This window comes from Canis lupus, chromosome 5 (genome assembly GCF_003254725.2).
Source record: "Canis lupus dingo isolate Sandy chromosome 5, ASM325472v2, whole genome shotgun sequence".
NCBI lineage: Eukaryota > Metazoa > Chordata > Mammalia > Carnivora > Canidae > Canis > Canis lupus.
In genome coordinates this window covers 29,326,042-29,902,757 of record NC_064247.1, presented here as the reverse complement: position 1 = coordinate 29,902,757, position 576,716 = coordinate 29,326,042, and the positions used below count along the sequence as shown (strand labels likewise).

The window sequence follows — 576,716 nt, the reverse complement described above, 5'->3', positions numbered from 1 at the left end:
GAGTCTGGCCACTAGGAGTTGGGGGGTATGGTGGGTGTAATTCCCAGGTGTTCCAGGATGAGGGAGTAACCTGATCATTTCAGGCAGCAAGAAGGTCCAGGGACCCTGGGAGTTTGGTTTGATTGGGGCACAGATTTGAAGCAGGAAGAGGAGAATGAAGGGGCTGGATTTCCCAGGGAAATCTAAATTCCCTTTCAGAAGTATCTTCCTGAAGATTCTCATTTCTTTGAAGATTGTCTAAACTCAAAATTTCTCTTGCTACCTCATGCCCTTCTACATGAAATCTGATTCTGTTTACTTTCTTTTCCTAAAAGGTTAGTAGTCTACGGGCACCTGGGTGACCCTGTTGGTGAAGTGTCTGCCCTCAGCTCAGGTCATGATCTTGGGGTCCTGGGGTGAAGCCCCACGTTGGGCTCCCTGCTCAGAGGGAAGTCTGCTTCTCCCTCTCTCTGTGCCCCGCCCCCCTGGCTTGTGTGCGCTCTCTCTCTCTCTCTCTCTCTCTCTCTTGCTTTTTTTCCCCTCTCTCTCCCTCCATCTCTATTTTATTTCAAAATCTTTAAAAAAAATTAAAAGCTTAGTAGTCTTTCAGAAACTAGGAAAATAATTTTCTACAAAATATTGACATGTGTTCTCAAGATTTTCCTGGCCTGAAAGCAAAGCCATGTATTTACTGTATATGTCAAGAAGACTTGTAAGATGATCAGATCTGGGGCCCTAACCTAAGACAAACCCCCCACTGGCTGCTGTGTCCCCCACATTGCTTAACAGGGTTTTTGCCTACAGAGTGGATGGGGGATTACAGACCCCAAGCAGCCGCTGTGATTCGGGGGAGGGGATCCACACTCTGGAAACCTGAGGTGGACTCACTCTCTGAGAGAAACATAACAAAGGAGCACATTCTCACAGTTAATAGGTCCTCATCTGGGAATCCCTGGGTAGCTTTAACTTCTGCTGTGCTTTTCTCATGGACTGTAAAGATTTTGAAGCATAGAAGTTAAAAACTACCATAGCCTCTTCCCACCAAACATGCACCACGTCATGATTGAGCTGGACATTCCCCCCTGTGACCATGTGAGGAGTGACAGGAAGCATCCTGACACACATTCATGTCTGTGCTGATTCACAAGCCAAGGGACCAGCAGTGCGTAAGTGCCTCTCTAGAACATTCCTCTTGAGGGAGTTCATTAAAACCATAGAATGGTCTTGTTATTCTTTGGCAAAATAAAATCCAAATCCTTACTGTGGCTCAAAACCTTGCATGTTGCCTCCTCTTCTGACTTCATTTTCCTCCTTCAACATCATGTTGTATATCTTCCCTTTGGTTTGCAGCCTTTTCTACCCAACACAGCTATGCAGGTCTTTCATAGTCTTCCATCTCTGATGCAGAGCATTGGATTTATTGCAAGGAAACAGGAATGCAGGTGGCTCAGGGAATTAATTCACCTGTCAGAGTCATTATGGGCCTAGTGCTCTCCAAACTGAACCACAGCGTTTGAGTGACCCAACTACTCACTCTTTCCTAGGATCTATTCTTAGCAAATAGCAAATCTGATAGTGACAGAGCATTTCATATTGTACTATGGCAACATTGATATACATTTTCTTTGACTTGGTCCAGTAACCAGAAAGATTTCAATTAATTTTTTTTTTTTTACATAAAAGAACTACTTAGTATCATTTTTCCTCTGCAAGAGATGGTGTAACCAGAGGGATTTGGGCACTTCATGGTCCACTCAGCTCTAACAGTTCAGCAATAAGGCCACTGGTTTAGGGCAGAGTGTACCTGAGTTCTTGTCCTGGCTTTGTCACTATCAGGTGCACATACTTGGCACATTGAAGACCACAAAAATGTATATGAATAAGTGAATGGGTTATGTGTTTGACTAGGTCTCTTTCATCTTTTCTGGGCCTTCTTTCTCTCCACTAAAAAATGAAAATGATATTTTACTTCTAAGACTGGTAACTGTAAAGTGATGTGATCTAAGGTAAGAATGTTTCCCAGAGCTCATTCCTACCCTTCACAGAAAGTCCTTTGAGCAAGATGAAATTGATAATTAAACCAACTACCAAATGAAAATATTTTTTAAAAACCATATTTTGCATTACATGGATACTATAGGAATGGTCTAACCTACCTTTGATAATGGCTTCAAGTTTCCATTTTGCTAATGTAGAAATCTCTCAGAAACCTTTTATTTAATTTTTATATTGTAGTTTTCTAGCTTATAATTTTCTTATCTAAAAAATTTTTTCTTATCTATTCTCTTCACCACTATATCTTAGCATGATAATCTATGCTCTGACTCAAGATGGAACAGATTGAAAGGTGGCTGGCTCTGGCCGGCAGGGGTGTCTGGTGAGGTCTCTCCTACCTGTGACAGACCAAAGGTGACGGAAGAGCTTTTGTCCTCCGACATCACCAGCAGAGACCTCCAGGGCAGCTCTGAGCTGAGGCTCTCCTCTCATCCTGCCTTTCTGCATCATCCACAGCTGCTTTGGGGTCATCCCAGGCAGGGTGTGAACCCATTCACAGCTGTGCATTGCCCTCCTGCTTGTGGCCCCTCACTTCCATGCTTCCTGGTCTGACCCAGAATCCTGTGCAGCCAGAGGACTGCAGGCTCCAGGACAGTCAAGGGCTTGTCATGAGCCATCTCAGTGCCACTCATGATCTTATCTAGGTGATTATCACTGTCAGCCTTTGCTCCAGCTCCTACTCCTTAGAGCTATTTTTCACACTTGGCAGCTTTCCTACCAGTGAGGAAATGAGGTACCAAGATGTCCCCACCATCAATCTTCACCATCGAGCACTCTGATAAACAACGGGACACATGCACACACATTTTTTTAATATAAATTTATTTTTTATTGGTGTTCAATTTGCCAACATACAGAATAACACCCAGTGCTCATCCCGTCAAGTGCCCCCCTCAGTGCCCACCACCCAGTCAGCCCCACCCCCCACCCACCTCCCCTTCCACCACCCCTACCTAGTTTGTTTCCCAGAGTTAGGAGTCTCTCATGTTCTGTCTCCCTTTCTGATATTTCCCACTCATTTTTTCCCCTTTCCCCTTTATTCCCCTTCACTATTTTTTATAACATGCACACACATTTAAAGAATGACATTATTATGTGAATATCTCAAATTAGACATGGGGCAAATCAGTACTTGACCAATTATATTAGATCAAGCTGTGTCATCCGAAAATATGGATTTAAAATAGAAATTCAGTGCCATATTTCACTGCATCAAAATTCACTCTCTTAGGGTTTGTGTCAGAAATTCACATATTTACAGACTTTTCAGGAAGGGAGTTTAACTTTCATAAATTGCTGGGCTCAGGATGTGCTTTGTTTTATGAGATTTACAGGTGATATTTACACAAACCTTGTATATCAGCTCTCTTAAATTTGGTTTGTTTTCTACGAGTCTTCCTGGCTCTGTGTCCTCTGTTTTCTCAGTGTGGGTTTTGAACACTTGACACAGATGGACTCTGTTTAGAATCCAGCGGCACTGAAGAAGTCCAGCAGTCAGATAACCCAGACAGTCTCAACTTCATTCTGTTTTAAGCCCTTAAACATATTTAAGTCTACTGCTTCTCTCCATGAAGCAGCAAAAATAAGCAAGGGTGACCTTTACCATCCTGCTGAAGCAGAGCCTATTGCTTTGAGCATCCCTTGGAGGATTTGTTGGACATTCTCTCACTAATCCCAGGATCCTTATTGCCTAAATTTGCCTGCTTCCATTGCCTTGACTTTCCTTCTTATATACATAGAATTAATCCTTAAGGGAAGATTTCAGATTAATTTTTGTTTCTCTGAAATGATGTGACATATGCCAAAAACAAGTCATTGCTGTAGTGACAGCCACATAAATGTGAGAAAAAGTCAAGAGCTTGTTCTCTAAATGTTGGTGAGAGGACAAATAGTTCCTGCTCTGTATGGTTGTAGACAATGTAAGTCATGACAAAATGGCTCTATAGGAAGGAAATAAAGAGGGCAGGACTCAGAATCTTCAACTCTGTTTTGTTTCCGACCATGCCGCTATAAAAAACATTCACCTTTTTTGTTTCTGTTCCCACACCCTAAAATAAAGTCATAATATAGGAACCCCCAGTTACTGAGCAGTTGTGATATATCAGGAACTACATATAGGAGGCATTTTTACTCTGATATTTTAAGAAGCATGCCAGTCAGACAGTTAAGCAGGAGACCTGAAGTTCCCATCAGAGCTGTATGAGTCCACAACCCATGATCCGGGTTCCCTGGCCTTTCCAGATTTCTTTCTCCCAGTGCCAGTGAGTGGCCAGGCAGGTATATGTGATGATAGATATGAAGGGATGGAGATCTTCCTAGCAGCAGTGGGAAGTGACACAATGGGACATTTCATTAGATTAAGGGGGTGTCGAGGGAGGAGGAGGGCAGAGAGATTAGTCCCGCAGAGTTTACACTTCTACCTCCGCAGCTACTCACTGGGGCTTGGTTTTAGAGATTGCCCTTTGTTTGTTTGTTTGTTTGCTTATTTTTTTATTTATGAGAGGGAGAGAGTGAGCACGAGCAGGGAGAGGGGCAGAGGCAGAGGGAGAAGCAGACTCCCTTCAGACCAAGGAGCCCAATGTAGGACTCCATCCCAGGACCCAAGCTGAGGGCAGATGCTTAGGTGGCTCAGGCGCCTGAAAGGAAAGAATTGCTGAAGACTTGCAGTGAAGGTAGGATCAGCTGAAGAGCTGAAGGACACTTCACCAGCTACCATGAAGTTAAAATTCAGTGAGATTTGCACTTTAGCACAAGGGAAGCCCCAATGAGAACAAGTGGGATTATAGCATATCCAGGGCTCAGTGCATCAGAGCCGAGCTCACAGTAGGTACTTAATAATTGCTATTCTCTTCCAGCTATGAGATTTTCTTCAGGCTTCACAATACTCTGAATGTAATTATGGGTAGCTCCCTTTAAAAATGCAGGAGCTGAGGTTCAGAGAAGCTAATTTCATGTGTCTGAGGCAGAGTCCTGAACGCAGGGCCCAAGACACCGGCAGGCACACACTCTGGGGTTTGCCAGCAGCGCTGATGTGGGTCCCATGGTGGGAGAAACAGAAGAGACAGAAGCAGTATCTGTAGGCCTCTGGCCAATCCTGGTGGCTTACTGCACTGACAGTCAGCTGGCACCATGCCCTTGGCCCCATCACGTGCCAGGCACTGTGCTGGGTTCCGGGCCCTGGATTGGCTGGGCGGTTCTGCCCCAGAGGAGCCTTGCACCTGGCAGCAGGCAGGGCGGGTGGGGAGGCAGGGCAGATGCTCCAGAGAGCCTGAGCCTCACCACCAGCACCCAGGGCAGAACAGGCAGACCTCCTGCTTCACAGCCACTGGACTACCACATGCAGGCCAAGAAGACTCACAGAGGAACAGACTCGAACTGGATGGTACTATCAATGAACAAAGCAGCCCTATTAAAAAAAAAAACTCTATAAATAACCTTTTAATTTAAAATGATGGCACGCCTGGTTGGCTCAGTGGTGGAGCATCTGCCTTTGGCTCAGGTCATAATCCCGGGGTCCTGGGATCAAGTCCCACATGGGGCTCCGTCGGGAGTCTGTTTCTCCCTTCACCTGTGTCTCTGCCTCTCTCTGTGTGTCTCTCATGAATAAATAAATAAAATCTTTAAAATGATAATTAATCCTGTCCTACCTTTGCTGAGTAAAGTCAAGTATATTCTAATTATTGCTAAATCATGAAAATCTTCGACAGAGTCTTCTTTGCATTCATATATTATTCCCATGAAAAGTATGGGTTTTTGAAACTAAGACTGCTCAAAAATAATATAGACTTTTCTAAAAACTAGCACTTTTATTTTCTTACTACCAGGACAGAAGAGAAGGTAGATTGTTAAGAACATTTAAATTCATTTAAATTTTAATATTTGGGGTGCCTGGGTAGATCAGTGGTTGAGAGTCTGCCTTCTGCTCGGGTCCTGACCCCAGGGTCCTGGGATCAGGTCCCATGTGGGGCTCCCTGCTCAGTAGGGAGTCTGCTTCTCCCTCCCTCTGCCCCTTCCCTTGCTCATGCTCTCTCTCTCAAATAAATATATTTTTTAATCTTTAATTCTTTATTTGGCTTTAAGCATAATCAGTGCTTGCATGACCCTGGCTGAGACACTACTTATCCTGCCACTGCTCCACTTTCAATAATCCACTATGACTTTCAATAATCCACTATGACTCCCTACTGCCTGTCCCTCCAATCTAGTTTCCTTACACACAATCACTAGCCAGTGGCCCAGCCCTACACTGCTAGGACTCTCACGAAGCCTTCTGTCCTCTTAACAGGGACACCCCTGTCTCCAGCTCTCACACCACACACCCCAGTCCCCATGTCCCACCCCACACACACACAACCACAGCGAAGGCTCATGTCAAGGCTGGCATGCTGGCTCTCGAATCTTTTCCTCATTGTTGCTCTTCTGAGCCTACACTGCTGGGGGAGTGGGTGTCTTTCCAGCTGCACTTCCCAAACTCCAAGTAGGCTGATTTCCAGCAGGATGCAGCTGACAGATTCAGCATTCCCTGGAGATTGGGGGACAGGAGGAAGGGAGAAACCAGAGTATTTCTCTTCCTTTCTCTTAGCAAGGGCTCCTTGTCCAGCAGTGAGGCAGCTCCTCTGTGGCTCCAGCTCCTGCTCCAAGTCCCCCATAGGTCCATCTTTCACACGGTGACTAATGTTAGCACAGACTCTTCCACCTTGCCTCCAGCCTAAGGACCATGGGACCTCTTCCTGCTGCCAACCTCCAGGCTACTCCCTCTCTACCCTCCCCCTACCAGGGCCTTACAGGTCCCCCCCCCCCCCCCCAGGTAACTAACTGTGAGCTCCACATTTCCCATTGGAAAACCTCAAAGTGGTTTCTTTACTCAGCTGGACCCTTCCTGACACGGTGCCCAGAGAATGGGAGCTTTTCACTCTGTCAGGCACCACACTTTGTCTATTCATCTTATTATTCCGCCTTCACAATAATCCAAATAGGTTTTACATTTTTGTGCTATAGGAAAGAAAAGTGCCTCATTCCTATAAGCCTCCAGGTCACATAGTTAGGGATGGAGCCCAAACTGGAACTAAGGTCTAACGACTTTTCACTCATGTATTTATGCATCTATTCAATGAGCTCATAAACTCCTTAGAGTCTGGGTCTGTGAATCCCCTCCTTATGTCTCCTCTATGATGGCACATTGGGGGTAGTGGTGGGGGTAGAGGCTTAATACTATCGATGAACTGGGTGATTGTGTAGGTGATTGTATTCAGGCACAGGAGACCTGTCCTCTCAGGGCGTGTTTAACCACATCAGCGGGGTGCTCCCATCCGTATTCTCTCATGCGGTCCACACAGGAGACTCAGGAGAGAGGGGAGAGCCAGCAGGAGTGAGGACGACCTCCGGGGGTAGAAATGCTGGGTCTTAGGAAAGGGTGGCCACCAGGATTCACACCCAGTGGCAAAGCATCAAGGTTTGAGAAACTAAGCAAAAGAATTATTTCAAGAGGGAACCCTGGGTGGCGCAGTGGTTTGGCGCCTGCCTTTGGCCCAGGGAGCAATCCTGGAGACCTGGGATCGAATCCCACGTCGGGCTCCCGGAGCATGGAGCCTGCTTCTCCCTCTGCCTATGTCTCTGCCTCTCTCTCTCTCTCTCTCTCTCTGTGTGACTATCATAAATAAAAAAAAAATTATTTCAAGAGGGCAGAGCAGAGGCAGGCATGGCAACTAGACATTTGAGACATGCCCTGGATAATCTCTTTCTGAGATGAGCCATGGAATACTAAAAACAGGGCTGAGAACAAAGAAACAGAGCTGGGCAGGAATGGGAAAGGAATGCAAGTAAGCCCCAGCCAGCTGGCTCGGCTACCTTGAAAGATGCCTGGCCGAGTCCAAAGACCTCACCAGGAGAGAGAAACTCTGGAACCCGGCACTCTGGGCCAGGTGACCTCCATGAGTAACCAATTGTCACTGGTGCCAAAGCTCACGCCAAATAATTTAATGCCTTCCAATATTTTAGCCCTCTGGTTTGAAACTATCTGCGATTTTTATCAATGCCTGAGGAGGGTGACACCACGGCCTGCTGAGCTCTGAAGCATGATGAGGACACTGGCATAGTTTGTAGCTCAGCTGGCAGGTGGGGCCGACGACATCCACTCTACTAGATACTATAGCCTCTATTAGATTTCCTATCCTTTTCAAGAAAAATGTGGCACTTTCCCTGAGATGCTCACACTCCTCTCATCCATTTGGTCTGAACAAGACGGGTTTGCCCTGGGGTGTTACTGGGGATGTTTTGACCTGCCTTCCTACTCCTTTCTTTCCAAGAAAGATTCTGCATTATTTCCTCTGTTTGGCCTTGCCGTCCTCTTCTTGTATCTTCCCATCAAGATAATAGATGTATCCTTTCTTTAAGAAGAAAGAAAAACTTAGAGGAACTGGTCTCACAGAGACAAGGAAGTAAAGAATGGAAGGATGGTAGAGGTAAATAAAATAAAATTCAGCAGTAAAGTTATAATTTTTCTGCAGCCTTACTGAGATATAACTGGCATATAACACTGTAAGTTTAAGTTGTGCACAGTGATGATACACAAGTGTGTTGCAAAATGTTTGCCACAGTAGGGTTTGTTAGCTCATCCTTTCCATGTAATTATCATTTTGTTGTTGCTTGTTGTTAGGTTGGGAACATCTCTCATAGCAACTTCCGAGAATACGATACACTACCATTAATTGTAGTCACCAGGCTTGGAACTGCAACCCAGAGATGTATTCTTCTAACAACCAGAAGTTTGTGCCATTTGACCAACATCATCCCATTTCTCCCACCTCTCCCTCCCTGGCAACCACAATTCTATTCTCTGTTTCCATGTAAATCTCATATAAAACTGAGATCCTACATTATTTATCTTTCTCTATCTGACTTATTTCAGTCAAGGTCCATGCAAGTTGTCACAAATGGCAAGATTTCCTTTTTTCTCTTTCTCTTTCCTTCCTTTCTCTGCATGTATGTGTATGTGTGTGTGCCATATCTTCTTCATTTATTTATTCTTCAGTGGACACGGGTTGTTTCAGGTCTTAACTATTACAAAGAAAGATGCAATGAACATGAGGAGGCAGATAACTCTGAAATAGTGATTTTGTTTCCTTCAGATATATTCACAGAAATTTCCTCTGTTTGGCCTTGCTGTCAGAATTGCTGAGTCATATGATGGTTCTATTTTTAGTTTTTTGAAGAAACTCCATACCATTTTCCATAATGGCTGTAACAATTTACATTCCCACCAACATTGCACAAGGGTTTTCTCTTGTCTATATACTCACCAATTCTTCTTAGCTCTTGTCTTTTTAATATCCATTCTGACAGGTGTGAGGTGGTATCTCATTGTGGTTTTGATTTTCATTTCTCTGATGATGAATGATGATGAGCTTTTTTTCAAGTGTCTGCTGGCATCTGTATGTCTTACTGGGGAAAAAATTCTATTCAAGTCTTTTATCCATTTTTCATCAAAATGCCTTTTTTTGCTATTGAGTTATGGACTTTCTAATATATTTCGGATATTAACCCCTTGTTGGACATATGGTTTGCAGATATTTTCATGTGTTTCACATATTTCCTTTCACTTAATTGTTTCTTTTGCTGTGCAGAAGCTTCTTAGTTTTCTTGCATGCATTTTTGGTATCATATCCAAAAGGTCACTGCTAAGACCTATGTCAATGAACTTCTCTATGTTTTTTTCTAGGAGTTCCACAGTTTCAGGTCTTACATTTAAATCTTTAATCCATGTTGAGTTAATTTTCCTGAGTGTTTTTTTTTTAAGATTTTATTCATTTATTCATGAGAATACACAGAGAGGAGAGAGAGAGAGGCAGAGACACAGGCAGAGGGAGATGCAGGCTCCATGCAGGGAGCCTGACGCCAGACTCAATCCCAGGTCTCCAGGATCACGCCCTGGGCTGCAGGCGGCGCCAAACCGCTGAGCCACCAGGGCTGCCCTTTCCTGAGTGTTTTAAGATAAGGGTCCAGTTTTATTCTTTTGCAGGTGGATATCCAGTTTTCCCACCCCACTTACTAAGGAAACTGTCCTTTCCCCCAATGAATACTCTTAGCTCCCTTGCCAAACACTATCTGGCGGCACATACATGGGCTGATTTCTGAGCTCTTTATATAATTCTTTTGATTTAAGTGTCTATATTTATGTCAGTAGCATATTGTTTTGTAATATAGCTATGGATCAGAAAATGTGGTGCATCCAGCTTTATTCTTGTTTCTCAGGATTGCTTTGGGTATCTAAGTTTTTTTTTTTTGTGGTTCCATATGCATTTTAGGATTGTTTTTTCTATTTCTGTGAAAACTGTCATTGAAATTTTGATAGGGATACATTGACCTGTATGTTGATTGCTTTGGGTAGTGTGGGTATTGTCTTTTGTATATTTTTTTATTGGAGTTCAATTTGCAACATATAACATAACACCCTAATAATATTAATTCTTGCCCACAAGCAGAGAATAGCTTTCCATTTATTTGTGTTTTCACTTTTTTAATAAAAGTTTTATACTTCTCATTATGCAGATTTTCACCTCTTTGGTTAAATTTATTCCTAAATATTTAATTACTTTTATATAGTGGTAAATTTGGCGGATAACATATTAGTTTCAAGTGTACAACATAAGAATTCTATATTTTTATATACAACATTCAAGTCTTCAATACATTAGGAATTAATTTTCATGTATGGTATAAGGCAGTGGTCTATTTTTATTCTTTTGCATGTGGCTGTTGTATTTTCCCAACATCATTTATCAAAGTGACTGTGATTATCTAGATAGTCTGATTTATTCTTCAAAGACCCTGGTTCACTCTGGAAAACTGTGTGAAGGTTCCTCAAAGAGTTAAAAATAGACCTGCCCTACCACATAGGAATTGCACTGCTGGGGATTTACCCCAAAGATACAGATGCAATGAAACGCCGGGACACCTGCACCCCGATGTTTCTAGCAGCAATGTCCACAATAGCCAAACTGTGGAAGGAGCCTCGGTGTCCATCGAAAGATGAATGGATAAAGAAGATGTGGTTTATGTATACAATGGAATATTACTCAGCCATTAGAAACGACAAATACCCACCATTTGCTTCAATGTGGATGGAACTGGAGGGTATTATGCTGAGTGAAGTAAGTCAGTCGGAGAAGGACAAACATTTTATGGTCTCATTCATTTGGGGAATATAAATAATAATGAAAGGGAATAGAGGGGAAGGGAGAAGAAATGGGTGGGAAATATTAGAAAGGGAGACAGAACATGAAAGACTCCTAATTCTGGGAAACAAACTAGGGGTAGTGGAAGGGGAGGAGGGCGGGGGGTGGGGGTGACTGTGTGGTGGGCACTGAGAGGGGCACTTGACGGGATGAGCACTGGGTGTTATTCTGTATGTTGGCAAACTGAACACCAATAAAAAATAAATTTATTATTAAAACAAACAAACAAACAAACAAAAAACAAAGGCCCTGGTTGCTGAGGGTGTACCAAGGTCTGCCAGTGTTCCAAAGACAGTGACCTCTGTCAGCACAGTTTCAGGCTGATTGAAAGTCAGATCCTTGGGCAGCAATGCTTAAGATATGCAGATATACACAGTCCAACAGAACCACAGTGATAAACCCTACTGACTTCCAAACCAGATCTGGAGGTATCTCCTTGGGAGAGTGTTGGAAAAACTGTGACTTCAGACAGTATGTAAGCTCTTTTCTGGGAGATATCAGTTTGTTAGTATTTTTGAGAATTTTTCAATCCATATTCATCAGAGATATTGGCCTGACTTTTTTTTTTTTCTTGTAGTGTCCTTATCTAGTTTTGGTATAAGGATAATCTGGCTTCATAAGTGAGTCTAGGAATACTTCCCTTCTTCAATTTTTTGGAATAATTTGAGAATAATTAGAATTCATTCATCTTTAAATGTTTGGTAGAATTCACCAGTGAAATCATCTAATCCTGAGCTTTTCTTTTGTGGGAGGTTTTGATTATTGATTTAATCTCCTTACTCATTATTGACCTGTTCAGATTTTCTATTTATTCATGATTCAGATTTGGTACATTGTAAGTTTCCAGGAATTTATTCATCTCTTCTAGGTTGTACAATTATTGGCATAGGATTGTTCATAATAGTCTCTTGTGATCCTTTGTATTTTGGGGTGTTAATTATAACCTCTCATTTATTTATAATTTATTTACATGAGTCCTCTGTATTTTTTTCTTTTTTTCCTTCTTTTAAGATTTTATTTTTAAGTAATCTCTATACCTAATGTGGGGCTCAGACTCACAACCCTAATATCAAGAGTCCAATGCTCCACTAAATTAGCCAGCCAGGCACCTCCATCTGTCTTTTTTTTCTTTTTCCTTTGTCTAGGTAACATTTTGTCAATATCAATCATCTTTAAAAAAAAACAAACAACTGTTAGTTTCATTTATTTTTTCTAGACGTTTACTATTCTCGATTTCATTGATTTCTGCTCTAGTATTTATTTTCTTCCTTCTGCTGTGGCCTTCGGTTTTCCTTCCTTTTTCTCTTCCTAGTCTGCCTGGAACTTTTATATATATAAAACAATTGGGCGCAGGTGTCATGCCATTTCACTGCATCTGTATCTTTGGAGTAAATCCCCAAAAGTGCAATTACTGGGTCGTAGGGTAGCTCTATTTTTAACTCTTTGAGGAACCTCCACACAGTTTTCCTGAGTGGCTGTATCAGTTCACATTCCCACCAACAGTGCAAGAGGGTTCCCCTTTCTCCACATCCTCTCCAACATTTGTTGTTTCCTGTCTTGTTAATTTTCACCATTCTCACTGGTGTGACGTGCTATCTCAATCTGGTTTTGATTTCTGTTTTTCCCTGATGGCAGGTCATGCAGAGCATTTTCTCAAATGCTTGCTGGCCATGTGTATGTCTTCTTTGGTGAAATTTCTGTTCATGTCTTTTGCCCATTTCATTATTGGATTGTTTGTTTCTTGGGCATTGAGTTTCATAAGTTCTTTATAGATCTTTGATACTAGCCCTTTATCTGATGTGTCATTTACAACTATCTTCTCTCATTCTGTAGGTTGTCTTTTAGTTTTGTTGACTGTTTCTTTTGCTGTGCAGAAGCTTTTTACCCTGATGAAATCCCAATAGTTCAATTTTGCTTTTGTTTCCCTTGACGTCTTAGATATACCTTGAAAGAAATTACTGTGACCAAGTTCATAAACGGTGTTGCCTGTGTTCTCCTCTAGGATTTTGATGGATTCTAGTCTCATACTTAGATCTTTCATCCATTTTGAGTTTATGTTTGTGTATGGTGCAAGAGAGTGGTGTAGTTTCATTCTTCTGCATGTGGATGTCCAATTTTCCCAGCCCCATTTATTAAAGAGACTGTCCTTTTTCCAGTGGATAGTCTTTCCTCCTTTATCAAGTATTAGTTGACCATAGAGTTGAGGGCCCATTTCTGGGTTCTCTATTCTGTTCCATTGATCTATGTGTCTTTGTGCCAGTACCACACTGTCTTGATGACCACAGCTTTGTAGTACAACTTGAAATCCAACATTGTGATGCCCCCAGCTTTGGTTCTCTTTTTTAATATTCCCCTGGCTATTCGGGGTCTTTTCTGATTCTACACAAATCTTAAGATGATTTGTTCCAACTCTCTGAAAAAGCCCATGGTATTTTGATAGGAATTGCATTGAACATGTAAATTGCCCTGGATAGCATAGACATTTATACAATATTAATTCTGCCAATCCATGAGCATTGAATATTTTTCCATCCCTTTGTGTCTTCCTCAATTTCTTTGAGAAGTGTTCTAGAGTTTTGAGGGTATAGATCCTTTACCTCTTTGGTTAGGTTTATTCCTAGGTATCTTATGCTTCTGGGTTCAACTGTAAATGGGATTGACTCCTTAATTTCTCTTTCTTCAGTCTCATTGTTAGTGTAGAGAAATACCACTGATTTCTGGGTATTGATTTTATATCCTGCCACAGTCCTGAATTGGTGTATGAGTTCTAACAATCTTGGGGTAGAGTCTTTTGGGTTTTCTACATACACTATCATGTCACTTGGGAAGAGGAGAGTTTGACTTCTTCTTTGCCAATTTGAATGCCATTTATTTCTTTTTGTTGCCTGATTGCTGAGGCTAGGACTTCTAGTACTATGTTGAATAACAATGGTGAGAGTGGACATTACTATCCTATTCCTCACCTTAGGGGAAAGGCTCTCAGTTTTTCCCCATTGAGAATGAATTTGCTCTGGGCTGTTAATAGATTGCTTAGAAGACGCTGAGGTATGTTCCCTCTATCCCTACACTCTGAAGAGTTTTGATCAGGAATGGATGCTGTATTTTGTCAAATGCTTTCTCTGCATCTATTGAGAGGATCATATGGTTCTTGTTTTTTCTTTTGTTGATGGGATCTATCACATTGATTGCTTTACGGGTGTTGAACCAGCCTTGCATCCCGGGGATAAATCCCACTTGGTCATGGTGAATAATCTTCTTAATTATTAATTATTACTGTTGGATCCTATTGGCTAGTATTTTGCTGAGCATTATTGCATCCCTCTTCATCAGGGATATTGGTCTAAAATTATCCTTTTGGTGGGGACTTTGTCTGGCTTTGGAATTGAGGTGATGCTGGCCTCATAAAATGAATTAGGAAGTACTCCATCCCTTTCTATCCTTTGAACCAGCTTTGGTAGAATAGGTATTTTTTTGTTTGTTTGTTTAAATGTTTGATAGAATTCCCCAGGGAAGCCATCTGGCCCTGGACTTTTGTGTCTTGGGAGGTTTTTGATGACTGCTTCAATTTCCTCACTGGTTATTGGCCTGTTCAGGTTTTCTATTTCATCCTGTTCCAAGTTTGGTAATTTGTGGCTTTCCAGAAATGCATCCATTTCTTCTAGATTGCCTAATTTTGGTATATCATAATACGATTTTATAATCATTTATATATATCTTTGGTATTGGTTGTGATCTCTCCTCTTTCCTTCATGATTTTATTATTTGAGTCTTTTATCTTTTCTTTTTAATAAGGCTGGCTAATGGTTTATCTATCTTATTAATTCTTTCAATGAAACAGCTACTGGTTTTGTTGATCTGCTCTACAGTTCTTCTGGTCTCTATTTCATTGAGTTCTGCTAGAATCTTTATTATCTCTCTTTCCCTGCTTGGTTTAGGCTTCACTTGCTGTACTTTCTCCAATTCCTTTAGGGGCAAGGTTAGCTTGTGTATATCAGTTTTTTCCCAATTTTTTGAGGGAGGCTTGTATTGCAATGTATTTCCCTCTTAGAACGCTTTTGTTGTATCCCAAAGATTTTGAATCGCTGTATTTTCATGTTCATTAATTTCCACGAATCTTTTAAATTCTACTCTAATTTCCTGGGAGACCCATTCATCTTTGAGTAGGATGTTCTTTAACCTCCATGTGTGTGAGTTTCTTCCAAATTTCTTCTTTGATTGAGTTCTAGTTTCAAAGCATTGTGGTCTGAAAATATGCAGGGGACAATCCCAATCTTTTGGTATCACTGAGACCTGATTTGTGACCCAATATGTGATGTATTTTGGAGAAAGTTCCATGTGCACTTGAGAAGAATGTGTATTCAGTTGCATTTGGATATAATGTTCTACATATATCTGAAATCCAATTGGTCCAGTATGTCATTCAAGGCCCTTGCTTCTTTGGTGATGTTCTGTTTAGAAGATCTGTCATTTGCAGAAAGTGTTGTGTTTAAGTCTCCTTAATACTAATACTTAGTGTATTATTATCTAAGTGTCTCTTTACTTTGGTTACTAATTGATTGATATACTTGGCAACTCCCACATAAATATTCATGACTGTTAGATCTTCGTGTTGGATAGATCCTTTAAGTATTATATAGTGTCCCTCTTCATCTCTTACTACAGTCTTTGGGATAAACTTTAATTTATCTGATATGAGGAATGCTACCCCAGCTTTCTTTTGAGGACCATTTGAATGGTAAATGGTTCTCCAACCTTTCATTTTCAGGCTGGAGATATCCTTAGGTCTAAAATGAGTCTCTTGTAGACAGCAAATAGATGGGTCTTGCTTTTTTATCCAGTATGAAACCCTGCGTTTTGTGATGAGATCATTTAGCCCATTCACGTTCAGAGTAACTATTGAAAGATATGAATTTAGTGTCATCATAATACCTATCAGTCACTGTTTTTCTGGATTGTTTCTTTGGGCTTCCTGTTCCTTTTACAGGGCCCCCTTAATCTTTCTTGCAGAGCTGGTTTGGTGGTCACATACTCTTTCATTTTCTGCCTATCTTGGAAACTCTTTTATCTCTCCTTCTATTCTGAATGACAGCCTTGCTGGATAAAGTGTTCTTGGCTGCTTGTTCTTCTCATTTAGTACCCTGAATATATTATGCCAACCCTTTCTGGCCTGCCAGGTCTCTGTGGAGAGATCCACTGTTATTCTGATATTTCTCCCCATATAACTTAAGAATCTCTTGTCTCAAGTTGCTTTAAGGATTTTTTTCTTTATCTTTGTAATTTGTAATTTTCACTATTAAATGTTGAGGTGTTGAACAGTTTTTATTAATTTTGGAGAGGGTCGTCTCTATCCTTTGGATTTGAATGCCCGTTTCTTTCCCCAGATTAGGGAAGTTCTCAGCTATGATTTGTTCAAATATACTTTGTGTTCCTCTCTCCCTCTCAGCCTCTTCTGGAATCCCAATTAGACGTATATTCTTCCTTCTCAAGCTATCATTTATTTCCTTAAGCCTTTTCCTGTGGGCTCCTACTTCTTTTTCTCAGCTTCCTTTCTTATCATCAACTTGTCTTCTATGTCACTCACTCTCTTCCACCTCATTAATCCTAGCAGTTACAGCATCCAGTTTGCATTGCATTTCAGTTAAAGTATTTTTAGTTTCAGCTTGATTAAATCTCAAACCTGCAGTAACAGAGCCTCTAGAGCCCTTTATGCTTTTTTCCACAGCCATCAGTAACTTTATAATTGTACTTCTGAATTGAATTTCTGACTTTGTATTTAAATCCACGTTCAGTAACTCTGTGGCAGAGAATATTGCTTCTGGTTCTTTCTTTTGTGGTGAATTCTTCCTTCTAGTCATTTTGTCCAGTTCAAAGTGGCTGTATGAGTAAGTTGAGTCAAAAATATCAACCACGACCTAAGTAAAGTACACCCTAGATGATTCTGAAGAGGTCAGTGACCAGAAAATAAAAGAAAAAGAAGAACAGTATAAAATAAAACAAAGGACTACTAAAGTGAAAAACAAATTTTCAAACAAAATATTGAAATAAAAAGCCAAAAACCTGAAAACAAAGAAGAAAAAAGGGGGGGGATGGTGATGGTGAGGAAGTGGCAGTGGAGAGAGAATGTAGTCTCCCTGAGGGGTCATAGAGGGTGATCCTCTTGGTTCTGAGTGTATTTTGTTCTGTTTTAGAAGATGCTCAATCCTAAATTTATATAAAGCAGCAATACTCATAGAAATCCCCACCTCTATCACAAAAACATAAACAAGTTAAAAGAGGGGGACAGAATGGGAAGGAAGAGATAATATAGTCCACAGAATGAACCAACTTAGTGTTCCACTTGGTTCTGGGTGTATTTTGTTAATGTGTTAGAATGTACTAACTTCCACGATTGTAAAACAAAACAAGACAGAAAAAACAAAAACCCATACCTTGTATATCTACCAAAATTAAACTGAAAACATTGATGGGAATCCAGAAGTGAAAAATATATCTAAGACATGTAATTGTAGAAATATGAAAGTAAAAAAAAAAAAAAACTTAAAATCGAAGAGTTGGTAAAATATCGTAGTTAATGCAGGAAAAGAGAGAAAATATTGGAATTTTTAACCTAATATAAAAACAAGTTGTAATGAGACGAAGAAGAAGAAGAAGAAGAAGAAGAAGAAGAAGAAGAAGAAGAAGAAGAAAAAGAAGAAGAAGAAACAACCCTCTAGTTCTATGTACCATTTTCCCTCAGCCCTTGAGCTTTCCAGTGCTGCTTGGTCAGTAAACTTGCTCTTCCCCTGTTCTTCCAGCAGTTCTTCTGGGGGAGGGGTCTGCTGTGTTGATTCTCAGGTGTGTGTGCCTGGGTGGAGATGCCCCACCCACTGTCCCCTGTCAAGCTCTGTGTGAGCTGTTTATCCTGTGAGGCCTTTGTTCCCAAAGGTCCCACCTCTCCCAGGTGAAAGGGGAAAAGAGGAGAAAAAAATTGTGGCAGCCAGATTTCCCCCTCTGGAACCAGGAGCTCCCCACGAGTGCTGAACTGCAGTCTCTCAGTCTGCACTGGCCTAGTTGCTCCTGGGGGCAGGCGCAGGGGCCCTGATCTATACAGTTTGCTGGGCATCTAGCTGCAGGAGAGTTCTGCCTTTCCTGTGCCCTCCCTGCTTCTGCCTGTCCCAGGGGGAACAGGGAATAGCTGGATTTATCCGCTTCAGTGCCCTCATATGCAGGACCTTCATTGCTGCACCTGCATTCCTGGGGACCAACTCTCCCGAAGGGAATGGAGGACAGCCACCTCCATCCATTGCCAGGATCTAAGGTAAAGGGAGCTCTGGCTTGTGTAACTGGCTGGCTTCTCCCAAATGCCCCAGAGGTATGCGGCACTCCAGCCCTTTACTGAGATCAGATTGTGGTTTGTGCCAGCTTTCTCCCAGGTGCCCCAGTCTTATAGCGTTTCCTGGAATCTTGAGGCTTCACTGCTCCTCCTGCAATTCTGCCCAATTTCCCTGCTAAGCACTTTTCTATCAGGAAAACTCAGGTGTGGATTTTTAAACTTCCCACTTATCCAGGGCTTGGCTTCCATGCCCCAGAGCAGAGGCTGGTCATGGTTCCACTCCCCAACTTTATTGTTTTGTTTTGTTCTGTTTTTGCTTTCCTACCTTGTTAGAAGTGAAAACTTTTCTCTCTGTAGCATTCTAGCTGTTGTCTCTTTACATCTCAGGTCGAATTTGTAGGTGTTCAGGATATTTTGAAAGTTATCTTGGTAAGGTTGTGGGACCAAATGAGTTGAGGGCCCCTGCTCTACTGCCATTTGCCTGACTCCGAATAAATCTTTTTTTTTTTTTTTTATGAAGGGAGATTATTTTAATGACATCTTCCTGATGAGGCATTACAGACCTGCCCTAACCTTTTAGTTATTTTCTTGGAGATCTTCTGGCTTATGAGTCACTGTTCATGTTATCAGATTAATTAGGTCATTAATGTACAGTTATTCCCATTTTATAGATAATGAAAAATGGGGTACATAATATTTAATAGCCAAAGCTGGTTTCTGGTTCCCCTTGAGTAGAGTGAAGCAGGGGCTCCTTCCAGTACCTTACATAACCTCCAGCCTGTGCTGCTCCAGGCATGCATGTGAGTTTCCCTCATACTATCTTAGCAATAGACTTATTACTGTTCTAGACGGAAATGATGGGTACTCATCAGTACCCACAGCTTCAATTTTTTAAAAAAAGATTTTATTTATTTATTCATGAGAGATGCACAGAAAGAAGCAGATACATAGGCAGAGGTAAAAGCAGGCTCCATGCAAGGAGCCAGATGTGGGACTTGAACCTGGATCCCAGGATCATGCACTGAGCAAAGGCAGGCACTCAACCACTGAGCCACCCAGGCATTCCCCCCATAGCTCCAATTAATTCAGAGGGATGTAGCTTCAGGATGAATTCTGGAGAAAATTTCAAAATGCCCATTTGAGAATATTGAACATTCTATTGTATGATACTATAACTTGTGACATGATGTCTCATCTCTTCTGGCAAACTACTTTGTATGGTATCTTTCTGTAACAAGTTACTCTACCAATTACTAGCTGTGTTACCTTGAGAAGGTGATTTAAACCCAAGGTTTCTTTTCCTCATCTGTAAATATTGGGTACGACAGATCATTATATTAAAAGTTTTGTGAAGCTTAAATGAGAGCATGTATAGAAAGCTCTGGCATGGCTATAGAAGTACAAGCACTCGATATAAAAATAGTGGCAGCAGTTATGGTAGTCAGGTGGAAGACCCTGAAATATTATTATTATAAATACTTTCACATAAATCAACTCATTGTATCTAACAGTTGAATTATCTCCATCTTACGGATGAGGAAACAGAAACTTGTAGAACTTCAATCACCTGTTCAAGACCAATCTGGTAAGTGCCAGAGAGGAGACTTACATGTCTTCACACTCTAAATTCTCTCTGAAGCTCAACCAGTCACGATCATTAATTGGAAATGTGTTCTGCATTAGACATGGTGTGTTTGATGAGGTCAGCAGAAGTTGTACAGGGGGAGGGACATGGGTTTCAGAAATTGGAGTTAGCTTGGCTGTTGACCAGAATGTTAACCTCCAGATAATTATATATAATAGTACATGTATGTTTAATACTATGTTCCTAGGACTGTGCTAGGTGCTTCATATATTACCTTTAATTCACAACCAGCCCCAAGGGAAGTATTTATCATCATTTATACATTAAGCAACTGGGAATTGGAGAGGGTAAATAGCTTGCCCCAGGTAAATATCTTGGCCAGTGGTTAAGGCCAATGCTTAATGCAAAGCTTCTGCTCCTTTCAATGGGTCTCACCACTTCTAATTGATGTGGTTAGACCCCAGTTTCCTTCCCTATAAATACTAAAGAATACCTACATTGCGTACTGTGTGAGGATGGGACAGATAACAAAAACAAGTATTTAGAATAAGGCCTGGAACGTAGCAGACAATAGAATTCTGGTTCTCTTCCTCTTTGTTTATCTGAGGAAAGAGTGACTCAGAAAGAAAAGAAGAAAACAGGTGTAGAGCCACTGGACTTATCTCTGAGTGACAACTGCAGGCAGCTCAGTGACATTAGAACTGGATTGTTCTTGGGTCAAAAGGGCCACCACTCTATGATTTGTGTGTAGGTCAGCTGTTATGGAGGGAGGCAGTGATATATCATAAGCTTCTAGATTTAATGCTACAATTACAAACTTCTTAAAAATCTTCTGCTAGATTGTTACTCCTATCCTGGTACTTTGGTCTTGAAATGCTATATAACTCTTGAATTGGTAAAAGCTTAATTTTTGAAAGTCAACTATTTATCTCCATTTTGAAACAGCCAAATGTTCCATCAATAGCAAAAATAATGTACTATGTCCATTGAGGAAAGATTTGAGCAATACGAAGACAGAAGGAATGGGAGAGTAAAGCGAGGTCCGTCAGATCTCACAGTTAATTTCTGTAAAATTATGGTTGTAAAACTTATCACAAAAGAGTAGTAACTGTGTCATGTCAATTCAGTGCTAACATGTTAGTATTGAGATACTTTCTCTTACTCAAGGAATGGAATGTAATACATCAACATCTAAAAAAATCATAAATAAAAGGTAAGTACAGCATCAAGACTCTTGAATGTTTGTGTAGTTTACTAATTAAAATATAGTAGTCTGGTCTCATTAAATCTTTACATGATGAATATTCATAGGTATCCAGAATTTTATTTTCAACTTTAGGAAAAAATGGGAAGAGGTATATCATAAGTCTCAAATGAATAGCAAAATAAAATTACTCTATCTTTCAAGTATTCATTAAGAAATCACTCTTTAGGGCAGCGTGGGTGGCTCAATGGTTTAGTGCCACCTTCAGCCCAGGGCGTGATCCTGGAGACCAGGGATCCAGTCGCACATCAGGCTCCCTGCATGGAGCCTGCTTCTCTCTCTGCCTGTGTCTCTGACTCTCTCTGTCTCTCATGAATAAATAAATAAAATCTTTAAAAAAATTTTTTTAAAAGAAAGCACTCTGTATAAGCCACCACACAAGGTTGCATGCCTATCAACATTAAACAAAAACACACTAGCCTTCAAGAGCCTCAGGATTTAGTTATGTGAGAGACCAGAAAATAAACTAATAATCACTTTACAGGACGTGAGGGGTCATGCAGAAAGCCATGAAAGGAAGCATATGGGAGACACATAAATAAAAAAGCTTAGAAGTGAGGAGTTGATATTGAGCCCACTTTGAAGTATGGGACCATTTTGCTAGGCAAAAAAGGTAGATAAGTAAATACTGCACAGAGGGAGTGGCATCCACAATGACATGAAGGGGTAGTGGTTTGGATGGGATCAATGTATGTGTGAAATGGTAAGTTTGGGATCAGAGTTGGATAGGAGGAATCTTGGGGGAGGATGGAGGATTTAAGTTACTGGAAGTCTTAATAAGGTCCAAGAGCACATATTGTGTGAATCGGGGTCATAATAAGGTTTTTGAGCTATTGGTGGAGTGAGTGGATGGAATAGAAGGCCAAAGGTCAGTGGATAGAGGGGGGTCAAGGGACTTTGATGATGGTGTATTCTACAGGCCATCATGTGGACACTGATATTCCTCCAGATGCTGGAAGTTCACAGAAGTGCAGAGAAAGATTGTGATCATGCTATCAGTGTCCAGGGACACTGCTGTACAGAACTAGTGAAAATCCACAGCTGGTTCCTCAGAGCCACTCAAGAAACCTGTTGTGATTTCTAGGTAGAGCCCACTCTCATATCCTTCACGACTATTCCCAACCTTCAAAATCCATCTCCAGGCCTTTCCTGTCTGAATTTTGGACATGCTCAAGATAGAAAACTCCTAAATCAGTAGAAATTAGGCCATTCCCTGAACTTTCTTTAAGATTTTATTTATTTATCCATGAGAGACACAGAGAAAGGCAGAGACATAGGCAGAGGGAGAAGCAGGCTCCTTATAGGGAGCCCAATGTGGGACTCTATCCCAGGACTCCAGGATCACAACCTGAGCCAAAGGCAGATGCTCAACAACTGAGCCACCCCAGTGCCCTGAACTATTCTTTCTTAATAGGATAAAAAGCCAGTGACAGTCCCCAATTAACAATATTTAAAATTTTCCAGGTTTTATTTGCTCTCTATCTTTAGCAGAAGGAGACAAAGTATAACAGAGCAAACTCATTTACTGTGATTTCTGTTTATCTATTTTATTTTTACTAGGTCATGAAAGTATTGATTATAAAATGATTCCTGACTCCTCTACAGTTACAGGATTTGGGTATAGTTAGGTGAAACTTCAGTGTGCTCTGTTTGTGTAGATGCCTTCATCAGGAAATGAAGGGCCATTTCAGGTTTCCCAGTTGGCATGGACTATGGTAAGATGAACCTATTTAGAGAATCTCAAATCTCTGATTAGCATGCAGAAGATTTGTGACTGCAGCACAGTGAACATTTCATTGAAAATGCTCTGTGTTTACCTCATCACAGTCTGTGTCTATGTAAGCACAGCAGAATCTGATGTGGTGACATAGGTTTATAACCATAGCCTACAAACAGCAGAATCTACATTCCCAGACCCTACTCTGCTCATGGACCTACAAACGGATCCACCACATCTGTTTCTCTTCTTTATTATTTGTTAATTAATCTATTCACTCATTCATGTCTTCACACATACTCTAAATAACTAAGCAGTACCATTTTTACAGACATGGAGACGGTCCTGCTGAATCCTAACTCTGGAATCATCAGTGATGTCTACATGGCAGCAAAACCATTCCATTATTCCTTCTCTATGTCTCACCTTTCTATCCCAAATGCCATTACTCTGATCCAGGTCCTTGTTGCCTATTGCCCAGATGACTCTTATCATGTTCCGACTAAATGTCACAGCTTGGGTTCCCTGGAAAAGAGACTGAATGGAGTTTAGGATGCAAGGTATTTATTAAGAAGTGCCCTTGGGATCAATACCTGTGAAAAGGAAGAGAAGGAAGAAGGAATGGAAAGAGAGAAGTCAGGCCTCAGTCAGGTTGAAGGACAGCCTAAGGTCCCCCACCCCACTGCATGGGAGGCTCGAAAGCTAGAACGAATGACCCTTATTGTTGTCCCAGCTGGGATAAGATTTCTAGGCCTTTGCCATCCTGTAGAGAGCAGGCTTTGTGTGAGTTCTTCCACAAGGGGCCAGACCTTGGCTGAGGCAGCTCTGTAGGTGAGCCATGGCAAGTATGATAAATGTAGGCTGCTATGAACAACACTCCTTACCCAAGGAGCACATCCCACTGCTCACCACAACGAGCTTCCTGCCTTTACCACCTCCCCCTGGAATCCACCACACACACATGCCCATGTTAATCTTCCAACAGCTTAGGCTTTGTCACACCATATTACTGCTTAAAAACCTTCCCAGGCTTTCATCAGGCTAGCAAATTCAATTTGGCTAATTCTCCATTATTTCCCCCAAACCACATTTTTAGGTTTTATCCACTTATGAACCTTCTGTTTAGCCAAACCACAATCCCTAAGCTCATTCAGGCTGCTGCTGTGTCAGATGAACACGGTAGAGAACAGGGTGGAAGTCTGGAAAGGCATTTTCACAAAGGATCTTTGTTCATGTTCCATCCTCTATTCTGACCTTTCCTTCCTGAATGCGTCTTTGCCCCATTTCTTTCTTTTTTTAAAAAAAATATATTTTATTTATTTATTCATGAGAGACACAGAGAGAGAGGCAGAGACATAGGCAGAGGGAGGAGCAGGCTCCATGCAGGGAGCCTGATGTGGGACTCGACCCCAGAACTCCAGGATCACACCCTGAGCTGAAGGCAGATGCTTAACAGCTGAGCCACCCAGGCGTCCCATCCTTTGCCCCATTTCTAACTGTAAAATCTTATTGTTCTTCAAGACCCAGCTGATGATACTATTTCTTCCACATAATTTCTCATGTAGAGAATGTGCAGTGACTTTTTGATCCAGGACATTTAATATTAAGTTTTACCTGATTCAGGATGCTGCAGTGTATCCCATCCTCCCCTCAAAACTGCAGATGGCCTTCCATGGGTGATGTTTCTGAGATGTCAGAGGTGGGGACTGGTTCTGTGTCTGTTGACCATCTCAGAGACAGAAGACAGAATGGCTGCAGGAGGGAAAATTTGAATAAGACCAAGGGTCTTCAGTGAAGGTTATTGAAGTAATCCTTCATCACAAGTCAGTTCATCTTGAAGAAAATTAATCCAGGTATATCCTTTCAGGGGATAGATTTAATCAGAGAAATAAAACATTTCCAGTGAATAAGCTTTAAAGATACCTTGGCATATGGTCTTCTCATTTTCCCATTCTCTTGGCAGCTGTCAACTGAAAGGGCCGAACATTACAGCATAGAATTATATACTCAAATGTGGTAAAATCCCAGAGTCTGGGTGAGCTTTTACTACTTTTTGGGGAACTGAAGTGTCAAATTAAGTGACATAACAAATTTAAAGCAACGTGTAGTAAGCATTTGATAAATGCCAGCTATTGTTTACTCTTTCAGTAATTCTTATTTCTGGAAGTTGGCCTTAAATAACATAGTTAAAACTCAGCTATTTATAAAAATTCAAACAACACAACAGATAAAAGTGGAGCTGCTGGTCCAGAGGGGGTTGCAAGGGATGTCAGAGTCTTCCCTGCTCCCTTCTGTCAGTTCCACAGCTTAAGGCCCTACCTGGTTCCAGTGAATACAGCTGAAAATCAGTATTATCAGTATTAGGTGATAGTGAAAATTATCAGTATTAGGTGATAGTGAAAACCCCTTCTGGTCTGGATTCCATGGTTCTGTGATTGAATCTCTGATGAATCTGGAACCCCAAGTAGCAGGCCATGTAAATCCCAGTGTAATAAAATGCTAGGCATAGGCTGAGTTCCAGATGGCTGCAAGGCTGCTACAGAACTTTAGACACACATCCTGTAGAAATGCAACAGAGACAAATTATTTTAAAGGTAGCAGGATAATCATGTTCTCTGAAATTGTCACAGTATTCAAGGCATTGTTGTGTTTTTTGTTTTGTTTTGTTTTGTTTTGTTTTGTTTTACATTACATGGGTATACCAGTCAGGGTCTTGGGAGACACCACACCCAAAGAGGAAAGCAAAGGGAATTTTACAAAGAGATGGGCAGGTTCCAGGAACCCACATGGAGTGGTGAAGAATCACAGAACTAGACATGGGAGGAAATATATACTCTCATTTGGCTTGAAAGGGTAGGAGGAGATGGGTTTTAGCGAAACTCAGTAAAATTTATAGTTGTGGGGGTAATGGTGGCTTTAGTGAAATGCAGATACTGCAATCCCCTCAAAATAATTACTCCTGTCTCTCTCTCTTCCCTTTCACTTACCAAATCTGCCGAATAGGAGTCACCTGCAAAATCCAATCAGAAGCTAGAGAGTGAATGAGTGTGAGTGAAACAGTTAAAGAAGTCAGTAGTCTTGCAGAAGCAAATGGCAATATCCCAAACATCAGGTGATCTTATATGTACTACTATCAGGGCAGTATGTATACATGAAGGACAGAATGCTAGATGAATCCATGAGAAGTCTGAGCAGAAAATGCAATGGGAAGTCATTACCTTGCGTTGTAGAGAATGGTTGAGGGAATTATAAAAAATGATAGAGAAAAAAGTTGAGGCAACAATACTTTGAAAGCTTGAAAGAAGATAAGGAATAAAATGAAGAAGGGGTTTAATGTCATGGGTCATAATACATGCTTAGTTGGGTAGTCAAAAGCCTCCTCAATCTGCAGATGCCATCAGTGAAAGTAGAATCAAATGATAACTTGGGATAAGTGTTGTCATGTTTATTATGCCATCTTCACTCTCAATGAGAAGCGTGCCAAGTCTTAAATCATGTTCCAACCTTGAGAATTGAAAAGTAGGGGCTAAATATGAAATATACAGTGAGCAAAAGAATGACAGAATTTGAAAACTATAAATAGAAGAATATGAAACACACAAAATACGGTTTATAAATATGTTCCATTTTTGCTGGTATCCAAGATAAGCATTTTTGTAACTTATTTAGGATGTTAAGCTGTTTATCTCATGGAACCAGAAGGGAAGGTCATCTTGTTGTTATTATAGGTTTGTAACTGCTGTTCACAGTATGATATAGTTTGCTTGTAATAGGCAGATATTAGAGCACTTTCTGTTATTTGTAAAGTAGAAATTATGGCTTTCTTTCTTCAGGTAAAAAGAGTTTAAACTTTTGGCTCAAAATTCTGAATAGAAATTGATGTCGTTTTGTTAGCATATATAATGACTGTTTTAAAATATACATTACTATTTTAAATGTTTGAAATCAACTGGGGTAAGTGTGATTCTAAAGGAAAAATGTATTTCAGCCTTTGTTAAACATTTTTTTTGTGTGTGTATTAAATAATTTTATTATTCTTTCACTCAACACATATTTTTCTATTTTATTTAGTCTAATTGTTAATGAATTATACATGCAAAAAATGTATAAATCTTTTTTTTTGCTTTTGTTTCCCTTGCCTTCATAGATGTATCTTATGTATACAATGGAATATTACTCAGCCATTAGAAACGACAAATACCCACCATTTGCTTCGAAGTGGATGGAACTGGAAGATATTATGCTGAGTGAAATAAGTCAATCAGAGGACAAACATTATATGATCTCATTCATTTGGGGAATATAAAAAATAGTGAAAGGGGAAAGGAGAGAAAGTCAGTGGGAAATATCAGTGAGGGAAACAGAACATGAGAGACTCTTAACTCTAGGAAATGAACAAGGGGTGGTGGAAAGGGAGGTGGGCGGGGGAATGGGGTGACTGGTGATGGGCACTGAGGGGGGCACTGAGGGGAACACTTGACGGGATGAGCACTGAGTGATATGCTATATGTTGGCAAATTGAACTCCAATAAAAGAATTTTAAAAATGTATAAATCTTAATGACATAGCTCAGTGAATTTTTCTTACATGTACATTCACATAACCACCACCTCAATTTGAAAAATTATATAGAACATTTTCATCACTCTCTATGCACCTTCCTAATCAAAAATCCTAACATATCAATTTGCTTGTTCTTGACCTTCATCTAAAAGGACTCACATTTTATGTATTCTTTTGACTTCTTTCATTAGTCATGATGTTTTGAGGCAAAAGAGGACAAGAAGTCCGGAGGCCCTATGAAGTAATAAGAGCAGCCACCTCTGGAGGACTGTGTGTTTGGCATGTGCCACAGAGCCTGCAGGGTGGGTGGGTGATCACACTGGTTCCAGCTCTGAAGACATGTGGGGTAAAGGATGCCTGCCTGCTGTTACCTTTGCCTTTTCCAAGTGATATACACTAGAGTTGGTATCTTGGTCAGAACACAGATGATAAGAGTCCATGCATAAGCCTGATCTTGTCTTGTGTCCAACATGAGTAGGAGTAGCTCTAGATCAGTGTGTCAGCTTGATTCTACTCATCTAATCTCAAGGTTAGTGGGAAAGATCCACCTGGCAGCCTGGAATCAGAGGTGGCCCACTGGAATAAGGGCTCTGACAGGTATGAAGTGGCATAAGGGCTCTGAGATAGCTCCTTAGGTGCAAGTTTCAGAGCTTATGGGGTCAATAGATGGAACCTACATGTGTTGGGTGATTAAAGAGTGAAGAGCACCCCAAAGGAGAGAAATGGGGATTGGGGACTGTATACATCTCAATTTGGGCTTGGGGTGCCCTTGTCAGCATGGCACTACTTGCTCAGGTTGTCCCAGGCAGTTTGGGGAGATTTAGAAAATTTCCCAGGCAAATATTTTAGTGGGGTTTCCTGAGACAAAAACTTAGGGAAAGGGGTTGCCTCATTTGCTGAGGGCTAAAGGTGGCACTGGAGATAAAACTAACATCACTTACAGATTGGATATGAGAGTTAAGAAAAGCTCCTAGTTATTTGGCTTGACTGGATGAATAATGTCAATCAATATACTGAGATGGGAAGCCTCCAGGAGAAACAGATTTCAGGGAATGAGTAACTAAGAGTTACATGAGAGTGGGAGAAATAGGGAGAGATTGGTTAAAGGATACACAATATCTAGCCATAGTTGAAAAATGTTTGAAGATCTAATGTAAAACATGATGACTATAGATGATAACACTATCAACTATATAATTGAAACTTGCTAAAAGAGTAGAACTTAAATTTTCTCACAAAAAAAGTAGTCAGGTGATGGATCTGTTAATGAACTAGATTAGTGGAATCCTTTTAGTATATATATATTTAATATCTGTATATAATATATAGCAATATATATTAAATTATACATATACATTATAATGTATATTTAAAAATAATATGATTTTATATATCAATTATATATAATATATTGATATAAATATTTTCTAAATATATAAATATATATCAATTATACCTCAGAGCTGAATTTTTAAAGAAAGAGTTTTATGTTGATCACGTAAATTTGAGATGCCTATTAGATATAGAAATAGGGATGTTGAGTAGGCTATTAGACACACAATCTAAGTTTAATAGAGTTCTCCTATGTGGGGATTTAATTTGGAAATCATTAGAATATCATGATACTTAAAATAATGAAATTTAATAAGATTGATTCTGGAAAGGATGTAAGTAAAGAAGGGAAGAAGGCTCATAACAGCTCTGAAGCATTACAATATTAAATGTTAAAGTCAAAGAGCAGAAAATAAGTAAGGAAACAGTGTCTTTGAACACCACATTAGACCAGATGGACATAACATATATATAGAGAGAGAACATCTCATCCAAAAACAATAGCATATACATTCTTTTCAAGTGCACATGGAATATTCTCCAGAGTAGATCACGTTAGGCCACAAAACAAGTATCAATAAATTCAAGAAGATTGAAATCATATGATGCATCTTTTCTGACCATAAAAGTATAAAACTAGGAGTAAATCACAAGAAAAAAACTAGAAAAAGTACACACACAGAGGGTAAACAACATAATACTAAACAACCAATGGGTTAGTGAAGAAATAGAAAAATACATGGAGACAAATGAAAATGAAAACATAACAGTCCAAAATGTCTGGGACACAGCAAAAGCAGTTCTAAGAAGGACATATATATATATATATAAAAAAAAAAAGAAGGACATATATAGCAATACAGGCCTACCTCAAGAAACAAGAAAACACTCAAATAAACAATTTATGTTTATACCTAAAGGAGCTAGAAAAAGAATGAAGAAAGCCCAAGATAAGTGGTAGGAAGAAAATAATAAAAATCAGAGCAGAAATGAATGACTTAGAGACTTTTAAAAAATAGAAAATAATTAATGAAGCCAAAATCTGGCTCTTTGAAAAGACAAACAAAATTGATAAGCCAGACTCATCAAGAAAAAGAGAAAGGACCCAAATAAATAAAAACAGGAATGAAAGAGAAGCAACAACCAACACCATGAAATACAAAGGATTATAAGAGAATACTACAAAAAAGTTATATGCCAACCAACTGGGCATCCAGATGAAACAGATACATTTCTAGAAACATATGGTCTTCCAAAACTGAATCAGGAAGAAATAGAAAATCTGAACAGACAAATTAACAGAACTTACTCAGTCATCAAAAAACTCTAAACAAAAGTCCAGGAAGAGATGGCATCACAGGTCAATTCTATCAGACATTTAAAAAATTAATACATATTCTCCTCAAACTATTCCAAACAAGAAATGGAAGGAAAACTTTCAAATACATTCTACAAGGTCATCATTATCTTTATACTGAAATCAGATAGACTCCACACAAAGGAAAATATAGTCTAATATCCCTAATAAACATAGATGCAAAAATCCTCAACAAAATCTTAGTAAATGGCATTCAACAAAACATTAAAAGGATCATTTATCACAATCAGTCGGGCTTATTCCAGGGTTGTAAGGATGGTTCAATATTCACAAATCAATCACCATATCAGTAACACAAAGGATAAAATTTGTATGATCATTTCAGTAGATGCAGATGCATTTGGCAAAATTCAACAATTGTTTATGACAAAAACTCTCAACCAAGTGAGTTTAGAGGGAATATACCTCAACATAATAAAGACTATATATGAAAAACCTACAGGTAACATCATACTCAGTGGTGAAAAACTGAGTATTCCTTCTAAGATCAGGAACAACACAAAGATATCCATTCCCAACATTTTTATACTACATAGTACTAGAAGTCTTAGCCACTAAAATCAGACAAGAAAAAGAAAGAAGAAGCATCCATACTGGAAAGAAAGATGTTAAATTATCACTATTTGCAGAAAACATATTACACATAGAAAACTCTGAAGACTCCACCGAAAAACTATTAGAAGTAATAAATGAATTCAGTAAAATTGTAGTACTCAAAATTAATACCCAGAAATTGGTAGTGTTCCTATACACTTTTAACAAAGTAGCTGAAAAATATTAAAGAAAAAATTCCATTTACAATTGCATCAAAAAGAATAAAATACCTAGGAAGAAACTTAACCAAGGAGATGGAAGACCTGTACTCTAAAAACTGTAAAACACTGGTGAAAGAAATTGAAGATGATTCAAACAAATGGAAAGATATACCAGGCTCATGGATTGGAAGAATTAATATTATTAAAATGTCCACACTACCCAAAGCAAGCTACAGATTCAATGCAATCTCTATTAAAACACCAATATCATTTTCCACAAGACTAGAACAAATAATACTAAAATTTGTATGAAACCACAAAAGACCCCAAATAGCCAAGGAAATTTTAAGAAAGAAGAACAAATCTGGAAGTTTCACAATCCTGAGATTTCAAGATATACTAAAAAAGCTATAGAAATCAAAGCAGTTTGGTACTGACAAAAAAAGAGACAGATCAGTGTAACAGAATAGAGAACTCAGAAATAAATCCACACTTATATGGTGAATTTATCTATAACAAAGGAGGTAAGAATATACAATGGGGGAAGGACAGTCCTTTTAACAAATGGTGTTAGGAAAACTGGAAAGTTACATGCAAAATAATGAAACTGGACCATTTTCTTACACCATACACAAAAATAAACTCAAAATGGATTAAAGACCTAAATGTGAGACCCGAAAGCATAAAAATCCTAGAAGAGAGCACAGGTAGTAACTTCTTTGACATCAGACTTTAGCATTTTTATAGACGTGTCTCCTAAGGCAAGGGAAACGAAAGCAAAAATAAACTATTAGGACTACACCAAAATAAAAAGCTTTTGCACAGTGAAGGAAACCATTGACAAAAGAAAAAGGCAATCTACTGAATGGGAGAAAATATTTGCAAATGATATATCCAATAAAAGGTCTTAATATTGACAATATAAAGAACTTAAACAACTCAACACCAAAAAAAAAAAAAAAACCCAAACCCAAACAATATGATTAAAAAATGGACAGAAGACCTCAATAGAAATTTTTCCAAAGAAGACACCCAGATGGCAAACAGACACATCACTCATCACCAGGAAATGCAAATCAAAACCATACTGAGTTACCACCTCACACCAGTCAGAATGGTTAAAATAAAAAAGACTAGAAATGACAAGTATTGGTGAGAATGTGGAGAAAAAGGAATACCCCTGTACTGTGGTGGGAATGGAAATTGGTGCAGCCACTGTGAAAAATGCTTTGAAGTTTCCTCAAAAAACTAAAGGTAGAAATATCGGATGATCCAATAATGCCACTACTGGGTATTTACCCTAATAAAACCAAAATGCTCATTCAAAAAGATACATGCACCCTTTGTTTATTGTAGTGTTATTTACGATAGCCAAGCTATGGAATCAGCCTAAGTGTCCATCAATAGATGAATGGATAAGGAAGATATGGTGTATATATACAGTGGAGTATTACTCAGCCATCAGAAAGAATGAAATCCTACCATTTGCAAAAATGTGGATGGACCTGAAGGGTATGATACTAAGTGAAATAAGTCAGTCAGAGAAACCATATGAGTTCACTCAAATATAGTGTTAAAAACAAAACAAATGAAAAAACAAACAAAAAGCCAAATCAGATCCATAAATACAGAGAACCCATTGGTGATTGCCAGAAGGAAGGGAGTGGGCGATGAGCAAGCTGGGTAAAGGAGGGTGAGGTACAGGCTCCAGTTATGGCATGGATAAGTCACGGGCTAAAAGGTGCGACTGCAATAACGTTGTGTGGTGACAGGTGGTAGCTACATCTGTAGTGAGCACAGCATAATGCAGAGATGTCGGATCACTGTGTTGTGTACTGAAACTAACATGACATTGTGTAAACTATATTCAAACCAAAAAATTAAAAAAATAAATGTGAAAACCAGAGAAGGGGCCAGAAAATAATTCTGAAACAGATTTATTCCTGAAGCTGTGGGAAGCCGAGGCTCCTCTTTGTGTCATTCTCACCGGCTGTCCTCCCTGACAGCATGACCAACACCCTGACGCATAGTCCTGCCCACACACCTTCCCTGTTCATCTTCCCAGGCTTAAGTGTCTACCACCAACTTAGGAAGGGACAGAATTTGTGATGAGTGTTTCGGACCTGTTCCTAAGTGTTTCTGCCTTTCCTACGTCCTTTTTTATTTGCTCCGATTTTTATGAACTTACTGTGAGCACCCAGCACGTCTCATCTCTGTGTAATCTTACTGCAGATATTGAAATAAAATTCACAGGAGATGAGTATTTATCTTAGTGGTTTTATCTGGGCCCTAAGTAGTGACATTGATATAGTATCTGTTAAGCTCATACTAATTTAGAAGGTTGATTTCTCTAGGAAAAAATTATAATTAGTATTTTATTTACTAATATTTAATATCAGGATAAGGTATGTGTGCTATGTATGTATTCAAAATATCTTACTCTAAGCTATTTATATTCTGAAAAGTATTTTACAGCTTTTGTTTATAAACATATAGTCATGGCAATTTTTAAAAATAATTTCTGTTACATTCCAAAACCTTTGAAGATCTATTTTGGTATAATTATTTAGATTGTACAAGTTTCTGGCTCAAATTTGATTGTGCCCATGATATCAATGTGTTTCTAGATTTAGAATAACATTTGAACTGTAATGACTTGATAGTAGTACATTTTATAGGACTTAATATCAGAGGTAGCAGTGAATCATCACCGATCTCTTTGCAACATAAAGTGTGCTCATCATTCACCTCGCTGCCCAGTATGGGGGGCCAACTGCCACCGAGAGCTTCAGGCCCATAACTGAGTTGAATGATGAAGAGAGTGGGCAGTCTCTAAATGGCCTCCAACAATCCCTGCCTCCCAGTATTCATGTCCTGTGTGATCCCCTTCCCTTGAGTTCTGTTGGGACTAAGTGACTAGGAATAGAATATAAAAGACATGATGCTGGATCAGTCCCAGATCCAGTCATAAAAAGCCTGTGACGTTTGTCTTATGAATTCTTTTTGAACACTCTTGTTCTCTCTCGGATCGCTCACCCTGAGGGAAGCCAGCTGCCATTTATGGGGCCACTCGTGTGGCCTCGTGCTGGATTGCATCCAGGGGGACACTCAGGCCTGCCAACAACCACAGTCGTGATTTGGAGGTGAACCTTTTCACTCCATTCAAGTCTTGAAATGACTACAATCCTGAGCAGCAGTTCAACTATAACCTGAGGAAAGAACTCAGGACAGAGATGCACAGGCAGGTCTCACTGGTATTCCTGACCACAGAGCCTGTGAGCTAATAAGCATTCACTGTGTGAAGCTTTTATTTGGAGGATATTTAGAGATATTTTGTTGAACATCTACAGATAACTAATCCATCGGATGTGGCCTGTGGTCCCATCGATTCTGCATCAGAACTTCTGAGCAAGGGAAGGTACAGGTGATGCCAATCATCAACAGACAGCTTATTGGTTTTCTTTAAGATTTTATTCATTTATTCATGAGACACACACAGAGAGAGAGGCAGAGACACAGGCAGAGGGAGAAGCAGGCTCCCTGCAGAGAGCCCAATGTGGGACTCAATCCCAGGATGCATGCCCCAAGCTAAAGGCAGATGTTCAACCACTGAGCCACCCAGGCGTCCTGGAAAGATTACTGTTTTAAAGATCTAATGACGTCAACAGACCAAAACTCATGTAAATGCTCACACTCATCAACTGTCTGCACTCACAGTTGGCCAACCTCATGCACAAGGGGCAATGGCCATCAGGTGGGGCGGTTTCTTTTTCTTGTGACAATGTTTATATCTTGCTATCTTACAGAACTGAGGCACAGGGTCATTAGAAGGTTTTAGTTATACTGCCCTGCAGGCCTGAACCCGCTGTATTTTCATAGGTCTGACTTTGAATTATTAGTTAACTTGTGAATGTCCCTGAAAGAGCTGTTTTAAGGCTCAGACCTGGGCTTAAGAAGCACTAGCTCTTGTGCAAGTGGTCCAGCACCAGAGTCCTCGTGCTGGGATGTCACTGATATTGCTCCTCTGTGCATGTCACTATTTTCCTTTTTAATGTGCACATTTGAAAGAATCTTGCTACTCTCAGCCCAAGGCCATGTCCTGTTCTGAGGGCTTTCCCACTCTTCACCTGCCCTGCTATTTATTAGTCTCCCTGGATTTGGATCTTGGTCCTACCCTCTCAGCTGGGATGTGTTGACACCCCATCCCAGTGGCCAGGATTCACATGCATTCTGCTCTTAGATACGCTGATAACAGCTATCCAGAGATCCTAAGAGCAGCCTAGATTTCAGCTGCTTATGTGTTACCATGGAAACCATGCTATTCTGGCCTGGCTGGACTTCCTCTAATCACCTTACTACTCTGTTCTCAAGGAACAGCCAAGTCCATTGGATTGTCTGTTACCATAGACACAGGTCTGACTACTGAGTCAACTTCCTTCTTCCACCTGTTGACTGTGTCTTACCAGATCTCTATTCCAGAAACTATCCTCTCAAGACAGCTCAGACTTTTGGGAATTATCTGTGCTTAAATCCAAACTCTATTCAGGCTAGATTCCCCTTATCCCAACTCCTACCTTCCTATTCCTTTCTCTTTCCTTCCTTCCTTGCTCTAAGGATTCCCCTTTCATATATTCTGTACCCCTGTGGGCTGCCCCTACCCCCAAGACTCAATGTGGAACTAGTCCCTCACTTCCTTGTTCTCTCTTCAAACAAGGTCTCATTTGTATTAATAATCTATTGTATCTCAATGTAGAAAAATGAAGGAAGGGATATCACATGCACAAATACATCACACTGGTATGCCACATAGATTCCAGAACTTTCACAAAGTGTTTATAACAGTTATCCCTCATCTCTGCCAGAGGATAGGGAGAGTTGTTCTAACTTTATCTTAGCTTCTATTCCTAGATTCCTTAGGTCATGAAACAATTGGCATATTTGAGGAACAAAGGAGCCAGTGTGGATAGAGTATGGAGAGTGACAAGCACATGGAATGAGGGGAGGTTGAAAAGGTTGACAAGGGCCAGATTAAGCAGGCAAAGCAGGCACGAAAGATCAATTTTAGAAGTTTAGATTATATTTATAATACAAGAGAAGACATTAGAGGCTTTATACTGAGGAATAATAGGATCACACTAGATGCTATATTAAAATTACACTTAGAGAGCAAGTGGGAAATCAGGTAGAAGCTGTGGTAGAGCGGGCAGGAGATGGAGACGGTACTTCTTATGCCAAGTGGCATCAGTGAAGATGAGCAGAAACACATAAGGTGAGAGATACTGTAGAGGCAGAAAGTGTAGTACCTTCTGATAAACTGGATGGGGAGAGTGAGAAGAAGGAGGAATCAAGCAGGATATCAACAATTGGGTAGGTTATAGTGACAGCTGTTGTGAAGGAAGAGACTAGAGGAGAAATAGATGGGGTGTGTGTAGGAGTTGTATTTATGGTTTAGGAGCTCAGTTTTGAACACAGGTGTGAAATGCTTAACGTGTACACCAACAAGCAGCTGTTTATACAAGTCTGGAGTGCAGAGGAGAACTTGGCCAAGAGCTGTAAATGCAAGTGGACATTAAACCGATGGAAACACTGATGTTACCTAAGGAAGGGACTGGGGAGGTGGGTGGGTGGGGATGGAGATCCGAGACCCGTGCCAAGGGGTGAAGGGAGGATGTCTCTAAGGAGAGAAAGAACAAGTACCAGCAAGTATGAGAAAGCTCCTGGAGCTCAGAATCAGAGAAGCCAGGAGGGAGAGGACAGGGCTGAAGGCTGCCAAGTACTTTGTTTACATCTATTGATGAAATCATTCTTCTTTATTCTATTTGTTGTGGTTGATCACATTGATGGAGTTTTTATTGTTAAGCCAATAAGCTAGTTTATTTCCTAGGAAATAACCAGAGTTAGCCACAATTTTTTTTTATACCAATGGGCTGCTTTGCTAATGTCTTGTGAAGGATTTTTGCATTGTATTCATTGCTCATGATAGCTTTTATCCTATAATTTTGTTGTAATGTGTCTTACAGGATTTTTTTAAACAGGGCTATACTGGCCTCATAAAATCTGTTGAGCAGTGTAGCCCCCATCCTATTGTCTGAAATCTTTTGTATAGAATTAATATCATTTCTTCCTTACATGTTTGACACAATTGAAACAAATAGGCCTATTGCTTTTCTCTTTGTTTGGAATTTTGGTTTAAAAACATTCAGGGTCAGATAAATGTAAGGTTATTCACATTTTCAAATTCATGTTGTATTTATTTTAAAAAGTATTTTTCAAGGAATTTTTCTAATTCAATAGGTTTTCCCAATCATTGTCAAATTTATAGTTATTTATGCTAGTTTCTTCTTAACCTTGTTAGGTCTGTAATATTGGCAGTTAAATTGCTAATACCAGGAATTTAAAAGGAGATATGTGGTTTTTTTCTTTTTTAATTTACCTGACTAAATTTTTAAAAATATATTTAATTAATCTCTTTAAAAATGCACTTCTGGTCTTATTAATTCTATGTATTGTGTGTGTGTTTCCTATTGATTCGGCTTTAATTTACACCTTTTTGAAGGTTTTTTTTTAACTAAAAAGCCGGTTTAAAATTAAAAATACAATATAAGCATTGAGCCATAAACTTTACTCAGCACAAGTTTAGCTGCATCCAACAGCTTTTATATATTATTTTCATTATCTTTAAATTGTAAATATTTTCAAATTCTCCTAATTTTTTTTTGTCCCATAGGGTATTTAAAAATGTGCTGCCTAATCTCTCCTCACTTGGGCTTTTCTAGATATTTAATTTTTATTTTATTTGATTTTTGTCAGAGAATACCCTCTGTAGATTCTATTTTTTTTAACTAACTGAGAATTTTTTTATGGCCCAACATATAATTGATAGCAATGTACATTTTATGTGTGCTTGAGAAGGATGTGTATTCTTCCATCCTATAACTGTTCTTTGGTCCATAAATGTCAATTGATCAAAATGATTATGTTGTTAAACACATTGTACATTCTTACTGTTTTATTATCCTGTTCTCTCAGTAATTAAAGAGAGAGGGATGGTAAGATGCCACACTATGATCTTGGATTTGTCTGCATCTCTTTTTGGTTCTGTCCATTTCACCTCATGTATTTTGAAGCTCTGTTTGTACATGTGTAGATACATGATTATGCTTCCCTGGTGGATTTTCCCTCTCATCTTTATGAAATGCACTGTGTTAATATTTCTTGTCGTGACGTCTATTTTGTTGGCATTTAGATGGCCACACCAACTTTTACATACTTACTTTTTGAGTGCTATATTTTTTCCATCCTTTTACTTTCTACATACCCATGTCTTTATAGTGATAGTGTGTTTCTTGTATGCTACAATTTAGATATTACTTTCCTTTATAAAAAAGCAATCTGATTATCTCTACCTTTTAACTGGAGTGCTGAATTCATTTACATACAATTATTTACATGGCTATGCTTAAGTCTGTTATCCCACAATCTGATTTCTGTTCGTCTCTGATCCCCCCCATTGTCTTTATTTAGCATTAATTTAGCAACTGTATTATTGCATTTTAATTCCTTCTATTTGCGTAAACCTCTCCTTTTTGAACTGCAGCTCTAGGGATTACACCATGCACCTTTAACTTTAATTCTACACAGAATTAAAATTCTACTACTTTTTATAAAATATAAGAATCTTGAACATTGGGGCAGCCTGGGTGGCTCAGCAGTTTAGAGCTATCTTAGGCCCAGGGCATGATCCTAGAGACCCCGGATCAAGTCCCATGTCAGCCTCCCTGCATGGAGCCTGCCTCTCCCTCTGCCCGTGTCTCTGCCTCTCTCTCTCTCTCTCATGAATAAATAAAATCTTTTTTTAAAAAAAGAATCTTGAACATTGTATTTCCACTTAGTGCCTCTTTTCTGTTACTGTTTCCATACGTTTTGTATCTGCATATGTTATAAATTTTGTTTATTTTGTTTTACTTGATTGTATGTATTTTACAAAAATCAGGAGAAAATAGGCTTCTATATTTACCTAAAGTTTCTGCGGTCTTTGCTCCCAGGTGCATGCATGTATAGAGGCTTTCCTTTGCCTAAAATTCCCTTCAGCATCCCTTATAGTGCAGGAACTGCTGCAGAAGTATTTTCTGTTTTTACTTACCTCAGAAAATTCTTTTTTAAAAAAGATTTTATTTATTCGAGAGACTGAGAGCATGAGCAGGAGTAGAGGCAGAGAGATGCAGATTCCCCGCAGAGCAGTGAGCCCCATGCTGGGCTCCATCCCAGGACCCTGAGATCATGACCTGAGCTGAAGGCAGACACTTCACCGACAGAAGCCCCCAGGTACCCCTCTGATAAAATTTTATTTGTTTTTGCTTATCTTTATATATTTTGGGGGGATGTTTTATTGAAGGAATTCTGAACTGGCGGTTCCCCTCTGTGAGGATTTTAGCACCACTGCTCTCTGCTGGCTCTGGTGGGAGGTATTGCTGCTCCCTCTACATCATTTTTCCTCATCTGCTTTCCAGATCCTCCACCACCGGTTTTCAGCAGTTTGACTATGCTGTGCCTGAGGAGGATACTCTTTTTATTTATCTTCTTTAGAGTCCCTCAAACTTTCAAATCTATAGATTTATGTTTTCCCACTTTGGGGAGTTTGCAGCCATTATTTCTTAAAACTATTTTTCTTCCAGTTTTCCCTTCCCCTCTGCTTCTGAGACTATGATTGACGTCCTTGCAGTATTTCCATAACATTTCTCGGTCCTGAAGGTGCTCTGCACTGATTTTTTCATCTTCTGTTCTTTCAGTTCTTCAGAGAAATACACGGTCATCATCCAGTTTTAAGTTCAGACTCGCCCTTCTGTCATGCAATCAGTAGGTTTAATGTTAACTCCATGCCATGAATTTCATTTTAGATATTTTATATATTATTTATATATTTTATACTTCACTTTATTTTTTAGCTTAGAATCTCTACTGAGATTTCGTATTCATTTTGAACATATTTTATAACAGCTGTGTGTTCATTTAAAATACATTTTGTAGTTCAGGGTCCAGTCAGGAGATAGAAAACACATGAATAATTTGAATATGAAAATTGTAATAGAAAGAATTCCTAACTAGTTCCAAGGGATTAACTGCTATGAGATAAAGAGAACTCTAAAGACTATATAAATAGTGGATATTGAGAGCAGCCACAGTCTCTAGGGCAGAGGCATGAATAGCATGGAATAAGCCACTTCTGCCCCCATGGCTGAGACTTAGGCATCATTGGAGGGAGTATGGCCTTAGCACACTGGATGGCAGGTAAGGTCAGGATGTATTTCAGGCTATGGATGGCAAGCCGGAAGTCACCTGCTGAGATGCTGTTGAAGATCCTTGAAAAGACATCTTCTGGGTGTCACACTTTCTGCTGATTGCCTCATGCTGCAAGAACCAGAATTTTTTTTTAAATAAAAGTACAATAGAATGAGGAAGAGAAGCTCTTTCTTCCTATACTACCCCCATCCAGTTCCTTGTCTTAACAAAGCTTAATACTGTGCCGCCTGGGAAAAGAGAAGTGTTTATAGACTCTTGCTCCAATATCACAGAGCAGTCAAAGAAAGGTAAAGTCAGAGCTGAGAATCGGTAAGCTGATAACATCTAGCCTGAGCATAGTTACACCAGCAGCTTAAAATTCTTCTCAGTTAGTTTTAACAGCTATGTCATCTTAGGGTTGGTTCTTTTGACTGAGTTTTCTCTTGACTGTAAGTCACATTTTCCTGTTTCTTTGTATACCTGCTGATTTTTAATGTGTATTAGACCCTGTGGATGATGTAATGCAGAGACTCTGGATTCTGTTATCATTCTTGAGATGTGTTGGTCTTTGTTCTAACAGTCAGTTAAATTCTTAGCTGATCACATTGAACTCATAGGGGCTTGGTTTTATACTTTTTGGAGTAGGTCTCATGGTTTATGCTGACCTAGGGCCTTTAGACCTGGAAAACAATCTTACTCCCATGGCAGGAACCTTGTGGGCTTTCTGTGAATAGCTTTACAAAGCCCTCCAACATGACTAGACTCAAATTCTAAACTCTGTCTCCCTTATGAAGAGCACCAATGGAAATTTCTCTCAACCTCTCAGCTGTTGCTTTCTGTTGGCCCCGTTTGAGTTTTCCCCATACAGATGCACATCAAGGGTTGGCCAAGCATTTGAGGGTAATTTATACACAGATTTAGAGACTCCTCTTTCTATAGTTTCCTTCTTGCCAGAATTTCTCAACTCAATTTCCAATTGAGTTTCCAATTTCCAATTTCTCAATTTGCTACTAGAAACATCGGGGTGCAGGTGTCCTGGCATTTCACTACATCTGTATCTTTGGGGTAAATCTCCAGCAGTGCAATTGCTGGGTCGTAGGGCAGGTCTATTTTTAACTCTTTGAGGAACCTCCACACAGTTTTCCAGAGTGGCTGCACCAGTTCACATTCCCACCGACAGTGTAAGAGGGTTCCCGTTTCTCCGCATCCTCTCCAACATTTGTGGTTTCCTGCCTTGTTAATTTTCCCCATTCTCACTGGTGTGAGGTGGTATCTCATTGTGGTTTTGATTTGTATTTCCCTGATGGCAAGTGATGCAGAGCATTTTCTCATGTGCATGTTTGCCATGTCAATGTCTTCCTCTGTGAGATTTCTGTTCGTGTCTTTTGCCCATTTCATGATAATATTGTTTGTTTCTTTGGTGTTGAGTTTAATAAGTTCTTTATAGATCTTGGAAAATAGCCCCTTATCTGATAGGTCATTTGCAACTATCTTCTCCCATTCTGTAGGTTGTCTTTTTTTGTTTTGTTGACTGTATCCTTTGCTGTGCAAAAGCTTCTTATCTTGATGAAGTCCCAATAGTTCATTTTTGCTTTTGTTTCTTTTGCCTTCGTGAATGTATCTTGCAAGAAATTACTGTCGCCGAGTTAAAAAAGGGTGTTGCCTGTGTTCTCCTCTAGGATTTTGATGGAATCTTGTCTCACATTTAGATCTTTCATCCATTTTGAGTTTATCTTTGTGTATGGTGCAAGAGAGTGGTCTAGTTTCATTCTTTTGCATGTGGATGTCCAATTTTCCCAGCACCATTTATTGAAGACACTGTCTTTATTCCAGTGGATAGTCTTTCCTCCTTTGACAAATATTAGTTCACCATAAAGTTGAGGGTCCACTTCTGGATTCTCCATTCTGTTCCATTGATCTATGTGTCTGTTTTTGTGCCAGTACCACACTGTCTTGATGACTACAGCTTTGTAGTACAACCTGAAATCTGGCATTGTGATGCCCCCAGATATGGTTCTCTTTTTTAATATTCCCCTGGCTATTCGGGGTCTTTTCTGATTCCACACAAATCTTAAAATAATTTGTTCCAACTCTCTGAAGAAAGTCCATGGTATTTTCATAGGGATTGCATTAAATGTGTAAATTCCCCTGGGTAGCATTGACATTTTCACAATATTAATTATTCCAATGCATGAGCATGGAATATTTTCCATCTCTTTGTGTCTTCCTCAATTTCTTTCAGAAGTGTTCTTTAGTTTTTAGGGTATAGATCCTTTACCTCTTTGGTTAGGCTTATTCCTAGGTATCTTATGCTTCTGGGTGCAATTGTAAATGGGATTGACTCCTTAATTTCTCTTTCTCAGTCTCATTGTTAGTGTAGAGAAATGCCACTGACTTCTGGGCATTGATTTTGTATCCTGCCATACTGCCAAATTGCTGTATGAGTTCTAGTAATCTTGGGGTGGAGTCTTTTGCTTTTTCTATGTAGAGTATCATGTCATTGGCAAAGAGGGAGAGTTTGACTTCTTCTTTGCCAATTTGAATGCCTTTTATTTCTTTTTGTTGTCTGATTGCTGAGGCTAGGACTTCTAGTACTATGTTGAATAGCAGTGGTGAGAGTGGACATCCCTGTCTTGTTCCTGATCTTAGGGGAAAGGCTCCAAGTGCTTCCCATTGAGAATGATATTTGCTGTGGGCTTTTTGTAGATGGCTTTTAAGATATTGAGGAATGTTCTCTCTATCCTTACACTCTGAAGAGTTTTGATCAGGAATGGATGCTGTATTTTGTCAAATGCTTTCTCTGCATCTAATGAGAGGATCATATGGTTCTTGTTTTTTCTCTTGCTGATATGATTGATCACATTGATTGTTTTATGAGTGTTGAACCAGCCTTGCATCCCGGGGATAAATCTTACTTGGTCATGATGAATAATCTTCTTAATGTATTGTTGGATCCTATTGGCTAGTGTCTTGTTGAGAATTTTTGCATCTGTGTTCATCAGGGATATTGGTCTATAATTCTCCTTTTTGGTGGGGTCTTTGTCTGGTTTTGGAATTAAGGTGATGCTGGCCTCATAGAATGAGTTTGGCAGTACTCCATCTCTTTCTATCTTTTTGAACAGCTTTAGTAGAATAGGTATGGTTTCTTCTTTAAACGTTGGATAGAATTCCCCAGGGAAGCCATCTGGCCCTGGACTTCTGTGTCGTGGGAGGTTTTGATGACTGCTTCAATTTCCTCCCTGGTTATTGGCCTGTTCAGGTTTTCTATTTCTTCCTGTTCCAGTTTTGGTAGTTTGTGGCTTTCCAGCAATGCGCCCATTTCTTCTAGATTGCCTAATTTATTGGCATATAGCTGTTCATAATATGGTTTTAAAATCGTTTGTATTTCCTTGGTGTTGGTAGTGATCTCTCCTTTGTCATTCATGATTTTATTAATTTGAGTCTTCTCTCTCTTCTTTTTAATAAGGCTGGCTAATGGTTTATCTATCTTATTAATTCTTTCAAAGAACCAACTCCTGGTTTTGTTGATCTGTTCCACAGTTCTTCTGGTCTCGATTTCGTTGAGTTCTGCTCAAAACTTTATTAACTCTCTTCTTCTGCTGGGTGTAGGATCTATCTGCTTTTTTTTCTCTAGCTCCTTTAGGTGTAAGGTTAGCTTTTGTATTTGAGTTCTTTCCAGTTTTTGGATGGATGCTTGTATTGCGATGTATTTCCCCTCAGGACTGCTTTTGCTCTATCCCAAAGATTTTGAACGGTTGTATCCTCATTCTCATTAATTTCCATGAAGCTTTTTAATTCTTCCTTAATTTCCTGGTTGACCCTTTCCTCTTTTGGCAGGATGGTCCTTAACCTCCACGTGTTTGAAGTCCTTCCAAACTTCTTGTTGTGATTTAGTTCTAATTTCAAAGCATTATGGTCTGAGAATATGCAGGGGATGATCCCAATCTTTTGGTATCGGTCAGACCCGATTTGTGACCCAGTATGTGGTCTATTCTGGAGAAAGTTCCATGTGCACTTGAGAAGAATGTGTATTCAGTTGAGTTTGGATGTAAAGTTCTGTAGATATCTGTGAAATCCATCTGGTCCAGTGTATCATCTAAAGCTCTCATTTCTTTGGAGATGTTGTGCTTAGAAGACCTATCTAGTGTAGAAAGTGCTAGACTGCAGTCACCAAGTATAAGTGTATTATTATCTAAGTATGTCTTAACTTTGGTTATTATGATTGATATATTTGGCAGCTCCCACATTCGGGGCATATATATTGATGATTGTTAAGTCCTCTTGTTGGATAGATCCTTTAAGTATGATATAGTGTCCCTCTTCATCTGTCACTACAGTCTTCTGGGTAAATTTTAGTTTATCTGATATAAGGATGGCTGCCCCTGCTTTCTTTTGAGGACCATTCGAATGGTAAATGGTTCTCCAACCTTTTATTTTCAGGCTGTAGGTGTCCTTCTGTCTAAAATGAGTCTCTTGTAGACAGCAAATAGATGGGTCCTGCTTTTTTATCCAGTGCGCCTTTTGATGGGGTCATTAAGCCCGTTCACGTTCAGAGTTACTATTGAAAGATATGAGTTTAGTGTCATCATGATACCTATTCAGTCCCTGTTTTTGTGGATTGTTCCACTGAACTTCTTCTTAAAGGGGAATTTTAAGAGTCCCCCTTAAAATTTCTTGGAGAGCTGGTTTGGTGGTCACATATTCTTTCAGTTCCTGCCTGTCTTGGAAGCTCTTTATCTCTCCTTCCATTCTGAATGAGAGCCTTGCTGGATAAAGTATTCTTGGTTGCAGGTTCTTCTCATTTAGGACCCTGAATATATCCTGCCAGCCCTTTCTGCCCTGCCAGGTGTCTGTGGAGAGGTCTGCTGTTAATCTGATATTTCTCCCCATATAAGTTAGGGATCTCTTGTCCCTTGCTGCTTTAAGGATCTTTTCTTTATCTTTGGAATTTGCAAGCTTCACTATTAAGTGTGGAGGTGTTGAACGGTTTTTATTGATTTTAGGGGGGGATCTCTCTATTTCCTGGATATGAATGCCTGATTCCCTTCCCAGATTAGGAAAGTTTTCAGCTATGATTTGCTCAAATACATATTCTGGACCTCTGTCCCTTTCGGCGCCCTCAGGAACCCCAATTAAACGTATATTTTTCTTCCTCAGGCTGTCACTTATTTCCCTTAATCTATCCTCTTGATCTTTTAATTGTTTGTCTTTTGTTTCCTCAGTTTCCCTCTTTGCCATCAACTTGTCTTCTATGTCACTCACTCATTAACCTCGTTCCACCTCGTTAACCCTCGTCGTTAGGACCTCTAATTTTGATTGCATCTCATTCAATTGATTTTTAATTTCTGCCTGATTAGATCTAAATTCTGCAGTCATGAAGTCTCTTGAGTTCTTTATGCTTTTTTCTAGAGCCACCAGTAGCTACAGTTCTCGGGCTCTCTCTGAGTTGCATGCAACTGAGCTCTATGTAACCCTCAGCAATATGGAGGTTGTATCCAAAGAAGGCACCATTCTGTGGGAGAGCCAGGAAGGCTATGGGACTGAACTCTTTTTCTACTTTTCTTTCTTTATGTTGGTAATAGCTGTAACTATTAACAGGCATTTTAGACCATGAAGTGACCTTGGGACTAGAGGCTGTGACTGGAAGACATGGTAGAAATTACATAGAACGAAGAGCGAGAGTATAGTCTCCAGTTGAACAGGTAGAGCTGCCATACCAGTCTTGACATGCCTTCCTCTGAATTTACTTTCTTTGTTTACATGTTTACCAAATGTCTGTTTTGCTTTAGTCGCCATTAAGCTGGTTTTTCCATTATTCGCAGCTTTCCCTAATCTGTGGATACAGACGAGTTAAGGGTGGAACTATAATCTCGGCCTCCTAGTGCTCATGGACTTAGATTGTCTTTCCTTGGCTCTGGGCCAAAGTTGTCACTTTCTTCTGTCCAGCAGAGAATGGAAAGGTGATGCACTTCTGTGTTTATGCTCCACTTGGAAGGCTTTGTCCTGCCAGCAAAGTCACCCAGGACACGGTCGCCCTACCTACCATTGAAGAAGTGGCCATGTTGGAAGTTCCACCTGGGAAGGAACTGAGGGTGTTGTCTAGGATCTGAGAGTGGTCTACATCCAACAGCTAGCAGCAAGCCTCCATCCTACAACCAGAGAAATGAATCCTTCTGCCAACCTGAGTAAGCTCAGAAGTGAATTCTTCCCCAGTGAACCTGCAGACATTAGGACCACTTAGCCAACATGGTGCTTATGGCTATTCGAGATCCTACACAGAGAACCTAGGTAGGCTGTGCCCAGACTCCAGACCTCTAGAGACTGTGAGAGTATGAACATGTGTGTGTGCAGGTGCAGCAGTATGTTGCTAATGCAAGGAATCTAGAGTTTCTATGGAGGTAGTTTGTCTTAGCCTACAAACTTACAATCTCATTATTTACAGAATGTATGTATATGGGGTTCACAGTTACTTGACATTACCTATATTATGACAAATATTAAATAAGCATCAAAAAGTGAAGTCATGATCTTTGTCCCCACGAAGTCTGTGCAATGCTGTTGCGCATTTACTAAGGCCTTCACCAAATGCCAGTGGGAAAGTCATAAGGGCCTGAGCAGTTTCAAGAGCAATGGAATGAGACTCTCTTCTCCTTTGCATTATGTGCCACAAAAATATAATAAAAAGGAAAAAGCGGGAAAAAATAATCATAGACTCACATCTCCCTGAAGATATGATAAAAACAAATAAACATTGAGATTTTCAGACAAAAGGGTGCCATGGAAATGCAGAACATTATTGTTATTTAACATAGTTGTAAAGTTTCGTGTTCCAAGGAGAGAAAAATCTTGGAAGCAATTATGAAAGTCACTGTATAACACTTAGATTAAATAAACACTTCTCTTAAGGAAAACAAAACATTAAATATTCCTTTGATTTTCCAAATATGAGTAACCCACTTCGCTAGTTCTCACATAACACTTAGTGGTATTGAAAAAAATGCAAATGATTAAGTAAACATGGACAGCTCCTAACAATGTCACCCCAATCAAATGCATTACATTAAATCAAGCGTAATCATTCCCTGTGTCATTAACAGAAGAAGACAAATGTCAGAGGCACAGAAGATGCATTCACTTCCTTTTGAGTTCAAAAGTGAATAAATTCTAAATAAAGCAACTTGTGAGCCAGTGTTTTCCCACAAGTTATGTTTGCGGGGTAAGGCATGTATGAGAATTATGAGTGTTTGTATTTTATTATTTTTTAAGTTTTAAGAACTAAAAGTTCTAAGGATATTAATTACCCATCCCCCAGGTCCCAATCAGAGACAAAATATGTGAAGAACTAGTTATCAGTCCAATATTTATATCTGAAATAAACCTTTGGGCATGCAGTTTAATTATCTAGGTATAAATCTAGGTTTTTGCAACTAGGAATTTTACAACTACAAGCTTGTCTCAAATATGGCATACACCAATCTTTGCTTCTTCCTCCATCCACCAGTCCACCAAAAGAAACAACTAACTGGAAAGATTGGTAGGCAGATCCTTTTTTTTAATAATAAATTTATTTTTATTGGTGTTCAATTTGCCAACATACAGAATAACACCCAGTGCTCATCCCATCAAGTGCCTCCCTCAGTGCCCGTCACCCATTCAACCCCACCCCCCGCCCTCCTCCCCTTCCACGACCCCCAGTTCATTTCCCAGAGTTAGGAGTCTTCATGTTCTATCTCCCTTTCTGATATTTCCTACCCATTTCTTCTCCGTTCCCTTGGTAGGTAGATCCTTAAATATTCCATATGATTCTTTGCAAATAAAATATTTGAATGGAAAAACACTTTAACCAGCAACTGTAAATCTAAATTCTGTTCTAGAAGCCTTGTGGTGAGGGGGAAATTCCTCCATAGTCTGGCAATTCTAGGCTACTACCATTCTTGGTTATCAGTGGTGCTAAGAACTGTTCACATTTTGTGTCTTTAAAGGAAATTATACAGTGGGAAGTGGAGAGGAAGCATCGTGGCTGACTGGAGCTGGTGCTGTTTGCCTCGTATCAACATGCCAGCAGGATATAAGACCAATATTACAAAAATTAAATTTCCACATGCTTCTGAGTTTCTGACGCATGATAACATACAACGTATTTTGTGCCAGATTACTCCTCTTTCCTGAGCTTGGAAATCTGATCAATTTTTGACACGATGCTTTATGTTAAATAATGATCTATATTCATAATAATAGTTAATTGTCTTAATTTATAAGGAGTTTTTAGAAAGATCATGCTGACTCTTCCAGGAGAAGTAGAATGGCTCAAGAATCCTAAAGTTGAAAAACAAAAATGAAAACACCTAAAAAAAAAAAAGAATTCAGGAATGTAAGTCAAGGACAGTGTCTTTATGAGAAAGAAAGGGAATGTAGCTTAGCGGCAGCTGAGGATGGTCAGCTTGCACACCTATTCCACACATTATCCTGAAAGTTATACATTTTAGATGAAGACTTTTTCTGAAAATACAGATAACCTTGATCTGTATATTATTTGGTCACTTATAGAGGAATTTCTTATCCATTATCTTAAGTTTGAAACTCATGATCCTGTGTAGTTGACATTAATCATTTCCATTAAAGGCATTTGTGGTTGTCTACTCCTAAGTGGCTCCTCCAAGTGTTTTGTTTTTAATGGGTGCGTTTCATTTATATAAATGATATTCCAATAGAGTTGACTTTAAAATGCAAGGTCATGAAGGATTTTTTATGTCTTCTTATTTATGGTTTTGAGAGTAACCTCTAATATTGTATCATTTATTTACATATTTATGCTTCTGGTGGATCTTTCCCACAGATTTATTCTGTGGATACCCTGAGGGAAGACATTGTGTTAGTCATCATTGCATCTAATACAATGGACAGCACACTGTAGAAAACCTGTACTATTGCTTTTAGCAGCAGGCCTAAGGGCCCAATTCCAGAAAAGCACCCCTGCATTGCTCCCAAGCTCCTTACTATGTCCATGCTCTCAACCATTCTATTTAATATAATCAGAAATGCAGTAAGGGGAGACCTCAGAGCTTCACAGTTTGGGACATAATGTCTCATAGGCTAATTAGGTAAGTAATAAATGATTAACATATCCCAATATGAGTGTTCTTGAACAGTGTTTCTCAAAGCTTCACGGAAGATTTGTTCAAGTACTGCTCCTAAGTTAGTAGGTGTGGGATGGATCCTGAGAGTCTGCATTTCCTAGCAAGCTCCCAGATGGTGCTGATTTCTGGTTTCCTGCAGATCACGCCTTTAGATGAGACACAGCACTCTTCCCGCTCTTTTCCATAGCTGCTGTCTTTTGTACCAATATTTTATCACTTAAAGTTGTCATATCTTGTGTCATTTTTTTCTATTTTCTCACATATAAATATATCACTCTTCAATAAAGCATCTGATAAAGTTCTGTTGAATAAATGAGCAGTGTTGTAAGAATCTGAATGGCATAGATTGTGTCATGTGAGACTTTGATTTCTTAAATGCTGACAATCTAGGATATACAAAACCTGAAAATTAAAATAAACAAATTTTAAATGAAAAATGGCAATAACATTTGAGCTGATGGCTTTGGCTATCCAGAGAACACAACTCGTGTCTATCCTACACAGTAGTGAAGTAGGATGGTGTTTAGGGAAATAGGCAGGGAACCTGGATGAGGAAGAGGTAGGGTTTGAGGCAGAGTCAGAGAACAGAGGGCACCTCAAAGTCAAACTCCAGACCCACATGGTACCTGAAGCTAGAACTCTACTGTCATTACCCACCTGCTATGTTTGTCACCTTTTCTATCCTGAGAGCTGCAGAAAAGCAATGACAATGTGATGTCAAGGCTTCCCTCAGGACACATGATACAAAGAAGCTGCCTGCCCAAGTCGGGTGCCAGAGCCTGACACTCAGTTTCCTCACCTCTGGGCTTTTTACCAGGGTTCCTGATACTGCCTCAAGGTTCCACAAAATTCCGGGCCTATCTGGGACAAAGATTGTGTTCAGACACAAGGACACACTTCTCCCGGCTCTTTACTCAACAGAGATATAAAGTAAGATTTTATCTTTGTTATAACCTACAAGTCATGTTTAGGATATCCTTTATTAGTCTGGGTGGTGTGGGTTGCATTGAAGACGGTTATCTTGAAAGCATGTTGGAATACTCACCCAAGAACAAGACAAGGATGAAGGGGGGTACTGTGATGTCATGGTCATTGCCCAGGAAGGGGCTTCCTATCTTAGTGAAATCAGGGAGCAAGGCCTTGTCACCCCACAGGTATAGACACCTGGGGTGAATGCCCACAGATCCCATCTCTTGGTGCACTGAGCAAACACTAATCAGAAGTTTGATTTTTAAAAAGTATTCTAATAAGAATAATTTTAAAATTAATGACCTAGTTTTTCTACTTAGTGTGGAAATCTTACTGGTTTAAAATGAACATACCCTTCGACTCACAAGATAAATTAGCCCTAGAAAGATGCATTGCTTAAAATGGACAAATGCTGGAATGTTTACATTTTATGCTTGTGTGATCTATTAGGTGTGCTGTGCAGAGCAGCAGTTTCCTTTCTCGTAGGACATAAAAACAAAACATCTCAAAAACAAAGCAGTGATGAATAGCTATTTGACAAGACAACAGTGAAAAAATAAATAACCGAGTCAGTGATTTTAGATGTTTTTTGGACAAACCCAACGGTTCACTTCAGCAATTCCAAGTTACTACTGGAAATATTTATATATTTATCAACTTGGATTTAGAGTTGAATCTAAGTTGATAAATTTAGTTTTAAGCCTCTATTTTCATACAGATATATAAAAAATGTAAATGTTCAAAGTAGTATTACTGCCCTAAATGGACTTTCCCTGTACATTCAAGATATCAGCAACATGATTAGATATAACCAATCAGATTCCCTCATTTTAAGAGGAAGGACCATTCAAGTCACAAATAACTATTCCACAGGCTGTAACCTATTTTGAAGAGAATATACCATTTTGGAGGAAAAGACAATTTTGCTTAAGTTTCTTGGTTTGACAGCAATGCTGACCAAACCAAAACATATTTCACCAAGATATACTGATGGAAATTCAAGAAAATGGAAAATGAACTTAAGTAGACTTAAATTATCACTATTTTTATTAAAGAGTAACAGGGAAAATCAGGTAAGAAGAGCACCTTTTCTACTTTTTGGAATAGTAATATTAGTTAAAGAGGTTTCAATGAATACAATGTTTTATGAATAAGATCAGATAATTAAAGACAACTCTTGTGAACAGCTTTTTTGAAATCAACTCATATAAGAAAAAGAACAAAATATGAGGTGTTTATTTGATTTTTTTTCTTAAAGGAAGTTACCCTTTTGATAAAATTTACAATCCATTTTAATTTAAATGGGTACTTCTAAGTTACTTTATGTGATCCTTGGCTAGATATTATCAGGCACTCATTTAAAAGGCATTTGATGTATCACTGATATATCTAGAAGGGAAATAAGACTAACACAAGAAGCTACAAGCAAAATGCTGAAATCCATAACGTAGATTCAATAATTAATAGAGAAAACAAGAAAGAGTTGCTAGCAGGGGCTGGTTTGATAAAAAATAGCTTTCTTATGGATTAGTACCCAAATCACTAAGTTATTCTGATTCTGATCTGTTCTTTTTATAGGTATGAATAATATACTAAGCCTACTTTAGGTTAAGTTTGTCTTTCCGAGCTAATGCCATTCTGCTAAGATCAAAGGCTGTCCCAGCACAGAATGAGTCTGTCTATGGACATCATAGTCAGTCACCTGCCTGGTCCGTGCGGCTCCGGAGAGCACAGACTCACCCAACCACAGAGGCCTCTCCAGCTGTTACTTGTCTCATTTGTAATTCAAGCTTCAGTAGGACAAAGGAAATTCTGTACTTAATCATCCATTTTAATTTCCTAGATTCTCTTACTTTTGACTTGCTGTTGGGAAGAACGATAAAGGGAAAATCTTTCATAAAAGAAACTCAGAGCTCCTCTGGGAGCCCCCCTGGCCATTAGCATCCATCTGTCTCCCTGCTCGGTTCTCACCTGTAGCCTCACTGTTACTCCTACATTCGGTTACCATTCTTCCTTCTTTCTGTCCTCCCTTCCCTATCTTACCCTCCTTAATTCTTTCTTTTCTCCCAAATCAAATACATGGCTGAGCTCTTTCAGAAACATGGTTTTTGGAATGGAAAGGCAACAAAAATATTTAGAAAAGCCCTGGGTTTGAAAATCACAAATAGTTACTATGAGATTCTATTATATATTAGCTGTACGACTCTAGCCTGGTCCTCTCTTTCCTCATCTGTAAAATAAAAATAATAAAAGTTTTTTATAAGCTTGATGTAAATACTAAGTGATAAAATATTCTGAAAACACTCTTGAGTCAGCTCAGGTCATGATCTCAGGGTCCTGAGATGGAGCCCCAGGTTGGGCTCATAAGGGAGTCTGCTTCTGTCTCTGTTCTCCCCTTGCTCATGCTTGCTCTCTCTCCAATAAATAAATAAAATCCTTTAAAAAAATGAAAACACTCTTGAAACTTCAAAATCTTATACAAATTAAGGAACTGTTTTAAGTTGTATATGCCCTCAAAGTAGATATCACCTGCCCCTGGATGACTATGTTTTTCAGGGTGCCACATTTGCCTAACAAAATGCCTGCAGTTTTCACTCTTAAAGTCTACTTTTATTTTTTATTATTATTTTTTAACCTTTAGGTGTTTTTACTTCATACCAATCCTACATTTAGTGTAGAAAAAAAACAAAAAAACTTTGAATGGAGTGTTAACTAAAATGCTAACCAAATCATCTTACCGGTAAATCTAGTACATGCATTTCAAGGTTCCCCTGCTAGGAACATTGTTGACATCAGTTTAATCGTCAATAACACTGTAGAACAGAGCACAGGAGCACATGCCCTCAGTGTGACCCCTGCCCCTTACCCTCAGATTGATGTTAAAACAAAGCTGACAATTCTGCCAGGCTCCAAACCCCCAAGGACCCCACCAACCCTTGGAAGCACAGAAGATACCCCATCACACAAACTTTGTATAAGTTGTAATTAAACAGAGCCTAAGTTTTCTTACCTTTCTACAGGAAGTGGTCAATTGAAAAAATACTAGAATACTTCTAGGAATTCCTTTTATGAGTTTGTTTACACACTTGGCAAGAATGGAAGTTTCTTTGGAATTTGGTTTATGAATTCACTGAATAGATTGGAAATTTAAAACTTGCAGGAAAAGGAGGAAGTTGGGAATCCCTAATCCTAACATGTTGTAATTATTAAAAGGATATGCACACAAACTAAAGAGTTTTGCTCACAGTAGGCACAACTATATACTTTTTGAATCATAACAAAGAACTAGCTGATACCTTTCTTTGTTTCCTGAGCACCATAGCTAAGATGAAGTTAGACCCAAATTCATGGGCTACTCCAGTAAGCAAAATAATAGAAGATAAAAAATTTAATTGGTCTTACTACCTACTCTCCAGCCCTTAATTGAAATGTAATTGTGAAAGATTAAAATTGCCTTTAAAAGGGATTGTAATAGCAGCTATCAAAGCAATATTCAAGCATGATATCAAGGATGCTTTCAGGTCTAGAGTTAGCCTTCTTTGTCCAAAATCTTCACAACTTCATCAGCAGACTTAGAGGCATCTATTTTCTTGATGCCTCACATTTCTTCACATATGTCAATAACTGGATGTGTTGACTAAAGATAGGTCTGAATTCTCTTTTCCAAGCTCTCTCTGTTGTCATCATTGGACTAACTACTGTTTCCCCTCTCAAGACATCGTTCAACACAAATCTCATTTTTAGAGTCGAAAAAGAGAACCAAAGACACACCTGCCTTCCCATCCATGGCTTTGTTCCAACCTTAAATGTTGTCTTAATTTCGTGGAAACCCATCAATCAAGAACTTATTCTTCTGAGCAATGGTGGCCATTGTCTGATCCATTTCCCTCATTAACAAATTCATGGTTTGTCAGCTGGCACAACTCAATGAGTTCACCATACTATGAATCTGGGTTCTTCCTTTCATCATGAAGTTCTCCTGCAGAAAGGTGTGTGTAGTCATAGTCACTGGTTTACTGCAAAGAGGATATAACTCAGGAACAGCCAGTTAGATGTATAATGCCAGGGCACAGAACTTCCATACCCTCCCCAGGCGAGGGTCTCCCCCAAATCTCCATGTGTTCACCAACACAGCTAAACTTTACTTTTAAATGAAAGGTGGAGGGGAAAACACCCTTTAAGACTTATAACTGGGCAGCCCCAGTGGCGCAGCGGTTTAGCGCCGCCTCCAGCCCTGGGTGTGGTCCTGGAGACCCGGAATCGAGTCCCACATCGGGCTTCCTGCATGGAGCCTGCTTCTCCATCTGCCTGTGTCTTTGCCTCTCTCTTTGTTCTCTCTGAATGAATAAATAAATAAATAAAACTTTTTAAAAAAAGACTTATAACTAAACTTAAAATTTATAATAATGTTGTCTAGGAAAGACAATCTGCTTACTAACATATTGGGAATGTTTTTAATCAACTCAGAATAAAGAACGACTCTGAAAAAATAAAATGGGATGAATTGAGTGCTGATGGAAGAGCAGAAAGGGTGGAAGGTGGGAGAGATTAAACCAAGAGCAGCATCCATGTCCAGGATTTCTGGAAGTCTCTCATCTATCACAGTCAGGGTTGGATGACTTCCCCAGGCCAGAGATCTTCCGGCATTATGTTGTGCATACCTGGTAGGAGGCGAACTTGGTATGTTTGGCTCTTTGCACAGGATTTGTTAAGTGACTTAGCAGCCCTTCATAGTGAGATTTATTTCCAGGGACTTTGATTGATGGGAAATGCCTGCAGCTTTAACAGATGCCAACAGTGTGTCTTTCCCAAGGACAGCAATGAATGACTCTGGCTTGGACTTGGGTTAACTGATATGCCTGGGAAAATGCTAGAACAAATCATGGTAATATCAATTTTTAAATGCTTGTAAAAGAATATGACTCTGAGAAGAACAAAGATAGAAAATTAATCTCATATGCCAGAGTTCAGAGTGATGTGAGTTCAGTAGATTAAGAAGATGTGTTCTTCTAGTTCAAGTCTATAAGGTTTGGATCTTTCCTGTGTGATACCACCAACCCACTGGAAAAATACTAGAGGTGAGCCAGGAAACCAGAGGTGTGTCCTCCAGCGCAGGGACCCAGGGAAACCGTGCTGCAGACTGAGCTGGCACCACATGTGGGGTATCTGGCAGCAGCAACAAAGCATTCTAGTCCACCCTGCTCTCTGGGGCCACACAGGCAGCATCAGACCATCCTAAGCAACTGGAGTAAGTTTAAAAACTCTCCCATGACCCTCACCCCTTTCCTCCTCTGGCTCCAATTCTCTGACCTCATTCATATAAAATTCCTTGAAAGAGTTTTCCATAATCATCATCTGCAAGTCTTCTTCTTCTGTTGCAGGACTATCTACATAATTTGCTGGAGACAGAGCAAAATAAAATGTGAGATTTCTTGTTCAAAATTATTAATAATTTAAAGCTACTGTGAGTAGGGCATTGATCCAAGCATGTGGCTCTTGTAAAGGTGGGACATTGTGTGATTGCATGGGTCATCCATCCTTGAAGCTGGCCTGCTCCAATCAGGCTATCGTCTGCTACCGGTTCCACTAACAGAGTCTTGGCAACGTCAGCAATGGTTTCCATTTGCTTAAACCTGATAGCTCTCATCCTCACCTTCGTGGACCAATGAGTGGAATTTAGCAGAGTGATTTCTCCCTTCTTCTTAAAGCACTGTGTTTACTCGTTCTTTATTTTGGACCTCTGACTTCCATAACTATGAGAGAATAAATTGATGTTGTTTTAAGTCACTAAATTTGTGGTAATGTGTTGCATCAGTAAGATGCAACATTCTCTGCATCAATCCAGTCTCCATATACTGGCCCGCCCCAGGCTCAGCCCTAGGAACTCTAGCCTCCTCTATCTATATCCATCCCTCTGTGACTTTAAAATAGCCAATCTCAAGGCTTTAAAATACCAGCTATCAAAATGTAAATGCAAATCGATGGTGAGATATCACCTCATGTGTGTCAGAATGGCTAGAATCAAAAAGACAAGAGATAATAGGTATTGGCAAGAATAAAGGCAAAAGAAACCCTCTTACTTATACTGTTGGTGGGAATACAAACTGGTGCAGCCACTCTGGAAAACAGTATGGAGGTTCCTCAAAAATTAGGAATAGAATTAATATGATCCAGCAACACCACTTCTGGGAATATATCCAAAGGAAATGAAATCACTTTCTCAAAAAGAATTCTGGACTCCCATGTTCATTGCAGCATTACTTTCAACAGCCAAGACATAGAAACAATCTATATGTCCACTGATGGATGAGTGGATACAGAAGATGTGGTGTATATGTAATGTGTATATGCACGCACACATATGCAATGGAATGTTATTCATCCATAAAAAAAGGAGGAAATCCTGCCACTTGTGACAAGGATGGACCTTGAATGTGCTATGTTGAGTGAAATAAGACAGATACTATGTGATCTCACTTATATGTAGAATCTAAAAAAACTGAACTCATAGAAACAGAGGACAGATTTGGTGGGGGTTAGGGTTGAGGGAAACGGGCAGAAAGTACAAAATTCCGGGTATAGTATAAATCAGTGCTTGGGGTGTAATGTACAGCATGGAGACTACTATGTTATGTATATATGTACATACTATATTGTATGGATATTTTAAAGTTGCTAAGGGATGCCTGGTGGGCTCCGTCAATTAAGTGTCTAGCTCTTGATTGTGACTCAGGTCATGACCTCAGGGTCCTGGAATCAGACCCATGTTGGGCTCCACGCTCAGCACAGAGTCTGCTTGAGATTCTTTCTCTCCCTCATCCCACTCTTGTTGTGCACATGCTCTCTCTCTTTAAAATAAATAAATCTTTTTTCAAAAGTTTGAAAACCATTATTTCATATATTTCAATTTTTAAGGCAAGAGAGAAGCCAATTCCAGTTACCCATCATGACTAGAAGCAGAAATCTGTTATCTACATCAATTTTATAAGAGAATCGAATGAGCAACTGGCTTTATCATATATCTAGCTTTCTTATAAAAATCAGCAATTTAGAGAATGTAGTATTAGCAAAAAGCTAGGTAAATAATAATAGCAACACTTAGAATAGTACCTGATGTTTTATATATAATTTACTTGTGTATTGTATGTATGCTTTACATATATTCATTAATTTAGTCCTCTCAGCCATGTCATAGAGTATGTGCTATGATTACTATCTCTCTTATATTTATGATAAGGAAACTGAGTCACGGAGAAGCTGAGCTATTTGCTCTAATTCACACAAGTCCTAAAGGCCGAGCCACGATGGAAATACAGGCAGCCTGGCTCCAGGGACCATGCTCTTAACCATTAAGCTACACTTTCTCTTCCTACTTGATGTCAACAGATTTATGAAACTTCATAGACAGCCCAGAAATAAACTTAAGCGTTACAGAACATTATACAAAATAAAAGTAACTTTTGAATTACTTGGTCATGAGTTTGTTGTCTTTTCTCCAATCAAAAGATAAGCTCTTCTCTTCCTCAAAACATTAAAACTAGAACTACCATATGATCCAGTAGTTCCACTTCTGGGTATTCATTCAGAAGGACTGAAATCAGAATCATGAAGAGGTATCTATGCCCTCATGTTCACTCACAATGGCAAAGATATGGAACCAGTGTAAACACTCCATGAGCGGTGATGCCTACACTAAGTGTGGCATACTACAGTGGAATGCTATTCAGCCTTTAAAAAGAAGTAAGTCCTGCCATATGCAGCAATAAAGATGAACTTGAGGACACTATGCTAAGTGAAATGAGTAGTCACAGAAGGATAACGTTGTATGATTCCACCTGGAGGACCTGCAATGGCGAGACAGAAGCCCATCCAGAATGGTGGCCACCAGTGGCTGGGGAACGGGCGAGGGGAGCTGCTGTCCAAGATGCCTGACATCTTCCCTACAATACTGTCTCCATAATTAACAAGAGCATACTGCAAACCTAAAAATTTGTCGGGTGGGTAGATCTCGTTTTTAGCATAATTTTTTTTTGAGAAAGAGCATGTCTCCTATACATCTCTGGTAGTATCACCAGTGTGATTGCTCGTCTGGTGTGGGACATTCCTTCATGCCTCCTGAAAGCCAGAGCCTGAATGACTCCCAGATCATTATTTCTCATATCTGAATAGTTATGCAGTCTTTGCAACTCCGATGGTCTGTATCATCATCAGGTGACAAACATGCGGTAAGAGACGCATCCTCCTCTAGGCCTGGAGCCTGGACCCCAGAAAGCAAGGACCAGACATACTGGAGATGCCCACAACTGTGTGTAGAATGACTGGATCAGTGGCTTTATTCATTTTTTGAAACTATGCTCTTTACTTTCATGTGGACAATTCAAAGGAAGTTATCAGGAGCTTCCGTTTAATGTAAAAAAAAAAGAAGAAGAAGAAGAAGAAAAGAAAAAGAACATTTTTGGTTTTAAAGGAAAGTGTCATGAGAAACCTGGTAAAGAATGCAAATTTTCAGAAAGGAAATGCAGCTCAGATTTCTCTAGAGAGCAGTCTTTAAAGAAGTTTGAGGAACTAGTTTTGGGGCTTGCTACAGTGACTTGGGGTGACATGGGGGCAGTGTCACTGTACTGGGTCCAGGGCTCTGGGACAGCAGTCATGGTGTAGGACCTCGGCAGGTGACAGGGAGTGAGACCAACATCGGTAATGAAGGCCCCAAGCAGCAGTTTGGATGGAGCACTGACCCACTACACCACGCAGGGCAGGAAGTGTGGTTAAGTCCTTGCAGCCTCAAACTCTCCTGGAGGGAAGCCAGCTTTGGTTCTGTTTCCCAGGGGCTTGTGAACTGGATCTCCTGGGAGCCACACTGGGAGCCCCACAGGGCACCAGGGGCTGAGAAAGCAGGTGCCCGGGCCTCCCCGACCTTAGCCTGGGTCTGCCTTCAGTGCCCAAGCTGTTCCTGGTGGGATGGAGCTGGCCCTCACCACTGCCCACAGGGACAGCATGTGCCCTGGCTGATCCAAGATCACATAGAAATAGCAGAATTGACCTGGCAGCACTACTCCCGTGGTTTACTGCATTTTAGCTGCTCAATCTCCCCATCAAGACAATAGCCACATGGGAACTGGGTGGAGTTATAGGCCTGTCCTGGGGGACCTGGCGGGCACGGTGGCAGGTATCACCGTGCACAACTCTTCACGTGAGAGTGTGGGATTGATAGCTGGGATTGAATTAATAGATCATCATTAAGAGGACCTGAGATAGGAAACCAAGCAGAAGATCCAGCCGAGGTGCTGATCTGAAAAGGGCCCAGCAGAGAGAAGCAGCAGAGCAAAAGCTGGAGAAATGAGACTAGAGTGGAGGCTCCAAGCTCAGCCTCGATCGGAGAACACACTGTGCAGTGGGCAGCAGGACCAGCTAACCCTCAGATAAGCTGCTCACCCTCTCTGCTGGGGCTACCCTGCTCAGCTCACTTCTAAGTGAGATGTTCCTCCTCACAATTTTGAGACTCACACTCATAGAAGCAGAGAAACTGGAAGGTCAGATTTTTTTTCCCTTTGTTTGGCTGCCCTTGAATGCAAAGGTAAAGAGTCCAGCCCAACAAAGGAGGGAAAGAAATTCTCTCAAGGTAGGTTTACTAGCAAACTTTAAGTGAACACTGACACAAGGAATACAGGTCTTAATCTTGGCTAGATTTCCTGCCCTGAATCTACCCTGATAACTTATCACATATGACAATCTTCTACCTAATGAATTTGAATCATCCAGAATGACTTCAGATCTTTTGGAGAAACATCAGACTCTTTGCAGTGCTGCACTGGAATGAGACTTTATTGCATGGCTACCACTCTATTGCAATTTGGGTATTATTGGAGGGGCAAGATGGCGGAAGAGTAGGGTCCCCAAGTCACCTGTCGCCACCAAATTACCTACATAACCTTCAAATCATCCTGAAAATCTAGGAATTCCACCTGAGATTTAAAGAGAGACCAGCTGGAAGGCTACAGTGAGAAGAGTTCGTGCTTCTATCAAGGTAGGAAGACGGGGAAAAAGAATTAAAGGAACAAAAGGCCTCCAAGGGGGAGGGGCCCCGGGAGGAGCCGGGCTGAGGCCGGGGCGAGTGTCCCCAGGACAGGAGAGCCCCGTCCCGGAGGAGCAGGAGCTGCACCGACCTTCCCGGGCGGAAAGGGGCTCGCAGGGAGTTGGAGCAGGACCCAGGAGGGCGGGGATGCCCTCGGGCTCCCTGGGACACTAACAGACACCTGCGCCCCGGGAGAGTGCGCCGAGCTCCCTAAGGGCTGCAGCGCGCACGGCGGGACCCGGCGGGACCCGGAGCAGCTCGGGGGGGCTCGGGGGCGGCTCCGCGGAGGGGGCTGCGGGGCGGGAGAGCGAATCCAACAGCGCAAGCTCCGGAGCACAGGGCGCGGGACACAGCCCAGGATCCGGCCTCCCCCGGGACAGGCAGAGGCCGGGAGGGCCCAGGACAGCCAGGACGCTCCTGCCCCGAGCTGAGCAGATCAGCGGCCCCGCCCCGGAGCCTCCAGGCCCTGCAGACCGAGAGCTCCGGAGTTCCTGCGGGGGCTGAATCCAGGGCTCCAGAGCTGGCCCCGCCACTGGGGCTGTTCCTCCTGCGGCCTCACGGGGTAAACAACCCCCACTGAGCCCTGCACCAGGCAGGGGCAGAGCAGCTCCCCCAAGTGCTAACACTTGAAAATCAGCACAACAGGCCCCTCCCCCAGAACCAGCGAGACGGACAAGTTCCAGGGGAGTCAAGGGACTTAAAGTACACAGAATCAGAAGATACTCCCCGTGGTTTTTTTTTTGTTGTTGTTGTTTGTTTTGGTTTTTATTTTTTTATTTTTTTGCTTTTTGATTTCTGTTTGCTTCCCCCACCCCTTTTTTCCTTTCTTTCTTTTTCTTTCTCTTTTTCTACTCTTTTTTTCTTTTTTCTTCCTTTTTTCTTTTTTCATTTTCTCTTTTCTTTCCTTCTTGCTCTCCTCCCTTTTTCTCCTTTTCCCAATACAACTTGTTTCTGGCCACTCTGCACTGAACAAAATGACTAGAAGGAAAACCTCACCTCAAAAGAAAGAATCAGAAACAGTCCTCTCTCCCACAGAGTTACAAAATCTGGATTACAATTCAATGTCAGAAAGCCAATTCAGAAGCAGTATTATAAAGCTACTGGTGGCTCTAGAAAAAAGCATAAAGGACTCAAGAGACTTCATGACTGCAGAATTTAGAGCTAATCAGACAGAAATTAAAAATCAATTGAATGAGATGCAATCCAAACCAGAAGTCCTAACGACGAGGGTTAACGAGGTGGAAGAACGAGTGAGTGACAAAGAAGACAAGTTGATGGCAAAAGAGAAACTGAGGAAAAAAGAGACAAACAATTACAGACCATGAGGATAGATTACGGGAAATAAACGACAGCCTGAGGAAGAAAAACCTACGTTTAATTGGGGTTCCCGAGGGCGCCGAAAGGGCCAGAGGGCCAGAATATGTATTTGAACAAATCATAGCTGAAAACTTTCCTAATCTGGGAAGGGAAACAGGCATTCAGATCCAGGACATAGAGAGATTCACCCCCCCCCAAAATCAATAAAAACTGTTCAACACCTCGACATCTAATAGTTAAGCTTGCAAATTCCAAAAATAAAGAGAAGATCCTTAAAGCAGCAAGAGACAAGAAATCCCTGACTTTTATGGGGAGGAATATTAGGGTAACAGCAGACCTCTCCACAGAGACCTGGCAGGCCAGAAAGGGCTGGCAGGATATATTCAGGGTCCTATGAGAAAAACATGCAACCAAGAATACTTTATCCAGCAAGGCTCTCATTCAGAATGGAAAGAGAGATAAAGGGCTTCCAAGACAGGCAGGAACTGAAAGAATATGTGACCTCCAAACCAGCTCTGCAAGAAATTTTAAGGGGGACTCTTAAAATTCCCCTTTAAGAAGAAGTCCAGTGGAACAATCCACAAAAACAAGGACTGAATAGATATCATGATGACACTAAACTCATATCTGTCAATAGTAACTCTGAACGTGAACGGGCTTAATGACTCCATCAAAAGGCACAGGGTTTCAGACTGGATAAAAAAGCAGGACCCATCTATTTGCTGTCTACAAGAGACTCATTTTAGACAGAAGGACACCTACAGCCTCAAATGGCCCTCAAAAGAAAGCAGGGGTAGCCATCCTTATATCAGATAAACTAAAATTTACCCAGAAGACTGTAGTGAGAGATGAAGAGGGACACTATATCATACTTAAAGGATCTATCCAACAAGAGGACTTAACAATCATCAATATATATGCCCCGAATGTGGGAGCTGCCAAATATATCAATCAATTAATAACCAAAGTTAAGATAGATAATAATACACTTATAGTGACTTCAATCTAGCGCTTTCTACACTCGATAGGTCCTCTAAACACAACATCTCCAAAGAAATGACAGCTTTAAATGATACACTGGACCATATGGATTTCACAGATATCTACAGAACTTTACATCCAAACTCAACTGAATACACATTCTTCTCAAGTGCACATGGAACTTTCTCCAGAATAGACCACATACTGGGTCACAAATCGGGTCTGACCGATACCAAAAGATTGGGATCATCCCCTGCATATTCTCAGACCATAATGCCTTGAAATTAGAACTAAATCACAACAAGAAGTTTGGAAGGACTTCAAACGTGGAGGTTAAGGACCATCCTGCTAAAAGATGAAAGGGTCAACCAGGAAATTAAGGAATTAAAAGCTTCATGGAAACTAATGAGAATGAAGATACAACCGTTCAGAATCTTTGGGATATAGCAAAAGCAGTGCTAAGGGGGAAATACATCATAATACAAGCATCCATCCAAAAACTGGAAAGAACTCAAATACAAAAGCTAACCTTACACCTAAAGGAGCTAGAGAAAAAACAGCAAATAGATCCCACACCCAGCAGAAGAAGAGAGTTAATAAAGATTCGAGCAGAACTCAACGAAATCGAGACCAGAAGAACTGTGGAACAGATCAACAAAACCAGGAGTTGGTTCTTTGAAAGAATTAATAAGATAGATAAACCATTAGCCAACCTTATTAAAAAGAAGAGAGAGAAGACTCAAATTAATAAAATCATGAATGAGAAAGGAAGGATCACTACCAACACCAAGGAAATACAAACGATTTTAAAAACATATTATGAACAGCTATACGCCAATAAATTAGGCAATCTAGAAGAAATGGACACATTCCTGGAAAGCCACAAACTACCAAAACTGGCACAGGAAGAAATAGAAAACCTGAACAGGCCAATAACCAGGGAGGAAATTGAAGCAGTCATCAAAAACCTCCCACAACACAGAAGACCAGGGCCAGATGGCTTCCCTGGGGAATTCTATCCAACGTTTAAAGAAGAAACCATACCTATTCTACTAAAGCTGTTTGGAAGATAGAAAGAGATGGAGTACATCCAAATTCGTTCTATGAGGCCAGCATCACCTTAATTCCAAAGCAGACAAAGACCCCACCAAAAAGGAGAATTATAGACCAATATCCCTGATGAACACAGATGCAAAAATTCTCAACAAGATACTAGCCAATAGGATCCAACAATACATTAAGAAGATTATTCATCATGACCAAGTAGGATTTATCCCCGGGATGCAAGGCTGGTTCAACACCCGTAAAACAATCAATGTGATTCATCATATCAGCAAGAGAAAAATCAAGAACCATATGATCCTCTCATTAGATGCAGAGAAAGCATTTGACAAAATACAGCATCCATTCCTGATCAAAACTCTTCAGAGTGTAGGGATAGAGGGAACATTCCTCGACATCTTAAAAGCCATCTATGAAAAGCCCACAGCAAATATCATTCTCAATGGGGAAGCACTGGGAGCCTTTCCCCTAAGATCAGGAACAAGACAGGGATGTCCACTCTCACCACTGCTGTTCAACATAGTACTGGAAGTCCTAGCCTCAGCAATCAGACAACAAAAAGACATTAAAGGTATTCAAATTGGCAAAGAAGAAGTCAAACTCTCCCTCTTCGCCGATGACATGATACTCTACATAGAAAATGCAAAAGTCTCCATCCCAAGATTTCTAGAACTCATATAGCAATTTGGTAGCATGGCAGGATACAAAATCAATGCCCAGAAATCAATGGCATTTCTACACACTAGCAATGAGACTGAACAAAGAGAAATTAAGGAGTCAATCCTATTTACAATTGCACCCAAAAGCATAAGATACCTAGGAATAAACCTAACCAAAGAGGTAAAGGATCTATACCCTAAAAACTACAGAACACTTCTGAAAGAAATTGAGGAAGACACAAAGAGATGGGAAAATATTCCATGCTTATGGATTGGAAGAATTAATATTGTGAAAATGTCAATGTTACCCAGGGAAATTTACACGTTTAATGCAATCCCTATCAAAATACCATGGACTTTCTTCAGAGAGTTGGAACAAATTATTTTAAGATTTGTGTGGAATCAGAAAAGACCCCGAATAGCCAGGGGAATATTAAAAAAGAGAACCATCACAATGGTTCTCACAATAGGGGCATCACAATGCCAGATTTCAGGTTGTACTATAAAGCTGTGGTCATCAAGACAGTGTGGTTCTGGCACAAAAACAGACACATAGATCAATGGAACAGAATAGAGAATCCAGAAGTGGACCCTCAACTTTATGGTCAACTAATATTTGTCAAAGGAGGAAAGACTATCCACTGAAAGAAAGACAGTCTCTTCAATAAATGGTGCTGGGAAATTTGGACATCCACATGCAGAGGAATGAAACTAGACCACTCTCTTGCACCATACACAAAGATAAACTCAAAATGGATGAAAGATCTAAATGTGAGACAAGATTCCATCAAAATCCTAGAGGAGAACACAGGCAACACCCTTTTTTAACTCAGCCACAGTAACTTCTTGCAAGATACATCCACGAAGGCAAAAGAAACAAAGCAAAAATGAACTATTGGGACTTCATCAAGATAAGAAGCTTTTGCACAGCAAAGGATACAGTCAACAAAACTAAAAGACAACCTACAGAATGGGAGAAGGTATTTGCAAATGACATATCAGATAAAGGGTTAGTTTCCAAGATCTATAAAGAACTTATTAAACTCAACACCAAAGAAACAAACAATCCAATCATGAAATGGGCAAAAGACATGAAGAGAAATCTCACAGAGGGAGACATAGACGTGGCCAACAAGCACATAAGAAAATGCTCCACATCACTTGCCATCAGGGAAATACAAATCAAAACCACAGTGGGATACCACATCACATCCGTGAGAATGGGGAAAATTAACAAGGCAGGAAACCACAAATGTTGGAGAGGATGCGGAGAAAAGGGAACCCTCTTACACTGGTGGTGGGAATGTGAACTGGTGCAGCCACTCTGGAAAACTGTGTGGAGGTTTCTCAAAGAGTTAAAAAGAGACCTGCCCTACGACCCAGCAATTGCACTGCTGGGGATTTACCCCAAAGATTCAGATGCAATGAAACGCCGGGACACCTGCACCCCGATGTTTCTAGCAGCAATGTCCACAATAGCCAAACTGTGGATGGAGCATCGGTGTCCATCGAAAGATGAATGGATAAAGAAGATGTGGTCTATGTATACAATGGAATATTCCTCAGCCATTAGAAACGACAAATACCCACCATTTGCTTCGAGGTGAATGGAACTGGAGGGTATTATGTTGAGTGAAGTAAGTCAGTCGGAGAAGGACAAACAGTATATGTTCTCATTCATTTGGGGAATATAAATAATAGTGAAAGGGAATATAAGGGAAGGGAGAAGAAATGTGTGGGAAATATCAGAAAGGGAGACAGAACATAAAGACTCCTAACTCTGGGAAACGAACTAGGGGTGGTGGAAGGGGAGGAGGATGGGAGGTGGGGGTGAATGGGTGACGGGCACTGAGGGGGGCACTTGACGGGATCAGCACTGGGTGTTATTCTGTACGTTGGTACATTGAACACCAATAAAAAATAAATTTATTACAAAAAGAAAATTTGGGTATTATTGGCCTGAGACCAGCTTTAATTCAGAGCATGTTTAAAACTAGGTCAGATGAGACGCCGCAGTATTGGAGCTGCTATCTACTTGTCTAAGTCAGGTTCTGAGACACGCTAGTGCATGTTTCATGTCTGGTGTATCTGACTGTCACCCTTCTGCATAATTTACAGCCCCCTCAGTCAGAACAACAGGGTGCGGTTGTGTGCTAGGCAGATTATGTAACCATTAATGTTTTATTTTATAAATAAAGGTTTTGCTAACATTCCAACCCAGTAAACACTTCCATGCCCAGTTGGAAAGAAATGAAGTGGATGCTCTGTAGTGGGATTGGAAGAGTGTTGATATTTTGTTTCTCAAGTAAAACCTTTGCCGGCAAAGCACTGAGTGAAATGTACCGAGTTTGAAGTGATTTTGCCAGGGATGGGGAGCTGGCAGGTTTAAGAGGTAGAAGCTTAAAACCAAACTGAGAACTTACTAAGGCAAGAAGTCAATAAAGGTGTTTTGTTTTACAGTTTTTGTTGCCATTCTACTTTAATAATGTCAATAGCCCTAAACTATAGTTATATCCACTTTAAAGATGGAAACAAAAAACAAGCAAAAGAATCCCAAGCCTCATAAACATTAAGTAATGTGATCAGGTCACCGGGAAGGACCAAGGTTTATTCAGGGCTTGAATCTAGATCTGCCAGACTCCACAGCGCTGGCTTCACATGTGGGACAAAGTGGTGCAGTGACACAGCGGGCACCCTGCTTGCCTCCCCAGCACCCATCCTCTCCTCTTCCTTCTTGATAAAGCCCAGGGTCCCCTACATCAGCAGGCAGCACAGAGGCAGTCATCATCTGCTACCCGAGGGCACCTGACTGAACAGTCACCACCAGTCCCCTGTGGTGATCTGCATGCTGAGGGAACGCGGCTCAGTTCTGCTGGTGACATGTAGAGGCAATGGGCTGGTGAAACGGCAGGGGCGGGAGATGCTTTGGGGAAAAAAAGTTTCCTCTTTCTTTAGAGAGAGAAAACAAGAAACCATGGTCTTCATCTTCAGGATACAGTTGTGTCTGGAAGTGGTGCCTGGAGCTGCTGTCAATGCTGGACACCAGCCCGCGGGCCCAGCCTCCACAGAAGAGAGCAGATCAGAGGAGCAGGAGGCTTGGACCTGACGTGTTAACTAAACCCAGGTGTGCTGTCCCCCTGGACTCTCCTCTGTGAGCCGACACATGTCTCCCTTGATTGGAGCCTGAAGCATCCTGATGCAATCACTGGATGCCAGGACTGCACACAGGGACACAGGGCTTAGTCTGCATGGATTTAGGGCAAATGGAACAGAAGGTCCCAGACTGAAGTAAATTCATCCAAACCGGGCAGATGAAGGGATCAAGGTGACTAGGACTCATCACTAGGACTTCTAAGGCAGAAGGGTCAGGAAATTTGACCAGCTGGTACAGAGGCAGGGACATTTGCAGAAATGAAATGTGTGATATGTAACACAGTGACCTGGCTGGTTCAGGACACTGAAGCCTGCCTCCTAACAGACCCCCAGGGCAGGTGTCCAGTCCTATCCAGCTGGGTCATTTGCAGGGAAAGTAGAAAGGGATTGCCTAGCACATGCCAAGCTAATTAAGTTTATCTCTTCAGGATCTTCTGGGCAGCTATGTTTTTTATCTAAAAGAAAATTTTTAAAAACGAATTACTCCCACAACCACTGTCAATTCATTGGCTTAGGGATTTTAATGAATGTATTAAAACAATGCATTAATAGCAGTTTTATTATGTCCAATATATCTGTGAAAATTCTAAGCTATTTAAGTTCTTATCACAATTTTCTGGTGTATTAGAGAGACATGGGAAGAAACAGAGAGTGAGAGAGGGGGAGAGAAAACCTGAGAAATCCTGTTCCTCAGTTCATTCTTGTCATTAGCCACATCCCTTGTTCTCTTCCAGCACGCATGGTGAAGAGACACACAAGCATCTTCTGACCTGCTGGGTCGTGTTTGTTAGAAAGTCCATGTATAAAAGCATTGGAAGCACTTCACTGGGGAGGTAGGGGATGCACGGTTTACATGTAGGATCATACAGACTCATTAACACCACATGTGGGAGCCTTAAAACTGAGATTTTGAACCTTACTTCAGGATGAAGGAGACAGGCTCAGGAGGATGTTGTTCCCATAAAATCTCATTCCTCTGACTTTCTGTAACATAAACAAGAACCTCCATCAAGTCACCAGAACATACCAGGTTCTAGAGAGGCCAAACACGCAGGCCCAACGGTGCTAGAAACCCCTGCACACAGACTCACTCCCCTGGACACCTGGGCTCACTGCCACTCTGCAAGCAGGTTTGAGGTCAATGCATTAAAGGACTTTGCAAAGCTGGGATTTTGTGACACTGAACGGGCTGCCTTTAAAGGGAGTGAGCAGCTTGTCCCTGGAGAAATTAGCGCTAGAAAGTCCTTTCGCAGGGGTTCGTGAAGGCGCCGCGCGGCGGGTGACCTCAGGTGTCCCTGGACGGGGCTCCAGGTGCGCATATGGCCACCAACGCATCAGCTTGGTGTGTCTGTGACAGCGCTTCCGCCGGAGGAGGCCGGAGGCCGGTGGCGCCAGCACAGCACAGGGACCTGCCGCCGGCGCAGACCGGGTCTCCCTACCTGTTCACGGAGAGCAAGAAGGCTCGAGCTGAGATGCCTGGCCGCTCTGCCCTCGGACGTCCACATTCCCGCCTCTCAGGCCTGGGACTCAGACTAGGACGCACACAGTAAAGCTTCATTACTCACATATATGAGCTTTTTAAAAAGATTTTATTTATTTGAGAGGGCTCATGAGCACAGCAGAGGGAGAGAAAGAAGCAGCTCCCCACCCCCGCGCGGCTGAGCGGGGAGCCCTACATAGGGCTCCATCCCAGGATCTGGGGTCATGACCTGAGCGGAAGGCTGACACTTCACCATGGGAGCCCCCCAGGCGCCCCACACAAATTAGCTTTTTTAAGGAATAGTTTGAGAGATAATGTTAATTTTCAAAATTACTGTAAATGGATACAAAGGAATCATAAAAAAAAATTAGATGTCTGAAATCTTTTATAAGTACTTCATAGAAAAAATTATTTTTTCTTTTTTATTTTTTTAAAAGATTTTATTTTTTATTTCTTCATGATAGACATAGAGATAGAGAGAGAGAGAGAGAGAGGCACACAGGCAGAGGGAGAAGCAGGCTCCATGCAGTGAGCCCCACACGGGACTCAATCCCGGGACTCCAGGATCATGCCCTGGGCCAAAGGCAGGCGTTAAACCGCTGAGCCACCCAGGGATCCCCGAAAAAATTCTTTTTTAAATGCATTTACGTTAGAAGAACAGATGGCATCCCAGCAGCATTGAGCAATGTGAAAGCACAGGGAAGTCTTGAAATGCAGCACCAAGCATTTTGGAGATTTGTTGTATTGTTCGCTTATCACATCGAGTCACCAAGAACACCAATGGCAGGCTCCACATGTAAATGAGTATGACCAGTGCTGTGAACAGAATTAACAGTGGTGTCCTGACTGGAAGGACAGTTTGAATGTTTTAAACATGGAAGTCAGGTGGCTCTTTAAAAGGAATCACATAGAAGTTTGTGTTTACCATTTGACCGTGTTGTTATTTCCATTCAAACCACCAGAAAGTAGATATTAAAAATTGAAATACTACATGATACATATCTTTCATAGGTATTTGAAAAGTTAACAAGATTCTTACTTGGATGCAGGAAACCAAATCAACCGCAACAAAGTAATGAGACTCATTTGGGGATTTAACCACAGACAATTTATTTATTACTTTAGTCACTGAGATTTTTCAGTTTTCCTCTTTGCAGTGCTTAGATGAGAATAAGCCCAAGGAAGTCAGTAATACTGTTCGAATAACTGAGTGAGCCAACAACAACAAAGAATTAGCCTGAGGAAACTTATTTGGAAATAGATTGCTCCCATTTGAATGCTGTTTTAAAGAAGATCATCGTTTAGTTCCTGTGACTAATGGCAGGGACTATGTCCCCTGCAGGTCCCCAGCTGGGACTCGTAGGTAGATGGCTCACTCACACTCAGTGGCCCAAGGAACATGCAATGAATGCATGACTTTCTAAGACGTTGTTAGGGGTGTGCCGCGTCCATACTGACACTGGAAAAAGAAGGCTCCAGGGAGCTAGCTCCACTTAGCGGTTGTGAAATAATAGGAAATATTATTTGTCAGTCTCTGCCCCTGGTGCCTGACACAGAGTTCTCATGCCCTTGAGATTTCCTGAGTGACAGGACTGATTTCCTTCTGATAAGGTGACTCTCATCAGGTACTTGATAACCTCAGGATGAAGGCTGAGTACCAGAAGAACCATGCTGTGACTAGAAGCTTGGCACTTTTGATCCTGAGCCCATCCTCTGGGAAGGAGAGAGGGGCTGGAAATTCAGTTCATGATGGATCATGCCTCTCTGATAAATCCTCCATAAAATTGCATAAGGATGGAGTTGGGAGCGCCTCCAGCTGGGAGGGTATTGCACCCCAGCTCCCTGGGGACAGAAGCTTGGGTATCTGGTTGCTCCTCTGTAGGCTGTATCATATCTTTTATTATAGAATAAAGTGGTGAATGTAAGTCAGTGTTTCCCTAGTTCTGTGAGCTGTTCTGGCTGGTGACTGAACCCGAGGAGGAGTTCAGGGCAACGTCCGGTGTATAGCACAATCATGCAGAAGCTGGGGTCACCTGGGGACCTGCACCTGGCATCTGAGCCCTCACCTGTGGACCACTACCTATAGATGGTGTCAAAATTCAGCTAAACTGGAGAACACCCAGCAAGGATCAGACAATCCCTTATTATTAGGAGTAAAACAGAAGAAAAGACCACACATGCGGTGCCCGAAACGTTCCAAGTGTGCTGGTGGTGTGAGAGTAAAGAGAAACACAAGAAGGGTATCTTTCCCACTTGCTCATCTGACTGCCACCACCAGGGACAACGGAAATCAGAGGTCCGCGCCATCATCGTCCCTGTCAGAGAGGTCTGCCTGTGCCCCTTAAGTCAATGAGGAGGATCCCAGTTCAGAGTCTGCTTCCTGGAACCATCTACTGGGAAACGCAGGGCACTCTCAGGTCTACTGACCCAAGAGAGTTCAGAAGGACTGTCCTCAGAGGCCGAGAGGCTGGCAGGAAAGATAGGAGTTCTGGAGGACCCCTAGCCCGACCCAGCCTGAGGCAGGGTCAGTGAGCCTCACACCACCAACACGCTGCCTCCTGGCTCCACTCTGAAATCTGTGCTAGTTTCTACCCAGAACTTAACCGACCCAGGAGCCCCTGGGTGATGATCAATTTTCAGTCAATTTTTGTATATGGCATCAGGTAAGAATTGTAAGCTAGCTTTTTTTCTTTTTAAACACAAGATATCCAATTTTTTGAGTAACATTTGCTGAAAAGACTATCCTCTTTCCATTGAATTTCCTTGGCCAGCTTTGCTGAAAATCAGCTAACGATAAATGTAAATGCTATTTCTAGACTTTCTATTCCATACCGTTAACCCAAATGTCTATTCTAATGTCAATACCAGAAGTCTTGATGACTATAGTTGTACAGTGGGAAGTCCTCCAATTTTTTATATTTCTATACTGTATTGGCTAATCTTGGTTCTTTGAATTTCTGTGTAACTTTTAGAATCACATCCTGCATTTCTATTTTAAAAATCCTATTTGTTTGAAAGTGCCCTAATTTCTTTCAGCCTTGTTTTGTAGTTTTTAGTATATAGGTCTTCCACTTCTTTTGTTAATTTATCCTAAATAATATATTCTTTTTGATGATACTGTGCATGAAATTGTTCTCTTAATTTCCCTTCTGAATTGTTTGTTGCTGGTATATAGAAATGCAATTTATTTTTGTATTTACCCCAAAGTTGTATTTTTAAGGTTTTGTTTAAGTTTCAGTTAGTTACCATTACAGTATATCTGTTTCAAGTGTACAATAGTGATTCAACTCTTCCATAACAACATATGGGGTTCATCATGCCCATCCTCCACCTTCCTTCCCTCTGGTGACCATCAGTATGTTCTCTGTACTTGAGAATATGTTTCTTGGTTTGCCTCTCTCTCTCTTTTTCTCCCCTTTGTTAATTTGTTTTGTTTCTTAAATTCCATACACAAGTGAGATCATATGGTATTTGTCTTTCTCTGACTGACTTATTTCACTCAGCATAATACTCTGTAGCTCCATCCCTGTTATTGCAAATGGCAAGATTTCATTCCTTTTGTGGCTAATATTCCATTGTATATAGACCACATATTCTTTATCCATTCATCAGTCAATGGACACTTGGGCTTTTCCCATAGTTTGGCTATTGTGGACATTAGGGTGCATGTATCCCTCTGAACTTGTGTTTTTGTATTCTCTGGGTAAATACCTAGAATGCATTTGCTGGGTCATCGGGTAGCTCTATTCTTAACGTTTTTGAGGACCCTTCATATTGTTTTCCAGAGTGGCTGCACCAGTTTGTATTTCCACTAACAGCTTAAGAGGGTTCTCCTATCTCCACATCCTCGCCAAAACCTTTTGTTTCCTGTGTTTTTTATTTTAGCCATTCTGACTGGTGTGAGGTAGATCTCATTGTGGTTTTGATTTGCATTTCCCTGATGATGATTTATGCTGAGCATCTTTTCATGTGTCTGTTGGCCATCTGTATATTTCCTCTTTGGAGAAATGTTTATTCATATCTTCTTTCCATTTGTTAATTGGATTATTTTTTCTTTATAGATCTTGAATACTGACCCTTTATCAGATATCATTTGCAAATATCTTCTTCCATTATGTAGGCTGCCTTTCAGTTTTGTTGATAGTTTCCTTGGCTGTGCAGAAGCTTTTTATTTTGATATTAGTCCCAATAGTTTATTTTTGCTTTTATTTCCCTTACCTCAGGACACATATCGGGAAAGAAGTTGCTACAGCCGATGTCAAAGATGTTATTCTCTGTGTTCTCTTCTAGGATTTTATGGTTTCTTGTCTCTCATTTAGGTCTTTAATACCTTTTGGATTTATTTTTGTGTATGGTGTAAGAGAAAGGTCCAGTTTCATTCTTCTGCATGTGGCTGTCCAGTGTTCTCCACTTCATTTGTTGAAGAGATTTTTTTCCCATTGGATATTCTTTCCTGCTTTGTAAAAGGTTAGTTGACCATAGAGTTGAGGGTCCTTTTCTGGGTTTTCTATTCTGTTCCATTCATCTATGTGTCCATTTTTGTGCCAGTACTATACTACTTTGAACACTACAGCTTTGTAATATGGCTTGAAGTCAGGAACTGTGATACCTCCAGCTTTTTCTTTTTCAAGTTGCTTTGGCTATTCTGGGTCTTTTGTGGTTCTATACACATTTTAGGATTGTTCCAGATCTATGAAAATGCTGTTTGTAATTTGATAGAGATTGCATTAAATGTGTAGATTGCTTTGGGTAGTATAGACATTTTAACTTCTAATGTTCTTCTAATCCATGGATGTGGGATATCTTCCATTTCTTTGTGTCATCTTCAATTCCTTTCATCAGTATTTTATAGTTTTCAGAGTACAGGTCTTTCACCTCTTTGGTTAGGTTTATTCCTAGGTATCTTAGTGTTTTTGGTGCAATTATAAATGGGATTGATTCCTTCATTTCTCTATCTGCTGTTTCATTATTGGTGTATAGACACAAAGTTGGTTTTATTTATTTTTTTTTTTCAAAGTTGGATTTAATACATTGCTTCAGTCTACTTAAATTAGTTAAATTCAAGTGTATGTCATTAGTTTCCTATTCATTTTGCTACCATGTTTTTGCTTCATATCTTTGTTTTACATCTACCATTCATTTTATTAGAATTGATCAAATGAACTTCAAGCAACTGTACAATTGTACAATATATTAATATATTGTACTTTTAATTAAGTGTGTGATTCTTTTTTTTTTTTGTGATTCTTAATAGCTTTTTTGCCTGGATGTTATCCAAGAAATTCATTCATATTAGTTTCAATATATATGTATTAAAATTTGTGGGAAAAGGCATCGAATTTTATTTTATTTTATTTTATTTTTTTAAATTTTTTTTTTTTATTTATTATTTATGATAGTCACAGAGAGAGAGAGAGAGAGGCAGAGACATAGGCAGAGGGAGAAGCAGGCTCCATGCACCGGGAGCCCGACGTGGGATTCGATCCTGGGTCTCCAGGATCGCACCCTGGGCCAAAGGCAGGCGCCAAACCGCTGCGCCACCCAGGGATCCCAAGGCATCGAATTTTATACTGTGCTTTGATATCACTACAAATATATATATTTTAAGATATTTATTTATTTGAGAGAGAGAAAGCAAGAGAGAGCATGAGCAGGGGGAGAGGCAGAAGAAGAGGGAGAAGCCAATTTCCCACTCAGCAGGGAGCCCGATGTAGGACTCAATCCCAGGACCCCAAGGTCATGACCTGAGCTGAAGGCAGGCACTTCACCAACTGAGCCATCCAGGGGCTCCAATATCATTACAAATATAAATACAAATAAAATACATGAGATTCTCTTTTAATAAAGTATGCATTTGTTTTGAAAATCTAATTATTTGTGCTTCCTCTAGCATTTAAAATAAGCTGATGTAAAACTTGATATATTAGTTTAACTTAGAAATTATATTCAGACATGCTGTGGTCACTTGACACATGTATACATTTGTTATCATGTATTGAATGATATCCTAATTCAGCATTTCCCAAACAGTCTGATAGGATGTCTTTTGTTATGAATTAAGAACACCTTAAGCAAGTAAGTTTGGGAAAGTACAGGATACAGAAGTTAAACAGCTTTTGTCTCAGAAAGATTTCTCAAAGCACTTGTTAGTATACACCACGACTCTCAAGGGGAAAATATATCCTATTCTTGACACAGACAATTTCAAAATTTAGCAAAAGGTTTTAGGCAAAAAGCAGCTATGTCTTAATGGCCCCTCAGTCTTCAACTTTGTACAAACTGGAGTATTTGTTGATTTCTCTCTGCACATCCATCAGTCCTCTTCCTGGGGAGGCCAGGCTCAGCACAAACCCTGAGGATCACACATCTCTAGAGAGAATGTCAGCGCAGTTCACTGGCTGTCCCCTCACCTGAATTTTTTCCTTCTACACTCCTTGTTGATTCAGAAGGCATTTAAGTTTGAAAATTGCATTTTCAAAATTCAATTCATCTTTCCCAATTTTTTTTTATTACAAAGAGTGGAATGTCACAAACTGTGGCATGCAATGCAAAATCACAAGTCTACCCTGGAGTTTTCAACCAAAGCAAGTAAGTGAAGAAAGTAAAATAGCACCTACCAATATTGAGAAGTAGGAGAAAACACTTAATTTCTGATTTGTGAAAACACAAATTAGAAAACACTTAATTTCTAATTTTTATTATTTTTTTATTTGAAAAAAAGTCAATAGATTTCACTGAAAAACAATTAGTAATAATAAGAGTGCTCAGTATGCTGTCCAGTTAGAGAAGATGTAGGCAAACTCTAAGTTTCTTACTATTGTCCGTAGCCACTCAGAAACCAGAAAGGAACCAAATCCACTAGTAACACCAAAACAAGGGAAAAAATTCATGCATCTGTGCATATGTATGCAATGATCAGAAATAAATATCAGCAAGACATATAGATTCTTCATGAGAAAAATTAAAATGCTGTGCTAAAAGATATGTAAAGCAGGAAATGATTTAGAAAAGCTAATAAACTTTTGAATAGAAGGAATAATAAGGGGCAAATGGTCTAGGGGTTAAAAATGCATTTGAATAGAATGTGATTTAAACAGATAAAAAGTTTCTAGCCCACATTTAATATTTAGTAAGATTATTTATTTAACTAAGATGGAAACATATCTAAGTATATATGTGAGCTAAATATGTGAAAAAGATGATAAAATTAGTAGAGTAAAAATAGATTCACCATAAATGTTGTGGGGCCACTCTATTTTGAACTTTATATCTCAGAATCTAAATAGGTTGAGATGTGAACAGATGTTTCACACAAGAGAAAAAAGAAATGTATTAAAAAGTATAGTGTGAAATATTTTCAGTCGTTATCAAACTTATAATTCAATTAGTTGTAAGATACCACTTATCATGTATTACCTATCAATTTAACAAAACTACAAACATATAATACTGTACATGCTTGAGCATGTGTGTGTGGAAAATGATAAGAATACGGAGAAATTAAGCATTATTATACACTCAGTGACTGCAAATTTTATAAACTATTTGTAAAGCAATTATATGTCAAGAGCTATTTTATAAATTAGCTCCCTTACAAATTATCTTGGGCAAAGGCTAATTATCATGAATAATGCAATCAGTGTTTTTTCTTCATATTTATCACATATTAGAAAACAATGTCTAAAAATTTTTTTACAATTTCCGACAGTAACAAAATACTGGTTCAGTGCTACATCCTCAGTAACTAGAGCCCAGTACATTATAAGGACTTCATAAATATTTTTGAATGAATGGAGTCCATGGTTCATATCTTTTCAATAAACTATTATACAGATATTTAGTAAAATAACTGAAAAACCTAAAAGCAATATGAATAAATATTATAAGAAGTAAACAGGATATAAACTTTTATGTAGCTTCTATGTATATTGTGGTTAAACTAAGTAAATTATATATATATATGTGTGTGTATTTATTTGTTTGCCTGGTTCTTCATCTCATTCCTTGTTGCAAAAAGAATTTAAGGTTTCTTCTATCAAGTACCTGTCATACAGCCAGAAGACATAAATTAGAAAGAAGAACAGAGGGAAAAGGCAGACAAGAGACAGAAACAGATGGAGAAGTGAGGCTACTGCACATATATATTTTTGTGTATATATATATATGTATACACATATATATACATATATATATACACAAAAAAAGTGGAAAGAAACAGCATTAAGTTCATCTGTGAAGGGATGAAGCCAAGTTATTCATCATGAAATAATGGGAAGTCATCACTGAAATGAGCCTCAGTTTCCTTATCTATTACATGTGTATGAGTTTATAGTTACATAGTCACATAGAGAGAGATGAGTCAGATAAATCATGTAAAAAGCATTTTACAAATGACAACGATCTTCACAAATGTTAAAACAGTAGTTATCATGATTAATCGTGAGTTATGATCTCCACTGATTTGTATGTTTGAATGAGTGTTTCACATTTGGCTTCATGACTTCCCTCAGAAAAACATGAATTTCAAATTTGGATCAAAGTTGGGAGATATATTTATGATATATCTCCCTCAAATATATAGGAAATAAAGCAAACTATTTTAAGGAAAAGCCAATGACTACTCAAGTGAAACAATCCAGTATCTCATAATCTTCATGTCCAATTTCCAATATTATTTTTTCATTTCCAATATTATTTTTGAAACCATAGTTTACAATAACATATCTTGAGTATGGGTTTGGTGCAGATATTATTAGAGAAATTAGATCCTATTAGATACACACTTTGGCTATTAAGCAATGTTTTCAGACATTGGTTGAGTTTTTCCCATTTATTCTGAGCACTAGATATTGAACATGATTCTAATAGTTTAGTATATTTTACATTCGTTTTTATAGTTATTATTCTGAATGGTGATAGTTCATAGAATTGATGTTAATTGGATAGTTACTGCATACTAAACACTTCTGTAAACAGTAAGGATATGGTGCGAGCCAAAGCAAAAAACTGTTTCTACTAATTGCAAATTATATCTGAATAGATTTAATATTATAGAATCTACCTATTCAAAACAAGAAATGACAAAATGAAGGAAATCATTGGAGCTTCTGTTTATATTTATAAATACAGACAGAAATAAGCTGTTCAATAGTTGGCTCTCTCCCCCAAATTATTATAGTTTTCACTTGGCATTTACTAGAATCCATTATTTATTACAATACAGATCCCTCTCTCTGTTCCACAGGCCAAGGCGGGCCGCGACCCCTGCTGCCATCTCCCGAAGTGTCTGCAGCAGAACCCAGCACAATGGTATGTGCTCAACAGCATCATTTTGCAGAATAGGTTTGTTGTCATTTATTTAACCCTACTATCTTTTCAAATGATGATGATTGAAATTCAACAACACACATGCTTGAGGGACTGATCTCTGCATACAAGCTGAGCACTAATGGTTTCTAACATCATAGTTCTCTCTTCTGGTAACATTTACACCATGTCATTTTTTTTTCTCTGAATCTAAACAATATAATCTATTTAAGAATCTGAATTATAACTGGAATCCATTGGGAAATAATCTACCAAATGAGGCATACTTTCAGGTCAGATGAAACGTTGCTTACAATACAGATTCTTCTCTAGTCAAAATGTCCAGTATGTAGCAGATGTATCAAGTTGCCTGATAAAGACATGACCATATGTGTATAATTAACTATATGAATGCTTTCTTCTTAGAGCATATGTAGATACTCTTTTAGCAGTCAGTTTTACAAAGCTGAGATTTCTTTGAGCATATGTAGATACTCTTTTAGCAGTCAATTTTACAAAGCTGAGATTTCTTTTCTAGTTCTTACAATGTAACTGCACACTAGCCTACAACCCTGAGAAGGATAAGTTTTGGGACCTCTAGAAGTAACCGAAGAGGCACATTCACTTTACTTTGTATTCAGGTACTATTCACATTAGCAGGACTGTAAATACTGTTACCATCGTATTTTCTCACTATAATGCTTCTGCTGCCAGTGAAGGAGCAGCAGGGGGATTTAGATGATGAATTGCAGAGTCATCAGGACCATTCTAATTATAACATTTGATATTTTTGCAACCACCAGAGTTTAAACTTTTAGTTTACAAAGACATCACTCAGTGACCTTATCTAATAAATTTCCTTTATAGACGTTATACTGTCTTCAGGAATGCTCAGTTCAGATTAGTAAAAATAGTGTCTATTCTTAATTCGTTTCTTTTTCATCACAGTAAGTGTACTCTTTTATCTCCATACCCCCCCACCTCCCCTCTGATGATCATCAGTGTGTTCTCTGTAATTAAGAATCTGTTTCTTGGTTTATCTCTCTTTTTTTCCCCCATTTGCTCATTTGTTTCTTAAATTCCACATATGAGTGAGATCATATGGTATTTGTCTTTCTCTAATTTCGCTTACCATAATACTGTCTAGTTCCATCTATGTTGTTGCAAATGGAAAGATTTCATTTTTTATGGCTGAATAATATTCTCTTGTATATATAGACCACACCTTCTTTATTCATTCATCTGTCAGTGGACACTTGGGTTGTATCCATAATTTGGCTGCTATCAATGTCGGGTTGCATGTAACCCTTTGAGTTAGTGTTTTTGTATTTTGGGAGTAAATATCCAGTATTTACATTCCTGAATTGTAGGGTATTTCTATTTTAAAATTTTTTATGTATATTTTTTATTGAAGTTCAATTTGCCAACATATAGTATAACACCCAGTGCTCATCCCATAAAATGACCCCTCAGTCGCTGTCACCCAGTCACCTCATCCCCCTGCCCACCTCCCCTTCTACCACAGCTTGTTCATTTCCCAGAGTTAGCAATCTCTCATGTTCTGTCACCCTCTCTGCTATTTCCTACTCATTTTCTTTCCTTTTCCCTATAATCCCTTTCACTATTTTTTATATACCCCATATGAGTGAAACCATATAATGATTATCCTTCTCTGATTGACTTAGTTCACTCAGCCTAGTACCATCAGTTCCATCCACGTCGAAGTAAATGGTGAATATATGTTTTTTTAATGGCCAAGTAATATTCCATTGTATATATACCACATCTTCTTTATCTATTCATCTTTCAAAGGACACCAAGTCTCTATCCACAGTTTGACTATTGTGGATATTGGTGCTATAAACATTGGGGTGCAGGTGTCTTGGCTTTTCACTGCATCTGTATCTTTGGGGTAGATCCCTGGTAGTGCAATTGCGGGGTCATAGGATAGCTCCATTTTTAACTCTTTGAAGAACTTCCACACAGTTTCCAGAGTGGCTGTATCCGTTCACATTCCCACCAACAGTGCAAGAGGGTTCCCCTTTCTCCACATCCTCTCCAACATTTGTTGTTGCCTGCCTTGCTAATTTTCCCCATTCTCACTGGTGTGAGGTGATATCTCATTGTGGTTTTGATTTGTATTTCCCTGATGGCCAGTGATGCGGAGCATTTTCTCATGTGCTTGCTGGCCATGCGTATGTCTTCTTTGGTGAAATTTCTGTTCGTGTCTTTGCCCATTTCATGATTGGATTGTTTGTTTCTTTGCTGTTAAGTTTCATAAGTTCTTGATAGATCTTGGACACTAGCCCTTTATCTGGTATGTCATTTGCAACTATCTTCTCTCATTCTATAGGTTGTCTTTTAGTTTTCTTGACTGTTTCTTTTGCTGTGCAGAAGCTTTTTATCCTGATGAAGTACCAAAGTTCACTTTTGCTTTTGTTTCCCCTGCCTTCATAGATGAATCTTGCAAGAAGTTGCTGTGGCCAAGTTCAAAAATGTGTTACCTGTGTTCTCCTCTAGGATTTTGATCAATTTTGAGCTTATCTTTGTGTATGGTGTAAGAGAATGGTCTAGTTTCATTCCTCTGCATGTGGCTGTCCAATTTTCCCAGCACCATTTATTGAAGAGACTGTCTTTTTTCCAGTGGATAGTCTTTCCTGCTTTGTCAAATATTAGTTGACCATAGAGTTGAGGGCCCATTTCAGGGTTCTCTATTCTGTTCCAATGATCATGGTGTCTGCTTTTTGCCAGTACCACAGTGTCTTGATGATCACAGCTTTGTAGTAGAACTTGAAATCTGGCGTTGTGATGCCCCGACTCTGATTTTCCTTTTCAATATTCCCCTGGCTATTCAGGGTCTTTTCTGACTCCACACAAATCTTGAGGTCATTTGTTCCAACTCTCTGAAGAAAGTCCATGGTATTTTGATAGGGATTGCATTGAACGTGTAAATTGCTCTGGATAATATTGACATTTTCACAATATTAATTCTTCCAATCCATGAGCATGGAATATTTTTCCATCTCTTTGTGTCTTCCTCAATTTCTTTCAGAAGTTTTCTGTAGTTTTTAGGGTATAGATCCTTTACGTCTCAGTTAGGTTTATTCGTGGTATCTTAAGCCTTTGGTGTAATTGTAAATGGGATTGATTCCCTAATTTCTCTTTCTTCAGTCTCATTGTTAGTGTATAGATGCCACTGATTTATGGGCATTGATTTTGTATCCTGCCACATTGCCGAATCCCTGTATGAGTTCTAGCAATCTTGGGTGGAGTCTTTTGGGTTTTCTATGTGCAGTATCATGTCATCTGTGAGAGGGAGAGTTTGACTTCTTCTTTGCCAATTTGAATGCCTTTTATTTCTTTTTGTTGTCTGATTGCTGAGTCTAGGACTTCTAGTGATATTTTGAATAACAATGGTGAGAGTGGACATCCCTGTTGTATACCTGATCTTAGGGGAAAGCCTCTTGGTTTTTCCCCATTGAGAATGATATTTGCTCTGGGCTGTTCATAGACAGCTTTTAAGATGCTGAAGAATGTTCCCTCTATCTCTACACTCTGAAGAGTTTTGATCAGAAATGGATGCTGTATTTTGTCAAATGCTTTCTCTGCATCTATTGAGAAGATCATGTGGTTCTTGTTGTTCTCTTGTTGATGTGATCTATCACATTAATTGTCTTATAAGTGTTGAACCAACCTTGATCCTGGGGATAAATCCACTTGGTCAAGATGAATAATCTTATTATTTCTTCTTTAAACGGTTGATAGAATTCCCCTGGGAAGCCAACTGGCCCTCGACTTTTGTGTCGTAGGAGGTGTTTGATGACTCCTTCAATTTCCTCCCTGGTTATTGGCCTGTTCAGGTTTTCTAATTCTTCCTGTTCCAGGTTTGGTAATTTGTGGCTTTCCAGAAATGCATCCATTTCTTCTAGATTGCCTAATTTATCGGCGTATAGCTGCTCCTAATATGTTTTTAAAATTTATTTCCTTGGTATTGGCTGTGACCTCTCCTCTTTCATTCATGATTTTCTTTTTTTTTTTTCATTCATGATTTTCTTGAGTTTTTTTCTTTTAATAAGGCTGGCTAATGGTTTATCTATCTTACTAATTCTTTCAACGAAACAGCTACTGGTTTTGTTGATCTGCTCCACAATTCTTCTGGTCTCTATTTCATTGAGTTCTGCTAGAATCTTATCTCTCTTTCCCTGCTTGGTTTAGGCTTTACTTGCTGTACTTTCTCCAATTCCTTTAGGGGGCAAGGTTAGCTTGTGTATTCCGTTTTTCCCAATTTTTTAGGGAGGCTTGTATTGCAATGTATTTCCATATTATGACTGCTTTTGCTGTATCTCAAAGATCTTGAATCATTGTATTTTCATGTTCATTAATTTCCACGAATCTTTTAAATTCTACTCTAATTTCCTGGGAGACCCATTCATCTTTGAGTAGGATGCTCTTTAACCTCCATGTGTGTGAGTTTATTCCAAATTTCTTCTTGTGATTGAGTTCTAGTTTCAAAGCATTGTGGTATGAAAATATGCAGGGGACAATCCCAATCTTTTGGTATCAGTTGAGACCTGATTTGTGACCCAGTATGTGATGTATTTTGGAGAAAGTTCCATGTGCACTTGAGAAGAATGTGTATTCAGTTGCATTTAGATGCAATGTTCTACATATATCTGAAATCCAATTGGTCCAGTATGTCATTCAAGGCCCTTGTTTCTTTGGTGATGTTCTGTTTAGAAGATCTGTCATTTGCAGAAAGTGTTGTGTTTAAGTCTCCTTAATACTAATACTTAGTGTATTATTATCTAAGTGTCTCTTTACTTTGGTTACTAATTGATTGATATACTTGGCAGCTCTCACATTAGGGGCATAAATATTCATGAATGTTAGGTCTTCGTGTTGGATAGATCCTTTAAGTATTATATAGTGTCCCTCTTCATCTCTTACTACAGTCTTTGGGATAAACTTTAATTTATCTGATATGAGGATTGCTACCCCAGCTTTCTTTTGAGGACCATTTGAATGGTAAATGGTTCTCCAACCTTTCATTTTCAGGCTGGAGATATCCTTAGGTCTAACATGAGTCTCTTGTAGACAGAAAAGAGATGGGTCTTGCATTTATATCCAGTGTGAAACCCTGCGTCTCATGATGAGATCATTTAGCCCATTCATGTTCAGAGTTACTACTGAAAGATATGAATTTAGTGTCATCATAATAACTATTCAGTCCCTGTTTTTACGGATTGTTTCTTTGGGCTTCCTCTTTCTTTTACAGGTCCCCCTTAATATATCTTGCAGAGCTGGTTTGGTGGTCACATACTCTTTCAGTTTCTGCTTATCTTGGAAGCTCTTTATCTCTCCTTCTATTCTGAATGAGAGCATTGCTGGATAAAGTATTCTTGGCTGTATGTTCTTTTCATTTAGTACCTTGAATATATATGCCAGCCTTTTCTGGCCTGCCAAGTTTCTGTGGAGAGGTCTGCTGTTAATATAATATTTCTCCCCATGTAAGTTAAGAATCTCTTTTCTCTCACCACTTTAAGGATTTTCTCTTTCTCTTTGGAATATGCAAGCTTCACTATTAAATGTCTTGGTATTGAACAGTTTATATTGATTTTGGAGGGGACCTCCCTATCTCCTGTATCTGAATGCCTGTTTCCCCCCCAAATTAGGGAAGTTCTCAGCTATGATTTGTTCAAATATACTTTCTGGCCCTCTGGCCCTCTCAGCATTTTCTGGAACCCCAGTTAAACGTAGATTTTTCCTTCTGAGGCTGTCATTTATTTCCCTTAACCTTTCCTCATGGTCTCTTAATTGTTTTTCTCTTTTTTCCTCAGCTTCCTTCCTTGCCATCAACTTGTCTTCTATGTTGCTCACTCTTTCTTCCACCTCGTTAGCCCTTGTCTTTAGGACCTCCAGTTTGGATTACATATCATTTAATTGATTTTTAATTTCAGCCTGATTAGATCTAAATTCCACAGTCATGAAGTCTCTAGAATCCTTTATGCTTTTCTCCAGAGCCACCAGTAGCTTTAATATTGTGCTTCTTGAATTAGCTTTCTGACATCGAATTGTAATCCATATTCTGTAACTCTTTGGCAGAGAGTACTGTTTCTTATTCTTTATTTTGTGGTGAGTTCTTCCTTCTAGTCATTTTATTCAGTGCAGAGTGTCTGTATGATTGAGGCTGAGTCAAGAATATCAACCTTGACCTAAGTAAATTTCACCCTAGAGGATTCTGAAGAGGTCAGAGACTGGAAAATGAAAACAAAGATCAGAGAAAAATAAAACAAAAAACAAAACTAAAGTGAAAAACAAGTTTTAAAACAAAGTAGTAAAAATAAAAGGCCAAAAATTCCAAAGAAGAAGAAGAATAAGAAAGAAGAGAATAAAGCAAAAGTAAAGAGGAAAAAAAGAAAAAAGAAGAAGGGAAAAAAAAGGTTGGGGACTGGAGGATGGTGGTCATGAAGTTGTAATGGAGGGAGAATGTAGTCTACTTGAGGGGTCCTAGAGGGTGATCCCCTTGGTTCTGAGTGTACTAAGTTCTGTATGTTAGAAGATGCTCTGTCCCACATTTATGTAAACTAGCAATATTTGTAGAAAGCCCCAACATTGTTGGGTTTTTAAAAAATATTTTATCTATTCATTCATGAAAGACACAGAACGAGAGAGAGGCAGAGACATAGGTGGAGGGAGAAGCAGGCTCCATGCAGGAAGCCCGATGCAGAACTCGATCCTGGGATTCCAGGATCATGCCCTGGGCCAAAGGCAGGTGCCAAATCACTTAGCCACCCAGGGATCCCTGACTACTCTAACACTGATCACCAAAACATAAATGAGATAAAAGAGGGGGCAGAATTGGAATGAAGAGAGAATATAATCTCACTGAATGAACCAGGACAGTATACCACTTGGGTTTGGGTGTATGGTGGTCATGTTATAAAAGGTATTAACTTCCACCATTGTAGCACACAATGAAGCAGAGAAAACAAAAACAAAAAACAAAAAAACATATCTCATATATCTTCCAAAATTAAGTTGAGTATGTTGAAGGGAATTTAGAAGTGGAAAATATATCTAAGACATGTAATTGTAGAAATAGGAAAGTGAAAAAAGAAGAAACTTAAAAATGAAGAGGTGGTAAAATATTGTAGTTAAGGTGGGAAGAGAAAAAATATTGGAAATCTGTAGTCTGATATAAAAACAAATTGTAATGGGGGATACGGGGGAGGGGGAGTACCCTCTAGTTCCATATACTATAAATCCCTCAACTTCCCCTGGAGCTTTCCAGCGCTACTTGGTCAAGAACTTGCTTTTCCCCTGTTCTTCCAGCTGGTCTTCTGGGGGAGGGGCCTGCTGTGCTGATTCTCAGGTGTGTGCACCTGGGGGAGCTGCCTTGCCCCCTGCTGGGTGCTGGGCTTAGTGGGAGTTGTTTATCCTGTGAGGCCTTTGTTCCTTGGCAGCCCCGCCTCTCCCAGGCACAAGGTGAAACAAGGAGGAAAAACAACACTGGCAGCGGCCAGGTCTCCAGCCCTGGAGTCAGGTCCTTGCAGTAACTACCGCTGTCTCCCAGTCGGCAGGGGCCTGGATACTCCTGGGGCTGGCGTGGGTGCTCTGATCTGCACAACTCAGGGATGCCCAGTGGCAAGAAAGTCCTCCCTGTTTTGTGCCCTCCCCACTTCTGCCTGTCCCAGGGGATTTGCAGGATTGTGGGCTTTGTCCGCTAGGGGCCCTGGGATCTGGGGCCCTGTGTCCGGGATGCGTGGCTCCCAAAGGCAGCAGGGTGCATCCCCCTCCATCTAGAGCCCCCACCTGACTCGCTGGCTTCTCCCTGAGGCCCCGCCGGGTGCGCGCTCTAGCCCTTTACTGAGATTGGCCCACAGTCTGTGGCCTGCTTTCCCCTGGGGCACACTTCCTCTATTAGTGACTCCCGGAAACTGGAGGTTTCACTGCCCCTCCTGCGATTCTGCCCAATTTCCCTGCTGAGCACTTTTCCATAGGGGAAAAATCCAGTGCAGATTTTTAAAGTTTCCATTTCTGTGCAGCTGGGATTGCCTGTCCTGGAGGCTTTTCGCTGTCCGGCTTTAGCCCAGCTCCTCACAGTGCCCCTCCCCAACTTGATTCTTTTTTTTTTTTTCCCCACCTTCATACCTTGCTAGAAGTGAAAACCCTTCTTTCTAGTGTTCCCAGTGTTCTCTCTTTAAATCTCAGGTCAAATTCGTAGATGTTCAGGATGATTTGAAAATTATTTAGGTAAGTTGGTGGGATCAGGTGAGTTGAGGACCCCTACTCCTCCACCATCTTGCCCCACCCCCTGTTTTTAATTATTGAGGAACCTCCACCAACTATCAGAAGGTTCTCCTTCTCCACATCCTCGCCAACATCTGTTGTTTCCTGTGCTGTTGATTTTAGCCATTCTGACAGGTGTAAGGTGATACCTCATTGTGGTTTTGATTTGTGTTTCCCTGATGATGCCTGGTGTTGAGCATCTTTTCATGTGTTGGTTGGCCATCTGGATGTCTTCTTTGGAGAAATATCTGTGCATGTCTTCCTCCCATTTTTTAATTGGATTATTTGTTTGTGGGTGTTGACTTGTATAAGATTTTTAAATATATTGGAAATGAACCCTTTATCAGATGTATCATTTTGCAAATATCTTCTCCCATTCTGCAGATTGCCTTTTAGTGTTGTTGATAGTTTCCTTGGACATGCAGAAGCTTTTTATTTTGATATTAATCTCAATACTTTCTTTTTGCTTTTATTTCCCTTGCCTCAGAAGATAGAACTAGAAATAAGTTCTTACAGCTGATCTCAGAGAGTTTACTGGCTGTGTTCTCTTCAAGGACTTTTGTGGTTTCATGTCTCACATTTAGGTCTTTCATCCAATTTGGATTTATTTTTATGTTTGGTGTAAGAAAGTGGTCCAGTTTCCTTTTACTGCATGTGGCTGTCCAGTTTTCCCAACATCATTTGTTAAAAAGACTGTGTTTGTTCCATTGCATAGTCTCTTCTGGCTTGTGAAAGATTGATCATATAATTGTAGGTTTATTTCTGGGTTTTCTGTTCTATTCCACTGATCTATGTGTCTTTTTGCTACAGTACCAGACTGTCTCGATTACTACACTTTGTAATATAACTTGAAATCTGGAATTGTGATGCCTCCAGCTTTGTTTATTTTCAAGGTTATTTTGGCTATTTGGGGTCTTTTGTGCTTCCATACACACTTTAGGCTTGTTGTTCCAGCTCTGTGAAAAATGCTGTTGGTATTTTGATAGATATTGTCTTAAATGTGTAGATTGCTTTGGGTAATATAGATATTCTAACAATGTTTCTCCTTATAATCCATAGGCATGGAATTTCTTTCCATTTCTTTGCATCATCTTCCATTTCTTTCATCAGTGTTTTACAGTTTTCAGGGTACAGGTCTTTCACCTCTTTGGTTAGGTTTCTTCCTAGGTATCTTACTGGTTTGGGTGCAATAGCAAATGGGATCAATTTCTTGATTTCTCCTTCTGCTGCTTCATTATTGGTATATAGAAATGCAACAGATTTCCTAATGAGAGTTTGCTCTTTAACAAGATAGACAGCTTCTGGGACATAACTCAGAATAGAAAACAAGGTAAATATTTTCATATTGATTTTGAATTCTTAGTCCTGGTTCCCCCAAGAAAATAAGGTAATCACCTTATTAAGTCATTTGGCATTATCTTGTAATGTTGATAAATCATCTACACCTCATCCTAGTAGTCCTAATAATAGGTATATGCCTGAAGGAAATGCTACCACATGTGCAAGAAGTTTGATAGTATCATTTTTCTTACTAGCAAAGAGATCAAAAGCCAAGTCCCAAAAGTCTGTCTACAGGAGAAGAAATAAAAAGGTTGTGGTTTATTTTTGCAATAGAATACTATAGTAGTAAAAATGAATGAACTACATACAATCGCATGTAGCAACCTAGATGAATCTTAGAAGCATGGTATTGAGTGAAAAAAAAGCACATTTCTACAGGCATCATATAATATATCATATTTTATAAAGCTCAAAGACAAATAATAATAAACAGTACATTATATAAGCATGTATGTGGATGTAACAGAAATATAAAGGATCAAAGTGATAGGATGATAAACCAAAATTTCAGAAGTTATTAACCATAGTGGTAGAGACAGGAGGCTGGATGAGGGGAGGAACATATTATTGACAATGATCCAGGACTGATTTGGATTGTGGGTTGTGATTATTAGTTATATCATGCTTCATTTTATGTATTTATTCTTTAATATGTATCAAATACTATAAAAAAGAAAGAAAAAATAAATATAAATAATTTAAGTATGATAAAAATTTCACTAAATATTATGGGTTATCCAGTAATTATTACTCTCCTCTAGTCATTTCTAAGTAAAGATATGTCTTCTCATTTACTTATTTATTTATTCTCCACTTCTGTGGATATGCAATGAGTCAGGCACCATGCTCGGTACTATGGATTTGAAGACCGTCCATGTCCTTATTATCTGGTGAAAGAAGTTTAACAACACAATTACAAATCTCCATGAATAGGGAGAATAAATAAAATGTTGCATAAAAATGCTTAAACATAGTAGGTGCTTGAAACTATTAACTGTAAGTCCTATTATTACCACGAGAGTCGCTATTTGAGACAGGAGACGATAGCCCTGAGGGCACAGGCACTGAGCACTTTCTATCCTACCAACTCTGAGTGTATACAGTAACGGGTGTTTCTGCTTGTATGGCAATCTGAGGAAGAAGGACCTAGAATATAAGAGAACACAGCAAACCAAACACTACTTAATCTAAGCTCTGCACCATACTGCCTGTTCTTTTAATATTTACTCTCTTTATAAATGTTTGCTCTTCATGTTGGTCTGATAATTCTAAGAATGCAGTTTCCTCACAGAGTTCTACTTCTCTTTAGAAGAGCAAAACTAGGGCAGCCCAGATGGCTGAGCGGTTTACTGCCACCTTCAGCCCAGGGAGTGATCCTGGAGACCTAGGTTCGAGTCCCATGTCAGGCACCCTTCTCCCTCTGCCTGTGTCTCTGCCTCTCTCTCTCTGTGTGTCTCTCATTGAATAAATAAATAAAATCTTTAACAAAAAAGAAAAGCAAAACTAGAAATAGTTTATGGACCAAATAGGAGAACAAAAAAACAACACATCACGTGAGAGACTTTCAAGTCTGCCTCCTGAATTACTTGCTCGGCTTTGAAATCCAGCAGCCGCCTCTCACAGTCCTAGGGGTGAAGGGCGACCACTTGTCAGATGAAGGGGCCCATACACACACCAACTGATGCTGTTTTGGTCTGGGATTAAAATCAGAAATATGAATATGGTCTGCTAAGTAAAGAGTAGTGAACTGAAAAATAAACTTTTTAGAGAAAGTTACACATTTTTGTACATTCTTAAGTAGAATGGTCACCATCATTGTATAAACAAACTTGAAAGTAACTAATGGCCAAAATTATTCTATTTGGTTCTCAGCAGATGACAAAGCCCGGAACCATATATAACCGTTTAGAGGTGAGATGCCCACATGTGTCACATGGGTTTCAAATCAAATCTTCAACCTAGTAATGTTTATCACTGAAAGTTCCAAAATCTCTCTACCAAATGAGTAGTTTAAAAAGAGAAGCAGGGACGCCTGGGTGACTCAGTGGTTGAACATCTGCCTTGGGCTCAGGGCATGATCCCAGGGTCCTGGGATCAAGTCCCACATCGGGCTCCCTGCATGGAGCCTGCTTCTCCCTCTGCCTGTGTCTCTGTCTCTGTGTCTCTCATGAATGAATAAATAAAATCTTTTAAAAAAGAAAGAGAAAAGCAAACATAAGTTTCCCCCATAAACAGGTCTGTGGGCACATGCCACCCCTGCCATCTGCCGCTTCCCCTCAGTGGGTTGATGGATGTGCCAACGAGCAGTCGATCGCACTATGGAGAGCAACTCCTTATACAAAGCTCCCTCGAGCAGTGAAGCTCTGCTCCAATCCAACAGACTTGTGCTCTGCACTGTTTTCCCGGAGTCTGGGGAAAGGAGGGCTCCTATTTCTTCCTTCTTATCTTTTCTTATCTGTTTACAAATAGCCAAAAACAAAAGAAATAATCCCTCTAGTGGTAAAATATACCAACAGCAAAGCCCAGGCTGAGGTGGCAAAGCTCAAGTTGCCTGGGTTTGATAGCAAAGGACAGAAAACACTCAGAGCTGGGAGGCAGACAGGTGGGACATTCCTGCCAGTGATTGTGTCAGCAGATAAAAATACAGATGTCCAGCCAAATTTGTAATAATGAATATTTTTTAGTATAAGTATGGCCCATGCTGTATTTTGGGATATACTCATATGAAATTATTTGTTGTTGCTTATCTGAAATTCAAATTTAACTGGACATCTTATATTTTATCTGCTAAATCTGGCAAAACTACTAATAATGGATTTCAATAATTACAGCAGGGTGTTTGAGCTCCAAACGGAAACCCTGAGATCACCACATACTCACCAAATGACAACATACTCACCAAAAATGTTAGAATACATAGTTCAAGGTGTATATGGTCCTGTCTGACATGATCCAAATTCACAGAATATTAGAATTAATTCAGTTAGAAAATATGCCGCAACTTTGAAATTTATAGCATAAATGCACATTTTAAAATATCTTATCATTTCTATTGTTAATATATTCAGATCACTTTATTGTTGCTTAAAATTTTTATTTTGCAAAATTCATAGACAACATAATTATAAAAGCTAGGGAAGACAAACAAGCTAGAAAAGAAAACCACAGAGAATACCCATATTCCCACCAACCTAGAGAAATATTGATAATATCAGATGCCTTCTCAACATATAGGTATAAGTACATAACATTATTTTTTAAGATTTTATTTATTTATTCATGAAAGACACAGAGAGGGAGAGAAGCAGAGACATAGGCAGAGGGAGAAGCAGGCTCCATGCAGGGAACCCGATGTGGGACTCCATCCCAGGACTCCAGGATCACACCCTGGGCTGAAGGCAGGCACTAAACCACTGAGCAACCCAGGCATCCCAAGTGCATAACATTATTAAATGCTTTTTCATTGATGTATTCATTCTTAAATAAGACTTTACCCATGGGAGCTTACCTTCCAGTGGAAGGAGACAGAAAACAAATTTACAAATAAAAATATGATACATCAGAGAATAAGTGAAACAGAAATAAAGCCACACAAGAGAGAAACAGTGTGTGGGGAGCTGAGGTGAGAAATAGTGTTTATGTTGGATGATAAAGTGACACCAGATGAGGTCAGGGAATGGGAGTTGGAAGAAGTCCTTTAAATTACAGAGATTTAGGCCAATGCAAAGCAGAAGCTTGGGAAAGTTCTTAAGTCTCATGGGTCCTGCCAGTCTTCAGAGATGACGGCAACCAGGACGGGGCAGAGCTGGTGGCAGCGAGGGTCAGAGAAGTGCTTGGTATGAGTGCAGGTGGAGCCAACAGGTAGGAGAACAGTAGGCACAATCCTAGCCCTCAAGGGTCTTCCTCCGTTGGTCACTGGACCTGACTTGGGACTTGTGTGCCAAATGTGATGCATCTGCTAAGCAAGAGTCTTCACGTGCCTCATATCACCAGTCCTCTCAACAGCCCAGTGAGGGAAGTGAGCTCCTTGTGGCAGGTCCAGGGGTAGTGGAGGTCCAGCAGAGAGAGAGTGGGCTGCAGGTGCTGGACTCATGCAACGTGGGAAACATGTCACCCTATGGAACAAATTCTCATCCTCTGCATCAGATGAGTGAAAGTCACAGATGTGGCCTGATTTATGTGTTTTGTGGGTCCAGAGGAGCAGGAGGAGACCATGATCTAAGGTGCTGGGCGGGCAGAGATGGAGTGGAAGGTGCTCGGAGAAGGGTCACCAGGGTGCAGAGGGCAGTGTTTGGGCGAATGTGCAGGGAGAGGAGGACACAAAGCAGCAGCAACAATCTAGATCTCAGAGTTCCTGAGAAACAGGTGGGACATTCCTGGGACCAAGCTGACCAACTTGGCTGAAACTAGGGTACCCACCCCACTGAAACCTGTTCCATATACACCACTTTTGTCTGATGGTCTTTTCTCAGCAGGAACACGGTCTTGGACAGCAGGACAGACAACTCTCCAGTCGAGGCCGTGAGGTTTCCTCAGGTGAAGAAAGGGAAGCAGCGCATCCTCACCTGCAGTGGAGACTCCAGGTGGCCGCAGCTGACGTGGGGAGCTGGTGCTGCGTCCACACTCACCCACGAGAGCTCAGACGCATCTCCACTCCTCTACAAACACGCAGACATCCTGCCAAGCCCTATGCTAGCATATGGCTGGGGATAGCATGGGGGCAGACCATGAAGCCAATCAGAGGTGAATCACTCTTCTTTAGTCCAAAATGGTCTGTTGTTACATAGATGTCCTTTTGAGGGAAGTATGTAGCTAGTATGTAGCAAGTTCCACAGATCCATCAGGACTGTCATCCCTTCTCAGAAGGACTGTCCTCCTCCTTCACAACACCGTTTCTGGCACGAAGGAAACCACTGTGCACAGGGAGGCAGAGTGCCCGCCCAGCAGCTCTGGTGACCCCGGGAGAGGAGGGGGACATGCACCTCCGGCTGAATCTCGCTGGGCCACCCACTCTGGGTCCCAGCTGATGTGACTTGCAGCCTGTGTTTTCTTCCCATCACTTGGTTCTTGCGGGTTACCACCAGACCTCCCCACCCCGGCTCCCACTGGTGCTTCACACGTGTCCGGGTCTCCTCTACATTCTCCACCTGGCCTCTGCCTCAGACGCCATACAGAGGCGTCTGCTGTGTGGCCCACACGGCTCTAACCAGAGCAACATCTTGCGCCCTCACTCAGCTACCCCCTGAGCCTCCACCAGGGTATAAGGGGAATTCTGAAGCTCCAACTGTGCCACCAGCCACAGCGGCTTGTATGACAGAGAGGCAACCTCTGGCACACTGCCCAAGCATGCCTGGCCATCATTCCTCCTGTGCTGTGTTCACTGCATGTTGGTTTATGGCTCCCCACCAAATGGTCTAGGGACACCCAGCAAAGTGACCCAGGGGCTTCCTGCCAAGTGGCCCAGGGATTCCCCGGCAAGTGGCTGAGGGGCTCTCCACAAAGTGGCCCAGGAGCTCCCCCACAAAGTGGCCCAGGGGCTCCTCAACAAGTGGCCTAGGGGCTCCCCACAACAAAACCAGTTGTGTTAACTTGTACATCTTTGTACCAAACCTGGTCATAATACATTGCTAAGAATTACCTTTGAATGCAGCACACAGGAATAGAGAGGCTTAGAAGTTTTATCCATTATTTCTTTTATTATCAAAGTATATGAAGGACTAAACTAAATTATGCTGTCTGAGCCTAGATTGTGTAAAGCAATGGTTTACACAATACCTTTACCTTTTAAAAAAACTTTTTTTTAAATGGTTTACACAATACCTATACCTTTAAAAAAACTTTTTTTAAAATTTATTCATGAGAGACACAGAAAGAGAGGCAGAGATATGGGCAGAGGGAGAAGCAGGCTCCCTGTGGGGAGCCCAATGTGGGACTCGATCCCAGGACCCTAGGATCGAGCCAAAGCCAGATGCCCTGAGCCAAAGCCAGATGCCCAACCACTGAGCCACCCAGGGGTCCCTCTACCTATCCCTTTTGATAGAGGAATATTTATGACAACTCAGTGTGTGGCTTTTCTCTATTTCATTTATTTTGTCCTTATTTTAGTGCTTGTTAATCCTACATTTCACCATTTAATAATTCTAGCAAATACTTTGATAGCACTTTACTGCATGATAAGTATCTTTCTAAACACATACACTTCATTTAGTCACTTAGGCCCCACTTCAAAGGCCTAGAGACTCCATGATAAATAGCCCAGGGGCTACCCACCAAGTGTCCCAGGGGCTCCTTGACAAGTGGCCTAGGGACTCCTTGACCAGTGGCCCAGGGGCTCCCTGCAAGGTGGCCTAGAGGCTCCTTGATAAGTAGCCCAGGGGCTCCCTACCAAGTGCTCCCCTTCCTGAAGGAACTGAAGGTACAAGCACTCTCCGCTTTCACATCTGACCCTAATCTGAGTTCTCCTATTCTTCAGTAACTACCTCCAGAGCTTCTTTTTTACACAGCTTTACTGTGGTATGATTCACATGCCATAAATTACCCATTTTAATGTAGATCAGTACATTTTAGTGAATGTGTACAGTTGCATGACTGCCAGCAGGATGTGGTGTTAGAACACTTGCACCCTAAAATATTCCCTCACACCCGCTTGAGGCCAGTCCTCATTCTACCTCCTGCTGTGACCATGGGGACACCTGCCCACAGGAGAACACAGCTGTGAGCAGAACGGAGGCTTGAGTGGCTTCTTAGAAGGAGAGCAACAGAGGCAAAGCCCATGGCCACCTGTCAGGAAGCCTGAGGGCACTGCCACCCATTCTCTACGTTGGGATCCTCAGAGGAAGAGCTAATGTTCCGGATTTGCTGCTCAGGTATTACAAAGAAGCTGAATGCTTCAACTTGGGTAAGCGGACATGCAAGATGCCCACCATGGGAGGAACAGGGCCATGTGAGCAGGAGATACAAAAGACACTGAGTCATAGATGTAAAGCACTTCGTTTATTGAGATTATCGTACATTCTGTGAAATCATGTATGTTTAATGTATTTAATCTTGAGAATAAGTGAAAGAAATTGGACACCAGAAAGTGAGGGAACCAAGTGTAAAAGGAATTACCTAGCACCTCCTGAGCAGGAAAACACAGGAACTGAAATTTAAATCCCTGCTATGCCTTTTACCAAGAGTATTTGTCAGCCTGGCACAAATTCACACCCTTCCCTTCTCCCCGCTATTCTGCCCTAACCTCTCCCCAGCACCACTGAAGTCTAGGATCTGAAAACAAAAGGGGCAGGGGTATCAGTGCCTCATCAGTGAATGTGTCTGCACATGGCTTTGAATTCGGTGGTTTGCTGGGACCCTTCCTGGAAGTTGACCAGTAGCCAAACTCTTTATTGGAAGGAAATAAAATCGTCTGTCTCAAAACTGGGCAGGGGCTCTGCATTCATTAGCTTGTTTCCTGGTGCACATCTCAAAAACACATAATGAGTTTAAACATAAAAGAAAATCATTCTAACAACACCGTGTTCTCATGGAATACAAGTACAAAATCGTTGCATGACCTCGGAATAAAACTTGAAAAATGGATTCAAATATCATTCCTTCCCTTCCTGCCCATCCCTCCCTCCCATACTTATTTCCCGTAGCTTCTCAGCTTCTCTGTCAGCTGCAGAGAGAAAATGACCTCCTCCTGCATCACCCCATGCTCTATGGCCAGGGCAGGGTTTGTACAATGCCCAGGGGAGTAGGAGATGGGAAAAGTAGTATGAGCTACCCACCACTGAGACAGCCTCATAAGTGGTAAACTCCTAGAAGGTCCTTCTATCCTTTCTGGAGGTCTGACACACTGTGTGAATAAAACCATAATCAGTCCTGCAGGTACACGTGGAACTGGTTCTGGCAAACAAGTGGATTTCCATCCACCTTGCCACTTCAGACAACTAAAACAGCAGAGTAAATACTGTTTAATCTTAAAAGCATGTTTTGACCCATGTGGATACAGGGTTGTTTGCTTTAATAGTAACTTGGTATGGATTTTTCTGTCTGTGTATGTGTTATGGTTCACAATAAGAAGGGGTTTAAGATATCAAAGTGAGGAGATCCCTGGGTGGCTCAGTGGTTTAGCACCTGCCTTCAAGCCCAGGGCATGATCCTGAAGTCTCGGGATCGAGTCCCATATCAGGCTCCCTTGCATGGAGCCTGCTTCTCCCTCTTCCTGTGTCTCTGCCTCTCTCTCTCTCTCTCTCTCTCTCTCATGAATAAATAAATAAAATCTTTTTAAAAATATCAAAGTGAATCAAAAGCATAATATATAAAGTTTCATAGATACCTTTTAAAAATATAAAAATGAGCAAGGAATTATGACAGGAACATCACAAAAAAGAAACAAATAGTCAATGACCAGATGAAAACATGCTTACTTTTACTAATAATCAAAATATGAAGTTTTTAAGGAGGTTTTTTTTTCCCCCATCATTCAACTGTTAAAAATTAAGGAGACATAATAACCAGGTAGATAGAGATGTCAGGAATCTATACTTTTAAATATGGTTCATGGAGTATAAATCAATATAGACATATTAGTGAATAATGGGCAATATTAGTTAAAAGTAATTAATTATTAAAATAGCAAAAGAATTTTTGATCCAACAATTCAAATTCATGTATCCATTCCATAGCTTCACATTTTTTAAATCAAGAACAAAAATGCATGCCTAAGCATTTTCACTACAGCGTTCTTTATGATTTAAAAAAAAAAAAAAAAACTCTATTCACCCACTAACAGGGGAATAGTTAAATAAACACTGTGATACCATACTGCCATTCTACTCTGCATCACTCCAAAGAAATGAAATATATTTACATACATCATCATAAAAGGGTCACCAAATTACACTGTTAGCTGTAAAACATAAATTGTCAAACAATATCTTTCTAATTTTATAGAAAACTCAGATAAGATAAGCAGAGGGGCACCTGGGTGGCTCAGTGGGTTAAGTATCTGACTCTTGGTTTTGGCTCAGGTCGTGATCTCAGGGTCATGAGTTCAAGCCTACATCAGGCTCAGCACAAAGTCTGTTTCAGATTCTCTCTCTTCTTCCTCCATTCCCCCTGCCATACTTGCGCACATTCTCTCTCTCTCTCCCTCTCTCTCTCTCAAATAAATGAATAAATTTAAAAATTAAAAAAAGAGAGAACAAGCAGAAGGAAGGGACCCCTGAAATGAGAGTTGGGGTCTTGTGACTGTCAAGAGGTTGGTGGGGTCCTGGGGCAGGTGAGAGGGTTCCAAAGAGCTCAGTGAGCCAGGGATAAGTCTGGAAGCAATGAGAACAAGACCATACTCAGAAAGTCAGTAATTTACCATCATTAGGAATATATTGGAGGTCTAGGAACCTAGGCAACACAATTATGTACCTGGAATTCAGAAGACCCAGTATATCTGAAAGTGCATCAGAGGCAGGAAGTCAGAAAAGGTACGTCCTGCACAGAAATTTGCAGAAGTAATTCTTTTTTTTTTTTTTTTTTTTTTTTTGCAGAAGTAATTCTAACTACAGGAATTATGATTGGGTTTTTGCTCTGCTCCTAGTGAAGATGGGAAAGGGGGAGGATAGCTCATGGGCTGCTCATACACAAGAGGAAAAAAAGAGGAACATTTATTCCAAGTATATTCGTGGCAAAACAATGCAACTCATCCATGGTATAATAATGTGCAATGTCGTGCTATCTCTGAGATCTCTCACTCGAGACTAAACTCAGATTTTGGCTTCCTCCCTGCTGACTACAGTTGTGCATGAGAACAAAAAGTTCCACTAAACCAATGCCTTACATGCTAAACTTTGAGAAATGCAAGTACTCTCAAAACATACTAAGTTCAGAGGATACATCCTCAACAACCAGAGGAAAAGATGAAACAATAACTGAGATGTCAACAAACATAGACAACAATTCTACCTGAGTCAGAGGAGAAATGGATTTGCACACCCAGAGGAAACTTCCATTGCATTGCCTTGGTGTTATCACAAGCAGCTGGGTCAGCTGTTCATTCTCACTCATCAAATCCTATAACTTTGTCAATCTGCATAATTGATCTTTTAGATATAAAAATGTTAGATACATCAAAATACAAAATATGGAGATCCCTGTGTAAACCAGTCATTGTATTTTATCTTCATGCATTTCAGTGCAGATGTACATCAAAATACAATGCTCTCTGCATTTTTTTTTAATTAAGCCCACCACAGGGCTTGAACTCACAACCATATCAAGACCTGCGCCAAGACAAGAATTGGACACTTAACTGACTGACCACTCAGGTGCTCCTTTCTATCAGTGGGTAGGTAATGCACTGAACCATCACAGAGCTCAGTGGTACTTTTAAGTGGGCCACCAAATCCACATCAGAGTTATTTTTCTTCTATTTTCTTTCTCACCGACATCTCCTTCCTCTGAAACAGGAGAAACTATAGAACAAAGGGAAAGTTCCTTTTTTGTCTTTTCTTGTCTATTCCTGCAGCCCCTTCCTCCTCCTCCCCTTACTCGTTAACTAAAATTAAAATCTTCCTGAGGCAATTGAGAAGCATTCTTTATAAAATTCTTAAATTAGTAGATTATTACAAAAACATGTAAATATAGAATATATGTGTTAAGTGTAGCATAATAAACATTATGCTATAGAAAAATATAGATAAAATAAGCTTATCCAAATATCAGTACCTGAAAGTATTACTCTTTATATTTTGTAATGTTTCCCTCATCTTTTGTATAAATTCACACATATAAAATGGAAGTACACTGCATATATTTTTTAAATTTTCTATTCTTTAGAAATACACCTTGGACATTTTATTTTTTTTATTTTTTTAATAATACATTTATTTTTTATTGGTGTTCAATTTGTCAACATACAGAATAATACCCAGTGCTCATCCCGTCAAGTGCTCCCCTCAGTGCCCGCCACCCAGTCACCCCCACCCCCTGCCCTCCTCCCCTTCCACCACCCCTAGTTTGTTTCCCAGAGTTAGGAGTCTTCCATGTTCTGTCTCCCTTTCTGATATTTCCCACTTATTTTTCTCCTTTCCCCTTTATTCCCTTTCACTATTATTTATATTCCCCAAATGAATGAGACCATATAATGTTTGTCCTTCTCCAGTTAACTTATTTCACTCAGCATAATATCCTCCAGTTCCATCCACATTGAAGCAAATGGTGGGTATCTGTCGTTTCTAATGGCTGAGGAATATTCCATTGTATACATAGACCACACCTTCTTTATCCATTCATCTTTCAATGGACACTGAGGCTCCTTCCACAGTTTGGCTATTGTGGACATTGCTGCTATAAACATCGGGGGGCAGGTGTCCCGGCGTTTCATTGCATCTGAATCTTTGGGGTAAATCCCCAGCAGTGCAATTGCTGGGTCATAGGGCAGGTCTATTTTTAACTCTTTGAGGAACCTTCACACAGTTTTCCAGAGTGGCTGCACCAGTTCACATTCCCACCAACAGTGTAAGAGGGTTCCCTTTTCTCCGCATCCTCTCCAACATTTGTGGTTTCCTGCCTTGTTAATTTTCCCCATTCTCACTGGTGTGAGGTGGTATCTCATTGTGGTTTTGATTTGTATTTCCCTGATGGCAAGTGATGCAGAGCATTTTCTCGTGTGCTTGTTGGCCATGTCTATGTCTTCCTCTGTGAGATTTCTGTTCATGTCTTTTGCCCATTTCAGGATTGGATTTTTTGTTTCTTTGCTTTTGAGCTTAATAAGTTCTTTATAGATCTTGGAAACTAGCCCATACAGCAATTTGGCAGTGTGGCAGGATACAAAATCAATGCCCAGAAGTCAGTGGCATTTCTATACACTAACAATGAGACTGAAGAAAGAGAAATTAAGGCCTTGGACATTTTAAACTATTAAGTTAAATACATGGCATAATATTCCATCATATAGATATAACTAATTCGATCATTCCCTCTTGTTGGAGACCATGTTACTTATGATATATTATAAATAATGCTGAAATAAATGCTATCTTAACTAAACCTTGTACATATACCAATTATTTCTTAAACATTGCTTCCTAAAATGGAAAAAAATGAAATTACTGGGTCAAAAGTATGAATAGTTGTAAGACTTCTGAAGCTGTCACATATTGCACTAATACATGCTGACTGAGGCAGTTCACAGAGTACAAAACTTATATCATCTTCACAGCACTGGGCATCAAAATTTTATAAGCTTTATACTAAATTCAAAAACAAAAATTTGGTAACATTATTTTAAATATAATTGTTTTAATTATTAACGAATTGGAATTATATCTTTGGTTCTTGTTTTTTCTCTTGTTGATGTGAACTTTCAGGTTGATGGTTTTACAAGTATTGAACCAACCTTGCATCCCAAGAATAAATCCCACTTGGTCATGGTGAATAATCTTCTTAATGTACTATTTGAACCTATTGGATAGTATCTTGGTGAGAATTTTTGCATCCATGATTATCAGGGATATTGATCTATAATTCTATAATTCTCCTTTTTGGTAGGGTCTTTGTCTGGTTTTGGAATCAAGGTGACGCTGGCCTCATAAGATGAGTTTGGAAGTATTTCCTCTTTTTCTATCCTTCATAATAGCTTTAGTAGAATAGATATTGTTTCTTCTTTAAAATGATTGATAGAATTCCCCTGCGAAGCTATCTGGCCCTGGACTTTTGCATCTTGGGAGGTTTTTTGATGACTGCTTCAATTTCCTTGTGGGTTATGGGCCTGTTCAGGTTTCCTATTTCTTCCTGTTCCAGTTTTGGTAATTTGTGGTTTTCCAGAAAATGCATCCATTTCCTCTAGTTTGCATACTTTGTTGGCATATACCTGCTCATAATACATTTTTAAAATTGTTTGTATTTCCTTGGTATTGGTTGTGATCTCTCCTCTTTCATTCATGATTTTATTCATTTGAGTCTTTTCTATTTTCTTTCTAATAAGGCTGGCTAATGGTGTAACTATCTTATTAATTCTTATGAAGAATCAGCTCCTGGTTTCGTTGATCTGTTCTACAGTTCTTCTGGTCACTATTTTATTGAGTTCTGCTTGAATCTTTATTATCTTCCTTCTGCCTGGTGTAGGTTTTACTTGTTCTTTCTCCAATTGCTTTAGGGGCAAGGTTAGCATGCGTATTTGAGTTTTTTCCAATTTTTTGAGGGAGGCTTGTATTGAGATGTATTTCCCTCTTAGGACTGTTGTTGCTGTATCCCAAAGATTTTGAACGGCTTTGTCTTCATTTTCATTACTTTCCATGTATCTTTTAAATTCTTCTCTAATTTCCTGGTTGACCCTTTCATCTTTTAGCAGGATGGTCCTTAACCTCCACGTGTTTGAAATCCTTCCATACTTCTTCTTGTGATTGAGTTCTAGTTTCAAAGCATTGTGGTCTGAAAATATGCAGGGAACACTCCCAATCTTTTGGTATCGATGGAGACTTGATTTGTAACCCAGTATGTGGTCTATTCCGGAGAAAGTTCCATGTGCTCTTGAGAAGAATCTGTATTCAGTTGCATTCAGATGCAAAGTTCTGTATATATCTGTGAAATCCATCTGATCCAGTGTATCATTTAAGACCCTTGTTTCTTTTTTTTTTCTCATTAAACTTTTGTTTTAAACGACCCTTGTTTCTTTGGTGATGTTGTGCTTAAAAAAACCTGTCATTTGCAGAAAGTTTTGTTTTGAAGTCTCCTACTATTAATGTATTATTATCTAAGTATCTCTTTACTTTGGTTTTTAATTGATATTCTTGGCTGCTCCCATATTCATAATAATTAGGTCTCCTTGTTGGGTAGACCCTTTAAGTATGATACAGTGTCCCTCTTCATCTCTTACTACAGTCTTTGGGATAAACCTTAGTTTTTCTGTTATGAGGATTGCTACCCCAGCTTTCTTTTGAGGACCATTTGAACGGTAAATGGTTCTCTAACCTTTCATTTTCAGGCTGGAGATATCCTTAGGTCTAAAATAAGTTTCTTGTAGACAGCAAATAGATGGGTCTTGCTTTTTTATCCAGTCTGAAACCCTGAGTCTTGTGAGGGGATCATTTAGCCCATTCACGTAATAGTTAAGAATTACTATTGAAAGATATGAATTTAGTGTCATTGTAATACCTATTCAGTCACTGTTTTGTGGAGTGTTTCTTTGGGTATCCTCTTTCTTTTACAGGGTCCCCCTTAATATTTCCTGCAGAGCGGTTTGGTGGTCACGTATTCTCAGTTTCTGCCTATCTTGAAAGTTCTTTATCTCTCCTTCTATTCTGAATGAGAGCCTTGCTGGATAAAGTATTCTTGGCTGTATGTTCTTCTCATTTAGTACCCTGAATATATCCTGCCATCCCTTTCTGGCCGCCAGGTCTCTGTGGAGAGGCCTGCTATTAATCTAATATTTCTCCCGATATAAGTTAAGACTCTCTTGTCTCTCACTGCTTTAAGGATTTTCTCTTTATCTTTGGATTTTTCAAGTTTCACTATTAAATGTTGAGGTGTTGAACAGTTTTTATTGATTTTGGGGAGGGGGATCTCTCTATCTCCTGGATCTAAATGCCTGTTTCACTCCCTATATTAAGGAAGTTCTCAGCTATGATTTTTTTCAAATATTACTTTGTGGCCCTCTCTCCCTCTTGGCATCTCAATACATGCAGATAAAGCATTTAACAAAATACAGCATCCATTCCTGATCAAAAGTCCTCAGAGTGTAGGATAGAGGTAACATTCCTCAGCATCTTAAAAGCCATCTATGAAAAGCCCACAGCAAATATCATTCTCAATGGGGAAAAACCGAGAGCCTTTCCCCTAAGATCAGGAATACAACAGGGATGTCCATTATCACCACTGTTATTCAACATAGTACTAGAAGTCCTAGCCTCAGCAACCGGACAACAAAAAGAAATAAAAGGCATTCAAAATCACAAAGAAGAAGTCAAACTCTCCATCTTTGCAGATAACATGATAATATAGAAAATCCAAAGAATCAACCCCAAGATTGCTAGAACTCATATAGCAATTCAGCAATGTAGTAGGATACAAAATCAATACCCAGAAATCAGTGGCATTTCTATACATTAATAATGAGACTGCAGAAAGAGAAATTAAGGAATAAACCCCGTTAAAATTGTACCCAAAAGCATAAGATACCTAGGAATAAACCTAACCAAAGAGGTAAAGAATCTATACCCCAAATACTACAGAACACTTCTGAAAGAAATTGAGGAGGACACAAAGAGATGGGAAAATATTCGATGCTCATGCATTGGAAGAATTAATATTGTGTAAATGTCTATGCTACCTAGGGCTATTTACACATTCAATGCAATCCCTAGCAAAATACCATGGACTTTCTTCAGACTTGGAACAAATGACCTTAAGATTTGTGTGGAATCAGAAAAGACCCTGAATAGCCAGGAGAATATTGAAAAAGAAAAACAGAGCCAGGGGCATCACAATGCTGGATTTCAAGTTGTACTACAAAGCTGTGGTCATCAAGACAGTGTGGTACTGACACAAAAACAGACACATAGCTCAGTGAAACATAATAGAGAACCCAGAAATCGGCCCTCAACTCTATGATCAAGTAATATTTGACAAAGCAAGAAAGACTATCCACTGGAAAAAGGACAGTCTCTTCAATAAATGGTGCTGGGAAAATTGGACATCCACATGCAGAAGAAGGAAACTAGAGCATTATCTTACACCATACACAAAGATAAGCTCAAAATGGATGAAAGATCTAAATATCAGACTAGAATTCATCAAAATCCTAGAGAACACAGGCAACACCTTTTTTGAACTTGGCCACAGCAACTTCTTGCAAGATACATCTATGAAGGCAAAGGAAACAGAAGCAAAAATGAACTCTTGGGACTTGATCAGGATGAAAAGTTTCTATACAGCAAAAGAAACACCTGCACCCCAGTGTTTATAGCAGCAAAGTCTACAATAGCCAAACTGTGGAAGAATCCTCGATGTCCTTCAACAAATGAATGATGTGGTCTATATATACAATGGAATATTAGTCATTAGAAAGCATGAATACCTACCATTTGCTTTGAGGTGGATGTAACTGGAGGGTATTATGCTGAGTAAGGTAAGTCAATCAGAGAAGGACAATCTTCATATGGTTTCACTCAGATGGGGAATATAAGAAATAGTGAAACAGATTATAGGGGAAAGGAGGGAAAATTGGAGAGGGTGACAAAACATGAGAGACTCCTATCTCTGGGAAATGAACAAAATGTAGCAGAAGGGGAGGTGGGCAAGGGGGTGGGGTATATGGGTGATGGGCACCGAGGAGGACACTTGATGGTATGAGCACTGGGTGTTATACTGTATGTGGGTAAATCGAACTTCAATAAAAATTTTTTAAAAAGAATTATATTTTTGAATATTCTTACAGTGAAGTCCTAAAAGATATTTTTCTTTACCTGGAAGGAAACACTACATATTTGCCTGAGTTTTAGTTATAATTTGTCCTTTTCCATATTAGTTCATATTTTGAACGTAGTGCTTTTTATAGACAGAAATGTTTAATTTTATGTAGCTTACACAATCGTTTTAAAAAAATATTTTCCTTCCACGTCGAAGCAAATGGTGGGTATTTGTTGTTTCTAATGGCTGAATAATATTCCATTGTATACTGGAGGGTATTATGCTGAGTGAAATAAGTCAATCAGAGAAGGACAAACATTATATGGTCTCGTTCATTTGGATAATAAAAAAAATAGTGAAACAGAATAAAGGGGAAAGGAGAAAAAATAAGTGGTAAATATCAGAAAGGGAGACATAACATGAAGACTCCTAACTCTGGGAAATGAACAAGGGGTGGTGGAAGGGGAGGTGGGCAGGGGGTAGGGGTAACTGGGTGACGGGTGCTGAGGTGGGCACTTGACGGGATGTGCACTGGGTGTTATTCTATAGGTTGGCAAATTGAACACCAATAAAAAAATTACAAAAAATAATAAATAAATAAATAAAATGAATAAATAAATAAATAAATAAATAAATAAATAAATAAATAAATAAAAAATGAAAAAATATTTTCAAAAGACCCCGAAAAGCCAGGGGAATTTTAAAAAAGGAAACCATATCTGGGGGCATCACAATGCCAGATTTCAGGTTGTACTACAAAGCTGTGGTCATCAAGACAGTGTGGTACTGGCACAAAAACAGACACATAGATCAATGGAACAGAATAGAGAACCCAGAAATGGGCCCTCAGTTCTATGGTCAAGTAATATTTGACAAAGCAAGAAAGACTGTCCACTGGAAGAAAGACAGTCTCTTCAATAAATGGTGCTGGGAAAATTGGACATCCACATGCAGAAGAATGAAACTAGACCACTCCCTTTCACCATACACAAAGATAAACTCAAAATGGATGAAAGATCTAAATGTGAGCCAAGATTCCATCAAAATCCTAGAGGAGAACACAGGCAACACCCTTTGTGAACTCGGCCATAGTAACTTCTTGCAAGATACATCCACGAAGGCAAAAGAAACAAAGCAAAAATGAACTATTGGGACTTCATCAAGATAAGAAGCTTTTGCACAGCAAAGGATACAGTCAACAAAACTAAAAGACAACCTACAGAATGGGAGAAGATTTGTGCAAATGACGTATCAGATAAAGGGCTAGTTTATAGATAAAGATCTATAAAGAACTTCTGAAACTCAACACCAAAGAAACAAACAACCCAATCATGAACTGGGCAAAAGACATGAAGAGAAATCTCACAGAGGAAGACATAGACATGGCCAACATGCACATGAGAAAATGCTCTGCATCACTTGCCATCAGGGAAATACAAATCAAAACCACAATGAGATACCACCTCACACCAGCGAGAATGGGGAAAATTAACAAGGCAGGAAACCACAAATGTTGGAGGGGATGCAGAGAAAAGGGAACCCTCTTACACTGTTGGTGGGAATGTGAACTGGTGCAGCCACTCTGGAAAACTGTGTGGAGGTTCCTCAAAGAGTTAAAAATAGACTTGCCCTACGACCCAGCAATTGCACTGCTGGGGATTTACCCCAAAGATTCAGATGCAATGAAACACCTGCCCCCCGATGTTTATAGCAGCAATGTCCACAATAGCCAAACTGTGGAAGGAGCCTCGGTGTCCATCGAAAGATGAATGGATAAAGAAGATGTGGTCTATGTATACAACGGAATATTCCTCAGCCATTAGAAACGACAAATACCCACCATTTGCTGCAACGTGGTTGGAACTGGAAGGTATTATGCTGAGTGAAGCAAGTCAATCGGAAAAGGACAAACCTTGTATGTTCTCATTCATTTGGGGAATATAAATAATAGTGAAAGGGAATATAAGGGAAGGGAGAAGAAATGTGTGGGAAACATCAGAAAGGGAGACAGAACATAAAGACTGCTAACTCTGGGAAACGAACTAGGGGTGGTGGAAGGGGAGGAGGATGGGGGGTGGGGGTGAATGGGTGACGGGCACTGAGGGGGGCACTTGACGGGATGAGCACTGGGTGTTATTCTGTATGTTGGTAAATTGAACACCAATAAAAAATAAATTTATTATTAAAAATAATAATAATAAATAAATAATGAATGAATAAATAAATAAATAAATAAAATGAAAAATATTTTCCTATAGTCTCAAGAGTTCTTCACCATCCCATATCAAATAATATACCTGATTATATTCCTTGGATTATTTCAAGCGTATATTAATACTCAGCTTATTCATCACAAACCCACGAGGAATGTGTCTAGGTCAAAGCACTCTGTTCCAAAAGCTATTACTTAGACAAACTCTAAATGCTTTAAATATCTCATTTTACTTTTTAAAAAATTTCTCACTTAGTTTAAATTACATATTACCTAAAATCTGAAAACAGCACAATTCAGAAGGCAAAATCATACCCTATCTCAGAAATGACTCTAAACTTGAGAGATTTTGAAAATGTTGGTTCTCTCGTATTTAGTAGCATTGAATTTTGTTTGTTTTAATCCTAACAACTGCAGCTGCCACTTGGTGAGAAGAAACCATCACATTCAAATTAGTATGAGGAGCATTTTGTTGTCTGGCAGCACCTGGATATGGGCATCATCAGGTCAGGTGTCAGTAGGGAACTATGCTACACTGACACTCATGAAGGAACCCTGGGGAGGAAGATGCTAGAAGATACTGAGAAAAAAGCTGAGTAAATGCAGAAACAGTTATTGTTGTTTCGAGGAACCAGCGAACTATACACATATTCTCATCAGACATCTGCTCCATGCTCATATCTCCTCTTCTGAAGAAGTCAGGCCAGCCTTCTGGTAGGATGGACAAGATGCCTGGCAGACCCTCTGCCGCACCAGGTTCCCCTCCTGAGTGGATCCCAACAATCACGCTTTTGGGTAGATCACTAAGATCAGGAGAAAGTGAGTGAAATCTCCAAGGAAAAGAGAACAAAACAAGAACAGTCAGGTGAAACCTGCAGAACCTTAAAGGCAAATCATCCTGGATGAATGACAACTCTGAACATCCCAGGACCTGAACCTGAGACCCTCAGATATGGCCAGGACACTTAACCTGGTGCAAAGGTGTTCTTGGTCAGTGGTAACCCCTGGCTACTGACCCAGAAATGGCTGGAACACACGGTTGGCTCTGTTGCCTGTGCCTTGCCACTCACTGCCTATTTTAATGAAGATGGGTAAAGATTTATGCTGAGCCAGAAGGTTCTATTTGAATCTTTTATTTTTTTATTTGTATCTTTTAAATTCAGTCTCCATTGTAATGTCTGCTTTATTACTTACTACCAAGTTCGCTGGAACCTCTTTCACTGAAACAACACTGCCTCTTTTGGGGTATGGTTTGGAACCAGTTGAGCTCCTTGGCTAATTTTTTTTCTTCCTCCAACTTTTTTTTTTTTTTTTGCTTTCTTTGTACACAATCGATCATATGATAGCTGAGAGTGTTGTCCAATCTACACGTGGGAGCATACCACTTGGAACTTTTTTGTTTTTCCGTGTAAGCTAGCTGTTTTATGAATAAACCCCAAGGTTACACAGCCATTGAAGATCAGAAAGCTGTGATACTATTTCATTGAGTTCACTTTTAAAAACTGAACAAGTATTTATTTAGCACTGAAAATGAAATGGCGTATTCAAAAAAATTGGAACATTCAAATGAAAACTGAAATATTCAGTCATTAAAATTATGTCTTTACAAACTAAAACATCTGGATAGCTGTTGTTGATGAATAATTTTATTCTGAATGTCATTCTTGCATAGAAGTAGCCACATTTCATAGTTATATGCACTTCATATTTTCTGCAAGAGAAAGCCATGGCATACTCTATAATTCAGTTCATACAAGCTCTTTTAATGAACCTCTACTTAACAGGTTCACTGGACTAATCACAAGCTTGCTTTCTTGCTTTACAACTCACTGTCAGGGCACCTGGGCTGCTCAGTTGGTTAAGCCACCAAATCTTGATTTCAGCTCAGGTCACGATCTCAGGGTTGTGAGATAGAGCAGCATAGTGCTGTGCTCAGTGGGGAGTCTGCTGGAGATTCTCTCTCCTTCTCCCTCTGACCACCTCACCAGCACACGCATGTGCACGTGCTCTTGCTCTAAATGTAGGTAAATACATCTTAAAAAGACACACAACCTCACTGATGCTATGGGTGGTGGTAGGACATTCCTGCTTGTCAGGCCCGCACAAGTCAAATCCCAACCAAGAACGAGTTGTGTTTCTTCCCAAAAACATTTATGCCAGTTGTATAATTAATGTAAAATTTGATTAAATCTGATGTTTCAATGAACTATCAGTGTAAAAAGAAAATTGTTTCTCTGAACAACTCAGTGACTCTTAAAAAATTCTTTAAATGTGAGCATAAAACTGCTGTTGATTTGATCATGGAGAAGACTACTTAAAGCATTGGGGATGAGATCATAAAAATCCAGGGAAATTTTGCCTTCCAATGGACTGCAAGGTTGAATTCCTACTTCCCTGACAGGAAAGCAGGAAGAGGAGATGCAAATGCTGCGTTGTGGGGAGGATCCTGCCTGAGTGGAGAGCTCCAGCCCCTACCTTCTGCCCTGTTCCCAGGACCTGGAAGAAACCAGGCCTGTCATCACCCCACCATCCATCAGGACGAGTAAACAGGAAGTCATTTGCCATCCTGGGGCATGTTGCCATAGAAGCCAAAACTGGGCCTTCCCCAAATGCCTCCTCTCATTCTCTGTTTGCAGAATCTTGTCACACATCATCAGGGGAGAAGGAATGAGAGGCCAGAACTAGTGAACCAGTTGGACACTGCTCAAGTGTTTGCGTCTCTAATCCCACATCATCCTCACACAGTGCCAGAATGAGCATCATCCCTGTCTTACCAGGGTGCAGAGAAGGTGCATATAGTTGTGGACCTCTGGCTGCCACCTGCAGGGTCTGGATCCCAGGGTCTGGTTCTCTGCAATTCCCCATCCCTTCAGCAAACAAATACTAACCCTCTCATAAAATACCAGCTGTTCTCAAACTTAACCCTTGAGTGTGGTATAATGAATTTTAGGTGAGTCCTTAAGTCAATAAAAGATAGGAAGAAGGTGTTTACAAATCAGTTGAAAGAAGTATTTCTAACAACACGTAGCTTCAAAACATCTATCCCAGAAATCTTCAAAATTCACAAGGGTAATCTCATTAAGCCACATATTTACTTTTAAAGTTTTAAAGTAAAAATGCTTTGAATAATATAGAAAAAATGACATTTGTAGCTGTCTGCTGAATGTACCCAGAAGGCAGAGAGCAAACAACCCCAGGTTTTCTAAGAACTCAACCAGGGAGAAGGTGCAGAACAGGGCCAAGTGCAGTTAAGAGCCAAAGAGAGAGATGCAATAGACAAGGCATGGCTTCTTATTAGAATTGAAACCTACACATCTGTAAAAAGAATGAAAGAAGATTTAGAGATGTTGACAATATAAATACTGAAAATACTGAGTGAATAAAAACAGGCTGAAAAATACAAGTTCAGTCTGATTCAAGCCATGTGTATTTATTCTAATGACCTATGAAAACACAGAAAGCCACAATATTGGGCAGCCCCGGTGGCACAGCGGTTTAGCGCCGCCTGCAGCCCAGGGCGTGATCCTGGAGACCCTGGATGGAGTCCCACGTCAGGCTCTCTGTATGATGCCTGCTTCTCCCTCTGCCTGTGTCTCTGCCTCTCTCTCTCTCTCTCTCTCTGTCTCTATGAATAAATAAATAAAATATTTAAAAAAATAAGAAAGCCACAATATTAACTTTATGTACACGAACCTTATTTAAAATAATACCAGTGGTGCCTGGGTGTCTCAGTCTGTTCAGTGACTGGCACTTGATTTCAGCTCAGGTAATGATCTCAGGGTCGTGGGATTGAGCTCAGCACCACATCTACTTGGGCTTCTCTCCCTCTTCCCCTCCTCTTGCTAACGTGTGAACATTCCCACTCTGTCTCTCTGTGTCAAATAAATGAAAAAAATCTTTTTAAAAAATAAAACGAAATGAAATAATACCCAAAAGTAAAAACATGGAAGGTAAAATACATACTAACCCCAGGGTTGCCTCTGGGATGGGAAAGAGTAAACACTGTAGGAATAAGAAGGCTCCTACTTCTGTTCCATTTTATTAAATTAAAAAAGAGATATGATACTTTCTAAAATGTAGGTGGTGGTACATGGGTTTCCTGTTACACATTCTCTTCACTGGTTTGTATGCTTGAAGTACTTCATAATTAACTAAACAGTTAAAAGTCAGCATGAGAAGCAGAGAGGGAGAGAGTGGCCCTGTCCCTTGGAAAGTCAGGCAGGTGTTTTCCCTGGGATGAAGCAGGACTCAGTCGGGATGCACAAACCAGATGGCAGACAGGGTCTGTGCCACAAGCCTGGCCTCTGTACCCTCCTCATCCCAGTGCCGTCTCCTTCAGGGTTGGGAGAATTGCAACCACATTCTGTTCCTGAGTTTTCCCTAAGCCTAGGTTTTAAGTGGTGCTGCCACTTCTTCTCCGTTCCTGTGACTTGGTTCTGAGAACGAATCCAATAGGGGTGCTTGGCTGGTGCAGGTGGGACTTTTGAGCTCAGGATTGAGCCCCACACTGGGTGTGTAGAGATGACTTAAAAATAAAAGTTTTAAAAAAGAGGAAGAAGAAGTCTTAGATAGCCTGCATTGGCTGCTAGTAATGATGGTTGGCATTGTTTTAAACTGGAACTCCCATGAACAAATCAGTGTAAGTGAATCGATTTGCGTGAAGGTTCTTAAGGCATTGTCATCTATCTGCTTCTGTTCTCTATCTTCATAGCCTGTAAATTCTTCTGGGGCACAAAACAATTTTATTTATATTTTTATCTTTGTGTCTCAGCATCTGGCGCAGTGCCTGACATCCATCAGAGCAAACATCTGTGTTCAAGATGGAGTGAAAATTCAGAAACATAGAGCACTGCACAGTAAGAGGAACATGATCAAAAGAAGGAGACTGTAGGAGAAGAATTTTGAGAAAGGCTGTGTGTTATAATGAAACACATTTACTACAAATTAGGACAATGTTTGCAATACATTTATTTCTGGTGAATTGGTCATGAGGTATGAATGCTATTCTATCTATAATGCATGCAGGTATGGGCTTTAGCTATTGCGTCTTCCCTGCTTCTGTTTTAGTTTTTTAATTATCCTGAAGTCAAACTAGTGGAAAACTATATAAAATAATACAAGCTCTTGTACAACCTTTACTTAGATAAAGACCCTTTTTAGCTATTTTCCCTACAAACTCAATGGATGGTGCACTGCATCTGCTTGTCCCACCACCTTAGTCATCTTCAATCTGGTTGGAAAACCCCTTCCTAAAACACACTTTTTAAACTCTTCATGACGTTGGCATTCCGAGGAGTTCAGGTGATTGTGTCCATCTGGATTTATGTGATGGCTTCCTCATTTTAGATGCAAGTCAAATATTTTTGGCAAAAATACTACTTAGTTGATTTTGTGTGTCTCAAAAGATATATGCATCACTACAGGGAGAATATAATGTTAGTTTTGTTCCATTATATTTTTTGAGATTTTTTAAAAATTTATTTGAGAGACAGAGCAAGAGGAGGAAGAGGGGCAGAAGGAGAGGGAGAAGCAGACTCCCCACTGAGCAGGGAGCCCAACATGGGGCTCAATCCCAGGACCCTGAGACCATGATCCGAGCTGAAGGCAGACACGTCACTGACAAAGCTCCCCAGGTGCTCCATTTTGTTCTGATATTAATGATGCTAAATATGATCACTTGTTAGGTAGTATTACCACATCACTCCTGTAAAGATACTGTTTTCTCTTTGTAAAAAGTCATCTGTGGGGTGATGTTTAAGGCCGAATATTCTTTCATTGCAGTGAACCTAGTGTACATTGGTGGTTCTTGCTTGAGCTAATTATTACATAGGTTTGCCAAAATACTGATTTTCCATTAGTCATTGTACATTTATTAGCTGGGGGAGTTTTCCCTCCATACCTACCTTTATCATTGTACTCACAGATTCTGTTTGTGTCTTCAGTGGATTATAATCCATGACCATGACCATATTATAATTTTGCTGCTCAAAGTGTCCTACATCTAACCAGTAGGAATTCCTTGGCTCTGAATCATGCTAATGCACTGCTGTAATTTCTTGAGCAGTTCTAGTTACTAGGTTAGTTACTTTCTAACCTAACAAGGCTGTCCTTTTACTTTCCCTTCTCTAAACCTGGAAGCAGCCTTTGCTCCAAGGTCCCGGTGACAGTAGGATGGTACTCATATCTCAAGGCCTGCGCCATAGACGTGCTTGTTGCTACAAAGTTGTAGGCCATGCAGGGCTCTGACCTGCCTCCACGGGCTCTGACCTTCCTCCACTGCAGTAACTTCAGCTGGTCTTCTGACAGGAGTGTGGCTTCCCTTCAACTAGTTCATCACCCTGGAGCCAGTCACCTTTCCAAAATTCACATCTGTTCTTGTCATACCTATGGCAAAAGCATGGGTGGGAATGAAAATTCATGTGCTTCGTGATGCACTTGAAACCATTTGGTTGTTGGATAAACACAAAATCATTAGCATCATCAGAGACCCCACATGGGCTGTCCTTCCCTACATCCCACTCACATTTGGTCTGCTTTATCCCAGCCCTGAATCAATAAGACAAGCATCTTTATAAGATCAGGAAATTTAGACAGACATGTGCAGAGGGTAGCAATGTGGAAAATAAGAGAAAATGTCCATGTTCAAGCCAAGGAGAGTGACCTGGGACAGATCCCACCACCGAAGGAGCCCTGCCAACACCTCAATCTCAGACTTCCAGCCTCCAGAGTGGTGAGGAAATGCATTTCTATTGCTCAAGCTCCCATGGCCATGGCACTTGGTTATAGCCGCCTTAGCCAGCTAGCACACTGTCTTTCTGCTGTTTCAGATCACAGCACTTAGCACAGAATTTCACACCACAAACACTTAATAAATGTTTTTTCATGTGACTTGAGTTAATCACCACATTATAGTGCATGCCTTCCCATTGAGAGTGTAAATAACTGTGGCCTTGGGGTCAGAAGTGACTTCAAATTCTATCACCTTACTAGCTGAGTGACAGTGGGAAAGAAAGCACAGCTCAGGTTAAGGGGATGATAATAATCTAACACATGGGAATAGTTTGGTAATTAAATGAGATTCTGTGAAGTATTTAGCATAGTGCCTGAAAAATAAAATGCACTCAATAAATATTATCTATCACTGCTGTTAGCTTCACTGTATCACAAGATGAGACAGGGTGGAGAGATATACGAGAGTACATTTTGGCGATCTTGTGCAGGGTAGATAAAATACATTATACATTTTCTTCAGCATCTTAATTATAAGTGAACTAAAGACCAGACTAAGTTCCTCAAAAAAGAATGTCTCTCTTCACTGTGTCTGCAGTATTTCATGGGAATATTCCTGCTTTTTGGCTGTCACAACCACGATTCTTTACCAGAAGACATAAGGCAATGCCTAGAGTGACAGACCATTACACCTCGCCTTTGGAAGGAGGTCCATGCAGGGGCATGGCTCTGGAAGACTAAAGCCATCCCAGAGAACATCCAGAATGGAATAGGGCTGAACTGGGGGGAATCGATCTAAGCTCCTCAACCATGTGGTTATTCCCTAGAAAGTGGTGTTCTCATGCCAGGGTCACTTTACTGTTTGGATGTAAGACTTTACATACAATGGAAGCAGTGAAGTGTGTCTCTGAGGATAAGAACTTCCAAACTAGAAGAAGACATGGAGGACTATTGTGTTTATTATCCACATGTGTGGTCCACTGGGGCCCCTCATCTCCTGGATGATGTCAGGGGACATGGAGGCCGTTTCAGGTAACAGGTGAAACCAGACAACTTCACTAAAGCCCAGAAGCAAGGGGGAGGGAGTCAGGGACTGGAGGGGCCAGCTGGGAATTGATATAAGGAAGACTGTGCCTCACTGGCCTCAGCCAGTTGAGTCTGGAAAGTCAAGTTCAAGAAGCACAATCTGTGTCTTAGCAGATTTTTAGCATACAGTATTGTTAACTATGATCATCATGGCACTCATGAGATCTTCAGAACTCGTGTGTCTTGCATAACTGAACTTTTGTACCATTTGATAGTCTCCTTATTCCCTGAGTTGCACCCCCAGCAACCACCATTCTATCTCTGCTTCTTGGGATATTACTATTTTAGATTCCACACATAAGTGAGAGCATCCCAACAAAGTTATTTTTAAAAAGAAGAAGAAGCTGGATCTGATCCTGCCACTTCAGTTTGAGAAAAGAGGCTTCAGTAACTGCTGATCTCACTCGTTTGCTTTTTTCTTAATCCTTTAATGATGGTCTAGAATGCTTCTGTGTCCCTATGGGTCCACTTGACCCTAACAGGCCAAATTTTCTTCTTATTTTTTTGGTATATTTTTTATTGGAGTTCAATTTGCCAACATATAGCATAACACCCAGTGCTCATCCTATCAAGTGCCCCCACTGAGTGCCTGTCACCCAGTCACCACATCCCCTGTCCACTTTATCTTCCATTACCCCTTGTTTGTTTCCCAGAGATAGGAGTCTCTCATGTTCTGTCACTCTGATATTTCCCACTCATTTTCTCTCCTTTCCCCTTTCACTATTTTTTATATTCCACAAATGAATGAGATCATATAATGTTTGTCTTTCTCTGATTGACTTACTTAACTCAGCATAATACCTTCCAGTTCCAACCACGTTGAAGCAAATGGTAGGTATTTGTCATTTCTAATGGCCGAGTAATATTTCATTTTATATATATGTATATATATAATATTTCATTTTTTTATTTCATTGTTGAAATGAAAATTTATCATTATTATTAATTATTAATTATGAATATTTCATTATTCATATATTTTACTATATAAAATATTATATATAAATATAATATTTCATAATATATTAATATTTTATATATATATACCATATCTTCTTTATCCATTCACCTATCGATAGACACTGAGGCTCCTTCCACAGTTTGGCTATTGTGGACATTGCTGCTATAAACATCGGGGTGCAGATGTCCTGGCGTTTCACTGCATCTGTATCTTTGGGGTAAATCGCCAGCAGTGCAATTGCTGGATTGAAGGGTAGCTCAACTTTTAACTCTTTGAAGAACCTCCACACAGTTTTCCAGAGTGGCTGCACCAGATCACATTCCCACTAACAGTGCAAGAGGGTTCCCCTTTCTCTACATCCTCTCCAACATTTGTTGTTTCCTGTCTTGTTAATTTTCGCCATTCTCACTGGTGTGAGGTGGGATCTCATTGTGGTTTTGATTTGTATTTCCCTGATGGCAACTGATGTGGAACATTTTCTCATGTGCTTGCTGGCCATGTGTATGACTTCTTTGGTGAAATTTCTGTTCATGTCTTTTGCCCATTTCATAATTGGATTGTTTGTTTCTTTGCTGTTGAGTTTCATAAGTTCTTTATAGATCTTTGGATACTAGCGCTTTAACTGATAGGTCATTTGCAACTATCTTCTCCATTCTGTAGATTGTCTTTTAGTTGTGTTGACTGTTTCTTTTGCTGTGCAGAAGCTTTTCATCCTGATTAAGTCCCAAGTTCATTTTTGCTTCAGTTTCCCTTGCCTTCAGGATGTATCTTGCAAGAAGTTACTGAGGCCAAGTTCACAAAGGGTGTTGCCTGTGTTCTCCTCTAGCATTTTAATGTATTCCTGTCTCACATTTAGATCTTTCATCCATTTTGAGCTTATCTTTGTCTATGGTATAAGAGAATGCTTTAGTTTCCTTCTTCAGCATGTGGATGTCCAAATTTCCCAGTACCGTTTATTGAAGAGACTGTCCTTTTTCCAGCAGATAGTCTTTCCTGCTTGTCGAATAACAGTTGACCATAGAGTTGAGGGCCCATTTCTGGGTTCTCTATTCTGTTCCATTGATCCATGTTTGTTTTTGTGCCAATACCAATCAGGCAACAAAAAGAAATAAAAGGCATTCAAATTGGCAAAGAAGAAGTCAAACTCTCCCTCCTTGAAGATGACGTGATACTGTATGTAGAAAACCCAAAAGACTCCACCCCATCGATAGCTAAAACTCATACAGCAATTTGGCAGTGTGGCAGGATACAAAATCAATGACCAGAAGTCAGTGGCATTTCTCTACACTAACAATGAGACTGAAGAAAGAGAAATTAAGGAGTCAATCCCATTTACAATTGCACCCAAAAGCATAGGATACCTAGGAATAAACCTAACCAAAGAGGTAAAGGATCTACCCTAAAAACTATAGAACACTTCTGAAAGAAATTGAGGAAGACTCAAAGAGATGGAAAAATATTCCATGCTCATGGATTGGCAGAATTAATATTGTGAAAATGTCAATGCTACCCAGGGCAATGTATACATTCAATGCAAGCCCTATCAAAATACCATGGACTTTCTTCATAGAGTTGGAATGAATAATCTCAAGATTTGTGTGAAATCAGAAAAAAACGCGAATAGCCAGGGGAATATTGAAAAAGAAAACCAGAGCCGGGGGCATCACAATGCTGGATTTCAAGTTATACTACAAATCTGTGATCCTCAAGACAGTATTGCTGAGGCGAGCACTTCTAGTACTATGTTGAATAACAGTGGTGAGAGTGGACCTCCCTGTTGTATTCCTGATCATAAGGGAAAGGCTCCCAGTGTTTCCCCATTGAGAATTATATTTGCTGTGGGCTTTTCGTAAATGGCTTTTAAGATGCTGAGATATGCTCCCTCTATTCCCTACATTCTGAAGAGTTTTGATCAGGAATGGATGCTGTATTTTGTCAAATGCTTTCTCTGCATCTATTGAGAGGATCATATGGTTCTTATTTTTCTCTTGTTTATTTGATCTATATCATTGATTGCTTTACGAGTGTTGAACCAGCCTTGCATCCTGGGGATAAATCCCACTTGGTCATCGTGAATAATCTTCTTAATGTACTGTTGGATCCTATTGGCTAGTATCTTGTTGAGAATTTTTGCATCTGTGTTCATCAGGGAAATTGGTCTATAATTCTCCTTTTTGGTGGGGTCTTTGTCTGGTTTTGGAATTAAGGTGATGCTGGCCTCATAAAATGAGTTTGGAAGTATTCCATCCCTTTCTATCTTTCAGAACAGCTTTAGTAGAATAGGTATTGTTTCTTCTTTAAATGTTTGATAGAATCTGCCTGCAAACCCATCTGGCCCTGGACTTTTGTGTCTTGGGAGGTTTTTGATGACTGCTTCAATTTCCTCCTTGGTTATAGGCCTGTTCAGGTTTTCTATTTCTTCCTGTTCCAGGTTTGGTAATTTGTGGTTTTCCAGAAATGCATTCATTTCTTCTAGATTGCCTAATTTATTGGTGTGTAGCTGCTTATAATATGTTTTTTAAATAATTTGTATTTCCTTGGTATTGGTTGTGATCTCTCCTTCTTCATTCATGATTTTATTAATTTGAGTCTTTTCTTTTTCATTTTTAATAAGGCTGGCTAATGGTTTATCTATCTTATTAATTCTTTCAAAGAACCAACTCCTGGTTTTGTTGATCTGTTCTACAGTTCTTCGGGCCTCTATTTCATTGAGTTCTGCTCGACTATTTATAAACTCTCTTCTGCTTGGCATAGGTGTTATCTGCTGTTCTTTCTCCAGTTCCTTAGGTGTGAGGTTAGCTTGTGTATTTGAGTTTTCCCAATTTTGAGGGATGCTGTAATGCGATGTATTTCCCTCTTAGGACTGTTGTTGCTGTATCCCAAATATTTTGAATAGTTGTTTCTTCATTTTCATTACTTTCTGTGAATCTTTTAATTCTTCTCTAATTTCTTGGTTGACCCTTTCATCTTTTAGAAGGATGCTCCTAACCTTCCCATGTTTGAGTTTCTTCCAAATTTCTTCTTGTGATTAAGTTCAAGTTTCAAAGCATTGTGGTCTGAAAATATGCAGGGGACAATCCCAATCTTTTAGTATTGGTTAAGACGTGATTTGTGACCCAGTATGTGGTCTATTCTGAAGAAAGTTCCATGTACACTTGAGAAGAATGTGTATTCAGTTGCGTTTGGATGTAAAGTTCTGTAGATATCTGTGAAATCCATCTGGTCCAGTGTATCATTTAAAGTTCTTGTTTCTTTGGAGATGTTGTGTTTTGAAGATTAATTAGAGAAAGTGCCATGTTCAAGTCTCCAAGTATAAGTGTATTGTTATTAAGTATGGCTTAACTTTTTTTAACTGATTAATATACTTGGCAGCTCCTGCATTCGGGGCATATATATTGAGGATTGTTAGGTCCTCTTGTTGGATAGACCCTTTAAGTACGATATAGTGTTCCTCTTCATCTCTTACTACAGTCTTTGGGATAAACTTTAATTTATCTGATATAAGGATTGCTACCCCAGCATTTTTTTGAGGACCATTTGAATGGTAAATGGTTCTCCAACCTTTTATTTTCAGGCTTTAGGTGCCCTTCTGTCTAAAATGAGTCTCTTGTATACAGCAAATAGATGGGTCTTGCTTTTTTATCCAGTATGAAACCCTGTGTCTTGTGATGGGATCATTTAGCTCATTCACGTTCAGAGTTACTACTGAAAGATATGAATTTTGTGTCATTATAATACCTATTCAGTCTGTGTTTTTGTGGATTATTTCTTTGGACTTCTTTCTTTTACAGAATCCCCCTTAATCTTTCTTGCAGAGCTGGTTTGGTGGTCACATATTCTTTCAGTTTCTGCCTATCTTGGAAGCTCTTTATCTCCCCTTCTATTCTGAATGAGAGCCCTGCTAGATAAAGTATTCTTGGGTGCCTGTTCTTTTCATTTAGTACCCTGAATATATCATTCCAGTCCTTTCTGGCCTGCCAGGTCTCTGTGGAAAGGTCCGCTGTTAATCTAATATCCCTCCCCATGTAAGTTAGGGATCGCTTGTCTCTTGCCACTTTAAGGGTTTTTTCTTTATCTTTGGAATATGCAAGTTTCACTGTTACATGTCAAGGTGTTGAACAGTTTTTAATGATTTTAGGGGGGGACCTCTCTATTTCCTGGATCTGAATGCCTGTTTCCCTCCCCTAATTAGGGAAGTTCTCAGCTATGATTTGTTCAAATACACTTTCTGGTCCCCTGTCCTCTTTCGGCGCCCTCTGGAACCCCAATGATATGTAGATTTTTTTCCTTCTGAGGCTGTCATTTATTTCCCTTAACCTTACTTCATAGTCTCTTGTTTTTCTCTTTTTCCCTCAGTTTCCTTCCTTGCCATCAACTTGTTTTCTATGTCACTCACTCCTTCTACCTCATTAACCTTCATCGTTAGGACCTCCAGTTTGGATTGCATCTCATTTAATTGATCTTTAATTTTGGCCTGATTAGATCTAAATTCTGCAGTCATGAAGTCTCTTGATTCTTTTATGCTTTTTTCCATAGCCACCAGTAGCTTTATAATTGTGCTTCAGAATTGGTTTTCTGACGTTGAATTGTAATCCAAATTCTGCAACTCTGTGGCAGAGAGTACTATTTCTGATTCTTTCTTTTGTGGTGAGTTCTTTCTAGTCACTTTGCTCAGTGCAGAATGGCTGTATGAGTGGGCTGCATCAAGAATATCAACCATGACCTAAGTAAATTTCACCCTAGATGATTCTGCCAGGGTCAGAGACCAGAAATTGAAAACAAAGATCAGAATGAAATAAAACAAAAGGACCACTAAAGTGAAACCTAATTATAAAACAAAGTAGTAAAAAATAAAAGGCCAGGAATCCTAAAGAATAGAAAAAAAAAAAGAAAAGAAAAAGAAAAAAGAAAAAAAGGAGAAGAATTCAAGGGGGGGGTACTGGGAGATGGTGGTGGTGACGAAGTTGTAGTAGTGGGAGAATGTAGTCTACCTGGGGGGTTCTAGAGGGTGATCCTCTTGTTTCTGAGTATATTAAGTTCTGTATATTAGAAGACACTCAGTTCCAAATTTATATAAAACAGAAATACTTGTAGAAGGCCCCAACATTGACCACCAAAACATAAATGAGATAAAACAGGGGGGCAGAATGGGAATGAGGAATCTCACAGAATGAACCAGCACAGTATACCACTTGGTTCTGGGTGCATACTGGTCATGTTTTTGAAGGTATTAACTTCTGCCATTGTATTTCCCACACAGTTCTTCTCCCTTCCCTTATATTCCCTTTCACTATTATTTATATTCCCCAAATGAGTGAGAACATACAATGTTTGTCCTTCTCCGATTGACTTACTTCACTCAGCATAATACCTTCCATTTCCATCCACGTTGAAGCAAATGGTCGGTATTTGTCATTTCTAATGTCAGAAAGGGAGACAGAACATAAAGACTCCTAACTCTGGGAAACGAACCAGGGGTGATGGAAGGGGAGAAGGGCGGGGGATGGGGGTGAATGGGTGATGGGCACTGAGGGGGGCACTTGACAGGATGAGCACTGGGTGTTATTCTGTATGTTGGCAAATTGAACACCAATAAAAAATAAATTTATTATTATTAACAAAAAACTTCTGCCATTGTAGAACAACATGAGGCAGAGAAAACACAAAACACAAAACAAAACAAAAAATATATCTTGTATATCTCCCAAAATTATGGTGAGCACGTTGAAGGGAATCTAGAAGTGGAAAATATATCTAGGACCTGTAATTGTAGAAATATTGAAGTCAAAAAGGAAGAATCTTAAAAATGAATAGGTGGTAAAATATTGTAGTTAAGGTGGGAAAAAAGAAAAAAAATGGAAATTTACAGTCTGATATAGAAACAAGTTGTACTGGAAAAAGGAAGAAAAAAAGAGGAAAAAAGGAGGGGTAACCTCTGGTTCTATGTACTGTAAATCCCTCAACTTCCCCTGGACCTTCCTAGTGCTGCTTAGTCAGGAACTTGCTCTTCCCCTGTCCATCCAGCTGGTCTTCTGGGGGAGGGGCCTGTTGTGCTGGTTCTCAGGTGTGTGTACCTGGGAGCTACCGTGCCCCCTGCTAGGTGCCGGGCTCAGTGGGAGCTGTTTACCTCGTGAGACCCCTGTTCCCTGACACCCTGCCTCTCCCAGGCACAGGGTGAAACAAAGAAGAACAACACCACTGGTGGCGGCCAGGTCCCTAGCCCTGTAGTCTGCTCCCTGCGGTGACTACCGCAGTCTCCCAGTCTGCACTGGCCTGGATGCTCCCAGGGCGGGGGTCACTGACCTGCACAACTTGGGGGCACCCAGCAGCAGGAAAGCCCTCACTGTCCTGTGCTCTCCCTGCCTCTGCCTATCCCCAGAGGAGTGCAGGATGCTGGGCTGTGTCCCCTTAGCACCCTGGGATCCAGGGCCTGCACTGCTGGAATTGTGCTCCCAGGCCATGGCTCCTGAAAGCAGCAGGATGCAGCCCCCTCCCAGGCCAAATTTTCTTGTAATTAATCAAGAAAATGTTCTAAATACCATTGGGATAACAGCAATTGACATGCAGCTCTCACGACTTTTCTGGAGGGATCTGCTCCACTGGAAATACTGAAAATCAAAATTATTCTTACTCTTGAAAAAAAGGCATCTCCTCAACTCTGAGCTAGCCTCCTAGTCTTTAAACTAGGGGCTCCCAAGAGTAACAGACACCAGCACACCTGATGGTCTTTTCTACCCAACAGGATAAAATACCCACTCTGTGAGCATGCTATATTCCAAATTACTTCACATTCTCAAGATTGCCAGATCTTATTCTACCCCCAGTTACCACCCTGACTTTTGTCCCCAACTATTATGACTGCAAACCCACCCTTGGGAGTCATGAGATCATTACCCCAGAGGAGTACCAGCATCTCTTCCTTCATTATTTCCAGTCATTTGGGAGATTAGAGAGACAAGAAAGGATGAGTGAAATCTTCAGAGACCTTTCTACAGGAAAATTAACTACTTTCTACTTGTTATATTCAGGGAAAAGTAGTCTGTGATTAAAAATTAGTGAAAAAAAGCTAATGTTCAAAAATAGACATAGCTTTCCATCTGCACCGATATGGTCTTTGATAAAGATGTGTTTTCATTCTCTTTTAATAATCCCAGGTCCTGTGACTGATTTCTGAGAAAATGCTGTATTACAAACTCCAGGTGGGTCATGGCCCACTAATGATACCAGAGTATAAACCGAAGTCATAACCCTTCCATTAAATTTTGAGCAATCACAATACACACCAGTGATGATGCTGAAAAACAAGCATTTTTCTAGAGAAGCACAGACCATTTATGGGAATATTGAACTGCTGTTCAGTAAACACAGATGCTTGAGAAGAGTCAGCTGTAAACCAAAGAGCTTGAGTCTGGGGGAGTGGGTGGAAGGGAAAGCCAACAGCAGAAGGTTTCCATGACCTAAGGGTAGACAGTTTGTACATATCATGTCTATCACCATAAATATTTCTACAGCACATTGAGACAGTGATCTATCTTCTGAAAATGAATGCTGGCTTTTAGATATCTAACAACTCAGTTTGTAACTGTTACATTTGTGCATTTAATTTATGATATTTTCTTTGATTATCATTTAAAAGTTGTTCACTAAATTAAAGATCATATCTATCAGATGTAGCAAATGCTTCTGCTGCCTTGCATCTCATCAACACACCGCAGCTGATTCCCGCTGCAGTTGGGACCACCTGTCTGTAAAAGCGCCAACATGCCATCTAAAGCACTCCACCTCCACAGTTCCACACCAAAGCCTGTTCAGAGCCAAAGAGCTTGCTCAGCCCCACAAAAGCAAAGTCCAGGAGTATGGGCAGCTCTCAGGCAGGGAGGCATGGGAAGTGGCAGAGAAGTGCCCCAACCTCCTGTACTTCAGATGGAGAGTCCCATTCTGTATGTTCCTCAGAGATTCTTGAAAAACTGTGCCAGCCTCAACTTCAAGGACTTACCATAGTGTGGGCTTCTTCTCCCTCCCCAGCCCATTATCTATGCACCTTCTCTAGTGCTTCCTGGGCTCCCCTCCCAATCAAAGCATCTGCTCCCAGCTTCACATATAAAGTTCTACTTTCAGAAGAAGCCAAATATCTGAAGATCTAGAGTCATCTAGATGAAAGAAATTTTATCTAGGAATTTAGATACTGAAACAAAGGCAATGAGGCAACTTGGAAAGAGTACCATCTAATCCTCCAACACTTATCTATGTAGCATTTACCAAGTGCCGAGCACTGTTGCCAGCACTGGGGACACTGTTCCAGGAAGTGGCTATAAGAATAGCTGCTTACAGAGTTATTATTTGTAAAGCACTTAGCACTGTGCCTACCACACAGTAAGTAGTATGTGTCTATTATTAAACTAATAGAAAATAGAAGAGTGGACTAAGTCCCAAGTACCTATTGATTATATCTCCCCATTTAAACGACCTTTCAGCTTTTCAACAAACTCCAATAATTTTTTCAATTAATTTTTTTATTTCAAGATAATTAGACATTCAGTGAAGTTGTAAGAAATAAATTACAGAATGACTGAATGTGCCCTTATCTGAGTAGCGTAATTTTAATTACAGTGCTAATCAAAATAATTCATTTCTCTATTTTCTCTTTCTGTTTTGCCTGGAACACAGGGTCCAGTGATTTCTTATTGAGGTGAAATTTTCATAACGTAAAATAAACCATTTTAAAGTGAATGGCATTTAATATATCATAACATTGTGCGACTATCCATATCAAATTCCAAAACAGTTTGTGAGCCAAAAAGGAAACCTTGTGATAGTAGGCAGGCACTCTGTGTTCTCCCTCATCCCAGCCCCTGACACCCTGCCAATCTGATTTTGTAACCGTTAATTTACCAATTCTGTGTATTTCATATAAATGGAGCCATAACCAGCATCACCTTGATTCCAAAACCAAAGACCCCACCAAAAAAGGAGAATTATAGACCAATATCCCTGATGAACACAGATGCAAAAATTCTCAACAAGATACTAGCCAATAGGATCCAACAGTACATTAAGAAGATTATTCATCATGACCAAGTAGGATTTATCCCCGGGATGCAAGGCTGGTTCAACACTTGTAAAGCAATCAATGTGATTGATCATATCAGCAAGAGAAAAAACAATAACCATATGATCCTCTCAATAGATGCAGAGAAAGCATTTGACAAAATACAGCATCCGTTCCTGATCAAAACTCTTCAGAGTGTAGAGATAGAGGGAACATTCCTCAGCATCTTAAAAGCCATCTACGAAAAGCCCACAGCAAATATCATTCTCAATGGAGAAACACTGGGAGCCTTTCCCCTAAGATCAGGGACATGACAGGGATGCCCACTCTCATCACTGCTCTTCAAAAAAGTACTAGAAGTCCTAGCCTCAGCAATCAGACAACAAAAAGAAATAAAAAGCATTCAAATTGGCAAAGAAGAAGTCAAACTCTCCCTCTTTGCAGATGACATGAATCTGTACATAGAAAACCCAAAGACTCCACCCCAGGATTGCTAGAACTCATACAGCAATTTGGCAGTGCGGCAGGATACAAAATAAATTCCCAAAAGTCAGTGACATTTCTCTACACTAACAATGAGACTGAAGAAAAAGAAATTAAGGAGTCAATCCCACTTACAATTACACCCAAAAGCATAAGATACCTAGGAATAAACCTAACCAAAGAGGTAAAGGATTTATACCCTAAGAACTACAGAATACTTCTGAAAGAAATTGAGGAAGACAGAAAGAGATGTGAAAATATTCCATGCTCATGGATTGGAAGAATTAATATTGTGAAAATGTCAATGCTACCCAAGGCAATTTACACATTTAATGCAATCCCTATCAGAATACCATGGACTTTCTTCAGAGAGTTGGAACAAATCATCTGGAGATTTGTGTGGAATCAGAAAAGACCCCGAATAGCCAGGGGAATATTAAAAAGGAAAACCATATCTGGGGGCATCACAATGCCAGATTACAGGATGTACTACAAAGATGTGGTCATTCAAGACAGTGTGGTACTGGCACAAAAACAGACACATAGATCAATGGAACAGAATAGAGAATCCAGAAGTGGACCCTCAACTTTATGGTTAACTAATATTCGATAAAGCAGGAAAGACCATCTACTGGAAAAAAGACAGTCTCTTCAATAAATGGCGCTGGGAAAATTGGACATTCACATGCAGAAGAATGAAACTGGCCATTGTCCTATACCATACGCAAAGATAAACTCAAAATGGATGAGAGATCTAAATGTGAGACAGGATTCCATCAAAATCCTAGAAAACACAGGCAATACCCTTTTTGAACTTGGCCACAGCAACTTCTTGCAAGATAAATCCATGAAGGCAAGGGAAACAAAAGCAAAAATGAATTCTTGGGACTTCATCAAGATAAAAAGCTTCTGCACAGCAAAAGAAACAGTCAACACAGCTAAAAGACAACCTACAGAATGGGAGAAGATAGTTGCAAATGACCTATCAGGTAAAGGGCTAGTATCCAAGATCTATAAAGAATTTACGAAACTCAACAGCAAAGAAACAAACAATACAATCATGAAATGGGCAAAAGACATGAAGAGAAATCTCACAGAGCAAGACATAGACATGGCCAACAAGCACATGAGAAAATTCTCTGCATCACTTGCCATCAGGGAAATACAAATCAAAACCACAATGAGATACACCAGTGAGAATGGGGAAAATTAACAAGGCAGGAAACCACAAATGTTGGAGAGGATGCGGAGAAAGGGGAACCCTCTTGCACTGTTGGTGGGAATGTGAACTGGTGCAGCCACTCTGGAAAACTGTGTGGAGGTTCCTCAAAGAGTTAAAAATAGACCTGCCCTATGACCCAGCAATTGCACTGCTGGGGATTTACCCCAAAGATACAGATGCAGTGAAATGCCAGGACATCTGCACCCCGATGTTTATAGCAGCAATGTCCATAACAGCCAAACTGTGGAAGGAGCCTCAGTGTCTATCGATAGATGAATGGATAAAGAAGATGTGGTTTATGTATACAATAGAATATTACTCAGCCATTAGAAATGACAAATACCCACCATTTGCTTTGATGTGGATGGAACTGGGTGGTATTATGCTGAGTGAAATAAGTGAATCGGAGAAGGACAAACATTATATGGTCTCATTTATTTGGGGAATATAAAAAATAGTGAAAGGGAATAAAGGGGAAAGGAAAAAAATAAGTGGGAAATACCAGGAAGGGAGACAGAACATGAAAGACTCCTAACTCTGGGAAATGAACTAGGTGTGGTGGAAGGGGAGGGGGATGGGGGTGGGGCTGGCTGGGTGGCGGGCACTGAGGTGGGCGCTTGATGGGATGAGCACTGGGTGTTATTCTATATGTTGACAAATTGCACACCTATAAAAAATAAATTTATTTTTTAAATAAAGGAGAGAAAATGAGTGAAAGTATCAGTGAGGGTGACAAAACATGACACCTAACTCTGGAAAACGAACAAGGGGTAGTGGAAGGGGAGGTTGGCAGGGGTTGGGGTAACTGAGTGATGGGCACTGAGGGGGGCACTTGGCGGGATGAGCACTGGGGGTTATGCTCTATGTTGGCAAATTGAACTCCAATAAAAATTTTTTTTAAATGGAGCCATACACTGTAAGACCTTTTGTGTCCAGCTTTTTGCACTTAGCATAATGTTTCTGAGATGTTTACAGTATAACATATACAGATACTTCATTCTTTTTATTGCCAAATAATAACCAATCCTATGTACCTACCACATTGGTGGTCCTTTCATCCATTAATGCATTTTGTTTTATCCACATTTTGTCTATTGTGAAAAGTACTGCTGTGAAGATCCCAGTACAGGTATTTGTTTGATACCTCTTTTCTTTCCTTAAATTTTTAAATTTTGATTTTTTTAGAGACACAGAGCACATGCAAGTGTGAGCAGGGGTGGGGAGGGAGAGGGACAGAGAGGGAGAGAGAGCATGGAGCCACTGCAAGGCTCAATATCATGACCCTGAGATCATGACCTGAACTAATAAAATCAAGAGTCAGACACTTAACTGACTGAGCCATCCAGGCCCTCTTGAGTATCTCTTTTCTATTTCAGGGGTGGTGAGTATGCCTACAAGTAAAATTGCTGGGTTATTTGATAGTTCTATGTTTAACTTTTTGAGGAACCACTAAATGACTTTCCATAGTGGCTGCACCATTTTACATTCTCACTAACAGTATGCAAGGGCTCCAAATTCTCCACATCCTTGACAACACTTTTTCTATTATAGACATCCCAGTGGGTGTAAAGTGATCTCTATCATGGTTTTAATTTGCATTTACCTCATGCCTAATAATGTTAAACATACTTTATATACTTGTTAGCCATTTGTATACTTTCCTCAAATATATGTCTACTCAGCTCCTTTGTCCATTTTTAATCAGGTTGTGTGCCTTTTTGTTGTTGAGTTGAGCTCTTTATATATTCTGAATGAATATATTCTGTTCAAATATCTGTTTTGCAAATATTTTCTTACATTCTGTAGGTTGTCTTTTCACTTTCTCTACAATGTCCTACAATGCACAAACGTTTTAAATTTTGGTGGTGTTTAGTTCATTTGCTTTTTCTTTCATTATTTATGCTTTTGAATTATCTAATAATCCATTGCCAAATCCTCAGTCATGAAGATTCACCTCTTCTTCTAAGGGTTTTATAACATTAGCTCCTACATTTAGGTTGCTTATCTAAATGTAGATAATGAGTTAATTTTGTATATAGTATGAGGTAGGGGTGCAACTGTATTCTTTAACATGTCCATTTGCCCCAGTATCATCTGCTGAGGAAACTATTCATTCCCTGTATGATGATCTTGGCACTCTTGTTGAAAATCAGTTAACCATATGTGTGAAGAATTATCTCTGGGCTTTCTATTCTATTCTACAGATTTTTATGTCTTTCTTTAGGTCAGCACCACATTGTTTTAACTAAAGTAGCTTTTTATTAAACTTTGAAATCAGGAAGTGAGAGTCCTCCAACTGTGCTCCTTCTCAAAATTGTTTTTACTTCTTCCAATACCATATAAATTTGAGGATTGGCTATTTCTGGGGGGACAAAGGCTATTGGAATTTTGATACAGATCACACTGAAATCTGTAGATCACATGAATATTAAGTCTTCTAATCCATTAACACAGGTTGTCTCCATTTATTTAGGTCTTTCACCTTTGTTACATTTATTTATAGGTATTTCACTATTATGGATGTTATTGTAAGTCTTCTTGATTTTATTCGTGGACAATTCATTGCTAGTGTATAAAAATAAGACTGACTTTTGTGTATTGATCTTATATCCTGCAGTTTTTCACAATTTATTAGCCCTAATTGTATTTTGTGGATTCTGTCGGACTTTCTACATATAAGATCATCTGTGGATATAAATAGTTTTACTTATTCCTCTCCAATTTGGATGTCTTTGTTTCTTTTGCTTGCCTAATCGCTCTGGCTAGAACATCGGTATAAAGCTAAACAGAAGTGGCAAAACTGGGCATGCTATCTCTTGTATTTACCTATCTAGTGAACTTTCCCAGTGTTCCTCATTTCTTTGTATGTCTTCAAGTCATCATCTGGTGTTCTTTCATTTCCACCTGAAGGATTCCCTTTAGTATTTCCATAGAGCAGGTCTACTAGCGATGAACTACCTCAGCTTCTCTTTATTGGGAAATGCCCTAGAGTTTCCTTCAATTTGAAGGATAGTTTTGCCAGATATACAATTTTTGGTTGGCAGATTTTTTTCTTTCAACACTTTAATATGTCATTCCATGCCTTCTAATTCCATGGATTGTGCTGGGAAATTACCTGTTAATTTCATGTAGAATCACTCATATATAATGCATTGCTTATCTCACTGCTTTCAAGATTCTCCATTTTTGATTTTTAACAGTTAAATTATAGTATGTCTCAGAATGGTTATCCTCATGTTTATACTCCTTAAAGTTTGTTGAGCCTCTCAGATGTGTAGATTCATGTTCAACTTGGAGGAATTTGGGGCCATTATTATTTCAAATATTCTTTCTGTCCCTTTCTCTCTGTCCTCTTTCTTGGAACTCACCTGATGAGTATGTTTGTATGTTTGATGATGTCTTTTTCTCCATTCCCTCTTCTTTCTTCTCCCCACACTGGGTAATTTTAATTGATCTGTCTTCAAGTTTGCTTGTTCTTTCTTCTACCTGCTCAAATATTCTACTGAAACCTACTATTGAATTCTTCGTTTCTGGTATTGTACTTTTCAGGTCCAGCATTTCTGTTGAGATCATTTTTATAATTTCTATTGATATTCTCTATTTGTTGAGACTTCATTTTACTGATATCTACCTCTTTGTCTATGGTTTCCTTTAACTCTGCTAGTCCAGTAGGTCAGTTGGTTTAAAATCTTTGTCTCATATGTCCAATATCTGTGCTTCCTAAATGACAATTTCTGTTAATTTCCTCTGTGGATAGGTTCTACTTTCTTTTTTTCTTTGAATATTGTAATTTTTTGTGGAAAACTGATATTTGAATATTATAATATGATAACTGGAAATCAGATTCTTCCCCCTCCTTGGGTAATTTATTTTATTTTTGCTTGCTGTAGGCTGTACTGGTTTGTTTCTTTTGTTACTTTTCTAAACTATTTCTGTAAAGTCTGTATTATTTGTTGGATGTAGTTTCTGAAGTTTCTGCCCTTTGGCTTATAGTCAGCTAGTGTTGACAGAGATTGCCTTGAATGCCTGGGTGAAGGAAGAAAGAAAATAAGAAGGAAAGAAAGAAAGAAAGAAAGAAAGAAAGAAAGAAAGAAAGAAAGAAAGAAAGAAAGAAAGAAAGAAGAGGGGAGGAGAGGAAAGGAAAGGAAAGGAGAGGAGAGGAAGGAAGGAGAGGGAAGGGAAGGGAAGGGAAGGGAAGGGAAGGGAAGGGAAGGAGAGGGAAGAGAGGAGAAAAAGAGCCTCTCCCAATGTTTGCAGATTGGTTCTTTCAGTGCTTAGCCAGGCTGTTTACAAGTCTGCATTAGCCCCCACTTTATGCTTTCTGTGAGCCCAAAGAATGGCCATAGATGAAAGCTCTGGGTGTTGCCTGGTCTCTCTGAGAAAGCATTCTGTCCTGGCTATGCACACAGCTTTCTAGATTCTCTGGTTTATACAGGCACTTCTCAATGGCTTAATCTCCCAAAGAAACTCTCTCCCCAGTTTCTCTTGGAGTAACTGGACTCTTGGACTGTTGGAGTGTCATTTTTTGGCTTAAATGCAGTCTTTTGCCCCAGGCTATAGCACATTGTTCTATTGCCTCACAATGTTTTCAAGGAATGCCCTCTGCATAGCCACTCTTTGATCCCAAGAGAGTTCCAAGTTGGGTGGAACAAAATCAAGCACCTTACATCCATCCTTTAGGTCATCTCCAGATAGATCAAAACAGACAAAACATAGTTCTTTAAGAATATGATCTTTTCTGCTCCCTCCAGGACCAGAGACCAGAGTCCACACTGGGAACTCAGGCTACTATCTTCAAGACCACCACCAGACCAGGAAGGCAAGTGAGGCAAGAGCAAGCAAAATTTGACAAAGCTTTCCTATTATGTTAAAACTGTCACCACCATTATCTCTCCTTTCTTATCCAGCATTTTCTTGCTTTCTGTAAACTTTTGGCTATTTTCCAGAGTTCTTACAAAGTTGCTTCTGACAGTTTTTGCTTCATATTTTAGTATTTCTCTGAGGGATGGGCCTTTGGAATTATCCAGTCCATTTTGTTTGCTGACATCACTTTTTCTGATAGTTTTTAAAAATTTCATCTTTGACTTACAGGAATTTTCAAAGGGGAAAAAACTGATAGAAGGATTATCACCAGCCACCAGATAATAACATTCATGATGATTTCTTGACCATATTTATTTATATAAAATATATTTAAATATGTGTTTAGAAATGTTTGTAATAGATGTGAGCAACGTTTATGAAAATAGCACACACCTGAAGAGCAAAAGAAATTTTAATAGAATGGGCTTCTACCTGTTTTACACTATTCTCTTAATAGCTTACGTAAATTCCACACTCAAAATCCCACCACCTACTTGGAACAAAAACCTTCAATCAAGGCTTAGGAAAATGGTGGTAAAACACTTTGTCCACTTTAATTTGACGGGACATCTACCAGCTGCCCATTGTGGGCAGCCATGAGTGAGAGAGGAGTGCTGAGTCAGCAGTGTCTGTTTTCACCCTACTTCTCCTTCCACCAACTAAATCCTTCTACTCATCCCTCTGGAAGCTAGAGCCAAGTCAAGATCAGCCTCCTTAATGAAGTTTGAGAAACACTCCCATGTACACTGATCTCCTTTCCTCAATTTCTAGAGAACTTATTCCTAACATTTATTTTTTTAATAAAATAACATAAATACCTCAAACTCTTAAATGATAGTAGGATGGTACTATTTAAATATTAAAAGCTATTGAAGGAAAAAAAAGCCTTATTTGAACATTTTATTTTTGTACCTATGTCAATGCTAGACAAGTAGGATGCATTCTGGAACACCCTGATATTATCTTCCTTGTCAGATAGGCCCACAGACCACTACCTTAGTCATAAGTCAACATATTCTTAATATTTTTCCAACTCCCACTATTTTCTAAAAATAAAATTAATAATAAAATGATGAGTATGTAATCAAAACAAAAAAAGTCATCAATTTCATTAAAAGGCAAGTTCATACTATATATCGATGTTTTTCCTTCATTCCAGCTAATTAAAAATTCCAGGCATCTTAGACTCACATACCTGGATCTGAGAAAACAAGATGTTTTCTAATTTTCCTTCAAAAGGCTGAAATATTTTCAAAATATGTAACAAAACAAATAATTAGAAAAATATATGTACCAAGAAAATGTTATTTAGGGAAAATTATCAAACAACACAAACGTCTTTTGGTTTTTGTTTTTCTCTAAGTCATTCACAACTAATAACCTTACCAATTGTTCTTTTTCCATCAAGCGTCCCTCCTTGGTTTTTTTTTTTAAAGAAGTAAAGGACAAGAAGCAATTAGTACATCTTCAAAACATGAGTCAAGGAGGCAATGAAATGCTGTATTTGAGGTTCTTAGTTGTTACAGATTTTTCCGTCCAAAGAGATGAGGATATGTTAACCAAATTAATAAAGTTTTCCATACTTTGAAGAGTGAAATCAAAAGTACCATCAGTCTACGTTTTGTAACAAAACTCATGTGTATTAGTGTCCTTTAAAATTACATGTTAGTTTTTTCTAACCCGACAGTTTGAATTGCTATGAAAACCACTATTTCTGTTTCTATGTGACTTACATGGTGAACAGATCTCCAGAGTACTCCTTCAGAACCTCTGTATCTGGAAAATGTGTTCTCTCCATGAGAACATGTACAGAAATTCAAAATAATATCCAGAAAAACTGAGTCAATGATACGCATGACATACATAAGTACTATCATGTATTATTTGGAATGTGTTTCTGGCTTTTGCTGGCAAAAATTTTGCAATTTATTCACCTTCTCTATAGTCTTTTTTATGGGTTCTTCAGCAGGTCAGTCTGTTTGGATGTTCATGAATTTTGTGACTGAGCACAAGAGCATGTGCTGAAGACATAGTTTAATGAAGATAGCCTGAGATTTCAAGGGACTCTAAATTGAGCCTTAACATGAAACTTTGCTACCTAAGATCACCAAGACTTCCTAGTTATCCAACAAAAGCATTTTTCATAGCAGCCTATGGCAGTATTGACCAGATGACACTTTTTTTCTTAACTTCTGACATTTTCTACCAGTTCTTTAAAGTGATCCAGCTTCCATATCCTTCATATTGACCTTAGAGAGTCCTCTTCTTCCATCTGCCCACATTCCAAATTGAGTTAAATATTAAGATAAAAGACCTCTAATGTAGGGGCAAAATGCTATAATGATCTATCCAAATCTACTTTAAAATGTGTTTGAGGTAGTAGGTATAAAGATAACATTTTCTTTTCTTTTGATTGCAAAAACATAATTTTTATTTATTTTTATTTTTTATTTTTATTTTCTTCAAATTTTTATTTAAATTCTATTTAGTTAACATACAGTGCAATATTGGTTTCAGGAGTAGAACTCAGTGATCATCACTAATATGTAACACCCAGTGCTCATCATCACAAGCACCCTCCTTAATGCCCATACCCCTTCTAGCTCATCCCCCACCCAGGTCCCCTCAAGCAATCCTCCTATTTGTTTCCTATTTATTTCCTATTGCTAAGAGCCTCTTATGCTTTGTTTCTCTCTCTCCTTTTTTTCCTACTCCTTTCCCATATGCTTATATGTTTTCTTTCTTAAATTCCAGATGTGAGTGAAATCATATGGTATTTGTCTTTCTCTGACTTATTTCGCTTAGCATAATACCATCTAGTTCCATCCACATCACTGCAAATAATAGGATCACATTCTTTTTTTATGACAGAAGTGATATTCCATTGTATTTATACCACAGCTTCTTTATCCATTCATCTGTTGATGGAAATCTGGGCTCTCTCCATAGTTTGGCTATCATGGACATTGCTATTATAAACATTTGAATCAGTATTTTTCTTTCCTTTGGGTAAATACCTAGTAGTACATTTGCTGGGTCATAAGGTAGTTCTATTTTTAATTTTTTGAGGAACCTCCACACAGTTTTCCAGAGTGGGTGCACCAGTTTGCATTCCCACCAACAGTGAAAGATGGTTCCCCTTTCTCCTCATCCTTGTGAACATCTGTTGTTTCCTGTGTTGTTAATTTTAACATTTCTGACAGGTGTGAGGTGGGATCTCACTGTAGTTTTGATTTGCATTTCCCTGATGGTGAGTGATGTGGAGCATCTTTTCATGTGCCTGTTGGCCATGTGTATGTCCTCTTTGGAAAAGTGTCATTTCAAGTCTTCCACCCATTTTTTAATTGGATTATTCAATTTTTGGCTGCTGAGTTATATAAGATCTTTATATATTTTGGATACCAACCCTTTATCAGATATTTCATTTGCAAATATCTTCTCCCATTCTGTAGGTTGCCTTTTAGTTTTGCTGATTGTTTCCTTCACTGTATAGATTTTTATTTTGATGTAGTCTCAATAGATTAATTTTGCTTTTATTTACCCTGCCTCAGGAGACATATCTAGAAAGATGAATTTCTTTCATCAGTGTTTTATAGTTTTCAGAGTATAGGTTTTTCACCTCTTTCGTTAAGTTTATTCCTAGAAGATGTATTATTTCGGTGCAATTGTAAATGGGATTGTTTTCTTAATTTCTCTTTCTGTTGCTTCATTATAAATGCATAGAAATGCAACAGATTTCTGTACATTGATTATGTATCCTGCAACCTTACTGAATTCATCAGATCTAGTATGGGTTTTTTGGTGTAATCTTTAATATTTTCTATCTATAGTATCATGTCTTCTGCAAACAGTGAAAGTTTACTTCTTCATTACCAATTTGGATGACTTTTATTTCCTTTGTTGTCTGACTGCTGAGGCTAGGACTTCCAGTACTGTGTTGAACAACAGTGGTACGAGTGGACATCCTTGTTTTGTTCTTGATCTTTAGGGGAAAGCTTTACATTTTTCACCATTGAGTCTGATGTTACCTGTGGGTTTTTCATATAAAGTCTTTATTATATTGAGGCTTGGTCCCTCTAAATCGACTTTGTTGAAGGTTTTTATCATGAATGCATGTCATACTTTGCCAAATGCTTTTTCTGCATCTATTGAGATGATCATAAGGTTTTATCATTTCTTTTATTCATGTAATGTATCATGTTGATTAATTTGCAGGTATTGAACCACCCTTGCATCCTGAGAATAAATCCTACTTGATTGGGGTGAATCATTTTTTAAAATTTTTTATTGGTGTTCAATTTGCCAACATATAGAATAACACCCAGTGCTCATCCCTTCAAGTGCCCATCTCAGTGCCCATCACCCAGTCACCCCCACCCCCACCCACCTCCCTTTATACCACCACCCCTTGTTCGTTTCCCAGAGTTAGGAGTCTCTCATGTTCTCTCTCCCTTTCTGATATTTCCCACTCATTTTTTCTTCTTTCCCCTTTATTCCCTTTCACTATTTTTTATATTCCCCAAATGAATGAGACCATATAATGTTTGTCCTTCTCTGATTGACTTATTCCACTCAGCAATGTTGATGGAACCCTCCAGTTCCATCTACATTGAAACAAATGGTATTTGTCATTTCTAATGGCTGAGTAATATTCCATTGTATACATAGACCACATCTTCTTTATCCATTCATCTTTCGATGGACACCAAATCTTCCTTTTAAACAATTTCTGACAAGGCATTCTACAGTCCCTGAAATACAAAACCGCTCTACTGAGGCTTTGCTTTGTCTTGAATATGTGCCTAGCGAGTGAAGGAGTAAGGGTGAGAGGCTTTGCCCTGGCCTAGCTGAGCAGACCTGGCTTTTGAGAAATCTCTGATGGAGCCACGGGGTGGAATTCTGTTGTAAAAACAGCAAACACTCAGCTCTCACTGTCAGCTTTGGTGAATCATTTTTTTAATGTTGAATTCAGCTTGCCAACATTTTATTGAGAATTTTTACATCTGCATTCATCAGGGATATTGGCCTTTGGTTCTTTCTCTTAGTGGAGTCTGTATCTGGCTTTGGTATCAAGGTAATGCTGGCCTTATAGAATGAATTTGGAGGTTTTCCTTATTCTATTTTTTGGAATAATTTGAGAAGAATAACTATTAACTCTTCTTCTAGTGTTTGGTAGAATTTGCCTGTGAAAACATCTGGCCATGGACTTCTGTTTGTTGGGAGTTTTTCAATTACTGACTCAATTTCATTGCTGGTAATCAGTCTGTTCAAATTTTCTATTTCTTCCTGATTCATTTTTGGGAGGTTATAGGCTTTTAGGAATTTATCCATTTCTTCCAGGCTGTGCAATTTATTGGCATATAGCTTTTTTATAATATTCCCCTAAAGTTGTTTGTATTTCTGTGGTATTGGCTGTTACTTCTCTTCTTTCATTTGTGATTTTGTTTATTTTGGGTCTTCTCTCTTTTTTTATTATGAGTCTGGCTAGAGATTTATCGATTTGTTGATCTTTTCGAAGAACGAGCTCCTGGTTTCATTGAACTACTGGGTTTTTGTTTTTATTTTTGTGGAGTTTTTTAGGATTCTATATCATTTATTTCTGCTCTAATCTTTATTACTGCCTTCCTTCTGATGGCTTTCAGTTTTGTTTGTTGCTCTTTTTCTAGCTCCTTTAGGTGTAAAGTTAGGTTGTTTATTTGAGATTTTTCTTGCTTCTTGAAGTAGGCCTGTATGGCTATAAACTTCGCTGCTGGAATCATTTTTCTTGCATCCCAAAGATTTGGGAACATTTTGTTTTGATTTTCATGTGTTCCCATGTAATTTTTTATTTCTTCTTTGATTCCTGGTTGATCCACTTATTGTTTAGCAGCCTGTTATTTAACCCATGTACTTGTGCTCTTTCCAGATTTTTATTGCATTGTGATCAGAAAATATGCATGGTATGACTTTGATCTTTTTGACTATGTTGAGGTTTATTTTGTGACCTAATATATGACATTTTCTGGAGAATGCTCCATGTGCACTTGAAAAGAATGTATTCTGCTGTATTATGATGGAATGTTCTGACTATGTCTGTTAAATCCATCTGGTCCAGGGTGTCATTCAAAGCCATTGTTTCTTTATTGATTTTCTGTTTGGATTATCAATCTGTTGTTATAAGTAAGGTGTTAAAGTTCCCTACTATTATTGTATTACCATCAATTATTTCCTTTATGTTTGTTATTAACTGTTTTGTGTATTTGGGTGCTCCCATGTTTGAAGCATAAATAATTACAACTGTTAGACCTTCTTGTTGGATTGCCCCCTTTATTATTCTTTAGTGTTCTTCTTTGTCTCTTGTTACAGTTTTTGTTTTAAAGCCTAGTTTACCCAATATAAGTATTGTTATCCTGGCTTTCTCACAACCTGAGTTTAATTTCTCTACTTTGACATTCTCATTCTCAATAAAATTGATGAGGAAAAGAGGAAGGGGAAAGGATAGAGCAAAGGTAGGAGTACAAAAGACAAGCAGGTTATGCAGAATTATTACATCTTTTACTTGACTATTTGGTGACCATATCTACCTAGATTAGTCAACGTGGAATTTTAAAATCCATGTTCATCGTTTTGAGTAACCCTAACATGTGTCTGGCTTTTTGGCAAGCTGAAACTTAGAATTCCTGGCACTGTGGTTTGTATTTGGGTGTCACCTCCCATGAGTTTTTTTACACATGGAAGATTTTTATCACTACAATTTTCTGAATATAACTCGTGATGACTTCTGGAAACCCAGGGATTTAGAAAGGGAGCACGGTGGCAGTGAATGACAGCATTAGCTCCTGGTAATAACACAGTGAGTAAAAACACTTAGCAATAAAAGATTTGGAGCTGAACCTATAACAGAAGCATTATCTTTACAAAGTTTCCCAATAACTAATTATTATTTTTATTGGAAAAAGTAAGGAGAACAATTGCAGACCTGACTATCCTGGGAAGGTCATCTCTGATCCAGACCACACTGACTGACCCTGGTATTGAGGTGCAAGCAAGAAAGGGGGGAAGAAAGTCATGCCAGGAAGAAAGTAGAGAGTCTCACAAGGCATGTGGCCTTTGCCATGACCCCAGAGGGCCTGGCAACATCTGAGTCAGCTGACCCACAAGCACAGCCCAGAGCTAACATTTCAGCTCAAGCTTTTGCCAGAAGCTCGAGAACCAGTTGCTTTTAACTCCTCACACTTGCTTCTATAAATAAAACATGATGAAACATGAAAAAAATGATGGAAGTACCAAGGAAAAAACAGAAATGAATCAACATCCTGGAGTATAAAGATAACTGGGGGATCCTAGGAAGTTAATAATTCTTGCCACAGGCCTGACTTGATGATAATGCTACATCCTTGGCTTTGGAGCCAATTCCTAAATATCTACTTGCATATATTGTAGAAATAGGAGAAGCAGAGTATGATGAAGAATTGTCAATTGCAGATTTCTTGAATTAAGCCAAAAGAAGAAAGTGGGCAAATAAGTAAGAGTTCCCAGAGTCAAAAGGACAAAGTCTTTGAAAAACAACAAGAAGGGGGTGGAAAATAAGGTGTATGACCATCATAGCCAGTTGGCATTTGTAGATGGAAAAATGAGAGGCAAGTATTCACATCACAGACATGATATGCCTGCTCTAGGGATGCCTGGGTGGATGGAAAAATGAGAGGCAAGTATTCACATCACAGACATGATATGCCTGCTCTAGGGATGCCTGGGTGGCTCAGTGGTTGAGCTTCTGTCTTCAGCTTAGGACGTGATCCCAGGATCCGAGATCGAGTCCCACCTCAGGCTTTTGCAGGGAGCCTGCTTCTCCTTCTGCCTGTGTCTCTGCCTCTCTGTGTGTCTCTCATAAATAAATAAAATCTTAAAAAATAAGCCTGCTCTACTATGAATAACTTTTAGACTTTAAGATAAGGATGTCTAGTACACAATAATTATAAGATCATGGAGACAGGAATCATTGTCTAATCTTTCTGTAGCCCTTACCACAGGTAGTCCTGTGAGTTTATATTAACTGAACTTAAAACATCAAATTTCTTAGTTCCTTTTTCTCAGATTTTTGTTACCTTTATCTATCCCAAAGTAGTTATATTATCAGTCTGCTTTTAAATAATTGGCAAACACCTAAAATAGCACACATCACTTGCTTTATAGTTTATCACATCTGACACTAGCAACAGGAAATATATTTTACATGGCACAAGTCAGGCAATAAGAAACCCATTATTTTTAAAGTCCTGCTCATCCATTTTGCAGAAAATTATCATTATTATCTATTCAGGAGGTTTGGATACATCTGAGTATGTGAGACTATAACAGCAAAAACTTTTATTAAATATAAAATAAAATATGTTGCCACTCATCCTTTATTCTGAGTTTGTGGTTTTTACTTTTTACTTTTTTAATATTTTTTAAGATTTTCTTTATTTATGAGAGACACAGAGAGAGGGCAGAGACATAGGCAGAGAGAGAAGCAGGCTCCTCATTAGGGAGCACAATGTGGGACTCTGTCCCAGGACCCTGAGATCACAACCTGAGCCGAAGGCAGATACTCAACCACTGAGCCACCCAGGCATCCCCCAAGTTTGTGGTTTTTCATCACAAAAACTTTTACAAGATCTCACAGGTGTTCAGTGATACTGGTTCCACCTCTTTTCCTGGATTATCAACCTCTTCCTTCTTGTTGGTTATTTTCTCTCAACTTAGAGCACTCAATGCCATGTCTTACAACATGTACACGCATGTGTACACATGAACACGCATCTGTTTTTACCCTGTTTCCAAATCTATCTACCATAAAGGCTTTGCTTGGTTTCACAACAAAGTGCTTGGTGCACTTGTCTGAACCCATGGACTTCTTTGACTCACCTTCTATTCATTTCTCTGTCTACTCTGACTTTTGCCCCATTTTACTAGTTACATCCTAGTTTCCATATGCTAAAAACACATTTTGATACTTGTTTTCCTTGAATTCTTGTCTTAGCGATCCTTTAACGAATCCCCAGAATCATAACCCCAGGCTCAGTTTCTAGGAGCCCATGCTCTCGGGAGGAGTCTATAAGGGAGTGAGGTTTCCAGATGAAGAAGAGGAAGAAGAGACAAGGATGCAGCTTCAGGTGATACTGAGCCTCCACCTGTTCCCCCAGGGAACTCTGGAGCACGAACTACAGCATTTGTTCCACCTGCAGCAAAGGATCAGAGCCCTTGCCCCGAGGTCAGACACTGGGGTGATTGCTGGACCTTCCACAGCACCCAGAACCAGGGGAATCTGCTGAGGTCACCACAGCACCTGTGGAACTTTCTCCCATTGACACTCTAACTGCCTTTTCATTCCTGAAACATTGTCTCGGCTTCTATGTAGGTTTATGTCCCACATTCCCAGTGACTCAGCAGTCCTGCCGCTCACTGTCCTGTAGCCACTGTTGCTGTCACTCTGCACTCTTAAGGGATCTCACTCATGCACACAGCTCCAAACACCAACTGTATGCTGATGACTGGTGGCCTGGGTCAGATATCCAGAAAACAGCCCAAGAACAGGATCCTTGTTAAAGTGATTTATTGAAGGAGTGTTCTCAAGAGTAGGGAGGTAAGGGAAGAAAGATAAGGTGGAGAAATAAGCTTGCCAGAATGTCTGGCCAGGTCCCATCTGAAGGCCATCCTCGATCCCGTGAGAGGCTCTGGATGCAGACGCACCACTCATGGAAGGAGGCCGGGCCCTCTTCTGTCTTACAATGGTCAGTCTTTGGTTGGTCGGCCTGGGGGGTGGGGTGGGCAGACTGGGCTGTCCCTATGACTGTACCATTCCCATGGCTGCAGTCATGGCACAGGTGTGGCAGTGGCCAAGGACAGAGGCTTGCAATTAACCCCTGCTTATTCCATGTGCCTGGTAAATTAATGCCCCTTCCTGACCTGGACTTTCTCCAGTTTTCTTCCTGTACAGCCCCAGCCAGCCAGGGAGACTTTTCACCATGCCCTATGGACACACACACACCCTTGTCTTGCACAATTTCCCCTCCACACACAGCTCTGCCCACAAGGAGGATTTCACCTTGCCTGGTTTTCAAGGCCATCCTCAAGGGGGTGTAGAGAGTTGGGTGTCCACTTTTAGCCACCGTCCTTGTGATCAAGTTAACCGTTTCCTTCCTTCATCAGCTGGTCACGGGGCACCCTCCATCACCTGTCATATATAAATTGAGGCTGAAAATAAGCATCCACAATAGTGGTAGGTGATGAGTGTCTGGGCCACTTATCATGTTAGCCTACTGGTGACTTCTACACCAACCCTGAGATGTGCCCCCATCATAGGGTAGCTTCTCATTCACCTGATCTTATGACTTGGTATATCTAGCAGCAGCCAAACTCTGATGGGCAGTTCTGGAATTGTGGTCACATAGGCCCCATGGTGAGACACTGGGTTTCTCTTAGAGCCCAGTAGCATCCAGAGCTGTTGGAATCGTCTATAGTTTGGGGAATATAAAAAATAGTGAAAGAGAATAAAGGGGAAAGGAGAAAAAATTAGTGGGAAATATCAGAAAGGGAGACAGAGCATGAAAGACTCCTAACTGGGAAACGAACTAGGGGTGGTGGAAGGGGAGTGGGTGGGGGGTGGGGGTGACTGGGTGATGACGGGCACTGAGGTGGGCACTTGACAGGATGAGCACTGGGTGTTATTCTATATGTTGGCAAATTGAACACCAATAAAAAATAAATTTATAAAAAATAAATAAATCTCAGTTTCATCTTAAAAATAAAAGGAATCGTCTATAGTTATATAGGCTTGTCCTTACTCTGGAACTCTATGGGGCTGTACTGTGTTTCTCTCTTTGGTCTTCCAGAAACTCCAAACAGCATCTCTCTTTACCACAGGTAACATCAGAATTATGGGATCTGCTGGGTTGTATAGCCCAAGTGGCAGAACCGCTCGTTTTGCAAACTAGACCAGCTACAGTGACCTTTCCTGATCTTGATCTGAATCTCTCAGGGTGAAAAGGCTTTCATATCAATAAATAAATTGAGCATTAAAGTAACCCCATGTGGAGACTGTGTTGACTACAAACCCCAAAAAAGCCCTACCAAGCTTTGTGCTTCTTCTTTAGGGGCAAGGAGCAATAACCACCCCACTTTCTGGAAAGTATGTAAAGGTACACCCCAGACCATTAGATTCATAAACACTTTACATGTCACTAAATTCTCCTAGAAAACTATGTCAGGTTTTTTCTGCCTTTTGGAGCGGGAAATATTTTACCAAAGCATTCAGAATATGTGCCAGCTCTTACTCATCACATCCCATTGACATGACATCATTAATATAGGGGAACAATGGTCTTCTGCAGTATTTTAAGATAATCCAGGTCCCTTTGAACTAAATTATGACAAATAGTAGGATTAATGTAGCCTTGGGTAAGATTTTGTAGACTATTAACCCTTTCTTGTGACTATAAGAGATTAGCTTCCAATCTTCTTTCTTGATGAGTAAGCGCAAGAATGCATTTACTATATCGATGACTCACATCCCATGCAGGCAAAAGAGTGTTAACCTGCTCTAGCAAAGACACCATATCCAGCATAGCAACTGTTTTTGGCATCCTACTTGGTTAGATTTATGGTGGCCCATTAACATGAAGTCACAAATGAGACTTGAACTAATCCAACAGATTGTTCTGAGGCTGAAAGGCCTTTTCAGAACTGTCCTAAAATTAGGCCAAAAGCCTTTAAATCTCCCTTTAACAGCCAATCACTGACAGAATATTGTTTCTTGAACAAAGTAGTATAACATTGAATGATACACTCCCTGAGGTATATGGTAGGGAATGAACAAACGTATTACTTAGATGTAAATGACTGGGAATAACAAAATCACCATGAATGCACATTTATATATGATTATTAGGATGTAGGCATGGCACTCTACTAAATGCTTTACATGCATTATTTTATTCGATTCTCCTAATGGACCAATCTATAAGGTAAGCACCAAAAATGATGTTGAAACACAAGCAGGCTTGGATGCCTGGGTGGCTCAGTGGTTGAGCATCTGCCTTTGGCTCAGGGTGTAATCTTGGAGTCCTGGGATCGAGTCCCACATTGGGCTCCCTGCAGGGAGCCTTCTTCTCCCTCTGCTTGTGTCTCTGCCTCTCTCTCTCTCTCTCTCTGTCTCTCATGAATGAATAAATAAAATCTAAAAAAAAAAAAAAAACCACAACCAGGCGGACCTCAAGGTCCATGCTCTTCATCTGAAGCTATAACCAATAAATCCATAAAATGTAAGCAAGCCATTCTGAATTACAAAATTTTAAAAGAAAACTCCTATGTTTTGTAAGCAAGTAATCTCAATTTTCTTATTTCACCCAATACATCAACTTCTTAGAGTGATACTTAAGAGTCTATAGAATGCATTTCCATCCTACAAATATTTTCATGCTCTGTTTGATCTTTTGGCATCTTTCCAAGGTACCATAATAAATACTAGATGCTGATGTCCATCTAAAAGTACAGGGGAGGTCACTGCAGGTCAAAATTATATGGCAGGAGGCCGTGGGAAGAGAATGTTACTAATGAGTCACCCAACTTTTTAGAGACTATTTTAGACTTCTTATTAAAGCATGAGTATCTTCATATATAGTTTTTCCAGCAATGCTTAATTCTAGCCTCTCTTCCCTTTAAGAAGAGTTAGCTGCAGTGTAAGCTAGAAAGTGCTACACAATGTAAGAGAGAACTGCACACAGATGAAGGAAATTACTCAGTGTCAATTGACAAGGGAATCAAGCCATGACTTTCCTTTTGGAAAATAAAAGTTTATTTTTAAAGCTCAGTGATCATCATTCTTCTCCTGAATGTTAGGATGCTTCATATTGGATGTTGGGGAAACCGCTGGTTTTACTCCACAGGTGCTTCTGTCAGAGTGAGTCATTCATGGATCCTGGGGTGTGGAGGCCACCACTAGTGCAGGACTCATTGATGCCAGCGCTTGTGACAGTACCTTCCAAGAGCTACTCTGAAGGGTTGGAAGGGATTTTCATCCTTACCATCACCTGAATCCCTGTGGCTAACTAGCAGCTGTCACAAGTAGGCATTGAATAAGTTCAATAAAGGAATAGGTCTTACCAACTGCTATCACTCCAGTTGACAGCAATCACTAGTGAAAATTGTCTTCAGCATCTACTTACCTTAACCACTCTAAGTTTTAAGTATTTCTTGCCTCTGGACAGCTCTTAGATTTCCAGCAGCTGGATAACTCAAAGGTAATTTCTGAGTGCCACTTCTGTTGAGCGATTAAAAAAGGAGTCCATGCTGATTCCTCTAAGTAAAATCCTACACAGTGCTTTCCAACAACAACTCTCTTATGGGATGGATCCAAAGCTCTGTGGAATCATGATCTGAGCACAAATCCAATAACGCTATTCCTGTGTGCCAGCTTAGAGCCTTCCATCCTTGACTCTCTAAGGGAAGCTTTTTGGATAATTGAAGTTAACAGTAATTCAGCTCAGCAAATTCGGTTCTGAGTTCCTACTATGAGGTTGATGTTCTTCCATATACTTAATGTTTGGCTTATATATTTCTCCTGAGGACTGTAAACTAAGTTAAATGTGAGAGTGAAAGCTCCACATTCCCGTTTGCATATGGTGTGGTTTCTTAACAGTTCTATAGCACCTTGGAGTTCTATGTGTTTCCTAACTTAGACCTTCTCATCAGTTCTATGAGGCAGACATATTTTCATTTTACAGGTGAAAAAACTTAGAAGGAACATGTTGCCTGAAGTCACACCAACTCATAGGCTCCTTAGTACCCAGAAAACAGCAGAGCTGCATTTTCCAGGAACATTTTCCACTGGATCTCTGTTCTCTTTTAGGGACTATAGATGTTTTTTGCTGTTGCTATTCAAAGTGGGAAGTTTTTAATTTACTTATATATTCTATTTATAAATACTGGAAATACAATATATAAAACATCATTTCTCAAGGCTGTTTTACATTCTAATAGGAAAAATAAAACACATTTAGGTATCTATGAACTAAAACAGGAAGTGAAACGTCATAAAAGAGATCCAAAAATAAAAATATATAAGAGATATCATTTCCAGCTGGGAAAGAGCAAGTAAGATTTTCTGCACACAAAACATTAGAAATACACGATTAAAAACAAACAAAAAAATCTACCTAATGATCTTTGCAAAACAACTTACTCTTTTAGTAAGTTACAAGCTAAGGGGGAAAAAAAGAAGAAAACTATGACCCACATAAAGTTCATGACATTCTTCTTGTATCAAAAAAATGAATATGAAATACATATGCATAAATTTCTATATTGGCAATTTATGGATAGAAGAAAACAGAGGGTCTCCATCCACCCACCTTCAACTCACTTCTCATTGAAGAAAAGAGTCTAAATTGATACAAATTTACTAGCTTCTCAGTTTTGCAGATTGAAAACATATCAGAGATAAGTCTAGTCAATGCTGGCAGAATCATGCTCCTCCTGGCGACACCACATGTGTTAAGTGGATTCCATATTCTTCCTGTTCATTCTCCTGATCATGTATAACACAAACAGTGGTAGTCACGTACACCCCAAATCTGGACCAACCATGCACACATCCTCAGTGCCAGTGCAATCACAGTCTCATAGACACAGGTGGGGACTCATCAGTCAACATTGTGCTCTCATAGCTCATGCACTCATCAAAAACATACTTGCATCACCAACTAGCTTTTCTTGTTTTTCATGCCGAATTTTCTTCCAATTTTAAAGTATTATACTAAAAACAAGAAGAGACATAGTGTTTTTGCTTAAAGATGCAACACTTGGAGCTATTAGCTGTATTTTTTTGTTTTATTGTGGTTACACATGTCTCTAAGGACAGTTACTATTTGTTTTGATTTTTCTTTCAATGTTCCATTAGATAGGAGGCAAAATCATTTGTTTGAAAAATGTTGAATTCTTGAGATTAAAGACTTCAAACCATTAGAATAAAGTTGAGGTGATCATAGACTTGAAAATGGGAGTGCAGATAGAGTGACAACAGGAAGCTACGGCAGCACAGTTAAATGAGTCATAAAGCATATAAACTCATTTTGTGACAATAGCCAAAATTTAGATCATTGAGACACTAAATAAGGTTGTAAATAGAGTAGTCTGGCTACATTTCACACCTGAAGAGTGCTTCCTAAATTTGCACTTTATAACTCTTTGCCATTTGTAGTTTCGGATGTTGTTATATGCACATCATATTCAAAGCAGATATTTTCATTTCTCAGATTTAGAAACTGAAGTTCAGAGGGGAAGATTTTGAGCAAAGTCATATGATGATTGTGGGGGGAGCCAGGACATGGATCTCAGGCTTCCAATGCCTCTCACCACCGACACAGACCTTGACTGGTTTTAAAACTTCCAAAAATGAGAGTAGACCTGGCTTCCTCATGAAAGTAAGTAGTAGAAGGAGGGACAGCCTTCACTTGGCAGAAAGAGCCCTTCGACTACTGGTAGAAAATGTGTTCACGTTACTTAAATCCTTTTTTAAAGGTTAATTATAGCTACTCAAAGAAAAAAATAAGATTTAAATAAAGTGGGAAGGCTTGGGGTCATTGAATAGAAAGTTAAAGCTGGTTTAGGGTTATTTTATGGCAAAATTGAATAATAAAATAAGGTTTTTTATTAGTAGACAATGATTGTTGAGAACTCATTCCTCCCCAGGCACTGTACTAGGTGTTTTGAGCACACTACAGCACTGAATCCTAATGATGTTATGAAGGTCTTCATCTTACAGAAGAGGAGATAAAGAAACAGAGAGGCTACAGAATTTTCCCAATGTCACAAAGCTGAAAAGTGACACAGACAGGATGTGAATGCAGGAAGTCTGAGTCCAGAGTCTGAATCTTAACCATTCTACCTTTACTGACAACTAGTTACTGAATCCCAACTGCATCAAGATACTGTGCCAGGCATGTTTCATGCAATCTTTAGTATACCTAAGAATCCTGAAATAGATGTAACCCTCATATTATATGCTTCATGAATAGGAAAAACAAATTTTAGAGAATAGATGGGAAATAGGAGTGCCTGTCAGTGAAGCATCTGCCTTCAACTCAGGTCATGATCTCAGGGTCCTGGGATCGAGGCCCATGTGGGGCTCCCTGAGTCTGCTTCCCCCTCTCCCTCCACCCCCTCCCCTGCTCATGCTCTCTCTCTCTTTCTCAAATAAATAATAAATAAATAGAAATTAAAAAAAAATAAAATCCTTAGAGACTAGGTAGAAAATAACAGCAGCTGAGAAAGGACTTCCATAAAGTCAGAAGGGGCACAAGAGAAAGTGTTCTCCCAGAAGCCAAGGAAAGGAGCCTCTGATGGGAGAAGAAGGACCTCTGGCCTTACAGGAACCACACGCCAAGGAAAAGAAGATATTGCAGTGTCGGTCATCATTTCACCAATCACTTGGCAGGAGTCCGTTTAGGTAAGCCACTTTGGGCAGGGGATTAGAAGCAGATGGGTCAGTGCACCACCGTGAGGGGGACGAGTTAGGGAGAATGGTAGGGCAGCAGCTGGGAGGCACGTAGCAAGAGGTCCCTGTGGGCATATTGACATCTGAGCATGCCCAAGGCAGGCGGCAAGAGTCCCTGTGCAGGGAGACACTTGAGATGAAAGAAGGGGACCAGGCAAATCTCTGCAAAGAAAGATGGACTTCCCTGAACCCGGGGTGGGGGGTTGCCCCCAGGTAGGCTTAGCCAGTTCAGAACGTCTGCTGTGTCAATGGGGTCTGAAGAACTGGAATACAGGGCAAATTGCTAACATCTGAGTTCATGGGGATAGATGTTGAGGACCTGAGATGGCTGCTGGAGAGCCATCCGAGCTTCCAGGGTCATGGGAAGACTCTGAGTTCAAAGAATGAGGAAATTGCTATCAACCAAACCCAGATCAAAGCCTACTGAGAACACAGGGCCTGTGGGACAGGATTAGTAACAGCCTGTCATTGGGGAAACACAGCATGTAAACATGACACAAAATCCCACAGGACACCCATGTGTTTCGGGAATTAAATTTGTTAATCTTCACCATGTTATTTTAAGACACACAAAATTGTTGTGAGTCACTGGTTATGCAAAACTGCTCCAACCATGAATGTTGATAATCATTTCCAAATTAACTCCTGCTCAAACATGCGGCCTGCCAGCCCAGTTCCACCCCCAGGCGGTTTTACTATTATTTTCCGAGGAAACGTGGTTGATCCCACACATATTTTAGTTACCTCTGAGGCTCTAGATACCACAACTATCCCAGTACACACAGAGATGAGGAAGAGGTCTTCTCTGCTATTAAATTACACTCTTCCAAAATCATCCTGACCTAAGGAAGGCTCCTGAGTCAGAGCACTGTCGCAGCTAGATGGCTGTCCAGTGAAGCCTGCATCAGAATGACCTGGAGGACTTGTCTGAACAAAGCCATGAGCTCTATGCCCAGAATTTCTGATTCAGTAGAAGGATGGGGTCTGAGAATTCACATTCCCAGCAGGTGCGCAGGTACGCAGGTGCCACTACTGCTGCTGATCCAAGGAGCACACTTGGAGAATTACAGGAGGTTCAAGAAATAGGCTGTTGTATTTATGACATCACTGTCTAAAATTGATAATTTGTATGTGATGAGAAGTTAGCAGTTAAATGGAAAAGAGAAATAGCTCCTATTGTGTCCTGGTAATGGTAAGAAAAATTTGTATTAGAAACGACAAATACCCACCATTTGCTTCAACATGGATGGAACTGGAGGGTATTATGCTGAGTGAAGTAAGTCAATTGGAGAAGGACAAACATTGTATGGTCTCATTCATTTGGGGAATATAAATTATAGTGAAAGGGAATAAAGGGGAAAGGAGAAAAAATGAGTGGGAAATATCAGAAAGGGAGACAGAACATGAAAGACTCCTAACTCTGGGAAACAAACTAGGGGTGGTGGAAGGGGAGGAGGGCGGGGGGTGGGGGTGACTGGGTGACGGGCACTGAGGGGGACACTTGACGGGATGAGCCCTGGGTGTTATTCTGTATGTTGACAAATTGAACACCAATACAAAATAATTTATTTAAAAAGAAGAAAAATTTGTATTAGGTGATTTAAAAATCAGTTCTTTCAAAATACAAGAGACTGTCAGGATTCTTATCAATGGTAGCTGCTGGCATGGTGGTAAAATGCATGGTGCTAGCCCAGCATGGCAGGTCAACTTGCAGCGTCAAGAGCTTCACAGTGGAAGGACCATGAGCAGTTAAGCAGCCAGTGTCACTGGTGCATCCACAAAGGAAAGAAGGTCAGAAAGGAGCAAGTAGGGAGCACAGAGGAGGAGTTTGTGAGAGCCGGAGGCTTGAAAAGGCGAAGCACAATCTGCGCAAGGGTCTGACGCCCCCACAGTCTCCCTGTCTGTTCCGGGCAGCCTGTTGCAGACTGTGCAAGTGGCTCCTGGCTTCCCACTGCCAATAGCCTCTCCAGCCCTGGGGCCATGACCGTGGTCTCTTACCTTTCTTTGCACCTCCCAACAGTGGAAACTTCCTGTTGGAGTTCTTAACTAAACACCATTGCCCTCAGAGCCACCTAAAAGTGATATGTTTCACATGGTTTTATTTAAAGAGAATTCGTGTTATAAAACATTACTGGTGGGCAATTTGACGGTTTAAGTCAAAAGCTTTCTAAAAGTATATGACCTAGCAAATCCAGTTCTTGGAATTTATTCTGAGGGAAATCAACATGACTGTATCTTCAAACATTTAACAACATGGATATTTGTGAGAGCAGTCTTCAGGTTTTTCTTTTTTTTCAGTCTTTACTTTTAAAACACTAAAGTTCTATTTAATGATACAGTCTTTTAAAATCACTGGTAGAGGGATCCCTGGGTGGCGCAGCGGTTTGGCGCCTGCCTTTGGCCCAGGGCGCGATCCTGGAGACCCGGGATCGAATCCCACGTCGGGCTACCGGTGCATGGAGCCTGCTTCTCCCTCTGCCTGTGTCTCTGCCTCTCTCTCTCTCTGTGACTATCATAAAGAAATAAAAATTTAAAAAAAATATAAAATCACTGGTAAATATAAGCCACTTGAATATTGCAAAAGAATTTTTAATTAGCATAGAAAGATATTTAAGATATAGTAGACTACACTTCAAAACACAAGTTTAAACACTGTGCTCTAAGTTATTAATTTTGGAACATATGAAAGGCCAGAGGTAAACCCAAAATATTAACATCTAATATTCACATTTTTTACACTTACCTTGCATAATTTTTACAGTAAGAAAAACAAAATTTAAATCATTTAAATGTTTTGTTTTTTTAAGATTTATTTATTTATTTTAGGGAGAGAGCGGGAGAGGGGCAGAGAGAGAGAAATCCCAAGCCAACCCCCTGCTGAGCTCAGAGCCTGACCTGGGGGTCTATCCCCGGACCCTAAGACCATGATCTGTGCTGAAATCATGAGTTTGCTGTTTAACCAACTGAGCCACCCAGGTGCCTCTTATATATTTTAATAGTTATGAACATAAATTTTTGACTCCATAAAAGATAATGAGGAATTTTAAAAAGTCCTTTTTAAAAGACTTTTTAAAAGTCAATTTTATTGTCATATGTAAATAAATTTTTTGGGTTTTTTTGTTTTTGTTTTTGTTTGTTTGTTTTTGTTGTTTTAATAATAAATTTATTTTTTATTGGTGTTCAATTTGCCAACATACAGAATAACACCCAGTGCTCATCCCGTCAAGTGCCCCCCTAAGTGCCCGCCACACAGTCACCCACCCCCCGCCCTCCTCCCCTTCCACCACCCCTAGTTTGTTTCCCAGAGTTAGGAGTCTTCATGTTCTGTCTCCCTTTCTGATATTTCCTACCCATTTCTTCTCCCTTCCCCTCTATTCCCTTTCACTATTATTTATATTCCCCAAATGAATGAGAACATATAATGTTTGTCCTTCTCCGACTGACTTACTTCACTCAGCATAATACCCTCCAGTTCCATCCACGTCGAAGCAAATGGTGGGTATTTGTCATCAGGATGGTAAGGTCTCACTGTTCACAAACAGGGAAAAGTGATCTAAGTAGATCGATCAGTGGAAACACTCAACAAAACAATTTACCTCCATTTCACAAACAAAAACATTTTTTTCCTATGAAAATACCAGAGGGTGAGTAAGAACTGACTAATTTTTAAAGAGAGTCAATCACTTCATTGAAGGAAACTCTCTGGCTCTTAGAATTCTGCCAGATATAATACTTTCTAACTGAAAATAAATGAACAGAATAAGTGTGGGATTTTGTTTTTATTTGGTGTCCAGTAAATGATTCTGCTCATATGAAGGCAAATATTCCAATACCTACTCATTAAACCTAATTTCCTGTCATTACTGTGTGCTCAGATGTCCTACATGCAGGGGGTCTAGCGCACATGTTTGCAGCAGAGAAATACAACCTGCAGGGCACACATTCCCCTCCACAAGGAAGCCTCGCAGGCTGGCCTCCTCCTGGTCCTGGGGATGGAAGAGCCTCAGAGCTGGATCCTATATCCAGTTCCAGCTACAAAGTTTCCACCGATTGCTCTCTGCTTGTTGCTCCTCACACAATCCTGGATTTGAGGGCACCTCAGCTATCATTGTTTCAAAAAGGTGATTGGAAAAGAGGTAGAGGTTTGAAAGGGATGATCTCTAAGGCATAAGAGGTGTTCTGGCTCTGCCACTTTTTATTTCAGGCTCATTAAATATTCTGCACTTTGCAAACACATCAAAGACATGAAATAATTACACAAATAATTCACATTATTCCAGTGGATGCTTTTTAAAAATATAAACTGGAAATAATAATTATAAATCTATTTATAAAGACTCACTGTTGGAAATGGAGTTTTTGTTCTGAGCTAAGCAATGAAAGACAACCTCTTATTAAGAAATCAAACACGAAGGAAATACCTACAAACATAAATGACCATTTTCCATCTATTTGGAAATTAAAGTTCATTAATGACTTGTTTTAAATATTTCATTGTAGGCTATATTGAATTTTTATGTTTGTTTATCTGAATTTAATCTTCATTTCTGAGCACTCAAATGAATTCATATCCTTGATTTATACTTTTTCAAAAAAGAGGATCAGTTCTCAAAGCTTCTGGGTCCTGTTTGTTCAGCTCTTACCTTGAGTGGCTGGTATCATCACCAAACAAGTATTTGTGAAGCTCTTTTACATTTTCATAATCCATTCACATAATTTATTGCTGTGACCATTATTAAATCAGATAATGTTGCATAAGCAAAGCATAATTATTTTTGTTTTTTTAAGTGGAGGAATGGAAAAAGAAATTGATATTATAGTTTAGCATTTATAATAGACAATGAGCTGTTTGTGTGTTTGTTTTTAAATTAAAGTTATCATGTAAACCTCACAGTGAGTGGAGTATATAAACATTCTCTAGATGAGGAAACAGAAACTCAAGAATCTTTAGAAGTTGTTCAAAACTGAAGAATCAATAATATGGGTCTGGGAAACAATTGATTAAATACATAAATACATCTATATCTTATAATTTCATTTATCTGGGTATTTCTAAATTTCAGTTTAAAAGCTATTATAACTCCTTTTTGATATTTGGAAGTTTTCCGCTTAATATTCTGAAAATAAACATCCTTATCCTCCCAGTAATTCAAGCGTATCTTTGTACCTTACAAATTAAGGAGCCCTAAATCATTTATTGAAATAGTCAACATGAAAAATTTCAATATCCAAAGCACCATGTATTTGCAAACATATTAATATAATAAGGTTCATCAAAAGTTAATTTTGCTAAACAGATAATTCTCTCTCACCCTTCATATCTCTTATTCATTTGTGCACCCGTTCATCCAGGCTTTGGTCTGTCTCTACCCTGAGCAGAGATACTCCCTGCCCCCAGAGAGCTCACACTGCCCTGCAGACTCAAGGAAGTGACACAATTTGAATAAAAAAAAAATATTATAGAATGTGACAAAGAACTTAGGGCCAACAGAAAGATGAGAATACCCTTATTTACATGTTTAGCATACCTTTCCTAGTCCTTTGTCATTTTTGATTTTGGCATTCCAAGAAATGTTCTCTAAAACTCCTGACAAAAGCATTCCACTGTGAATTTTAGTTAGACAAAGTAGTGGTTTTCAGTGTTTTCCATAAGTGGACTTCATATAATGTAAAACTGTACAATATGAAGCCAGAAAAAGAAATAGAAATGATATTTTAAAATAAGATATGCAAAATTCACCCAAATAGGAAATCCATAGTGATTTTATTTTTTACAACCAATGATAGGACCAGGACACAAGAACCTGTTTGCCTCAAAAAGCCAAAATCCACACCATTAGGGAGGCGGGTGAAGATGGCGGAAGAGTAGGCTCCCCAAGTCACCTGTCCCCACCAACTTACCTAGATAACTTTCAAATTATCCTGAAAACCTATGAATTAGGCCTGAGATTTAAAAGAGAACAGCTGGAATGCTACAGAGAGAAGAGTTCGCGCTTTTATCAAGGTAGGAAGATGGAAAAAAATAAATAAAAAAGCATCCAAGGGGGAGGGGCCCCCGCAAGGAGAGGGCTAAGGCGAGTGCCCCCAGGACAGGAAAGTCCAGGCCTGGAGAAGCAGGAGCTTCACCAATCTTCCCGGAGGAAAAGGCACTCGCAGGGAGCTCCAGCAGGATACTAGGAGGGGCAGTGGAGCCCCCAGATTCCTGGAGTTTCTAAAAGAGGAAGTGCACCCGGGGGAGAGCGTGCCCCAGCCACGGCCGAGCTCCCTAAAAGGGCTGCAGCGCATGGCCAGCGGGGCCTGGGAGCAGCTCGGAGGCGGCTAGGGCAGAGGGGGCTGCTTGGCCCTGAGAGCAGTGATTCCAGCGGCGCAGGCCCCGGAGCCCAAGGTGCTGGGGGACACAGCCCAGGATCTGGTGCTCCCCCTGGGACAGGTGGAGGTGGGGAGGACACAGGACAGCAAGGACACTCCTGCCCCAGTGCCCCAAGCTGTGCAGGTCAGCGCCCCCACCCCTGGAGCATCCATGCCCCTGTGGACCGGGAGCTGTGTTAGTTACTGCTGGAGCTGACTCCAGGACAGGAGAGCTGGCCACCGCCACTGTTCTTGTTCTTCCTGGTGTCACCTTGTGCCTGGGACTGAACAGGGCCACCAGGGAGCAGGAGCCTCATAGGATAAACAGCTCTCACTGAACTGTGCACCTGGCAGGGGCAGGGCAGCTCCCCCAGATGCACACACCTGAGAATCAGCACAGCAGGCCCCTCCCCCAGAAGACCAGCTGGAAGGACAGGGGGAGAGCAAGTTCTTGACCAAGCAGCGCTGCAAAATTACAGGGGAAGTCTAGGGACTTACACTATATAGAATCAGAGGATACCCACCTTGTTTTTTGTTTTTTGTTTGTCCCCCCCACCTTTTTTTCTCTCTTTTTCCTTCCTTTTTCCAGTAAAACTCATTTTTAGCCACTCTGCACTGACCAAATGACTAGAAGGAAAAACTCACCAAAAAAGAATCAGAAACAGTACTCTCTCCCACAGAGTTACAAAATTTGGATTACAATTCAATGTCAGAAAGCCAATTCAGAAGCACAAGTATAAATACTGGTGGCTCTAGAAAAAAGCATAAAGGACTCAAGAGACTTCATGACTGCAGAATTTAGATCTAATCAGGCAAAATTAAAAATCAATTAAATGAGATGCAATCCAAACTGGAGGTCCTAACAATGAGGGTAAATGAGGTAGAAGAAGGAGTGAGTGACATAGAAGACAAGTTGATGGCAAGGAAGGAAACTGAGGAAAAAAAGAGAAAAACAATTAAAAGACCATGAGGAAAGGTTAAGGGAAATAAATGACAGTCTCAGAAAGAAAAATCTAGGTTTAATTGGGATTCCAGGGGGCACCGAAAGGGAGAGAGGTCCACAATATGTATTTGAACAAATCATAGCTGAGAACTTTCCTAACTTGGGAAGGGAAACAAGCATTCAGACCCAGGAAATAGAGAGATCCCCCCCCTAAAATCAATAAAAACTGCTCAACACCTCGACATTTGATAGTGAAGCTTGCAAATTTCAAAGATAAAGAGAAGATCCTTAAAGCAGCAAGAGAGATCCCTAACTTTTATGGGGAGAAGTATTAGGTAACAGCAGACCTCTTCACAGAGACCTGGCAGGCCAGAAAGGGCTGGCAGGATATATTCAGGGTCCTAAATGAGAAGAACCTGCAGACAAGAATACTTAATCCAGCAAGGCTCTCATTCAGAAAAGAAGGAGAGATAAAGAGCTTCCAAGATAGGCAGAAACACTGAAAGAATATGTGACCACCAAACCAGCTCTGCAAGAAATATTAAGAGGGACTCTGTAAAAGAAAGAGGAAGTCCAAGGAAACATCCACAAAAACAAGGACTGAGTAGGGATTATGATGACACTAAATTCATATCTTTCAATAGTAACTCTGAACATGAATGGGCTTAATGATCCCATCAAAAGGTGCAGGGTTTCAGACTGGATAAAAAAGCAAGACTCATCTATTTGCTGTCTACAAGAGACTCATTTTAGACGTAAGGACAACTCCAGCCTGAAAATGAAAGGTTGAAGAACCATTAACCATTCAAATGGTCCACAAAAGAAAGCAGGGGTAGCAATCCCTATATCAGATAAATTAAAGTTTATCCCAAGACTGTAGTAAGAGATGAAGAGGGACACTATATCATACTTAAAGGATCTATCCAACAAGAGGACTTAGCAATCATGAATGTTTATGCCCCGAATGTGGGAGCTGCCAAGTATATCAATCAATTAATAACCAAAGTTAAGGCATACTTAGATAATAATACACTTATACTTGGAGACTTGAACACGGCACTTTCTCTAATTGATATCTTCTAAGCACAACATCTCCAAAGAAACAAGAACTTTAAATGATACATTGGACCAGATGGATTTCACAGATATTTACAGAACTTTACATCCAAACACAACTGAATACACATTCTTCTCAAGTGCACATAGACTTTCTCCAGAATAGACCACATACTGGGTCACAAATCAGGTCTTAACTGATACCAAAGGATTGGGGTTGTCCCCTGCATATTTTCAGACCATATTGCTTTGAAACTAGAACTAAACCACAAGAAGAAGTATGGAAGGACCTCAAACACATGGAGGTTAAAGACCATCCTGCTAAAAGATGAAAGGGTCAACCAGGAAATTAGAGAAGAATTTAAAAGATTCATGGAAACTAATGAGAATGAAGATACAACTGTTCAAAATCTTTGGGATACAGCAAAAGCAATCCTGAGGGGGGAAATACATCTCAGTACAAGCATCCATCCAAAAACTGGAAAGAACTCAAATACAAAAGCAAACCTTGCACCTAAAGGAGCTGGAGAAAAAACATAAAATAGATACTACACCCAGAAGAAGAAGAGTTAATAAAGATTCGAGCAGAACCCAATGAAATAGAGACCAGAAGAACTGTGGAACAGATTAATAAAACCAGGAGCTGGTTCTTTGAAAGAATTAATAAGATAGATAAACCATTAGCCAGCCTTATTAAAAAGAAAAAGAAAAGACTCAAATTAATAAAATAATGAATGAGAAAGAGAGCTCACCACCAATACCTAGGAAATAAAAACGATTTTAAAAACATATTATGAGCAGCTATATGCCAATAAATTAGGCAATCTAGAAGAAATGGACGTGTTTCTGGAAAACCACAAACTACCAAAACTGGAACAGGAAGAAATAGAAAACCTGAACAGGCCAATAACCAGGGAGGAAATTGAAGCAGTCATCAAAAACCTCCCAAGACACAAAAGTCCAGGGCCGGATGGGTTTGCAGGCAGATTCTATCAAACATTTAAAGAAGAAACCATACCTATTCTACTAAAGCTGTTCCAAAAGACAGGAAGAGATGGAGTACTTCCAAACTCATTCTATGAGGCCAGCACCACCTTAATTCCAAAACCAGACAAAACCCCACCAAAAAGGAGAATTATAGACCAATTTCCCTGATGAACACAGATGCAAAAATTCTCAACAAGATACCAGCCAATAGGATCTAACAGTACATTAAGAAGATTATTCACCATGACCTAGTGGGATTTATCCCCGGGATGCAAGGCTGGTTCAACACTCATAAAACAATCAGTGTGATTCATCATATCAGCAAGAGAAAAACCAAGAACCATATGATCCTCTCATTAGACGCAGATAAAGCATTTGACAAAATACAGCATCCATTCCTGATCAAAACTCTTCAGAGTGTAGGGATAGAGGGAACATTCCTCAGCATCTTAAAAGCCATCTGTGAAAAGCCCACAGCAAATATCATTCTCAAAGGGGAAGCACTGGGAGCCTTTCCCCTAAGATCAGGAACAAGACAGGGATGTCCACTCTCACCACTGCTATTCAACATAGTACTAGAAGTCCTAGCCTCAGCAATCAGACAACAAAAAGAAATAAAAGGCATTCAAATTGGCAAAGAAGAAGTCAAACTCTCCCTCTTCGCCGATGACATGATACTGTACGTGGAAAATCAAAAAGACTCCACCCCAAGATTGCTAGAACTCATACAGCAGTTTGGCAGTGTGGCAGGATACAAAATCAATGCCCAGAAGTCAGAGGCATTTCTCTACACTAACAATGAGACTGAAGAAAGAGAAATTAAGGAGTCAATCCCATTTACAATTACACCCCAAAGCATAGGATACCTAGGAATAAACCTAACCAAAGAGGTAAAGGATCTATACCCTAAAAACTACAGAACACTTCTGAAAGAAATTGAGGAAGATACAAAGAGATGGAAAAATATTCCATGCTCATGGATTGGCAGAATTAATATTGTGAAAATGTCAATGTTACCCAGGGCAATTTGCACGTTTAATGCAATCCCTATCAAAATACCATGGACTTTCTTCAGAGAGTTGGAACAAATTATTTTAAGATTTGTGTGGAATCAGAAAAGACCCCGAATAGCCAGGGGAATTTTAAAAAAGAAAACCATAGCTGGGGGCATCACAATGCCAGATTACAGGTTGTACTACAAAGCTGTGGTCATCAACACAGTGTGGTACTGGCACAAAAACAGACACATAGATCAATGGAACAGAGAATCCAGAAGTGGACCCTCAACTTTATGGTCAACTAATATTCGACAAAGGAGGAAAGACTATCCACTGGAAGAAAGACAGTCTCTTCAATAAATGGTGCTGGGAAAATTGGACAGCCACATGCAGAAGAATAAACTGGTGGCTCTTAACCCTAGATTCACACTAGAATTGCACTGGGAACTTTAGAGGTTTCTGATCCCAGATATATTCTCAGATTCTTATTAAATTTGTATGGATGTGGCCTGGACACAGGTGATGCCAGTGGTCAGCAGAGTTTGTGAATCACAGCTTAAAGCCATTTCCAGGTGTTCATGATTCTTTGTAAGTACATCAGAGTAATATGGGATTCTTGATAATTTTTTCCTTGATAGTTTGTTTTCTATGGGCATACATATATCCAAAAATTGGATTCTTCCAATATTCTTCTACAATGGGATTTTTTCACTTAAAATTGTATTTTGTTAACTTACACGATGTAATATGTCATTTTTATCTCAGTAGGCCTAGAAAAAAATGTAGCTTGGAGAATGTAAATATAGTAAAATGGCAAGATTTGGAAAAGTTGGTGAAAGGTATATGGAAATTCTTTGAACTAATTTTTATGCTTATCTCTTGAGTTTGAAACTATTTCAAAATAAAGAAAAAATCACATATATAGGACCTGTACATGCTTTCTCTCTAAAATAAATAAACCTTTAAATAAATAAATAAACTTATTTTGAACCTTAGAAATCAATAATACTTGCATATAGACCCTGACTTATCATAAATTCAGAAATAGCATATATAATTTTATTTTACAATGAAAGGTGAATTATAATGATACTGCATATTTTAAACTCATAAAATTAATGACTTTTACAGTCAGAGAAAGACAAATACAATATGATTTCATTCATATTGGAATTTAAGAAATAAAACAAACAAGCAAAGGGGGATAAAGAGAGAGAGAGACAAATCCAGACACAGACTCTGAACTACAGAGAACGCACTATTGGTTACCAGGGGGAGGTAGGGAAGGGGATTAGGGAACAGGTGATGGGATTGAAGGAGCGCACCTGTCATGACGAGCACTGAATAATTGTTCAATAATAACAGAATTGTTGAATCAATATACTGTACACCTGAAATTAATATAAACTACATGTTAACTAGAATTTTGAAACTTAATTTAAAAAATTAATGACTTTTTGTGGTTTTTAAAACGACATTTAAAAAACACAAAAATCTTGATGCTGGAAAAACATACATCTTTATTTTCATTAATTAGTTAAACTTATTTATCTTATTAAATTATTTAATCTCCTATTACCAGTAGTATTTAAGATTCTATTGCCATCTGCTGGTGGATATTTTAAGATTATTATATAATGATGTAATGCTTATTTTGTTTTAAATTAAGCTTAACATTTTTGCTATTGTTTTCAGTGAATATATACTTCATATTAAAACTAAAATTTACGGGACCATTATATAAATCTGGAGTATAGTTAATGCATTACAACACATGCTCTGGGAAAACACACATATGGTGGATTTGGGAGAGTATTTATTTATTTATTTATTTAATAATAAATTTATGGAGTATTAATTTATTAATAAATTGATTTTTTATTGGTGTTCAATTTACCAACATATCGAATAACACCCAGTGCTCATCCCGTCAAGTGCCCCCCTCAGTGCCCGTCACCCAGTCACCCCCACCCCCTGCCCTCCTCCCCTTCCATCACCCCTAGTTCGTTTCCCAGGGTTAGGAGTCTTCCATGTTCTGTCTCCCTTTCTGATATTTCCCACACATTTCTTCTCCCTTCCCTTATATTCCCTTTCACTATTATTTATATTCCCCAAATGAATGAGAACATACACTGTTTGTCCTTCTCCGATTGACTTACTTCACTCAGCATAATACCCTCCAGTTCCATCCACGTTGAAGCAAATGGTGGGTAATTGTCGTTTCTAATGGCTGAGGAATATTCCATTGTATACATAGACCACATCTTCTTTATCCATTCATCTTTCGATGGACACCGAGGCTCCTTCCACAGTTTGGCTATTGTGGACATTGCTGCTAGAAACATCGGGGGGCAGGTGTCCCGGTGTTTCATTGCATCTGAATCTTTGGGGTAAATCACTAGCAGTGCAATTGCTGGGTCAGGGCAGGTCTATTTTTAACTCTTTGAGGAACTTCCACACAGTTTTCCAGAGTGGCTGCACCAGTTCACATTCCCACCACCAGTGTAAGAGGGTTCCCTTTTCTCTGCATCCTCTCCAACATTTGTGGTTTCCTGCCTTGTTAATTTTCCCCATTCTCACTGGTGTGAGGTGGTATCTCATTGTGGTTTTGATTTGTATTTCCCTGATGGCAAGTGATGCGGAGCATTTTCTCATGTGCATGTTGGCCATGTCAATGTCTTCCTCTGTGAGATTTCTGTTCAGGTCTTTTGCCCATTTCATGATTGGATTGTTTGTTTCTATGGTGTTGAGTTTAAGAAGTTCTTTATAGATCTTGGAAACTAGCCCTTTATCTGACACGTCATTTGCAAATATCTTCTCCCATTCTGTAGGTTGTCTTTGAGTTTTGTTGACTGTATCCTTTGCTGTGCAAAAGCTTATCTTGATGAAGTCCCAATAGTTCATTTTTGCTTTTGTTTCTTTTGCCTTAGTGGATGTATCTTGCAAGAAGTTACTGTGGCCAAGTTCAAAAAGGGTGTTGCCTGTGTTCTCCTCTAGGATTTTGATGGAATCTTGCCTCACATTTAGATCTTTCATCCATTTTGAGTTTCTCTTTGTGTCTGGTGCAAGAGAGTGGTCTAGTTTCATTCTTCTGCATGTGGATGTCCAATTTTCCCAGCACCATTTATTGAAGAGACTGTCTTTCTTCCAGTGGATAGTCTTTCCTCCTTTATCGAATATTAGTTGACCATAAAGTTCAGGGTCCACTTCTGGGTTCTCTATTCTGTTCCACTGATCTATGTGTCTGTTTTTGTGCCAGTACCACACTGTGTTGATGACCACAGCTTTGTAGTACAATCTGAAATCTGGCATTGTGATGCCCCCAGCTATGGTTTTTTTTTTTTTTTTTTTTTTTTTTTTGTTACAGAGAGAGAGAGAGAGGCAGAGGGAGAAGCAGGCTCCACGCACCAGGAGCCCGATGTGGGATTCGATCCCGGGTCCCCGGGATCACGCCCTGGGCCAAAGGCAGGCGCCAAACCGCTGCGCCACCCAGGGATCCCTATGGTTTTCTTTTTTAAAATTCCCCTGGCTATTCGGGGTCTTTTCTGATTCCACACAAATCTTAAAATAATTTGTTCCAACTCTCTGAAGAAAGTCCATGGTATTTTGATAGGGATTGCATTAAACGTGCAAATTGCCCTGGGTAACATTGACATTTTCACAATATTAATTCTGCCAATCCATGAGCATGGAATATTTTTCCATCTCTTTGTATCTTCCTCAATTTCTTTCAGAAGTGTTCTATAGTTTTTAGGGTATAGATCCTTTACCTCTTTGGTTAGGTTTTTCCTAGGTATCCTATGCTTTTGGGTGTAATTGTAAATGGGATTGACTCCTTAATCTCTCTTTCTTCAGTCTCATTGTTAGTGTAGAGAAATGCCTCTGACTTCTGGGCATTGATTTTGTATCCTGCCACGCTGCCAAACTGTTGTATGAGTTCTAGCTATCTTGGGGTGGAGTCTTTTTGATTTTCCATGTACAGTATCATGTCATCGGCGAAGAGGGAGAGTTTGACTTCTTCTTTTCCAATTTGAATGCCTTTAATGTCTTTTTGTTGTCAGATTGCTGAGGCTAGGACTTCCAGTACTATGTTGAATAGCAGTGGTGAGAGTGGACATCCCTGTCTTGTTCCTGATCTTAGGGGAAAGGCTCCCAGTGCTTCCCCATTGAGAATGATATTTGCTGTGGGCTTTTCGTAGATGGCTTTTAAGATGCTGAGGAATGTTCCCTCTATCCCTGCACTCTGAAGAGTTTTGATCAGGAATGGATGCTGTATTTTGTCAAATGCTTTCTCTGCATCTAATGAGGGGATCATATGGTTCTTGGTTTTTCTCTTGCTGATATGATGAATCACACTGATTGTTTTACGAGTGTTGAACCAGCCTTGTGTCCCAGGGATAAATCCTACTTGGTCATGGTGAATAATTTAGTTCTAATTTCAAGGCATTATGGTCTGAGAATATGCAGGGGATGATCCCAATCTTTTGGTATCGGTTTAGACCCAATTTGTGACCCAGTATGTGGTCTATTCTGGAGAAAGTTCCATGTGCACTTGAGAAGAATGTGTATTCAGTTGAGTTTGGATGTAAAGTTCTGTAGATATCTGTGAAATCCATCTGGTCCAGTGTATCATTTAAAGCTCTCATTTCTTTGGAGATGTTGTGCTTAGAAGACCTATCGAGGGTAGAAAAAGCTAGATTGAAGTCACCAAGTATAAGTGTATTCTTATCTAAGTATTTCTTCAGTTTGGTTATTAATTGGCTTAAATATTTGGCAGCTCCCACATTCGGGGCATATATATTGAGGATTATTAAGTCCTCTTGTTGGATAGATCCTTTAAGTATGATATAGTGTCCCTCTTCATCTCTCACTACAGTCTTCGGGGTAAATTTTAGTTTATCTGATCTAAGGATGGCTACCCCTGCTATCTTTTGAGGACCATTTGAATGGTAAATGGTTCTCCAACCTTTTATTTTCAGGTTGTAGGTGTCCTTCTGTCTAAAATGAGTCTCTTGTAGACAGCAAATAGATGGGTCCTGCTTTTTTATCCAGTCTGAAACCCTGCACCTTTTGATGGGGTCATTAAGCCTCTTCACGTTCAGAGTTACTACTGACAGATAGGAGTTTAGGGTCATCATGATATCTATTCAGTCCTTGTTTTTGTGGATTGTTCCACTTAACTTCTTCTTAAAGGGGAATTTTAAGAGTCCCCCTTAAAATTTCCTGCAGACTGGTTTGGAGGTCACATATTCTTTCAGTTCCTGCCTGTCTTGGAAGCTCTTTATCTCTCCTTCCATTCTGAATGAGAGCCTTGCTGGATAAAGTATTCTTGGTTGCAGGTTCTTCTCATTTAGGACCCAGAATATATCCTGCCAGCCCTTTCTGGCCTGCCAGGTCTCTGTGGAGAGGTCTGCTGTTACCCTAATATTCCTCCCCATAAAAGTCAGGGATTTCTTGTCTCTTGCTGCTTTAAGGATCTTCTCTTTATCTTTGGAATTTGCAAGCTTCACTATTAAATGTCGAGGTGTTGAACGGTTTTTATTGATTTTAGGGGGGATCTCTCTATTTCCTGGATCTGAATGCCTGTTTCCCTTCCCAGATTAGGAAAGTTTTCAGCTATGATTTGTTCCAATACATATTCTGGCCCTCTGTCCCTTTCGGAGCCTTCGGGAACCCCAATTAAATGTAGGTTTTTCTTCCTCAGTCTGTCGTTTATTTCCCTTAATCTGTCTTCATGGTCTTTTAATTGTCTGTCTCTTTTTTCCTCAGTTTCCCTCTTTGCCTTCAACTTGTCTTCTATGTCACTCACTCGTTCTTCCACCTCATTAACCCTCGTCATTAGTACTTCTACTTTGGATTGCATCTCATTCAATTGATTTTTAATTTCTGCCTGATTGGATCTAAATTCTGTAGTCATGAAGTCTCCTGAGTCCTTTATGCTTTTTTCTAGAGCCACCAGTAGCTGTATAATAGTGCTTCTGAATTGGCTTTCTGACATTGAATTGTAAGTCCAAATTTTGTAACTCTGTGGGAAAGAGGACTGTTTCTGATTCTTTCTTTTGAGGTGAGGTTTTCCTTCTAGTCATTTTGCTCAGTGCAGAGTGGCCAAAAGCAAGTTGTATTGGGAAAAGGAGAAAAAGAGAGGAGAGAAAGAAGGAAAGAAAAAAGAAAAAAGGAATAAAAAAGAAAAAAGAGAAAGAAAGGAAAAAGAAAAGGGTGGGGGAAGCAAACAAATCAAAAAGCAAAAAGAAAAAAAAAAAAGCCACGGGGAGTATCTTCTGATTCTGTATACTTAAGTCCCTTGACTTCCCCTGGAACTTGTCCGTCTGCTGGTGTTCTGGGGGAGGGGCCTGTCGTGCTGATTTTCAGGTGTTAGCACTTGGGGGAGCTGCTCTGCCCCTGCCTGGTGCAGGGCTTGGTGGGGGTTGTTTACCCCGTGAGGCCCCAGGAGGAACAGCCCCAGTGGCGGGGCCAGCTCTGGAGCCCTGGAGTCAGCCCCCGCAGGAACTCCGGAGCTCTCGGTCTGCAGGGCCTGGTGGCTCCGGGGCGGGGCCGCTGATCTGCTCAGCTGGGGCAGGAGCATCCTTGCTGTCCTGCAGGGCCTGGTGGCTCCGGGGCGGGGCCGCTGATCTGCTCAGCTGGGGCAGGAGCATCCTTGCTGTCCTGGGCCCTCCCGGCCTCTGCCTGTCCTGGGGGGAGGCGGATCCTGGGCTGTGTCCCGGCGCCCTGTGCTCCGGAGCCTGCGCTGTTGGATTCGCGTTCCCGCCCGCAGCCCCCTCCGCGGAGCCGCCCGGAGCCCCCCCGAGCTGCTCTGTGTCCACCGTGCGCGCTGCAGCCCTTAGGGAGCTCGGCGCACTCTCCCGGGGCGCAGGTGTCTGTTAGTGTCCCGGGGAGCCCGAGGGCATCCCCGCCCTCCTGGGTTCTGCTCCAACTCCCTGCGAGCCCCTTTCCACCCAGGAAGGTTGGTGCAGCTCCTGCTTCTCCGGGATGGGGCTCTGCTGTCCTGGGGACACTTGCCCCGGCCTTAGCCCGGCTCCTCACGGGGCCCCTCCCCCTTGGATGCCTTTTGTTTCTTTATTTCTTTTTCCCCCGTCTTCCTACCTTGATAGAAGCGCGAACTCTTCTCACTGTAGCGTTTCAGCTGTTCTCTCTTTAAATCTCAGGCCGAATTCGTAGATTTTCAGGATGATTTGAAGGTTATCTAGGTAATTTGGTGGGACAGGTGATTTGGGGACCCTACTCTTCAGCCGTCTTGCCCCTCCTCCTAGAGTATTAATTTATATGCAGGATTTGACTCACTGTCATCCTCAATTCTAGGCTGCAGGATGCTTAGCCCTGTCACTAAAGCCAAGGTTGTCAGCAGCCAGGGCTAGAGATTAGTGTTCTGTGGCAACGGCACAGATGTGGGGAAAGCAGACAAGTCCAGGATTCTTGGGAATCATGGAAGTGCAATGCTCACATAAAAACAACTGATGGCAAGAGAGAAAGAAAAGCAGAAAGAAGCAGACAATATATATAAAATAGGGAAACTTATAGGATCCCTCCGACCTGTCAGCATTGCCAGTGATACAGAAAGGCTTATCAGCAACATCACACACTGAACGCCACCAGTGGGACTCTAGGAACTATTTCTTCTTAGAGATGGAGCTTGGGCATTTGCTAGCGTTGGGGTCAGTTTTCAGGTATCTGTTCAATGATACTTCACAAATGTAGACCGACACAAATAGGGGTAGCTAACATTCACAGATATCGACAGAAGTTAGATGAAGACAAAGTTTAAATACACTGTGAGCTCAGAATTCTGTTTTTTTCATAGATTATGGATTTTCTTTGGTGTTTACATTCATAGTATCATTAATCCCATGTGTGATCTGAGTAACACTATACAGAAAGAAAGAAACCCCACTGCAGAAAGTGAACATGTTTACATTCCAAGTGTTCCCTCGTTGGAATCCACAGATGATGGCATCAGGAGAGAGTTGAGAGTGCCAGCCTTTCTGGGACCTTGCAGTGCAGTCAGATGCAAATCACTTCATCTCTGTTCTCTCATATGTAGAATTAAGGAGTTGGCCAGGCTAAGAAAGGCAGGTGGGTTTCATAGTGTAAAAGTTAATTTTATGTGTCAATGTGGCTAGGCCAGGGTGGTCAGATATCTGTTCAAATGTTATTCTAGATATTTGTATGAAAGTATTTTTTTAGACAAGATTAGTATTTAAATCATTTAAACATTTTGAGTAAAGAAGATTATCCTCTATAATGTGGTGGGCCTAATCCAATCAGTTGAAAGCTTTAAAGGAAAAATAGAATGGAAGATCTATCAGCTCTGTTTTCTCTGGGGACTCCTGAGTAATATGCACAGTGGCTGATTAATGTTAACTAAAGTTATAAAGAAGTTCATTTATAGGTTAAGTTAGGCATATTATTCTCTAACGCTTTCCCTCCTCAAGATAGCTGATAAAGCCAAACTAGTCATCAGATTTGGAGATTGATGTTGTTGAATAACAAAATCTTCTAAACACTTGATTATCATGATAAGGTTATTCTGCTATGTACACATCGCCCTCTTTTTTTTTTTTTTAAGATAATCAACACCTAGAAGGTTGCAGTCAACACACCTTAAGAATCACTTTAAAGTTCAAAAAGGGTGTTGCCTGTGTTCTCCTCTAGGATTTTGATGGAATCCTGTCTCACATTAGATCTTTCATCCATTTCGAGCTTGTTTTTGTATATGGTGTAAGAGAATGCTCTAGTTTCTTTCTTCTGCACGTGAATGTCCAATGTTCCCAGCACCATTTATTGAAGAGACTGTCCTTTTTCCAGTGAGAGTCTTTCCTGCTTTGTCGAATATTAGTTGACCATACAGAGTTGAGGGCCCATTTCTGGGTTCTCTATTCTGTTCTATTGATCTGTGTGCCAGTACCACACTGTTTTGATTATCACAGCTTTGTAGTACAACTTGAAATCCAGCATTGTGATGTCTCCGGCCCTGGTTTTCTTTTTCAATATTCCCCTGGGGAATATTCGGGGTCTTTTGTGATTCCACACAAATCTTAAGATGATTTGTTCCAACTCTCTGAGGAAAGTCCATGGTATTTTGATAGGGATTGCATTGAATGTGTAAATTGCAGGGCAGTCCTTTGGATGGATATGTTGAAGTAGGCTTCGATGTGGATGGAACTGGAGGGTATTATGCTGAGTGAAATAAGTCAATCAGAGAAGGACAAACATTATATGGTTTCATTCATTTGGGGAATACAAAAAATAGTGAAAGGCAATAAAGGGAAAAGGAGAGAAAATGAGTGGGAAATATCAGAGAGGGTGACAGAACATGAGAGACTCCTAACTCTGGGAAACGAACAAGAGATGATGGAAATGGAGGTGGGCAGGGGGTGGGGGTGACTGGGTGATGGGCACTGAGGGGTGCACTTGATGGGATGAGCACTGGGTGTTATGCTATGTGTTGGCAAATTGAACCCCAATAAAAAAATAATAAAGTTTATAGACCTTTCTCTGCACCCCCCCAAAAAAAGACAGAAGCCAGAACCCAGCGGAGGCCATCTTTGAGGTCAAATTTCTATTGTCAGTTGAGAAGCAAGATAGCAACTCCTAGCTGCTCCTGTTTTTATAGCTGTATTAATCTGATAATGATATCACTAAAGCAGCCTAAGTTTGGTGCTTGCTCAGTCGGCAGCTTCATATTTTCGGATCCACTTCCACGAGGGTTGGCCAGGTCCTGCCAGCTCCAGCCTGTGGCATCCTGCGATGGTTTCCCTTAATCTCAGCCCAGTTCACCTACCGCAACCGTGTGGTTGAGGCAGAGGCATCTGACCCATCACTGCGGGGAGGACAGATCCCTCAGGGTCAGCCCCAGGTCACGTGGCTCAGCAAGCTCACTTCAGGCTGGGGAAGCTCACACTTAGGGACTGAGAAGCACGGGGCTTGTCTGCAGCCTAATACTGGAGAACTCCTGTGCACAATATTCACTCTGGAATCGCTGGGCTTGCATTGCAATTTGACGTCTCCTTCTGTCCCATTCTGCTTCCTCCTGCTCCCTTAATAAGTGTTAATTCTTAAAAAAATACCTTGCACCCCAAACTCAGTCTCGGACTTAGCTTCTGGAAAACCCAGTGTGCAACAGTTAGTATCAGATGTGGTAAGGACCCCGAACAGGTGATGAGATGGGGTTTTGTAGCTGGAACTCCCCTGTAACAAGGATGTCAATGTGGCTGGTGGGAGAAGCAGGCACAAACTCACTGTGGCTTATTGCAGTGGTCTGCCTTGGGAAAGGTGCAAGCACCAAGTGTTTGAGACACAGAGGAAGTAGAAGCAATAAGCATTCAAATGAATGAATTGTGTTGCTATTGCTAAGCACCTTAATGACTTAGAAAGATAATAAACAGGTAAATGAAATTAGGTATGAAAGCCATAAGGCCTATTGTATATAAAGAAACATTTGCCCGATGTTTACAGCAGCATTATCAACAATAGCCAAACTATGGAGAGAACCCAAGTGTCCATGGACACATGAATGGATAAAGATGTCATCTACATGCAATGAAATATTACTCAGCCATCTGAAAGAATGAAATCTTGCCATTTGCAAAGACTTGAATGGAATGAGAGAGTATTATGCCAAATGAAATAAGTCAAAGAAAGACAAATATCATGTGATTTGACTCATATGTGGAATTTAAGAAGCAAAACAGATGAACGTAGGGGGGGCCAAAAAGAAACAGAGAGACAAAACAAGAAATAAACTCTGAGCTACAGAGAACACAGGGATGGTCACCAGAGGGGAGATGGGGGGAGGGGAAACCAGGTTATGGGGATGAAGGAGCACACCTGTTGTAACGAGAACCCAGTGATGTAGGGAAGTGCTGATTCACTGTATTGTACACCTGAAACTAATATTACAGTGTATGTTAATCAACTGGAATTTAAATAAAAACTTGAAACTACAAAAAAAAGGACCTTTATTTCCTGCTATAAGGAAGGCAGAGAAGGATGATTTTTTTTTCTTTTTTTCTGAGTGTTGTGTAGTACACAGGCCCCTCACAGGACCCAGTAATAATGCCCATCGATGGGGACACATACGGCAGAGGGTTAACATCCCTCTGCATCCAATTGTTGGAGTTGTCAGAATACAAAAAATGGTTAAAACGCCCAGTTAACACAGACCTGTTATGTCATGTTTAGGGCTGTCATTGGGAGAATCTGGGCCCCTAATACCTGAGATGGGGATATCTGGATAAATGACCTTAAATGTTGGCTCCCTGAATTCCCCAAATCTGCAGGAATAGCTCATGCCTTCCTGTTAAGAGCTAGTGGTTTCTCATGAATGCATAAACATTTCTCCTGAAGATCAATACATGCCCCCCTTGGAGTCTGCTCCCCATTTCTTGTCCTGGCAGTAGATCTGTCACGGTGAAGTTACAGAAGAATCCAGTTTGAGAGGTACTGGCTTTGATATGGGAGGAACAGGAACACAGCCCCAAGGAGTACCCAGAAGGAGCAGAGGAGGAGATGGCAGACGGGATTGTGAGCACTCAACCAAGAGCTGAGGCCATAACTGAACATGAAAGAGTTTCTTACTCAGTAGTCTTCTGAGAGGAAGGATTGAAGACTAGCCAGGATAGCAAGAAATGAGGCAAATTTACTTTTAGGATAGGTGTAGAACCATAAAAAACACCATGGCTCAAACTGAGTGAGGTTGAATAATTCTTACGCTGGACATTAGCAGTGGATTGAGAGGCTCGGGAAGTAGGCCCAGCATAAATGATATTCTCTTTATAGCTGGGATACTCCCTGATGACCATGTTTGGGGGCACTTGTGGGCAAGTCACGGAAGCCTGGTCCATTTGGTATACACCTGGAAGGAAAAGGTTGGGAAAATCAGACAAGGACTTCCAGGGCAGTCCTTTCTGGGTTTTTTGTTTTGTTTTGTTTTGTTTTGTTTTGAGTTCGATTTGGGGAGGGTGCAGAGAAAGGTCTATAAACTTTATTATTTTTTTATTGGGATTCAATTTGCCAACACATAGCATAACACCCAGTGCTCATCCCATCAAGCGCACCCCTCAGTGCCCATCACCCAGTCACCCCCACCCCCTGCCCACCTCCCTTTCCATCACCCCTTGTTCGTTTCCCAGAGTTAGGAGTCTTTCATGTTCTGTCTCCTTTTCTGATATTTCCCACTTATTTTTTCTCCTTTCCCCTTTATTCCCTTTCACTATTTTTTGTATTCCCCAAATGAATGAGACCATATAATGTTTGTCCTTCTCCGATTGACTTACTTCACTCAGCATAATACCTTCCAGTTCCATCCATGTCGAAGCAAATGGTGGGTATTTGTCGTTTCTAATGGCTGAGGAATATTCCATTGTATACATAAACCACATCTTCTTTATCCATCCATCTTTCGATGGACACCGAGGCTCCTTCCACAGTTTGGCTACAGTGGACATTGCTGCTATAAACATCGGGGTGCAGGTGTCCCGGCGTTTCACTGCATCTGTATCTTTGGGATAAATCCCCAGCAGTGCAATTGCTGGGTCATAGGGCAGGTCTATTTTTAACTCTTTGAGGAACCTCCACACAGTTTTCCAGAGTGGCTGCACCAGTTCACATTCCCACCAACAGTGCAGAGGGTTCCCCTTTCTCCACATCCTCTCCAACATTTCTTGTTTCCTGCCTTGTTAATTTTCCCCATTCTCACTGGTGTGAGGTGGTATCTCATTGTGGTTTTGATTTGTATTTCCCTGATGGCCAGTGATGCGGAGCATTTTCTCATGTTCTTGTTGGCCATGTCTATGTCTTCCTCTGTGAGATTTCTCTTCATGTCTTATGCCCATTTCATGATCGGATTGTTTGTTTCTTGGGTTGAGTTTCATAAGTTCTTTATATATCTTAGATCCCAATCTTTTGGTATCGGTTAAGACCTGATTTGTGACCCAGTATGTGGTCTATTCTGGAGAAAGTTCCATGTGCACTTGAGAAGAATGTGTATTCAGTTGAGTTTGGATGTAAAGTTCTGTAGATATCTGTGAAATCCATCTGGTCCAGTGTATCATTTAAAGCTCTCGTTTCTTTGGAGATGTTGTGCTTAGAAGACCTGTTGATTGTAGAAAGTGCTATATTCAAGTCACCAAGTATAAGTGTATTATTAGCTAAGTATGTCTTAACTTTGGTTATTAATTGATTGATATACTTGGCAGATCCCATATTTGGGGCATAAATATTGATGATTGTTAGGTCCTCTTGTTGGATAGATCCTTTAAGTATGATATAGTGTCCCTCTTCATCTCTCACTACAGTCTTCGGGGTAAATTTTAGTTTACCTGATCTAAGGATGGCTACCCCTGCTTTCTTTTGAGGACCATTCGAATGGTAAATGGTTCTCCAACCTTTTATTTTCAGGCTGTAGGTGTCCTTCTGTCTAAAATGAGTCTCTTGTAGACAGCAAATAGATGGGTCCTGCTTTTTTATCCAGTCTGAAACCCTGCACCTTTTGATGGGGTCATTAAGCCCATTCACATTCAGAGTTACTATTGAGAGATATGAGTTTAATGTCATCATGATAACTACTCAGTCCCTGTCTTGTGGATTGTTCCCTTGTACTTCCTCTTTCTATTACAGAATCCCCCTTAATATTTCTTGCAGAGACGGCTTGGTGGTCACATATTCTTTCAGTTTCTGCCTATCTTGGAAGCTCTTTATCTCTCCTTCTATTCTGAATGAGAGCCTTGCTAGATAAAGTATTCTTGGCTGCAGGTTCTTCTCATTTAGGACCCTACATATGTCCTGCCAGCCCTTTCTGGCCTGCCAGGTCTCTGCTGTTAATCTAATATTCTTCCCCATAAAAGTTAGAGATTTCTTGTCTCTTGCTGCTTTAAAGATCTCTTTATCTTTGGAATTTGCATGTTCCACTATTAAATGTCGAGGTGTTGAATGGTTTTTATTGATTTTAGGGGGGGATCTCTCTGTTTCCTGGATCTGAATGCCTGTTTCCCTTCCGAGATTAGAAAAGTTCTCAGCTATGATGTGTTCAAAAACATATTCTGGCCCTCTGGCCCTTTCGGTGCCCTCAGGAACCCCAATTAAACGTAGATTTGTCCTTCTGAGGCTGTCATTTATTTCCCTTAACCTATCCTCATGATCTTGTCATTGTTTTTCTCTTTTTCTCTCAGTTTCCCTCCTTGCCATCAACTCGTCTTCTATGTCACTCACTCATTCTTCTACCTTGTTAACCCTTGTTGTTAGGACCTCTAGTTTGGATTTCATCTCATTTATTTGATTTTTAATTTCTGCCTGATTAGATCTAAATTCTGCAGTCATGAAGTCTCTTGAATCCTTTATGCTTTTTTCTAGAGCCACCAGTGTTCTAGAAATTGCAATTCAGTGCTTCTGAATTGACTTTCTGACACTGAATTGTAATCCAAATTTTGTAACTCTGTGGGAGAGAGGACTATTTCTGATTCTTTCTTTTGAGGTGAGTTTTTCCTTCAAGTCATTTTGCTCAGTGCAGAGTGGCCAAAAACAAGTTGTACTGGGAAAAGGAGAAAAAGAGAAAAGAGAAAAAAAGAAGAAGAAGAAAAAAAAAAAGAAAAGGGGAGGAAGCAAACAGGAAACAAAAAACAAGGGAGAGTATCCTCTGACTCTATATACTGTAAATTCCTCGACTTCCCCTGTAATTTTGCAGCGCTGCTTGGTCAAGAACTTGCTTTCCCCCTGTCCTTCTAGCTGGTCTTCTGGGGGAGGGGCCTGCTGTGCTGATTCTCAGGTGTGTGCACCTGGGGGAGCTGCTCAGCCCCCTGCCTGGTGCACGGCTCAGTGGGAGTTGTTTATCCTGTTAATCTGTGAGGCCACTGTGAGGCCCCAGGAGGAACAACACCCTGGCAGCAGCCAGCTCTCCAGCCCTGGAGTCAGCTCCCGCAGTAACTACCGCAGCTCTGGTCCACAGGGGCCTGGATGCTCCGGGGGTGGGTGTTGCCAATCTGCCCAGCTCAGGGCCGCCCGGCGGCAGGAGTGTCCTTGCTGCCCTGTGTCCTCCCGGCCTCCGCCTGTCCGGGGGGAGCGCTGGATCTTGGGCTGTGTCCCCTGGCGCCCTGGGCTCCGGGTCCTGCGCTGCTGGAATTGCGCTCCCGGGCCACGCAGCCCCCTACCTGCGGAGCCACTGCCTGAGCCGCCGCCGGAGCTGCTCCGGGCCCTTCAGGGAGCTCGGCCGCGGTGTGTGGCGCCCTCTCCCCAGGGCGCAGTTCCTCTGTTAGTGCCCCTGGGAACCTGAGGGCATCCCCACCCCTCCTGGGATCCTGCCCGAGTTCCCTGTGAGCGCCTTTCCATCTGGGAAGATTGGTGAAGCTCCTGCTTCTCCCAGACGGGGCTTTCCTCTCCTGGGGTCACTCGGGGCACGGCCTTAGCCCGGCTCCTCGTGGGCCCCTCCCCCTTGGATGTTTATTTATTTATTTATTATTTATTTTTCTGTCTTCTTACCTTGATAGAAGCACAAACTCTTCTCACTGTAGCCTCCCAGCTGTTCTCTCTTTAAATCTCAGACCAAATTCATAGGTTTTCAGGATGATTTGAAAGTTATCTAGGTAATTTGGTGGGGACCGGTGACTTGGGGACCCTACTCTTCTGCCATCTTGCCCCCTCCTGGCTTCTGTCTTGTAAACAAAGAATTTCTGTCAACTGAGGACATCACAGGATAGAAGTCCTGGGGGATTTATAATACATGAATTGGATTATCACTCCCTACCCTCAAGTAGGGGTGCAGAAGGCACACTCTGCACGGAGGCATTGCATCACAGAGGCACAGGCCAACCTCTGGGAAGCCCTGGAGGGTAGACCCGTGGCAGGAGGGTTCAGAGAGTCAGATGTCCTCCCTCATTTCAGAGGCAAGAAGCCTCCAAGGCAGCAAAGTCGAGAAAGCTCTCTACCGGATGGCCCCACAGGCCCCACAGCTCAAACCTTTTGGATCAAAAAATTCTGCTCCATTCTATAGAAATGATGCTAGTTTGGGTTCTGCCGACTGTTATTTGAACATGGGATCACTTAGATCAAAACGCATGGGCAGCCCAAGAATGCTCCACTTTATTTGTGTAACAGATTCTGTGTCTTGAATTAGATGAGGATGTGAGTTAAGCCTCCAGAGAGTCATGGGCCTTCACCTAATTCCTAGGACAGAACTAGGAATAATCCATGGAATCACAGGAGGACCAGCAGAGCCAGCACTCATAACAGTCAGACTGCATGTTGCAGCCTTAGAGGACACACCAGTCACTACCAGGAAGGGGTAGCAGTGTGAGACAAGAAGGTATGTTGGGGACCAGGAGCTGTTTTCCGACCTGTCCACGGTCAACCCTGGAAGCATCACAGGTAGGGGTGGAAGTCACCCTCTTAGCTCTCTCCAGGGGAAAGTGCTGAAAGAGTCAGGGCTGATCGTGCCCTGGAGAAATACCCAAACCTCTCAGGGATCATTGGATTTGTAGTCCCGGTGGTTAATTCCTGTAAAAATAAAATGTTCCTCCTAGCTTCTCATCATCATGGAGACCTGAAGGGATCACATAAATGGATATTTGACTCAAGACTGCTCTGTCATAAGCCCACTGGAACCCAAAGACACCACATGGTTATTTCCTTGGTTCCTCATAGTTATATTGATTAGATATCTTTGGCCAATGTCAGAATCTGCACGATAACATGTAGAAAAATCCAGGAGTGCCTGGGGAGCCCAGTTGGTTAAGCATCCAACTCTTGGTTTCAGCTCAGGTCATGATCTCAGGGTCGGGGATCAAGTCCCAAGTCAGCTCCATGCTCAGCAGGGATCTGCTTGGGATTTTCTCCTTCCCTCTCCCTCTGTTCCTACCTCCCATCAAATAAATAATAACATCTTTTTTAATAAGAGAAAAGTCCAAGCAGAAGCCCCTTTAGCTCTCCAGTTCCATCACAAATCAATCAAAAGCAATGCCTCAATCATATAAACATCTCTAAAGTCTTGGAGAAATTCAGGGTAAGGATTCATACTTGGTTTCCTGGTTTGGCCACTGATGAATGTAGACACATTTTAGAAAGTAAGAGAAAAGTAGTTTAAGTTTCACCAAGTGGAAATTCTGTTTACCCCTCATGTGCATGAAAACCTGGCAGTATCTCACTGCAAGCATCTGTGACCTCACCCCACTGGCGAACAGCTGTGTCACAGCGAGTGAACCTATCAAGTCTAGATGAGAATTAGAAACAACCCTATGAGCAAGAGAACTTCTCACTAACCTCACACTCTTTCAGTGCTCTAAACTCAGGCTGCAAACTGGTTCCTAAGGAGAGCATCGGAACAAGAAGGCACAAGACAAGCTGGATCCTGCAGAAGGAAAACAAGTGCATCCAGCCTGTGGTGCAAGCCCAAGCCAGAGCACCCACAGCAGGGACCAGGAAACCACTCTGGGGACACAGGCTGTCCAGTCTACATCCATCCCACCAGAGGGAGCAAGAGTCAAGTCCTGGCAGAAGCCCAAGAAAGAATTTGTGCAAATGTGTCTGGAAGTTCTGATAGCAGGCAGAGGAGGAGGGAGTCCAGGAACAAAGGGTTTGCCCTCTGGGGCTGCTTCTTTGGCGAGCCAGCCTGCAGCCTGAAACCAGCAGGGGAATTCCAGCCGAAGTCCACTGACACTTCCAGTCCGTGGTGGCCCTCTGAGGAAAAAAAGCCATAAAAAATTTGGAGCCAGAGTTTTCAGGATTTAGGGAGAGTTAGAGCAACTCATCCTTCACTTCTGGGCAATGAGAATCAAGCCTTAGATACAGTGCACAGCAATTCCCAAAAGAGAATGCAAGGCCACTACAAACCGGCTGACCCTCCCACCAGGCAAGACTCTGCTCTGACTGTGGCTGACACTTCAGTTCTTCCCATACTGCTGTTCTTCCTGTTGGGGACTCAGTGTGACTCTTCAGTATATGCCACACACCCTGACATCTCACATTTCTAATATTAATGTCTCCCAACCATACATTCTGAAGATGTGGTCAGTAGGATGGATGTCCCCATTAGGTAGTTCGAGCAAGTTTTACAAAGCCTCCTTTCCATAGGTTCCTGGTTTACTACAGCTATGATTAGTCATCAGCATCCCTGTTGACAATCCCCAGCATCAGATGAGTTTTTGCCTCTGCCCATGGATGTCTATCAGCCTGGTTTACCAGGGGACTTAACCCACAGTTTCTCCTTGACTTAAAGAAGAGGATTTTATACCCCTCACCACCAACACTCCACTCCAGCTTATCCCCAAATGATGAAAATTCCTAAACTTGTAGACATTGGATACTCAAAGGGGAATCATCCATCAATGCACCATCCAAATGAGGGATGTGTGGAAGTCTAGAGAAAGCCCTTTCTCTAGCAAGAAATAAAACGATTCTTTCCATTTCAAACAGAAACATTTGCTACTTACAAAAAAATAACCATTTTTAAAGTCAGGCAGGTAAAATTCTTGTTTGAAAAAACCTAACTCCAAGCCGTCCTTGGATAGGGGTCTACACTGTTACTAGCCCCTGTAGGCCCAAACCATGAACCATAGCCACCAGAAGACCCTTCCCCAATTCCCACCATACCACTCCCTGTCAGGAAGACATAAACGGAGCTCTGCCTTTCCTGGTAGTATAAACCAGACAGGGAAGGGGTCAGACCACAAACACCCAGTTTCTGTAAATTCCACCCAACAGATCTCTATCCCCTCAACTGCTGCACATCACTTTACCAGAGCCAGGAACTCTCTTGCTTATGCAGAGAGAGTTCAGGTCTAGCACAGCATCTGGCAAACAGGATGGATAAGTCTCTCTGAAAAAGATTCTCCAAATCCCATATTGGAGTAGTAGGAAATGCATAGGCCTCTATCCCTACCAATAGCTGGAGAAGCTGCCTGTCTACAAAGCTTCAGTCCTGGAGAGGATTAGAGCAACAGGGCATCTGGCAACTCGGAAAAGCCATAATTGACTGCTGACCCACCACCCAGGATAAGCCATTTTCTTAGCTCAAGAGGCAGATATGACAAAAGGTCATGAAAGAAGCTTTCTCCTGGCCTGAAGGGAGTTGATGTCAAGGTATATTTAGCATGCAGAAAAGGAGTGCTCCTACAGACCCAAAGAAACAGAATCCCAGAAAGAGTAATAAAGACAGAAAGGAAGAGGAACCCAAGGAAGCCTGGGAAGAACTAGGAATCAGAACTATTTCCCCTGCATCCTACTAGAATGGGGAATATTACTTGAATACAATGAGGCCTGGGTTCCAGAGCTCACAATTGTGTAGTGCCTTGTTATTTTTCTTTTTTTAAGATTTTATTTATTTATTCATGAAAGACAGAGAGAGAGAGAGAGAGAGAGAGGCAGAGACACAGGCAGAGGGAGAAGCAGGCTCCATGCAGGGAGCCTGATGTGGGACTCGATTCTGGGGCTCCAGGATCACGCCCTGGGCCAAAGGCAGTCGCTAAACCACAGAGCCACCCAAGGATTCCCTAATGCCTTGTTCTTTAAAAAGATTAGATTAAGGGACACTTGGATGGCTCAGAGGTTTAGTGTCTGCCTTTGGCTCAGGTCATGATCCTGGGGTCCTGGGATCGAGTCCTGCATCAGGCTCCCCACAGGGATCCTTCTTCTCCCTCCACCTGTGTCTCCCATGAATAAAGAAATAAAATCTTAAAAAAAAAAAAAGATTAGATTGAGAAAATGAGACATGTGCCATCTATGATGGAAGATCAGGGATTTTGTCTTCAAGTCCCAGGCTTACAAGTCCCAGGAATGTTTAAAATCAAGAATCAATGACTAAGAATGGCTATTATCAAAAAGATGAAGGTAGCAGATGCTGGTGAGGATGCAGAGAAAAGAGAACCCTAGTGCACCATGGATAGGAATGCAATTTGGTGCAGCCATCATGGAGAACAGTGTGGAGGTTCCTCAAAAAAATTAAACATAGAAATACCATGTGATCCAGCAATTCCACTTCTGAGTATATATCTGGAGGAAATGAAATCACTGTCTCAAAGAAATATTTGTGCATGCTTATTACAGAAACTTAAGTGTCTATCAATACATGAGTGGCTAAGGAAACTACAGTATAGGGCAGCCCTGGTGGCGCAGCGGTTTGGAGCCGCCTGCAGCCTGGGGTGTGATCCTGGAGATCCGGGATCAAGTCCCACGTCAGGCTCCCTGCATGGAGCCTGCTTCTCCCTCTCCCTGTGACTCTGCCTCTCTCTCTCTGTGTCTATGAATAAATAAATAAAATCTTAAAAATAAAGCATTACACCAGCATTAAAAAAAAAAAAGAAACTACAGTATATGTATACAATGGAATGTTATCCAGCCACTTAAAAAGGAGAAAATTCTGCCATTTGCAGCAACATGAATAAGTCTTGAGGCCATTATGCTAACTGAAATAAGTAAAGAAAAACAAATACTATATGATCTCACTTATATATGGAATCCTAAAAAAAAAAAAAAAAAAAGCCATATTCATACAAACAGATTGCAGACTAGTCTAGTTTGCCAGGTGGGGGAAATGAGTAAATGTAGGTCAAAGGGTACAATGAAGTTCTAGTTTAAAAATAAAAGATTTTATTTTATTTTTTCATAAGAGACACACACACACAGAGGCAGAGACAAGGCAAAGAGAGAAACAGGTTCCATGCAAGGAGCCTGATGTGGGACTCGATCTTGGGATTCAAGGATCACACCCTGGGCTAAAGACAGACACTCAACTGCTGAGCCATCCAGGCATCCCTGAAGCTCTAGTTATAAGAGGAATAAATTCTGGAATCTAATACAAAGTATGATGACAACAGCTGACAGTATCGTATTACATACATGAAAGTTGCTGAAAGAGTAGATCTTAAATGTTCTCACCACCACCATAACAAAAAAATTGGTAATTATGTGAGGCAAAAAGATGTGTTAGCCTATGGTGGTGATCACTTCACAATATATATGTATCAAATCAGCACACTGTACACCTTAAATTTACACCATGTTATATGTCATTTTTTTCTCAAAGCTGGGGGGGGGAGATTCAATCACTAGAATGATATTAGAAAAATGATTGAGTAGTAAGCCAAAAAGATAGATAAAATTGAATTATTAAAAAAACCTCAGGGACACCTGGGTGGGTCAGTGGTTGAGCATCTGCCTTTGGCTCAGGTCATGATCCCGGGGTCCTGGGATCCACTTTGGGGAGCCTGCTTCTCCCTCTGCCTGTGTTTCTGCCTCTCTCTGTGTGTCTAATGCATAAATAAATAAAATCTTTAAGAAAAAAAAAAGCTCACTTAGTCCAAAAATAGGGAGGTAGAAAAATAAAGAACATAAGAGGCAGAAAAAAAGAGTAAGGTAGTTGCCATCAACTAAATGATATCAATAATTACATTAAAAGTATGTAGTTGAAAGTCCCCAGTTTAAAAGGCAGAGATTTTTTAAGATTAGCTAAGAAAACAAAACTAAACTATATGCTGCCTACAATTAAATGCACTTTAAATATGAAGACACAAATATATGCCTTTGAGCATGGTATCTTTTTCCTTTCCAACACTCACTCAACAAATAAAAGCTGGAATGGTTACCTTAATGTCCAATAAAATACCCTACAAAGAAAAGAGTATTTTCCAAAGTAAAGAAGGTCATTTCCTTAAATAAAGTAGTTAATTTATTGAAAGAACATAACAATCTTAAATCTTTGTGCACCTAATAACCTACTTCATAAATTATCTCAGCAAAATAAGAAGGGAAACTTTTCAATTTTATAAAGGGCACTAAGATTGAAAGTTTCTATGATAAGAACAAGATGAGGGTATCTGCCTTCCTCACTTCTATTCAACATCATAGTGGAGGTTCTTATCAGTGTAATAAGATGAAAAGAAATGAAAGACTCCAATCTGTGAAAATAAAACTGTCTTTAATCATAGTGTGATCATCTATGTAGGATATCTAATCAAATCCATTTTTAAAAGTATTAAAATACATGAGTTTATCAAAATTACAGGATACAAGATCAACATACAATCAATTTTAGAATGGTAAAAGAAATGGTAGTATATCTAACTATAAAGTACTAATCAGCAAGAAACAGTAAGAAGCTATTGATACAGATAACGATTTGGATGAAATTCAAGATTATGCTAGGTGAAAAAAAGCGAACCTCAAAAGAACACATTATATGATTTCATTTATGTAACATTCATTAAATGACATAATTGTGGATATGGAAAGCAGACCTGTGGCTGTGAAGAAAGAGCGAGAGAGAGAGCACGCCAGCTCCAAGTACAGTCAGTAAATCAACTATTTCTATTACCATTGCCTCCAGGATCGCCCAGTGTTTGATTCGGAGCCACACTTTCTCCAGTCAGTGTCTGATCACTGCAGGGCAGGTGGAGAGAGACAAGAAGGCCTGGCCATTTCTGCTCAACATTGGACTCCTCCAGTGGAGAAATTTGCCATGGAGCTCCCTGGTGAGCTAGCCAAGTCTCTCTCAGACTTGGACCACAAGGTGAGGCTCTTCGTATCTAATCTACCTTCTTTTCCTTTCATGGGGATCAGACCTGTCTCATATTCCTATTGCATTTCTTTTTAAAATTATTTTTAATTGAAATTCAATTAATTAACATATATTGTATTAGTTTCAGAGGTAGAGTTCAGTGATTCATCAGTCTTATACAATACCGAGTGCTCATTTCTATTCGCAGGTGACAAGTACAAACTACTACCCCTTAAAAAAAAAAAAAAAAGAAGAAGAAGAGAAACATACTAAGGAAAAAAATTATTGGCCCATGTTGGACGTTTAGCAAAGATGTTATTTCAAGAGGAAGAAAAAAAGTGACAAGTAGCCTGAACAGATAGATGGTACAGCCCTGGAGAAGTGAATAATGACTCAAAAAAATAGGTAGATAGAACGCTAAGGATCACACTGACACAAGATGGCCAGTAAACATGCTCCTTGAGATATAAGCAGAAATAGTTTAAGGAAAATGGCCTGGAATCTTGGCAGTGGAAGTACATGGAATGAATGTAAAGATGTGTGGATCCCCAGCCTCTGGGACATCATGGAGACATAACTTGCATAGATCCACCATGCAAAACCAAAAACTAGATGTAGCCAATTTTGCAGTTAGTCAGAATAGAAAGCCTAGTAAACTTGATTAGTGGGGCACCTGGGTGGCTCAATTGGTTGTCTACTCATGGTTTTGGCTCAGGTCATGATCTCAGGGTCATGGGATCAAGCCTCACCTCAGGCTCCTCACTCAGCATGGAATCTTCTTGAGATGCTCTCTTTCTGCCTCTGCCCCTCCCCCAGTGCTCGCTCGCTCTCTCTCTCTCTCTCTCTCAAAATAAATAAAATCATTTAAAATACACACTTTATTAGCATTTAACATTTAGGAAAAGTTGACCCTTATTTAAAGATAAAGCCCACTGAGGTCTCATGTCAGCATAACCTTTAGTATGAAGCATAGTATATGTGTATGCCCACAAGAGTTGCAATTCAGAATTAAATGAGACTTGGCCCTTGATTTATTCTCCAATCCATGACAATATTTGGTATATGCCCACAGGCCACTTCTAGTAAGAAAGTAATAGTGCAATTATGACTAGTTAATTTTGTAACGAGTTTACCTTAACTCATAATGTAACTACTATCTAGTGTAGTTAGTAAAATTAAATTAATTTTTAATACAGTTTATGATACTACCAATATCAATAATAAAATGCACCAGGAGATTTAGTTAAAAATATCTACAAGATGTTATTTCATTTGAACCTGATTCCTATAAATAATCTGCAAAATTATTCCTCTCTATAATCCTCCAAAAATCTTTAAAAGTAATGAGCATGCTGTGGGAAAATGGTTAGAATCAACTGTTGTAGAACTTTATGATTAACCAAAAGCTTGCAACAATCTAGGGATAATTTATTCAAGAATCTTGGTAAGAACAGTGAGTTTTGTGGCTTTATAATTTGATTTATTCACATTTCTTCTCAGATCAGCCATAGTTTTGAAAACCAATAAATTATAGTAATCACAGTAAAATCAACAGTCTGGAATACACTAGAGAGGGAAGATGGAGTCAGGCCTCCTTCAGAGCACATTCACAGAGAATGGTCATGATTTTATCACCTGGTAGTTCCCTCCAAGAATCCATTCATAATACTGTAGTTTACCTTACTTGGAACCTTCCAATTGCTAAGAAGTCTTCCCCCGGGGCCTTTGTGGAAAACAATTAGAGACAATTATGTAATATTGTGGCTGCCTAAAGCAAATGATAAGAAGTAGTGGAAACAATAGACTAACCAAAAAACTTAAAAGGAAAAGCTCACAGATAAGATGTCCATAGGGGCTCTAAAAAACTTTTAGTATGAAGCTTGGGGCTCTTCCTGGGATTCTTCTAGATTCCTGGGAATCTGGGAGGCTGTTTGTCTGTGGCTGTCTGTCCTTACAGGGCTCTGCTCAGGAAAGACATAAGAAGGCCCTAAACTCTCACCTCTTACTCACTTTGAGTTTCTGTACAAGCAGAAAATGGAGTCACCCTGGGGGTTATTCTGTATGTTAGTAAATTGAACACCAATAAAAAATAAATTAAAAAAAAAAAAGAAAAAAAAAAGAAAACGGAGTCACCAATTTCTTGGCTGAGTCTTGAAGGCATGTGCCCAAAACACACACAGAGCCATTTGGCAGACTGGGAGATTTAGAAGCTTATTGGTACCAGGCATTTAAGGAAATCTCTTTCAAATCATTAACTGACCACTAAGCTAACTAAGAAGAAACTTCAGTGGGCCCACAAGAAGAATAAAGGCCTTTGCAAAATTGATTCTGAAAATTCACTGAGCAAACAAATAACAACAAAAGCAGCAAAAACAACAAGCCCTGAGGAGTGAAAATGAATCTGAATTCCAGAGTTGCCACATTACGTTATTTTAAGTGTTCGATTTGCAACAAAAAATTCTAAAACATGAAAAGAAACAAAAAAATATGGCCAACACACTGGACAAAACACAAAGCAAGCAAACAAACATAAAACAGTCAATAAAAACTGTCTCTAAGGAAGCTCAGATATTGGACTTAGTAGAAAAAGCCTAAATCTGTTGTTTAGGGCTCAGTCAGTGAAGCATCTGTCTTCAGCTCAGGTCATGATCTCAGGGTCCTGGGATTGAGTTCCTCATGGGTTCCCTGCTCAGCAGGGAATCTGCTTCTCCCTTTCCCTCTGCTCTTGCTCTTTCTCTTTGTCTCAAATAAAATCTTTTTTAAACATCTGTTGTTTAGGGGTATCCCTGGGTGGCTCAGTGGTTTGGCGCCTGCCGTCGGCTCAGGGTGTGATCCTGGAGTCCGGGAATCGAGTCCCACATCAGGCTGTGTGGAGCCTGCTTCTCCCTCTGCCTGTGTCTCTGTCTCTGTCTCTCTCTGTGTCTGTCTCTATTATGCTCATGAATAAATAAACAAAATATTTTTAAAAATCTGTTGTTTAAATATATTCAAAGAAGTAAAATAAACCACATAAAAAGACTTACAGGAAAGTATAAGAATGATATATTATCAAATAGAGAATATCAACAAAAAGAAATTATTTTTAAAAAAGAACTAAATATAAATTCTGGGGTTGAGAAGTACGATAACTGAAGAGGAGCCCAATTTGAGTAGACAGAAAAAAGAACCAACAAATTCGCATATAGGCCAATTGAGATTACTTAATTTAAGGACAGAAATAAAAAAATAAAGGAAGGTGAATAGAGCCTCAGAGTCTTGTGGGGCATCATCAACTGTGTCAACATTTGTAAAATGGCCAGTCAAGGAAAGGAGAGAGAGAAGCATTAAAAATATTTGAATAGGAGCATCTGGGTGGCTTAGTGGTTGAGCATCTGCCTTCGGCTCAGGGCATGATCCTAGAGTCCTGGGATCAAGTCCCACATAGGGCTCCCTATAGGAAGCCTGCTTCTCCTCTGCCTATGTCTCTGCCTCTCTCTGTGTGTCTTTCATGGATAAATAAATAAAATCTTTTTAAAAATCTGAATATATATTGACCAACAACTTCCCCAAATTTGATGAAAATCCTTAATCTATATATCCAGGAAGCTCAAGCAACTCCAAATAGAATGAACTCACAGATGAGGTAAAAATATTCTAAAATTGATCGGTGGTGATGGTTGAACAACTCTGGATATACTGAAGGCCATTGAATTGTCCTCCTTAACTGGAGTATGTTGTGTGTGTAAATCATGTAGCATGTGAATTATAGCCTAAAAAAGAAGAGAATGTGGTACTGGCAGGCTCTACAACATGGATGAAGCTTGAAAACATAATGCTCAGTGGAAGAAGCCAGTCACAGAAAGTCACGTGTGACCTGAGTGCATTCATATGAAATGTTCCTAATAGTTCCATAGACACGGAAAGTAAATGTCTGGTTACAGGGACTGCGGGGTAGGGGAGGCAAATGGGGAGTGACTGCTGATGGGTATGGGACTCCTTTCTGTGTGATAAAAATGTTCTTCAGTCACATAGTGGTAATGTTTACAAAATCTTGTGAATGTACTAAAAATCACCAAACTCTATACTTGTAAAGGGTGGCTTTTATGGTTTATAAATTATATCTCAATTCTGATTTTTAAAAATATTTTTTTTATTTATTTGAGAGGCAAAGAGAACACAAGCAGGGGACAGAGGCAGAGGGAGAAGCAAACTCCCTGCTGAGCAGGGAGCCCGACAAGGGGCTCCATCCCAGGACCCTGGGATCAATGACCTGAGCCGAAGGCAGATGCTCCACGGATTGAGCCACCCAGCGGCCGCATATATCTTAATTCTTAACAAAGCAATCCCCTTTCCCCAAAATATATTCAGTGGTGGAATGTGTCTAAAACAATATTCATTGGGAGGCATTTATTACTTTGGAAAATGTTTTTCCCCCCTGTTCTATAAATAGGCAAAGTTTAAGGGAAAAGAATTCTCAATATATAATTTAAAAGGCATGGGTAGTGTCAGAGGGTAGATCGTGTAGGATAGTTACAGGACAACTCCACACTTATCTCCAGGGATGCCTGGGATTCTGGTGCTGACACTTAGATCCAAAATAAGGCATTGAGCTGATGATTTATGATGTGCTGTTTAAAGTTCAGAGTCCGCTGGTGTCAGGCAGGACCCGTTTGTTGATTGATGGCTTATACCTTGGGTAACCAGTTGGACAGCCTGGCTTGGCTACGTGACTGAAAGAGCATACAAGACCCTGATGGAAACTTTTAAGTGCCTCTCCCAGAACAGAGACCTATCATCACACAGCTCTGAGCAATTCAATGTGGAGACAAAGTACATCCTTGTACAAATAACGAGGACACTGGGGAGCTACGTCAGTGAGTTTCTCGCATTCCTAAGGCTCGTCTGCACTCTTTCTCCTTCTGTGCCATACCCTTTGTCTTTACTGATGGAGCTCTGGAAGGCCTGCTAAGTCTTCCAATTATGAAACCAAACTCACTCCTTGTACTGGTGACACACCTCTACCGCCAGCTGTTCTTCTACAAGATAAAGAGGGGGCAGCCTCAGAAATTCTGTTCAGTGAGGTCCCAAAGTCCTCTTAACCAATGTAAGCAGAGGGTAGTCCCATCCCTGGGCAGTGCCAACGTACCCAGCATTGTTCATGAAAAGAAATTGCCTGGGGGCACCTGGATGGCTCAGTCAGAGCATCTGACTCTTGGTTTCAGCTCAGGTCATGATCTCAGGGTCGTGAGATTGGGCCTGTGTCAGGCTTCGCACTCACTGGGGGAGTCTGGTTGGGATTCTCTCTCCCTCACCCTGCTCCCCCCCACCCTCATAAATAAATAAATTTTTTAAAGAAAAAATAAAAGAAATTGCCCCTCCCAACCTGGGAACTCAACCCTGTCCCCAGTTCAAACCACCACAACTGATGTGTTCTACAGACAAGTGTGCAGAAGCTGTATTTGTGAAAGAAAAGAACTTTCTTGGTGGGTTGGGAAGTAAGGATCAGGCCACCAAGCTCTGAATCTAGGAGTCTGCCTCTAATTACCAGGGCACATCATCTACCTTATAGATTACAGATCTGAGTCAGAGACCCTCATAACCTTCCAAGACACTGCAACAAATTTATCACAACATCTTCCAATCATGTCCGAGTAGTTTCAGAAAGCTTTGGGGTTGAAATTTTCCGAAACAATTTACCAGAACATCCAGTTGAGGAAGCAAGATTCCCCTAAAACTCCTAACTCCACAATTCACAATGAGGTCCTCTAGACCAACAGAGCTTTCCTCATACATAATCCTCTGTGTCAGGCTCAGTGCTCAAATTCCTCCAAATTTGCCCAGTGATAGTGGATCTGGGCACATGCATCTGTTGTGCCCAAGATTGCAAATCTGAGAAACCACCAAGGAGCCGACACTGATGCAAGTACATGAGGGTTTATTAGCAAGCTTAAGCTTGGGTCCAAGTATACCTGACACAGCGGAGCAGAGACTTGGACCCCGAGATGGGTTACAGCTGGGTTTTTATGGGTTGGTCTAGGGGTAAGGTGGGGTTTTTCAGTAAAGGTGGGGGTGTGAGAATCTCCAGTAAAGAGGTCTCATGAGCTCTTGCTTCTTTATTCCGATAAGGGCATACTTTGTGGTTTATTCTGTAGCCAGGGGTAAGGTAGAGTTCAGTACCTGGTCACAGTGGCCTGGCCACAGTGGCCTGCAGATGGCTACTGAAGCTACAATGGCTGTACTTGTGCCAATGTTAAACTTCAATGGCCCTAATTCTTTCAGCCTCCACAGCATCTGCATCCTCACTGCTTTGCAGTAAGCTTCAGATGGTTCCCTCTGCTCTTCCTGAGCTCACCCTAGGAGAAGGTGTCCGGGGAAAGGCACTTCTCCTGGAGTCTAATACCAGACCTTCCCCTCTGGTTGCTACTTCATCATGCATTTGGTCATGACGACCTGACTGTCATCCTTCCCACCCAAACGTAACCAGTGGGCAGCGGGCTTGCCCCCACCCAGCAGAGTTCCTGCTTGCCCCTGTCACTTCTTCCCATGGCCACATCCTGTACCACCTTCTGGCACCATATGACTCAGACTCGGGGATTCACACAGCAGCCAGGCCTCCCCCCGTCCCTGGTGCTAGGATCTGACTCCCCAGGACACAGCCTCCTTCTAGGAGATCCTCACAACCAGTGAGGAAACTTCATCTGAGCTTTGCTTCTTTAAAATACCTTTGGCTCTTTCCCTGAAAGCTGACAGCACAGGAAACAGAGTCTACTAACTCTTGTTTTTGTTCATTATCTTGGGTGGGAGGGGGTCCAGGAGGCTTTTCCTTCAGGACCACCTGTGTCCCAGGAAGAAGCGGGGAGCTGACTCCCTGAGGGAGCTGAGGCTCTGGGGCCAGTCCTGGTCCCCACAGGGTGGTCACACCCAGTCAGGCAGGTGGAAAAGCTGAGAAGGACTGGAACACACACAATACAGAGCTGACTTGACTCGTCCTCATACATAAGTCATTTTTCTGCCCAAATGTCTTCCATGGGATGGTCAGTGTTGGCTCCGTGAGGCCACTTGGCTTCCAGCCAAAGTCTCACAAGGATGCCGGGCAGCCTGTGGTGTCCTGTGGCCACCGGTACAGACTCTGTGCCTTGGGCCCATGGGCGCCTCGCAGAGGGTGCGGAACAGACACACTGGCACTGAGACGAGATGGGGACACAACATTCTGCTATATGCAAAACTCATCGAAAATGGAGAGTTTAATGCAGGTCCTGTGTCCAGAGGGTGGACACTGTATAAAGTCCTCGATTTTCACATTATCAGTTGCTTTCATACTTCTGATTTATGATACTGAGTCTGTTCACTTCTTGAGTGTCTGGCAAGTCTTGAGAGTCTTATTTTGAGATATTCATGGAATTTTACTCCCTAAAAATGTATTTTTTAACAAAAGTTCTATTCAAGTATGAAATTACAGTATTGTTTAAGATGTAAGTTAAACACATTTTCAGATGTGTTTCTCAACAATTTGTGTGAATTACAAAAAAAAAAAATCAAAGTTCTCATTATACCATTTGTTTCTGTTGCAGAAGCCTTGCTTTGTGGAAATATGAAGAGCTTCCCCAGTCCTGGGAAACGCAGTGCCTCAGGTCTCACTCCCAACTGTTTGTGCATCAAAGTCTCAAGCGCCACACGGCAAGCGTTTGACTTCTTAACTTGTGCTTTTACAGAAAACAAACAGAATGAATATATTAAATGCAGCCGTGATGTGTTATGATTATGTTTAAACAGATTACTTGTTTCTAGCCTGCTTCTAAGTACTTATAGTTCTCAGAGTCACCACAACTACGAAGCTTTTCTATTTGTAATTAATAAAAGTTGCTGTAGAGGGAAGCCCTGACTCTGCACCTTTTTCCTTTGATTTTTAACCAGACGCTGTTTCAGTGTTTACTAATAAATAAGGTGTAAGTTGATGAAAGAGTAGTGTTTTTATTTTCATTTCTTTACCTTGTTTGAGGATGTGTGTTTTTATAGGGGACAATCTATCTGGGGCAGTCCTCAGACCTGGAAGGATGAATTTGTGATGATGCTGTTCAGTCACAGCATGTGATGCAACCTTTCTGCCTGCTGCTGAGACATGTGTGCTGCTGGGATAGTAGATGGCAAGAAAGGGACAATTGTCCTGATCACTCAGTTGCTCACAGGGGTCAGGTTGCCTTCTTTCTGGGAGCCTTAAGCTCGAGATTATTCACCAAAATATACTTTCTCCTTTGCAATGGGATCTGAGGTCTTAGGAGGCTTCCTGGGGGCCATTGTCACTTAGCCAACCAAAGTCAATTGTATCTTCCTACTCCCAGATCCAGAGAAATTAAAATTTCTTGGGGCACCTGGGGGGCTCCATTGGTTAAGCATCCAACTCAGATGTTTAATTTCAGCTCAGATCATGATCTCAGGGTCGTGAGATCAACATCTGGCTCCCTGCTTCAGCAGGAGCTCAGATCCCTCTCACTCACTTACTTTCTCTCTCACTCTCAAATAAATAAAATCATTAAAAAAAAAAAATCCTTGGTGTTCTCTGAGTCTCTCCCTTACTGTCTCCACATTTATTTCCATTCTGCTTTTACTTGCAATGTTCCCACAATCTGCATGGCCTTTGCAGTGGGAAAGCATGTGAAACCCCTGGGCTTGGCCAGGTGGTACAGGACACTGCCCTGCAGAGCCTCCATGAGAATGTTAACGTCCAGAATCCACATGAAAGACACAGCTTGCTACAGAGCAAAATGATTCCCCGAATTTGTAGGTAAGTTGGTTTTCAATGCTCCCATCACTGCGGGAATAAAAGCCAGTAGGCCCCTGTTCTATGCTCCCTCAACATGGTAGAAGTCTTCCTCCAAGACACAGAACCTCAGTGGTGCCTCATGCAAGCATGGGAGGCCACAGGAACCATGCCCGCCTGCGACCTTACCCTGTGCAGACTCTACATGATTCATTCACAGCTTTGAGAGGCATCCACATGAAAGCAATCTTGTCTGGTGACCATGCCATTTTTGCCCATCCCTGAACTCAGATCAGATCCTCTGCTCTGCTCAAGCTCAGCCCCAGGCAGGTGCTTCCCCTTGAGATCCATGTCTGCAACTGTATTTTAAACTCAGCCTTCTTTCCACCTCAGCCTATCACCCTAACTCTGGACTAAGTACTTTCCTGTTCAATACTAATCCTTGTTCCCCTTGTCTCTTTTATCAATACCTGACCCTTGGCCAGGATGTTCCCTGCTGTGTTTTCCCATAGGACACTCACCACTCCAGCTCTTCCCAACTTCATGGAAATAGTGGAGGGGACATGCTTCTTCCGAGAGCTACATCTAGACCAGAGTCATGGCTCTTCCTCTGTTGTCCTTCACTTAGAGAAGACTCTACCATTCCCACTGGCTTAGCAAAGTTAAGAATGTGTTTTAGAATGCAAGTGATCAGGATAGGAAAGCACAGTCACTTCATTACAAACAAGAATTAAATTATTAACCACAACAAAATGTGATAAAAAAGGACTTCATTTGTGCAGCCAACTCTTATTACCTGTAAAATATTGTGGAATCACCTGGAGATAGTAAAGTATTTAAACCATGTGTATATTAATCTGTGCAGTTATTTCTTATCATGGTCTTCAATAGAAATTATCTGTGGATTATAGAGTTAACCATTTTGAATGAATATGGAAGTAAGCATAATGATCTCTTCAATTTTCCTAACAATCTACTATAGTACATGTGCTTTCCAGAGAAGGGACAATGCTTTCAAAGGACAACATACTCCAGGAAAACAAGGTACAATTCATTTAAAACAAATTTTATTACATATTGCTAATGTAGTTAGTAAAAAGCATACACTGAGCTATGTTTTAGAAAACTCTACAAAATTAAAGATCTCTGATTAAACCCTTAACATCTAGATGTCATCTATAGTTAGATTTTGGCTAATATGTTTGAAACCCAGTAAAAAGAGAAACTATGTAAAATATTTTCTATAGTATCAAAAATAACTGGAACACACACTAAAATTTTAAAAAAGATTACTTAAAATATGGGTTGTAGGTTCTTCTAATCTTCATGGAAACAGATTTAATCCTGACAGGTGCACTGTTTTTCGTCCATGTGCCCCATTGAACCCCAGTTGCGAGCAGTTTCCTGGGAAAGTGATGGACGCCGTTCAGATTCGCTAGACCACACTGGTTGAACCACCAGCCGGTGTTGTTATTCAGGCTACTGCAGCTCTTCACTGACTGACCCCCTACAAGACACGCTGGGCGACACCCATCATTGTCAACATCTGAGGTGCTGAAAGGCATTGCATTTTGGTTTTCTTCTTTTCCAGATCCCCGGAACGCATCACCTGGTGAAAATAGGGATTTTTAAAGACTAAATTTAAAGGCGCTTTTTGTCACCTTAATTGACCTTTCCGGACTGTTGTTACAAAGCTTCACATCTAGAGCTAAGGTTTAAATTATTTTCTACTAGATATCATATTAAAGTCTCTCCTCCAGGGCAGCCTGGGTGGCTCAGCGGTTTAGCACCGGCTTCAGCCCCGGGCCTGGTCCTGGAGACCCAGGAACGAGTCCCACGTTGGGCTCCCTGCATGGAGTCTGCTTCTCTCTCTGCCTATGTCTCTGCCTCTCTCTCTCTCTGCCTCTCTCTCTGTGTATGTGTGTCTCTCATGAATTTATGAACAAAATCTTTTTAAAAAATTAAAATAAAATAAAATCTCTCCTCCAGATTGCAATATGCCAAGATCTGGAAATGAAATCCTCAGCATGATGGGCATCTCTGAGTGGACATTTGATATAAAATCACAATCCAAACAGGCATTTGGCTCTTTATGCAGAATCAGATAATTTAAGCCAAATATGATGCTGTACAGATCTGTCATACTTTGGGGAAGGGTGTACAGTACTTGGTAATTAAGAGAAAAGAATGATTTCTACAAAATAATAATAAAGAGTACAGACTAAGTTTCCATGCCCCCACCATCCTCCATCACTCAAATACAGAGGCATGGGTAAAAAGGGAGCTGCCACCATGAGCTGCTTACATTTCTAGGTACACATGTAGGGGCCACCAAATTTATATAAATACCCAGTTGCCTCAAGCATGTAATCAGCTTCATTACTGAGATGTGGCTCTCCACCAGCACATGGAGAGTACTCACAGGAACACTGTGTTTACAAGGCCTACACAGGATAGCACGGGACGGCATCCCTGACAGTCACAAAAACCCGCAAGAGCAAATCCCAGCCAAGGCAGCCCATGTAAGTAAGTAGCTAGGCATGACTCTGGTTTTACTAAAACCATTTAAACAGAAGATTCTGATTAATGCCATTATACCTAGATCTCACTCATGAGTCAACTTTGCTAATTTGGGGGCGACTGAATGAGGTGGTTCTTTGAGCATCTGACCCTCAGTTTGGGCTCAGGTCATGATCTCAGGGTCATGGGATCGAGCCCGGCCTCGGCCTATGGGCTCCGGGCTCAGGGGGGCCGCTGCTGGAGATTCTCCCTGTGTCCCTCCCCACGGACTCTTGTGCATACACACACACTCTCTCTCAAAATAAAAACAAAAACAAAAACAAAAACACCTTTGCTAATCAGTTTGAAAGATTGACTTAAAGTGAAGCTATGTGAACTATCTGAAGAATCCAAAGCCCACATTTGTTTCATTGTGCTCTGAATGTTTGGCATCTCTTGAGACAGGTACTCGAGGAGCCTGGAGGACTTCATTAAGTGCCAGTGGCCCATGCTATGCTCAAGCTCTGCTGACTATTACAGCTTCTTACTCTGCACATCACAGAAAATGAAATGCCAACATTACAGGTGTTTGAGGGAGAATATAATTTTCAACACCCACATAGTGCTATACCTCTCAGAAGTTCAGACGAGAGACATGACACCTAAGGAGCATTGCCTAAATTATATGATCCCTCTACAGATACTTTCCCTGGATAAAGACCAACCATCAGAAGGATCATATGTTATATGTGCTTCTCACTGGGTTACATTTAATAAACGATTTTTAGAATATAATGCATACGAGATGTCTGGCTGGCTCAGTCGGTAGAGCATGTGACTACTGGTCTCAGGTTGTAGCTTCAAGTCCCAGATTGGGTGCAGAGATTACTTACAAATAAAATCCTTAAAAATAATAATATAACATAGTATAATATAATGCATAGGTTTTTAATAACTAGCCCATTAAAACTCACTGCCATGCTTCCTATGAGTGTACTTAGAGAACATGACACTTGGTTTTCTCTGAGAAACCAAACAAAGATTTCTCAAGTTTTAGAATCAGGAGTATTTGTCCCCCTGGAACAACTGTGTTGCTCAAATGTTTGAATTTCATATTTCTATTTTGCTCTGAGGTCAAAATCAGATTTGCAGCTCACCTCTACCATGTACCTGATCATTCTTAACCTCCTAGTTTTATCAAGTTCTATCTCTATGTTCTATTGACACTTTTCTTTATATTGATTGTGTTATGTGGCCATCTGTTGAAAATTACTTAACCTTATTGGGAAAATGCAGAATATTTTCTGAGGGCAAAGTCTGAGGGCTCCGTGATGAAAACATTTGTGCCATTGTAAATCCTATCCTCTAACTAGATCTTAGTCTAATAGAGAAACTCACACAAACTTTCCATATTTAGGTAGTTCTTTACACTTTACAGATGCAGCATTAAAAATTTCATCATGATTTGAATTTCAGACTTTCCCCTAAAATCCCAAGGCTAACCCCCTCAGATGTCAGGGACTCCACCCAAACTGGGCAACATTTGTGCTCATTTTCCTCCCGCTGTGCCGGGACTCAAGCCGCTGTCTTTGCCAACATTAATCTGCCAAAAGCCTATCCCTTCCTCCAAGTACAGATGAGTGGTTCTCAACTATAAGGATGCCAACATATCCATCTTTGAATACAAATACCTGGGCCCAGACGTACTAAATCGGGTTCTGCAGGAGCATATACTTTCAAAAAACTTTCCCACGTTGAATCTAACATTAACTCCTTGTTAGAAACTACCCTTCCAGGAAGATTTCCTGGATGCAATCAACTGGGATCATTCTCCCCCTCTCAAACCCCCAAAGCTCTATCAGTATTCAGTATTCCACATTTTCGGTTTTCTTTATCCCCCTCTATATTATAATTAGTTAAAGAACTGGGAACACATCTCCCTCATTTTTTGATTTCTAACACTAAATATACACAATAAAGCACCAAGATGAGCAACAGTAGGAGAGCTGAATTTGGTATCATCTCAAACTTAAAATTTCAGCATCAAATTATAAAGTTAACATGAAGTGTTCTGAAGTTCTTTTTTTTTTTTTGTTTGTTTTTTTTTTTGTTTTTTTTTTTTATTGGTGTTCAATTTACTAACATACAGAATAACACCCAGTGCCCGTCACCCATTCACTCCCACCCCCCGCCCTCCTCCCCTTCTACCACCCCTAGTTCGTTTCCCAGAGTTAGCAGTCTTTACGTTCTGTCTCCCAAAAATTAAATTTATTTGGAAATGAGTGCACTAAGTAAGGCATAGTGGGAAAAAACAACCCCAAACTAGTTGTTCTATCAACCTGGCTTCTTGCCCTGGGTCAAGTGTGATGACCTGGGACTCACGGGCAAGTCACTTAATTTTTTAGGCTCCTTTACCTGGAAAGTGAGAAGAGTGGAGATCAGCTCAAAAAACTCTGATTTCTAAATGCAACCTCTCAGAACATGAAAATGTCAGCAATTCCTTCCCAGCCTTCTCCACAGACTCTACTCTGAAGAGTTAATTGTAATTAACCCATAACATAGTTTTAAAGAATATAAGCTCTTCAAAATCATAAAGTGGTTCAATGATCATAGCAGCTTCAAAGCTCAGTTTTCTCTCTTCTAATCTATTTGTTATCAGTTATGTATCCTAGACCAAGAGAAATGCATTACTTTATCTTCTCCTAATACTGAGTCAGCTATATTTAAATATCCTGAATAATTTGAGGAATAAAAAACTTACCAGCATTTCCTGAATACCGTCCTAAGTGTATCTTAAAAAATCTTGTTTCATCTTCTAGCCAAAAGTTATCATATGATGCATAAGCAAATGTGTCATCTTCAGATTCCAATGCAATATACAGCATAAAACTGGTATTTTTCTGATTTACTATGTAAAAAATCTTTTTTAGTCCTAGCCAAAATTCGCCTGTTAAAAAAAAAGTTTTTTAATATATTTTAATACAACTAATATATATATTTTAATACAACCCTTTATTATTGAATGTTTGGAGTTGTTTAGTTTTTAACATTGAAATGTCCCACATAAATTATTTGAGAGACTATATAGCCCTAGCTTGAATTATCAGTGTTTGCCTAATTTACAAAAATTACATATATATGATATATGTAATTACATATCATATATATGATTACATATCATATATATGTAATCTTCCCACTTCTACTTCTCTAGACTGGGGATAACTAGACTGTGAGATATTTTTATCTCACCAAAATAAATTCAAAAATTCATTTAATGACTAAGTAAAATTTCAAGATTTACCTTAAGATATGTCAACAAAAAAGCTGTTGAAATATTATGGCAGGTAACAAAATGATGTGTACTTATAAATGTTAAGAATTTTAACCTCCAGATCACCAGCTCCTAAAAAAAGATTTTTCTGAAAAGGCTCAGCTGAAATTACTTTTTCTTTCAGAATGATGCTCTGTGAATAAACATTTCTTCATTATAATGCAGTGTGTCAGTTACCTATGAATGGAAGTGTGATGGAATGAAACGGATGAAAATGAATTCCAGGATGAATTGGGGAACTCAGTGTTCTGGCTGCTGACCCTTTGCATGTTCCAGCTGATGGCTTTGTACCTTCCCCTGCCCACCCTGGCACAGCCTCTGCCCTAAAACACATTCCTCCAGCTGTATCATAAGATTACAGAAGGAAGTACAGGGTATTGTGGAAACAAACCTCAAAGAGTTTGGGGGACAGTGTGCCAACACTCACATCGGTCAACCTCTAGCTAAGATCCCATGTCCCCCCCAGGGATGAATGGTCACCCCAACTGCACACCCCCTTAGAAGTGAAAAGAACGGGGTACAAGAGCTAAGGTGGGTCCAGCCCACGACCCTCCATTTTAAGTATCTTTGCCATCTTGCCCCTCTACCCAAGCCCTAATAAAGTAACAATATATTTTCCTTAATTCCAAGTTTATTTTAAAAAATATATCAAGTACAGTCTGTACTTGAACATGAAGTATGCCTGCCTGAGGACCTTTGTCTCAAAACTCAGATAATTAAAAAAAAAAAAAAGAAAAACTCAGATAATTTCCCCATTGAAAAAAGCATAAAGTAAGGAAGATGGCAATTCAGTCTGTAGATCTGTGACCACCAAAATCAGGAGGTAGCACATGGCAGAAAATTAGAGATAATGCTGAGAACACACAATACATGAGTTCATGCACTCCATGACCCGGTAGTAATCTAGCCGTGTTCATCAGACCTCATTACATTTCACATCCTTTCTAAATTCATTAGCATGCAGCAGGGATTATAGCAACAGAACTAACACCACCATTTACTAAATCCTGAGATGATGTTATTATGGGATGTTAAGGCTTTTGAATTAAAACAACAGTAACCTAAAATAACAGCACAAAAATGATGAAAATGTAAAACTTCCAACAAAGTTACAATTCTGCAGTGTTCAGAAATACCAGCATTTCTATTTGCCAGCAAAAGTAATACTGTCATAGATTTTAGAATTCTTTTGGGGTTTACAGTTTTCAAATTTTGAGCATAGTGATTTTTATTGATATTTTAATAAAATACTACTCCCAGGTCATGTAACTTGAGTTTGTCCTGCCACACACCTCAGTTCTGCATGCTCGTAGACACAGCGCACACGCCAAGTATTTCAAGGTTTGTGACAACCCTGCCCCCCACACAACGTTTCATTCCACAAATAGTTCTAGAGCATCTTCCAGAATTCTGCTGGGTACACAGTAAATACTTAATAAAGACCCTCAGAACTTTCACTCAACCCCATTTCAACAGGTATCTGGGTTTCCAGATCCCAACGAAAGACCCATTCATTCTAAAGTAATATGACGTGAAGAGAGAGTAATTTGAGAGAGGAAGGATTGCTGTTTTTGCTAATGATGTGACTAACAGAGAAACGGTCTATAGGGGTCATCCCAAAAAGAAGAAAAAGAGGAGAAATAAGATTTGACCTAAAAGGTCGCCAAATCCGTCCAGATAATCACACCACGGCCTTTGGAAATCAATGATCCCGTCAACTCTTTTCTGTATCATGGTCCATCCACCTCCTCGGTAATCCATGTCACACATTACCTAAAACAGATCCAGAAAACACAAAAATTATATACTATCATTTTTATTCATTGACATAAAGCTCATGCTTCACCCTTAAGCCTAAAGAAAGAGAAAACCATTCCACCAAAAGTTTCAATGCAATTGTATGCTATTAATATATTCAAATGTAAATCCCTAGACATAGTGCTGTTTGTTATAAGACAAACTTGTCATTAACCTAATTACTGTCCCTGGTGTCAGCCATGTGTTTGCATATGTAAGTTGGTTGCATTTCAAGCATCGTGAGGTCATCCCCTTATTCCTCAACTCAACTGATATTTTTCAGTTGAGTGGTAATGCTACCAATGTGATGTAGCAAAATGAGGTATTCGCAAATTAACTTTTCCTTTGAATTAAAACACTGATTTTTAAGTGTTAATTAAATATGCCCGTGTGCCTGCCTTTGATTACTTTCCTCCAGACACCTGAAAGGCCTGTGTTCAGACTGGGGTCAGCAGACAGAAAGGTCTGCTCTATGCCCACCTCAGCAGGTATTCCTGGAAGCCCCTGTTGGCACTTGCTCAATACCCCTGCGAGGACTACTGAGGGACCCAACCCAGAGGACAAAATGCAAGCAATCATCCCCATCAGAAACTGCCTGCCCACAGAGAATGGCAGTGTGGAGGAAGGTAGGGAATCAACACCTTCCCACGACCTCAAAAGGTAATTTCACAACACATTCTTGAAAAATTAGAAGACTTCCCTCTCCACATATGTTCAGGGTTTTTTTTGAATCTGTAAGTGAAGCAAGTTAGGTAATTTTAAAATTATTTCCCACCTAAATCCCAATTTTTTGACACCTTGTTAATAGATGTCAAAAATAATGTTAGTAAAAAAGCCATATAATTTAGTGATTTCAAGATGAGAAACTGGCATATCTACTCAGTAGAAAAATTATTTTATTGTGTAATGAAGATTACCAATAAGGTGTGATAGTGACATCATGAACTTTCTTATACACAAAGAGTAAACAAACAATATTATATATAAGTAATGTATATGTTATTGTATATGTAATATTACTAGGCTAAATAATCTTGTCAATAACAGAGAATTTCTGATAGAAATTTCTTCCAGAAATCATAGATAGACATGAGGATAGTTTATTTTATTCAATTTAAAAATTATTTTAATTTAAAAAAGATTTTCTCAATCTGCCTCATACTTTAGTGAAAGGTTTTTATTATTAATTTATTATATAATCACATAAAATCATTTGTCACCTTCAGAGGAAGAGAAATTGGAGACTTTTTAGCAAGCACCAAGGCAGAGCACCCTACTACTTTCTAATATCCACATGCTAATGAAAGCAGGCATTTGTATGCATATTTCTGCTTACTGTAAAGATAATATAAGATCTTACACCATATGGATTTACTTCAGAATTTAAACATGAAATCTCAAATGGAAAAGTGAAAGAGTCTCAAGTTCTTACAGGTTTGTGGTTTGGGCAGAGAATTTCAGAAAACCAAAATTTTGAAACTGGAACTTCTACCAGTTTATCTTAAAATTTTCAAAAAAAATTAAAACAATTAAAATTTAATATTAATTAAATAGACTGCTTATCCTGTTTCATATAATAAGGAAAAACTTTACCTCAAATGGGTAACTGGATCCTTCCGGGTAGATTATATATAAGCCACTTGGTGTTTTGGTGACAGAGCCAAGGGAATCTTTAATATCAGTGCAATCTAAACCTAGAAAAGTAAAATTTGTTATTTAGGATATTTTCAAGTGTACGTTAAGGCTTAATCATTTTACTGTAGAGATCTGATAGCACTATTTGAAATTATGAGCATAATTTCCATTAACAATATGATAACTTTAACTTCTTAGAAATGAAGAATGATTTCAATTTTAGAAAACAGAGAAAATACACAAAAGAAATGGGATTAAGGAATTCATGTTGCAATCAACCTTCATCAATAATAACACTGTTCTAACAGTGAGAGAGAGATTAGTACTCCATACTGCTTAAATGTTCCATTTGGATTCATTTATTTAATTTATTTCATAGTGATGCATTCTCTAGTCCAATAAATAATGCTCTTTCAGGAATCTAGGCTTGCTTGGGGGTGCATAATGTGTAAAGTAAATATGTATGAATGGGAAGGATAAACCAGATGAATAAGTAGATTAGCTGTAAGTGACACATCCTTGACTATTGGAAACTTCAGAGACTCTAGTTGGGAACCACTATGACAAGAGCCAAAGGGAGAGTACGGGAAATCCCTTTCTTCAGCATGAAGAAATTATGCTTGAGGCCAGAGTCTGCTCTGAGCCAATAGTTAGAACTGTAGCGCCTGCAATCACCCTCTCCAAAGCATCCCACTTCCCAGGGGATTATAAACATGGTGTGGATATGGATATTACATTGGATTCTAAGATACTTTACCTTGTATTATCTTTATAAATGTAATAGAATGCAACCTTTACGTGGTTTATTACCCAATTTTAGTATATGTGCTGCCGAAGCGAGCACACGTGATTTATTACCCAGAGAAACAAACACATGAAAGCCTGAGACTCCAGAGCCAGAAGCCTGGGTTAGAGTCCCAGCCCTCTAAGGAGCAGCTGAGAATCCTTGGCTAGGTTTTCCGCTTCTATCCTTATAGTAATACTGCCTAATTTGTAGTGTCATTGTGGCAACTTTACATGGTAAGACATTTTGTAAAGCACTTAGCACAGTGCCTGGCACACAGTACGTATCTAGAAAATGTTGTCTACAAAAAATTAGCTGTAAAAGATTGTTTGCTTTCCCCTTTATTTCCAGAAGATATAGATTTATTGCCTTTGTTCTGAAAGGCTAAGAGACATTCTTTTATAACTTTATGCTCAGAGATATGATAGAAGTCCACAAGAGAGGACTGATCTGGGTTAGAATACACTCTCCGCCATCACCATCCAAATAAATGTGAACACATTATTTAACTTTTCCTGGGCTGCCTATTCCTCCTCTGATGATGATCATTTTCACAGCAAACCCTCCTATCATCTGTGCATCAGGCAATATTTGAGGAGATTTTCACGTGCTTAGTCATGTAATCCTTGCAACAACTGCATCAGGTAAGTACTACCAGTTTTCAATGAGGAAACTGCATGAGTTATGGGGAGGCAAGTGGTCTGGCCTTAGAGATACATGAGGTACAATAAAATAATTCAAAATAAAATAACATATGGAAGTGCCCATCTTACACCTGACACTTAGGAGATTCTCAGTAATTGTTTCTTTCCTTCCCTTTGTAAGGAAGAAAGATCACACCCTAGGCTCTCAATAATATTTTTTTACTTGGAACTCTGGCATTAATTCATATTTGAAAGATCAATACAATATTTTTCTTAGAAATGTAGGCCTCTTGGAATTACTACACTGTATATTATTACAAAAAGCTCTAGATTCCACTTTATTTCTGTCTTAAGTTTCTTTTTCTTTTCAAATTTTATGTCCCAATTTGAAATATTTGGAACATATCAAAAATACTTTTTACAGGTGAAAAGAACTCTGAAATTTTCTTTTCTTCTAACTGAAGATTAATTGTGAATAAAATGTAAAGGACAGTCCAGAAACAACTTCCATAAAACTGCCATTTACAACAGATTCAGGATGTGTGTGCAGCTGTGGCTTTTAGACACTGGAAAACTTTCCTAGCTTTGGAAAGAACATCTGTCTGGGTTGAAGTCTGCCTACCAGCAAGTTGTGCCCCTCTAGGCTGTTAGATAATAGCGAGCTGTATTTTATAAACAAAACCTCTAAATGCACCAACCCATCCAGGAAAATTTGTTTGTTTGTTTGTTTGTTTGTTTGTTTGTTTTTCCATCCAGGAAAATTTGAAGACAAGTATGAAAAGTCTGAAATAGCAAATTTCTCACCATGAGACTGAACTGGCCTGTGAGGCAAAGGCTCCAGCTGCTTTCTGAAAACTTCTGTGGTCAGAAGGAGGACCCGGTTCATGAGCTCATTAACCTGAACACACAGACACCACCTTTAAAGCATTTCATATCTGAACAAAACTCCCTCCACTGAATTCTACAGCTGGCATCCACAAGCCTCCTACAAACTCCGCTCTGCAATATATGGCAATACCTACTGCCCCACACTACATCCTGGGCCCCTGCTGCAAGGCCACCCAGGCACTGCCACAGGTAGGGTCGCTGCAGGTGGCTCACACCTGCCAACCTGGTCCAGCTCTCACGCTGCAGGGCTCCAGGGTGGGGCGCCACTGAGGGCCTACTTCTTTAAGTCAGCTGTCCCTGTAGGGGCACCTGAGTGGCTCAGTGGTTGAGCATGTACCTTCGACTCAGGGTGTCATCTCAGGATCCTGGAATCAAGTCCCTGCGGGGAGCCTGCTTCTCCCTCTGCCTGTGTCTCTGCCTCTCTCTGTGTGTCTTTCATGAATAAATAAATAAAATCTTTAAAATGAAGAGTCACTTGTCCCTGTAAATCTGCCACCACACTGCACCCTCTCCAAGTGACTTTGTATTTGCCTAAGGATTGCTATGATGCCTCTAATAGAGTAAGCAACACATGTCTGGATGTGAACCCATTAAAAAATCATATAGTTGTGCCTCTAATACTATCGATATATATGTACAAAACAACGCAATAGAAAAGATCCGTACCTGATTGGATAAATAATCCAAGGAAGTTTGTTGCTCATCCATCATATTTCTTAGCAGCTTTTTGGTATTTCGTGTGTAGGAAACAATAGAACTTTGCAAATTTCCTTAAATTATAATAAAAAAGTGTTTGCTAAATATTACATTGTTAGAGAAAATAATTAGAGTGAAAAATAATTGTACATGATTTTGGATTAATATGTAGACACAATAATATCTCAATCTATCTAAATATTCCAGTTAGTATAATTTTTAACACGGGACTAACAAAGGGAACAACTGTTTCAATGATCTTAATGAAACTGTGCTTTCTAATAGTTTAGATTATCCCCAAATAATTTAATCTGATGTAACAGAGAGACAACATTCTGAATATTAATTCTCACTTTGTAAGATAAGAGATACAAAAGCAGGAGGTCCAAGGGTCCTCAATTTTTACCATATAAGAAAGGAAAAGGCAATAATCCATATCATGCAAGGTAATTTTCAAAATAAATCTCTTTTAATTTGTTCTATTAGTGCTATGTATTTTTTCTTTTTTTAATGCTATGTATTTTTATATAAACAAATGCCAAACACACATATACACAAACAATAAGTCACAGTTTTTTTTTTTTTATTTAGTCACAATTTTGGTTGGTTGGTTTCTGATTGAACTTTTCTATATATTTTCCTTTTTAAAATGTTTTTCTTATTTTAAAAGCAATCTTATTCATAGAAGAGTTGCCAGAAGAGTACAAATAACTTCTCCTAAATCATTTCAGAGCATGCTGCCATGATGTCCCTGGATGGTTCAGTCTGTATTTCTTATACCAAAGACATTCTATATAGCACAACCCTCAAAATCAGGAGATAATCGTGGACTATCATATATTTCCCAGACTAAATATAGTGATGATCCTTTATTACAAAAGCATCTTCACAGTATCACATGCATTATTCTTTAAAAGATTATTTCTATATTCCTAATTTTCACTCTCACAGCAGAATCACATTCATAATCTTTGAGATCTATCCCCACTCCCAGCTTCATTCCACTTTTACTCTGGGACTCTCAATGTCTGTTAGATTCCTCCTGGAGTTAGGTATCTGTCTAAGGGACCTATGGGGCACTTGCCAACCTGAGGGCCCAGAGATGCTTATGTTGCACATCCTGGCCTACTGTTTCCATCCGTAGGAGCTGAATCAGGTCATCACCCCCTTCCTTTCCATTCCCCTTCTTCATCCCACCCCCACCCCCCGTGTGCATGTCATAGACCATAAAAATCCCTGCACCGTTACTAAAGAGCTGTAAACAAAAACCAAGACTTTGAAAGTTTGTTTTTATGCTTTGCTACATAAATTGGCTGACTTGGTAATATACCTATTGTACAGCTATTCAGTATTAATGAATTCCCTACTCAAAACTAAGGAGCCATTTTCTAGTGGCTCAGATGGAAGCCCGAAAGTAGCCTTTGATGGGTTGATAAAACACAATTGTCAGTGCCCTCTGGCTTGCCCCTGCCCTCGGTGGTCAGCTGATGCCACAGGGTGACATACAAGGATTCATTCGTTTATTCATCAAATACTTACTAAGCACCTACTACGTGCTAAAAACAGGCAGCCTCTGGCCTAGGATGATCAAGGTACATATAAAATGACCCAAACAAAGGTAAGGTATATTTCCTTGTATGCATAACCTAGAAATAATAAATCATATACCCTTATAGTTGCAGTCATTTTTAATACTTACTACACATGAAATGTTTTTCTTCTCGTGTAATTTTAATTTTAACATCACATGACTCCTCACAGTCTTCCTTACAAACAGTATCATTACTTTTATTCTCATCTTTTGCATTAGATACGTCTTCTACAATATTAACTACTGGAGAATCCTTTACATTGAAAAATAGAAATAAGAAAGGAATACATGAAGTATGTTATATGACCTAATACATAATAAATAAGAAGATACACAGAAAAGGTGAAATTTCAGGACACACACAAGGGTGATCGTTAGAAAAAAACAATGAGCCATTCAGTTAAACTTCTACAAATAAACCTTACAGGTAAATTTTAGGTATGAACAAAAAGCATATGTTTATTCAGTATTTTTGCTCTGCCTTTTTGTTTTCCAATTCCAAAAGGATCTAGTTAGGCTCTACTTTCTGTAACATGGCTCCATGGCCTTGACCTTTAACTGTGGCATGTTTCCATGTTGAACACATGCTATCCCTCATCCAGGCATCCGGCAGTCTGAAGTTCCATGAACATGGCTAAGAAGGTTCCCTGAGATGCCTACACCTCTGTGCCAAATGGACTTTCTGCCACCAGCTATTAGGAATTGGGGGAGGGAAGGGGATTGTGGAAGGCTTGTCGCTTTGGCATAAGTAAAGGTATTTACAGATTTGAAGGGTAAAGTACTCATTGGTGATAACAGTAAAAAAGCATGGAATTTTGCTTTGCAAAATCAATAACAGATGTCATCATGAAGAGCCAACTACAGCTACCATTCCAAAGCTATTTATTTCTGTTGGTAACTATTGGCTTTCCAATATTAAAACAGTGTTTGGTAGAAGTTACCTACTTTAAATGACTGTTAATTAAAAGAAAATAGAAACAAGTTTTACCTTCCTTTGACCTAGGTATTGAGAGAAAGGTAAAGAGCTAATCATATGATAAAAGGTATTTGCCCAATAAGATGCTGGCATTTTGTTACATAGACCTATTTGTAACTCCTTGCTCTTTCCTCTCAACTCCTGTAATAATTGGCATAGTAAATGTTTTCAAAAACCTATGTGACAACTATGTTTTTTTCAGATCTAAATAAGATTTTTAAAGTTTCAGTATTTTAGAGAATTATATTATTAATATTTCTGTAGCTTTCCTAAAATTTATTCTTCCTTTAACCTTGGAACTTTGGAATCTGGTATAGATACCATGGTAAATACGTTGTATAACATTTAAAATGATAAACCAATATTTAAATATGTACAGATCCAATCCCCATCTACTCAGAGTATTGCATACACTTTATTAGGTGTCACTCTGACATTGTAATAAATAAAATTTTCTAATTTCCTAGATAACCACTCACAAGACTGTATTTTAAATATAAACTTATAGAATATTTATTTTTTAAATAGCAAAGCAAATATTTTATTACCTATCAGATATTTCATTATCAAAGTTAACTGGAAAGTTGCCGGCTACTTTTTAACCTAGGCCTGTAATTTCTTTAAAATTTTTTTCAGAAGAAATGTGTTAAGGGTGAATCCTCAGTTTACGGTTTCCTAAGTTTAAAAATAATATAAATTAAAAAAATAATAATATAAATTAAGCAGAGTCTCAGCATTTCTAAATAAACACTCTAATTTTCCATAATTGTATTGGATAACACAATTAATCTTTTCAAACTTTTAATATATATCTTCCTGGAGATATATAATCATACTTCTAGCTAAAATAATATTGCTAAAATTCTTACCGTAGAATGATGTACACAATTACCTTGTATAACTTCTCCACAAATTAAAATAAGTGTATTTAAGAATAAAAGTGAAGCTTGAGAAAGATACATCATATTCTTCCTGGAGAAATGAAACACTTCTTCAAATACCAGTAAGCTCTGTGTGGAAAGAAGTGCGGGCAGAGTCTTCAGTTAAAAGCTCCTGGAAGGTGTACAACAAAAACAGAAGCCAATACTGACTGGTTTCTGTGCTCCTTTGAAACAACACCCTTCATATGAAAAACAAGGTAGCTTGTAGAGATCCTGTCATTTTTAAGTTACACAAACTTTTTAAAATCACTACATGCCTGCTTTTAGAATATAGGCAGTAACTAGATACATAAGTAAATAAAGCATGAATTTATAAGCCCACCTAATGATTATGAGTTGGATTTTGGGAGGCCTTGGGAAAAACACCTTTGATAAAATATCCCTCAGTAATTGGAAACTAGTTTGTATAAAAATAGTAAAGAAGGAGACATGAATGATGAAACAGAAAGAATGTTATATTGAAACTGTTTTTACAAAATGCTAAGCAGAAATGTAGTCAATGTGGACATCAGGGCAGCTAATTCGGATGTAAAGTAAGCTTCCTCCGAATTTAGCTATCGGTGGTGGTTGTATTAATCACATAAATGCCAAATTCCTAGCACTCTGTATGTTTTACATATATATTACTAAAACTTCAAACATTCTGACTGTAAGGGAACCATCACTATTGAAAAATACCACCACTGAGAGCTGACTGAGCAGTCTGTAATAGTCTCCAAATACTCCCAAACACGATTCCTTCTCTTCATTATATAAACATGCCTAAATAGTCACCATGCTACAATTAAATAAAATGAAAGGATCCAAGACTTTCCTGAGTCTTTCTTCCCATTCAAGAGTTAGGCGGCAGGGACCACACCACAGTGTTTCTGGGGCCCGTGATGCTGACTGGGGCACTCCAATACTAATGAAATAATGTCTTAAAACAATTATGTACCCTCTGACTGTGCTTCCTCATACCCACTGTCTAAACCCAGGCACTCTTCTCTCTGCCTCTCAGAGCCTCTTTGGGGGCAGCAGGAGATGGTGGGGGTGCTGGCTCTGCAATCCAACCACCTGGTTTGAATCTTGGTTCCCCAACACCTTTGCTCTGGGTCCTCTGGCAAAGTTATATAATCTTACCATAGCTTAACTACTTCCTTTGTGGAGGAGGATTATGCTGAGGATTCAGTGATTTTACATACATAAGCACTTAGCACAGCGTCTAGGATAAATTAGGCACTCCAGTGTAAGGTGTTAGTATTTTCTATGATTTGGCTTGATCTATAATGCAGCTCTAACATTGCTGACAATATCGGTGAGCTTTATCATCTGTATTAGGAGCAGATGAGCACTTATCTTTAATCTTAAATTTCTAGTTGAAGTCTTATGAAATTGTAATGATTATGACAGAATTTCAGTCATTTTAAATCAGCCAGATGTTAAAATTCTTTGTTCACAGCTTTCCCAGAGACAAATCCAGGAAATTCTTACTGGAGCAAGAAAATACTTTTGCAGAAGATGGAAAAAAAAAAAAATAGCCTCCACCAAGATGAAAGTGAAAGCTCAGGAAATTGTCCACCACAGGCTGCTTTGCATAACTCACAAGGTTATTATACTATTCAGATTAAATAAATAATGTGAACATGCTTTGTAACCATAAAGGGGCTATTATTAGCTTCTTACATAAACATTGTTAGCAATTTATGATGTGTGTTCATGAAGTTGGGTGTCTCCTAGGCATCTCCTATCTAGGTCATGTCTGAAACCCAAATCTTACTCTTTGTGCCTTCAGCCTGTCCCTCCCCATTTTAGGAAACAGCAACGCCCTTCATCTGCTTGGTCCAGCCCCAAATCACAGAGTTACATTTGACTTTTTTTTCCCCTTACTTGGAACACAACCATTTCACCCACTTGCCCACAACCATTCATCAACACCTTTCACTGGTTCAAGGTTTAAAATTCTGAACACTTCTAGGGCGTTTCTAGGGTGCCTGACTGACTCAGTCACTTGAATGTCTGGCTTCAGCTCATGTTGTGATCTCAGGGTCCTGATATCAAGTCCGGAAATGGGGCTCCTTGCTCAGTGAGGAGTCTGCTTTCCCCTCTCCCTCTACTACTCCCCTCATTTGTGCTTTCTGTCTCTTACTCTCTCAAATTAAAAAAAAAAAAAAAAATCTTCTGAATAGCCCCAGGGAAACAGAACTGTGATGATAGCAATGGGAATAGAATCAAGGTCAATGTCGTGGCTAGGCCAGTTTAAAACTTGCCAAGATAGCCAATGGTCTATGGATACACCTTTGGCCTTTCCCTGCTAAAAGTTATATATTCTATTATCTTGGCTTTGTCCTGAAGGAAGCTCACGTGTTTTGTGTGTTAAATCAAAACTGGAGGGATCCCTGGGTGGCGCAGCGGTATGGCGCCTGCCTTTGGCCCAGGGTGCGATCCTGGAGACCCGGGATCGAATCCCACGTTGGGCTCCCGGTGCTCTGCCTGTGTCTCTGCCCCTCTCTCTCTCTGTGACTATCATAAATAAATTAATAAAAGCTGGATTTGTTGTGGCATTTTAAAATCTCAGTCACCAGATTACATTTCAATTTGAGTAACTGCATACAACTTTGCAAAAACCGTTTTAAGTAGTTTCAACTGGAAAAGTTTATTTGAAGTTTAAAAATGAACATACCTGATTCACAAAGGCAGAGCCATTTCAATGGTGGGTGGATGATTTTTATTTGGTTTGTACATTTTGCTTCCAATCTGAGAGTTCTTCCATTAAAAAACAAATAACAAACAAACCCTGGCTAACACAGTCGGAATTTATATGTTCTTTTATACTGAGTTCCAACAAACAGTTTCAGCCTCTTTTCTTGTTTTTTTTTTTTCTTTTTCTTAAATAATAAATTTATTTTTTATTGGTGTTCAATTTGCCAACATACAGAATAACACCCAGTGCTCATCCCGTCAAGTGCCCCCCTCAGTGCCCATCACCCAGTCACTCCCACCCCCTACCCACCTCCCCTTCCACCACCCCTAGTTCGTTTCCCAGAGTTAGGAGTCTTTATGTTCTGTCTCCCTTTCTGATATTTCCCACCCATTTCTTCTCCCTTCCCCTCTATTCCTTTCACTATTATTTATATTCCCCAAATGAATGAGACCATAAAATGTTTGTCCTTCTCCGATTGACTTATTTCACTCAGCGTAATACCCTCTAGTTCCATCCACGTCGAAGCAAATGGTGGGTATTTGTCGTTTCTAATGGCTGAGGAAAATTCCATTGTATACATAGACCACATCTTCTTTATCCATTCATCTTTTGATGGACACCGAGGCTCCTTCCACAGTTTGGCTATTGTGGACATTGCTGCTAGAAACATCGGCGTGCAGGTGTCCCGGCGTTTCATTGCATTTCAGCCTCTTTTCTATATTTTCAGTTTGCAAAACCAAAATCTCTGCGGCCCAGAGATCCACTCCGCCCAGCACACCTTCCGGGAGGTCTCCACCTTAGATGTGGACTTCGTCCAGAAGGGACGCGAAAGGGACGCGAAAGGGACGCGAGACGGTATGCGTGCAGACCCGGCAGCCACAGGGCAGGGAGGACCCTGCAGAGCATCCCGCGCGGGGAAGATGCAGGGGACCCAGACCCGCCCCAGGAAGCTAGATGGACTTCCAGCTCCAGACCCACGAGCTCCAGTGCTCCATCGACCATCCAGACGACCCCCGCGGCCGTGCCCCCACTCCATCCCACCCATCCCCCCACCGCTCCGCACCCCCACCACTACAGCCTCAGCGTAAAGAAGACTCAGCCCCGAGCTGACAGAGGGACAAGCCCGCGCCTGCGCAGACTCGGTCGCGGGAGCCCGGGTCCCGCCCACGCTAGCCATTGGCTGTCCGGCGCGTAGCCCCGCCCCACCCGGCGCCCTGGTTTCTGTCGCCAAGGACGCGGCGTCCGTTGGTTGCCAAGATGGCGGCGGTGTCTGCGGGACCGCGGCTGCCCTCTCCGCCACTGCAGGGCAAGGTCGACGCCGCAGCCGTCACAGCCAGCGTCGCTGCCGCTCGGGAACCGGGGCTGCCGCGGCCAAGCCTTCCGCGCCCGTGACACGAAGCCCGAGAGACGGAGTGGACGGAGGCCCGAGGACGAGGCCGAGGCTGCCATGACGGAGGCGCCAGCGGCGGGCCGAGAGGCGGCGCGGAGCTGAAAGATGCTGGCTTGGAGGCCGGGCGCCCGGAGCTCGGCCGTGGAACGGGGACGGGGCCCCGAGACGTCGGACGCCGGCGACGGAGCGCTCCTCATCCCCCGCTTGGGCCGCGGGCGCCGCCGGCCTGCCGCCGACCTGTATCCTTCCGGGGATGCGGGCCGGGTAGGCGGTGTGGGCGACGGGCCCCTGGCCCCTGGCCCCTGGGCGCCGGCGGACGGCGGGCTGGCCGGGCGGTGGGCTCCCCCGCCTGTGCCCACACCACCCCCGCGCGCCGGGTGGGTGTCCGTGAGCGCCCGACTCTCCCCCGGGGCACCCCTCCCCGCCTTTCGCCCCCACCCCCCGACACCGTTCGGGTCCTTGTGCGCCCGTTTCCCCCGTCGGTGCCCCCCCCGGCCTCCCCCGGGGTCCTCCCCCGGGCTCCCCACCCTTTTCCCTGCTTCCCCCGCCCCGGGCCTCGCTGTTCCAGATGCTCTGGAACGTGGAACTACCGACCTCGTGCGGTGCGGGGGCTGCTCTGTTGCTCAGACAGCGTGGCCATGTTCTGTGCACTGCCTGGTTAATGGTGCTGCGCAGAGGGAAGAGCCCCACAAGTGACACCTCTTTGCGACCTTCGAGAATCGGGTTAGCAGGTTAAGCTAGCACACCCCCGGTTCATTCTCTGGTCTGCGGGTCACCCGGGGTGTGTCCGGTGGTCAGGGGGACAGCCTTCCTCAGAATTCAGGGCGGAGTTCTGTTTTCGGAATGGAAGGCGCTCGTACCCTTTCTGAGGACGATGGGGCGGTGACGGGTGGCGTCGGTGCTGGCGGACGACGGGACTGGTGGTGACGGGCTTGGACTCCGAGCTCACGGACCCTCAGAGTGCTGCCGCACATCCCCACCAGCGCGCTTGGACACCTGTCCTGAGATGCTGCGGTGGATCAGCAAGTAGGCAAAGGCTGTGACGTGCGCGCGCGCCCTGCTCGGGGTTCTGGGGTGCAGACCTGGCGACAGGGAGGAAGGCAGCTGTGCTCCGAGCCTCCTGCAGCTAGCCTGGTCTAGCTTTGCCCGTGCTGGTCCCCAAAACTCATGCTCTCAGAGATGTGTTCTGAAATAAACAGCACCGGTGTGTACGGATTTGATTTTGTTCCCTTGACGTTGTATTTTCATGCACACTGAAGTCCTATAGGACTATAGCACTGACCCTGATTTCGTCTGAATCAGAAAGTAATGAAGCAAGGTCAATGGCTCATGGACAGAGTGTATCTTTCTATCCTTTTCATTCATGAAATAGTCCTAGACTTAATTTTGTAAATTGATGTAGTTGGAACACTGAGTAAACATCAGAGAAAATATTTGTAAATAGAATTAATAGTACCTCAAAGGAACAAAACCAAACATACTTTTTTCTTTTGTAAAGATTTTATTTATTCATGAAAGACACAGAGAGGCAGAGACATAGGCAGAGGGAGAAGTAGGCTCACTGCGGGGAGCCCCATATGGGACTGGATCCCGGGATCACAACCTGAGCCAAAGGCAGATGCTCAACTGCTGAGCCACCCAGGCATCCCTAAATTTTTCTTTTTTAAAAAAAGGTGAAATGTCTCTCATGTTCCCTTCACACTGTGCCTCCTTTTTTCTCATATATATCTCTTTTCCCCTTTGATTTTATTTTAGCACTTATCTTGCCCTCTCTTCCCTGCCTGGTTTATATCCTATTCTCAATTACCTGCTCATGTTCTCTCACCAGCATCCTTGGTCCTTTGCACCCCTATTCCTCTGCTTCATCCAATAGCTACTAGAGTTCTACTTCTCTTGTCCTTCACTTAAGTAAGAAAAATGCTGTCAGAGAAAAATCACAAGACAATACAGACTGGCACCACACAGATTGAACAGTTTCCAGCTTCGCCTGAACAAGAACAGGGATGTCTGTTCCTCTTCATGTCTGTGTGAGGTCTTTACCAATTCCACCTGCTCTCAGTAGACTGTCTTACTACTTCATGAGACAGTAGACACCACGAAGGCTCTCAGCCCCTCTTCACAAGCAACACCCCCTGCCCCCAACACCATCCTTTTTTCCAGGTTCATTGATGGGATATCACTTTTATGGTAGAACATCCATCTATTCACCTGTGCCTTACTAACATAGCTTGTTTTCTCCTGTGTGCCTCTGGATTATAAATTACCCCATCTTAAAATCTACTTTCAACTTGTAATGGCATTCTTTTCCTCCAGCCTATAAACATACTCCGGTCTTGGCTCTCCTTAAAATAAACTAGACTAACAGTCAAACCCTATCAAAGGATGATTGTTAGTCAATGATCAACATGAGAACCCTCAACTTGATTCTAGTATCTCCTGTGTCCATATTCAGACCTCTAAAAAGAGTCTAAATTTACCATCTCTACCTTGAGTCACACTTGGTACTACATTCCAAAATTAAGCTAATAAAATATAAATGTGAAATTGTAAAAGAATAACAACATAAAATAGAATTTCATATTTTTCATGTATTTGAAGGTATAGCAAATTTACCTTTTGGAAGGAAAGACATTTTAAAGGAAAAGTATTTCAAAGATGACTCATTAAAACTTTAAGGAGAAATTGTTTATATCTTTTGTCCTGTATATGTACTGAGAATTTTCTCCAAGGAAATTGTTCAGCTAGATTTTATTAAGCAGCATGCCAGTCATTGGCGTTACAGAAAGGTGGAGAAGACATGTACTCATAGGATGTACTCATGAAGGTGTCAGGTCATCCAATGAGGGTTTTCTCTAGAAAACAGGGGAACTGCTTGAAGTGGGCCTGAACCACAGGGGAAGTTACCAAGCATGTGCTTAGAGATGATGCTCTGATATGTCATGGCTTGTTCTGTTATCAGTATGTAAGTATCTTCGTGCATCTGGGCATAGGATTTGTGCAGGGCAGGGTTGAGAATTGAAGTTGAAAAAACAGACCAATTTATAGTGCTTTATATACTAGGTCAGGAGATTTAGAATTTACCATGGATGTGACAGGGAACTTTAAGAGAAAAAGGAAAGAGAAATGCAATCAGATTTGCATTTAGCAGATTTGTAGAGGTTCATAGTGTTGAAAAAATATGCAGTCTCCTTATCTGAGCTCATGATGCTGAAAGTACAATTTTTATCCCAGGGAAAGTGAGATATGTGTTCAGTTCTAATACCAAGTCAGAATTTTTTTTGAAGATTTTATTTATTCATGAGACAACAGAACAAGAGAGGCAGAGACACAGGCAGAGGGAGAAGCAGGCTCCATGCACGGAGCCCGATGTGGACTCGATCCCTGGACTCCGGGATCACACACTGAGCCAAAGGCAGATGCTCAATCGCTGAGTCACCAGGCATCCCAAGTCAGAATACTACTACTAACTAACACTAATGTGTACACATATTGTTTCCTAAAAATGACTGTATTCTTAGTATGAGGCTGTAATTATATTTATCAGCACTGACACTCATCCCCTGGAGCTATAAACCATGTCCTTAACTTTGTGCTATCATTAGAGATACGAAAATACATCTGGAGAAAAATTTAGAAGAAGAGCGTCAAATTTTACTGCAGCAACAAAAAATATGTCGAAATCGAGCACGTAAATATTTTGTGGAATCAAACCGGAGAAAAAAGTAAGTAATCGTATTTTCTTCAGAAGTGTAGAAATTCAAAGTCATTATAAATTAATTATAGTTTCTCTACTTTCGCATTTTATGAACCTAAGTCATGGCATTTGCTTTATCTGTAAAACACTGGTCAACATTTGTATGCCTTCATAAATTTTCTTATTGTTTTTCTGCCTAAAGCACAAAGGTGGTCGTGTACTCATTCCTGAGCGGGACCTTAGCAGTCCTTTCTTATCATAGGACTTCTTATCGTAGTGTCATAGGATGGCTGCAAAATGTGCTCCATTCTTTGTTGTCTATATCCTTTCACACTAAATCAAAAGATTACAAATTAGTACTTAGTCTCTAATGGAATGTAATTTCATTTTAATTTACTGTTCACTTCTATATAATTTTTCTATATATCATTTATCCAATCAAAAATGGGGGGAAATTTAAATAATGGTAGAAATATGATGCAAAGAATATTATAAATGACTTCCATTAAAAAAAAAACAGCTATCTAAACTGGAAGCCTAATAAAGTAAAAATATAAACCATCCAGTTACTGCATACCATTTTTCAAGGTTTCTTTGAATGATTAGATTTTGTTTTTTAGACGGATTGTTAATGTGTTGGCTACCTTGTCTGTATTTTGTCAATAGCAGCAAATCCCTAGAGTGTATGAACTACATCATTGGACGCGTGTTGCAAATCCCATTTGGAAAATACAAAATTGTTTACCTGTAACTTTTTTCTGACATCATATTTCTCCTTAGATTAACTCTTTCATTGTCTGGTGTAATGAAGTTACTTAATGAAGCTTGTTTCTTGTTTTGTATTGGTGTCTTACTGTTTTTCTCCTACCTGGGGGCCTATAAAAGCACACAGCAGGTGTTCAATAAAGATGCATAATCGTATGTTGAAACAGTCATGGGTTCTGGAGTCAGAGACCTAGGTTTAAATCCCCATTCCATGAGTTAGAGCAACTTATTTAATCTCTCTGCTCCTCAGTTTCTCAGTTATGACTGGCATTAATAAAATCTATTTCAAGGGATAGCTATGTAGAGCAAAAATATGATATTAAGAATGGTTGAAAATATGTGAAAAATATTTATCATACTGTCTGGCCAATAGTGCTTCTTCCTTATTTAATTTATTTTGTTGTTTAATAATTAAAATCTGTCAATTGCGTTTTTTCTAATAATTGAGTTCCTTGGTAAAATAGCACAAAGTGTCTTCCTTTCTTCTCTCATCAAACACTTTTCTTATCAAGAAAAACAGAATTCTGATGTAGAAAGAAGAGAAATTCAGGCTTACGATTCCAAGAATCAGAACATTTTCCAATATAATTTATGTTTTATTTTTCTGTTACCCTAGGGTGCTGTGTAAAAACATAAAAAATTTTAAAATTTTAATCATTTTAATTTTTAGAAAGGAGTCCAAATTATTGTATACTTAGGAATTTCAAAATATGTTTATCATTAGGTTTATCAAGGCCTTTTTGGCCTTGCCGTTATCTATCCATTTATGTTTTACATCATCTAAGTTTATGCTGTCCGCTCACATTATGGTCATGTGGTTTTTCTTTAAAAACTACTTTTTTTTTTTACAAGCAAAGACATTCTCCTTCTACTCTTAGTGAGTACATTTTGACATTAAAATGTGCTGTGTTCCCTGTAGTTTTCAGAGGAGAATATTCACAGCATCAAGTTCTCTATATTTATTGCCATTAATTGTTTAAAGTCACACACATTTTAATTTTCTTATTATTTACTACTGCCTGCCTTTTGTATTTGCTAGTATTTTTCTCATGTTTTTATTACATTCTCTCATTCAGTGTCTATATAATGGAGTCCCCATTGTTTTACTCCAAGATGTCTACCTTCCTCCCTACCTTCAGTAGATCCTGCCGGAGTATGTATGATTATCTTTAGGCCTAATGCATAATTGCCATTCTAGGACTTCCCTTTTTTGCTCTTGCCTCTATTGCATCCCTTTTGTTTTGTTTTATAATATTAGTTCTCTGGAGCACATCCTCACATAGTTTCTAATATGCTGCTGTGTAGACCACATGATCTTAAGATACACACACATAAAGGAATTACTATTTCCTACATTTTTTAAATTTTCAATTGTGGCACTATCTTTGATCAATAACTGAACAGACATTTATTTACTGAACAAGCATAGCTGGTTGAGTACGAATGATTAAACATTGTATCAGGAAAAAAAATTTTGTTTATTATTAACTTTAGAAATGGCAGTCTGATTTAATGTGACTTCATAAGGAAAAGAAATTGAAGAAGTGTACGAAAGGAGCCTCAGATTTTTTTTTAGTTTGTCTTAATTTTGTTTCTTCAATTTGTATTTTTAGATTTCTGATATGAGTGCAACCATGTGGCATTTGTTTTTGTCCTTCTGATTCATTTCACTTAGCATAATACTCTCAAGTTTCTTCCATGCTGTCACCAGTGGCAAGATTTCATTATATTTTATGGCTGCGTAGTATTCCAATGTATGAATATATCTTCATTATTCATTCCTTTATCAATCGGCACTCAATATCTTTTTTTAAATAATAAATTTATTTTTTATTGGTGTTCAGTTTACCAACATACAGAATAACACCCAGTGCTCATCCCGTCAAGTGCCCCCCTCAGAGGCACTCAATATCTTGACTAATTGTAAATAATGCTGCAATGAACATAAGAATGTATATATTTTTTAAATTACTCTTTTTGGGACGCCTGGGTGGCTCAGCGGTTGAACATCTGCCTTTGGCTCAGGATGTGATCCTGGAGTCCCAGGATTGAGTCCCACGTCGGGCTCCCTGCATGGAGCCTGTTTCTCCCTCTGCCTCTGTCTCTGCCTCTGTCTCTCTCTGCCTCTCCTGAATGAATGAATGAATGAATGAATGAATGAATGAATAAATAAATAAATAAATAAATAAATAACTCTTTTTATGTTATTTAGATAAATACCCAGAAATGGAATAGCTGGATCCTATGGTAGTTCTATTCTTCATTTATTAAACAATCTCCATATGGATTTCCATAGTGTTTGTACCAATTTACAGTCACATCAGTGGGTAAGGGTTCCTGTTTCTCCATATCCTCTCCAATGCTTGTGACTTCTTGTCTTTTTGATAATAGCCATTCTGTGAGGTGATTTCTTATAGGGGTTTTGATTTGAATTTCTCTAATAATTAATGGCATTGATTAACATACGCCTGTTGGCCATCTGTATGTCTTCTTTGGGAAAATGTCTCTTCAATGGGCAGACCCTCTGCCCATTTATTTTTTAAAGATTTTATTTATTTATTCATGAGAGACACACAGAGAGAGGCAGAGACATAGACAGAAAGAGAAGCAGGCTCCCTGTGGGGAGCCCAATGCAGGACTTGATCCAAGGACCCTGGGATCACCACCTGAGCCAAAGGCAGACGCTCAACCACTGAGCCACCCAGGCGTCCCCGCCTCTGCCCATTTTTAACAAGGTTGTTTATTGTTCTTGAGTTGCATGAATTCTTTATCTATTTTAGATGTTAACCCCTTAGTGGGTATATGGTTTGAGATTCAGATATATGGTGTACAATTCAGCAGGTTGCCTTTTCATTTTGTTGATAGTTTCCTTTGCTGTGCAGAACTATTTTGGTTTGATAGAGTCCCGTTTGTTTACTTTTGCTTTTTTTTTTTTTTTTTTTTTTTTGTCCCTTTGGTTTTGGTGTCAAATCATAAAAACAATAGCTGTGGTAATATCAAGGAGCTTCCTACCTATGTTTTCTTCTAGAAGTTTTATGGCTTCAGGTCTTACCTTCAAGTCTTTAATCCATATTAAGTTAGTTTCTGTGTGTAGTAGAAGACAGTGATCTAGTTTCATTCTTTTGCATGAGTTCAGTTTCCTCAGCACCATTAATTGAAGAGACTGTCCTTTCTTCAATGTTCTTGGCTTTTTTTGTCATAGATTAATTGTAAACAATGTGTGTTTATTTCTGGGTTTTCAATCCAGTTCCATTAATCTGTATGTCTGTTTTTATACCAGTAACATACTGTTTTGATTACTATAGGTTTGTAGTATTTTTTGATATCAGGGAGTGTGATAGTTCAGCTCTGTTCTTTTTCAAGACTATTTGTGACTACTTGAGATCTTTTGTGGTTCCATACAAATTTTAGAATTATTCTGTTTCTATAAAATATGCCATTGGTATTTTGATATGGATTACATAGAATCTGTATTATTATGTATTATGTAGTATTACATGGTATTCTCGCAATATCAATTCTTCTAATCTGTGAACATAGAATATCTTTGCATTTATTTGCATCTTCTTTGGTTTCTTTCACCAGTGTCTTATAGTTTTCAGTGGGCTTTCATCCCCTTGGGTTACACTTATTACCAGATATTTTATTCTTTTTCATGCAATTGTAAATGAGATTGTTTTCTTATCTTTCTGATGCATCATTATTAGTGTATAGAAATGCAATGGATTTCTGTGTATTGATTTTGTATCCTGCAACTTTATTGAATTTATTTATTCTAACAGTTTTTTGATGGATTCTTTAGGATCCATCATTTAGGATCCATCCATTTCTATGTATAATATCACGTCACCTGCTCATGGTGACAGTTTTGTTTATCTTTCTGATTTGAATGCTCTTTTTTTCTTTGCCTAATTGTCATGACTGGGACTTCTAGTACTCTGTTGCATAATAGGACCAAGAGTGAGCATCCGTAGCTTGTTCCTGTTCTTAGAGGATCACCATTGACTTTGGCTGTGGGATTGTCATATATGTCTTTCATTATGTTTAGGTGCATTCCCTCTATACCCACTTTGCTGAGAGTTTTTATCATAAATGTTGAATTTTGTCAAATGCTTTTTCTGCATCTATTGAGATGAACATACACTTTCATTTTGTTAATGTAGTGATTGATTTGCAGATGTTGAACCATTCTTGCATCCTTGGAATATATCCCATTTGATTCTAGTGCGTGATCCTTTTAATGTGTTGTTGGATTTGGTTTCCTAATATTTGTTGATGATTTTTGCATCTATGTTCATCTAGGATATTGGCCTGTAGTTTCTCTTTTTTGATGTCCTTGTCTGGTTTTGGTATCAGGGCAGTGCTGGTCTTGTAGAATCGTTTGAACTTTCCTTCCTCTTCAATATTTTTGGAAGAGTTTGAGAAGTATAGGTAATAAATCTTCTTTTAATATTTGGTGGAATATACCAGTAAAGCTGTCTGGTCCTGAACTTCTGTTTTTTGGGGAGATTTATTTTATTACTGATTCATTCTCCTTACTAATAGCTGGTCTGTTCTAATTTTCTGTTTCTTTATGATTCAGTCTTAGAAGATTGCATGTTCCTAGGAATTTATCCATTTCTTCTAGATTTTCCAATTTGTTGAAGTATAATTGCTCCTAGTAATCTGTGAGATCCTTTATATATCTGAAATGTCAGTTCTTTTATTTCTAATTGTATTTGAATTGAGTCTCTCTCTTCTGTTCTTGGTAATCTAGCTAAGGGTTTGCTGATTTTGTTTATCTTTTAAAAAGAACCAGCTCTTAGTTTCATTGATCTTTTCTGTTGTCCTTTTAGACTCTATGCATTTCTTTCTGCTCTGATTTTTATTATTTTCCTCCTACTACTAGTTTGGGACTTTGTTCTTCTTTTTCTAGTTCCTTGAGGTATAAAGTTAGATTGTTTGAGTTAGACTTGTATTTTCTTGTTTTTTGAGTTAGACTTGTATTGCTATGAACTTCCATCTTAGAATCACTTTTGGTGTATATAGATTTTGGTATGTCATATTTCTGTTTTCATTTGTTTCTCAGTATTTTTTTTAATTTCTTGTTTGATTTCTTCTGTTACCCAATATTGCTCAGTAACATGTTGTTTAATATCCACATATTTGTAGCTTTCCCATTTTTCTTCTTGTAATTTACTTCTGATTTTATATAATACGGTTCGAAAAGATGCTTGATAATGATTTTAATCTTCTTGAATTTATTGAGACTGATTTTGTGGTCCAATGTGTGATCTATCCTAGAGAATATTTTATGTGCACTTGAGAGAAATATGTATTCTTCTGTTTTTGGTGGAATATTCTATATATATTTTATTAAGTCCATCTCATGTGTTTTTGAGGCTGATGTTACCTTGTTGATTTTTTGGTCTGAAAGATCTATCCACTAATGAAACTTGGGTTTTAAAGTTTCCTACTATAAGTGTATTGTTCTCAATTTCTGTCTTTGGGTCTGTTAATGTTTGCTTTATATATTTTTGTACTTCTATATTGGGTACATATGTATTTATGAATGTTATACTTTCTTGTTGGATTGACCTCTTTTATCATTATGCAGTACCCTCTTTGCCTCAAGTGACAGTCTTTGTTTTCAAGTCTATTTTGTCTGATAAGAGTATAGCTACTCCAGCTTTCTTTTCATTTTCAGTTGCGTGGAATATCTTTTTCCATCCTTTACCTTCTGAATGTTTTTATTTCTGAAGTTAGTCTCTCCTAGGCAGCATATAGATAGGTCTTGATTTTTCATCTATTCAGTTACTCTGTCTTTTCATTGGTGAATTTAGGCCATTTAGGGATCCCTGGGTGGCGCAGCGGTTTGGCGCCTGCCTTTGGCCCAGGGCACGATCCTGGAGACCCGGGATCGAATCCCACGTCGGGCTCCCGGTGCATGGAGCCTGCTTCTCCCTCTGCCTGTGTCTCTGCCTCTCTCTCTCTCTCTCTGTGACTATCATAAATAAATAAAAATTAAAAAAAAAAAAAGAAAATCTGCTGAGAGTTTATGGAGTTTCCCTTGTATGTAACAAATTGTTTTTCCCTTGCTGCTTTTAGGATTCTCTTTATCCTTAACTTTTACCGTTTTAATTATAATATGTCTGGTATGGATTTCTTTGTGTTCATCTTATATGGAACTCTCTGGGCTTCGTGGACTTGGGTGTCTGATTCCTTCCCCAGTAAAGGAATTTTTCAGCTATGATATCTCAGATAATTTTTCTGGCTCTTTCTGTATGTCATGTTCTTCTGGGTTCTCTATAACACAAATGTCATTCTGCGTGCTCTTGTCCCAAAGGTCCTTTAAGGTGTCTTCACTGGTTTTGTTTTTGTTTTTAAGGATTTTATTTATTTATTGGAGAGAGAAAGGGAGAGCAGAGAGGGAAGAGGAGAGGCAGACTCCATGGTGATCAGAGAGCCTGACAGTAGGTCTCAATCCCAGGACCCCAAGGTCACAACTGAGCCTCCCAGGCACCCCTGTCTGCACTGTTCTTAATCCACTTTTACTTTGCCACTGAGTCTGTGTGTGTCCCAGCTCTGTCTTCCTGCTCACTGGTTTGTTCTCCCTCACTCAGGCTGCTGTTGAGCCCTCTGGTGTGGTTTTCAGTTCAGTGCAGTTACAACTTCTCTTTGCTACTTTATGTTTCTCTTTGTTGAAGTTCTCACTGTTCATGGGTTCTTCTCCCAAGTTTGGTGAACGTCTTCATAACCATGACTTTGAATTCTTTATCAGGTAGATTGCTTATCACCCTTTCATTGAGTTTTTTCTGAGGTACTATCTCATTCTTTCTTGTGGAATATCCTTGTGTTGCTTCTCATTTTTCCTAATGCTTTGTGTCTGTTTCTATATACTTAGTAAGGCAGCAGCCTCTTCCAGGCTGGAAGGGGTGACCTTGTGGAAGAGATATCCTGTGAGGCCTAGAGGTATGGTCTCCCCTGGTCACCAGAACAAAGACTCAAGGACTGTTCCCTGTTTGGACTGAGCACTCCAGTGTGCTGAGGCCATAGCTGCATGCCAGTGGGCAGGCCCGGGGCTCAGTCTGGCTGCAGGAAGCAGCTCTGATGGCCACCATGTGTCAGCTGGCAGGGATGGCTCCCAACCCAGCTTGGAAGCACACTCCTGATCATGCACACACGGACCCACTGCACCAGCAGCAGATTAGTGGGGGATTTCCAAAGGCTGCTCCCCAGGGCTAGAATTAGGAAGGTCACTGAGACTGCAGAAATGGTTCTGTCACTGTCTCAGTCCCAGGGGTGAGCACCTGCTGTCTGTGCACAGTGCAGACTGGTGTTGGGAGTCTGAAAAACCCCATTAAGAGAATCCTGAACATAATCGCTGTTGATTTTTAAAGCCCAGTTTTGGGGGCTTATCTCTCCTGGGTAGGATCTAAGGTTTGGAGCACCTGATGTAAAGCTGGAACCTCACTCCTCAGGAAAACATCCCAAATCTTTGTATCCCTTCTGATGATGACTGACAGCAACTAGGTGCGGTTTTCCTCTGGTGGATTCCTGTTTCTGCTCTTTCCCATAGTGATGCTGTCCCTTTATCCATTGCTGTGGAAACCCTATTCATTCCACTTCCAACTCCCTCTCAGGGATGATTCCTCATGTAGTTGTAGATTTGTGTCCACGGAGGATGTAGTGCAAGATCTGCTAAGCTACTGTCTTGAACCCAACTCAATTTTCAGGGAGTTTAAAGATACTAATGTAAGCACTTGGACTTAAAAGTTGAGATGATCAGATAAAATTCCTGTGTAACCAAAGAGATGGAAAAATATTCCATGCTCATGGATTGGAAGAATTAATATTGTGAAAATGTCAATGTTACCCAGGGCAATTTACACGTTTAATGCAATCCCTATCAAAATACCATGGACTTTCTTCAGAGAGTTGGAACAAATTATTTAAGATTTGTGTGGAATCAAAAAAGACCCCAAATAGCCAGGGGAATTTTAAAAAAGAAAACCATAGCTGGGGGCATCACAATGCCAGATTTCAGGTTGTACTACAAAGCTGTGGTCATCAAGACAGTGTGGTAGTGGCCCAAAAACAGACACATAGACCAATGGAACAGAATAGAGAATCCAGAAGTGGACCCTCAACTTTATGGTGAACTAATATTCGACAAAGGAGGAAAGACTATCCACTGGAAGAAAGACAGTCTCTTCAATAAATGGTGCTGGGAAAATTGGACATCCACATGCAGAAGAATGAAACTAGACCACTCTCTTGCACCATACACAGAGATAAACTCAAAATGGATGAAAGATCTAAATGTAAGACAAGATTCCATCAAAATCCTACACAGGCAACATGCTTTGTGAACTCAGCCACAGTAACTTCTTGCAAGATACATCCACAAAGGCAAAAGAAGCAAAAGCAAAAATGAACTATTGGGACAGCAAAGGATACAGTCAACAAAACTAAGAGACAACCTACAGAATGGGAGAAGATAGTTGCAAATGACATATTAGATAAAGTTTGATAAAACTTGAATCTACAAGTTTCCAAGAACTATAAAGAACTTATTAAACTCAACAGCAAAGAAACAAACAATCCAATCATGAAATGGGCAAAAGACATGAAGAGAAATCTCACAGAGGAAGACATAGACATGGCCAACAAGCACATGAGAAAATGCTCTGCATCACTTGCCATCAGGGAAATACAAATCAAAACCACAATGAGATACCACCTCACACCAGTGAGAATGGGGAAAATTAACAAGGCAGGCAACAACAAATGTTGGAGAGGATGTGGAGAAAGGGGAACCCTCCTGCACTGTTGGTGGGAATGTGAACTGGTGCAGCCACTCTGGAAAACTGTGTGGAGGTTCCTCAAAGAGTTAAAAATAGATCTGCCCTACGACCCAGCAATTGCACTGCACCCCAAAGATGCAGATGCAATGAAACGCCGGGACACCTGCACCCCAATGTTTCTAGCAGCAATGTCCACAATAGCCAAACTGTGGAAGGAGCCTCAGTGTCCATCGAAAGATGAATGGATAAAGAAGATGTGGTTTATGTATACAATGGAATATTCCTCAGCCATTAGAAACGACAAATACCCACCATTTGCTTCGACGTGGATGGAACTGGAGGGTATTACGCTGAGTGAAATAAGTTAATCAGAGGAGGAAGAACATTATATGGTCTCATTCATTTTGGGAATATAAAAAATAGTGAAAGGGAATAAAGGGGAAAGGAGAAAAAATAGTGGGAAATATCAGAAAGGGAGACAGAACATGAAAGACTCCTAACTCTGGGAAAGGAACTAGGGGTGGTGGAAGGGGAGGTGGGCGGGGGTGGGGCTGACTGGGTGGTGGGCACTGAAAGGGCACTTGACAGGATGAGCACTGGGTGTTACTCTGTATGTTGACAAATTGAACACCAATAAAAAATAAATTAAAAAAAATTTCTATGTAACCAGCAGAATAAGAGAAAAAAGGACACAATGGGGAAAATTGCCCAAATAGAAGAAAGACTACTGGATAATAAATGACAGGTGAACACTTTGGAAGAGTCACTAAAATCTACAATAAAAAAGATTCCTTAAATATCCTAAAGGTAGAAGGAAATTATCTGAAGAATCATGAATTATCTAGTGAACAAGAATATGGGGTATCTGCATTATCTATTTGTGAAAATAATGCAGTTTGAAGTTTCCTGTGAAACAGGAAATGGGTACCCTTAGAAAATATAAGATGGAATTATACTTGAAGCCGTAAGTCATATTTATCAAACCTCCTCCATATGTGGATATATATATTGTAAGCTAAAAATATATACGTAGGTTCAAATAAGGTTAGATGTCAGTATGTGTAAATATCTGTGAGTGTATTATGCATGGTATATTAATAGAAAATTAAAGGAATTTAGGGTGTTTACAAGTAATTTTTCTTCATTTAAAAGTGTTTTAGAGGGCAGTCATTTATTCAAACTTGCCAGAAGTCTTAAAAATTTCAAATACTAAAGAATAAAGAGTAAAATGCATGAAGTTTCCAATAGCGAAGTGGTGAAGGATGGCAGTGCCAGACACTGAACACTGTGACGATCGCCCATGCGGTTCTATGGGAGCACACTCTCAGGACACAGAACTCCTGGAAATATAAAGTCTTATGAGATGGCCGGGAGTCATCCGGGGTCCTCAGAGGTCCTCTGGGCAGGGGTGTTTAACACAAAGAGGACAATTTGTGAAAAAGTTTAATATCATGAGACATAAGACAAAATGTGATGAGAGTTACACAGGAAAATGTGGAAGAGTGTCAAGAGACAAAGTTATAGAGCTAATAGACATTTTGTAACATAACTTCTGTGCCGATCAAAGAGATTAAACCCTATCCCCGGGAGATGCTGTTGAAGGAAGAAATCAGTGTCACGATCAGATTTCTCTTTTAGCTCATTACAGCAAAGGGTTGGAGGAGAGAAAACAAGAAGAGAGTTGTTTTATTGACCTGGGGAGAATACAACAAGCCCAGAGGCAGGGCTGTGACTCAGTAAGTAGGGTCAGTAGAAGCCTAAGAAGTCCTGTTACTTACAGGGCTGCATGAAAGAATACTTAGGGATTATGAAACTGTAACCTTTTTAATATGAATCTTTCTAAATTATGGTACACATTTCTGTGATTTTTATACAGATTATAGTAAATATTGTTTGAGATTTCCTTTATGCCCTAGGATGACTATTAGAAGCATCAAGTGTTCTACCCTGTTATCTTGCTGTTTTGCCCTTGAGCGGCTAAGCTTTATTTAGTTCATAATAGTAGGCTGACAGGTAAGCTTGGTGCGTTTATCTATTTAAGATTTTCTCTCTCACTGTTAGCTGAAATTGCTCTTTTTTAAAAATTGAAGTCTTTAAGATAATTATAGATTCATAAGCAGTTGTAGGAAAATAATAGAGATCCAGTTATACCCTTTACTCAGTTCCCCCAATAATAACATCTTGCAAAACTATAGTTCAGTCTCATAACTAGAATGATAACATCTTTATAGTCAAGATAACAGAACATTTGCATTGTCACAAAGATTCTCTACCCTTTTAAAGTGACACCCACCTCCCTCCCACTCCTACCCCTGGAAATCACTAATCTGCCCTCATTTCTATAGTTTTTTCACTCTAGGGTATTACATAAATGCTGTCATACTGTATGTAACCTTTTGGGGTTGACTTTTTTACCTCAGCACAGTACCCTGGGCTTCGTCCAGATTGTTGCATCATCAATAGTTCATTTTGTTTAATTGCTGAGTGTTTTCCATGATGTGGATACACCAGTTTGTTTAGTCATTCCTTCATTGAAGGACATCTGGGTAATTTCAAGTTTGGGTTACTGTGAATAAAGCTGCTATAAGTATTCACATATAGGTTTTTGTATGAATTTAAGTTTTTGTTTCTTTGGATAAATGACTGGAAGTACAATTGTTGGATCATATGGTGGTTACATAAGTGTGTTAAGAAATTGCCAAACTGTGTTTCAGTGTTCCCGTGAACATTGTCAGATTGATGCCAGTTTCCCACACCCTCACTAGCATTGGTGGTGTTAGTGTTCTTTATTTTAGCCATTTTTATGGGCGTATAGTATTATTCCATTGTATTTTTAATTTTCATTTCCCTCATGGCTAGTGATGCGCAGTATTTTTTCATGCACTTATTTGCTATCTGCTTACCCTCTTTAATGAAATTTCTGTTAATATCTTTTGTATATTTACTAATCAGATTACTTTTTTCTGTTGAGTTTCAGAGAACTGTATACATCCTAGGTACTTTGTCAGACATGGCAGTTTGCAGATAACTTCTACTCTGGAGCTTTTCATCTTCTTCAATGGTTCTTTCCTGAAGCAAAAATTATTATTTTTATAAAGACTGGTTTATCTGCCTTTCTTTTTATAGATTGTGCTTTGATATCAAGTCTAAGAACTCTTTGCTTAACCCTAGATCCTGAAAATTTCTCCTGTTTTTTCCTACAAGTTTTTATTTTTGTGTTTTATGGTTAAGTCCATGAATCATTTTGAATTAATTTTTTATGACTTTTTTAAAGATTTTATTTATTTGTTCTTGAGAGACAGAGAGAGAGAGAGGCAGAGACACAGGCAGAGGGTGAAGCAGGCTCCATGCAGGGAGACCGACATGGGACTCGATCCTGGGTCTCCAGGATCACACCCTGGACGGAAGGTGGTGCTAAACCGCTGAGCTACCCAGGCTGCCCTGACTTAATTTTTGAATAAGATATGAGACTCAGGACCCTCCATCAGAATTCAGTTGAGCATATATTCATGTGGATCTGTTTCTGGGTTCTCTATTCATCTATATGTCTATGCTTCTTCCACCAATACTTCAGTTTTTGATTGTGATTATGTAGCTGTGTAATTGTGATTGTGTAGGTGCAGGGTCAGTCTTCAAAGCACATAGACTGATCCCTCCCACTTTATTCTTTTTCAGGGTGGTTTTAGGTATTCTAAATCCTTTGCCTTTGTGTATATAATTTAGAATAACCTTACCTATATCAGCAAAAAACATTGATGAGATTTTTACAGGAATTACCTCATACCTTTATATCTAGGTGGTGTGGGGAGTACTGACATCTTTTTTTGTTCAGTCTCCTAATCTACTGATTTAAATTTTAGTTATTTTTTTTTCATTTCTAAAATTTTCAATTGTTCTTTATATTGATTCTTTATATCTTATGTTTTTGAGATTTTCTATTTTTCCATTTGCAAACATGTTCAGAATTGCTCATGGAGCACTTTTACCATGGCTGCTTTAAAATCTTAGTCAGAGGGCAGCCCAGGTGGCTCAGTGGTTTAGTGCTGCCTTCAACACGCCTTCTCCATGATCCTGGAGACCCGGGATTGAGTCCCATGTCAGGCACCCTGTATGGAGCCTGTTTCTCCCTCTGCCTGTGTCTCTGCCTCTCTCTCTCTCTCTCTCTGTGTGTGTCTCTCATAAATAAATAAATAAAATCTTTATTTTTTTTTAATTTTTATTTATTTATGATAGTCACACAGAGAGAGAGAGAGAGAGACAGAGACATAGGCAGAAGGAGAAGCAGGCTCCATGCACCGGGAGCCCAACGTGGGATTCGATCCCGGGTCTCCAGGATCGCGCCCTGGGCCAAAGGCAGGCGCCAAACCGCTGCGCCACCCAGAGATCCCTAAATAAAATCTTTAAAAAAAATCTTTGTCAGATAATCCTAACGTCTCTGTCATTTTGTTGTTGGCACCTATTGTCCTTTTTCACTCACTTGAGATCTTCCTGGTTCTTGGAATAACTGGTTTTTCTGTTAAAACCTGGGCATTGTCCTATTACCTTATGAGACTCTGGAACTTCCTTAAACTATCAGCTTTAGCTGGCTCTCTCTGGCATCATGCCTGCTGGGGAAGGAGTGTGGGGGTGGACACTACCTCAGTGCTGACAGATGGAGGGAATGTCTGGGCACCCCACTCAGCCTCCATGGACACCTGCTGCAGGAGGACCCCTATTACTGCAGCAGTAGTGGGTGCTGCCGTGGCCACTTCAGTGATTTCCATGGATACCACAGTACAAGCAGCCTCAGATCTGTTCCCCAGACACCACCCAGCTGGGGAGCGCTGGAATGCCTCATTGTGTCTGGACTCCCGACAAGGCCTCTCCAAACACCAGGTGCCCAGGAGGGCCACGTCCGCAGCAGGTGATCAGGAGGGCTGCATCTCCACCAGCGAGAAGCGCAAGCCCCTCACTCCATCCAAATCCTGTGACACTCCTCCACAGGTGACCTGTCCTAGCCCAGCAAGTAGACAAGTCCAGGCTGGGCACTTGGCCTCTGCAGCCCAGGATGGGAGCAGGACCACAGTGTGTGATGCACCAAGAGGAGCAGTGTCTGAAGCTTTCTGTCTTGCAGGGCTGGCCTCTTCCTCATCCTGGGGCTGGAGGGGGCAAGCTTTAGTGGGGGCTGTGTTGATCCTGCCTGTGGACATACACCTGCGGCCTGTCCCTTCCCTTGGAGGATGAGATATTCAAAGCCAACAGAAGAACCAGAGGAGTCATTCCTTGGTCCCACGGTCCTAAGCTTGTCTGCTTCCCACTTTCCACCTTTTACTTGCCATCTATAATCATGTATGCTGTCAAGGATTTGCATTTGTACTCAGTGGGGGAACCAGCAGGAAGTGTGTCTACCCTCAGCTCAACTGAAGCAGAATTTGTCTCTTTTGGATGTCAGTATTTCTCTTTTAGAACTGGCTCTTGAGGGGCACCTGGGTGGCTCGTAGGAGCAGCTTCGGAGTCTGGGTTTCTGCTGAGATCCTGACCTCTGGGAGTCCTGGGATCCAGGTGGTGCTCCAGGCTCACAGGGAGTCTGCGCCTGCCCCTTCCCCTGCTCACTTGCTCATACTCCCTGGCTCTCAAATAAAATCTAAAAACAGAAACATTAGCTCCTTAGCCTTTCTTTTTTGTATTTCTAATACATTGTAACCTAGTAAATAGAGTATCTTGTTAGAACTGAATCTGGGATAAGAATATAAGAACCTAAGAGACTCTAATGATTAAAATTTATGAATTTTAGTTAATTGGTATTGGCTTGTTTACTTTGGCTGACACCTCAGTCTTTTTTTTTTTTTTAAAGATTTTATTTATTTATTCATGAGAGACACAGATTGAGAGACAGAGACACAGGCAGAGGGAGGAGCAGGTTCCATGCAGGGAGCCCGATGTGGGACTCCATCCCAGGTCTCCAGGATCACGCCCTGGACTGAAGGCGGTGCTAAACCACTGAGTCACCCGGGCTGCCCACACCTCAGTCTTTAAAACAAGTGCAGTTATTGTTTCTTTTGTACTAGGCACATTGTTAATTCTCTGTGGTAAATGGGAATATACGTTGTTCAGGTGTTGTTCTCCCATAGCGAGTTAAAGGTTGTTTTCAATGTTTCATTTACTTTGTTTGCCAGTCAAGGGAAAGAATCAGTGGAAAATACGATTTTCAATATAGGTTTTTGGAATTTCAAATAATTTAAAGTGTTAGCAAGTCTAGAATTAACAATCTGTGACACATGTTTCTTTGCCAAGCAGTGAAAAGTGACAGTATATTCATAGGGTTAATTTTATTTCTTATAGGCTGTTGGCATTATTATTAATTTAAAATGTTATGTTTTATTCCTGAAAACTACTTTTACTCAGTTGTCTCTTTTTAATTGGAATGTTTTTAAATTTAATTTCTAATTATCTCAAAATATAGTTTTGAAACTCAAATATCATATCTAAAAAAAGATCATATCTGTAGAAATCTATAACTACCTATATATGAAATATAGTTCCATCTAGAAAAAAAAGATCTTTCTTTTTGTAATTACATTATAAAAGGCCAGCTTTCCAATTCTGCCTATGTCCCCTGTGGCCTCAGGTACTCTTAATATTATGTGTAGATTCTGTTGTTAAAGTTGTTGCCATTTACAGTTATTTCTTATTTTTTTAACTTTTTAAAATTTATTTATTCATGAGAGACACAGAGAGAAGCAGAGACATAAGCAGTGGGAAGAGCAAGCTCCATGCAGAGAGCCCAATGTGGGACTCAATCCCAGGACCGTGGGGTCACACCCTGAGCCAAACAAAGACAGATGCTCAACCACTGAGCCACCTAGGCGTCCCAATTTCTTCATTTTTTAACAGTATTTCCAGCAGACAAAAATGATATTCCAGAGTTGTGAATTCCTGGGAACAGAACAAATGATTTGACATATGACCATTATTTGAATCAATGGCTCACTTTGAGCCTGTGTGATCTACATGTTTCATGAGGTAGAATTGCACATGTTAAAACACACCCTTCAAAATTTGCTAAAGTACATTATTCACGGTACCAAAAATCAGAAGACAATCTAAATGTCCATTTAAGGTTAATATATAAAGAAATTGTGGGAGATATAGATACCATGTAATATTATTTCAGCCTTAAGAAAAGAAGCATATCCTGCCATTTGTGACAACATGAATGAACGTGGAACGTGGAGGACATTATGCTGAGTGAAATGAGCCAGACACAGACAAAAATCGCATGATCTCACTTATATGTGGAATCCAAAAAACAGTGGAATGCACAGTAACAGTAGAATAGTGGTTACCAGAAGCTGGGGGTAGGGAGTGGGGAAAAGAAGTAACAATCACAGGCTACAGACTTTCAGCTATCAGATGAATAATTCTGGAAATGTAATGTACCTCATGGTGAGTGTAAATAATAATGTGTTAAATGCCTGAAATCTGCAAGTTTTCTCACCATCAAAGAGGAAAAGAAAACTATAGGAGGAGAAGGATATGTGCACAACTTGGTTGTGGCAATCATTTCACAATACGTACGTATATAAACATGTTGTATTCCTTAAATACGTAGTTTTTATTTTTCAAAAATAAATAAGTAAATGTGTTTTTTTAAGTTGCTAAGACCATTTTTCTTCTGTTGAAAAGGCTAATTCCAGGGTTATTGGGAAGCAGCAACGTACTCTTCCAACTCTGAATTCCACAATGACAGAGAAGCTTTCTTGTTTTTATCACCAGATCCTTCTGTCCCCGTGGCACTTACCATACTGCCTGGCACACAGGATAAAGGGAACTTAGTAACCAGGGAAAGAACTGAATCAATCATCTCTACAATTGCTTATTAAAACTTTTTTATTATTGGGCCCATCTTTGAGTTCAGGAATAGAAACCTCTGCTGCTTGGTCACATTCCATCCTTGGTTTAATTTTATTCAGTCTAGCATACACTTTATTTCCCAGGGTCCTGGAAAGTACTGTGTGAAATTATTATTACTTTTTATATACATTTGAGTCCAGAGAGCAATATAAGGTCATAGTGATGGTAACTCACTATCAAAATCACTCTGATTATAGCAAGGAAAACATCATGTGTTAGCTTTAGAAAGTCATTATTCCTCATTGCCAAACTTTGCTGAACTATTATTTTCATTTTCTCAAAATGCTAATTTATTTATTTTTTTCCCCCAACTCAGAGCTTTGGCATGCTGTTTCTTCTACCTAGAACACTTTCCCACCCACTTTGTTTCATGACTCGCCTTATTCTGAATTTTTTATCTTAAATGTGATGTTTCTAGAGAAATATTCCCCATTTCACCTTATTTAAAGTGAATTTCCCTGGCTCTGTGTCTTGGACTAGAGTTTCCTTCACAGCATTGATGACAATCAGTAATTCTTTGTTAGTTGGTTTTGTTAGCTTGCTTCATTAGATTATAAATAACTGCATAGACCACATCTGTATTGCTTACCATCATATCTCCAGTGGAATATTAAGTCAAAATAATAACCACTCTTAAAAGTGCTCTGATGATATTTGAAGTTGACATATGGTCAAGCATTCATTCGGCAATTATTTATTAAACATCTTTCAGGTGCAAGACTTGGTGTTGGGCACAGAAATTCCAGAATTTAAAATTTTAGTCCTATGCTCAATAAACTTAAGAGTCGGATGGGGGAGATAGTTAAAATGAATTAGTTCTTTTTATCAGCAATTCTGGATAGTTCCTGACATGTTTGTTTCAAGCACCATGTTTTATGCTAACACAGACATAACCCCTCTTGTGATTCTTAAAGCCTAATTGGCAATACAGAAAAGTAAACAGATAATGACAATTTAATGAGATAAGTACTATGATAAAGATAAGCTTAGGGTCCCATGGGAAGACAAAGTTGTGTTATGTGTGGATGTTAGGGATAGAGGTGCCCTAAAGAGAAGAGACACATTACAAAAGATCTGTTACACAGTCTAGTAAAGTGATTAAAAACCAGAGTCAGACTGTCTCGATTAGACTCCTTGTTCTTCTGTTTAGTGATTATGTGACTCTGAAAACCTGTAACCTTTCTAAGACTCTGTTTTTTCATTTGTAAATGAAAAACAAATGAATTCTGTGAATATTCAACTCACAATTGTTGTGGGCCAAAGCAGGGTAATATGCATAAAACACTTGTACAGTGCCTAGCCATAGCGAGCGCTTATAATAAATGAGTATCATTTCTATTCCATTCCTTTGTGCAGAGATGAACTGTGCTTTGCCAGCACCCTTCTCCCAAACTTTGTAAGTCAGTCCCTAGAATCCTGATTATATCCCCTGTCGAGAAGACAAGTAAGTTATATAAACAATTACCCATAAATACAGTGCCTGGGAGAGAGAGCAGACATGGAAAATGTTTACCACCCCAAAAAAGAAAAGTAAGACAAAGCAGTTGAAGACAAGGGATTGTATTAGAAATTTACTAGAACTAAAAAAAAAAAAATTACTAGAACTAAAACTGAGGTAAACATGGATGCAAGTAATTTTTACATGTGTGACAGAGTCTCCACTTACAGCTTCTATAATAAAGAACATGAGAGGGAAGTAGAAGGTGATATTGAGGAAAGTGTGATAAGACTAGTAGATATTTGATAGATATGGAGAATGAAGCATGAAGAGTCATTATTGTTCCTCACTGTCATTTTTTTTTCTCTGTCACTTCTAACCATGGCTCTCTTTTTCTTTGAAATCCCTCAGTTATTTTATTTTTTAACTTTTTTAAATTGAAGTATAGTCAATATACACGTTACATTACTTTTAGGTGTACAGCATAATGATTGGACATTTCTGTACTTTGTGCTCACCACAAGTGTAGCCACCTTCTGTCCCCGTGCAACACTGACACAGCATCATTGACTCTCTTCCCTGTGCTGTGCCTTTCATCCTTCTTACTCATTCCATAACTAGAATTTGGCACCTCCCCCCTCCCCTCCACCCATATTGCCCTCTGCCCACCTCCTCCCCCCTCTGGCATCCACCACTTTTTTCTCTGTGTTTATGGATCTGTTTCTGCTTTATTGTTTCTTTTATTTTTCAGATTCCACATATGGGTGAAATCATACAGTGTTTGTCTTTCTCAGTCTGACTTATTCCACTTAGCATAATGCCCTCTAATTCCTTCTGTGTTGTCACATATGGCAAGATTTCATTCCTTTTTATGGTCTAATAATATCCCATTGCGCGCACGCATGCGTGTGCGTGTGTGTGTGTGGATAGGTAGGTAGGTAGGTAGGTAGATAGATAGATAGATAGATAGATAGATAGATAGATAGGCAGGCCGGCCAAACACATCTTTATTCATTTCTCTATTGTTAGACACTGAGGTTGCTTCCATATCTTGGCTATTGTAAATAATACTGCAATAAACATAGGGGTGCATGTATCTTTTTGAATTAGTGTTTTGGTATTTTTTCTTTAAAAAAGATTTTATTTATTTGAGCAAAAGAGAGAGACATCAGGGGCAGAGGAAGAGGAAGAAGCAGACTCCCTACTGAGCAGGGACCCTGGGGGAGGGGGTCCTCCAACCTAGAACCCTGTGGTCATGATCTGAGCCGAAGGCAGACACTTAACCAACTGAGCCACTCAGGTGCCCCAAATGCTTTGTTATCTTTAGGTACATACCCAGTAGTGGAATTGTTGGATCATAGGATATATCTATTTTTTAACTTTTTGAGGAAACTCCATACTGTTTTCCACAGTGACTACACCAGTTTGCATTCCCACCAACAGTGCATGAGGGTTCCTTTTTCTCCACATCCTCACCAACACTTGTTTCTTGTGGTTTGGATTTTAGCCATTCTGACAATGATATCTCATTGTAGTTTTGCTTAGCATTTCCTTGATGATGAGTGATGTTGAGCATCTTTTCTTGTGCCTGTTGGCCAACTGCATGTCCTCTTTGGGAAAATGTCTATTCAGGTCTTCTAACCATTTTTAATGGCATTGTTTTTTTGCTGTTGAGTGGGTATAAGTTATTTTATTTTGGATATTAAGCCCTTATCAGATATATCATTATGCAAATATCTTCACCCATTCAATAGGTTGCCTTTTCATTCTGTCAGTGGTTTCCTTTGCTGTGCAAAAGATTTACTTTGATGTAGTCCCAATAGTTTATTTTTGTTTTTGTTTATCTTGCCTGAAGAGACATATATAGACAAATATTGCTATGGTTGATGTCCAAGAGATTATTTACTGTGTTTTCTTTTAGGAGTTTTATGGTTTCAAGTCTGACATTTAGGTCTTTAAACCATTTTGAGTTTATTTTTGTGTATGATGTAAGAAAGTGGTCCCATTTCATTCTTTGCATGTAGCTGTTTAGTTTTCTGGCAGCTCTTTTGTTCTTGGAGAAGTCTTCTAAAGATCCCCACCCCTCCAGCAAAATTCTGAGATTAGTAAATAATTCTACTTCATGTCTACCCTAAGCGTTTTTCAAACTGCTGCTTCTATGCTGTGTCTCAATGGGGTAGTTTGTTACGCTGTTTTTCTTTAAGGGCAGAGATTCAGTTTCCTATTGCCTCCTGGCTCCCCTAGAGCTAAGCTTTTTGATTTTAAAGTACCCGGAGTTAAGCCCCATTGATTGTAAAATCTCAAGAAGTTAAGCCCCACTGGGTTTCAAAACCTAATGTTATAGAGATAGGGGTTCTGTGCTGGGAAAACATTCCAAGCACAGAGCCCCTCTCTCTGAGGCGCCTAGTGTGGGGTCTTTCTCTCTCCCTTCCTGATGCTTGTGGTGTCCCTCCCCTTTGTGGTTAGTCTCCCTGGGAGTTTGGTTAGTGACTGTGTCTCCACCCCTCCTACCCTTTTTGATGTGGCCTCCACTCTACCATTAACTGTGGAGAGTCTGTTCTGCCAGTCTCTGGGTGGGTTTCAAGGTTAGTTGACTGACTGGCATTGCTGTCACCAGGATGTATCTGTGGGATAAGGTGAGCTGAGGAGACCCTCTACTCTACCATCTTCCAAATCACCTTTGCTTATGAGGCTTTCCTAGATGGCCACAGGGTGGCCACAACTGCCTCTCCCACTGGATCTTCCACTGCATGCCTCAGGTTGTTCCAGCCACACTGGCCAGGGCCTGTTTCTGAGCCCTTGAAATGGGACTTGTCTGAATAAAAGTGTGTCTTCCTCAGCTGAAGATGGTGAGGTCTATCTGTCCTCCCCAAGAACTTCTGATATCAAATCCTTTGAGCTATTACTACAGCTCAGACTGATCGTATGCTCTTGACACTGGTGGGGAGGGAGATGGATAGTCACACTTGATGAAACCTTCCCTTGTGACAGAACTGGCCCCATAGCACAAAGGGGAGGCAGCGAACCCTCACTCCTCAATCTTCCTTCTCCCTTGGAGATTCCCTTCTTATATCTTTTGACTGTAGCATTTAGATCATTTATATTTAATTATTGATAGATATGTACTTACTGCTATTTTGTTCATTGTTTTCTGGTTCTTCTTATGAGTTCTCTGTTCCTTCTTTTGCTTTCTTTCCTTGTGATTGTTGATTTTCTTTTTTTTTTTTAAGATTTTATTTATTCATGACAGAGAGAGAGAGAGAGGGAGAGAGAGAGGCAGAGACACAGGCAGAGGGAGAGGCAGGCTCCATGCAGGGAGCCTGACATGGGACTTGATCCCGGGTATCCAGGATCATACCCCGGGCTGAAGGCGGCACTAAACCAGTGGGCTACTGGGGCTGCCCTTGATTTTCTTTAATGTTATGCTTGGCTTTCTGTTTATTTTTTGTATCTGTTACAGGTTATTGTCTTGTGGTTAGGGGAGATTTCATATCCTGAGTATATAACAGTCTATATATTTTTTAAAGATTTTATTTATTTATTTACTCATGAGGGACACACAGAGAGAGGCAGAGACACAGGCAGAGGGAGAAGCAAGCTCCCTGCAGAGAGCCCTACGCGAGACTCAATCCCGGGTCTCCAGGATCATGCCCTGGACTGAAGGCAGCACTAAACCGCTGAGCCACGTCGGCTGGCCCTATAGCAGTCTATATTATAAAGTTGATGTCACTTAAGTTCAAACACATTATAAAAGGACTTCATTTTTATATCCCTCTCCGTGTCTTATGTATATGTTGTCATATTTTACATCCTTTTTATTTTGCGAATCCCCTTAATTAACTTTTTAGATATAATTGATTTTACTACTTTTGTCTTGTAATGTCATACTAGCTTTACAAGTGATTGCTTTATTACCTTTACTGTATGTTTCCTTTTACTTGTGATATATATTTTATAGTTTTCTTCTGATTATAGCCTTTTCTTTTCCACTAAAAGAAGTCTCTTCCACAGTTCTCATAAGGCCGATTTAGTGATGAAGAACTTTTATTTATTTATTTTTAAAGATGTTATTTATTTATTCATGAGAAACACACAGAGAGAGACAGAGACAGGCAGAGGGAGAGGCAGGCTCCATGCAGAGAGCCTGAAGTGGGACTTGATCCCGGGTCTCCAGGATCACACCCTGGGCTGAAGGCAGCACTAAACCCCTGAGCGACCCTGGCTGCCCATGATGAACCCTTTTAATTTTTGTTTTTCTGGGAACCTATCTCTCCTTCAATTCTAAGTGATAACCTTGCCAAGTAGAATATTCTTTGTTCTAAGGTTTTGTCTTTTTTAAAAAAGATTTTATTTATTTATTCATGAGAGACACAGAGAGGGAGGCAGAGCCATAGGCAGAGGGAGAAGCAGACCCCTGGCAGGGAGCCCATGCGGGACTTGATCCCAGGACCTCGGGATCACACCCTGAGCCAAAGGCAGATGCTCAACCACTGAGCCACTCAGGTGTCCCCCTTTCATCACTTTGAATATATCCTGTCACTCTCTTCTGGACTGCAAAGTTTCTGTTGAAAAATACCAGCCAGCGGCCTTAAAATTCTCTCCTGGTCTTTCATCTTTGGCATTTTACTTATTATGTGTATGGTATAGACCTCTCTGGGTTCATCTTGTTTGGAATTCTCTGCTTCCTAAACCTGGATATCTGTTTCCTTTTTCAGGTTAGGGATGTTTTCAGCTATTCAGATGTATTGAGCTGTTTTCAGATAAACATTCTGTTCCTTTCTCTCTCTCTCTTCTCCTTAGATCCCTATGATACAAGTATGTTTGCTTGTGTTGTCCAAGAGATCCTTTAAGCTGTCTTATTTTCCTTCTGTTTTTGCTATTCAGCTTGGGTGTTTTGTTTTCCATTACCCTGTCTTCCAGATCGCTGATTCATTTTTCTGCATCCTCTAACCTGCTTCTAGTCTTCTAGTATATTTTTTTCATTTCAGTTATTGTATGCTTTGACTCTTGATTGGTTCTTTTTTATATTTTCTATCTGTTAAAGTTCTCACTGAGTTCATCCACTCTTCTCTCCAGTGTGGTGAGTATCCTGAAGACCATCACTTTGAACTCTTTATTAAGTAGATTTATTATCTCCATTTCATTTAGTTCTTTTTCTGTGGTTTTGTCTTGTTATTTCACTTGGAGCATATTCCCCTTGTCTTAATTTTGTTTGACTTTCCGTGTTTGATTCTATGAATTAGGTGGAACAACTAATCTAAATCTGTAGGAATGGTCTTGTGTATCGTTGTCCCTTTTGTAGATTGTACATGCCTGGTGACTTTGACTGGCAGACTGGAGTTGTGGCTGGCATGGGCTGGGGGGTCCCAGGGCAATCTATGCTGTGACTACCCTAATGGGATAGCCAGAGCTAAAGTGGATGTGGGCCAGTGTGGGCATAGGATGCCCTGGTCCCCAAGCTCTTTTAAAACATATGCTATCAAAAACAGACACATAGATCAGTGGAACAGAATAGAGAATCCAGAAGTGGACCCTGAACTTTATGGGCAACTAATATTCGATAAAGGAGGAAAGACTATCCATTGGAAGAAAGACAGTCTCTTCAATAAATGGTGCTGGGAAAATTGGACATCCACATGCAGAAGAATGAAACTAGACCACTCTCTTTCACCATACACAAAGATAAACTCAAAATGGATGAAAGATCTAAATGTGAGACAAGATTCCATCAAAATCCTAGAGAAGAACACAGGCAACACCCTTTTTGAACTCGGCCATAGTAACTTCTTGCAAGATACATCCACTAAGGCAAAAGAAACAAAAGCAAAAATGAACTATTGGGACTTCATCAAGATAAGAAGCTTTTGCACAGCAAAGGATACAGTCAACAAAACTCAAAGACAACCTACAGAATGGGAGAAGATATTTGCAAATGACATATCAGATAAAGGGCTAGTTTCCAAGATCTATAAAGAACTTATTAAACTCAACACCAAAGAAACAAACAATCCAATCATGAAATGGGCAAAAGACATGAAGAGAAATCTCACAGAGGAAGACATAGACATGGCCAACATGCATATGAGAAAATGCTCTGCATCACTTGCCATCAGGGAAATACAAATCAAAACTACAATGAGATACCACCTCACACCAGTGAGAATGGGGAAAATTAACAAGGCAGGAAACAACAAATGTTGGAGAGGATGCGGAGAAAAGGGAACCCTCATACACTGTTGGTGGGAATGTGAACTGGTGCAGCCACTCTGGAAAACTGTGTGGAGGTTCCTCAAACAGTTAAAAATATACCTGCCCTACGACCCAGCAATTGCACTGTTGGGGGTTTACCCCAAAGATACAAATGCAATGAAACGCCGGGACACCTGCACCCCGATGTTTCTAGCAGCAATGGCCACGATAGCCAAACTGTGGAAGGAGCCTCGGTGTCCAACGAAAGATGAATGGATAAAGAAGATGTGGTTTATGTATACAATGGAATATTACTCAGCTATTAGAAATGACAAATACCCACCATTTGCTTCAACGTGGATGGAACTGGAGGGTATTATGCTGAGTGAAGTAAGTCAGTCGGAGAAGGACAAACATTATATGTTCTCATTCATTTGGGGAATATAAATAATAGTGAAAGGGAAAATAAGGGAAGGGAGAAGAAATGTGTGGGAAATATCAGAAAGGGAGACAGAACGTAAAGACTGCTAACTCTGGGAAACGAACTAGGGGTGGTAGAAGGGGAGGAGGGCGGGGGGTGGGAGTGAATGGGTGACGGGCACTGGGTGTTATTCTCTATGTTAGTAAATTGAACACCAATAAAAAATAAATAAATAAAAATAAATAAAAATAAATAAAACATATGCTATCAAATAAATAAATAAATAAATAAATAATAAATAAATAAAACGTATGCTATTTAACTATAATGTTCACCACTGCCTCTCATTATTACAGTGATCTGTAGATCTTCTGTGTCATTGCTTGAAAGTTTTAGCACCTGGCTCTTCTTACCTCCTTACCACTATTCAGTGATCATTCTTTGTAATTTGAATATCTTCATAGATCATCCATCCATCATAGTGACCCATCATTTTCTTGAACTTTACCCATTCAGTGGCATCTCATCTCAACTACTACCAATTATTCCTCCACCTCCAAAATTTCAATTTCAGGAATCTCAATCTTTGATTTGTACCTCCCGTCTCTCCATGTCACTTCCTCTAGTAACCTGAGTTTAACAGTTCTAAGACCCCACCCCAGTCCATTTTTCTTATCATCCTTTCTTTGTTGTTCCTGTCTCTTGTATTCTCACTTGTATTCAAACTGAGCTGCTTACTATGGCTTGTCATTATCCTTCCCTTGCATATATATACCTTACCTTCAAATCCCTGTAGTCAATCTCCACCCCTCCGCAACCACTGTTCTAATTTCTATCATTAGAATTAGTTTTGCCAGTTCTTGCACTTTTGTTAGTGGTCTCTTTCACTAATGTGGAGATTTATCCGTGTTATTACATACATCAGTAGTTTGTCCTTTTTTTAAATTGCATTGTAAGGATATATCATAATTTGTTTATCCATTCTTCTATTCATGGACAATAGAAGGACAATTCTATTGATGGACAATAGCCTAATTGAGGGCTATTAATAAAGCTGCTGGCTGAAAGATAATTCAAGCTGAAGTTATAAAACATGAGAGAATCAATTAGTAAGACATCTTTTTATGGACATATGTTTCATTTTCCCTGAGTAAAAGTAGAATTGCTAGATCCTAGGGTACATGTATGTTTTGCATATATGAAACTGTCAAAAAGCTTTCCAAAAGGACAGACCATTTTACCCACCAGTAATCTACATATACATGAGTTCACAGTTGCTTCATTACTCTCCTACTCAGTCTTTTTATTTTTAGCCATATAGTAGGTATGGCTACTTTTGCACTTCCCTTATTAGTGATTTTCATATGATTTTTCTAACATCTATGTTCAAATATACTGTCCTTTTTAAATTGGATTATTTGTCTTCTTTTTTGAGTTGTAAGATTTTTTTATATATTCTGGATATAGTTCCTTTGTCAGAAATATATATTGCAAGTATTTTCTTCTAATCTGTGGCCTGCCTTTTTATTTTCTTTTTTTTTTTTTTTTATTAAAGATTTTATTTATTTATTCATGATAGTCACACAGAGAGAGAGAGAGGCAGAGACACAACAGGCAGAGGGAGAAGCAGGCTCCATGCACCGGGAGCCCGACGTGGGATTCGATCCCGGGTCTCCAGGATCGCGCCCTGGGCCAAAGGCAGGCGCCAAACCGCTGCGCCACCCAGGGATCCCCTGCCTTTTTATTTTCTTAATGAAATCTTTCAAAAAGCCGTTTCAAGTTTTGATGAAGAATAGTTTGTCAATTTTTTGTTCTGTAGTTAGTGCTTTTTGTGTACTCCCTAAGACATTTTGTTTACTCAAAGATTATGATGGGTGTTTTCTTGTTTTCTTCTGGAAAATTTATACTTTTAGCTTTTAGGTTTAAGTTTACCATCGATCTCAATTATTTGTATGTGGTATCATGTAAGGTTGGGGTTCATTTTTTAAAAGTTGATTTGGCTGTTCCAGCAACATTTGTTGAAAAAAAATTCCTTTCTACATTTAGTGGCTTTGCCACCTTTTTCAAACTTCAGTTGACCATGTATGTGAGGGTTTATTTCTGCATTCCATATTGTATTCCATTTGTCTGTTTATTCTTGCCTTGATTTTTGTGGCGTTATGACAGACATTGTCAACAGCACTTGACATTTTGGGTGAGATCATTCTTTGTTATAGGAGACTACTCGTGTATTGTAAGAGCATCCTGGCCTCTACCTACTAGATAAGTAGCACACCCTAGTGGCGGCAATTACATTGCCAAATGTTTACTGAGAGGGAAGGGGCAAAATTGCCCACCCCCGCCCCCCACGTTGAGAATCAGTTTTATAGTGAAATAAGATAATGCACACCCTCCAGTTTTAATTCAAGATTGTTTTGCCTATTCTAGGAATCTTTGCTTTTCCATATAAATAAACCTGCCGGGGATCCCTGGGTGGCTCAGAGGTTTGGCACCTACCTTTGGCCCAGGGCGTGATCCTGGAGTCCCGGGATCGAGTCCCGCGTTGGGCTCCCAGTATGGAGCCTGCTTCTCCCTCTGCCTGTGTCTCTGCCTCTCTCTCTCTCTATGTCTATCATGAATAAATAAATAAATATTTTTTAAAAAAAACCTGCCTGGTTTTCGAGTGGAATTATTGTGAACATACAATAGCATAACAATACTGATATCATAACAATATTGAGTCTTATAATACAGGAAATCCATGAACATAGTGTATTTCTCCTTTCCTCTTTCATCTTTGTGCATGTGTGTGTAATTTCTCTTAGCAGTGTTTTCTGGTTTTTATTGGAAAGTTCTTACATGTCTTTTGTTACGTAACTCCTGAGTATTTCATATTCTGTGATGTTATAAATGGATTAATTGAAATTCATTTTCCATTGTTTTATGTAGAAATACAGTTGATTTTTCTATATTGACCTTGTATTCTGAGAACTTGTTAAATTCACTCATTAGTTCTAGGAGTTGCTGTATAAATTCTTTATCATATTACATTTGTATAATCATATTATATACAAATAAAGGGAGTTTAGCATCTATCTTTCCAGTTGATATACTTTTTATTTTTATGTTGGCCTTATTGAACTTTCCAGGAGCTCCAGTGTAATGGTACATAGAAGCAATAGGAGTGATTTTTTTGCTTTCTATCCCTTTGGAGGGAAGTATTTAACTATTTTACTGTTAACTATGCTGCTAGCTACAGATTTGGGTAATGCCCTTTATCAGATTGAGGAAGTTTCCTCTCATTCCTAGTTTGCTGAGAGTTCTTATCATGAACATGCATTGAATATTATACCTATTCTTTATTTGATCAATGTGGTTAATTTCACTGATTAATTTTGAAATGTCAAGTCAACCTTGCCTTCCAGGGGTAACTCTCATTTGGTAATGATACCGGAGTTTTTAGAGTTTTTCATGTTTTTCTTTGTCAACTTGGTAAATTGATTCTTTCAAGAAATTGGTCCATTTTAATCTAAGTTGTTGAATTCATTAGCATAAAGTTGTTCATATTATTCTTTTACTGTCTACGGTATTTATAGTGATATCCTGTCTTTGATTCATGAACATGATTATTTTTGTTTGCCTTTTTTTTCTTCATTGCTCTTTTTTTTTTTTTTTCATCATTCTTGGTAGGAGCTTATCAGTTTTACTAAAATTTTCATACACAGCTTTAGTCTGTGTGGTCTCTATTTTTTAGTTTACTATTTCATTAGTTTTTCTTTTTTAATCCTTTCTTCTTTTTTTAAATTTTTTAATTTAAATTCAGTTGGCCAGTATATAGTATAACACTCAGTGCTCATCACGTCACATGCCATCCTTAAGGCCCATCACCCAGTTACTATATCTCCCTATTCCTTTCTTCTTACTTTATTTTTTTTTAAGATTTATTTATTTATTTGAGATAGAGAGTGGGGGAGCAAGCACACAGAGGGAGAGGAAAAAGCAGAAGCAGACTGCCCACTGAGCAGGGAGCCCGATGCAAGGCTTGATCCCAGGACCCCAAGATCATGACTTGAGCTGAAGACAGATACTTAACTGACTGCACCACCCAGATGTCCCTTCTTCTTACTTTAGAATAAGTTGGCACATCTTCCAGCTTAAGATGGGAGCTAAAATCATTGATTTTATTATTTTTTTTAAAGACTTATTTATTTATTCATGAGAGAAACAGACTGAGAGAGGCAGAGACATAGGCAGAGGGAGAAACAGTCTCCTTGCTGGAAGCCTGATGGGGGACTCGATCCTGGATCCAGGATCCAGGATCACGATCTGAGCTAAAGGCAGGTGCCCAACTGCTGAGCCACCCAGGCATCCCTCATTGATTTTAAACTTCTCTCCATTTCCACTATGGGCATTTAAGGTTATAAATTTCCCTCTCAATAACTGCCCTCAATAAATTTGATATGCTGCATTTTCATTTTGCTTTGCTACTTCCCTTTTGATTTTTAACCTGTAGCTTATTTAGAAGTATGTTTTTTTTTAATTTCCAGTTATTGAGCTTTTCTAAATATCATAATTGATTTCTGTTTTAAATTTCTTTTGATGAGAGAACATATTCTGTAAGGTTTAAATCTTACCAAATTCATTGACATTTGTCTTATGGCCCAATATAAGATTTCTTAAGTTATACTTAAAAAGAATGTATATTGCAATTGTTGGATATAAATAGTTGTTCTATAAATATCAACAAGGTCAAGGTAGTTGATAGTGTTGTTCAAATATATACTCTTACTGATATTTTTTTATCTGATTGTTCTATCAATTATCAAGAGACTTGTTACAGTATGCAACCATAATTGTGTATTCATCAGTTTCTCCCTTTAGTTCTGTGTTTGCTTCATATATTTTGAAGATCTCTTACTAGGTGTATTCATACTTATGATTTTGTGTCTTCTTGATGAATTGATCCTTCTATCATTATGAAATGTTGTTTTCATCTCTAGTAACACTCCTTGTCTTAAAGCCTCCTGTGTCTGATATTAATTTGGTCAGATGTCTCCCAGCATCCCATCTTTTTGCTTTCAACCTGTCTGTGTTTATGGAAATCTTCTTGGATCTTACTTTGGGTATTCAGTCTGGCAAGTGCTAAATCAGAAACTGAAGAGCTGGAAAGGATCTGAGATTCTGACCTACATGCAAGCTAATGATTTTAGCTTACCTTGATTTCATCTATGCTGTGGCAGGCTGAAAGAAAATAAACCCCCTCATTCAAAGACAAAGGCTGTGTATTGTCATGGAAATATCTCATGTCCCCAGAGGACAATGCAATGAGGGCCAGATGGTTTCTACACAGAGTGAGAACCATAAAATGTGAGAACTCTGACCTTACACATGGCTGCTGCCCATCCTCCTCTCCAGAGAAAAAGAGACCTTATCTTCACCCTGGAATGTAAGTGCTCTCTGGAGAAGGAAAGGAGAGAGATCTTTATCTTCCCCTCCCCCCCCCCCCCACCCCCCACGCAGTCTCCAGGATGAGAGAGCTCTCTAAGCTTTACTATCCTGGAATGTCTCTTTATACAAACACTTTTAACTTGCCTGTGAATGCCTTCATTCAGAAGACTTGGGCTATACCTAAATATGAAGTATTTATAGAGAACTATCTCCCAAAAGCAAATGGCATGTTTAGTAATCATTCTTAAAACAGTTTGATGTGGATCTATCATTAACTCTTTGTTTTCTTTTTTTTAACTCTTTGTTTTCAATCAATTCCATATATCCTTCCTCTTGTTTTTTTCCTCCTTTCCTGACTCCCTTTTTAGTTAGTCAAAAAGATTTTTCAATTTTACTTTTTTTAAGTGGCTCTTTTAGAGATTACAATATTCATTCCTAACTATTTAGAGTTATAATTGGACCATTTCACATAAATATAAGGATCCGTCAACTTTGTAATTCTGCCTCTCCTACTGCTATGCTGACGTCCTTTATATCTGCTGGGGATAAAGTTCACGATAGTGTTGTAATTTCTGTATTAAACCTTCAGGTATCTCTTTACCAATGAGACAAAGAGAAGAACATCCTCTTTTCGATTCACCCACATATCTGTTGTTTGTGCTGTTGTTTGCTGCTGTCTCTAGGTCTCTGTTTCCATCTGGGCTCATCTCCCTTTAGCCAGAAGAACTCACTTGTGGCCCTTCCTACATGGCAAGACTTCTGTCCATAAACACTCTCAGTCTTGGCTTATCTGAGTATAAATGTATTTCCCTTTTGTTTTTGGAAGATAGTTGCACTGAATATAGAATTCTGAGTTAACAGCCATTTTCTTTAGCACTCTTGAAATGCCGCTCTACCGCCTGCTGACCTCCATGCCTCTCAGGAGAAGTTAGTAGTCATTGGTGGTGCAGCGCTCCCACGTACAGTATTTTTTCTGTGACGACTTTGAAGATGTTATTTTTATTCTTTGTTTCCAGCAATGTGACTAAAATCTGCCGCTGTCTGTGTTATTGATATTTATCTTAGTAGTTCAGTAAGCTGCTCTCATCTGTAATTTTAATATTTTTTCACCAATTTTGGGAAAATTTAGGCCATAGTTTTCTGCCTCACTCTTTTTCTTTTATTCCTGGGACTACAATTACACATATACTGTACACTTACACATAGCAATGACCACTTATTCAGTTACCGCCAGGTCACTAAAGCTATTATGTATCTTTCTCCATCTTTTTTGTTCTGTTCTCAGGTTAGATAATTTCTGTGACTCTGTCCTCAAGTTTACAGATTCTTTTCTGGTATCCCCAATCTGCTGTTCACCTACTAGTAAAATTTTTATTTCAGATTTTATACTTTTCAATTGCAAAATTTGCGTTTGGTTCTTTTTTAAAATAATTTTCTATGTTTTTCACTTTTAAATGCTCAAACTGTAACAAGTCCTCACACATTGACTATTTTACATTTTCTAAGATAAAACCATTGTGAAATCATTTACATTTTATCTCTCATATAATAATAATAATAGATAATGTGTAACATTTTTTATTGTTATTCCTTCCTCTCTGGAATCTTTTCAGGATCTCTTATCTTTACAATACCCATGGGATGGTTATTCATTCATTTTGCCTGTTCTGAGATAATAAACAACAAATAACCTCTGCTTCTTTTTGTATATGTGTGTCTGTTACACCATGTAAATGTTAAGTGTCTTAATTTGATGACTCGGATAAAAGATACAACTGAACAACTGCACATACCTGAGTTAGAGGTAGGTTTACATAATCACTATTTACCAAATTCCCTTAAGCATTTAGGCAGCCATGGATTTCTCAAGCAAACTCATAGGTATATAATTTTGTCTAGAGTTAGCTCCATATCAGCCATTAAAGAAAACATTCTCCCGGGCCAGGGAGAATCTGTTAAGTATCCCAGAGACATCACTAAAAATAAATCAGTAGTACATATCAGCTAAGATTTCCTTCTTATCTAACTAGATAAATGCCAGTAGTTCTTACTACCAGTGAAATGGTACTTTAGAAAAAAAATACAAAAATTAAAAAAAAAAAAAACTGAAACAGACTCTATTAAAAAAAAAAAAGATGTAATAGTTTTATACAATGATTTGCTGCATCCTCAAACATGAGAGGTAAAGATTTGTCCTCATCCCCTCTAAATAAATGTTAACTGGGGAAAAATTGGTTTGAAGTTATTATTCTGGTTATTTACTGCTTTATAACAAACCACCCTAAAATTTAGTGACTTCAAACAATGATGTATGACAGTTCTGTGTGTTCCCTGGCTCAGGTGGTCGCTTCTCACTTGGAAGTCTGATGCTGCTGCACTGAGATTTCTGCTGTAAGCAGTGTCATCTGAAGGTCCTGCTGAGCTGGGCCTCCACGATGGCCTCTGGTCACATTTCTGTGCTTGGGCCCAGGTGACTGGAACAGTTGGAGGCATGCTCTATCTCCCTTTAGCTGGCTTGGACTTACCAGTGTGGTGATCTCAAGGTTGTCAGACTTCTTACATAGGTCTGTCTTTTCCTAGTGCAATCATGCTAAAAGATCAAGTTGGAAGCTGCAGAGTTTTGAATCTAGCATCTTCTATAAAATTCTATTGATTAGAAGAGAGTCACAGGACCAGGCTGATTAAAGCAGAGAGGACTGTATAATCATGGTTCATTGCGACTGTCTTTGGACATGAGCTACCATAGGAGGGAATCATGTATTGGTGTCCTAGACACTGCTGTCCTAATGTCAAGTAAGAGCATCTGAATTCAGAGCTTGTTCCATTGACTCTATCAGCTTTTGCCGAGTGCACCTCAGCCCCCTCCACCTCACGGAAAGTGGAATGTTCAGTTCATGCTTCCATTTAGTTGCCTCTGTGTTTTCTCTTTTCAAAGGCTACATTAAATGAATGGTCTGCCATATATTTTATTTTTCTTTTCCCAACTCCCAATTCTCCAGTTATGTGCAACTTAGGTGTCTTAAGATTCATGTGCAGCTTGAGCTTTTATCTTCTTCCTGCCTCAAAGGCTAGCTTCCTCTAATCTAGTGGGAACCAAGGGCAGGAGTAGGGAAGTCAGTTTTTATCTTATTTCCCGCTCTAACTATTCACACAGTGTTATTCCTCCACACCAACTAACCCTAGCCATCCCCCCCTCCACCCCGTTCTGTTGGGGCTTGCCTCTAATTATTGGCAAGAACTTTGGGATTCATCCCCTTGATCATCTGCATGTGTGGAAGCAGAAGTCTAAATGCCTTCTGGTCCACTGTTCTCCAGGACTCCACCACACGAGGCTATTGCCAAGAGCCGAGTGGATGAACCTTTGGGATTTGGGATAGAATAATTCTTTCTTGGATAGAAATGCCCCATGCATTCTGTAACACTTGGCATCCCTGGTCCAGGGGAGCTGAAATCTGGTAGCCCACCGTAATTATTGTGACAATCAGAACTCCTCCAGAAGTTCCCAGCACTCTTGGTGAAGAGGAAATGTCCTGGGTTGAAAGATACTGAATTAAAGAAAACTCTATTTAAAAACAGAAAAATTGTTTAAAATTAAGTGACAACTATATATGTTTTCCTATAACCTAAGCGAAAACCATGAAGTTACATGAATCCCTTTAAAGACCTTCTTAGTTTTTAACCTGGTTTCCTTGTCTTCAAGTCTTTGCCTCTCCATACAAGCCTTCCCTTCTTCACAAAACCACACTGCCTACCAGCAGAGATTCTTGGCTTTGAAAGTAGACACTAGTTTCTTGTGTCCACTGAGCCCTTATAAAATGTGACTAATCCAAACTGAGTTATGAAAATACACTTAGTACAAAAAGGATATAAAATGTTATAATAATTTTATATTGATACATTTTGAAATATTTTTGATATAAGGTAAAAAATATTGAAATATCTACTGGTGTTTTTTAATGTGGCTACTAGAAAATTTAAAATTACATTTGTAGCTTACATTTTATTTCTAGTGGACAATGCTGATAAATTATGTCTGACTATCGGGCTCAGGGGTTCAATCTGATGGGATAAAGGAACTTAGAGCTACACTTGGTTTGTACGTTATATAAGGCTGAGGAAACACACCCAGGGTCAAAAATCTGGGGGCATTCTTTATTTTTTATGGTGATAAAACATACATAACACAAAATTTACCATGTCTAAGTTTTATGGTGATAAAACATACATAACACAAAATTTACCATTTCTAAGTATGTGATTGTGGCACTAAGTACATTCACATTGTCATCCATCACCCTCATCTTCCCAAATGAAATTCCATATCCATTAAACACTTAACTCCCCAGCCCCTGACAGCCACCTTAGTACTTTCTATCTCCATGAATTTGACTAGTCTAGGTAATATGATTGTGGAATAAGACAATATTTGTCCCTTTGTGATTGGCTAATTTCACTTAGCAAAATGTATTCAAGGTTCATCCATGTTGTAGCATACGTCAGAGTTTCCTTCCTCTTTATTCTATATGTATGCCACATTTTGTTTATTCATTTGTCAAGGGACACTAAAGTTGTTTCCACCTTTTGGCTCTTGTGGACAACGTTGTTAGGAACATAAGTATACAAACATTTGTTTGAACCTCTGCTTTGACTTCTTTGGGGTATATTCCTAGAAGTGGAATTGCCAGATCACATGATAATGCTAAGTAATTTTTGGAGAAATCACCAAACCCTTTTTACAACAACTGCCTATTTGCCTTCCCACCAATATATAAGGATTTGAGTTTCTTCATATCCTCATAAGTAGTTTCTTCATATCCTCATAAGTAGTTTTTGTTGTTTTTATAATGGCCATCCTACTAAGTGTGAAGTGGTATCTCGTTGCAGTTTTGATTTGCATTTTCCTAATGATTAGTGAAGTTGAGCGTCTTTTCAAGCTCTTGTTGATATTTGTATATCTTCTTTGGCGAAATATCTGTTCAAGTCCTTTGCCCATTGTTTAAGCAGATTATTTTTGTTGTCCAAATGTGGGAGTTTTTAAATATATTCCTGTGTCAGTTGCTTATCATATATATGATTTGCAAATATATTTTTCCATTCCCTCAGTTGCCCTTTCATTTTTGATAGTGTTCTTTGATGTATAAATCCTCTTAATTTTGATTCAGTCCAATTAATTTTTTCTATTATTGACTATGCTTTTGGCATCACATCCAAGAAATCATTGCCAAATCCAATAAAGCTTTTTCCCTATGTATTTCTCTGAGTTTCATAGTTTTATCTCTTATGTCTAAATATTTGATCTATCTTGAGTTAATTTTTGCATATGCTGTAAGTAAGATAGGGGTCCAACTTCATTCTTTTGCATATGGATTTCCAGTTTCCCCAACATCGTTTGTTGAAAATACTGTTGCTTCCTCATTAAGTGGTTTTGGCACCCTTGTGGAAAATCATTCAACTACTTGAGGGTTTATCTCTAGGCTCTCTAATCTACTCCATTGATATGTTTGTCTTTATTGTATGAGATCTCCACCTTTGTTCTTTTTCAAGAAAGTTTTGGCTATTTGGAGGTCACTTGAGATTTCATATGAATTTTAAGATGGATTTTTTTAAAACCTACTAATTCATGAACACAGAATGACTTTTTATTTGTGTGTGTTTTTAAAAAAATTAAGCAATGTTTTGTATTTTTGATGTCCAAGCCTTTCACCTCCTTGGTTAAGTTTATTCCTAAACATTATATTCTTTTTGTTGCTATTATCAATGAGATTGCTTTCTTAGTTTCCTACTCAGATTCTTAATTGTCAGTATATAGAAACACAAGTGATTTTTGACTATTGATTTTTGTATCCTGCAACTTTGCTAAATTCGTTTATTACTTCTAACTGTATTTGTGGAACCTTTAAAGTTTTCTGCATATAATATTATGTCACCTGTGAACAGAGATAATTTTACTTTTTTCTCTCCATTTTGGATGCATTTCCTCTTCTTGCCTAATTGCTCTGGCTAGGACTTCCAGTATTAAGTTGAATTGAGTGATGAAAGCAGGCTTCCTTGTCTTGCCCTGGGGGGACTCTTGAAGGAGATGGTTTGGGGGTGCCTATCTGTGACACTACACCACTATCTCCTACCTACCACAGGGGTAGGACTATCTGATGATCTGTCCTACTTCACAGAATTATAGTTCCCAAATCTGAGTTATTTAGATGAGAATAAAGCGCCAGAGAGGGGCAATATGGCAGAAGAGTAGGGTCCCCAAGTCACCTATCCCCACCAAATTACCTAGGTAACTTTCAAATCATCCTGAAAACCTACAAATTTGGTCTGAGATTTAAAGAGAGAACAGCTGGAACGCTACAGTGAGAAGAGTTCACGCTTCTATCAAGGTAGGAAGATGGAAAAAATAAATAATAAAATAAAATAAAATAAAAATAAAATAAATAAAATAAAATAAAATAAAATAAAATAATAAATAAAAAAAATAAAATAACATCCAAGGGGGAGGGACCCTGCGAGGAGCGGGCTAAGGCGAGTGTCCCCAGGACTGGAAAGCCCCATCCTAGAGAAGCACGAGCTTCACCAATCTTCCCCTACTGAAAGGCGCTCGCAAGGAGTTGTAACAGGAGCCCAGGAGGGGCGGGGATGCCCTCAGGCTCCCAGGGGGACTAACAGACACCTGCGCCCCGGGTAGAGCGCACCACACCCCGCGGCTGGGCTCCCTAAAGGGCCCGGGAGCAGCTCCGGCAGCGGCTCCATGCGGAGGGGGCTGCGCGGCCCCAGGAGCGCCATTCCAGATTCCAGCGGCGCAGGCCCCGGAGCCGGTGCTCCCCCCGGGACAGGCGGAGCCTGGGAGGACACAGGGCAGCGAGGACACTCCTGCCACGGGGCAGCCCCGAGCTGTGCAGACCAGCGGCCCCCACCCCCGGAGCATCCAGGCCCCTGCGGACTGGGAGCTGCGGTAGTTACTGCGGGAGCTGACTCCAGGCTGGAGAGCTGGCCTCTGCCAGGGTGTTGTTCCTCCTGGGGCCTCACAGGGTAAACAACCCCCGCTGACCCTCACAGTGGCCTACAGGATAAACAACTCCCACTGAGCCCTGCACCAGGCAGGGGGCTGAGCAGCACCCCCAGGTGCACACACTGAGAATCAGCACAGCAGACCCCTCCCCCAGAAGACCACTAGACAGACAGGGGAAATCAAGTTTTTGATTTTTTTTTTGAGCAGCACTGGAAAGTTTCAGGGGAAGTCGAGGGATTTACACTATATAGAATGAGAGAATATTCCCCCTTGTTTTTTGTTTTCTGTGCGCATCCACCTGCTTTTTTTTCTCTTCTTTTTTTTCTTCTTTTTTTTTTTTTTTTCTTTTTCAATTCTTTTTTCTCTTCTTTTTCTCCTTTTCCCTGTACAACTTGTTTTTGGCCACTCTGCATTGAGCAAAATGACTAGAAGGAAAAAATCACCTCAAAAGAAAGAATCAGAAACAGTCCTCTCTCCCACAGTTACAAAATTTGGATTACAATTCAATGTCAGAAAGCCACTTCAGAGCACTGAATTGCAACTTCTAGAACACTGGTGGCTCTAGAAAAAAGCATAAAGGATTCAAGAGACTTCATGACTGCAGAATTTAGATCTAATCAGGCAGAAATTAAAAATCAATTAAATGAGATGCAATCCAAACTGGAGGTCCTAACGACCAGAGTTAACGAGGTAGAAGAACGAGTGAGTAACATAGAAGACAAGTTGATGGCAAGGAAGGAAACTGAGGAAAAAAGAAAAAGACAAAAGATCATGAGGATAGGTTAAGGGAAATAAATGACAGCCTCAGAAGGACAAATATACGTTTAATTGGGATTCCCAAGGGCGCCGAAAGGGACAGAGGTCCAGAATACGTATTTGAAGAAATCATAGCTGAAAACTTTCCTAATCTGGGAAGGGAAACAGGCATTCAGATCCAGGAAATAGAGAGATCCCCCCCTAAAATCAATAAAAACCATTCAACACCTCGACATTTGATAGTGAAGCTTGCAAATTCCAAAGATAAAGAGAAGATCTTTGAAGCAGCAAAAATCTCTAACTTTTATGGGGAGAAACATTAGATTAACAGCAGACCTCTCGGAGACCTGGCAGGCCAGAAAGGGCTGGCAGGATATATTCAGGGTCCTAAATGAGAAGAACCTGCAGCCAACATACTTTATCCAGCAAGGCTCTCATACAGAATAGAAGGAAAGATAAAGAGCTTCCAAGATAGGCAGAAACTGAAAGAGTATGTGACCACCAAACCAGTTCTCCAAGAAATATTAAGGAGGATTCTGTAATAGAAAGAGGAAGTCCAAGGGAACAATCCACAAGACAGGGACTGAATAGGTATCATGATGACACTAAATTCATATCTTTCAATAGTAACTCTGAACGTGAATGGGCTTAATGACCTCATCAAAAGGCGCAGCGTGTCAGACTGGATAAAAAAGCAAGACCCATATTTGCTGTCTACAAGAGACTCACTTTAGACATAAGGACACCTACAGCCTGAAAATAAAAGGTTGGAGAACCATTTACCATTCAAATGGCCCTCAGAAGAAAGCAGAGGTAGCCATCCTTATATCAGATAAATTAAAGTTTATCCCAAAGACTAGTGAGAGATGAAGAGGGACAGTATATCATACTTAAAGGATCTATCCAACAAGAAGACCTAACAATCATCAATATTTATGCCCCAAATATGGGAGCTGCCAAAGTATATCAATCAATTAAGAACCAAAGTTAAGATATACTTAGATAATAATACACTTATACTTGGTGACTTGAATATAGCACTTTCTACAATCAACAGGTCTTCTAAGCACAACATCTCCAAAGAAACAAGAGCTTTAAATGATACACTGGACCAGATGGATCTCACAGATATTTACAGAACCTTACATCCAAATGCAACTGAATACACATTCTTCTCAAGTGCACATGGAACTTTCTCCAGAATAGACCACATACTGGGTCACAAATCAGGTCTTAAACGATACCAAAAGATTGGGATCGTCCCCTGCATATTTTCAGACCATAATGCTTTGAAATTAGAACTAAATCACAAGAAGAAGTTTGGAAGGATTTCAAGCATGTGGAGGTTAAGGACCATCCTGCTAAAAGAGGAAAAGGTCAACCAGGAAATTAAGGAAGAATTAAAAAGATTCATGGAAACTAATGAGAATGAAATTACAACTGTTCAAAATCTTTGGGATACAGCAAAAGCAATCCTGAGGGGGAAATACATCGCAATACAAGCATCCATTCAAAAACTGGAAAGAACTCAAATACAAAACCTAACCTTACACATAAAGGAGCTAGAGAAAAAACAGCAGATAGATCCTACACCCAGCAGAAGAAGAGAGTTAATTAAGATTCGAGAAGAACTCAATGAAATCGAGACCAGAAGAACTGTGGAACAGATCAACAAAACCAGGAGTTGGTTCTTTGAAAGAATTAATAAAATAGATAAACCATTAGCCAGCCTTATTAAAAAGAAGAGAGAGAAGACTCAAATTAATAAAATCATGAATGAGAAAGGAGAGGTCGCTACCAACACCAAGGAAATACAAACGATTTTAAAAACATATTATGAACAGCTATACGCCAATAAATTAGGCAATCTAGAAGAAATGGACGCATTCCTGGAAAGCCACAAACTACCAAAACTGGAACAGGAAGAAATAGAAAACCTGAACAGGCCAATAACCAGGGAGGAAATTGAAGCAGTCATCAAAAACCTCCCAAGACACAAAAGTCCAGGGCCAGATGGCTTCCCTGGGGAATTCTATCCAACGTTTAAAGAAGAAACCATACCTATTCTACTAAAGCTGTTTGGAAAGATAGAAAGAGATGGAGTACTTCCAAATTCGTTCTATGAGGCCAGCATCACCTTAATTCCAAAACCAGACAAAGACCCCACCAAACAGGAGAATTATAGACCAATAGCCCTGATGAACATGGATGCAAAAATTCTCAACAAGATACTAGCCAATAGGATCCAACAGTACATTAAGAAGATTATTCACCATGACCAAGTGGGATTTATCCCCGGATGCAAGGCTGGTTCAACACTCATAAAGCAATCAATGTGATTGATCATATCAGCAAGAGAAAAAACAAGAACCATATGATCCTCTCAATAGATGCAGAGAAAGCATTTGACAAAATACAGCATCCATTCCTGATCAAAACTCTTCAGAGTGTAGGGATAGAGGGAACATTCCTCAACATCTTTAAAGCCATCTACGAAAAGCCCACAGCAAATATCATTCTCAATGGGGATCACTGGGAGTCTTTCCCCTAAGATCAGGAACAAGACAGGGATGTCCACTCTCACCACTGCTATTCAACATAACACTAGAAGTCTAGCCTCAGCAATCAGACCACAAAAAGAAATAAAGGCATTAAAATTGGCAAAGAAAAAGTCAAACTCTCCCTCTTCGCAGTAGACATGATACTCTACGTAGAAAACTGAAAATACTCCACCCCAAGATTGCTAGAACTCATACAGCCATTCGGCAGTGCGACAGGATACAAAATCAATGCCCAGAAGTCAGAGGCATTTCTCTATGCTAACAATGAGACTGAATAAAGAGAAATTAAGGAGTCAATCCCATTTACAATTGCACCCAAAAGCATAAGATACCTAGGAATAACCCTAACCAAGGAGGTAAAGGATCTACCCTAAAAAGTACAGAACACTTCTGAAAGAAATTGAGGAAGACACAGGAGATGGAAAAATATTCCATGTTCATGGATTGGAAGAATTAATATTGTGAAAATGTCGATGTTACCCAGGGCAATTTACACGTTTAATGCAATCCCTATCAAAATACCATGGACTTTCTTCAGAGATTTGGAACAAATCATTTTAACATTTTTGTGGAATCAAAAAAGACCTCTAATAGCCAGGGGAATATTAAAAAGAAAACCATAGCTGGGGGCATCACAATGCCAGATTTCAGGATGTACTACAGAGCTGTGGTAATCAAGACAGTGTGGTACTGGCACAAAAACAGACACATAGATCAATGGAACAGAATAGAGAATCCAGAAGTGGACCCTGAACTTTATGGTCAACTAATATTCAACAAAGGAGGAAAGACTATCCACTGGAGAAAAGAGAGTCTCTTCAATAAATGGTGCTGGGAAAGTTGGACATCCAGATGCAGAAGAATGAAACTGGACCATTCTCTTATACCATACACAAAGATAAACTCAAAATGGATGAAAGATCTAAATGTGAGACAAGATTCCATCAAATTCCTAGAGGAGAACACAGGCAACAGCCTTTTTGAACTCGGCCACAGTAACTTCTTGCAAGATAATCCACGAAGGCAAAAGAAACAAAAGCAAAAATGAACTATTGGGACAGCAAAGGATAGAGTCAACAAAACTAAAAGACAACCTACAGAATGGGAGAAGATATTTGCAAATGATATATTAGATAAAGGACTAGTATCCAAGATCTATAAAGAACTTATGAAACTCAACACCCAAGAAACAATCCAATCATGAAATGGGCAAAAGACATGAACAGAAATCTCCCAGAGGAAGACATAGACATGGCCAACAAGCACCTGAGAAAATGCTCCGCATCACTGGCCATCAGGGATATACAAATCAAAACTACAATGAGATACCACCTCACACCGGTGAGAATGGGGAAAATTAACAAGGCAGGAAACAACAAATGTTGGAGAGGATGTGGAGAAAGGGCAACCCCTTTGCACTTTTGGTGGGAATGTGAACTGGTGCAGCCACTCTGGAAAACTGTGTGGAGGTTCCTCAAAGAGTTAAAAAGAGACCTGCCCTACGACCCAGCAATTGCACTGTTGGGGATTTACCCCAAAAATACAGATGCAGTGAAATGCCGGGACACCTGCACCCCAATGTTTCTAGCTGCAATGTCCACAATAGCCAAACTGTGGAAGGAGCCTCGTTGTCCATCGAAAGATGAATGGATAAAGAAGATGTGGTTTATGTATACAATGGAATATTACTCAGCCATTAGAAACAACAAATATCCACCATTTGCTTCGATGTGGATGGAACTGGAGGGTATTATGCTGAGTGAAATAAGTCAATTGGAGAAGGACAAACATATGATCTCATTCATGGGGAATATAAAAAATAGTGAAAGGGAATAAAGGGGAAAAGAGAAAAAATGAGTGGGACATATCAGAAAGGGAGACAGAACATGAGAGACTCCTAACTCTGGGAAATAAACAAGGGGTGGTGGAAAAAGGAGGTGTGGGCAGTGAGTGGGGGTTACCGGGCGACGGGCACTGAGACGGGCACTTGGCGGGATGAGCACTGGGTGTTATGCTATATGTTGGCAAATTGAAATCCAATAAAAAATAAATTTAAAAAAGAGAGAAAAAAAAGAATAAAGCTCCAGCCACTGAAGGTCTTTGGAATGATGGTTAATAGTAGCCCATGACCCTGAAAATCATGAAGAGTTCTTATTTACTGCTTCTCAACCCCATACATTCCAAAGAGCAGAACCACTTAGCAGTTTCTTAACCAGTCATTGCCAGCTTCAATCTTCGTTCTTCTCATTGTCCAGCAACTAATTATTGAAACACACACAGACACATATTTTCCACAAAATTAATTTTTTAAACAGTTGAAACTAGTTAACATGAACTCAAGCGTCCGAGGTAATCAGAAATAAATGAAATAGGAAAGTTAAGAAAAATAGGGACTGATAAAGATTATGGACAGGTGTTTGTAGCCATGTGTGGATAGGAGTCTAGGGTTGACAAATCTTGCATATTTTTAAGAGAAGGTGGAAATCAAATTTTTTATGTAAATTGTATGGATTTTTAGCATAGTTTAGACTCAATATGACAGCCAATTTGGCATTTCTATACACTAACAATGAGACTGAAGAAAGAGAAATTAAGGAGTCAATCCCATTTACAATTGCACCCAAAAGCATAAGATACCTAGGAATAAACCTAACCAAAGAGGTAAAGGATCTATACCCCAATTTTAAACTTTTGTTCTAATAGAAGAAGAAAAATCTACAGTGTTATCTTGATTGTTCTGTAATTTCCAAGGCTGCTTCTTTCACCAGTGAAATAGTTTTTCACATTCCAGAAAATAGTATAGCTGTTTAGTAAATAATTGTTCCCCAGCAGGCTTTGGGAGGTGGGAATGTGCATGCAGGGCTGCCAGAAACTAGAAAGACCCTCATTACAGAGCCTTCTCTTAATTGCAAAAGGTCTGGATAAGATTCTGGAATTCTCAACAAAAAGACATTAAAATTTTTAGCTAAGGGGCTGTTCTTAATCTAAAATTTGTTGTTTCTAAGTAAGTAGAGTTTTGAAACAGGCAAACATCATTATATAATAAATCATTGGTTTGAAACTATTTTCTTTGTTGAGATTTTGAAAACTTACTCCATAATTCAGACATCTACTTTGTGATTAAATATAGAGCATTTGAAGAGAAACGAAAAGAACAAGAAGAACGAGAACAACAAATCAGAGAGCAAATCCTTCAGCAAAGGAAAGAGAAGTTTGAAGAAGTCACGGAAAAGTTCCAGCGTGCCCATATTCCCCTTTCACAGCGGAGGAGGGCAGGTACTCTCACCTCTGCAACAACAACCTCTAGCCTGTTTCACTTGAGTAGACAATAAAATGATAAATTTTTAAAAATATTTTATTTATTTATTCATGAGAGACACACAGAGAAAGAGAGGCAGAGACACAGGCAGAGGGAGAAGCAGGCTCCATGCAGGGAGCCTGATGTGGGACTTGATCCCGGGACTCCAGGATCACGTCCTGGGCCAAAGGCAGGCGCTAAACCGCTGAGCCACCCAGGGACCCCCAAAACAATAAATTAAGAAAGAAAGTGTAAATTCAAACTAAAAAAGTATAAGACTTTAACCAAATGAAAAGCTGTAATTTGATTTAGGTTGAATTTGGAGAATATTTTGTTGGTTCTGTGAGTAAATTTTGAAAGTTCACAAGTTTGATTCTACTTCATACTGGCTTAAAATGTTCTGTCTTTTTAAAATGGATGTAATAAAAAGAAAATTTAACATTTAGGTTCAATAAATTAGTGTCACATTCATTCTGACATTTCATTCACATTTTGGTTCCAGTTCTTAGTTAAGTGATGGACAAAATAAAAAAGTGTACAAAGTTATATAACTCAATAATCCAAGACCTGGAATCAATTAAGAATTTAAATATAATTACGATTGATTCTTTGGTACCATATCTACATTTTTTTATATCTTAAATAGCAACACAGAATTAACTATAAAATGTCAAAGATTCAAAAAGAAAAGGACAGGGGAGCCTGGGTAGCTCAGTCAGTTAAGCATCTGACTCTTGATTTCAGCTTAGGTCGTGATCTCAGGATCATGAGATCGAGCTCCACATCAGACTCTGGGTACTGAGTGTGGAGTCTGCTTAAGAATCTTTCTCTCCCTCTCCCTCTCCCTCTTCCTAACCCCTCACCTCTGCGCCCCCCGCCCTACTCATACGCATACACTCTCTCTCTAAAAAAAGAAAAAAGAGAAGGACAGGCAGAGCCTTTATGTTCAGCAAACAAATGTTGTACTCTGCTGTACCTAGCCCTAGGCTGAGATACGGAGAAATGTACTCATACTCTACCGTTGAAGATCTCACAGCTTATTTTGGAGATGAGAGTAATGTGAACAATGTCAATAAATATCCTGAGAATCACTGTGGTAACAGAATGTGTAAGTACTGTGTGAGCTCAGAAACAAGAGTTCTAACCCTATGCAGTACAGCAAGGACATTGTCCCTGGGAACATGACTTCATTTGAATCTTGAAGAATGAACATTTTGCCAAACAAAGAGAAAAAAATTTTAAGTCCCCAAAGAAGAAAAAACTTTTGCAAATAAATTATGTACTTTAGTGCATCTTAAAGCATAAGATGGGGGAAAGTGAAGAAGAAAATAAGCTAGAACCCATGTTCAGAGAGCTTGCCATACCATGCTAGAGTTTCATCTGTATCCAAAATGTGACTGAAAAGCAAGCTATTACTGTATCAGTAAAAGATCCTACTGTAATTGAAAAGCAAGCTAATAACATTAAGGAGAATATGAGACAGCTCATAACACCCCTAAAAATAGCAATAGCATAAATATGATACGGGTTTATTTTCTCTCATATAATATGAAGTCCTGAGGTAGGCATTACAGGTTTGATGACTGTTTAATTTAATGTCACTGGGAACTCAAATGCCTTCTGTCTCTCAGCTCAACTATCCTTAGTTTGTGATTTATATCTTCATCCTTGTGGTCACATTGTAGCTGCTGGGGCTTAAGCCATCATGCCACTGTTGCAGGCAAAAATAAGGAAGAATTGTAAAGGACAAAAGGTTGTACCTCTGAGCTCCTTTTAAATTATTTTCCTAGAAGTATCCAACTTCTTATGTCTACTTACATATAATTAGCTACTCTTTGAGCAAAGGAGACTGAAAAAAGAAATATATTTAATAATAAGGCTGTATTGCTGCCCTAACTATTCAACATGGGGTCTGTTGCCAAGGAAGAAAGGGAAAATGAATACTAGGTGGGAAGCTTGGGGGCCTCTACTGTAATTACAGGGGTGCCTGGGAAGCTCTGTCTGTGAAGTATATGCCTTCAGCTCAGGTTGTGATCCCAGGTGCTGGGATCAAGCCCCACCCTGGGCTCCCTGCTCAGTGGGGAGTCTGCTTCTCCCTCTGCCCCTGCTCATGCTCTCTCTATCTCTCTTAAATGAATAAATTAAAAAATCTTTAAAAACAACAAAAAATGGGCAGCCTGGGTGGCTCAGTGGTTTAGCGCCACCTTCCGCCCAGGGTGTGATCCTGGAGACCGGGGATCAAGTCCCACGTTGGGTTCCCTGCGTGGAGCCTGCTTCTCCCTCTGCCTGTGTCTCTGCCTCTCTCTCTCTCTGTGTCTGTCTGTCATGTATAAATAAATAATTTTAAAAAAAGGAGTGGTATATAGATAATAAATGAAGCTGTGGGAAAGATAAGCTAAACCACAGGATATAGAACATGGACTGCAGGTAGGGCCTAATAGAATCCTAACACACTAGTAGTGTTCACTGTGGGGAGAGCAAGAAAGACTCAGGATTTGAGGAGTAGTTCTCAAGAACGCACAATGAGAAACAAAAGCAAACAAAGAAAATAATGTATAAGAAGGCAAAAGAGAAGGTAGTTTTAGGACAGAGGATGTAGATCATTATGTCCAGTGCCTCAGAGAAGGAGTCACCACTCATGGGAGTTATTTCCCCCAAGAGTCTTAGCAAAAACGACACATTCATGTAATGGAATATTATACAACTATTAGAAACATAATGGAGAAACTCTTTGTGGACTGATACGGGATGTTCTTCAGCACAAGTAGATTTATCATGAAGCTTATGAGGCTTGAGTTTCAGGAGCTGTACACCTAACTTTACATCAGTAATTTTGCATTATTTTTCTTAGTGAAGTCTCACAAATTGTATAAGCCCTATGTTCTCCTAAAACCTGTGTCTATCCCTGACATCAGGATAAAATGTTAAGCATAAAAAAATTATCCAGATCATAATACATAATATTCTGCCTTCTGGTAAGAAAAGGGGGAAATTAGAATATATATTTATATTTGCTTATATTTGCATAAAGACACAGTGAAAGAATATACAAGTGACCAAGACTTCAAATTTGTATCATGTGTATTTTTTAACTTCTGAGTATGAATATCTTACCCATACAAAATATCAACTTACTATTCTAAGAAAATTCACTACTATGAATGAAGAGCAAGAACAAAGCTCTGAGAGACTACTATTTACTTATTCCCAAATTCTGAGTGTTACCTGAAGCTCAGCAGGGAAGCATGATAGTTGGCTCTCCCCCTTCCTCCAGAGAAGGGCAACAGATAGGGGGTCTCGGGGAGATCAGAGCACTGTTGGGAGTGAGAATAGCAGAGTAGGACTGGAGGGAGGGAGGTCGTGGGTGGCTGAGGTAATGCAGCTCTCACACATAGAAAGTTCTCCAGAAGCTCAGGCTTCCTCTAGCAGCAGCAGGGAAGGAGAGGCAGGAGATACTAGCAGACCAAACAGCAATGGGTGGTTGTAAAACATATGATAGACTGTCAGCTTCAGGTGTACATGTTCATGACGTGGCATTTCTGTACATTACTAAATGATCCCACAGTGAGTCTGCTTCTGTCTGTCAGCACATAGAGAAGATAAAGTATCACTGACCACCTGGGCTGTGCTGTACATCACAGCCCCAGGACTGACTTAACTTCTGCCTGAGGTCCATACCTCTTAATCCCCTCCACCTATTTCACAGCTCATCAGCCCCTCAGGTAACAGTATGTTTCCTCTCTCTATGAGTCTGTTCATTTTGTTTTGTTTGTTCATATGTTTTGTTTCTTAGAGTCCACATAGGACTGACATCATATAGTATCTGTCCTTCTATCTGACTTATTTCACTTAGCGTAATGCCCATAGGTCCATCACATTGCCTCCAATGGCAAGATCTTTCTTCTTTATAGCTGAGTGATATTCCATTATATGTGCACCACTTCACTGTCCATTCATTTGTCAATGGACAGGGGCTGCTTCTATTTCTTGGCTGCTATAGATAATGCTGGGATGAGCATACGGGTGCATCTGTCTCTTCAATTTCAGGTTTTCGTTGACCTGAGTTAGTGTTAAAGTTAGTGCTTAGGCTCTGTTTGATAGACAACAAGTGGTGAAGGTTAATAAAATATTGCCTCCATTTAAGCAGGTTGCAACAGAAGCAATATTCTTAGAAGACAGCTGTGTTTCAAGTCAAACAGGAAGGTGAGAAGAGTGCCACAAGAAGTAGGAGAAGTAGGGCATGCTGAGTACGGAAGGCATGGTGGAAGGCTTCGGGAAAGTAGGCACATGTGGGAAACAGGATTGGGTTAGACGTTGTGCTGTGAAGTATGTAGACGAGTGGCCACAGAATCTATGACCATGAACAAGTAATTTCTCTATGCCCCAGTTTCCCACATCGCAGAGTAGAGGCTCAAATAGCATCGGTCTCATAGGCCATAATGAGGAGCAAATTAGCTAATACAACATGCTTAAAAACAATGTCTATAACAGTAAGTGCTCAAGAAATGTTAGTTGGTATTTTTATACTTTCCCCTTTTCTTAATAAGAATATTAATCAACTTTGGGGCCCCTGGGTGCCTCAGTAGGTGGAGCATCTGACTCTTGATTTCAGCTCAGGTCTTGATCTCAGGGACATCGAGCCCCTGTCAGGCTCCACGCTCTGAGGGAGTCTGGTTGGGATTCTCTCTCCCTCCTCCTGCTGCTCCCCCCACTAGTGCACTCTTGCTTTCTCTCTCTCCCAAATAAAGAAATCTTTTTTAAAAAGAATATTAATTTTGTCAGAAATTTATGGCATCATGAGATCAAAGACAGTGAGGTTTGCATGCCAGAATGAAGAGCCTGGACATTATCTCCCAGATAAATATTCTTAAAATTGGCAATGTGAATTTTGAGATAATAGTTTCTCTTTGGGGAATTAGATGTCTAAATTTAAAATATTTATACTATTCTAAAAATTATTTTATTTTTATAAAAGTTTTAAGGTAGTCTTTTATTATTGGCCAATTATATAAACAGAGGTCATTGAAGATGAGGTGATTCTGTACCATTTTTCTTTATTATTGCCTTAGTTTTTCAAAAACCAGTTCCTCCCTTGGAAGAAGCCCTCAAGCAAATTCAGGAATCCTACTTACAACCAGAAGTAAACTTTCCCCCTTCCCACAGACCAACAATAAATTGGAGGTAAGTAATTTACTATTATAAGATGTAATTATTAACACAAGATAATTCAGTAGCTTTCTAAGGCTTTTTCACCAGTTACTCCTCATCTTTGTTTAGAATTTGCTATTTTCATAGATTAATTTGAGGTAGAGTAGAATATAAATTGCTTCAAGAATAAGACAAAATTCTAATTTATTGTCTTTGGCATTACAGTGCTGCCTATGTTAAATAATTTTCTATGGAAACTATCATTAAAACCATTTTAAAATATTGATGTTCATTATTTATCTTTACTGAGAGGAAAAAATTGTGCTGAATTGTCATGATGTAAGTTTAGATAAAAGGAGTAACTTTATGGTAGAAATAGATTTTTCCTCATGGAAAAAATCTTTCTTGGATGTCTTGAAAAAGCTAATGTCTCCTGGTTCCTCTCCAGGGTAGCTTAAGTGAATTATCAAGGAGCAGTAGAATGGATCAACCAGAGTGCCCTGTGACATCTTACACTTTCCATTTACTTATTACAAATGTTTATTGAAGCTACAACATGCATAGCCGTAGGTAGATAAGGCATCATAAGGAAGTATAATATTGTAAAATACAATTCCTAGTGTATAATCTAGAAGAAAAGTGAAATAATGCTTTAGAAAGTATAGAATAGTACCAAATGAGCAATGATAATGACATATAACATTTATTTACATAAATATACTTAAAATTCAGACATTAATAATATTCATATTTTACTTGTACATAAGGTTATTTCCTAAAGTACCTCCATTTTTAGACTATGTGTGGCCAATAGTTCTCTTGATCAGAGCTAAGAACAATTAAATTCATTTTCTCAGTCTTCATTAGAGTTTGGGAAAGACCTCATGGAATAGAATATTCTTCAACAGGGCTTTGAAGGACTTAGTTATGAAACAAGTGAGCCTTAGGACTCCAGACAGAGGGATGGGCGTGTGCAAGGGCCAAGGGTGACGGAAGGAACAGGGTGTTCTAGGAGTAGAAGTGTGCACAGTGTTGGTAGCTTGGCTAGACCGGAGATTGGAGAGCTAGATGCACCTGTAGCTAAGGAGTATAAACTTTATCCTGAGAGCTCAACTGGAGTCAATGAAGGATCTGAAGCAGATGGGTGGTAAGATCAGCTTTTCTTTTTTAATATGTCATTCCCATCTACTGTGAACAAATGTGAATAGTGAATTGAAAGAGAACAAAACAGAAGTCTATTTCAATATATGTCATTGAAATTATTAGTTGAGAGCTCTAGAGAAAGATGTAGCCATGGAGAAGGTATGGTGGCAGGTGTAGGATAGGGTGCTGAAACAACAGTTAAGGAAGTAGAAGAAAAAGAAGCCTACAGATAGGAGTGGAGTGGTTTATACAGGACTAGGAGAGGCTTGTAACATGGAGACTAGAGACATACAAAGTTCCCTGAAAAAAAAAAGAAAAAACAGTTAATAGAGATGAAATGGGTTTCAGAGAATTGGCAACACAAGTGGTTGTCCTGGCCTGAAACAGGTGGCACATTTAAAAGGGGTGGTTGAAGAGGGGTTAATAAAGGAAGTGGAAAGCTAGCAAAGGATGGGGAAACACCCCAAGGACTGACAATGAGAGAATCGATGTTATCCACAGACTTGACCTGGATAGACATGTAGCCACAGAAGAGGGCTGCAGACAGAACCCATGGTCATCTGTGGAGGAACACTGCCACTGCTAACCCATGCCCAGCAGTAGGGGAGCTAGAAGAATAATTGCCAGAAACTTCTTTCTTCTGTCACTCCATCTCTTTCTAGTGCCTTCCACTGGCCAAACTGAGCCATAAGTCAAAAGGCAAAGGATCTATTAGTCTCCACCAAGCAGAGACAAGTGGAGCAGCATGGAAAGTGAATGTGGAGAAGAGAGAGTATCCACTACAGAGGCCATTTGTCCCCAATATTTCACAATAAACAAGTTGCACTGATGACTTTTGTCAGAGTGGTGTCAGTGATGGGATGGGGACAGAAAAGAGATTGCCATGAGTTGAAAAGAAATGGAGAGTGAGAAAGTGAAGATAAGAGCTGATCTCTGAAAGGAAAAGAGTGATAGAACAATAGCCAGAAAGGAGGACATCAAACTGATGAGTGACAGAACTGCAGTCCAGAAAGGTAGAGGAGGGTAACCACGTCCAGTGTCTTCTGTACCTACTGTGAGCCTGACCGTGATTGGCATAGCTCACCCTATGCCCCAGTTCTCTGCTCAGGAAAGGTCTGCAGTCACATTGTAGTGCACATATAATACCATAACAGAAATGTAAAGTTGGAAAGAGGCTTGCAGGATGAGTACCAGTTGTCTAATGAAGAAGCGTACATGAAGTTAGCATGTCCAGGCCTCCACTGTTGTAAAAGGCAGGGCTGTGGGATGTGTAGCTAGTAAGACAGGAGGTAATCGAGAAATGTAGATGGAGATCCATGGGAAATGTTTTTAGGTCTAGCTGGGACGTTTGGAGCTCATTCTATAACTAGTAGAAAAGCAGTGGAGATTTTTAATCAGGGACTCATAACCCTCTTTGTCATTGTAGAAAGATAATTGGTGTGAATGTTGGAGAAAGAAAAGGATAGAATGAAATGGAAGGCAAGAGGACAAGAGGAGAATGGGAGAACTTTGGGAGGCTAGGCATTAGTGCGCACACCTGAACAGTACTATTGTACACAGTGAGGAAATGATAAGTCTGTGAAGGAGTAAAAATATTTTGAGTGGTTAGAAGGAAAGGATGAGAGAAGAAAGGGGTGCAAAAGCATTTTTGTAGCACAGAGAAGTGACATAAGAAAGAGGAGTGAAGACTGTTGACCCGATAGAAGTATAAAACTTGGAACATGGAGGGATTAGTGGCAGGAAAGTGAGGAGGTATCCAGCCATGAATTTAAGAGGACTAATGTGAAAAGGGTAATAGTAGTGAAGTCAAAAATAAAGATGGGAAGAAAAGACATTTCATAGAAATAGATTATGGAAATTAGACTATGAATTTGGTGTATGGTGAGATAAAGAAAATGAAGAAAGCAAAAAGATCAAAAGAAGCTGAATTTTGAGTCTTGATGATTGAGGGAATTTGTTGACTTTAAAAACACTACAAGTTTGACAAGATATTGCTAAATTTCATTTTAGGCATCTGAATTGAGGGGATAAATATCCAAATAGAAGTGCATAAAAACAATTGGACCTAAAATGAAATGAGAGATCAAAGCTATAGAAATACACTTGAAAGTTTATATGTGGTGATGTCTCCCCAACCAGCCTGATATTCTGGAGACCAGTGGCTAAATTGTACACACTCAGGTGTTCCCTGTCATTACTGGCTCAGTGTATGCATGTTGGAAGCATTCAGTAAATATATTCCTGGAGAGTATGAATTTGACTTGAAGCTCAATAGACCAGGAGGATATCCATCAGAGACAAACACCAAGAGAGAACTCCAGACAGGGGAGCAGGTAGTGAAAAGGTATGAGGGTGCTAAATGGAGCTCCGTCCTGCCAGTGTGCAGTGTGAAGGGGAGCAGTGAGCAGACAGGTTGGCTGGAAAGGAAGCTGTGAGTTAACTCATGAAGAGCCTTGTTAAGGAGTTTGTCCTAAAAATAATTACTGAAGCAAGCATTCAACATTTATACTTTAGAAATACGGCCAGAATGAGTAGGGTCCGGGTAACAGTGAGAAAATCAGCTGAAGTGATACTTCAGTTACTAAAAATGAAGATTTCTTGAGAGCTGTTTAGGAGGTGGAATCAACATGATTTGGTAACTTTAAGAACAGGGAGGTGTTCAGGAGTGAAGCATGACTGGAGATTAGGGCTGGTCAGTTAACAGGTAGTGAAATGTGAGAACTATCAGGGAAGAAGAGGTTTGAAGGAAAGAGTAACTGGCAAGAGGATAACAAGTTGTAAGTTTGAGACCCTTACGGGATATCCCCGATCTAACTTCTCATGCCAAGAACTCTCAGCCACAGATGTAGATACGATCATTGCCAATGAATGGATGAAGTTAAAGACATGGTTCGTGAGTTGAGTTAAACAGTGAAACTGTGTCTACAGCAAGCCATGTTGGGCTTCAGTTAGAGGACGGAAAACATTTCATGGAAATAGGCAACATTCTTCAATAGGAGGAGTCCTCATGGCAGACCACAAAACAGCCAGTCTGCTCTGCCCCTCTCCCCACACATGACAGCTCAGCTGGGAGGAGACAGGAGCACAAGGGTGGTTGGAGAGCCACTCTGCCTAGAAAGCCCGTGTTCCAAACAGGAACCAATATTCCCAGTAATGGCTCCATATTGATAATGCCTAGGTCCATGGGAGAGACATGTCCAATATAAGAGAATAACTGCATCTTCATATAACCCATCTATGATTTATCCAGTCTCTAGATTACACAGAGTATGGGTAGATAAGCAAAGAAGATGGTCACATAACTCTCAAAAATTCCAACATAATAAAAAAAGTGATTCTTCAGGTCCAGAGTACACCTTATAAAAACTCACCAAAATGAATAGTTATTTTGTTAATATACATGAAAATTCAAAACCTTACTGGATTTCAGTACATTAGCTTTTACACCAAAACTTTACAAATTAAAACTGGAGTTCAGTCAGTATCTTTTTAACAGAATTACTTGGCATAAGGAGATAAAATAATTCTGTATCTTTTGACCTTTTGAAAAGTTTTTTTTTTTAGTTTTACAAGTACATTTGACAGATCACTTACCAAACAGGAGTCTATTTCAGTGTTGAGCTACTTTCTAGATTTTGGAAGCAAAGTACCAGGTCCATATAGATGAGCTTCTCCTAAGGGAATGAGGACCAACAGATTGCATTCCTAATCTTGGTTATGCTTGAGATCTGTCTTGTAGGGTCAGGTTAAGAAAGTCATATTCATTCTATTTAGAACTTAGTCTCCCAGCACTTGTGATTGCAGAGTGTTTACCAGACATTTAATGAGGTGTTCTGTGAGAAAGTATCATCTAATTCAAAAACACTAGATTACACTGTGTAGGAGTCAGTCTCAGAATTTTTTTTAAATTGTGGGTCACTTTCTGACTCTCAATTTTGGGATTCTTAAATCTTAGCAAGCATCACCATTAATAAATACTGAAAATCCATTTAAACTTTTTTTTTAAGTTGCAGCAGTTGTATGTTACAATAAAATGAAAATAATGATGAGGGATGGAGTTCTGATTGCCCAGAAGGAAACCCATACTAGTTGTCAGTCAGTCTGCCTTGCCCTATTTAGGAGCCACCGAGTTTTCCCCACTATTAATAATCAAGATAATTAAGTTAGAATGTGGCCCTTATGTTCTGCTTATGAGACTTGAGTTCTCAATTTGAGGTTAAAGGTTTTGGCTGCTATAAAAATGTCATTTTAGGGCAGCCCGGGTGGCTCAGTGGTTTAGTGCCGCCTTCGGCCCAGAGCGTGATCCTGGGGTCCCAGGATCGAGTCCTACATTAGGCTGCCGGGATGGAGCCTGTTTCTCCCTCTGCCTGTGTCTCTGCCTCTGTGTGTGTGTGTGTCTGTCATGAATAAATAAATAAAATCTTTAAAAATTAAAAAAAAATTTAATGTCATTTTAAAATACTTTTCACGGAGAGAAAATGAGTGGGAAAACTTAGGGTGACAGAACATGAGAGACACCTAACTCTGGGAAACAAACAAGGGGTAGTGGAAAGGGAGGTAGGTGGGCAGGGGGTTGGGGTAACTGGGTGATGGGCACTGAGGGGGGGCACTTGGCGGGATAAGCACTGGGTGTTATATGTTGTCAAATCGAACTCCAATAAAAAATATATATTAAAAAAATACATTTTAACTTACAAGAACAAAAGAAAATTTTTTACCTTTTTTTCATGTAATTGGAATAATTTTCAAGTTTCTATAAATAGAGCAATTGTAAATTTAAAGCATTAAGCATTTATTGGTGAATAATGTATATATTCCTGTTCCAAGAAATGTAAGTGAATGAAGTTGAAATAAAGTCTTTAAAGTTTACTATAAAAAAAGAAATTCCAGCATATAAAGGACAAGCAAAGAAAGGGGGCTTGAGAAAAAACCTGAGAAGGAATGACTGGAAAAGCAGGAAAGTAACCAGAAAAGCACAATGACATGCAAACCAAGGGAGTGAGAGTCAGAAGGACAGCAGCCAACAAGTGTCTGTTCTCACAGTTACTAGGTCAGCTAGTTAGTCACGAGCAACAGCACCTGGAAGCCGCAGGAGCAGCAGCCAGAAAGCAGCAGCCAGGGGCGAGTACAAGTCCAGGGAGGACAGTACGATTATAGAGCACTCTGGGGATGAGGGAAGATGGCAGACATCTAGAGAGGGGAGTTTAGAGTAATAAAAATCCCAAATCATTTCCTATAAAAGTAATGTGCATGTTTGAGGACAGTCTTTCCTAACTCACGGTTTCTCTTTCTGCATATCAATTGTTATCCTTTGTGTTATCAGATATTTTCAATTTAAAAAGGTCGCTAGTGCTAGGAATGAAAGGATAGACTATTTTTTATTCAACACTGTACAATTCCTTAAAGTCTTAGAAGAGATGAAATGTCAGAACAACTTCGATTCCCTTGTAGCACACAAACATAGAGTTAGCATCATACCAAATCTGTGCTAGGACCACTAAATAACATACATCATTTTTGTTTTATGAGAGATGATCTCCATTCTAAATTAGAGTACTAGTTTTCATTCATCATTGTAATGCACTATTTTGACTATGACTATCTACACCTATCTGTATATATATACACACACACATATATGTTACCTATTTGGAAAACAGTGAATGTATACAATTTACAGAGGGAACACTATGGCTTACTTATTAAAAAGTTGAATTTCTTTCCACAAATAACTAACAGTATTAAATAATGTGTGTGAAAATGCCTCATAAATTATACAATTATAATGCTATACAAATATGAAATATTAGAATATTAAGGATCTGGTGTTAGGTTAATAAAAATACATATACTATTTATTGAAAATATGATTAAGCTACAAATATTGATAACCTATTGTCACATTAAAAAATCCAGTATATGTGGAATATAAACCTAAAATGTGTTAAGGAATAAAGTAATGCCAGGAAACAGGAAGAATTCAAAGTACTTGATTCTATCAGTACTCATAAACAATTGTTCTAATGTGGAAAATATTACTGGCAGATAAAAATAATTTAAGATGTTGGTAATGTGATCATCTAAAGGCAAAAAATTATTATGAAAAACTAGAGGGCATTCAATGCTAAAGCTTCAAGAACAATCGGAGAATATATCCATATGAAAATGGAAGTTGCCTCAGGAAATAATGAGATATAAGAATATTAATAAGGAAAAAAAAGAATATTAATAAGGGACTAACATTAAAAATACAAGTAATCAGCCTTCCGGCGCAACTGAATCCTTATCACAAAGATAACATACGTCACCCTTCCAAAAGATGTAAGGTAAAAGAAATTATATTTCCCTCCATATTAAATTTTTATACTTTAAAATGATGTTATCAGATATCTATCTCCAATATCCATGTATTTGTGGTGACATAGTCAATTGTGAACCACATGCAACCCTGAGAAATCTGGCCAGAGCTAAGTAGTGGTCTATTTGACCTCTATTTTCCCTTTGTACCAGTCATTTGAACCACATTTTCTAGCCCATGTTCATTATCTGCATGACTATCAGACTTCTAAATGGTGAAAATATTCTTAAAAGGAATGAGAAAAGGGGAATGTGAATAAGCTACATACGTTTCTCAACACTGATCAGAAGAACATCATGTGTGGACCCTCAGGACAAAAATATAATATGAATCAAAAGCCTAGAGGCAACCTAATAAATGTTGCAACAAAAAGAGCATCTTAATGAGGCTGTCTACCTGCCTGTCCAAATGCTTTTCCACCTGTGCAGATCCATCCCTGCCAGTCCAGCTGTCTCCACACCTTATCCCCACTTAGCTGATCAGCTGTCTCCTCCAGGGGGCCCCCTGCCGTTCCACCAGCCCCGAGCCCTGCCTGTCTGTCCAGCTGTCCCCTCTGCTCTTCCAAAGACCTCTTTACCAGCCCCGTTCCTGTCCTGCCCAGTCAAACATCTCCCTCCGTCCCCAGCCCCAGTGACTCCTAGCTTTTCCAGCACTTTCCACCATCTAGCAGCCCCACTTCTTTCTGGCACACCTGACCATCCACCCCACCCAGCCCAAAGTTCCACAGTCATCCCTCATCCTAATGCACAAAGCAAGTTCTTTTACAAACCTTTCAGACCCCAGCATTTCCCTCCACAGCGTTGGACTCCAGCACCTCTCATGCCTGCCCTGGTCCACCGTTCCCTTCCAGCTCGACTGGTTGTTTCCACGGCCCCTTGGGAAGCTCTCCCTGTCTTGAAGCCTCCCTGTCTCTCCAGTCAGCCCCCTCACCAACCAGTCCCCACTCCTCACATCAGTCCGCTGCCTGAACGTCTTGCTCCCCTAGGCCCTTTACGGTCAGTCCAGTGGTCCGTTCCCCAAGCCACCACATGGTCTGATCTGCCCCAGGCCTTTGTAGACCATCCTCCTGCCTTTGTTCCCACTCGCCCTCCTCCCTGTTACTCCCCATGCTCTTCATCTTCCTCAGCCTCTCCTGCCACATCTCCTTCATCTCCTGTGCAGTTCTCTTCCTCTTCACCTGCTCTTTCCTCATCTGTACCCTCCTCCCCTAACTCTCCACCCGGGCCTCCTTCCCTCAGCCCTCTCCTTTCCTGTCCTCTGCGTTCCGCCCCCTGTGGAGTCTGTCCTGCTTTGTCCTCCTTTCCCCTGGTGCGTTCCTCCCCCTGTCTTCCTACTCGCCCAGTTCCCTTTACTCCTGCTCATACCCTCAATCCTCCTCACTGGGGGAAGAAAGTAGAGAAGAGAAGAGAAGCAAGTGGACTAGAGAAGAAAGAAATAGAGAAGAAAAAGTTGAGAGACGTCAACTTTAAAGGTAAATACATTGAGTTTATTAGATATTTTGTAGGTTTAGCAATATTTTGTTTGGGAAGGGTGACTGAAGGGGAAGGAATGTGTGAGAGTAGGAAAGCCTAAAAGGACGGGAGAAAAACACTCTCAGCACTCAGGAACTTGTGTTAAATACCTTCTGGCTGTCCATGTCCTCCCTGTGGTCACAAAAGGATAGGCTGGAATCTAGTAATCATTGACCTTGAGTAAGCCAGTTTGTCTAGATAAAGATATATATGTGTATTGGAGATAGGTATATGTTATATGTGGCCATGTATCCTCCAAACATTTTTATCCGCATTAAATTAGGAATCATTGAAATGAATTGGGACTAAATGCCCTTGGGATTCACACAACTGGCTGTAGTGCAGCCACAGTCAGCTGTTTGATATACTTCCTTGCCCTCCCCCAAAACAGTGCTCCTTTGTTCTTTGTTTTTCACTTTGTACATCTGCTAAAATAAAACTTGCTAAGTTTCCAGAAGATGCAGAATTCTAATAGAAAATGATGTCACCCGCTGATATCTGTGGGTGGCACTTTACATACTAAAAGCAGACTCTGCACTACAGATACCCCTTCTGTGGCATGAAAAACATGCTTGTATTTGTGATACACTGAAAACAAGTGTGTATATTCTCCTCCAGTGAGTAAGATCCAGGCTTCTAAATCTAGTAAAGTAGGATGGAAATTCCTGCCTGCCCCAACAGGCAATTTTCATATTTTCTATCTGCTTGAATCTCCAACCAACTGTAATTGGGCTATAGGAATACCTACTAGCTATAACATCAACTCAGAACAAAGGGGAATGCAGCACATTTTATACAGATAGAAATGCTCTTATAGAACTAAGGACTGATTCTACATGTCTACAGGAACTCCTTCTATATCCGTCCCAAACAACAGAGAAATGGGATTTTATAATCAAAGCCATGAAAAATTGGGTATTCCTACATGAAGGTGGAGTGCTTTACTGGCACTAAAATACCACAACCATTTGGATTCTACTATTGACTGCCTTAAATTCCCATTCCAGTATCCTTAAATGTGTTTATCTCAACACACACACACACACACACACACACACACACACCATAAATGTATCATTTATATAGAGGTTAACTTTATTTAAATGTACTAAATATTTTTTATGTATGATTCACAGAGCTATAGATAATGCCTTGCCTTCATCATTGTCAAAAAATGGTCACAAGCATCAGAAACATCTCTTATCCAAAATCAATTGTGATAAAGAAATGAAGGAAAACAACAGGGCAAACTTGGCTACTAACAAAGATGCGTTCCAGCTTAAACTGGAAGAAACTCAGAAACTCCTAGAAGATCAGCATCTAAGCAGTTTGCAAGTATGAAACTATAAATATGTTAATATTTTAGTATCTAGTAATAATTCTGTCCCATCTCTGCAGTGTTCTACACCAAAGAAAAGTATGCCATTAACCAAGGATAGGATGTGAATGAGTTAACAAAATTCATCACAGATATTACAGAAATAAGTGTTTAGATTTTTCTGCCTTTTGCTCATTTTTCACTTTGCTTTCTCTATTCTTTTTCCGTCTCTCGTATTTGGAAAAATATGCTCTACAAATGTTATTTTCTGATCAAATATGAAAGCTATGTAAAAGTACAATGTAATAAAAGTATCATTGTTAGAGACTGGATTACAAAGAGCATCCTGAAAATTATAATACATATGGACATTAGTTTCTTAATGAAAATATGTCACAATTAGCTAGAAATGGCATTTCTGTTCTATCTCTGGTCATGCATTCACTTGGTTCCCCCCACACAAATGAGTATGGATTTCAGCTGATTTTCCTGATATATTCATGCACTTTGTTTTTCACAAGTAATTATACACATTTATGATATTTTTAGTAGGCTGGTATCAAGATTAAATTGATAATCTTGGCCTGATTTATCCAATAACTAAGTAATAATGACAAGGCTTTAAAAAAAGGAAAGCAGGAGGCTTCTTCTGGCTGTGATGAAATACCTACCTGCAATAAACAACCATAATTCTGAATAAAATATAATAAACAACTGTTTTTGGACATTAGACAATAGGCAAATATCAGGTATGATCTTTAAAAAAGGAAAACAAATGAGATAAGCCCTATAATCACATAGGTTTTCACCTGAACATATTCTTTGGACAAGCCTCAAAATACACAGATAACCAACTGCTTGTCAAAAAAACCTTAACACTCTCTTATAGACTAAAATCTAGACAGATAACATAATGTTTATAATGTCCAATAGTCAACCAAAAGTTACTAGACATGTTGAAAAGCAGGAAAATAGGACCCATAACCAGGAGAAAAATTAGTCAATATAATCATACACACAAGGGCAGAGATGAAAGGATTAACAGGCCAGGAATTTACAACTATTTTTAGAAATATTTTCAAGGAATTAAAGTAAAAAATGAATCTATTGAAAAAGGTATTTTTAAAAGAACCAAGTAGACCTAGATCTGGAAAATATGCAAAATGAAAATTTCACTGGATGGACTTAATGGTCCAGGCATTATGAAAGAAAGAAAGAAAGAAAGAAAGAAAGAAAGAAAGAAAGAAGAAAGAAGAAAGGAAGGAAGGAAGGAAGGAAGGAAGGAAGGAAGGAAGGAAGGAAGGAAGGAAGGAAGGAAGGAAGAAGAAGAAGAAGAAGAAAGAAAGAAAGAAAGAAAGAAAGAAAGAAAGAAAGAAAGAAGAAAGAAAGAAAGAAAGAAAGAAAGAAGAAGAAGAAAGAAAGAAGAAAGGAAGAAAAGAAGAAAGAAAGAAAGAAAGAAAGAAAGAAAGAAAGAAAGAAAGAAAGAAAGAAAGAAAAGAAGAGAAAAAAAGAAAAGAAAAGAAAGGAAGAAAGAAAGAGGAGAGAAAGAAAGAGAGGGGAAGGAAGGAAGGAAGGAAGGAAGGAAGGAAGGAAGGAAGGAAGGAAGGAAGGAAGGAAGGAAGGAAGATAAGGAAAGAAAAGAAACAAACAAACTACTGGACTTGAGACATGGCAGTAGAAATCATCCAGAGTGAAACATTGTGAGAAAAAAGACTGGAAAAAAATGAACAGAATGCTAGTAACCTGTGAGACAATATCAAGCAGTCTAACATACATTTAATTAAAATCCCAGGGTATTTAAAGAAATAATGCCTGAAAATGTTTCAAAGTTGGTGAAACTAAAAGTGCATAGATCCAACAAGCTCCAAGAAGAATAAATATGCACACATGTATGTGTGCACCCACCCTGCCAAGGATGCATATGTGCCAGATGTGTATGGGGACAGATGAAGCCACACTTGTGCTGGGCACAGCATACTGTGTCGTACACCTGAAACTAACGTGACATTGTGTGCCAAATACACCCAAATTTTAAAAATTACTTTGAGAAAATAATCTAGGGGGGAAAAGAGATCAATGTGGGTGAACAAAGATAAGACAGACCACATGAACTTCAGGCCAGAAGACAGTGAAGCATTTTAAATTCTTTTTTAAAGAAAACTTACAACCTAGAATTCTGTATCCAGCTAGCAATATCGTTCTGGTATAAAGGCAAAATAGTCATCTTCAAACAAACACGAGCTGAACACCATCATCATCTATACTCTAAGAAATGCACCTAGAAGTTTTCCATTTTTCTAGAAGGAAAATATTAGCAGATGAAAACTCAGATCTGTAGTGATAGCAGATTAGTGGTAGTGGTGGGTAGATGTGGACTTCCAGCAGATGGAAAGTTTCTCTGGATTGTTTGATATGGTGGATAAGGCTGAAAAATTTGTCAAAATCCATTATGCATTTAAAATGGGTTCATTTGATAGATAAGTTTACCTCAATCACATTGATTTTAAAACTGAAATGCTAAAAGTATAAACTAGTACAGTTTGTATAGCCATAACTTATAAGCAAAAGTTGAAGCTGAATATAATGTTTCATTTCTTACTGAGGAGAAGAAATCTGAGGGAAAAAATATAGTTTAGTGAAATCAGAAGTTGCTAAACTACTTTTCAGGTGCTTAGGGGTATGAGGCCATCACAGACCTGTGACAACAGAAATCTTAGAGCCATGGATATCACACATACATCTAGAAAGACCCTCAAACCCAGATTTCTACATTTCATTAGATGTAATCTCAAAGGAAGCCTTTGAGGGCTTCCTTATGATTTTCTATTATAGCAGCTCAGCTGTAGAAACAGGCATGGGCAGTGTGCTCTGTTTTGTTCTCCTGATTAGACTGAGTAACCATCACTTTAAAAAAAAAAAAAAGACACAAGAGTACTGATGTGATAAGTAGGAGGTAAATGCTAGGAATATCAAACTCTTGTGAATCATTTTCAAAACTTATTTTGTGGTAATATATCAATAGGCATTAACTATACAAACTAAAATATTTTTATTCTGTAATTGATTTCCTAGATTTCTTCATTTATTTAATGAGCTAGAAAAATCATACATTTTTGTTTAGTATCAGAATATTTAAATTTTCTAAAATTTGTGAAAAATCTTAAGGGACAGTAATTTCCTTCTTTTTGAGTCCATTTCACTTTTGACAAGACTTACAATCTAAAATCCTCTTGCGGGAATCCCTGGATGGCTCAGCGGTTTGGTGCCTGCCTTTAGCCCCGGGGCACGATCCTGGAGTCCCAGAATCGAATCCCACGTTGGGCTCCTGGCATGGAGCCTGCTTCTCCCTCTGCCTGTGTCTCTGCCTCTCTCTCTCTCTCTCTCTCTCTCTCTATGTCTATCATGAATAAATAAATAAAATATTTTAAATAAATAAATAAATAAATAAATAAAATCCTCTTGAATATATTTATTTATATGTGCTACACATCAATGCATTCTAGGTATATGTGAGAAATTAGAAATATTTTTAAACATATACCACACTTTGAAATGATCATGAAATTTTATTAAAGACTTATAAGTTCCATGAAATTTCATTGAAATAGTGATGAGAATGTCTATGAAATTCATAGAAATTATTTCTGTTCTAAATCTAAAAAGAGGACTCATTAAAATCAATAATTGTCAATTCTACATCCACATTAGAATTTCCTGGGGAACTTTAAAATAAAAGTCAATACGTGGACCCCATCCAAATATTAAATCATCAGGACCCAGGTATAGTTATTTCTACAAAACTCTTCCTGTGAACCCTACCGTGTAGGCCACAAGATCACCTGCTATCTGAAGATGAAGCCCTACCAACAGGATACTCACATTAGGGGCACAGAGCTTTCAGGAGCCTCATTCAAGTCCAGTGAAACTTTCAGGGGAAAAATACCCTTTGTAAATAACTATTTTTCAGAATTTCATATACTGTTATAAAACCTTCGGGAAACTCAATAGGCCAAATGGAATATCAATAGCAAAATTTTTTTCTAAGCTATCCCCGTGGCTAGAATAATTAGGTAGTTGCTTTAGGTGTAGAAATTAAAGCAAACACACTTTAGTATAAGTCTTTGTTGGCTCCCTCTTTTTCACTGTAAGGACGACTCCAAGGATAAAGATTAGTTAAATATTTATGCTATTTATAGCCGTATTACTCTATTTTCTATGCCAAGGACAATAGGGCTCAGTAGTGTGTTGAATCATTAATTTTGGTGTTTAAAAAGTTCCAAGCTATATAACAATGTTCTTTTTTTTTCTTTCAGAAATTTTGTGATGAAGTTAATCAAATAACAAATTCTGAAACTCTCTCAAGTATAGACAGTCTTGAGGCTGGGGAACGTGAAGAAATATATTTAACACTTAACAAGGAGCCTTCCACATCAAACCAGAAGAATTCTATTTCTCTCAAATCAGTAAATCTGCAATCAACTAATCTAAGCTGCTTTGATGAAGATAAACTGTCATTCTCTAAAACTCAGCATATAAATAATTGGCTCATAAATGTAAATGATCCAAATACTCAGACTGTGACACATCTCTCAGATATTTTAAGTAAACCTAATGTTCTACCTTCTTGTGAATATTTTAATGGTAAAGAGCAAAATCCACCTGTGGAAAGAGTCACAAGTAGTGCTAATAATTCAGTAGCCTTCATGAGTAGTCCACCTATAGTTGTACAAGATGGAAAAAGCAAAGAGGTCTCTGAAAGTAACCTAATGAGAACTGACTCCTCTTCTGGAACATTCAAAAGGGAGAGACCATTTGTTACTGAGAGCCCAGCATTTAAATTCAGCAGAGTCTGGACCACTCCAGATTCTCCAACACGGGAAATAGCTACGTTTTCAGACCAAGGGAACAATTCTGAATCAAGACAAGAAAGTAGAACTACTTCATTTGTACCTATGGCAACACGTATGGTTCTGCCATATAATACACAGTCAGCTAGGCCCTTACAAAAGAGCAATCTACATATAAAAGAAATGGACCCAATGCAGTGTTCTGATAAGTTAAGAGAATTGACAGATATTAAAGATGAGAATTTAAAATATTTTAATTGTAGTAAGGAAGAGTTGCCTTTGTTTTCAGATGATTTTCAAGCTGCCTATATACCTCACAACTCTGGTTCAAATGATAAAAAACACAAAATTGCCCAAACATCAACATTAGTGTCTAATGTAATTTCTAACTGTGACTTAGTCAGTCAGTACAAGAAAATGAAATACAGCATTCATGAGAAAAATGGTGTGAGGTTTCTTAAAAGTATTTTAAAAAAAGAATCTAAATATGAACATAATTGTTTGAAGGCACTAGTCATAAACCAAAGCCTTAAGTTAGGAAATCACAAAGCAGCAGCTATCAGAGACAGTATTGAATTAACAAAAGAAAAAGGTACAGAAATTCCAAAGACTATTAAAAAACTGAGGTGGTTTGATGAAACTGGAGATACAGAAAAAAATGCTGCAGATAGTACTTTGCTGAAGAACAGAATAGAACTGTCCCAACAGTGGTCTCAGCCTTTCCACAGTCCGACTAAAAGTGGAGCTGCCAGCCACATAATTAGAATTCCTGCCTGTGCTGTAAATTGTGCTGATGGGAAGAAGCCCAAGGAGGATTATTCTGCTTCTGAAAGTGTCGCTGCCTTAGGAGAACCTGGAACAGACCATGTACCTCGGAACTGTGTTATGCCTTCGGGTTATAACATGGCTAAACAAGCCTGGCCACCCTCAACACAAGAAGAGAGTCAACCCCCTTTACATGGGGGTAGTTCTAAAGCTCTGAAAGCCAACCCACAGAGGGGTGGTGCCAAAGTCCTTAGAAGAGCGAGGTCTGCTCAAGTGCAGTCTGCCTTCGTGTGTGCAGACAGAAGAGACACTGGCCTTCGGCCCCAGTCCGCAAGCAGAACCAGCACACACCTGCAAGCTCAGGGGAGACTGATTGTGCCTCATCCTCCGCCCAAGTCTCCGTCAGATAGTAGGAGCAGTAAAAATACACAAGTGTCTCCAAGTCGGCCAGTAACACTTGAAGACTCTCAGAACATGATGACACATAACTATTTTCATTCAAAACATGTGCTTCCAACAGAACACAGGTTCCATCAGTGGAATGCAGACAGCAGCTTTCCACCTGCAGGTGTGTGTTCTGACTCTGTGCCTGTGATGCCTTCTCCACCGTATTGTTCTTCTGAGAGCAGAACTGTAGCACAAATGGATGGTCCCAATGGCACTCCTGTGCTGGCCCCACACGATGGGATGTTACTCGGCACCCATAGGTGCCCTGTTTACCAAGAAGGCTATCCCACAGGGACACTTAGGACTGCTCCAGAAGAATCGGTCCCCTTGTGGAAAAGATGGAACAATATTCTGGGTCAAAACAAAAAGGCTGCTGGTAAGAATAAATTTACGTACTTGTATAGATAAACTGTACCATGTTTTAATTCCTGTGAAATTTTTCTTCTTCAAATAGAGCAGCATGCACCCTGTAGATACAATATTAAGTAATGACTTAGCCGCACAAAATCTTCTCTCCCCTAACATTCCATCCTTCTCTAGGTAGCTGCAGCTTCCAAGACAACCACCCAACCTTCGCTCAACTAAATTAGAAACTGCCAGCCTCCATTTTTTTCTGACTTTTCTTGTTACTGTAAGAGAGAGAGGACAAAGAATAGTCTGATTCCTAACCCATATCATTCTGTCATGACATTATCCCAATATTCTAGCCAAAATTTCTGTCAAAATAAGCACAATGAAAAATATTTTTAAATTATTCTAGATATGTAAATAAATGTAGTTATAATGCTTTCTTTTTTCTCTAAAATGTTTATTAAATTGGTAGTTATAAGCTAATGATAGGTGTGCCTAACCCTCCCATTCCCTTTCCAAAACAGTGGCAGCCCTACTTTTATAAAACCTACATGTACGTTGGTTTTCATATGGAGAAAAAATGATGGCATTCCATTAAGCATGTTGAAAATTAGCTCCCTATAGTATGCCATTATCCTTAGTGGTAACTCCTCATGGAGCGCTCTTCCTCTGAGGGAATGGACTAGAAGCCCATAAATGTCCCTGCCAGTAGGAATCAATTGCGTATTGAGAAATAGATACGACTTGGAAAAAAAATCAGTAAAGTGATTCTTTTCTTTCACCAAGGATATGCGTGAATACTATGATGTAAAGAGGAAACTCGTTTAAAATTTAATATTCAAAGTCTTCTTTAGGGCAGCCCTGGTGGCTCAGTGGTTTAGCGCCACCTTCAGCCCAGGGCCTGATCCTGGGGACCCGGGATCAAGTCCCACGTCGGGCTCCTTGCATGGAGCCTGCTTCTCCCTCTGCCTGTGTCTCTGCCTCTGTCTCTCTCATGAATAAATAAATAAATAATCCTTTTTAAAAAGTCTTCTTTAATTAGACTGAGATTTTAAGGACAAGGGGCTTTTGTTGTAATTTATCACTGTCTCCCCAGGTCCTGGCACTTAACAACTCACCCACACTTTTCTCAGATTGAATGGATCTAAGTCGTATTAGCAGATGGGAAGCTAAATGCAAAGACTCTAATCTAAAAACTTTCAGTACTTATCTACAAAAATCTAGATGGTTTTTCTTTTCATTGTTTCTTCTTTTTTTTTTAAGATTTTATTTATTCATGAGAGACACAGAGAGAGAGAGAGAAAGGCAGAGACACAGGCAGAGAGAGAAACAGGCTCCATGCAGGAAGCCCAATGCAGGACTTGATTCTGGGTCTCCAGGATCACACCCTGGGCTGGAGGCGGCACTAAACCACTGAGCCACCCGAGCTGCCCTCATTGTTTATTCATCACAAGTTCCCTCCTTCATCCCCATCCCATGCTTCCCCCCATCCGCCATCTACCTCCCCTCTGATGACCCTCGGTGTATTTATTCTCTGTAGTTAAGAGTCTGCAAAAACCTAGATTTTAAAAAATTATTTTTCTCAATAAATATTTCATTCTCTTTTAATCTATGCATTTTACAATGTAACTATAATTTTCACACTTCTCCCGGCCAAAAATGAAAGCATCATATAGATTGAGAAAATTTCCATTGTATGTATATATGTATATACACACATAAATAAATGTATATATATATATATGTGTGTGTGTGTGTGTGTATATATATATATACACACATACACCACTTCCCACCAGTTTGTTCTCTATAGTTGAAGAGTCTGTTTTTTGGTTTGTCACTTTTTTCTTCATTTGTTATATTTCTGAAATTCTACATATTTGTGGGATCATATGGCATTTGTCTTTCTGTGACTGACTTATTTTGTTTAGCCTTAAACTCTTTAGATCCACCCCTATGGTTGCAAATGGCAAGATTTCATTGTTTTCATGGCTGAGTAATATTCCATTGTATACATGTGTGTGCATATGTATATCACATCTTCTTTATCCCTTCATCTACCAGTGGACCCTTGCTTGGGTGGCTTCCATAATTTATTGGATCATATGATAGCTCTATTTTAACTTCTTGAGGAACCTCCACACTTTTTCTGGAGTGGCTGCACCAGTTTGCACTCCCACCAACAGTGTTAAGAGAGTTCTCCTTTCTCTGCATCCTCACCAGCATTTGTTGTTTCCTGTCTTGTTAATTTTCACCATTCACTGGTGTGAGATGGTATCTCATTGTGGTTTTGATTTGTATTTCCCTGATGACAAGTGATGCAGAGCATTTTCTCATGTGCTTGTTGGCCATGTGTATGTCTTCTTTTGAGAAATTTCTGTTCATGTCTTCTGCCCATTTCATGATTGGGTTATTTATTTCTTGAATGTTGAGCTTGATAAGTTCTTTATAAATCTTGGATATTAGCCCTTTATCTGATATATCATTTGCTTTCATTCTCTGAACATCTCCAGAATTTGTCCTTATGTTTATAATTAAGAATACCATAGGGGATCCCTGGGTGGCGCAGCGGTTTGGCACCTGCCTTTGGCCCAGGGCGCAATCCTGGAGACCTGGGATCGAATCCCACATCGGGCTCCCGGTGCATGGAGCCTGCTTCTCCCTCTGCCTATGTCTCTGCCTCTCTCTCTCTCTCTCTCTCTCTCTCTGTGACTATCATAAAAAAAAAAATACCATACATTTTAAAGACATACTACTTAATTAATGATTAGTAGCTTTATTTTGAATTTTGGTTTTAAAAAAAACTATTTGGATAAAATTTTCATATAAGAAATTTGGCCAAAGATGCCAGTGCAAAAAAATATATATATGTGTGTGTATGTATATATATAGATATAGATATAGCAATTATATCAAGGTTCTCAGCTATTATTAATTATTAGATAGTATTTAGCTGCATGTATGTGAATGCAACAATATACAGTTTTAAGCATATAAACTCTATCTGTTCCTGGGATTATTAATTTATAATCCACAACACTGAACATCTACACAAAGAATAAAGCTCAAAAACAAATGATTATGCTACAAATCAAGAAAGTACAAAAGTGTTGGCAGATTTTGACTCCAGATTTACAAACAGGCTGAAGGAAGGGAAAAATTCTTGACAAAGCAGTCATGTGGCCAAGGAAATTTTTACTTAAAGTATTTTTAAAGCCCTTCAAAAAAAATGGAAAGATAGGAACTTTCCAAGATCTTCTAAGCATAGAAAACATAAAGAAACTCTATTGATGCCCAGATGATCTTGCTAGAGACTATAACATCTAACATATAATACATAGCCTAGCATATTTAGCCCTTAGCTTACCCATATGGGTGGGAATAAAAATAACACAGAACTTTTTAAACTACAGGTTGTATCTCATTAGTAGATTATAAAATTTGTTTCATGAGTGGTGATCAGAATTTTTTTAGTAAAATATAATTTTAGAATTAGAATGTTCTAAGATAGAAACTACTAGAGCTCATCATATATCATAAAGGTAAATATGTTTCACAGAACTGTATATGCATCCTGGACCACAGTGCAAAATATATTTCTTTCTGTCAGACACAGTCAAATTGAATGGAAGTTACTAGTATAGAGGGTAAGAGCCAGATTTTCAGATTTTACAGATTAACTACTTAGAGGTAAATTCCAGCTTTGTCCTTTACTGACTCTGTGACCTTAGACAAGTTACTTCTCCTTTCTGGTGCCTAATTTCCTTATCTGTAAAAACAGTGATGATAATAGTGCCTGCTACAACTCTTAGAACAATGCCTAGACAATTATAAATGCTGAATTAATATTAACTAGAATTATCTTATTTCTTACTCTCAAAGGTCAGGTGTTCAGTTATTAACCAACTTTCTTGAAAGTTGGAAGCTTTGAGGTCTTTGTTGTTATTTAGATATATAGATAGATAGTTATATACAGCTATAGTTTATATGTATACTTACAATATATGCATTATATATATATATGTATAGTTAGATATAGAACAGTAAAAATTTTGAGCACACACATACAGATATGGCATACATATGTATTACTGTACAAAATATGTAACCTTAACCAGAAATAGAAACATTTAAAGAATGAAATAAAAATAAAGTACAAACCTTTTAAAATAACTTAAAATTTTTGTATTTTATAAATAATACATTTTAAAATCTTTAAAATAATTTTATGTATTATATAAAATACTTTTTCTCTCATGTATTAATAACGCTTTGCTTAAAAAATCTTAATCTTTTTTTTTAATTTTTTTATTTATTTATGATAGTCACACAGAGAGAGAGAGAGAGAGGCAGAGACATAGGCAGAGGGAGAAGCAGGCTCCATGCACTGGGAGCCCGACGTGGGATTCGATCCCGGGTCTCCAGGATCGCGCCCTGGGCCAAAGGCAGGCGCCAAACCGCTGCGCCACCCAGGGATCCCGCTTAAAAAATTTTTAAAAAATAATGCTTTGCTTAGTTTCAGGTCAATTACTTCATTTCATATACCATTCATATACCATTATTAGCTAATATCTCAAGGTACAATATGCATTTAGGATGAGGTTTATTTTTATAATTTGATAATTTTTCAATTTGTGTCTCTAACTTTGTTATAAATATGATACTGTCACTGTCATTTTGTGGCAAAGAGTTTATAAGGAGAATAAAAAATAAATCACCTTTTTCTTATTTACCTGTATTTGTGTTATTAGTTTTATCTTTAATCTGTAGTTTTGCAAGAATATGAGGAGTTCTTGCAGAAAAATACTTGTTTTATTATAAGATAATTGACATATTACATTATGTAAGTTTAAGGTGTATACTGTGTGATTTGATACATTTATGTATTGCAATATGGTTACTACCGTAGCTAGCCAACACCTCCATTGATCACATAATTGTCATTTATCTGTTGTGGTGAGAACATTTAGGATCTAGTCTCTTAGCAGCTTTGAAGTATATGATGCAGTATTGTTGAGTATAATCATGATGCAGAGCACAGAACTCCAGAACATACTCATCTTCTACTACAAGTTTGAACTGTGACCAACATCTCAATTCCTGCACCCTGGAACCACTCACTCTTCAACAGTTTCCACTAGTTCAGCCTTTTAAATTTTTGTTAAGTAGGCACCATGCTCAACATAGGGCTTTAATTCCCAACCCTGAGATTAAGAGCTCCATACTTTACCAACTGAGCCAGTCAGGGGCCCCTAGTATAGCTTTTTTAGATTCCACACATAAGTGATATCATACAGTGTTTGTCTTTGTGTGACTTGCTTCACTCAACATAATACCCTCAAGTCCCATCCATGTTGTCACAAATGGCGGAACCACCTTTCTTGTGGCAGAATAATATTCTACGGTTTATAGAAACCATGTCTTCTTTATTCATTCATCCATTGATGGACACTTAGGTTTCTATACCTCGGCTACTATTAATAGCAAACAGCAGAAAAGTACGTACATACCTCATAAACTCTGTATTTGGCAGATGACTGAATAATCAATTTAACTTTCCTAAGGAGATAGCATTGAAAAAAAAAAAAAGGAAATAGCATTGCTGTGAAAACAAGTTAAATCATAAAATATTAGCAGTAGAAGGAACTTCTACATCATCTTGTCTCGGGATCTGCAAACTGCCTACAGTACAGTAGGTGTACAGTACATTAATTGAACACTTCCATACAACCCTGGGGCTCATCACAGGTGTGCTCCTTCATCCCCATCACCCATCTAGCCATCCCCCCCACCCCCACCCTCTGGTGACCATCAGTGTGTTCTCTGCAGTCAAGGGTCTATTTCTTGATTTGCCTCTCTCTCTAAGAATGTTTTTAATTAGTCATATAAAAAGGATAGAAAAACAATAAAAAAAATCCATACACCCATTATAATTCACCTTAAATGATAAAACATTGTGCATACAATGGAAGCACTACAAAAGTGTCTTTTTAGACTTCCATTTTGTGAGAACTCATTCAGATGCTATGAGATGGCCATAAATCTACTTACCAGGCACATATGAAGTTCAATACATTACAGGAGGCCAGAGAGCACTCATGAATGATACCATTGCCAGTCTCACATGTAGTTCCTCTAGGAAAACTCGATTTACTGTATGCAAAGTACAGTCACCTACTTTGCAAACCAACAAGGGTGCCAGCATCAACCATATATGAACATAGTGAAGTTTAATATCTAATTGTTTGACAATAAATACAAATTGGAATTCTAGTATGTTCTTCCTGCAGAGCAGTGATCTGTTCTACCTTTCCTCCTAGTGTTCTAGAGCACATTTGGAGGTCACTGGTCTAAACTATAAACTCCTCAGAAGCAGAGATTTTGTTTAGTTCATTATTGTAACTATTTGGTGCATAGTACATATAACAGAAGCGCATGAAGAGTTTTCTGACTGTATGAATGAAATTTAGGGTTTTCTGTGATGTGTGAAGGTAACTCGTAAGTTTGTACATATAATGTATTAATTTTGACATTTTGTTGGCATTAAGATTCTACTGTGGTAAGAAGAAAACGAATTGCTGAAAATAAGCAGAGAAGCCTTTTAGAACAGAAAAGACAAAACTCTGGATCTGTAGGAAAGAAGTACAATGAGCAAATGAATGTAAGTGTGATATTAGTAACAATGTGTATTCAGTAGTGAAAAATTGCTTGGAAAACAGAATGTTCTCAAACACTGTGCTTTTGCTGTAAAGTGTGGACCACAGCATGAATCCCTACGCTAGGAACTTACTGTACTTATTTGCTATATTCTATCTGCCTATATGATCAATTACTAATGAAGATTTTAAACCAACCTTAACAAATTACCATTCTTTCATGTATTATTTATATTCAGCTCTGGAATACAAACATGTTATTCACAACAATGTTTTTAAGTATACATTAAAAAAGAAAAAAGAAAGACAAGCAAGTTAGAGCCCTGGATAGAGTGAGTGTATCCAGGGCTCTAACTTGCTTGTCTTTCTTTTTAGACAAGACTAATCAAGACAAGACTTTTTAGATTAAGACTAATCTAGTTCATGTTCAAATATCCTCTATGCTCTATGATCTAAGCTCCCTGGAAGATATGGCAAGAGGAAGGTAGGATGATGAGGTGCATATTCTCGAGGTCATTGATGTTGGTAGGATGTTGTTTGAAGGGCCGTGTGGGAAGAGAGGTTCCCCTGAGGCCCTTCTGTGGGGTACCTGGAGTTGGGGATGGATAGACTCCTCTTCACAGTCCACATGGCTGTTCAAGATAGTGATGGTTAGTAAAAGTCGAAAGCTTAAGAAAAGTAATTTTTAAATTAATGGAGGTCATCCGTAAGAGCTAAATGACCTAACTATGACATTTTCTGGTGGTCTAACCTCATCCAAGTATTGAATTTAAAATATAAAACATGTAGATGGATGAGTAAATAGTATTTCATTTGGAATTTCTACTTTAAGTAGCACTTTTGAGTTTTTGATAGCAGTGGAATGACTGCCTTATGGAGAATTTATATCCAACTTCTGAGCTGAGGATTCTATGATTTATATATTGTAAGAACTATTCATTGTTTTATATAGATGGGATTTTTAATGTGGAGGAAACTCACCCAAGAAGGATTTTTAACAGTAAGACAGAAGTCAGTGAGTTCTGTAGGATGTGAATTAGCTGCCCCCAGCATCTAATTAACCAGATATTAGCGCTTCCTCAGCAGTGCAAGTTCTGCCTTCCACCCCCATGTTCAGAGCAGCATCCGCAATCCGTCAAGTGAACAAGCATTTCATTTTATTCGTATATTTTATTTTTTTAAGATTTATTTATTTATTTATGGTAGACATATATAGAGAGAGGCAGAGACACAGGCAGAGGGACAGGCAGGCTCCATGCCGGGAGCCCGACGCGGGACCGATCCCAGGACTCCAGGATCGTGCCCCCGGCCAAAGGCAGGCGCCAAACCGCTGAACCACCCCGGGATCCCCTTATTCGTATATTTTAAATGCTAAAGCAATATACAGTTAGAACAACAAACGAAAAGGAACTGTTAAATTGGTAAACTCATGCGTACCGTCCTGGTTCCCACCATGCCCGCCTCCCTGCCCCCACCGTTCACGGCCCCCTGTGCCCTCTCCAGTGTAGCCCACCCCAGGCGCACCTGCTTCAGTGCCCTACACCCTCGTGCTGGCTTTGGAATGGCCGCGGTCACCACGGGAAGTTTAACTTTCTCTGCCCTCTTGATTTTAACCGAGGAGCCTCCGCAGGGTCCAGTTCCTATTGGGAGCTTTCCAGCCCACGACAATCCCTGCCCGGCAGTCAGGGCAGGGGACCCCCAGTCTCTGGTGGAGGCCACAGTGACCGAGGCCGGGACAGTGCTAGCCTGGTCCCCCAACAATCTGGAGCAGCGCTGCCACACCCGAGCGCCAAGGGAAAGGGTTGCGTGCCCCGGGTTGGGGCGTCCTGGCCTCCAGGGCGTTGGGGCAGCACCAGCTCTTCTGCAAGCCTGGCCTCCTGGGGTCCCTGGCCTCGTGGGGGCCCCGCCTGCGGTGACAATGTAAACCCACCAGCTTATAGACCTTACTTACCGTCAGTGTTTGCCAGCCCTTGAACTAGCACTCTAACTTCCTTCTTCCAATATCCAAGGTAACACTGCAACCTGAACATTTTCCAAAATCCACATAAAACATTTTTTTAAATACTGAGTTACCCTAGAAAGGACTTATTCCAGGAATTCTTGATTTCTGCTTTGTTTTTTTTAATAAATTAATTTTTTATTGGTGTTCAATTTACCAACATACAGAATAACACCCAGTGCTCATCCCATCAAGTGCCCCCCTCAATGCCCGTCATCCATTCACCCCCACCCCCCCGCCCTCCTCCGCTTCCACCACCCCTAGTTCGTTTCCCAGAGTTAGGAGTCTTTCATGTTCTGTCTCCCTTTCTGATATTTCCCACTCATTTCTTCTCCCTTCCCTTCTATTCCCTTTCACTATTATTTATATTCCCCAAATGAATGAGAACATACACTGTTTGTCCTTCTCCGATTGACTTACTTCACTCAGCATAATACCCTCCAGTTCCATCCACGTTGAAGCAAATGGTGGGTATTTGTCGTTTCTAATGGCTGAGGAATATTCCATTGTATACATAGACCACATCTTCTTTATCCATTCATCTTTCTATGGACACCGAGGCTCCTTCCACAGTTTGGCTATTGTGGACATTGCTGCTATAAACATCGGGGTGCAGGTGTCCCGGCGTTTCATTGCATCTGAATCTTTGGGGTAAATCCCCAACAGTGCAATTGCTGGGTCGTAGGGCAGGTCTATTTTTAACTCTTTGAGTAACCTCCACACAGTTTTCCAGAGTGGCTGCACCAGTTCACATTCCCACCAACAGTGCAGGAGGGTTCCCTTTTCTCCGCATCCTCTCCAACATTTCTTGTTTCCTGCCTTGTTTTTTTTTATTTTTTTATTTTTTATTTTTTATTGGTGTTCAATTTACTAACTTACAGAATAACCCCCAGTGCCCGTCACCCATTCACTCCCACCCCCTGCCCTCCTCCCCTTCTACCACCCCTAGTTCGTTTCCCAGAGTTAGCAGTCTTTACGTTCTGTCTCCCTTTCTGATATTTCCCACCCACTTCTTCTCCCTTCCCTTATATTCCCTTTCACTATTATTTATATTCCCCAAATGAATGAGAACATATAATGTTTGTCCTTCTCCGACTGACTTACTTCATTCAGCTAATACCCTCCAGTTCCATCCACGTTGAAGCAAATGGTGGGTATTTGTCATTTCTAATAGCTGAGTAATATTCCATTGTATACATAAACCACATCTTCTTTATCCATTCATCTTTCGTTGGACACCGAGGCTCCTTCCACAGTTTGGCTATCGTGGCCATTGCTGCTGTAAACATCGGGGTGCAGGTGTCCCGGCGTTTCATTGCATTTGTATCTTTGGGGTAAATCCCCAACAGTGCAATTGCTGGGTCGTAGGGCAGGTATATTTTTAACTCTTTGAGGAACCTCCACACAGTTTTCCAGAGTGGCTGCACCAGTTCACATTCCCACCAACAGTGCAAGAGGGTTCCCTTTTCTCCGCGTCCTCTCCAACATTTGTGGTTTCCTGCCTTGTTAATGTTCCCCATTCTCACTGGTGTGAGGTGGTATCTCATTGTGGTTTTGATTTGTATTTCCCTGATGGCAAGTGATGCAGAGCATTTTCTCATATGCATGTTGCCATGTCTGTGTCTTCCTCTGTGAGATTTCTCTTCATGTCTTTTGCCCATTTCATGATTGGATTGTTTGTTTCTTTGGTGTTGAGTTTAATAAGTTCTTTATAGATATTGGAAACTAGCCCTTTATCTGATATGTCATTTGCACTGTCTTCTCCCATTCTGTAGGTTGTCTTTTAGTTTTGTTGACTGTATCTTTGCTGTGCAAAAGCTTCTTATCTTGATGAAGTCCCAATAGTTCATTTTTGCTTTTGTTTCTTTTGCCTTCGTGGATGTATCTTGCAAGAAGTTACTGTGGCCAAGTTCAAAAAGGGTGTTGCCTGTGGATTTCTGCTTTGATACAGGTTTCATGAGCCGTGATAACTGAAACTATGTAGAGTGCATATTTATTTTTACTAAAACTATATGGAGTGCATATTTATTTTTACTAAATGTATAATCATGAACTTTTAAATATGGAGATATATTCTGATGTACTATTATATTTTTGTAGAATTTTGGACAAAGTGTCCAGCCAAGTTCAAGTGAGCCAAAACAGACTATAAGGGGTACTTCTCATGGTAAAGAAGGTATGTGTCAGTTTAAGGTTTTTCTCTGAGCTTTGTTCCCAGCGATTTCACTGCTCTGTGGGCTTTCCCAAGTCTGTTCACACTAGGTGACCGGTAGACTGTGTGGGATTCAAGCTCCCCTTACCCTGCACATTTACACTGTTGCCAGGTTTTTTATTCTAAATAATGATGTATTGAACATCTTTCTACATGAAGCTTTCCCCTGACTTTTCGATCATGTCCATAAGATGGAGATTCCAAGAATTAAAATCACAGTATTTGATATGTCATTGGCACCTAAATAAGGATTTGTTGAATGAAATTCTATGTATTAAGTGATTACTGGATCAGAGGAAATAGGCATTGTTATAGCTCCTTTTACAGATTCTAAAGTATTTTCCTGAGCAATACCATTTAAAACTTTTCTAGGGTGTATGCCAACTTGAGGTAGAATTATTTCTATGATTTGCTTACATGGCAGGCAAAGAAATTCTGTTATATTAGTTTTGAATTATATATCTTTTATAAAAATATGCTTAGTTGTTTATGTATCTTTACTTTTGGTGAATTGGTCCTTCATATTGTTTTTTCCTTTAGATATTGGAGTTTTGGTATTTTCTTACTGATTTCTGCAAATTCTTTAAATATCAAGGGTTCTATTCTTCATATTAATTGCACATGTTTTTATTTCTTTATTATTTATGTTTTACTCCACTTATATGTTTACATTTAGAAGCCTTCCTTTTTTTTTCATTCAACAAACAATCAAGGGATGTCTGGGTGGCTCAGTGGTTGAGCATCTGCCTTCGGCTCAGGGTGTGATCCCCAGTCACAGGATCAAGTCCTGCATCAGGCTCCCCACAGGAACCTACTTCTCTCTCTGCCTGTGTCTCTGCCTCTCTCTCTATCTCTCATGAATAAATAAATAAAATCTTAAAACAACAACAACAAATGAGAGCTAATTTCCCACCTACAACTAGATATTGGATATACAGTAATGCACAAAACACACACAAGTCTTGCCTTTCAAAAACTTAAAGTCTGTTAGGGAAGACTGCCCTTAAATAATTAACTTCTCTTATAGTCTTAGTGATTCTCCATTACTTTTAAGACTAAAGAACCTTCCCAACACAGAAATTCAGAAGCATTTCTTCCTTTCTCCTCTAGATTGCTTTAATGGTTTCATTCATTAAATTAAATTTTTAAAATTTCCTTTGAATTTGTTCAAATGGATGATTTAAAAGAACACTGCAAATAGATTCTTTAATAAGCAACATACTAATTTATTGAGTCATCTGTCCCTGCCCTCAAGACTTTGATGCTTCTTTGACATATGTTAAATTCCTGTACCTATCTGGGTCTATTCCTACGCTTTCAGTTCTTTTCAGCTCATTGTCTGGTTTTCTAACATTTCCTTAAATTCCTTTTCTTTTACTCTTTTATTTATAATTTATCTTGATTGTTATTATAAAGGCAATCTACCTTCTCTTTGAACTACCAATGAATAACAAACCTACTACACAAACATAATCTAAACTTGATGTGTTTTTCCTTTAGCTCAGGATTTTCATTGCCTTACTGCCATCATTTTGAATTTCTGTTTTTTAAACAGAGATGGAAAACTATTAGATATAGATAATGCTGATAAATAAAGTGCAAAGTAATAGAACATTTACTGGGTTTCTATTTGAAAAACATGTCAGTTAAGTAGGTATAAGATCCCAAAGACAAAGGATCAAAGAATAATTAATGTAGAATTTCTGTAGTTTCAGATAGTACTTCTCAGTTTTTGATGGCTGAAAACCTAGTGAGAGCTTCAGTGCCTGAGGATGAAATTCTTACTGTCATGAATAGCAAGCAGCTACAGAAACCAAATCTAGCTTTAAATAAGACCCAGTCATTCAACATCTGTGCACGCTCAGCCAAAGAACAGAAGATCCTACAGTCCCTCAGTCGTCTCAGTGAGAGGTTATACTGTAAGTATGGAAGAACACCTTTTACAAGAAATGTTATATTTTGTACTTAGACTATTTTAATTTAAAATTTAATTTAATTTAATTTAGAGATGCCTGGGTGGCTCAGTGGTTGAGCATCTCCCTTCGGCTCGGGACATGATCCAGAGGTCCTAGGATCGAGTCCCAATCAGGCTCCCCACAGGAAGCCTGCTTCTCCCTCTGCCTGTGTCTCTGCCTCTCCCTCTATGTCTCTCATGAGTAAATAAATAAAATCTTTTTAAAAATGTTTTAAAAAAATGTTTAAACATTTTTAAAAAGATTTTAATTTACAAATTGGAAATAATGTATCCAGATTATTAGCTATTTAAATCAAGTATGTGACAATTAAAAATATACTTGAGTAGGGGTGCCTGAGTGGCTCAGTTGGTTATATAACACTCTTGATTTCAGCTCAGGTTGTGATCTCAGGGTCGTGAGACTGAGCCCCTCATCAGGCTCCTCACTCAGTGGGGAGTCTGCTTGAGGATTCTCTCTTGCCCTCTCCCCTTCCCCCCATTCACACACACATTCTCTCTCCCTCTCTCTATAATAAATAAATAAATAAATAAATAAATAAATAAATTTTTATGTCCATATTATATATATTTGCATATACCTTACTATTTCACATATACCATATTTATGTCATTTATGATGATGTCAGTTTCTTTAACAGGCTTATCTATCTTTTAGTGATGTATAAATACACTTCCATCTCAGCAATGCGACAGGCTAGGTAGCTTTAGTGACCATCCATCGAAAACAACCGTAAATTCTGAATTAAGTACTTTTAAAAATCTTAAATATAACAGGGACACCTGGGTGGCTCAGCAGTGGGGCGTTTGCTTTCGGCTCAGGGCATGATCCTAGGATCTGGGATCGGGTCCTACCTCAGGCTCCCTGCAGGAAGCTGGCTTCTCCCTCTGCCTGTGTCTCTGCCTCTCTCTGTCTCTCATGAATAAATAAATGCAACCTTTAAAAAAGGAAAAACTTAAATATAACATTAGCTGGTTAGAATATAAGCAATTCTTTTGGGTGGGGGGCGAGTGGAGAGAGAGAATCTTAAGCTGACTCCACACTCAGCACAGAGCCCAACGTGGGGCTTGATCTCACAACACTGAGATGACTTGAGCAGAAATCAAGAGTCAGACACTTAACTGACTGAGCCACCCAGGTGCCCTGAATATAAGGAATTCTAAGACCAGGAACTGAATACAGATAAAAACCCAGAAAGTTAAGGAAAATGCTGTAGCTGGCTGTTGTCTTGTGGATATTTATTTAACCCACACACTTTGCTTTTCATGGCTTCACAGATAAAGAAACAGGATACAAAGCCCTGATGGGTAGTCTCCAGAAGATCCTCACCCCATAACGTTGCGCCTCCCAAGGAGCTACACCATACAGTTATATACCCAGGGACCAAGAGGGCTGGGAAAAGCTTCCATATCTGAGTTTCGGGATTGAGCAGATGACAGAGAAAGATGTGCAAGCTTTTCCACCGCCCTCTGTCTCGTGTGTATCTGTGTAGGATGTGGCAATTTTCTTTTCTTTTTTTTTTTTAAGATTTTATTTATTTATTAATAAGAGACCCAGAGAGAGAGAGAAAGGCGCAGAGACACACACAGGCAGAGGGAGAAGGAGGCTCCATGCAAGGAGCCCGACGTGGGACCCGATCCCAGGACTCCAGGATCACTCCCAGGTCCGAAGGCAGGCGCTAAACCACTGAGCCACCCAGGGATCCCCTGTGGCACATTTTCTATGAGATTTTGTTAATAGCAAATCCTTACCAAAGGCAATTCTAAAGAATGCATTTCAGCAGACCAGAAGTAATCTCAGTCTGAGAGGGTAAATTTGAGCAAATGTCATGTAAAACAAACGTTAATAAAGTCATGTGTGTTTCAGAAAGAAAAACATTAGCCTATTAAAATAAATACCTATTAAGAATAGTGTATTCGTTGGGAGAACAAAAATGATACTAGGTTAGTAGGATTCTTCTTAAGGAATTTGGTACAGTTTAACCTTTTTCTATTTGAGTATAACTAACATACAGTGTTATATTAGTTTCAGGTGTTCAATATACTGGTTCCACCTTGTGCACATCACTCAGTGCTCATCATCATAAATGCCCTCCTCCATCCCCATTGCTTGCTTCCCCGTTGCACTGCCCACCTGCCCTCAGGCCACCAGCAGCTTGTTTTCCATAGTTCAGTCTGTTTCTTGGTTTGTCTCTTTTTTTCTTTGCTTATTTGTTTTGTCTCTTAAATTTCACATATGAGTGAAATTTACAGTATTTGTCTTTCTCTGACTTATTTCACATAGCATGATACTCCCTTGGTCAGATTAACTTTAGATAGTGGTAGAGGAAGTATGCTTCTGATAGTTACAAGGGTCACATGTAAAGGACTAGAAATAGAGTATACAATTTTCAAACTGGTTAAGGAGAAAAGTGGCATGCAAAAAAAAAAAAGTCAAATTGATCCATGATAAGAACAGAAGAGAGTGAAAAATAAACATAGAAGACATAGGATAAACAGAAAAACTGTGCTATAAAATGGTATATACAAATGTTCTGACAATGAATGTATGTGGATTATATGCTACATTTAAAAGATCTTTTAGGGGTGCCTGGGTGGCTCAGTCGGTGAAGCATCTGCCTTCAGCTCAGGTCATGATCTCAAGGTTCTGGGATAGAGTCCCACGTGGGGCTCAGCTGGGAGTCTACTTCTCTCACTCTGCTGTTCCCATTGTGCTCTCTCTTTCACACACTCTCTCTCTCAAATAATTAAAATATTTAAATAAATATCTTTTTAAAATTTATATTTTATAACATTATATTTTGTTTATAAACACTATATTTAAAACATAAGGATATAGAATAGCTGAAAATAAAAAAGATGGAAAATACCAAGCAAATTCTAACCAAAGGAAAATTAGTTTCAATGTATTATTATCAAACAAAATTGACGATAAAGCAGAAAGCATGCATTAGTAGACATAAAGAGGATCATGATGATCAAAGCTTTAATTCAGGAGAAATATATAAAACATTTTCATTTTATATGCATTTAAAAACATGCCTCAAAATATCTAAAATATGTTTTAGCCATGGTGGGAGATTTCTTTTTTTACATTGCTAGGAATTGATAGAAAAAACAGACTAGATAGTTTGAACACCAATAAAAAATAAATTTATTTTAAAAAAAAGAAAAAACAGACTAGATAGAAAAAAAGAAATGAAATAGATGTGTAAGAATCAAACATGATTAACAAACTTGATTAAAGGGACACATTCTTTACAAATATACATAGAATATGTATTAAAATGAGCCATATACTATACCATAAAACAAGCCTGAAACATTTCAAAGGATTGGAGTTTTGCACAGACTCTGACCACAATGCAATTTAGCTAAAAATGAATAACAAAAAGATAACCATTAACAAGTACATTTCTGGGCACCCAGGTGGCTCAGTCAGTTAAGCATCTGACTCTTGATTTTTGGCTCAGGTCATGATCTCAGTCTCATGACCTTGAGATCATGACCTGAGCCCTGCATCCGGCTCCCCACTCAGCACAAAATCTACTTGTCCCTCTCCCTCTGCTCTTCCCCCTGCTCAACCTCTTTCTCTCCCCCTCTCTCTCTCTCATAAATGAAATCTTTAAAAAAGAGAGAGAAGCACATTTTTAAATAAACTGTGGTTCAAAATAAAATTATTTTCATACCATAATGAAAATTACAGAATATTTTGAAACAGGACAGGAGCATTAGCTCACCTGGGACAGAGTATGGGGGAAAGAAATGCCAGATTCCATAAAAGCTGATGTTAGGAATTCTGCTTAAATGTTTAACAAAGTGCTAAAGGGTAAGTGTGAATTACTATGAGAATGTAAAACCCCTGGGAGCCACAGAAGAGAAGAGTTCACACCCACTTACAGATTCTTCTCCATGAACCTACATGTTCTTCATGAGAGAAGTAGAGAGCAGGGGCACATGGGTGGCTCAGTGGTTGAGCATCTACCTTTGGTCAGGGCAGTGATCCCGGGGTCCTGAGATTGAGTGCCACATCAGGTTCCCTGCAGGGAGCCTGCTTCTCCCTCTGTCTGTGTCTGTGTCTGTGTCTCTGTCTCTGTGTCTCTCATGAATAAATAAAACATTTAAACAATAGATGGGATCCCTGGGTGGCTCAGTGGTTTAGTGCCTGCCTTTGGCCCAAGGCATGATCCTGGAGCCCCGGGATAGAGTCCTGCATCAGGCTCCCTCCATGGAGTCTGCTTTTCCCTCTGCCTGTGTCTCTGCCTCTCTCTCTCTCTCTCTCTCTCTCTCTCTCTCTCTGTCTCCCATGAATAAATAAATAAAATCTTTTTAAAAAAGAGAGAGAGCAGAGCAGGAGATGGTGGAGGGCAGGGACAGGCAGTGTGTGAAATGGGGCCTCAGGGCAGCAGGTGCAGAGGAGGGAGCCATGCTGTGGGGAAGGCGTGAGGCCCGGCACAGTACCTTCTCTCCTACAGAACAATGCAGCAAGCTTTGTGGGTTGCCCCCAGGCTCAAGTGAAGACTGATGGGGGTATGGGGAAGGGGAAAGAAAAAAGCTTCTACTAGGGTTTGGCAGGGGACAGGATGGGCCCAGATCCCCATAAGCCTCCCAATGTTTATTGGAGGACAGGCACAAAAGTCTCTTGCATAAAACATGTTGGAGACAGAAGGCAGAGTTGACAACTATGAAAACAGACAACTTCACTGCTCCTTGCCGTGAGGCCAACAAAACCAAGTGAGCAACAGGAATCTGCTGCTGGGGAGGGCAGGCGCCTACAGAGAGCGCGCTGCTAGTGTGCAGACATCTGGGAAGGCCCAAGGCTGACATGGAGCAGGAAGACCGACAAGAAAAACTTCTGTGAGCCCTGCAGGAGCACAAAATACCAGCAGAGGAACGGGGAACCAGTAGGGACTAAAGGGCACCGTAGCAGCCACAAAGCCCCAACCCAGGGCTGCCCAGCCACACCATCAATGGAGGAGGGCCTCTTGATCTCAGGTTGTTGGTTCAGCCACCATACTGGGCACGGAGCCTACTTTGATCCTGTTGATGAGCCACATTCACTCCAGCTGCCTAGCAGAGGAGGCACAGCCATGTCAAGGCATGAGTACAATTTGCCTTAGTAACCACTTCTAAACATAAAGTTTAGCAGTCAGTCAAATATGAAGAGACACCAAAAAAAAAAAAAAAAAAAAGCAAGGAAAATATTTTCAAGGGACAAAGCAATCCGCAGACAGAGACACAGAGATGACTCAGACACTGGAAGTCTCAGGTGGGTAATTTTAAATGACTGTGACTAACATGCTAAAGAAAGAAAAGAGATGTGCATGAACACACGGGGAATCTAAAAAGATACGGAAACAGAGTCAGATGGACACATGAGAGAGAAAAATGAAAAATATCACCTCACCAGTAGACTCAACACAGCTGAGGAAAAGAATGAATTTGAAGATAGATGATAGAGAATTTCCAGCTGAATTCCCAGGATGGAAATGAAAAAGATGGTCAGGGAGGGGACAGAGCAGAGGACTGAGAACATTGGGATAGTCTGCAATCCATCAAATCCCCATGTGCAAAGCTGCAGCCACTTTGTGCTGGGAGGAGAAGGTGTCCAAGTCACAGGGAGCCAGAGTCAACACAGCACCCCTCACATGGGCTGAATGCCTGCTTGGGGTCCCAGATAGCACACTGACAGATGGCTAGGAGAACTTCTGGGGTCATTTTCAGACAAATTGTCTGTCACTCCATATTGGAAAAATTGGATACCCAGCAGAGGTTAAATTGAACTGCTATCAAATATACATAAAACTTAGTACCAAATTACTGTGATTAAAGATTAAATATGAAGTAAAATATATAAAGCTTCTAGGAGATAATATTTAAAAATTTTTCTAACCTCAGGTTAAGGAAGTATTTCTTAGAGTGCAAGGAACATAATCCATAGAGGAGAAAATAAATTATTTTTGTTTTTTTTTTGTTTTTTTTTGAGAAAATAAATTATATTAAAATTATAAACTTTTCTTCATATCAGAATATCATTGGAGCACCTGGGTGGCTCAGCCCCTGAAGCAATAGATTCTTGGTTTGGGCATGAGATGGAGCCCCACCTGGCTCTCTGCTGGGCAGGAGTCTGCTCCAGCTTCTCTCTCTCTGCCTCTGCCCTTTCCCCCCCCCACATACACGCCTGTTCTCTCTCTCTTCTTGCTCACTCTCTAATACATCTTTTTTAAAAAATCATTAAAAGAATGAATAGACAGGCCACAAAGTGAGAGAATATATTTAGAATACATAGAAGAAGGACTCTTATTCAAAATATGTAAAGAACTATAAATCAATAAGAAAATGAGACAAGAGAACCAAGAGAGGAAGACAGTAGCTTCTCTATGAGAGAAATGTGTGCGATGACCACCAGGCAGGTGTCCCGCACCCTGGTCCAGTGAGGCCCAGTGACATGCTCCAGGGTGTGAGCAGGTGCAGTCTCAGGAGGACACAAGCATACCCTCCATACCCTCTGGGCCAGCGATCTGCCCCTAGCCCACCCAGGTGCATCAAGAGGATGCAGGGGGTAGCACCACCCAGGCACACACACGTCATCATAGAGGAACCGCATGCGGCAAATCCCAGGAGAGTAAAAGCAGGGCAAGTCCGTTCCTCTGGGGCCGGAATACACCTGCTGCGGGGTTAGGGGGTGTCCCCATGGTGGGGGTGGGGCTCAAGGCCCAGGGTGGCATGTCTGCGCACTGCAGGCTGGAGAGGAAGAGCAGGTCGAGACTGAAAACCTCAGTCACCTGTTGTAGACACTCCATGTACTTAGCACTTCCCTGAAAGCATTCTGCTTGAAGTTGTGTTCTCTTTTCTTCGGGGACCCCTGCTATGGACGAGTCTAGGCCCTGAAAAGGCAACAGAGGTGACCGATCACTCAACTCCTGTGCCTTCCCAACTAAACAGACATCTCCTTCCTGACATGCTCCAAGAATGAAATCTCCTTTCGGTTTAAAAAAAGAAGAAAGACAAATGGAAAAGAAAACCCAGTATTTAAATAAAGATTCTAGTAGAATGGTCAAAGTATTAGGAATTCCTTTTTATCAACTTTAGTTTTATGTCATTGTTTTTAAGCAAACTACTTCTATTTCCTACGTAATATAAGTGTAAACACGGTTCCTGGCACAATAGGAAAAAACTCTTAACTCTGTTTTGAGTATTTTAACATACCAGAATTTAGTATCTGATTCTTTAGTTGTTCTTCTCTGTCAATATAGATCACTAAGTTATTTTTGTATCATGGCATAATTCTTTCAGATGTACAAGAAGCCATTTGCAAAAATCCATCCATCAAAAATACCTTATAAATAATACCACTTCTGGTAAGTATTTTAAGAAGCTTTTTTTTTCTCATTTTAGGAAATATCATGATTTCATGTGTAAGAATCCTGTATTGAAATTAATTTTTCTTGAGGTTGGCTTTTAGGGAGGTTTCCTCCCCAATTAACTTTCAACTATATTTTTTTAACTTTCAATTGTAATATGTTTTGTTAGAATCAGCTAATATCCTCTCATTGAAAAGAGATCAAAATATAAAGTTTTTTTATATACAGAATATTTCATTATTCATTGGAATGGAATCAGGTATCAGTGTACTCCTCTAGGATAACTGTGCATGTGTAGCCTAATTAGGAAATTGTTAAGAATTTTACGTTCCCCCCCCCCCCGACTTTCATGTCTTCAAAGTTCAAAACTAGACATTGTTATTTGGATTTTTTTCTTTTATCTTTACCGTGACAATTGAATTCTGGTAAAGATCCACATACCAATGGCAGTGTATTACATTAAGGATTTCCCTCTAGCAGGCAAAAGGAACACATGGGGAGTATGTACCAGTCACCAGAATGTGGCTCACAGCCATGTGGGCAGCGCAGCCTTAGGAACTCAGGACATCCTAAGTGGCTGGAGGCACTCAGACAGGTGTGTTGGAAAGGGCGGCTCAAACAAAGACGCTGCCTCTCCTCTCACTGCCCTCCACTGAGCTGTTCAATAAGGAGATGTTTTGTTAGAAAAGTAATGGGATGTTTGCTCAGTTGTTTGTCATCATACACCCTCAGGTCTGAAATCTTGACAAGAAAAAGATCACATGACTATACTTAATTTCTTTTACATAAACAAAGGCATACATTTCTTACCCATGTTTTGGCTGTCCTGGGTACGTAGTAAGGAAGAAGAAGAAAGAGGCTGCCCCTGCCCTCCTGAAGATTTTTACTTCCCTCCAGGCTAATGGTTCTCAGAAATGGCCTTTTTACATGGCATTTATGATGGTGCAACTGTTAGACACAACTCTCATGGCAACTGTCACGTTGACTCCTGCTGTTCACATACTACTAGTTTGGCTTTTTTCTCAGTTTTTCATCCCCACCAATTCATCAATTTCAGTAATTTTTGCAGTGATAATTTGTGTCTGAATTTGTGAGAGTTTTCTGTTCTTTATAACATAAACAGTTCCCATCTTACTCTAGTGAGATCATAGCCATGGTAACGGAGGTCACTCTTTGGTACACTTCAGCTCAACCTGAAAACAGTGTACTGACCCCAGACAACAGGCTGAGCATGAGCTGTAAACACTTCCCAATAAGGAGAGAGAATCGCTCTCTGTGCTCATTGGAGCTCCGTGTGGTTGGAGGGCTCAAGTATCTGTCTCATAGCTGAACAGTTGCAAACGTGAAGGACCACCAAGAGGCTTGGAATCCTCTCTTAGATCTTTCCTGCTCATTATGGCAGTTGGTAACCATGAGTTAGTCCCTTTATCTCCATACATGTTATCCTTCCTTACTTTGTCATCACTGACCTAGGTCAGAAACCATTTATTTTCAGGGGAAATGGTATAAAATCATAGAATTTTTAACTGCCCAATTAAACAGCTGATGTTAAAAGTACCCCATCTCTCCCCCCAATCCAAATTACTTCATTTGCCATATTCTGCATGGGGATTTGAGCATTTTAGCCTTGCTTGCCCTTTTTCTACTATGTTTATCTTTTTTACACTTCAGTTGGTTTCACTGATTGTTGACATTTTGTCATGCTTGCTTTATCCAATAGATGGAAGGATGGATGGAAGAATAGAATAAATAGAAGAGGAAAGGAGTGGATAGAGATTCATACATATATACACACACACAAATGTACATTTTAATGAACCGTTTAAAAGTCAATTTTAGACAAGATGATACCTTCCCACTAAATACTGAAGCATACATGTTCTAAGAACAGACATTCTCCTGCATAACCACAACACCGTCATCACACCCAAGAAATTTAACATTGATATAATACTGCCTGATACACACTCCATTTCAGAATTCTCCAGTTCAAAAACAAAATGTCGTTTGTGGCTATTTTATTTCTCTGATGCAAGATGTAGGATGCAGCCCAGGATTATGCATTGTATATGGTCCTCTTGTCTCTTAACCTAGAAGAGTCTCTTCTTTCCCAGTCTTTCATGCACAATGACACTTTTGAAGAGTCCAGGCCAGTTGTGTTGTTGACGGTCTCATGATTTGAAGCTTTCTGATTGTTTTCTCACAGGTTAACATTTATGACAGATGCAAAGTTTGTGTTCTTATAGTATGTTTGTTTTCATTTTATCACCTACTTGATTCTACCTGAATCTTGCTTTCAGGTTTTCTATTTAGCTGCTTATAATTTGAGTTCAGAAGACTGTTGTCCAAGCTTTTAGAGTTGTGTTTAAAGCAAGATTAAATACGTGCTTTGTACCTCCCCCAGGAATAAAGTGCATGGGCTTTAGATACATTTTGGTTTGTGTCTTCATCATAAGTGTAGTCTTTAGTTCCCATCACCTGGTCTTTTGAAAGCTTTTAAAATTTGTTCCTGTATCTCCATCAAAATTCCAAACAAGTAAAATTATTTAATGTGTAAGCTCTAGAAAGGCAATATGTAATCATATTCCTATACTTTCTGTATATGACACAAGAGGCCACCAAAGCTTACCTCATTTTTCCCAGGACAACTGTGGTATAGTCTAGTTCTCATCAATGGAGATCTTTCTAAAAAAGATCTCCATCTCTCCATATAAGGGCAGAAATATCTTTATTTTATAAATTTATTTTTTATTGGTGTTCAATTTGCCAACATATAGAATAACACCCAGTGATCATCCCGTCAAGTGTAATGGCAGAAATATCTATTCAAGGAGGAGGGGCAAGAGGGCGGAAGAGTAGGGTCCCTAAATCACCTGTCCACACCAAATTACCTAGATAACCTTCAAATCATCCTGAAAAATCTACGAATTCGGCTTGAGATTTAAAGAGAGAACGGATGGAATGCTACAGTGAGAAGAGTTCGCGCTTCTATCAAGGTAGGAAGACAGAGAAAAAGAAATAAAGAAACAAAAGGCCTCCAAGGGGGAGGGGCCCCGCGAGGAGCCAGGCTGAGGCCGGGGCGAGTGTCCCCAGAACAGGAGAGCCCCGTCCCGGAGTAGCAGGAGCTGCACCAACCTTCCCGGGGGGAAAGGGGCTCCAGGGAGTTAGAGCAGGACCCCAGGAGGGCGGGGATGCCCTCGGGCTCCCTGGGACACTAACAGACACCTGCGCGCCCAGGAGAGTGCACCATACCCTGCGGCCGAGCTCCCTAAAAGACTGCAGCTCTCCACAGAGACCTGGCAGGCCAGAAAGGGCTGGCAGGATATATTCAGGGTCCTAAATGAGAAGAACATGCAACCAAGAATACTTTATCCAGCAAGGCTCTCATTCAAAATGGAAGGAGAGATAAAGAGCTTCCAAGACAGGCAGCAACTAAAAGAATATGTGACCTCCAAACCAGCTCTGCAAGAAATTTTAAGGGGGACTCTTAAAATTCCCCTTTAAGAAGAAGTTCAGTGGAACAATCCACAAAAACAAGGACTGAGGAGATATCATGATGACACTAAACTCATATCTGTCAATAGTAACTCTGAACGTGAACGGGCTTAATGACCCCATCAAAAGGCACAGGGTTTCAAACTGGATAAAAAAGCAAGACCCATCTATTTGCTGTCTACAAGAGACTCATTTTAGACAGAAGGACACCTACAACCTGAAAATAAAAGGTTGGAGAACCATTTACCCTTCAAATGGTCCTCAAAAGAAAGCAGGGGTAGCCATCCTTCGATCAGATAAGCTAAAATTTACCCTGAAGACTGTAGTGAGAGATGAAGAGGGACAGTATATCATACTTAAAGGATCTATCCAACAAGAGGACTTAACAATCCTCAATATTATATGCCCCGAATGTGGGAGCTGCCAAATATTTAAACCAATTAATAACCAAAGTGAAGAAATACTTAGATAAGAATACACTTATACTTGGTGATTTCAATCTAGCTCTTTCTACCCTTGATAGGTCTTCTAAGCACAACATCTCCAAAGAAACGAGAGCTTTATTTTTTTATTTTTTTTTTATTTTTTTTTTTTGAAACGAGAGCTTTAAATGATACACTGGACCAGATGGATTTCACAGATATCTACAGAACTTTACATCCAAACTCAACTGAATACACATTCTTCTCAAGTGCACATGGAACTTTCTCCAGAATAGACCACATACTGGGTCACAAATCGGGTCTGAACCAATACCAAAAGATTGGGATCATCCCCTGCATATTCTCAGACCATAATGCCTTGAAATTAGAACTAAATCACGAGAAGTTTGGAAGGACCTCAAACACGTGGAAGTTAAGGACCATCCTGCTAAAAGAGGAAAGGGTCAACCAGGAAATTAAGGAAGAATTAAAAAGCTTCATGGAAACTAATGAGAATGAAGATACAACCGTTCAAAATCTTTGGGATGCAGCAAAAGCAGTCCTAAGGGGGAAATACATCGCAATACCAGCATCCATTCAAAAACTGGAAAGAACTCAAATACAAAAGCTAACCTTACACAAAAAGGAGCTAGAGAAAAAACAGCAGATAGATCCTACACCCAGCAGAAGAGAGAGTTAATTAAGATTCGAGAAGAACTCAATGAAATCGAGACCAGAAGAACTGTGGAACAGATCAACAGAACCAGGAGTTGGTTCTTTGAAAGAATTAATAAGATAGATAAACCATTAGCCAACCTTATTAAAAAGAAGAGAGAGAAGACTCAAATTAATAAAATCATGAATGAGAAAGGAGAGATCACTAACAACACCAAGAAATACAAACGATTTTAAAACCATATTATGAACAGCTATACGCCAGTAAATTAGGCAATCTAGAAGAAATGGACGCATTCCTGGAAAGCCACAAACTACCAAAACTGGAACAGGAAGAAAGAGAAAACCTGAACAGGCCAATAACCAGCGAGGAAATTGAAGCAGTCATCAAAAACCTCCCAAGACACAAGAGTCCAGGGCCAGACTCCAGGAAGCCATCCCTGGGGAATTCTATCCAACGTTTAAAGAAGAAACCATACCTATTCTACTAAAGCTGTTTGGAAAGATAGAAAGAGATGGAGTACTTCCAAATTCAATCCAAATTCGTTCTATGAGGCCAGCATCACCTTAATTCCAAAACCAGACAAAGACCCCACCAAAAAGGAGAATTATAGACCAATATCCCTGATGAACATGGATGCAAAAATTCTCAACAAGATACTAGCCAATACAGAATTAATATTGTGAAAATGTCAATGTTACCCAGGGCAATTTACACGTTTAATGCAATCCCTATCAAAATACCATGGACTTTCTTCAGAGAGTTAGAACAAATTATTTTAAGATTTGTGTGGAATCAGAAAAGACCCCGAATAGCCCGGGGAATTTTAAAAAAGAAAACCATAGCTGGGGCCATCACAATGCCAGATTTCAGGTTGTACTACAAAGCTGTGGTCATCAAGACAGTGTGGTACTGGCACAAAAACAGACACATGGATCAATGGAACAGAATAGAGAACCCAGAAGTGGAACCTCAACTTTATGGTCAACTAATATTCGATAAAGGAGGAAAGACTATCCGTTGGAAGAAAGACAGTCTCTTCAATAAATGGTGCTGGGAAAATTGGACATCCACATGCAGAAGAATGAAACTAGACCACTCTCTTGCACCATACCCAAAGAGAAACTCAAAATGGATGAAAGATCTAAATGTGAGACAAGATTCCATCAAAATCCTAGAGGAGAACACAGGCAACACCCTTTTTGAACTTGGCCACAGTAACTTCTTGCAAGATACATCCACGAAGGCGAAAGAAACAAAAGCAAAAATGAACTATTGGGACTTCATCAAGATAAGAAGCTTTTGCACAGCAAAGGATACAATCAACAAAACTAAGACAACCTACAGAATGGGAGAAGGTATTTGCAAATGACGTGTCAGATAAGGGGCTAGTTTCCAATATCTATAAAGAACCTATTAAACTCAACACCAAAGAAACAAACAATCCAATCATGAACTGGGCAAAAGACATGAAGAGAAATCTCACAGAGGAAGACACAGACATGGCCAACATGCACATGAGAAAATGCTCTGCATCACTTGCCATCAGGGAAAATCAAATCAAAACCACAATGAGATACCACCTCACACCAGTGAGAATGGGGAAAATTAACAAGGCAGGAAACCACAAATGTTGGAGAGGATGTGGAGAAAAGGGAACCCTCTTGCACTGTTGGTGGGAATGTGAACTGGTGCAGCCACTCTGGAAAACTGTGTGGAGGTTCCTCAAAGAGTTAAAAATAGACCTGCCCTATGACCCAGCAATTGCACTGTTGGGGATTTACCCCAAAGATACAGATGCAATGAAACGCCGGGACACCTGCACCCCGATGTTTATAGCAGCAATGTCCACAATAGCCAAACTGTGGAAGGAGCCTCGGTGTCCATAGAAAGATGAATGGATAAAGAAGATGTGGTCTATGTATACAATGGAATATTCCTCAGCCATTAGAAACGACAAATACCCACCATTTGCTTCGACGTGGATGGAACTGGAGGGTATTATGCTGAGTGAAATGAGTTAATCGGGGAAGGACAAACATTATATGTTCTCATTCATTTGGGAAATATAAATAATAGTGAAAGGGAATAGAAGGGAAGGGAGAAGAAATGTGTGGGAAATATCAGAAAGGGAGACAGAACATAAAGACTCCTAACTCTGGGAAACGAACTAGGGGTGGTGGAAGGGGAGGAGGGCGGGGGGTGGGGGTGAATGGGTGCCGGGCACTGAGGGGGCACTTGACGGGATGAGCACTGGGTGTTATTCTGTATGTTGGTAAATTGAACACCAATAAAAAATTAATTTATTTAAAAAAATATCTATTCAAGAATATTTGTTGGTTTGGAGTTGTTACAGGTAAGCTTTTTATTAATGTTTTTTATTTTATTTTACATTTCCACCCCAGTGTTTTCACCCATACAAACTTATAAGAATTTTGTTTTTAAATGATAGTATATGTCATATATGTGTAGCTTTATAATTTACATGCTATTATGTAGTTAATTCAGGGACTGAATTTCTCATCAAGCAACATTAATTATATAATAAATCTACCAGCTCCCCCAATACTGCAAACTCAAATGCCATTGCTTTAAGATTCAAGAATTTTTGTTTAATTCTCAAAAATCATGTATCTCTCTGGAAAATTCACAACCTGGGTGAAGTTTCTATATTAACCCACCACCCTACACCCCCACATGGGTGTTTTTGTTACCATTTTTTGTGTCCCCCCGCCATTCTGTAACCCTTTGTGGGTTTTTTTCTCCCACAGAGTATGGTGGTGGTGATTTAGGTTTCTTCTCTAGGCAGAAAAGTGAACTGATATATTCATTCATGCTAAGGTATTTAGCATGAATTTTCAAAGATTTATCATTTTAAAAATCACTTAAAAGATTTAAAACCATTTAAATCATTTAAAAGCAATATCTGGAAAGAACTCTGGTGAATTTCTAAAAACGGGATTTTAGTGGGATTTCGGAATACTTTTGAGCAGGAAAGTCTCAGCATCTCTCACACCTCAGGCATCAGCCAACTCAGCTTGGAGCAGGCGCTGTTCTGAGATTTCAGAGGACCAAATTCCAGCCCACCCTTCCTCCTCGTCCCTTCCCTGGTCACTCCTATCCCTCTGCATCCTCTGAGACAGTCACTCCTGTAGAGCACTGAGCACAGAGCTTGTGGTACAGTTCCCGAGAACCACAGCTCGGGTTCCAGCATCATTATTGCCTCTATTATAATCATCTTATCTGTTCACATTGTCTCAAAAAAAGGAAACGTTCCTCAAACTACTTGAGTGAAATCTATATGGGAAGCATAACTTTAACTTGTAAATAATAGGAATCATTCTAACTTTGATTTGTAACAATTTGTAGTCCCACTTGACTCTCCTCTTACACTATGAATCTTCAGTTCCAGGCAAATTTAATGGGTTGTCCTCCAAGTCTGCAGTACTCTATTCCGCCCCCATGTTTTGCTCATACTTTGCTGATTTTCACACCCGGTTCCGAACTGCACTAGTTATACTTCTGTTCTGCTTTCTTAATCCAACCTAAGTGCCAACTTAATGTCACTTCCCTCATGAAACCCTCCATAAGCAATCCCTCCATAAGCAATCCACACTCTCCTCTGAATGCATTACTGTGTATCGCTGGTTTTGTATTTCTGCTCCATAGGTATTTTCATTAGTTGTCTTTTTACATGGTTAATCTTCTTTGCAACTATATTCTTGAGGCTGTTCTTCCACTTACCTGTCCATCTCACAGAAACTAGCACATACTACTAAATACTTGAAAATATTGGTTGAGACTTTATGACTTATTTATACATAGTCTTTGTGGGGTTTTTTTGTTTTGTTTTGTTTAAGATTTTATGTATTTGACAGAGACAGAGAGCACAAGTAGGCAGAGCGGCAGGTAGAGGGAGAAGCAGACTCCTTACTGAGCAGGGAGCCTGATGCGGGACTCAATTCAAGGAGCCTGGAATCATGACCTGAGCCCAAGGCAGATGCTTAACTAACTGAGCCGCCCAGCTGCCCCATATACATGGTCTTCGAATACAAATTATCTGCCTTTTTCAGACTGCAATAAAATTAGGTGATTTATTTGAACTTGAAACTTTAAAAAATAATAATCTGAAACAAGATTTTATGCTCCATAAAAAAAAAAAAACACTATCTCTGGAGTTCTTCCAAAACCCTTTGGTGAATGTTAATATTTAATCAAATCAATACTTGTTAGAGGCAACTGAACATTGTTGAGCTATAATTAGAAAGAAGCAAGGAAGCCTGTTATGGGGTTCCTGCCATTGAGAAGTACTTTGCCCAATGGCTTCACACACTCTTGTTTAATCTTCTAAGTGAGAGACATCAAAAAAATTTTTCACGTTTGAGAAATGTCCAGTGGAAGAGCTAGAATTGGCACTTTGCCTTGTTCCCCTCAAAATCTCTTCTACCTTTTATAATTCTTATTTAAATTTTTGACACCATTGTCCTCCAGATTTCTCAGAAATCTGTGTCTCATCCAGGCTTCTATTCTCCCATACCCACAGGCAATAAATCATCCTAATTATACTTAATAAATGTACCTCAAATCCACTCTTCATTCCTACTGGTAGTGTCATATTTTAAGAATGTGTCTCACCTAGATCCTTTCAACAGCCTCCATGTGGGCTCTCTCCAGGGCATCTTTCACACCATCACCACCAGAATGATCTTTGCAAAACATGAATATGAACAGATCAGGCTCCAGCCTAAAACCCAACGTCAGCAGTTACCCATCACCTGAACGATGATGCATTCATGACCTTCCCACCCACACCTCCGCTCACATGCTACTGAGCTCAGGTCGGTTTCCCAAGAACTCCCTGTGTCCCTGCAGAGCCCTCCACTGCCCCCCAGGGCTTGCCTTCCTGCATGCTTCTCCCCTACTCCTTCTTTGAGGCTTGATTTCAGCGCCATCTAGAATTTAGTGTCCTCTTTTTGGCAACCAGAGCAGCCTGATTTTTTGTTTTCGCACAAGTTATACTGGTCCGTTTTTCTTCATTGAACAGGTATTGCCCGAGTTCTTTCCACATGTCAGCATTCTGTTAGGGCCAAACGAGAACGAGGAAAACACTTTCCTGCCTGCAAGCCTCTCGCACTCACAGAGACAACATGCAAACCTTGTACCCTAGGAGGGTTGCAGGCGGGTATCCTGAATATGTCTGCCATGATCATTCTAAAAACTATGAATCTTAGAAAGGGAGACAGAACATAAAGACTCCTAACTCTGGGAAACGAACTAGGGGTGGTGGAAGGGGAGGTGGGCGGGGGTGGGAGTGAATGGGTGATGGGCACTGAAGTGGGCACTTGACGGGATGAGCACTGGGTGTTATTCTATATGTTGGCAAATTGAACACCAATAAAAAATAAATTTATAAAAAATAATAATAAATAAAATAAAATAAAAATAAAAACTATGAGTCTTAGAAGCAGAATTTTCATTGTGGAATATTTTATTTTTTAAAATAAATTTTAAGAATTTATGAATTTAATTAATTTTTAACAATTGCCCTCCCAGCAACTTACTTCTTTAACCCAATGTATGTTGTTAAACTACTCCTAGGGTGTTCTGTGAGCTGCATTTCCCTGCATTGAACATTTACACAGAAGATTATGATAAAAAGCACCTCTTAAGCACATTTTACCAATAGAGCAAAGATCCTGAATTATTATAATTAGTATGATGCCTTCCATGGCATGGTATTAATGTGAGACTGATGTATATGTAGTACTTGGGAATTTGAGTTGTGAGCTTGTGTTACTACAATCTGTCCTCTGTGGAGAGATCCATGTGTTAAAGCCTATGACTACTGCAGTGAAATAATATTGTGCCATTCTGTTACAGAACAGCCAGCCAAGGGGCCGCCCATCGCTAGGTGTTGGATCCAGAATGCAGAGAAAATACTGACAAAGTTTAACAGCGGGTATTACATGGAGTCGTGATTGTGGACAATCTCCTGTAAAATATAACATAGGTTTCCGCATTTGTTATTGATTTAAGATACTATAACCATAAAATAAAGGTAAATCATAACATGGTAATGAAGATAAATTGACTAGTGTACATTTATGCTATAAGGTTATGTATTTTATTGATAAATACATTTTTAGTGAATGGAAATGCTTCATTGTTTTTAATGAGCATGCCACTGAAAATAAATTCATTATATTTACAAATAAAACACAGGATATTTTGTTATTCAAATTATGTATTAGCTATAGTTGTAAAGCTTTGTTTTTCTGAAATTCCTAATAAATTCTATTAAATTTTGGTACAGTGGTGTAAAAAGTTTATGGTTAATCAATATCCTGCATAAATAGTAAAGCTATTTGTCTAAGACTTCAAAGGATCTCTGTACTTTGGAGGTGTTGCCAAGAGGTTTTAATTAAGAAAACCAAGAGAAACTCTTTGTGTGATTCTAGATGTTTTTTCATAGAATCATGATAATCTCCTGTATCTTTTTATCTTCCCTCACCCGTCTCCAATTCAGGCTCTCATCTGGACTACTTCAAGTTGAATTTCTCACCTCTCCCACTAGGAAAGCTGGCAGAGTGGCATTTCTAAAGTGTGGAATGGCCAGAGTAAAAATCAATGATACCGATCCCATCTTAGGGGTGCCTGGGGGGCTCAGTCGGTGGAGTGTCTGACCTGTAGTCTCAGCTCAGGTCTTGATCTCAGGGTCATGAGTTCAGGTCCCACAATGGGTTCCTATCTTAAACCTTGTCAGCCCTTTCCTTTTGGCCACTGGAGCGAGCGTACTTATCCCTAGTGCTCCATGCTGACGTCACCTTTCCCCAGTGCTCACTAATGCCCAGGCAGCAGACCCTTGCAGGCCCCCAGCCAGGACCTGTGTGTCTCTGCCCCAGCACACACTGTTGACCTAGCTCTGAATGTCTTCCTTCTCTCTCCACTGGCACCTGCCTGAATCATGTTCACTCATTCTCTTAAATTCTGCTCATGTTGAAATTTCTCCAATATTTCCTAATAATCCTCTACCAAATTGGGATACATTTTGTCCTTGACATTCTGAACTGTAATTATTTGTGTATCTCTCTTCTAGATAAATTGCTCCTGGCAGAGAGAGGTTGTCATTCATGTCTGTGCCCTTGGGAATTAACGTAGGGGATATAGTGAGAGATCACAATAATGAATGAAGGGAAAATAGTTGTTTAGTTTATCAAGCTCTGCTACCTGCTAGGTGCTGCTCCATGTATTAGGGATACAGACAAAGCTAAAGTAATTATTTTTTTCTATCATAGAACTGACATTATAGTAGGGAATACTGAGTTAAACATAAGATGCCACTGGAGGGATATAATGCATGCTGAATGAAAACCAGAGCATGTCAAGGGGGCTGAGTACTGGGGTGCTGCTTTAAACAAACAGGGTGGCCAGAGAAAGTCTCTGAGAAGGTGATATTTGTGCAAATATGCAAGTGAAGTGAAGGGAAGGAAGCCAACCATGGCCACAGAGGGAAAACATCAGCCAAAGAGCAGGAGGTAGTGATTCTCCTAGACTATTTCAGAGCGGTGCTCAGGGACAGGGCCTCACAAACACTAATGCATCTTCTGTCACCTGTAGTCAGTGGTAAAACGCATCTCCTAGTCTGATAGGTCTATGGTGGGAGCACGACAATAGCGCTGCTGCCCCAGGCCAGAGCATAACCTGGCTGCATGTTTAAATCACTCTGATGCCTGGTTTTCTCCAAAGTGAAATTTGGGCATTTAGATTTTGTAAATCTCCCCAAAAGAATTGTAATGAGCCACCAAGGTTCAGAAACAGTGGTTTAGAAGCCACAGTGAGAAACAAGTAATGGGACTGGGGCATGCAAAGGATTCTGGCCCCATGAGCACCACCAGCAAACCATCTGGGTACATCCCCAGCCATGAACTCAATATACACGGGTGGCTGTCCTGCCCTGGACACTGTGCTTCTGGCCCCTTGTCCCTAGCTGCTCCAGGTATTTCCCTCCTGGGGCTAGAGGGCTGCACTAGAAGAGATCAGTGGGGCTCACAGCACCAGCATGCCTGATGCTGCTACTCAGCTGCCCTTCTTGTTTCAGTTGTTAAATGTTCAGTGCTGATCCCCTGCCACATGTGGGCTGCATTCTCACACTGCCTCCTGATGGGAGACATAGCCCTGTGCCATTGGAGGGACTGGCTTCTTTCCACCTTTCCAGGTTAGAACCCACAAATCGGGGGAGGGGGCAAGATAGCAGAAGAGTAGGGTCCCCAAGTCACCTGTCCCCACCAAATTACCTAGATAACCTTCAAATCATCCTGAAAACCTACGAATTCAGTCTGAGATTTAAAGAGAGAACAGCTGGAACGCTACAGTGAGAAGAGTTCACGCTTCTATCAAGGTAGGAAGATGGAAAAAATAAAATAAATAAAATAAAATAAAATAAAATAAAATAAAATATAAAATAAAATAAATAAAATAAAATAAAATAAAATAAAATAATAACATCCAAGGGGAGGGGCCCCGCGAGGAGCGGGCTAAGGCAAGTGTCCCCAGGACTGGAAAGCCCCATCCTGGAGAAGCACGAGCTTCACCAATCTTCCCCGACGGAAAGGCGCTCGCAAGGAGTTGTAACAGGAGCCCAGGAGGGGCGGGGATGCCCTCAGGCTCCCAGGGGGACTAACAGACACCTGCGCCCCGGGTAGAGCGCACCACACCCCGCGGCCGGGCTCCCTAAAGGGCCCGGGAGCAGCTCCGGCAGCGGCTCCATGCGGAGGGGGCTGCGCGGCCCCAGGAGCGCCATTCCAGATTCCAGCGGCGCAGGCCCCGGAGCCCAGGGCGCCGGGGACACAACCCAGGATCCGGCGCTCCCCCCGGGACAGGCGGAGCCCGGGGGGACACAGGGCAGTTAGGACGCTCCTGCCACGGGGCAGCCCCGAGCTGTGCAGATCAGCGGCCCCGCCCCCGGAGCATCCAGGCCCCTGCAGACTGGGAGCTGCGGTAGTTACTGCGGGAGCTGACTCCAGGCTGGAGAGCTGGCCTCTGCCAGGGTGTTGTTCCTCCTGGGGCCTCACAGGATAAACAACCCCCGCTGACCCTCACAGTGGCCTACAGGAAAAACAACTCCCACTGAGCCCTGCACCAGGCAGGGGGCTGAGCAGCACACCCAGGTGCACACACCTGAGAACCAGCACAGCAGACCCCTTCCCCAGAAGACCAGCTAGACAGACAGGGGAAATCAAGTTTTTGACCAAGCAGCACTGGAAAGTTTCAGGGGAAGTCGAGGGATTTACAGTATATAGAGTCAAGGATACTCCCCCTTGTTTTTTGTTTCCTGTTTGCTCCCCCTGCCCTTTCTTTTCTTTTTTCCTCCTCTTCTTTTTTTTTCTTTTTCCTCTTCTCTCTTTTTCTCCGTTTTTCAATACAACTTGTTTTTGACCACTCTGCTTTGAGCAAAATGACTAGAAGGAAAAACTCACCTCAAAAGAAAGAATCAGAAACAGTCCTCTCTCCCACAGAGTTACAAAATTTGGATTACAATTCCATGTCAGAAAGCCAATTCAGAAGCACAATTATAAAGCTACTGCTGGCTCTAGAAAAAAGCATAAAGGACTCAGGAGACTTCATGACTGCAGAATTTAGATCTAATCAGGCAGAAATTAAAAATCAATTAAATGAGATGCAATCCAAACTGGAGGTCCTAACGACCAGGGTTAACAAGGTAGAAGAACGAGTGAGTAACATAGAAGACAAGTTGATGGCAAGGAGGGAAACTGAGGAAAAAAGAGAAAAACAAAAGATCATGAGGATAGGTTAAGGGAAATAAATGACAGCCTCAGAAGGAAATATATACGTTTAATTGGGGTTCCCAAGGCGCCAAAAGGGACAGAGGTCCAGAATACATATTTGAAGAAATCATAGCTGAAAACTTTCCTAATCTGGGAAGAGAAACAGGCATTCAGATCCAGGAAATAGAGAGATTCCCCCCCTAAAATCAATAAAAACCATTCAACACCTCGACATTTGATAGTGAAGCTTGCAAATTCCAAAGATAAAGAGATCTTTGAAGCAGCAAAAGACAAGAAATCTCTAACTTTTATGGGGAGAAACATTAGATTAACAGCAGACCTCTCCACGGAGACCTGGCAGGCCAGAAAGGGCTGGCAGGATATATTCAGGGTCCTAAATGAGAAGAACCTGCAGCCAAGAATACTTTATCCAGCAAGGCTCTCATTCAGAATAGAAGGAGAGATAAAGAGCTTCCAGGATAGGCAGAAACTGGAAGAGTATGTGACCACCAAACCAGTTCTCCAAGAAATATTAAGGAGGATTCTGTAATAGAAAGAGGAAGTCCAAGGGAACAATCCACAAGACAGGGACTGAATAGGTATCATGATGACACTAAATTCATATCTTTCAATAGTAACTCTGAACGTGAACGGGCTTAATGACCCCATCAAAAGGCGCAGCATGTCAGACTGGATAAAAAAGCAGGACCCATCTATTTGCTGTCTACAAGAGACTCATTTTAGACAGAAGGACACCTACAACCTGAAAATAAAAGGTTGGAGAACCATTTACCATTCAAATGGCCCTCAGAAGAAAGCAGAGGTAGCCATCCTTATATCAGATAAATTAAAGTTTATCCCAAAGACTGTAGTGAGAGATGAAGAGGTACAGTATATCATACTTAAAGGATCTATCCAACAAGAAGACTTAACAATCATCAATATTTATGCCCCAAATATGGGAGCTGCCAAGTATATCAATCAATTAATAACCAAAGTTAAGATATACTTAGATAATAATACACTTATACTTGGTGACTTGAATATAGCACTTTCTACAATCAACAGGTCTTCTAAGCACAACATCTCCAAAGAAACAAGAGCTTTAAATGATACACTGGACCAGATGGATCTCACAGATATTTACAGAACCTTACATCCAAATGCAACTGAATACACATTCTTCTCAAGTGCACATGGAACTTTCTCCAGAATAGACCACATACTGGGTCACAAATCAGGTCTTAAACGATACCAAAAGATTGGGATTGTCCCCTGCATATTTTCAGACCATAATGCTTTGAAATTAGAACTAAATCACAAGAAGAAGTTTGGAAGGATTTCAAGCATGTGGAGGTTAAGGACCATCCTGCTAAAAGAGGAAAGGGTCAACCAGGAAATTAAGGAAGAATTAAAAAGATTCATGGAAACTAATGAGAATGAAGATACAACTGTTCAAAATCTTTGGGATGCAGCAAAAGCAGTCCTGAGGGGGAAATACATCGCAATACAAGCATCCATTCAAAAACTGGAAAGAACTCAAATACAAAACTTAACCTTACACATAAAGGAGCTAGAGAAAAAACAGCAGATAGATCTCAGCAGAAGAAGAAAGTTAATTAAGATTCGAGAAGAACTCAATGAAATCGAGACCAGAAGAACTGTGGAACAGATCAACAAAACCAGGAGTTGGTTCTTTGAAAGAATTAATAAAATAGATAAACCATTAGCCAGCCTTATTAAAAAGAAGAGAGAGAAGACTCAAATTAATAAAATCATGAATGAGAAAGGAGAGGTCGCTACCAACACCAAGGAAATACAAACGATTTTAAAAACATATTATGAACAGCTATACGCCAATAAATTAGGCAATCTAGAAGAAATGGACGCATTCCTGGAAAGCCACAAACTACCAAAACTGGAACAGGAAGAAATAGAAAATCTGAACAGGCCAATAACCAGCGAGGAAATTGAAGCAGTCATCAAAAACCTCCCAAGACACAAGAGTCCAGGGCCAGATGGCTTCCCTGGGGAATTCTATCCAACGTCTAAAGAAGAAACCATACCTATTCTACTAAAGCTGTTTGGAAAGATAGAAAGAGATGGAGTACTTCCAAATTCAATCCAAATTCGTTCTATGAGGCCAGCATCACCTTAATTCCAAAACCAGACAAAGACCCCACCAAAAAGGAGAATTATAGACCAATAGCCCTGATGAACATGGATGCAAAAATTCTCAACAAGATACTAGCCAATAGGATCCAACAGTACATTAAGAAGATTATTCACCATGACCAAGTGGGATTTATCCCCGGGATGCAAGGCTGGTTCAACACTCATAAAACAATCAGTGTGATTCATCATATCAGCAAGAGAAAAACCAAGAACCATATGATCCTCTCATTAGATGCAGAGAAAGCATTTGACAAAATACAGCGTCCATTCCTGATCAAAACTCTTCAGAGTGTAGGGATAGAGGGAACATTCCTCAACATCTTAAAAGCCATCTACAAAAAGCCCACAGCAAATATCATTCTCAAAGGGGAAGCACTGGGAGCCTTTCCCCTAAGATCAGGAACAAGACAGGGATGTCCACTCTCACCACTGCTATTCAATATAGTACTGGAAGTCCTAGCCTCAGCAGTCAGACAACAGAAAGAAATAAAAGGCATTAAAATTGGAAAAGAGGGGATCCCTGGGTGGCGCAGCGGTTTGGCGCCTGCCTTTGGCCCAGGGCGCGATCCTGGAGACCCGGGATCGAATCCCACATCGGGCTCCCAGTGCATGGAGCCTGCTTCTCCCTCTGCCTATGTCTCTGCCTCTCTCTCTCTCTCTGTGACTATCATAAATAAATAAAAGTTAAAAAAAATAAAATAAAATAAAAAAATAAAATTGGAAAAGAAGAAGTCAAACTCTCCCTCTTCACAGATGACATGATACTGTACATAGAAAACCCAAAAGACTCCACCCCAAGATTGCTAGAACTCATACAGCAATTCAGCAGTGCGGCAGGATACAAAATCAACGCCCAGAAGTCAGAGGCATTTCTCTACAGTAACAATCAGACTGAAGAAGAGAAATTAAGGAGTCAATCCCATTTACAATTGCACCCAAAAGCATAAGATACCTAGGAATAAACCTAACCAAAGAGGTAAAGGATCTATACCCTAAGAACTACAGAACACTTCTGAAAGAAATTGAGGAAGACACAAAGAGATGGAAAAATATTCCATGCTCATGGATTGGCAGAATTAATATTGTGAAAATGTCAGTGTTACCCAGGGCAATTTACACGTTTAATGCAATCCCTATCAAAATACCATGGACTTTCTTCAGAGAGTTAGAACAAATTATTTTAAGATTTGTGTGGAATCAGAAAAGACCCCGAATAGCCAGGGGAATTTTAAAAAAGAAAACCATATCTGGGGGCATCACAATGCCAGATTTCAGGTTGTACTACAAAGCTGTGGTCATCAAGACAGTGTGGACCTGGCACAAAAACAGACACTTAGATCAATGGAACAAAATAGAGAACCCAGAAGTGGACCCTGAACTTTATGGTCAACTAATATTCGGTAAAGGAGGAAAGACTATCCGTTGGAAGAAAGACAGTCTCTTCAATAAATGGTGCTGGGAAAATTGGACATCCACATGCAGAAGAATGAAACTAGACCACTCTCTTTCACCATACACAAAGATAAACTCAAAATGGATGAAAGATCTAAATGTGAGACAAGATTCCATCAAAATCCTAGAGGAGAACACAGGCAACACCCTTTTTGAATTTGGCCACAGTAACTTCTTGCAAGATACATCCACGAAGGCAAAAGAAACAAAAGCAAAAATGAACTATTGGGACATCATCAAGATAAGAAGCTTTTGGGATCCCTGGGTGGCGCAGGGGTTTGGCGCCTGCCTTTGGCCCAGGGCGCGATCCTGGAGACCCGGGATCGAATCCCACGTCGGGCTCCCAGTGCATGGAGCCTGCTTCTCCCTCTGCCTGTGTCTCTGCCTCTCTCTCTTTCTCTCTCTGTGACTATCATAAATAAATAAATATTAAAAAAAAAAAGATAAGAAGCTTTTGCACAGCAAAGGATACAGTCAACAAAACTCAAAGACAACCTACAGAATGGGAGAAGATATTTGCAAATGACATATCAGATAAAGGGCTAGTTTCCAAGATATATAAAGAACTTACTAAACTAGGGGTGGTGGAAGGGGAGGTGGGCGGGGGTGGGGGTGACTGGGTGGTGGTCACTGAGGTGGGCACTTGACGGGATGAGCACTGGGTGTTATTCTATATGTTGGCAAATTGAACACCAATAAAAAATAAATTTATAAAAAGGAAAGAAGAAGAAAATGAGAAGATATAGAATAAGAAGAAGGCAAAGGAGATGAAACCCAATAACTGGGGTGATTTTACACAACTGTATTAAACAAAACTAAAAAGAATATGAAAAACAAGCACCATGAAATATGAGACACTAACTGAATAATATCAACATGAATTAGTAGTTTACTTAGCAAAGAGAATATAACATAAAATGTATCTAGAACTTTCTGGCATATAGTGATTGTTCTGTAGTTATTTGCTGAATGAGTCAGGAATTAGGCCACAGAAAACGTGGACATTTAACAGATGGGAAGGTTGTACTTCACTTGGAACAGACTAGATTATTCAATAAAGTCTAGCGCAAATGGCAGAAAAGAAAAAGAACTTATGAAACTCAACACCCAAGAAACAAACAATCCAATCATGAAATGGGCAAAAGACATGAAGAGAAATCTCACAGAGGAAGACATAGACATGGCCAACATGCACATGAGAAAATGCTCTGCATCACTTGCCATCAGGGAAATACAAATCAAAACCACAATGAGATACCACCTCACACCAGCGAGAATGGGGAAAATTAACAAGGCAGGAAACCACAAATGTTGGAGAGGATGCGGAGAAAGGGGAACCCTCTTACACTGTTGGTGGGAATGTGAACTGGTGCAGCCACTCTGGAAAACTGTGTGGAGGTTCCTCAAAGAGTTAAAAATAGAGCTGCCCTATGACCCAGCAATTGCACTGTTGGGGATTTACCCCAAAGATTCAGATGCAATGTAATGCCGGGACACCTGCACCCCGATGTTTCTAGCAGCAATGTCCACAATAGCCAAACTGTGGAAGGAGCCTCGATGTCCATCAAAAGATGAATGGATAAAGAAGATGTGGTCTATGTATACAATGGAATATTCCTCAGCTATTAGAAATGACAAATACCCACCATTTGCTTCAACGTGGATGGAACTGGAGGGTATTATGCTGAGTGAAGTAAGTCAATCAGAGAAGGACAAAAATTATTTGGTCTCATTCATTTGGGGAATATAAAAAAATAGTGAAAGGGAATAAAGGAGAAAGGAGAGAAAATGAGTGGGAAATATCAGAGAGGGAGACAGAACAGGAGAGACTCCTAACTCTGGAAAATGAACAAGGGGTGATGGAAAGGGAGGTGGGTAGGGGGTGGGGTGACTGGGTGATGGGCACTGAGGGGAGCACTTGATCGGATGAGCACTGGGTGTTATGCTATATGTTGGCAAATTGAACTCCAATAAAAAAAAAGAACCCCCAGATGGGGCAAGGGGAGGTGATACCAAGGGGTTACTCTTCTAGGGTCACCATGGTGGCTCACAGAACAGGCCCCTCCAGGGCCCCCTGGACTTCCAAGACATCTCAGACCTCTCAACCTCCCAAGCCCCCTGGTCCTCTGGCCCTCTAGCTTCCCAGTCTCCCAGACCCCCAGATCCCTGCACTCCCTCCCTGGCCAGGCGCGTAGGCCACAGACCCCCAGACACAGCCTCACCTAAGCAGAACCTTTGTGGATTTGTCTGTCAAGCTCCCTGGTCCTCAGTGATGGGCCTCAGGTTCTCCAGCAACTAAAATGTCATCCTTAGTCCCATGATCCTTAGACCTGCTTTTTTATCACCACTAGTACAGTCTGATGGAGGAGACATATGGGAGACAGAGGACATTCTGAACTTTGAAAAAAAAACTCCAGACTTAGACAAATGAATATTGTTCTAGAAGAGCCTCCTAGGTGTAGATGAGATGGAGAGCCAGGAGCCGGAGAGGAAGCCGGTTGGAAACACTGTCCTGGTAAGTGCTCCTACCCACGCTCACCCCAAGCCTCCCTTTCAGCTCTGCAAACCCGTACAGCTTTCCTGGTACTCAGAATTATCCAGAAAGAAATTTAAAGTAAAGAACTTTATTTTTTTTAATTTTTATTTATTTATGATAGTCACACAGAGACAGAGAGAGAGGCAGAGACACAGGTAGAGGGAGAAGCAGGCTCCATGCACAGGGAGCCCGATGTGGGATTCGATCCCGGGTCTCCAGGATCATGCCCTGGGCCAAAGGCAGGCGCCAAACCGCTGGGCCACCCAGAGATCCCCAGTAAAGAACTTTAAATACAGATGCAAATAGGATTGAGGAAGGGGAGGTGGGTGGGGGGTTGGGGTAACTGGGTGACAGGCACTGAGGAGGGCACTTTATGGGATGAGCACTGGGTGTTTTACTATATGTTGGAAAATTGAATTTAAATTTTAAAAATGTAAAAAAAAAATGAACAAACTATTGACACCTGCAACAACACGGATGAATCTCTAAGGCATTGTCCTCAGGGAAAGAGGCCAGCCTCAGAGGGTTATATACGGTATGATTCCACTGACCTCACATCCTCAGAAAGACATAATGGTCATGATGGAAAGTATAGTTGTAGTTGCAAATGTCAGAGGTGGGGAGTTTGTGACTACAAAGGGACATTATGAGGGAAGTTTCTGGGTGATGAAACTGTTCTGTGTCCTCATGGTGATATTGGTACTTCCATGAATCTACACATGTGGTGAAAGTCATAGGACTAAATACCAAAACGACGTCAGCTTTCTATATGGCAATTTAAAAAATAAAACCAATTAAAAGATTTTTTAAAAGTACAGATGCAAATACATTAGAGTTTATAACTATGCTCTCAAATCTAAATTTTTACTGAAATTATAAAATGGACATTTCCAAAGTGGGAATTTTACCTTCTTGAGTAGAAACATATCAGTATGAAAGTAACAAGAGGATTGAGGTAAATGGTTGTGGGAGAATTAAGGCAGGATTCACCGAATATGTCATTTTTTTGACATGCTGGCTCAGGGTATAGCTGCAGGGTTTGGGCAGGTGGATGCAGGCTTCTCCCTCTGTGTTTCCAGGAGGGAGGGAGAGATGAGACACAGTTACAGCCAAACATATCTGAGAGGACTGTACTTCCTCTAGTGCTGGATGCACACCATTTGTCAGAACCATTCCCAGGAGAGCAAGCAAGCAACAGAATGCCTGAGTATGTGTCCCAACCCGAGGTGGGAGAGCAGCGAGGTCTAGCAGAGCTCTGAGGAGACCCAGGCCTGTGTGCACCTCCTGGAGGAGGAGACCCAAGTCTGCGTGCACGTGCTTGAGCACAAGTCCTCCCCATGGCATATCCAGGGGCAGCAGGGTCAGGGCTCCATGGACGTGAAGCTCTGGAGGCCCCTGGGCTGAGCATCCTGTGTGGAGTGGTTTTACTCACCTGCACCAGGACTTCGGGATACATCTCATCAAAATGAAAACATAACCCCTTTTACTGCCACGGTAGGGAAAGATCCATTATGTACTGAACACTCGAAAGAAAACAAAAAGCCTATGTGCCAGGAAAAATGACTTTATCTGACAATAAAGATCCTCACCCTGTAATAATGGCTAATGTTTTTGAAAGCTTCTGTAAGATGTTGTCCATGCTGTGTATGTGCAGGATCTCCTCAACTGCCAGCGACCAAGAGGCCAAGCACCGTGTGGGGACCATGCTACAGACAGAGGCCCAAGGTCACAGAGACAGGACAGGGCAAGGTGAGACCAAAGTCGGCCTGACCTGTGCAGGTGTGCAGCTGGCTCTCAGCATAGCAGAAGCCTCCGGGTGACGTAGAGTGCGGGCCTATCCACAGGATCAAACACTTTACAAACAAATATAAGTTGTTTGGATGGAGAATTGTTTAATTAGCTGCATGAGTACTCAGGGTGGGTTGACACTGGAGTCTGATTCCTGCAGTTGTTGTAGGTCACACTTGGAATATTCCAGGCACCTGTGTCGTCTTTCACCCTAAAGGCACCAGGTGGTTACCTGCTAACCAGATGGCAAATAAAACTCCTTTACCTCTTTGGTGCAGGTGAGAAAGGAAGAGCAGGAATGATCCAGTCTTGGGTTCCTATCATCCCCCAGGGGCTCACCGGGGAAATATAAGGGAGATCTGCATTATCCTCCGAGATCCCCTCTCCTTATCTGGCAGAGCGTCTCTGTCCCTAGGCATTGGCCAGCCAAGCAGTCTGTGTGCAGTTTGCTTTGCAGGCTTGGAGGTGCTGCATCCCAGCACCTCGAGCCCTGGTACCTGCTCGTGTGCTAAGGATGTATTAGAAGCATTGGCCTGGGCAGGCACCTGCAGGGCTGTGGGGACTACGCCCTCAGCGGTGCTGGGACTGACTTGGCTGCAGAGGAGCACAGTGGGGAAACAGCACAGCTGTTTTCTCAGCTCTGCGGGGAAAATCAGAACACAGGCTCACCAGGCAGGGAGAAGTGCGCGAAGCACGGTCAGGGACCTCAGGGATCTCAGCAGGCCTGAGGAGGCAAAAACCCAGGCCAGAGCTCTCCAGGGGCCTCCTGCACCCAGTCAGCCGCTGGAAGTCCCTGCCTGCCATAATCGGCTGTGAAACTGGGTCAGTTAGTATTAGACTGGTTTGTCCCAATTTTTTTTTTAAAATAATGTGATATACTGCCCTCCAGTGGCTACAGAAACAATGGACTTTATATCACAAGCGACACCAGCAACTTTTACTCTTTAAAAAGGCGGGTTTAGACACATGAAAAGATGCTCCACATCACTCATCATCAGGGAAACACAAATCAAAACCACAATGAGATCCCACCTCACACCTGTCAGAATGGCTAAAATTAACAAGACAGGAAACCACAAATGTCGGAGAGGATGTGGAGAAAAGGGAACCCTCTTGCATTGTTGGTGGGAGTGTGAACTGGTGCAGCCACTCTGGAAAACTGTGTGGAGGTTCCTCAGAAAGTTAAAAATAGACCTGCCCTACGACCCAGCAATTGCACTGCTGGGGATTTACCCCAAAGGACACAAGCATAGTGATTCGAAGAGACAACTGTACCGCCTGTGTTTATAGCAGCAATGTCCACAGTAGCCAAACGGGGGATTCAGCCCAGATGTCCATGAACAGATGAATGGATAAAGAAGATGTGGTGTGTATACAATGGAATATTACTCAGCCATCAGAAAGGATGAAATCTTACCATTTTCAATGACCTGAATGGCTCTAAAGAGTATTGTGCTAAGTGAAATAAGTCAGAGAAAGACAAACACCATATGGTCTCACTCATATGTGGAATTTAAGGAAAAAACAAAGAAAAAAAGACAAAAAAACAGACTCTGAACTACAGAGAACGCTCTGCTGGTCACCAGAGGAGGGAGGAGGTGTGGGGAACAGGTGATGGGGATGAAGGAGTGCACCTGTCCTGACGAGCACCCGGTGAGGTAGGGAAGTGCTGAGTCACTGTATGTATACCTGAAACTAATATTACAGTGTATGTTAACTCCCTGGAATTAAAGTTAAAAACTTTTTAAAAAGCCAATGCTGGTTGTTTTCATGTCTTATGAAATACTGTACATAACACCTCGGTGAACATGGGGTGCAAGTGTCTTCCAGAGAGCAGTTTCATTTACTTCAGATTAAATTCCCAGAAGTGGAATTGCTGGATCACCATGGTAGTTCTGTTTTTAATTTTGGGGGGGAATTTGAAAGTTGCTTGGGTGTTAACTTATTGTGGTAATCATTTTGCAGTACAGATGTATATCACATCATTATGTCATACACCTAAAACCAACACAGTGTTATATTCTAATTATATCTCAATTTTTTTAAATGCTGATTATAGCCAATAAGATATATTCACTCGCTAATAGCTTGCCACCCAGTCTGAAAATCAGTGGTCTCTGACAACATGTTTCATTTTAATATATCATTATAGAGTATGGTTCATGACATATGGTTCATTCATTCTGAAAGTAGAAATGTTCTAACTTTGTCTCAAATAGTAAGTTTAGGTAAGTGTAAAATACAAATATAATTCCTCATACACTAATACTAATAATTAAACCAAGTAAATATATTTTCTTATATTATATGCATTTCACATGTATTATCCACACAGTCTCTCCTGCAAACCTCTCTACTTTTATTCTTCTGAGTTATAGAGTGAATTTCATCATTTAAGGATAGCAAGATGTACATTGTAATAAAGCTTATGGTTGTAATAGGAAATTTTAATAAAACACTCTACATGACAATAGGGAAATTGTTAAATTGCATATATTCACATGATGACCATTATGCAATCATTAAAATCATGTTTTTAAAGAATACTTAATGAACCAGTGAAATAGCAATGATGAAGTGGAAAGAGAAGGTATGGAGTCCACAATCAGTGCCTGAACTATGGGAGCAAACACAGAGAAAGCCAGGAAATTCATGCAACAAGGCACCGGCCGAAGCGGTAGCAGGACTTTGGGGGATCTTTACTTTATCTTAACAAGTTTTTATATATTTTTCACAGCATATATTTTGTGCATTTATTACCTTTTTTTAATCAGATAAGGTCCAAAATATTAAAAGCATATGAGATTGTCCCCTTTAGTAAAAGTACACAACAGAGGAGCACACCCCCCACCAAGACTCCACAGGTTTGCCATGAGGCCAGGACCTAGCACCCTGCAGAGCAGAAGCTCTGCCAGCCACAGAGGCAGCTTCCTGAAAGGGACTCCTGTACCTTCAGAATCGGAAGATGAGTGACTGCGCTTCCACTTGCTTCCTTCAACCATAATTCCTACTAAACTCTATCAGGGCATGTGCTGCAGGAAGGCAGACCAGATAAGCAAAACTACAACACTAGAGGGTGGCTTTGTAGGTCCTAACTTTGGATTATGACCAAAAAAATATAAAACATCTAAAATAGTTTTAAGTCTCCATTTGTCATATTTTATGCTCATTTTATTGCTTATAAAAGGTCATCATAATGTCATTTTTCCTAGAGATTATCAAAATGTTCAGATAAGTCTACGTAGTAAACTTTCAATGAGTTTGCGGCTAGTACAGCTGACACACAATGCCACCGTGGCTCCTGGTGGAAACACGGTGCCTGGACAGGTGTGTGTGCCATGTTGTGCCAGGCACTGTGCAGCTGCCACCATCCCCATGCAACCCTGTCACACCACTGCCAGTAATTTCTGGGAAATTCTAACGCACGAAAGAAACTTACATGTCGTCTGGTCCAGACTTCTCCTACCAGGGATGAAATCCAAGAGTTTCTTCAATGACCTTGTGAAAGCACTGACATCTGTGATTCCAGTGTTCATGAGAAACCAGTATTTTGCCTTTTTGGTTTCTAAATTCCAGCAAAGAAAAGCAAAAAATAATTATCTACTGAAAATTGAGAGCTTTACAAGTTACTACATTTATCAGAAATCTACTAAAAGCTGTGTGACTTATTTGTATACACATTCAAGCAAGACGACTATATTGAATACCTCCTAAATCAGCTCTCTGCATGGGACTTCAGATTCCAGGAGATCAGTACAGTCTGGCTGTCAATAAATGTAGAGGCTTTGGGTTTTGTTTTGTTTTTTAAAGATTTTATTTATTTGACAGAGAGTGAGAGCACCAGCATGCAGAGGGGCAGAGGGAGAAGCAGACTCCCTGCTGAGCGGGGAGCCCAATGTAGGACTCAATCCCAGAATCCTGAGATCATGACCTCAGCTGAAGGCAGACACTCCACCAACGGAGCCACCCAGGCACCCCCCAAATGTCTTTTTTTTTTTTTTTTAAGAAAAGATACTGATGTGCCTCGGCAGTTCCGTCAGTGGAGCATCTGACTCTTGATCTTGGCTCAGGTCTTGATCTCAAGGTTGTGAGTTCAAGTCCCACATTCAGCTCCACAAACGAACAAGAAAAAAATTTTACACCAATGACAAAAATTTTAAGTACCAATGATAAGTCTTTTAAAAGATTGCAAGCTTTCTCTGGAAAAAAAATATACAACATATTGAAAAATCTCTAAAAAGACTTAAATAAATGGGATATACCACATCATTGGACTTGAAGACTCAGTGTCACAAAAATGTCACTTCTTCTCACTGACCTCAAATATTCAGTGCAGTTCTAGCCACATGTTAAAGAGCTGTCAGTGGAATTTGATAAGCTGATCCAAAAATCTACAGGAGGGAGGAAAGAAACAAGAGCACAGACATACCAATGTAAAAACAGGACTTCATACAAAGTTCTTACAATGAAAGTAGTGTACTGGTGGCAGAGGGACACATACTAAAACCAGTGGGACAGAGAACCCAACAATAACCCCGAGCAAAGAAAGAAACCTGATTTAGGACAAAGTGCTCCGGATCAGTGGGGCAGGAGTAGAAGTGGCCACCAGGGTGCGCCCTGCCCCGAGGTGCCCCCACCCGCACCCTGTAGTTGCCCACCTACCCCCCCCCGCCCCGCCCACGGTGTGTGAGGAGCAGACCATCGTTGCCCAGTGCGGAGGCTCCTCCCAGGGGCAGCCTGTCCACGGCCAGACCTCCCCAGACCTGTGGCCTCCTGCCCTCTCGCTCCTCGGAGCCAGGCCTACATCACACCAGCACGGCCTCCTAGCTCAGCCCTGCTCCAATGCACCGTGGCCCTCGCAGGTACTCCCCTTCCAGCTCCCGGTGGCTCTCACATCCCCCAAGCCCATCACGGGATCTGCCTCACAGACGATCGGAACCAGAGGGGCTCACTTGGTGGCTGGCATGGACAGATGACCCCAACCTGAGCAGAACGTCGGCCACAGCTTGTCCCAAGGTTTGGCTCAACTGCTGAATATTACACACATAGTGACCTGGGGACACATCGCAGTAGAGAGACGCAGACCGGCCAATGCAATAATTCAAGTCTTTAAAGAACAAGAGTATGCGTGCCTGCAGGGGCCGTGGCTGTTGATTGCTGCATGAATGCCCCTTGGGAGAATGATAGGGATGGGAGGGCCCTTAACGAGCAGTTCTGGCTCCCTGGGAGAGTAGCACCGTGCTGGGCCCAGGGGGACCTCACGGCCTGCCCTAAAGAGAGGTCGAGCTGACAGGCAGTCGCACAGCCTAACAGATGCCAGTGATGGGGGCACTGAGACACTCCGCTAGAACGCAGTCAGAGCCCTGACACAAGGGCTGGGGACATCGGGTGCATGTCCACAAGAACCGGGGCTCAACAGATCCCAGCTCGGTGCCACCTGCCCCCAACGAGCCAAGCTGTAAAAGAGCACTGCTGCCACTCACCCACTGGGCTGTGGGGTGCCTGTCACCAGCAGAGGCTGCTCACAGAGATTTCAGGCCTGGCACTTCCCCAGCTACACCACACTGGGGTTTGACAACCGTCACCTGTGGGGGCAATGCTGAGGGTTACCTTTGCCTGGTGGTGGAGAGACCCCCGGGGGGTGAGCTGGGGTGAGTACTCACTCTGAACAGGGGAGTGTGGTGGCTGGGAATGTCAGGGCTGGTTCTCCTTTGTAGGCCTGGCCTGAAAGCTTTGAGAGGCAGTCACTGAGCTGGGCTCATCGATAACAATGCACACGATGAGCCCACTGGAATGTGAGAGTCCAGGCAGTGGCACGTAACTTCCAGAAGCCGGGGGGCCCCGGTTACCAGGACAGCCATCAAGGGAAAGAGGCAGGGATCCCTGGGTGGCGCAGCGGTTTGGCGCCTGCCTTTGGCCCAGGGCACGATCCTGGAGACCCGGGATCGAATCCCACGTCGGGCTCCCGGTGCGTGGAGCCTGCTTCTCCCTCTGCCTGTGTCTCTGCCTCTCTCTCTCTCTGTGTGTGTGTGTGTGACTATCGTAGATTAAAAAAAAAAAAAAAAAAAGGGAAAGAGGCAGGCAAGAGACCCCGGTAGGAAGATGAGTAACCAGCCCTGGTGTTCCTGGAGACAGAGTAGCCAGACACCCTTCAAGTACCACTGACCCTAGAGGACCAGGAGGCTCAAGATAGGGCCCCCAATAAAAAGTCACAAAGCCTCGTTCAGTTCCCATACCCAAGCCAATGTTCAGACCTGGACCCACTGAAGGAGGAGATGACCAGCTCCCCAGGAAGAAGGGCCCAGCAGACACACCCAAGTACATACTATGGAGGTCCCCTCGGCCCTGCCTAGAGGGAGAAAACCAAATGTTTAAGGAAACAGAACATAGTGATCTTAATTGACTAGATGATGGGATCTACCAGAACAAAGAGTAAACTTAGCTAGGAAAGCTAAGAAACAAGGCAGCTCTGGCGGCCCTCCTGCAGTGGAAGCAGGACTGACCACAGGCCTTCGTGCTGTCATCCAGCCCAGCCTACATTTCTCATGCACTGGATTCTGGTAAGCTGACTCCTGGGAGTCTTTTGATGGGCTTCTTGAAGACACCCTCAACCTTCCTTAGACCACACGGGGTTCTCATCCCATCATCCCTCCCCCATGGGCAGACTTGCCTCCTGGTCTGATGGGTCCCTCAGCCTCTCTCTCCCAGCATTCTCCACTTTCTGCTCACAGGTGTTTCCCTAATAGAATCTTCACTCATTTAACCCTGCTTGGTATCTGGTTCTTAGAGGACCTAGTGCCAACACAGGAAGAGGCTAGAAAAATCCCCAGGATGATGATAAAAGAAGACTCCAGCTATGCACCAGGCCCAGGACACAACTGGTCAAGACTAATGCAGAAGGGATGGCTGCAGGAAGATAAAACTGACAGAGTGCTATTCATTCGCACTCTGGCCAAGTAAGAACTAACAACAAATGACATGAACAGCTAAACAGAAACTCATCATTTTTAATTACCAAAATAAAAAGTTGAACAAGAAAAAAATATATTCAAGTATAATACATGACAACAGCAAAAAATATATATATTTAAAGTCATAATAATGCAATAATTAAATATTAACATAACAAAAATTACAATAGTCTGGTTATTTTAGTAGGCTGAAAGGAAGGGAAACGTGGGGAGAAGGGTGAGACTGGTATAAGAAATGTCAAGCAGGAGTTTAACATATCACATATGAACAGAACTGTTAAGAAAAAAAAAAAAGGACAGTGTAGGCACTTTGTTTGGAAATATGGAATTAAATACAAAAGAAAGTTGAAATTAAAAGTGTTTATGCCTAATGAGAAGGAGTGGAGATTGGTGATTGGTACCATTGACTATCTCATAATAGTACTTGTAGATTTTTTTTTTTAAATGAGATTTTCTTTTTTTTCTTTTTAATTTTTATTTATTTATGATAGTTACAGAGAGAGAGAGAGGCAGAGACACAGGCAGAGGGAGAAGCAGGCTCCATGCACCGGCAGCCCGACGTGGGATCCGATCCCGGGTCTCCAGGATCGCGCCCTGGGCCAAAGGCAGGCGCCAAACCGCTGCGCCACCCAGGGATCCCATACTTGTAGATTTTTATGTGTAACTTTAGTACAGTTTAAATGAAATATAGTTATTAAAAATAAGAATGCAAAATATGGCAATCATATGTGGCAATTATAATTTGACAAATCTACCAAAAGCAAATACCACTGTAAATAAATATATCATTATAAAGGAACTAAAAATGTGAATAAGAATATAAAGACATTTCATTTCAGAATTAGTTAAATGAAAGTTAAAATAGAAAAAGCAATGAAAGCACTTCTAGATACCAGACATGTCCACAAAATAAACTTTTACCCAAATATTCATCTTAGCATTTTTCATGACAACATTATCCAACAACTGAAGAATGGATAAATAAAATGTGGTCTATCCACATAATGGAATATTATTCAGCAGCAAAAAAGAATGGAGTTTTGATACATGCTACAACATAAATGACTCTTGAAAACATCATGCTGAGTGCAAGAAGCCAGTCACAAAAGGCCACATATCACATGATTCCACTTGTATGAAATGTCCGGAAGAGGCAAATCCACAGGAGCAGAAAATGGCTTAGTGCTAGTTAGTATGAGCTGCCAGAGCCTGGTGGAAAGAAAATTAGGGAGTTTTGGGACCCTTGGGTGGCAGTTGAGCATCTGCCTTCATTCGGCTCAGGTCATGATCCAGAATCCTGGGATCAAGTCCCACATCGGGCTCCTGCAGGAAGCCTGCTTCTCCCTCTGCCTGTGTCTCTGCCTCTGTGTCTCTCATGAATAAATAAAATATTTTTAAAAAAGAAATAAAGAAATAAAAAGAAAACCAAAAAAAACACAAATGTATTTGATGGTTAAATATGTGAGTGATACATCATAGAGATCCTCACTCATGGTCTCATATTTATGTCTCAAACTTGAACACAGTAAGTATGAGTCATATTCCTTTCTTTTTTAAAGATTTTATATTTTAAGTACTCTCTACACCAAAGGTGGGACTTGAACCCACAACTTTAAATTAAGAGTCATACACTCTCCCAACTGAGCCATCTGGGTGCCCTGAGTCATGGTTCTTTTGATGTTTTATTTATATATACAAAATATTTTTTCTTACATACCAATTATCACACACACGCGAAAGTTCAAATAGCTCAAGATAACATTTTTAAGGTCTAGGGAACATCACAGAATCTATTTTGTCAACAGAGAGAAGTAGAATTGTTTTGTTCTTGGCTCGAGGGGAAAAAAAGAATAAATGGAACTTTTATTTTTTAAAAGATTTTATTTATTAATTCATGAGAGACACAGGAGAGAGAGAGAGAGGCAGAGACACAGGCAGAGGGAGAAGCAGGCTCCCTGCAGGGAGCCCGATGTGGGACTTGATCCCCAGACTGCAGGATCACGCCCTGGGCTGAAGGCAGGCACCAAACTGCTGAGCCACCCAGGGATCCCCCTAAATGGAACTTTTAAAAAACCAGTGGGGTGCCTGGGTGGCTCAGTCTGCTAAGTTTTAGCTCTTGGCTTCGGCTCAGGTCATGACCTCAGGGTCCTAAGGTCAAACCACATGTTGGACTCTGTGCTCAGCGGGGAGTCTGCTTGAGATTCTCTCCCTCTCCCTCCTTCCCTCCTTCTCACTCATTCTTTCTTTCTCAAATAAACTTAAAAAAAAAAAAACTATCAAAGCCAAAGGCTGGGGAACTTGGGTGGCTCAGCAATTGAGTGCCTGCCTTTGGCTCAAGGTGTGATTCTGGAGTCCCGGGATCGAGTCCCACATCAGGCTCCCTGCATGGAGCCTGCTTCTCCCTCTGCCTGTGTCTCTGCCTCTCTCTATGTGTCTCTCATGAATAAATAAATAAAATCTTTAAAAAAAATCTTTAAAAAAAAAGCCAAAGGCTTAACAAGTGATGCTGCATTTCCAGGAGAATCTAGATGATCTGCCCCGATGCAAAATACTCTTATCATGTTTATTAAGCTCACTTTCCAAACGTGTGTATTACCTAAAGGGAGTAAGATTTTCAAACGGCCTTTTATCAAGTGGATTGGGAAGGCAAAAATATCATCAAAGACACAGAGATGCTATCAGAGCATCACCAGAAGGGGCCTGGAAGGTGTGCGTGGCCAGGAAGCAAGGAACTTTCCATGCACATGAGTCATGAGCCAGAAGCATCATGGCACGTGGGGAAATGAAAGAAGCCTGTTCCATAAAACTATCTCCTCACTTTACAGTTTATTTCCATGACACACAAGCCAGGAATTACATGGGATTTACTTGGCAGGGTTAGTTTTTAATCATTAGAGTAGTATTTGTAAGTCAGATATAAACAAAAGGTCATCTCTTCCCAGAAACATCTGCCTGGTACATTCCTCGGCACATGTCGGCTCTCAGCCTCATCAATTCTCAGAGTCTGGAGCTTCAGCCTCCAGCTTTGGTGACTGAATAAACATCAGACAAAACACAAACACTTTTTAGAAAATTTTAAAGAACATAAAAACAAAACAAGACACAGTAAGGAATAGGGCATTGGGGCATGTCGCTGTGGACATCTGGAAGGCAGGGGTGTGCATCCACCCTAACTGCATGTCTGTCCTGAGTCTGTGCTGTCAGGATTTAGAAATGCTAGTGCAATGCTCAAATATGCATGCTGTGTCCACACTCTTGTTAAAATAACCTTGACAGGGCACCTGGGTGGCTCAGTGGTTGAGCTTCTGCCTTTGGCTCAGGTCATGATCCTGGGGTCCTGGGATCAAGTCCCATGTCGGGCTCCCTGCATGGAGCCTGCTTCTCCCTCTGCCTGTGTCTCTGCCTCTCTCTGTGTGTCTCTCATGAGTAAATAATAAAATATTAAAAAAATAACCTTAACATACTTTAAAATATTTTGGTTCAGTTGTACTACTTCCAGAATTTCCCAATTTCAGTAAGAGTGATCATTTTCATGTCCCACAATTTACAGAATACATTTATTTTTAAGGCAAAATTCAAACTTCCTATTAAATAGTTTGATGTGACTTTTTAAAGATTAAAGCAGTCAAACCAAAGTAAGTTAACATCTGTGACCTGACGATAATTGGAAAGGCAGGGGAGGCTCTGCTTTCCATATCCCTGGGCTTGAACCGAGGACCTCTTTGCATCAAGCCTTCATCAGTAGCCCCAGTCACTTCTCAGAAGCACACATTCACGTGCAGTCTGGGCAGCTTTTGAACAAATTGTGGAAATGACGATTTCTTGACCTTTATACTTGATGTCAACTGACCTGACAATGATAATGTAATGACAATTTATGGGCCATGTACCACATGCCAAGCATGTGACAGATGCAGTACTGATAATCTGACATGATGGTGGTGGAACAATCCTGCCCCTTCTGACACGTGGGAACAGTGAACAAGAGAGGTTAGTGTTGCCCATCACCACACAGAAGATGGGAAGCTGAAACCCCAACCAGGACATCTGGCTCAGAACCTACACTCCTCACACTACACCACCCCTTAGGACAGAGTGAACTTCCTTTGGCCCAGATGATAACTGTCACTAGTGGGCAACCACCTAGATGGCCAGACTGTGAGCATGAATGGGCCGTGGCAGACATAGGAGTGTGCAGCACCAGGGGCACTTCAACTCTACCCTTGGCAGTGTTTATTACTGTGGAGAAAGAGAAAGGATTTCAAACACTTTACAGCCAAAGAATTGTTTTTTCCCAGTGGAATCTTACCCCACAGGTAAGTGTCTCAAGCAGGTAAGAGAGGCACGGCTCTAACTACAAGAGGAAAGGAGAAGCCAGAGCCCAGACTCTTCCCAAAAATCCAGTGCTCCACAGGACAACCTGAAAAGCACAGAGACCCAGCAGATCTTATCTCCCGCAGGTAAACACCTTCTGTGTTTCATGTAAGAAATCTTCACGGAATCACTTGTTGAGCAGTTTGATGGATGCCGTTCTGATGGTGTCAGTCCTTCAGTTGCACTCAGCACCCTCCATCCTCCTAACCTCTGCTCCAAGACAAGGTCCACATCTCCTGGCCCAGTCCAGGGGTCTGGCCCTATCTTCTTTCCTCGCCTACTTCATGGACTCGTTCTCCAGCTGCATTCAGATGAGACCTGGGTGGTATGCAAGCCTGCTGGGCACCGCCGTGGCGCCCTGGCACTCCCTCCTGCTTCAAGCACAGAAATCCCCTCCCCCAATTTCATGTTGATGTTTCCTGACAAGAATTTTATTGAAGACCTTCAACTACTTTAAAAGAAAAAATTCCCACTTCTCTTCACCAATTACTGCACAGAAATGATGAAAATGACAAACCCAAGTGAAAATATATATGGAAATGTGGAGGCAATAACCTGAGCAATTCTGGAGAAAAGGATTAATGAAGCCAGACACCAAGGCCACCAGCTACTCAATCTTTTCATAAAGTCACAGTAACTGAGACAACGTGCAGCTGGTCCCACACACAAGTGCAGTGCACGAGCACAACACAGTAGTGAGACCAGACACAGTTGCCTGACTTCGTTTCTAAATGCCACTGCAGGGATGACTGGGTGGCTCAGTGGTTGGGCATCTGCCTTTGGCTCACAGGATCCAAAATTGAGTCCTGCATTGGGCTCCCTGTGGGAGCCAATGTCTCTGCCTCTATGTCTCTGCCTCTGTGTGTGTGTGTGTGTGTCTCATGAATAAATAAATAAATCTTTAAAAGAATAAATGCCACTGCAGCTCAGTGGGTGAGAAATGGTCCTATCAACATGTAGTGCTAGCTTAACTACAGACAACACGCTGAGGTCACCAGAGGGGAGCAGGTGGACAGGTGACAGGGATGAAAGAGTACACCTGTCATGAGGAGCATCAGGTGATGTAGGGAAGTGCTGAGTCACTAAATTCACACTGTATGTTGACTGGAACTTAAATAAAACATTTTTTTAATTAAGATTTTATTTATTCATGAAAGACAGAGAGATAGGCAGAGACATAGGCAGAGGGAGAAGCAGGCTCCCTGCATAGAGCCCAATGTGGTACTTGATCTCAGGACCCCGGGATCATGCCCTGAGCTGAAGGCAGATGCTCAACCATTAAGCCACCCAGGTGCCCTTGAAATTTTTTTTATTTTATTTTTATTTATTTATTTATTTATGATAGTCACGGAGAGAGAGAGAGAGAGGCAGAGACATAGGCAGAGGGAGAAGCAGGCTCCATGCACCAGGAGCCCGATGTGGGACTCGACCCCAGGTCTCCAGGATCGCGCCCTGGGCCAAAGGCAGGCGCCAAACCGCTGCGCCACCCAGGGATCCCCGAAATTTTTTTAAAACTGATACTATGTGTTGGGAAGAATGTAGAATAACTGTAAATTTCAAATTTCATGCAAGTTGGTGTGTAAATTGATCTACTTTAGAAAATGTTTGGGCTGGGATGCCTGGGTGGCTCAGCAGTTGAGTGTCTGCCTTTGGCTTAGGGTGTGATTGAGTCCCACATCGGGCTCCCTGCATGGAGCCTGCTTCTCCCTCTGCCTGTGTCTCTGCCTCTCTCACTCTGTGTCTCTCATGAATAAATAAATAAAATCTTTTAAAAAAGAAATGTTTGGGCCATATCTAGTAAAACAAGTTTACTTACATGCTATGACTGAGCACCTCCAATGCTGTGTGTATTTCCAAAAGGAATAAGTGTGAGTTCATCAAAAAACATGCCCAAGATGTTCATAACTACTTTCAGAATAGCCTCAAACCGTAAACAACCAGATAGGATCAGTGGTGACATAGTAATGCAATGCAACAATCAACAACGAACAATAATGCGTATCTCCTTCCTCAACTTGTAATAGGATTATACCCCAACAAACTCATCTTAAATTGAAAATAATCATAAGTCAAACATGCATTTACTCCACCTAACCTACTGAATACCATAGCTCAGGCTAGCCTACCTTAACCGTGCTCAGAACACTTACGTTAGCCTACAACTGAGTGAATGCATTTAACAGCCTATTTTATAATGAGCTGCTGAATATCTCGTACAAACTGTTAAACATTATACTGAAAGTGAAACGAGTGGTTGTATGGGTACAGAGTGGTTGTGAGTTTATGGGCTCCTGACCCTCGAGCTCACTCGGCTGACCAGCTGTGGACGCAGCCTCTGCCCAGCAACATAAGAGGATCAGCCCAGGAAAAGATCAAAACTCAAAATTCCAAGTAGTTTCTACTGAACATGTATTGCTCCTGCACCCTCGTAAAGCTGAAAAACCGTTAATTCGAACCACTGTAAGTCCAGCTACACTGCTATTAGACAAAACAACAAAAACTATAGATACAAAAGTCAATTTTCAGTAGAAAATAGGGAGTATAAAAAAAAAAGAAAAGAAAAGAAAATAGGAAGTATATGTTTCAGGGCGCCTGGCTGGCTCAGTTGCTAAAGTGACAGGATTCTAATCTCAGAGTTCTGAGTTCAAGCTCCACATTGGTTATAGACATTATTCAAAAATAAAATCCTTACATATCTATAAAAATAAATAAGCATGTTTGTATCACCCAGCACTCTTTATTAGAGCATGCATGGGAAAGAAATCTTTTCGGGGTGCCTGGGTGGATGGTAAAAGAGAAGTTTTCCAACTAGTCATACAGACACGTGTCTTCCAAAATAAACCTAATTAATTCAAAATACTTTCTTCAGAAATGTTTCGGTCATGAAGCTTATCTAGGAATCCGAGACAGCAGGTCTGAAACGAGGAAATCAATGCACGCTGAGTAATCACGGCTGGCAGGGACCCTCCGCGCTCCTTTGCCTCAACCTCCCCAGGCCCGTGGGCGGGGAGGAGCCGGCGGCGCCGCGGCGGGAGGGGCGGGTCCCCCGGGCCCCGCCCCGCCCCGCCCCCGCCCCCGCCCCCGCCCGAGCCCGCGCCCCGCGTGCCCCGCCCCCGCCCCCGCCCCCGCCCCGCCGCGCCGCGCCGACGCCCGGCCTCCGCGTCGCCATGGAGACGGGCCCGCTCCGGCCGAGCGACGTTAGCGATGGCGGCCGGGGAGCCGGAGGACTCGGGCGGCTACTGCTTCAGATTCCTGCCTCAGAAAACCTTCCGGTGTCTGAGCGCCCCCGAGACCGCCAGCCGGCTCCGCCAGTGGTAGGACCCGGGGCGGCGCAGGACGAGGCCCGGCGGGGCTTGGGGCCGCGGCGGGGGGGGGGGTGGGGGGTGGGCCGGGGTGCGCCCTGCAGCCGGCCCCGCCCCTCCCCGCCCCGGCCCGGCCCGCGCTGACCCCTCCCCTCCCGCCGCAGGTCGATGCTGGGCCGAGTCGCGGCGCAGGCGTTCGGCTTCGACCAGACGTTCCAGGCGCACCGCAGGGACGACTTCCTCACGGTTGGTGGAAGGGCGGGGCGGGGAGACGGGCTTCGAGCGAGCCACGCGGCGGGGGAGCGGCTGCCTGCTGTGGCCTGCGGCGCCCAGGGCGGAGTCCGGGGCCGCGGGGACCAGGCAGCAGGACGGCTGACCCGACCAGCATCAGGCCATCCCCCGCGGAGGGGTGAGGGGGGCAGCCTGGTGGCCGCTGCGGCGCGCTTCCTTCCCCAGTAGCACGGCGCCCCGGCCTGGACGCCCCGAAAGGCGGGAAGCGGGGGGTCCGGTGGTGCTGCAGCCTGCGGGTCCGAAATCCAGCTGTCAGCGGGGGCGTGCTCTTCCCCCTGCCTGGCGGCTGCTTGCCCCCAGGGCGCAGGTGCTGGTGGTCCCTGGGTGATGCTGGGTGCAGGTCCCCGGGACGCAGGTGCACACGGTGGACTCTCCCTTGGTCAAACCCCAGGGTGCCATGGCCGCCTCTGCTCTTCTTACAACACCGGCCTTGGAATGAAGGACTCCCCCCGCCCCACACACACACACCCCTTTTCTCAAGTATAACCTCTCAACTAATTATATCTCAACAATCTGCTTTCCAAATAAGGTGACTTGCTGAGGGTCCAGGAAAGACACAGATGAGGGGATGGTGACGGGCACTTTTCAACCCTTAAAAGAGGGTAAATTGGTCAAATATGTTTCCCTTTCCTTAAAATAGCATTATAATAGTAATAGAATATAGTGCTCTTATGAGGCTACTGATGATCACACGACATTTTCAAATAATCATGGTTTAATTTTCTTGATATTTATATTTTTCATTCATACCAGCATTGGCTTTCAAATTGATAGAAATTTTTTAAGCCAAGATTTTAATTCGCTGAGTTAAAGTACTGCAAAAATTTTAATGTAAATCATCTATTCAGTAAATATTTGTCAAATATTTACCACATCCCTCCTGGAGGATGTTGAAAAGATGAAGAGACCTGATCCCAGCTTGCAAGGCATGTAGAGTTCTGGAAGTTAGAAATGTAAAAACGTCTCTACAAACACAGTAAAATAATTGCTGTAATGGAGGATAGCTAAGGTGCCTTAGGCACAGAAAGATCACCCAGGGCAGGGGCATGGAGGTCAGGAAAAATGCATGGAGGAGGGTGTAAAATTAGTGTAGGTTGTTCCAGAGACAGAATTCTTCAGGAGATTCAAGATTCATCCGTGAAGCACAACAGAGTTTCATAATGCTAGACAATTTTTTTTCTAAATTTCAAGATCTTCATGTTTACTTATAAATATTCCCATATTTCAGTTCAAAGGAATGCCCTTATAGAATCATTGATTTTACTCCTATAACTAATTTGGAGAACAGAAAGCATTAAAGCTCAAACTGTGGCCCAGACAGGGATTTACTTTGCAGCTAATGAACCTATAAGCTGATGGCCATGCAAACCCAGATTCTCCCCTGATGTGGCCTCCGGTCAGTGTCATGTTCCAGTTCTACCACTGCCACCAAGCTGTATGACATTGAGCACATGACTTTGCCACTTCCTCAGCTTCCACTTACTTTTCTGCAAAATGATGACAGTGCTTGGCATGGAAGTATTCTTGAAAATGAAAATAATGCTGACTATCTGATTGATTATTAAGGTCAAAGGAAATTGGGGCATCCGGCTGGCTCAGTCGATAGAAGGTTGCAACTCTTGATATTGGGACTATGAGTTCAAGCCCCATGTGGGACGTAGAAAAGACTTGAAAATCAAATCTTTCTAAAAAAAGGATTAAAGGAAATAATATAATATTTAGCAAAAACGGTTGGCTCATGATGAGTAATGTTATAGTTATTAATATTTGCATACTACTTTACAAAGTCCTTTTCTATAGTAGTAGTGGATTCTTGTGTGCCACATTTAGCTTTCAGCACCTCATATATATACATCTGCCACTAATGTTTACAACAAGCTGGTAAATTTGGTGTCTTGAGCCTCATTTTACAGCTTAAGAAATGGAAGCTCAAAATGGTTACATAATTTGTGCAAGAATGCCCAGCAAATGGTAAGAGCCAGAGGCCTTTTGACACAAACTTCCATGTCATTTCTACTCCAAACACTCATAACTGAACAGAGGGTATTGCTTAAAACTAGAATTCCAGATTTTAAAATTTCCTTTTCAATTTTAAAAACAAATTATGTTCCAAAAGTTCATTTGCGAGAGAAAAAATAGATGGAAGGAAAGAACCATTACCTTGGCAAGCATTTCTGTAGTCCCTAGATCTGTCCAGATGAACAAGACACCATTAGAGAGAAACCGTCCCAAACTTGCACTGCAAAACGAGAAGTCCTGTGACATTTGCCATGTGCGCACAAGAGAGAAAACCATCTCTTTCTTTTTCATTTTTGTTTTCTTTTTCTTTTAATTGAGGTGGTCAGAGGAGAGTTTACAAAAGACAAGCTACTTGAGGTTGGCCCTGAGGAATAAGGAGGAGTTTGCCAGGTAGACACAGTGCAGGGAGAACATTAGGTGGGTGGGAGGGTATTTCAGACCTTTTGTGCCACGTGAGAGTTTGGGCTCTATCTAGCTCATGAAGAGTCACTGTGAGGCTTTCGGGAAGACTGTAACATTTAAAATACTGAGGTTCCCTTGGCAGAATATGAAGAGTAGGTTGTTAGAAAGCGGGCTGGAAACTCTTGTCCTCCGGACATTGTAGGGTACACTGAGTTCAGACTGCTGCCCCAGGATGGCCTGAAGCAATGTTTGGGAGAAAGGCAGTGCTCTAGGACTGACAGGACACTGAGAATAAGGCAGAGGAGGACGTGCAGGAGGAGCGTTTCTGATTTGGTTGACACAGTGGTCGTTGACGCCATTAAAGCCACAGAAAATGCAAAACAATAAACAAAGGAAATGAGTTTAGTTTCAGGCATTCTAAACTTGAAGTGCATCCAAGTGGCAATCCCCTAGATTGTTGAATCTAAGCTCTTGCTTCGAGTCTCAAGAGAGAGCCCTGGGCTCTACCCTCCCCCTGGGACTAAGGGTAAGGAGGGCCGTCTTCTGCATAACGTGCAAGGAAGCAGCTTAGAGTGCTTTCTACAGGTCTGCACCACATGTCTGCTCACACATCACGGCCTCGTGCCACGAGGACTGGAAGGCGCATACATTGAGCCAAGCACATTGTTGTCCCAAATAAAATTGGATTCCTTAAGGAAGAGGAGAACTGATACTGGATCAAAAAACAGCAGTCTAGGGGCTCCTGGCTGGCTCAGTTGGTAGAGCACATAACTCTTGATCTCAAGATTGTAAGTTAGAGCCCCACATTGGGTAGAGAGATTACTTAAAAATAAAACCTTTAAAAAAAGCAAATTAAAAAAACCCAGCAGTCTGCCAGATAGGTGAAATTAGTCAGATATCATATGTGTGGCATATATTAGACATACATTTAAAATTCTATATTATATAAAATAGTATGTTAATTTAGAAATACTTTCCCACTCTCACATTTTGTGAAATGAGTTTATTCTAATTTTACGTATAGTTTGACATCAGTGTCTTTATCAGTGTGACTTGTTTGTGAATCATCTAATATATTTCCAGAGCACATCAGCAGCCCTAAAGCTGAGATATAGACAATCCCTTCTAATGCCTCACTGGAAATACTATAAGAAACCCAAAATATCATTTGCATATATCAGGGCAGGGCTTTTTAGTGTTGTGTTTTGTTTTTATTCTTTAGGTGTATAATTAACCTCAACAATATAACAACTCTCGTGTTGCTTTATTTGAAGGGCCTTTATGAAGACTTCTTTCCATTGGCTCTGTCAATTCACTGCAGGTCACTTAGATTACTTCCATTTGTAGTGGCCTATAGAATTCAATAATAAGTTGATAATAAAACATTTGAGTTGATACTCTTCCCCCCAGGAAAAATGACTATATATGAATTTAATTTTCCCCTTTACTGAATTTTGCAGAAGACATCTAAAAAGCATTCAAAATCAGTATTAATTAAGATTAATTCCAGCTTATGTTTCTTTTCAAAAATTCAGGTAATTGCACACTCTTTAGCTTGAAAGAGTGTATTAAGTTATAAGACAACTTGCTTTTTTTTTTTTGAGGAATAGTCTTAAGGAAAGTAATTGGGCATACATGATACCTGTAAAATGTTTACCTGTATCCCTGCACCACTAGAATGTAAACTCCATGGAAACAGGGATTTTTGCTTGGCATCATGTAGGCATTCACAGATACCTGCAGATTATATTTATCTTCACTCTACACACCTGGTCCTCTTCACTGCTCCCTTTCTCATTATGTGACATTCATGCAGAAGTTCAGGGGTCATCTGTGGTTCCTTCTTTCTCTGTCTGCTCCTTCTAAGGAGTCATTGGATCCATTCACTTCTCTGCCTCCCCCTGCTATTGCGTAGATAACTACGTGAGCATCAGATCTTTTTGGATTACAGCAGTGCCTTCCCTCCTCACCATCCTCTTAGTAGCTCCTCAGCTCATTCTCCACATTGCTGCCAGAATGAACTGTAAAAATACAGGACTAGTCACATCTTTCCTTGTTTAGATCGCCTTGGTGTCTTCCTATTACCCTTTGATCGAATACTCATCAGTCTAGATCAGTATTACATCAAGATCAAAATTTGTGACTTGACCTACAAGATCAATAGTTTAAAAACTAGTAAAGATTCCTAAAAGTTGAGCAGTCAGGCTGTCCTAAACTACTGTCCATGACACTAAAAAAGACTGTTTTTAGGTGGAGAAATTAGCAAGTTTAAAGTCTGAGAAACAAGACCCATTCAAGGAAACTAAGAGGCTCAGTGTGACCAGAACTGAATGAGCAGAATGAGAGGTCAAATGTGCCATTTTCTAGGTGCCCCTTGGGTAGAATTCAGTTGCTAATGACTTTGAGAGTTAGATCTAGTTGAGGAGATGGGAGTGGCCATTACTAAAATAATTGCTTGGGAAAGTAAGATTGAAGGAAATCAAAGTTTTCAAATATATAACCACCTACTTTTCACTAGAAATCATTATTTTCTATTTATGAAGCCCCCAAAGATATCCATAGTACAGTGTTGTTCATACTTGAAGTTAACAAAACTTCATCTCTTTATAAAACATTTATTAGATGGACGCCTGGGTGACTCAGTGGGTGAGCATCTGCCTTCAGCTCAGGTCATGATTCTGGGGTCCTGGGTTCGAGCTTCCCCACCCCCTTGGGCTCCCTGCTCAGTGAGGGGGTCTCCGTCTCCTTGTCCCTCTGCCCCTCCCATGCTCATGCTTGCTCCTTTTCTGTCTATTAAGGAGAAAAAAAACCCAAAACATTTATTAGGCATTTTATCCATTTAAAATTGTCCCTCCCCAATTTGAGTTAAATGAAATTTTACTATAATTGTTTTAGAAGTTAATTCTTACTATTGTTTATAATGAAGTCTCTAACTCCCTTCAAATTTGTATTTTAGGCTTTTTTCAAAGACCCAAATGTTATTCCCAATTTGAAGTTACTTTCAGATTCTTCTGGACAGTGGATCACATTAGGTAAATAAAATTTATTGTCATCTTTTCAGATGACTGTTTTATTATTGTGACAAAATTTTACTTTAGGAATTTTCATTATTCAAATACACATTGTGAATCATGACTGGCTGGTATGATCATGTCAGAAGATCACGCCAAGCCATGCCCAGTCTGGCCTGCATTTCTCTCCTAGGAGCCCACTGCTCCGGTCATGGCGCAGCACACAAGATCACTTGTTTTCTCTCTTCATTCATTTGGAAAGTATGTCTTGCATACTTGCACCTTCCATGGACTCTGCTAGATGCAGGGAACAGTGAGGTGAATACAAGAAAATGAGTATTCAAGAAACTGGCTGACATGTAAAAAAAATAGCACAATAATGTACTACCCTAGCAGCAGGAGCAGAGGGAGGAGAGTGTCATGGAAGGTTCCACTGATGTGAGAGCGTTTAGGCAAAATCAGTTGGGACGGGCAATGGACTTTGACCAAGGAAGCAGCCACCATGGAATGTTCATAAAATCATATATAAAATCATGGAAGAGAGTCTTAAGTTCTGAAAAAGAGAACTTTATATACATAATAATTTCATATTACAGTGAAACATAGCTAGAAATCTTTTTTTTATTAAATACTTTTTTAAAAGAATTTATTTATTCATGAGAGACAGAGAGAGCGAGAGAGAGAGAGGGAGAGAGAGGAGAGACACAGGCAGAGGGAGAAACAGGCCCCATGCAGGGAGCCCGATATGGGACTCGATCCCGGGCCTCCAGGATCATGCCCTGGGCTGAAGGCGGCGCTAAACTGCTGAGCCACTGGGGCTGCCCAGCTAGAAATCTTTTTAAAGAAAATTACCCAGGGCCCTTGGATGGCTCCATCAGTGAAGCATCTGCCTTCGGCTCAGGTCATGATCCTAGGGTCCTGGGATTGAGTCCCACGGGCTCCCTGCTCTTTATAAAACATTTATTAAATGGACGTCTAGGTGGCTCAGTAGGTAAGTGTCTGCCTTCAGCTCAGATCACGATCAGGGGTCCTGGGATCAAGCCCCCCCATGGGAGTCTCTCCTTCTGCCCCTCTCCCTGCTTGTGCTCTCTCTTTCTCCTTCTCTCTCTGTCAAATTAATAAAATCTTTAAATCAATAAATAAATAAGTTAGATGGGGTTGTTTTGGTAATTTGTACATTGTGTGTTCATGGAATTCTAGTTGTCTTACATAAACAGTTCATGATCTTAGAATTAATAGGACACATTTTACTGCTTTTGGCTAAAGACCACTGCAAAATTTATAAAGCAAAAAATGCTGGTACAGTGTGATCTTACAAAGTTAAACTACGTGAGCAAATGTACTTATCAGCTCAAAATCTTCAAAAGGAAATAATCAGAGGCATGTATCATAGTGTTTATAAAACATGTTTACAGTAACTTCAGTCAATTCATTTATAAAAATGAGGTTCGTTAAAAAAGTTGAACTTTCCCCTGTATCAGTACATACTCCCCAAAACAGTACTGACTTTTTTCTGATTTTTAAATAAGGCATTGCAAAAAGAGAGGTTCCAGAATTCCACATGTGCCCAGGAGAACCAATTAGAAGTACTCTGAAAAATGAGGCAGGAGAGGTCGCACTCCATTTCAGAGGCAGAAGTTTCCAGTGGTTTGCTCATATTCTTCCATTAGCTTGTTTTTTTTTTTTATCTCCTTCTGCCAGCTTTTCTTTTTCTGATACATCAACCATCTTCCCTCTTTTTCCTCTGGAAGCCTTTATCAGCAAAGTAAACACTATTTAAAATGAGAGAAAAGACATTCTTCTAACAGGTGAACTAGTTTGGAAGATTGCAATGAAAGCACCTCTGTCACAACTGGCTGTAGCCCCTGGACTGCTGGTTGTTGGGGCTGCTCTGTCGCCTCCACCAGCGGCATGGCCCTCATTACAGAGACATGCTGCATACTTTTCTGGTTGACGTACAAGGTTTGCTTCTTTTGTGCTCAGTTAAGGGCATTACATTCATTACCTCCTTTAATTCTTAAATGACTCAGAGACATGTTATTATATATCCCTGTTTCACGAAGGAAGAGTCAGATTCATGAGCTAAGTAATCTGCACAGTTTTACACAGCTGGCTGGGCTCAGCAGACTTGAGATTCGAGTCCAGGCTTCAGAATTCAAGACCCCCACCTCTCCACTATCCTGCCTCTGCCATTTCAGCTTTAATGGGGTTGTCAGAAAAGCGCCAACTTGGGCAAGCAAATAAATAGGAAACACCTTGTATATTTTAATGCTAGTATCAAGGGGGAAAATACATTCTTTGTAAGTGATCATAGTAGTGCGGTACATATCCTGTAAATGCTGGAGACATAGTTTTACCATATTTCTACATAATAGCACATGCTATGGATTGAATTGTGTCCCCCCCAAAATTCTTTTTTTTATTTTTTATTTTTTTTTCCCCCCAAAATTCTTATGTTGAAGCTTTAACCCCCAAAGTCTTACTCCCAATGATGAGGCCTTTGGGAAACAATCAGGTTTAGGTGACATCGTGAGGGGCCCTCAAGCCAGGAGAAAGAGCAGAGTTCTCAACTGTGTGTGGACACTACCGAGAAGGCAGCATCTGCAAGTCAGGAAAAGAACCTTCGCAAGGAACCAGATCAGCTGTCACCGGGATCCTGGGCCTCCCAGCCTCCAGAGCTGTGGGAAATGCGTGTCTTTTGTTTAAACCACCCAGTTTCGGGTACTTGGTGATAGCAGCCGAAGCGGACGAATAAAGATGTTGGTACAGAGACGTGGAGTGTGTCTGTAACAGGCCTGGAGATGTGGAAGGGGCCTTGAAACTGCGCCATGGGTATTGGCCAGGAGAGAGTTGTGCGTCCTAGCCCTGTCCTGGATGGTAAGTTGAGTCTGATGAGGTTGCCTCCAGATACCTGGGCTTTGTGAGCAGCAGCTGGAGGAAAGACAAGCCGTGAGAGGGTAGAGAAGTTGCCTAATGAGGTCATGTTTTGTGGAAGGTGATAAAACTGTCTGTGCAGCTGGGAGGGTCTAAAGCAGGTGTTGCCTGCCTGGGTCTTCCCAGATTTTCATAAGGAAGGAAGGAAAGAGATGGATTGAAGAAGGAATTGTGAAGGAGGAGCCAGAGCTCAAAGATCTGGAATATTCCCAGCCTCTTCGTATTGTAAAAAAACGAGAAAAATTCATCTGAAGAGAACAAACATGGCTGAGCCACCACTTGGTCCAGAGAACGTGTGTGAGTCGGACCCAGGTGGCTATGTCAGCAGAAGCTGGGTGGAGGTGTGGTGGTGGTAACAGAGACCCTGTGGGATTGAGCTGTGGGGGTGGGGACAGACACGGACATGAGAGCCGTTGGGCTGCAGGAGGACAGCAGACTGCATGGCCCCTCAGGTCATCAGGCACCCTGGGCTGCAGGAACATGGAGGCTGGGCCACGACCTCAGTGGCTCAGGGAGGCAGAGCGGAGAACCAACGAGGCTGAAAGTCTAATGAAATTTGCCTTTCCCGAGTCTCAGGCTTGCTTGGGACCATCAGCCCTTCTTTTCTGCTTCCCCCATTTGGAATGGAAATGTTTCTTCCATCTCTCCCCGTAATGTTCTGAAAGCATGTAACTTGTCTGGTTTCACAGGTTCATAGCCGGAGAGGAATTTTGCCCCGGGATGAATTGTACCTCCAATCTCACCCATATCTGATTGAAGTGACAGGGAGGTGATACTTGGGACTCTGGACTCTAGTGTTGGTGCTATGATGAGGTGACCCTTTGGGGACTGTTAGGGGAGCGTAAGTGTGTTTGCACAAGAAGAGGACACAAATTGGCAGGGAGCCAGGGGCAGAGTGCTATGGATTGAATTGTGTCCCTTCAGAATTCATTTGATGAAGCCCTGAGCCCACCCAAAGCCACCAGCTCAAAAATACCATTACATCCAGGGCTTGGGACTTCAATATATTAATTTTGGAGGGACGTGATTCAGTTCAGAGCAAATGCTGTTTCCGTGCCTCAGATTTAAGTGGTTTGGATTTCATTACCTTTTCTCACCATCCAAACCATCCTGCCATGCCCCACGTCAGAGCTAGGGTAGGCTTACCAAGTAGGCATGTCGCCAAGCGGTCTGGGGACAGGCAGGTGGTGTGGGGGCTCAGACCCACCCTGTCATGTTCTGCAGTCTTCCCTGCCCCAATCCCCCAGAGGGCTTTCCTCCTGAAACAAAAGGAGATTTTCTTAGCAGCAGAACTCTTAAAATTGCTGAAACAGATGCAGTTCCTGTCTCCAGACACCCATCATGCCCCCCCCCCCCCCCCGCACGCCCCACTGAGGACCAGACGACAGCCATGGGTCCTAGCAGTCAGGACTCTGGGAGGACAGCCTGAGGACAAAGTATGGCTACTCGCCAGTGTTACTCTTCTCAGACTCAGGCTATTTCTCCTCTGTATCCAGGAGAGGGGTCACCAAGGGCTATCCGGCCAGCCCTGGGGAAGGGGTGTAGTGGGGACAACACGGAAGAACAGCAGCCCTTAGATCTATGTGTGTGTGGCGGGGGAGGGGGTGCACACAACAGAGAGAAATTGAGTGATTCATTGAGGCAACAATAAAGATAGTCATGTCAATCCTTGTGTCTTTCTGTCATTAATTAGAACCTTTTGTAATGGAAAGTCTGTTCCTCAAGGACACATCCTGGCAATAAGTTAGGTCTGAGGAAAAGAACTAGAGCTACCAGAGGAAGAGAGAAAAGACACTGTGCTTGTGAATGTCTCTAATTCCAGGCTTGTGAGGACTTGATCAGAGCCTGCTTTGAGACTCACCTTGACTGGGAAAGCTGTTTTTCATAATAAACACTGTAAATGAGATCACAAGAGAGAAATTTTTAAATGGAGAGATAAACTTTCAAGACATCCTCAGGACTTTAGAAACACCCATTATTATGTACGTTAATTAAAGTTTTTGTAATATGAATTATAAGGCATTGAACATAATACAAATCCAAAATCATCTCACAAAGTCGTTCCTATGCTTTTATAGGCAACTCTGACATAGAGATTAAAGCTGATAGAACACCTCTGACACAAAAAATGTATTTCATTTTCAAGCATTTTCGAATTTATATATCCTTCATCTAGGTCTGAAACGGTGAAATTTTGTGACAGACTTTTAATGATTAATAAAAATAAGCAAACTGCAAAATAAGAATTTAATAAAATCCCTAAAATAATGGTCTTTTAAATATATCAAGATGTATCTCATATGTGGCTACTTAGAATCTCTGCATGATGGTACTTGTTTTGGAAATAATTGAGAATACTAAGTTAACTTTTATATCTCTGTAAAATAATTTTTACAGGAGCTGAAGTGAAAAAAATTGAAGCTACAAATGTTCCTTGTACACAGCTTTCAATGTCATTTTTTAATCGGTTGTATGATGAAGATATTGTACGAGCCAATGGACATATTATTAAATGTTTAGATTCTTTTTGTGATTCCTTTCCTATTTCTGATGAGTTACGAAAAGTAAGTACAGATTTTTAAAATTTCACTAATAGCATTTTACTTCAGGAAATGGTTAATGTCAAAAATATTTTGCCTGCCTAAAATACATAAAATACCTTTTACCAATGAATAATGATCAGCAATAGTCATTACATTGGTAGTTTTTTTTCTTGGATGGGACTTTTTTTTTTTAATTTTTTTTAATTTATTTATGATAGTCACAGAGAGAGAGAGAGAGAGAGAGAGAGAGAGGCAGAGACATAGGCAGAGGGAGAAGCAGGCTCCATGCATCGGGAGCCCGATGTGGGATTCGATCCCGGGTCTCCAGGATCGCGCCCTGGGCCAAGGGCAGGCGCTAAACTGCTGCGCCACCCAGGGATCCCCCTTGGATGGGACTTTTAATATCAAATTAATTATTTGTATATTTCAGTTTTTCAGCCAGATGCTACTGACAGTAATGTGTGCAGGCCAGAGTTGCTGCTAAACATGCAATGTGCAGGACAACTTCCCCAACAAGATTATCTGGCCCAGAGTGTCAGTGGTGCTAGGGTAGAGAAACCCCAACCTGCTCAATTTTTCTTCAATATGAGGCTCTTAACATATCAAATGAATATTTTAAAATATCCCTGTGAGGGCAGCCCGGGTGGCTCAGCGGTTTGGCGCTGCTTTTGGCCCAGGGTGTGATCCTGGAGTCCCAGGATAGAGTCCCACGTCGGGCTCCCTGCATGGAGCCTGCTTCTCCCTCTGCCTGGGTCTCTGCCTCTCTCTCTCTCTCTCTCTCTCTCTCTCTGTGTCTCTCACGAATAAATAAATAAAATTTTTTAAAATAAATAAATAAAATATCTCTGTGATAAAAATCTTTTTATATCACTGCTGAGATTTTTAAAAAGCCATTTGATTAACTTATTTTTGTTTTATTGAGGAGTGTATTAAACTTGAATCAGAAGACATAGATTATTTACCTAATTCTTGAGTTACTATTTATAAGATAATCACTTTAGACAAATGACTCAATATCTAGAGTCCCAAGATTACTTATCTGTACAACATAGAGATTAAAATGCCTATTATTTATTTATGAGAAGGGAGTGGAATGCCTGGGTGGCTCAGTCGGTTGAGCATCTGACTCTTGGTTTCAGCTCAGGTGATCTCTGGTTCTTGAGATCAAGACCCATGTCAGGCTCTGTGCCCAACAGGGAATCTGCTTGGGATCCTCTCTCTCTGTCTCCCTCTGCCCCTCCGCACGTTCATAAATAAATCTCTAAAAAATGCCCATTTGAGGTGCCTGGCTGGCTCAGTCAGAAGAGCCTGTGACTCTTGATCTCAGGGTCATGAGTTTGAGCTCCATGTTGGGTGCAGAGATTACTTAAATAAATTTAAAAATCAGGATGCCTGGGTGGCTCAGCAGTTGAGCATCTGCCTTCAGCCCAGGGCATGATCCTGGAGTCCCCAGATCGAGTCCTGCATCAGGCTCCCTGCATGGAGCCTGCTGCTCTCTCTGCCTGTGTCTCTGCTTCTCTTTTCCTGTGTCTCTCAATGAATGAATGAAATCTAAAAAAAATTAAATTGAAAAATAATAATAAAATAAAAATACCCAGTCTTTTTCAAATTGTTGAGGTAATGAGTTCAGAAAGCATTTAAATGCACTTTTTAAAAAATATGAAATGTTAAAATGAAATGTATTATTATCATTGTTTTAATTATGGAGAAAGACTATTTACAAAGTGGTTAAAACTAGGGCTTTTTTTTTTTATTGGTTTATTTAGAGAGAAAGAGCAAGCGAGCATGAGCAAGGGGAGCAGCAGAGGGAAATGGAGCGGGAGACTTCCCATTGAGCTGGGAAGCCCCATGTGGAACTCGATCTCAGGACCTGGGATCATGACCTGAGCCAAAGGCAAACGCTTAACCACTGAGCCACCCAGGGAACCCCAAAATTCAGCTTTGGTATTGAATAGACATAGGCTCAAATCTAGGCTCTGTTACTTAATGACTGATACTTGACCTCTCTTTATAAAATAGGAATGATGTAAGAATTATGTGAGATAATGCATTCAGAGTACCTAGCTCATGCCTGGCACTTAGTAAGGTTCCAGGAATGTTAACGACTTCTATTAATTCCTAATATTATCCTACATCGAGAAGAGAGATAACAGAAGTCTAATTTATTGCAAATCCAGGAATGTCATCTGTAGGGACTAGAAGGCCTCCAGCCAGTCTGTGTTCACCTACACTAGTAGAACACCTAAAAGAACACTTAGTTGAAGAAAAAACTAAAATTAAGTCATTGAGAATAACCAAAACATAATTGAAGAGACTACGTATAGTTGCTCTTCAGCTTAGTGAAGGTATATTTACGTATGACAGAAGATAATGTATGTGCTACCAAGCGAGAACCTGATGATGATTTCTACTCTTCCTTCCCAAGGACTGGAAAGTCACCCTTAGAAAGTGCCTCTGGGCTAGTCTGGGCGTCCTCCCCTGTGGGCAGTGGGGCAGCTGTCTCTGTCCCTGAGCACCGATGGCCCGCCAGTCTTTGCCTCAGGGCTCCCAGCCCCAGTTGCAGAGAGCTCATCACCCCTGGGGCAGAGACCCTGACCTGCCCAGGGGCCCAGAGGCGGGTGTGACCTGCCCAGCTGCCCGCCTATTCATTTCCACGAGCAGCACCTCAGAAGGAGAGCTGGGCCCCTAATTTTCTGGCTCACTCATGCTCTCATGCTCTGCTGCTGTGCAGCAACAGGGGAGGAGGTTTTAACTTGGTTGCTTTCTGGCTGAAAGAAAATAAATGACCTCCAGCTTTCACCTGAACCGCAAAGCACAGATTGTGTTGGCAGAGTGTGTATTGTAAGGGCCAATATCAACCTCCTTCCCAGCTTGGCTTCCAGGCTCGGCAGCCTGCCTCTTTAACCAGTGCAGGGCTGTTCCCTGGGGCTAGACCCTGACCGCCCCATGTGAGCGAGTGCATAGGCATTAGCCACACTGGGGCTGTGTGTACATTTATTCCCCAAACAGTTTCATTCCTGTCATCTTTAAATTGCACAACCTAATCAGTTCAGTTAAGGAGAGTGCTCATGTAAGGAATGCATTCGTTCATCATTCCTGAGAGCTTTAGTCACCCTTGTATTAGGCCGGATCTTTAGGTAGCTTCAGTATCACCTCATTTCCTTGTGGGGAGGGAGGAGAGATGCGCACACCCAGGGAGCAGTGAACCTCCGCCCCTTCCCCTTCCCTGTCTACTATGTGCAGTGTTGGTCTCATAAGCTCAGTGTAAGTCACCTGCATGTAACCAACACCACAGAGCTGATTGTTGCTAAAATGCCTCTTGTCTGGTGACCTTGTGACAAATGTTCATTGGAGATTGAGGTATAAACAAGTCAACTAAAAAAACGTATATAATAGTATGTGTGCATCACCTTGTTCAGCTCAGTGCTACTTGTCTGTAGCACACTGTCTTGTGAAGGAGCAACAGGGTGTCCAGAGAGCAAGGGCCAGTGTAGATGGCTGGGGTGTTTCTGGAGGGCCAGCAGGAGAAAGAAGTGGGCCTGAGGGACGACTTACCTGAACAGTCCAAGACAGAGCAGACGGGTGGGGAGGGGATGGTAGGCAAGTGGCCATACATGCACCTGGGGCTCTGCTCTGGAAACACCAATATGGGGTCAGCCGTAGGCCTTACAGGGTAGGGAGGTTCTTCCTCTTATTTGCGGCTCCTTGTTTGCCCAGATTTGGGGCAACTCCACACTAACAGTGCAATAGTAGCAAAACAATGACTAATGATATAAATGAGAATGAAGGTGTGGACAGGAAGAGAAGGCTTAGATGCACATTCAGTCCTTTCGCTGGACGTCACTGCCTGCTGAGAAGATGGATGGAATGTGAGTGCCAGTCTCACAGATCACTCTGAGTTGGTTCTTAAAATAGGTGTAAGATTCTTTATAAAGAAATAAATTGGGGATCCCTAGGTGGCTCAGCAGTTTAGCGCCTGCCTTCAGCCTAGGGCATGATCCTGGAGACCTGGGATCGAGTCCCACATCAGGCTTCCCGCATAGAGCCTGCTTCTCCCTCTGCCTGTGTCTCTGCCTCTATCTCTCTCTCTGTGTCTCTCATGAATAAATAAATAAAAAATCTTTAAAAAAAAATTGAAACTTTTGAAAACAAAAATTAGAACCTCAAATCATGTTACATTAAGATGAATTTTATCATCTTCCATAGGTTTTGCTTGTGGAAGACTCAGAAAAATATGAAGTGTTCAGCCAGCCTGATAGAGAGGAGTTCCTGTTTTGTCTTTTCAAACATCTTTGCCTCGGTGGAGCACTTTGTCAGTATGAAGATGTGCTTCATCCATATTTGGAAACCACAAAGCTTCTCTATAAAGATCTAGTGAGGTAAGGTTGCCGATGACAGCCAGGACACCTCTGGCTCACGGAACATATGGTGGTTCATGGTGGGATCACCCGGCATCTGCCGTTCTCTGAGCATCCAGAGTGGAAGGAGCCAGTGCCCCCAGCCCGGGTCAGGGCCCCCCGTGGCTCAAAGCGCTCTTCTCTGGGACCTGCCTGTCCTTGCCTCCCCTCACCCCGCACGGCTGCTCTGTCCCTGTGGGCACTTGCGCCCCGCCCCCCCCCCAGGCCCCTCTGCACCTTTCAGGAGAATGCCAGATCCCTCAGCACATGCGAATTTGCTTGGCAAACAGTAAAACATGTATTACCTTTGTTCTGAGGAGGTGGAAGAATTTTCATCTGGGCAAAATCTTTACCTTTTCAAATTAATACCAAATCCTACTTTGTTTCACACATCCCACTAGGGTTTGTTTGTTTGTTTTCTTTTTGAAGATCAAACTGGAATAAAACCTTTATAATTCATTTATTTATACTTTCATCGAATTGAGTTTTTCAGTGTCACAGATCCTCTATCACTTTTATAGGCTGAAGCGATAGGAATAGTGAAAGCAAAGGGCTTTAGTTACAAAATTTTACTTTACTAAGAAAAGAGCAGAATGAGCTTCTCATTAGATTCTTGGTTGTTCCACTAACCTCAGTTCTCACCCTGTTCTGTGTGTACTGTAACTGTACAACACACTACACAATTTTGTTCTTACCAAGCTTTTTAAATATGGTTTAAAAGCAAAAAAAAATCTCTTTAATTTGCCTCTGATTTTTGTGAAAAAGTTATCATCAATATATAAAGATTGTGCAGATATATTAGAATTTCAGAAAAACATATACATATTTATATCCAAAGTGTTCTGTCCTTATCATTGCAGTTCATGAGAACTTGGAAGCTGGTTTCTAGCACTGCCTATAGATTAATACCCCTCGGTGTGCCACAGCACATGTTCACACACACGTGTGCACACGCTGCTGCCAGCACAGTGTGCTGTGCTCCACTGGCCACATGAACCTGAGGGAATGTGCCATGGAGAAGGGTATTCTGTTGGAAGTGTTTGAAATAGAAATACCTTCAGAACGTAAACTTTGAGGAAGCTAACACTTTCCCTAGCATCTGTCTACCCTCTTGGCTTTTCACCTGTGACTCTCGCCTACGCTCCTTGGGTGCTAAGGAAACGTACACTCCAGGGGTAATGGCCACTTGTGAAATGAGGTGTCAGAACTCAGGGCATCCCACAGAAAAAACAGACTGTGTCCACAGAATCCCTCTATCAGGCAGCTGGCAGGTATTGAAGTTGTGCACAGAGCTCTGGCGGGCTCCAGAGAGATGACAAGAGGAGCCTCACATAGTCCTTGAGCTTAACGAGATTACAGGAAACTCACATATCATAGAGTAATTGTTTAAAATCTTTTTTAAGTAAAAATTTTCATAAAATCAAACATTCAATTTTGGATAGGCAAATGTTTGCAGCTCTTGATACTGTAATAAATACCCTGGGAGTTCAGAAATTGTCAGGGTGGCTGTGCGCATGTAGGGCTGTCTGATGGAACAGAACTCCCGAGGCAGAGGAGAGGGGGCACTTTGTCCCCTGTCATTCCATGCACTATGGGAAGGAGCCTAGTCCCAGAATACCACTGCTCGTATTTGAGGACATTAAATATTTCTCTGGACAATCCGAATTTAAGCATACTTATGAATTTCTTTGCTGAATGAGGAGGAAATGTGGAATTGTCCTCCCAAAGCAACTTTGGTAGAAAACCATGATTAGAATAAATATCTGCTAAAGATGGCTTAAGTGCCAACAGGAAACAATTGAATGGATTAAATGATTGGGATCCCTTCAGAGCTACGTTGGTTGGCTTCTCACTCACTGGCACCGCTTGTGCCTTTCTGACTTCGGTCATGTTGATTTGGGCGAGATGCTGCATCATTTGGGTAAGGGAAGGATCCAGGGTGGATCAGAGTAGCTGTTATCAAGGAATGTGGGAAGCACAGGTGCAACTCCAGGTGTCATCAGGAGTTTCTCAGAATCCTGAGCCAAATTTCCAAACAAGTCATTGGTACGAGCCAGATTAACCACATTTGTTTTTTCTTGTCCTTCCCTTGAATTTTGGGTGTTTTCACATTTTTTAGAAAAGCATCTGCTGTCTTTCTAATTGTATGCACAGTAGCTGCTTTGCATTATCTAACCTGCCCTTGGAGACAAACATCATCACCAATCCACTGCAGACCAGAAGACCACCCCTGGTGTCAGTGGAGGGGAGGCCACGTTACAGAGCTTGATTTTAATGGGCTCTGTCTGGCTCAGAGGGGAAAAACAAGAAATTCTTGAGATATTTTTTTCCCTCATCCATTATTACAAGTCCTATAAAATAACACTTTTCAAATGTTCTGGAAAATGCCTTTTCAAGGATTAGGGTTCTTGTAAATATAGGTAGTACTTTAGAACCATTCCATTGGAGAGTCCATGACCAGTTGTTTTGTTGCATTTCAGAAATGTCTATGCAGAAATAACTGCATAGTTACTATTGGTATCTTTGTCTTCTCTGCTTCCAATATTAAACACATGCTCTTGTCAGAGTTTTTAGAGGGGTTTTCCAAATTGCATATCCATCCCAGATGTGAAATTTTATGATTTTATCAGAGAGGCGTACGTTATGGCTTCAGATGCTAATTAAGCAGTGGGATTCTTGTTTCTTTTTTCTTTTTAAGATTTTATTTATTTATTCATGATAGTCACACCACAGAGAGAGAGAGACAGAGACACAGGCAGAGGGAGAAGCAGGCTCCATGCAGGGAGCCCGATGTGGGACTCGATCCTGGGTCTCCAAGGATCACGCCCTGGGCCAAAGGCAGGTGCTAAACCGCTGCGCCACCCAGGGATCCCAGGATTCTTGTTTCTTAAAGTGAGCAGAGTTACCTAGAATGGTACAGTCACTCAAACATACTAATACCATAAACATGTTACCTACAGAAAAGGAACTACCATTTGAACCTTATTAGAAGGTCGTTCCTAATAGAAATAAACCATATTATTCCATTTTATTACCTCTGTTACTATATCACCATTACTTTAAAGTAGCTCTAAAAATAATTTGTCTTATTTTTTATAGATGAGGTAGACTATTACTTGCCTGAAATCTCCTAGGAGAAAAGGAAAGGTAGAGTGATGGTGGTCAGCACCCTAGGAAATGCAACTAACAATCATGCTGCGTCAGGTCTGTGGCATCCACTCACTCACTCACTCACTCACTCCAGATAACCATGGCTTTTAAGAGTGCTAGAACATAATTTCCATATAGTTTTTTAAAAGAGTGATTGTATTAATGGTTTAGAAATAAAATAATGATTTCCTAAAATCATTTATGCTAATTTCTGAGGCTGGATCCCATATTAACTGTAAACATGTTGCACTGACCATTCTAGGTAACTGCTCACTTTAAGAGATATATAGAAATTAACTTAATTGGATGATATCTGGGTTTAATTTGAATGAAATGTTTTAAAGATAAACACTTTGACCCCTGAAACCCAGACCCTTAGGTCTGGCCACTCCAGCAGGTATACGAGCTCATGCACACTCACAAGCAGGCTCACACTCATGCTCACACTCAGGCACACTCATGCTCAGCACTGTCATCCTTCTCCCTCCTCCTCTCTGCCTCCACATTGCTCTTCACATAGAGTGAAGGAGAAGCAGTGCTTGGCCCTAATAAAGTGAAGAAGAGGGATATCTTCTGTCAGATGTCACCTACATGTGTCCTACATGCTGCATGTGTTTGCACAGGGAAAGGAGCTGCACGCCAAGTGTGTGGCAGACTGCAGAGCGGCAAAGATAACATGTGCCATTCTCCGTGGCTTGTTCCCTCATTCCCACTCCCTCTCCCACTACACTTTGCCACAGGGAATCTTCTTGGGAAGAGAGACTGGGAGAGACCTACTGGGAGAAAACGATTTCATTCAACACAAGTTAATCATCCGTAATCCAACAAATAGTTTTTTTATCCTTATCCCACTCAATTCTCGGGTAACCCTACAGGGAGCCATAGCATGCCTACTTCACAGGGAGAGAACTGACATCAGGAGAGTTCATGTTGCCCAGAGTGCAACAATGATGGCTCAGGGGCAGAACTGGCATGTGTGTGAGATGGTTTAATCCCCTGGTTCACATGCTCATACCTGCCCCATGTAGCTGTCTACACCCCCATCTGACTCTTACCAATTCCTCTTCTTCCAATAATTGTCTCTGGCCCAGGAGACCTTCATCATCAGACCTCACAGCCTCTGACCGTCCATCCAGTTGCATTGTCTGCCATTGGTCTGGGCAACCTCACCCCGTCCATGGATGAAACTGCAGACTTGGTGCTTTTCAAACTAGTCTTGGTGGACGCTATGTATTTCTGTTGTATATGAATAAGAACACGTGAATACTAAAAGGGCTCGGTATTTTAAATGTATGATGCCAATGCTTGCTGTATTCAAAATGTACCTCTTTTTCCCTATTTTAGTGTCCGAAAGAATCCTCAGACCAAGAAAATACAAATTACTTCTTCTGTCTTTAAAGTCATGGCTTATGTAAGTCCTGAGTGGGGTTCGTGAGCGATCAGTTTGGTCTCATGTTATTCAGAGGCTGTGGGAACTCCAGCAAGAACAAGTATGATATCATGCCTGCAGAAAGGATGATGATTCTTAGTTCTTTGTTAAAATTCAAAGTTGATAAGATATGCCTTTGTTTGGAGAGCCACACGACCCCCCCACTTCTGTTGTCCGTGTCTAATAATAGTCCTTACCGCCGGAAGACCTGAGCCTGACTGATGGAGTAGGACGCACTTCTCAGTTCAGCCATGCTGCAATCTATGAGGCAAATAAGTGCAAATGCCATAAATGTCTTTATATCACAGAATCTGATGCTCAAATTCTAGGGTCAGACAGAAGATGATTAGCACATTTGAATCAGTTTCTAAGTATCTCTATTCAATCACTGAACAACTGTTGAGTATCTATTGTGTATCAGCTACTGGGTTGGCCCTGGGCATTTTTTGTTGATAAACAGTTGCTTCCCTCATAGTTGGTAAGGGCCACAATCTAAAAGGAAGCAAAGATAGAAGAAAATTGCAAAGTAGAGATGTTTGCAATATTAGCACCTTAAAAACAGTTTTTAACAAGGTAAAATTTCCTTTTGGACTATAAATTCCTTAAGGTCAAGAATTATGTGTGCTTATACAGCACAATAGATGGGGCCATCAGTAAGTTTTAAAATATCAATTATCAATTTATTGTAAAAGATTTCATTTATGTTTCATGACATTTTAACAGAAAACATATATTAATTAAATATGTTATTATTTAAATGTCATCGTAGACTAAACAGTTGGCTTTATCTCTTTCAGGACTCTAATGGTGTGTGCTACCCTTCCACAAAGAGTCACGAACAGACATTTTCTTACTTTATTGTGGATCCAATCAAGCGTCACGTTCATGTTTTATATCACTGCTATGGTGTGGGGGAAATGTCTTAACATTGTTCTCTCAGATGATCTATTTTAATATTGCTTTACTTACCAATTTTTAATTTTAATGCCAATTTATAGGTAAACATTTATTTTGCAAGTTAATTCAAGAAAAGTATAGAGAGCCTGCTTAGAGCAGAAGAAAACAAATACCACGGTGCCTTTCTTTAAATTTATCTGGAATAGCAGTGTAAGGACCAAATTCCATCCATAACACAATCAACAACAATACAGTTTTTTTTTTTTTTACAAAAAAACTGGGAAAGTCACAAAGAACTAAAAATCTAGTTCATATTTGTTGCATTAAGAATTAAGTAAGCCCTCAATTTTCCATGTGTTTTATTTTAGTAGCTAATTAATTCTGGGTTGAAACTGTGGCAGAAAACTGAACATCGCTCTATTGATCAATAGGAACTGTTAGCTTTTTAAATTTGAGTTTCATTTTATTACATAAAGATTTACATCTCTAGGGCTGTAGAATGCATAATGATGCCTTGGCTTCATTTGTCCCACTTAAAATCCTGAATAAAAAGTAATGTTCTGGGTTGCCTGAGTGGCTCAATTGGTTGAGTGTCTGCCTTGGGCTCAGGTCATGATCCCGGGGTCCTGGGATGGAGTCCCTCATCAGGCTCCCTGCTCAGTGGGGAGCCTCCTCCCTCTCCTTCTGCTTGCTGCTCTGCCTTCTTGTGCTTGTCTCTCTCTCTCTGCCAAATAAATAACATCTTTTTTTTTTTTTTTTTAAGTAATGTTCTCAGGGCACCTGGGTGGCTCAGTAGTTGAGTGCCTCCCTTTGGTCCAGGGTGTGATCCTGGGTTCCCGGGTTGGAGTCCCACATTGGGCTCCCTGCATGGAGCCTACTTCTCCCTCTGCCTGTGTCTCTGCCTTTCTCTCTGTGTCTCTCATGAATTAAATAAATAAAATATTTTTTTAAAGTAATGTTCTGAAAGTAATTGTAAACTCTTATCACATAATAAACTACAACCTCCCACATGTGAAGAGAGAGCACTGCCATGACGATATACAGTTGGCAGATGATTCAAGAGCAGGGGTCTTACATTCTCCTATTTCCTCATTGCATTCACAGAATGGATATGTGACTTAAAATATTTTAATGGAAAAAATAGGGGCCTCTGGCTGGCTCAGTCCCTAGAGTGTGAGACTCTTGATCTCAGGGTTGTGGGTTCGAGTCCCTCACTGGGGGAAGAGGAAGGAAGGGAGGGAGGGAGGCATGACTGACATGTGTCCCAAAGATGATAAGGAGCGTGCAAGAAATGTCAAGACTTTGAGGGGAGGCAAATTTGGAATACATGTTTCTGTGTTGTAAGAGTAGGGATGAGAATCTGCAATTTGTACCTGTGGATTTATCTGGAAAGCACCTGGCAACTGGGATAGAGAGCTCAGGATAGTTTGTTTCACTTCTAATACAGTGTGTGCACATTAAATGCCTATTGAATGAGAATTTCCCAGTTATGTTCCTAATATCCATAGGAAACATAAAATTAAGAACTAAAATGTCACACCTGTCATGCTGCATACCACATAGACTTTACAACCTGAGGACCCTCTCCTAATTAGTTGGTCAATCAACCTTTTTAATGTATTAGCTCTGTGCATGGCACTGTGCTGCTTCCTTTGGGAAAGCCCACACTCCGTCTAAGCCTGGTGAAGGGGATCTGTTCGAGTGTGCAGGTGGAAGAGATGGCTGTGAACTAGGCTCATCTTGGCCTGGCTTCCACAGAACAGTGGGTGGGGTGTTAGCACCCGGGGAGGAGAGCTGGACCACTGGGTGTGGGCATGGGCAGTGGGAAGCGAGGGGTGGGAGGGGGCAAGAGCCGGGCCCTGGGGTCAAAGTCCAGAGGTCAAGGTGGGGAACCCATCCTGATGGGTGGCCAGCATCCTTTCTCTGCTTTAGAGGTGGAGGAACAAAACACCTTTGAGGAAAGATGGCTCCATTGCTTTGGGATGATCATTTTAACGACCCCTCTGTGATCATGCAAATTCTTGGCATTGAGGGTAGAACAGCCCAGCAATAAAGAATTTGGGCCTGCATCCAGATTACCTGGATTCTTACTGCCACCTGCACCGGACTTGCTGTGTGACTGAACTAGTTAACAACTTCTCTGTGCGCGACTTGGCCTCATCTGTAAAATAGGGGAAATGATAGGGTTCGTCATGGGTTATTGTGAAAATTACATACATTAATACACATTATTTGGCTTGGAATAGTGCCAGTATGTGTGGGTTTGGGCTCTTTTCATTCTTCACCAAGGAAATATGAAAAAACCAGGAGCTCAACTGTGCATAATAATGTAAAAACCGGTCTTCCTCAAGCTCAGAATTGCTTTTTTTATAGGTTCTACTATTGCTAATTTGACTGGATAGAGTACAAGAGTTGGGAGCACAGGCTTGCCTGCTCTGGGCCCCAGAGAATATAGAGAACCTAACCTATGCTTGTACTCCCAAGAACTTATTTGCACACTTAGAATTATTGCTCACTGGTCTATCTGTAATCATGTGATGTCTATCAGGAAGACGACCCGTATCTCTGTGCCTCACCCCCACATCTCCCCTGTGTAGTGCAGTGCCTGACCCTCAGTATCTGTTGATTGAAGGAGAGAAGGTGGCCCTCGAAGCGTGACTGCAGGTGTGCAGAGGGGCGGGGGAGGTGGATAAGGAGGGTGGGGAGCATCCTTACATGAGGGTCAGCCACAGCCAGCCTGTGGTCCTGCTGTACACTGTTCTACTCTGGACGCAGCCATGCTATTAGGCCAGAACTGTCCCGGATGGCAGCAACTCCGGCAGCTGGTGCTAGAACTGCCCGCTGCTACCTGCGACCAGCAAAGGGATGGGGTTTCTCTGGAGTGAGAAACTGACAGTGGGGACTGGTGACAACAGAATCATTTTCTGGGACTTGAGAGCATTCTTCAGAAATTCTGAAAATTACTTAAGGGAAGAAGGTGGCAGGAGTATAATCTGGACAATTCTAAGGGGCCTCAGTCTGAAGACCAGAGAACTTGGGACACTGGGGTCCCAGGAGGGATGAATGACCAGGTGGCTCCAGGGTACATGACTGCACTGGCTGGTGGGAGCTGAGGAGTTCTGTCCAGGAGTCCTGGGCACTAATGCAGAGGAGACAGATTGATGGACCTGCTCACAGGGCTGTGACCACAAAGGTGAGAAATGTAAATCTTTTTAGTAGGTGATGCGTAGCCATCATGGAAGACTTTGCGGCAGGGCATCATCAAAGTGGTGTTCTAAGAAGATTAGCCTGGCAGTGATGAATTGGGGTGAAGAAAGTCCAAAGTCTAGAGATCGAGTAGAAGATCATTGTACTTGTCAAAGCATAGAATCGGCCCATCTGCATGACAAGCAAGGGAAACCTTTCCGGGCATCACAAAGGATACGACAATGGAATGCGCACCAGAAAAAATCAAATATGGCCCCGAAAAGTCAGCAATGGGGTGAATTATGACATGTTGAGTATTTGAGGTACAAGGACTGGGAAGTGGGAGCTGTGGTAGGAAGCTGTGGTTGGGGAGGGGAACTCCCTTGTCCTGCCCATGCTTCCTGTTCCAACCCCATGTCAACCCACTGTGGTGGTTACAGCTCTTAGAATCTATGACGGCTCTGACATGGGCTGCAGGCTTCTCCTTGGCCAGCGGACCAGCAAGGATTGTCCATGCTCCACCAGTGTTTGTGGATTGCCTGCTCTGTGCTAGGCAGCAAATCAGATGACATTTGCACATTGGAGAGTCTGCGCTCTAGCGCCCGCAGCAGTGCCAGGTGCAGTGAGATGTGAAAAGAAACACCCAATTACTCTCCAGAAACCTGAAGTTTAGTCAGAGACCTGACACATCCACAGATTTTCATGTTTTTCAGTCTGATGAACTTGAATGGTATTATTTTCATTGCTCTCACTTTTTGTATGAGGTAGAACATTATTTTGTGTATTTCCTCAACCATGTATACTGATGATTGTGGGGAACCCCACAGCTGGGAACCAGTGCCCTGCTGTCAGAGAAGATACAAACAATAGAACAAAGAATAACAGGGACACACGGGGTCTTCCAGTAAAATCTGCATTAATTGGCACAAAAGGCCACAGTGAGGCCACAGTTAGCGGTGTCCAACTGGCAGACCAGCAGCCACTGTATCTGACACCCTCAGTGTCCTGACCTGGCACAAAGTTTAAAGGTCACGGAGATAGGCAGGCCAAACTGGGTTTAATTAAGGTGGTTTGCTTTGGGTGCATTTTTTTAGAGTAAAAATATGTCACTTGGCCTTAGCCAGCACTAGGAATCTGAATTATTTTTCTTACCTTTTTTGTCACTAGAAAGGTGTGTGAGAGAAATGGTCAAGGGAAACCAGCTATGACAATATAAACTTTTATTCAACTAAATTCTTGATCCAATATGTATTCCCAAAACATATTGTACAATGAAACAGTTATTCTGCCTCAATGTACCTCACACCTATAAGGTTAAACACACCAGTGAAGCTCCAAGGGAACCAGGAGAGGCTGGTTGATAATGAAAGGGAATTGAACATTTTAAAAGAAATGACGGTCAGGTTAAATGACCTTAGAGTTATGAGTTCCAGCCCCATGAAGAGAGTATTTAAAAATAAAATCTTTAAAAAAAATAATAAATGACAGTCCTGCAACTACTAAAGGGAACTAGAGGGTATTGTGTTCAGTGAAATAAGTCAGAGAAAGATGTAACATACAATATCACTTATTGTGGAATCTAACAAACAAACAAAAAACCAGAAGCGGGTTCATAAATGCAGAGAAGAAATTGGTGGTTTCCAGAAGGGAGTGGTGGTGGGGGGACAGGTGGAACAGGTGTCGGATGGAGGGGTACAGACCTCCAGTTAGGGAACAAGGCCCGGGATGAGCAGTACCGCCCAGGGGGCAGAGTGGTTTCTACTGTAATGGCGCTGCTGGGGGACAAATGGGACCATGGTGCTCTAGGGAGCGGCCAGAGACTAGACCAAACAGCCAATGTCTGCTGGATGCTAGGCATAGTTTGAGTCCTGGGGACACTGTGAACAAAATGCAAAACCACTGTTTCTGAAAAACATATAGTCTACTGATAAAAATATAAAATACATAAAGTAATTATAAATTACGATTTTTCTAGGAAATAAATCAAAAAGTGCTTAGTCTGAGGGGTACCTGGCTGGCTCAGTCGGTGGAGCATGGGACTCTTGATTTTGGGATCACATGTTTGAGCCCCATGTGGGCATAGAGCTCGCTTAAAAAATAAATAAATTTTTTTTGAAAAAAGAGTGCTTAGTCTGAGAAGACGCCTCTGAGGCGGTAACATTTGAACTGAGACGTAAGCATATGAATGTTTTCAGGAAAACAGCATGTGCACAGGGCCTGAGATGGGAGATGAGTTTCGTGTGTTCCAGGAGCTGCCAGACGTCACAATGGCGCAAAGGAGGCACGAAGGAACGGCAGGAGTTGAAGTTGGGGAAATGGCTCACACACATCTTATAAGTCAATGAAATGAGGTCAGACCATAATGGTCGTGCAACAGGGAACCACTCAAAGGCTTTATTTCATTTTTTTAAGATTTTATTTGTTTATGAAAGACAGAGAGAGAGAGAGAGAGAGAGAGAGAGGCAGAGACACAGGCAGAGGGAGGAGAAGCAGGCCTCATGCAGGAAGCCCAATGTGGAACTCGATCCCGGGACTCTGGGATCACACCCTGAGCCAAAGGCAGATGCTCAACCGATGAGCCACCCAGGTGTCCTTCAAAGGCTTTAAAAGATGGAAAAAGCATTGTGGCTACCTTATAGTAGGTGGAGTGAGAAGATGAAGAAACTATCCCCATCTAGTGAGACAGGAGGGCAATTTGGGCATAGATGGCTTCTGTGAAGATGCAGCACGATGGGCTGAATTGTGTCCTCCCCAGAACTCATATGTTGAAGTACCTCAAAATGTGACTGCATTAGGAGATGAGGCCTTAAAGAGGTAATTACAGGAAGATGAGGTCCTATTGGTGGACCTTTATCCAGTCTGACCGATGTCCTGATAAGAGTAGGACAGAGACCCAGACAGAACCAGAGAGCTGCCATCTCCACGCTGAGGGAAACCTCAGGAGAAGCCAATGTTGCTGACACCTTGAGGTTGGACTTCTGACTTCCAGGGCTGTGGGAAAATTAATTTTGGTTATCACACTCTGTATTGCTTGGTTACGAGAAGTGTGGGTGAGTAGTCTGCAGAGGGAAGTGCATGTATTCCAGGTGGGTTTTAGGACCCGGAACCAACATTACTTAATCGATTGAGTTGAAGGCCGCAAATGCAGATTAGAGAAGTCAAGGATGATTCTCAGGTTCCAGGTTTTAGAACTTCCAGAACAAATCTCCTTAAAATGTTTATTATGAAATAAAAGGACAACAGTTGATTGAAGGTCTTGAAATCTGGAAAGAAAGATGAGAATTAAATGAAATGGTAAGGGGCTCAGTCATACAGACAACGACTCAATCTGGGGTCATGAGTTCAAGCCTCATGTTGAGTGTGGAGTTTACTTTAAAATAAATAGGGCAGCCTGGGTGGCTCAGCGGTTTAGCGCTGCCTTCGGCCCAGGTTATGATACTGGAGTCCCGGGATCGAGTTCCACGTCGGGCTTCCTGCATGGGGCCTGCGCCTGTCTCTGTGCCTCTTGTGAATAAATAAAATCTTTAAAAAATAAAATAAATAAATAAATAAATAAATAAATAAAGGTATTATGAAAGAAAAAGAAAGAAAGAAAAAAGAAAGAAAAAGAGAGAAAGAAAGAGAAAGAAAGAAAGAAAGAAAGAAAGAAACAAAGAAAGAAAGAAACAAAGAAACAAAGAAAGAAAAGAAAAGAAAAAAGAAAGGAATGGGATAAGTGGGGGCACCTGGCTGGCTCAGTCTGTAGGCGTGCAACTCTTGATCTCATGTGAGTTCAAGCACATGCTGGGCAAAGAGCTTACTTAAAAAAGAAAGAAAGAAAAAGGGTAATATGCGTGCAAGTGAAAACAACATAAATCTAAGTCGTTGATATTATCATGGTTATTGTTAGCATGCGATACGCTAGAGTTTCGAGTGGGAGAGCACAAGGGAAAGGGTGTAGATTCCAAACGATGGATGGGAGCAAGAAAGGCAGGCTGGGGCCTGGGAGAACAGCCTGGAACTAGCTGCGGGAATTGAGGTGTATGCTGAGTGGCGTCTGACGTCTCCGGGAAGTCAAAGGACTGGAGATATTTCTGCAAAGTTACACACGCATATGCAATCAACAGCCAAAGCCAGAAAGATGTAACTAAACACCTGCCATGTTCTAGACGGGCAGCAGCCTCACCTGAAGTAATTGTCTTTAAAACCTTGGGGTCAAGATCCATGCCTAGCACTATGCTTTGTACAGGAACCTAATAAATGTCGTAGGTAGGATAAATCATCTATTGTATTTTTTAAAAAAGATAGTAGTATGGTGGGATATGTCTGGACCAGGAAATGGAAAGTCTAGCTCTGTCCCTGAAGAGCTATATGCTTTGGCCCAGTGCTGCCCAACAGAACTTTCTGCAATACGGGGAATGTTCCAGATGTGTGCCATGTCGGCCCAAAGCTACTTGCCACATGTGCACCTATGAGTGCTGGAAGCATGGCTAGTGTGCTTGAGGAACTGTGTGTTCCAGGGAATAAGTGGTAAGTGGTTGGGGCCTCCATATGGGACGGTGCAGGTCTCTCATGACATCAGATTCTTGTGTAGAAGAGGAGACCTGGTTGGGCTAAGCCATCTCTGGCTTTTAGTTCAAAATGCTGCTACTCCAGTTCAACACAACAAATTCGTGCACACATTTTAAGAGTTCAGACTTTGACTTCCAAAAACAAAATATTTTTAAAGAATGTTAAGGGCAGCCCCGGTGGCGCAGCGGTTTAGCGCTGCCTGCAGCCCAGGGTGTGATCCTGAAGACCCGGATCGAGTCCCACATCAGGCTCCTTGCATGGAGCCTGCTTCTCCCTCTGCCTGTGTCTCTGCCTCTCTGTGTGTGTGTCTCTCATGAATAAATAAATAAAATCTTTAAAAAAAATAATGTTAAATTTTACACTTTTAGGGATGCCTGGGTGGCTCAGTGGTGGAGTGTCTGCCTTCAGCTCAGGTTGTGATCCCAGGGTCCTGGGATCTAGTCTCACATTGGGCTCCCTGTGTGGAGCCTGCTTCTTTCTCTGCCTATGTCTCTGCCTCTCTCTGTGTGTCTCTCATAAATAAATAAATAAAATCTTAAAAAAACAAATGTTTACACTTTTACACCTAAAGTACATAAATATGTAAATATGTAAGTGATACAAAATAAGTATGTAAATAATGATCTTCAAATATGTTGATGATGTATAGATGATGTTTTGGACAGTGTAGCACATTTACCATATTGTGACATTACCTGGAGAGGACACAGGAGCCTGTCTGATGGTGAACAAGTTGATGAGAGAGACAAGACACCGAGTAAAGGTTGAGGAACTGGGATTGTTTTAAAAAAAGACAGAGGGAAGACTCACAAATTGTATTCAAGTGTACAAACAGCTATTAGAGATGGTGTCCAGATGTTCTCCATTTACCAAAATACTAGAAACTCCATGTTGATGGTGACTTAGATATGGAGGCACTTTCAGAGAGTTTGCATATCAAATTCTCAAAAGAAATTTAGTTTTTAATAGTTTTTAAAACATTTCTTGTGCTACCTATCATGCTGAAAATATGCATAGTCGAAACAATAGTCATGGAATGTTAAAACTATAAGCAAATTGGAATCATCACTTAATGGATCTTTTAAGATAGGACTAAAAAAATAAGATAGGATTAATTATCAGCTTTCAGGTAAGATTCAAGACATCACTTTTTTGAGATCCTTTACAACATGATTTTTTCCAATTATCAAATGCATATTATATGCTAGATATTGATATTTATAGAAAAAATAATAAGATGAAGGGGATACTTATCTCTAAAATGATGAAGACATTTACTTGCATATTTGCAAAGCATACTTGTTACTTATAGAATAAAAACAGAATGTAGAGTATAATATAGTGGTCCTCGAACATTAATATGAATGAGAACCTTGTTAGGTCTCATTAGAGGGCTTGTTAAAACCGATTGCTGGGCCCCCCTCCAGAGTCTCAGTAGGTCTGGTTTATGGCTTGAGGATTTACATGTCTTAACAAACTTTCAGTGATGCTGATGCTGCTGGTTTGGGGACCACACCTTGAGAACCATCGATAGGGAGTATAATATACTTAGTATTGTTAGAAGTCATCTTTCCATTTTTAGCATAACTTAGTAAAGCGTAGTAAATGATGAGCTCCGGTAGCTCCTCCACTCAAGCTGGGATGTGGACAATGCAGGCTCTGGAAAGGCTCTCCAGGGTGTCTGGGACATATCCCTCCGGGGTCTGCCCTGAGCTTGGAGGGCTTTGGACTCCAAAATTCTTCATGCCCAACTCTCAGGACTAACTTTAATTTCTCCCATGTGGATAAATTCAGCTAGGTTGTAGAATAAAAGAAATCTGATTTAAATGACTTTTCTTACATAGGCTCCACATGCCTGGTGTGGGACTCGAACTCAGGACCCTGACATAAGAAGTCACCTGCTCCATGCCTGAGCCTGCCAGGTGCCCCTAATCCTGGGATTCTTAATCCTCTTGATGCCATAATAAAAACTCATTCATACTTGTTATTTTGTGTACTCCTCATTAGCATCCTGTGAAATAGGCATTAATATGCCAATTCCTGCCCGGCCTGGCATGTCACTGGCTCTGCAAGATGGGCACAACCGTGTCCTTGGATCTGCATCTGCTCCATGCCAGGTATAGTGGCAGCACCGGCAGAACCGGCAGTGAGACCCAGCGATAGAAGAGAAGCCCAAGCTCTGAGCACACAGGGTTGTTTTTCCTTAACAACTCCTCCTTTGGAATGAGAGAATCTGTGTCTTCACATTTTCAATCTGACTTCCCAGTGATCAACCCAGCTTTGTCCTTAACATTGTTTTTTAGATTTTATTTATCTGAGACAGCACACACAAATGGGGTGGGGGGAAGCAAAGGGGCAAGCTGATGCCCCACTGAGTGCAGACCCTGACGTGGGGTTGGATCCCAGGACCCCAAGGTCATGACCTGAGCTGAAGGCAGGTGCCTCACTGAGCAGCTCAGGTTAACGTTCAACATTGAGACCGTATCGCCCTTAACCACCGATTGGCCAACTTTTCTGTAATGACAGGGTTCCCACAGCCCTTTATCAGTCTGCGAGCACACATTTGTCAAGAACCCTTCTGAACTGCCTGAAATTAAACACAATATTTCCGGTGGAGAGTGGGAGCTCTGGAATCAGAAATGTAGATTCAGTCGCAGATCCCCTGACGAGCAGTACAACTTTGGGCAAGTTATTTAACTTCTCTCTGCATGTTTCTTCATCTACGAGAGGTTTTTTATTTAATTTTTAATTGAAAGGGGTATTATAAGGATTAAATGAGAAACCCCACATAAAGCACTGAGCACAGTGACTGGCATATTGTTAACTGTTACTTTGATTTCACCAAGAACATCTGAAAATCCAGGCCGTTCATTAGCATTCACTGCATGTTGTGAAGGCAGAGGATGGAGAGACATCTATACGGCCGGTGGACAGTGTTCAGAAAAGAGATCACGATGGCACGTTAGTTGCTTGAGACTTGAAGCCACAGCTCTACTCTGGGGCTCGGGGATCCCTCCGTGTGTCTATCAGCTCCCTCTTTCCTGTGTTTGCTGAGCACCTATGGTTAAGCGTTGCTGGCTGGAGGTGCAGAGGTAGGAGATGCTGGTGCAGAGGCCCCCAGAGAGGCTGGGCACATAGACACATGAGGACCAGCCATGGTCAGTGCCGTGATGGAGGCAGCATGCAGACTGTGGGAGTACCCAGAGAAGCCAGCCTCTCTGCCTGGAAGGTAGAGGCCAGCAAGAAGCAGAGAGCCAAGGGAGAGCAGGGAAAAGCAGGAAGAAGGGGATCCAGGCAGCAGGAGGAATGTCCTGGGTGGCCAAAGGGCAAGAAGGGAACCACAAGTGGTCCAGGGTGCTGGCAGGTGGAGTGGGGTGGGTGAGTGGTGAGACAGGGCCAGGGATGGAAGCAATGACTGCAGGCCTCAGGCCCATGTGCCCCACTAGTGGTCTGTGTGACCCATGAGGGCACTGCACAGTGACCACATGGACATGCTGCTGAGCTCACTGCAACGTCAGAGTGGACAACAGAAGTGGAACATTATCCTGAAGCTCGGCAAATGGCGAGGGGAAGTGAGGTGGAAGCGCAGCCAGGCCACGGGAGGACCACAATGCCACTTGCCAGGTGCTGGATTCAAGGACATGGCTGTGGACAGATGGGATAAGTGCATGGCCGGAGTGAAGGAGGTGGGGGTGTCAAAGGGCAAAGGATCGAAAGGGGAAGAAGTAAAGAACTGGCCTGTGGGCTGCTCTTCCAAACCACGAGCCTGGGGAGGGACGTGCTTATGAGGTGGCCACCTGTCTCTGTGGGTTCCGAGCAAGATGTTCAGGCCTTTTGTGCACGGTGGCATTCCTATGTCAGAAGATGTGACCTTCTGGAGTAGGGGACAGTGAATCCACATGAGGACAGTGTTAGCACCTGCAACAGCTGGCTGGCTCACAGGAACGAGAAGCCTACTGTGTGGCTTAGTGGGTAGAACGTGGGGCTCTTGGTCCTGGGGTCGTGAGTCTGAGCCCCGCGTTGGGTGTAGAGGTTACTTAAACATAAAATCTTTAAACAAAAAAGAGAGACGCTGACTGCGGATACAAGGAAACATGATCAGAGACCATAAATATGGAGTGACACCGATCCTCCCACGGGCAAGATTCCCTGTCCTCCCTAGGAACATGGGTGTAGCCTAGTTCCAGGGGCAGGGAAAGGGTTGGACACTTCCTCTTTCTAAGCCGTTAGTCTATCTAGGCATGGTGAATACCAAGAGAGAGTGACAAAAACAGGGTACGTTTCCAATGTTTACATTTAGCAAATACTTTTAACGCAGTGATTACAGTCCAATATAACTGTACCCACAGGTATACCAGATGATTACGGAGCTTACCTTAAATATTGATTCCTACTGCACTAACGCAGATAGTGTCGCTGGGTAATAGGACAAAGTTTAGAGCTGTACAAAGAATGCCTCCTTGCAATCGTGAAGGTACACCTCTGGGATGATGGTATAACCTCACTTGCACAAAACGTCAAATCTTCGATTGAAACTTTTAATGAATGTGGGGCCTGGTCCCCTGTAAGCCTTAGGTATTGGAATGGAAAAGACAGACAACCCAATTCATCCAGTTTTACAGATGCAGTTGGAGGAAATACACAAGGCATGGTATTGAAGGCAAAGAGGATGATGACAGGTTGAAGCAGTGAGTTATGATATTTTTTTTAAAGATTTTATTTATCTAAGAGAGAGCATAAGTGCACATGAGCAGGGAGAGAGAGAGAGAGAGAGAGAGAGAGAGAGAATCCCATGCAGACTCCCCGCTGAGCGTGGAGCAGGTGGGGCTGGACATTGCAACCCTGAGATCAGGACCTAAGCTGAAACCAAGAGTCAGTTGCTCAACCGAGTGCACCACCTGGGCACCCGGAGTCATGAATTCTAAGCCGAACTAGAAAGAAGTAGAAACAAAGGGAGTGATTGGCTGGTGGAAAAGTGAGAGATGAATGCCTGGTGAGGTGTGAGTAAGGAAACCAGGGAGCCAAATGGCCACTAGGAGAGTAGCCCAGCAGAGACTGGATGTGATGAGGATGGACACAGGTAGCTGGTGGCTCAGGTGAGAGGAGGCCCCACCATAGCGGAGTGCATGTCGTTGTGACAGTGGCGCTGAGAACACCGTCCAGAGAGAGACTGAAATAAGGGTGTTTGTAAGGAGACTTGTGTCTCAAGGGGTCTTAAAGCGGCCACTGCTCCAGAAGCAGGGATGGGGAGAGAGGCGACAAAGTGTTGAGTACATGTTCTATCCTTTACTAACCTGTGGCCGAAATTGTATAGGTAAGAAACAGTAAATTACAAAATCTTGGGTGCTGCTACAGACATACTTGTAGGACATGGAATCATCCAGTCTTCCAGTCCACTCAGAAAACTAATTTTATTCTGCATTGAATAACAGGTGTAACAATACTGAACAAAGCAAGGTCTGCTGTACCCTCAGCCCTGGAATGACAGCATTCCTCGTTCCTCGCAGTAAGATTCCACTCAAGTCCTGGGCTTTCCAGCACTTTGGTTCTTAAAAAGGTTTTTTTTTTTTTTTTTTTTTTCCCCAGTTGACATTTTTAATGCACACTTTTGGCCTGGCGGCTTTGTGTGGATGGACAATTGGACAAGAGAGGAAGGGACTGCCAGGAGGGTCCCCCAGGGGGTTTCTGCAAAGGAGAGGCTGTGTCACAACATGTGGCGGTCACAGACATGTATGCAGAACTCACTGTGAGCCCACAGCTGGGCTGAGTGCCCACCGGCTCACAGAAGGCCTCAACACATAAAGCAGGTGTTATTACCCCAACCTCAACACGAAAGAAATTAAAGAACAGCAAACCGGTAACATGCCCAACGTCTCACAACCAGTAAATGGTGGAGCTGGGACCTGAACTCACATTTCTGTAGTTCCAGACAAGTTTGTGGCTACATGGCCGGGACATTTGGGGCACGGGCTGCAGAGAAGCCCAGGTGGCAGTCAGGGCCTCAGGGACCCACAGAGCCTTCTGGAGGACAGTGGGGTGCAGGGCAGCGGGTTCCAGTCCTGCCTTAGCACTGGAGAGCCGGCAGCCTGTCCTGCAGGCCCTGCCCTGCCCTGCACATCGGCCCAGACCCCTGCTCCGAACCCTCCTGGGCCAGTCCTGGCTGGAGGAACAGATTATCGTCTTGCTCAGACTTCTTCTTGCTCAACCCTTATACATCTGCTTTCCTTGCATTGCAGGCAAATTCTTTAAAAAGCTGGATTTCTGGAGCATGGGCTAAGCTGCAGGCTTCACAGTCTGAGCAACTTTGCACAACAGGGAGGTTGACTGAACTTGCGGCACCGTATAGACGGACCAGCCACATGGCTCCGGAACCACGCATCAAGAAAGCTACTTTTTAGAAAATATCGGAATGCACGCATTTAAGAGCAAATTTCCAGGAGCACCTGTGGTGGGGGGTCCTGAGGTGGAACCATGCGTGGGGCTCCCTGCTTCTCCCTCTGACCCTTTGCCCCAAGCTCGCTCGCGCTCGCACTCTCTTTCAAATAAAACCTTAAAAAATAAAAACCTTATTGCGTAGCTCCCGCGTGATTTGGGCCCCTAAGCACGGGTCGGGGAGCAGAGCCACGCGGGGGGGGGGGGGGGGGGGGGAGGGGAGGCAGGAGGCAGGGTCTCCGCGTTCAGCAGGGATTCCTTCCAGCAGCGGAGGAGCTCGGACTGTGACGAACTCCAGGGCAAAACAAAACCAAACCAAACCAAACCAAACCAAAGTTAAAGAGTTTTGCAAGCCGCCAGTTTTCCTCGTAGGGAGTCCCGGGGCGGCGAGGGCAGAGCTCGAGGTCCCCTTCCCCGCCCCCGCCGGGACGCAGGGGGTACAGCGCGGTCCCCGGCCGCCCCCACACCGCACCTGGACCCCCCCACGGTGGCTGCGCGCGCCGGCGGCCGGGTCACGTGCGGCGGGGGGCGGGGCGGGGCGGGGCGGGGCGGGCGTGGAGAGCGCAGGAATGCGGCGGCCCGCGGGGGAGCGCAGCCGGGGCGGGCGGGCGCGCGGAGGCAGGAAGGGCCGCGAGGGGGCGGGGCCGGCGCGCGGCTCGGGCGGGCGCTTCTCTCAACTTTAGTTTTGGCGTCGGCGGCGAGTTTGCGTCTCAGTCGGGCGCCGCCGCCGCCGCCGCCGCCGCCGCCGCCGGAGAGAAAGGGAGGAAGGAAGGAAGTCCCCGAGGAAGCCGGGCAGCGGGGGAGGGAGCGGCCGCCCCGCCGCCCCGCGACCGTCGGGGAGCGCAGGGGCCGCGGAGCCGCCGGGGGCCGCGGGGCGGGCGGGCGGGCGGGGGCGGCTCTCGCACCCTCACTCACTCGCAGGCTCCCTCGCGCTCGCTCGCACCCCCCAGGCGGCCGAGCCCCCGAGCCCCGCAGCCCCGCAGCCCCGCGCCCCGCAGCCCGGCGCCATGGACCCCGGGCCCCCGCCGCCCGCCGCCCCGCCTCAGGCCCAGGGCCCGCCGTCCGCGCCGCCTCCCCCGGGCCAGGCCCCGCCGTCCGCTCCCGGGCCCCCCGCGCCTCCGGGGTCGCAGGCGGCGCCGCAGGCCCCCCCCGCCGGCCACCAGATCGTGCACGTCCGGGGGGACTCGGAGACTGACCTGGAGGCGCTCTTCAACGCCGTCATGAACCCCAAGACGGCCAACGTGCCGCAGACGGTGCCCATGCGGCTGCGGAAGCTGCCCGACTCCTTCTTCAAGCCGCCGGAGCCCAAGGCACACTCCCGCCAGGTACCGCCGTCGGGGGGCCGGGGCCGGGGCCGGGGCCGGGGCCGGGGGCCGGGGAGGCCGCGGCGGGGGAGGGGGCCGCGGCCGGCGGGGCGGGGGCGGGGGCGGGGGCGGGGGAGGGCGAGCGGGGGGAGGGCGGCGCCGCCCCGAGTCCCGGGCCCAGATTGTTTTCCCTCAGAGTTGGCGGCGCGGCCGCGGCCTGGGGGGCGCACTGGCCCAGCTTCTTTCTTCTTTCTTTCTTCCTGGGGCCCCGGGACGACGGCGGGAGGTGGGGGTGGGGGTGGGGGTGGGGGTGGGGGAGGGGAGCGCGGGCGGGGGCGGGGGCGGCCGCCGTGGGCTCGCACAATGTGCGCGCGTCCGCGCCCCGCACCTCGGCCCGGCGCCGCCGCGGGGAGGGGAGGGGCGGGGAGGGGCGGGGTGGGGGTGGGGCGGCCGGCGGCCGCGTGGGGCCGAGGCGGCCGCGGGGTGTCTGGGCGTCTCCGGGGTCGGGGTCGTTCCCTGCGGTACCGCGCGGACGAGGGCGGGGGGGCCGCCGCGCCGTCTCCGCTCCGGTCCCCGCCCGGCTCCCCGGGGCTCGCAGCCGCCTCCCGCGGGCGGCGTCCCGGCTTTCCTGGAAGGCGCTGCGGGGTCCGCGTCGGGGTCCGCGTCGGGCGGCCGGGCCCGGGGGAGGGGGAGGGGCAGGGGGAGGGGGGCCTGGGGGCCCCTGCAGGGGTGCCGCGGGGAGGGCGTCCGGCGCGGGCAGCGGGCCCTGGTGGGCTGGGAGCTCGGGCCGGAACAGAGCAGTGGCCGGGGGTGGCCCCGAGGACCGCGCGTTCCCGCCCCGGGGTCGCCGTCCGCGGCTGTCGCTGTGCTCCGAGCCCGCCGCCCGCTGCGTGCCGTCTTTGGAAGGAACTTGCTTTGCGCTGAACCCGAGCGCAGGAACTTTGCCCGAAAGTTCATCGGTTTTCCAGACACGGCGGTGCGGTCAGTCCAGTCAGGCCGCAACTCCAGCGGGAGCGGCGATCGCCCCCTTACCGTTCCCTCCTGTCGTGTGCCCCCTGCTGCGGGGACCAGGGTGGGGGGAGTCCCCGGGCCTGCAGGGGGAGGAGGGGTGCGTGGGGGGGCAGGGGACACCTGAGGGAGGGGGCAGGGGGAGTCCCGCAGTCTATGTGGGAGAACCTGCCGAAGGAGGGGGGGGGGCACCTCCTGAGGGGGGCCATGAGGGCAGGGGAGCCCTGGGCCTCCCGCAGTCGGTTGGGGTCAGTGACCCTCGATGCACCTGACACGGAGCAGCTAGGCCGCTCGTCACTTGCTGTGCTTGGAAACCACAGCACACGTAGGAGTGTGTGTATCTCATTTTGTGGCATCTATAAGCCAAGAAACAACCGCCTCTGTAAAGTCACAAAAAAAAAATTTTTCTAGTAACTAGCCTTGAGAAGTTGCGTCCAGTAGTTTATGGATTTACGCTCTATTCATAGTCTGTGGCTTCGTTTCTGATAAGTTTCTTGACTCAGGGTTGTGCATTTGTAAGTTTGACTTTATTCCTGCTGATTTCCTAATTCAAATTTATTCTGATTGGAAACTCAGCAGTGTGGCTGACTTTCAGGCACACATGCTTCCGCTGATGGCATCAGCCATTCTCTCCTTCCCCATATCAACCTAGGAAATTCTTATTTTAGCAATCAGACCCTAATTCCAATGAGAAACTTAAATAGCTGCTGGATTATGGCTAGGACGGATGTGGGGCATATAGGCTCTTGTCTACAAACTATTAGATATGAGTTTGTTTATCTTACAGATAACAAAACAGATTGCTTTGTTAGCCACTCTGGACTGGCACTGAGACCTTTGGGGTCTGGATGCAGACTTTTTTCTTTCATTACAGTTGTAAATGTGTGTGAATATTCTTGTTGGAATATTCTTGTTGAACTGTGCAGATTTTTTATCATCTGTGGAGGAATGCATACTTGGGTTTTCATTAGGTGTCTTTTAAGAACATTTGATTTGAATCTGTCACACATTAAGAGTTGTGTACTCTGTGATGGCTTTATTGATGGCATTTGTCCATGGTGAGAAAAAATGGCAGTTATCATGTGTTTGGGGCTTGGTGGGGAAAGAGACGTTATGTACTAAAGACCTCGTTGAAAAAAGAGAACGCACAGTTACTTTATTCCTTGGGTATCACTGTTCCTGGAGTTGTGTGATACCCAGGACATTTTAGAACTCAGAAGAACATCCACATTGCCTTGGTCTTTCAGAAATCAGGTTTAGGGATGCGTGGTTGGCTCAATGGTTGAGTGTCTGCCTTTGGCTCAGGGTGTGATCCTGGAGACCCGGGATCAAGTCCCACATCGGGCTCCCTGCATGAAACCTGCTTCTCCCTCTGCCTGTGTCTCTGCCTCTCTCTGTGTCTCTCATGAATAAATAAATAAAAGAAATTTAAAAAAAATTAGGTTTTAAAATCCAGTGTACTGTAAGAATGTTCCATGTTCCATTCATTTTCTACTGTTTCCCTCTAAAATATATGGAAAGTGCACCTAATGTGTACCAGATAGAAAGTAACTTAGATGGACTGCTGATCTATAAAGTTACAAATGTTTGTGAAACTTAAAAACACATAAACCATTTAAAAACACACATCTATAAACCTGTATTCCTCTGTCAGATTTTAAATTTTGCCTTTGGTACTTAGATACTTGGTTTCAATGAAACCCTGTCAAAGAAATTTAAAGGGACCCTCTTGAAAAATAACTTAAGAAATTTTTGTTTGAATATCCCTAATAGGCCAGCACTGATGCAGGCACTGCGGGAGCCCTGACCCCACAGCATGTTCGAGCTCATTCCTCTCCAGCTTCCCTGCAGCTGGGAGCCGTGTCCCCGGGGACCCTGACACCCACTGGAGTCAGCTCCGGCCCCGCAGCTGCACCCAGTGCTCAGCACCTCCGCCAGTCCTCCTTTGAGATACCTGACGATGTACCTCTGCCTGCCGGCTGGGAGATGGCCAAGACCTCCTCTGGTCAGAGATACTTCTTGAAGTAAGTGACGGTCACAGTGAGAGGTCGTTTTCTAAAGAAAACAAATTTTGGAAAGCACAGTAAGGTGGTATCAGGATATAAAATGTCATTTGCTTTTTATGTTTCATGTTTATGTCAAGATTATGTTACATATATACACATAATATATGCGTATGTACGCAAGCAGAACTTTTTTTTGGTTGTTTTTTTGTTTTTTGTTTTTTGTTTTTTTTTTTTCAGTTTAATATGACCTAATTATCTTTTTCAGCCTGGGTAATATTTTGAAAGCTTGATTGATTCTTGGTTCAGAGTCCTTTAATAATCTTTTGTGGCAATTTGGATATTCTCATTTTGACTTTGTTCCGAGTCTATTAATTAGCTTAGTTTACAGCTGAAAAGAATACTATGAAAATTTTCAACTTGTGGGAATTAAAGGCAGGCATAGTCTTAGGAAACAGGTATGGTGCAACTTACATCTTTTTAAATGAATGTTTTATTTGTAGAGAAGAATGACAAAATAAGTAGGCCTTCTTTTGGGAGTCAGATTTTACAGTATCTGGGATTGTCAGATGACAAACCTGTTAGCTACAGCTTGGCATGATTGGTTATTTTCCTTCCCAAAATATAAAGAGAAGTACAAGTTTTCACGTTTATACTATTGCTCTGTAGCAGACTTTGTTCAAGGTTCCAGGTCCTCAAAACAGAATTGTCCTCTGGGAAAACAGAAACAAGGCCATTGTGTTATTTATTTTTATGAGCCTTTTTTGTCTTTAACAAAATGGTAAATTTTCATAAAGGTCAAAATAGTATTTTATTACTTCTCAGTTTGAATTTGTAGGTAAGACCTAAGTATTTTTATCTCGCTTCTTTGGATTTATGTATATGCAAAACTTTTTTTTTTAAGTAATTATTATAGACTGAAGGTGATGTTTTTAAGAAGTTGCTTATTTCTTGCTGTTTAATCAGATTAACAAAGTGAAAAACAGTCCAAGTTTTTTGAGATCTGTCTTGACAATCTACTCCCAAGGCAAATGTAACATTTACTTATTCGATTAGATAATACAATTATTAATACTGTTGTTTTGTGTGGGTATTTTTTATCATTTGTCTTCCAGGGTAGCTTGTTTGTGATGTAGGGTAGGGTTTTCAGACAGGCTCGGTTAGGAGCAGAGCGGAGAAAAAAGTTTGGTTTTGAAAAGTTTCTATGTGTTTTGCCCCCTCTCCTGTAAGATTTTTCTGGTGTCCTGCTGTCCATTTCATAGGGTCAGGTTTCAAGCAGAACAATAAAGAGCCTGAGCTGGGAAGTATGCAGGAGTCTGGCAGACTCATCTGTGTGAGTGGGATCCTCTGTTGCAAGCAAACATCTAGAGTTGGTGAGGGAGCTAGCTGCTGCACGGGAGGGATGCATCCTGAGGGGAAGGAACAGAGACAGACTGGGTCCTTGGGAGGAAAAAGAAAGGCTGTCCTTTCCTGAACCTCTTCCTGCTGGGTCACATGCTGACCTGGGCAGATTTTAAATGCTCAATGGCCTGCTCACCTCCTCTCTTTGTCGATGCTGGAGCTAAATGTACTAGGTTGCAGGGCCGAGTTTGTGCCCTTGGTCTTCTGTATCTATAATAGTTGCTCCAGGGGACTCCCACCTATGTTTTCATTATTTTGAATGATCTTGTTATTTTGACCTGAAATAAACATTTTGTATGTCTATTTTAAAAAGTTTCCAGTGGTTTTTCCTTTAAGAAGAAATGTTTCTTTATGGTATTGTTAAAGGTGGGTTAACGAAGGGTCTGCATGTCTACACCACACCACCCTGAATATACCAGTTGAATGGGTTTGTAGGGAATGATAGGGGATATTACGTGGCCATGTGAACAGCGGTTATAGGGAGTGCAGAGAAGCTCACCTGCAAGAGAAAAAGGAGAGAAAACATGGTTCTTAACAAATGAAAAACAAAAAAAAATTTAAAAAACCAAAAACAAAACAGAATGATTGTTCTTCAAGATTTTTGATGGACTCCTAGAGAAATAAAATAATTTTCTCATATCAAACCTTTCAGAAATGCAAGGATTTTTCCTGAGAGGCAAAATCATGGATTAGTCAGTGCTTGTCAGGAATTCTAGACATTGCTTGTGGAAGCATTGGCTTGTGGAAGATGGGTACTGTGGGCTTATAAAATTTTTTATTCTCTATCAGCTTTATGAACAATGTGTAATTTGGAGAAGTTACAAAAAGTTCCAGTGTAGTTGTTAGCTACTTTCCTGATGTTATGGGTTGTATAAATTGCCATAAACAACTTTTGTGTGTTGCACAGATAAATGGCTTATGATCACTGTCCTGACTGTGGGTCAGAGATGATGGTAAATAAACCTTCTTTTGGAGCCAAGTTGCTATTGTCCAAATTCATTTTTACCCTGGTTGTGCTGTTTTCAAGTCAGGCTGTGTTTGGGACCAATATTTGCATTCTTGTGTCTGAAGAGGAAGTTGCCATCAAGATGTAGAATGCAGATTTAAACTAGGTTCTTTTTTTTTTTTTAATTTTCTAATGTATATGCAAAGCTTTTAGTTCTTTTTTTTTAATACTTATTTATTCATTGGGGGTGGGGAGAGAGAGACAGAGACAGAGACAGAGACGCAGAGACACAGGCGGAGAGAGAAGCAGGCTCCATGCAGGGTGCCTGATGCGGGACTCCATCCTGGGACTCCAGGATCACACCCTGGGCCAAAGGGAGGCGCTAAACCACTGAGCCACCCAGGGATCCTCTTAAACTAGGTTCTTATTTTGCACTCCTTTCAACAGTGAAAAACTGTATCTTACTATATACATCTTTGTATTTTTAATTAATTAACTTTTTATTTTTTTTTAAGATTGTATTCATTTATTCATGAGACACAGAGAGAGAGAGAGAGGCAGAGACACAGGCAGAGGGAGAAGCAGGCTCCATGCAGGGAGCCGGATGCGGGACTCGATCCCTGGACCCCAGGATCATGCCCTGGGCCGAAGGCAGGCGCCAAACCACTGAGCCACCCAGGGATCCCCATCTTTTAATTTTTTAAAATTATTTTTATATACATCTCTTTAGATAATTATTGGAAGTAACTTTTAAGTTATAAAGTATGTAGTATATTGAGGTTTATACTTGGCATGAAGAAGTCTGACTGAATGGTCCAAACATGTAAGGTGATGTCATTTGATTGAAAACTTAGAAATATTGATTTTGGAAACTAATTGTTGCCTTGTGACTACGGATGAATGACTTTTTGGAGTCAGTTGGCCCATCTTCTGGTTTCAGTGCAGTATAACTACTGACGGATTATAGGCAGGTAATCACTGCTATTTCTGGAGCCCTCTGTAGTTCAGTGAGATCTGGAGTAAAGACGTTTCCTTAGCCTGGCAGGTGCTAAGATGAAAGTACCGCAGTAGCTACATTTATCACCAACACATACTTGAGCTCTGGTGTGATTGTAGAGTTATTGAGAAAAGCACAGTCCGTATGTTGTTTGTAATATTTGTGCTAGTGAGTTTACTATTTTAAAACCAATTTCTTCAACATTGTGTGTTGAGCTTTTATTTTAAAGGAATTCTTCGCTGATTACTATGAGAATTATTGCCTTCTTCAGCCGTCTTATAGTTTTCCTGCAGGAAATAGTTCTTCAAGTAGGTGGTCAGCAACTTCCTATTTCTTTATAAGCTGCTGAACAACTTCCTGAATTAGTATTCTATAATATTTCTGGTTACAGGGAGTGTTTTTACTTCTCAGGTTTTATTTTATTGAATCTGGTACCTTGTAACTGGTAATGGTAATAGTTACAAAGAACTTTTTGTATATCATGTACCATATAGAATTACTATTTTGTTTAAGAAATATGATTCATTGATCTTAAAAGTTTGTAAATTTGCATTGTTGTAATAAATGTTTTTCTAATTTTTAAAGATGATTCTGTTTCATTTCTGTTGTCATTTTCTGAATCCTTGGCCACAGTGCTTTTAGTTCTTGAAGAGTGAAGGTTTCTTGTGGCTGTGATTTGATTAAAAGTTAAATTGAGTTTCTTGGTCCACAGTTTAAAAAGGTATTTTTCCAGAGATTTTCAACATTGCGCAGCATAACTTAGCTGGTATTTCAACATTAGATGAACTTGCCTTGCAGATGTTACTGATCACTGTGACTGGTTTGCTTTTCTTTTTCTATTTTATTTCAGAAGTGAGTGTTCTGCCTTAATTAATACTACCTCAAAATGTTGATTAAAGATCATTAAATCATTTCTTACTATGATTTGATGTATGCTTCTCCCAAACATTTGCCCAGTAAAATACTAAAAACACAGCATATGTTACCATCATAGAGATTAGATGTTTTGAAGAAGGAACAGCTTCATAAAGAGTAAGGCTGTCTGTTTTCTGATTTCTTGACAGGACAACTATAACCCAAATGATTTCTCATTGAAAATGAAAAGCTTGTAATATTGCCATTAAATGTTGATTAAGCTGTAAAAAGAAAAAAAATGTTCAAATTGCACTCAGAAAATGTTTACTTGTCTGAAGGGCAGGCTGGTGTGTGCCTGTTTGTCTTGCAGTAGAGGCCAGGTGGAGAGGGAAGATGAGGGTTCATCGCCCTCCCCCCCAAGTGCTTGCCTCTGTGCACTGGGTGGGTGGTCTGAGGAGAAATGGCCACAGAGCTACGTGATTTAGGCAGAAAAACTGGAGGCATTGTTAGTACAGGGGCAGAAGAAAAACCCTTTGGAGGTAGCGGATGTGACAAGAGTAAATGGAACATAGAGATTAACTTATTTCTTGAGGAGAATAACGAGCAATTTTAGTGTGAACGAAGATAGTTAACAGACTAGCTGTGAAATATAGCAAACTCTGAATTGGCTGCAAGGCGGTAGGCTCATTTTCTGTAAAAAAATAACATTCAAAAAATATTCTTCCCTAAAAGCCTTGTGCTATTAAGAAAAAAGCTAGGTAGCCTTTGAATAGTTGAAACTTAGGAAAACATGTTTTTGAAATCCTGAAATCGGTCCTCATTAGTAATGTAATGAGTTTTACTTGATAGAAAAATCATGTAAATTAGCATGCAAAAATAGTATTGCTAGCGTGAATCTGAGTTGCCTTTTACCTTAAGGATTTGAGGGAGAGGCACACTCTCAGCCAAACATTCTAGTTGTCAAAATACGTGCTGAAGTTTAGGCTCAGGGCAAATCAAAGTGAAGTCATTTTAAAGATTAGTTGTTAAGATTTAAGATCATTCATACTTAATTTGCCCCCTGCAGTAATAGCATAATTTAGCTATTAATTGTGACCTGAAAGTCTAATAAGAATTGAGTAGCATTGGTTAGGGGAGGTCTTCAGGAGCTGGTAGTTCTCTAGCTGTAGTGACTGAGTGATGCAGTTCTTACAGAGAGGACCTATCAGAACTGCAGGCCACAAAAGGGACATTGCTGTTTGTATGAAGAACTGTTTCATGGTTCTGGCTGCTCAGGTGCTACAGCACCAAGTTTCCTGGGGACACGTTCTGCTATGAGGGAAGCACTTCTGTTTGCAAACTGCTTGACATCTTCTAAAAGCAAACAGAAGGGGATCCCTGGATGGCCCAGCGGTTTAGTGTCTGTCTTTGGCCCAGGGCCTGATCCTGGAGTCCCGGGATCAAGTCCCACGTCAGGCTCCCTGCATGGAGCCTGCTTCTCCTTCTGCCTGTGTCTCTGCCTCTCTCTCTCTCTGTGTCTCTCATGAATAAATAAATAAATTAAATAATTTTTAAAAAATAAATTTAAAAACAAACAGAAGTTTAATCTAAATCACAATGGTCCTTTTTTTTCTTCTTTCCTTTTAATATTTTAGACAAGAAAAAGTGGTCAGTTGTATCCTCATTTGGCTCTTAGCACCCAAAGAATCAAAACCTTTAATATATCAATTGATAAGATGTTGTTTCTCTGAACAATATGGAAAATGAACAGAATAAGGCAAATAAGGGGATCTATTAAAATACTGCTGTTTCCTTCCAGCAGGTATTTTCAGAACTTTATCTGTGGTTAGGGCGGTTACTTTGCTCTCTTCTTCACGGGTAGGGCTAGTCACTAGACTTACCAGATTCTTCAGCGGGGTCCTATTTGGGAGTGGGAGGGTACATTTTGTTAAAAGCTCTTTTCTTCCTCTGGCAATTGCTTACTTAACTTAATATGAGGAGGGTTTTTGTTTGTTTTTAAGGTAAGGTATTTATTTGACCAAGAAGTACATTTAGCGAGATGTGCTTTTTTGGTGTAGACTATTTGGTTTGGGGTTTAGAGTAATGATGGCTTTACTCAGAGTGCTACTATGTACTTTCACAAAATTGAATGTGGACCAGAAAGTTGTTTGAAATTCTTCCCACATACCTTGATGTGCCTGTAACATGGGGTGAATGTAGGTTTTTTTTTTTTTTTACATTCATAAAACTTTGCTCTCTCTTCTTCCTCCTCCTTGTATCAGATTTTGTGAATTTTGTGAGATTTTTAAAAAAGATTTTATTTATTTATTTGACTCAGCCCACACATGCGTGCATAAGCAGGGGAAGAGACAGAGAGAGAAGTAGGCACCCCGTGAACAGAGAGCCCCACTAGGGACTCAATCCCAAGACCCCGGGATCATGACCTGAGCTGCAGGCAGATGCCCAACTGACTGAGCCCCCCCAGATTCCCTAGATTTTGTGGATTTTTAGTAAGGATTTTAAGTAACCTGTTCATTAGAATTGGAAAATTGAGAAAGGGAGAGAGTGGAGGCAGGAGCACATAGATTCTGCTAAAGAGGGTTTAATGATTCTTGTTTTCATAGCCTCACATATATATGTATTCTGATACTTAATTTTAAGAGGAATAACTTACATAGAGTTAGAAAGTTCCTTAGTTCTGTGAGATTCGTAAAGAAACAAGGCACTTTGGGCCCACTTTCCTTCATCTCGGGCTTGCATTCTCCAGAGGCAAACACGTGGAACTCCTTTGAGACCTCCCTCCCCACATATTTTTTTTTTAAGATTTTATTTATTTGTTCAAGAGAGAGAAAGAGAGGCAGAGACGTGGGCAGAGGGAGAAGTGGGCTCCCCACAAGGAGCCCGATATGGGACTCAATTCCAGGACCCTGGGATCAAGACCTGAGCCAAAGGCAGATGCTCAACCGCTGAGCCACCCAGGCGTCCCTCCCTCCCCACGTACTTAACTCCTTATTGATAAACTGCTGCACTGCTGTTTCTTAAATTTTCTGCACCTTGTAAAATCCTTTTTTCCTTAATCCTTGCAGCATAATTTCTATAATTGTTTTGTTGAGTACTTTTCCAGTGTTGAGGCTCTTCCAGGCTTGCCTGAAACTGAGCTGTGTAATGTATATGACTTTCCGAACAGCTTTGGTATTTTCTAGGAATTGTTAATTGTCTTGTTTTTTATTAGTATTTTTTTTTTTCCATTGGTATTTCTGTTGGTGTTTTGCCCCCTTGGAAACCACCCTGAATCCTTTGTGGTCGTGCTCTGAATTAGACTAGTTGCTTTAGCGCTGTCCTGCTGGGACCCCCCTTGTTCTTGTTCTCGTTCTTGTCCTGGCATGTCGTTGCATCACTCTTCTCTGTTGGGAACTCTCTTGACTATTTTTCTTGGTTTGCTCACTTGCTCAATTCCTGAAGGAGATGGCTCATCCTTCAGGAATTTACTGAGAGAAGGGGTGTGTAGTAGGTAACTGCATTGAAATCCTCTGTGTCTGAAAATATTTTTGTCTATTGACATTTGATGAGCAGGTAGGTTATAGAATTCAAGGCTAAGGTTATTTGCCTGTGGAGTTTGGAAGGCAGTGCTCCATTTTATTTTAGCTTCCAGTTTTCTCATTGAACACTTAAACCCATTTTGCCTTCTTTGGGCATTTTAGTATTTTTTTATCTTTATCTTTGGGGGAGGGGTCCTTAAATTTCACGAAATGCCTTGGTGTCTGACCTTTTTGTTACTTCATCGTAAAGATTTTGTGGCTTGGAAAGTGAGGTGCCCATAACAAGTCTGTGGTATAGTTACCCATCTTGTCCTTTGGTCTGCGAAAGATTTCTTCTATTTGTTCTTGGATAATTTCTTCCAGTCTGTTCTGTTTTCTTCTGGAATTCCTGCTCAGCAGAATAACTTTATCTTCTCTTTTTCTTCACTTATCTTTTTTGTTATACCTTTTGGAAGATTCTTTTAATTTAAGCTCTTAATTTTTTTTTTCCCCAAAAGCTCTTCATCATTCTTAATTTCCAGGTACTCTTTTTCTGGGCTCATTATTCCTTTGTTCTTTTTAATTTTCTTTCTTTCTTTCTTTCTTTCTTTCTTTCTTTCTTTCTTTCTTTCTTTCTTTCTTTCTTTCTTTCTTTCGCCATTCTTATTTCATGGATATAGTGATAGACTGTCTCTCAGAGGATGTTATAGTGGGTGTGGTGTTGTTTTTTGTTTTTTTTCTGAGTATGGTTGACATAATGGGTGGTTGTTTCTTTTTTTTTTTTTTTTTTTCTTTTTTTAAGATTTTATGTCTTTATTTGAGAGAGAGAACTTGTGCCCAAGCAGGGGGAAAGGTGCAGGGAGAAGCAGACTCCTCACTGAGCAGGGAGCCCAATGTGGGGCTCTAGCCCAGGATCCTGAGATCATGGCCTGAGCCGAAACCAAGAGTCAGACTCTCAACTGACCGAGCCATTCAGGTGCCCTTACAGTAAAATGCTTTTACTAGACAATGATGAACACAATTACATTTGTCCCCTTTAGTGACAGTTTTGCTAGTTTAAGTCTTCATGTGTTAGATTTTCCTAGAGGGAGAACTGCATACTTTGACAACAGGGTAGCTGGCATTGGGCATTGTATGCATTTTGTTCAGAAGGCTCAGATTCTGAAATAACGCCCAGGGACAGAAGCATGGGAGACCTCTTTCTATTCCTGTACTTGACCATGGAGATGCTCCTGTTCGTACGTCATTTTCAAGTTCTTTGGTAAACATGACTGTAAGGTAAAATAGCCTTACAACATTATTTTGTGTCTTCTTCTGTGTGGTTTGCATCAGTGTAGTTGGTATTAGGATAATGAAAATATTTGTGCATATCTAAATTGATGAAGTATTATTGGTGTACTTATGTAGGTTAACCCCCAGGGATATATAACTTGGTTTTATTTTAGTTTTGGTAGTTGCTTTCCCTGGCAAGTGCTCGTTGTTTAGGAGGCTATTGCAAATGTCATAAAATAACACAGAATACTTTCTACCTGTGATGCAACAATGGAGAGATAAGTAGTTAGAATTTCATGAAAACTTGGTTTAGTTTTAAATGGATTCACCGGTAGTAGTGACAGATGTGTTAAACTCTTCCATCACTGATGTCATTGAATTTCTCCAGATCGACTTTTTCAGGAACATCTTCCTCATTAGATAAAAAGCAGTTATATATGGAAATCTTCTGTGGAAGAAGAGGAAGAAAACCTTTTAAAAAACCCACATAAAATCACAGTGATCAATATAAAACCAGACCAAAGCACTCTGGTCATGAGAGAACAGTGTGAAATGTAACAAAAAAGTAAATAATTCTGGATTGTAAAAGGTATTAAAATGTATGGTGCAGAAGAATGGAACAGAATCAATATATCTTAGTTAAATATGTAGAGTAAGGAAGTATATTAAAAGTAGCCAAATGCTAAGGTTAGAAATGAGCTAAATGAGATTTCTGAGCCCTCCCTGGAACTAATCCTTACCAGTTATGGGGGTTACAGTTAAAATGTACTGAACCCTCCTGCATAACTTTTTTTTTTCCTTAAAAAAAAAAAAAAAAAAAAAAAAAAAAGCCCTGTGGGGGGAGATTTGGCCAAAATACAGATGTTTCTGTTTTTCTCTACACATGTTCAGACTGATACAGGTTATGTTTCTGAAATTGTGTACTTTGGATGGGCTCCAGATGATGTAATAGGATCGCTTTTAACCCCTCCCAGCTGGAGGGTGTGACTGGTATAAATCTCTTTATGGTTGACAGTGGACAGTGATAAGTAAAATTAAGATCATTGTCCTCTCTTTGAAGACGAAGCATGCCCTTTGTGCACCTGTGTATGAGTTTCCAGTTAATGTCCATCACGCTATAGGGAAGAATTTTCACGGCACGACTCATCCACTTCCCCAAACACAGGGAGAGTGTTCTCAGAAAAGATCCATTGGTTCTGGATGGTGTGTGTTGGGTCACTCGAATTGATGTGGGTGACTGTCTTTCTTCCTCCTCTTCTTGTTTTCTTTGATTCAGTAGATGTAGATGTAGGGGTTTCTTTGATTCAGTAGATCAAGAGGTCTCTTGACTTCATAAACACTCATGGGTTTATGGGTCCCACTCTTTAGAGTTGGGACCAAATTCATACATCAGTCATATGACATTCATAAGTCAGTCAGGACTGTATGGGTCTCAGGACTCCCGTTTCTTGCAAGTCATCTTGTTTGCCTTTTCGTTGCTGAGTCTGTCACTGGAGAACCTGCTGAGGCTCACTCAATATAAGGTCAGCATAAGGTCACTAAAGATAGGTGTGGCCCTCTTTGTTCTTGCTCTATTGACATGACATCCCTCGAACTGCTCATTTATTTCAGAGTCCATTGGTGGATGGGCAGCCTGATTAATGCCCGTATCCCTGCCTAATTACTGCTGCTGGTCAACTCCATCCTAAAAAGATGCTTAAGTATTTGCTTTTTGTATTCTGAGGTTAACTTTATAAGTTTGAGATTGTTCTTAAATTCAGACTAGGACTACTAAAAAATATTGCATGTTTTCTGGGTGTAGATGAATACTTTACATGATTACAAGTTTGTTCCACAGAAAATGAATATATTTGCGTAGAATTAGATGAAGGAATACACCTGTGTTGTTGAAAAGTGATACCAGAGAGGAGAAGAGGACTGTGAGAGCCCAGGGGAGAAGGAACAAGGTGGTGGCAATGGGACCCTGTACAGGATCTCCTCCCTTGGATCGGAGGAATGCAGTTAGCGTCTGTACTCTGCTTGTGGAGCTGGGCGAGGGGGAGTGAGGCAGAGCTGCACACATGCTTCCTAGGAGCCTCTAAACTGTTTGCCCTTCTCTTGAATGACATTTGTGTCTTTAAGAGACTCGCTTCCTTCATCAAAATGAACCTATTAACTGTGGTTAAATCTATACCCTGACGTTGGGCATTTAAAAAAAACAATTCCAGTATCATAACACTTGAAAAACTGTTTAATGGTTTGGTTTTATTCACCGCTTGGAAAAAAAATGTTTAAAAGTGAAGACCACCTATTATAGAAACATTGTTGAATGCCATTATATCCTATAAGCATTTTGAAAGTTTATTTTGATGTTGCAGCCTCTTTTAAGATTTCTTTTGTTGCTATTTTTTGAGAGTAAATAGGAAATGCTAGTTGAAAGGGTTTCTTTTGTTTTTCTGGCACTGTTTCAGTGTAGCTTACTGTTCATGTGTTGACCAGATAAACTTTATTAGCATTATGGGAAGTGAATATAGACCCTTTTCATATACTGCACAAATAGAATAGTAAAACATGGTGTAAGAAATTAAAAATTTTTATTTATTATTTTAGAAGTTCTACTTACTTAGGGCATCTTTACATTCCATGTGGGGCCTGAACTCAGAACCCTGAGCAAGATCAAGAGTTGAATGTTCTACCAACTGAGCCAGCCAGAGGCCCACAGGTTTTTATTAAAGTTTCATTGGAAACCTGCTGATCGCCAAAACTTACTTCCAGAGATTTGCAGAACTTTTCTAATTAAACCGTAGAATTCATTTTACACAGGCAGAATTAGATGGTTTAGTCTATTTTACATTGCCAAAACCAGATAAATATTTGAGTGCTTATCATTAACTTTATTAAAATAAATTGTAAAACAAATCTAATATTCTACTTATCACTATAAGTTACTGTGGAAACTAAGTTTTGTCTCTTTTTTTTTTTTTTTTTTTTAAGAATTTATTTATTTGAGTTAGGGTACACAAGCGGGGAGGGGCAGAGGGAGAAGCAGGGAGCCCCACATGGGACTTGATCCCAGGACCCTGAGATCATGACCTGAGCCGAAGGCAGACACTCCATCAACTGAGCCACCAAGGTGCCTTGTCTTCTAAAACACTAGGATTTTTAATTTATTTATAACAAATAAATTTAAACTCTTTGGATTTTAAATTTATTAATAAAAATTTTTGAGGGCAGAGCATTCTGAATTCTTAAACTCCTGAGTTTACTGTGGCTCCGGGAGTCAGTTGGTAGTTCTGGAATGCTGGTGATTGAGAAGTGACTATAGTCCACAGCAGCAGCGGCTCTGCCGTTCAAATCTCAGCTCGCACAGGAAAGCATGTGCAGGTCGTTGACTGCATGCAGGCTAAGTGAGCTAGGCTGTCTGAGTGAGCTGGGCTGCCAGGGCAGAAGCATTTCAGCTGGGGGCTGACACAGGACCCTGGGATTCTCCCAGGTGCCCACAAGGTGCACTTTGAGGTATGTTGGTTTGGCTTGTACCTGGCAGCCCTCCTGCTGTGTGCTTAGAGGTCTCCTTCATATTGGTGGGAGCTCCTGAGAGGGTGAGGGGTAGGGTTCCCCTGTATTGTGTTGGTCTAAGCTCCAACTGGGTCAGTCCAGACTTCAGGGGCTTGAGAAGCAGTGTGCTCCTTGATGGGCGGAACTGCAAAATACTGTGCCCATGTGTTTGTCCACACGTGGATGAGAAGTTTTAAAAAGCAATGTTCAGGGTAAGTGAATTACCATCTGGGGCCAAAAAACACTCAGGGTGGAACATAATCTCACTGGGGAACGGTTTATACTGTTAAGTAAAGTCTTGTTTTTTGTGAATAATGTAATATAAGTTGATAGGTGTTACCTCTTAGGATGCCATCCAATCAGCCAGGTTATTTTGAAACCATTCAGTGGGTTAGACAGAATATGGGCTTTTTGGTTACACTTGAGAGTTTCTGTTTAAGATTGTGAATTCCAATTAATGTCTAATTTGAATCACCCTCTAAAACTTGCCTGTTGTATTTTGTCAAAAAACTATCTCAATTTCAATTGTTTAGCTTTGGAATAACATAGGCACAGCCCCACCCGGGAAGCTGCAGCAGAGAGGAGCCTGGACTTCAGGTGCTCGATTTAACTATTGTGCTGCATTCTCTCCCTACTTGAGTTCCACTGAATTGAGAAAAATCTTCGTTGCTATTGCCAATAGATTTGACTTTACTTGTTGTGTTTTTGTTACTTTACCACCTGGTGAGTTGTCTGAGTTACCAAGTCACGTTTGCTCCGGAACCCAGGAGGTGCGTGAACCCAGGAGGGGCGTCCACCCAGGAGGTGCGTCCAAGCACTGCTGTTGGCCTGCTGTGTGGTTGCTTCCTGTGGCCATGGTGCACGCACCTGTCCCCACCTGTCCTCAGCTCTTGGCCGCGTATAAATGAGCCACCTGAGCACTGCTAAACAGGCAGGGAGTAAACACATACTCCTGCATTTAATTTCAGAACCAAGCAGACGTCTTTTTCTCTGAAACTCTATAAAAACAGCAGTTCTTTTTGTCTTTGTGAAATGGAGTCATTACAAAAATGGATTTGGTCCATTGTAATTTATGTTATCTAAAGGTTGAATTTAAACAGTGAATCAGATTTTAGCCCTGTGAATCATACTCTCAAAATGAGTAACATGGTTAGCAGGATATCCCTGTGTTCTCTGGACTTGGAAAAAAAGAGAAAACGTCTATGGTGACCCCCTCCATTTTTGGTAGTGAAGCTGTATTAGGTCTGTGAGGAGGCTTTACAGGAAAATAGAGCTGCTATTTATGGAGCATTTTCTCAGGCTGCAATCTGAAGCCCTCACAGCAAAGCTGCTGAGCACGGCCTGGATTCTGCCAGCAGGCTCTGCAGCCCCCGCCCTCTGGCCTGCAGTGGAGCAGGAGCTCAGGTCTGCTTCTGGTGCAAACAGCTCTACCATAAGCTAGCTGTTGGGTTTGCAGGAATGTTCAGTATCTAGGAATACAGTGCTCTCCCAACCCCCACTCCCTGTACTTGCTTAAGATCGTGTCATCCTGGTAGCCCGGGTGGCTCAGTGGTTTAGCACTGCCTTCAGCCCAGGGCCTGATCCTGGAGACCTGGGATCGAGTCCCACGTCAGGCTCCCTGCATGGAGCCTGCTTCTCCCTCTGCCTCTCTCTCTCTCTCTCTCTCTCTCTCTTTCTCTGTCTCTCGTGAATAAATGAATAAATAAATGAATAAAATCCTTTAAAAAAAATCGTGTCATCCTAGCAAATGCAAAACTTGTTCAGCAGTTTTGCTTCAGCTCAAACAAACAGATATTGAGAGTTGTCTGTTAAAGGAATTCCAATTTAATGTATGTATCCTTTAGAACTGGTGTCTGTGTTTGAGAGGAGATGATTTTTGGATTTTATGTAACTTCATTGCTTACTTATGGAAACGTCATTTATTTCTCCATAGTTTTGGTTTTTTTTTTTTTTTTTAAGATTTTATACATTTATTTAGAGAGAGCAGGAAAGAGGGGAGGGCAGAGGGAGAAGCAGACTCCCCGCTGAGCAGGAAGCCCACCGTGGGACTTGATTGATCCCAGGACCCTGAGACCATTACCTGAGCCCAAGGCAGACACTTCACTGACAGAGCCACCCAGGTGCCCCTTTTGGGTTTTTTTTAATAGCAGTAGAAAATAAAACAGTTTCATCTGTGGTTTTTGTCATCATTGTATGAAATTGGGCTATCCAAATGTTGTTGGACCTTATATTTGCTTAGAGAATAGCAATAATAATGAAGTAAGCTTCATTCTGCTCAGGATAAAATTAATAGCAGTTTTCTTCAACAGGATACTTCTAATCTGTGAATTTTACAACCTTATTACTCTTTGGTATTAAACTTTTAAAACTTGGGAGCTTTTCTGTAAAAAATTCAGGCATTTTTCCACAGCATTCCCCCTTCATTAAAGAAATCCACGTTGCCACTGTTCTGCATTCAATTTCAGGAAAATTTTAAATGAAAAAAAATGTTTTTTAGTAATAACCTGTAATTTTAATTTAGAGAAAGCACCAATCCATGAAATCAGAATTTATGTTACAAGAATTGAAATCTGTGTTTAATTCAAATTCTTTGAAAGTGTTAACATTTGTTGCCCTAATAACATAGGCTATTTGAAATGGTTTTCTAGTTATGGGCATTGTCTGTCAGAGGTAAATATTTCCTAACTTACTGTGTTGGCAGCTCTCTCCTCCTCCCACCCAAGACACAAAACAACCTGTGGCGCCATCAGCACAGACTCTGGAGGAGGAAGACAGCAGTGCTACTTATTGTAGGACGTCCCCCACATCACGAGGCCTGTTCAAAATGCACCCTGATCTCTGAATTAATCTCCTTGAGTTCCACAGTTAGATTGTGTGAAATAGTTTAACTGTGGCAATTCCAATTCAGAGAAATTTCTTAGGTTTTTTTTTTGTTTTGTTTTTTGTTTTACCTTTTTTTTTTAGATTTTATATTTAAAAGAAAGCATGAGTGAGGGGAGGGGCAGAGGGCGAGGCCGACTCCCCACTGAGCAGGAAGCCTGATGCAGCCCTGAGATCATGACCTGAGCTGAAGGCGGACACTTCACCAACTGAGCCACCCAGGTGCCTCAAAATTTCTTAGTTTTTAATGGAAGCTGAGATTTTGGACATTTTTGTATTTCTGATATGGTGGCTTTTGGGTACTGCTTTTTGGATTTCCTCACCACCTCCCCTTTCCAGGAACTATTGAAATGACATACACATCCCTCTAGAGTGCCTTCCCAGATTTTCCTGGCCCCAAGACTGCCTTAAAGTCCCCTTTCCTGGCTTCCCTTGGGCCTTGCTGCATTGGGAGTCAGGCCTATGTACAGACTTCCTGGACCTCTCATGCTCTGCATAGTGCCAGCCCATATTAGCTGCTCACCAAAAAATGCTAAGAATTGCTTTTAAATGTCTTTCTCAGTCATTTCAGAAATATGGAGTTATTTTCCTCTGTTGTGCTACCTTCTGAAAACTTCAGCTCAGAGCTAGGAACCAACCAAGCAAGAGCCTCATGGTCCCTGTCCTCAGTCAGGAGGCACATTATGTGGGAGCGGTTAGCATGGGCAGGTGTCTGCTTGGCTGAACCACCCCCTCAGTACTCTATGTTGGTAACCCTGAGAAAGAGGAGATTGCAGTGCTGGAGGTTTGTGGGGCAGTTTGGTCTTTTGTTGTTTAGAAGGATCTTGGATAGGGTTTTATTTGACACTGAGTAGTGAATCCTTTTGTTGGCTTTGCTCTGTTTGTGGTTTAGTAGCTTTACAATATGTGATTTTAGTAAAATTTTACATTTAGCTTAAAAAACTTGTCCCTATTGAATTTCAATTGCCCGAATGCTCCACCCCCCACCCCACCCCCCACCCCCGCATATGGCAAGGTCCTTTCCAGTTCTGAGTGTGGCTAGGTGTGGTTCAGGCACTAGCATGGGGACTGGGGTATTAGTGAATGTGCAGTAATGTGGCTGACAGGTGGGCTGATGGTGTCTCTCTTGCCTCCAAGAGCCTTACTTCCCTAGACTGTGTGATGAGTGGATTGCACTGCATCATCTCAAATTCTGTGAAAATCAATGAGGAAATTCATTTACTTCCCAGGTCTTTATATAAATATCAAATTAGGTATTTTCAGAAATGTGGAGTTGTGTTTATGATGTTCGCCATTTAGTGTAAAGTATACTAGGTTTACTATGTAAATAACCACTAACAAGCAGAAACAGTAACTTGGGCAACAGGATGAATATTTTTAGAGGAGGGATTTTTCTTATTGTGACTTAACAATGGTGGAAAGGAAGGGGAAAGTAAAACTCAAACGTTGACTTGAAGGGATTTAGGTAGGATTTACGAAGGAATTGATATTTAGGGATGAAGAAGTTAAAGATGGGGCTGATCTTTCACCCTGTTTCAGATGAAAAATCCATGAGTTTTGGCGTATACTTCAATAAGAGTGCAAACTGAATTTAAATACTGGTTCTGCTTGAGAAAATACTGACGTGGGATTAATTGCTTATTATCTATGCAACTGTAAAAAAGATTCTAGAAACAAGGATTGGAAATTTAAACTACAGTTTTAATGGTATCTTCTCTGTTAGCCCACAATAGCCCACAAACCGAGCTCTGTCGTCATCTCTGAGAGCCAAAAGAGAGCTTCTTAACAGCTTCCTGAGGGGAGAGATGTTAGCCACTCTCGGGACCATGGCATGCCAGTGCCACACATCTTCCATATCTTTTGGGATCTCTTTACAGTCTGTTTTAATTTAATTTCAAACTTTTTTTTTTTTTTTAAGATTTTATGTACTTATTTATTCATGAGAGACACAGAGAGAGAGGTAGAGACATAGGCAGAGGGAGAAGCAGGCTCCCTGTAGGGAGCCCAATATGGGACTTGATCCCAGGACTCTGGGATCACGACCTTAGCCAAAGACAGACACTCAACCACTGAGTCACCCAGGTGCCCCTAATTTTGGACTTTTTTTTTTTTTTTTTTTTTCCGGACTGTTTTAATTGTCAAATGTAACTTAGAATTTTCCTTCACACTTGTTGGCAGTCGTACAAATTGCTGATGGTATTTAGGTGCTTTATTCATTTCAGGAGTTGGAGGAAGATTACTGTTCTGTGAGTAGAAAGTGATTTCTATTAAGCTTTAATTTGAGAGAAAACATATAAAGAAGCTTCCTTTTGAGCATATAAAGTTTGTTTTATATTCCATCTTTGATATTACTGCTTTTACTGCTTTAAAGAGTCTTGGATACGGACTGTGGGAATACTTAATGAGAACACTGACCATGCCTCATCTTAATCTTCCGTATGGTTTCATAGGTGTCGGTGTGATCAGTTTTATATGTGGCAGATCTTCCTTGAAGAGGTGAGGACATGTACAGATTCACCCACCCTGGCCTGTGTCAATCCATAGCACAGCTATTTCTTTTAAATCTATGGCTGTGTATGATCATAAAGTTTCTTTGTTTTTGTCATACAACAATTTTTTTTTTTTTGTAGACTGAAATCTACACTAGAGGCTCATTCAATATTGAGTACTCATATGGGGATTAATGAACACTTGTTGAACTAAAATAGGATGCTTTATTTATTTATTTTTGCCTAGAGAAAGAGATGTTGAGTTTGCCTTATAAGCACACACCAGGATGCTTTTAATTTATCATGTTCTTTAGAAGAAATGATGCCAGTAAGGATGAATTGCTTCCTCTTATGAAAGCTTCTTGGGTGATTCTGATTTGTTCATCCCCTTATCAAATAATTGAATGAATTGAAAATAATTTTTAGATTTCACATATATTTGCATATTCTTTCATATTCTTAAACACATGCGTCAAGCTCTGAAATGGGTGGATTTTCATGTTGCACAATTGGAAGTTCAGCCAGCACTTCCTCCTCTCCTGCCACCACCCCTAACTGCTGCTTGATCTGAGTTCCCTTTATTATTTTATATATGTAGGTCATAACATGTGTGAGAGTACTGCATAAACTGTAAAAGGGCCATATATGTTGTCATTTATTACCTGGCTTGGTTTATTGTTAAGAGGAGATCATGTACTATAGGCACTAGCGGAGAAGAGGTTGCATAGACCTCTTGCTTTATCTGAAAATCAGTGTTTTAGTCCAACAAACGACATGTCAGTGCTTGTACATTGGATTAGAGTGTGGTAAGGATTTCACCTAGGCTCCTGGTGCTCTCCTCTAATAAAATAACTAAGTAGCTAATTCAAATTGACTCTCATTTATGATAACTTCCTCCGTGGGTCTATCCTACTTGGGATTGCCCACTTCTGGGAAAGTCAAGCAATAGGAAATGATTTTGTTCATAGTACCTGGTTGAGGTAAAATGCCTTCATCATTAAGACATGCAGAGAAGACTTCAGCAAATGGGTAGCCTGGCAGGTTTCTGCTAGAGGGCATTCCAGCATTAGCAGTCCAGTGTGCAAGAGACAGGGTGACCTCCTAGGTGCCTTCTGGCTCCAGACCTGTGATCAAGAGGCATAACTAAAGCTGTTTGAACACTGAAAATAATACCGACAAGCCCAGTTAAAATGAAAACTGAAAATTCGTGGCATTATAAAAATTTATTTATACTACACATAGACTTTTTTCTCAGCTATGCCCAAAATTAGTTTAAGTGATAAGAGTTTTTAACGATCCTAGGGCTGAATTATTTCCATGGGAGGAAAATACTTCATTGTATCATTTTAAGTAGGGAAAAAATAGTTTTATCTAAGGAAATTTACCTATTGACATTTTAGGAACTCTGGTGTTAAGTAACCTGTTGTGTCAATTTTAAAGGAGATTTACTGATTTTTTAAAGTACAGAATAAGCTTCTGCTTTCAAGAATTCAGCCTAGTGTTTCAAGTGAGAGCATGTGTATTGCAACATTATTTATCTATTTTTGTAAAGGGCTGTTAATCACTTGGTGCCACCCTGTCTGAGTTGTGTGCTTGTGGATTGTCTACATGAAGTCTCTTGATATGGCCTCTGATTTCTGCAAAAACTTGTCCTATATTTTTAGCCCACCACCCTAGTATAAAGCTAAATTATTTAATAGAAATATTTAGACACCAGAGCTTATTTTTAATGAAATCTTTATTGCACATGTTGCTCTATTCTTTTTTGGAACCAGGGCAGTGTTTAAAAGCAAATGCCAATGTTGTTATGAAATTTAATTCATTTATCCTACATTTGGCCAAAACCTAGTCACTCACTCTCCCTCTTTCTTTCTCTTGCCTATTTCTAAGCACATGGGCTTTTGTTTAAAAGAAGAATTAGTATGTCCAGTTTGTTTCCACCTTGTCTTTCAAGGTTTGAAGTTTTGCTATATACTTGGTTTTTAATGGGACTGTCATTTAATGCCTCTTGAATTATTCTGCAGGAGTGTTAGCATGGGTTGTAAACTGGAGTTCTTGTGTGAAATGTGAGACTGTGACCTCTTGATCCAGAGGCCAGGAGTGTTGCCAACTGAACCAAACCCTGCTGTTTCCTAAGAATAGTAGTATTCTGCTTAATGATTGGAGTTCAACTCCATGCTTTTGATGTTCTCCAATAATTGGTCAGAATCCCAGATACACTGGTTGGTTTTGTATGTCTTGTGAGTCGACAGGCAACTGTTTGTAGGGAGCAGAGGGAAGATGTGCAGCATTTCTTCAAGAGTTTGGGAGAGTTCTAGAGGACCAGTAGCAGTGGTACTGAAGACCTGTCCCTGTCCTCACCCCACAGAAGCTGTCTCCAGGTGCAGAGAGAAGTATTTGTGTTAATGTTAACCCTAATCAACTTGAAAAGAAACCGTGTGGTAAATGTTCCATTGAAGTCTTTTCACCCCTAGAAACTGTGAATACTGAACTGAGAAAACAAAGAAGGCACAGAAAGGTTGGTGGGAAATGGGGAGAAGTGGGTTCATCTGGGCAGTGTGAAGTATTTGTAAAAAGTCCTGTCAGTTTGAACTGTTTACGATCAAAACACAATTTCACGGGCCTGCAAGTATTGGATGAGATGAGTAATACTTCATAAATTCGGGATTCTTGCTCTCACATCCAAGCTGCCTTTTATGTATTTCTACTTTTTCTACTCCTTTGCTTATTCATCTTGTTCTTTATGCCTTTCAAAATTTGCAGTGTTTTGATGCCTGAATATTTTGGAGTCTTTCAGGACAAATGTGGTTGCAAAACCATGGTTCACCAGAGAGATACAGAAGACAAGCCCTCTTACCTGAGTAGTTGAGATCGGTCACTTAATAGAAATTTGCTTAGGTTGACTTAGTTGAATCAGTTATATCAAGGAATTAATTTGCTTGGTTTAAATTGGCAGTGTACAAGTCAGTGGAACCACTGGTCTGGCCCCAGATCTCCTGTCTAGCCTTGATTCTGCTTACCGCCTCCTTGCTCTCCTGCACGCACCCCCAGTGAGTGTATGTCCACCCTCAGGGCTGCTTACCTGAGGAGCTCCCCTCAACACCTCCCCATTTTTTATTTTAGTCATTTAAGGCTCAGATACTGGAACAAATTCTTTCTTGTATTGACAGTATTTAAACCTCCCCATCTCAACTTCTGTGGTTTTTTTTTTTTTTTTTTTTTTAAGATTTATCCATTTGTATTAGAGAAAGCGTGCACATGTCCACTCAGGGGGAGTCAAAACCAGGAGTCAAATGCTCACCCACTGAGCCATCCAGTGCCCCAAGGGCATGATTTATTCTAAAATCAGTCCACAGTGAAAACAGTAATGACTAGCATTTGTTGAGTGTTTATTATGTGCCAGGCACTGGTTTAAGTCCTTCATATGGAGTAACTGAATCCTCACAGTGACTCTGTTATCCCCATTTTATTGATGCGAAACTAAGGCACACTTCCACCAAGATCCTGTAGCTAACACGTGACGTGGCCAGGCAGCTTTGCCAGTCTGGCGCCAGAGTCCATGTTCTTACCCATTTATTCTGGACTAAAATATAAATAAATATTTAGCCAGGCATTATGCCATGTGCTTTTTTTTTTTTGCCACGAGGTGTGTTTTATTTTCATTAATCATGCAAATAATTTGCTATAATATCCCAGAGCAAACCAGAGAATTTGGCAATCCGATTGGGGGGGGGGGTCCTCTCAGAGACCTGCAAGGCCAGTAGCCTCGGCACGGAGTACCCAGGTTCACAGTGCAGCCTGTTGCTCGTGTCCATCTTGCAGATGGCTCTTCTTCCTCCACATCATGACTGGGGTGTCTCAAAGATGATGGGGGTGGGGAATCCTCTAGATTCTTAGGAAATCTCACTCCGCTTCTCCTGCTCAATGGTCTCTGTTTGGCAGGGCATTCTTCTGTGTCTCCATTTTCTTTAGTTTGGCCTTATCAAAGCTGGCGATTTCCCCCATGTCTGGTCCGTCTGCCATTTTCTTAGAGCGATCCGAGGAATTCTGTTGCAAGCCTGCTGCCTGGTGCTCCCACTCGCGTAGCTGCAGCAAGAGACCTATGCCATGTACTTTAAGCTGCTTTTCTCATGTAATCTTCATCACAGCTCCATGAGGATTTGTAAAGTATTAGAACATTCCCAGTAGTCATCTTTATTTTTTTTTAAGATTTTATTTATTCATAGAGACACACACACACACACACACACACAAAGAGAGAGAGGCAGAGACACAGGCAGAGGGAGAAGCAGGCTCCATGCAGAGAGCCTGACGTGGGACTCGATCCAGGGTCTCCAGGATCACGCCCTGGGCTGCAGGCCGCGCTAAACTGCTGCGCCACCGGGGCTGCCCCCAGTAGTCATCTTTAGAAAGAAATTTTAGTCTGTATTCTGACAATATAAAGAAATAAGATAATTTCCTATAAGAAATAATAAATATTGGCAAGGATGTGGAGAAAGGGGAAAGCTTATACACCGTTGGTAGGATTGCAGACTGGTGCAGCCACTGTGGAGAACAGTATGAGGGTTCCTCAGAAAATGGCTAATAGAATGACCTTATGACCTAGTAATTCCATTACTGGGTATTTACCCAAAGAATATGAAAACCATAATTCGAAAAGGTAGGTACACTCCAGTGTTGATAGCAGTCTCCATCTACAGTAGCCAAATTATGGAAATAGCCCAAGTGTGCATCGACTAGTGAGTAGATAGAAAAAAGGTGGTTGTACATATACTGGAACAGTTACTCAGCCATCAGGAAGAATGAGATCTTGCCATTTGCGATAACATGGATGGAGCTAGAGGGTATTATCCTAAGGGAAATAAATTAGAGAAGACAAATTCATTTGATCTCATTCATATGTAGAATTTTAAAAACTCCAAATGAACAACAAAAGAGACCAAAAAACGTGGACTGTTAACTCTAGAGAACACGGTCACCAGAGGGGAGGCAGGCAGGGGATACAGGACGGGGGTGAAGAGCACGTGGACTGTGCTGAGCGCTGAATCGTGTACACGATTGTGAGTTACTGTTGTACACCTGGAGCTAATACCACATAGTATGTTAACATGTTAACTTCTCTGGAGTTAAAGTTAAAAAAAAAAAAAACTTGATTAAATTTAAGAGAAAGAGGCAGCCCGGGTGGCTCAGTGGTTTAGTGCCTGCCTTTGGCCCAGGGTGTGATCCTGGAGACCTGGGATCGAGTCCTAAGTCGAGCTCCCTGCATGGAGCCTGCTTCTCCTTCTGTGTCTCTGCCTCTCTTAATCTCTCTCTTTGTCTCTCAAGAATAAGTAAATAAAATCTTTTAAAAAAAAATTTAAAGAAAGACAGTAAGTTAGAATGAGAGAGTTTAGCTTTAGTAGTATTTATTTCTGGGAATCCCTGGGTGCTCAGCAGTTTAGCATCTGCCTTCGGCCCAGGGCATGATCCTGGAGTTCCGGGATCGAGTCCCATATTGGGCTCCCTGCATGGAGCCTGCTTCTCCCTCTGCCTGTGTCTCTGCCTCTCTTTGTCTGTCTCTATGAATAAGTAAATAAAAATCTGTAAAAAAAAAAAAAAATTTATTTCTACATTACTCGTATACGGACACACTTGGTATAAGTGTCCCCCCTTCGGGGAAATCCCTGGGTGGCTCAGCAGTTGAGCATCTGCCTTCAGCCCAGGGCAAGATCCTGGAGTCCCGGGATCAAGTCCCATATTGGGCTTCCTGCATGGAGCCTTCTTCTCTCTCTGCCTGTGTTTCTGCCTCTCTCTTTCTCTGTCTCTCATCAATAAATAAAATCTAAAAAAAAATAATAATCCCCTTCTGGTTTAAGTGTCCTGAGACCCTCCCTTCAGGCAGTGTGATAACAAAATACTTCCTCTGTGTACAGTGGATGTACATTTGAAAGAAAAAAAGATAATTTCCTCCCATTACAGAGTGTACATGCTAGAGTATGGAGTTCGTAAAATTATCTTCTGGGTCTCTCCTACCTTTTGAAATCATTAAATTCACTTGCTAAAATGAATTCCTGAAGGGCAGTATGACACTCCCATCTGCTTGGAAGGATGATGGGTGTCGTCCCTCCTTACAAGAGAAGTATGAGAATGGGGCCCTTGATGAGCAGGTGTAAAAACAGCTATATTAAAAAAAGAAATGAGAATGATAGTCCTGAAAAATAAAAGGAACACGTTTACTATTAAGGTTTAGAGTATTGTGGAATTGTGGTAAAACAAAGCTTAAGAAAAGTCTTTAAAAAGCTTTAAAATCATTTTTGTGTACTAACTTTGACTACGTCCTTCATTATTTATAATACTTAGGATAGAGTACAGTCTGTATTAGAAATAAGAATTCTTAATGTTTTAAGTTTGTTTTAAATTCTAGCTATTTCATAACATAAGAAAATACCAGGGCATGCATAAACCTGGGACGCTTGGTTGTTTCTTAGCTGACTTGTAAGAGAGATTGCAGCTTTCATCTCTAAATTGCAAGGAAACGTCCTGATTATCTGTAAATACCTGGCTTCAGGGCTCTGGGAGCCTAAGAACACCATTGGTCTAAAAGCTGAAATTAGTGAAGTTTATGACAGCTCGTGTTTCTGCAGAAGGAGGGCAGGTTTGGATCTAGTTTATTTGTGTGGAAAATCTTGTGTAATAGATAAGAACTGAAAAAACAGGACCTACGACTACGCTGCGCTTGGCTTAGTGCTTCCTTTGGCCCGGTGAGTCCTGTGTACTTGCTGGTGTTGCACATCTGTGGATTCCGTGGGAGCCGTGGTGCCCACTCAGTGTTGGGGCCAAATCTGGGGTGGCTGCAACGCTGCAGCTGTTACAGAGATCAGTATGCCCTTTAGATGTTCTCCTCCTGTTCTGGATAGCACAGCAAATTCTGAAATGTCTTTTGCCAGTTAGTTGCCCACCATTTTATCAGTCCATTTTTTTTTTTTAAGATTTTATTTATTTATTCATGAGAGACAGAGAGAGAGAGAGAGGCAGAGACACAGGCAGAGAGAGAAGCAGGCTCCATGCAGGGAGCCTGAAGTGGGACTTGATCCTGGGACTCCAGGATCATACCCTGGGCTGAAGGCGGTGCTAAACCGCTAGCCACCGGGGCTGCCCTATCAGTCCTTTTTTAAGAACAAATAGAAATTATATCGTTTATTGCACAAGTGGTGGAGGTCGTGAAGGGGTGAGAGTTACAAAAACAGGCCATAAAACATCCAATAAGTAACCCATGATCTCAGTACCTGCTGATACCCTTTGTGTATAGTCAGCTGTTGGCTCTGTATGTCATCCCAGGCATGAGCAGACAGCTCTGCAGGAGAGGTGTAGCCTTGTCTTCCACTAGCAGCACAAGTTTGATGAGGACATTTTACTGCTCTTCCTGGTATTCTCTCCAGATGTTGCCAGGGAGTTTTTAGTACAGTTTCAAACAGGAGTTCCTTTAAGTTACTTAAAGTGACTGCTGTGGGCAAAACACCATACTGGAGCAAATGGAGAAACTTGAGACTTTGCCCAAAGCAGCACATGAAAGGAATGTTAATACTGTATAACTTGAGCATGTTCACCTGCCGGTGATCAGTGTACAGCTTCCTGAACCAGAGTGTGGAGGGGCTGCAGAAGAAGAGAAGGAAGAGGCCTGTCCTGTCCTGTCCATGGAGGTGGCGTCAGAGGAGTATGACACGCATGTTGGGTAAGGAGTGGGCGTCCTGTCTGCAGTAGAGAACAAGAGGCTCGTGAGATGGGCAGGGGCAGTGGGCTGTGCCACCAGGGGCACAGGACTGGGGAAGCCACATGCATTGTTCTGAAGGGAAGGGAGAGACTGAACTCGTGGTTGAGGAAAGCTGGCCCAGCCCCTTGTGTGGGGGTGCCTGGGAGATGGCTGTCTGGTTTAGCTCTTCTAATGAGTCATGTGAGGTGACTGGCCAAACTGATGACGGCTGTTGTGGGAAGTGACCAAGGAAGGGCATATAGGCAATTCAGCACTGATTTATGCCAGTGGAAAGTGAGAAGAGATTGTTGGGGAAGCTAAAAGTGTGATCACTTTTGTTCACTGTTATGTGGAATACTAAACGTATCTCCCTGCAAGCCTCTGTCCTACTGAGACCTGGGACAGTGCTTAGGGCTAGATCACCCTGAGTCTCGCTGCCTATCCCTTGCGTGGCGACTTGGCCTGTTGTTGATGGACCAATTACATACATGAAAAGGTATATATTTCTAGGGTCCTGTGCTGGGACCTGAGGCTGTCACTTCCTAGAATCTCTCAAGGCTGGAGACAGACAGGAAAGGCTGTCAGCCATGGAGGGACCCATGCCCAGGAGATTGGCTGCAGTGGGCCCACTTCCTTCCACAGGAACCAGGAATGTCACTGGAGTGGCCTTTTGTCTTGTCTGTCAAAGAAGAAGTCTCAGGATGATTTGATCTTTGGCCAGTTGAAGTATTACCAGCCAGCATTTTGGGAACTTTTAGAATGATGGATTAGTGCTCAATTATCTTGCATGGCAAATTGTTGAGTTATAAAATCTAATGATGAATAGCTTTAGTTACCAAGTTAAGCCTGAGTTCAATGATGTATGTGGTGATGCAGTAGCTTAATCCTACTCCCTCTCCCTGGCATCCTCAAGAGAGTAGGGGTTCCATCTTGTAGTATTTATTTTGCAGTTCCCACAACACTTGCAGAGTTGTGCATGGCCTGCACTGATTTAAAAATACCATATATACTGACCTGATACATGGTTTAGTTCTTAAAATATTTTTATTTCATCAGATTAAGAATGTTAATAGAACCAAGATGCCTGGGTGGCTCAGTGGTTGAGCATCTGCCTTTGGCTCAGGTCATGAAACCGGGGTCCTGGGATCAAGTCCCACATCCTGCTCCCCGCAGGGAGCCTGCTTCTCCTTCTGCCTTCTTTGCCTCTTTCTCTGTGTATCTCTCATGAATAAGTAAATAAAATCTTAAAAATAAATGTTAATAGAACCTATAAAGGATGAAAATTTTTTATACATGCAAATCTTTTTTTATTGATCTGGATTTCCTTATGGAAATACATATAACCAAATAATATTTTCTTTCACATGGTTGTGATTATCGTGTGAAATTTCATTTTTTTTTTAAGATTTTATTTATTCATAAGAGACACAGAGAGAGGAGGCAGAGACACAGGCAGAGGAAGAAGCAGGTTCCATGCAGGGAGCCTGATGTGGGACTCGACCCCAGATCTCCAGGATCACGCCTAGACGGAAGGCAGGCACTAAACCGCTGAGCACCCAGGGATCCCCGAAATTTCATTTCCTTTACCTTGATGAAATTATCAAATATTTTTCAATTCACATAGAATCTTTATGTTCGACACTCTTAGTGGTTTAGGATTGCATTTAGGAGATACGTCCATGATTCTGATGATTGTATGGGGAATGTCCCACAGCCCTGCACCTGGTATTCCACCCTGTACAGCTTACTATTCTGATTCGACTTGTGCCCAAATCCATTGTTTCCAAACTCAGTTAAAATTATACCTCTTGAGAATATGCAATGAGCTTTGGGACCTTTACCTGAAAGGGGTGCATCTCATTGTTGATTGCCTGCTAGGCTAGTCTGTCAGCCATCAGTTTTGTGGCTAAGGCTCATTGGTCATAGCTTTGCTTCACTTTGAGGATTTCTGCCCCTTTTCTGGGTTGCCATATTTGTTAGCTGCCAAAGCCTAGAACTGCCAAAGGTATCAAGTAGATTTGGAGAGTTAACAAGAGACTGTATAGAGATTCTGCCCTTTTTTTTTTCTTTTTTTTTTTTTTTTTTCCTATTTGACAGAGTGAGAGCAGGAGCAAGGGGAGAGGCAGAGAGAGAAGCTGAGCAGGAAGCCTGACATGGAGCTCAATCCTAGGACCCTGAGATCATGACCTGAGCCAAAGGCAGATGCTTCACGGACTGAGCCGCCCCCCCCCAGGGTGCCCCGAGATCTTGCTTTTCTTTTAATTTTTCCTTGTTTGCAGGTTCACTGAACTTCCTTTGAGATTAAGCTGGTTATATGCAATTCTGGGAAGACACAATTGAAAATGTGGCTCAATTGCATATTTAGAAAGATTTTCACCTGATCTTAGGCTGTGAAAAAGAAACCTCCAGTACTCTGTGTGATTTATGTATTTGCCTTTAAAATTGTGGTACATAGGATGTATGTGCATATATAGCATAAAGTTTTTTACTGATGTACATCTTTAAGCTTATGGTTTGGTGGCAGTAAGTACATTCCCAGGATTATGCAGCCATCAGCATTGTCCGTTTCCAGTTTGTTCATAATCCTGAACAGAAACTCTGCACATGTTGTAGCAAGCAGTGACTTTCTCTGTCTCTCAGCTTCTAGTGGAAACCTTGATGCTGCTGTTTCTGTGCATTTGCCTGTTCTGGGTACTTCCTTTCATTCTTGGAGCTGAGTAAATCATTGTTGGTGTTTTTGTTCATTTTGTTCATTTATTTGTTGACGGACTCTTGGGGTTTCTGCCTTTGGGCTGTTGTGAATAGTGCTGCTCTGGATGTGGGTGGACATATGCATCTGTTGGAGCCCCTTTCATTCCCTTTGAGTACGTATCTAGAAGTGGAATTGCTGGCTCCTGTGTGACTGTGTTTCATGTTCCCATGAGAGCTGCACTGTCTTTACCTTCACATCAGCAGTGCAGAATGCCCAGAGCTATCCCATGTCCTCACCAACACCTATCCTCCCTGTTCTGGTGGCAGACCTCTGCTGTGGCTGGTGACCGGCATCTTGTCATGTGCTCGTTAGCCTTTGCATCTTTGGGGAAGGGTCTCCTGGAGTCCTTCCTTACCTCTTTATTTTTTTTTTTTTTTTAATTTTTATTTATTTATGATAGTCACAGAGAGAGAGAGAGAGAGAGGCAGAGACACAGGCAGAGGGAGAAGCAGGCTCCATGCACCGAGAGCCTGATGTGGGATTCGATCCCGGGTCTCCAGGATCGCGCCCTGGGCCAAAGGCAGGCGCCAAACCGCTGCGCCACCCAGGGATCCCCTTCCTTACCTCTTTAATCCAAGATCATTGTCATAGTGAACATTTTGAATGCTTGTTTTTTCTCTGATGGACTAGGAGTTTAGAGCCTGTGCAGATTCTCCAGGAAGTACACATATGTGGACACATCAAATGGCACTTTTCCACACTTTGTATTAAGACAGGCTAGGTTATGCTGGGTAGCTGACGACCCAGAAATTTCAGTACCTAAACACATTACTTACAGTTCACAGAATAATTTCTGTGATTGGGCAGTGTTCAGGTCGCTGTCTTCTCCGTGGCAACTCAGGCATCCTGGGTATACTCCCGTGTGACGTTGCCATTTTGCCCATTAGTGTTATCCTGCAAAGGGTAGAGAAACATGCAAAATTTACATATTTTGTTGTCTGTGCTTGGCCTGAAAGAAAGTTTCTCATAGCTCATTGTCAACAAGCTGCTAGACCCCTCCTCGCTTGGGAGGAACATAGGAAATATGGTAGAACGTTTGGGGATTTTTTGGTGAAAGTTCCCATCACATAGAGGTGATAGAGACGTCTAAATTTTGAATCAGAGTTACAGTATTTGAGTCTTAAGTAAATATTAAGATCATTAATGTTCTCTGATGGTCTCTTCTACAGTAGTGGAAGTGGAACCACATCAGTGCTTATTAGTAGCATGGATGTTCTGCGTAGAGGTGTATAGCCATCCTTATCCTGGCGATTCATGTATTCCTAGATTTTCCTAGATCTAGTCTCTCTTTAAAAAATGTTCCATTTTGGGGTACCTGGGTGGCTCAGCGGTTGAGTTTCTGCCTTCGGCTCAAGGCATTACCCTGCATCCTAGGATTGAGTCCCATATCGGGCTCCCCTCAGGGAGCCTGCTTCTCCCTCTACCTCTGTCTCTGCCTCTCTCTATCTCTCGTGAATAAATAAATGAAATCTTAAAAAAAAAATCGTTTTATTTTATATATCTATATTATATATATACAAACGTGTGCGTGTGTGTGTGTGTATATAAATCTCCACTGGCCTAGTAGTTGTGTCTTTTTGTTTTTTAAAGATTTTAGTTATTCATTCATTCGAGAGAATAAGAAAGAGTGTGAGTAGGGAGAGGAAGAGAGACAAGTAGACTCCTTGCCCAGCATGGAGCCTGACTTAGGGCATGATCCCACGACCCATGAGATCACCACCTGAGTCAGAATCAAGAGTCAGACATCAATGGATTGAGCCACTCAGGCGCCCCTGGCCTAGTATTTGTTAAATAATAACGTTCTAATGGAGCATATTATCTATGTAAGAAGGGACATGCGGTCTTTATTAAGATTTAACTGTGGTTGGTTTAGTCCTCTTGCTCCCTGGAGGCATTTGGTAATGTGTAGAGGTGTATTTGATCACAAGAGTCAGGTTCATCTTTTTCAGCCAGAGGAGTTTAATGGAAATCCACTTGGGCTCTTTGATTGAAGTGGACAAAAGCCACACCTCTGATTTAGCTCATTTTGCCCTTTCTTTGGGGGAGTACTTTCCTCACCTTTTCAACCAACTCAGTGCAGAGGTCAGAGGTTATCTCTTCTGTCTTCTGTGTCTCCAGGTTGGACCAAGAACCTCTCCAAAAGTACCATAAGCCTCCCTCTCTATCATTGTTTATTAAAATTTCCTTGTTGTGGGTCTTCTTCCCTTCTAGTAGGAAATTTCTCCAGTCAGGAATCATGTCTTACTCACTTTAATGTCAGCAGTACTTGGCACTTGGTTACCTATTCAGTAAGTGTTTTAAATGAACTATAGCTCAGATATTACTGTTTGGTTTGCTTTGGATTTAGTTGTTTTGTGGTATGGAAGAGGTTTGGGGTTGCACAGGAAAAAGCTGATTGGAAGGGGATTTGAATTCTAGTTTTCCCTCTTCTGGATACTCTGTTGTGATCTCTGGCAGGGGGTTAAATCCATCATGAACCTCAGTCTGTCCTCTCCCAAGTGAGGGAGGATTGGACTTAGGAGGTCAAGGATAGTGCTCAACCTGCAAGCATTGTGTCACAGCCTGCTTAGCTGGAGGCCAGACAGCCTTAAAATTAATAACACAAGTGACTAGGAGAACCCTTTGTGTAACTTCAGATATTTTCCCTGTGGTTTAAGTGAGGTAATAGTAGTAGTTAATAGTAAGTAAATATCAAGCACTCAGAATCCCAATGAGGATGTCCCTTCGTGTACCTGTAAAGGGACTTGTACAGGGCACACTGTCTTCTGTATTGCTGAGAAGACAATGGGAAGTGTTCTGTTCAGTGTGGGTCACATACCATCTGTAGTAAGCACCTCTCACCTGGCTAATGAAGAGCTTCAAAATGCTGATAAAATGGCTTTGCTGTGAGTTGTTTTTCAACCTGAGTCATTGGCATCAAAGCAGTTGTAGATGCTGCTTCTCCCAGTGACCTTGGTGTCAGCAGGTGTTGGGACAGGTAGGCGGGGCCCACACTTTCTGTTCTGGCCTCTCTAGACCAAGCTCCGTCAGTCTGTATTTTAGGAGATCAGTCTGGGTGTTGTCTGTGGAGGCTGTCCCGCACTGTGAGTCAGGAAATCTGTCACGGTCCCATCACAAGCACTTAAGACTGTCTCTCCACTTCCTCATCTATAAAATGGGACAGTTGGTCTGCAAGTTTCCTTCCAGTCCTGACAGTGGACTGTTCTGTTTACCTGTTGATCTCTGCAGTTCTGTTCTTTGTATTGACTTAATCACCAGTTAGTGATGCAGAAGACTTGTGCCTGGGACATAAGTAAATTATCTGAATATAATCCAGAGGCTGCCTTCATTGGTAGATGTGAGCTGTGCTGTGTTCAGGTGGTGGAAGGGAGACTTGAGCAGCCCATGTTAGAATAGATAATGCATATTCTGGTTTTCCTCCCAATCTCTGCCCTAGTTTGTATAAGAAAAAAAAAAAAAGTCTGTATTATGTTTTATAGGTTCAGAATCCCTATAACTAAAACGTTTCTATTTTTGTTTTCCCTTTACCTGGTACCATGATCAGTGTTAGGAACTTGAATGTTTAAATGATTGGATGGAAGTAAAACACTGTAATTGCTATAACAATTTTGAAAAAGATCATTAAGACAGTTTCATGAGACCTATGCAGGTTATTGAAAGAACAAAAAGTCTTGGGATTTTACACACAGGTGTTATTGAGGTAGAATTGAATGTGCAGCAGTGTAGACATTTAAGGTGTGCAGCATCATGATTTGATTTGCATACAGTGTGAAATGATTACCATAAGTAAGTTTAGTTAATGTCTATCATCTTACATAGATATAAAATAAAAGGAAAAGAAAAAATACCTGGCAGGGGAGAAGCCATGATCACAAGGGTGGTTCTCCCAAAGCCAGGCTTGTCCACTGCCCTTGGGCCCTTCTGACACCTGTGATTTCCCCAAACTGCAGTTTGAACTCACCTGTACAATTTCTCTTAGTGAGGAACTGCAGGAATGTGAGGTATAGAAAAGAAAAGGAAGGGGCGCATGGGTGACTCAGTCCAACTCTTGGTCACGATCTGGGTTGTGGCCATGCATCCATTGGGCTCAGGGCTCTGTGGGGCGTCTGCCTGAGATCCTCTCGTTCCTGCTCACACTCTCTCAAATAAATTCTTTAAAGAAAAAATGTTTCCTTGTGATAAAAACGCTTAGAGACTAATTCTCTTAACAGCTTCCACCATGTCCTCAGGCAGAGTTAGCTAGTCCTGTGCTGTGAATTGCGCTGCCAGTTCTCCATTATCTTCCCACGGGAAATGTGTGCCTTGCCATCACCTTCCTTCACTTACCTTCCTCACCCCCCACCTCTGGTGGCCCAAGTCTGATCTCTTTTTCTATGAGTTTAGTGTTTTTCTTTTTAAGATTTCACGTCTTAAAATCGTACACATCTTAATTGAGTTAGATTGTACAGTCTGACTTCCTGCACTTAGCATTATGCTCCAGGTCCATCCCCACAGTCACAGATGGCAAAATTTCCTTGTGGTTTTTCTTACTGGCGGAGTATGTGCATACACACCTAGCTGCTTTGTGCATTCATCTGTAGATGAGCATTTAGGTTGTTTCTGTATCTTGGCTACTGTAAATGGTACTGCCGTGAACTTGAGAGTGCACAGATCTTTTTGAATTAGTATTTTTGTTTCCTTCAGATAAATCTGCAAAAGTAGAATTGCTGGATCTTAGCGTCGTTCTTTAACTTTTTGAGGAAATTGCATACCGTTGTCTGTAGTGGCTGCTCCAGTTGACATTCCACAAACAGTGCTTGATGGTTACCTTTCCTCCATCCATGCCAGCATTTGTGATATCTGGTCTTGATGCCATTCTAACCGGTACGTGGTGGTCATTCTCTAATGATTAGTGATACTGAGCATATTTTCAAGTACCCATTGGTCATTGATGTGTCTTCTTCAGATGCCTGGTTAGCCCTGTCCTTTTTTTTTTTTTTTTTTTAAGCTTTTATTTATTTATTCATGAGAGGCACAGAGAGAGAGAGAGAGAGAGAGAGAGAGAAGGGGGAAGGGCAGAGACCGGCTGAGGGAGAAGCAGGCTCCGAGCAGGGAGCCCGATGCAGGACTTGATCCCAGGTCTCCAGAATCACACCCTTGGGCTGAAGGTGGCGCCAAACCGCTGAGCCAACAGGGCTGCCCCTCCCCTGTCCTTTTTTAGTTGGATTAGTTTGGGGTTTTTTTTCCCTATTAAGTTGTATGAGTTCTTTCTATGTTTTGGTTATTAACTCCTTATTGGATATATGGTTTAGCAAATATTTTTTCCAGATCTGAAGGTTTAGTCTTTTCATTGTGTTCATTGTTTCCTTTGCTGTGCAAATTTGGGATCTTTTATGGTGCCTAATATTGGTGGTTTTCTTAAGGCTTTTTTTACATGATTTTGGAGGTAGCTTAAACTAACAGTTTTTTGTTTGTGTTTTACTGTTCCTTCCTCAACTTCCCTGCCCATAGAAGTCCCCAAATTTTGCTTATTTGGACATCTATTATAGCAGAACAAGTCCATTTTACTATCCATGGTAAAATGTGACCAGAGGCAGGGAAACATGAAACAGTCACTGAACTTTTCCCTCAGGTATAAAGTTTTTTTTCCTAATTTAAGAATTTTAGAGTCTGCCTTTCCATTGGTGATTTTAGTCCTTCTCCACTTGGACTTTACTTCGATAGGCCGAGGCATTCCTGTTAAGCCTGTCGCTCTCAGGCTGTTTTAATAATTAGTGTCTGTCCAGCAGCTGCGTACCACTCAGTCCCAAGCAGGCATGGCCGTCCCTCAGCCCCGCCCCTTCTCACAGGTCATGCTCCACAAAATTTTGTATGACCCTTGCATACAGATCTTTTTTTTTTTTTAAGATACAAAGAAATAACTTATTTCATACTGAGGTGTTTGAGCCTTCTCACCTTAAAATCGAGGCGTTCTGGCACTATTTTAAAGAATCCATTATTTTTATGTAAGTATACGATATGTGAATTACAAATGAATTCCATAAATAAACCAATAAAGTTCCTGCTTTGGGAACCTCTGTTATTTATTAATCACTTTACTTACAGAAGGAGAATTTAAAGAGAATTAAAGTGAAACTCCCAATCTAGTAAACCGTGTCCTCATTAATATTTTAGATTCCTGGAGCTTGGACTTGTTTTCCATAAATTTGTAGATATTTGGCATCCTAATCCAGAGACTAGAGAAATGCTGTCTTCATGCACAAGAACTCTTACTGGAAGCAAACTCCTGAGAACGACTAACTAGGAGCCTATTCCTTGAGCCAGGGTCTCATGTAAAATTGGGGATCCAGCCAATTCAAAACAAAGGGGGAAAAAAAAAGAAACAGGCAAACCAAGAAACATTCTCTGAACTCTAGAGAACACACTGCTGGCCACCTGAGGGGACGTGGGTGGGGAAGGAGGGAAATAGGTGATGGGGATGAAGGAGTGCACCTGTCGTGATAAGCACTGGGTGATGTATGGTAGTGCTGAATCTCTATATGTACACCTGAAACTAACCTATAGCCCTTATATGTTAACTATTTGGAATTTAAATAATAAAACAATTTTAAAATTTTGCAGGTGTTATCGTCAAGTATTTATTTACTTTGAAAATGATTATATGGATAAAATGGTTTAGTAGACATTCAAAAAGTGAAGTATTGATTTGACTTATTGGAAGCTGAGGTCCAGAAAGGACAAAGGACTTGACAGTTTGGGTACCTTAAGTTCAGTTAGTAAACAGAGTGCCTTTCCACCACCTTGTCACCTTCTCTCTTCTGACCAAGGAATCCCTGGAGGCATTAACAGAAGTTCAGAGTTAGCCAAGTACCATCGTTTCAAGTGAAAACTAATGATTCAATAACAAAACATCAAAATCAAAATTTAATATAACATTTATTGTCATGTCCTGAAAGTGCAGTGTAGAATATGCACAAGTTATTTTGCTAATTTAGGTGATGGAAGACATTCTACAGTGTTACCAAACTGTTGTTTAAGGCAAGTGGTGATTGTATCATTTTCTTTCTTTCTTTTGTGTGTGTGTGATTGTATCATTTTCATCAAAATGGGGGGGGTTAGGGGTCCAGCAGTTTATGTTGAAAGTTGTTTGTGTTTGTTTTGGAGGCCCATCTGCCTCCTTTGCTCAGAAGTGTTTATTGTGGGTTTTCTAGATTGCCTTCCTGGTGCTCTACCATCTGGGAGGTGTTTCCCAGACTGTTGTGCTTGTCCTATATTAATATTTTGGGTAGCTGAAATTCTGTTGTATTAACAGTCGAGAACTTGACTGTAGTTGTAGATCCTAGGTGAATACAGTTCTAGGTTTGTTAGTAAGTGTGGTTTCCTCACGTAGACACAGGAGCCAGCAATGAGCAGATCCTTATTTGGAAGCCACTGGCGTCTGATGAGACCCACAAAGCTGGGGTAGCTTCCTTTGACGATCTGAACTTGTCTGTCTGCTCTATCCCTGCTCCAGAGTCCCAGGCCTCCTCCTGCCATGGCCAATGAGGTCAGAGTTGCTGCTCAACACACCTCTTGGCCACCTTGATGGGTTTTTTCTCCCACCCCCTTCCCCCAGACCAACAATTATCAAATGAGACGGTAGTCCTGCCAGGGTCTTTAAAAGGTGTGAGCAAAGTCACTTCATCTTGACATCTGACATGTACTAGTTTCATTTAACAATATTTGCTCAGGAATATGAGAAAGCCATCAGTCATCTTTTGAAGAGACTGGATTCTCTCTATCTGGCTCTTCTGAGTGAATAAATGAATTCTTATTTTATGTAAGGATCTCAGATTATGAAAGCATATGTAAAGTTGCTAGATCATTTACTCTCTGATCTCACTGTACTGAAAAATATTCCAGGTAATTCTGACGTAAGTGGTATAAGGAATAACATTTGTAGATGTTCTGTGTTCTTAAATTTCTTAGCTTTTTCTCCCCCTCACAGAATCCCAAAATGGTTTTTGTGAAAGGTGGATTTTACTGGTTTAGAAGAACATTTCAGAAGTGGATTATGAAAAAAAAATTTTTAATTTGGTCATAGTTCTGCCTTTTTTTCTGGTTTTTTTCCCCCTTTTCTTTCTTTTTTCTCTCTCTTTAAAATATTTAAGAGAGAGAGAGTGGTGGGAGAACAGCAGAGGGAGAGGGACAAGCAGACTGTGCTGAGACATGGGCCTCGATCTCAATGACCATGTGAAGTCACAACCTGCACAGAAACCAAGAGTTGGCCGCCAAACCAGCTGAGCTACCAGGCGCCCCTCTTTTCTCTTTCTTTCTTTCTTTTTTTTTTTTTAAGACTTTTAAAAATTATTTATTCATGAGAGAGAGAGAGAGAGAGAGAGAGAGGCAGAGACACAGGCAGAGGGAAAAGCAGGCTCTATGCAGGGAGCCCGACACAGAACTCAATCCCAGGTCTCTAGGATCACACCTTGGGCCAAAGATGGCACTAAACCGCTGAGTCACCCAGGCTGCTCTCTCTTTCTTTTTTTAAGGTGACTCTTAAGAAGGAAGCTAGCTAGGTAGGGCACAAGTCATCCTCCCAGGGTCCTGGGATTGAGTCCTGCATCGGGCTCCCTGCAGGGATCCTGCTTCTCCCCCCCCCCCCCCCCCCCCCGTGACTGCCTCTCTACCTCTCTCTCTGTGTGTCTCATGAATAAATGAATAAAATCCTTAAAAAAAGAAGGAAGCTAGGTAGACCCTAACTTAGAATCCAGGGACTTGAATTCTTGTCTTTGTTCATTTAACACAACTGTGAATCTCAGTATGTGCTGTGACATCATGAAATAAGGATACATAAATACTGCTTTTTGAATTTTGGGGGAGAATGTGTTCAGTCATTGTGGCATTATGAATAGAATGTCACTGGACGTAACTACAGGTAAAAGCCATCTGGGATCCGGATTTAGAGAACTTTTGTATTTATTTCAGGAAGTGTCCACTTGAGTTTTGGCATCATTCAAATGACTGCTCCATCCTCACCCCTCCCTGGAGAATAACCATTTCCAAGGGAGATGCATTTAAGCATGTCCCTCTTATATGACAACATGGTTGAGTCGTGTTTAAATTGATTTCATACTTGTGAGCAAATGTTAATTTTATTTAACCTAAGGGCATAGGGTCCGATTACAGTGGTATACAGTTTGTAGAGTATAATCAGTTGTACGTTTGCTTTTATGTGTTTCTGCCTACACTTGTTCATATTTTAGCCCAATTTTAATAGGCTCTAATGATAGCTCAGTTATTTAAATTTCAATTTAAGGTTCTGATTTCCAGTAATATAAAAACTATGTTATCCTAAGGGCTGAGTATGTAAGTCTTCTCATCCTTATCAAGAAATTCCAGTATGTGCACATCTCGGAATTTTGGAGGGTTCTAACCCTAGTCCCTGGTAGATCTATACAATTAGGAAAAGCATATGGTTGTAGCTTAGGAACTGTAGCTCATAGAAGGATGATTGAACACAATGTATCATTGTTCCTAGAATCAATTAAGCGTGTAGGTTTAGCTAGCTTGGGGGACAGCCTCTAGCATGTGACTATAAATAACACTTGCACAACAAACATGGGCTTGATAAGTGAGCCTAAGTCCAGGCTGACTGCCTACTTTCTAAATTTTAAAACCCGTCCTGCCATAATAGTATTTTGAGAGCCTGATAGCAGTAATAGAACTTTTAAAATTAAAACATTCCTCACATCTATTTTGTATTATTCCTGGTTTTCCAGACTTAATCTTATATTTGTTATTTCCTAAAAGTTAATTTTTCTTAATAAAAAAAAATCCTTTAGTTTGACCACTTGGCTTCTCATTAGATATTTAGGTTTTATGGTCTTACACATTTAAGTACAAATTGTCTTACTTTAAGAGGTGGTGATTTGGTTGCACAGGTGTCTCTAACCCTAAAAGCAGAGCGCACTTCTGTCATTGCAGTTTTTGTTTACCTTTGTTGGGAAAAACTAGCAATTTCTTCTTTCTTTTCTTTAAATGTGAGAGTGTTTTGTTTCAATACTTTTTTTTTTTTAAGCTTTTATTTATTAAGGAATCCCTGCTACTCTCATTGTGGGGTTTGAACTCACAACCCTGAGATCAAGAGTTGCCTTGCTCTACCAACTGAGCCAGCCAGGCGCCTTGGAAAAGTTAGGGATTTCTCTCCTTTCCCGTAACAGTTGAATTACAAGCTTGTGCAGCAAAGATGATTTCACAAATGTGCATTTTATTTGAGGGTTACTGTAAGCAGGTCACTTCTGCTAAATTTTTTGGTTTTTCCCTTTCACAACATGAGAAGGTCTGAAAAGTGTTTTAAGAGATTAAACAGTTGTCAGGTGTATTTTTAGAGAACGTTCCTGTTCAAATAGTTTATTAATTATGTTGTTAAATTCTTATAACCGATTTGTGGCATTGGTCATCACAGAATCTTGGCAGAGTTGTAAAGAACCAATTTGCTAGGTAGTTCTGGACAAGTGCAGACAGTTTAATAAGACTACATTGCTGGGGGAGGTACCTGGGGGGGCTCCGTAGGTGGAGTGTCTGCCGTCAGCTCAAGTTGTGATCCCAGGGTCCTAGATTTGAACCCTGAGCTGAGCCCCCATGTTGGGCTCCCTGCTCAGCAGGGAGTCTGGCTCTGCTCTCCTGCATGCTCTCTCTCCCCCCACTCCCTCTCAATTAAATAAATAAATAAATAAATTTTTTTTTTTAAAGACTACACTGCTGGGGTTTTGTGAAAGGTGGATTTTACTGGTTTAGAAGAACATTTCAGAAGTGGATTATGAAAGGAGGCAAGCAGTAGTATGATATGGTTAGTTCATAGCAACCCCATTTTTTGTTACTAGTTCTGGATTTTAAACAAAATTGCAACATTTGGCAGACTGACAGGGAGTTTGCAGTGACACTTAGGTGATACTTAACTCTGTCCACCCTCTGTCCCAAAAACACCAGGATTTGTTAAAGCACAGTTCTCCATGTAACTACTGCACTCACTTAACACCTGATGTAGAAGTACTGGTGTGTGTTTCTCACTGCCCCAAGAATCATGAGCACAAGATTTTGTCTTCTTTTTATTTTTATTTTTATTTTATTTTATTTTTTTTAAGATTGTGTCTTCTAACAATTTTGCTGACTGATGACTCACAACGTGCCACGCCCTGCAGGACAGTGGACCCTATTTAGGATTTAGGTCACAGTATTTCTTGGTAGCTAAAGAATAAACCAATGGAATAAGCTTTCAGTTCATTACATGGTTACTGAGCACATACATGCCAAGCACTATATTCATGTTTGAGATAGAGGGGGTGGGAGGCTCCAGGTCCCATGGGGAGAGGTACGTCATAGAGACATTCTCTGCCTGTAGTTTATGCTGCCGCTTTTTTTTTTTTTTTTTTTTTTTTTAAGATTCTATTTATTTGAGAGAGAGAGAATATAAGCTGGTGGGGGTAGTGGGAGAGGGAGAAGCAGACCCCCTGCTAAGCAAGGAGCTCCATATGGACTCGATCCCATGACCCCAGGATCATGACCTGAGCCCAAGGCAGACACTTCACTGCTGAGCCACCTAGGTGCCCTGTACTTCATGCTGCTTAATGCTGTCCATCCCATCAGCCCTTTTTAGCAGGAAATTGTTAGGAAGATGTTTCTTATTTTAAAATAAAATTCATGAGAGACTCTTAACTCTAGGAAACAAACTGAAGGTTACTGGAGGGGAGATGGGGGAAGGAGTAATTGGGTGACAGGCACTTGATGGAATGAGCACTGGTTGTTATATGAACTGATGAATCACTAGATTCTACCCCTGAAACTATTAATACACTATATGTTAATTAAATAAAATAAATTTAAATAAATAAAAATTCATAGGTAATCGAATTCATATGAAGTTAACTATATACATAATTTTTAAAACCAACATTATGTAATATGAATGAGAAATAGAGTAATTTATGATAAAATAGTATGTATATTAACATATATATTTAGATATGACTGTTTTAGAAGCTATAATAAAAGTAGTCTCATGCTTATGTCTGCAAGTCCCATGAATGTGACAGTTTTGGATAAAGACGAAGTGTGTTGAATTGGTAACTAAAAATACCAAGAGGATATTACTATTGATAGTGGGATTATCCAAACAGGATGTACTGTTAACAGATTCCCCACAAATCTAAATGTAGTTTATTGTTTTCCAGAAAATTTTGGCATCTAACTAAAATTGTACAAAATATACTTTATTTATGAAGTGGAGTCTTATGTGTAAAAGTGGCGTTTGCTTACATGAGTGTCTGGTAGGACATTCTAAAGTTGCTGAAGATTGCACTGCAGGAAACCTAGCGTCCAGCACCCTCCCCCGGTAAATATTTGCAGGACCATGATAACCAAAAATGCCATCACCACCCTCCCCCAGACTCCGTTTCTAAATTGAGAATCATTGCTCTAAATAAAAATGTCGGTACATTGTCAACTCAGTTGTTGAAAGTCTGCAATGCTCTTTGTTTTGTTTTCAATTAAAGGCATGGAATGGAGACCATGGCCAGTGCAGCCAGTGCTGTAACACACAGGATCACAGGGTCCTGAGGTCAAGCCCCACATGGAGTCTGCTTGAGATTCTTTCTCTCCCTCTCCCCCATCCCTCTCTTAAAAAAAAGGGAAGAAACTCATCAGTATTTTTTTTTATAACTATAAAACTCGTTTCCCATTATGTTGCTTAGGGTTCCTTATAAGGATTATGGATTCAGTATTTGATAATACAACATACAACCAACAATTTGAAGAGCATCTTTGAATTTGTGGGAAAGGACTTTGCAGGTACATAAGAAATGTTGCCCTCCCTGCCCCCCATTTGCTTTGGTTTATCACCATTTGTGTCTCCTTACCTGAGATCTGCCATCCTCACTTCAAAGCTGTTCTCTCTGTTCTGAACATCTTCTTGACTCGGTCCATCCCTCACTAAGTTTTTCCTGTTCTAAATATTGGACTAGCACAAAAATGAAGTCAGGATATATATTTGAGGGCCTTTTGTGTGCCAGGAACCACATTACTAGTCACTTTTATATATATTGCTGTATTTAGTCCTTGCAGCCCTGGGAAGGAAATAAATCATTCCCATTTAACTGAAGACAAACAGTTTGACAAAATGGCCTGCCCGTACAGAGCTGGGATTCGATCTGTGTCTGTCTTATTTTTCTTGCTGTTCCACAGAGAAGCTTCTGAGAGGAGGGATTTGCGTCCTGAAAAGTCAGGACAATCAAGTGTTTTAGAAAAGGCTAGTTGGTGGAAAGATGATCTGAAGTAGTCTCAAGAATTGTAGCAGATGTTTGAAAAGAATCAGGTTCATAATAGGCTTACATAGCTGTTGATTATATGGCGCTGATACTGATCTGCACAATGAATTTTTAAAAGAACTACAATGTCTAAGCCATTCTCTAGGGTTCACTTCCAAGTGGGCTTACTATTCACAGCACACACATTTGTGTTCATAGGTCAGTGTGATCATAAGGAAGAGTTACTTTTGGTAAACTTTGAGAGATGATTTGAAGCCAGCACTTGTACTGGCACTTAGACGCAATGAGAAGACAGTGCCTAGGTAGGCAACTTGCCTGTTACTGTGTCTATATCTTAAGTTATACCAGTGCCAGAAATCTTGTTTATAAATTTAGAAACAAAGTAGGAAAAACAAAAGCCAGCATAATTTTTTAGAGTACAAACCACTAATTTAAAGGAATAGAAATAGTAAACATAATATGCTCATAACCAGTTTATGTCTTTACCAGCGTCAGCAATTAACCGATCACTAGCATCCTCTAACAATTGTACATTTTCTGTAATAAAGATAATTTTCTGTTCTGATGGCCAAACTTGTTTGCTAGTCCTGGATTAGTCTTAATAGTTGAAGAATTGGAAAAGAAAGCATTTAGAAGAATTCCAAGTCTCTTTTTAAATTACATTCCTTGAAGACATTCTATTCTGCTCGAGTGGCAACTTTAGCATTTTAGAAAATCCTTTCCTATTTAGACCAGTGAGATGAGGTGGAAAGAGCACTGAGCTAGAAGCTAAAAGGTGTTTTAATTCCTGGCTCTGTTGCTTCCTATCAGTGTGAAGGAGGGCCAGTTCCTTCATTTTCCTGAACCCCTGTGTCCCATTTTAAGGAAATCGTTCTGAGGAGTGAATGAGAGCCATTGTGGTAGGGTCCATCCTTCAGCAGGGGGAGGTCTTTATTGTGCCCAGCCCGTGCTTCTCAGCACCCCAGACCCAGGTCCTCTTGAGACAAGCCTGCAGAAAGAGTGGTGACTTTGTTCTGCATGGGAAAGCTCAGGGTTTCAGTGGGGAAGGCAGCACATGGTCTCTAATATGTGAGAAATGTCTGTGGGACATTTCTTGTTTTTAAGTTATCTCTACACCAAGCATGGGCCTTGAGCTCACAACCCTGAGATGAAGAGTCACATACTCTACCCACTGAGCCAGCTGGGTGCCTTGTGGGATGTTTCTGACATTTAGAACCTGTGTGGTGGGCTTCCCACTCCTCTCCCCCTAGTATCCAAGGGATCTATGAGAAGTTATGTTTGTGTATCTGAAAGCCCTGGGAACTTTTCCCAACTACCATAATCCCTTTGTATTTGAATGGGAGAGACGCAGAGGAATGCGACCCTGGGTTTTTGTGCCAGATGTTGTGGCAGAGATTTCTGTCTCCTTGTGTGTAACTTCTGCAAGGGTTAGAGGAGAAGAGGTGGTGATGGAAAGATTAGTCTTAAGAAATCTAAATCACACCCCAGGTATGGTTTATCATAAGAGGTGTGGTTCATCATAAGAGGAAATCTCATGTAGGTCACCGTGCAGATGGTGCATCCATCCATTCTGAGTTAAAACCCAGCTCTGCTGCATGCAGGTCATCTGCCCTCGGACAAATGCCTTCATCTTAATACACTGTAGGTGGTTTTGTTTTGTTTTGTTCTTTTAGTGTTTGTTTGTTTATTTTTTTTCTGACTCCTAAAACAATGGCTGGTTATCATCCTCCCTGTTGAGTAATGGTCCTAGGGAGGAGAGTTTGGGGTCTCCCGATCATAGTGTCAAGGAGCCTTTTGTGTTCTTGTGGTTTCCTCCGTGCTTTGACAGTGTAACAATAATACTGTTATTCTTTATAAGGTCAGAATCCCCACATGTTCAGGGCCCAAGTTTGAGCTTAAGGGAGAATGTAAAGCTTCTGAAATACCTCAGTACCCCGTAGCTGCAGTTACCTTGTGGGACAATGCAAAAAATCTGTTTCTAACCGTTTACTTTAGGGTTTCTGCCCCTTTTGTGGTTCTGTATACACTTTGCTAAGTCATCCAACACGTGAGACCAAATTCTGCAGTGTAAAATAAAAGAGACAAAAGCCCGTGGGAAAGGTGGCTTGTGTGGACACAGGAGAGACCATTGCCCAAGCGGACCATTGCCCACAGCGCTTCTGTCTCATCTGTTCGGATGCTGACAGGTTCGTTCGTTGCCTGCCAGCTTTGGCTGCTCCACAGTGAGATCACCAACTTTATCTTGGTCATCAATCAGTCATTTTTCTTCTCCAAAATAATAGCAACGATCTACTTAAATATGTTGAAGGGGCTGTAGGATTTCACACTTATTTTCTTTTAGTAAGATCAGCATCTAGACTGTTCTTAGGAACATGATAAACTGAATCTTTAGTTTGTTTCTATGCTATGTATAACTGCATATTTTTAACTCTGGAAATAGTGTTTTATGAGTTTTTCTTAATTTTATCTCCTTGGTTTATATATTTTGATTCTGTTATTTATAATTTGACGTTTTTAGAATTAGTATAGTTTGACAATTCTTTTCAATCCTTTTTCAGATTAGTGTTTACATGAAGTCTTCATCACCCATGTTTTGAAGTAATACATGCTGCTTTAATATATGTTAAAGTCAGTTTGTGCTCCCCAAGCACTGCTAGGTCAGGCATCCCCCAGGTGCATCTGCTTCAAGCTGATCTAGTGGGATAGAAATTATATATTTATAATTATAATATATATAAAAATATATATAATTTATAGAATTATATTTCGTCTTATTCTGGCATCTTTTACTGAATCTTTAATACCTGTACCTTTTTATTCTACCCTTGTAGTTATTTGTGCATTATTTTTGTTATTCAATATGTATTACAAAGAGTTTACATTTTTGAGTGCTGTCCTTTTCATTTATTTGTTTGGTTCATAAATTATTCTCAGAATTCCTGGATGCCACATGCAATCCTCCTATGCCCTGGATATGTGATTTTGTACAAATCCCTGAGTTTTCTTTTCTTCATTTTAAAAAAGATTTATGTATTTTGAAGAGGAGGGAGAGACAAAGCGAGAGAATCCTCAAGCAGATGCCCCACTGAGTGGGGAAGCCCCATGTGGGGCTCAATCTCATGACCCTGAGAGCATAACCTGAGCCAAAACCAAGAGGCGTCCTCTGACCCAGCTGCCACCCAGGCGCCCACATCCCTGAATTTTCTATTTGAATAGTGGGGTTACCAATAATACCAGCCTCATTATTTCATGTTCTTCAGAAAATTGAAGTCCTCACCCCAAAACCCATTCTCCTCTTACCAGCCAGTGAAATTCTTTGCTTCTGCTGCATCCACCTCGGGTTATGATGAAAGCTGTGTCTACGTTCTCTTCTTCCTGCCCTCTGATGGGTGACTGTAACTCTTGAGCTCATCTGTTTCTTTCTTTCTTTCTTTCCTTTTTTTTTTTTTTTTGTTAAAGATTTTATATATTTATTCATGAGAGACAGAGAGGCAGAGACACAGGCAGAGGGAGAAGCAGGCTCCATGCAGAAGCCCAATGTGGGACTCAATCCTGGGACTCCATCCTGGGACTCCAGGATCACACCCTGGGCCAAAGCAGTTTATGCTGAGCCACCCAGGGATCCCAAGCTCATCTGCTTCTATGCACATTTATTTATTTATTTTTTAATTTTTATTTATTTATGATAGTCACACACAGAGAGAGAGGCAGAGACACAGGCAGAGGGAGAAGCAGGCTCCATGCACCGGGAGCCCGACGTGGGACTCGATCCCAGGTCTCCAGGGATCGCGCCCTGGGCCAAAGGCAGGCGCCAAACCGCTGTGCCACCCAGGGATCCTGAGCTCTAGATTTTTTAAAGTAAATGCGCCATTAGCATACTCTGGTACAGCTTTCTGGGGCTCTCAGCTATCTCACTGGGGCTTAAGGGCTGTGTCTGGAAGAGAAATTTTAGCATTTGTATTGCTTTTGTAACATTTCAGTAAAATGATCTTTGGAGAGCAGTAAGTGTGTTCTCTTTATTCAAACTCTAATTTATTTCAAGGAGAAAGAAGTTTTAAGAACAAATGTATAGGTTGGTGCCTGTATTACAGAAGTCATCAGAGGAGGTCTTCCTAAGCCCTCAGGTGGGGCCCTATTTGGTTATGAATGGATTAATAGGATTTTTGTAACTGATTAGTTTTTTGTTTTGTTTTGTAATGAGAGACAGGGGGAGAGAGGCAGAGACACAACACAGGCAGAGGGAGAAACAGACTGTCTGTGGTGGAGCCCAATGTGGGACTAGATCCCAGGACCCTGGGATCATGACCTGAACTGAAGGCAGATAGATGTTCAACCACTGAGCCATCCAGGTGCCCCAGTTGATCAGTTTTCAGGGAAACTCACCTGTTGAGTAGTTAGGAAACTACGTGCAGTGTCTTCAACTTGCTTCCAGTATTCCTCCCTCCTCTCCTGTACCTCTCACAGGCAAGGGGATTTTAGGAAGTACTCGACAAAAGGAGTAGGTAGGGGCACATACTTTGAAATTGAAGATCCAGTAATAATCACTTGGCCATTTCCTTACCTGGTTTCTTAACATTATATAGGCAGTGAGAAACATTTCTGTAAATTTTGTTCTTGAGGATTGTAAGCTTCTTTTTAGTACCATTGTATTAATTACCCCACAGGTATTGCTTGATATCTGTAAGCATGAGAAGCAGTACGTATCTAGAAGGCATTTTATGGTTTTGTTTGTGTAGTGGCTTATATGGAAGATTGGAAGGGAAGTGGAATAGGCTCTTCCTGAGTCTGATAAGGACCCAGTCTTCTGGAAGGAGGTGCTTCCATGGCAGGATGGAAACAAGGTTGTGCCTATTGTCTGGGCCTGAGCAAATGCTAGTGCTAGTGCTAAAAAGCATATAACTGGTAGGGGAGTGTGCTGGTAAGTTATGGTTCGAGAAATTATATGTTCCACTAAGTAAATAAATACTCTTAGTATTTATAGTTGGTCTGCAGGAACCCCGACTTGACAGGTACCCTGCTGTTCGGAAATGGACAGGCCTTCCCTGTGTTCATCCCCTTTTCTTCTTGCCTGGGAGGTCAAATCATTCTCCCATTGCTAGTAGATAATACTTGAGGTTCATATCATTCTAGCCAGAGTGCAGTGATCCTTTCCTACTGATAGGAGTACCATTCTAGTTCATTTCAGAAAAGTTAACGAGAGTGTCGTTTCCTTACCATTGTGACACGAGAGGATTCGAGAAGAGAGAACTCAGAAATTGAAGCAGCCATACAGAAAATGATTGAGGGTAGGACTTCTTAAAAATAACCCTTTATTTTTGGCCACTCCCTATTCAAAAGTAATGTTAGTTTATGATTGTTTAATAATAGGAAAGCCTAGCATTAGCAAGGCAGAGTTCTGTAATTTAGCCATCTGGGAACAAACACTGAAAATGACGTCTGTCCTTCCCGTGTTTTCAGCATATGCACACATAGGCTCAAACTGTACGTTACTGTATTACAAATACCTTCCATGTTATTAAATATTCTTCTAAAGTATTTTCAGTAGCTGCATTGTAGTCTGTCATACATTCTAATATTTAGAACCAATCCCTTTCATTAGAGATTAGCTGGCTTTCAAGTTTTTGCTTTTATAAATTATACAGAGAGAACTTTGATCAGTGTTTGAGTATGTCTCTGGCTATTTCTATTTCAGGATAATTTCTTATGTAGTTTCACATATACAGTGTTTTTAGCTTGTTTCACTAAACAGACTTTGCTGGAAGAAGAAATCTCTGAATGATCCTGTGCTGGATTCTGTGCTAGAAGCCTGGTAGTCTTATAGTTCACAGAATCTTTAACCCTTTGCATCCAGTTTATAGATGCACAGATGTTTGTGCACGTGTGATAAGATGTTTTGCAGTAGTAACAGGATGCAGTATTTAACATCTAAATGTTTTATTTAGCAACTAACAGACCTTTGACAATCATGAGGTAGTGAAAACTTACAGATGAAGATTTTCATTTTGTTTTGGCTTTGGAATAAGCCAATATTTAGAATAAGACTTTTTCATTCTTTTGTGGTTTACTTAATGGGCTTTAGTTCTAAAAAGTATTGTTAATTGGCATTCTTAGCTCCCAGAGAAAAAAGTGGGTGATACCCTTGTGAATTTGGGGTTTTGGTCAGATGACTATCACAGATGATTGGTTTATAAATCATCTTTTATGAGAAGCAGATAGTACTAGTCCCAGGGGTGAAAATGATTTCCCTTCCCTTAACATTGCCAGTGTGGTTTCTCAGATCTTGCTGGGATAGTATCTAGGAAATGTGAGTAGAGCACATGGCACAGGGGTGAAGAAAGATTGCAGAGGAAAGAGAGTAAGCGCCCTGGCCTGCCTGTGTGCTCCAGCGCAGTGTGCTGGTGGCTGTTCTGAGGATGTGTGTGTGTGGTCTAACATGCTGATTTGTTATGTCTCAGTCACATCGATCAGACGACGACGTGGCAGGACCCCAGGAAGGCCATGCTGTCCCAGATGAGCGTCACGGCACCCACCAGCCCCCCAGTGCAGCAGAGTATGATGACCTCAGCCTCAGGTGAGTGAGACACTTGTCCCAGCACACCCAGCAAGGCTTGTGCATGCATAGGATTCTCTGCACAAAATGGTAATAACTCTTTTAACAAAACTGGAGCTTGGGTGACAGTTCATTTCTGGTGTTTTGTTTTTTTTTTTTTTTTTTAAGTTTCACTTCTGAAGTCAGTATGTCAAATCTCTCATTTGCTCAATTTTGATTTGCTTGTGTTTGACTACTGCTTTCTTTTGTCTTGAAATTGGGTGTTTCTTCCTTCCCTTTGTAATTTGGATGGGAAGCCAAGTTCTGGTGTTCCTAACTACCTTGTATTTATTTACTTATGTATTTAGATTTTATTTATTTATTTATTTGAATGAGAGAACACCGCTTGCGAACACACATGAGCTGGGGGAGGGGCAGATGGAAAAGCAGGCTCTCCCAACCTGGGGCTTGATCCCAAGAACCCTGAGATCATGACCTGAGCCGAAGGCATATGCTTCACAGACTGAGCCTACCCTTTAAAGCACATATTTATTCTGCCTTGAAAGTGACTGGAGGGTAGCAACATATAAACTCCAGGCGTCTTTCTGAGGTCTAGTGTGTGTTATTGAACACATTTTCACCCTTTTAACAGACAGCAGACCTGAGTATGAATTTTTTTTCTTATTTGGCAATGTTTTTAAATCTGCTGTTTTTCTTATCTACATAATGTGGATTTCAGTGCCCATTACTAGAGAGCGGGAGATATGAAAAGACATAAGAGAGTAAATGTAAAGCTTTTATTTACAGTTCTAGTGCAGAACAGATAGTCAGTAGAAGTTCATTACACCCCTAGTCATTAGATGTGTGTTTACATGGGCCCAAGGCCATCATGCCCTATCCTGCATCTTTGTGCACAGGAGGAACAGGTGCTCCCTCCTCAAGGAAGATGCAGCTCCAGGACTGGCATCAGGGCTTGGAGCCTTCGATGTGGTTCTCTAACCACTTGTCTGTGCCCCACACGTCACCCCCTTTGCTGAGGTCCCCGGTTCAAAGCACAGGTGGCAGCCACGGTCACGAGCAGCACTTGGGACCTCGATGGCTTTCTTCTCACAGTGCATCCATTCTCCTCGCCAGGCACATGGACCAAGACAGCATGGGCAGCTGTCCTGTAGGTTTTGTCAAACAGCAGCCTTTGGAAAAGAGCTGCCAATACATGGGGGTTCTTACCATAGGTTGACACAAGGGCTCCTTACCTAGAGAGCTCATAGACTTAGAAATGTCCTTCTGGGGGCAGCCTGGGTGGCTCAGCGGTTTATCGCTGCCTTTAACCCAGGGTGTGATCCTGGAGTCCCCGGATCGAGTCCCACGTCGGGCTCCCTGCATGGAGCCTGCTTCTCTCCCTTTGCCTGTGTCTCTACCGGCATGCAGCCCAACGTTGTGGGTAGAGATTACTTTAAAAAAACAATTTAAATTACTTGAGATGATTGCCCTGAAATTATCTTAAGCATATTATGCCTTTAGCACACGATCAGCCCTTTGATGCCTGGTTAGGATCTACATATTGAAGCGTTTGTAAACATTAGTGACTTTTGTGTTAAACGTTTGGAAATATAGACTTGGGAGAGAGAAATGTATTCTTCCTTTACCCAGTTTTATTGATATGAAGATACTAAATTTTTAATAGTAGTTTGATAACAACGACCTGCAAGATACCTGAATCTCAAAGCACCAGTAAAGTCAAGAAAGTAGACTCTTTTTTTTTTTTTTAAGATTTTATTTATTCATGAAAGACACAGAGAGAGAGAGCGAGGCAGAGACACTGGCAGAGGGAGAAGCAGGCTCCATGCAGGGAGCCTGACGTAGGACTTGATCCTGGGTCTCCAGGATCAGGCCCTGGGCTGAAGGTGGCGCTAAACCACTGAGCCACCCAGGCTGCCCAAGAATGTAGACTCTGATGATCCAGAGATAATTTGATGCCCAAGGGCTGGTAACTATTAGGACTATTAGAAATCATAAGCCTTGATTTAAATTAAGCAGTAATTCAATTTTTTGCCTACTTTTGGTAACAATCTAAAGTCAAATGACTTATCACAGGTACATTTTAAAAGATTTGTTGTTTTTATTTGGCTAATGTCCACATCTAGCAGGGTAGCACTTTCACATTTCCCTCTTAGGAAAACCTGTGTGGAATCCCAAGGGAACACATCACGATGGGTAGAGCAGATGCTCTCAATTGTGAAGGTGTGAGGGGTGCCAAGCTCCTCCCCGCCAGCCTACTATGTCCTCCTGCTTCATGCAGTCCCTGCACCAAAAACCAGTCAGGGAGAGATGCTTACCCAGAGAAATGTTAGGCTGACAGTGAGTGTGGTACGGGAGAAGCACAGGTAAAAGTAGATGGAAGATTTTTAACCTTAAAAAGTAAAGAAAGGGTGAGAGGTTGTGGAGGGAGGTTGCAGGGCTAACAACAGGTTTCGGAGCTGGTAATTCCTGCTTCCTGTTTGGTAGCTCAGCAGCCTCGAATTATACCTTTCACCTCTGGAGTGGAGGAGGATAGAGAAGATGGAGAGTAAGGGTTCAGGTGAGCAGGATGGGCTTGAAGCCCAGCTCTATGGCTCAGGGCCTGTGGGGTCTTGGGCAGGCTGCAGGAGGGGGCCACAGACCACAGGGGCACGGACATGGGCAGAACCGCAGCTCCTCATGGGCCCAGGCCCTCCTGGGGACACAGTGACACAACAGCACACCCTGCTTGGGGTAATGGCTGTGTAGATGGTACCAGGTCGATATCACCTGATCTGATGGTTTACATTGTATTCACTTTCTACAAACAGGGAGCCACTCTTCATTTACAGTGATTTTTTTTTTTTTTTTTTTTTTTTTTTTAATCACCAAACGTGAATCATTGTGTGAACCTTTTACAGATTCTGTTTGGTTTAGATGGTGGAGTGCTAAATATCAATATGATTTTCTTCTTCTCATTAAAGTTAAAATTGTTTTGATTCTTCTGAAAGTTCTTGACTGTTCTAAGATGGAAATTTTGTGGAGCTAAAGTCCAATATATGGTAGGAGATAATGCTAAAGTATATTGAACAGGAATAAAACCATGACAAAGCCCAGAGTCAGAGCAGTGAATGGAGTAGGAGAGCCCGTGTATTTTATTAGTTACTCTCAAGCTCCTATCCCAGATATCTTTTTGTAAACCACGGTTGCATTTTTCCCCCCTCAAATCTGGAACTGTACATAAATTAAGAAAAGATAGCCACAGGAAAAGGGAAAGTAGTAAAAAACAAAAGCCTAATAATCAGAACCAGTGTAACTTATTCTCAGGAAACTTGGTTTGTTTTACATAGTTTGTGTCTTGATTGTGATTTGATAATTAAAGTTAGAAGAATGGTTAGTAATACAACAAGAACTGTATTTTTAATTCAAAAACAAGGAGCAGTCCACTTCATGACTAACAGTTGTGTATGAATGGTGAGAACTGTGAAGATGAGAGTACTGGGAAAGTGGGGACTTAGTGGGTTGAGGGTGTCCAGGCAGGCGGCCAATGACCAGAGCGGCTGTTTCCATGTCTCCTCGCATATAGTTCCTCTGTGGTCAGTGGTAGGTCCCATTGTGTGCCGCACACACTGTCCACCTAGTTGAGGTGCCTCCAGGACTGCTGCCTCTCCAGGACTCTGCTGCCTCATGGGGCATGCTACCTCCTGCACGATCAGCCCGTGGCCTCTGATGTGCTCAGACGGTGAGCGCTTTTCCTTTGTCTTCTGGGGATCGTTTTTAATGTTAACCCACTCCAGTCATGACTGTTAACTTCAAAATGTTTTCCAAATAATATTAAAACTTAGAATCACCTGGGTAAGGTGGCAACATTTGGCAGATGGAACAATAGATATAAATTGTCTTTCTGATATAAATTGTTGCCTAATATAAATTGTCTTTCTCGATTCTGAGTCTAACTGAAATAAGCTCCCAGGGCAAGGGTCATTCCCCCCCCCCCCCCGCCCCCGTCCCCAACTACATATGCAGAACCCTAAAGTCAGTTGCTCTGGGATAGAATTTTGTGTTTCTGTATTGTATGGGCCTGTACAATCTATAGCATTTTTTAAAGTATTTGTGTCTTCATTCCTTATTGAAGAAATCCCAGCTAATCATGTTGAAAGGTAGATAAGGGGAGTTTCTTGGTTCTTCAGTGGCTGGAGATCAGTATTTCTTGTAGTAATTCCTTCCTGTTTTGTTTGCTTTCTGTGAGAGGCTCTGTTGTAAACATGGCAAGGATGGGGAACGGACATGGACAGACACACGGTGGCTCAGTTCCCTTACCTGATCTGCAGCACAAATGACAGTTGTTTTTAAAAGTCTACTAGCAGTTTTTGAAATAATTGTTTGAGAAAGTAAAGTTCATTTGAATCCTGGAAGTTAACTAAGATTTTAGTGCAAATACTGAACCTAATGTTCTGTTATTTTAACCAGCAGACTAACTTAGGAGAGCCAAGGATACTGTTATAGAAAATAAAGAGAAAAGTTGGCCTGTGAGTGTCATCCGCTGCCAGCTCTCTGGGGCATGCATTACTAGATGTTGGTGCTTGTTACAAATACAAGTGTTCGTGTTCAACTCTATTTTCAGTTTTTATCTATATAATTTTAGAAACTTTACTCAGCTCTGGAGTAGAGAAGATGAGAAAGAGATTCAGTTACTTACATTTAAGAAAAAAATAAATGTCTGTTTTATTTCTTCTCCGGATAGTGTTAGAATATTTTGTCTTTCCCACTGATTTCTAAATACTTCTGGTTGACTCATAAGAGGAGTATTTGTGTGAAAGATTAAAATGCTAATTCTTTAAAAATGATATCCATAGACTACCATATATAGGCAATGTCAGCGAAATTTTTAAAAATCCTGCAACAGTAAACATGTAGCAGAAATCACATTAGGTCAAAAAGTTTTTCAAAGGTGGTTTCTTTCTTTGAGCATTCTGAAGTCTGATTGAACCTACAGAAGCTACTCTCTCAGATTTAGTTACTGAAAGTCTGAACTGTTAAGTTAAAATAAAGGAGACTCTCATTGCCCTGAAGAAATTTCAAAGGGTTGCATTCTGGAAACTTCTCTGAGCTTGTACTGGGCATTTTCCTTGAGGATGTTCTTTCTTCCAGCTGCCACAAAGATGGAAATGATTTTTAAAAATTTTTATTTGAGAGAAAGAGAGAGTGGGCAGGAGCATGGGAAGCAGCAGAGAGAGAAGGAGAAGTAGACTCTCTGCTGAGCAGGAAGCCCACACCCAGCTCCATCCCAAGACCACAGCCCAAACCAGAATCAGGAGTCGACACTGAGCCACTCAGGCTCCCCAAACATGAAAATGATTTTTAACAAAGTCTCAGTTTTACCTTGAGAGACAGTATTCCCTTTCTAAATTATTCATTCAACAAATCCCAAATGCCCTACTTTGTAGCAGGCACTTTAATGGCCACTGAGATTGCAGAGTCAAGTTAAAACAGGTTTTCCCATCTAATGACAACAGTAAATATTAGAGCAGACATATGCACTGAATGCTGAGCATATAGAGGGCCTTGCAGGCTGGAGAAGGCATCTCAGAAGCCAAGTGTTCATTCATTCCCTGAGCGCACGTGCTGAATACCCACCATGTGCCATGCACTCTTGCACATCATGAGAATACAGAATGTAGTTGTATATACACAGTGTGTCTGATAGTTAAAAATGGCAAGAGAAAAATCAGTTACGGAAGGAGAGTAGTTGGCTGGGGAGGCAGGGAGATGATGACACTATAGATAGCTTCTCTAGGAGAGACGCCCTGTCATTGAGCAGAGAGGTAAATGAGTCGAGAGCTGTGCAGATACCTCGGGGAAAGGGAGGAATGTTCCATGCACCCCACAACAGCCAGTTCAGAGGTACTGCGGGATGTTCAGGAAGTATCTGGGAAAGCTAGCACAGAAGCCATGTCATAGAGGAGCTTACAGGTCTCAAAGAGGCAGTGATACAACCTGAGCATGCCTTCTGACTTAGAATAGGAGTTGGGTGCAGTTGTAATAAGTCTGTGTGGTGGAGGGGGAAGTGGTAGGAGCGGCTGGATTCAGGACCTGAGCTTCAATAGGTTTGACCAAAGAAAGGGAATGGGGCAGGGTCACAGTATGTGAGAAATCCAGATTGTGATTCAGTAGATGTGGAGTGGGAGTTTGCGGGTGGTGCTGACACTTGCTGGTACGCAGACTGCATGCACGGGAGACCCCAGAACTGTAGGAGTGGGAAAGAGCTGCTTTCTGACTCCTATCTTAATGTTCTTCCTGTTTCCTATCACACAGAATCCATCATTTTGTATAAGCACTTGTTTACTATAAAAATTCTGTAAAATGCTATCAACTGTTTAAAAATCTGTGATTTATAAAAGCACAAACTAAGAATCTGATGACTTGACCAAGACAAATTTTTTTTTTTAATTTTATTTATTATTTGAGAGAGAGTGCACAAGAATGAGCATGAACTCAGGGAGAGGCACTCCCCACTGAGCAGGGAGCCTGACGCAGAGCTCAATCCCAGGACCCTGAGATCATGACCTGAGCCCAAGGCAGACATTCCACCAACTGAGCCCAGAGGCCCCTACATCAGTCATTCTTTACACAGATAGGTTTTTACTCATTTCAGGTCAACAAACTGGTTCTGTGCGGTTTCAGTGCTCAGCTGTGGGGAGAACAGGACAAACAATCATGTGCTTATTTCTGACTTAGGGCCTCTTGGGGAAAGTAGGTGGTGTAGGCACAGATTAGAGCCCAATGAAGCATGTGCTGTGAAGGGGACGTGAGCATCATGGTGGGCACCCAGCATGCTGAGGACCTGAATGCAAGTAGTGTCAGGGCTTGGGGCTCACCATCATGTCCCCTAGTTTGGCAGAAAAATCTTTTAGCTACCCACGTGACCTAGGGGAGTATACCCTAACTTGAAGGGAAAAAAAATGGACTGGTCACCACTCTTGTATTTGTGTTAGTGAAGTAGATTTTTATCAGTATATTCATAATCTTTTTAGCTTCTAGGCCTATACACAAGAATGACACAGGTTGTGTGCAGTAAACTTGCAGTGTCCTGGGTGATGACGTGGGGTGGTGACAGGGAGAGGTTGCTCATCTAACTTGTGGGGTAGTTTATCAAGATTTTCTTGTTTGATAAGACATTGCAGATGTCAGGCATTACTGATGCAAAAGGGTCCTAAGGTAAGAGCAGGAAGTTGATGTTGAGTCACCTTTCATGTTCTGACCCAGAGTATTTTATTTGTTTTTCAAGTATTGCAGGAAGTTGCACTGCTGTAGTACATGAGTTATTTAGCCAGTAGTAGTAATTCCTGCCTAGGAGTTTCCTAGGAGTTTATTTTCCCCAACGGTAAGTAATTCTCATTTATGAATTACTTTAATGGTCACCTACCACTCTTCTTTCTCTTGCCCTAATTCAGATTTCTCACCTTCCGGGAGCCTGGTGGGCTCAGTCAGTGGAGTATGTGACTGTCCATCTCAGGGTTGTAATTTCAAGCCCCCATTAGGCATTGAGGGTTACATTAAAAAAATTCTCACCTTTACACGTTATTAAATGCTCCACCTTCTTGACACAGGGCTTATTTTTTAATCTCTCATTCCCAAAAGACCTTGGTGTGGTGGTCGGCCTTGAAGAACTCCCACCTCCTCCCCTTGTCTGGGGGCCTGTCTCTAGTGTGTATGAACCTGACCGAGCACAGAAATGTTTACTGCGCACTCTGACTTATTTAGGGATTATCCCTGAGCTCAGAGAATCGGTATTACCCCTGAGGGTCGGTGATCCCCACATGTTACTCATTTGGCATGTTTGGAATGATGAAAGTTCTCTGGTCGAGTCTTCACTGCAGAAACTGCGTACCATGGTACCTCTGCCCCTCCACAACGTCCTTTTCACTCTTTCCCTGGCAGGATGCTTGCCCCAGGCTTCAGCTTGTGCTGGTTGAAGCCTCAGCCTGAAGCTCACTTCTTTCATGCAACCTTTCTGGTCCATTCTTCCAAAAGACCTTGTTTGCGTTCATGTTGCTTTGTGTCTTTTTGCATGCTGCACTCACCATCCAGCACTGTGCTATACATAGCTATTTGTTTTCCTGGTTAGAACATGAGTTCCGTCCAACAGGGACTGTTTTGCTCTCTGCCTGCAGTGCATCTCAGAACCTAGCATCATGCCCAAATGTAGTAGGACCTCAGTAGATACGTATTGAAGAAAAAGACTTTGTAGTATTCTTGTTCCTTCAGTTTGTCATGCCAGGTAATGGAGAGGTTGAGCTTAGAGGAAAAGAAAACAGAATATCCTATTTCACAAGCTAAATGACAAATTTTAATTGAATCTCCTGTCGATTTGTTTCAGTCAACATTTATTCCCCTCCTGCGCTGTGGACACTCTACTCTGCTAGACAGTAAATAACAAAGTGCTCAGTATGCACAAAAATAAAAACTCCTAGGGACGCGCCACGCCTTGGGTGCCTTAGTGGTTGAGCATCTGCCTTTGGCTCAGGTCCTGATCCTGGGGTCCTGGGATCAAGTCCCATTGGACTCCCTGTGAGGAGCCTGCTCTTCCCTCTGTCTGTGTCTCTGCCTCTGTCTGTGTGTCATAAATAAATAAATAAATAAACAAACAACTCTAGCCTGTAAGGAAACACAACTAACCAAATCGTATTATGATAAGGGTTATTCATTTGAATTGAGAAAATCAAGAGTTGAAGCTAAATGAGCAGTAATCATCCCATGGATCACATATGCTCATCTTGCCTCCAGGGCCCTACTCTTCGTTTCCATGTAGTCCTTAGAGGACAAAAAAATTAATTGTGGTACTTCTCCTTAATAGTTGCTTGAGCCATTCAGGTTTTTTGTTTTTGTTTTTACAAAGAAAAAGCATCACCCGCATTATGAGCTGCTTTATTCTGATAGATGTGAGCCATTCATGTCATCCTGTTCTAGCAGACCTCGTGGGGCATTCTCAGACATGCAGCACCTCAGAGTTTGGTCTGTGAACTGCCCATGGTACCTAATGATGAGTAATTGTAGTTGTGTGTAAGCTAGATGTAGTCAAGAAGTAGTTCTGTGCCGGCTAACAAGATTCTAAGTGGTTATTGTAAGTTGGTGGTTCTTGAAGTATGTTCCCCAGACTAGCAGCATCAGTGTCCTTGGGCATTTCCAGGCTAACCCCTCACCTTCTCAATCAGAAAGTCTAAGGGTGGGGTTCAGCAACGTGTTTTAACAAGCCCTCCAGGTGATTTTGATCACAAATTTTAAATCATCTTTTGTGAATGTTTTGCTACTTGTATTTGCTTTATTTTATCTACTCCATATTGAAGAAATTATAACACATTAAATCAGAATGTAAACTGAACTCCGGCATTCTGAATTTATTTTGATCTATCCCTGTGGTCTTCTCTTAAAAATGTAATTTTATGGGAAGCCCCGATTTCTCCTTGGACTTATTAGGACCTTACTCCATTCTCGGGCTAGCCCAAACACATTTGAATCACACTTCTAATAGCCTTTGTAACCTAATGGCTCAGAAAATCTATCACTGTTGTTTTCTTTGCTTTTCATGAGTATTTAACAGTTAGCTTGTTAGTTTAGCATAATGACTTAGATTCCTGCATTAAGTATCAAGTCACTGAATTTCTTCTAAGGTCCATTTAACTAAAAATCTTGTTTTGTGTGTGTAAAGCCCAGACCTGCTTTGTTTGGTTTGGTTTGTGTTTGTTTGTTTGTTTGTTTGTTTGTTTGCTTATGAGAGAGAGAGAGAGGAGAAGCAGGCTCTATGCAGGGAGCCTGATGTGGGACTGGATCCTAGGTCTCCAGGATCACACCCTGGGCTGAAGGTGGTGCTGAAGCTGAGCCAACCAGGGCTGCCCTTTTTTTTGTTTTTAAAATAGGCTCCATACCCAACATGGAGCCCAACGTGGGGCTTGAACCCACAATCCTGAGATCAAGACCTGAGCTGAGACCAAGAGTCAGATACTCCACTGACTGAGCCCCCCCAGACGCCCCAGATCTGTATTTTATTTAATTCATGTTTAAAGTTGAAGATTTATTTCTTTTCAGTTTTCTTTTTTTACTGCTAAGGATTGGATTATGGCCCAGTACTATTTTTTTTTTTTTTAAGATTTTATTTATTCATGAGAGAGGCAGAGACACAGGCAGAGGGAGAAGCAGGCTCCATGCAGGGAGCCCGACATGTGACTTGACCCCGGGACTCCAGGATCACACCCTGGGCTGAAGGTGGCATTGAACTGCTGAGCCACCCAGGCTGCCCACCCAGTACTATTTAAAGTCTATCTTTCCTCATCTACTTCTTTGCCTTTTAACAGTTTTTATATTAAAAAAAAAATCCTTTCTGAACCTCTTTTTCCAGATAATATTATATTTACCCAGTGTTAAATGAAAAATATGAATGAATCTGTAAAGCATTATTTTCTTTTCTCTTTGACACATTAATTTGAGTGCTTAGAAAATTAATTATACAGTAATTCTATTTCATATGCACCTTATTTGATTTCTTAAATAGAAATATGGTATGAAAATAGGGCAGCTGTCACTATTGTTAGCAGGTTTGGTTTTCTTGGTACCTTCATGTCTGAAATTAGTGCCTTCAGAGCTGTGTTTTTGTTTTTAAGGATTTTATTTATCAGAGAGCACACCGGACTCCCCACTGAGCAGGGAGTGTGGTGCTGGGCTCCATTCCAGGAACCTGGGATCATGACCTGAGCCAAAGGCAGACATGCTTCACCAACTGAGCCACCTGGGTGCCCCAGAGCTTTGGTTTTGATGGCTTATGGTGTATATGAATGGTATTAGTGAACCATTCAGCAAACTTGCTGAACTTTATTTTTGAAGTCTGCTGTTTTTAGTGAGATGCTAAATACTTAATGATTTCTATATAACAAATATTTGAAATTATGATTATATATAAGTACTTAATGACTTAAACTTTTGTATAATGAGAAAAAGTCACTATTTCCACTTTGCAAATTTAACATATGGAAACGCTTGCATAACTTTTAGAGAGTAAATTTATATCTTTGGGAAGCAGCATATATTATATGGTTAAAAGCAGAAGCTGTCAAGTCAGAGACATGGGTTCAGATCTTACCTTGACCAAGTTTCCGGTCTCCCTTGTGTGAATTATGTCTCTGAATGCCCCTGTGTTTCATCCGTATGACAAAGATGAGGTCAGTGCTGAGCCACGAGGCCACTGTGTAGGTGAGATGTGACCGTGTCATCACAGTGTGGTGGCAGTGCCATGGCTGCTCCCAGGGCTCCAGCAGCTTTACGATTTCAGAACTCCTTTGATATCTAACATTGGGAACAGGGATAAATGAATTCTAATATAGGCGTGTCTCATTTTACTGTGTTCTACTTTATTGTGCTTCTCAGATACTGTAGGTTTTTACAAACTGAAGGTTTGTGGAAGCCCTGCATCCATCAAGCCTGTTGATGACATTTTTCCAACAGCATTTGCTCACCTGGTGTCCCTGTGTCACATTTTGGCAGTTCTCATAATATTGCAACTTTTTCATCATCTGTTTGTTCTGCTGATCTGTAACCAATGATCTTTGATGTTACTATTAAAATTGTCTCAGGTGCTGTGAACTGTGCACATGTAAGATGGTGAGTTTAATAAATGCTGTTAATTGGCTGTTCCCCCATGTCTCTCCCTCTCCTCTGGCCTTTCTCCTGAGACACAGCAGTATTGGGATAAGGCCAGTTGATGACCCTACAAGGGCCTCTAAGTGTTCAAGTGAAAGGAAGAGTCGTAGGTCTTTCACTTTTAAGTCCAAAGACTTAAAATGATGAAAATGATGAAGTCGCAGTAGTGAGGAAGGAAGGCATGGGAGCCGAGGTACGCCAAACGCTAGGGCTCTTGTGCCAACAGCCAAGCTGTGAATGCAAAGGAAAGTTTCTGTAGGAAATGAAAAGTACTACTCCAGTGAGCACACAAGTAAGAAAGTAAAACAGCCTTATTGCTGATGGGTAGAAAGTGTCAGTGGTCTGGAAGGCCAAAGCCTCACCCAGAGCAGGGCCCTGACTCTCCAGTTCTGAGAGGTGAGGGAGCCTCAGAAGAAAAGTCAGAAGCTGGAGGGAGTCGGTTTGTGAGGTTTTAGGAACCCAAGAAGTGTGGGCGAAGCTGCACCAAGTGATCCAAGAGATCCAGCTGAGATGATTAATGAAGGGAAGAAGAGACTGTGTAGGATTTGCATAGCTGGAGAGGGAGAAGTCAGTGCCTGGCTTCAAAGGACAGGCTGACTCTCTTATAAGAGACTGATGCAGCTGGTGACTTTCCATTGCAGCCAGTGCTTGTTGATGACTCTGAAAATTCTCAGGGCCTGTACACAGGATGCTCCATCTACATTGCGTGTGCTCTAGAAAAACAGAGCAACAAAGCCTGGATGAGAGCACAGCTGTTGACACATGGTTTACTGAGTAAGTCCACTGTCGAGACCAACTGCTCAGAAAAAGGATAACTTTCAAAATGTGGTAGCTTATTGACAATGTGCCTGGTCACCCAGGAGCTCTGATGGAGGTGTCCAATGAGATTAATCTTGTTCTCATGCCTGCAGCCTTGCATCCAGGAGTCGTTTTGACTTTCAAGTCTTAGTATTTAAGAAATATATTTTGAGGGCAGCCTAAGTGGCCCAGCGGTTTAGTGCCGGCTTCCGCCCAGGGTGTGATCCTGGAGACCCGGGATCGAGTCCTGTGTCGGACTACCTGCATGGAGCCTGCTTCTCCCTCTGCCTGTGTCTCTGCCTCTCTCTCTCTCTCTGTCTCTCATTAAAAAATAAAATCTTTACAAATAAAGAATTAAAAAAAATAAAATGCACTGAGAAACCAAAAAGTTCACATGACATCCTTTATTGTAGTGGTCTGGAACCAAACCCACATCTCAGGTTTGCCTGTACAGTAAGATGTATAAAGCCATTAAAGAGAAAAAGATCTGGTGTTGTGTCAAGAAGGGATGCCGTAATATGTTAAGTGAATAAAGCAAGTATGGGACAGGTAGAGCAGGTATCAGTGGGTATGCATTTGTTGTAGAAACACAGGCACAAGAAAGGCATCCAGAACATATCACAAAACTGAAGTTGTTTAGTTTTTTTCCCCTGAGGAGTAGGTCACAAAAACTGCACAATTTTTCCATTCTGCATTTTTGTAAGTTTTAACATTTTTCTAAAAGAACTGTGAATATGGGGATCCCTGGGTGGCGCAGCAGTTTGGTGCCTGCCTTTGGCCTGGGGCGTGATCCTGGAGACTCGGGATCGAATCCCACATCGGGCTCCCGGTGCTTGGAGCCTGCTTCTCCCTCTGCCTGTGTCTCTGCCTCTCTCTCTCTGTGTGTGTGTGTGACTGTCATAAATAAATAAATAAATGATTTAAAAAAAAAAAAAAAAAAAAAAGAACTGTGAATATGAATACATTTATGAACAAAAAGTTTAAGAAACAAAAGGCACTGGTTTAGCAACATTTATTCTTTTTATAAATATATATATATATTTTAAGATTTTTTTTATTGATTTATGAGCGAGAGAAGCAGACACACAGATAGAGGGAGAAACAGCCTCCCTGCGGGGAGCCCAATGCATGACTCTATCCCAGGACCCCGGGATCACAGCCTGAGCCAAAGGCAGACACTCAACCACTGAGCCACTCAGGTGTTCCATGTTTATAAATATACCAATTGAAAATAATATATGTACTAAATGATTTTTAAGCTCATGTATAGAAAGTTCAAAATATGTCAAGGCAGTGCCTGAGCAGTTCCTCAGATACTGCTAGCCTGTGCATGAAAAGATGAGCGAACAAGTGAGTGCTCATCTGGTAAATGTTAACACAGAAGAGAAAACTCATAATCCATGTGGGGTCCTCGAGGAAGGCTGAATTGAGGGGTGACATCTGAGCTCTCTTGCAGAATGAATGAGAGTGTATAAGGGGGCAAGTCAAAGGACATCTGTGGAAGAGGAGCAGCAAATACAAAGAGATGGCCTGATTTTGTGAAAAGTTGGGAGGACAGGGGCTCGGCTGTGTGAAGAACACCTGTTAAGAAATAAGTCCAGCTGGTATTTTCCTTTTGTTGCTCAAGAGGAAAGGAACTGCTTTTACAAGTAACAAGTTACATAGAAGAATTGATCAGGTAGTATTGTAAGAAGAAATCCCTGGTGGCTGATAGGGGACGCTGGGATGAGGAGAGGTGATGAGACACCAAGGAAGGAAGCTCTGGTGGCTGAGAAAGAGGAGCTGCTGGTGACTCCTGATGACTGCGTTCTTAGAGATGCCCTGGAACAGAGGGGTCAGAGAGAACATGAGTGTCACCTGCAGTACAGGGTGGTGGGGGCAGGAAGGTTGCTTTGTATCCAGAATACTGCTCTGGGTTCTGACTCAGGCGGCCAAGGTGGATAGCAATACCAGTAAAAAACAGCAAGTTTGGAGGCTCTACTGGGATGTGCTGATGTTGATGGAGGTGTTCAGAGCCATCCTGCAACTTCTGTTAACTTGTTCTACATCATGATGTCTCAGGCACTTAAAATGTCAGTTATTTGTTTTTCTAAAGCATCTTTCTATTGAGCTGGCTTCCCAATTAGCACCCGAGCACTCATATTCAGTTATGGGGGTTCTGTTTTCCTGGTAGTGAAATAGAGCCCATGTGATAGTGAATGCTACTGAGAAAAGTGGTTTGATGTACATGTGTTAAAGGAATTTGCTTCCCATTCACTTGTTAGTAAATATGGGGTCCCTGTGGCAAATTCCAACTCTGGACATGCTTAATTTTCACTGTGGACAGAACTCTGCAAGCAGGACGGCAAGAGGGCTTTCCCTGTGGACTCTGGAGAGTATGCAGCAGACCTTTGGCAATGGGATAGTAGCAAATCGGTCAGTTTCTGAAATAAAGGAAACTGGCCAGAATGAGAGCTTTGGGTCCCATGGGCCTGTGTAAATGTTCTGTTTAAGCAAAGTTACTCAGCATCACGCGCAAGTGTGTCTTGGAATGCCAGTTGAGGATAAGGAACCTAGTAGTTTCCTTAGTGCTTGTGTCGAGTGTGGGGTGATGGCTGAGAAGAAGCTTAGGGAAGAGGAGCAGTGTTTCGGGCCCTGCTGCCAGATGTGCATGCCCTGTGACCCTGTGTATGGAGCCACTGTGTGCCAGCGTCCTGGTTAGAATGGAGGTGTGAGGACCGTGTGAGTCACCGGCGGTTGTGAGGGTTAAATGAGTTGAAGCACATGATCTTCTCTGAACAGTGGCAGGCACCCAGGGAGTGCTCTGTTCATTTTGATCCACAGATGGAAAGAGTTGAGGTGTTCATTCAAATAGTTTTAGAATTCCCATGTTCTTTAGTCCTACCTTACAGATGTTGTACCTTTGAAATTCTCTCTCTCTTCCTTCCTGACAAGTTGGCCCTCAGCAGCTCCGGGGCTTCCCCTGCCTCTTCTAAGTGCTCAGCCACCACCCTACCACCTGGTGCTTCTGGGCTGCTTAAAAATAAGCTTTCTCTGGAATATGGTTTTCTCTGTGATAATTTTCTTGGTGTGAGACAATCACATAAATCATGGAAATAAGCAGAGCTTCACAGAATTAGCCAAAGTGTGTTTTATGTTTTACATGAAGCAAAATGTTAGCGACACATCAGGTGTTTTGAGGACACTTGTGTGATCTCCTCGTTGAAGAGCCTTGAGGTCTGTGGGCAGGCCCAAAGCTGTGCACCAAATGTGTCCTATTAACAATGATGATAATTTGAGTCATGACTTCTGAAAGGATTTCTCACAACACTTTTTTTCTATCCATGTCTCTGGGGATGTAGAGTTTATTAATTAGTAGTTTCTTTTAAAAAGTGCAGAAGACTTTGGTATATAGGTTTACTTTTCTTCTCTGAACACATGTTTAATTCTAGTTTAATACATTGTTTTGTCAAGACCTATTTTCTTTATAAATTAGCACCCTTCCCACTTTTTTTAGCTGCACCAAATAAAAACCAACTATAATGTTTTTTTTGTACTTATAGGTCCTCTTCCTGATGGATGGGAACAAGCCATGACTCAGGATGGAGAAATATACTATATAAACCATAAGAACAAGACCACCTCTTGGCTAGACCCAAGGCTTGACCCTCGTTTTGGTAAAGGTTCATCTCAAAACCTTTTTAGATATTTTTGATGTGTGTGTGTGTGTGTGTGTGTGAGAGAGAGAGAGAGAGATAGAGAATGAGAGAGAGAGACTTTGGTTTGGGAAGATATACTAAAATTGCGTTGCTTTGTAGTATTGAAAAGGAAATGACTGCCCGCTCAGCTTTTCCTGTATTATTTTTCTTTCTTTCCTGTATTATTTTTATATCTCTTTTTATACCTTTCACTCTGGACTTTAGAATGTAGATCTGAATCAGCTTGGTAACTTGGACTTCTCAGGGTGGGGTTGAGGGAATGTTGTGGTGGCTGCTAACCAGAGTCACTGGGAGACATTTTGGGAGACAAAGTGATCTTGCTATAAATGGTCTTTCTGGCCACGCTAATCATCAGGCTGTCAGGCTGCTATGAAACCTGGGGTTCCAGCTCTTGTCCAAGACCCCATGTCTATTTCTGCTAGACTTCAGGGGGCAGTGAGCCCCATCCTGTGTTCTCTGTCCTCAGTTGGGAGGGGTGCCATCACCCTGGAGATCAGTTTTAAGAAAGGATCCTTAGTTTTTTTATTTAGGAAACAAAAAGCGAAGCCATATTCCCCTCCAATCACATGACTAAAATCATCGTTTGCACAAAGGAATACTCTCCTCATAAATGTACACATTTCAGTGATCATATACAAGCTCTTAAGTGCCACATTTCTTCACTCTTCTCAATTTCTTCAGTTGGGTTTCTGAGATAGTCTTCCAAAGCCATGGAAAAATGAGTCTTAAAAAGGAGCAAAGCATTGTGGTTTTGAAGCTTTCATCTTGGACTGGGTGCAGCTAAATGAAAACAGTGTGTACATCAATGAGTAGGTCACACTAAGGGGACGGGGACCTTTGAAGCTTTCCAGAGGTTGGCCCGACAGCAGCTGTGGGGCCCTTAAGAGAAAGAGTTAAACTCTGTGGATCTTTCCAAACACAGTCCTGGGGGAAAGGGAGATAGGAAACTTCTGCCTGGAGCTGCTTGGGTAAAATAACTTCCCTGTCAGAAACACTGAGCAGTTTTGCTCCATCCAGGTGTGACCTGTCAGGTCTGCCCTGAGCTGCAGGGACAGCCAGTGATTGAACCCCATTCCCGTGAAGTCAGAGGTAGGCCAGGGCACAGGCCATCCTTCCAACAGATGCCTAGTTTGGCTTCAGTGCTCACCTTTGGAGCTTCACAGTTTGTTTGAGGTGTTAGAAAAGTAATGTGGCATGTTAATAATTTGCAACTTCGGATTTTATTTAATACCTGAGTAAGTCCTTGCAGTTGAAATAGGAAACCAGGTAAGGTAGAGAATTAAGTCAGTGCTGCCATTTGTACAGACTGGAATGATAACTGCCATGTTTCCTTAAATCATCTTTAATGAAATGGGTCAGCTTGTCCACATTTTGAAAATTTTAAAAAATGGTCTGTGGTTTTTTTTTTTTTCCCCCTAACACAAGGTTATAAAAGATGATGATTAACTCTTAGCTAACTGCAGAACTCAGGAATTGGAGCAAAGTTTGTTTTTTGTGTAAGTACTTTCAGTTAAAATAGTGAAGTAAAACAACTTGGCTGTGATCCTAAGTATATCCATTAATGACACACACAACTTGGTCTTTGTTTTAAATGAGAAAAAGTACTAAAAAAAAAAAAAAATCATCCCACCCTCCCTTTAGCACATGTGTACACGCAAACATGCAATTAGATCTGCCAAAAAAAAGTTTCATAAAATTCTCTTACTGCTCTAGTTTCCCTGTTTGGGCCCACCATGTCTGTGTATTCCAGACGGGCTTGATAACATGCCAGAGCTTTTTATTCTGTGGCCTGACTTTTAATCTGTTCCAGACCTTTTCATTCTGAGAGCTCAAGTGTGACGAGTGGGGGCAGGAGAGGAAACAGCGTGGGCTTCTCTGATCTGAGTGACAGCAAATCGAGACAGGCTGCTAGCTGCTGAATTTGAAGGAACTTTCCTTGAAATCCGAAGTTCTGTAGTGGGTTGTGTTTTATCTCTGCCAAAAAAAAGTATAAACTGTCCTCTTTCTGACCCTCCGAGCCATGCAGACACAAACAAACGGTAGGTTGTTTTCAGGGTTGCAAGGTTTGCTCTTCTCCATTCTCCAAACCTGTATTAAACTATTTTCCTGTTTTTAGCTTAGGTCATGTTGACCTATGTCTTTAGACATTTTGAAATAGGAGATACGGCTCTGTGTAGTAAGCTTGACGTCTTCACTCCCTTCCTTGAGCTCTCCCATTTCTGTATCAGATGTTTTAGATCGATTATATTTAGAATAATTCATCAGTCATTTACATCCTGCATACAGTTGGTAAATTATCCATATAACTTCAGGAAATTAAAGGGTAATTTGTTGTGGATCAGTTTTCTTTTATCTGATTTTCTTGTTTAACATTTAAAAAACTATATTTTTTTGACATTTATATTACTTTAGGGAGTCTATTAGTCATTTATTACAAATCACAAAGTGACATCCAGTAACAGTAAGGATTTCCTGGTATTTATTGGCTTTGAGAAAAGGAGGGTTTTTATTTGTTTTTAAGGAATCCTATTAGGGATGTTTTGATCCTAGATTAACAAAAATTGGTGGTCAGCTGTTACATAGGCCATTGAATTACTTTGTATAAACACCTTTTTTCCGCCCCCTGGAGATTTTATGTTGTAAACATGAGGAAGCATCTCAAGTTTTAAATGTTTCCTTGTGTGTTGTAGAAATACTGTTTTAGGTAATAGTCCTAGAACAATTTCTGGTAAAAGCCTTAATGAAAATACACAAAAGATTAATTTCTGTTCTTTAGAATGAAAGATCTCCAGAACACTACTCATGAGTGAACTCTTCGTTTATGTACTGTTACTGTCCTTCCTGTCCATGGGGAGACATACTTGAATAATGCTAGCAGTCTGTTTCTGGAAGTCAGTGCTGATGGCACCGCTGCAGTAGAAACAGGTTTGGTGTACATGAAATATTGGAACCAGAGATTTGGGCTAAAAAGTACATCTTTTGAGTCTTAAAGGATGTAATGAACAAAAACACAATGTCTTTCACTTCCTAACAGTTGTTTGCATAGATGTTCTATACATGGAGAAACTAAAGCCTAGATGTTGATTGTGGTTCTTGGTTTTAAACCAAGGAGAGAGAGAGAGAGAGAGTGTGTGTGTGTGTGTGTGAGAGAGAGAGAGAGAGAGAGAGAGAGAAATTTTCCTAAAATAATAATGGTAAGTAGAATTAAAAGAGTAAAAATATGTAATTTATTAAGTCCTAAAGCCAAAAGTTGTTCACATCTCTCTTAATCAAACTTAAATCTTTTGAATCAACACTTAGAGGTCTTCTACAAATATTAGTATTTCAGATATTCGTTAATTTTTTTCCTTTTAACACCAAATATTCTAAGTGAATTAGTATTTTACTTTTGATGAAAATGTACCTAATGACCAACTAAGTACCTAAGTGTGCACTAGTAGAGATGGAAAAATACACTGAAGGCTGTGGACACTAAACCCGTATCTCTGCTAACGGAGTCTTGGGTAGATAGAGCATCGGCATCTAGTCAATTTTAATGAAGCAAGTCTCTTGATAATCATGCATTCAAAAAATATACATTTTTTTTCTTACCCTCTCTAAACCTTTCCTGGTGATGCTAACTTGTAAGTAGTTGGTTATGAGCTATATTTCTAACTACTTAGGATAGAAAACAATAGTTTGGGACACCTGGGTAGCTCAGTGGTTGAGCATCTGCCTTTGGCTCAGGGTGTGATCCCAGGTCCGGGGATCAAGTCCCACATTGGGCTTCCAATGAGGAGCCTGCTTATCCCTCTGCCTATGTCTCTGTCTCTCTCTCTCTCTCTCTCTCTCTCTCTGTCTTTCATGAATAAATAAATAAAATCTTAAAAAAAAAAGAAAAAGAAAACAATAGTTCATTGTGTTTTAGATAAGAAGAGCGATGGCACATGCAAAATTTTTAACAGATAAGTCTCACAAAATTTGGCCCTGGAAAGATTTTTATAATTCCCCTAACCAGCATTTTTCAGAATGGAGCTGGGTGAGAAGACGTGATGTTCTGATACTGGGAGATGTCATACCATCCCTGGCCCTGGCCCATGGAACGTCACAGTGCCACCCAGTCAGTGTCGGCCTCCACCGCATCAGCAGAGGTGGACAGAAGTGCTGGGGGATGTAAGGAATATGGCTCCAAATAGGAGTTTGTCTGATACCTATTTGTTTTCTAGGGAAACTGTGTGGCCTGTCCAAGGTTATAGCATTAAGCAGCAGAACTAGAATATGAACTCTGTCTTTTTAGATGTAGAGTTTTTTTGGGAATTTAGATTTCATGCAGTTGATTTGTTAGAAACATCCCTAATTCATCAACACTGATACATGGAAGTTTCAGAGGGAAGATGGCAATGGTTACTACATTTACGTGTATTCTATTGTGACTCACCTTAAGGAAATTACCTAAAGGGAGTGAGTTAGGACATCATCTCCCAACCTCAGTTCTGACCTTTCCCAAGATTACAAGCTTCACATTCTTTCTGTGTAAAGAAAGTTCTAATGGCTGCAAAGTATGTGTCCCTTTACCTTGAAATTTACTTCGCTTTGATCCCAGAAGTGTTTTCTTCTGACTGTGGTTTCTCCAGGTTTCTTGCGCACTCGAAGAGTTCTGGGATCTTAACCACTTCACATCCTTTCTCTGGATGCTGTTCATTTTACTGCTGCTTCTTTGAATTTAATACACCAGATTGTGTTTTATATGTACACTATCCACTGAGAAAGATAGTTGTGGGATTGCTCTCACCTGGCATTTTATGTGCCTTCCAAAAATCCTATTTTCAGATCTGCAGAAGTTACCTGGCATCCTGTTCTCTTCATAGGAATTATTATATAAGGTACTAAATTCAAACATAGTATGATAGAGACTTTTACCTGCTCAATTGGGAATCAAGAGACCTGAGTTTTTTCTGATACCACTATCTTCCCTTGACTTAAATGTGATTAGATGATACTGGATGCTTTTTTGAGAATGATTTTGAGTCGTTAATTGATGAAATGCATTCTGCTGGATTACGGATTCATCAGTGACTGCTTTGGCCCCTGGCTTCTGGGTTCAAGCACATGGAGGTTTCAGAGAGAGAGATCTGAACTATTTGTTGCATCATTCAGGTTTAGCTTTTGGTCCTCTGCTCACAGCTGGGAATTACTTTTGAAGAGGAGACAGAGAAATCTTTCAACCTTTAATCTAAAGATAAGCCTTATCACGTGAGTATGGCCCGGCCAACAAATCTTATGGGGAGGTGGGCGGTGCTGCTTGGACTTGGTAGACTTTGTCCTCAGTCTCTTGGAAGCATGTAGGAACTAAAAAATGCATATATTCACAGGATTGGGCTTTATTACCTGAAAGGTGGTGCATTTTTAGTATGCTTTGTTTCTAAAATTTACAGTTCCCATAAAGTTGTCCTAATAGAAAGCAAAGGCCTGATAGAAGCTAATTGGAAGTATCCTTCTAGGCTGTGTGTTTAGTGAAGTCTGATTTAAAACATGCTGCTCTTAGAGATGGTTACTAATTGTCCTCACTACATGTATTTTTTTTTTACTTAAGCAAATGAATATTTGCTTATTTATATTTGCTTTGAAATTAATATTTTACTTATTTTTGTTGAAATGGATATTTTAATGCATAAGATTATAGAATACCAAAATTAGGTTAATACTGGAGGTTTGCAGTTTTATTTGTGCTCGTGTGTTTTTTGTCTTTTGTTTTTTATTTTTTTAATTTTTTTTTTTTTTAGATTTTATTTATTTATTAATGTGAGACACACACGGAGAGAGGGAGAGAGAGAGAAAGAGACAGAGACACAGGCAGAGGGAGAAGCAGGCTCCATGCAGGGAGCCTGATGTGGGACTCGATCCCGGGTCTCCAGGACCATGCCCCAGGCTGCAGGCGGCACTAAACCACTGCGCCACCAGGGCTGCCCTGTCTTTTGTTTTTTAATGTTTGTTCAGGAAGATGGTGCCAAAATAGTTTGTCAGTCATGGTGAGCAATTTGCACTGCTTACCAAGGGGAAAGCAGACCTGTTCGTTCATTTGTAGTTTATATATGGTGATGGCTCAACGATCCAAGTAATTACAAAGTGAAGGAATTTTTTTTACATGAGTTATTCATATTTACAACTTAAAATCTTAAGATCACTGAAGTCACTGAATGATAATTTAAATTAATGGTTGGTTTATGGTACTAACACCCCTAACATCAAACACCAAAACAAAAAACAACAAAACCTTAATAAGCTTTTGAAAGAAAACGGTTTCAAGTTATATTTTATCAATGCTGCATTAACAACAAGTATTCTGTAAAATGTGCTGGTGAAGAAAGCCACTGTTTGTGCCTCCCCAGAGGTTCAGATATGAGAAACAGATTGTAGGCTTTCTAGAGGAAAAATCAAATGGATTTCTGCTGAAATACCAGAATGATTTAGGAGGAGAGTGGTTCCCATTCTTTGTTTGGTTTTATCCTCCCTTTGTTCTGCTACCCTGGTTGCTGAGGTCATTTTATAGCTCATTCTGGACTTGCTTCAACTTGGAGATTCTCCTGTGCATTACTCATAGCATCCTCCTAACCAGGGATAGAAGCCGTTTCAGTATTTACTCTTTCGACATATGTCGAGTGCCAGTTATGTACCAAGCATAACAGTAGCCATCGGGGAGGGGGTTGCAGGCTACTACATAAATAAATCATGACAAGATGCATTTAGGACAGTGAGAGATGGATAATAAAGTGCCTTGAAGGGAGTAATGTGGCCTGGGGAGTGAGTGGTCAGGGAAGGCTGTTCTAAGGGGGCATTGGAGTGGGACAAGAACCCAGTCAGGCTCTAGACAAGAAGGTCCAACTTCGTGTTTATCAGCAATATATAAGACATCAGTCTCTCCTAAACTATGAATTCCCCTAGAAAAAGCATTAATGGTAATATGTTAATTAATTAATATTAATTAATTAATGTTATTTATGTTAATTAATGTTATTAATGTTAATTAATTAATATCTAATTACATGATTAGAAATCGTTGCTATTAATGGAACTGTTTACTCATTAATTGAATGAATTCATGATGGCAGGTATATTTTAAAATGTAATTCCCTTTTTGTCCATCCAGTAGTCTCATTATCTGGGCTTTGTCTCTAAGCTGGACTTCAGACTTTATTTTTGTGTTAGAGGAGGAAGACATGGTTGTCCTCTGAGGACAGAACTGAAAGCTCATTAGAACACTCTCTCCCTTTCTTCTCACCTCATTTAGCAACCCTTGTGTCCTGCCCCAAAACTGTTCAATGACATGATAAGGAGAAAATGTGCTGTTGGGGTTTTGTAAGCTACATCCACAATTGCATTGTTTGAAAAATACCATCATAATGAATTTTCATGCCAGTAGATGAATTTTTGAGAGATGTTTGAAAGAAGTAGTTGAATGGATCTAAGTAATGTTTGTTGTCAATTTTTTTTAACAGTTTAGGGATTTAAAAAGTTTAGCCCAATTTTGGGGGTCTGTGGGTTTGTGCTTGGGAAAGGAGAGAATTGCAAGAGTGCAGGAGGGAGGTATTGCTGTGCCCTGGACAAGATCTAGAGCAGGGGCTTAGAGGAGGCAAACTGCTACAACTAATGCAGAGCAAACCCCACGGTGTTGGTACCACCTGGCTCCTAGTCAGATGGCTAAAATCAACATGCCATAAGTGTTGACCAGAATATGGAATGGGAACCCTCATTCACTGCTGATTGGATCAAAAAATGATGCAGCCACTTTGGAAAACAGTTTGGCAGATCCTCAAAAAATTAAACGCACAGATAGCTTAGGACCTGGCAGTTCCATTCATAAGTGTATACGTAAAGGAAGCTGAAACCGTGTGTCTACACAAAAACCTGTACGTGAGTATTCTTAGCACCATTATTCACCATAGTCAAGAAGTAGAACAATTGTCCATCAGCTGACGAATGGACTAACAGTACACTGTACCCATATGGCGGGGCATTACTTGGCAATGAAAAGGAAGGAAATGTTGGTACACACTAGACATGGTTGAATTTTTTTTTTTTTTAAGATGTAATTATTTATTCAGTCATGAGAGACACACACAGAGAGAGAGGCAGAGACACAGGCAGAGGGAGAAGCAGGCTCCATGCAGGGAGACTGACGTGGGACTTGATCCCGGGTCTCCAGGATCACACCCTGGGCTGAAGGCAGCGCTAAACCACTGAGCCACCCGGGCTGCCCGACATGGTTGAATTTTGAATTTGGTTGAGCTAAGTGACACAAGCCAGTTGCAAAAGGCCATGTGTTATTTTGCGCCATGCATGTGTTCTGTCCAGGAAAGGCCAATGCATAGTAATAAAATAGATGGGTAGCCACCAGGAGCTGGAAGAGGGACTGTGTAATGCAGAGAGTACAAGATTTCTTTGGGGGATGAAAATGTTCTGAAATTGATGATGGCTACACAATTCTGTGAATCTATGAAAACTGTTGAAAGGGTAAAATATTTTAGTAAAACTTAATATTTTTAAAGGTTTTATTTTTAAGTAATTTCTATATCCACTGTGGGGCCTGAACCCACAACCATGAGATCAGGAATGGGTTGCTCCATCAGCCTGAGCCAGACAGCCACCACAGTTAAAACTTCTAAAAAATCATTCCTGGCACAGCATTGTTACTTGGCTCAATTAAGTATTGGGAAACATCTTTCGCATATTGATAATAAAAAGATTTGGGGAACACCTGGCTGGCTTAGAAGGTGGAGTATGTGACTCTTGATCTCAGGCCATGTGTTCAAGCCCCACGTTGGGTGTACAGATTAATTGTAAATAACATCCTCTTAAAAAAAGAAGAAAAAGATTTCATCATTAGGTTAGAACCATGGTCTTTTGCATCTTTTACAAGAGGCAGATTTTCAGTGTGAATCTAACAGTAGTTTTCACTGAAAAAATCATTTTATCATTTTATATTTAAATACATAAATTATTATGCCAGTAAGTAGCAATTTTTTGTAGATGTAGAAGTAGTTCCCTAGGTCTTGTAACACTTAGCTAGCAATGAGTGTGTTGGGTTTTGCTTTTAGTTTTAAGACTACAGGTGGCCTATTAGTTTGTGTTTTTAGAAAAGCACTCATTTCTCTTAACATATTTACTATTTTATGGTCTTGACTATCCCTGAAGGTATGTGCAAAACCTAAAATTTGTTTCTGAATGTTAAGAACAAACCAACACAACCATGCTAACATGTACATATGTAGTGTTGAGACTTGGTAAAATATCAGACAAAGTAAAGACATGCCCTCTAGGGGTTGTGGGGGACTTGGTGCAAGATAGTGTTTTAAGAGTTGCGAACACTGATTTCTCATTTTAAAGGTATGCCTCCTGAGGTTACCAGGATTGAATTTATTATCTCCCAAGTTCGTGGTTGATGACCAGATCTGTCATACTTTGTAATATTCCAAGGTTAAGGTTATAAATTATAAAAATCTAAAAACTTCCTGAAGTTTGGAAATGCAGATATTGAGAATGCGGTCTGGGAAGAGACCCATCCATGGGGATGACGAGCATGTGACAAGGTGGGCTCTTAGCAATAGTCACTGATTGAATAGGTTGCTACCATCAAACTGACAGGGCTGATTTGTTAAGTAAAACTTGACAGTTACTGTTTCATAGTCCAAGCAGCACAGACTCTGAATTTTAAAATAATTTTTTAAAAAAATTCTATCATATTTTAAAGATTTTTTTCTCTTTACCTTCTAGAAATGTTATTAAAGCTGGAGACATTGGGATTTCAGAAGTCGATTATAGGGAAGAACTTGGTCCTCTGCTGGTCTCCTCTTTTACAGCTTCTCTGGCCCTTTCCCCAGAAACAAAGCCTGTTTTGTTTCTTGCCTGCTTGTGAGGTCTCTGCTGCACCCCTTGTGGGTGCACTGTTCTTCTCTCTGTGGAAATGCTTGAGATCCTCAGAAGGTAAAGAACAGGATGCTTCTGGAGAGGAATCAATCCCAGCTTCAGTAGATAAACAAGGCAGTTTGAATTGGTCATTTACATAAGCGCTTTGTAAGGAAAGTTTGTAGCACTGCTGTATCCATAGGGAGCAGTATTTAGTGCACTCAGCAGATTAGATGGTTTCTGTTGCACATTTGGTGCAGACTTCTGTTCAACTCTGCAGAGTTCTTCCTTCATCTCTTGCTATCCTGTTTCTCCCTTCCTGTGTTTTGAATCATTTAAATAAGCTTAGATCCAAAAAAGATTGTACCAACCAATTCATGATGCCTTTAGCGTCCCTGTCATGAGTGATTACTACATATGGTATTTAATTTTAGGAAACGATGGGAAGCAGAGGATATTCTCCTCTTTATTTTCACAAGTTGTGTTATTGTCCAGTTTTCACAAAGAATATATATTTATATTAACTTTTAAATGTTATATTAGTTAATAATAATAACCCAGTGTGGAAAGCTCAGAAGCTTTTCAGATGTTTCTTAATAGATGAAATATGTAACAGTATATAGTTCTAGAATCTATTTTGCAATTAATCAAGTTTCATATTCCAGTGCTTCTTAACTTACTAATGGGGTATTTCCTAGCAGTTTCTTTTTAAAATTAATTTATATAATTGCTGGAACTTAAAACATTTTCCCCAATAGCTGTTTGTTCTAGGTTGCGATTTATGAGGTGTTCACTGCATGTGATGAAGTGTCAGATCAGCCCCCCCCAATTCATATTTAACTCGTATTATTGAAACGTAGCAGAATGTCTAAGACGTCTTAGTGGGGAAGTGTACTGAGTGTCAGACTAGAATGCTGGGAATGTATTTCAGCAAAGGAGGAAGATGTCTTGGCGGAACTCCCTTGAGACTTAATCTCCACTACCCACTTTTTTCCATTTAGATTTAATTGGAAAGACAAATACACATATGTTTGTGAGTCGTAGCATACTTAGAAATGGAAGTGGCTTGGCAAAATGGGAGAAAGCGAATGGGAGGGCAGAATGATTATCTGTAGGGGTGGAAATCTTTGAAGATTAGTAGGAATTGCTCTGGCGAGGGAAACCAAGTAATATGTATGGGGCATGTCCTGTCGTCCAGCCTGAAACAGGTGCTTTACATGTATTAATCTTCGCCGTATCTGCCAAAGGGGCACATCAGTACCCCACATACCATTGAAAAAGTGTTGGATGAGTTACTGAATCAAGTCTGGTTCTAATCATGGTTGGTTTGACCATAAAGGCCATGTTTTTTTTATATCATGATGGTGCCTGTCAATTGTGCATCTCATGTTGGTGGCAAGTAGATGTAAACAACTGTGTTAAATGAGGTTGTTGATTGGTGCCTGGCAAATCTTAGCTCTTAAAATTGTTGGCTTTTTTTCTATCCACTCTCCTACAGAATACTAAACTACAAACCATGATTATGAAAGTTTAAGATATTTATTCTTTGTAAAGACAGATCATCGATGAATATGATTTTCATTGGGCCGTATAAGAGACTAATGAAGCTTTGGAACAGTCTGGAGCAGCAAGTCACATTCTGATATCCCTTTTCTGCTCCGCCAGACAAAATACTGAAAGGAGATAACCAAAAAGACATAACTGGGGTTATAAATTTTAAGAAATAATCTCTGTGGGTCAGCAAATAAAACCTACATAATATAGGAAGCAAGGGCAGGCAGGGCTGGGGTCCTGCCAGATTGAGGGATGTCAGCTCCTCAGGATGTCAGGAACTCAGAGTATTAGGAACAAGGGAGATATGAGAGAAGCAGCTCCTGGCCCTGGCCGGCACCACAGCAAGGATTTGCCCACGTGTCAAGTCACACATTTCAGGAATCAACACACAGACCTTGTTCTTCTAACCACAGTGCCATTAAATTAGATCCCAATAAAAAAGCCTCGAAAAATAAGTGTACCTTATTGGGTACCAACACATAGCATGAATGTTGTAATTAAAGTTGTGGTACCTTGTGTAAATGAACAAAATAGAAAATCCAGGAACAATAAAATACAGCAATTTAGTCTGTGATAAAGATGTTTCTCAGGGAAAGATATACTTCACATGAGTAGTGTTGAGACAAATAAGCATGAAAAAATAAAATTGTATTCATTCATGCCACATTTCAGGGTAAATTCCAATGGATTAGATTGAGTTGCCAAATAACTATATACAAAGGAAGCATGTAGTATCTTTGAATTAAAAAACTGATGAATTCCTTTGCCTTCTGGGTGTGAGGAAAACAGCTCACATTTCAAAACGATTGGTAATTTTGCTTAAAAATAAACTTACATGTAAAAAACAGGGCAAAGTAAAAAGACAGATGGTAAACAGGGAAATTATTTGTAGCTTATATGTGACCACAGTTGTCTACCTCTAGTCTGTAGAGGTAAGATTGTCTAAAATAAGGAATGTAAAGGCTAATAACCCCATTGGAAAAGATAACATGGTTGACATAAAAAATACACATGCCCTTATGATAGGATGGTGATGAAAAACAATAGCAAAGTAAATCACACAGAGAAACCATTTCTCATCTTTCAGATTGGCAAAGATCCAAAAGTTTGGCAAGAATTCAGGAGAGAGAAAGATTCCCTTACATATTCCTGGTAGGGATGCAACAAAGTGCCAACAGTGGTGTGAGAGGGAAGAAGGGAGGAGGTCTGGCAGTATAATTTGTTTTAACATTAACTTAGTCTTTCCCAACTAGGACTCTGCCCCAGGATACGGTAGCAAAACGACAGAATTGTGTATGGATGAGTTTATTCTGAAATAGTGAAAATCTGATAGGAAATTGGTTGAATGGAATACTGATTAGCTATTTTAAAAAGAAAATGGGAGAAAACCTCTATATTCTGTGCTGGGGTGATTCCAAGGATGTGTTATGAAATAAGAAAAAGGGGGGGATCCCTGGGTGGCGCAGTGGTTTGGCGCCTGCCTTTGGCCCAGGGCGCGATCCTGGAGACCCGGGATCGAATCCCACATCAGGCTCCCAGTGCATGGAGCCTGCTTCTCCCTCTGCCTGTGTCTCTGCCTCTCTCTCTCTCTCTCTCTCTCTCTCTCCGTGACTATCATAAATAAATAAAAAATAAATTTAAAAAAGTGCAAAAAAAAAAAAAGAAAAAAAAGAAAAAGGGGAAGTGGAGTAAAGCAGTCTTAGCCTGGATGCTACCATAGATCTACAGAGTCTGCATGTGTTTGCTTGGATTTTTTAAAATACACAGAACACTGGTGACCATTTGGGGCTGGGAAGTAAAGCAAGTCTAAGGTTCGAAAGCACAATGTCACAAATGAACCTTTATATGAGCCAGTGGCTGAGTCATATGGAGAGGAATTATTTCAGGTGACTGAACCACAGTGATTTGACAGTCGGCCCCAATGAAATATCTTTAGGACCAACAATGACAAATCAGAAACTTTCTAATAGTCATTTTGTTGAACATAAATTCATCACTCATGTTATTTGAAATAACTGCATATGTGTAGAAGGATGATACATATTCATGTTATTAGAACCATGCTTTTCAGGGCAGCCCCAGTGGCACAGCGGTTTAGCGCCGCCTGCAGCCTAGGACATGATCCTGGAAACCCTGGATCGAGTCCCACATCAGGCTCTCTGCATGGTGCCTGCTTCTCCCTCTGCCTGTGTTTCTGCCCCCACCCCCCATCTCTATGAATAAATAAAAATTAAAAAAAAAAAAAGAACCATGCTTTTCAGCATAAGAGAGAAAATACTTAGGAGATGAGAGAATCTAAGTAAAAACCCTGAGTGATACATACTGAGAATATTTATGGGTGAAATGCTGTCACGTTTGCTTGACAATCCAAGATGGTGGGTGGGGATAGAGGTGAAATGGAATTAAAAGGCTGTGTGTATTGATTGGAAAGCTGCATGACAAGCACGTGAGAGTTTAATCATTTATATTTTTCCTACTAGTTTGTAGCTCTATTGGAAATTATTTTGAAACTTTAAAACGTGTTTAGAAGCAGGGCGGGCGACTGGGTGGCTCGGCAGTTGAGCATCTGCCTTTGGCTCAGGGTGTGATCCGGGGTCCTGGGATCTAATCGCACACCAGGCTTCCCCACAGGGAGCCTGCTTTTCTCTCTGCCTGTGTCTCCACCTCTCTTTCTCCACCTCTCTATCTGTCTCTCATGAATAAAGAAGTAAAATCTCAAAAACAAAACAAAACACGTTTAGAAGCATAACCAGTGTACTCAGTAGCTCATTGAGTTAAGTGGAAATCATCACAGAAACTACAGGTACTTGAAATAGAACAATTATGAATTACACTTTCAGAATGTAGGACACTCAGGAAAAGCATAACTTAAAGATAAATTTACTGATTTTGAATGCTTCAAGAAAAGATTTAAACTAAATAACTTCTAGTCAAGAAGTTAGAAACAAAGCCTGGATGGAGAGGTGGGCCTCGGAGGTGAATACCCTCTGCACGTGTCAAGGGCCTCCATGGGCTGGGCTAAATGGAGTCACGGTAATGGTTGCTTCTGTGTCCATGTCGTCCCAGCGTCCTGGCAGAGCTGATCAGTCCTAGGTGGTGACATTGCTGGTAGGATTTGTATATTGTCATGTCTCAGATAGGTAAATTTCTGCCTCAATATTCAACCAATTTTTTTAGCACCACCATTGTGCCAGACCCTGTGCTAATAAGAACACACACATGACCAGGACACCACCACCCACCCCACCCCCGCCCCTGTGGCGGGATCAGGAGGGAAGGGTTCCTGACACGGTCATGGGCTCAGGAAAGGCTGGGCCGGCCGCTCCTGTCTCCTTGGCCTTTACAGCCAGGCACAGCAGAGGACACAGGTAAAGCCTGGGACTCCAGTGAGCCACAGGAGTTTGGTAGTGAGGGTGATGAGAGAAAGCGAGAGCAGGATGTTTAATTTCCCTTTCTCCTCATGTCCTGGCATCAGGATTTTGTTGGCCTCATCTAAGCTGCGTCAAGTGTTCCTTCTTGGCTATTCTCCAGAAAAGGTTGGAGGAGACATATTTTTCCTTCAGCGTTTGTGAGGTTGTTATGTATGGCCTGAGGTTTTCTTGCTTGCTGTGTATTAAACACCTTAGTAGAAGTGGGGACCCAAATTTCACCTTAAACAGTTGAATACGTGTCTGAATCATTTTCACGTGATGATGCTTGCACCTGCTCAGGGAGGCTACCGCGGTCCACAGTTTGATCAGGGTTGTATCTATCAGTGACAAACTCACAAGTTGGAGAATCCCTCCGTTGCTGATAGTCATGTGGTGTTACAGGTTCCACCACAGCGACGATCGTGACCGCCTGGGCCGCGTGAGGTGACCGTGGTGTCACGTGAGACCTGCCATCCAGAGGCTCGTAAGCTTCATCAGGAGCACACGTCTCATCGTGTCATCTACTTGCTCTATGAGAGGTTCTGTGTGTATTCTAGGATATATTAAGGATTGATCGTTTTATTTATTTTTGAAGATTTTATTTTCAAGTCCTCTCCCCACATGACCCTGGATTCCACCGCACGCTCCCCCAACTGAGCCAGCCAGGTGTCCTGAGGACTGAGCACTTTTAATGGACTTTGCTGCTCAGAATGCTTCGTGTCACTGGCTGTGGTAGATGTGTTTTTAAGTAAACTGGCTGTGGTAGAAGTATTTTTAATTAAACCTGTACTTATATTTTGTAGTAAATAACGTGTTCACATCACTCAGATATCCAAAGTGACCCAAAACTATCTGTGCAACTCCACCCTTCCATCACAGAGCCCCAGGTCCAAAGCCAACACACGTTCGTGGCTTCTGGGCTGCCCATCCCTTGCTGTGCTCTGGATGTGCATGGAATACGTATACCCCTCCTTTTTTTATACCTTCTGTTCCACCCTTGGCTTTTATCTGTATACATCTTCGACCGTTCACATTGTGGCCGATGCGCGCCCCATCTTGTCTCTTCAGTCTTGCATCTTATAAGGACCACGGAGGCAGCAGCCGTGATAACAAGTTCATGGAACCATTGTCCCAGTGGTGGGTTTTCAGGTTATTTCCAGCCTTCCTGCCATAAAGGCTACGTTGAGTATTCCCAGTTGCTTTTGAAAAGCTGTCCTTTGCCTTTGCTACCAGATTTTTAGGCTAGATGTTTTGTTCTGTTGCAGCCATGAACCAGAGAATCAGCCAGAGCGCTCCGGTGAAGCAGCCCCCGCCCCTAGCCCCGCAGAGCCCTCCAGGCGTCCTAGGGGGCGGGGGCTCCAGCCAACAGCAACAGATGCGCCTCCAGCAGCTGCAGATGGAGAAGGAGCGGCTGCGCCTGAAGCAGCAGGAGCTGCTCCGCCAGGTGAGGCCCCAGGTTAGAGGCCAGCCTTCCACTTTTCGGGGTGTGCTTCCTGTGTGTGGTCCCGGTGTTTTCTTCTAGCCTTGGTATCTCCAAGGGGGTGCTGCTCTTTCACCTGCTGGAGCAGCAACCCAGACATATTGTCTCCAGCTCCGCCCTGTCTTCATTCCCAGGCCCGCCTGCAACACAGATGGATTTTTGCCTTCTGGGGCCACTTAGCTGTAGGCGACCAGACACTGAGGTCTTCCCGCTGGGAGTAAATCACTAAGACATTTCTCAAATAGGCAAGTGGTGGCAGCATTGCTGAATCTAAGATATTTTATTTCAAACATAGTACAAGTGACCCCAAGTTTAGAACTAGATCCCCTAGTGCCTTAAAATGTACTGCTCTGAATGTCCCTTTGAGATGGCAGGTAGGATGGCAGGTAGGACGGAGGTTTCCATGAGTCTTATCTCAGGATATGGCTGCTGAGCTCCTTTGTCAGGAGATTAGACAGCCCCCTGGCAGAATCAGGTTTTTACGGTCTCTTATTTTGGGAGGGACCAGGCATGCAATCTTATCAGAGCAGTATATATTTTAGTTTTCATAAAATTGTTTTGACCATAGAAACAGTGCAATTTTGAAAGTAGGCAGAAGGTGCTTGTGCCCCGAGTCCTGTCCTCCTCAGGGTGTCTGGAATGGTCAGCTTCTCATTTTCATTTTTCATTGGTATTCTGTCCACAGACATGAAACACATGTATTCACTATTTTTCCCACTAAATTGTAGCCTCCCAAGTGTAGAAATAAAAACATGACACTCCACTTTTCTGGACACAGGAGTGTCACTGGAAACCCATGGACGTGGTATGGTCACTGAAGCCTGAGCCCTGGGGATGAAAGATAAGCCCTGGAGGTCCCAGACAGACTATGCTGTCAGCCATTGGTCAGTGCAAGCCTAGTGCTTAGCACCCCGAGCGAGCCCGGGGACGAGAGAGCACATGTTCCCATGTTTCATGTCAGGGAGTAGTCTCGAAAGATGGTTTTTTTTTATCTGCCATCAACAAGGTGGAGAAAGGAATCATATTCACACAATTTATTGTACCTCTGAGTTTCCAACCAATTACTAAAAGGAAAGATATATTTCATTTAAATCTTTATCATCAGAACAAGGTAGCACCATCAAGAGTATAATTATGCCTCTGTTAGAAGAGATCAGCTAAGAGCCTGTTTTCGATGCTTGCTTTTCACTTTGTTACTGATCACTAGATGGTCTCAGTACAGACAAGTCTCAGTGTCAGATATGAGTTGAAAACTGTCAAAACCAAGAAATCTTATTAAGAAAAATTACGTAATTGTTAATGTTACCATTCATCATTTTGTTGTATGCCATCAATCAGACTGGAATTTTTGTTTTGTTCTGTGATGTTTTGTTTTGGTGGGCAATGCTGCTGTTTATAAAACTCTTCCTTCAGAGAATTTTCCTAAGTCTTACTCTCTTCCTGTGGGTGATGGGTCCTAGACAAAACAGCTTAACTTCCTTTAAAGGCAACTTCTGTGTTTCTTCTCTGTCACCAACTGTGTTGTCTCTTCTCCCGTTGAAGTGACAGACCTGCTCTATTCTCATACTAATAGTCTGTTTATTAGGATTTTTTTGGTTTTGCTTTTTGGCAATCAGTATAAATTCAGCAAGTCTGAAGTTTTGGATTTCTATGAATTTCTTCTTCTGTTGGTTGCTCTTATCCCAGAATGTCGAGTTACATTTTTCCTGCTTCTTCTAATATTCAGAAGCAAAGAACCTCCCTGACCAACATCACGTGTTTGAGGTTGAGTTTGAGTCTGACACCTAAAGCCTGCTGTCCTGTCCTCAATGCTATGCTGTTCAGTATTCCTCGGTTTCAGTTTGTTATGTGGTGACTCCGTTGGCTACTGTCTTCCTCAGTTGCTGCTTCTTGGGCTGGCTTGGGAGTTCTGTGCTATGGTGGTATGTCTGGATGAAATTTGTAAGTCAGCCTACATAGCCAAACCATGTGGCTTAAAGTAATTTTTATCCATCTTATTTTTTACTCTTAGGCAATGCGGAATATCAGTCCCAGCACAGCAAATTCTCCAAAATGTCAGGTAGGCTCTTATCTGATGTTCTAGCATTTAAAAAAAAAAAAAAAAAGATATTAAATTAGGAAAGCGAGAAACTTGTGCTCCAGGGGCCTGTCCTCACTGACCGTTAGCCCAGGGTATAACACTTGAGCCATCTTCTTCCAAATATGTAACGTTACCATTGCCATTCCCAGAAAGTCTACACTGCCTGCTTCCTCCTGCTGCTTCCAGAGAGTCCTAGTGCTCATTTTGATTCCATGGAAGTCTTGCTCTATTACATATTGGATATGTATTATATCTTAGGTGTGCATCCTGTCAACCTTGGGGCATGCCTGATTTTCATTTGCCTAGCTTAAAATAGTATTTATAATGATTTATAGGAATTAACCATTTGAACAGTAACAAAATGGCACAGATGATCTCCTTGGGTAGACTAAGAAATCCTAAGAGAGTCAAAATGGTACTTTTAGAGGAAAAATTCTTCTCAGGGCATTCCAAAGGAAGAGTATCTCAATTACCAAAAGAGGAAGCGTCTGCTTGGGTCATGTTTTGGGTTTTTTATTGTTTATCAACTTTTCTCCCGGATGAACCCCAGAGATTACTGGTTGAGAGAACATCTTACTTAGATGGGGAGATTGTGGCTACTGTCCTAACTCAGACATTTATCTGATTTAAGGGAAGAATCTCAGTCTTGAAAACAGATTGTCTGTGCTCAGAGTTCAAAAGATTTAAAGGACTGAAGAGCTAGGAGGTCATTGCCCTTTTTCCAGGTGGGGAGAAGCAACCATGTGCTGCCTCGAGTGCTCCGGGGCTGTTCTGCACGGAGCTAAAGATGTATGTGTGTCACAATGGGCTGTGGAAGCAGGGGTTGGCACAAGTCCACTCATTTTGGATACCGATCGCGTGCGCGTCATAGTATCATGCTTATCAAGTCAGAGACAGTTCCTGTAGAGACCAGTTAACTTTGAGAGAAGAAAGACTCTACTCCTTATCTCGTAAATGCCTTCTTTAATTAAGAAATCAAGAAAGGGATAACTCACGGAAGTTGTCTGATAGAGTAGAGCATATCCTTGCTGTGAGAGCCACTATTACCACACAGGACTGAGAAGAGCCCATAGCATGGATCTTCAAAAAGTGAAGATATTTTCCCTTGCTTTTGCTCTGAAGTGCTTCTGAAAGAAGGTTTTTCTTTGTAATAAATGAAGTGGAAACTAATATAGGAGCAGAAATTAACTCAAATGAGATTTGGGTTCAAGCAAAAAGTCTTCTATGCCCGAAGTTGTTTCTTTTTTTTCCCCTAATGAGATCTTAAACCGTAGATCTGTTAAATAAATACCTCAAGGTTTATTTCATACTTGAGTGCCAGTGTAAATGGTACTTCTTATTAAAATTATCGGGAATTCTTAGATACTTGTTTTTAGTCATAAAGTTTCAGAAAAGGTGAGACTTATAAATAACAAAATTTCTATTAAACTTACATGGTATTAAAATTATAGGCTTGATTCCTTTAGATTTATTTAAGCCAGAAAAGAAACCTGAAAGAGGTTCTTTAAAATCAACTTTGGAATATGTTAGATAATGAAATACTGATTTGCTACAGAAGTTTTTATTTGTCCATGTCTTTACCTGACAGTTGTGGGAATGACAATAAATGTTAAATTTGGAGTGGCTCAGAATACGCAGTATATGGTGGTGTTTTTGTCGGGCGAGCATCTGTGTTCTCACCTGTTTTCTTGATGGCTTTAAGGTGGATACCAGGAACTGTTTGACAAAGAAGGATCTTGTCTGAAGTGAAGATGGCTTTATGTAGGGTTGCCAGGGTAACAAGAAAGCCAGGAGGAGCTTTCCCATTCAAGGACCAGAGCATATAAAGGAATAATGGAGGAAAGGGGACAGATCCACTCAGTATTTGAGTGCCAGGCACTGCTCAAAGTTTCGTTTTACTTTTCTAATAGGAATTAGTGCACATGAGTTAGCAAGCAACATGAAATCAGTGCCATTACTCTATATCTGTAATTATATACTTCATACACTGTGGGATGTGGAAAGATACCAAACTTCAAAATGTTTATGAAAGTAGTCATTTCAAAAGCTATCTTCTTATTTTTTTCAAATAGGACCAACTGCACAGATGCGTAGTCAGGTTCTCTGGTCCTGTAAACAGACGTCAGTGTGGGCGAGGTTAATGCAGAGTTCTGGAAAATAAAAACAACTTAAAGGCATAAGTATATTTTAGTTAAAGGTAAAAATTATCCGCTTATTTTGTTAGAGTTTGTGTGCAGAATTTTGGAAAAACTTGTCTTTAGAGTACTTAAAATTTTTAATTTCATTTTGATTATTCATTACTTTTATGTTTCAAAAGCTATTTCTGTTCTTGGAAGAAACTTTTTGGAATTATAAATGTCATCTTTGCTCCTTGAGTTGAGCCTTTAACGCTCAATTTTCTAGCTGTATCTCTTTCTAGTAGATCAGTTACCCCTTGGTAAATTGGGAGACCCTTAGGGAGTGTTGGTTAGGGATGCATCACAGTTTTTGCTTCAAGGTCTTATGAAACAAAACAATTTGAAGAAGGCAGCACCACTGGGAGGGGGACCGTTTTTACCTTCTTGTGCCTGAGAATGTGGCTCCCCAGTACAGATGAGATGAAGTGAGATTGTGCTTCGACAGCCTGGCGTCCCCATTCCCTCCCCAGGCTATGGCCTCCTCGCTCTCTCCTTTCTTCTCTGGCTGTGAGCCCTCTTCTGCCCTGTCGCCCTGATTCTGCTCGTGTTTCCCTCTCCGCCCATTAAGATTGTCTAGGGCCTAGGGCGAAACCCATCCTCATTGCCCTTCTCAGGATTCCTGATACAACTTCAAGCATAGAAACAAGACTGCTGTGTCTGGATATCTTCATTTCTGAGCAAATAATTGCTTCAATCTTCATAAAATTATAGCTGCAAACATTTTGCAGCGAATGAGTACTGTATAGTTGCCGTTCCTAATGTGTAGTAATAAATACACGCTAGGATCAGTCACTGGTTCAGTGAGGGATAAAACCCGTTATATTCAGGTGGAGGGCCCTAGACCCCACACTGTTAGCCTGCACTGGTGAAGAGGGTCAGATGTCCATAGTTTGGGCCAATTGGAGCAAAATAACACCACTGTTCAGAGCCACATGAAAACAATGGCCATCAAGCTTATTTTCCCTGAATTTAGTAACAGTAAAGAATTTGACTTTTTGTTCCTCCAAGTTGTCTTTCCTGTTAGCAGACACTAGGAAAGCTGTTTCAGAGTCCAGTTAACATTTCTCAAGATTATCTCTCCTCTTTTTGAAGTCCTAATATTGAATAAAACATAATTTCATTTAAGTGTTTTCTCATTAATCTTTCATACTTTATTTTGGATAGGCACATTGAAACTCTGTATAAACCCCACACTTGCAAACTCTGATTATCTCATTTGTTTTACTCATTAAGATAATGTTCTATAATTTGAAGAACATTAAAATAATGTTTATTTACTTTAATTGACATTATAATTAACAAAAATTACAGAAGACCTAATTCTGTGAGAAGGAATTTTGAATCCCAGAGTAGTGCTGGAAACAGCAAACAGTGAGTCTGTTTTGGAGATCACCTTTCAGAGTCTAGTGTCATAATAGTCCCCAGGTCCAGGGACACACACAATTTTTTTTTTTTTTTTTTTTAGTCAAAGATATTGTGAAGTTGAAGATGATTTAGTAAAATGACACGCACATTAAAAAACAAAAAGCAGGGCAGCCCCGTGGCTCAGCGGTTTAGCTCTGCCTTCAGCCCAGGGCATGATCCTGGAGACCCCGATCGAGTCCCACATCAGGATCCTTGCGTGGAGCCTGTTCTCCCTCTGCCTATGTCTCTGCCTCTCTCTCTCATTCTGTGTCTCTCATGAATTAATAAATAAAATCTTTTTTAAAAAAACATTCTAAACATCGACTAAATGTTTTTAATTGCTGGAGACATAATGAAATATGCTATGGCTGTTGGAAGCAGTGTTGGAAAGCAGGGCATGATGAGGCCTGTCTTGAACAGCCGGAAGAAATGGCTTTTTTTCTCTACTCTTTTTAAAATTGTAGTGTACACTGCTATCACTGAGACAAACTATTATAAGTTGTGTATTTTTAGAGTTACTCTCCATTTCTAAATTTGGATTTCTAGTTCACTAAACTAAACTTCCTTAAGCAAATCAATGACCCAGAGAAAAACAAACCAACGTGCACTTCTGTGCCATGTGTCACCCTAAAATGGAAGCACAGTTTCATAGCTTAGTGCTTCCTAAAGACAAAATTGCTTTAAGAAAGGCTTGAAAGTTGACATTGTGTTTTATAGAATTTTCTATAAATTGGAACCCTAACTTTTCACCTACCACGATTATTTTGAGATTCATTAATGTTCTTTCATTTTTCCGTTGTCCTAAATGTTTCCAGACTGCCGACCACTTCTACCACTTTTCTCCTTATTTTTCTAAATAATGTGAACCAAAGTACTGATTTTATATGAGGCCAAAATACTTTAATGATCAGATATGTATTACCTTAAAGTGTTTTTTTTTGACCCTGTGGGAAATGATGCTGCTATTTAAGAAAGAGGAGCGGAAAATACAAAGGACAGACCAGTGGCTCGTGGCTGGATCCCGAGCCCATGAAAGTCCACTGTATACACAGGCAAGCTGTGTTTTCTCTTACAAACCACCCTGGAAAGTTCCCTTTGGACCATGCCAGGACCGTCTCTTTTACAGATGGCTGTGGCTCCAAATGTATCCCAGATGAGCTAAGATTTACAAGATCAATGGGAGAAGCTGCCACATTTTTGTATTATTACAGAAGAATATGAGCTAAAAATACTTGCTTCATTTAGAAAAAGTCAAATACTCTAAAAGAATTCTTTGACCTTTGAAATACAGAAGCATGAAAAAAAAAAAAAGAAATACAGAAGCATGATTAAATTTTGGCCAAATTTCCTATAACTTCTTCATTCTTGAAAATCTGTCAAACTATTTATTCTACCTTTAGGGGAAAAGAGAAGCTTAACAAATTTGTATTTTTAGCTTAATATTCTAATTTTAGGCATTTTTTTTTTCAGAGTAAAAAAACTCCTTAGAGATAGACATAACTTTCAACATGAACCATTTCAACTGAAATCCGTTTTTACAGATGATCCAGTTATGTCCCAAAGCTTGTTTTTGAAACAGCTATGCCAGATTTACCCAATTACAAAGTAATGTCCATATTCGTCCAAACTGTGTTTTCCTAAAGCTACTTTATCACACTAGAGTAGACTTATCCTGTATAATAGGTTTATATGTGTGTGTGTGTATATATATATATACATATATGTATATATACATACATATATATATATATTTAAAACTAGTATAATGGAGAAAATTTCTATGAAATGTATTTTTTAAATAATTTTTTAAAATTATGTAACCAGATATTTAAAAATTCAGATTATGTAACTTCATTTCATGCTTATCCATATTATAATTATTTTTCTCTAAAGTCACTAGCAAAAGGTCTATACAGCTCTGAAGCAAATTTTCAGTATTCTACTTCTAAAATTCTTAATTTTATGTAAGTGTGTTCACTCTCACATGTCAGTTCTTGGCTACGGATGCAGGACGTGTGAAGCTTCCTGTCAGTGAAAGCTGTGATTTCACTTGTGCTCCCCATGTTCTTCTTTCCTCTGGGATCTGATACAGGAAGTTGGGGAATAGGATGCTGCCACAGATTTCTCCTCCTTAGAACTGTGTGTGTGGCACACGTAGGTGTGCTTGTGTGAAGAGAGCAGTGGGGGTTGATATGTTCATTCGAGCTCCAGTCATCAGTCAAGAGGGGAGGTAAGCTGGTCTGTGGTCCTGCCCATCAGTGCGTAGTTCTCTGTCTCTTGACCATTTGTTTCAAATGTCAACAAAATTCTCTCATCTTCTTTGTTGAACCCAGTGAAATAAATTACATTAACAAGAAATGAAAATATTAAGAATTAATGACTTGGGGAAGTGGCTATCAAGTCTACTTTCAGCAATTTTGCTTCAGCAAATACTGAGCTATGTTAAGAATACCCATTTTTGTATAGTAGGTGTACAAGTTAGTATACCTCAGTAAAACTGTTGAGAAATCACGGAGGGGGTCTCATCAGTCCTGTTCTATTTGCTAGAAGTTTGGAAACTGAGCTGAATATTCGTACCTTGATATGGCTCCTACCATCTATATATATAGTGACATTATACTTGTGTTCGTGCCAGATTCGTCCCTATTTGGTTGATGATGCCATCAGCCTCCTCTTACCACCTGTAAAAGTAAAATGGTTTTTTCTCTTTGGTTCTTTCAGGCCCACTTTAGACGAGTCTTAGATGGGCCTTAGATCAGATACAGACTTCATTTTGTGGTCCTTGAGCATCTCCTTAGGCATGTCTCCAAAGTAGCTTCCTTTGTGAATATGCATAGTTGGTTCTGCACCGCCTGCTGGCAGTAGAAACTCAGCTGTCAGACACAGCGACAAATAGAAATTCGGCAGCTTCAAACAAGCAAAGTGGCAAAATCCAAAGTACCACAGGACAGTTAGCTTTCACTTCAAAAAACAATCACAAAAAGTAGGAATTTTATCAAAAAGAGTAAAATAAAAATTTATAAAAACATTGTGAAAATAGTTTATCAGTTTAATAATGACTTACTGCTTAATGTCCTGTCTCGTGCTTGCTACGTAGAAGCAGGTGTGCCTTTGATAGTGGAACACGAATGAGGCTTTTTTAAGGAATCTGCAGGCACTCCCATTGTTTGGAAGATCTGCAGCTGCCTGTTCATCTAGAGCCTATGGTTTTATTCATTTTCAAGTCTATTTCTGATTGTATCCTCATGTTTTAATAGCAGCATAACTTCTTCAGAGCATTAGAAGTTACTGTTTTATGCTCCAGAACTGTCCATTCATTCATTCAATGTGCCCTTAAGAGACAGAGAAGAAATAATTACAATAATGCATAGTAAGTGCTAAGAACATGTTCCATATATGCCCAAGACTGTTAAACCATCACTTCTAATCAAATCCGAAGGTGGAGATGAGATCGTCATGGAGAGTCATCTGGGGAAAGGAATGGGGTCTTAATAGGGAAGAAAGAAAGGGGTTCTAGTCAAAAAGCACATATGGAAGGACATGGCATTGAGGTCCTGCTATAGCCTCACAGGGAGTGCAGGGCACTGCTCTACGGTACTTATCACTTTGCAGGAGGAGATGGGAGGATGGAGAGCAGATAGATGACCTAGGTCCCCAGAAGCCACTAGGAGAGTAGGTTGCTCATTAGCAGGAAGAGGAGTTACACAGACCCGTGGGACTGAATGATCCTGTGGGGAGGTGGGGATGGCAAGAGAACCAGAAAGCCAGACTCCATGATGTCTACAGTGTTCTCACTTCAATGGGAGAGAGGTGGGAATGGACTCGAAAGCGTGTGCCAGATGCTGGGTGGTGACCATGAGAGTGTGAGAAAACGGTGACCAAAGGACAAAAAAAAAAATTAGAGTGGTACAAAGGCCCATTCGAGGCCAAAGACCATTAATTTATAATAGTCTGAGTAGCTGTTTGATTTTTCTCTAGCATTTCTTAGCAGTCTCAGTATAGAAATGAAGTAAGCACGCTTTTAACATTCATTCAGGGCAGCAATTTGCTCTGTTGAGATGAAATTATGTGTGTATTTCAGGATGTGAAAGGGGCCTATTATGTGTATTTTACATGATTGGCTCAGAATTCAAGCTCATGGGGAAGGAGAAAAAGAACCAGGAATTGGCCCATGAAGGAAACAGAAATCAAAACCATAACCAGGGCACCTGGGTGGCTCAGGTCATGATCTTGGGGTCCTGGGATGGAGCCTGGTGTCCAGGCTCCCTGCGCAGAGAGTCTGCTTCTTCCTCTGCCTTTCCATTTTCCTCCTCATACTCAATCTCTCTCAAATAAATAAAATCCTATAAAAGAAACCCATGATGAGATACCACCTGTCAGAATGGCCCAAATCAACAACACAGGAAACAGCAGGGGTCAGCGAGAATTTGAAGAAAGAGGAACCTTCATGCACTGTTGGTGGGAATGCAAACTGGTGCAGCCACTCTGGAGAATAGTATGGAGGTTCCTCAGAAAGCTAAATATAAAAATACCCTATAATCTATCTTCCAATTCCACCTCTGGGTATTTCTCTGAAAACAACAACAACAACAACAAAAACCACTAATTCAAAAAGATACATGCACCCCTCTGTTCACTGCAGCATTTTGTACAATAACAAAGTTGTGGAGCAAACCTCAGTGTCCATTCAGCTGTCAATCACTTAACCAACTTAAGCGTCCATCAACAATTGAGTCGATAAAGATGTGTATATCTTGCCATTTGTGACAACATGGATGAACATATAGGGCATTATGCCCAGTGAGATAAGTCAGAGAAAGGCAAATACTATGTGATCTTACTTCATAAGTGGAATTGAAGGAAAAAAAACAACCAAATTTACAGAAAATGAACAGATTGGTGGTTGCCAGGGGGTCAAAAGGTTCATACTTTATACAGCATGGTGACTATAGTTAATGATTATAATTATTAGCTATAGTTAATAATACTGCATAATAAGTACATATTTAAAAGTTGTTAAGAGAATAAATGTTAAAAATCTTCATTCGAAGAAAAGACTTTTTGTAACTCTGTGTTGTGATGGATGGTAGCTAGACAGAGGATTGCTATGGTCATTTCACAGCGTGTACTAATACCAAATCCTTGCATTGTATACTTAAAACTGATGCAATGTTGTATGTCACTTAAACCACTATTTTATTTTTTTAATGGGAAAAAAAGAGAGCCAGTCGACTGGAATCGTAAGAGATGAAGTAGAGTCCCTGAGGCTGGAGGGCAGATGGAGTGGGATTGAGGTCATGCAGGAGCTGGGTGGGAGGAGAAAGCAGGGTGAGTGTGTGCAAGAGTTCTTGGGGGTGAAATCGCTACACCCATTCCAGAGTTGCCGGAGATGCAGGACCCTCAGGGGTAGATTGTTCCATAAGCTTGATGCACTGATAGTGATTGTGGTGCACACGGTTCAGGGAGGTGACACGCCGGTCTTCATCCCAGGCAGGCCTGCAGACTTAAGTCCCATGGTCTCAGCCAAGCAAGCGGGTGATTCGGATAGGTGGAGGTGAAGGTCCTTGAGATCCAGGTGGTCGAGGAGCTGCCATGTGACCTAGTAATTAATCTGTAAATAACAAGCTCTAACAGCATGTCTTACAACTTTTGTACTATTGAAATGGTAATGAGCATAAATGGTATTTTAAGATAATTTGCAACTACAGTAGGATATGAAAACGCTGTCCATGGATGCAAAGTAAGAGGATGACAAATACAAGTGTTGTCATCTGTGTTTGAAGAGAATGCTGAATTTCAGTTACAAGTTAGTAAAAATAAAAGTGAATTTTCTTCACCCAAATTCATAGACCCTCTGCATTCTGTCATGATCCTCCAGTTAAGAAACCCCAGTGTAAAGGACGGTGTATTCAGCAGGCCTAAAGCTGAGTGAAAAGCAGTGTTTTCTGCACGAGGCGGAATTGATGGTTTAGGAGTCGGGGTGCCTCAGGTGTGCCTTCCTGAACAGCCAGGCAGTGTCCTTAGCAATAAAAAGCCACATTTCTAGTCAAATCAGAAAAGCCAAGGGAGAAGGGAGCCTGTGCTCCCACAAACAAGAGGTTAATGGGAGTGTGAGAGGCACGGCAGGAGCTGTTGGGGTGCCTGGGTGGATGAGAAAGGTGAGCGAGGACAATGTCAGGATGGCCGGATGAGGTGATGTAGCTTCCAGGTCCTGGACACATTTGAGACTGAGGTCTGGGCCATTGGGACAGGCCCTTTAGAGCCATTTGGGTGGTAGTGACCCATGGTCTTTGCTGAGCAATCCAGGTAGAGTCCTGCTGAGGATACGTTGGATGGCTCTGAGCACAGCTGGGGATGGAGGAGTGTGAGGTCAGGTGCAGACACCGGACAGCCAGGGGCACTGGTGTGGTTATCGCTTATCACCTGGTGTGGTTTTTCCGACTTTGCCTTGACTCCTTGGTGCCGAACAAAAAATCAGCTGAGGGTTGGTGAGTAGAGAGAAACTATAAGAGGCATTCTTTTTTGAAAGACCACACTTCCCATCCTTTCCCATAGGACAGGTTTGGGAGGGTCTGCCAAAGTAAGAGAAATAACAAAATGAATTTAGGGAATCCTGTGTATCTGTTCAGGGGTTTGTAAGACAAGATAGACTTTGAATTTATGTGACTTAAGTGCAAAAGAACTTGGTGTTTCTGACCGGGTAACCTATTAGTTTTGACCAGAGTTTAACACCTGAACTCTGTACCTGGCACGGTCATGTGCATTTTATTTCTTTAAATTGAATGAAGAGTTTGTTAGCAGTAGACTGACCATGTTGCTGTTTGTTTTTTCTAGGAACTAGCTCTTCGTAGCCAGTTACCAACACTGGAGCAGGATGGCGGGACTCCCAATCCAGTGCCTTCCCCCGGGATGTCTCAGGAACTGAGGACGATGACGACCAGTGGCTCGGATCCCTTTCTCAACAGGTGGGTGAGAGCTGCTTGTGGCTTTCACGGGCGTCCCCTTGGGGCTGGTCCTGACCCCATGAGTAAGTAAGTACCCTTGGGGGCCAGGCACTGCACTGTGAATGACCCTCACCCATGACAAACCCTGTGAAGCTCCAGCATTCGAAGCTGGCTCCTGTGGGAGGACCTGGGCCATGGGGACTTATGGGGGACTTGTTCCCAGTCATGTGTTTGCTTCTGCCTGCGCTGTGAAGCAGCGCAGTGATGTAATGTGGCAGAGTCGTGAAGGAAGGCATGCAAGGGGGTCGTCCTCTGGAGCAGCCCCAGTGATGTGGGACCTGGTCTTCCTGCAGCAGCTCCTGAAGGCCACATGTTTTTAAGGACTGTAGCTTAAGGACGTGAAATGTACGGTGGTGCCTCCTGTAGACACACTGCACAACAGGCAGGGGCTTGCAGGTACTCTTCAGTGGCCTCATGGAGCTGTGGTGAAAGCTGCTCACCCACAGGTCCTACTCCTAGGTTTGATGACCATTCATCCGTTTAGGTTGTAAAATGTTCATGGAGTTTCAGTTTGTTAACATATGGAACAAATACTTTCTTGTCTGTACTTTTTGGTTTTCGGATTTTTTTTAACTAGTTTTAAACAATGCACCTTTAAAAACATTTAAAGGTCCTTTGGTTTAGGAAAGCTGTTCTCTTACGCTTTCAGTTCTCAGAAGATGAATTGCAAACTTCATGATCTTAGAAAAACAAAATTTTGGGACACCTGGGTGGCTCAGCAGTTAAGCACCTGCCTTCGGCCCAGGGCGTGATCCTGGAGTCCCAGGATCGAGTCCCACGTCAGCCTCCCTACATGGAGCCTGCTTCTCTCTCTATGTCTGTGCCTCTCTCTCTCTCTCTTTCTCTCTCTCTCTCTCATGAATAAATAAATAAAATCTTAAACAAAAAAAAAGAAATTTCTTTTATCCTACCAAGACATGCAGTCCAGTCCAGTAGAATTTCCATTTGCTCAGTCTTAGACTTGGGGTTGGGGGCCTGGTTTTTTAGGTTTGATCTTGAAGACTGTCTAAGATGTGTTCGGAGTTTGTGGTTCTGCCAAACCTGAGTGTATGTACACGAGGCTCTGAACATAGACAACAGTGAATCAGGAAAGGTCAGAGCCACATGACTTTTCCCCCCCACAAGGAAGCTTTCAGCTTGGTGTGATTGCAATGTCCATCTTGTTGGGCCTCGTGTGGCCCGAGGGTAGAGGCAGACTATAGAACGTGGATATAGGCTGGGCATCCTTTGTGCAAATTCTTCCTGAGAATGTCTCATGAACACTAGGCTGTAGTTTGAGATTCTGTCTCTTGGTAAAGGTCACTGGGTGTCAGGTGATCGGCATTACTAGGACCAAGGGCAGAATCCTTTTTCCAGGCTGTATGGTACTCCCTGTCCTAAACCCTCATCTGACGTTCCATTTCTCTCTTGGATTCAAGCATATCCTGGAGACTTCACACTGACCACCAGGTTGACTCTCAGCCCTGGCACAGAGTCCCCCTGCCCCCCAGAATCCCAAGATCCTGCTTTCCCATGCTCCTTCTTTGTTCTCAAAGCACTTTGCTCACATAGCGCCTGAGTATAGTTCATTAACACACATGTTCATCTGTCTCCTCGACATTATGAGTCTCTCAGAAACCATCATCTGTAGGTTTTTGTAGTTGTCTCTCTGTCCTCAGAGCCTGAGGACATGCCTGCTCTGTGTGTTTGTGGGAGGCATGGGCCGGGGCCCTGGGCAGAGAAGCAGCCCATGCTTGTCTCGTGGCTCCAAAAGAGTCCCGCACAACCATGTGAGCTCAGCCTCCCCACAGCAGCGTCTCCGGTGTCCGTCTGTGCTCTACTCTTCACAGCAGGAGTGCAGTGTGACCAGGCCCCTTTCCCAGATCCAGGCAGGATGGAACACAGTGGTACGGTGGACAAATGGTCTTAGAGGCAAATTTGTGTTTTCTTGGGTCTTTGTGAGGCTTTTGACTCTTGCCAAAATCTGGCAGATTTTAGAGTAATCCATGGTTTCAATATACACAGTGAGGGGAGGGAGGACAGGGTAGCTCCTTTGGGTAATTAGGGAAGAAATTTGGGGGACTGAGTTTTCAACCTTGAGCAACTGTTACAGCTTATTTCTAAGGAAAGCTTAGCTGTTTTTGTTTTTTAACAAAACAAAAGCTATGTGAGCTAAATAGTTACCTAAGTTTCCAGGCTTGGGGGAAAGTTAAAGTTCACATCCTCGTCGGAGACCATCAAAAGTACCAGTCACCTTTATTTGCTGTACAATTTTCTAGAATTAGCAGAACTCCAAATCCTGTAGTCACGCCGGCTGCTGTCTGTGTGGCACTGGCTCAGGCACATGTTCTGTGTCTGTGGATTGAGGGGATATTGACCACACATGTGTAACCATTTAGCCTCAAGTTAAAATCCATCTTCACTCGTACTTTTCTGTTTTTCCTGAAGGTGTATACCTTAGAATTGTTGGCATGGTTGGAGTTTTATTTATTTTTAAGATTTTATTTATTCATGAGGCGCAGAGACACAGGCAGAGGGAGAAGCAGACTCCATGCAGAGAGCCTGACGTGGGACTCGATCCGGGGTCTCCAGGATCATGCCCTGGGCTGAAGGCGGCGCTAAACCACTGAGCCACCTGACCTGCCCAATGCTTGGGGTTTTAAATCTCTTTCTTAGCTGGAACTCTCAGGACTGCTGTGTCATGCTAAATAAAGTGTTTGGGGTCTTTCCCCCTAAACAGAAGAAGCAAGAAGGCAAAGCTGGGGGAGGTTTGTTTTTTTTGTTTGTTTTTTTTTTTTTTTTTTTATTGGAGCTTTATTTTAGAGCATGCACACAGGTTGGGTGGGGGGTGATCTGGAGCAGACACCTCACTGAGCGCAGAGCCTGCCACAGGGCTCATCCTGCAACCCTGAGGTCACGACCTGCAACCTAATTGCCTGAGGCCCCCAGCCTCCCTGAGGGGAGTTGTTACCTTCTCAGTGGTGACCCCTCCCTTTTGGCCCAGTTCAGAAAGGCCTTGTGGGTTTGTATTGGGTTGATTTTTCCTTGGCTTGAGCTCTGTATACAAGGGGCTGCATCCCTTGTCCCCTGCAGCCTGTGTGGACCCACTGGGGAGATGATAGAAGCCAGATTCAGATGGCATGACAGGACAGCACACAGAGAATTTTCTGTTCTCAAGGAAGGCTGCGAGCCTCTCTTCTCTGCTTTCCTTGCCACCAGCCCCAGACTCGTGGGAGAGCTATGCCTGCCTCAGGGTAAACGTGTCACATCCCACCATGGGTCCCTCGTGAGCCCCGGGGACTGGGTGATGCTTGCTCCACATACTATAGGCAGGAGTCTCACTGACCCTCCTAGAGAATCGTGTTCACCTTTACATTGGAATCATTTAAAATGTTGGTGTAGGTCTTGAATTCTCCTGTTTTGTAGTGGCACCTACCACTCCCGGGATGAAAGCACAGACAGTGGGCTGAGCATGAGCAGCTACAGCGTCCCTCGAACCCCAGATGACTTCCTGAACAGTGTTGACGAGATGGACACAGGTAGGTGTCCTCCACGTGTCTTGGCGGTCGGCCTCAGTGACCACCATTGTTTCTCCAGGTTGGGGGTGGGGGTGGTCACAGGTCTATGAGCAAAGGTTATTGAGAAGAAAACCAGTCACAACCCTGCAAACTTCCACTCCCGTTGAGCCTGCTTTGTTTCTTCATGGCCATTTGTAACTGATGTGTGTTCTGTTTTCCCACATAGACGGCATGGCTCTCTGAACAGAACTGATGGCAGAACTTATTTTAGCACTTCCCATACTAAGCCATATGGCAGGGCAGCGGATGGCCCTCACGGAGATCCATATGGATTCAGTGTCTGCCTCCATCTCCCCCAAGGGCTTGAGGTCTCAGGAAAGCAGGCGGAGAAGGCTGCCTGGTTGTAGCAAGAGCTGAGCAGGGCAGGGTGGGGGCTATCTCCTCCCGTGGCTCACCAGGTGACCCCTGACCGCCCTGTGCTCGGGTCTGAACCCGCAGGGCCAGAGTGACTCTCCCGCTGGCCACCTCTTTGGCCGACAGCTCCTCAGAGTGTTTGGCGCATCTTTTCTGCCTGTACTCATCCTGCTTGTGGCCTTGGTGTGTCCTCCAGTGCTCACCACCCCTCCTCTTCATTTCCCTGAATCTGAGATCACCATATTCCGGTGCCTCTGAGACTGTCTCTTGCCCATCATGCTTTTTTCCTTGTCCTCTCCCCAACGTCTCCATTCTCCAGAACCCTGGAGCTCTCAGTGGGCAGTGTCCATGTTCCTGGAAGCTCTAAGGAATGTTAACGTCATGTTCAAGAAAGGCTTCCAGGCCAGATAAACCAGGCACCTCTAGAAGGAAAGCTAGAGAGATTCTGTATATACAAGGACTCAGGAAACTGGTTTGCCATTAGGAGTGTGACTTTCCCAGAGCAGAAGGCAGTTTTCATCTAGTCCTTTTTCCTTCTTTTACAGTTCCCCCGTGTGCCAGGTAAAGAAAGAGGCGTCTGTGAGCATCATTTCTATATTTTATCTACCATATAGTTTGACCTGGAGAGTCTGCAGTGACACTCTTGTGTGGCATTCTTGTTCTCTCTCCCTTGCTGTCCATAAGTTTTTGAGGGATTTTTATTTTTTCTTGTGAGGCCTTTTGGTGCTGAGCACTTAGTAATAAAACATTGAGCTGTTGCTTCAGCATCTGTGCACATGTTAAAACAGAAGTAAACTTGGTATTTTGTTTTCTGCGAGCTGTTTAACCTAAAGTAAACTGTGGGAGTTGGCGCAGGAGGTCGGTCTCCATTCATTTCTGGATGCTCACCTAATGGAGCTCTGATGTCTGCTTTTCTCCATCCCAACTAGGTGATACTATCAACCAAAGCACCCTGCCCTCCCAGCAGAACCGTTTCCCAGACTACCTAGAAGCCATTCCTGGGACAAATGTGGACCTCGGAACGCTGGAGGGAGATGGGATGAACATAGAAGGAGAGGAGTTGATGCCAAGTCTGCAGGAAGCTCTGAGCTCTGACATCCTTAACGACATGGAGTCCGTGCTGGCTGCCACCAAGCTGGATAAAGAAAGCTTTCTCACATGGTTATAGAGCCCTCAGGTAGACCGAATTCCAAATCTGTGAAGGATCTAAGGAGATGAGACGTGTATGCTCGAAATTTCCAAGTAAGCCAGTCGTAGTCTTCTGGCTGACACCGAAAAAGATGAACAGACGTCCAGCAAGATTCTTTCATCCACTATTTTGCTCTTCGTGTCCATTGCTGCTGTTAATATGTTGCTGACCTCTTTCATAGTTGGCTCTAAAGAATCAAAAAAAAAAAAAAAAAAAAAAACTTTTTTTTGTTTCTTTTGCTATTATAACTACTGTTCGTTTTGGGGGCTGGGGGAAGTGAGTCTGTTTGGATGATGGATGCCATTCCTTTTGCCCAGTTAGGTGTTGACCGATCATTTTAACTAAATCCTCAGACTTGGAAGTCAAATGCTTCATGTCACAGCGTTTAGTTTGTTCAGGCAATTGTTTCTTCAGCTGCCTTTGGCCAGTGGAGAAACATGACTTACTGGTCTGCCAAGCCAAAAATGTTGTATGGATGTTGAGTCCTTAATGCTGATGTGATGAGCTAGCTGAAACCAAGGCTGAAGACTGTTCTGCTTTCCCTCACACTGCTAGCATTAGTCACAGAGTGACCTTGATTTTATTTTAGGAGCTTCTGAGGCATGAGACAGTTTCCATAGAAATATATTAATTATTGCCACATACTGTAGTATAGGTTTTGGTGGGTTTTATTGTGGGTTTGGTTTTTTTTGTTCGTTTTATTTTGTTTTGATTGGTTGGGTTGTGCTTTTTTTTGTTTTTGTTTTTCCCCCAGAACCGAGACAAATTACCATAGTAGCCAATCTGTTTATAGTTGTTGCTTGGTGCAGTTATTGTAGTTCCTTTGGTAAAATCTACATTTCCTAATTTTTTACCATCTTATTTAAATCTTGATTATCTGCTCTCTCTATATATATACCCCCACACACACTTATAAGGTTTATAATAGTGTGATAGCAGAATGTATCTTTTTTTAAGGTTTCCATACTTTCCAATTTATTTTAAAATGGTAGTTTTGAATGTATGTATTTAGAATATGTGACTAGTAGTTTATATCTCACGGTAGTGTAAATCTGATTGAGACAGTCTGCAGACATTAGAGGTAGTTATTCTAGAAAGCATAGTGTCTGGAGGAGTACTATATGCACTCTGGGCACACAATATTGTCTGATGAATTTGAAAGAAGCAAACAAGATACAGCTTTATTTTCCCTTGACACTCCCATGGACTAATTTTGAACCTTGTTGGGAAATCACTAAGTAGGTTCATAACATACATGGAGACTTGCTCCTACTTCTGTATGCCGAGAATTGACCCTGGAAGTATATATAGAATACTGCCGAGGGTATAAGTTAGCTGGTAAAGTGATCAGATTAATTAATGTATATCAGTAGTTGAGTTTAGCAAAGAAATAGAGATAATCATGATTATACTTTTATTTTTACAGGAAGAGATATAACTAGAGTATGTGTCTACAGGAGTAATAATAATGGTTTCCAAAGAGTATTTTTTAAAGGAACAAAATGAGCATGAATCAACTCTTCAGTATAAGCTATGACGGTAATAGTTGGTTGTGAATTATAGTGGCACCAGCTAGCACCTCTGTGATTAAGGGTCTTTCAATATTCTAGAATAAGTCCTTATTTTCAAGGGTTTATAACCGAAGAATCATTTTTCCTAGCTAACACTGCTATGGAAAGTCTCATCTTGCTTCGGAAGATAGATTAAATCTAAGTATTTTGACCCTTCAGTTAGAGGAGTGTGAAAGTTGGGAGTGAGAAGTTTTATATTAAGTACTTTGAGTGCTCAAAAAATGCAATCACTGTTCTATATAATGAATTCATAGGTCAATCATTCGTAATCATTGACTAAAGCTTTTTATTAAGAAAACAGCAGAAAGATTATCTTGAAATTAAGTCTGAGGGGAAATGGCCACTGTGCAGATTTTTTTTTTATAAGCAATAATGAAATTCTACCTAGAATGCATAAGTGAGGGTATGAATGAGACAGCATGTTGTTCTTTTCTCACATGCTGAAAGTCAAAGCTACTTGGAAGGAGTGCTTACGTGTGCCAATAAGCCACAAATAAGATCACATCTTACACGTCAGCAGTAGCTTTAGATCAGGGCAAGGGTGGGGACGTGGGAGGGATCGCGAGAGACTAGGGGGACCTTGATAGAGAACCTGATACGTGTCTTTTTCTTCTGTTGTCACAAAAGGCAGTTGTTCCTAAAAGTTCAGTCACTTGAGTTACACCTGCGTCCGCTGTGGCCCCTGGCGCTGACTGAAGGGCGCCTGAAAGTCCTTCCTCTTTCTGAATCTGAATCACAGCCTTGATTTGGTCTCTCTTGTTCTGTGTCCTTGTTCTGATGTCAAAGTGTTTAATGCCTTCTGGGTTGTACTGGGTAGTGTTGGGATAAGATTTTAACTGGGTATTCTTGAATTGCTTTTACAATAAACCAATTTTATAATCTTTAAATTTATCAGCTTTTTACATTTTGTGTTCTCTTAGTTAGGGCTTCTTAGATGTACTTATTGATAGAGCACGCTGATTTGGAGTTTCAGTTTTTCCACAGCACTACTTGTGGTAATAAGTATTTTCTAAATATAGTGCCTTTTCTAGGAAAGGAAAAAAGGACATTAAGGAAGTGACTTTTATATACAAGTAATGTTGTTTTAAGTATTCATATTAAGTAGATGCATCCTATAGGGAGCTTGGCAGAAACACTGAAGAATAACTAAAATTAACTGTAATTCATAATTCATACCAGTCAGTGTTGAAACTCATGACACAGAGGGGGAGACAGTACCCAGGGTTAACAGCTTCGTGGCTTTTGCACATCTGAGAACTGGGGCTTGGATGAGCTTTATCTTTGGCAAGCATATTTTTATAAGGATTGTGGGTGTGCCTATTTTAACAGTTGTTTTCTGTATCATGAAAAGTATTCTCCACAATTTAAATGTTTTTATATTAGAGAACTCTTTAATGCACATTTGTCAGAACTATATACACAGTACCCGTATTACCTTTTTATGTCTTGTTTTAGCTGTAAGCATGCTGGTATGTTAGGTACTTACATAAACTGTTACATTACTTTTTCTTTTGTAATCCCTGTTTGTGTGTTTATGTGGCTCAAATATATTCTTTCTTTAAGCTCCTCTATGTTGTTTTTAACAATTAATATACGTAAAACATTTTTGGCTTCTTAATGGTCTTCTAATAGAACAATTAAAGGACACAGAAATGAAAGGTGACTGTACTAGTAACTGGTACACCAGTTCACACATGATTAGCTTGGCATCTGGAAGCTGGATGGAATTCTTTGAATGTGATACTTTGTGTTCTTCAGGTAGACTGTCCCCATCAACGACCAAGTGTCAGCAGAAATGTGCCTCCTTCATTCTGAAATGACCTCATGACAGATAACAGCACAGAAGAAACTGACCGGGGCTTCACAGTCTTTCAAAATAGCCTTTGGCTTTATTTCTCCAAAATACTTTCTCATGATCTCCAAAATATAACACATTAGTGAAATAGTTATTGTTTTACAAATAAAAGCATTCACAAATTTAGGTGGTGGTAGGTCCTGAACTTTGAATAGAAGACTTGTCTTTGACAGTGGTTTTTTTTCTGTGCTTGCATGTATAATCATTGACACATCAATTTTATTGAGGGAAATCTGAAAACTTAATATTTTGTTACATGTAATTTCTTTGCAGTAGAAGAACACTAATTTTGTGGCACTTGAAATCGATCATTTCTCTTGTCCAGGATGCAGTGATTGTACCTCGTATGGATGGCCTGATGTCCCGTGGTGGGAGGCCACCCTCATCCTGCTCCCATGGGTCAGAACTGTATCACCTTGAAATAACCAGTTCAGTTAGTGATATTCAGCAGAATACTCACAAGAATTCTATTAATCTGAAAGTGGGGTGCATCCCTCCAGAGAGAAGGCTGTGCATCCTGAATGTTGAGGAAGTGTTGGTCAAATTACTTAGAACCTGATACACTCACTTTTTTTTTTTTTTTTGAAAGATCAAAACTAAAATAAAACAGCACAGTGAATGAATAAATGAATTGCTGAGCTGGGATAAACAGAGAAATGGTTCACCGGAGACCGAGAAAAAATAGTAAACCCACATAGTAGTTTGGGGAGTGGCCAGTAGACCTCAGAAGTCTGTGTCATGCCCCTGCCATGGTCTTATCTACTGGGTTTGTAGAAGAGTGCCCCCCACCCTGCACCCCATCATGTTTTCTTCCCTTCTATGCGAGCAACCAGCTGCCCCTGGGCCTGGCAACTACAAACTATATTAGATTTATAGTCAATTCTGTTAAATCTGGCTGTGCTTCTGGGTGCCTCCTGGGGCTCTGCATACAGTTGCCGTGGAAATGGGCCGCATCTCTGGCGGGACCCGCCAGGTCCTCCTGTTCCCACTTGAAACTGTTGGCATTGAGTTACTGTTTCTCAATTATCAGAGAAACTTGATAAACTGGCTTTTTTGATGAAGAATCTACTGAATTAGCATACGGTTCTGTGACATCTGCTATTGTAGTTTTCCATTCACACGCGGGATGTTTTTGCCATGTTTCTGGATATAGAAAACTCCACGTGAAATTGTTAACTTCTTAAGGATAAACCCAGCTGTCAGCTGGCAGACTTCATACTGAGGGAAGCAGGTGCAGAATCAAGGCGTGAGCAAAAGTGCACAATACTGAGAAGATGTTCTGAATTCTAAAATCTGCCGTATTTTAACAGAAAACAAACTTCTGAACTAGGAGACCTGACATCCGAGCTGCTAGGACCTGCAGAAGTTTAAAACAGCAACAAGAAAACCAAAAAGTGGGAAAAGGATAAAACCGGTCTCTGCTACTTAATGTTTGGAGATAAGAGGAGCAAAGAGCCTAGGTTGCAAGATCCCTCACCAGCTAATCTGGTGCCTAGGATGGTTTTTCCAAAAAGGGGGAAACTTAAATACTAGTTATTGTGACTTTGTGAAATTGATATTAGTTAATACGCAAAGTGAGTGAGTGGACTTGATTCTTAGTAAAAGTAGCTTCTTGAAGAAGCAGGAAATAGGATCTGAAGCAGGAGGATGGCCTTAGTGGGCGCGGTGGGCCAGAGCGCTAACCTCTTAGAAGATGCACCTCACCGCGTCTATCCTACAGGTGTTCTGGGAGGAGGAGTCCCATGACCCTCACAGCATCCATGTAGAGCAGTGTGAGGTGGGCATTGCCCGCGGGGTGTGCCATTGCTCATGGGATGCTAGAGAGCACACACCACTGTCCTCTGAAGGCCATGCGCAGTTACTGCCCACATCTTGGGTTGTGGTGCATTTGCACAAGGTGGACACGATGATCCGGCCCACTGAAGCAAGTGTTTTTTCAAAGCTGTGGGTTAAGTGGCAAGATATGAGGAGGCCCTTGCTGTGTCTCAGGACCACCTACACAAGTGCATTTCCCATCAATGAGCCTCACAGCGGGGCATAGGTAAACACCTGTCCTGGTGACCAGAGTAGCGTCCCTGCAGCCAGGGGTCCATGTGGCCTCGCTGGCTGTACGTCAGCAAGCTCCAGATGAGGTCGGACTATCCTGTGTGCGTAGGACTCGGACCACTAGGGTAGCTACGCACCCAGACCCAGACTTTAGACGTTAGGAAAGATACAAAATCCTACTTCCTGGATAGCTCGGAGCTGCTGCCAGGGTACCCTGCGGGTTCTGACGGGGCCACCTGCTCTGGGGCTTTATCTGAATTCTGAGAAGTCTCAAGCCTTAAAATTGCAGTGGTACTGTGTGGAGGGGAAGGTGGCCTTGATTCGGTTGTCTTTTATCATCTGAACCATGAATAGCAGCAGAGCCCTTTCTTCATGCTAGGCCCAAGGAATTTCTGTGGAGTTCAGCAACAGGATTTACGGGAGAAGGCCTGGGCCTGTGTACTTGTGAATCAGGAAAGTGCTGATGCTATGGGCGTGCATGTGATAACGCTCCCGGAACCTCCTGAGAAAGACACCCCATTGATCTGGAACAGGGTGGCAGGCCCAGGCCAAAGCTGGAATATTGTTGGGGAAATTTAACACTAATTTGAACTATTGGCCAAATCTCTATCAGCCGTCCAAAGTCGTGAAAGCAGAAATCTCAAGGCCTAAACATGGCCAACAGTTTCATTGTGTTCTGCTACCTGTGGCAGATTTCAAAAGCAAATTAATCCAGTTTCTGCACCACTGCCATCACTTAACTGTGAGACATGTGGACCAACTTTTCCTTCAAGAGTGAAATGAAAATACTGTAATCCTCACAACTTCCAATGCTGGATCAAAGGACCAAAATGAAACATTCTAAGAGTAACTGGTAAACTGATACTCCTTAAAAGCAGAGGGGTTTTTTTTTGTTTGTTTCTTTTTGTTTTGGTTTTTCCATAACCACGATCGTTCACAGAGTATTCTTATTTAGAGCCATACTGTTGGTTCATTTAGAATCCTTCAGGCTGGAGGTCTGTGCAGGGTGCCTGGCAGTCAGAAGTGGACGTGCCGAGTCCCTGTGCTCCCTGTCCTGCAGGTGCACCGCTTCCAGTATGTCATGACACCATAGTTTGTCAGAACGTTTCTGCATACTATTTGGTCACACCACATCCTTTAAGATGTGGATGTCATTGCCGTTTGTGCCTATGAGTCTCATTCGAACCTAGGTCCAGATAACATGCTGTAGGTAGGAGGGGACTGGACACTGAGAGACGCACACACCCGGTGATGTTTGTGTCCAAGGCCGATCATCCTGAGCTCAGACCACCTTTACCTCTTGGGCCTGAGCCCCACTGCAGGTGGGACTTTGCTCTCTGGCCCATACAGTCCCAGTCAGCCACACCCTCGGTGGTGCCCAGATAGGTCGTTCATCCATCTTTCTTAAAAAGCTTGTGTACAGTGGTTCCACGAACACACTCAGATAATACCCTCACATAACAAGTGGTCTGCACCTTACCCAAGTCGCTTGAGAGACAGGAGAGCGAGACGGTGGAGAGCTGAAGAGAGCTGGTGCGACTGCCTGGAGAGCGTCCTCTGCAGAAGGATGACCAGCAGCAGTGCCAGGGCAGTGACCCTGGGCATCGAGGGCTGGGACTAGGTGGAAGCTCTGGCACCAGCATAGGAAGGAGAGGAGATGTAGGCACAGGGGTGTTGCAGTTTGGCCGGACATGGTGGCCGGTGCACAGCACTTCTCACCCTCCACTCCTGCAGATGCAGGTGGATGGATTGGGACCAGCCTGGCCACCGGGCAGGGGGAGAGCACGCTGGGTCAGAGAGGTCAGAGGGTGCAGGAACTCGAGGCTGAGCAAGCCCCCTGGAGGTGGGGGACGCGGCCCCAGCCTCCGAGTGGCGAGGACAACAGCCGCTGGGCACAGGCCTGGGTGCGGGGTCCCAAGAGGGACGGGAGTCTGGCCCCTTCTGTGTCTCAGCCAGGGGCTCACCGGAGAGGCCAGCCCGAAGGTCTCCGACCCCAGGAGTGAGGTCCCCGCTGACTCCTGAAGTCTGGGAGCTGCGAGAGTGTGAGACCCCCACTGCGGGGGAGGCAGGGGGCGTCTCAGGAGACAAGCAGGACGTAGAGCAGAGGTGGGGGGTGGCGTGTCCGCCACATGCTCCAGGCGCTGACAAGTCCCTGTCAGCCCCGAAGAAGGCAGTGCGGTCCGCCGTGGCCGGGGTGGGGGCCCAGGGAAGCAAGGCCTCTGGGCCCGAGGTGAGGTGAGGAGTACAGAGACCGCAGGGGGCTGCAGACAGATGGGCAGCTGGGCCCCCAGCTAGAGGAGCAGGGGGACCTTTGGGGGACGTGACCCTGACTGAAAGCATGGGCTCAGTGTAGCTCCAAGACCACGCCTGTGGCCCTTCAGTCCTGTGTCGTTCTGAGGGGCGACACGACAGTGTGAACACATCAAACTAACATGACACCCAGGAAGCTCCACAGGTGACAAGACTGTCCACAATTCTGTTAGGGTCAGAGCAGAACCACCCAAAGGAACCAAAGCTAACAACTCTCCCAAACGCACAACGTGCATGAGAAGGTTTGTCACTTCACTGTTTCCAAATGCAGGTCCCATAAGCACATGTCTGCATGTGGTTCAAACAAATCCGACGTCCTCCCCAGAGCCTCACTTCCCGCGGTGTCCATAACCGGAGGAGGCTGGCCATCCTGTGGCTTCATCCACAGTTAAGCGACCTGGCCTGTCTCAGTAGCCAGAACGAGCAGAGGAAGCACCCGCTGGGCTGCCGGGCTGAGAAGCTCCTCCACCAGGACAAAGGCCGGCCTGCAAGAGACAGCAGACAGCCCCGAGCCCGCCCCTGGCGCCAGGAGACAGCGCTAGTCTTGCCCCCTTCCCCTCAGCACAGTGGAGGGCTCATCCCTTGGGCTAAGGTGACCACTACCGCGGGTTCCAGGAACACAGACTCAGCCTCAGGGCTGCCGGGCTGTGGGCTGGGCCCTGGGGCGGGGAGGCTTCGTGGGCACAGGTGGGGTGGGCAGGCGGCCAGGGGCAAGGCAGAAGGAGACCAGACGGGTTTCACGCACAAATCTCGAGAGGACGGGCCTCGGGGACTCACTCAGGGCCGTGCAGCTAGTACACGGCAGAGCCTGGGCACAGCCTCAGACTCTTGACTCCCAGCGGGTGTATCCTATAAACACACTGGTAAAATTCACAACCAGAATTACTCTGAAAAACTCTTTGAGGGATGGACATGTCCTGCAGCAAGATGCAGGTCCGGAAGGCAGAGCCCACCCACACCATTTCTCCCATCGTCACTCAGGCCCACAGCACAGGCGCCCAGCTCTCGCTCCTGGTCACCAGCAAGCTTAGCTTGATTCTTTTTTTTTTTTTTTTTTTTAAGATTTTATTTATTTATTCATGAGAGACAGAGGCAGAGACACAGGCAGAGGGAGAAGCAGGCTCCATGCAGGGAGCCCCATGTGGGACTTGATCTCGGGACTCCGGGATCACGCCCTGAGCCAAAGGCAGACGCTCAACCGCTAAGCCACCCAGGCATCCCCATGACTTGATTTATGTGCATTTGCTGGGCACCTGGGTCAGGAGCTGCACTGGCCACTGGGGGGTCACGACCCACCTCTAGGACCGCCGACAGCCCAGTGTGTACCAGGCAGGATTTGGACAGGTGTATTGGCTCATTAACACCTGTGATGAGGGAACGTGTGCCCTGCTTCCAAAGAGCTCTCTGTTTAGGAAAATAATTTTAATTTATTTATAATTTTTAAAAGATTTTATTTAGTTGAGATGGAGTGAGTGAGAGTGTACACACGAGCAGGGGGAGGGGCAGAGGGAGAAGCAGGCTCTCCACTGAGCAGAGAGCCCAACGTGGGGCTCAATCTCAGGACCCCGAGATCACAACCTGATCTGAAGGCAGATGCTTCACCAAATGAGCCATCCAGGCATCCCAGGGAAGTATTAAATCCTGGCTGAACATTAGAATCCCTTGGGGAGCTTTAAAAAAAATTTTTACTGTATATTTCTGTTTCTTTTTAATTGAAATGTAATTAAGATACACTGTTATAATAGTCTCAGGTGCACAAATATTGATTCAACAATCCCGTGAATTACTCAGTGCTCGCCATGATGTGCATAGTCACCATCTGTCACCATACAACATTATTATCATATTATTGACTCTTCCCTGTGCCCTAGTTTTCATCTCTGAGACTCACCTGTTTTATAACTAGAAGTTTGTACCTCTTAATCCCCTTTATTTAGTCACTCCTTCTGTGAATCCACCTTCCCTGTGGGAAACCATAGTTGTATATATTTAAGAGTCTGGGTTTTTTGGTTTGTTTCTTTGTTTGTTTCTTTTGTTTTTTAGATTCCACATATGCAATAGTGGAATGGGTGAGATCATACGATATTTGTCTTTCTCTGACTTATTTCTCTTAGCATAATACACTCTTGTTCCATCCATGTCGTTGCACACGGCAAGATCTCATTCTTTTTATGGCTGAGTCATAATCCATTGTACATACAGACCATATCTTCCTTATCCATTTATCTGTCCATGGATACTTGTGCTCCCATAGTTTGGCTATTGTGGACATTGCTTCTATAAACATTGGGGTGCACATATTTTTTCAAATTAGTGTTTTTGTTTTCTTTGGGTAAATACCCACCAGTAGGATTATTAGATCATAGGGTAGCTCTATTTTTTATTTTTTGAGCCATCCCCTCACTGTTTTCCATAATGGCTGCACCAGTTTGAATTCCCACCAACAGTGCACAACGGTTCCCCCTTCTCTGCATCCTCTCCAATACCTGTTTTCTCTTATCCTTTTTATTTTAGCCATTCTGACAGGTGTGAGGTGGTATCTCCTTGTGGTTTTGATTTACATTTCCCTGATGATGAGTTATGGTGAGCATCTTCATATGTCTATTGGCCATCTGGATGTCTTCTTTGGAAAAATGTCTTTTCAGATCCTCTGCCCGTTTTTAATTGGATTATTTGTTTTTTTGATATTTAATAGTAGAAATTCTTTATATATTTTGGATACTAACCCCTTATCAGATACGTCATTTGCAAATATCTTCTCCCATTCTGTAGGTTGCCTTTTCGTATTGTCGATTGTTTCCTTTGCTGTGGAGAAACTCTTTATTTTGGTGTAGTCCCAATAGTTTATTTTTAGCTGTTGTTTCCCTTTCCTGAGGTCATATGTCTAGAAAAATGTTGCTATACCCAATGTCGAAGAGATTACTGCCTGTGTTTTCTTGTGGGATTTTTATGGTTTCAGGTCTCCCAGTTGGGTCTTTAATCCATTTTGAATTTACTTTTTGTGTCTGGTGTGAATTTATTTTCATTCTTCTGCATGTGGCTGTCCAGTTTTCTCAGCACCATTTATTGAAGAGACTGTTCTTTTTCCAGTGGACATTTTTTCCTGCTTTGTCAAATATTAGTTGATCATAGAATTGAGGCTCCATTTCCAGGCTTTCTCTTCTGTTCCATTCATCTGTGTCTGGTTTGATGCCAGTAGCACACTGTCTTGATTACTATACCTTTGTAGTACACCTTGAAAAATGGGAATGTGATATCTCCAGCCGTATTCTTCTTTCTCAAGATTGCTTTGGCTATTGGGGGTCTTTTGTGGTTCAATACAAATTTTAGAATTATTTGTTCTAGTTCTGTGAAAAATTATGTTGGCATTTTGATAGGGATTGCCTTGAATCTGTAGATGGCCTTGGGTGACATAGACATTTCTAGCAGTATTAATGCTTCCAATCCATGAACATGGTGTATCTTTACATTTGTTTGTATCTTCTTCAGTATCTTGCATCATGTCTAATAGTTTTCAGAGAACAGTTCTCTCACATCCTTGGTTAAGTTTATTTCTGGATAGTTCATACTTTTTGGTGCAACTATAAATGGGATTGTTTTCTTAACCTCAGGGAGCTTTTAGAGCCCCTTGATTTGTGGGTTGTTCCCAGAGATTTTGCTTTAATTGGGCAGGGGTAGAGGCTAGGCATCAGCCCCAGTGTGCATCCAGGACTGGGGAGCACTGGCTATGGCAGCTCAGTGTGCCATCCTGTGCCATCATGTGCACCAAGGAGGACCACAGGTGGGGTGCTGGCCAAGATATGGAGGGTCAGGAAGTTTCCCGGGGAAGTAAACTGGGAGAGGATCGCTGTAGGGGAGTCTCCATTCCCACTACACTGCTTTGACTCCCAGCTCCCCTGGCCATCCTGCCCCTGTGAGAGCCTTTCTATTTTAAAGAGCCCAAGCCAGTTAAAGTCAAGCTGGTCCACCTGAGAGTTTGGGGTCCCCTCACCAAGTCAGCTCCTGGTTTTCGTGCCCAACAGGAGGTGCCTGTTCTCTGCCACTGCCCATGGTCAGCCACGAAGCCTCTGTCCCTGAGAGGGATTGATGAAGAGAAGGGGTCTGGTTGCTTGAGGAACCTCCCCTTTTTGGCATAACTCTCCATAGTCCAGCATAATTTGTAGTCTGAAGTTTGCAGTCTTCAACACAGAACTCGTGATTATACAACAGCTGTGCAAAAAATCAAATAGGTTTTATGTCTAACTTAGGGATTGAGAACTATTCATCATACTGCTTTTGGTGGGTAAATTCATTCTGATTCCCAAAAACCAACTAGCAAAGACTTTGTAGCATATAATCCAGATGTGAAACTTAAGTCTGTGTGTACACATTATAATCCAAGATATTAACCAGAGGTGATAAAGAGGGTGGGCATAAAATATACAATATTTTAAAATCCATATTTGGCCTAACTACATCAATGTGTCATAAACTAAATTGTTTCAGACATGCAACAAAATAGGAGGGGGTGCCAGATTAAAAATTTACTTGAAAACATTTTGAAACTTGATTAAAACTTTAAACATTTCAGACTTTTTTTTTTTTGAGATTTTATTTATTTATTCATGAGAGACACACAGAGAGAGGCAGAGACACAGGCAGAGGGAGAAGCAGGCTCCCTGGGGGAGTGTGATGCGGAACTTGATCTTGGACGTGGGATCACACCGTGAGCTGCAGGCAGACACCCAACCACTGAGCCACCAGGCTCTCCCTGGGTGTGTTGTGTTGTTTGTTATTATTACACGGATCAGGCAGGACCCACATTCCTATAGTTTGGTCACAGGGAATCCTCATGATCAGCCACCGTGGCTCCTGCAGGTCAGACTGTCCTGACTTTCCGGGGTCTGCCACCTGAGGATCTTGGGCCCCCACCCCGCCACTGCCCCTGGGGCCGTGTTTTTCCTCTACATAGACATCAGGGTGTTTATTTCAATTGGGGTATTTCCTACAGCCAGGAAGGCAGCATTCAAAGATGCTGGTGTTCTCCTTGCCAGTACTTCTCAAGGCTTGTTACCAACGTCTCAACGGTTCTTCAAGGGACGGAGCTCAGAGAGCCCTGAGCAGTTGCATTAAAACCTCCAACATTCTTATCTCAGGATTCTTTCCTTCCCATTGTTTGAAGGAGCCTGAGGCATCTCCCCACCAGAGAGCACAGGAACCCAGGGTAGACAGTGGAGGTGGGTCCTTGTCCACACGCTGGCTGCAGCAACCATGCAGACCAAGTGTCCGCAGGGTGGCCGGGGTGCCCGCCCAGACCAAGTGTCCGCAGGGTGGCCGGGGTGACCACACAGGTCAAAGACATCTCTCATGTTCACTGCTGCTCCAACATGTGCATGGATAACCAAGGATGCTGGGTTAGCACACAGGCCCCTAGGTCCCATCTTTGACCACAGGGCAATCTCCTAACTTCGGTGCTCCAGCAGCCCTCCCATGCAGTGGGCCCCATCCGTGGCAGAATCAGAAGCCTGGGAGTAGCCTTCCACATCACCTGAGCTGAAAGAAGGCCAGCCAGGTCCTCACTCATTGACCTATGTCCATGAGAGGAATTTCTCAGCTGCAGAGACACAACCCCGTCCCCATCTGCATGGTCAGGCCGGTCAGTTCAGGCAGGATGTGCCTTGGTGGGCCAGTGCTTGCCAAAAAATCACCCCCAGCTGCTGGATCTGCAGGATCTCCAGTCACCCACATTGATCGTTTTCATCTCATCTCTAAGTTTAATCTGTCCTACTCAATCGAGCACTGTCAGAATCCCACCGAGGCATCCCACCTAGCAAGATCATCTCCTGGCAGCATGACTCTGACTCAGGACTCAGGGCTCAGGGCGGCTGGGTTCTGGTTCCATGCGGAGGGTGCCTGTGAAGACTTGCAGCACCCATGAAGACCTAGTTCCATCTGGCAAGCTGGCTGTGTGGCTGTGGGGTCTGCCTGTAAGCGAGGCCAGGTGGGTCTGTGTTGGGAACAGGGTCACATCCTCCAGGAAAGGTCGCGCAGAACACCTCGGGGATCTACTTCAGCTCCTGGGCAGCATGCTTTCCCAAATTCAGTGGAACCAGGCACCCTATGAATTCAGCTAATTCAGTGAGATCCAACGTTGAGTTGGCTTCATCTACCGTGGCTGGCCACTGCAGGACACACATCTCCTTAGAAGTTCCAGCAGTTGCTGCCCTCCCATCATTGGGTTCCCCGAGGCTTCTGGAGTGTTCACCATGTGTTTCTCCGCAGCATGGCCTCTGATGTGTGCTTGAGATGCTTTTTTGTAAGCAGCTCTGCCCTTGGGCACTCGGGCACTCAAATTCAGCCTTGAACTCTGGATGCATTTTCACAGCTGTCACCAGCGTCCCAGTGATGAATCCCAGATTCTGGTGCTTTCCTGACTGGCTGTCGCCTGTCACTGCTCCTGTCCTTGGTTTCTCTGAGTCAAGTTTCCTGATAGAAACAATACAACAAACTAGCTATTTTAAACAGAAAACAGATTATTAAAAAAAAAAAAAAAAGTATTGAGTGGATCACAGACTCTACAGGAGCCAGAGAATCTGACAGGCTGCGCATAAGCTGGAAATTATGGCCAAAATCACGCCACTGAGGGGGTCCGCTGAGCACACACCACCACTTGCACCACAAGCGTCGGTCTAGGACCAGGACACATAAGTAGGCAGTCTGTGAGGAGACCTGAGTCACATGCCTGCACTGCAGATGCACAGGATGGGGGAAGGTGGGCACCCGCATCCTGCCTCTTTGGTGGAGGCCATTCTGGCGGATTCCCACAGGTTCAGGAGGCAGTGCCTGGAGGCCGGAAAGCCAAGGAATAGCAGATGTTCCTCTCAGTGGACACGATTGGGGGACATTTACAAAGAGAAGAGATTGCTCTTTCAAACTTCTCAGCATTATAAAGGACATTTTAAAGTCTCCATTTTACTTACTGGCCTAGATGGTGTGTTTGCTCATCTTCTCTGAACCTGTGCCCTTGGCCAGGAAGCTCAGAGTCTGGTCAATAGTCCCACACACTCTGTATTTTGCTCTGGGCTGGCTGCACCTGCCTTGTCAATGACGTCCAGGTGGGTGAGGGATATACATCTGTTCAATGATGGGTCTGTTCACCCCGGTCTACTCTCCCTGGCCATCAGACCCCACAGAGCATGCCGAGGAGACTTCCTTCTCTCTCTTTGGCCTCTGTTTGGCTCTTGTGGCTCTTGGGTTTTTAACAGCACAGTTGACCCTTGAACAACACAGTTTGAACCATGAGTCCACATACGTGCAGATTGTTGTGATGAATACAGGACTATAAATGTATTTTCTCTTCCTTATGATTCTTAATCACATTTTCTTTTCTCTAGCTGACTTTATTGTAAGGATACCATATACAATACATATGACATTCAAAATACATGTTACTCAACCCTTTAGGTTACTGATAAGGCTTCTGGTTAGCAGTAGGCTATTAATACTTAAGTTTTGGGGGCATCCAAAGTTAGGCCTGGATTTTTGACTGCTTGGGGGTTGGTGCCCACCCCAATCCTTCATCTTTGTAGATTATAGAAAGTTTCTTTTAGAGATTTTATGAAGCTTTGTGCAAAAGCTGGAGAAGGAGGTGAAATAAGTGAAAAAGATTACATAAGACACAGGGCTTAAAAATGATGTGAAATGGTATCATGAGCTACATTTGCCTCCAGCCAACTCGGGAAATGCAACAACAGCATATGAGATTAGAGCAGAAAACAGTTCAGACGCTCACCTCTTGTCTCTACAGGAAACAGAGAAGCAGCTGGATGCTCACAGAAGAGAGAGTGGGGTGATATAGGCAGGTCTGGGTCAGGGTGACGATGTTGATGTGTGGAAGTGTGAGAATCAGTGCTGTCAGGAAAGGGCCCCCCACTGACAGATAAGCAGCATGATCTGAAACCGTGAGCCTCACCCACAATAATTAGGTATTTATAGGCACGTTTTTTTTTAATTTTTATTTATTTATGATAGTCACAGAGAGAGAGAGAGAGAGGCAGAGACACAGGCAGAGGGAGAAGCAGGCTCCATGCCGGGAGCCCAACGTGGGATTCGATCCCGGGTCTCCAGGATCACGCCCTGGGCCAAAGGCAGGCGCCAAACCGCTGCGCCACCCAGGGATCCCTAGGCACGTTTTTTAAAAAGTAAAGAAAAGGAATTTGTGACAGTCTGGCACTATTCTTTCTGGCCTCGAGTGCAGCCGTGCAGAAGAGGAATCCCTTAAAAGGTAGAGTGAGCTTTAGATGAGCTCCTTTCATTGGGAACAAACATAGGAGATAGAAGTACATACCCAGGTGGGACCAGATAGGGTGGAGGAACTAGATGATTAGGACCAAGATGGAGAGGGTCATGTTATCTGCCTCTCCTCAAGGTCATTTAGTGAGCTCTGACTGAGATCCACACATTAGGTTAGAGCATCTCCAACTTCCCCGAAACAATTTCAAGGAACAGGAAAGAGAACACATGTCCTCAGGCAGTTGGAGAAATGATGCTGGCAGTACAGAAAAACTTTCTTTGAAATGTCCTGTTTTATCATAAAAACTTCTACAAATGTTGCATTCTATTCATAATGTTTTACTATAAAATATTTTAGCCGATCACTATTCAGCAAGATTGACAAGAAATTGTGTCCAAGTTGATGTATAATTTTGCAAAGTGCACTGTCCAGCCCTGTGGAATCCCTGAGATGCCATGCTGCACTGTCTGCTGGAGAAGCACACAAATGAGCGGCAAGTAGTTTAGTTCCTTCCACATGTTGTATCTGAAAATATTGTGATTTTCAGTTAGGTGTAATCAACCGTTTAGCCAAATATTTTAACAAACTTTGGAAACTCCGGGAATAGAATTTTAAGCTCCAGCCGGCTCTGTTCTCATTAGAGCAAAGTGAGTTTTGTACAACTCTGATCTGGCAGGAGATGCCTATTCACAGTAAGGCTTTGCTCACCACGTGTTTCCTCTGATAAAATAAGGCGTCATGTCTGTTTTTGTTTCAGAAAAGAGATTTTAGCCTGCTCATGTTGAAAGGACACTCACTGTGAATTTAAGAAACTTGCGGGGCGTAGGAGACCATATGCTGCATTTAGCATGCCTGCTCATCTTGCCTTCAGAATTCTGGGTGTTCGAGGTATGCTTTGGTCATGACCTAAAACACGTCAAAAACTCTTGAGAAATGACAGCATTGTTATGTAAATATATAACCTCCATCCAAGAAAAGGAAGCACTTATTTAATTATTTAAAAGAAAATGCAAAAGTCAGTTTTAAGTGAATGAATGTCACCAATGAGATTGAGCATGAATTCCTTCCTCTGAAAAATGAAACACCATACTCAGGCCCCTGTGATCACTGGGACTAATACCCTCAATTCCTATACTACCCAGTACACAATCTGCATAGAAATATGTGGAGGAGGATGGGGTTAAGATAAAAGTCTCTTGCTTGAATATAAATGATTTAGCCGTTCCAGAACTCCCACAGCAATTTACATTTAGGTAAGCCTGGTTAGAAATGGGGACGAATCAATGGGAGACCTAGAATGCAGCCATTTGCCTCAAATCTAGCTGAGGAGCTTCGATGTATAAAGATCATCTGAGGGAGACGTTAGCCTGCTGTTTGCAGAGCCCAGCACTTCAGACGGACCTTCCTGTCTGGCCTCGGGTGCACAGCCCGGCCTCGCGCCGCGGAGACCATGCACACGCTTGGGAGGCTTTCCGCGGTGGCCGCTGAGCGTGTGGGTCCCAGATTCTGCCTCTGAGTGCCAGGGCTGTGCTGGCGCAGGGACAGCGGAGCGTGCCCCTGGCTTGAGGTCCTCATCGCTGGGGGAACGGAGGGCCGGACAGGTGAGTGCAGTCCGCGCGCTCCAGGTGGCCGCGTGCACAGACGTGCGTGTCGGGCTCGCAGCAGTGCCCCGGAGCGCGCCGCAGCCAGGTGATCCACCGCTCCCCTAGGAGCTCCGGCGCGGGGGGGCCTGGCCCCGGGAGGAGAGGGACACCCCCTGTGCCGGCTGCGGGGGTGGGACTGCTCTGGGGCAAGCCGGAGACGCTGTGGTCCCAGACGCCTAGGGGACCCCTGTCTGCAGAACAGCTCTCCCAGGTCCTCACGGGCCGTGACCCAGGCCCCCTGGACCCGCAGGGCCGCCCTTCGCACCGCGTTTCCGCGGAGACGGACCCCGGGGGCTGCGCAGGCTGCTGTGGAAGCGCTGCTGCTTCCCGGGTCCTGCTGGGGTTGCACGGTGGGTGCGGCACCTGGGTGCGGGCGGGGCTCCGGCAGGGTGGGCGGGGCACTCACGGGGAGGCGGGCCCCTGGGCACGGTGGGCGGGGCGTCCGGATGGAGCAGGACCCAGAATAGGGTGGGCGGGGCGTACGGGGCGGGTCGGGTCGTCTGGGGTGGGCGGGGCACCCGGGGAAGGCGGAGCTCCGGAGGGGTGGGTGGGGCCATCTTCGGGGCGGGGCTTCGGGGCGGAGCTCCCAGGTCAGGCCTGCGCGCTTGCACCAGCCCCAGGGCTACCCTGCGTGCTCGCTGGTGCACTGCAGCCTGGGCAGGAGGGAGTGCTGGCCGCTCTGTTCCTGCCTCCTGGGCACTTAGCAAAGTGAGCTCTGGAGCCTCAGTCCTTCACGGGAAGGGGTTAATGATCCGCTGGCGGTTAGAGGAAAGATGTACCTGCGTTAGCTGCGTGCCCGGCACCGGCACTGGGAAGGGCTCATTAGTACCAGTTTCTCCCCATATCCCGCTCCGGCAACTGCCGAGGATCCTCTGGGTGCTGGACAGGCCCTGGGCTGTGACATGAAATAACTGTTCTGTGGACAACAGGTGGAGAGCAGGTGGAGGACAGGGACGCATAGGGCCCTCTGCGATCCAGGAAGGCTTCCCGTAGGAGGAAAGGCCGAGAGGGCTGTAGAGGGACGAGAGGGGCCCAGGCCTGGGAAGGACTCCCAAGACCTTTATCGTGAAGCAAAGAGGAGCCACTGAAGTGTGTTGAACACGGGAGCTACTGCTGGGATTTGGACTCAAGAGGTTCCTCTGCAGAGAGGTCACTGTCCACCTTCCGCATCTGTGGCTTCACCCGCCAGACAGAATTCTGCAGTCTAAGTTAGAGGCTCCTGGGATCTCCCAGGTCAGGCCGTGTGGTCCTGAGTGCTCAGGAGACTTCAGACCCCAAGGACAAACTGGGTTTTCAGATCCCCTCCTAACAGAGCTGGGTTCCTCCATAAACTTACTCAGGTGGAAAAAGATGAAACCTTTACAGGTCAATTGCCCAGCTCTCTCTGTGCACACTGGTCTTGTCCCTCATGTACCCATGCCTTGCTGTGGGAACCAAAGCCGGGAAGGAGGCAGTGTCCTTGCATAAGGCCAGCCCCTCCCTACAGATGTCCTGGGGAAAGAATGAGCAAGGTGGGGTCGAGGTGGGGTCGAGGTGGGGTCAAGGTGGGGTCCGGCAGGGTGAGGCCTCGGCTGAGGCTTGCAATCTTGCAATCAGTTTGGGGGCTCATAAGCCCTGAACAGCTCAGTGGGGCAGTTCCCCTGCCTTTGTTTCCTGGTAGATGATATGTGAGTTGTTGGGTGGTTGATTTTGTTTTTATTTCAGTGATTCCCTCCTGAATATTGCTTGTGAAACAGCAGTTTTGGGGATTAGCTAATAACTATGCTGTCGAGCTCATTTAGATGCAATGAACAGTGATGTGATCTCACACACAGGGTGTAGGCTCCGTCCTGCCAGCGTGGCCCTGGCCTTGCCCCAGGGGCACTTAGCGGGTCTGGGGACAGGCTGCTGGGTTTGTGCAGGTGGGGCAGTGGTAAGAGCGCATTGTCCCCATCAGCTCCCAAGCCCCTGTGATGATCACAGAGGATGTGGTGCAGACCTGGATGCAGCCTGAACTGTGTCCCATTCGTTGTGTGATCAGAGAACACTCAACACTCAGTTCTAAAGTGAGAGTTGGAGTTTTCCTTCCTGTTCTAGGAGGCTATGGGTCATCCCAGCTGTCAGTGTCAGGTCCCTGCATGTTCAGGCAGAGCCTGAGACTATAATCCATGGCCTCTCATCCTCAAATACTCCTTTGGATCTGCATCCTTGCCTGTCCATCGCTCTTCTTGTCATTGGAAATTGATTTCTTTGTTTTTTTTTTTAAGATTGTAAAAATTTGGGGTGCCTGGGTAGCTCAGTTGTTGAGCGTCTGCCTTTGGCTCAGGTCGTCATCCCCGGGGTCCTGGGATCAAGTCCCGCATCAGGCTTCTTGCAGGGAGCCTGCTTCTCCCTCTGCCTGTGTCTCTGCCTCTCTCACTGTATCTCTCATGAATAAATAAATAAAATCTTTAAAAAAGAAAACAAAAGACTTTTAAAATTTATTTATTTGAGAGAGAATACACAAGAGTGCAAGAGTGTGGGAGGTGGGAAGGAGAGGATCCCAAGCAGACTCCCTCCTGAGCACGGAGCCCAACACTGAGCTCGACCCCACGACCCCGAGATCACGACCTGAGCAGAAACCAAGAGGTGGATGCTCAACCCATTGAGCAACCCAGTCACCCTGTTGTTATTGGAAATTGATCTCTAAGTGAAACTGTAAATCTTGCAAAATTCACAGGATTGCATGATGTTGAGGAGGGAAGGTAATGTTTGCATGCTGAGCTGGCAAACTGAAAAGTAGAGGTTGGCAAGGCTGGGACACTGCCAGAGCTTTATTAGCACGACTTTCGTGCAGACCTTCGGGGCACTGGTGAAGCCCCTTGTGTTCTGATGTGGGTGACCCTCTCTGTGATGATGCCGCAGAGGTCCTTGGGAATCGATGCCAACAATAGAGTGAAGTCTTGACTTTACTTTGGAGACTTGCAAACTGAGAGACAAGATACTGTGTTTCATTTCATTGTCTTTTTCAAAATAAAATGCAAAACCACTTATTTTCTGTGAAATTTTGTTTCCCTATTAGAGTTCATCTTGGATGGCTCCTTTTGGATTCCAGTATCTCCTCTACTGGCTGCTCCCCGCAGGGAGCCTGCTTCCTTCTCCTTCTGCCTATGTCTCTGCTTCTCTCTCTGTGTCTCTTATGAATAAATAAATAAAATCCTTAAAAATAAATAAACCGCAGGACCTTTGTTGACAACAGTCTGTATCAGGGCGAAAGTAAGATGGTAAAATCCTTTCTCTAGTTACTGCTGTTAATGAGTATTTGGAATGTATCTAGATTTAAAAAAAAAATCTTATTAAGATTTTTGAATAAAATATTTGTAATTATGAAGTGTGTGTTTTGGCACTCTGGTAAATGATCTGATAGTTACTGAATGTAATTGGACCTCAAGTTTGCAAAATAAATGAAAATTTAAAAGCTGAAAAAAAATAAAAAAAATATATATTTTGCCAACTAATTGGCATTTTTAAGTAGTAGCTGTTCCATATTAAATAAAATAGTGTATATAATATTTTATAAATTATTTATTTGAATTATATATATAAATTTTTTACATATAAGTGACTATCAATCATGGACATGACAATTTTACATATTTCTTTATTTATAAATGTATATGTGTATTTAATAATTTAATATATTCACTTCTGATTAGCACCACATAGAGTTGCTATAATCATAGGTCAGGGTGGGGGCGCCTGGTGGGCTCTGTTGGTAGAGTAGGTGACTTAATCTCAGGGTTGTGGGTTCAAGCTCCATGTTGGGTAAGGAGCCCACATTAAAAAAATAAAATAAAAATAAATAAATACAAATAAAAGTGAAGGTGTCCCTCTAACCGGCTGCCATCCTCAGTGTTGGGCACCATGGCATTGGGGATGGGTGGGAGTTTCCAGGGTGAGTGGGTGCAGGGCTGGGTCAGGACATGGAGGAGGAAGAGGGAGGTGATAAGATAGGGTCCAGGTCCAGCCACTGAGATTGACCTGCCCGGGAACAGGTGTAATCTTCCCAGGTTGGGGGCAAGGAGGAGAAGGTGTCCTGCACTGAGGCCTGAGTCTGCTGTGGTGTAGAACCCATTCAGGGCAGTGAGAGCAGGGAAGTGAGCAGGAAAACATCAGATCTGAGTATGTGAGGACTCATAGCACATGCTTACTTTTTGTCCCCCTTAGCATTCTCGGGGGAGAAGCCGAATTCATGAATTTAAGCCAGGCAAGAATTTTTTCTTTCACCTTGTTTACTGTGCAGATCTGCTTTCTCCTCTCTTGCATCAGTGAGTTGGGGACGTATGTTGCACAGGAGCGATGACAGCAGCTTTACCAGCAGCATCTGCTGTGAGTCCTCAGCTGCTTAACCCTGATGTTGCCCTGCTCACTCGGACGGCCAGGCTCTGTGCGTCTGCTTCTGCACGAGACGCTGGCTTTCTGAGAGATCCCCGCACTTGGTCAGCAGCTCCCGAGCAAAGCCAGCAGCCCCGTGCCCTGTAGGCCCAGCTTGTTGTGAACAAAGAGCCAAGACAGCAAAGGGAGGCCAGGTCTGGGAGGAGCTCTGGCTTTGAGAAATCACCCCCACCCCAGCACACTGGCCTCATTGCCCCTGTCTGGAGCCTGTGCTCATGCGCAGCATCCCCAGGGCTGGACAACGGTCCCAGGCCCTCCCTCTGTAGGCTGTGAGACCCCCACACAGCAATCATGGGACCCAGAGGCCAGGGTCTGTCCTCCCAGGGCACCCCCAGCAGTAAGCCAAATGCGGAGCATGAGTGCTTCCTTCCGATACTGCTTTGTGACGTGATGCAAATACTCCTTTCATTTTTAACCTAAAGCCAGCAGACGGCGTTCCCTCCTGGGTGTGATGTCCGTTTTTACCTGATTGTCGTTTCCTACATCATCCCTTTGTTTTCACGAATGCGGTGATTTTCCATCATCCTGACTCTCTGTCATTAACTGGGACTGTTGGCCTTGGGACATCTTGGCAAGGGCGGCATGGTGAAGGTTGGTCTTTGCTTCTGCTGATTAGCAAGCCAGTTGTCACCACTTGACAGCAGTGGAAAGCACCCAGTATTCACTGTAGCAAAGTACGGACTTGTCCGCTCAGGGCCTGGCCGCCCACCCGAGGTAGAGCAGCCGGTCCCAAGGATGCATGGGTGCTGTTCTCCACGAGTGTTTGAAGCTCAGCGTGGGACCCAGACCCCTTTACCCATGGGAACAGTGTAACACGTGAAGTCGAGTCCGTGGGTACACGAGGCACTGCCCTGAGGCTGGCAGGTGTTCTCTTCATGGCCTCTGTCCTGTGGAGTGCCCAGACTCCACCTGCTCTCCACTCAGCAGTGGCTGGTGACCTCTCTCCAGTGTCAGTGTCATCATAGGATGTGGTGCCTAATACCCTCCCTGACCCCAAGCCCTATATCAAAGCAAGCCTCCATCCTGTCCCACAGATACTTGTCTGGTCTTCATGCTTTTCTCCATCTCCTTGGCAAAGGCTGTGGTCTCAGCCATGATCCATTCCTGCTCTGGTGGTGAGAACTGTTGCCTGTCCTCCCCAGGCTGGCCATATCACCTTCAGATGTCCCAGGACTGCCACCAAACCTGGCACGTGTCATACAGGTCTCCTTACAACCCACTTGACAAGACATCTGCCTCCACACCAAGTCCTGATGTTTTCTTGGAGTTCCTGAGAACTGGCCAAGCTCTGCAGAAAGTCTCCTCCAATGGCCAGAAAGGGGGTCACTTGTTCCTCAATGCGTTGGCACAGCAGAGTGGATGGGAGTGTCACGATGATGGATCCCTACCCCTTGCTCTCAGGAAGCTCCCTACAATGAAACGACTCAATGAACATGCTCGTCACATAACTGTGTCTGTGATGCTGTCCATTCAAGGACCGAGGAGTAACTCACTTGTCCTGAGCTGGGGGCCTGGAAGTCACTAAAGATGTTACTTGAGCTGATCCTTACAGTGCGACTAGCACATCCTGAAGCCTTCCTAGGAGAGAGGTCAGTGTTTGCAAAAGTGTAGAAGCCTGGGAGGGATGGGGACGCTTAGAGAATTGCACACAGTATCCTATGGTTCAGGCTAAGGCAGATGGACAGAGCATCATCAGAGACCAGGCAGTCAGGTCAGGGAAGCAGAAGGCCGGAAGCATAATGTCTGCTGAAGAGTCATGCGTCCTGGCCTGTTGGTCTTTGTAGCACCCTACAGACCTTGGATTTAATGTTTGTTTGTTTTGTTTTGTTTTGTTTTAATTTATGATAGTCACACAGAGAGAGAGAGAGAGGCAGAGACACAGGCAGAGGGAGAAGCAGGCTCCATGCACCGGGAGCCCGACATGGGATTCGATCCCGGGTCTCCAGGATCGCGCCCTGGACCAAAGGCAGGCGCTAAACCGCTACGCCACCCAGGGATCCCCTTTAATGTTTTTTTAAAAAAAGGTTTTATTTATTTCCTCATGAGAGACACAGAGAGACAGAGACACAGGCAGAGACAGAAGCAGGCTCCCTGCAGGGAGCCCAATGTGGGACTCAATTCCAGGACCCTGGGATCATGACCTGAGCCGAAGGCAGATGCTCAACCACTGACCCACCCAGGCATCCTGGGTTTAGTGAGTTAAGAAAAGTTTTTAATTATTTTAAAAATATTTTTTATGATCTCCTAGTGATAAAATCTGGAAAGATGTAGGCAAAACTAAAACTTAAATCTAATAAAATTTGCAAACAAACTACTTATTTCCATACATTTGCTTCCATTATTTTAATATTAAATCAAGATACACAAGAAAGTGGGCTCTGACATTTCCCTTTTGATTTTATGTTTCTGTATAAACATTTAGAGAATCAGGTTCATGTACCTTTCTAGATTAAAAAAAAGAGTTTACATTTTGTTAATTTAAAAAAGCAGAGGCCTGAATATTCCCGGTTGAGAGCTGACTTCCTGTTCACTTCAGTTTCTTAAAGATTTATTGCACAGTAAATTAATTGCAAACCTTCCAGCAATGTTTTACTCCATTATGTATTACTTAAAAAAGAAAAAAAATGAGTTTTCCCTTTTGAACAATGAGTGGTTTATTTTAAAGTAGGTGGAAGGTAATGTGAAGGAAAAACCCCAGCTTCGCAGATGCGTGTTTCAGGATTTGCCAAGTACTTGGCGGAGGGTTGCAGGACTTCAAAGGGCTGGAAAGTATAATGTAATGTGAGAACACGAAGGTCTTGTTTCTTTTTCAGCTTTCTCTCCCTAGTTCTCTGCAAAACACCAACAGAGAGAGGCGGGATTTTCAGAAATGGCATTCCCTGGCGGAGAGTAGGTGCATGGCCGGGGGAACGCAGGGCATGGCCATGAGCTCCATATTTGCATCCAATTGCTTTGTCCTTGGACAAAAGCTTTATGCTCCTGGGTGCATCTGATAGCGTGTGTGCTCTGAGTTCCCCCTGCTCCATGGAGCAACTGTCCAGAGCCAAGCCAGTGACAGCGGACAGAGCGAGCATGAAGCGGGCGGTCCTCCGCGGGTTGGATGCTCCTGTGCATGCTTCCGGTACCTTGCGGACATCAGGCTGGGTGTCCTCCGAACCCCCCACGAGCCACTGCTGCCAGCCCAGTACCTCCATCCTTCTCCTTTGGGGGATGGGGCCTGAAAATCTCAGCAGGAAGAGGTCCTTGGGGCTCTGGGGCTCAGGGGTGTAGGGGCAGCCAGCTCTGGCCCAGTCAGGACCCCCGGCACGGACAGAGCGACACAGGGAAGGCATTTATTTCAGGGAGGCCGACACCGGGAGGACACCTCCCAAGTTCTGAAGATCCGTCCAGGCCACCATGGGGAGAACGTGGGGCAGGGGTCGGTGGGTCCGTGCAGGTGGCAGGGAGGGTCAGTCACTCAGGGTCAGGAAGGGCCTGTCAGTGTCAGGGCTTGGGGGGTAGTTTCTGTGCCATCGCAGGTCCTCTGCGCCCCCCCCCCGCCCTTGACTAAGTTAAGGGAGACGCTGAAAAGAGCTGCACTAATTAGGGAGTGCAGACTGCCATCCTGGGCCAGGCAGAACACACCCAAACCTGCATCTCTGCTGTAAGGATTTTCGTTTCAGGAAACAGCAGATGCAAGGGAAACCCTGAAAACCACAGTGTTACCCTCTCACAGGGGACATTTTTACATTTATGAAGGAGCCCTACCTCCACGCAGGAAGACCAGGAGGCTCAAGACTGCGGGGTCTAAGCAGGAGGCAGCCCCTCCCCGGGGTCCTCCCCCGCCCCACACAGTGTGTCCTGACTGGTGCTTCGGCAGGTACTCCAGCCACTTCAGGGACCTCCCCGCCCCCGGTAGCTCCACAGATGCCTGCTGTACATGCCAGGAACCTGCGTGTTGTTCCCGTTAATCTGTCTTTAATTACGGCCGAGGACTAGGGGTGCAGGGAAAGCTGTCTGCCGTCCTCTACACGGAGAGAGGAGGCACCTGTTCGGATCTGACTCCTCTTGGTGGCGCAGGGGGCGGAGAGGAGGCTAGCCTGGACCACCTGCTCAACCCTGGGGCACGACGACGTGTCTTTCCCCTAGGTCAGGGAGGTGACTTCCGATGGGATGAGGTCTGCTGGAACCTTACCTGCTGTTCTTGGAAGACCTGGTGTTCCCACCTGCCAGCTGCGTGAGGACGGGCGAGCCAGAGGACAGTTTCATGCCTCCCGTGAGAATGCAGACACACCAACACGATAGTGAAACCATTTCTTTTAGAAGTCGTTTCTGTCCTAGTGAGAGCAAGGCTCTGATTTACCGGGAGCACAGGTGTAAAGGAAGGTGGAAGGGAAAGCGGCCTGAGGGTACTTAGATTTGGGCAGAGATTGCGAGGGGACAGGCTGGCCTAGAAGCCCGGTGGTGCTGCTGCGTGCAGAGGAGAGGGGAGGAGCGCATTCAGCATGGCCTTGAGGCAATTCTGGCTCAGGCCAGGCTGCATGCAAATGCTGCCTTTACACAGAAGGAACTTGCATTTAAAGTTTCTTCTAGAGAAGGAATGAAAATTAGATTTTCAAAAACTATACAGAGGGAAAAAAAACTATACAGAGGAAAATAAAACCCAATCCTAGAAAAATATATGCCATTTTTTCCTAATAGTTCAGTTATTAAAGTAGAGTTAAACTCCATAAGTGCAGAGTTAAACTCCATTTTTCTATCAAGAAGTCATTATAAAGGAGCTATGTCTACAAATATGATTTTTCTTCTGAGCCATTTTCGGCCTCAAATACATTTTGGAAATGTGTTACAACCACCTCTTTTGGTGATCAGGATGCCAGCACGGGACTTTAAGCAATACATTAAAAAGTCCCAATTACCAAAAAAAAAAAAAAAAAACTGGATAAATGTGCGTTTGTTTAAAGCCAGGGTTGGGAAAGTACAGCCTGCAGGGCAAATCTAGTCCTCACTGTCTTTGTATGGCCAGTGAGTGATGAATGGTTCATATTTTTCAATGGCTGGAAAAAATCAAAATAAGACTGACATTTTATGACAGGTGAGAAGTGTATTACATTGAAATTTAGTCTCTCAGCCGTGCCCACTCAGCTGCTTGCCAGTTAGAATGGCAGATCAAATCGTTGAAGCAGAATGTTTGGCCGCAGAGTCCAAGACATTTATTATTCAGCCCTTTACAGAAGATGTTTGCCAGCCTCTCATGTGCAACGTTTGTTCCAAAGGGTGTTCTGTGCAGTAGTCTCACCAGGTACTCTCCATGTAAAAGCCTTCCATGGCAGGTTGGCAGAGTTTGCATGTCATAATCCACTTTCAGACAATCATTGTCTACACTGACTTTTTAAAGGACCTGAGAAGTCTTGCAGTGAGTAAGTCCTGTTTAACTTTTTTAAGCCAGTTTTCAAAGCTTATTTGACTTCGGAACCATCCCCATTCCCACCACACTGGTTAACAGCATTAGACTGAAAGAAATCTACCGCAGGAGCGTTCAGGCTGGACGTTTCACAGGTGGGAGGTATTTTTAAGCAGGTTCCAGTTTGTCCTTTGACTGGACATCCTCCCACAGGATGCTTTATGCTCCTAAGGAGTGTTCCAGGTTATTTTGTCCAGTTATCGCAGTCACAGATGGGGAGCTGGGCCATGGTCCTCTCACATGCTGTTTCTTCTGCCTGGAAGGCTCCTTCTCTGTCCACCTGTCTTCATCCTTTGCCTCCTCCAAGCTGAGACCCCAATGCCACCTTCCTGGCCTCACTGACCTCCCTGGCCTCCCTGGCCTCCCTGACCTCCCTAAACTCTCTGACCTCCCTGAACTCCCTGAACTCCCAAAGGAAAACCCAACCTGTCCCTCTCGCACTCTCTAGACACCCTGACTGTGCTGTTCCTCTCCATAGTACTTAACCCTTCCTAACACGCCCTGCATGGATGTAGTTTTTTAAAAATATAGTCAGCCCTCATTAGGACGCTAGCGTCTCAGGGATTTTATCTGTCGCGTTGTACCACAGCCCAGGTTAGTGCATGATGTGTCTGCCATGTATCAGTGTGTACTGGGGCATGGTCGCCCTTTGTATCCTCTGCAGGAAGGCAGGTAAGATCTTAGCATCTCGGGTGTTGGAGTCAAATCCTGAGTATGGCGCTTAGTAGTAGTTGCAGTTTGGACTCTGTTTCCCCTAGAGCCCAGTGATAGAGATGAAACTCAGGTTTATTTATCATCCCCTTGTGAACAGCAACGCCCTGGCTGGCAGGGCCCGAGAGCTTTGGATCACGATGCTCTGTGTCCTGGAGCACGGTTACCACCCCCAGACCCTCCTGGCTGCGGAAGCTTGGGTCCTGACCTTTGTGCTGCTGGCAGGGGAACGTCCATCTCCCCGAAATAGTCTTCTCAGTGAGAAGTACATTTTAGGCTGGGTTTGATGTAGTGTAGAGAGAGATCCGGGGGCCAGGGCAAGGAGCGGTGAGTGTAAGCTGTAGGCTGCTTCACAAGGCCTGCTTGTTTGATTTCCTGCTGTTCCTTTCTCCAGGGATGGTGGGGATGGTGGGGTTGGTGGGTCCACCAGACCCACAACGGCCCTGTGACCTGCCTCAGGGGGGTTGTGGCGCGGTGAGTTCAGCGACCTTCCCATCTCCACTGCTGGCTCAAGCCCCTGACCTCACCTCAAGCCCTGGCTCTGGCTGGCACAGTTGGGAGTGCGTCCTCCGCCTTCCTGGGCCTTCCCATCGCTGCCATCGCCTCATCTTCTGTGTCTCATTAGGACTCCCTCCCTGGATGTAGGGCCTACACAGTATCACCTACATCCGAAAGACTGTATTTCCATAGAAGGTCCCATGCCAAGGTCCCCCTGCGGGGGCCTCTGCTGGGGTATCCAGGGCATAGGATCCCAGGATGGTGGTGCCATGGGCATGAGGTGTGGGCACAGCCCATCCCCACAGGGAAACAGAGGTTTTTGCTGAGGAGTGAATATGAGACTCCATTCACATCACAGAACTCTTTCTGGAAGTTATAGTATGAAACAGAGTATGTTTTCTGCCTTTTTTAATGCTTGTTTTTATGTAGCATCACACACATGTCAGGTGCATTTAGTTCTGTAAGCAGGGTAATCCTCAGGGTTGAACCCAGGAGCAGTAGTAGCTTTTGGACTGGAGAACCGTCATCCCCGTGCCATGGGAGGGTTAGCACGAGGACCACAGTGCCCGGGACAGGCAGGCCTCCTGGGCTGACACCGTACTCAGCACCCATGGCCCACAGCCTGGCCCGAGCACAGGGCTGCCCCAAGGCCATGGCAGGCCGCTGGGAGGACCAGCCTCCACCAGGCTGCTGGATCCTCTCTACAGAATCTGGGATTTTGAACCACAGGTGCAGAGAGGGGCCTCCAGGGTGACCCTTGTTCACATGTCTCTTTCTGTTTCTGCTCCAAGGGCGAACCGGGTCCTCATTCGTGCTGTGGGGTTTGTCCGAGTGAATGCAGCTCATTTTCTGTAACCCCAAGAACCTTACGTAATGCTGGAGTCAGAAGAGAATAAACACAACGTCCAAAGGGCAGGATGCGTAAACTTGAGCTCATTGAAGTGTGCGGGTGGACTTCGAGGTGCCTTAACTTCCATTCTGAACGCTGGAGGCTGGGCCAGGGAGCCAGGACGGACCAGAGGAAGCGCCGGCCTTACTGCTCAGCCCTGAGCATTTCTCTTGCCATTTGTGATCTGGCTTGAAAAATCTGTAGCCCAGAAGCCGAGGAAGACAAAATAGAATGGCAGCTAAAGTGACCAGAGTTTATAGGAAATGTCCACAGCAAAGATTTCACATTTTCTGTATTTGGAACCATGAAATTAAAAAAAAAAAAAAAGATTTTACTTATTTATTCATGAGAGACACACGGAGAGAGAGAGAGGCAGAGACACAGGCAGAGGGAGAAGCAGGCTCCCTGAGGGAAGCCCAGTGCAGGACTCAATCCCTGGACCCTGGGATCATGCCCTGAGCCGAAGGCAGATGCTCAACCACTGAGCCACCCGGGCATCCCTAGAACCATGAAATTAAAGAAGAAAAGCCACACACATATTTCCTTCTCTCTCCCTCTTAGTTTTTACTTAAATTCCAGTTAGTTCTCACACGCTGTTCTATTGGTTTCGTGGGTAGGGCTGGTGATTTGCGCTGCCATACGGCACTGGGTGCTCATCCCGACAGGTGTGGTCCATACAGGTGTTTTCCTTCTTAGCGTATGCATTGAAAACTGTTTGTTACTGCATTTGACTTATTCATTTAACGTAATGACATTTGCGTGTGGTATTCTTAGTAAAATAGAACTGACCTATTTCCTTATGGATCTGTGAGACAGGGAGAGGGGAGGATGGGAAGCATCTGAAGGTCTTGTGTGCAGAGAGCCAGGGAGAGCCCTGGAATAGGGTTTTTCCCCAGCCTGTGGTATCCTCGAGAATGCATCTGCTATTTCTGTGGGAGTCGTGGCCACCTGGTCTCTTTAATGATATTTCCCTTCCAATCCAACTTTTGTATTTTTTAAATATTCTTCCAATCCAACTTTTGTATTTTTTAAATATTCTTTGCATACTGAGGATAAAGGTGCACATCATGTGTCAAAAGTATCTTCCAACCTTTTTAACCAGTGTCTTATTACTTGAACTTCAATGAATGCATTTATATAGATTATAAAATATAATCAAGAGATTATACTTGGGTATTTAATTATAATCACGTATAACATGTTTTTATATTTGTTTCAAAAAATAGAGTTGTTGTGGCCGCCACATAGAGGTGGAATGGACCCTTCCCTTCCCCCAGACTTGGTTTGGGTGTACAGACAGATGATGCCGTGCCCACACCAAGAGGGAATGAAAGTCTTATTATTCACATAATGAGGCTTTCTGGGGAGGTGGGGTGGCTCCCAAGCAGATCTAGGAATGGCCTGAGAGAGCAGGGAGAGGAGGCTGACTGCTTTCATTGTGATCAGGGGGTGGGGTCCCATGTTGGTCAGGCTTGCATGACATGAACTTCCCTTTGGTGCCAAAGGAGGAAACACCCAGGGTTTCTTATCAGCTTGCCCAGATGTGGGGCAGCATAGAGAAGGGGTGAGGCTTGAAAGCTGTCACCAGTCACACATCAATAATAGAGTCAAACTATTACAAGAATAAGAGACTTAAAAATCTTTGTTTATTAATAATAAAATGTCTAATTTGTAGCTTATTACTTTTTCTCCATGATGTTCAGTAAAATAAAAAAAAACACTTAAGCACATTCATTAAAAATTAGCATTAAGGTCTTAGAAAGATGGGTGGATGAGTGGATGGATGGGTGGGTGGATGGATGGGTGGGAGGGTAGGTAGGTGGGTAGATGGATAGATGGATGGAAGGACGGATGAGAGCATGGATGGAGGGAGGATGGATGGAGATGGTGGGGAATGGTAAATTCCCAAAAGGTGTCACTAGAAGGCAGTGTTTGTGTCTGTGCTACAGCAGGTGGCTGTGGAGGCAGGATCCCATCAACCACAGGTGTGGGAACCTCCCTGACGCAGCCCCTCATGGCAGACCTTTCGTGCCCACCGCCTTCTAAAATGCTAAGAGTTAGTGAATCATGACATTTTTCTCTTTGCAAGTACTCTTAGATATTATCTGCTCTGTCCCAGTTTCCAAATTTTTCAGTCCAACAAAGAGAGGGACAGCCAAACCTTAAACTCTGTGGGGAGGGGGAGGTACATCCCTCAGCAATTTAGCTCAGATGTCTCCAAGTTGGGAGCCAAAAATAAAGATAATACATTGAGCAATTTCTTCATTGAAAAACAAAAAACCACCAAACGCTATAATTTCCTGCAGCAGAGACCTTACACTGACAGGGCTGCCCTGGTTCTGGGTTCTGGGTTCTGGACAGTGCCAGCTGACCAAGGAAGTCCTGTACTCCTGAGGAGCTTTCCGCAAATCAGCCGGCTCTGCCATCTTGGTCCTAAAGCCCAATCGCTTTCTTATCTTGGCCTCAGGCCCAGCCTACCTGGCCTTTTTTCTTATCGTAAGTGACAGCATTTTTAAAAATCTGAAAGTTCCAGCTGTGACTCCCATCCCAGCCTCTGTGAATGCAGAGGTTTTCTACATTACCTCATAGGAGCATTTCACGTGCCGGGGCACCCTCGGCTCTGTTTATCTCAACCTGGGCTCCTCACGTCCCTGCTCTCTAGTGTCCCTGCTCTCTAGTGTCCCTGTTCTCTAGTGTCCCTGTTCTCTAATGACTATGGAGAATGTGGCTTGTCACATACGAGTACAGTGAGTCTGCCCCAACCATTCTTTCCTTGCTCGCTGCTGCATCTGCTACATGTGCATCACGTGAGCCAGGCTCCTCGTCAGCTAGAGAGACAACAGGGCATGTCCCTCTCCCAAATCTGAAGTGCAATCAGTAAGATGCAGTAGAGCAAATATAATGGGAGGGTTTCCTGTCAAAGTCGAAAAATTATTGAAAGATTATTCTGAAACATGGATTATTGCAGAGCTAGGCCTCTATCTACGAGGTAGGATGCTAATGTCCACCCACCGAGCTAAGTGTGAAATTTGGGGTGGGTGCATATAAGCCATGTAGCACAGTTCCCAGCCCTTGGCAGGCATTAGGTCTGTGGAGACATGGCAGACGAGCCCCCCAACTGTGGGAGTTCCTCCCAGGCAGAGGGCCCAGCACAGAGACACCAGGTACATCTGTCAGGTCCCCAGGCAGCGGGTGCTGAGGCAGAGCTGGGAGTCCAGGGGGTTGTCGGGAGTCCTGTTGGTAAGGGGTAGAGGGCAGGGCTCTGGCCCACCCAGGGCTGCCTCCCCCATCCAGTGCAGCCCTTAGTATAGATTGTTGAATGAATGGATGGGACTGCAGAGACGCCCCAAGTGACCTCTGTGGGGCAACAGCTGACCTCTCTCTAGCACATGCTGCTTTCTGGAATCAAAGGGGTAGGCTGGACCATTGTCTGTGGCCCAGAGCAGTTTCACGCTGGGCTGGAACGTGTCCTGTGGTGCCTCTCACGGCCTCGCCTCCCTGCCCAGCATGTGGTTCTCACACAAGTGAGTCAAGAGTGGTGAGAGGGTAGCCTGGGAACAGAAGGTACGCAGCTCCTGCTCCCATCCGCACAACAACCAAGCCCTCTCACAAAATGTATAATGTCCTAAGTAACCAAGAAAAACTCTTAGGAAGACTTCCCGGGGCGCCTAGGGGCTCAGTCGGTGGAGCGTCTGCCTTGGGCTCAGGTCACGGTCTCCGGGTCCCAGGATCAAGTTCAGCATCGGGCTCCCCACACAGCGGGGTTCTGCTTCTCCCTCCCATGCATTCCCCTGCTCGGTTCTCGGGCACATGAATGCTTGCTCTCATTCTCTCTCTCTCTCTCTCTCTCCAAAAAAAAAAAAAAAAGATCTCCCATACAAGGGAAATTCACTATGTCCAAAGTTCTGAACTGTGTCGAAAAGAAAGTCTTCAAAATTGTGTTTCAAAGGGTCTTACCACAGGGGGGCCTGGATGGTTTGGTCGGTGGAGTGTCAACTCTCGATCGCCGGGTCATGAGTTTGAGCCTCATGTTGAGTGTAGAGATTTCTTAAAGTAAAATAAATAAATAGATAGATAGATAGATGATAGATAGATAGATATAGATAGAAAAAAGAAATTGCTCTTATAAGCAGGGGGTAGTGTGGGGGGTAGGTCCTTCTCCAGTGCCTGTGGGCCTCCGTGGGGCTGTGGCCTCTTTCCCAAGTGTGTGATGCCGCATCTTCTCCAGCAGCTGGTTGGGTGTGATTTAGCACAATGCTGTTCCTCTAGCCTGTCTGTCCACACCAGTCAAGGTAAAACTGAGCCAGAGGCTATAAATAACTGACCACCGTACAGCCACAGTTCCAGGAGTTGTTTAAAAACCTGAGACATTGTGAAAAGTTACCATTCGAAAAAAAAACACCTAAAATTCCCTGAACTATCTTGACCTTTTATGACAACTACATTACATAGTTTCACATTTATTATGGAATGATGCTCTGAATTCACTTCAAAATGTTTTAGTCTCTTTCTTGGAATTTCATGATCTTTGTGGCTTTATTAGCAAAAGGAAAGAAAAGTAGAAGTACCAGGAAGCTGTAAATTATGGTTGTTTTTTTACTTAAAAAAACTCCCAACAAACCTGAATCATCACTGCCGGCTTTCATGTTCATGCCACTAGAAGGTGCTAGCAGGACCACAGCAAAAACAAAACAACAAAACAAAACAAAACAAAACAAAACTTCCCATACAAGGAAAATTCAATATGTCCAAAGTTCAGAGTTTAATGTCATTTCAAATGTGACAAACCACACGAAGAAGCCCGGCAGCCCACGGAGAAATACATGTATATGTTTATTTTTGAAAAATACATGTATATGTTTATTTTGAAAATTTTTGTATATGTTTGTTTGTATTTTGATTTAAGAAGACAGCATGTAAAGGTCTGATTTTGCTCTAAAAGGGAAACACCTGGGATCCCTGGGTGGCGCAGCGGTTTAGTGCCTACCTTTGGCCCAGGGCGCGATCCTGGAGACCTGGGATCGAATCCCACGTCGGACTCCTGGTGCATGGAGCCTGCTTCTCCCTCTGCCTGTGTCTCTGCCCCTCTCTCTCTCACTGTGTGCCTATCATAAATAAATAAAAAATTAAAAAAAAAATAAAAAAAATAAAAGGGAAACACCTAATTATCAATTTCGTTATTAATGTGCAGTCCAGGAGAGTACTATGAAGAAGGAATGCATACCAAAAAATGATCTCTTAGGCTCTCAATGTACGAAAGTAACCCGAGGCTCATTCTCGAACTCAGTGACGATGCTTCCTGATGTTTATACCAAGTGGAGTATCAGCTGAACAAGAGTGAATGGACAGTGTGCTTATCCCACTGTTCGAGATACATGTAGGACTGCGTTATGGCAAATGTTCACCAAGCTGATGACGGATTCTGGATAATGTCACTGTTTGTTAGCACTGTTTTCTGGTTGTGGGATCGTCAAATAAATGTGGCTTCTCTATGTTTCTCAGTCTCCGTAATGGCGAGTGAAGGTGGTAATGCCGCGTAACAGCCAGCGTGTCTGACACATCATACGGACTCAAAAATATTAGCTATCAAAATCGTTATCCTAGTTGTCTGCACCTTCTGATTTTATGAGTGTGTATATATTTTATTTTTGGTTGAGTGTGTATATGTTAATGCTATAATCAGAAAAGATAATACACTTTTGGTTTTTTTTTTGTTTTGTTTTGGTTTTTTTGGATAGCTTACATGGGGAAGGAGGGAGTTGGATTTATTACCATCTATTAAAATAGTTAGGTCAATTCTTATTTACCCAGAAAGCTAAGTGCCCAGGTCTTTTTAATGTCCAATTTTCTAGCTATTTTGAACAAGAATTCACTTACCATATATGGATTACTTCCAGCTTTATGTTCATTAGTGTCAATTCAGGCTGAAAAAGGTAAAAATAAAACATATTTAAGGCGTGGCACAAAACAAGAGCTCGAAGTTAATTGTAGGAGTAGAAAGAGGCAATGAACAAAATCATCGGGACACTTTACACCACAGCTCCTCCTAGGTGAGCCATCCCCTCTGTTCATAATGCAGACACTTTGGGGGGTGAGTGTCTGGTGTGTGGTGGATGCCAAAGCCCAGGTGTAGGCAGGGTCATTGCTTTACAGAAGAAAGGAATTTGGTGCCATTCAGCGTGAGGAGAAAGATGAGAGGAGGGGAGTCTGTGCAGGTGTACATGGAAGTGTCCAAGTAATTGTGGGCAGTAATGACAGACTCCATCCTCAGGGTGGCAGAAAATGATGAAAAGGCTAGATTTCACATTTTGTGGCTGCTAGTTGGATGGAGACAGCACATTGAGAAGCAGGACTCTTGAGGCATGGGGGTCATGAGACCACATACCTTTCCAGGAAAGCATAGATATTTGGACACCCTGGCTGCGAAACTTGGGCTCAAGACAATTAGGTCTCCAGGGACAAAGGGTGAGGTGGGGCTGGGCACCCTAGGTGGCAGCTTCCAGATTATGTAAAGATGGAGGTGAGAGGAGGGCAAGTGCTCATGTGGGAAGAGTGTCAGAGATGCAGAGGAATCAGTTGTGCTGACAAGAAGTCCAACTACATTTGTAACTTTATCTTGTATCTTTAACATTATAATAATTACCTTTCTTTTAAACTTTTATTTGCATTTATTTTATGCAGAACATACTCCCAGGCCCTAAGTTTTCATTTCTTCAGTTTCTTCTGGGATATCTTTTTCTTCTGTGTGAGGCCTCTTCTGGTTTAGGAACAACCTGCTCCTTTTCCGCCAAGATTGTCTCCGTGTGGCAGGGAGGGCTCGGGTGTCGAACCCAGTAAGTTCTGCTTCGCATCTTGGGGGTTTTGCTCACCTGGATGTGCTCTGTGACCAGAGAATCTACATCGAAGCTTTTTTTAAAAAAAATATTTATTTATTTATTTATTATTTATGATAGACATATTGAGAGAGAGAGAGAGAGAGAGGCAGAGACACAGGAGGAGGGAGAAGCAGGCTCCATGCCAGGAGCCCAACGCGGAACTCGATCCTGGGACTCCAGTATCGCGCCCTGGGCCAAAGGCAGGCGCTAAACTGCTGAACCACCCAGGGATCCCCTCGAAGCTTTTTTTAAAGCATGTGCAGTGGAAAATATTCGGCACTGTTTTTGGGCCACTGATCGTGTGTCCAGACCCACTGCCTGGCCGGGACATACCTGCCAGTCCATGTGTGCAGTGACAGGATAGCACATGCTTCTTCTGCAAAGTGATATCCCTCAGTTACTGGGTGGCTTTCCCAATGTACATATCCTTGGTGGCCTGGGCAGTCTCACATGTGTTCTTAATGTGAACACAAAGATTTGAACGTCTTGATTTGCATGATTTTGTAGTTTCCTGGGCCAAATGACTAGCAAACCATTTTCAGAGCATGCCTCAGGCCGCTTACAGGAAGCAGTGATAGTCATATTTCATGCAAATATAGAAACTCCCTGCTTCCCGTTAGCAGTTGAGGACGTTATGTCCCTGGTGAGTGGATGTCCCCAGTCACAGGAAACCCAGTGCCTTTGGGAAAAGTCCTTTCCATTTTTGAAAACTTCTGTGGTTATGAAGTTCTTTGTATTAAAGTAAAATTTTCATTCATTCACCTAATAAATATTTATTAAGTGTCTGCTGTGTCCCTGGGCACTGGAGATAGGAAGTCCTCGCTGTCCTCAGACTTAGCTTCCAGTGAGTGCAGAGACTAAGTGAATAAAAGATGTATCCAAGAAGGAAAGTAAAGAATCCTCACGGTAGACGAAGGGACTGGAGGTATACATGAGTAAGCTCTCAGCTCGGAAAGTCTGCAGGGATGAGTGTGAGCGGCAGGGAGAGCGAGAAGGTGCCACCGTTGTTAGCATTTGGATGATGTAGAGAGACCCCCAGACAGCACGGGTTTGAATGGTGTGAGTCCACTTACACATGGATTTTTCCCAATACAGTACAGAAGGTATTTTCTCTTATGATTTTTCCAATCACACGGTCTTTTCTGTAGCCGACTCAATTGTAAGAATACAATAGATGACACGTACGCAGTATATGTATTAATCGACCGTTTGTGTTATGGAAGGGCTATTAACAGTAGGCGACTAGTAGTTAAGGTTTTGGGGGAGCCCAATGTTATATGTGGGTTTTTGATGACATGGGAGTTGGTGCCTCTGATCACCACATTACGTGAGGGTCAACGGTATAAAGGGCAGGTTCCTGCAGCATTCATCTCTGGTCCTGGGGTAAAAATTCTCTCTCCATCAGGACAGAAAAGAGTTTTTATGTTTGAAGGTCACTGTTCTGCACAGCACCACGGACACCAAGTGCTCAGTGGCAGGAGCAGATGCCTCTCCACACTGGCCCAGTTTGGTGGCACTGGGACAGAGCAGGAGCTGGGGCCGGGCAGGTGTGGCAGCAGGAGCAGTAGCCAGCACCCAATGTGGGCAAGGCTGGGGGCACAGTGCCAGCTGGTGCCAGCTACTGTGGAGACCCGGACTGGGGACACCAGCCAGTGTGCCACCCAGGAAAAGGGATTTGCAGGGTGTGGGTTTCCAGTAATTACAGGAAGCAGGGACTGCTGTTACCATGACCACTTCCCTGGGTCTGCACTCATTCCTAGAGCCAGGGTCACACAGTCCATACTATGAATCACATCTCTGCATTTCTGTTTGTGAGCTACTTTATGCCCCGGTGAGGTCAACTTAAACCACCAATCTCAGCTGTTGAGCTCTTGCATTCTAAGATAATACATCTGTTTGGCCAGCTATCAATCCAGGATTTCTGCCCCTTATAAAAAATGATGAGCAGTATCTTCATGTGATCTACTCTTAATTATATTTCACTAAAATATTGCAAAGATGCATTTAAGGTCACTTCCTGAAGCATCATCTCTTTAGGGAGATCTTTAAAATCTGCAGAGAGAAAAGAATATTTTCGACAAACATCGAGTTGAACATCAGATAAAAATGAGTACCACTTGGGGCGCCTGGCTGGCTCAGGGGCCTCACCTTTTGATCTCGGGGTTTTGAGTGTGAGCCCCACATTGGAGGTAGAGTTTATTTAAAAAAAAATCCGTGCCACTTATGCCGTTATCCAGCCAGTCTGTGTCCATGTTGCCACAAAGATACCGGGAGGCATTGCCAGGTGCTTTGATGAGATTTAGGCTTGGGCAGAACCACCACAGAGCCTAGCAAAAGAGGAAGTGGGTGTGCCAGGCCGCTGCTGCTCCTGACTACCATGCTGATCAATGCTTCCTTTTCTGAAAGGTTACATACTACTCTGACTAATTCCTAATAGAATATTCCTTCAGATGCTTATTTACTCTGAACTATCTGTAAAATTTCCTTTCTTTTGTTTTTAGAAATTTAGAATGATGGCTTATTTTCATTTTTCTACTAGTGTGTGTGATTTTTTACAAATATGTATGTCGATTAAATAATGTCTCCTTCAAGTATTTTTTCTTTTGGAAGTCATTTGTTCAAGAAAAGAAACACAAATTTTTTAGAGTCACCATTTGCCTTTTATAGCCTCCTGACTTATCTTAAGCTCTGTGTTCTTACAAACATTTGTTCCATCCTATTCCTGCCAAGACCTGGCAGGGGGGTCGGTCTGGAACAAGAGAAGCACTAACCAAGTAGCCGCTGCTGGAGGAAGCCAAGATGGAATAGCTTTAGTTGAGAGCGGTGAGGGACAGCGAGACGAGGCCAAGCTGGGGTCCAACAGGAAGCATAAGGAATGGAATGTGTGGCAAACAGGTCAATGTTGGGGTTTGAAAGCAAGTCAGGACCAGCAAGTATGGCATCAGGCCATCGTGTCCGATTCGGTGGCCACTGTGTGCATGGGCTCCTGAGCACTTAAAAGGTGGCTAGTACCACTGAAGGGCTGAATTTTTAATTTCTGTTTCATTTTAATTAAATATATTGAAAATTTTATTTATTTATTTATTTTTTTTAAAAAATATTAAGTTCCTTTTTTTAAAATTTTTATTTATTTATGATAGTCACAGAGAGAGAGAGAGGCACAGAGACACAGGCAGAGGGAGAAGCAGGCTCCATGCACCGGGAGCCCGACGTGGGATTCGATCCCGGGTCTCCAGGATCGCGCCCTGGGCCAAAGGCAGGCGCCAAACCGCTGCGCCACCCAGGGATCCCAATATATTGAAAATTTTAAATGGAGCCAATGTAAAATATTTTTTTCTACTGAATACATCCCTATTGTTTTGATAGGATTGCATTTCCGTTTAAGTGTTGAATTGTGGGAGATGTTACTGTGGTGTATAGTGTGCATTTTGGGCTAGTGTCTTTTCTGGTATGCCACATAAACACATCCCCAGCCTAGCTGGTGTCAACAAAATGAGCTAATGATGTTTCCTACACACCAGTGTAACATTGTGACATGATTACCGGGTTGTTTATTCAGGTAGCATAAGTTATAGTGATATCTATGTAAATTGAAATTGGTAAGTAGCTGGATATACTTACTATTTTAATTATATTATTCAAATTTTAAATTTAAGTATGGACAAAATTTTAAGTTTAAAACTAGGGTGTACTAAAGATGTAGAATCAAATGGAGATGCAGAAGCTAGTCCCCAAACCAGAGCAGGAAAGAAAAAAAAAGACTGGAAGAAGATATGCCTCAAATTTCACAGTGAATGGCAATTGCAGTTTATGACAGAGGAAAATGAAAAAGCCATTTGCTTGATGTATACATTTTCTCTAAGACAATAAGGTACATAATATTAGGGACAGTTTCAGCAACTTTGTACTGAATTTGATGTTTCCTCCTCTAGTCAGAAAAGTTTTGAAAAGAGTAAGTTAGTTCTCTGAAATCAGAAATAAATATCTAATATATTTTTTAAAAATTACATTTAACCAGATCTCAGTTTGCAATTTAGCTGGATGTTAAATGGCTTAGATTCTTACCCAGGAAAGAAAATCATTTTAAAAGTTTACTTATTATTTTTTTAAAGTAATCTTTAGGGACGCCTGGGTGGCTCAGTGGCTGAGCATCTGCCTTCAGCTCAGGGGTCCTGGGGTCCTGGAATCAAGTCCCACATCAGGCTCCCTGCATGGGCCCTGCTTCTCTCTCTGCCTATGTCTCTGCCTCTCTCTGTCTCTCATGAATAAATCTTAAAAAAAAAAAGTAATCTCTACAACCCAACATGGGGCTCAAACTCATAACCCTGGGATCAAGAGTCACACCTCCTCCTGACTAGAGCCAGGTACCCCGAGAAAATCATTTTTAGATGGCAACATGGTAAAAGCAATTATTATTTCAGTTATGGAAATGTTGTTATAAAATTATTAGGAAAAGAGTAAAAATCATATTTTACAAAAAGTGAAATACCTTTGATGAAGTCACCAAACAATTGCCCATAGAGCACAAACCTTTTTAAAGAATTTCAAAGATCATTTGATTCAAAATTTGTCAGATTGCAACTACTATTTTTTAGTTTTAGATGAGTCATGCCTGTTTAATACTTGAGTATGTTTTGTCTTCATGGACTTCCAAATTTAGGAAGAAGTATTCTTAACTCATAGACTAAAAAGTCAAACTCTGACATAGATATATTTGGAACTTTTATGACTATCAAAGAATTTCAGATAAATATGGAAAAATATTAGTTCTATCAAATAGCTTCAGTTTTTAGGTCAAAAATGTAGATTTATAGGAGTTTTAGAACAAGAGGCTGATGTTTCCCTCATTGCTTTGTTTTACCATGTGAAAATATTGAAAATATTTTTTGCTCAGTTTTCCAAATCAGACTCATGGAAAGTATCATAGATATTTATTAAAATTGTCCAATCTATACATGCAGATGCTATGAATCAGCACCATTTGATGTAACTGTTGCAGGAGTAGAAGACACTGAATGGGGCAGTCTCGTGTTGTTTATCAATATTCATTGGTTGGCTTGTAAAAGATTGTTTGGAACAACTTGTGTATGTGAATCTACTTTTTTGAAGTATGAATTTTTTGAAATCTGATACAGTTCAAGTATTTTGATGTAAATTTTGCATCTGAGAAACTCTTGATCTCTCCTTCTATTCTGAATGACATCCTTGCTGGGTAGAGTATGCTTGGCTGCAGATTTTTCCCGTATGCATGTTGAAGATCTCATGCCACTCCCTTCTGGCCTGCCAAGTTTATGCTGAAAAAAATCTGTGCTAGACTAATGGGATTTCCCTTGTATGTGTCTTCTTTTATCTTGCTGTTTTTAATTTTTTTTCTTTATCACTGCTTTTTGCCATTTTAACTACAACTATGTCCTCATGTGAATCTGCTTTTGTTTTGCTGTGGGTTCTCTGTGTCTCCTGGATCTAGATGACTATTTCCTTCTCCAGATTAGGGAAGTTTCCAGCTATTGTATTGTCACATAAATTTTCTGTCCCCTTTTCTCTCTTCTTCTTCTGGGACTCATGTTATTCAAATGTTATTACATTATATGCTCATGAGATGAGGATATAATCCCTTACTTCATGCCCCAGGCACTCTTCAGATCACTGTTTCCACACTATATGTCTGCAGGCTGTTTGCTCTGCCTTCTCTCCCACCATGCTCTTGCCAAGCCCAGCCTGCTGACCTTTGCAACTCCAGCCTTTGAGCTTCTCTGGTTGCAAGAACTCACAAAAATCAGCCCCTCTCTTTTTCCCAGCAAATGGCTTTGGGGATTCATTTTCCCATGTGCTCCCCTGTGTGTGTTGCCCTGTCTCTGTCTCTTCTCTGTGACCATGGCTCCCTTCCTACTATGGTGACCACAATCCCCTTCTCTCCTAAGCCACATCTCCACACTTCTACCTTCTTTGATGTGGCCTCTTCCCTTCCTTTAGTGGTGAAGTTTGTTCTGTCAGTCTTCAGGTTTATTTCTGGGTATTTAGAATGATTCTATAGTTATCCAGTTGTGTTTGTGGGACAAGGCGAGCCTAGGGCCCTCCTACTTCACCATCTTCCCAACTCCAAAAGTAAGCATCTGAATTAAGATGTGCCATAAGCATAAAATACACAGGGATCTTGAAATATTAGAAATAAAAATATTTTTGTATTGATTACATGTTGAGATGATAATAATATGGATATATTGAGTTAAGTAAAATACATAATGACAATTTCACTCTTTTTACTTTTTAAAAAATATGGCTACTAGAAAATTTTAAATTATATATGTAGCTCACATATTTCCATTGGATAGTGCAAGTCTGAGGGTCTTGTCACAAACTATCTAGGAGTGTATATAACCCACCTTTCATACATACATGGGTGTGTGTAACTAGAGGCAGAGTGGACAATTTTAAACCTTTACATTCTGTTGGATTATCAGCTCAGAAGTGAGGTGTAGTATTATGCTAGTATGTGTTTAGCAAAGGGCTCTCTGGGGTAAAAAGCTCTGTTTTGTAGCTTTATTCAATTTCCTTGGTGCAAATGCTTCTACTGTGGCCCATTTCAAGCTACCAACTGGACATCACTGGGAACTGGGAAGAAATACTTATGATTGACCCTCGCCAGCAGGCAGCAGCCAACTTCAGTAAAGTTTGATAACAGTAAGTCTGGCTTAACTGTTGAATGGACGGATGCTGTGCTGGCTACTCATCTTCTGGATCCTTTAACCTTTCTGGAATGTATGTTCCGCAAGTCAAGGGTAGATGTGTGACTACAGCAAGCATTCCCTCCCTCCTTGGCCATTGTAGTGAATGCATTGTGCTGTCCAGATCCACCTGCAGCACAAGTTCCTCCCTGCCCTAGCTGAGGGGTGCTACCTGCTGGTGGCACTCAGGGGAGGCCCTCCATGGGGCCCGCTAGGAGCTGAAAGCCTTCATCTCTGAAAGTGACGTCCCACAACCCACCTGCACACAGTCTCCATCTGAGGGTCCCTTTGCTAGAGAATGCAATCTACAACAACCATATTAAGAAAGAAATCAATACATTTCTTTTTGATCTCAAGGTCCTTTTGTTTTTTATTTCATCAGCCATTTCTTCCACATTGGTGACAATGAGAGTCAGATGTTACCACTTCCTCTGTCTTATGAGAGATGACATTTACCGGAAAGGTGAGCCACGAAGTTATCTTTGAGAATATTCCTAAGAAATCAAGGTTTTTATTGGCAGTTGTAAAGGACTTTTCAAATATGTCTGAGAACTACTCTGTTCTTGAGTATTCACTGGTGATTTGATTTGATTATGGTGTAAGGAAGCAGTTGCCACCTTAAATTATTGAGTCTGAGTCATAACTTCTGGGAAAGTCTCAGCCTTTACTTCTTTATATTGGATTTTCCCCTGTGTCTTTATTATCTTTCTGGGTCTGGAATTAGACAAATCCTCCATATTTATTTTCCTGTTTTCATTTTCATCTCTCTCTGCTGCAGTCTAGCAGTCTCTACAGATTGTGGATCAAGTTCACTATCTCTTCATTAACAGTTTAATGATCTCATTAAGGTTTTTAATTTCAGTGATTATTTTTCAGTTTCTGGAAATTATATTCTATCCTTTTACAAATCTGCCTGTTTATTTTTTATAATCTCTTGCTCCTTACTTATGTTCTCATTTCTCTTTATTTTTTTAAAATTTTAATTAAATTTAAATTTAATTTAGTTACCATATACTGTATTAGTTTCAGATGTAGAGGTCGGTAATTCATCAGTTGTGTATAATACCCAGTGCTCATCACATCACATGCCTCCTTCATGCCTATCACCCAATTACCCCATTCCCCCTACTACACCTCCCCTCCAGCGACCTTCAGTTTGTTTCCTAGAGTTAAGAGTTTCTCATGGCGTACCCTTCTCTCTGATTTCATCTTGTTATATTCAATTCTCTCTTTTATTTCTGCAAGCATATTACATGTACTTCTGTCACGCAATTTTTTATAGCTGTATGATGTCCCATGGTCTAACCATGATTTATTTAATTATTGCTCTACTGACGGACATGGGGGAGGGACATAATGTATTCTGTATTTTCTCTCCTTAATATGGATCATGCTTTGAGTTGGGCAGGTTGCTCTGAAACACTGATGCTCTGTTGTACCACATTCCTTGTGACTAATGATAAAAGTAAGACACTGACTTGACCTGAGAAGCATCATCCCTAAAACAACTGTACTAATTAAGCATTATAAAAATTATTATAAAGAACTGCTATATAGTTATATTTGATGGCACCAATGTCTCATAAGAAGAGCTAACGTGGCTGAGCTCTTTCTGTGTGCCAGACATGCTTCTAAGTACCTCACGAGTATCAACTCAGTTGATCCAGACAGCACTCTTAAGAGGTGTGACTGAATTTCCAGCCGAGGTATGGATGGATGCAGATTGCATAACTTGCTCCCGGTACCACTCTGGTAGGCTCTCCAGAAGCAGAAGCTAACACAGGGACTCAGGACCGCGTGATCCATTGAGGATGTACTGCTCTTCAGGAGAGCTGTGGCCAAGGAGGGTGGCAGGATCCACTGGGAGAATGAGCTTAACAAGGAAGGAGCCCAGCTGTACTGGATCTGCAGTGGGAAGAGCAGGAGGAGGCAACAGTAGCAGCTATGGTCTCAGACTCACATCCACCAAGGGTAATGATCCAGAGTAGGTCACAGGTGCAAGCTGTTAGTGGGATTTGGGTGCACAGGGAGGTAAAGGGTACTTGGGATGGGCACCAGCAATGCTGCTGCAGCCACACAACTAGGAAGGGGAAAGTAGAGTTCAAAGCCAGACGAGCCAGCTGCAGAGCTGCACCCCGGGCTGTGACCTCTGCTACAGCTACCTTCGGATACCACCAGCCCCTGACTTGCCAAGCCAAGTATGCATCCAATTTCCTACACAGTTTAGATTTATTTGTTTGGAGAATATTTTATGCCCATTCAGTTCAGAGGTCGTAAGGCTATTTCAAAAACAATTCTCTTATTCCCAATTTGGGAAGGCCTATCAATGCACATTTTGCACTTGCTCAAGGCCAGGACCACGGTACACAAGCCTGAGAATGAGTGCCTCCTGAGCTTCTGTGCCGAACACGTCTCCTTGGCCTTGCCTAGTGTCACTGAGAGAAGGGCTGGGATCATACAGCGTCTCTTCAACAACAGAGCAGGTGCAGCCCCAAGAATCCTGGCTTTTCCCTAGGTTCCTCTTCCTCGGTCTCATCGGTGGGGGAAATGGTAGAAGGGAGGTGGTAGGCATCTGGAATTGATCTCTTCAGCTTTTAATGTTTCTGGATCTCAGACACTCAAACCTCTGCAGGCACAGAGCCAGGGTGGCTGAGAAGCTTTGAGAATGGGGAAACAGTCCACACCAAGTCTTCCTGCATCCAAGCAACTGTTTGGACATGCTCTGTCTTCTGCAACTTCGCTCCATCTTCTTTAACCCCATTCTTTTGCTCTAAACAAGCTTCCTTCATCTGAGGGTTATCTCCCAGCCAGCACAGGGGACTGTCAGCCCCGACACTGACTCCTGCAAAGGGGCCCTGTGTCCAGTTGGTTGGCTCCCGTAAGGACTGGTCTGGTCCCAGGCAGACACCGAGCATTCTTTAGCCTCCAGTGGAGAGTTAGCCGGCTTTACCTCCCTGTGCCCCGGAACCCCAGTCCACCACAGCCCTAGCTGCTCCCTGCCCACCCTGCTCCAGAGACCTGCCCTGGTGTATGCACAGATGCGCGTGTGGGACCACTGCCATAGGAGTCAGGGCTCCCCAATTCTGCCAGGAAAACTGACTTCACAACATTGAGTGTCATTAGTAGAATTCATCCTGTCATTCTCTCCACTCCATATCATGACCGTGTTTAAGTGTATAAACTATTAACTTTTAATTAGTTCTTACCTTCTCTACCAGATTTCAACAGTTTGTTCTGGTGATGCTACATGTTCTCTTGGATCTTAACTGTTCTGTTTTCATCTCCCCCCTATTTCTCTCCTTGTCTACCCTCAACTCAAAAATCCTGAACAAAGAGGGGATGGCTGGGTCCATAGAGCATGCGACTCTTGATCTTGGAGTTGTGAGTTCAAGCCCACATTAGGTGTAGAGATTACCGAAAAAAATCCCGAACATAGGGATGCCTGGGTGGCTCGCTGGGTTAAGTGTCCAACTTTTGATTTCAGGTCATGATCTCAGGGTCATGAGATTGAGCTCTGCGTCAGGCTCTGTGCTGAGTGTGGAGTGTGCTTGGGATTCTCTCTCTGCCCCTCCCCGATTAAAAAATCCTGAACACAATACTAGGAAATTAAATCCAGCAATATATAATAAGGATATGACATCATGAACAAGTGGAGTTTATCTAGAAATTCAGGGTTGGCTTAATACTCATAAATTAAGCAATGCAATTCTCCATATTAACAGAATAAACAGAGAAACTGTATGATCATCTCTATAGACATAGCTCCCATTTATGATTTTAAAAAAAGTTATCAGTAAACTAAGACTAGAAAGAAACCTCATCAATCTGATAAAGAATACCTATGAGAAATCTATATTTGTCACTTTTTCCCTGAAGTCAAGAACAAGGCAAAGAGGTTGGTGTTAAATCAAGTCTCTTCATCATGGTACTAGAGGTCCCAACTTACAAGTTACAACAAAGCAAGAAATAAAATCAAAGGACTAAAATAGGAAACGAAGAAATACAATTGTTTTTAATCTATTGATGACATGATAGTTTGCTAAAGAAAACCCAGAAGAATCTAACAAATAACTACGGTAAGCAAATTTAGCAAGATAGCAGGATAAAAGGTCCTTATACCAAAAATCATTTTATTTCCACTAATAACAAATCACTGAAGACGCAATTTAAATATACTACTATTGACTGAAAATCCAAATAAAAAATAGCATTTACAATAGCATAAAAATACAAAATACATGGCAATAAATATAATAAAGGATAAGATCGTTGTACTGAAAACTAGGGAATTAAAGAAGCAAATAGATGGAGGGGTATACTTGGCTCATGAGTTAGAAGACTCGGTAACACTGAAATGTCAATACTTCTAAAATTGATCTATAGATTGAACATAGTGCTAATCAAACACCCAGCAACTTTCAAAAAGTTATTCACAATTCTAAAAATTATATGAAAATTTAAAGGACTTGGCCAAGACAATTTTGAAGAAAAACAAAGTTTGAATAATGCTATTTGACATCAATGTTTACTTTAAAGAGATAGTGATCAATACAGCATAGTATTGTCATAAAGATAAAAGAGTAGATTAACAGAACAGAATATAGAGTTCAAAAAGAAACCTAAACATATAAGTTCAATTGATTTTTGACAAAGACAGTAAAGCAATTCAGTGGGGAAGGGAGTCTTTTCAATAAATTGTGTTGGAACAATATTTAGGAAAAAGAATGAGCCTTGACCCTCAACTTACACCATATGCAAAAATTAACCTGAGATAAATCATAGTCCTAAGGGTAAAAGCTAATATGACAGCTTCTAAAAGAACACACAGAACACATAGAAGAAAATCTTTGTGACCTTGAGTTAGGTTGTGAAGTTGCCAACCGGCCAGGAAATCCCCGGCATTCACAATGACTTTCAGATTTACTTTGGAATTAGAACAGTATGTCCTCTTTGTTACATTTCACTTTTGCTTTCAGTTCTAGATTCCTGGGCAGAATTTCTTTGTATCTCTTTAGCTAAAAATGTAAGAACTTATGGAGAAATAGCACTGGGCTGGGCCTGAAGGTGTCATAGCACTTCCACCCTGTGAAATTCCTTCCAAAGAAAGAGTATTTGTTCATCATATTGAAAATATTTTACCATCAAGGGAATTGAGAGTATTTTACCCTCAAGGGAAAATTTTTTTTAAATTGATTGTTAAATAATAGGATATTGAGAATACACTAGTGGTTAGAATTATCAAATCTCAAAACCAGGAATGGAGGGAGCACGTTTCTCATATCTTATTTACACGTGGACAGTGGAAGAAAGCTGGTAGAACAGGTAGAAATGGCCCCATGTGTCTGTCTCATCACTGTCCTCAAGCATTTCCTTGATACCCTCTTTGTCCAAAAGGGTGTTGGAGGAAAAATATACTTAGGCAATATGTGAGTGCTAGAAGGACAAATGGAGTTTTCATATAAAATATTTGGGATACTCACAGGGTGAGAGGGAAAATAAAAGTTCAGTTACAATATTAAAAAATTGAGTGCAGGTTTAGAGACACCGGCGGATAGGCTGACTCATTTTTGTCAGTTAACAGAGATTTACTGAGCATCCACTCTTTACAAGTATCCTGCTGGTGCTGGAATAATGTGAACAAAGTACGTGCAGTCCTGGCTCACATGCAACTTAGAATTGCTATAGCAAAACAATTCTTTAAAAAAAAAAATCAATTAGGAGTGCCTGGGTAGCTCGGTCAGTTGGGCCATTGGCTCTTGGTTTTGGTTCAAGTTATGATCTTGGGGTTGTAAGATGGAGTCCCACAGCAGGCTCCATGCTCAGCAGGGTGTCTTCTTGGGACTCTCTCTCCCTCTGCCCTCCCCCCTGTTCACACACTCTTACTCTCTAAAATGAATAAATATATCTTTAAAAAAAATCAACAGTTAAAGTTGTGTGAAATGTTGCAAGGAGGTATAGTGATCTACTCAGGGCCCTGGCAGGTCTGGTCTCAACTCTGAGTCTGAGGCATGTGCAAATCCTCCTCCTCTCAGGACTTCTCAGGCCCCAGGCTTTATTTATTTATTTATTTTTTTAAGATTTTATTTATTTATTCATGAGAGATACAGAGAGGCAGAGACACAGGCAGAGGGAGAAGCAGGCTCCCCACAGGGAGCCTGATACAGGACTCGATCCCAGGACCCCAGGATCATGACCTGAGCCAAACACAGACACTCAACCACTGAGCCACCCAGGTGCCTTTCTTTCTTTCTTTCTTTCTTTCTTTCTTTCTTTCTTTCTTTCTTTCTTTCTTTCTTTCTTTCTTCTTTCTTTTTTTTCTTTCTTTCTTTCTTCCTTTCTTTCTTCTTTCTTTTCTTTCTTTTCTTTTCTTTTCTTTTCTTTTCTTTTTTTTCTTTTCTTTTCTTTTCTTTTCTTTCTTTTCTTTTCTTTTCTTTCTTTTTTTTCTTAGCAGACTTCATTCCCAGTGTGGAGCCCAATGCAGGGCTTGAACTCATAATCCTGAGATCAAGACCTGAGCTGAGGTCAAGAGTTAGGCACTCACATCACCAAGCCACCAGGTGTACTGATAACTAATTAAATTTTTTGGTATAAGTTTGTTCCTTGCAATACATTATTCATTGATTATTTACATTCAAATTGAACTGAATATACCAAAAAATTATTTATCTCAAATTTAAATTTAACTAAATGTTCTGTATTTAATTTGCTAACTCTGGCAACCTGATCTGGGAACAAAAGGTGTGTGCTTTCCAAGTCACTGATTTCAACAAAATTGAGTTGTGTACTGATAACTAATTAAATTTCAATTAAAGAACATTAAATGATTTGGGGGGTATAAAACAATAGCTCAAAAAATTGTGAAAAATTGATATTATAACATTTTTCTGGTCCTATCTATACTTATTTATGTAGAGAAGGTTTCCAACATTTACCTTTAGAAATAAAAAAAGGAAACAGCACCTCTGTTGAACCCATCATATTCTAGTAATGATGATACTGACAAACACACATTTGAATAGGTTGTTCAAATTAAACTGAAACCTCTATTAAGATTGCAATTGTAGTAGAATTTAACTTTTTATCTTTAATATCAACATGTATGATCTATATATTTTTAAAATGTTTTATTTATTTATTCATGACAGACATAGAGAGAGGCAGAGACACAGGCAGAGAAAGAAGCACACTCAATGCAGGGAGCCCTATGCAGGCTCAACCCGAAGGCAGAAGCTCAACCACTGAGCCACCCAGGTGCCACTGATCTATAGTGTTTTGATCAAAGGCTTAAGCAGTACTAAACCTAGTGTCAATAATGCAATCAAAGGGCAGCCCCGGTGGCTTAGGGCTTAGGGGTTTAGCGCTGCTGTCAGCCTGGGGTGTGATCCTAAAGACCCGGGACCCAGTCCCACGTTGGACTCCCCACATGGAGCCTGCTTCTCCCTCTGCCTGTGTCTCTGCCTCTCTCTCTGTGGGTCTCTCATGAATAAATAAAATCTTTTAAAAAAATAATGCAATCAAAGAGACATTTTTAACACTTAAGAGCCTTATGATCACAGGGAAAAAATTAAATTTAGTTTATGTACATATTTGTTTCAGAAATATGAGTGATTCTAAAGATATTTCTTGTAAACATATATTAAAATTCTGTGGGGGCACCTGAAACTAATATTAATGCTCTATGTTAACTGTATTGAAATTAAAATTAAAATTAAATAAATAAAATTCAGGGGGACTAGAATGTTCAAGGACAAAAGGCAATGATATAATATTTGCAATTATTAAAGATGAGCTGATGTGTCAACTGTGATGATGGTGGACATCAAATGGCTATGGTGTCTGTATTCCACTGCATTGGTTGAAAAGAGTGCTGGGTCAGTGTTATTCTAAAATACCTAGTCTGGATTTTGCAATTGCTTTGCAAATGCAAAAATATAAAACAACTTTTATATTTTAATGTGAAGTTAAAAATGTGCAGAGGAATATAGTTTTTACAAATTCTTTTGGTGGGCACATGATGCAAAGTGTGTAAGGACCATGCAAAGGTTTTCAGTCACGTCAGAGGGTAGCTGAAATGTCTTATAAAGCTCTGAACTGGGCAGGCTCAGAGTAGACTGACTTCTCCACGTGACAGATCACTGAATCATTTTGGCGCAATTCCAGCTGGAGCCCTGACACATCTGGGCAGGCACATCCACCTCATCCTGAAGGTATCCGGACTCATCCTGACTGTGCCGAATGGAATGGGTGCCCGCTTTGTGTCCACAGGATGACGAATTCCTGAGGAATATTATGGGTTTTCTTTGGGTTCCCAGTTTTCTTTGACTTTCTGGAAGGCCAGACCGACAGCTGAGCCCGCCCAGGCCCCCGGCCAGCAGGCAGGTGGTCCTCAGGGAGTGCTGAGGGCGCAGGGGCAGGGGCGAGCCTTCAGGTCACCCGAGACCTCTGATGGGGGCAGGAGGCCCCAAGGAGGAAGTTGCTTGTACGGTGGCTCCACCCCAAGGATAAAAGCAACCACCCAACCAAGAAAAAAAAAAAAAGGAGGTTTCAATCTAGGAAGCTCATAGGTCATCTCTTTCACACGGTAAAAATGCACTGAAAAGGAGAACCTCGCATTTCCAGCCGAGCCCTACCCGGGCAGGCAGCGGCCAGCCTGGTACTCGCTGTCGGGAAGGCGGGGGTGACCCGGCCCCGGACGCCCTCGGAAAGGAAATCCCCCGGGGCGGGGGCGAGGGGGAGCTAGCCCGGCCGGGGTTAGGGGAAGTGCTGTGGTTGGCGCCGCGGAGTTCCCCCACGTCCTGCAAGGAAAGCACCGGCTGCGCAGACCCGGCGGGGATGGGGGCTGGCCCGCCCGCGGGGCCCTAAAAGCGGCGGCGCCCGCCTCCCGCGCCGACACACAGCCCGGGAACAGACGGCGGGGCGGGGGGGGGGGACAGCCGGCCACCGAGGTCACGGCTGGAGCCGCTGGCGAGGGGCCCCGGCGGCAGGTGGGTGAGGGGCCCCGGGCGTGCGTGTGCGCGGACCTGCCCTCGCGTGGAGTGGGCCCTCGGGGTGGCAGGTGGATGCAGGCCCTCGCGGCACAGTTAAGGTGGGTGCGGGCCCCCCTGGGTTGCAGGTGGGTGAGGGGCCCCCGGGTGCGCGTGTGCGTGGACCTGCCCTCGCGCAGTGGGGTGCACCCGGGGCACGGTGCAGGGCGAGGGTCTGCACGGAGGCCCGGGGACCGGGGTGGGGGGTGCTGCGGGGACCCCTTGCCCGTGTGCACCCTCGCGCCAGCCGGAGGTGAGCTGGGAACAGTCTGCCCCGGGACTTTGTGGGAAGGACCCGATGAGATGGTGCAGGACCTGCGGAGGAAGGAAGGTTGGCGTCTTGGCACGGGGCGAGGATGCCTGGTGGTCAGCAGCGGGGGCCCCTAGCGTGGCCCACCTCCTTAGTCAGAGAGGGGGCCCCCGGCAGGGGCTAAACCATAGGTCTCTGCTAGTCCTTGTCACTGGCACCAGTTCACACCTGTTGTGTGCATGGTCACCCCCTGAAGACGAGTGAGTTTCAGGATTAAATCTCAGGGTCTCAGGAAATAGGTGCCCTGATGGTTGCCGTGGATTTGGGGTTACTCCGGCTCAGGGGGCTTCCTTCCCCAAGGTTGCGCGTCCGGTCCTTGGCACCTGAATAGGATCGTGTGCCCTCCAACCCTGATAGAAACCATCGGGGAGCAGACCCTATAGTCATTAAGGGAAAACTGGTGTTCTTAATACCAGGCAAATAGGGTGCTGTGATCACGGGGTGCTCCGTCAGGTGTGCTCATCTCCAGTTGTTCAGTGTCTACATCTTGTGCAGAGTCAGGTGGTTGTTGGCAGGGCTGGGCTGGTGCAGAGCTGAAACTTGGTTCTGTTCTGAAGGAGCTCGCTGCAGGGGGGGTGGGGTTGAGGCAGAGGCTGTGCCAGGTGCTGGAGAGGGTGGAGACACCCTCCAGCCCTGGGATCAGAAAGAAAGGTTGTGACCTTTGGCCATTCTGAGAGGAAACCGTTAGAAAGGAGAGAGGAATCCCAGAGAGTGGTATCCAGAGGCCAAGGGACTCCAACGTTTCTTTTTTAAGATTTTATTTATTTATTGGGGGGAGGCAGAGAGCGAGCAAGTGGGGGTGGGAGGTACAGAGGCAGAGGGAGGAGCAGAGTCTCCCCTGAGCAGTGAGCCTCACCTGGGGCTCCATCTCAGGACCCTGAGATCATGGCCTGAGCTGAAGGCAGAACGCTTCACAGACTGAGTCTCCCAGGCACCCCTGGAACAGGACGTCTCTAAGAGGAAGTGGGCCCCAGTGTCAGATGCAAACATTTCCATAGGTCTGGGGAACGAAGGCTTTGGGGGTTGTTAATGTTGACAGTAGTTTCAGTGACGCTGGCTAAGTCAAGGTGTAATAGGCAGCCTTAGCTGTAGATGCTGCTGCGTTCACTTGGCTATGAAGAGAAAATGAGGTAAGTAAAGCTGACCCTTGAACAACAGGTTTTTTTTTTTTTTTAAGGTTTTATTTATTTATTCTTGAGAGACACACACACACAGAGGCTGAGACACCGGCAGAGGGAGGAGCAGGCTCCATGCAGGGAGCCTGATATGGGACTCGACCCCAGATCTCCAGGATCACACCCTGGACTGAAGGTGGTGCTAAACCACTGAGCCACCAGAGCTGCCCACAACAGGGTTTGAATCACATGGGTCCACATGAAACATGTGGTTTCGATCTATAGGGTACAGAAATGTAAGGTATAGCTTCCTTTGCATTCCTTAACATTTTCTTCTCTCTTGCTGACTTTGTTGTAAAAATACAGTACATCACACACATGATATCCAGAATATGCATTCACTGACTGTACTCAGTAAGGATCTTTGTCAGCTATAGTTTATTAAGTTTTGGGGAGTCAACAGCCAGGTTTTCAACAGTGTGGGGAGAGGGCATGGGTACCCAGAGCCCTGATTTGTTCAAGAGTCCACTGTACTTTCCAGAACAGAAAGTGGGTTTGAAAGAGGATTTTCAGTGTTGTTCTCACTCTGAAACAGACACACTGAAGCAGTCCTGGTATCTTGGAGAACGAGTGCAAGTGCGGAGAGAGGAGGAGGAAGAAGGGAGGGGCTCGGTTGGGGAGCAGGATTCTGATGGAGAAAGACGTGGATTTGGGGTGTGAAAGACGCTGTTCACTGAGGTCTCTGCGGGATGCAGAAGGCAGAGCTCACTTCCAGAGCTGAGCTGGGGGCAGCGGGGAGACGTGCCAGGAGGATCCTGAAGGTGTCAGACTTGCAGAGGGCGGTGGGCTCGGGAGCCATGGGGGCCTGGGACCCGTGATGGGGTGGCAGAGGCTGTGCCAGCCCCAGCCTGCGAGATGGCAGGTCCCCCGGTGGCACTGGGAGGTCTGTGTGTGGAAGTAATAGAGTAATAGAGTTGGAATTGATGCAGGATGGGCATCTTGGAGTAGTTTTGTACTTTTATCAGAAACTGTTACCTGCCTTTCTAGAGGTGTCTGTGTGTCTTGTGTCCACATCCACATTTCTCCAGCATGAGACCTGCACAGGGGGTTCACAGTCCCAAATGTGCAGAGGACAGGCGAGTGACACAAATGAACAGATCAGGGGTGTCTCTTTTAAACAAAAGCATACTTTATTTACATATCTTTTTTTTACTTACATATCTTAATGTTAGCATTATTCTCCTCTTCCACAAAGGAGAATATTGCATTTTTGTTACTTTTGACAGACACAGGTATTAGAACAATTTCAGTTTCTTCATAATTGTACAGTAAGAACCATAGTGTCAGTTCAGCGACAAATGACAAGTGTGGGTTTGGGAATTGGTCATTGTGCTGTGGTGGGGGGAGCATGTACCTCTCCAAGTGGTGAGGCCACTGCTCACAGGGAGCTGATATCCCCATGGAGGGGTAGTCCCACCGTGGCCAGTCTGGTTTTTCAGAAGGAGCTGAGGATCTAGACTGTCATGGGAAATCTCTTATTTTAAACAAATGTTAGTAATTAATTAGAACATTAAAGGAAAAAAACCTGTGATCCAAGAAAAACTTACCTGGAAAACATGAGATTCAGGCAGGGCACATGGGTTGGCAAACAGCCTTGTATCCCAGGTTGTCTCTTGGCACCTACGGTTGTGCCATGGTTCTATAACATGTTAACTGGGGAGAACTTGAGTACAGCGTATGTGGGAATTCTGTCGCTTTTGTAACTTTTCTCTGTGTCTAAATTAATGTCAAAATGAAAAGTTAAAAAACATTTTAAAAAATGAAAAGTTAAATGAGTAAAGTGCTAAGGTCAAATTTGGCATGCTGGACATCATCGTACCCCCTGACTGGCTGCTGCTTTGAGCTGCTGGTGTCCCCTGGGACTCCTTGGCCTCTGTGGTGTCTGACCGTGTGTGCTTGGTATGTTGTCCTCAAGTACTAGTGCTCTGTTTTGGAAAAAATCTTAAAGACATTGTTGTGTTGTCACCTCTGTGAATCATTTGACCTTTAAAACAGTCTTTCTTTTTTTAAAACAGGTTTTACAAAAGAGGCGAACCATTCTACTTTAGATTTTTTCCAGTTTTTTCTATAAATCAGAACATTTCAAAATGGAAGCCTAAAACCTTAAAAGGGACTTAGTCTAATCTCCGGGAGGTAGTTTTGTGCATGAATAAACAAATTCCCTAGTGAACTGGCGTTTGTGGTATCCAAAGAATGTTAATTTAAAAGGCACGACCTAGTGATATGAGTTGTGTCAAGGAAGTGATAATGATGTTAAATTCTGAATTTGACTTGTGGACTTAAAGGGGAAGTGGTTCTAGCTGGAACATACTGTTGAAGCATGAGCTGCAGTGCAGAATAGAAATAAGGAACTCATGTTTAGTAAAGATCTAAAAATAGTGGCAGATATCCAGAACAAAGAGAATATTCACCCCTCCGCTAAAGTAGAGAAACATGCTGGTGAGGCAGCTGATGGGTTGGAAGCCTTCCACAGTGACAAGACATCGTGGTATGACATGTGTAGAGAGACAGTGACACCTTAGCATGGTTGATTGGTAAAGGAGTTATCCAGCCATGTATGTGAATGTCCCTATGTCAGAAATCCCAAACTCCATTTGTTCAAATGCGGTGTGATCTCTGAGAAGGGTAACAGTGAGAATGGTGGCGAGGTGGTTAGGTTTTGGGAAATGAACAGAGTTAGCAGAGACAAGGTGCACAGAGACAGTGACTAGCACCAGAAAGGTTTTTGTAGCAAAGAGAAGCAAAGTGAGACATAGTAGCTTAGCTTTTAGGGAAATCATAGCTGGGATGGAGACACATTTCTCATGCCACCTGGAAATAAAGCATTGAAAGTTTGGAGTAGAGGGCCCAGTGTTGGTGGACCTGACATGGATCCCCGCGAGGGAACTCACCACGACTTGTTTGTTGGTCGTTGCTAATATTACAAATAGCTAGTCATAACAGAGGTTTCTGAACTTTTAGAAGGTTTCTGTCAAAAAGAGTAGACTGTGACAAAGTAAATTTATTATTATTTTTTGTTATGATAAATTCTGGTTCACGGTATGCTGTCTGTAAAATTATTTCTGACTAAAGCCAAATTTGTATGATTTGATTATCCATCTTAGCCTACAAATTCAGCACTCTGAATTTTGATTCTTTTAAAAAATAAATCCATCATCAGAATAGAAGATTTAGTCTTGTCTCTCAGCACAAAGCTGTGCCCCAAAAGACCACCTGAGCAAATGCATTCATCTCTGATAATTTATTTGGAATAGAATGTTTAATTTGCTAAGTTCTAGTGCAATCACTGAGTCAGCAACCAAGCTCCGGACTGTGAAAGTAATTATTATTTAGTAAATTTTTAAGCAGGCCTTAAGATGCATCAGCCAATTCTGTTCCTAGTTAGGCTAGATTAGTTAGTTTCTAGATTGTTTTGTTTTCCCCATTAAAATTATTGTAGGAAAAAAAATTACTTGAGCAAGATTTGACATATACTGTATTTCATTGCATCTAAGATGTCATTGTTTATAAGACATACCATTACTTTATATACTTCTTGGAAATAAAAATGCTGCTAATTAGAATGCTATATGCTATTAGTTGTAAGATAACAGAGATATTTAAAAAGTTCATCCTAGAATCAGGGAAATACGGTAGTGCATTCTTCTTTTGAGGTAGGTGTTAGGCTTTTTCTCTTTTTCTGGCTGCGAAATTTCATAAGCAAAACATAGTTAGAATTTTTTTTTTTCTGTAGAGGACTTTCAGAGCATAACTTTCCACCGTGAAGACAAGCAAGCTGCCTAAGCCCCATGTTTTATCTGCAGACTGGTCGAAGGCGTCCATGAGAGCGCTGGCCACCAGGGGGACGCAGACGCTGAGGGCCACCTGCTGACCTACAGGGCTCCATGCTCCTGTGAAGGGTTTTGATTCTCTTTGAGGTGCTGTATTGTCATGCTTGAGCTGCTGTATGAAGATGGTGCAAAGGTGTGGTTGTACGTAATTGTCAGTGTAGAACCAGCATCTCACCACGCCGAAGCCCTGCGTGCACAGGCACGGGCCAATAGGTTTCCTGGTCTGGGGTCCCACTTAGTGAGAAAACCAACCCAAATCTAGAGCCGTGCACAAAACTACCTCCCCCGAGAAAGGCTAGTCCCTTTCCTTCCCTGTCCACCTCACTATGAACATAGTACAAAATAGCATATTCTTGTCAAATCTGCTGAGAAGCAGCCCTGTGTTCGAACTGAAGTACGACCACTCATGTGAACTGTACCGCATGTCCACATACTCGACATTCCCCGCAGGCGTCCCCGTGTCCGAGAGGAGCCTGGCCCGTGCCGGCTTCTACTACACGGGCGCCAAGGACAGGGTCCGGTGCTTCTGCTGCGGCCTGATGCTAGACAACTGGAAGGCTGGGGACAGCCCCACGGGCAAGCACAGAAACCTGTACCCGAGCTGCAGCTTTATCCAGAATCTCAGTGCTGTCAGCACGGTGGGGGCTGCCTCTCAGCCCCCTGCCCCTTTGTCGGAGGCCAGGTCCACACATGCACAATCCCCTGGCCTGGAGCGCAGCAGCTATTTCAGCGCATCCTACTCCAGCTTCCCTGTGGACCCTGTCGACTTCAGACCCAGTCCAGCCATGTCCCCCTGGAGGGCAGGCCCCTCCTGCGTCACCATGAAGAGCGAGGAGGACAGACTGTGCACCTTCCAGGGCTGGCCCCTGGCCTTCCCACTGCCGTCGGCCCTGGCCAGAGCCGGCTTTTACTATGTGGGGCCCGGGGACAGGGTGGCCTGCTTTGCCTGTGGTGGGAAGCTCAGCAACTGGGAGCCGGATGATGATGCTTTGTCGGAACACCTGAGACACTTCCCCGACTGCCCATTTGTGGAAGGTCAGCTTCAAGCCACTGTGAGATATACAGCCTCCAACTTGAGCATGCAAACCCTCGCGGCCCGCTCCAGAACCTTCTGTAACTGGCCACCCCGAGCTCCTGTTCACCCTGAGCAGCTTGCTAGTGCTGGTTTTTATTACATGGGTAAGACACTTCCTCTGTTGTCAGCCTTCATCTCACACATTTTCAATGAGCATATTATATGTATTCATCAGTTTGGTCCACAATTAATTGTAGGTCACAGTGATGATGTCAAGTGCTTCTGCTGTGACGGTGGACTGCGGTGTTGGGAGTCTGGAGACGACCCGTGGGTGGAGCACGCCAAGTGGTTTCCCAGGTTGTTGCTTTGGCACTCTCTTTGCAAGTGTTTGCTGTTATCATCACATAGGTTATATGTGTTCCCCTTAGAATAAGCTGTTGCTCTACTCTGTTTCAAAGATGCACTTGTGAATAAACTTAGGATGGATCACTTAGAAAAATCACTGAACTATTTCGATGGAAGATAGAGGTGTAGGTTTTTTTCTGTATAATGAAAAAATAGATATCTATTTTAAAATGATATATGTTCATCATAGGACAAAAATCACATACTGGAGAAAAGTACAGAGAAAAAAATGTGAACATCCAGAAATCTACCTAAAGAGGACCAGTTAGCATTTTAATGTCTATCCCTGCAGACATCTCTTCATGAATATGTACACATACAGATAAATGTAGATAGGAGTACATGAATTAGATATTATTATATATACTGTTTTGAAACTTTTTTTCAGCCATTCTTATGTTTTGGACTTATTTCCATTTATTCAACATTTAATATTAATTGCTTGTCTTTGGCCAGGGACTGTTCTGATGGTTAAAACACTCAGTTGAACAAAACCAAAATCCTTGGTCTCATAGGTGAATTTAATAGCAAGAGAGGCATACACTTAATTAAAAACTTAATAAATGAGTTACATGGCATGTCAGGAGATAGCAAGTGCTATGGGTAGACAGGAAAAGCAGAGCTGGATACAAAGATTCAGAAGCACCAGGCAGGCCGCAATATTCAATATGATGGTCGGGGTAAATCCAGACCCACCTCATCTGTTTGATCACTACAGAGCATTTTATTGTCAATTCTTACACTTTTGATTGTTCTTTACTTATTTACATTCTCCTTTTTAAAATTGAAATCAGGTAGCTTATGATTATATTTTTGCATGGTCAAAACTTTTGGTGTTTTTAATGTTGCTTACTAAACTCAGTATCCTGATGTATTTTCCTAACGTAAATTGTTAGTATCATACTCTATTTATAGCACCTTTACGTGCCCCAAATATTTCAGATTTCAAAACTCACAAAGATTAGGAAGAACCCCTTACACAGATGTTTTTGAACAGTGCCGCTGGCCTTCCGTGGTGCTGATTTTGTGAATATATACAAAGAAGGGTGAGTTTGCTTTTGGTAGTGTGAGGGGTTCATTTTGTGCTTGAGGTCAACTGTGATGTGTATTATCCAGGAATTGCCAGCTTGTGAAGACCTGACCTATTAGGAAATATGTTCACCTTCGTCATTACTTCTCTTGTCCCTCTTTGTATATTGTTAACTTTTAAACCTACAAACCTTATGAGTGAACAGTGTCATTTCTTAGAGAGCTTTCTACCTATTTCCTCAGCTCAATGTTCAGAGCATCTATATCAGTCTTCAAACTTTTGAAGAGGGCAGCTGGGAGCTCTCAGTGGAGGCAGCCTACCTTGCCGCCAGGAGGACTGAGCATCTCATGACCCTTGTAGCTTCGGCTACAGCAGAACAGTCCATGCAGGCTCTCTTGCTTATGGCATCTCGCCTTTACTGTAGTATGTGAAATGAATGTTCACACAAAATATTTAACAGGCTACAGATGGTGGGATTTAAATTAACCCCCCAAACTTAATTTTGTTTACGTTTTAGGTGTGAGTACTTGATACGCATCAAAGGACAAGAGTTCATCAGTCAGATTCAAGCCAGTTACCCTCATCTACTTGAACAAGTAGGGATGGTTCTTTTTTTTTTTAGATCATTGGTTAACAACAGATAAATTATTTTCTGATAATTACAGAGAGTAGTACACCAATTTAGTGAAAAGATAAGAGTTGTTTTAAAAATATGTTTCATTTTTAAAAATACCCAACATGGTCTTAGAACTATTCTTTGGATAAAAACAGATTCAGAATTCAAGACGTCCTAAAAAATAATATGTGAGGGATGGCTCTAAGTATTTCTTTAATAAAATTGCAATAAATTAAATTACTTGAGGAAAAAAATTGGTTGGGATGGCAGTATTTAATAGTTTTACTACACAAATTTTTGTTTAAAAGACTTGAGAAAGAGAATTGTATTGCTCTTTCTAATCTTCCTGGGAGGAGATTGCTGGGAAAATGGTGAAGTAGGAGGAGCCTAGGCTCATCTCGTCCATCCCATGGATATAACTAGGTAACACTCACATCAGTGTAAATCACCCAGAAAACAACTGGAAGACTGATAGAGCAGGCTCTCCACAGCTAAATAGAGAAGAGGCCACATCAAAGAGGGTAGGAAGGGTGGAGGCTCTGTGGGCTGGGCCATCCACGGGAGTGAAGGAGCCACAGGCACAGAGAGTGGAGAGAAAACAGACCCTCACACCAGAGAGCCCACGCAGGGAACAGCCCTGTAACATTTGGCTTTGAAAACCAGAGGGGCTGAATTTTGTGAGTCTTTAAAACCAGCGGGACTTAAACTTGGAACTTTTAAAATCAGTGGCTCAGCAATGGGACAACTAGTGGGTGAGAGGAACCTAGTCCCTGCTCATAAAGACACAGCCTGCAGAGATACGGTATAAGGAGCAGCAGTTTGAAAAACACCTGGGGTGTGTGGGAGACGGAGTCATTAATGAATCTCAGAGTTCACGGAGGGAAACTCTGCAGGAGCAAAGGAGCTGGCAGGTCCCCCTCAGCATAAACACACAGCCACCAGTGGGAGCCAGGGTGGCCCTGACACTCACTACCTCACTTGCTTACCACTTCCTCCAGCGGGCCTGCCTCAGTCCTGGTGCTGCGGGTCCCCTTCAACTGGAAGACTGGCACAAACCTTGCTGACACTATGTCTTGTAATTTATGGATGCACTCCATCCAATGTACTCTTGGTTAGAGCTCATCCAAATCAGAGCCACAGGCTGGCAGTGTGCAAGCAGCCCCAACAGGGGCCAGCACCCCCCCAAAGTGACTCCTTCTCCAGGAAGAGGGAAAGATGAGCACACACACCAGTCAGATGGCAGCTCCAGCCTTGGGCTGGGAGCAGACAGCAGGTAGACTGCGGGCTCAGCCCACCAATGCAAGCTTCTCAGGGGACAACATAGGGAAAGAACCCTGTGGCTCAATGCTTCTGCATCTCTGGTGAGTGCCTAGTCTGACTCACCTCAAACCCAAGGTGGCCCCAGACTGGCTTACAAACCCCATGGGGACAAAACTGCCCACAACAGGCAAGGGGAGCATCTGCAGATGACTGGACTTAAGGTCAATGTGGCTGAGCCATAACAGCAGGACATGTACAACACACATGGGAGATACTCTGAATGGCCGGGTCCTGGGGAATGAGGGACATAGCACTACAGGGCACTGCAGCATCTCTGCTTCTTGAGGCCATGACTTTGAAGAGCAGAAGACATCACTGACTTTCTCAATGCATAGAAACAGACAGAGTTAGACTGAAATGAGGAGACAGAAACCTACGTCCCAAATGAGAGAACAGGACAAAACCACAGCAAGAGAGCCAAGTGAAACAGATATAAGTAATATGCCTGATGGAGAATTTAAAGTAATGATCATAAGGATCCTCACTGGACTTGAGAAAAGGCACGAGTGATCCCCGTAACAGAGATAAAGAATAAGATAGCAGAGATAAATGAAATGAGAAACACTCTTGATGAAATAAGCAGCAGGGTGGAAGAAGCAGAGGAACAAATTAGTGACCTCGAAGACAGAGTAATGGGAAGTTATCAAGCTGAGCAGGAGAGAGAAAAAATTATGTAAAATGAGAATAGGCTTAAGGAATTCAGCAACTCCATCAAGCATAACAATATTTATAATATATGGATCTCAGAAGAGGAGAGAGTGAAAAGGGGGCAGAAAATTTATGTGAAGAAATAATAGCTGAGGCACATATAATTAAAATTGCAAAAAGTAGTGATAGAGGGTCTTAAAAGCAAGGAGGAAAAAGACAGTTACATGTAAAGGAAGCCCTATAAGTCTAGAGGAGGTTTTTCAAGCAAAAACTTGTCAGGTCAGAAGAGAGTGGTAGAATATCAAAGTGCTGAATGGGAAATAATCTTCCTGGAAAAGCAGATGAGAACTTATATAATAGTTTGAGGATCAAACACTTTTAAGCCACAGTTAGTAGAACTGATAGAGGGTACAACTTATTCCAAAGGATGACCCAGGAAATGTAAGATGTTTGGGATGAAAGGCAAACCATAATTGTCTCATAGATTACTGAGAAGATATAGCCCTTTTCTTGCCTTCACGAATATAGATTCTATGAAGTATAGTTTATGGTGTAGAGAATAACTGTTGAATATAAACAAAATACTGCTTTCAAGATAAAAAATCATTTTGCCTGTAAGCAAGTCAGTCTGCAATAAATTGAATAAAATAGATTTCTTGACTCATGTACATTGTAATGGACAGGCTGAGACTTATATTTTAATTTACAATTTTTTTCCTGTAGTTGTTATCTACCTCAGACAACACAGAGGATGAAAATACTGAGTCACCAAGTAAGTATAATGACAATAATTACTGCATTTAAATAGAACCATTGTTACTCTGGAGATGGAAAGCTGATAATGGTCATATTATTGTACCATATGACACTCTATACTTTATAATGCACTCTCACATTCATTAAGTTTGTATTTCTCACACTTTAGTGCTCATGATAATTGCCTAAGGAATCAGATTTCTGGTCTCCACTTTAAAGCTATCATATTGAGCCATGGCATCTAAGGGTGGGATTTGAGTATGTCTTTTTAACAGACCACATGCATCCAGCCTCACACTCATTTTCAGACCTTGTGGGAACACAGGTAGTCTGACATTAGCTCGCTCACATATTATTTCTATAAAATGAAGATAGTAGAAAATATTATTCTTATTCCTCAAGAGGGACCCTGAAGCTCAGATAGGTTAAATGACCTGTCTTTTTAGGCTAAACCTAAAAGGTGATTGAGCCAATATTTGAACAGGCTGTTCTACTCTATTATCTAGTGTTTAATTCAATTCAATAAATATTTATTGTGTGCCTGCTATTCTGAGGAAAGTACACAGAACAGAGTAAATATAACTCCTGCTCTTGTGAGCCAACAGTCCAGGGGATTCAGACAAGTACACAGGTAGGAGAGAGGGGTATGGAAAAGTAAAGCATGGTGTGCTGTGGGAATGCATGAAGGACCGTGCACCCGGACTTTGGAACATGAGAAAAGGCTTTCCAGAGGAGGTATTCGTCTTAGCACAGAAAACCTGGGAAGGGTAGGGGTTAGCCAGATGACAGAGGAATATTTGTCAAAATATTTGTCAAAAGAACATTCTAGACAGAGAGAACAGCCTATGAAAGTCTTAAGTGACAAAAAAGAACAGGCACATTTGAAGAACTGAACAAAATTCTGTATGACCAGAGGTGGGATTTGTGAACAGGCAAGCGAAGGAAGCAGAGTTCTTTGAATGATCAATGCTGCACAGGCAGAGTCTGACCCAAGAGCCATCAGTTTGTGACTTCTGGGCTCGAGCATAGCATGTGAAGGAGAAAGTGGTAGGAGATGAGGCTGAAGAGGTGAGTGTGCAGATCTTGTGCCAGATCTTGTGCCAGATCGTGTGCGGTCTTATGAGCCACAGTCAAACGTTCGTGAGGACAATGGAACTGTTGCTGAGATTTCAGAAGGAGTGCTACACAGTTGGATTTGTGTTTGTGAAAAGCCACTCTGGTGGCATTGCTGAGAAGGAATGAGACAGGAGAGGGCATGGTAGGAGGCCCCGCAGTGATGGCATGAGTGAGGACAGTGGCCTCTCTGAAAAATATGTGACACGTGCTTGATTTAGAAAGCTCATTTGTTCATTCATCATAGGGAGAAAAGAATGCTGAGTGGATGGTGATATCCAACCTTCTGTTCCTTTCTCCCACTCATAGTTATGCCTGGTAATGCATATTTTCTATCATAATACGCTATTCCATATTCTTATTTAGTGACTGAACATGTACATTGTTATTTTAAATTTAACAAAGTTAGTATAAAACAATGCCTATATGTTCTGGGCTTTATGTTTTTGAAATGTAATAACTTTCAATTCAAAAGATATACAGACTCTCCCAACATGTGGAAAATCCCTTATTCCATGTAGTTGTCCATTTTGGACCTGGAGAATACCATTCAGAGGATGCAGTCATGATGAACACCCCGGTGGTGATGGCCGCCTTGGAGATGGGCTTCAGTAGGAGCCTGGTGAGGCAGACTGTGCAGAGTAAGATCCTGAGCACTGGAGAGAATTACAGAACGGTTAATGAGATCGTGTCTGACCTACTCCACGTGGAAGATGAAATAAGGGAGGAGGAGAAAGAAAGAGCAGCTGAGAACAGAGAATCAGGTACATATCCGCATTGATTGGTGTCTGTCTCTGTGTGGATATGATGCCACCATGTGTAAGTCACTAAAAGTATACTCCTTGTCAGGGCAATCAAGTTTTATGTTTAGTGTTTTCAATTTGAATTCTGGAATTTTTTTTTTTACATTACACTGTATTTGAATTGCTCATTAGTCAGTGGAAAATGTATGTATTGAGTGAAAGCATTTTCTTAATTTATATTTTTACTCTAAGTTGTTGACTGCATATGTAATCAAGGCTTGTTTGTGATCCCAGGCTCACTCTCCTTTGCTGCAAATCAGGGTGGGATCAAGGACAATTATTTTAATATTAGCATCACAGAGTGTCTCAGCCCAATGACATTATTATTTTTTTAAAGATTTTTATTTATTTATTCATGAGAGATGGAGAGAGAGGCAGAGACATAGACAGAGGGAGAAGCTGGCTTCCTGCGAGGATCCCAGTGTGGGACTCGATCCCAGGACCTGGGATCACGACCTGAGCCGAAGGGAGATGCTCAACCACTGAGCTACCCAGGTGCTCCCCCAATGACATTATTATAGCATTAATAACACATGTTAATGTACAAATTATGATTATGTTTCCTGCCAGCCAATATAAGAACTGAGGGAGTCCTTCTGTTCTTGAGGGGAGGGTGAGGACACTGTTGCACATTCTCTCAAGACAAGGTAGCCATGTCCCTCCATGCTAGCCTTGTCTGCCATTATATGGCCTTTGCTCTGTGGCCCTTCACAAAGACTCTCTTCCTCCAGGCATATCCATCCCCATCTGGTCACTCTGAATGCTGTCGTTACTCTGGCCTAGACAAACAGAAATGCTCCTCTCTCCTTTGCTGCTCTTTGACAAGCATGAACCAGATCCATAAGTCTTTTCAATATAGTTTAAAGCAAACTGCAACTTTTCAGAAGCTCCTACTAGAGATTTGGGAATAACAGCAGAGTGTTTACATCATGGACGACAGTCGACAACTCTAGCTGTTTGGGTCTCTCTTAGTCCCCTTAAAGGCATCCTCGAGAATCTCTCTGCCTAGCATCTGTTCTGGTTCATCGCTATATAGCTCTGACCATTTTACACAAATGACTAGGCTAGTCCCAAGCATGTTTTCTCTTAGGAGAGCTCACTCCCCCAAATACCCCCAAAGCCCAGAACGGGCAGAGAGTTTGCCCCTTAACTTTGTCCAGTGCCATCTGGGATCTATTTCTGCCAAAGATGATTGGCAGATCATCAACTCCAGGTTTGGATAAGCCTACTCCTTAGGTGGATTTGTCTTCTGGCCAATCTGGACAAACAGATCCTGCCTTTACCAAAGTGTGACTTGTTCAATTCTGCAAACCACCAACACGAACAGCAACGGAGCCCAAGCTCATCTTTGTGTATCCTTGCAGTGGTCTTCTCCATCTTAGTTGTTGGTCATCATCCCTGGAAGAAGAAAATACCCACCTCTACAATTGTTTGAAGACCCTATGAAGTCTAAAGCCATCCAGCTATAAAACATTTGTATTTCTTTCTTTTTTATAAAAAGATTTTATTTATTTGAGAGAGAGAGAACATGAGTGGTGGGGAGGGACAGAGGGAGAAGCAGACTCCCTGCTCAGCAGGGAGCTTGACTTGGGACTGGATCCCAGGACTTTGAGATCATGACCTGAATCAAAGACAGACACTTAACCAACTGAGCCACCCAGGCACCTCAAAACACTTGTATTTCTTTCAAAGAAAATCAACGGTCTGCAATCAACAATACAATAATTTGCATCATCAAAAAGATCTTGTAGCATCTGCACTCTCTGTTATGTCTACACTGTCCAGCACACAGTCTGCACATAGTCTGTGCTCAAGAAATATTGCTTTAATGAATAAACGAAAATATTTCATTGAGATTACTGATGACTTTATAGTTTTCCCAAGAACAGCGGGTAAATAATTTCTTGACAGGTGTGTAAATAAAGAGGCAGTTTAGGATTTCATTTCCAGAGCAAAAGAATAATATGCTTCAAAGGTATATTCAAGTCTTTACCTCTTATAAGCCAGAATAGTCTATGACTTTGAAATGAGTCTTTTTTGCTCAACCACTAGCAATACGACTTTAGAAATCTTAAGGATTTCAGATAACTTATTACAATAGTCTAAGTAAAATGTAATTACCATCCAACTATTGATTTCGACTCAGGTCATGATCTCAGGGTCCTGGTATTGAGCCCCACATTGGACTTTGTGTTCAGAGGGGAATCTGCTTCTTCCTCTGCCCCTCCCCCGACCTCCCTTTTCTTGCTCTCTCTCTCTCTCTCTAATAAATAAATAAATCTTTTTAAAAAAGAAATCTTGGATGGAAAAATGAATATACATCAACATCAAGTGTAAATTATATGTTAATTTTCTGGTATATCAGTATTTCTCTATTAGATGATTTCACCAAATGTATTAGGTTCTAATTCTTAACCCCTCTGGCCATGACCTCTCTATTCCTTCTGCTCCTTACATTACTATGGCTCATTTGATCGACAGCTATTTATGGAGCAGGTACTTTATGTAGATACCACCTAGGCCCTTTTCCTTTTCCCATTTACTGCCAGAGCTCTAGTTATCTTCAAAATGTGTATCTTTGACCTTGACTATTTTACTAAGCGGTATTTTTTTTTTTATTTTTTATTGAATGGTTCTGTTTTTATCTCCTATTACTTGACAGAGTCAGTGTTTCGAAAATCTAACATCATCTTCCCCCAGATAATTCTTTTTTTAGACAGCCACACTTCTGTCATTAATTATTTCATAGAAAGAGCCTTAAGGATCATGGTAAAATTGTGTAATAATGAATAAACTTAGATTCATAAGTTAAAGTCCAAGGAGATAATAAAATTGCAGAGTTTCAAAATATAAAATATTTTACCAACAAATACAAAATCTGGATCTCAGCGACAAATACAATGATCCTATGGACAGAAAGTTATCACCTGACAAGTAGGATTTAATCTTTAACATGCTGTTGGTGCCTTTCCCCACTTATTATAAAAAATTTGGGTAATGGCAATATCCAGTCTAATATGAGAAATAGTTAAAATGTCATCTTAAAATGGGAATTTTGAAGAAATTTTTACAGGTGGATGATAATTGAAGAAATACACTTTGTGTCCTTTTTAATCTCTTGATTTTATCTTTCCGCAAGTTGACTAGATTGAATTGGAATTTTAGTTTGATCAGACTCTGATTTTGACTTGGTTAAAGGTTGAGCAGTTGTTCAGAATGTCTGAGGACACAGCCTGTGACACCAGACTGCCTCCGTTTGTGTGTCCTTGCGCAGTTCCCTTGCCTCACAAGCCTGTTTCCTCCTCTGCTAAGTGGGGGCCCTGGAACCCCCCTCTGTGGCTGCTGGGAGCATGGAATGAAGGGACACATGACAGACAGGGTGCTCATCCTGGAACCCCTGGACCTAGCATCCCCTGCGGTGCCCAATGGATCATGAATTTTGAGGGTTTTCCATTCAGTTATGTGTATATGTGGAAGGAAGCCTTTGAGCAGAGTTGAAACGTGTTCATGCTTGTTTTCTTTTTTATAAAGATGATGTATCATTAATCCGGAAGAACAAAATGGTGCTTTTCCAACATTTGACTTACGTGCTCCCAATCCTGGACAGTCTCCTAATGGCCGGGGTGCTTAATGAGCAAGAACACAGTTCTATTAAACAGAAGGCACGAACATCTTTACAAGCAAGAGAGCTGATCGATACCGTGTTAGTAAAGGGAAGTTCTGCAGTCACCATATTTAAAAACTCTCTGCAAGAAATTGACCCCATGTTATACAAGCGTTTCTTTGGTGAGTGTTTTGCAATTAGTTTGGGGAACTTTCTAGGTCAATTGAAAATATGCTCTTAATGTGACAAGCGAGGGTGGTGCATGGAAACTGAATCACGACACTGTACACCTGACACTGATATTACACTGTATGCTAAGTCACTGGAACTTAAAATTCAATTCAATTCAACTAAAAAATATGCTCTTAATAATTCTTTATTATGAAAATAATAAATACTGAAAATAATTCGATCTAAAAGATGAAAGAGTTCTGTTGCATTGACATGATGATGGTCATTTATAGCATTTGGCTAGAGTCTAAACTATTAGTTTAAAAAATATATTTTGTGACTCAATATTAGCCTTACTTGTTATTAGTAATGTTTTTTGTTTTACTCCCTTAGTACAACAGGATAGAAAGTATATTCCCACGGAAGACATCTCAGGTAAAATAGCATTGATAATTTAAACCAGTACAAATTATTGGTTTTATTTTCTTGGCTTTTCATTGGAGAAGCAGCAGTAAGTTGCCTCTCCTTAACCATTCTTTTCTCTTGTTAGATTTGCCAGTGGAAGAGCAATTGAGGAGACTACAAGAAGAAAGAACGTGTAAAGTGTGCATGGACAAAGAAGTGTCCATCGTGTTCATTCCTTGTGGTCACCTGGTGGTGTGCAGAGACTGTGCCCCGTCCCTAAGAAAATGTCCTATTTGTAGAGGCACAGTCAGGGGCACAGTTCGTACATTTCTTTCCTGAAAAGACCCAAGACTTTGTCTAATTTAGAAAGAGTGGATTAAATGTATTATAATTTTGACCTCTGGAATGGTTGGTTTCCTTAAGATTTTTAAATCTATTTTGCAACTCAGAACTGTTTTATATAAATATATAGCTAAAACATATGAGCCATATGTATGTTAGAATGATAGGCTTTTGTTCACGTGGGAAAAGACAGAGCACTACAAGCATGATACTGAATCAGAATTTCAACACTACTGAAATCGTAAGTGAAGTTTAAATTTTTGAATTAAGCTTTCAGAATTTTAAATATTTTGGAGTCCTATGAAGAAACAGGAGCACAGATTGTTTGCCTTTCTTGATCAGTGTCCTATATGTAGTAGGTCTTGATATTTGTTGGATGACTTTTTAGGGACTTGGTGGTTTTGCAAAGAATTCTGTGAAGAACATTTTAATAAAGCCATCAAAATTACTCTTGGTCTTAAACTCCTTATTTCTGTATCAGTTTACTCCTTCCCAGGCTGCCTCCATGCTCCTTAAGACCTTGTGGGTGTTGGACCCTATTTAGATCCTTTACTACAAGATGCTTCTTCATTCATACTGGTCAAGCCCCGGGGGGTGGGGAGGTGGGGGGGTGGCGGGGAGTACATCTGGCTTTCATCTGCAGGGTTCTGTGGGACGTGGGAGTTGAATACACAAACTTGCTTATTTCCTTTGGGAAGTCTCATGCCTGCCCTTCCCATCAGAAAAGTTGCTTGTTTTATTCTCACCACTTTGGTATTAGAATTGGGACATAGCATATGGGTTAGCAGCCTAGGCTGGAACCCACAGCCTATTGTGGTGAACAAATGTATTCTGTACTGTCAGGGCAGCAAAGTTTCCTTGTTTACATTACTTTTTGGTACTCAGCATGCCCCATTAATAATTTTCTACCTTTTATTTCCTGTAGACTTATTAGGGCTTTAAAACCTGAAGTAGCACCATAATGAGGAATATTGTTGGGGCACAAGCAAAGGCCAATCATCCAAAGCAGCTCTAGATGTTCTAGATGTCCTGCTGCTCAAGCAAGGAGGAAAGCGTCCATTTTGGGGAGACTTACTACTTTGAGGTGCAGCTGATTCTGCCTCTCCTTTTGCTCAGTTGTCTGGCCACAGACTGAGAGCTTCCTCCTGGGGCATTTGGTTAAATTATTGGTAACATTGCATTATTGTTTGGGTGGTTTGTAACAACATTGTTACAGGACTACTATTTAGAAAGTTCATTTTCCTTTTGCAACATTCTTTTAAAAAAATATCATTCTTATGTACTATATTATAGTATTTTAATTTTGCCATCTTCACTGTGAAACTCTTATTCGTTGCTCATTTTGGTAATACACAGCTAACACAGCCTACTTATTTATTCAAATGTTTTGTTATTCATCTATATGTTAGTTAACTTGAAATTCTGATTTGGAAAAAATAAATCACCATAGATAATAATGGTAGCTCAGTGGGTTGATAGTCAGGCACCACTTTGGTGTGTTTGACCTGTATTAATTCATTTCATTCTCTCCAACCTTATCCCCTCTGTCCCAACCCAACCTGGCCTTCAGTCTGAATTGGGTGGATATTTTAAACCTCAATATATAATATATAATAAGTGCTATAATTCAGAACTTTGAACCACACTTAATTTCTTACTCGGGCCATGCTCATGACATTCACATGCACTCTTGTCACTTTCTGATAGTTACTTCATGCAAGTAGCCATTAGGTAGCTCTTTGGTCATAGTCCATGTGATTCAGTTGTGTTCACATCCTTTTGATGTTTTATACATCCCAGTAGACTGTGTGGGTATTTACTAAGTAAACTCCAGGCAAAACTATCAGGTGGAATGTAGAAGGGATTCACTATTTTAGAAGCAACACTAATACCCAACGTGGGGCTTGAACTTACCACCCTGGGGTCAGGACCTGAGCCAACTGAGCCACCCAGGCCCGCCACTGCTCTTGTTTTTTAGAGGCATAAAAACTGAGGCTTGGGCAGCCCCGGTGGTGCAGCGGTTTAGCGCCGCCTGCAGCCCAGGGCGTGATCTGGAGACCCTGGATCAAGTCCCACATCAGGCTCTCTGCATGGAGCCTGCTTCTCCCTCTGCCTGTGTCTCTGCCTCTCTCTCTCTCTCTCTCTCTCTGCATCTCTATGAATAAATAAATAAAATATTTTTAAAAAACCTGAGGCTTAAGAGAGGTCAAGTGTATCAGCTGAGGTCTCCTGGCTCATAAGTGAAAGAGGCAGGAGGAGAAACTGGGAGACCTTAGGAACTCTTTAGTGTAATGTTCATTTTGCTGGCAGGATATTAGAATCATCCCCCAGAAAGTGGTCACCTGGTCCTTTTACTCACCTTACCATAATAGCTGTGTTTACAACAGAACTTAGGTCATGCCTGAAAATAGTAATCAATATATTTTATCAGGCCAAAATCCATTTCAAAGTTGCTTGAGCATGTTACATCACAGCATATTACTATATGGTACAACCTCCTACCATCCCTATTGTACCATTTTCCAAATATATGTAGTGTTAGAAAGAGAACCACACCAGGCCTAATACCTAATCAAACTGCAGTTTCAATCCCCCCCTCCCCCACGCCAAGGCCCCGAACTAGTCTTAACTGGCCAGTCAGGAATATCCCTGCCAGCACCAGTGAGTCAGTTATGTGGGTCCTCTCCAATCCCAAAAGAATGTTAGGGTCATCTGCCCAAGACCCCCACAGGTCCCCCTATGAATACAATCCTTTTCTTTTTCTAAAACTTTCTTGCCCCATCCTCCCTCCAATAAAACCTTTCATTTTTATACAACCGCTTGGATTTCTTCTCCATGTGCTAAAAGGAAATGCTGCCTATTTTCATGAATCATTTAATGAAGCCAATCACACCTTCAAATTTACTTGGTTGAATTTTGTTTCTTAACAGTAGACACTCTTATGCAAAAGAAAAAATACATGGAAAAGTGTTGTTAAATTTATTCATAAGTATTTTTTCAGTGATTTATCAGTCAGTGGATATTAAAAGTGTTGAACCATAGGGGTGCCCGGATGACTCAGTTACACATCTGACTCTTGGTTTCAGCTCAGGTCAGGATCTCAAGGTCCTGGGATCAAGCCCCATGCTGGGCTCTGCACTCAGGGTGGAGTCTGCTGGGGATTCTCTCTCCCTCTGCCCCACCTCTCTCTCTCTTTAAAATAAATCTTTAAAAAGTATTGAATTATAATGTGGTTATCCTCAAAATATTTTGAGATGTCTTCATACTTGAAAATATTGGGAATATTGGTGGAAAATAGATTTGTGTGATCTGATATGGTAATCCCCAGCCAGGCTACTAAGTACCTAAAATGTACCTTCTTCTGAATTGAGATGTATGATAACTATAAAATATATAATAAATTGCAAAGACCTAATACAGTAGAATGTAAAATATCTCAATAATTTATATTGATTGCATGTTGAAGTAATATTTCAGATACATTAGATTGTATAAATATTAAAATAATTTCACTTGTTTCTTTTTACTTAATATGTTACTAGAAATTTAAAATTACTTATGTCGATATTACATTTCTATTGGATAGCACTGATCTAGATAAATATAATTGCTCTTAATTTTATCACTTTGAGACATTAGAGACTCATCAGAGTGTATGCGAAGGTATTATGCACTATAAAATATTATTCTCTCTAGGAATCTACTCTGTGCTGCCATACACACCACCCCCCTGCATTAAATTTTTTCTTATGTTCCCTTATTGTCCATGTGTTTGAATTTATGATGACTTATCATATTGTATAGAGCTTGTTTATTGGTCTCTTCTGCTAGCCTTTGAGCTTGTGGGCAAGGACTGTTTTAGAATTTATGTCCACGATATACACTCCATAAATAGTTCATAAGTGAATGAGTTAAAATAATTTGCTCAAGGCTGTATTGATGTAGTTTTGGAATGTTTGTGAGGACCAGAGTTGACGGCCAAGAAAGAATTCTTGAGACATCTTTAGAGCAAAAATGTGATTTTATGAAAGCCCAGGGACAGGACCCAGGGGCAGAAAGGGCTGCTGCCTCAGGATTGTGAGGGGCAGCTGATTATATAGTTTGGTGTTGGGGGAGGTGAAGGTAAGGGAAGTTTCTAAAAGGACTTTCTTATGCTAGACTCCCAGGATCCCAGAGGCCTGGTTATGGTCAAATAAGGTTATTTTCCCTCTAGCCAGGTATCAACATTAAGCTTGGGATTTCCTGGAGGAAGTTTATACTCTACCTGCCTCAAGTATTTGTCAATGGGCTACAGGTTATAAGAGGTTATTTTATTTGCATTTCCTTCTGCCTTTCTTTTCCAAGTGAGTACAACTCAAGGAAAAGCAGCAGAGATCAAAGTAAACCTAAATTTGATACATTATGACAATGCAGCCTATATTGCAAAGATTAGAATGATTTTAAGCTGTCATCTTTAAAAATGCCCATGTTGGGATCCCTGGGTGGCGCAGCGGTTTGGCGCCTGCCTTTGGCCCAGGGTGCGATCCTGGAGACCCGGGATCGAATCCCACATCGGGCTCCCGGTGCATGGAGCCTGCTTCTCCCTCTGCCTATGTCTCTGCCTCTCTCTCTCTCTGAGACTATCATAAATAAATAAATAAATAAATAAATAAATAAATAAATAAATAAAAATGTCCATGTTTCCAATATTTATGTAATCTTGTTTACTTTGGGCCTGGGGAGTACTCAACTTTCTAAGTCACCTAAAGTTTTGTTTATTTATTTATTGCACTTTTTCAAGGTTTTCCAATAATTCTACTATGGACTCAGCTGTCCAGGGTCCCCCACATGATTGCTGTCTGGAGAACCTCAGGAAGAGCCTTCCCTGGACCTACCTCAGCTTTTCAGATCCTAGAAATCTTTTATCTCTGCCTCCTTTGTCAGGAAATACAGAAAGAGCAAGGTCCCCTTTGTCTTGTATTTGCCCACATGTGACTATCTTTCAACAATCATAAGGTCTTTTCTTAGGATTGTGATTCCTTTTGTACTAAGTTCAAGGGGGCAGGTCAGGTGGCAGCAGCAACAACTTGAGCCTCATTTTGGTGGCATTTGACACCTGCAAGGGTAAGTCTCTCACAGCAGGAGGCCTCCCAAAATTGGAGTTGTGGGACTGCTAGAGGGCATGTGCTCCAGGGAGGTCCCAGGCAAGAGGCAAAGGGGAAGCTCACAAGACTAGGTGATTGCACAACAGCTGGATGGGGAGCCTCTGAGTCAGGGAGCAAGGACAGCAGCAGCAGCAAGAAGTTGGAGACTTTTATAGCCTGGAGGGTTCTCTTAGCTAGCAGAGGCTGTGTATGCAAAGCAGGCAGACTTTAAGTGGCAAACCAAAATACGGTTACTGGGGATGTATTTAAAGCAATTAGATGTGTAAAATTTTGATTTTGGCACAGGCAAGCTTTTAAGCCAATGGTTCCAGCCTCCTGTGAAGAAATGAATGGTATGAGGCCAATATACGGAGCTCCATTTAACCCATAAACATAATACCTTTATCATCCTTTTAACGCACTGATTTTTGAAATGAGAGCTGCTGAGATTTTTAATTCATATTAAGTGATTAAAGCTTACTTATTTTTAAAATATTTCTGAAGTTTAGAAAATTTGACTTTGATACAGACAACACAATTTCAAAGCTGTCATGAACATTCAGATTCTCCACATATGCCCTAGAAATCTCTTCTGCAATTACCTTGCTCAAACCCTCAGGTGTAAAATAAGCTAATTAAATCAAGTAAGCTTTCAGACTCGTTGTTTCAATGAAAAAGGTTTTACATATTAAAAAAAAAACAAAATAAAGTCTTAAGGCAGAAATATAAAGTGATTTAAGACAAATGGATGGAAAGGGAATGCTCAGAACTTGTAAGCAACGAAAAGTAGGAGGAAGAAGCTGTGATGGGGCCAGAATGTCCCAGTTCTTAATGTTCTGGGTCTTGTTTATTCCTTTTAATGAAATATTTCAAGATTTCAGGAAAGCATGTGTTTCATCCACGTACTCAGTGGTACCAGAATACATCACCCCAAAATTGTCCCTTTGGCATGTGGATTATTTTGAGCTGAAGTCCATCAAGAAACATCTTATGCAGGAAAAGCTCTAAAAACAGAACATAAGTTTTTCTTTCCCAAAAGGAAATTTCTATTTATAAAGTAAATTTCTATTTGTAGAGCTATCTCCCTCTGAAGTATCAGGAAGATGAAGACTCATAACTCCCATCAGTGAAGAAGGCAAGGACTTAAATCTGCAAAACACATGTTCCTAAAGATTTCTTGTTTACCATATTTTTCCCCTGGCCACTTTCTATGACTTTCCTCTCTCACCCAGAACCCCAAAGGTCTTTTCCTTTGTTGGTATTGAAGCCCAAGTTCTAATTACCTCTTTGGCGTAGTTGTCACTGAGGCTCCTCTTCTATACATGTATTATGCACGTTTTAATAAACTTGTTTTTCCCTTGTTACTTTTGTCCCATCTAATTTATAGGACTCCGGCTGGAGAACATTCCCTGACGCATGCGAGACAAAATAATTTCCCCCTACCCTTCTGAGTTCTTGACTGAGAGATTAACAAGAGCAAAGGAGACAAGTTTAAGGGGTGTAGTTTGCATGCACTTGGGAGAGATGGGGGGAAATGAGTTGGCTCCTGATGTGGCCTGAGCCACAGGCTTGCCAACGGTCTTCACTAAAGACAGAGAAGGTTGGGGGTGGCTGGTTCTGGGGAGGTTAGCAGGAAAAGCTCAGTAGACAGGGGAGGCCTGTTACATGGAGGGCACTGTGTGCCCTGGGCCCTACCTTCTGCTTGCTTTCCCCTTCTTAGCAAGAGTCCCACTAGGTGTGCCTAGTGATCACGTCCCTGCCCTTGATAGCTGAGCAAATTCCTTATCCCTGTCTTTGATGTCTACACCCTTGGCCAGTCTTCAACAAGAATCCCCTGCTCTCAAGAACTCCACTAAGTAATTTTACACCCACTGACCAACCCCCCTCATTCTGCTGGTTGGCTGTAAATCTTCAGCTGCCTTTGCTGTATTCAGAGTCTAGCTGCTCTGTCTCCCTGTTGCAATGCATTTATGCAACTGTCCTGAATGAAGGCTTCCTTCCCTGTGGAGATTTCAACAAGTGTCAGAATATTTTTTTCTTTAGCAATATCAAAACTTTATCAATCCAAACCTTCTTTTATACTTAATTTTTAAAAATAAAATGTTACATATGCAATATACATGTGAAAATATGTCCAATCTCATTCATAATAGAGCAATAAAATGGAAATTGTATTGAAATAGTACTTATCAACAGATTTGCAAAAATCTAAAAGTCTGACAACATACACCACTGGTGAAGCTGTACAGAAAAAAGGAACCCATGTAGACTGGATTGCAAAACGCTATGCTCCTATACAAGCAGAGGGATATTTGGCCATAGCTAGCAAACTTACATATGAATTTAACATTTGACCAATAGTCCAACTTCTAGGAATGTATCTTAGAATAAGATGTAGGTCTATGATTATTCATCATAGTGCTATGTATAATAGCAAAAGATTGGAAACCACCCAGATGTTCATCAGTAGGGAGTGTTTGAATATAGGATGATACTAGGTGAATATATTATGGTACCCCTACACAATGGAGTACTGGGAAAAACGAGGACTGTCTCTACATATATCACTATTGAGTGATTTTTCAGAATTAATTATAAGGTGAAGGGATCCCTGGGTGGCGCAGCGGTTTGGCGCCTGCCTTTGGCCCAGAGCGCGATCCTGGAGACCCGGGATCGAATCCCACATCGGGCTCCCGGTGCATGGAGCCTGCTTCTCCCTCTGCCTGTGTCTCTGCCTCTCTCTCTCTCACTGTGTGCCTATCATAAAAAAAAAAAAAAAAAAAAAAAAATTAATTATAAGGTGAAAAAAGGAAGAAAAAAGTATGCTACTATTTAAGAAAAGGGGAGATATGGATAAGTATGATTAACTGCAATTTAAAAATGAAAAAAATGAATAAAGTTTAAATCATTACCCATGCAACAGGAAGGGAGTAGAACGGAGATTTTTCAGTGTGAAGGAAGAGGAGGATGTATGATCAATGAGGTTAAATAAAACCTTGAATTTCTGAAGTGGAATTCAAGGTGAGATTCATAATGCATTTTATTATAAAAACAAATTGAAAACAAAACAAAACAAGGCCATATTACCCAGCTCTCTTCATGAAACAGGTTATCAAAACGTTACAACTCAGGAAGAATCAGCACCATAAACATTCGATTTACGGTCTTTAAACACCATTTTCCACTAAATGAATGATGGCACTTTGAATAAATGCTCATTACAGGTATGAAGTAGGAAATGTACAAAACCAGCCTGGCAAACAAAGACTCCTCTACTAGGGCCATTATGAGTGTAACCCTGAGCACTGAAGAGTGGAATTTTGCCCACCCTAAAATGTGTCTCTTTGACATAAGAATAATGTTGAGTTGGTTATTTTTAGGAAATAGCAGACACAGGATAAACTCTGAAAACCCAGGAGAAGTTACCTTTTTGTAAGTGATGTTCCTGTATATAAATGAAATCCCCGTTTGTAAGGGTCTCTTCTTGGCTGTACCAGGAAGGGGGTAGGATGACCAAATCTCTAGAAATTCTTATCAATGGAGAAGACAAATACTTAAATCTGCATAGCAGCTTTACCCTTTTCACTGTGCTTTTCTGGTGACTTCCCGTAATAGATTCCCCACCCCCAACACCTTAGGTCTTTAGCTGAAGATGGAATTTGAGGTGATGGCTTGGGCCATTTCACAGGGTCACTCAGGATTCTGCTCTCTCCCATGGTGTACGGGAGGCATACATGTTATTAAATGTTTGTTTAATGTTATTAAAGTGTTTGTTTTTCTGCGTTTAATCTTTTTGCTGCAGGGACGTCTCAGCCAAGAACCTAGAAGGGTAGAGGAGAAATTATCTTTGTTCCCTGCAGCACCAATAATGACACAAAATATGTTTAATCCCCAGATTCATAACAATAGCTATTCACTTTCAGTGTTTTTATCCACAGAATTTTTTAAAATAGTTTTTTAATAGGTCACGGTGTAATTTTATTTTCCTTTGAAATAACTATTTGTTTAGCAGTACTTATTGACCAGTTAATCGTTTTCTAATATGTAATACCAATGTCGTATCAAATACATATACATAATACATAAATATATGTCTCTTTTTTCTGGGCTCTTTATCTTGTTGCTTTGTTCATCTGTATGCTAATGCAGTAGTTTTAATACCTATGGCTTCATTATATAAGTTGCTATCTGGTAGACCAGTCCCTTCAATCTAATTCTTCCTCAAAATGGTCTTGGATCCTGTATTTTTTTTACATAAATGTGAAAAGTATTAGAACGCAACCTCAGCAGAAATATACATCCTTTTTGAAAAAATGACCAGCAACTCTAAACTGGAAATACGAAGACAAATCGAATAAATGGGTAACTGCATACATTTAACACTAAACTACGAGGTTATACAAGATTAAAAGTTAAAAAGTAGTTATTTGTTAGACCTGGATGTTATTACATGCTTTTTTTGGGGGGGGGGGGAAAGGTATTTAAGGCTTTTGCGTTTTTAAAATGTGAAATTTTCCCTAAAGGGAAGTATACTCATTATCTTATTTTTCTCGTCAGGACAAGAACTGAAAAAGAGAAATAGTCTCGACTTTAGAATGAACAGTTCTTGCCGTGTGTTTTCCCACCTATGCAGGGAGGTTCTGCAGCTTTCCGAGAAGCAGACCGGAGCTCCGAGCGGGACAACCACCCGAGCGTGCGTCCTGTTGGGAAGGTCTGAGTCACTGGGCAGACCCGGCCTCCCGGCCTCCCGGCCTCCCCGCAGCTGTCAGCCGGGGCGAGGCCCTCGGTGGGAGGCCGGCCGGCGGGCGGAGCCCCAGGGGTGCAGGTTCCTGAAGTTCCCCAGGCTGCCTCACCGAGTGGCTCCGACACGACTGCCCCGGGGGCTGCCCCGGGGAGGCAGCATCGCGCCCCCAGGCCCCAGCCCGCAGCCTCGGGGCCAGGACCCTCCCCTCGCGCTGTCCCTGCCCTAGGACGGAAACTGACAGCTTATGAAGATAGTGACACACTGCACGACCGACCGTACAGGACACAGGATTCGCAGGCGACTACGCAGTCCAGTCCGTAACCCCTCTTTGACGAGCGTCCAGGGGCTCTCCCGGCCCCGCCCCCAGGGCCAGAGGGCGCGCAGGCCGCGCGACCTTCGCGTGCAGGCGCCACGGCGCAGGCGCGGACGCCGACGCCAGTGCCGCCCCGGGGGGACTCCGCGCGGCGGGGCGTTTCCGCCGGCTTCCGGGCCGCAGGACTCCGAGTCCGGCGCGTGCCCCGCGCCGCCGGAGGGCGACAGGCGCGGAGGGAGAAAGGAAGCCGCAGGGCCCGCCACAGCGCCCGCCCCTGGGCGGCCCCGCCCGCAGGAGGAGGCCGTGGCGCTGCGCTCTGACGCGGCCCGCGGCGCCCTGTCGCGGCAGTGACGTTAGCGTGCGTCAGCGCGGGCCCCGCCTGGGCGGGGGCTGGGGAGCCTCGTTGACGGGGGGCGCCGCCGGCCGGGCTCGCGGGAGGACGCCGGGCCGCCGACAGGCTTCCGCGCCTGCTGCGCCGGGCCGCGGTGAGTGCGGCCCCCTGCGGGCCGGGTCGGGGCCTGTCGGGGCGCGGGCGTGTCTGAGGGAGGGCGGGAGGGAGGCCGGGGCAGCCCGCGGTCCTTCGGCCGGGCGCGGGGGTGGCGGCGGGCGCTCCCGGCTCCGCGTCCGCGGGAATTCCTCGCCCTCGGACCCCCGGCGACGGCGGGAGTGCGGGCCGAGCTGTGGCGGCGTCCGCGCCGGGGAGCAGGGGCCCGGGCCCGGGGAAGGGCCGGGCCGCCTTTTTTTCCGCTTTCGCTCTGCGCGGCGGGCTGGAGAGAGCGGGGCCTCTGCGCGGTCCGGGGTTCTCCTGCGGCCGCGGGCGATGCACTTCCCTCCCGGTCCCTGCGCTGCTTCCTGCCGGCCGCGGTCCGCGGGGTGCGGCTGCTCCTCCCCGCACTGCTCGAGGGGCTCCCCCAGCCGCTGCTCCCGCCCCGCTCCGGGTTCTTCCCCGGCACCGCCCCTCGCACCGCTCCCGGCACCGCTCCCGGCACCGCTCCGGGGCTCCCGCACATCACTCCTCCCGCACCGGCCCCCACCGGCTCCAGGTGCTCCCTCGATATCACTCACCCGCTCACCCCCGCACCGCTCCTCCCCACTCGGGGTGCTCTCCCCGCACCACACCCCCACCGCGCCAGGGACTCCCCTCAGGCTGTTGACCTTGTCCCGGGGCAGGGGGACCAGGAACAAAGCGCTGACAAATCCCTGTGTCTTGGAGGTGGTTCGCTCTTGAAAAACTGTGGTGCCAAGGGCCGTTTCTGCATTTGTTTTACTTCCAGTTAGACAATCTCGGTGACAAGTTTCTGGACTTGAGGTGTGTTACCTACACGGTAGAGCATTTTTAGACTGTAGTGAACACTTGGAAGTGTGAGTTCTCTTTACTGTGAAAATACAGTTTTTTAAAACAGCTTTTGTTTTTCTCTTTTCAGATTAACAGAGGGTCCACTTTGAAGAGTCCACTTTTTCCCCTCTGATTTCTTTCCTCGGCAGAAATAAACCCCGTTATGGAGAACCAGAAGCTTTCTAAAGGGATATAGCTTGAATTTTATGGAGTGTAATTTTGTGTATGAATTATAAAGTATCAAGGGTTTTCATAAGGAAGGCGCTAGTAGGATTAATTACTGGTCCATTGTGTAGAGACAGGTTTATAATATATTGTTATACGTGTGTGATAACACTAGATAACACCAGAAAGAGTAAGCTGTGTCTTGATAAGTTGATTAATCTTTACAAAATGAATGATGTTATAGAAACATGATTTTTAAGTGAAAGATAGGTTGTTTGATTTTTAAATGCAGTGTTAAAGTTCCTGTTGTGGAAATTTTATGGTTAAGTAGTTGATGGAGAAAATACCTTCAGTTGACCAAGTGTAGTTGATATGCAGAGTGAGGAAGAAACAAATCGTCATGCTGTAGGAAATGGAAACAAGTACAGACAAAGGTGGAAGAGTTAGCAGTTAGCTTTAAGCAAAATTCGTATGACATCATACATGCTAAAACAGGCAAGGTTAGGTCTGGAAAGCTGGTGAGTGTTGATACCCTCACATAAATACTGTGGTGATAACCTATGTGAAATTAGCCTTTAGATATTGTGACCATATGAAGAGTTTAATTCTTGTTTGCTGGAATAAAGCCAAGAGTTTTAAAAATATATTGAGGTGCTTGGAAGAGACCTGCGTATACTTTTTCCCACTTGAAGCATAATTGTGATTGGCTTAATAAACAGGTTTTGGAACTTGTAACTAAAAACATATTAACGGTATAATTTAGGTACCTTATTTAGAATTTTGGGAACATCAACCTTCTGAAGAATCAGGCAGTTTTAACATATTTCCATAAGTGTGCCAATATCTTCTCAGGTCTTTATGTTGATATTACACCAAATAATGAGCAGTTAGCACTTGTTACATAAGAGTTAATCTGAAATAGTGCTAAGTAGTATCCTGGTAATTTAATATCCTGGATTCCAGGTATTATCTCACCTCAGTGTAAACTCTGGCATAAATCCCATAAAGAAGGTGTAGTGAGTTTTACAGAAGTAGGAGCCTGTCATTTGATTCTTTTATATGATAAAAACTAATTTTTTGTGAAGATAGAAGTTTCATGTGAAGGTTTTTAGCCATCAAAAAGTAACATCACTCATGCACAAAACTACTTCCCAAAGACTTGTCCCAGGTTCATATCAGAGGATTAAGAGGACAATGGAGGATAGCACCATCTTACGAAACCAGACAATTGGCAACAAACAAAAAATAAAATATGACTTTTCGTGTGAACTCTATAGAATGTCTACATACTCCACATTCCCGGCGGGTGTTCCCGTCTCAGAGAGGAGCCTGGCCCGCGCAGGCTTCTATTACACGGGTGTGAATGACAAGGTCAAATGCTTCTGCTGTGGCCTGATGCTGGACAACTGGAAGCCTGGAGACAATCCTGTTGAAAAGCATAAACAGCTCTATCCAAGCTGTAGTTTTATTCACAGTCTGGTTTCTCTCACCAGCCGGGATTCCACCTCTAAGAACATTTCTGCAATGAGAAACAGTTTTACACATTCGATATCTCCCACTTTGGAACATGGCTCATTTAGTGGTTCTCATTCCAACCTCGCAGCAAACCCTGTGAGTTCCAGAGCAGGTGAAGACTTCTCCCCACTGAGCACTAACCCCTACAGTTACGCCATGAGCACCGAGGAAGCCAGATTTCTTACTTATCACATGTGGCCGCTAACCTTTCTGTCCCCGTCAGACTTGGCAAGGGCAGGCTTTTATTATATAGGACCTGGAGATAAGGTGGCCTGCTTTGCCTGCGGTGGGACCCTGAGTAACTGGGAACCAAAGGATGACGCGATGTCCGAACACCGGAGACATTTCCCCAACTGCCCGTTTTTGGAAAATTCTCTGGAGACCCTGAGATTTAGCATTTCAAATTTGAGCATGCAGACCCATGCGGCCCGGTTGAGAACTTTCGTGTACTGGCCATCTAGTGTCCCCGTGCGGCCTGAGCAGCTCGCAAGTGCTGGATTCTATTACGTGGGTAAGAAACTAAGGTGTAGTGTATGATTTATCAGGTTCGCTTTGTTGAACATATCAGAACATGTATTTCAGTTCAGTCTTGTTTTCTTTAGGTCGCAATGATGATGTCAAATGCTTTTGCTGTGACGGTGGACTGCGGTGTTGGGAGTCTGGAGATGACCCATGGGTGGAGCACGCCAAGTGGTTTCCCAGGTAATTGCTTTGAAAGGTATTTCCACACAAAACTGCTTTCCAAAAGTAGGTCTGCTTGCAGGGTTCATGTTTACATCTCTGTGTAGCAAAGATGCTTTTATGCCTGTGGGGACTTGGTCTTTTAAAACACCAAATCTGGGGCATCTGGCTGGCTCAGTCGGAGGAGATTGTGACTCTTGCTCTCGGGGTTGTGAGTTTGAACCCCACATTGGGTGTAGAGGTTATTCTTTAAGATAAAAACTGAAAAAAAACACTGAATTTTTATTTTGATAAAAATGTTTTAGTATTCTCTTTTCTTTTGTAAGCTGTGTATTCAGGATATAATTTAATTTATTTATTTTTAAGATTTATTTATTTGAGAGAGAGAGCACTAGATGGGGCGGGGACAAGCAGACTTGATGTGGAGCTGGATCTCAGGACCCCGAGATCGTGACCTGATCACAGTCAGATACATAACTGACTGAGCCACCCAGGTGCCCCTAATTTAATTTATTGATATTCATTTACAATTATGGCCATATGTTTTATCTGTAGGGTTCCCCTTTTGCCTTAAAGAAATTGTAAGGATTACAAAGGTGTGTAAAATAACATGAAAGAACATACATTGGAGGGCAGCCTGGGTAGCTCGGCGGTTTAGTGCCCCCTTCAGCCCAGGGTGTGATCTTGCAGACCGGGATCGGGTCTCAGGTCAGGCTCCCTGCATTGAGCCTGCTCTTCCCTCTGCCTGTGTCTCTGCCTCTCTCTCTCTGTCTCTCTCTCTCTCTCTGTCTGTCTCGCATGAATAAATAAATAAATCTTAAAAAGAAAAAAGTACATTGGAAAAAAGGGAAGAGGAGAAAAAGCGACATAAAATGATCTAGGAAAAGGCAAATACAAAAATGCATATAATGAAAGCTGATTAAGTCTGATTATAATTATAAGTTATTTTTTCTGTGCAGTTAATCTGGTGATTGTCACTCATCTTTTCTTAGTCACTGTGTCTCTAGCAGTAGGTCCTGTTTTCCACTGTACCCCACAAAGAATTGAGAGGCAGTATTGTTTGTGGAAGTAGAATTAGAAATTCATTTTTGAGAAGCTTTGTGAACTTGGACATGTCATGTGACCCATTTGAAACTCTGTCCTCCTTTGTATAGTGAGGGGGTTAGACTAGGTAATTTTTTAAATTGTGGTAAAAAATACCTAACAAAATTTACCGTTTTAACCATTTTTAAATTTCTCCTTCTGTATGTACTTCTCTGCATTCACATTGTTCCTCAGTCATCACCACCAGACTTTCCTGTCATCCCAAGCATAGCTTGTACTCCTCACACGGCTCCCCGTCACCCCCACAGCCATGGTTCTTCTGCATTTCACCAGGTGCCTCATAGGAGTGCAGTTGAGCAGGACAATGTCCTGACCTGAGTGCCTTTCATAAGAATGAGGAATCTCTTGAACACCTTCAGGAAATTAAAACATCCTTTTGTCTTTTTTTTTTTTTTTATGATTTAAGATAAAGGAACTTGAAGTAAGAACTATTTTATTATGAGTCAGTACATTGTTAAAAGTTGTGTTTTGGAACGCCTGGGTGGCTCAGCGGTTGAGCATCTGCCTTTGGCTCAGGGCGTGGTCCTGCGGTCCTGGGGTCCTGGGATTGAGTCCCACCCACATCAGGCTCCCTGCATGGATCCTGCTTTTCCCTCTACCTGTGTCTCTGCCTTTCTCTCTCTCTCTCTCTCTCTCTTTCTCTCTGTCTCTCATGAATAAATAAGTAAAATCTTTAAAAAAAAAAAGTTGGGTTTTAAAATTTTATCTTTAATATTCATAACCTAACACGGTAAAATCTGACGTTCTAATTCTCAAAAGTGAAGTTGTGTTTAAATTATTTAGGAAAAGTGTTTTATTATCAGAATTTTAAATGACCATTATGCTTGGCTTTATGGGATTGTACATATAATTTGAAACTTAATAACTATTAAAAAGACAAAAATAGCTTTCCAATTCTGGTGTTTGATTTACTTCATTTTGCGCTTTATAAAACAAAACAAAATCTTGGTTTATTCATGTAATTTGTGTTTTGTTTTAGATAGTTAAGGGAAAAAGGCTTAGGGTGCTTTGTGTAAAGACTTCAGAAAACAGCAAATTTCAATTATGGATAACTTTAAATCTCAGTAAATGGAAAACAAAAATGGATCACGGTTATCACTATTTTGTAACAGTTCACTTGTCACATATTTGAGTCCCTGGTGGATGATAGTTCTGCTACTGCAGCTGTAGCAGCGATGAAAACAAAATCTCTTTTTTTTCTTTAAAGATTTTATTTATTTATTCATGAGAGACACAGAAAGAGAGGCAGAGACACAGATGGAGAAGCAGGCTCCATGCAAGGAGCCTGATATGGGACTCAATCCTGAGAATCCAGGATCATGCCCTGAGCCAAAGGCAGATGCTCAATCACTGAGCCACCCAGGCATCCCAAAATCTCTGTCCTTAGTGACCTTGTTAGAAAAGGGGGCAGATCTGTGAGCCAGGGTTCATTATACTTGCTGCTTTAATCATTATGTATGTAAATTAATCAGTCCTGGTAGAAAAATAACTTAAAACTATAGGATAATAGAGAACATTGTGGGAACTATCGGTCTTATCTCTGTGACAGACTTAAGTCTTGAGTGTGCTTAAATGATCTCTGCTAATTCTACCCAGTAACCAGTTGAAGGACATTTGGGTTGTTTCCAGTTTGGAGTAATAAGCAGCAAAGCGTCTGTCAATATTAATAAACATCCATGGGCATGTGTTTTCATTTTGCTTGGGTGAATCTCTAGGCTTGGGATTTGTGGGTTGTATGGGAAGTTTTCCTTAGGGCTGCTGTGTTGTTTAAGTGGCTGCGCTGATTTGGATTCCTCCCAGAGGTGTGTGAGACCTCCAGGTGTTCCACAGTAGTTACTGTAATTGGTATCACCATCCTGGTGGGTGTATCATGATCTTTCTCTGAGGTTTTAATTAGCATTTCCTTAATGATGAATGACGGTGAGCTAATTTGCCTTCTGCATATCTTCTGCCCGTTTTAAAGTTTTTTTTTTAATTACTAAGTTTTGAGAGTTCTTAATGCATTTTGGGTAAAAGTTTTTATTAGGTATGTTTTGCCAACTTTCCATGTGTGGCTTGTCTTTTCATGGTTTTAGCAGTAGCTTTTGAGGATGTCATTTTATCAGTTTTATCTTGTATGGATTATGCTTTTGGTCTCTTAGCTAGGAAATCTTAACTGGCCCAAGGACAAAAAGATTTTCTACTGTCTTCTAGAAGTTGCATCGTGTTAGATTTAACATCTCGGTCTCTGATTTATTCCTAGTGAATTTTTGCATGCAGTGTAACATAGGTGGAGGCTCGTTGTTTTTCTGGGTGGGTGCTGGACTGTTTACTGAGAGACACTGATGGGGTAAAATGGAAGTAGCTGTAGGTGAGCTGCTTGGAAGGCTTTTGAGCAGCTCTAGGAGTTTGTGAACCAGTTTTTGGGAAACACCATCATATTGTATATAGATATGTTTCGGGGAGAAGGTTTGTGCTTCACAGTTAATGGAAGAGTGGACCCCTGAGAAAGATTAGCAATTGTTGTGAAAGATCATGTTTTAGGAATATTAATTACAGCTTCTGAAACTATGTGAAACCCCAAAAGTTAATTGCCCAGGACAGCATTTTTCAAGTCTTAGCTTGTGCCCCTTTGAGGGCTAAACCCTTTTATTGTTAAGTGTTTATGTGATAGGGATCCCTGGGTGGCGCAGTGGTTTAGCGCCTGCCTTTGGCCCAGGGCGCGATCCTGGAGACCCCGGATCGAATCCCACATCGGGCTCCCGGTGCATGGAGCCTGCTTCTCCCTCTGCCTATGTCTCTGCCTCTCTCTCTCTCTCTGTGTGACTATCATAAATAAATAAAAATTAAAAAAAAAAAAGTGTTTATGTGATAAGTAGAAAATAACACAATGTGTCACAATAGAGTAGTGTTTCACAAGGAGCCTTTTTTCCTGCTTGATAGGCTGTGATGTAAAATGTTTATATTGTAGGGTGCAATCAGAGAGTTTGAAAGCCACTTTTCTAGAAGATTAGGTCATATTTTTTGGTATAGAACACTTTTTAAAAGTAACTTTTGTCTTTAAAATTATTTTTAAAAGATTTTTATTTATTCATGAGAGACAGAGAGAGAGAGAGAGGCAGAGACACAGGCAGAGGGAGAAGCTTGCTCCACGCAGGGAGCCTGACATTGGACTCGATCCTGGGACTCCAGGATCACTCCCTGAGCCAAAGGCAGGCGCTAAACCACTGAGCTACCCAGTGATCCCAACTTTTGTCTTTTATAGGTGTGAGTTCTTGATACGCATGAAAGGGCAGGAATTTGTGGATGAGATTCAAGCTCGATACCCTCACCTTCTTGAGCAGGTAAGTTTTTATATTTGGCAATGCTGAATTCTCTTGAATAATAATGACAAAGAATATTATTAAGAGTAATATTTACATTTGTTATTGATTATGGTTAATTGCATTATACCCAATTAATGACACCTTAATTTTTATTTTTGTTACTACTTTACTTGTTCAGGGCTTTTTAAAAATTTTTGGGGGGTGCCTGGGTGGCTTAGTTGAGCATCTGACTCTTGGTTTTAGCTCAGGTTATGATCTCAGAGTTGTGGGATTGAACCAGTGTTCCTGCACTCAGCAGGAAGTCTGTTTAGGATTCTCTGTCTCCCTCTGCCCCTCCTCCTGCTCATGCTTGATCACTCTCTTTCTAAAATAAATAAATCTTTAAAAAAAAAAAAAGATTTGCTTTTAAGTTTCTGAAAAATCAATCTCCCACTGTACAAATTTGTGGTGGGATTGGAGGAGGATCTGTAGTGCCTCCTCTGTCTTTTGCAGGAAGAAAAAAAAGCAACTTGTTAAGAATTGGGAACCTGAGAGTGATCTAGCTGAAATATCTTTTAAGTGGAATGAGAAACCATGAATATTTTTTCCTCCTTTCCTGAAACTAAGAAATGCTTGAACTATAATTTGGAAGTAGGTAAAGTTTAAGGGGATTTTTATGATGATTAAAGTAAAACAGAGCAAAATAAGTATATAAATTACCTAGTTTTCCGAAGTGTGTGTACATTACTTAAGGTAAACTTATCTTATTGTTGTTCTGTTTAAGGTTGTTTGAGATTTTTTATTTTACCTCTTAATTTTTCTCCTGTTCCATAGCTTTTGTCAACATCAGATACTCCTGGAGATGAAAATGCTGATCCACCAAGTATGTATGGAAATATTCCAGATATAGAATGGGAATTTTTATAAGAATGTTAAACACAGAAGTATATAAATAGAGCTATGTTTTGAGTCCTGAGGACATAGAAAAAAGTGCTGAGAAGTTAACTAATAAATATTATGTATCTGCTAAGATTCATGACATTTTTAGAGTATTTTAGCAAGTATACTAATCTTTGTTCTTAAAGTTGCTTCCAACTGGGGACACAGAACATATGCAGAAGAGAACCATCACAGATTAGCTCAAAGAATACCACATGAGAAGTGTAAATAATAAGCGCTCCAAGGAAGAAAAGTTTGCTATAAGCTAGTATGTTTGGAAAGGGCCAGTTGATATATGATTTAAGAATTGGTCTAGATACTAGGTATTTATTAGGTGTGTGGTATTTATTTATTTATTTATTTATTTATTATCTTATTTATTATCTTATTTATTCATGAGAGAGACAGAGAGGCAGAGACACAGGCAGAGGGAAAAGCATGCTCTATGCAAGGAGCCTGATGTGGGACTTGATCCTGGGACCCCAGGATCATGCCCTGAGTCAAAGGCAGATGCTCAACCAGTGAGCCACCCAGGCGTCCCAAGTGTGTAGTATTTTAGTTGTAAGGACAGGAAATAGATCTGATAAGAGCTTAGTATTGGTCATATCTGGCATTAAGTTCATGTATGTAATTTACATATGTTAGGGTGTCCAAAATAATGAAGATAACCATGTACTATTTCTTAGCACATACCAGGACTCAAGAGGGTTGTTGAGGATTTGGAATCAGTACTTAACCACCTCCTGTATATTGGAACTGGGAAAGATAGCAGGGCTGACTGTTCTTGCTTTAAATTTATAACTATAGCTTCCTTACCACCCTGCTACCCTTTGCAGCTCCCTAATAAAATGACTTTAATATTCTCTCTCTGTAAGTTTCTACACTCTATTCCCTAATTTACCCACAGCTCATAATCTTGTGTCACCAAGGAAATAAACATGATCAAAAGAGAACTACTACCATTTCTTCCCAGCCAAGCCACCAGTCTGAGATGTATCTTTAACACTCTCCTTCATGTTCTTTCTATGAAGGAACTGAGGCCAACTCTTCTTGTCCTTTGTCATCCAAATCTCAAACCTACTAACTAGTTCTACTAGTTAAGAACTTTGCTTTGCCAGTGATCTTCCCCTTCTATCTCATAGCATCAATTTTTCTATCTTCAAGATATATATAAACTTAATGTATCATAACCAGTTCTAAGAAGACTTTTCCTAAGATGACATCTAGCTGACATCATTTTCTAGCTGTAGTCTTGCTTCACTGCCCTTCACAACAAAATGTGTAGAAAGATTTATCTGTGCTTACTCTGCTCTTTTCCATTCTTCTTGAACTTACTCTACTGCAGACTACTCTTGTCAGGGTCACCAAGAACCACCGTCTTTGTAAATCTACCACTTGACCTGTTACCAGCATTTGAAAGAGTCGAGTGCTTCATCCCTTTCTCCCCCAGCTTTGTCGGGATAGGATTCACATATGACACTATCTAAGTTTAAGGTAAAAAGTGGCATGGCTGATACACATACATTGCTAAATGATTACCACAGTAACATTAATGCATCAGTCCCCTCACATAGTTTTTTTTGTGTGGTAAGAGTATTTAAGATTTATTCTTTTAGTAGCTTCCAAGTATGTAACATAGTATTGTCAACTGTAGGCAGTACACTTTGTATTAGATTCTCAGAACTTACTCATCTGATAAAGTCCATCCATATTATTGCAGATGGCAAGGTTTCCTTCTTTTTTATGGGTAAATAATACTCTACTGCATATATTACCACATTTTCTTTATTCAGACGTGCTGATGAACACTTAGAGGTTGTACTCATGTGTTGGCTGTTGTGAATCATGCTGCAATGAATGTGGGAGTGCAGGTAAATTTTTCAGAAAGTGATTTTGTTTCCATGTGATAAATACACAGAAGTGGGATTGCTAGATCATAGGGAAATTCTATTTTTTTTTCTTTTTTTAAAGATTTTAAAATTTGTTTTAGAGAGTGGGAGAGCGTGCTCACAAGTGGGAGGAATTACAGAAGAGAGGGAGAGGCAGAGAATCTCAAGCACACTCTTGCTGAGTGCAGGAGATCTCACGATCTCTGCATCGTGACTCCTGCATGGTGACCGAGCTGAAACTAAGAGTCAGATGCTCAACTGACTAGGTACCCTGGGAAGTCCTACTTTTAATGTTTTGAGGAATCTCCATACTGTTTTCCACAGTAGCTGTACTAGTTTACATTTCCACCAGCAGTGTAAGAGCATTCACCCTTTCTCCACATCCTCACTGACACTTATTTATCAGGTGGTTGATTTTAGCCATTCTTACAGGTCTGAGGTGATATCTCATTGTTTTGATTTGCATCTCCCTCATGGTGAGTGATATTGAACATGTTTTCATGTGTTTTTTGGCCATCTGGATGTCTTCTTTGGGAAAATGTTATTCATGTCTTCTGCCTATTGCTTAATTGGGTTATTGGTTTTTTGAGAGTTGAGTTTTAGAAGTTCTTTATATATTTTAGATATTAACTCTTTATCAGATAAGTCATTTGCAAATTATGTCCTCTTTAGACTTCTTGCTGTTCTTTCTGCAGCTCCTGTAGGTATAAGGTTATTAGGTTGTGTATTTGAGATTTTTCTTGCTTCATGAGGAAGGCCTGTATTGCTATATACTGCCCTCTTAGGACTGCCTTTGCTGCATACCAAAGGTTTTAGACCACTGTGTATTCATTTTCATTTGTTTCTGTGTAGTCTTTTATTTCTTCTTTGATTTCCTGATTGACCCGTTCTTTCCTTAGTAGCATGTTGTTTAACGTCACTGTACTTGTAGTCTTTCAAAATTTTTTCTTATGGTTGACTTCAAGTTTCTTCGTGTTGTGGTCTGATAATAGGCAGGGTATGATCTCAGTCTTTTTATACTTGTTGAGGGCTGGTTTGTGACCAGCCCTCAATATATGATCTATTCTGGAGAATGTCCCATGTGCACTTGAGAAGAAAGTGTATTCTGCTTTAAGATGAAATGCTGTCTTGGGACACCTGGGTGGCTCAGTGGTTGAAAGTTTGCCTTCGGCTTAGGGCGTGATCCTGGAGTCCTGGGATCAAATCCCACATCCAGCTCCCTGCATGGAGCCTGCTTCTCCCTCTGCCTGTGTCTCTCTGCCTCTTCTCTCTCTGTGTCTCTCATGAATAAATAAATAAAATCTTTAAAAAAAAAAATGCTTGCAATGTGTGTAAGTCCATCTGGTCTCGTGTGTCGTTCAAAGCCTTTGTTTCCTCATTGATTTTCTGCTTAGATGACCTGCCCATTGCTGTGAGTGGGGATTAAAGCTGTTACTCTTTAAAAAAAAAAAAAAAAAAAAAGGCTCTTCCTCTTACTGTATTGTTATCAGTGAGTTTTTTTGTTTGTTATGACTTGTTTTATGTATTCTGGTGCTCCTAAGTTGGGGGCATAAATATTTATAATTGTGAGATCTTGTTGGATAGAACCATTAATAATGATGTAGTGACTTTATCTCTTGTTACAGTCTTTGGTTTAAAATCTGGTTTGTCTGATGTAAGTATGGCAACTCTGGCTTTCTTTTGATATCCATTTGTGTGATAGTTGGTTTTCCATCCCCTTACTTTCAATCTGTGGGTGTCTTTATGTCTAAAAGATGTCCTTGGTAGGCTGCATATAGATGGATCTTGATTTTTTTCTTTTAAATCCATTTTGACACCCTGTATCTTTTGACTGGGAGTGTCCATTTATATTCAGAGTAATTATTGATGGATGTGTGTTTATTGCCATTGTATTACTTGTTTTTTCTTTATTCCTGGAGATTTTCTCTGATCCTTTCTTGTCTTTGTTACTTGGTCTCTCCTTTTCCACTCACAGAGTGCTCTATAGTATTTCTTGCAGGGCCTGTGTAGTGGTCATGAACTTCTTTCGTTTTGTTTGTCTGGGAAACTCTCCTACCCTGAATGACACCCTTGCTGGGTGGAGTATGCTTGGCTGCAGATTTTGCCCATATGCATGTTGAATATCCCCTACCACTCCCTTCTGGCCCGCCAGGTGTCTGTGGGGAGATCTGTGGCTTGCCATGTGGATCTTCCCTTCTAGGTTAGGGACTTCTTTTGTCCTACTGCTTTGAAGGTTTTTTTCTTTGTCACTATAGTTTGCAAATTTAATTACAATATGTCTTGGTGTTGGCCTGCTTCTGTTGATTTTGGAGTTCTCTGCCTCCTGAATCTGGATGCCTGTTTCCTTCCCCAGATTAGGGAAATTTCCAGCTGTTATTTCCTTAGATAAACCTTCTGCTCCCTTTCCTCTTTTTTCTGGGACTCCTATCATACTAATGCTGTGATGTTTGATGGAGTCACTTGAGTTTCCTAAACATATTCTCGTGTTCCATGATTATTCTCCTTTATTCAGTGTCATTATTTTCTATTGCTTTGTCTTCTAATTTTTTTTTTTAAATTTTATGATAGTCACAGAGAGAGAGAGAGAGAGGGGCAGAGACACAGGCAGAGGGAGAAGCAGGCTCCATGCACTGGGAGCCCGACGTGGGACTCGATCCGGAGTCTCCAGGATCGCGCCCTGGGCCAAAGGCAGGCGCCAAACCGCTGCGCCACCCAGGGATCCCTGCTTTGTCTTCTAGATCACTAATTCATTCCTCTGCTTCTTCCAGCCTGTTGTGCATTGCATTGAGCCTGTTTCCATTATCAGTTATTGCATTCTTCATGTCTGACTCATGCTGTTGTATTACTTTATCTCTGCAGTAAGGGCCTCCCTGAAGTCTTCCATTCCTTTCTCAAGTCCAGTGAAGATCCTTATAATCATTGCTTTAAATTCTCCATCAGGCATGTTTGCTTAGATCTCTGGCTGTGGCCTTACTTGTTCTTTGATTTGAGAGAAATTTCTCTGTCTTGGCATTTTTGTCTGTCTCTGCCTTCCCTGTGTTAGAAAAGCCTGTTCTATTGCCCATTCCCAAGAGTAATGGTCTAATGAAGAAGAGGTCGTGCGGTGCCCAGGGCCTAGCATTCAGGGAGTGAGACGTCTCGGGTATGTGCTCCATGCACTCTGCTGCTGTGTTCTGGCTGCTTAATCCTTCAGGCTGGTCATTTGCAGGGCTCTGCTTGCCCGCTGTGGGCAGTGTTTGGTCCCTGGCCTGAATGTGGCGACTTGTAACGAGGTGTGCCCTGCTCTGCTTGTAAAATGAGACCTGACCCTAACTCCACCGGAACTGAGAGCCTGCAGAACTCCCCTGTGGAGAGGTGTGGTGTGGGCAAGGGTTTCTGTTTGTCATCGGGGTAAAGGACCTGCTGCTCTGGGACTGGGGCAAGCCTGACTGAGAAAGGCCTTACCGGCAGAGTGCAGGGGTGTGGGACCTGGTGAGAGCAGGTTAGGCAGCCAGTGTGGGTGCTGCGCTGTTTACCACAGGTGGCTCCTTGATGATGCTGAGGGGCGGGGAGAGGGAAATGGGGCCAGCCGGCTCCTTTGTACCTGGAGAGGCATCCTGTGAGAACTGCCTCTCCAAGAAGAGCAATAATTTCCCCCATCTGCTCCAGGCGTTTTTCAGGGTTTTCAGATCACTGTTTGTGTGCTGCCTGCCTCCTCTCCAGTGGTAGGGCAGTGCCCCCCAGGCTGTACCCCATCCAAGCCTGCTGACCTTTAAAACTCCTTGTGTTAATCCCAGCTGGTTGCAAGAACTCCAGAAATTCAGCCGCTCTCATTTTCCCAGAAGGTGACTTTGGGGAAGCATTCTCCTTGTGGGTTCCCGTGCTCCTCTCTCTCCCCCTTCTTTGCAACCAGGGCTCCCTATCCCCCTCCCCACAGCCCGTTTCTCCCCCAACCCACATCTTCACACTTCCTACCTTCTTCAGTGTAGTTACTTCTCTCCCTTTAGTGGTGGAGTTTGTTCTGTCAGTCTTCAGGTTGATTTCTGGGGTATTTAGGCTGATGTGATGGCTATTTAGTTAAGTTTGAGGGAGAAGATGAGTCTGATGGGTCCCTTGGTTAGCAGGACGGGCCGTGGAGCGTGGCTAAGAGCATCTGGAACTGAGGGCCATTGGAGGTTCTCCAGCCCAGATTGAGGTCTGCACAGCTGGCTGTGGAGGCACAGGTGGACGTGTCCTCTGCTAGGTTCCTTGATGGGCAGGACTGCTTCCTGATTGAGTTTGGAGAGGCTGGAGCTGTAGGTGTGGACATGAGGGACCCAGGGCTAAGAGGGCCCTTTGAGGAGCTCCAGGTGTGCCCTGGGGAGTGTTACTTCCTGGATCCCTGTGCTAGCGGTTCTGTTTGCAGATTGCAGTGGAGATAGGTTGGTCCTTTCAAGATTCTACATTCTGACTGGATTTGGGGGATTTACCTCGAGTGGTTCCTGGACTGTGGCTGGATCCAGCTCACAGGTATGTCTATGTGCCAGAGCACAGGTAGGCGTGGGTCCCCCTCATTCTTTTGTGTAGGGTGCTGGTGACAGGATCAAGCCAAAAGGGCTTGTGGCCAAGTCCTGAGGATATGGGGCTGTTCATGGGTCTGTGGCCAGGCCCAGGGTTGGTGAGTCAGCCCTTTGAGTGCAGGCCTGTCTCGTTGAAACAGTTCTCCTTGGTATTGGGTTCCATTGGGGTTTCATAATCTTCTACCTATATCTCAAAGCTTTCACAAAAGCACTGTTGTTTGTAGGTGGATTCTAAATTGCTGTTGCGTTAGAATGCAGCGGGAGACGTCTCATTTGGTAGTCTTGCCAACATTACTCTCTTGCATCCATTTTAAGACCCCTTCTTTGCTTGGCTTCCCGGACACAATATTCTTGGTTTTTCTCTATTTCTCTGGTTAATCATGAATAATCTCCTTTGGTGGCTCCTTTTTCAAACCATAAATGATGGAGTTCTTCTCAGCACTTAGCCCAGATTTATTTCTTCATTTCCTAAGCTCCAGGCTGGCATGTCCAACTTTGTGTTTAAATCTTTACTTGACTATAACGGGTGTTTCAGAGTTAATATGAACAAAGCAGACCTCTTCTCCTGTCTTTGCTCCCTCAGACGTGTTTCTTGTCTGGTCTGCCCATTTCAGTTTGTGGTACCCACCTACTGAGGTCAGAAAGTTGACTCAAGTTGGGTGTCACCCGAGCTCCTCTTTGTGTGTTCCATCTGTTGGCTGTCCTTTCATCCCTGCCTTCCTCACATGCCTGAATCTGCGTGCCTCTCTCCATGTCCATCTGGCACTGTCAGGCTAGTGCAACTGCCATCACTGTCGTGCTTTCCTGGCGGGTCTCCTCATTCCATCTTAGCTCATTAAAGTTTATCACAGAGCTGCCAGAATCATCATCTGAGAAAACAAATCCGGTCTTAACATCCTTCACTTAAGATGTATAGAAAACATTCTAGTACATGTAGAGTAAAAGATAAGCTGGCGAGGCTTTACTATGCGATCTGGGGATCATCCTCATCTCTGAGTGCCTTTCACCATTGTGTCTCTAGTTCTTGAATGTGTCAGGATTTCTTTGAGATACTCCCATAACTCCTCTTTATTCATTCACATGCTTGTTCTGATGTTGCCACTTCAGACTGGCTGTGTGTGTGTGTGTGTGTGTGTGTGTGTGTGTGACCGACCACCTGCGGGCGGCTTTGGAGAGACATGATTATTAGAACACTTTGCCAGCAGGTGGCTGTCATGCATCATGTAGAATGATGTTTTCTTGTCATTTCCACCAAAGTGTCAAGTTGGTCAGTGCTGACCCTGTTTCTAGGAAGTGCTTCCCTGCTCCACCATGTCAGTTGTTTTCTTCCCTCCTGGGTTATTTTAATCACTTTTCACAGCTTGATTTTCTTTATATCATGGTCTGAAATCAAATGACTTCTTTAGTCATATTTTTATGTCGTTAGACATATTTTGCATGAACTAGTCTTAACTCTCCTTACATCTATGTTACTCTCGGATTCATCTGTCCACCTCTCTAGATCTCATGTATCCTGGCAAGTCCAGACTCTGACGCCACCTTTAATGAAGTCTTTGTTGGTTTCCCTGCTTTCTTGTAGCATTCCTACAGTTGTGTAGCATATTGGTTCCTGAAAATGACCATATGTTGGAATCATTTCAGAAATTAAAAAAAAAAAACATGGATTCCTAAGCCCTGTGCTTTGAGTCGCTCATTAAGTAGGTTCCAGGGTGTAGTGTGGGAAGTGGAATTTTAAAAAAGGATAGCATATTCTTACATTCTTATTTGATCCTCTTGCATTCATACTTTTGTTGGAATTATAGGTAATTGGTGCATAAAGCTTATGTGCCATACCAGGATATGAGCAGCAGGAGAGGAAAGATTGTGCCATAGTCATCATTTTTCTCTGTAGTTTTACATTTGTGGGATTTAACATTGGTACATGTCTTTTCAAATAGTTGTCCATTTTGGACCTGGAGAAAACCATTCAGAAGACACAGTCATGATGAACACCCCGGTGGTGAAGGCCGCCTTGGAGATGGGCTTCAGTAGGATCCTGGTGAGGCAGACCGTGCAGAGTAAGATCCTGAGCACTGGGGAGAACTACAGAACAGTTAATGAGATTGTGTTAGCACTTCTTAATGCTGAAGATGAGACCCGGGAGGAAGAGAAGGAAAGACAAACTGAAGAAATGGCATCAGGTACTTGGGAATGTTAATTACCCGTCCTATTTCCGTGAGGGTCACAGGACTGGATGACCCGTTGCAGGAGCACCAGCATCTGTCCACTAACTCCTGGCAGCAGTGCCAGGAGCCTCCGACACACATCCCCTTCTGCACTGTGGGCAGTGCTCAGACTGGACTGTAGCTTTCTAGAATATGTTTATTTTCCAACAAGATCTGTGATTTATGCCAGTCCGGATTTTAGCCTAACTTCTTGAAGTATATTGCTTTTCTTCTCCTATGTAACAAATTTAAATTGTTATATATGAGAAGAAAGGAAGACTTTAAAATTGAATGGAGGTCTTCTTTCAGTGTTTTAAAAAATTTCCTTGAAAAAAAAAATAAATAAATAAAAAATTTCCTTGAAATCTTATCCTTACCATGGTGTTTGACTCCCTGATCCTTGCTAAGTGGTCCTTATACAAAAATGGAACTGGTGGTGAAGTCCTAGGGCTTGAAAACCCCCTGCCCAGCCCAGAGACAGTGGGGAGCCAATCAGGGAGCTGATTGTGGTGTTCATGCAGGTCGTGCTAAGCTTTAGACTTCCTAAATAAGTCTCTTAAGAAATCATTCCTTCAGCAAATACAAATGGAGCGTGAACACCTGTCAGATACTGTGCTGTAGTGGTAACTATGGTGCTTACCTGTGGGGATTGTGGATGAGGTGTGGAGTCTAGTACACAAAAGAACCAGCAGAGGTGAGGGGTGCGTAGACAGTGTGGATTGGGAGTTCAGGCTGGAAGACATTTTGTGTTGAACCTGGTAAGTAATGATAGAAATGGTTTAAGAGAACCTCATTGTGTGGTCGTGTAGAAAAATGCAAAGTCTGATTTTGATATTGAAACAGATTCGTGTTTTAATCCTGGCTCTGTCAGAAGAAAACAGGTTCTATGAAGGTTGCGGTTCTATGAAGTGGAGATCATAGTACAAATTGCACAAGGTTACTGTGAGAATTAAATAAGTTGCAAACAAAACATTTTAGCATAGTGCAAGACCTGAAAACATTTTTTTGTTAAGTAGATTGATGTAGGAAGTGACAGGGCTGAGGGCACAGGGCCAGGAAGCAGCCTGGCTGGCATGGGATCCTAGGCCTGTCCTGGCGGGATGAGTACCACTACTGTCCTCCCCTCCTCTTGAAGTGGTGAAGCCCAGGGTGAAAAGGACACTCATCCAGGGCACTGGTTCTGCAACGGATTCTTTCTCTGACTTTGGGGAGGTCACTCATCTTCTGAGTTTCTTTTCCTCCATATTTGAGAATGAGAAGTAGTCTTACCTGCTTGTTTAATTGACAGGATCTTTTGTATCAAATAAGGGAGTTTATACGAAAGCCCTTATAAAACTAAAGTGGTATGATGCAAATAGAAGTCAGTATTATTAATTTCATAGGGGAGAAAGTACAGAGGTGGAAGGTTTTTACTGGTATTTATTTATCTATTTGTTTATTTATTTATTTTTACTGGTCTTTAAAATTCTCTGCTTTCTTTCTATGGAATAGCAGGGTTCTAAGACATGTAAATATCTCCACTTTTAGAAGTGACAAAAACAGAGACCCTGTGTGTTGTGTGTACTATATGATATGCTTTAGCTGAATCTTCCAGAAGTTTTCTAAATGATAGACATTAAATTTAAGTGCAAACAAGTAATTTTGTGCTTTTTCAAGCACCTATTTATTTAGTGTCTAAATTGTTGGTAGGTTTGGTTGTTAGTGACTATGTGAGTATCGTTGGAGCACTTTAAGATCTAATGGATTTTTTTTTCTTCTTTCTTTTAAATGAAGATGATTTGTCATTAATTCGGAGGAATAGAATGGCTCTTTTTCAACAGTTGACTTGTGTGCTTCCTATCCTGGATAATCTTTTAAAGGCCAATGTAATTAATAAACAGGAACATGATATCATTAAACAAAAAACACAGATACCTTTGCAAGCGAGAGAACTGATTGATACTGTCTTAGTTAAAGGAAACTCTGCTGCCAACATCTTCAAAAGTTGTTTAAAAGAAATCGACTCTACATTATATAAGAACTTATTTGGTGAGTTTTTGGTAAAATTATTTCAGAAATCTTTGAGATTATGTTCATGTTGATGTTTGACAAACAAGGTAAATCTGGTTAGCAAACTATAGTCCGTCTGTACATTTAACTAGTCCTAAAAAAGGGAAGTCATCTTATTGCCCAGTTAGTATGACCGTGTAATCCCTGATCTGTAGGTAGCATCTGTGGTGTTCAGCAGATAGCAGGTGAAAAGAAAATGAATAGAAGGTGAAGCAGTCTTATATTTGATAGAATATGGTAGAAAATAACTTTTTGTGTATTTTTCTTTCCTCAGTGGACAAGAACATGAAGTATATTCCAACAGAAGATGTTTCAGGTAAAACAAAACTAAGATTTAAGAACAACAGGAAATATTACCCTTTTTTTTTTAATGGGAGTTAAAATAGAAACTGAATTTCACTGAAGTTTGTTCTCCCCATAGGTCTGTCGCTGGAGGAGCAGTTGAGGAGGTTGCAAGAAGAGAGAACGTGTAAAGTGTGCATGGACAAAGAAGTGTCCATCGTGTTCATTCCTTGTGGTCACCTGGTGGTGTGCCAGGAATGCGCCCCTTCTCTAAGAAAGTGTCCTATCTGCAGGGGTATAATTAAGGGTACTGTTCGTACCTTTCTCTCATAAAAGTCAGCTATATGTTAGCTTCTCTATAAAAGTCTTTAGGATATTGTTGAACCTTTGAAGCCATCTGAAGTATAAAAAGTTATTGGTTCTTTAATTGTGACAATTGTGTTGTATTCTGCTTTGCTATGAGTGATCTTGTTTCTAAACCATAGTATCCTATGTCCTATTTAACCCTTGTTTCTATGAAAGAGAAGACTGACTTGGGTTTGTCAAGCTGTGTTAGTGTGCGAGTGCCAATACAGGAGGAGCCCCAGCTCCCTGCATGTCACGTCCCAAGTGCCTGGGCTTGGTGTTGTTTCTGGAAGCTTGGAGTATGACTTGAGAGTGCAGTTGACAAAAGCTGGACACCAGGAACTCTGGGTCACAGTGCCAAATTCTCTGGGATATTTCCACTTGTGTTTTAAAGTAAAGAGTTTTTTCTTACTGGTAAATAAGCTTTTCTCTAATTTGTGAGAAACATCTCAATAAAGTTCTTTTAAGAGACTGTACCATCAAACTTTTTTTTCCTGACTCAAAGTATTTTCTCCATGCCTTAAATGAGTTCATGGTCTTAAGTGCAGTGTCTGTCCATTATAAGCCCTCAGATGTTAGCTGCTAAATAAAAAATGGAATTCATGAAACAAATTACTGAGAAGTGTTCTTGAATAACGTGATTTATTAAATTGTTTTAGATGACGCGATACCTGTCTAGTTGCTTTGTGCGTTGTAATTAAAATCCATTTTAAAAATTAGGTAAATCTGCATTGGGATTTAAAAAAAAGAGTGCAGTGGTTTTTATGCATTGATGTTGGTGGGAAGAGAAGGTGGGTTACGGCTAACTGGTCAGTGTCTCCTTGGGCCCGAGCATCCCTGCCTTTACCAGATCTGGGTCCATGGCAGACTTCTGAGGCCCAGTAGAAAGAGCAAATAGTACAAACTCCATGTGTCTTCATATCCTGAAACTCCTTTAGGTCCCATTATATAGAGAAGACATCGGGAAGAGTGGAGATTTCTGCATTGTCCAGGCTGTTTCCAGCACGACCTTGTGTTGGTGGGAGGTATCTCCCTGCCGTTAGAGATGAAATTCAGAGAGGGTGTTAAATCATCTTAGGAACTGTTTTCTTTTTGATTGATAGCTACTATATATTGAGGATCCACTGTGGTTATGGGCTACACTGTGCCCCCAGATCTGTGTGTTGAGGTCCTGATCTCCTGAGTACCTTAGAGTGTGACTGTATTTCTAGATAGGGCCTTTGAAGAGGCAATTAAAGCAAAAGGAGGTTCTCTAAGTCCAAATGTAAGAGGACTGGTGTCTCTCTAAGGAGAGATGAGCTCATAGACACACCCAGAGGGAGGACCTGTGAAGATGCCAGAGGGAGATGGGCATCAGGCTGCAGTGAGAAGCCTCAGAAGAAACCGTATGCCCCAGCATCTTCATCTCAGCGCTTAACTTCCAGCCACCAGAAATAGAAAATAAATTGCTGCTTAAGTCAGCCTGTGCTTTGTTATGGCAGCCCTAACAGCCCCCAGGTGCTAGCTGCTTGAAGCACATTACCCCGATCCTTTCAACGATGACGAAGTAACATCAGAACTTGGGTCTACCCAACTCCTTAGCTGGTTGGACATGCTGTTCCAGTAAGCTGTATTAATATTTCTAAAAATCGCATGGGCTGTCATCCAGCTTAAGAACAATAATTATCTTAATTTTGCTTATTTGAAAGTTAACCTTATTAGGCTTTGTTCAGCCTAGTCAGTTTTCATAATGTGTAAGAATTTCTGTGTTTTTTACATTCTGTGAAAATATTGCATGGAATCTTAAGTATGGCAATGTAATTAAATTTTATCCCCTTGCCGAGTCCTGTCTGCCTAGATCAGAGATTAGGGTTTCAGTCTCTTGTTCTTTTTGCTCTAATAATGAGAATCTGTTGCAAGAGGTATTTGTGGTGTTGAACCAATGGGCGAATGTCAGATGCACTG

At 41.5% G+C, this 576,716-nt stretch overlaps 7 protein-coding genes, 3 long non-coding RNA genes and 3 pseudogenes across 47 annotated transcripts; 6 read left to right on the top strand and 7 right to left on the bottom strand.

Annotated features, from left to right (window-relative positions):
- Positions 1–54,087: 54,087 nt before the first annotated feature.
- Positions 54,088–56,205, bottom strand: LOC112671470 (UMP-CMP kinase-like; annotated as a pseudogene).
- Positions 56,206–111,795: 55,590 nt separating this feature from the next.
- LOC112671549 (uncharacterized) lies at positions 111,796–145,822 on the bottom strand. 3 transcript variants are annotated; one of them, XR_004815794.2, is made up of 4 exons: positions 145,582–145,822; positions 144,397–144,491; positions 141,279–141,407; positions 111,796–113,200 (listed from the first exon to the last, which is right to left on the bottom strand). It is a non-coding gene; the product is annotated as an uncharacterized LOC112671549 (long non-coding RNA). The 3 variants fall into 3 exon arrangements; XR_003143686.3 differs by lacking the exon at positions 141,279–141,407; XR_003143685.3 differs by lacking the exon at positions 144,397–144,491.
- Positions 145,823–190,331: 44,509 nt separating this feature from the next.
- ANGPTL5 (angiopoietin like 5) lies at positions 190,332–326,188 on the bottom strand. Of its 2 annotated transcripts, XM_049110056.1 has the most exons (10): positions 326,120–326,188; positions 325,241–325,366; positions 205,000–205,140; positions 203,263–203,407; positions 201,534–201,637; positions 200,784–200,877; positions 198,510–198,610; positions 196,772–196,892; positions 194,547–194,732; positions 190,332–190,895 (listed from the first exon to the last, which is right to left on the bottom strand). In XM_049110056.1, the coding sequence occupies exons 3-10, from the start codon at positions 205,093–205,095 to the stop codon at positions 190,576–190,578; spliced, it is 1,167 nt and encodes a 388-aa protein (XP_048966013.1). In that variant the 5' UTR covers positions 205,096–205,140; positions 325,241–325,366; positions 326,120–326,188; the 3' UTR covers positions 190,332–190,575. The 2 variants fall into 2 exon arrangements, with proteins under 2 accessions (XP_048966013.1, XP_025321538.3); XM_025465753.3 differs by lacking the exons at positions 325,241–325,366; positions 326,120–326,188 and adding an exon at positions 209,739–209,869.
- On the top strand, positions 208,983–310,375 carry CEP126 (centrosomal protein 126). Of its 16 annotated transcripts, none has more exons than XM_035716253.2 (13): positions 210,030–210,170; positions 212,747–212,866; positions 245,499–245,561; positions 257,214–257,359; positions 261,529–261,584; positions 262,451–262,562; positions 272,678–272,876; positions 277,173–279,294; positions 285,818–285,930; positions 290,025–290,100; positions 291,846–292,055; positions 299,405–299,469; positions 309,946–310,375. In XM_035716253.2, the coding sequence occupies exons 7-12, from the start codon at positions 272,769–272,771 to the stop codon at positions 299,452–299,454; spliced, it is 2,679 nt and encodes an 892-aa protein (XP_035572146.1). In that variant the 5' UTR covers positions 210,030–210,170; positions 212,747–212,866; positions 245,499–245,561; positions 257,214–257,359; positions 261,529–261,584; positions 262,451–262,562; positions 272,678–272,768; the 3' UTR covers positions 299,455–299,469; positions 309,946–310,375. The 16 variants fall into 16 exon arrangements, with proteins under 16 accessions (XP_048966010.1, XP_025321522.1, XP_048966011.1 ...); XM_049110055.1 differs by having other exon boundaries at positions 261,526–261,584; XM_049110050.1 differs by lacking the exons at positions 210,030–210,170; positions 245,499–245,561; positions 261,529–261,584; positions 309,946–310,375 and adding exons at positions 209,628–209,867; positions 302,368–302,386.
- A 10,092-nt stretch (positions 326,189–336,280) lies between the features above and the next one.
- Positions 336,281–358,094, top strand: CFAP300 (cilia and flagella associated protein 300). 2 transcript variants are annotated; one of them, XM_025465755.1, is made up of 7 exons: positions 336,304–336,460; positions 336,613–336,694; positions 342,117–342,192; positions 347,503–347,669; positions 351,855–352,027; positions 356,540–356,606; positions 357,422–358,094. In XM_025465755.1, the coding sequence occupies exons 1-7, from the start codon at positions 336,351–336,353 to the stop codon at positions 357,548–357,550; spliced, it is 804 nt and encodes a 267-aa protein (XP_025321540.1). In that variant the 5' UTR covers positions 336,304–336,350; the 3' UTR covers positions 357,551–358,094. The 2 variants fall into 2 exon arrangements, with proteins under 2 accessions (XP_025321541.1, XP_025321540.1); XM_025465756.2 differs by lacking the exon at positions 342,117–342,192 and having other exon boundaries at positions 336,281–336,460.
- Positions 358,095–372,321: 14,227 nt separating this feature from the next.
- Positions 372,322–477,586, top strand: YAP1 (Yes1 associated transcriptional regulator). 13 transcript variants are annotated; one of them, XM_035716244.2, is made up of 9 exons: positions 372,324–373,015; positions 375,776–376,026; positions 424,096–424,211; positions 440,198–440,317; positions 456,465–456,655; positions 458,691–458,738; positions 469,175–469,305; positions 472,750–472,862; positions 474,185–477,586. In XM_035716244.2, the coding sequence occupies exons 1-9, from the start codon at positions 372,698–372,700 to the stop codon at positions 474,421–474,423; spliced, it is 1,527 nt and encodes a 508-aa protein (XP_035572137.1). In that variant the 5' UTR covers positions 372,324–372,697; the 3' UTR covers positions 474,424–477,586. The 13 variants fall into 13 exon arrangements, with proteins under 13 accessions (XP_048966002.1, XP_048966004.1, XP_035572137.1 ...); XM_025465743.3 differs by having other exon boundaries at positions 372,326–373,015; positions 440,198–440,311; XM_035716245.2 differs by having other exon boundaries at positions 372,327–373,015; positions 456,465–456,643.
- On the bottom strand, positions 397,770–397,899 carry LOC118354751 (thymosin beta-10-like; annotated as a pseudogene).
- On the top strand, positions 408,198–408,348 carry LOC112671578 (U1 spliceosomal RNA; annotated as a pseudogene).
- Positions 477,587–499,183: 21,597 nt separating the features above from the next.
- LOC112671548 (uncharacterized) lies at positions 499,184–501,045 on the bottom strand. Its single transcript, XR_003143684.3, has 2 exons — positions 500,729–501,045; positions 499,184–499,385 (listed from the first exon to the last, which is right to left on the bottom strand). It is a non-coding gene; the product is annotated as an uncharacterized LOC112671548 (long non-coding RNA).
- A 17,006-nt stretch (positions 501,046–518,051) lies between these two features.
- Positions 518,052–522,619, bottom strand: LOC112671547 (uncharacterized). Its single transcript, XR_003143682.2, has 3 exons — positions 522,550–522,619; positions 519,335–519,600; positions 518,052–518,189 (listed from the first exon to the last, which is right to left on the bottom strand). It is a non-coding gene; the product is annotated as an uncharacterized LOC112671547 (long non-coding RNA).
- Positions 522,620–525,790: 3,171 nt separating this feature from the next.
- On the top strand, positions 525,791–544,709 carry LOC112671445 (baculoviral IAP repeat-containing protein 3). Of its 6 annotated transcripts, none has more exons than XM_035716240.2 (9): positions 525,791–525,902; positions 530,219–533,212; positions 533,306–533,405; positions 535,001–535,079; positions 537,791–537,839; positions 539,458–539,700; positions 543,271–543,525; positions 543,908–543,949; positions 544,065–544,709. In XM_035716240.2, the coding sequence occupies exons 2-9, from the start codon at positions 532,360–532,362 to the stop codon at positions 544,256–544,258; spliced, it is 1,815 nt and encodes a 604-aa protein (XP_035572133.1). In that variant the 5' UTR covers positions 525,791–525,902; positions 530,219–532,359; the 3' UTR covers positions 544,259–544,709. The 6 variants fall into 6 exon arrangements, with proteins under 6 accessions (XP_035572133.1, XP_025321513.1, XP_035572136.1 ...); XM_025465728.3 differs by lacking the exon at positions 525,791–525,902 and adding an exon at positions 526,251–526,348; XM_025465727.3 differs by lacking the exon at positions 525,791–525,902 and adding an exon at positions 526,461–526,679.
- Positions 544,710–554,767: 10,058 nt separating this feature from the next.
- Positions 554,768–575,384, top strand: BIRC2 (baculoviral IAP repeat containing 2). Of its 2 annotated transcripts, XM_025465725.3 has the most exons (9): positions 554,769–554,926; positions 555,866–557,968; positions 558,060–558,159; positions 562,487–562,565; positions 563,361–563,409; positions 571,830–572,072; positions 573,870–574,124; positions 574,420–574,461; positions 574,567–575,384. In XM_025465725.3, the coding sequence occupies exons 2-9, from the start codon at positions 557,077–557,079 to the stop codon at positions 574,758–574,760; spliced, it is 1,854 nt and encodes a 617-aa protein (XP_025321510.1). In that variant the 5' UTR covers positions 554,769–554,926; positions 555,866–557,076; the 3' UTR covers positions 574,761–575,384. The 2 variants fall into 2 exon arrangements, with proteins under 2 accessions (XP_035572132.1, XP_025321510.1); XM_035716239.2 differs by lacking the exon at positions 573,870–574,124 and having other exon boundaries at positions 554,768–554,926.
- LOC112671469 (proline-rich protein 2-like) lies at positions 554,805–556,344 on the bottom strand. Its single transcript, XM_025465763.1, has 2 exons — positions 556,290–556,344; positions 554,805–555,673 (listed from the first exon to the last, which is right to left on the bottom strand). The coding sequence occupies exons 1-2, from the start codon at positions 556,342–556,344 to the stop codon at positions 554,805–554,807; spliced, it is 924 nt and encodes a 307-aa protein (XP_025321548.1).
- Positions 575,385–576,716: the final 1,332 nt, after the last annotated feature.

Bases quoted from the DNA above. Each gene is read 5' to 3' on its own strand.
- ANGPTL5 (XM_049110056.1), bottom strand. From the start codon at position 205,095: ATGATGTATCTTTCTCAAGCTTCACTTTTATTCTTAAATACACTTATT. The intron at 201,638-203,262 runs GTAAGTATTAAA...TTATAATTTAAG, and splicing joins AGAAAAACATTTCATGTGTA to GAAATTTGCAAAGTTCTATT. The intron at 198,611-200,783 runs GTGAGAAATTTG...TTACTTTTCTAG, and splicing joins CAGGCCAGTTCAGTCTCATG to GTTTAGATTGCACTGATATT.
- CEP126 (XM_025465730.3), top strand. From the start codon at position 209,713: ATGCTCTGGAACGTGGAACTACCGACCTCGTGCGGTGCGGGGGCTGCT. The intron at 209,868-212,746 runs GTTAGCAGGTTA...TGCTATCATTAG, and splicing joins TTGCGACCTTCGAGAATCGG to AGATACGAAAATACATCTGG. The intron at 292,056-299,404 runs GTAAGTATGGAA...TAATTCTTTCAG, and splicing joins TCTCAGTGAGAGGTTATACT to ATGTACAAGAAGCCATTTGC.
- CFAP300 (XM_025465755.1), top strand. From the start codon at position 336,351: ATGGCGGCCGGGGAGCCGGAGGACTCGGGCGGCTACTGCTTCAGATTC. The intron at 342,193-347,502 runs GTAAATAAAATT...TAATTTTTACAG, and splicing joins TGGACAGTGGATCACATTAG to GAGCTGAAGTGAAAAAAATT. The intron at 356,607-357,421 runs GTAAGTCCTGAG...TATCTCTTTCAG, and splicing joins TCTTTAAAGTCATGGCTTAT to GACTCTAATGGTGTGTGCTA.
- YAP1 (XM_035716244.2), top strand. From the start codon at position 372,698: ATGGACCCCGGGCCCCCGCCGCCCGCCGCCCCGCCTCAGGCCCAGGGC. The intron at 376,027-424,095 runs GTAAGTGACGGT...GTTATGTCTCAG, and splicing joins GGTCAGAGATACTTCTTGAA to TCACATCGATCAGACGACGA. The intron at 469,306-472,749 runs GTGGGTGAGAGC...CCTGTTTTGTAG, and splicing joins TCGGATCCCTTTCTCAACAG to TGGCACCTACCACTCCCGGG.
- LOC112671445 (XM_035716240.2), top strand. From the start codon at position 532,360: ATGAACATAGTACAAAATAGCATATTCTTGTCAAATCTGCTGAGAAGC. The intron at 533,406-535,000 runs GTTGTTGCTTTG...TTTACGTTTTAG, and splicing joins CACGCCAAGTGGTTTCCCAG to GTGTGAGTACTTGATACGCA. The intron at 535,080-537,790 runs GTAGGGATGGTT...TTTTTCCTGTAG, and splicing joins ACCCTCATCTACTTGAACAA to TTGTTATCTACCTCAGACAA.
- LOC112671469 (XM_025465763.1), bottom strand. From the start codon at position 556,344: ATGACGATTTGTTTCTTCCTCACTCTGCATATCAACTACACTTGGTCA. The intron at 555,674-556,289 runs GTATTTTCTCCA...TTGGCACCACAG, and splicing joins CTACACTTGGTCAACTGAAG to TTTTTCAAGAGCGAACCACC.
- BIRC2 (XM_025465725.3), top strand. From the start codon at position 557,077: ATGCACAAAACTACTTCCCAAAGACTTGTCCCAGGTTCATATCAGAGG. The intron at 572,073-573,869 runs GTACTTGGGAAT...TTTTAAATGAAG, and splicing joins AACTGAAGAAATGGCATCAG to ATGATTTGTCATTAATTCGG. The intron at 574,462-574,566 runs GTAAAACAAAAC...TTCTCCCCATAG, and splicing joins TCCAACAGAAGATGTTTCAG to GTCTGTCGCTGGAGGAGCAG.